Source organism: Rhea pennata, chromosome 12 (genome assembly GCF_028389875.1).
Source record: "Rhea pennata isolate bPtePen1 chromosome 12, bPtePen1.pri, whole genome shotgun sequence".
Taxonomy (NCBI): domain Eukaryota; kingdom Metazoa; phylum Chordata; class Aves; order Rheiformes; family Rheidae; genus Rhea; species Rhea pennata.
Genome location: NC_084674.1, coordinates 7,567,370 through 8,144,085, shown reverse-complemented (window position 1 = coordinate 8,144,085; position 576,716 = coordinate 7,567,370). Strand labels below are relative to the sequence as shown.

The following is a 576,716-nucleotide window of genomic DNA, read 5'->3' as shown; positions in this document are numbered from 1 at the left end:
TATTTTGTATCCAAGTATTTATTGAGATAAACTGCCTTAGCCTTTCCAGGAGACGGTCTTTCTTGGCAGGTGTAACAGGATGAGTTTCTCAAGATATCAAGAGCCATTACAGCTAATAAACTAGCTGCATTGTGACTTTTCCCCTCAGGATGAACTTTCAAATACTCTATATCTCATGTTGATTCAAATAGCAGCGTTTTAAACATATAGCATCTTTGCATGTGGTTTGACTCCAAGATCTGGTTTAAGCAAAGTGTGTAAGAACAAATTTAGTAAGGTTTGAAAGTGGGGCCAAGAAAGGACATTTCTCTTTTGACTTGCACTAAGTCAAAAACAGAAAGGTAGCCAGAGACATGAAACTAGAAACTTCACTGCTTTCTATAAATAAGAAGAAATGTAATGTTTAAAAAGGAGAATTGAGAAATATCATAGAAATAATTACTTTGCTTCAGTATTTGGTAGTTGATTTGATCTCGTGAGCCCAGCAGAAGTGCTAGCAGGGCAACTCAGAATGCACAGCATACAGCCATTTAACCCAAAACCATCTAATCAAGGGATGGGGGAAATCATTTGACTATTCTGTGTTTGCAGTCCCACAGCTGATACTATGAAATCTACTAGATTTTAATAGCATCCTCAGCTCTCGATTCATTAGAAGATGAAGAAATTCTGTTCTAGGTGCATGAGATGAACTGTGTTATCCTAAGGTATAGAGGAAAAGGGACTTGCTGGCTCTTCTGGCCATGCCTTGTAGTCTCATCTCCTTCCTGATCCTTCCAGTCTCTTTGCTGCTTTCTCCAGCTTTCTGTTGTTATTCCAGAGTTGAGAGCTCTTTGCATTTTTTTTCTTGCAGGCAGCACCAAACCAAATGAGACCCCAGTTACAAACTGAAAGCATTTCCAAAAAAAATAATCAGAATCAGAAAAACAAGCAGTCAGATTTTTTTGAAAGTATACAAATCTCTTCCACAGCAACCAAGAGAGGATTAGATTTTTCAGAAGAGATCAACACACATTTTAATGCATCCAAGTGTCTCCAAAAACCTGTGCCCCATTGCAAGCACTGAACACCTGGAACTGGCATGCTTGTTTTTGGCAGTCTGGTCTTAACAATAGCTTATGCTGTTGTGAATAATTCAGTGTTGGAAGTAAAATTCCTGTTTTATATGAACGCAGTGTTAATGGAGAATTACTGCCAGTTTGTTACAGATTTCAGCAGTGAAATTAAGTGGTTTTCTTGCCAAATTTGAGCCCAATGCGATTCCAAGTGAATGGGTTTTGAAGAGCTCCAGTTCTAACATAACACTGCAGCACACCTTGCAACCAGCTTTTACATGTTCAAGGTTACCCAGAACTACAAATTGTTGTTTTATCAGATGCAGCTGACTGAAAAATGAGAAAAAACCCACTCCCTCTGTCCTCCCACTCTAAAAGCATTTAAACTACAGCATTTCCGGGAACCTAGCTGGGTGGAGGAAATTGGCAGAGTAGACTGTACTGTATAAAAGATGGAAGGACAGATGTTCAGCTGATTGAACAGATACAATGGTGATGTGAGGATGACAGCTCTATTAGATTTCAAGAGGTGGTGCGTCACTTATGCAGTAGGCCACATCTTCAAAAAAAGCACTTTTTATGGAGTGAGACAAGAGAGATCCTGATAAAGTGACACAAGAATGCTAGCCAACCATAATCATGAATTTGATTAAAGATTTGCTGGAAATCACATTAAAAGGCAGCTCAGATCTACAGCTCTGTGGTGTTCCTACTTGGCAGAGCTGGCCATGCAGCAATAAGGCCTTTCTCCTTCCAGGTCGCTGATTCCTGGTGAATCATTTCACCTTGTATTTACATCCAGGTTGCTCTGAGAAAGGTTTGCTGCTCTTTTCAGATGCCCAGTATTGCTACACAATAGGCATTTCAGCAACATCCTTGTCTGTACCGGTAACGCCACAGCAGTACTGTATTGCTAGCAACAAAAACAGAGATGGTAATCCATACGACCCATGAGGCAGGAGCAGCCTCATCTCCAATGATGTCTGCTCCTCCCAGCTATTAGTTTTAGCTACCTCAGTCCTTACTGTTTGCACGTGACCTTTTGCCACTTCAGCTTGTATTTCCTTTTTAAATGGATTTTTCAGCTCTTCAATCCCAGGTGTTTCTTTCTTCAGCTGACACTCAGGCTGCACATCGTGCAACCTATCATGACTTGGCAAAGGTTTATTGGGTCACTGGATGAAGACCCTCAGATCCAGATTTTTGCTATTAAACTTGTCAGTCATACAAGTCCTTGGAGGCTGCAAAAGCATGAAGATTAAATCTATAGATTGAATTATCTTGCTTTTTCTCCTCCCTTAAGCGTGCATGTGGTCTCGTCATCTGGTTATTTTTATCATTGTTAGTGACAGTCCTCAAAAAATACTGGACAAAACCATTGAATTCCTTGCTCATGTTGTGAGTTAAATATCGAATATGACTTCCCCAAAGTATAACAACTTACTGCTTTGTACACTGCATTGTTATAGAGTGTTTATGTAGCATTTGTAATCAGTGCAGTTCAAAAATTAAAGTTAAAAGTTAACATCAAGTTAAACTGAAGTTTAAAGTTAAAAACTTTTTATTAAAAAATAAAAAGATTTTATTCCAGAACAAATAAAAAATAAATAAAGGAAGGTTGCTTATTTCATATTCCATTGATAAATTCAGATTCCTAAAAACTAGGCCAGTGACCCAGAGCACAGAAGGAGGATTTCAACAACTGAGGCTGCCCGAAAACATCTGCACCATGCCCAGAGGGGAGGGTAAAACTGATACAGGGACTCTGACCTGTAGATCAATCCTTAGCTTTGAGACACTCCGTGAGTAGGAGCCACAACATTTACAAGAGCCCCTAGAAATCCAGGGCAATGCACCTACCCTGGGCAGCTGTGGGAAAAAAAAAAAAAAAAAAATACTGTTCCTTTTAAGACAAAGTTCATTTCTACAGTGCAATGAGAACAAAAGCCCAGACCTATGATAGCTTTTGCTTCACTAGTTGTAAGCATTTTCCAGCAACCTCATTTTTGGTAAAATTAACATAGTAGAACTTTAAGATAGACCAGGGAATTCATACAATCCTTTCTCCTTGTGAAAGAGAGAAAGACAAAAAGAACCAGCCTCCTGCAAGAGCTGCACAGCACATTGCGCTGTGAGAATCTAGATGGTATGCTGAGGGTGACTACACAAAAATACGGACAGAATTTTAGCACCTCTGCTGTAGACATGTAGCATCTGAAAAGAAGGTAGACACTGGTGGTTTTTAAATGAGAAATAAAAAGCCGAGAGTTTCAGGTGTGATGAATAATTCAGCTGAAAAAAAAAGAAATTTTTTCTCATCTAAGATTTCTTGGATTGCTGCATCTTTACTTGACAACCTACTTCAAGATGGGCAATTTTATATAGCGTAGATAATTTGGACATTACCTGAGAAAAAGTTAGTGTGCCACAAGGATTGATTTCCTAAGAAAATCTAACAGCAAAGGATGGGATTTTGGAGAGAGAGGTCACAGGCAGTGGGTTAAGGACTACTGCCATCTTCCTGGATGGCCTGACTTCTGTTACAAGTCAAAGTATGCTCAAACTCTCTGGTTAAAAAAACAAGGTAATGGGAGACTTCACAACCCAGATTGACTGATACGAACACCCTACACATGAACATCAGGGGCCACGAAACATCTAGTTTAAAATTTAGCTAGTTCATCTTATGTTCAGTGACGGGCACTTTTGTCAGCCGCAACAATTACAATAAACACCTTATGTTGATAAATGACTGCATCAGATCAGGCCTGATGTCAAATGCAGTTCTGTCTCTAGATCTAAGCAATCAATCTGACATCTCACACCAGGACTAAATGTTCATGTGAACCTGAAGAGGAAATATTTGAAGGAGTTTGGTCCAACAAGCAAACCAAGCAGTTTCAAAGGCATTTGCTACGCAGCCTCATACCATAGAAACCAACTATCCCAACGCACAGCAGGCTTTGGGCTTGTCTCCACTCAGAGCATCCCCTGAACATAGATCTACCAGGGAGAGTTGTACATGTAGCTCCCCCTGATCCAGAGTGCACACTACCCTCTACTACCTTGTGGGCATGATCAGATCTTAACTTCTCCCACCCTTTCCAACATTGGTATTGGAAAACCCCAGCTTTCTGGTAGGTGATACAGACTTAAGTGTGCCCCATCTGTTTTGAAGAAATAACAACTTAATCCCACAGTAAAACCTGGTAAACATTAGACGTGCAGCTCTGCAGCCTGGTCACCCCAGGAACACTTTCCAGCCAAATGGAGAAGAGAGGAAGCTCTGTGAGTGATGTAATTCTTCAGCTGGGCTGGTTCACCTTCTGCAGCTGGCTAAAGCTACCTAACAGATCTACTGTTGAGAGCATGGAGCAAGCAGGCAGCTGGTTGAGGAGCCTCAGAGAAGTTCCTCACATGAAGCAAAATGAACGTGGCTCCATTTTTGAACCTCTATGATCAGAAATTTGCTTCTAAAGCTTAGGCCAGCACATGGTATTGTTGCTAATACAGCAATAAAGATTTCTGCATACCAACTGTGTTGCTAACCCATTTCTATTCTGTCTCCTGGCACATGTCCAACCCTCGCATTTATTTCTCTTTAAATTATAATTTTTATATAAGAGCTGTACAACTGTAAAGCTGTGTTTTCTTTGCATTTTTGCACATTGCCCCACTAGTGCTGGTATCCTAAAGAACCCAAGAGCTTAAGTACAGGAAATACTGCACAAAATGTCAAGGTCATTTTAGTAGTGAGTTCCTTTTCCAGGCAGGATTATAGGAGAAAGGTAGTCCCACAGGGAGAAGTGAACATATGTACAGAATAAATTCTTGATGCTTCATAGAAAAGCTTGGCCAGGATACAGTTATGGCTAATAGCCCAAAGTAAAGTTAGTGGGAAAAAATTTCTCATACACAAAATAAACACTCAGTTTAAAAGTTGAACTTAAAGCCTTCTCCTGGATAGACATCCAAACCATGTTAATTATTTCATGCACCAAGTAGCTAGATGAAGAACTAACAAAGTTAGGCTGAAAATACGAAAAAAAAAAAACCCTAAATAACTTCGTATTAAAATTATGTCATTCTAAAGATATCTCACTACTCTTACCTAGAGATACACACAGCATGATGAATCAGTCATGAGGCACTGAAAGGGATATACTCTCTGCATGACTACATACCCATGAAAGCCTTCACTAGCTTATGGTAAATGAGACTGGAGGAGTTTGCAGGGACATTTTTAGGTGATCATGGTTGTCCCTCCTCTCAAATAGCAAAATGATCATTGAGAAGAAGGCCTTGCTGTGCACACTGATAAAAATCATAGCAAAGCAAGAGAAACACACACACACAAAATTTCTTCTGACTTTTGAAGCCAGGCAGAAGAAGAGTTTGTGTTCCTCACAATATTGGATGTCAGCCCAGCCAGGGCACTTGACTCCCCTGGGAAGCACTGGAGTGTGAATGCCTCATTCTCTAGCTCCCATAAGGAGCAGTGGTATCATGTGGAATGAAAATGTTTAGGTTTTTAATAAAATGTTATTGTGCTCATAGGAAGTAGGAGCTCAGGCAAAGACAAAAGAATACGTTTCATTAAAGCAGCCCAATTTGCTCTTAAGGAAACTATTCAAATTAGGCTTTTCACCAACCACAATAGTACATCATTTCTGCCTGTATTCTACATGTAGCGTGACCCAGTCTCCACAAGGAAAACAAGTATCTTAAGTCTTCTCCTTATAAGAAATCTTTCCTGTGGCTTGGTACCTCAAGAAAACTTTCTGCAATACAAAAGAGAGGAAGAACAGTTATATCCATTCAGAGCAACTGAGATTTAGCCCTCGAATTTTCAGAAATCAAAAACATCCCCAGCAGATGCAATTTGGTCTTCCAGCAGAAATAAATACTAGACTTACTATAGGAATGTGTCCATAGGGACAACTTTTCTAGAAATACATTTCAATTAGAATTCATTTAGTAGTGCAACAGATGCTTTGCATTTGAGTCTGCTTGCTCTCAAAAAACGGAGACAACAGCCATAGTTTGCCATCACTTCCATTCTTATATCAATTTATAAATTGTTGAATGAAATTAAGAATAGACTTGATCTTTCGTTTAAGATTAACAAACCATTTGGAAGAGTTCAACCTGCCCTGACTTTATTTTGTTTTCATCACTAGGACACAGTCATTAACTACTGTTAAGGAATCACTGACTAGTTTTCTAGGGATCGTAACACAGCTATTAAAAGCCTTTTGAATCCAAACAGTAGTTATCTGACACCAATCTATCTTTTCAACTCTTGACAGGCACCACATAGGCAGACATCAAAAAGAGCCGCGTATTTGATGAAATTTTAACCAAATGATCTACCAGCAGCAGAGAGGTTACATACCTCCAATGTTTGCGTAGGCTTTACCTCAGGGGACACAAGCTGGAGGTGTCCCTGATGCACCACATGAGCTTAATGTTCAGCATCTTCAATCATCCCCTACATTATTTGAATCTTGAACAAATCTAAAGTCTTTTAAATGAACTTGTTATAATCTTGGGCAGTAAACAATGTAAGAGTTAATGTGCATATAGAAAACATATTTAAAACTCCCTTCCTATTTTCCTATTTCTTTAAAAGGGTCCAAATGAAAGTAGCACTATTCTCTGCTCTTTGAGTTATCTATCACAGGGAAATGTCTCTGAATGCCACCAGCTGCTTTATATCCTAATTAGGGGTTCGGTTTGTTATTGGTACTTGTAGAAAAATATATTTTACTGATAACTAAAGAGTAAATATTTATGCCTATTAGTTACAGCTAAAGAGAAATAGTTCAGAAATAGCTTTAATCAGTTGTTACTCCACCTGCTAGCAGTGTGATACTTAAAGTATTGTGAACGTTAAATAGAAGACCAGTGATGAGACCTGAGGAGTCTTCATACTTATTTTGTCCTCAAAGAGGAAAGGAGACTCTAGCTCAGATCTTACTGTGCTCTCTAATACTTTAAAGTCACAAGCATGTTGAAATGAAAATGCTGTCACTAAAAGCAGGATGACTGCTGTCTGTATTACCTTGTGTGTATTTATTCTACTCTGCAAATGTGTTTGCTTCAGCTGTGCTGCTCTATGAATATAATTTGATAGCAAATCTCTCCACTAGGAATTTCACACAAACAACATTTTAAGCAAATATCGCAGCATACAAGTGAGAGCCAATATTTACATTCACAAAATAGATACTTGAAAACCAAGTCCGGATGCCACAAACACTTACCCACAGTTAACTTTATGCACACTAGAGATTTGAGACCTCAGGACTGCTAAGGTGTGTAAATGAAGTGACTTACACGCCACCTTTTAGAAAATAGCATGAGTTTACCCTCATTTAGATTTGAGAAAAACACTCAGTTACACCTTTCATTTTAAACATGGATTTAAGTCTCAGTAAAATATGTTTAAACACTTAACTGCACAAGGGTGAAATCTGATTCAGGGACTCCATTAGACACAAAAAAGCTAACATGGAATCATTTGTGCAAAATCAAAAAGTTTCTTACAACTAAATAGTGATACATAAATTAATTACTGAGTAAAAGCGTGGCATGTTGATCTTACCCTATTTTTCATAAAAAAAAAAAAAAAAAAAAAGAGGTAAATCCAACTGAAATCCAGCGACTTACGCGGATTGGTCAAAGCACAAGTGAAAGCATGTATTTGGAAGATTTCTATAAATAAAGAGTGGGTGGGGAAATAGAAATCTTTAAGATAACTCTGAAGTTTTTCTATAGAGAAATTATATTTTTCCTCAGTAGATCTTTGCATACTGAGATCGTGCTTGTCCCAGAAACTTTAGTTTATCAAAAAGCAGAGCTGATGGGACATACAAAGACAGAAATAGAGAAAAATGAATGAGAATTAGCTGTATTTAAGAGAGATAACCTGTTGTTACCATTGTATGTTCCCCATCAACCACGATATAGTTCAGCTCCATGAGTCTACAAAACAAGATGATCTTGAAAGACAGCATGCCTTAGAGACAATTCTTGATCCAACATTCGCAGAACAAGGTTGCTACATACTGGTAAAACCTTATGACATAACTGCGCACATGTAATGCACATGTTTAAATGTCCTATGGATTAATGCTGTTTGAAAAGCAGTTTATACTCCTCAGCCATGCATCTAAAAAAAGCATAAAAACTTAATGCAAATATGAAATATTCTGTGTTGCAGACATTGCTAATATGAGGTATCAAGGGAAATTTGAAAATTCTCAGAAGTTTTCAGTATTCCTCAGTCCCCCAAAAGACACATGCCACCTTGAAAGCTGGAGGCTTTACCCCCAGCGCACACATACATGCAGAGACAGATTTCCCACTGATGCCAATGAAAATTGTATTTGGTTAAGGAACTGCAAAACAATGTAGAAAGTTGGTTTCAAGACTCCTATCCAGCAAAACCACCTTGCTAGCTGATTAACTTGCAACTGCTCCATGTATTTGAACCAGATATGAATGCTGCAAGTCTGATTAGGCCTGTTTAACACTTATTTGGCACAAAGAGCTGACTGAACATGAGTAGCTAATGAAAACAGGTGTGCTGCTGTAAACAGCTATAACCACAGGCCCATCCAATAGTCTGCCCTGAAAACAACAAATAAAAGATCTGCTTGGTAGCCTGATATCTTTTAGAATCGGACTAAATATTTTAGCTTGAAGGGTTACTTCGTCTCTGGGATCTTCCTTCTGTAAGGGTCTGATGGTGGCAGCAACCCCATCTGGGACGCTGCTGGGACTGGCATGAAAAGGCACCACTCTGTCACACCGTTATGGTAGCCACCAAAGCAGCTATTTAAGCTTGGACTGCTGGTGTATCCACACCGCATCAAGCAATTGCCAACTTCATTTTTAAATAAATGAAATGGGACAGAGACACTATCAAAGAGTTCCATGTCATTGCAGTTTGAAGGCATTTTCTGAACTGATCAATAAAGCACAGACAAATGGCAGAATAATATCTGATGGCTGTCTAAACAAGACATTTTTCTTATTTTCATCCGTGTGATATGTATACAAGCAACGATAAAGAAATTGTTTCCTTGCCGTCATTAAGTACTGAGTGACAGAGAATAATAGAATAAAATGGTTATTGTTGGCTGGGATTAAGATCAGATGGCTGCCTCAGAAGAATCCCCCCTAAGATGTGGCTGGACAAACACCAGGCACAAATACATGTAGAAATTCCACGAAGCACTTTATTAGCTGGGCCATTCACTGAATGGCAGCTGATAAGGTTTTCAATAACATGGACACTGCTAGTCATATAATGCTCTGTAATCTAAACATAATTAAAAGTGTTAACAATTTTGTAGCCTTTATCTGAACACATTTTTCCCACATGCTTTAGGTGACCAGGTCATAATCCAAAGACAAGCAGCTCTCTTGTTTTACACTATTAGTCTAGCGAATGGCAACTTTTTTCCTGTGCACAGAGGTCATTGTACCCCAGGCAACGTCTCTTGTCGGTATCTTCCACAGATCCAGGATGCACCAAAACAAACACAGATGGATTACATGTTGTCTGGTAGCTCAGCATTTCTCTTCCCTTTTCAGATGCCAAAAAAATAATTAAAGAGCATTTGTGTGCTAGCAGTGGTAATGCATTCATATAATCCAGCAATTATCTTGTCAGCTACCTTTATTAGATTCTCAGTAATTGTAAATTGCTTTAAAGTATGGGCTATGTGGCTCTCCGATGCTTACTACATCGGCTCCTGCAATTGCAGGTTCAGAGGTAAGTTTTAATAGTTAACAAATTTTGGTGAAGTTTAGGACTTTATTTATATAAATAAAGTTTGCTGTTTGTTCTTTTGAAAGTCGAGGGGTTAAGTCTTTCCTAGGAAGTTAAGTGTTCTTCTTTTTCTGCTTTGCTTTTGGTAGAGGAGCTCAGTTCCCTTCTAGACATGCACATAAATGAACTCATAAAGCAAAGGATGCTGAGGAACTCAAAATATCCCCTTTTAAGCATCAGTAGGTGCACCAGATTTTTTCAATGGATCTGAAAATCTGGCCCAAAGAACATCCCCACGAAGCACAGCAGCAGAAAAGGAGGTCTGGATGTCTGAGCATGTCCAGCTAAAAAGCAACAGAAGGCAGGGGTAGAAGACCTGTGTCATTGGCAATGAGGGGTGAAGGGGTTCCAAAGTTCAAATCCCCTCCAAGTGCAGTGCAAAATCTGGAAATGCACAGGAGTAAGAGTGAGACTTTGTAGAGAACATCATTAATCAGAACTGACCAGTGGGCCGTAGTGCTATTATGATTAACATCCCCCAAAATACCATTTTCTTTTAGTCCCATGAGTATGAAAAGCTACGAGCACAGTTTGCAAAGCACTGTTTCTCCCATTTTAGCTACATTTTAAAGGAAAGATTTATCTGTCTCCAGTTTCCAATACCTACTACACACTGAGATGGACTAAAACAGCAGCAAAGTCAAAATTATGCTGTCACGCTGAGAGGCGTACAGTACATACGAGCCATTAAAACCTACTTCAGTGCTACTTGGAGCACTGAGGGATACTTGGAAGATAATCACTAGCTCACTTCAATTTGCAAAAATTTCTCACAAGCCAGGATAACTGAAAGCACGATAAGAGTATCTGAATTGTTTGAACATTAAAATTCATTGTATGAAGTGCAACTAACCAATGCAGATGGTTTTGGGGGTGTATGTTTTCCCTATCCTTTTTGTAACATCTAGAAACATGCAAAGATTTTTTGCCATGTAGCTCTTTTATTAGAACTGCACATACTACCTTCCCCAGTGGAAAGATTTCTTCTCTGGAATACACGCAGCTGCATATGCTGGATGCAAGAGAAATACAGATGAAGTGAAGGGTGAGAAGAGATCCTAGGGACACTGTACACTGAGAAAGACAATTTCAAATATATTGGCAAATGCCTTTTCCATCATGAAATACGGAGCACAAATGTGGGCACATCATACTTGATTTCACAATCAGTCGCAATCACAGCACTCAATTTTCAAGGCCTCATTTCACAACACTGGCAAAGTAATACATAGCAGAGATTAACATCCTCCTCTCTTGACTCTGTCTCCACCAGCTCTTTGCCTGTGCAAAGCCACACGCACAAGGGCCACTTCAGAGTCAGGCCGAGACAGCTTTGCACTTGGAATAGCGTCCCCAAACATGGGATCTTGAGTATCCAGCAATCCCAGCTGCCTGAACAGGTGCTTGGATGTGTCACGTTTTGGTAATAGGTGACCAAGCAGGATGGGGCACACAGGCAATGTGCAGAAACTGAGGATAGTCAGGAAATAGAGAAAATGTTATATTATCCCTACTAAGTGTAAAATGGTTAGGGCAGCAGAAATCAGAACACAAAATACTGGTCATTGGTGTGATGGGAGCATAGAGTTGAAGGTCCCCAAGTTCGGGATATCCAGCTGACTACGGCCGTTTGAGGAACAGACTAGCTATGAGAGCAATGGGGCTGAATTTGATGCCAGATGTCACCAAAACTCAACTTGTGGATTTAGATATAGGCTCTTCTGCAAACATTACAGCCATCAGAGAAGTTTAAGACATGAAAACAACGGTAAAAGGCACTGAAAGTTACATAAACATACAGACATCATGTTTTTAAAGTTCAAAACTAAGCGAGGTTCAGAACGAAGTTAACAAGAGTTCATCACTTCAGAAGTGATGAAACAGCATTGTTTAAATATCTGATGGATATTTATGGAAATTTTGTAACAATACCACAGAGTTTCCCAATTTACAAATGATGTGATATCACATTTTTGAGATGGGCTAAATGATTATCTTTATATGAATTTTACTAGTGACTTCTATGGATTATCTGCATCTGGAAGATTTGAATGGAAAAATGACCTATCATCAAAACAGGCCAGAGGGTTTCCTTTTCTCTCCCCCCCTCTGCCCCGCCCCTCCCAAACTCCTCTTAAAATGATTCTTTCTTATGGTTTTCTCCACTGGGAATGAAAAACACGACTGCAGAGATAGTCTACTGTTTAGGATAATCGCTTGAAATTTAGAAGATCTTGCTGTGAATTCCTGCCCTATTCCAGAATAAGTGACCTTGAAGTGACTTGCAAGCGAATCACTGACATGCTCTGAAGCCTGGAGACTGCTTTTATAAATGACTGAAGAATCTAAATGATTAAGATTTTTCATTATCTAAAATTGCCTGCAGGTATCTGCTGTTTCTGGAGTTCTAGATGTTTTTGAAAAAGCATGCTTGAACAATGCCAAATTTAGGTATCTAAATACCTGAAAGCCCTAAGCACACAGAAGTTCTTGGATGCCTTGCCATCACAGCAGAATCTGAAGCCCTCAAAAAGGCATTTATCTGACATCTAAACAGTTGTTGCACTGGTTCCAGGGCCTGGATCGCGATATCCCCACTCCCAGGTGGGTGCCCTAGGCAATGTGCTACCAACACACTCTCTTGTGCCCTTCTTTTCACGACCCAGAAGCCTTAACAACAATCTGAATAACCTTAACTGAAGAAGTCTCTGCTGTGCCTACTTTAGGGCCAAAAAGCCAGCAAAGGGCACGTGAGCCTGCCTTAGGCAGGAGAGCGCTGCTCAGCAGGGACCAGAGTGAGGATCTCACCCATCCTGGAACTGGTTGCTTTACTGGGACCCTGGCTAAAGGCTGGCTTTTCCACTCTATTACACAGACATGCCGAATTCACAAAGAAATCTATCAATAGATTATTTTCTGTATAATATTTTGAGTAGCTGAAAATATAGGTAGCATTGTTCTTATACCATGTTAAGTGCTGCTAATCCCAAAGCCACTGCTTCCTCTGTTTGTAAGGGGAGGAAATATTGCTAGCAAGACTGTTCAGCTTTCCCTTAGCACTAAGCATCTGCGTAAGCAACGATCGCTCAGCACTGCGGTGACAACTCCCTTCTACGATACCGCAACAATCACAGTTGTATCACAGTTGATCTCATCTCTGCCAACTTGTACCCAGATTTTTAAGCTCAAACTTGAGTCATACCATGTATCATCCATAAAGCGTCATTAGTTATTACGTTTCTGTTAACACAATGTTTTAGCCATCGTGGTTTGGCTGTAGCCTAACATACCCCCCAGCACACACTGATGCCACTTACGTGAGCTAAACAAACCAGCTAAAATACCCTCCTCCAGGATAAAACATACACTACTTCTCCAGGATAAAACACATACTACTATCCTCTGTCCTACTGAGATAGGTCAGGTGGTAAGCCTTGTCTTAGTGATACCACTGCTTGGAAATGGGATTAAGAGGAAAGAAAATAGCAATTGCAGAGCCTCTGCTAGAGGTCAGCTCACACATGCTTCCCTGTACGTATCTGGCAGCCTCAGAGAGGCAAATACATAATCACAGCGGTATGCAATCTATATGGAAAGTTCAGAGCAGATAGAATTACACCACCAGGAAGCAAATATTCAGTGCTCATTTGCAAAAAGCCACATTAGGAGGGGACAGTAGTATGCCTCCCTGATGATTTATAAGCTACAATTGTAATTACCTTGTTGAAACAGCCCAGAGAATTATGACCCCTCACCAAATGTGCATAAGACACCCAGACATAATTTCTATCCTTTTCCTGGAAGAGAGGAAAACAAATGAAGAGGATTATTTCATTCTAGCAACAAAGATCTTGCAGAGAGGGAAAGTTATTCATATTAAGTTATTTCCAAGTGATGAAGTGGCTGTAGAGGTAACACCCCTGCCTTTGAACCCAAACAGAAAAACGCCCCTGGGATCCCATCCAGTAGATATAAAAAACTGCCTCAACGTCAAAGACACCTCAAGGTGGGCATGACTAGGAGCCCTTTGGCCAGGTAGCAGATGACTCTGAAGATCAACAGCTCTAACCTGGAGCAGCTGATTTGTTTAGGTTTGTGCATGAAGACCAGACAGAGAGCAGGCAGAAGCTGAAGAGGAGGAAGAAACAGAACCGGTCAAAACGCATTCAGGAAAGTTACAAAACAAAATGAGCCAGTGAAGTAAAGAAGGCGCAGAAGTAAAAGGCAGGATGAACTACACCAGTGCAAAACCTGAGCAGGGTAAGCAGAAATGACTGTACACCGTGGTCTTTGTGCAACAAAGTCCGCCTGAGGGAGAGGAGGAGACAGGAGCCAAGCCAAGTGCACCAGCTGGAGGCCAACCTGGCACCTCGTGGCTGTTGTGCTCCAGCAGCAAGAGATGGCTCTCCCTGGGACCAGCAACCTTCTTCACTGAGCAAGTTTACTCACTACTTTATCCGAGATACTCCAACGAAAAATGTTTTGTTGCCATAATCCACACACACACACACACACACAAAAAAAAAAATGATCAAAGAGCAACAGTATTCAAATCTGAAATTGTTGGACCCAACAGCTGAGAGCACATTGCAACATGCAATGTCCTCGTTGGCAACATGCATTTTCATCTTTTTTATTATTTTTGCCCACTTAAAAATTACAGCAAGGAAGGAGAACACACCTAATGTTTTTAAACAAACATTTACTACCACTGTTTCCCCGTATCCCTGCCTGACTTTGGCACTAACAGGCATTGTTTCCCCCAAGCCACACACGCTGTGTGTTCCAGGCTTTTAAGAGGAACTTTTTTTTGTGCAATGAAGCAAGCCAGGAGCTGGCACTTGTTGAACAAAGAGTGGAGAAAATAGAATAAATAAGAAGGATCAGCTACAAGTCATTTCACATCCTCATCCTGAGGGCTTACAATATTTCTGAACATTTAAAGTCAGACCCACCTTTATTAAATCAAGAAAAGAAAGGATATCTCCTCTGCCTGAGGGACCAGCTTCCCTTTTCTTCCATGTCACCAACCAGACCAACCATTTAACAGCCAAAATCTGATATCCTCTGACATATCATGAGAGCTGATTGCATCCATATGAACATCCTCAGAATTCATGGAGTGTCAGCGCAAGAAAAAGTGACTGGTACAGCAATCCCAGTGTAGAATCAGGGCCTAATGGAGAATTTGTACACCAAGTAGTACATGGTGAGAAATTCTTTCCAAGAGACAGAGATAAGAAGAAAGGGGACAATAACGAATGGATTTAACAAAGTATGAATAGGGAATCTGGTGGGCAAGAATTAGTTCTACTCTAAATATGACCCAAAGTAGCATCTGTTTCTCTGTTCTGCAAGTATTTTAAAGGCATCTAAGTGGAAAAAGAAAGCAAGAAAAAGTAAAAAAGACTAAAGAAATAGAAGAAATGTGCAATTGGTGGGAAAGATCTCACGCCTCTGCCAGGAAACAAATGTATTGTTAGCTCCTGACCCCCTGGTCTTCAGATAACACCAAGGCACAAACGGAGAGCATGACATACGTAGTGCAAAAAGCAGAGCTACTGTTCATGACAGATGGCGGGGATGGAGCGGCATGTTTCATGACCCATTACACACCAAATCCATAGCACACTGAACTCGGCTGCCTGGGTGCATTTTAAAAAAATTCCTTAAACAGACACTTGGGATTTTTACAGCACCAGAGAAGCGTGTAACTTTTGTCATCCAAAGGTTTGGCTCAGCACCATCTCTAGATTTAAAAAAAGATAGAACCAAAGTGCAGGGAACATCTTGAAAAGAAGACTGCTTTTCAGAGCACATTCAAAAGGAGGAAGAACCCCTCACAAATGCCAAAACGGGGCTCTCAGTCCTGAGCCCACATCAAAAGCCATAGTCAAATATTTCTGCCCAGAGCTTGTTCTTCCAAGCACAGAAGATTTTTCATGTTTTTCACAGCAGAAGTCACTCCGTCCCATCAGCACTGAGCTGCTCCAGCATAGTTATTTCTGGGAGCTAGTGGCAAAGCTGAGCTGATGCAGCCAGCAGAGGCTGCTTCTTTTGTGCAAGCACCGATGCGTGCATGGACTCTGCAAACTCACTTCGTTTGCTAGCCATGAGTCAGGAAAAAAAAAAAAAAAAAAAAATGGCCTCTCTTGGTTTTAATTAAAACGAAAGGTCAGGCAAAACCCAAGATGATGCCTAGAAAGGCTCAAAACAGCAAAGCTATTAATAAATGCAACTGAATTATTTAGTAGGTGTTTTCCCAAGGACCACACAATAAGTTTTGCTTTTTTTTTTTTTTTAAAAAAAAAAAAAAGAAAAAAATTTGCTTCACTTGTGTTATTAAGCCGATTCAGAACCACTGCCAGTGACTTCAGCTAACAAAGTGCTGGGACATACATTAGCAAAGTTCTTATTTATAGCTTGCCTAGAGTTGAGGTGCTTCCTACAGACACCATCACAGGTGTCCTGATGCCGGTTACAGACAGATTCATAGATGGTTGCTTGGGAGCACTCTCAAAGAAACTCAAACGCTGACGTCTTTCTGTGATGGTGCACTATAGGAGGGGAAAGGCAGACTCATCCTAGGCTCTGAGAGCCCGTGGAGGACACTTTTCTGGCCACTGACTATGCAAAGAGCCTTTCGTTAGCCATGCCATCTCTGGTCCTGGAAGGTTAGTCTTCGCTTATGTGATGCCAAAAGGTACTTTGTCTTTCCCTAACAGGAAAAAAAAAAAAAAAAATCATCATTTGAGGCAGGTATCTACTCTAGCTCTTAGGTCTTGCCTACCTTCCAGCCCATAGAAGCCTAGGGAACTAGCCTGAAGTTCAGTATAAGAGTTAATGGCCAGTTCTCTGCAGATACTTTTTCTTGCTTGCTCATGCGTGTGCTGGAGTCAAACTTTGGAAACCACTGCAATGCACTGTAAATATTACTCAGGGGTGCTATTGAATAAAGTCATATAAAACATATAGGGCTTACAGCTGGATTGCAGCTTGTTTCTCCTAACTCTTGCAAACCAGAAACAAACCCTCTGCACAATTTAGAAAGCAAGAAGATTGGAGATTTATACTGATACCCGGAGGCTTGTGGACATAGTTCAAGAACATGAAAAATTATGTGCAATATTCACATGGGGACATAAGGGACTCCAGTTTAACCACAAAAAATGTCTATGCAATTCCACAATTGCAATGTACACAGAGCGAGCAGGATGAAGGGGACCTTTTGGGGCAGGGAAATGAAAGAAGCCACCAAGACTGAGGGGAAGGGTGGGTGGGGATTGACTTGGGGAAGAATTTAAAATACAGCCGATGAGAGCGGAATCTTCAGCACTTTCCTTTGTTTGCTTATCCATCTTGCCTTTCCTCGGCTACACGGGGACACTCAGCAAAAGGAATCGGAGCTTGCAGTGGATCAGTTAACACTGCACTAACTTCTGTGCAGACACCTTTTTTTTTCCCAGAACTGAAGCAGGTTTACTTCAACTAGAGAGCAGTGCAGGCTAATATCCTTTTAAATTCATGCTTACCTTACCCTGGATTAAGTCGCCTGAATGCTCTCACACAGTGAAATCATTAGACCTCTGGACAGATCCACTGGATTTGTGGATCTTCACTATGACCATCACTTTCTCAGTGCTTTCTGGTACACCTGATGGAAGACTTCCTTCTAAATCCCCCATGCCTACTTCCAAGCAGAAAAGTCTCTCTCTCCCTGCCTGCATGCAGAAGGAGGTGGGCCATTTTATTCACCATTCTGTGCCTTGCTGGGAAGCCACAGAAACCCCCTGAACTCCCCCACCCCGCCCCAGTCACCGCTCACCAGGACTGCTTGTCTCATTCCCTGGGAACCACCGAAATAATAGAGCTCCAGGGCAACCTGCTGGGGCTGGGAGAGGGAAGGCAAAACAAGCTCAAAGCAAGAGTCCACAACCATGTTGCCTTTCAAGTCTAACTGCCAATGCGTGTCTCCATAAGCGTGTAGATGACTGAGTGGCCCATTTACTGGCACCGTTGAAGGAGGAGCTAGGAATATTGCTACATTTTAAGTGCTCCTGCCTTCGAAGACAAACATTAGCTGGTGACAATGCTCTGTATTTAAAAATACAGTGGATTAAAAAAAAAATCAATGTTACAAAAGACCTTTTGGAACTTTTTTCCTTCAAAATGGAAAAATATGTTTTTGATATAAAACCAGTTTCTCAAACCAAAATTTTTACCCTGGGCAGAACTAGTTCAAGCTCCTTCTGGCCACAAATTCACAGTGGGAGAGAGAAACTGTTGAGTGCAAAACTACAAGCAGTATTTAGTTGGGTCCTCTTTAGATAGCTAAGAAGTGAGTCATAGAGACAACACCACTAAGCTGGTCATTCATCAAAACCCATCTGGCCACAGACTCCGCAAGTCCTGTTATCTCCCTGCCAGACGCTACATTTCTCCATATCTGTCTGTCTTGCAGCCTGGTCTCCTCAGTGTCTCAGTCTTCTTTTTGCTCTTCTGTGGATTTCTTTCCTTCTTTCAAGCTTTTTCCACTTTATCTGCCAGGTAACAGGGAGAAGAGAATGCTGTAACAGCATGCCCATGGTTTTTTTTAAAATGAACTTACTGGCTCTTTGAAAAATGATTTTTCCGCAGCTATTTTCAGAAGGGTGAAGGAGGGAGAAATAATCTGCATAAAAGCATTGACCAGTTTTATTTTACTAGTGTACCTCACCTATAGAAAAAAAAGAGTTATCCAAGAGAGAAATAAGGCATCCTTTCCTCTAGTCTCTACTTTTCTGGAAGACACAGGGCAGAGTACAAATTTGGAAAAACCCACCCCCAAAATCACCTCAGTAAACAGATATTTGCCCTTGGATGAAAAACAAACAACCAAACAAAAAACACCCACCAGGTATATTAACCACATCACTTCGTGTGGTCAGTTAGATATTACAGCAATGAGGCAACTGCAATGTCACGCACAGAACAAACCAGGAAGGGAGGTTTCTCCTAATACAGACCTAAATTACACAAGGGACTCTAGACAGACAGTTCTCTGCACCACTGCAGGGCATCCCAGAGTTTGAAACTGCTGGTGACACATGGCCAAGCCATTATTTTCTTGCACAAAATCAGACATCCTGATTGCTCTTTGTTTCTTCATTTTCAGACTCGGGAATCAATTCTGCAATCGCTCCTTACATACTATAGCCCCAGAGTTGCTCTGTGCACAGATCAACGAGTCATGCATGAGTACCCAGCAGCTAAACACACACATTTTAGAAGTGCTCTACGACACACAACGTCTCGTTTTGCAGGATGCTCTGGGCAAGCACCAGACAATGCATTCACGTCTCTCACTTCTAGTGATTGCCACCAGAACAGTTTCCCAACAGCGCTTTTCCTAACTGCAGGGGATGCAAAACATCTTCTGAAACCTTTATACCAAGGTTTGTGTCTGGTTAGCTACTCTGGAGTGCATGAGCAACTGTAACGCAAATACACTATCTTCAACCAGGGAAAGTGGATATGGCTCCTGTGACCAACACTGTGCTTAAACCATCTTACACCCACTGAAGCTCTGATCCAACATATTTTCCGTTATGTTACGGCAGCTGATACAAGTTCCATTCCTGCTTATAGTGTCTGTGCATATCTGATTAATTCTTCTTTCTCACAGGAAGTCCAGCAGCCATGACTACCGTTTTATTAGGTAGAGTATATCCAGATGATTTCAATAAAGCACTCAAAAAAAAAAAAAAAAAAAAAAAAAAAGCACTCACTAGTTTCCTGGTATTACAATAAAAAACTACTTGGAAGGAATAATCTCAGATGATAAATCTGCAGCCATTCATCAACATTTGTATAGCTGATTAGAAACAGTGCGTTGTCCCAAGCATGTCCCCTCCAACTCCCCACTGAGAACGCTGTAACTCCCAGGAGTACAGATACCAAACATATCCCCACACACAGAGATTTTAGTATTGGTGATAAATTGGTAACATTTGACAGCTATTGTGCTAGATTTCCTGGCAGATTGCATATATCCTTACATACATATTTTTGTAATATCTGGCTCCCAATACACTGGTCTTTCTTCCACCATCTTGAATTTTCTATTTATCGAGTCTGGAGAAGTTAGAATGACTGAATGTCAGCATCAAAATCAGAGGTTAAAGTACATAGAGGACAACAGCTAGAGTATTATTGATGCACACCACAGAATCTGACTACTCCCATTATACATAACTTATTCTTGCACGGGGTGATGCTGATTTTTCTGTGTGCAGCATATTCACATCTCTTGCTTGCACTTGCATTTGAAATGAGTTTGTTTCAGCCAATCTTTTCTACTGCTGCTTTAGTGTTTATGGTAAGATTTTAAGTTTATAAGCTCAAGAATTGCCCCTAGAAGTGGCACAGAGGATGGGGCACTGCTACTAACGCCATAGGAGATGCTACTCCTCAAGCTGCTGGGGGGAGGGGGAAGGGAATGACCAATGTGGGGGCATAACACACGTTTTCATAGGAGCACCAAGCAAACACACGCAGTCATTCTGTGTGAATTCAGTGAGAACTCAGGAAAAAACAGTCTTTGCCATCCCATAAAGGCAGGGTTTTGTTTGTGTTTTATACTGAATACAGACACTCACTGTTTCTCTTATTTCTTCTGCAGCATTACCCCCAAAATCTCCATATATAGCTGCTTAGAGTCTTTGATCTGTTTACAGTGCAGCTACTGCTTTTGTATCACTGAACATTCAGCCAGCAGACCAAAACTACAAATACAACTGATGAGAATTTCTTGATTTAAAACTCATTTTAGTATGGAGGTTAAAACAGGAGGGTGCCAAGAGTACAAGGCCAGACTCTCTTCAGTGATGCCCAGCAACAGGGCAAGAGGAAATGGGCAAAAACTGAACCACAGGAAGTTCCACCTGAATATAAGGAAAAACTTCTTCACTGCGAGAGTGACGGAGCACTGGACCAGGTTGCCCAGAGAGGTTGTGGAGTCTCCTTCTTCGGAAATATTCAAAGCCCGCATGGATGCAACCCTGTCTAATATGCTCTAGGTGACTCTGCTGAGCGGGGAGGTTGGACTAGGTGATCTCCAGAGGTCCCTTCCAACCTCAACCACTCTGCGAAAATATGTGGGGTCAGAAGTCTGTGATTAAGTACAAATATCTTAAAAATTGTTGCAAAGGTTTATTTGTATGACAAGAGTAACCTCCTTGCTCAGATACTCCAAGAGCGCAAAGAAAAACAAACAAACAAACAAGAAAAACCAAACCAATGTGAAAGAGGAGTCTATCTATTTAACAAAACAAATACTAAATTCATTGGCAAACAATAGATGTGTCAGCCCTTTGGTTATCCAAAAACCTGTAACTCTTTGAAAAAAAAAAAATGCCTGGACACTGCATATAGGAGATTGCAATAATGCATCTCTGGGTGGGTGTCTGTGCGTTGACTGCCGGCCCCAAGTCTTACTTTAGCTTCAATAGTAGCAACTAAAATGAGAGTTTGAGGACAGCACCGGTTTTCTATCATATCTTAGGAAGCACTGCTTTAATTAAGAAATGAGTTAGATCATTGTGTTTTTGTAGGTTGCAGCTTTGGGCCATCCCTGTAGTATCAAATGCTTGTGGTCTACTCAACTTCCTGAAGTTTAGACACTTTTTGCCTAGTGCCTGCCACAAGATATGTCAACTACAACATCTGTACGGGTAACATCAAAGATTCACTTTAGTTTACATTCTGGCAAGATGAAGTAAGTTTATCAAAGACCCAAACAACTTGCATTTATTTCCTCCCACCTCTTATTTTTGCTCTTCAGAAGAAGATACGCCACTGATGGGTCTCAGCTCCATGCCAGATTAGCGTAACAAAACATTATCACTGACAACCATAGTTGTTGTATGTTCTTCTAATGGGAAGAAATAAAAGCACATGTTCAGGTATTGCTGGCCTTTCCCAGAGAGCAGCAAGAATGTTGTCTATTCAAACTCAGAAATGAAAACTAGCCTAGCAATAGCAGTTTTCCTATTTCTCCTTCCTCTTTCCTCACTACAGACAGCACAAGTTCACCAGGGGAAGACCAAGGCTGGTATTTACATAAAAGTCTGCATTAATGAACAGGAACCCCCCCCCCCCGCCACATCTACAGCGCAAGACAAATACTTGTTTTCAGTCATGATTTGTTTCCTCGAGGAAAAGCTGGCCCAGTAAGTAGGACACTAGTGTCAAATTTAAACTGCTGTATTCATTGCCTTGTCCTGCCCTTAGACATTTAAATATTTCGTTGACTCTGGATCCAGCTCCCCCTGCGTGCTTTGATGCCGTAACTGTTAGAACAAGGACGGTAGCATTCCCCTACCTTCTGCGTTAGGAGAATAACTACATTAAAGCCGTAAAGCACTCAAATAAGATGGCAACGGGAGACACGATTACACCAGCAAGCTCTATACGGCACAGTATCTGGCCTCTGTTCTTGGAAGGGCAACAGGAAGCTGCCCATTTTTAGCCCCCCCACTCACCTGCACTCTCCCCAAAGATATTAGCAATACAAGACTTTTGGGGATATCAGTTATCAGTAGAGAGATAGCTGAAAAATAAATAGAATTGAGGGCTGCAGGATGAGCAGTGTGAACCCTTCTGGGGGCAATTCACTGGTACATGCGTACTCCCAAATGCACCATTAACTTCTACGAGGCTGGATTAACCAAATTCTGCATTCTCCTTTCAACCATAGCCACATACATGTAACAAACACTGGTATCAAGTCAAGTTGTTCAAGAGCAACTTCTGGCTATTTTTGTCTTAATGGGTTGTGCTGTAAATAAGAATTGCAAGTACTCAGTTGCATACGGCCCATATCCATATGCACAAGGCACTTTTTTTTCCGTAATGAAACCATGTCACTAAAGCATCTCATTTTTCCTTTGAGATTTGCATCTTCCAAAGTAAATTGTGTACCTCTGCTTTATTCATATATGCGCACGTGCGTTTATTTCTGCGTCTTATTATAACCATAGTATCTCTGAAACTGCCATTTTGTTCCTTTCTTTTGAAACTTAGAGCACGAATAAGCCACTGATTCAACAGAGAATATTGACATTTTATTCTTACTGCCCTGGATATCTGCCCAAACAAAGAGCTGGTTAAAGACATAATACAAAGAGCCCTTTTGTGAGGGGCTAAGTTCACCTGGGAGAGGTATTAATGAAGTCCCACGGGGTGGGGACTCAAACTTCCCTGCTTTCAACTATAAAAGAAGCCAGGCTGAGAACACCAACGATTCTGCCTTCCTCACCCTTTTCTCTTTAAACTGCAAGAAGGCGTGCTAATGTAATTGAGATTTAAGGACCTTCCTGCCATTAGTCTATAGGGTCTGCAATGAAAGAAGCTAGATCTTCTGACAGCTCCCCCAGCTGCTAGATGGCAGATGAGAATCTAAAGCAAAGTTTAAGCAGGTCAGTGCAAGAGGACTGTTAACTCTGACAGGCAAACCTTTAAGGAAATCAATATCATAAGCAATTATTACGTGCAACAGCAATACAAGTGACTGAACTCAGAGTACACATGTTCTAGTCTGTTTTGAGCCATTGGATCAATTTGCTCATGTCTGCTGCAGCAGCGGGAGCAAAAGCGTTGCTTCACCAGGTGAGATTAGTGTCTGCTCTAGCCAAATACCTTCCACAGCATTGCTGTGTAAAAAAATGCAACTCTCCGAACAGATAGCTGCCTGCCAACAGTACCAGGAAACGCTTTTCCTCTGACCTCATGTTTGATAATTAGTTTATAGCCTGATGCTGGGCTACTCTAGTCTTTTTTCTTTGTTTTGATTCATTTTTAGCTTTTCTTTGCTTCCTACTAAGCTCTACCTTAACAGTTAAGTCAAGCATGTGCCACACTTCAAATTCATCACCTTTCCCATACATTAAAAATAAGACAATACTCGTTCTTCATTCGTGCAGTTTTGAGAGAGTTACGAAATGATGGATGTTTCTGTCCTTTTTAGCCCCGATTGCTGCGTGAACAAGGGGGAAACCTGCTGAAAGCCAGAAAACGTGCAAAAAGCAATAAAAGCTAACCTACTCCAAGAACCTCCATTTTACACGCCTCTAGGACAAGATGAAGGAGAACTTCTCAGCACATTCTTGTTCTCATTCCATTTCCATAGACTTTCTCAGAGGCCTTTTGTCAAAGGCAAGTCCCCTTTCCAAGGGCCTTTTGCGCTCTCCTTCCTTCCGCAGCGCAAGTCCCATTGCTTCTTTAGCAGGAGCATCAAAACTGCTCCCTGCAGGGCTTAAGCTCTGCAAAGCGCTTGAAGCAACCTGCGCAACGTGGGAGGATTCGGCTACTTTTGCAGCAGTTGTAGCTTCAACGAGAAGGGCATATTACCAGATGGTCTCATTGACTTTGAAGTCCACCTCTTCAAACCCCATAAACCTCCCTCTCTCTGATATACACTCACTTTTGGTGCAGAATACATCATTGCAGCTTGCTGGGGAGGGCCATTAAACACCCCTGGTTTGTGAATCACAGCTAGTACAGAAGTTTTATACATACATGCTCTGCAGAGCACAGGCTGCTGACACTACTGCACACCTCTCTCTTGCGCAGGCTAAGAGTCACAACTGCATGTTATTAAGAACACATATCTTGAACAAATAACTCAGAGCAAGGAACAATTAAGACAGGCTGCCAAAGCAGAAAGATTTATGGCATTCAGGAAACCACTATTTTACAGCAGACATTCTTCAGACTTGCGTTAAAAAATAAAGTAAAATGGTCTTGATGAGCCAATTTCCTTTTCCCCTTTCATACCTCCCCAATATGCGCACGCTGCCTAGGTTTTCTATTACTTTATTTCCAAGAAACTTAGAAATGCTGAGACCATACAGGGACTTGACATTGATGCACTGTCATTTCAAGTAATACTCATCACTCAAGGAAAATACTACAATAATAAGCCTGCAACGGGCTTTTAAGTGGGGTTTCATTGAACAAGCACTGTAAAGTCATTTAGACTGGACTCCGAAAATTTCATAGCTGGCAAAAAAGCTAGCTTTCTTTTTGTTTGTAGGACTAAATCAAAATGAACCTGGTTAGTGTTTTTAGATAAATTATACTGTCATTAAAAAAAAAGAAAAGTCTGTGTAGACATAATTGAAAGTTACTACTTTCTGAAACTTGATAGAGAATATAATGACTCCATTCTAGCTACACTAAACAGGCAACATGCTATGGTAAGTCAATATAACATTAAACAGCATATATTATACTGATTTTGTTATGGAAAATCTATAGCTAGAAAACAGAACCACAGTTTTTTAAGAAATACACTCAAAACTTCCTGCAAAGAGTCCTTAGAAAAACTGGATAGGGCATAACTTTCCTATTGCAGAAACATTTTAGGTTAAAATACAGACAAATCAATCAGTTACCTGGGAAATAGCTCTCATATGCAGATCTTCTGGCTTTGTGCAGGAAAGGGCATAGAGCAGTCCGGGTGCTGGGACTTTCTCCCGGGAACACAGGGCCACTCTTCCACTCCAGCCTTGCAAACCATAGCTCATCTCCTAACCAAAGAGCCTTCACAAGCATCGGCTAGTTTTCTCAATCTTTCTCTGAGAGGAAACAGCTGGACTTGTGCTAATCACAGGGTGTAGATACCCGTATCAACCTGAGCAGATCCCACCTGCTGCTTTTCCTGCCCCTATCAGAGCATGGCTGCTGAGGGGCTGCAGGTGGGCAGCCTTGCCCCCTGCCAGCTGCACCCACCCCAGCACCCTCTGCCTCAGCACACCTGCATACGCAGTCTAAAAAGACAGCACTTCTTTTGCATGAGCAGAAGCTGGTAGAGTCAAGTAAACTTACTGAGTCAGCCTAAAAAACATGTATTAAAAGGAAATCAGAGGTTCCTTAACATCCTAGACAAACTGAAGAAGTGAGTTAACTGCTGCAACCTGCCACCTGTTTTCCCCACCAATTTCAAAGGGCAGGCCAGAACAGAAATCAGGTGTCAATTTGGTTCAAAGTATCAAGTACAGTCTTTCATGTTAATTCTCTAGTGGTTCACCAAGAGGTCTCAATGCAAAAACTTGGGTGCAGACTGTGGTAATCTCATGGCTGTGACCTGGATACCCAAAGTGATGCCTGGCCCCTAAGCAACTGCTTCAGCCTGAGTATGTTTGGCAAAGCCCAAAAGCACAGCAGTAAACTCAAGCATGTATTGAAGTTGCTTTGGCTGAAATGCTTAAGTGAATCAGAGAACAATAATCACCTTACCTGTCACATAAAATGCTATTATTATAATTCTTACAAAACATATATACATACATATGTATATGTATATAAAACATAAATGCAACCCTTTCTCACAGGATTGGAGACATGTGAGTAAAAAGCTCTGTACATGTCAAATTTAATAGGCACCTTGCTCCCATTACGTAGTGGTATTTGTCCCATGACCACTTTATTAAAATTTCAGTGCATAAATGTGTTAAATGCACATTTAACAAATAATAACAGTATCAGCATGAACGTGGCTCTTTTGGATTTAACCTGAAGATTGGTGGTTGTTCTGCCAGCTTTTACTGAAAGATTTGATTTTATTAGGTCATATTTCAGACCTATCTTCCTGAAGAATGAAATAAATTCATCTCCTTGGTGATAGCAGGCATGATGGACATGGTGCACTCACCACCGTCTTGTAGACAGCTGTGAACATTTGCAGTGGTGCCAATTAACCTATGATAGCACTGATGAAGAGAAACAAAGAAGCCACCACAAAAAGCTCTATTGAATAACATAAAAAAATGAGTGATGCAGGTGTTCTGCGACTGTTTAATTTTTTCAACCTTGCCAGAAGGTGACAGTGGAGTCAACAGTGGTCAAAGTGTATCGTCGTCACTGCCTCCCTGCTGTCTCCCTTCAAATGGCAGTGCACAGCCTACACTGTGGGTTTCATATACAAACATAAAGCTGTGTGTATATACATGTTAGTTTATTCATGGTAGGACTGGGTGGATATTCATTTTTAAAACAGCTTTCAAAGCTCTGACTTAACTGGATTTTTTACAGGAAATTTTGTAGTATGAAAAATATATAATTGAAAATAATCATGCAGAAATGATAATATCCAATTAACAAAGTAGCAAAGCCCAAAATGGTGTGCTTAAATCTCACTGAATTAAATAGGATGTAAAAAGAGCACATGGTAGCTGTTTTGCTGAGTTGGGGCCTTGAAGTCTATTTTAGGTTAGTAAGTAGCTTCGTAAGCTTTCAGCCAAACAGAGCTTAGAATCTTTAATGACCAAACCGTGCTAACAGTAGCTACTAAATAATATTTTAATACCCTGATAATCCTTTTTTTTTTCAACAGGAAAATGAGGCATAAGTGCATAAGCCAAAAGTACACCTTAGGTCTGCATTTAATCTGCTTGTGTGCTTATGGTGATCACATGTGCAGTAGAGCAGCCTGCAGGTGTGAGTGCACTGTGAACCCACGCATCTGAAACTTGGCCACAGCTCTTTCCTCTTTAAATGACATTTCCTTTGGATCCTATTGAAGATGCCAGCTACCTATAGGGTCACTCCCTCTGGATCAGACATGTAAAAACACTTCCAGCATGTGCTGAGTTTTCCCCAAAGCTCTCCTGTTGTTGACTGCACTCTGAAGCCTCTCAGCTCAGGCAGCTCCTTTTCCTTCTTCCCAGCCCTGTACCTTCATGATTACCTCCTCCTTTCTCTCCCCAAGCTCTGTCTTTGATCCCTATCAGGCTCCTTGGCATCCGTAAGTTCTGTTTCATGCAGAGATGCTGCATTTGGGAGTCTCAGCAGGTCTGGTAGTTTCTCTGCTGAGGTTTGGCCAAATGCTTTTTTCCAGCTTTATGATCTCTAAGGTTTCTCTGAAGAAGCTATGAGTCAAAATATATCACCTCTTTGCCTGACCTCAGGGAAACCTCTGAACTCAGGACATCCAAAGATGACATCTACTCTCTTATTCAAATGGAGTTCAGGAGAAAAGTAAACTCTCTAGTGGGTTTGTATAGACTCTTTCAGATATGAAAAGTGGTTGAGTTGAGTTCTTTCTAAATCCTGGAATGGAAAAAAAATCCTATTTCCTTTCTGATCATACTCTTTCATTTTCAAGTATGCAGTTTTCCTGAACAATTAGTCATAGATTTAACTTTTCTCATCTGCAAATGAAGCCACAATCTATACCATGTTTTCATAGGTCTTTATCATGAAGATATCACTGTTTGGACCTGCTAATGTTTGAGACAGCTTTTTCCATCACACTTGGGAGGAAAAGCTTCAGAGAACAGGAAAACATGCAGTTCTACTGTGTTGCTCTGTTACTCTTACCGGTTAGAGGGCAGCTGCAGAACTTCCTATTTCTTCTTTCCAATTTGGAGGCAGCCTGAGTGTCCTCCCATCTCTCCTGAGATCTCTCTCCACTTATCTCCCAGTGCTGCTGGCTTTTAGGAGACATTTCTCTAGAGTTACAGCTGCTTGCCTCACCACGGTCTCCTGCAAGATGGAGCCCCGCTTTTCATAAACAATCCTATCTATAATTAGCAAAACTTTTTCTCTCCAGACTCACATTTTCAATCCTGCACTTTCCAGTGTATCCCTCCTCATTTTTTCTTCTTTGAAGCTAAAAATATCACTCTCCTCTTTGAGACTGATACACACATATGATGCCATGAGCAACAGTTCCAGAAATTGGGACTCCAGAAACGTGGTCCCTCTGACCACAGCAGCTTACTCACCTTGCCCTTATCTCTTGCTATAAGATAGGAAAGCCCAGTCTCTGTTGTCATCTTTACTTCCTTTTGCCCTATTAACAGTTCCAAACATGGATTTGGCTCTTACCACAAAGCATGCGTAAGCTTTTTATCTGCTGGTCCTGGAGTTCTGAATCCCTCCGGACTGGTGCTGTTTCCTTTCCGTCCTACCTTTTCCACTTTCCAGCCCTCCAGTTGCTGCTTTGTGTTTGGACAATTGCACTTTTCTCTTTAACATGGGACAGGGTGTCTGCTGCCACTGTCACCCATGAGCAGAGGACTCTAGGCTAACCCAGCCCTTCACAGAGGAGAATATTTACAGACCTGCTTCCACCACCGTTTAGCACACGACCCATGCCATCCACAGGCCGACTCCTGCCACCAGGGTCTCCCCATGACCTTCCCTGCAGGTCCATTGTTTCCCTAGGAGTTCATAAACACAAAACGAATGGCAACTTAGTCACACAAAGACTTCTGGAAAGTGGTGCTCCATGATGCAGCATGCAGAACAGCATGGATGGAACATCAGGACACTGACGATCTCCAGTTCCAATGGGCAATGTCAACAACTTTCTCTGAATTATTTCTCTCTCCCTTTCTTTTTTGATCTCTGCCATATTAATCCACACGTGTTTAAATGTGTTATTACTTACATCCTGGCCTCTGGAAAGATTTTCTTCCTAAAAGTGTTCAGTCTGCCAAAAATCCTCCCCAAATTTAAGTGTTGCTGCTTAAATGGTTTTGTTATTCCTCAAAGGCTACTTATGACAACATATACTCAAAGAAAATTATTGTCTACATTCAAAATTATTTTATAAAACCCTCAGTAAAACATCATTTGGATATTTTCACCAGAATAACTGTCTACAGAGAAAACACCCACCAGAAGAAGAGCAGTGGTTAGAGGCTGCCACATCAAGTGCCCTTTGTGCATTCTGACACTGTCAGGACAGATGTCCTGATGAAATAGATGTCAGATTGAAATAATACCCAAGTATTAGAAATGCTCAAAATAAAAGCTATGTTTGGATGAGAATTTTGCAAGTGCCTCTTCCAGCTTCCAGAGATGAATGAAACACTTGTAACTTTAGCTAAAGTATTTCTATTTGATCTCTTCAGCATACATCAGAAGTCCCATTGGATATGGGAATATCCAATATTGGAATATGGCTCCTGAGCTCAGTAAGCATGTCCCTAGGCCTGTGACCGCTATCTGTACAGAAAACCACTACAGCAGATGGGTAACTGGCTGCCAGCACTTACCAAATGGCTTGTGTGCTGCCACGTGTGTCCCACCAGGCTGTCTGAAGGATGCCTGCAGCCTGTAGACTGTCTTGTTAAAAGGTGAGGCTGCCTGAGAGGACCCTGTGCTATTAAAACACAATACTATATATACACACAAGTACATAGAAAAAAATACGCTGTTATTTTTGTACTCAGCCACATCCACACCTAACCATTATGTGCAATCACAACTCACTACTTACAATGGGGATAGACCAATGCTACGATTTTACTTTCTCAGACACTATCTAGTCTACTGATTGTAATACAGAAAACCAGAAGTTTTCCAGCCCTTTGTGTGTAATACAATCTTCAGAAAGCAAGGAAGAACTAAAAGTAAAATGCTCTGGAAGAGCAAGAAAAATCAAAGGCAAAATCGACTGCAAACTCTTTTGCAGCCATCAGTAACTGAATCAAACATTTAATTAGGAGATGTCTGAAATATCTTCAGATGATAAATACTCCTTACATATAGCAATGCTTCATACACCTACACTTGATACAAAATATGAAAGAGTTACAATATTTAGCAATATTCTTAAGACTGTAGAACACTTTTAGTCAGACATCTTCGGATATAATCAGAAACGAGTATATTAGGTGAGACTACACCAATAAGGATGGTAGAGAAGGTCAACTTGCTGTAAAGGACTAAGGCCTTTGTCATGCAAAATCCTGTGCTCTTTCCATTCCTACTGAAATCAGTGGCAAGTAGGGATGCTCAGGAAGTCATCCGGGCCTGGTCTTGCACACATACCGTGGGGATGCTGAGCATCACAACTTTCAAGGCAACATCTCCCAACTGCCAGTTCTTTTGGGGGGGACTGGAGAAGTGGCAGGTTTCACTTCCTCATTCCCCCGAGGTGCTTTCATCTCTGGTGTAACAGTAGCTAGTTAGAGACAAAAGCACACTTTTATTTTTAACGGTTGTACATGGCCAAGGATTTTTGATTTTGGAACTTGGTTCCCATTTTCCAGAAAGCCATATGTGTTTTTTTGCACTCTAAGCAGCCTTATTTAATATGGAAAGTAGAATATCTTTTAAAACAGAAACCAGCTGTGTAGTTTATGGGTATCATCATATGGCTCTGCTTTTTGTTTCTTTGCTTAACTGGAGTTTGGGGTTTCCAAGTTGCCAAGCTGCTAACACTAGTAAATGGAGTTTATTAGACACAGTGTTTGTTGAACAATAACATTTTATATAGTCTGTCACTGTCTAGTACCTTAGATGAGTTACACATTTCTGGTCTCTATTTTTGCCCTGATTGTTTTGGCACTTATGATCCCCTTTTCAGCTGTGAGCACCAAAGAACAAAATCAAAATCCTCATCTTGTGCTTGATTGCACCCAACACTGGCAGAATCGCTCTCAACAGGAGGTTCTCAACTGGAGCCTCCAGGGGTTAATCCCATGGGGACTTTTGGCTGAGCTTAGCCAGCATGAATGGACCAGACAGCAGATGAAGCACCTTCCCAGGAGACCTCCTCCAGGAGAGGGGCCCCTTCATCCAGCTGCAGTAGCTACTATGTCCACCAAAAGGCTGTCCCACTGCAGTGTCAGTGACTGGGGTGGCTGGGAAGAGTGGAAGATGTATGGACCCTCCTGCAATGATACAGTTCCCTTCCACAGGCTTTGCTCAGCCTGTCCCTGGAGCATCACCATTGTATAAGCAGGCAACACTAGCAGGCTGGGGCATCTCTGGAAAGTTGCTCACAGGGATGAGTGAGCATTTTGCTCATACGGGCATCAGGAGTATCGAAACCCAGCTGGATGGCCAGAGTGAGCTCTGCTCCCATGTGGCCCTTTAGTAATTAAACTGCACATGCAAAGTATGGGGATGAGCCTAAGCAATTGAAAAGTTAGAGGACAGATGAAGCAACTGTTACTCGTAACAGCATAATTTACTGTGTCCTCCTTGCGCTCTGCAAATACAGGGAGTCAACTTGGGTAGATACCTTCATCTTGTTATCTGTTACTCTTCTTCTAATCACAAAAGATTCTTGCACTGCCAACTTTAAACAGCAAGTTTGCTTTTAATAGCACGTTAACAGTAACTTCAAATGTCTTTAGTGCTCCCTTTCACCAGGCTTTCCCTAGGTAGCAGGGAAACTAAGCTTTTAAACAAACACTCTGAGGGCGCAAAGTATGGCCAACATGCAGAACAGGGGTTACACCGAGTTCCTTCCCAAATCAGGAATTATGTTTTCTCTGACCACTGCTAACTCAGCTCTGAAGGAAGTGATTTATCTTTATGGTTCATAAAAATACTTCTTGAGAAATTTCCCTCTTCCTGTCCCCCTTTGGAATAACCAGATTGCAGCATGTCTCAGATTTGAAAACAAATACAGAAAATAATATTCTTGGATTTTCCCTACTCATACATTCTACGATAGACAATGGCTTCACTCCCAGCTGTAAATTAGAGGAGTGCTATGCTAGCAATATACTTCACATACAGACGGAGAGCGATGCACAAATAATTCCAGCAAATGGGCTCAGCAGATATTTGTTTGCCAAGTGAAAGCTGTGGCTAGAAGATAATTTTCGTTCACAGCTTTAAGAGGCCCTTACCAATAGAAAGGGTTTTAGTGCTTCAATTTCTTTGAGTTATCTTTAAAAATGAGAAGATTACTTGCATCATGAGAAAGTTATGCATTTTACCCTCTATGCCCCAATAATGATGCATTACTCCCATGTGAGGAGCTGAGTCACACTGCGGAAGGCACGCTTATTCTAGATCTTCTTGCAGAAAGGTGGAGTGTGCCCGTGTTCTGTTGCCTTTTTATACAGCTATTTTATACTTGTTGCTAAAATAATTGCAGCACACAGGCACAGGATTCATGAACCAGGAATCCAAAGATAGGCGCTGTACAGATACAGAACAAAAGGCAGCGTCTGTCCCAAAGTTATGACTGTTAAAAAAAAATCAGAATTAAGGTCTGATCCCTCAAAAACTATATATGCCTAACATTAGATGTTGTGCATAGCCCAGTGAAGTCAATAAAGATAGTAACTGTGCAGAAATGGAACAGATGAATATACTTTTGCAAGTCTGAGGAATGAGGAAAAACAAATGTATTCCCCTAGGTTTTAGCAATCAGATAGCATATGTATTAATAATGTGCAATACCCAGCACGGTGCATGGAAGGCCATAAAAATGTGCACCACTGGAGATGGGTTCCTGTATACAAAATTCTCTTGCTCCCAGGGGTATATGCATTGATATCCACACACAAATCAACTGTAACAATAAGAATTTGTTTGGCACAAGCTTCCAGCAACTAATGGATAACACAGACCCAAACCGCCTCTCTCGCCTTTTGTTAGCTCTGGAATGCCGTTCCTCACTGGAGACGATCCACAGCAGAAACGTACCCTGGGGCTAAACTGGGAGGGTAGCTAGCGCTAACCCATCTTTGTCTATAGAAATCTTCCAGCCACATAAATGTGTTTTACAGATGTCCAGTGGTAATTTACTCAGCCCAGAAGAATACACTTAATAACATGGAGAGGGGCGCGGAGCTTAATGAGCAGCCAGTGAATTGCATGTCACCACCACCTGCAGCTAGAACAGACGCACCAGAGAGCGTTTTATGGCCAAAGGGCCTGATCCACTCTTTCTGGCACAAGGTGGTGCCAGCTCCACCTTTCCTGTGAAGTTAGGCATTCACCAGTTCAAAGGGGTCATCCTGCGTCCACCTTTCATCCTAGAGCATTGTCCAGAGCAGCTCCAAGCCTGCGTCACTGCCGCCTCCTGAATTCATGTTCCTTTTGGCCACCTCTTCAACAAGAAATAAGGTTGTAGTGGCTGGTGTCTGAGTCCTACTGCCATAGCGACAGCCCTTTACGTTCCACTTTTGGATCAAACAGAGCAAATGCCTGTGACTTGCATGCATCTAACCAAAGCATGTGGCAGAATTTTAAATATACGCATATACCAGGAATTAAAGAAACAGAAATATCTGCCCTGTGTGTGCATCTCACAGTTCAACTCTAGTTGACAGATGAGTTTGTGCCTTGCTCTTCCTCCAGCACAAGCATTTGTGTCTAGCCAGAATCTGGCACTCAGCTTGGAAATGGAAATTACTCATCCTTCCCTGAAAGTCAATTACTGCTGGTAAAATCCCAGATAAACTGGGAAAGGCCTGCCAAGAGTCCATGAACACATTCAAGGCCAAGTTTCTACAGGTGTCCACACCGTTACAGTCAATTCTGAGCTGCCACACAGCACAAAGAGTCTGGGAATATGTGCACCAGCTAGACAAAGTAAAGATGCAGTATTAAGGAAGCTATTAATTTCATGTCCATTTCCTTAAAACATGGAGTATAACTTGTGAAAACATCCTTGACATTGGTTGGAGCAAAAAGGGTATTTCAGATACAAGCCGAGAAGCTAGAAGAATGTTTTAACTTCCTTCCCCTGGCTTCTGAAGTGATTTACAACATCCTTCTAGTAAAGGATCCAGAATCACTTGGAGAGGAGAAAAAGACTTATTGGGAGATTAAAGAAATCACTGAGCTTGCCAAAGAGAGTTCAGCTCTCCATCCCTGCTGGAAGGATGACCAGACTTTGGGTTAGCAGGAGAGTCCGCACCAGTCTGTGCAAGATTTTATGACAACAACTGCAAACAGCAAAGAGGCACCACGTTCTGCTCAATAATGTAATCAGCTTAGGAAAAATACCCTTTGCTGGGTGAGCCAAAGTCCAGGGGCGTCTGCAGGAAGGAGATACTAATGAACAATAATATAGAGAGGAAAAAGGAACAGTTTAATAGGCCAAATTTGCTCTCCCAGGACATGCCCCTCCTCTCACCCAAGGAGAGGTCTGCCATTGTTTCCAATGGCAACTTTGGTCCAGGAGAGCGTGGCACGCCGATGATGGCTCCTAGGAAAGTTCCAACATTACAAGGCTTGTTTCCTCCGTCCATGCCTATTCAAAGCATAACTGAGCAAGGTTTTCCATAATTAACCTCTCTTACGTCATTCTCCCCCCTGAGGTATCATATTGTCTGCCCCTCACTGAAGAATACGGTCAAGATTATTAGCTGCTTTTTAGCCTGAAGATTTGGTTTTTTTTGTGCGTGTGTGTCCCAAGTCTAAGGCTCTGAATTTTCTTTTGTCTCACTATAAATCATTCCATTATCAACCCATGCAGCAATTAGATGGAAGATTGCCAGGGCCTGGGATTTTTCTTGGTGAATTGTATTTGCAATAATGCTTCCCGTTCTATTTTTCAAGGTAATCACATGAAATTTCATTTTAAACAATATGGTTTTTGATGTAGTGCATGTTTCTTCTTGATACAAAGGTAGCAGAAGTAATGCAACCATGGTGACTCGTGGTCTTTCACAACAGTGAGGCCTTCAGAATCAACTGATTTTCTTAAAAATCAACAGAATGAACAAAAACATATCAGGGATGTTTCTATTTATCTCTTTAGATATAGAACCTTGGAGGTCATGTTTAAGCCCAAGATGAACACAACCCTGGAGATTAAAGCTGTGTATAGAAGAAAAGCAGCAGAGATTTTTAGGCAAGCATAAACGTTTTAAGAATCTTGAAGTTACGGGCAGAACAGCAGTAAAGTGGCTGATAACACAGGAATCATTAGTTTATAATAGAATTTATTTGACTCTTATCTGAAAGGGTTCAGTGACAGCATATTTATAGCTATGTATTTCTGAAAATGCTGCAGGAGTTTCTCTAAGAAACTTATCCAAGGGTGAGTTTCCTCTCTGTAACTGTTATCAGGCTAATGTTTGTCTAATATGTTCTGTATGGTACAAGCATGAGGGACCTGGGTGAATAAGGATTTTAGAACAATCAGCGATAGCCTGTTCTGACATGTTGTTCATAATTAGCTATGAACCTTGGTACGGGGCAATGATTAGCAGAATTATGGAAAGCTTGAGAAGTCCATCAGGAAAGTCTATTGCCTAGCTTTCTGGGAGGAAACCATGAAAGCACCATTAAAATCTGAGAGACAATATTAGAATATTTGTTTGAGCATCTTTCATCGAAGTTGATGTTTATATTGCTGCTAAGCCTGTTGGAGTATTGTATTTAGAACAGGCTGGGAGTCTGCCAGGGAAAGAGCTACGCTGGAAAATGTCAGGTCATCACAAGTGAGGCTGTATCAGCGCTGATGAGACTTTAATCAGGAAAGGTTTCTCAGCTCCTGGCCAGTACAGAGAGCAGAGTAAGGGATTGCCTCCTTTCTGGGCAGATCATCAGGAACGTGGGAGAACCAAGTTCAAGAGCCTGAAGTGCCTGACTCAGAGTAAGCTGCACCTCCCAAATCCCACACAACTGGCCTCACCCTCAGGCTCTCCATTATTTTTGAATAGGTCTTTTTAATCTCGCTCTCCTTTTTTTTTTTTTTTTTTCCCTTCCCTTCCCTCCAGAGTTTTGGGAGGCACTGTGTTTGTGCTAGTGCAGAGCTGAAATCTAGAAATTGTTTATGCATAGAAAGCCTGTTTTTCTCCCAGCTTTTCACATAGTTTTTTTTCCCCCTTAAGCCTTTGATGCAACAAGAATTGGAGATTTCGGAGAGAAAGACTGCGAAGAACACCAGCACCAAATCCTCCTTTTCAGGAGTCATTTGAAGACTATCAATCAAAGCTACACTCTGACTTCTTAATACCCACCAAGTATCCCACACTCTGCATAATTAGATTAAAACACTGGAGCTATTGCAATACTGGTCACAGCATTATGGGTATCCACTATCTATTAGTGGATAACTAATCCACTAGATTATTTTGCCTCTAGTTTAGCATCTCTGGCGGTACGGCTCAAAACTACTCAAAAAAATGCTGCTTGTAGCCTTCAGCCCTCTCATTGGCAAGGGACTTGTCAGTCCTAGCTCTGTCAGTCCGCACATTTGTGGTCCTGACTTGGTACATTTTAAGTATCTAATAGCTTGGCGCACAGACCCAATGAGCCTCCTTCTGTATCTTGGCAACGGAGTCTATAAACATTTCAGACATACCTCTTTTCTTCTCCATGGAACAGGGCATGACCAGACGTTGCAGCCATACAAAGAAACAGGCGTGGGGGAGGCAGGAGAGGGCTTGTTGCACATAAACGAAGGAGAAAAAAAAAACACCTTAGTAATTCACTAAAAATTTATTTGGAAGGCTATGTTCAGATTCAGATGATTTCCCTTGGCAAAAGCTGGCACCAAACCCTGTCATTTCCCACCACTTGAGAGGATCGTGGAAGGATAAAGTGTAACTGAGAGGCAGAATCAGATTCTAGTAGCACTGCCACCTTTCAATCGATTTTTCCATTTGAAGCTCAATAATAAGATAACAGTGTTAGCAGGAAACATCTCCTTCCAGCTGCGATGTTTGCAGATACGTGATGTCTAGACCTGTAAAGACATCTCAGCATCTCAGGCTTGTGGATTTTCATGGGAGCTGAAGTGCTGCAGAGCCTTCATGGCTTTACCTAGGAATTAATAGCAAACCATAGTTGTTTTAGAAAGCTTGGCCCTAAGACAGAAAAAAAAATAGATGCACTTTGTTGACTGTTTTTCCCTCAGCAAAATGCTGTCAGCTGGATTCTGAGCTCTAGTCAAGTTTATCCATTTTCAGAGGCTGTTTCTGCTCAAGTCCTTGCCTACATTTATGCTTCATCGTCAAGTGAAGCTGCAGTGCTTGCAGACATAACTAATTTAGCTTTCCACTAGCTCCCTCTCACACTGAGGGTACTGACTCAGGATCAAAACAGGCACTAGCTGAGATAGACTAATCACTTGCTTGCCACCAAGTCTGGTGCTTCATGGCCATTAGGGCACTGCCTTAGGACCATATTTTGGCTCCATGACTCCGTGCTTCCTCAAGCTCTTTGGTCAACTCCTACCCACTGCTCCTTAGAGCCAAGATTTACTCTAATGCGGCTCTCATGGCTGGAGGGACAGCAGCCCCTGGAGAATACTGCATATGGTGTAGAGCCTCCTCCCACCCTCCTCACCTCAAGCCTGCTCCCAGTAAACCATCCCTTCCACTTCCACGTGGTGGGGAGGGACTCATGTGCTTTCTTCCACATTCTGCAAGGAATTATTAACTTATGCGGATGGGTGAAAAATAGACTCCATGGAGAGCAGAGCTGTCCTAATGTCTAACTAGAGCGCAGGCAGAGCACCCATGTGTACGGCTACATCCATCCATGGAGCGTTTCACAGCAAGGGTCAATCCAGGCATCTTGCGTTCGCTATGCTAATGTGGATGGACCTTGCTTTGCAGAGCTCATGTTACACAAAGGCACGAGAGCTCTCTCTGCAAATTTCACTGCTATAAACGCCTTGCAAGTCTTTTTCTTTTTCCCTCCCATGAAGCAAAGCTCTAACCACAAAAACTTCCTTGGTAACTCCCCATGTCCCTACACCAATCTTATCTCATTCCTGCTGGCATGGGGAAGGAATGAAAATGGGCGATGGTAAGATATCCTCGTGTTTTCTCCTTGTTGCTTTTGCTGACTCAGAAATTTGAGAAGAACAACAAGCAGCAGCAGATGGAGTAACCCAACCTTATCACGATGGAATCCAATTGTGGGGCTCGCATGGAGCAGGCGAAGCGTTTCCATAGCAGGCTGTCATGCTCACTGTTTATGCTGCATCACAGAAAACACAGCTGGAAAAACTGCAAACTTCTTAAGTTTGCTAGCTGTATAGAAAGTTGGTTATTCCACTCGAGAACATTATACAACAGTGGTGAAGTTTTATTTTTTTTCTAGAGGCTAAAGCAAAAAAAAGAGAGAGAGAGAGAATCTTTTTTTGTTGAGACTGCTGCAAAGGTTCAGACTTGTTTAAAAAAAAAAAAAAAAAAAAAAGGATTCCTGATGGCTGCCAACTTTAATTGCCAAAAATGTGCTTTCAGTTATTAAAGTCCTAATGAAGTAAGTAGGGGAAAGGACAGTTTCTTATTTCTTGCTCATGACAAAATAAAATAAAGTCAGAGAGAAAGAAAAGCAATAAACATAGACTAGCTGGAGCTGTGGGGTGCTGATAATGTAATGACCTATTGGTCAAAGCATTCAAGCCATCAGTACTGTAGTACCAGCCTTGTCATTATTTTTCCTGATGAAATAACTTCAGTTCTAATAGCAGTAGCAAGGTATTATCCTGTCTCCAGAGAGAGCACAGCACATACACAGACATTTTCCCTGGGCTGCTGAGTGCCTCCTGATGTGTTAGCAGAGACTGGGACACGAAGAGGGGAAACGCAATGAAAACACAGGTGAGGAACTGCCATATTTTCTCATTTCCTGGCCATAGCCTATTCCTAGCAGTTCCGATGAAATATGTTGCCTCTTCTCCTGTGCAACTCTAACGCAGCCACAACTGAAAGCAAAAGGCACTTGCACTAGACAATAAATACTAAATCTTTATATGGCCACTGAGTTCCCGTGGAGAAATAGGATGGAGCCTTCCCTTCAGCAGTTACAGTATTCCTGTAACAGTCTCAAAACTAGGGACAAGAAGTTTTGCTGAAGGTCTTGGTATGGAAGTTATGTAGCCCTGGTGCTGGTGCTAATTTTTAGAAGTCAGCAAGGATTTAGGGGTTTTGGAGGTGATGGGAGTGGAAGCTGCTCTGATTTAGACAAGTGGCACCAGAGGGCAGAAAGAAGCGGGGTTGCTTTGGCTTTTGTAAAAAGTCAAATTAGGTAGAAAATGTAGCAAGAAACACTGCATGCAAACTCCAACAGCATGGAGACTGCTCTGGCCTTGCTACCCCTTGGAGATGTCCACTTTGTGAATACCACTTTCTGCTTATGGGTAAATTTGACCCTCTGAAGTGGCCAAACCAGTGGGCCACAGGGGCCGCGTAAATGTGCCAGACTATGGGGACAAAGATGACCCTCACTGCAAACAGGCCCTGTTTCCACTCACATCAACGAGTTGGTACTTAGAATCATAGAATCAGTAAGGTTGGAAGGGACCTCTGGAGATCATCTAGTCCAACCTCCCTGCTCAAGCAGGGTCACCTAGAGCATGTTAGACAGGGTTGCATCCAGGCGGGCCTTGAATAGCTCCACAGAAGGAGACTCCACACCCTCTCTGGGCAACCTGGTCCAGGGCTCTGTCACTCTCACAGGGAAGAAATTCCCCCTCACACTCAGATGGAACTTCCTGTGCTTCAGTTTGTGCCCATTGCCTCTTGTTTTGTCACATGGGACAGCTGAAAAGATTTTGTCCCCATCCCCTTGACACCCTCCCTTCAGGTACTTGTACACATTGATCAGATCCCCCCTCAGTCTTCTCTTCCCCAGGCTGAAGAGGCCCAGCTTGAGCAGCTGTTCCTCATACGGCAGGTGCTCCAGCCCTCTGATCATCTTTGTAGCCCTACGCTGGACTCTGTCCAGTAGCTCCATGTCTCTCTTGTACTGGGGAGCCCAGAACTGGACACAGTCCTCGAGATGAGGCCTCCCCAGGGCTGAGCAGAGGGGCAGGATCACCTCCCTTGACCTGCTGGCAACACTCTTCCCAATGCACCCCAGGACACCATTGGCCTTCTTGGCCACAAGAGCACATTGCTGGCTCATGGTCAATTTGTCATCCACCAGCACTCCTCCTGGTGCTCTCCAGAAGGTCTCCAGATACTCTCCAGAAGGTCAGCCCCCAGCTTGTACTGGTAGGAGGAAGCAGTCTGTCCCCTCTTCTAGGTCATTGATGAAACAATTGAACAGGATGGGACCCAGTACTGAGCCCTGGGGGATGCCACTAGCCACAGGCCTCCAGCTGGACTCCACACCACTGATGACAACCCTCTGAGCTCTGCCTTTCAGCCAGTTCTCAATCCACCTCACTGTCTACATTGCCTAACCCTCCTGAGCTTGCCTAGGAGGATGTTCTGGGAGCCAGTGTCAAAAGCCTTGCTGAAGTCAAGGTACACAACATCCACAGCTCTCCCCTCATCTCCCCAGCCAGTCATTCCATCGTGGAAGGCTATATCAGATTGGTTAAGCAGCATTTCCCCTTGGTGAATCCATGCTGATTACTCCTGATCACCTTCTTTTCCTCCATATGCTTGGAGATGACATCCTTTCCAGGGACAGAGGTGAGGCTGACCTAAGGTGAGGCTTATAGTTACAGGAGTCCTCCTTCTTACAGGAGTCTTCTTTTTGAAGACTATAGTGACACTGGCTTTCTTCCAGTCCTCAGGCACCTCTCCAGTCCTTCATGACCTTCCAAAGATGATGGAGAATGGCCTGGCAACAACATCCGCTAGTACCCTCAGTACCCGTGGGTGCATTCTATCAGGGCCCATAGATTTGTGAATGTCAAGACTGCCCAGAAGATCGCTAATCCTATTCTCCACATACAAAGGAGAGTCTTCCTTTCTCCAGACTTTCTCCCTTGCCTCCAGGCACTGGGATTCATGAGGGCTGCCCTTAGCAGTGAAGACTGAAGCAAAGAAGGAAGGAAAACCCTCCAGAAAGACTGGCCCAGTAACAACCATTTCCACAAAAACCACCTAGGCATGTCCTTCCCTTATAGCTCATCCCACGCTAGCCTTAGGCTTAGAGTTTCCAGAGAAACAAACTGTAGACCTGTGCTGCACTGCCACTAGAAAGATGCATCAGAGGGAAGAAAACTCCTGCCAAAAACAGTGGTCCTGTGACATTCTTTTCCAGGCAAACACCAATGCATGTCCTTCCCTTAACTCACTGCTTAAATGCCTTATTACTTGGTCTGCATATGCATAGAGAGAGAAGGGTCAAGTTATACCCCCTCCAGCCTCTGCTGTCTAACCATCCACTTCTCAGCTTAGTCAGCTTTAACTTACTGTGTCCTGTAAACAGCAGCTTAATATTTTCTTTCAAGGCTATTCCTAGAATTAAGAATTGAAACTGGCCCAGACTATTTAAACATCTTTTTACAATTAGTGAAATAAATGCTTTTAAAAACAAAAATTTCCTAGGGTGCCTTCAGATTGAGTTACTTATTTATATTTTCATTTTGGCATTCTCGAGCATTTCTGGGAACGTGTGTGTGTTTGAGCTCACGTGTTGATCTTCTGTTGGGGACTCGTCCTCATAAAACAGGGCAGGGGGACTGTTTTGCCATATGTTTTTGTGAGAGGTGAGATGAAGAGTTGCTAACAGAGTGGATAGTCGCTAGAGTCTACACAGGGTCTAAGCCCAGCGGCACCCAGGGGCAGAGCAACGATGGGAGGAAATGAAGAACCCCACTGCAGGTCGTGCTGGAGGACCTGCTTCTTCCATAGGGGAAGGGGCAGAGGAAATGCTGACAAGAGAATAAGCAGCTAGATGTAAATTTATTCTGGAACCCTCTCAAGTCCTGTACTGTTTATAATTACCTATCATTTGCCTGAGTCAAACATTCACTCCTCTGAAAGACCCTAATCCATTACCTGCCATGTACTGCCCCTTTGCAATTTCCTCATCTGCACTGCAACGCTCCGCAAAGCTTTGATGTGCTGGGGAGGCTCTGAAATTTGGGATTAGCAAACATCCGCAGGCATGATGTAGGCTCTCCAGCGTGAGCACATGTTCCAGCATCTGAATCTAATAACAGCATGCCAAAATTTGCAAAAGGCAGCGAGGTGATTCCTCTCTCTTTAGGGTGGCAGTACCTGGGCCAAGACAGCTACCTGAAGCCAGGGCAGGCTGAAAACACACGAAGCATCAGCCACAGCTGTGCGCTAAAGGGTGCTAACACCTCCTTTCGTCCAAGCGGCTCCTTCCAAAGGGAATTTGCATGGTTAATATTGAATATGGTTCTAGGGAGGAAGACATTTGCCCTTGAGCAACAGTGCCCCAAAGAGGAATCATTCAGTGTGGGTGCGAGTGGTTTTTTTTAAACTCTGATCACATACCTTTCATGAAAAATCTGTACATAAAATTTCCATCAGAGTACCATTTCCACACCCCAGTCCAGCAGTGCTGCAATATGCTGTGCTTAAAAATTCAGCCTCTCCCCAACATGTGCTTACAGACCTGTCTGTTGATTCCTGGGTGTGCGTACTTCAATTACTGCAGAAACAGGGTCCTGTTTGCATGTACGTCTTGATTTAGCAAGGATCTCAAAGACAGGAAAAATAGCACACATTCTTTAACCAAAGTGTCTGGCATCCTTTGTGTTAACAGAAAATCCCGGAGATGCAGAGCACTAGTCGTAAAGGTGGATATTTCTTTTTGCATTGACAAACTGCCTTTGCTAGGCTCTGGGCTGATGTTAAATATACATTGTCTCATACCAGGGTAATGTCTGTTTATAAGGTTTAATGCATGGGGTGTAAGTAGCCCTCTAATTTGGGATAAACAGCTGCAAACAGGACACAAGAAAAATTTTTGTTTTGTTTTTGGCTAATTTGTATTTTCTGAAAACATGGGTTTTGTTCCTGTTGTTGCAGCTGTAAATTTCAAGGCAGCTGCAAGGTAAAAACTGAAATTGTACAAGCAATTAGTCCATGGTAATGTCTAATCACTGCTGGCATCTAAAAAAATATGAAACAGCGGGGATGTTTAACTTTGAAAACCAACTACTGCACAGATGCAGGAACTATGTTGAGGAAGTTTTCCTTGGCATATCACCGTGAATTGTAAAAATTGGCTCAAAACATGGCAACATAAAGGCCACAAAACTAGAAGAAAGCATTATGGTTCATCAGGTCAACATTTGAGTCCAAGTCTTGGGAAACCTAGGTGGCTGGGGTTCAGCTGAGCCGAGGAAGCGCCAGGTTTCCCAGTGGGAGGAAGGAGCCTTTTCTGGCTGCCCCTTCCCAAGTGGGTCCCGTGCACGGGAAGCTGGAACCAGCCTGGAGGGGAGACACAAGCAGCAGAAAGAGGTGCCGAGGTGCAGCAGGGTCCTGCCGCTGATGTGGATGATGGAGGTGCACAGGGGGTTAACGAACGTGCAGGAAAACAGCTTTATTTTAGCTTATTTGGCACTTTGATGGGTAATCTCCTATCTAGCAGGGGGCTTCATTGTAAGCTCGCCACATTAAAGACCTCTTCCTGATGCGTGGGGACACGACTATTGTTTTTCTACGTGAAATTACAACTGTGGTATGTTGCTGTCTCCAGAGATGTATCTCTTAAAGAGATGTGCTCCAAAGTTCAGACATACAGCAGCTGATTCAATATTTCTTAAAATCAGCTGTCAGTTTGGCTGCTGGAAAATTTTGGAAGAATTCAGGATTTCCTAATTGCACACCCAGAAAATGAGGCATTAGTATTCAGAGGGCACTTAACACAGAGACACATGCTCACAGAGGTAGGGTCCGTATAGCATGCACAAAGAACATATCTTCTACCATGGTGGGTAGCAGAAGAACTAGCTTTAAAAAAAGGAGGGAGAAATCTGCGAATCCTTTCTGTTTCCAATCCAGCCCAATGCCAGCACTGATCTGCGTCAGAGCACATCACCTCATATAGGATGCCAAATCCATTTTGCTTTTTTTTTCCCCTCTTCCTCTTCAAGAGTCTTTCCTGTATTGATTTAAATCAATGTAGACTAATGAAATCAGTGGGGCTATAACAACATGTGTCTGCACCAACTGCCAGCCCTAAGTTTTGAGATGAAGCAAGAAAACAAGAATGACACCAAAAATGCTAACTACAATTGCATTAGGAAATATAGGAGCCATTAAATACGCTCTGCAAATCTACCTGTTTACAGTTGATCCTTCACCACTATCAGTAGAAAGTCACAACAAAGCAAGGCAGGGGCAGGAGAATATAGGTACCCCATGGTCCAAAAGGATTTTACAGCAAAAGATCTGTGCTGAGAAGAGCTGGGGCACTGTAGGAAAAGCAATCTGTGTAGCTCACCAGATTTCACTTCCTCCTTCCTCCTCCTCCTCCTCTTGAGGGACCATGCTGGTGCCTGGGTGAATCCCCATCTGTAAGCTGGATCCTGAGTCCCCAAACAGTGCCTACAGAGAGAAAAGTACATAGGGCTCCAAGGAGCCTCCTCAATCAGCTAATAGCAGAGGCTGAAAAGAGGAGACATCAGCCCAAGCACCAACAGTCTTAAAGATTTTACTGTAGCCACCTTGTGCTCCTAGTGCCAGTGTCTCCCCACCCCCAGGATGGGTAAGCTGGATGTTATTCAAGCAGCAAGGTTCATTAAGCAGGTTTAGGCAGGTGAAACATTTCAGTAATTGGGCTCAGCTTAGATTGATATTTGTGGAGAATAATCTAGATGCAGCTGGTCTTCTCTAACAGTAGGAAAACAAACAACATGACATCTCAGTGTCAGTGCATCCTCTACAATCCCAAGGGGGAAGTGTCTCTAAATCTGCCTTTGGAGCCCTTGCAGCTTGGTCAAATACGAAATATTCACCAGGATCAAGGACTTGAGCCATCTCCTCTCCACCTCTGGTGAGCATGCTTAGCTAAGCATGCTCTTCCTCAAAGTCTTGAGGAGAGAAAGGTGGAATATTTGGTCTGCAAATCCAATGGCACATCCAAGGGCAGAAATAAAAAACACATTGACATATGTAAAATATTCCCAGGTGGGAACTCGCCTGGGGCTGCAGCATGAGCTTCTTTCAGAGCAAAAAGTAGTGAAGTGGGAATGGATAAGCCAAGAGGCTCAAGTTGCTATCACTATGGGGAAAATAAAAAGTGACTGGGTTGCCACGGGTTGTTTCCGCATAATCAGTATGGGTCATTTCTTGAGCTGATCGTGAAATTTAATTAAAACAATTCAAAACCTTTTTTCTTTGATTTTAGAGCTTTATTTTCTGCCTTTTTGGAGTTTTGGGATTTGTTTTTCCCTCCCTATTTTGGGGGAAATTATGTATTTCTATCCTTTTCTGTCAACAGTCATAATTTTTTGTGACTTAGTAAAGCTGAAAGTGGGCTTCAACCCATGCATTTTATGCCTTTATTAGCAAAATAAAACTGGAAAAGCATCTTGCAAGAAATTGTGTAAAGGGCTGCTGTGTATATAGTATTAACTTTCTTTAATCCACAGCTGGGTACATTTTCAAGGCAGAGTAAAGGAGGTGGAGACTTAAGTACTATTAACCTAATCCTCCAACATCACGTAAATCACAGAAGGAAAAGCCAGCTCCCACAAAACACCAAACTGAAAATGTACACAGGTAAATCTGATGGTTCTACAAATCTGATGGGATTTTGCTGAGCAAGCCAAAATATGCAGGTTCAAGGTTGGCTGAGCAGCCGTATTATGTTCTAGTCTAGCCCAACTGTCATATAGTTAATCTCCAGTAATTAAACTTCTAAACGAATCCATTTCACAAAAGCTACAGTGCGTAGAGTGAATCGGTGGGTAAATTTTCATAACCTCCTGTCCAACCCCAGATCTAGGTGGAGCTGCGTTTTGTGCAATGGCCTGTGGAGGAAATAGAGATGTAGCTGTCAAAATAAAGGCAAAACTAAAAGAAAAAAATACAAAGAACTCCCTTGGTTTAGGGTTTTCAAGTTCTTTCCTGTTACTAAGAAAAATATTTTCTAAGACACAGTGCGCATTGTTTAGCTGCAACCCCTGATTAAAATATGATTAGGAAACTGATTAGAAACTTCTGATTAGAAGTAAAAAATACCACTGAAAACATCTGTGCACAAAACAAGAATTCACCGCGTCAGGAGCACTCTGTCACCCAGATTGCTTGGTGCATTGGTTTTAGTGAAACAAAACGAATTTTAACACGGCCAGGTCAAACTTGGACATCTAGGGACGGCGGATGGATGTCACGCGCCTCCCGAATGGAGCCTGGAGCACAGGCTTGACACGATGCTATGGCAAAAAGGCTTCTGTGATCCCCAGACACTGCCTTTCCTGGGTGTGCAGCACGGGGAGGCCAGTGCTGCGACGCCGCTGGTAACTGCAGTTTAACTTCCGAGGGTGCAGAGGAGCAAGAGAGGCTTTGCTGTAAAGGAGGGCACAGTGACCTGAGGGCTAGGGAGACACTTGCTTGGCCACACTTACAGAGTTTGTTCTTTAAAAGATCAAGCCTGTTGGGCCTAAGAAACCTTGAGGAGAAAACACCAGGCGCTGAAAGGCTATTTAACCCGCGAGGGAAGGCAGAGCAAGAATGACTGGGCAGCGACTAAAGCCAGGCAAACTACGATGAAAAATAAGGCATCACATTCTCAGAGTGAGGAGGATTAACCTTTGAAACAAACCCTGTGAAGTGATGGATCATCCATCTCCTGGTATTTTTAAATCCAGACTGGATGCCTTCCTGCAAGGTGTGTACAAACCAAATACGGGTTATACAGGTTACTCGCTTCACACGAGGATGGATGGGTGAAGTTTAACAGCCTGAGATACCAGGGAGCTAGTACGGATGATCCAACTGCCCCCTCAGGTGTTAAACTCTCTGAGTGTGTGACTCAGTGAAACACAAACAACACAAACATCCTCAGGTCTCTGCACTGCTGCTGGTCGCAGCTCACTTTGAATCCTCCCTTGCACAACAAGCACCAAGTCCCTCCGAAATGCATGGCAGTACTGCAGGAGACACTGTTGTGCAGTGTGGAAACCCACCACCCCATCTGGATGTAAACGACTGGCTTCTGCACATGACAAAAACAGCTAAGGCAGCATATTGCTCATCCTGATGTGAGCCCACAGGTCCACACGTTACATGGCCACCATGCTCAGAAATCCATGGAGCAGAACAGGAGTCATTAATACTTTTAACAGGGAAAAGTTTATTCTCTACTCATGAGCCCATGCAGTGCATGCCCTGAACCCACCAGATACCTCTGCCCAGCTGATGCCGGGCTGGCACATCCCTATCAGACCCTATAGATGACCTTCCAGTGCACAGGCTCCCATCACCTCTTCCAAGTCACCCAGTCAACAAATATAGTGAGGTTAAAGCAAGTCCAGAGGTCTCAGCCCACTAATATCTGTTTCTACATTATGAAGGGATGAAGGGAGCCATAAGAAAATAATTATTAAGAAAAGAATTCATCCAAAACAAAGCCAGAAAGAACTTCCAGTAAATTCAAGCAAAACTTGAATTTCTGTAGGAGGACAATGAAAGAGGCTTGCAAATACTCTGTGCCATCCACCACACGTTTATAAAGGCCAGTCTGAGCATTCCCCAAAGGTCTGATCCACTTCAGGTGAGGCTGGCAGCGTGCCCAGAAAGTCAGAGCTCCAGACACAGCAGAAAGCATACTTTCATTGTGATGCAGAATTGCAAACTTGAAAATTCTCCCTCAGCCGCCCAGAAAAATCAGGTTCCTTTTCGTGTAGTAATCCAGCCAACACATGGCAAGCAAGGCCATATAGTCCTATTTCCCTTTACTTTTTCTCCTTAGTTTTTATCCGTCCCATGTGCTGTTTTCTTCCCATTTAGAAACATAGCTCTCATTTATCAGTATTTTCACATTTCACTTTTGGACACAGCTATCCATGCATTATCCACCCTTTTATCTTACTGTTTGAACTGTGTGCTGCAGCTCTGTTTCAGTTTTACCATTCATTCATCAGCATGAAGTTAAACAATTACTAAACAACTCGGGGAGCTGGCAAGCAGGGAGAAAACAAGATCCATTTCTGCCCAGAGGGAAGAAAGATTTTACACAATAGCACGGCCTTTGTTTTGCATCATTTGCATGGGTGATGCGATTGATGTGAAGGTTGTATCACATTATGTGCCAAACCACTTGAGCTCCTTTCAGATTGCAGTTCCCCTTGGGGTGTTTCCGCTTGATATATAAGAAGATAACCAGATCTGCTCCCTGTCCACCCTTAGCCTGGCCACTGCTTAGTCAGCTCCCCAGATCTTGGCACGCCGAAGCGAGAAAGCGGAGCTGCGCTCCCCCTGGTTATTACCATTTTATCAGTGATCATTCCTCCTCTTGCTGTGGAGCACATCACAGAACAACGAGCAAATTGCCTGTTTTCCTTTGGTGAGCAGAAAGCGATTAAATGACTGTAAAACACGGTGCCCTGTACGTGTCAACATGTTCTGCTTGCATCCACAGAACAGTAGTACTTTGCTTTGGCTTTTTGTTTACGTCCACAAAAGTGTTGATTGTCTCGCCGCAAGAAACAGACTTTGGGTGCATGACATGGATGCAATTCTGCTTCACATTGAGAGCTTCGAGACTCAGGGACCTGACCTGTGCCACTTATAATTATTTTACCTTTAGAATTAACTCAATTCATTGTAAGTCCCAGCACTAAGAGATACAGTGCAGATGACAATGACAGTGACTTTGCTTTGTAAACCTTGTCATTTTTTTTCCTGAAGTTTTATTTCACCTTGCAATTGTTATTTTGCATAGTGAGCTGTATTTCATGGTCTGACCTTCCAGTTTTATTTTGTGACGATAAAATGAAATATCTAACGAGTCTTTTTTTTTTTTTTTTTTTTTTTTTTTTGCAGGGCTTGATAGCTAATGGACAGACTATTGCTAAATACTTACAACTGAGCAGTTAAAAATTTGGGTTTCATTGTGGACTGAGTCATAACACTAGAAACAAAATATGAAAGAGGGCCAAGCTGCTAACACTGGCATGTCCAAGAAGTCTCAGCCGAGGAAACAGGATGTGCTACCTGGCCTGGGGACATCATCCAGACCTTGTGCTTCCAAGAAGATGTGAATGGGATCCATGGGGAGGAGCTTAGAATTTTGTTGATTTAACCCTCTCAAGCTGTTTAAAAAAATAACATTTCCTGTGCTTAAAACTTATCTCTGCTAAACCAGCATTCCTTGTTTTTCTGTCACATTTTTTTCTTATTGGGTTAATGAGCTGTCATAAAACAGCTGGAGGCATATTACTGCTCCAACATGAAGTTTTGGGTTTAAAGGGCTGGACTTTGAGGCCAGCTGCCCAGGAAAGGTGCCAGATACAGGATTTCACTTGGAAGCATTCGCAGGAGATCCAGAGCTGATCAATACACCATGCGGGACTGTGCCAAGTTTAAAAACAGCTGGAGATGGCCAGCAGATCAGATGAGATGCTGGTCACAGTGTATTGATATCAAACATGTTACGTACCCTAGGGCAACAAAATCTGTAAAGATTTTCTTCTGTTGCCCTGATTCTGGAAATGTAAGAGGTCAGCTGGAGAACACAAAGGAAAATGCCTTAAAATCTGAGGCCATCACTGTTGGGCTAAAGTAAAATCCTCCCTAAACAGCCTGCAAGCTCTGGGAAATCCATTATCTGTGCTCTATGTGCTGGGCTTATGAATGGTCAAAGTCAGAAGAGTCTTTTTCATTTTAAAAATACATTTGCAAAAGTACTCATCTAAATGCAAGGGACTAGGGTTCCTCTAAACGCCACAGACTTGAGTTCAAGTCCTTTCTCTTGCTGGAAGTGCTTAATTTGTATAAACAGTGAGGCTTTCATCGGATTAGAGAGCCTATCGGCATAATCTAGTAGTCAGGATGCTCAGACAGCACATGGAAAACCCAGTTCAGATCTCCAAACTAAGCAGAACGAGGCCTCCTGTATTTCAGAGAAGTACTGCAGCTCCTGCACACCTGTTCCTCCATCTCCCCTGCTGCCACTCATTCTGTCTTTCTGAGCAGAAAAATCCATCCTGAGGAATCTCTGTTCATAACAGTATTATTGAAAGTGGCACATTTCCATTAATCAATGTGGCGCAATGAAACTTTGCTGTCGTGGAACATTTCTGACCGGCTCTAATCGAAATCAACAGAAGGTAGATGGTGACTTAATCTCATTTCACGTGTAAGTTTGAGACATCTTTGACTTAGAGTATCTGCTAAAAGCGTATATGCAACATTTGTTAACAGTTAAGCAGTTTTGCATTTCTTATCGTAAAAGGCAACAGAATAGGCTTTTTTCTTTTCCCCCCATCCAATATCTTTCTATTGTTTGTTTTGATTTTAGAAAAGAAACATAATAGAGGAAAGTTCATCAAATGAAAAGCTTGCCAATGTTTTCTCATAGAAATATTTGCCACTGGAGGTCAACTCCACATTTCCAGCAGTAATTTAATAACCCAAATCTATCATATTGAAAATCCCTCTGGACTCTTAACAAACCAGAGAGATATTCATAGGTCATTTTTAAAACATCACTATACACTTTGAAGATAACTCCAGAATCCCCTCTGTGCTGTAGATCCTTGTTGGACAAATTGTCCCCAAATCTATTTATTTATGCTTTTGCAACACTATGAGAAGGCGTTGGTTTATCAACGTCTAGCTGTCACACAACTACTCTGAGGTTCAGCAGAACATAGGAACTCAGAAGAGAAAACAAGGAAGATATAAGGAAGCTATCTCGGAAAGATTTTTTACTCCTATTTAATATATATAAACAATTTAAGATCCATTGAAAAGCAAAATTGATACTAACAGTGATTTAATTCAGTCATACTGCTCAGTCTGCCTGAAACCAAGGTATGTGCATTTCTTGAATGTCTTTTGCATCTTTCAATATGCACACTTTTCCAGTAAATCTCCCCTTTTTTGAACAAAAAAAGGAGACTTCACTTTCTCAAAAATGAATGTATTTAAAATAAGACAAAAGCCTGTTCAATGCGATGCAAGCCTGATTTGTCAATCTGCAGATAATACTGGCAAAAAGGCAGAAACCGAGCAGCTAAGTGCATAAACAGTCCTCCCTGGAAATGGTCAAGACCAAGTGGGTTTGAGGCCAATCCATGCTCCACCTGCTCTTCCAGATGAATGGCTGATGCCAGAGCTGGGTAGCACTGCAATGCCTTCTGCTGCCACCACCACCACACGCATTGCTGCAGTGGGACATGGCCACAGGGCTCAGTGTTCAGGACTGCTTAACACCTGCATCTGCTTCAGCATCACCCAACCCACCTAACGTGGAGAATCGGAGGCTTTCAGGCCAAGCTGGAAACATTGTGTTTATGGAGCACCAAGCAGAAGAGTGCATGCTGTCAGTGGAGCAAATAAGTGCTTTCACAAGCCAAAGGTCCATTCTTCCTCCCAGGGACCTGCTACAAGCTGGAATACATGGAAATCTGCCCAGTGGACACATTTCTGTGAAATGGTAGAACCAAAAAATTCAAGCAAGCAGTTGAGTCATATCTTTTTAAGCAGGACTCGGGACTGGCTTTACTATGAGGCTTTTAGCAAACAGCACCTATGGCATGAGGACTCTTCTTTTGCTGCCGGGTGGGCAGGCTGTCCCAAGGTTTGCTCAGTAAAACCTCTGCCCCCATCCTTGGTTATGCAACGGAGGGATCGAAGCCGGACGCGGGCTGTCACTGAGTGACCTGGAAGGCATGTGAGTGAGGAAAACCCTGACCTAACCCGTTTTGTTATACAATCATACTATCTGGGCAGGACTTGGCTGCTGTCCAAAAAGGAGAGGAGCTGTTTTCATTCTCCCTCACATCTGCAACATGAGTAAGAGTCTCAGCTCATTTTCTTGTCTATTCCTAGGGCAACCCCCCCCCCCCCATATATATAACATTCATAGGTCAGAGGAGGCTAATATCTTTCTCTTGCCTTAGGAAACACACACTGTATTAAAGCTACTTGCATTGCTCCAGATATATCCAGCTCGTTTGGGACACGAGGGCTGCAGACTCTGGCTAGAATATCAGTAATAACCCAGGGAGTCTGGGAATTCTTCATCTACCTCCGGAAATCTGTCCTCCAGCCAGAGGAAAACTGCTACCTTCAGATACCCCCGACGGGCGCATGATGGTCGGTTCCTCCCACACGCGGGAGGCCGCGCGTACCGCATCGCATCTCTGCCGAAATCCAGACCGAGCTCTCTTCTCCGCTGAGGTTGCGTTTCTCAGCTGGATGAAGACCGAGCGAGTTGCTCTGAAGGAAGCAACAAAAGTGCTATTGTCCCTAGATAGTCTCTGGAAACGCGTGGGTGTTTCTGCATGCTTTGAGCGCCCAGCTCCGCAAAATACTTAGGCACATGTGTAACTAGCAATGACGTCCAATAAAATCATACGGAAACAGACACTACCAGTTCTCCAGTTCCAGCGGGATCCAAACCATTCTCCACAAAGTTTTAAGCAATATTTTTTGTTCAGGCAGCAGAATTGCTTCATTTTTGACAAATACCTCCCCCTATGTAGCAGCTGAATTAAGCTCGCCTTTTAAGTTTAGCAGCTCCTACCCTTCATATAAATACCAGTAATATAGGCTAAGTTATCTTGCACTGCTGAATATTACCCACTCATTAATGGGGGGGGGGGGGAAAGGAAAAGAAATACAGCTATAAAAATATTGTGGGAGTCTGAGCAAAAGCATCATTGATTATAGATACTTTCTCATGCCATAGCTATTTCACAGCAATTCCACTTTACATTTGTTGGCCAGCACAGCTTATTAAAAAATTAAACACCTAGATGACACACTATTAGATTAAAAAGCCTTGAATGTGAATAAATATTAGCTTTCCAATTCTTTAAGGAATTTAATAGTGGAAACTTCCACCTACTGTCCAGTTTACTGTATTCTAGAGAGAGCTGAAAAGCAGAGATGTCCATGAGATCATCTTCATAGTGCTTTTTCCAGTACAGAAGGAAACCTGAGCTATTGTGTTGCTGAGGAACTTGATCCCAGGACACAGCTCCAGAAGATCTGCAAAAAAACCCACCCTCTTCTCATCTCTGTGTAAAGTGGCTTTTTCTGAGCAGGATTCACACTTAATTACAACAGACACATCATTAAAACAGGCACTTCATTAAAATCCAAAACACATTTAAAACTGAGTGTGGGATAACTTACTAGAACTTAACAGAGAAGAAATCAATTATCATCTTATTAAAGAAATATTTTTACATCTAAGAGTATACAATATGTACTGCAGTGTAAACTGTACTCTGTGTTATATAAAGACACGGTGTTTCTCAGCATGTAAACCAGTCAAATGCAATAATGACTCACTGTTTCAGTTGCAAAGCTAGACACGTACGTTTTCTGAAGGTGCCAATAGGCAAGACCTCAACTAGCCTTGGCCGGTAGTTAGAAGGAAAATAAATAGACTTAAATCAGGCATCAGAATAAACAGGAAAGCTGAGCTATTGTTTTTTTGGAAGTGATCTGATACTTTTTTGGAGCCCTGGTATGCATTGAAATGAAAGGGCATGAAGAATAATGTTAATGGTTAATCCATAATGTGAAATCATCTGCTGTCTAAAAAGGTACTGGAAATCTTACTAAGTGTCAAACTGTACCTTTGCTCATATGCATTTTCCTCCTCCTATTTTTAAAGACAGAATATGTCAATAAAAATGACAGATTCAATCAGAAAAGTTTTAAAGTGAAACCACAAAAGATGCCCAATTTTGTGCTGACAGCCATCAAACATAGGAATTGTACAGAAGACGCTTATGTTCTGCATTAACCTGAACTTCATGTCAAGTGGCTTCCATGCAGATGAACAGGGATTAAGTCCACACAAAATCTGGAGGAACTCCTCAGGCAAGCTCATAATCACTATTCACAAAAAATATTGCATTAACTGAAACTTTCCCTGCTAAATTTTCATTTTCTGCATGTAGAGGATCATTCACATTATTTGGCTAGAACACTTAAATCATTTGGTTGCATCACATCTGATAAACATAATTCCTCCATAAAAGGAGGCATCACTAGAGAAACAATAAAATTAAAGCTGAGACCTGTGAAATTTAGGGCCAGTGCGAGGCAGATGGTGGGAAAAGGGCAGTGGGAAGAGGCTCATTCCCGTACAACAGCCCAGCCTTGTGCCAGATTAGTGACTGCATTACCATGGCCTGATGTAAACAGAAAAGATATTTCCTGTCTTGGATTACATGGCAGAGGATGGGGGATTTGACTTGTAAATGAGGGGAGGATAAAAGGGTAAAGCCCCTAAGTACACACAGCTATAAGCCCATGAGGAAAGTGTCCGAGCTAGAAATGCCTGTACAAACCTACGTTTCCAGTCTGTTGCTTTAAAAAGACCGAGACACTTACCCATTTGTCAGAAAATACACACCAGGGTTGCTGCACTTTAAAACAGAAGTATCTTGTCTTCCAAAACAGAAATATCTTGTCTTCTGAAACAGAAATAACCCACCTTCCAGCCCTTCTCAGGAATAAACATCTTGGGCCTCAGATGGCCTAGATGGGTGTTAGCTGGGGATGGATCTGCGCCCATCCACCAGCTGCAGTGGTTCACAGGGGATCTGCTCTGGGGAAACGCACCACGGGGACATGGCTGGTGATGGGGAAAATAAAAGCAAAATTAGAGAGTGGTGTGGGAAAAGGAACAGGCGGAGTTTGGCCCTGTTGGTGCCCTGCCTGGAGAGGTCAAAGGATGGCACGGCAGCAGGATCAAGTGCCTTGGGACCCAGTAGGGAGAGAGAAATTTTTAGGCCAGCACTGATGCACAAAAAGCTCATGTGAAACAGCAGGATGCTGAATTTTTTCCTCATTTCTTCTCAATTCAATGAACTGAACTACATTCCAGCCTTTCCCTGGCAGACTATGAGGCCAAGAGAGGTTTGCTTCAGAAGACTGAGGCTTATTTGTTAGCTCAATAATCTACTGTTCCCAGTAGAGACACCAGTGCAATCTGCAGGTTACTTGCGGAGCACCTTAATGTGCTTTGATGAGGGCCGTCATGAGCATGAGAACAACGTGCGCAGTACAAAACACCCCAGCAGAAGGTCCGTTGGACAACGTCTGATCTCTCAGCTCAGAGATGGGCTCCTAGAGAGTGGCAAGTGAGAAGAGGGTGATCAAGACCTTCCCAGCAGCATTTCCATATCACTCTGCCAAAGGACATAGGAGTGCAAGACAACCTGTTTAGACCTCAGCTGCATTAGGAAATTAAGGATCATCAGTGCAAACAGCACTGAAATTCACTGGTCTAAACTATTCGGTGAGGATCCTCATTACTGGGATCTCGTCTGAAGTCTGCTCTTTGCCTTCTGGCTGTCAGATTCCACTTAAAAACTGTATTTCATTCTCACTCTGTAGATGTAGCATCTGTCTTGCTTGTTATATTGAGGGGTGGGAAGGAGATGTGTAATTAAGTGCAAATAGGGTTCTCATGATGCAATACAGACCCATATAATACTTCCCAGGTGCCACTGTCTCAAACAACTTGGCAGGAGTTTCCTAGTTGCTAGGCTAGGGTTTAAGAATAGCAGTAAACTTGTGTGGTCCTGCAGAAGTGCTCTTTACGTGCAGTGCTCTAATACTGCATTTGGGAACAGCTGTGCAAGTCCACACTTACGGCTGGGTTGGTATTTTGAAGAGAAGTTTGTTTTGGTTTTTGTGTGTTTTTTTTTTTCTTCCTCCCCCTCTTCCCTGAAGAGGGCCTTAACTTTAAAACCAAATTCCCTAAGTTTATCACAGGGCGATAGTGCTGTCAAGCCACTGGAAGCGGCTGGTTTGCGTTGTGTTCAAGAAACACAGCATAGGACGCACACACACAAAAAAACCCTTAAGCAACTCATAGAGCAAGAAAAGTTTAGAAGAGTACAATAAATTGCATCAAAATGCAGGATGGCCGTTTAAAATGAACTGAGCAGTTTGCCAGTTGCAGCTGGATCAAGAGGACAGGGAATCAACTTTTGCTAATGCTGCAAGATAAAGCATGTTGCTCCTGAGCCTCCAAAGAGGCCAAGAATGGGCAACATTGCCATCTTCACCTCTTGCAGCCGTGACATTTCCTCTCTGCCATGACCGTATTGGGTTGTACGGGCTTTTTTTTTTTTTTCCCAGTAATTTCCCAGCTGAAAAATTTCAGCTGCTTATCACAATCTTTGCCTTTTGGCTGGGCTCCAAAGGCATTTTAGCTTTTGGCAAGGGAAATTGGGATAGGTGCTATTTTATTTATTTTTTAATAAATAAAAGTACAAGACTGTCATTCCCTTCCAAAACGATTGCTCGGCCCAGACTAAGTTCTTGATTCCACTGCTGCTGTCTTGGGCTTGGCAGCTGGCTTGATAAATTGATAACACGCTGCACAATCTGACAAGGAGCTTTATCAATCAAAACAAGCCGTGCTGTTCAGCTCAACAGGAAAACTCAGTCACTTTCCCCAGCATAATCAGTCTGCTCATAATGCTTTCAGCTGAAGATAACGTCGGACTAAAGATCTGGATCCACTCTCACTGCTCCAGGGCTATTTATAGCTTTGTACCTTAAGGGTTTACTAATTAGCAGCTTTCTTCCACACCCTTTGATATAATTAAAATAATCTCAGTGTAAGTTACTACTTTCTGATGATATCTGAGGGAGTGAACAGATGAAATAATTCACAATATCACAATTTGAGCAGTTCTCCAAGAGCAACGGTTGAAAAACTGGAATAATTTTACCCATGCAAACAAAGCTAAATCAGGCTTGCTTGTTCAGAATGGCTTGTGGCCTGTGGATGTGCAAGGAACATCTAGTCTCAGCTGGGTCTAGCATGGTGAGATAGCAGGTGGTTAGTATGGTCCTTTCAAACATCACCTTATGAGAAAATATTGCTTTCAATTTTTTTTTTCTTTTTAGTCTTGTTTAGCAAGTGGGGTCTTCTATAGCCCAAAAGCCCTTGGAATATTAGGGGCAAAGTACCTGAAAACAAGGACTTTGTGTGGACTCTAGGAAAGCTGCTGGGAGCTCAGTAGTTCTGCCTGGGACTATTGAGTGCTTCCCATACTTTGCAAAACCTCTGGTTCCCATTTATTCACAAATAAATGCTGGAATAAGTCCTTGGAAAGGTTAAAAAAAAAAAATCTAATAGTGCTGAAATCTCATCTCAGGTAGTTTCTAATAACCTTCACCCACAGAGTTATTTAAGCCATAATTGCTTGCACTTTTTCCATGTTGCTTGTTTTGTCACTCCACAGTGTGAGTTAAAGACCTATCACTAACTTAGCAACTGATTCTACAGAGTATAAAAATGGGAAAAGAGTTGACTACATGTTAAAAATCCACTTGAAACCAGACCAGTTCTGATGCATTCCAATAGCAGCTCTTATTCAAGAAACGAGCCCTTGTGGCAAAACATGCGGTTTCCAATAGCCACTTTGATATTTGCCATTAATTCCCTTCTCTCGGCCGCATGGTCTCTTAGCAACTTCCTGCCCTTTGCTCCTTTCTATTCTCGTTCCTGCGCGAACACTTCCTTTTGTTGCTGGTCCCTCGCTTTCCTTCAGGACTGCTTTAGAGAAAGCTAATAAAATCCTTGTGCAGATAGAAAGCACCAGATACAAATGGTTATGTGAGCATATTTATGTTTATAGCATGAAGCAAGAGAACAGGCTGTCCTGGGTTCTGGTTTCCAACTGCAGCATAAATCCATCAGTGAATGTTACAGTCCCAAAGCAGAAAACAGACATTCAAGAGCAGACACTACAGGACATCCCCCAGAGCCTCATCTCAGAGGGCTCCCTATCTCTTAGTCCTCCGGAAGCGTGAAAGGTGGATGCTTTCACCTCAAATTAAAAAGCTGTCATGTCATTTTGTAGAGGGATGGGGGGGACTGGTTGAGCACGTGATAAGCTGAGACTGCAAAAAAGGAAGTAGCAAGTTAATATCAGATAAGGGGAAACATGTAGTACCTGGCGATGTGCTGGAGGTCTTCCACTGCTGGGAAGCAACGTAAGAGTGGGGGTAGGGCCACATGCTGAGCCTTGCTGTCCCCAGTCAGCCACATGGCTAGCACAACCAGGAATCTGGCCTCAGGTCTCCCCTCCGTAAAGTGACCGTCAATTAACTAATATCCCTGCTTGGTCAGTCAGGGACAAAGATCTAATTAACTTATATAGAACAAGCCTTCCTTTGACAGGCTTAAGCACATTGCATTTACTGAGCTACTACTGCCCTGTCTCAGGATGATAGCAATTTCACTTTGGCAAATGCCACAGTCTCCTAAGGGAATATTGGCATAGGTCATAGGTGGCTTCTCAGGACATGTGAAAAACATGCTATTCTCCCCCCCTCCCTTTTATTTCAAAGATTTTGAATGCAGGGCCTTGCTAAGTACAAACCAGATGTTGAAATAAGATTGTTTAGGCTGATTCAGCAGTCTATCCGCGTTCTGGTGAAAAGGGATGATATTAGCATGTGCCAGAAAACTCGACTGAACTGGAGCTTTAGTGTGAGATGTTCACATCTTAATAAACTTTGAGATAAATGGCCTTTTTTTGGTCTTCCATATGGTTTTGCTTTTCATATAGTAAATGAATCATAACATAGGATGAAGGAGAGGAGCTGTCCGACTGCACTTACAGTGAGAGCGGAGAAGCTGGAAGTGGAGATGAAAGAAAAGCAAAACTTAGAGGGGAGATAGAGAATATGGACTGTGTCTGGAGAAGTCATTGCACTGATGGAGAGCAACAAGATGAAAGAGATGCAAGAAGCAACAAGCAGCACAGGAGGCTGAACAGAGCCTGACCAGCTATTTGGGCAAAAGGTGGATAGTCTGGGTGAAAAGCAACCATCTCCCTCAAATTTTTCATTTGCTTAACATGCATTTGCACAAGAACCCTCACCTTGAGGACCAAACTTCATTGGTCTGGAGTCTCCAAGGAATGGTGTGTGGGGAGCCTATCCATCAGCAGCGGCATCAGGAGGACGTTTGCTAGGAATGTCAATACAACTGTGATGTTGCTGATGCTTTTCGACAGAGGTGGAAGCAAAGCATGGCCATTCCCTGGCATTATGCTTACACTGCAAACACTGCACACACAAGTCAGGAGCCCCAAACAGTCTTTCACGCTAGCAACGTCTTACACTTTTTTAAAAACATATATTAACTGTCAAGGTTAAACAGATTTAAACATATAAAATATGTATATAAAGAAAAGCAAAGCAAATACACTCAATGAGAGGGCAGATGCATGCTTTAAAAAGTCTTCAGTTTTACAAACTAATTTAGCCCAGGTCTATTAAGAGCTTTTCCTGGTGAAAGAGTGAGAGTATTTTCTCTGCTATAATGATATCAGCCTGTATTCTAGGTTAATGGAGATGAATATCACTGCCAGATTTTGTTCTTTCCCTGCATGTAATCTAATACCAGATGGTTCTGTAGGGGGGGCTAAAGTCCCCCTGTGTATAACCTGTTTTTTTTTTTTTTAATCATTAGAACCTTAAAATAATTCAAGGAAGGCTTTACCAAAGTCTGATCATAAACCTCCTAATGAGGAACTGAAGTCACAAAGAAAATCCTTTTGTTAATTCCCATTTTGTGTTTTCACCCCTTTATGACAAATAAGCAAGAATTCACAGTAACAAAGATGCTGTTAAACAGTTTCAGTGGAAAAATACAAAAATTGAGCATTCTCGTTAACAGTTCAGGTTCACAGCAAGGTCTGCAGATGCTGTGACTGATCAAATATCTTCAGCTTCTACTACAGGGCCCAGTAATGTCACCATCCCTTGTGGCAAGGAGAATTCACTCTGTCAGTAAGTGACTGACTTATTCACAGTGCAACGTAACATCTAGTGTCTGAATAAATAAATAAAATACTAGCTCCTGTCAGAAAACTGGCTAAAACAGAACCTTCACAATGCAAAAATATAGAGATTTATATAAATACTATTTTTTCAATAAATAATTTAGCAACAAAATTCTCAGAGATGATTTTGCACTTATTTTTAAGCTAATGCTTGAGAAAAAAATAGTTACATGAGTATATAAAAACAGTAAACCAAGGTAGGTTTTAGATACTATTAATAGAATAAAATCTTGAAAGGAGATTCATAAATGTAATAAAAGCCATAGATATACGTATACCAAGGCCCTTCCTGAGGGGTCAGACACCCAAAGGCAGACAACACGGGATTTTAGATCTCTTATGCAACCACAGTGTTTTCGATCCCTTTTGATCCTGGCATTACAACACAGCTTTTGATTATAGGAGCCCTCTTTTTTCCTTAAGGATTTTCTGCCCCCTTCTTTGCTCAGAGCGGAGGGCACTTTTTAATGATTCTGCCTTTGGTTTTCTCCTCATTGCTTACTGCATGGCACCATGCCCTATTTGCTGCCTGTTACTTGAGCACAGAGGCCAAAATCATTAATAGCCCCATGGGTTTTCTGTACTTTTCATTAACAGGTCAGCCAAAAGCAATATAAATATTCCTGCAATTAAATCAATGTTGTGAGAGGAGGGGGACTGAGAAATGGTCAGATTAAAGTCAAATTTTACTAATTTGGGGGTGTCCAAACTGGCCAGAAAATTTGTTTTTCACTGTATGTGCAAAACCCAACTCCCATTAATTCCTTTTGCAACTGGGAGTACCCAGTGCCTCCAAAAATCAGCCCTTGGCAGGAAACATATAGTAAATAGGCTCCTTGAAAGAGCTTGGTTCAGGTAGCTGAGGAGATGAACAGAATCCAGGTCAGCAGGGCACCACACAGATTCATGAGACCATCCTGCTGTGCCCTGAAGTCCCAGCTCACCTCCCATCTTTTAGGGAGCAGGAGCTAACAAACAGCCTTCTCCTACAATTCTTTGTTGGAATGGAGCCTTCCAGGGTGGCAGGAGCCCTGCAGGAAGGGGAGAACATAGCCAAGCAAGCAAGCCCCACCACAACCTCAAGAAACAGCAGTGCCTGCTCACATCACCAAGGATCATACAATTATGCAGTACATAATTTCCTTAGACTAGAGACATCCCATCATACCTGGCATCACACCTGCCTGCAAAGTGATCTGCACAGAGATGCTGATGGTCTCCAAACAGATCACAGGGAGGCAGGGACACTCCAGCACTCAGAGGAGGACACTGAACCAGGAGTGCTGGGCTCCAGCCAGCACTGGAGAAGAACACATCCCAGTAGGCAACAAGCCAGTTTACTAGACTTGCGAGGACAAGCCTGCCCCCTATACCTCCAGTCCCCTACCCCACCTCAAAACCCTACCTTCACACCAAACCCAGCCCTTGCCTTTTGTTTTTCATCCTAATCCCACCCCCACCTGTTCCCACCTTGTTTCCATGAGGTTCAGGTCCACCTGTGCTGCTCCTCCTTTCCTCCCCATCTCTCCCACTTAGGCTCACACCACTTTTCCCCACAGGTTCCTTATCAGCCCTGTGAGGCAGCCCATTAGATCCAAAATCTGCCCTCCGACGTCCCAGCCCCAGCTCTGTGCTCCAGCCTCCGCCTTGGTTCCCCCCCTTCCCCACTGCCTGCTCCTCAGTCTGAATCACAAGCACCTTGTAGCCAGTCTAGCTCATCCAGAGCCATCACCCAGTCTGAAGGAGGTATCCGGGCACGTACAAATTTTAGTTTATATGGCTGAATCCTGACAGAGACTCAGGGCCAAAGCCCTTTCCCAAACAGAGAGACATCAGGACTGAGAAAGGAGCATGACCAAACTCCACAACAGATGCTGGTTTTGGCTCCCCATCACCATTGATATGTCATTTTTCTTCTTACCACCCTGACCACGTCCAAGGAGGAGCAGAGCAGGTTGCTCAGGAATAGCCCAAAAGAAGCAAAACCGAGTACCCAAAGAAACTCATGTGCAGAGCTTTCATCCTGCAACCACTGAAATGCTGCCCGGCGCATAGCGTTTTACAGCCACATGCAACTTATTTGTTATCCGAGGCCCAAAAAAAAAAACAAAAAGAGAGAGAGTTGATGGTTTCTGTCTGCTCCTCAGATGCCACATTAACAAAGAAACGGAGGAGTGATGCGGAAAGGGGCTGACGGAGCGGGGAGGACAAGGCGCTTTCCCCCGGGAAGGCCGGCCGCTGCCGGGGCGGGTCGGGGGCTCTGGCCCGGCGTCCTGGCCGCGGAGCTGCTCTTTCTCCGGGGACGAGGAATATTTCTGGCATGTTGGCCTGGCACCTTTCCTGCGCGGGGCAGCGGCAGGGACGGGCAGGCTCTCCTTCACGGCGCTTTCGAGACAAGGCGGTTTTACTAAAAAAGGGAACTCGGAGCATTGCTTGCAGAGGCTGCGCCGGGTAAAGCGGCACCGCAGGGAAGAGGAGGGAGCCGAGGGGAAACGCAAGCAGCGCGCGCAGCTCGGCGGTCGCCGCCGCGCAGTCCCGGGCACCGAGCCCCGGCGCGCAGCGGGGACGGGGGGAGCAAGGCGAGGCCGGTGCCGCCGCCCGGCTCCCCGTCCCCCTCTTCCCCTCTCCGGCTGCCCGCTAGCCGGGGACCCCCCGCCGCGCGGCACCGCCATCTCGCAAACAAAGTTCTCCCTTCGTGGAAAATATTAGCAAATTTTAACATTGCCCTTTAGAGTGATGCTTCCAACCCCATTTCCAGGCTGCTGTAAAACATACTTTCTTTTTCTCGTAGTCCTTCAGCACAACTTAACAATTTTTTTTTTTAACGTGTGGGTTTATTTTACGTCGCTGAGCGCTGGCAAAGACAGAGAGGCCTCAAATTACAGCAATCTGAATTCTAGAAATAACCAGCTACAAAGGTCTGTGATTAAATGTGGTGCGCGCGATAGCTGGAAAAACAAGTACGCCGTGTTCTTTAAAAGATCGTTTGGATAATAGTGACATAACCTGAGTACCCGGTTGTGGTCCAATTTAATCAGCAAATACGCCTCTGGAACAGAACCGTCTAACTTAGGAAAAGAAACAGAGGGAAAGTTACCACCAGTAGGAGAAATTAATGCATTCCATTTAGACAGAGATTAATTATTATGAACCAGGCCAAAAATACATTTGCCCCAAGTGGGAGTACACGCTCTTCTATTCATCAAGTTGCTTTCAAATAATTGTTAAACTTCTTAAGACAGAACAAAATCTTGCTCATTCAAAATAAACATTGTTAAAAGTTAAAAAACGAGGACTATCTTTTTCAATGTCTGCAGCATTTTGACCAAGAATAGTTGCTTGAGACCAGAAGAGACAGAATAGAATAAATGTGTATCTGACTCTGCTATTTTCAGTATAATTTTTCATAGTAGAGTTTTCCTGCCAATGTTGATCTTTCCATATCATTATTATTCTAAGTTCACTGAATTAAATTTAAATTTACATTTACTAGTAATTTTGTCCTGTAAAAGGCCTCAGCTGTAGTCCCAATGGCATCTTGAATGGTCATAAAACAGATTTAGAGGTCAAAAGTCAAAGTAGTTGCATATTTTGGGGAAAAAAATAAACTCAGTGGTTTCAGGAAGGGCATGACTAGCTGTCTTTGGAAAGGTCTCCCTTGGCACAGTGGTCCTCCTGTTAAAAATGCAGCAGAAGGAAGAGGATTTCTTTGTTTTGGTGGGACAAGCACTCACTGAGAGAGACCCATATATTAACAGCCGGCTGGCTTGCCTGCATCACTAGTCATTTACTCTCATTTTTCCATTTGTCTCTGCTTAGTCCTTGGTAGATGCATCCTGGCGGCAGCACTCTGGAAGAGCATTCCTTTGGGAAAAGGAATGTACAAGACCAAAACTGAGACAAAATACAATGCCTTTCTCACTTATAAGGAAAGAAAAGGATTCCAGAAAACAGAGGACAGTAGGAATCCGCTATGTTACCAACCAGTGAATATTTCCTTCTTATTAAATTCACGTCTACAGAAAATTTCTTCCTTGAAATGTTCGCAAACCATCCATATTCATGGCTCAATACTCCTGATGGAATAGGAGTGAGCAACTTCTTTCCACTTGCTTCACAGGGCTTGGGTGAGGTGCAAAGCAAGCAAAGAGCATCGCTGTATGTAATTAGCAGATCTCCAGACATTGTCCAGTTTGATTTCAGCTGCCTTAATCTGCTAGAGTAAGAGCTGGATTTCTAATTACAAAGTTTACAGCACCTTCATTTCTCCCCATTATTTAAGACTCTCACAATTTAAGGCATAGTATTCACTCTATCCAAGCAGTGCTTCCAATGATCGTTTTTCTATTACAAAATAATGTTCCACCAAAACATACTCTCTTTGACACCAGTAAATCAGTCCAACTCTTATAGTTAGGCCTGAGATTGAACTAGACCAGAATCCCCCTCCCCCCTTTTTTTAAAAAAAGAAAAAGCTTATAAAATTTGGTGACTTTTCAACAAAAAAAGAATTATATAAATATATTTTTTTAGAGGCACAGCTTAGCACTCTCTGTTCCTGGCAGGAGCTCAGAAATGTTCTGAGAAATGCATCTCTCATGGCATTTCTGACCCAAATGAAATCAAGAAATGTTGGATTTTTGTGAGATTTCCAATTTAAACAGGTAGAGATAAATCCAGATAAACGCCTGAGTCAGATTTCCAGCATATACAAGATTCACGTATAACTAGAAATGTCTGTCTGTATTTTTATGGCCCTATCCTTTCCTGGAGATATGTATACAGATACTTGATTAATGGGGGAGGGAATGAATGGGGGAAATAGATGTAGGAGAAAGGAGACTTCCTTATTAACCCTGACGCATGCTGGCTTCCCAAAGAAAAGATTATTTTAACTGGCCAGCTAATACCTCAGTATGGGTTAGAAATGACAAGGAAAGGTCCTGCAAAAGCCTAGGAATTCTGATGCTTTCCCCAGACAACAACAATAATAAAAAACATGATACTTGATCCTATCACTTAGATACTTAAAATATGTTGCTTCAAAGCAGCTCTTAAGTTCTCCTACCATATTCTCTATGCCAAAAAAAAGAAAAAGACACCATATTTATTCTCAAACAACTTTCTCAAGTCATACCACATTATATTTTATGACTTCAATATACCGTGTATTTCCTTTACTCCATTTCTTCATTACCAACTCAACATTAGCAAGTGTTGCTAAGTAACGTGCTACAAGGCCCTAAAATTTTGCTACGTGACCATGCTATAACTGTGCGTTAATACTTCAAAAAGGCAATAACTATCAGCAATATGCACCATATTACTTTTAGGGAAACCGTAGCATATTCCCCTTATATATATGCATATTTGTGTGTATATATATATATATATATATATATATACACATAGAGAGAGAGTGCATGAGTGTGCATGCTCTTGCCCACATGCACAGATGTACCTGACTGCAAAGGGAACGGCACATCTCAATAACAATATCAAGGTTTAATTTTCTGCCTAGTGTTTTCACTGCTTTTTTTGGTTGCAGGCCCTAGTATTTACATGTTTTATTATATTATTCAGGTTTCCCCTCTCTCAGAGAATGGACTGCTTTGCCATGCTCAATAATATAATGAAACATTAAATAAGTCTTTGCTAGTGCAACAACTGCATGTTAGTAAACTAATTTTTTATCTTACTCTCACTATGCACTCTGATTTCTTTAAATGTATCTTTGTAGCAAGGAAGCTACCCATAAATTAGTCACGATGATATTGCAGCTGAATTTAATTTTAAAGTCTCTCAACAAGTTGTTAAGGGTTTCTTGCCTAGGTCACTCCTGAGGAAATTTGAAAACTCTGGTATGATTTATGAATATTGCTATATTACTAGAGCATAAAGGGCTATGGGGAATACAAGCACATAAACCTCCGTTTAATTCAGTTCCAATAAAAATTTCATTCCTTATAGCAAAATAAACATTTAAATCAATGTTTAATGATTCTGTTGTTTTATTATGTAACTTATTATTTGCCTTGAAACATCCAAGCCAAGTAAAATCTGGCACTCTCCTCATTTCTGTTGAAACATAATTAGTTAGCAGTTAGACCTATTCTGCAGAGGTTGCTTCCTATAATGGCTTTTGTACTGCAGATTAAGAGAAGAAAGGCCCAGCAACAAAAGGCTTGGTGTCTCCTTTCCTCTCCACATACAAATACGTTAGTCCTATTTTTAGCCTATTTTTCAACGTAAATGTTTTTTGTTCAGAAATTTACTCAACAGTCTGAGGGTTAATTGGTTTCCTAAAATTATTATACCTTCAGTATTCAGATTCAGAGGTGCTCTTCCCTTGCGGCTTGTTGCCTGAGTCACGGGGCGCCTTTTTGGCTTTGAGCAGACGGACGTACAGCTTCTGCTGCTGTGACGTGGCGCCTACCTGTACGTTTGGGAAATAGCCCCTTCGGCGGTAATTCCCTCCAGCTAACGGAACAGCAGATGCCCCAAATTGAGGAGAAAGGGTTAACTTTTTGTTAGAAGGGTTAAAACTCTTGGCCATTTTAGCCGAGTTTAAAAAGATACTTAATGACATAGCATCTTCCAAAATAAATAGAAATCTCGGACTAGCTCATCACAACGCCAGACTCGCATCAATCGCCCGCTGAAAGCCCGGCTCTCCCTCAAGGCAACGCAGTCCGCGGGAGCCGCGCAGACGGGGACGTCTCGCAGGATTTGGCCATTGCTGACCGCGAGCACAGCGGCCTGCTGCCTTCCGCAGAACCATCAAAGCGTCTCCTGCACCACCGAATGAGCAACCCCCCAAGCTGCTACCCCGCTCCCGCGCCCTCCGGTAAAGGACGGCGTTACACCGCTGCTTTGACAGGAGCGTGGGTCAAGCCAAACGCCTTTGCAGGGGGATGGAGGGAGGCACTGCTCCAATAGCTCGGGATACACCCGGGGCCAGGAACAGGACGCGGGCACGGGGGCTGATCCTGCCCTTTGCGCTGCAGACCCAGCCGCACGTCGGGGTGGCTCACGCCCTTCGGCCGGAGCACGCGGGTGACGTGCAGGCGTTCGCCACGAGGCTGGCAGCACAAGGGAGGAGATTTAATTAATTCTTATTTCCTGCAAGTCAGAAGAAGAGGGAAAATGTCAGGTAGGTTGCTAATACTTACACAATGTCATTCATTAAAGAAAGAAGAAACTGAAAATGACTCAATTTCCAGAGTGAAAAAGAGATTTTTTCCGACAAGCCCTTCTACAAAATTTGACCAAGTTGCTTTTTAATACGCAAAAAAAATGGGGTGGGTAAATTTAAGGAAAAAAGAAACCATCTTTATAGCAGGAACATCCTCAGCTTAGCAAGGCCTCTAAACAGAAGACAGTATGGAGGTTATAACGCACGTAATGCTATAGTGTAAGAAAATACTTTTGAACAGACTGCGTTTTAATACATAAAGTCAAAGCTTTTGAAACTATTTTAAATGAGAGAGGCTTTATAAATATTTGTTTCAATACAATTAGCATGGGACCTTAGTGAGCCAGTGAGTGAAAAATAATAGTTTTCTATAAAGCTATTTTTCTATGCCCTGTGCTATTTTGGAAGTTAATTTAGATGAGGTCATGTCTTATACAACCACGCACTGGGACGTAAAACCTTCAACTCTTTGAGAAGACACTGCCACGCTAACTTGTGCGAAACACCCTTGTGAAAGATAAAGGTTTTCCCACGTCCAAGACTCGCCCAAAGAGGCTGCGTGGTGGGTTCGTTCAAATCTTTCAGCTGAGATTCAGGCCGTTTGAAGGAGCTACTGAACTGCTGGCAACGCGAGCGAACGCTGAACTAACGTGAACTTCACGCAGATTGCCGCGTTTGCCAGAATTGCCGGTCGGGGCGAGCTTGTAGTAACAGGCTGGTCGGGAAGCTGCCGGAGGCGGCTCTCTGGCAGGCTGCGAGCCGCAGCTGTAGCTGCCTTTCCGTGCTTCGCTCCGAAGTCATGACATGCGTGCAGCAGCTCAGCAATAAACTTTTCGGTCGGAGCCCAACCGGCCCCGAAGCAGCTGAAGATCGAGATAATCCCAAAGCGAAGCTGAAGCTCTAGCGAAACCGCGGGCAGCGAACGGGCAGAGTTTATCGAGGCCCAGACCGGGTCAATACTCATCTCGTGCACACTCAGGAGGGACTAAACGGGCCGCGTGCTCGTTTTAGGGCTAAGGCAGATCCCGACCTGCTGGGCTGCCTGTGGCCGAAGAGCGGGGTCTCCACGCACGAGCACCGCGGGACCCCCAGCCAGCGCTTCCCGCTACCTCCTCGGCTGCCAGCAGGTAACTCCTCAAACCCACCCCGGGAAAAAACAAAGCAAAAGCCAGACCAGACGAGCTGCCCCGGTTGCATAGCTGAGCCTAGTAAAGCACATTACCAGTCCTCACAACCTCAGCGAGACCCTAATATTTTGGGCTCACCTCGTTTTTCTGCTCTCCCAAGTAACGGAGCTGTCGTTGTGGCCTTAAGAAAGCTCTTCCCGGTTCACCGCCAGGGAGACTCACCTGGTATTTAGCCAAAACGTGGATAACAAATGGCTGATGAAGCAAATAAGGTGACCAGGCCAGAAAGGAAAAGATAAGAGGAAATATTTAAAAGGAGGAAAGGGACAAATGGGTCTTGAGAGAATAGGAGTTATGGAGAGTGCGCTGGATTTGTTTCTGGCACATTTTGCTCTGTTTCTGGTAACGCTGCACTGCATGAGTTCTAGAAACAGATAGATCAAACACATTTAAAAAAACACAGCAGTTGAGACACTGCAGCCAATGAAAAAATGGATCCAGGATGAGTGGGAGGGAAAAAAAAAATGTCTAACAGTTTTGACAGCCAAATAAGTTGTCTCTGTCCCAATACATAGGATTTGAGTCCTATTTACTTCTTTACGATTCTCTTCGTATTTCCTTATCTTCTTTGATGCAGAAACAAGAAGTGAAACGCAGCTACAGTGGTTTGGGGGCTGGTGGAGAGGAGCGTGGTACACAGCTTGAGGAACTACTGGAAACTCTGCAAGGAGCAGGAACTCAGCTAGAAGTGGAGGGAGAGGCTAATTACACCAGATCCTCATCGGCTATGCTGCACCGCGTCGTCTACAAACATCATCCAAACCCTTTGGGTCAAGATCTATGTTTCCTTTAAGGAGTCGAGCAGTGTTCAGTGCATTGCCAGAAAAAAACAAAAAAACAAAGCAAAACAAAAAAACCCAAGCTCCTGAAGACAAAGTCGCAAATGCACGGAGGGCACCAAGCCCCATGGCATGGCACAGGCACTGCTGCTAGGTGCTGCACGCTGCTGGCATGAAAGAATTATCAAAACCCCACCCTGTGTAAAATTTGCATTTGAATAATAATAATACAATAATGCTCATTTACAGCAGCAACATGAAACAGCTGTAGCTGCTTATGGGCAACACCTTCCTAGGAAGACTTTCCCCATCTGTGTTTTCTGTTACATCTCCTGAGCACATGCCATCAGTGTGCACATACCCAGTTACTGTGAAAATCAAAGCTGTACCTGTTACACAAATACTGAGAAATAACTCTCTAAATGAGCCATACAAGTACTCTCAAGTAAAATATGCAGCCATGCCAACTAGAAAATTACATTTGACCACCAACTTTCCATTTCTCTGTTCAGATTTTGTTCTCTCTTACGTTTAAAGACATTTTCATAAGCAAAATTCTTTCCTTTCTTTGGGAGGGCTGAATCAAGAGCCAATAAAATCGTGAAAGGCTTTCTATAAATTTAATTAGACTTTAAATTAAAAATAGAAGGTGTAGAAATATAAAGAAATTAAAGATAAAGGAGGTGGGAGAAGAAGGTGGAAATGTTTCACGAGCATTTACGAACCTCTAAGGTTTCATTTAGCCTTACATATAAAAGCCTAGGTCAAAGGTTTGAGTCAATTTTTATTCTGCTCCATCCCCATTTGCTCTGATCTCTTTTTTTCAGAGGAGGAATCTTAACAGATGCACTGTGAGAAGGTAAAAATGGGGCTGAAAAGCAGGACTCAAGAGTCCCCAAAAACAGAAAGACGAGGCAACCGCTCTGCGGTTTGTTTTCACGTCACAGTGCCTGCAATTCCCGTGGCTGGAGTAGCACGGCATTTATGATACTTTGCTGAAATTCAAGCAGGGGTCCATTTTACAATTAATATTGTTGCTCGGCATTTCCTGCGTGCATCAGCTCGGCTGCAACGAGCAGCAAAGCCGAGCTTCAGGACAGCGGCTTTCTCCCGAGACGGGCGCGTCAGGCGAAGTTACCATCACAAAACCGCTCCCGGGCACCTCAGGGCAGCGTTTGCTAGACCGCTGCAAAACGCCGAGTCTCCTGGACAGATGGGCCACTTGCGTCCCAAAGATCGCGGGGCTGCGCAAAACCCAAGTCCCTGCCGCTGCTTCGCGGGAACGGGAGCAGGGCGAGGCGGAGGAGAGCATTTGGTGTTTGAGGCAGAGATACAAACGAGCTAAGCCTGTACGGAGCGATAGCATCTTTGGTTTAATTTATTATTGTTGCTTTCTAATTTTCAGCTGGAAAATCAGGGCAGCTTACTGGCATGTCTTCTGGCTAGTACAAATTGGAAACAATTGCTGAGATTAATTTGATTATGTTAATCAACCGGACAATTTGGGGAAAAAGAGGTAGTTGGTACCTGGGGAGGAAAGAAGGATGTGAGCAGGCAGAACTGACAAGATCGTTAGCCCGTGGGGGACAAGACAGGAACAGGCAGCTCTCACCCATGACCCTGATGCCCCGCTTGGACACACGCGCTTCCTGCACGAGGCCGGCGCGCTGCTCGTGCTTGGGCCCAAACTCGCCCTTGCCCGCCTCCCCGCAGAGCGATGCTGGTCCCCACGAGGAGATGCCACCGGCGGCAGAGGCGGCCCCGCGCCGTGCCGGCTGCGTCTGCCCTCGAGGGCGTCGGGGCTGTGATCCGGCCGCGGAAGAGCGGAGACCAAAGTAGGTTTTGGAGCTAGCTCTTGGCAGCGGAGAGGGCTGCCACCGCCGTCGAGGAGGAGCAGAACCCAACCATGGGTTGCGCAGGGGGGTCAGGGGGCTGCGAATGAAATTGCATCCTAAAGCAGACTTTTCCAGCCCTCCTGCTTAGCCTTTTCTCGCTCTCTCTTTTTTTTTTTTTTTTTTTTTTCATTCTTGACAGGCAAACCTGGAGGATTTTTTTTGTTGATGTCACACTGGTCTGTGTTTACAACATTATTTGCTGTGGTTAAGAAACCATCTCAGGACGTAGCGGCTGCCTCCTGACATCTGTGGTGGAAACGACATTTAGGAAACTTTTTGAGCCATGGATGCTTGAAGATTATTATATTCAAATCACTTTCAAATGCAAAACAGTTTGCATCTCGAAAGAATCACAATGTAATACTGTTAATCCTTTATATTAATCATTTCCCTTTCTGATTTAAACTCAGGTACACTGTCAATTTTTATTATTACTTTTCATCAGTAGAAAGGACACTCCAGGTTTTTGGATGTCTGCAATCAGTGATGTCTGCACAGAACAACAGAAAAGATACATATCTTCTATATCAGGCCTTGGAAGAGCATAGGTCTCCTCTAGATAATTTTTTTTTTACTCCTAGACTATTATTTTTTAACTATCAATATTCTTTCATGTTCCGTCTTAAACAGATGGGACAGCCAGCCTTAAATACCTAACAACTTCTAGCCATTTGCAGTCTTGGCAGGGTTTATACCAGCCTGGCTGAAGCGCTACTCTGTGCAGAAGGACCAGATGCTGTTCACCACACACATGCAAGCAGTCCTATTGTAATCAATTAGTAAGATGAGATAACTTAAAAGAAAATATTTCCTTTGTCCCATACAAATAACATTTTCATTACTCATGTTCAAGTGGTTAACAGCAGAAAAGAACTTTTTTACTAAAATGTGTACGCTCTTAAAGCGAACGAGATCAAAACTGAAGCTGCTGGAAACTTTCTTGCTGCTAAGCAGAATAGTTGGGGCCAACTAGGGAACTATCTATGAGAAAATTAAAACCTCCCCTGAAGAGAACAGCATGTTATCACTACTGATTGAAGAAAAACAAAGACAATTTTACCCAAGATGTTGCATTTGTTCCCTGTTCATGCCTGGGAAGGTGTGTTTGCCTCAGAGTGAGCCTGTTGCAGCTGCCTTCTCCCATTGTGGTGTGCTGAACCCTGAGAAGTTTCTGTCTCTTGTGTCACCAGGATGCTCCTCATGCTCCTTCTCCTGCAAACAAACAGGACAGGTCTTAGCAAAATCTGAAAGATGAGTTTAAGCCCCATCTGCATGGACTGAATGAGGTCTTTCTTCTGTTAGGAAAATTCAGGAGAAGAGGTCTCAGGCCTCTGGGCGAAAATCAGAATTCCTGTGCATCCTATAGACATTTTGGGGATGCACTTGCAAGACCCTGTTATGTCCCCAGCACTCCTGAGCTTGCTTAGCTTTCAAAAAACATAAATGTTGTTACTGCTACCAATTCCATTTAGGTTCTGATCTGTGAAGCATTTTTTTTTCCTCTCCTTTCAACTATACAAACACCTACCTATGCGTGTATGTATGCATATGTGTATATATATATATGTATATGTGTATATATATAGGCAGCCTTCTTCAGAGGTTTGGAGAAATTACATGTGAGCGGCTGTTGATAAAGCTCAAACACTGTGTGCTGGTGCTGGAATTCAGAGGCAGCTTTCCGGGATTAGCTGTCCCCGGCTAACCTCAGCTGTTAGGAATTATTTTGGAGCTTGGTGTGGCAGGTGAGAGGGAGCTGCAAGGAAGAGAACAAAAGGGTTTCTCTTTTGCCCACCCTCTGCCTCCTCCCTTCTCTTCTTTTGACAGATGTGGTTTTAATTCAGAAATACAAATATCATCTCCAAAGTCACTTGGGGTGGGGAGAGGAGAAAGAGTAGGAAAAAAAATCACTTGGATTGTAATTTATCAAGCTTTTTTACTGTGATATCGAATGATGAAGCCTTAACCTCTAAGTAATGAGCCAGCGGGGCAGCTGGAAATGAGTTTGTGGAGAGGCTGGAGTGAGTCTGCAACCAGCTGACAACACAAAGTGGGCAAAGGACTTCCCAATTGTGCCAGACAGCCCTCAAGTTTTTGGGTTTGCTTCACAGCTAATGCTTTTCTGATGTAAATAATCCTGAGATCCCATGTAGACAGGAGTCTAAAGGGAATCGAGCTCCATTTAAATGCAGTTCTTGGAGAGCTTGCAGCAAGCCAAAGGGCATCACTGGGACTGTCAAATGGTGAAGAACCATTTTTTTTTCATGCTAACCCCTACTGTGCTTTTGGAAATCTTCAGGCAGGGAGCTATTTTGGTTTCCTCCAGGTATGACAGCTGCTGCCCAGGCTGCGTACGTGCTGCAGCTCCGGCGGCAGCAGTGATGGAGAAGGGCTACAAGCACAGCAGGTTGCTCCAAGTGCGTGCTGTACTTCTCTAATGTATGTGACACTGACAAAATACGCCTACTGGTTTTCTGCACAGCAGCCAGCCCCTGAGACATGTTGTTGGCACGTGGGTGAGGGGTGCCTTCCCCATGCATGCTCGCAGCTGGAGGCACAGTACAGCTCCGCGTGGTGGTGTGGCTGCTGGAAAAAAAACATTTTTCCGCATGAAGACGGCGGCTCGGGCACACAGGCAGGGCTGCTGAGTGCTTCTGCAGAACGGTAGCATCACTGTCATTTTCTCTGTCTGTATAATGTACATACATATGGCATTTAGGAGCAGCAGCGCTGGTGCTTCCAAGATGCAAAACAGGTCAATCAGTTCAAGCCCAGAGAACCAGCCTGCAGGCTGGATTTGCTCCTCGCCACCGTGAGAAGTTAAAGCCTTATTTTCAAGCACACGCACCAGAACGGGCGCATCACAGCCCAGCAGACAGCCCTACCCCTCTCCTTCGGGGTATGAAACCGCTATGCGCAATCTGAGGGCTGCGTGCGTGAATCTCAGCAGAGCGTGACCCCCTTCCCACACCATGGAAAGCCCCTTTCCAGAGGGGCAGGATGCAGGATTAATCCCTCTGAGATTTCCTGCTCTGACTCCTTCTCTCTGACACCCTATTCCAGCTTTCCCTCTCCTATCTAGGCTATTTAGTCTACAGCAGGGAAGACGGAGAGGAGACATGATAATGTTCTTAAATTACGTAAAAGGCTTCTGCGATGAGAAAGGCAGTAAATTGTTATATGCATCCACAGGGATAGCACAAAAAGTCATGGGCTTAAACACAGCAAGGGAGAGTTAAGTCAGGCACTAGGAAAACGTCCTTGCTGCAAGGATCATTAGGCACAAGAACGGATCACCTGGGAGGCGGCGGGGTCTCCATCACCAGCAGTTTTAAAGAAACGCGTTAGACAAACGTGTCAGGAACGGTTTGTGGCGGGGCAGGTGAGATGACCTCCTCCAGCCCCTTGCAGCCTTATTTTCTTTTATTCAGTGATCTCACCTACCTCACATCCCACCCTGCTTCCATGGTAATGAGCCAAAGTAAAGCAATTCAGGCGTCTGCAAGGAGGAAAGCGCTGGTCACGCACAGCGCTCGGTAGCAGGGCAGAGCGAGAGGCCGAGCCAGTACCCGCGGGAAGGGCTCGCTTCCCCGCTTGTCCCCGCTTAAGCGGTACTCTTCCCTATAGCACGGCAATCCTGCCACAGCAGCGAGCCGGGCTCGAAGGATTCCTGAAGCCGGATGATTTGATGGTCTCTATAGCCATCACACGGTGAGCACAACTGTTGTGATCTTTAGCTATTTACCTCTAAAAAAATTTTTTTTTTGTTTCTTCTTTATTATGTGATATGCAAAGAAATCAGCAAAAACAGGATCAACTTTGCAATCGATATTTCCTGGAGATAAGCATATAACCAAGCTCAAACCAAGCAGCAGCTAGTTCTTTCACCTGCTACAGGCAAGCATCCTCCCAAAGAGCTTGGATCATCTTTTCCTTACCCTATTTCTTCTTTTACTGCCTTCTTCTACTGCTCCCCTCCCAAATAAGAATTTTATGAGCTTGTGGCCTATTTTTCAGCTAACTCTTTCACCAGTTTCTTCCAGACATATTTTTGCCCTTTTGGACAAGCTTTAGCTATGTCAAAATCCTTCTAAAAATATCACCAGAGTTTTTGGGTTTAGCAAGTGACCTGCTCCCCAAAAGTTAGCTAATCTATTGATTTATTATTTTAATACTTAATTCACTACATTTTATGGCTATGTTTCAGTGGCCGTTTTGAGCCCTGAACAGATTTCATCAACCTATGCATTCCTGTTGCAGGGCCCAGGAATAACCCCAGGAAAGCAGTACATGCTGCAGTACCTCTTTCCGTCCCATTTTACCCTAATTAAAGTATTCAGACCACAGAGAGACTAGTAAGAAATTGCACTTCCATCCCACAGGAAGATTACTCTGCCTACTTCCAAACCATTTCACCCGCCCCTTAAATAGTCAACACAAGAAACTCAAGCATCCTCAGACCCCTGGGGCTGGGGAGGTCCTAAGGGACAATGGCTGATGCCCAGCAACACCTGCTGGGACTCCAAAGAGACCGTGAACCAGGGTCCTTCCCCAAAACATGGGATTGTCCCCATGAGCGATGTACTTGAGGGGAGTTATTGGCCCTGGTGCAGAGGAGACACCTGGGACCTTGGATGGTGTTTTCACTTGAGGACAGAGGTGCCAGGCCTTGCACAGCACTTGCAAGAAGCAGAATCCTTCGAGATGCTCTGCTTCAAAGTGCACTTACCACAAAATCATGCTGAAAATCGGACTGTTCACTTGTTTACATGAGGATATACTTAAGTGCTTTGCTGGATTGGGGCCTTATCCAGCTATGCTGCAGGCTCTTGGAGGTCACTAGGGATTGATTAACTTCTCTGGATGGCCTGGGGGCAGAAAGTCTAAGTGTGACAAAATGGGGATTTTAACTGAAGATAATTTTTCTCCCTGACATCTAGGGCAGAAGAGATGGTCAATAATATCAAAACTAGAAAAGTTTCCCCTTTCTAACCAGCAAGAAGGTGCAACTGAACCTTAACAGATGTAATTGATATCATTGCTGCTGATGAAGTTAGTAACCTTTAGCAAGGAGACACGGATCAATAGCTATTTGAGAAGACGCAGCTGCATATATCTAAATGGGCATGGACAAGGAAGTGAGGTGTAAAAGGTAATAGCAGAATATTTAAACCAGATGAAAGCTATAAGGTAGGTTAGTGACCTTGAAAGAACTAGATAAGTAAAAAAGTACAGAAGGGCAACAATGATTTATATACTTGCCTTACACAAATATTACAATGCTTATTGAAGAGTGTAGCAAATTACGAACAAAGTAGAGCTTTATTAGATTAATGAAAGGAGAATTTATCCAGGAAGGTTGACTTCTTTGGAAAGACTGTAAGAGAAATGAGCTTTAACTCTTTTGCTTCCAGGTTTGACCACTTTTTTCCACCATGGAAAATGCTCAGTATTTGCACATCTGTTTCTAGATCCCTTGTACATATGGACGTATGTAGAGCTCAACATGCCAAACTCTTACCGTGCTTCTTGTGGCGATGCCCAGAGTCCTTGGTCTTGGATCACACCATGCTAATGCCTGTAAGAAGACAACAAAAGATAACCACCTCCCATAAGTTTTAAATGTAGCAAGGCAAAGAAGAACCTAGCTGGAGAGGAAAGGGCCACAGCACAAAGTGATTCACCCACGGTCACACAGAAACACAGGCCTGGGTCCCTGAATCCCATTTCCCACTCCCATGCCAAATCTAGACAAAAATATACGTCACTTTTGTCTGCAGTAACAAAGCTCTTGAACTGGCTTTAAGGATTGTATTACTGAAAAGAAAGAAGACAAAGTTAACAGTTATTTAAACAGTTTTTAGTATGTCTAATTCTACTTACAAAATACAGAGAGGAGCAAATCAGCCATCATATTACTCACATAATTACATACGCAAATATATTTATAATCATACCAAGTCACTCTGAAAACCTCTCAGAAATAATAATACTGCCATCTGAAAAAGAGCTAACCTTTAAATTTTGGGGCACAGTTTGCACCAGGTAATCGGGACATGTTCAGCTGCATTACTGGTGCTCACCAGTCTGCTTATTGCTAAGGTCTATGATTGGTTTATGCTGCAGAAGGAATTACGAGAAATGTTCTCCTACTGCCTTAAGACTACATTTAGTAAAAGCAATGGCAAAATTCTTACTGCTATCATGAAGGTAAGGCCAGAGCAGCTGGCACCACGTGCCATGTTGCTCGTTATTCAGTACTCACCATGCATAGGTGACCCGAGAACCTGACCCAAAGCCCAGTGATCCCACTTTGGATTTCACTGCACTCTGGATCAAGCCTCAGGAGGCCAATTAGAATGAATGAGCTCAAACAGAACTGAATTATTGTGAGTATATTTCTGATCATTTTTTGTGTGCTCCTCTTTGCTTTCTGTAAGAGTCTTTGCCCAGGTGTAATGAAGCCAGAGGAAGTTTTAGCTAAGAGAAGGCTGCAGGTTAACATTCATACTCAAAGACCTGCTTACAGGGGAAAAATAGGATAGCTAAGAAAACAAAAAATTCAACAGAATTGCCACCCACAGAGAATAATTTTGCAAGTAAGGATAATGCTGAAACAGCTATTATAGAAACATGAATCTTCAGCTTCTTTACATTACCCTATTTTTCCTTCCTTGTAAAATTTGTTTAAAAAGTGGAATATGCTAATAATCTACTATAATTCATCTCCCCTGAAGTTTTGTGTACATCAAGAGCTTAATATGAGTAGAGAAACATGTTCTGTTTGAACACCATAATTCCTATGTAATTATTTTTAGTTACACTCTCTTTAATTCTCTGTGGGCTTCTAATGACTTTAAGAAAATTTATGGTCACACTGAATTACCTGCTGTAATTTCCCACAGGTGTTTACTTGAATCTAATTGGTGGCTACGCTTTTTTAAAATCATTTTTACAACCCTTCCAGCCCGTTTGTGTGACCTGGGCAATGAGTTCTCCCCCATGCCCTTCTGCCCCTGTGTTGTTCAGCTTCTCATCCTACACCAGCTCGAGGCTGTATTACCTAAAGACAGAAATATTTCAACTCTATCTTTCTGCTGAAAAAGCAAAGGATAAATACATATTTATTGGTCCACAACAGCCACAGTCTTCACTGAAAACTAGGTCCCACGATGCACTAACTATATGCATGTTTGAGAAGATAGTCCAACATTTTTAAGGGCTAGACAACTTGAATTAGCCTGGGAAAGGGAAAAGTTAGGATGGAGTCTGCCATTTTTTTGCTACTCTAAGCATGAGAAAAAGGGGGCAATTCTTTTCTTCCCACGCTCCCCACTATGCCTTTGCAAGAAATTGAGTCCCGAAGCTGCCCAGCTTGACCTCCAGGCAAACTAGAAGACCATCACACCTACAAAATCTTCCGCCTGCCCCATCTGCTCCTGCAGAAATGCTTTTGCTGAAGCCAGTGTGGTGAACAGCAAGTCAGAAGGGATTGATTTTGTGCACATCTGAACATCATTGCATTGAGGTGTGAGGGCTGGCAGAGCAACACCACCACCGGGGCTCAGGGCACTCCGGCTTTGCTATTAGCACCCTGGGCTGAAAGGGAAAAGCAATTTAACTTCTTTGTGCCTCGGTTTCTCTGTCTGCAACACAAATAATGATACTGACTTTTTTTGTGCAGTATTTCAAGGAGCCTATGTTTGTGTATGACAAGCTGGGATTTATTTTCCTAGACAATCTACATTTTCTGAAGATTAGAGAAAACTACTAAAAATAGGAAAAATCATAATTCCTTCAGGGAAATTTCTGTTCTTACACTCTTATATTTTTTTCAGGCAAGCCTCATCCAGAGCTATTCATTAGAAATTCAACAATTACATTTATATTCTGATTAAAAAAAAAACAAGAAAAAGAGAATTAAGTAGATAAAGGCCCTTTGACCTGATGATGCAAAAAAAAAAAAAAAAAAAAAAAATCTAGATGGTGAAATGGTAAACAGAGATAAACATGAAATTACAAAAACAATACTATATCAAAAATGTTGTGGTTTGAATTCATCAAAATGAAATAAAACAGTCGATACCACTTTAACACGGAGCGCCACAAATGTCGTTAAAGTAACACCTGCCTGTGAAATGCTCGATTTATCCAAAATTGTTTCCTACGGAAAATAGTCCCACAGAACTTTTTAACTACTTAATCAGGACAAAATTCAAAGAAGAAGATTCTCATTTCCTTTTCTAAATGAAAAATGTCCATTTCATGAGGGAAAGGTCAACTGCTAGGCAGAATACTGGAGCACTTTAAAGAACTTAAAATCTGCACCTGGACTTCCCAACATCCTAAATATTCCCCTCCCTCAGCTCTGCTGAGAATTACTATTTAAAACAATATCTTTTTTCCATAACTGGAGTTTATTCCTTGTCTCTCCATTACTGTGATGGCTGTATCTTTCTTAGAATTTACTCTTCCTGCGCAGTTGCTGGATTATATACAATAAATTGTTTAATATCATAATCCCAGCTAGACAGCTATAGAACTATTAAATAGCTACTGTGACACATGTCCAATAAATAGTCATCTAACCACATTATAAATAATCTTAGATTCAGTCTAATACATCTAGTATGCCTCTAGTACATCTGTTTAAATATTGACCAGAAAGGCTAACCATACTAAAAAGATTTGATTTTGGGAAAAGTTCCATGTGCAATACTTCATTCCACTTAGGAAAAACAAAGTTAAGAATACAGCATGGGAAAAGGGAGAGAGGTTCCTGCACAGACTGCAATTTACTCAGATGAGAAAAATGAAGTATGCAAAGGGGGATGCGGTTAACTAAATGACTATGGAAGTTGCACAATCTTTGAGTGCATTCAAATAGTAATGACTTGGTGTGTACTAACCAGCTCCTATTCCCAAAACCATTACCAGCAGCTGGAGCGACCTGCTCAGTAAGGCAGGCACACGGGCGCTTTTTTTCTGGATTGCAACCCTGCGTTGCAAAGCTCTCGGAAAACATCCCAAGCATTCGACTGACTCTCCAGTGTTCCTTGCTGATGCCCGCCACGTCAGCTTCTGATTTACCACCCTCAGAACAACAGCGAGCAAGAGCAGCTCAGCAGAAAGCCAGCTCGCCCGTCCCCGGCACGGAGGGGACGTCGTCCCCCCGCCTCCCCGGCTGCGCTCGGTTACCCCACGCAGCGCTCTGCCTCGACGAGCGTCGCTGGCACCCCGCAGCACAGTTTTGCCTGCGTTACTGTGTAGGAACTAGGTTGTTCATCTTTGCTTCTCCACGTAGAAATTCTGTGTTTCCACTGCGTAAATCCGCGCAGCTTGAAAAGACCCTCCCGGACACTGTTCACCCGCTGTCAGCTGCAGCGACAAGAGTTGCTGTCGTTCTGCGTTTATGCCAGTCTGTTTAGCTTAGCTTGTTTTAGTTTTAGCTTTGTATTGAAACTTTGAAAAAAGTATTCTGTTAAGAGGAGGCTTTTGATAACCCCATTGGTTCTCTATTTATATTCTTCTGGAGCCCTGGGATCAAGAGATAACAGTACTGATTTTCTGCTCTGGGTCAGACCACTCTCAGAGAGAAGACAAGTTATACAATAGCTCTGCTGTTACTGCAGGGAATGTCCATAAGCTTCTGCATAATCTAAGATCTGCCATAGGGTCAGGCTAAAGGATCATTTAAATCCCCATTCGGTTTCTAACTAGTCCATGATGTGCATTGGAAAAGACACTAACGGTTGCTAATAGGAACTGAAATTTTGGGAGAAGCACTATAGACCTGAAGCCAGCAATTCTCCAGGAGGTGTTACAGACCGTGATAGCAGGAGAGCAATGTGCCTACATTGGGCAAGCAACTTTCTTGTTTCTGTGGGAAAGCGCCACACAGTGAATCTGGAGTCTTCATCAGCTGTGTCGTTTCACAAGAGCTTCCCAAGGTCTGACACACTAGCGAGTGGAAAGGCCAAAGCTGTTGGCTCAGGTGAGCATCTGCTTCTCCTTCCTTCTTTCCATGATTGGCCTACCTTAGGCTGCTCCAGTGCTTGACCCATATACCCATCGATGAGGGACCGCAGTATTTGCTTGTGTTTGACAGTGTTTGCCTGCTCTGTGGATGCCTGCTCTTGGGAGGAACAGTCTTTCTTGGTCCTCCTCAGATTTTACACAGTGCCATCAAAATAAATCGTACCTCCTAAAGTTGCACATTTTTGGCATGGGGAGAAGCATAGCACATAGATGCCTGTCACGCACAGTTGTGTTTTCCGTCGTAGATCTAGCTCTTAATTTCGTACATATGTACTACACAGAGTGCAGGTAGGGTTTGTCCTGTCCTATTCATGCGGTGTCCCAAAGGGGAACAGCTCTCGACTGAGCATGGAAAGGGAGGGTCTGTTGGATTTTGAGTAGCAAAACACGTGAGGGCAGAAGATCTTTTTCAATTGATTCCTTTTCTTTAGTAATAATAATAATAATAAAAAAGTAGAACAAAGTCTCTTTACGTGTGAAGAAGAGATGCAGGGCAGCACAAGCCTCAACTAGCAGGTCAGAGTCTGCACATACGTAATTATAAGCCCATTCGACCCTAGCCTAAACATTCTAATCTTCGTCCCAAACCACACAAGTCTGCCTAAGAGACACAAAGCCACAACAGCCGTACAGTGACTTGCAGCCTCAAACTGCCCGTGTTGTTCTTTCACTTATCGGAGTTTATTTTTCGGACGTTTAGACTCCAGAGGCTGCCTGCTGCAGAGCAATAAAGCACTCTGGAGAATATGCTGATTTGTGGAAAATTGCTTCAAGAACAAGGGGAACCTTTTCAACGATTTTACTGTCTGTCTGTCTCTGCATGATATGCTGCAAAGGTTAATTTGTTTTGAAATTCTCATTTTAATTTGCGTTACTGATCAACGTAGCAATCATAAATGTTAATCTATTCTTCAGTGGCCTTAAAATCAGAGATTGAGACTGTTGCATTAAATAAAAATTCCATCCCTGGCTGTGATTTATTAAAGCTTGAGTAATACCAAGAACCTACTGAGTCAGAACACTGAATCAGGTATGCTTTCAAGGTATATTCTTAATCAATTCTAAAGCAAAGTGGACCAACTAGTATCATTTTAACTTGAATCATTTTTATTAATTGTGATTTAAATATAACCAAGATATCACCAGTTAAGTAAGGCCATTTGCATGTAAGTAAGGCATGGCACCTCCTAACAGATCTTCATGAGAAGGAATTATTCTCCAAAACTGACAACCAATAGAAATATTTAATTGCAAGTAAAAATAACTGAGATTTGAGAACACACTAAAGCTGTATCTAAGTCACTAAGTTGCTTACCATTTGAGTTCTCAACTGTTACATTTGATTTTGTGAGAAAGCAGGAGATGGCATTTTTAGTCATTTCATTAACTTACTAATGTGTTCTCTGTGTCATGCTGCTTCTGAAAAAAATACTCAGAAAAAACACATTCTTATTGTTTAAATATATTCTGTATCCAATGCAGTTCTACTAGAAAATATTATCAAAAGGGGCTCTGTGTTTAAAGGTAATTGATGTACCTAACAGTAGAAATATCAGCAGTTAACCAGCTGAAATTTTTTTCTTTGCTACCACGCTTGAGATTAGAGTTAGGAGATCTGAGACCCCCCCCACACACACCTTCTACCCATAAGATGGGAGAGGATAAACAAATTTTCTTGTTCCTTCAACTCCCAGTTGTTTCCCCAGCTTGGAATATTCTTGTCATTAACTGAAGTAAAACAGATAAAATTAAAAGAAGAAAATGTTCTTTTTGCACCTGCAAAAGTGGCTACGGCTGTCAAAAGCTAGTTTATTACTCAAGAAACTCTGATTCCAGGTGTCTAGCTAGTAAATTCTCCAGTTTAGTGATCAGACATTGTTCAGAATTTTGGCAGGAGATACTCTCAACTGTTATTTTTATGTAAGAGTATTAATGATAAAAGACAATTTTATTTCAGACATTTTTAATGAATTTAGGCCTTTAGATTAGCTGTAATCATTCAAGAATACATTCTTCAAGTTTAATTTTAAGAAAAAATATTAACTTTGACATTGAAAGGTGCAACAATGTATGTTTTTGAAAAGCACTTACTGGGTTCATCACTGAGGCCGAAAGGACAAGATCTTGAATGGATTAATCCACATCTGTTTTAGTGAGAAACCCAGCGGAAACATTACAGGTTCCAACTTAGATTTTTTTTTTGTCTAGAGGATTTTTTTCCCACCCTCAGCTGAGAATGGAGCCCATTCAGTTCTCAGGCACTTTGCTGGTAACTATCCTTCCATCGCAAGCTGAATTTTGAAGGAGACACTGTGCACAGGACACCCTCTTGACTTGCCCAATAGAAAGGAGAAGTGGAGAACTTTAGGTGTCTGCTGCATGATAGACTATGATTTGGGTCGGTTACATCAGATAGAGCTCTTTCCCTTGTGTCTGTGTGTTCCGACCTGCTGATGAACTCCCTTCCCAGCACATCGTCTTTCCCAGACAACCACGTGATAGAAAAGGCACAGCTCTAAAATCTAAGTTTCCTAAATTAATTCCAACATTTATTCCAAATAGAACTTAAACCTTTTCCTGATTAGCTAGCTAGGAATTAGTTAAGAAGAAACTACTTTGATTCTAGCAGGTAGTTTCATACTGGAACAACTTCTTTCAGCTGTTCCTTACCCTTGCTGGTAGCAGAGGGAATAGGTGATCAACATAGACTACACGGAAAGGCAAAACTACTCAAGGCTGCATGTGTTGGGCACATGTGCACACACACCTCCGCTCTACCTGGGGAACGTCATTATGAGATGTCAAAATGGGCTTTGGAGCCACAGGCTCATTATATCTGTGCTACTCACAACATCTGGCGCTAGGATGTCTTGTTCAACAGGCCAGAAACATGCAACGTGACAGAGGAGGAAGTCGGGCAAGGTAACTCGAGATTACGGTCTTCACTGAGGTTCACAACTAGAGGTCCTTCGTGTTTTAGTCAACCTCTGGAGCTTGTAGTGTGGCACTCATTTTCAAGCTGTTTCTTATTATAAGAGACGTTTGTTTTAACTTCTGTGTATAAGTGTTGAAAATGGCGTTGAAGAGGCCAGCTGGCACTTAGCTGGCAGTGCAAACAGGTATTAGTAATAAAATAAAATAAAATAAAATGAAATGTATGTTGGTCCTTACCTCCTGGAAAAGGATTAATTCCCCACTAGAACAAGAATTGAAATGATTTTTAACAAAGCTAGCTTTTAATGAGTTTTGAATTTGCAGCACAGGAACATGCAAAGCCAAGGGTGGGACTAGGGAGGTGCACCCCTGGGAGGCAACATTATTATTATTTCCATAAAGCACTGCAGTGGTACTTCCCAACCAGATCTTCTGCTTTTCACATAAAGACTTGATAAATAAAAAATCTTACAGAAGGTTAAAAACTTTTTGGAGAAACAAGATTTCTGCCTATTCCAACCTTCTGCACAGAAGCAGACATGAAGAGGGCTGCCAAAGGTATTAATTGAGGCGCTGTCACCACGCTGCAGCTAAGGACATTCACCCACAAGTTTCTCTTAGCAACACCTCCTCTGCTCATAAAAACAGCAGAGAGTTCAGTGTCCTGTAACACAACTTTCAGGCTACCTGGAAACAACAACTTACTAACTGGATGGAATAGATAGAAGTGATCAGTAAACATCTCTGCTCTGTATTTGGAAAGATGCTGGATAAGGGATTCATGAAAGAGTCATGAGAAACTTTAATTTTAGAGAGTACTTACAAGAGTTACCCCTTTTTAAGTCATCAAGTTTTCAAAACTTGCATAGAAGACTCAAAGGAATTCTGTAAAGGACAGTCTCAACACAGTGATATAATTTTTAGCATTTTGCAAAACATAGGAAATTCCAGCAATCTTTAAATCAAGTTTGAATATCATTCTGAAAGATATGCTTTAGCTAAATATAAACCGTTAAGTAAATGCATGGAAAACGTAATGCCATAGAAAAAATAAACAAGTGATATAGACCACATCAGACTAAACAAGCTAGCTGTTCCGTGCAGGCCTTACACTATCTTTTAAATCATTGGAAAATAACTACAAAGAAATTTTTTAAAAATAAAATGAAATAAATAGTTCTCTCTCCCTAGTATCCATATATCCTCTGCACTGAATCTTCTACGCATAGCAGCCTGCAGCCTATCATCATCTTGCTTTAATCTCCTCATGCTGGCAGTGAAAAAAATCAGCAAAAAAAGCCCTATCTGGTCACCGGGAAATTACCTCTCAGTATGAGGCTTCCTCACTTGTACAAAACTGGTGAAAGGAGCCTGCCCCTCCTAGACAGCACTCCGTGAGGAATGGCCAGCCAAACAGGGGTGCTTAAAGACCCACCATGCTCCTGTTACTCCTGGTAGTTACGGGATCCCTGATTCTGCAGGTGTTCGTGTGACACTGAGTACTGTACGTTGCATCCCACCCTGATCTGAAATTCAGGTCAGCTCTCCCGACAACTGCTTTAAGAAATCAGCCGGGCGGTGGTGCTAATCAAGATGCCTATGCTAGCTGGATACTTCACCTCCTGTGTGGGGAGGGAAAACGAAGAAAAGAAAAACTAGCTGACAGCAGGAAAATTGAGGCACTGTAACTCATACAGAACTGGCCCAGAAATAATCAGATTCCTAACTCCTTCCTTTGTTCCTGGACTGGTTCCCACTGCAGCCAGATAAACTCCTCCTCAGTACAATACGCAGCTTTGCATATTGAGGTAATGAAGTGATGGGTCACGTTGGTGCTATTGCATCCAGGATTTATGAGGAGACATCATCGCCTGAAATCATGGAATGGAGGGCCAGAGATGTTTGCTTGACTGTGCAAACAGCTTTGCAAGGCAGGTTTAAGTGAGTTGGATAAAATCAATCATTTGAACGTCTCTTCCAACTTTGAGGTTGATATTAAGGTGCTCTGAATGGTTGTAGCTCCACTGACCTCAGGGAGGTTACAGCTTACATCTGTAAAGGATCTAGCCAGTTAGGGATTAATACATGAACCAGGTATGTCTAATAGCAAAAGCAGGCACACCTCCTACAGGTAATTCATCATAGTTCCTCTTCCATAAGCGGGAAAAAGAAATGTTCGGGGCAGACTACAGTTCCCTTCCCTGTTGATCATCTCGTCTCTCTATTTGGCAGGTTATTAGCATTCTTCATTCAGCAACAGCTGTGCATAGTTCGTCAAACAGTCCAAGTTGTTTGTCAAAATTTTCCTAAGGCTTTTCATCTCCTTTTCCTGTGAGGTGCCCAAACTTAAAGTTATCTCCACTGGCTTTTGGAGCAGATTAATTCTGAGCACAACTTCAGAACTGGCAGGTAATCAGTTAGCTGGAGATTAAAATGCAGCATTTTTCCTTAACAAGGGTAACCAAAGACTGGGAAAGGTATTTCTGAATTAGCATGTTTTAATCCACGCAATATATTTCCTAGATGTACACACCTGTAACGCCAATTCACGGACATTTGTTTTATTGATCTGAAAAGCCAGTGGCGGACAAGGTGTGTCTTAGCTTGTCAAAGGCATAGCGAGCATATTGAATTGGGGCCTCAAGCTTTCGGGCCCCAAAGCACACTCCATCCCTGTGCCTCTGGATGATGAAAGGAAAAAAAAAAAACCTCCTAACATCACTACCACTTGTCCCCAGTCTGCTGGGGTGTCTCCCTGCATGGAGCTGGCACTGAGGAGGAACTGTGGACTAGCGAGAGTCAAGGCTGTGGTTGCAAGGGTGCTCTGCAGCATCAAAACCCTTCTGCTCACAGACAAAGCCCCCATGGGAGCAATATTCAGGAGGACATTAGTGACAAGAACGCAGGGTGACTGCCTGCCTCAGAGCTGTCCAAGCTTTTGAGTGCCTCGCTACCAACCTCCAGCTTGAAATAAGCTGGTCTGAAAAAACGACACTAGGACAGTTTTAAGCACCCACATCATAAAAGTGGTGAGAGCTGGATTTCAAATCCAAAAGCTTTATTAAAAATCTCATTATAGACAGCAAGAAGGCAGATGCTGGGTCTTTGACTCAGAACAGTCTAACCAATACACTTATGTGGGCCAACTGTAATAGTCCAAAACCAGCACCCCTCAGGTAACCAGTGGCAAAACACGGGAGAATGGGTTTTGGTGGCAGCTGCTCTGCTTAGACTACACCTTTTGCCACACTGTGAAAAGGCAAATGGACCACATCTGCAACATCCTGGAGCTCTGACCCAAAGCCAGATAACTGCTAATAGGAACCTTTCATAAAGGTAAACTCTGCAGAATTTTCCAGTGTGAATCTCTCTCAAATAAAAAATACATTATTCTTATTGGAGCTATCTCCTAGGAAACAATCTCTCCATCTCAGCATAAAGGAGTAGGATGTCATTAACAGGAATTCCTGTTAACCTCCACCCCTAAAATACTCATCCATGTCAGATAGAAGAAGAAAAGGCAGCATAGGACCTCAGCTCTGCTGAGGGTCAGTGGGAGCAGAGCCCTATTTTTGCCTCAAGAGTTCTCGTACCAAATTATGTCCAAGCTGTGTCACGTAACATCAGGCCAAGTAGATGCAGGGCTGGCTGAGTGAGGTCAGGGATTAATCTGGCACATCATGGCCCAAAAACCCCTGATGATTTATGGATGTGAAAACTTTCTTACCTTAATCAAAGCGATTATTCATGTGCACGAATTAGATGAGTAAGATCAGAAACTGTCTCTAACAAAGCAAAATAACATAAAGGCAGTTATTTATCATGACTACTGTGTTTTTCTGGGAGGAAAAAAAAAAAGGAAAGTTTGAATTATAACCATTTGATAGGTAACATTGCATAAGACAGGTTAATCCTTGTAATCTACTCGCACCTATCAGCAGAGGACTAAATCAAGTATGTTTTTATTCATATTGTATACCTATTAATACAATCCCTTGCAGTAGTTACTCAATATTTATACCGTGTGAATTACTGCATATTCCATTCTCTTGAAAACTAGGATAGCTGAAACAGTACAGCTTGCTTTATTTTTTTTTTTGACAGAGCTTTAATCTTTTGCTCATCATGGTTTTACCTGAACCCTTGTTTGAAAAAAACATGAGGTTTTTTACAAGATAAGGAGTTCCTAAATTAGATTTCTACAGTCATTGTACTTAGTCATGATGTAGCTTTCATTCCTTATTTATAAGTGTGTGAAGATTGTTTTTTTTCTTTTACTGCTTGTCACAAAGCTTGCAGCTATTGTGACTGAAAAATAATTCACCTGGCTTCTGAAGGAACATAGCTGCATGTTGAAGTCCGTGTCTAGAAAGACACCAAGCATTACCTACAATACAGGCTGCAGAATCAGTTGACATTTTGCATCACTCTAGTTATATCTTATCAAGACCTTAAAAACCAAAATTAGAAACAGGAGACAGCTTTTAATGCTGCTGTAGCATAATCCATGCTTCCCCAAACCAGCCTCCAAGGCAAGAAGGTGAAAAGCCCCATCAAGAAACAGCTCCATAAAAAAGAAAAATAAAGTATAAACACAAAAATAAAACCAGGTATCAACACATACCCAAAGGAACTATTAAGAGTAAAACGTTTGTCAGTATAGAATGCTCCATTGTACACATCTGGTGCTCTCAGCAATACAGAACATTTCTTTAATTGCTACACCTGAGACCAAGAGCAAGAAATAAATCTTGGGGCTGATCTCAATGTATTTTGAGGCAGAGACGACTAGCAGCACGAGGGTTTCATCATCAATAATCAAGTAGTTATACAGTACTGCATTAAGCAGGTATTTTCAGGATACAGCTATGCGTCTATAATTTGATGTCTTTTTTTTCAGTTCCTCCTGGTGCAGAACCTTCCACAGATAATCCTGATAAGCATCTCATTTGGTATATTTGATCAATACTTTTTACCTTATCTGTGATGTCAGTGCTGCAAGATCTAATGGAAAAAGGCAATGGACTAAAAGCCAGAGCAGATGGGCTGGTTCCAGGCTGTCGCCTCCTCTCACGGGACTGCTGCATGCCGCTGAACTTGTGTTCCTGTTTTATTTACTTAGACTGTAAGCACGGGCTACATGTTTAGACAGCACCTTGCATAACGGATCTTCGTTCTCTGCTGGGCCCTTAGAAGTGTGCTCTAAATTAGTGTCATCTATTCAAATTCATGACTTTCCAAACAACAACCAATAAAGTCAACGTGAATGTGATGTATTGAGAAAAATCAGGCACGAAGCAACATACCAGATAGCTGCCCTGAGGAGCATTTGGTATTTCCAAAGCAGAAGATGAGCTACTGATCCTCTTACTCAGCATTTCTGCTGCCTTCACACCACAGTGGGATGATAAGAGGTTCCCTTCTCATCCTTGTATGTGGTGCGAGTGCACACAAAAGATACTAAAATGTTCAAATCCCTGTTAGAAGTGATTATTTTGCTCTGATCCCAAGCTGAACATTCTGCAATGGATTTTAATCATTTCTTTCTGGGCAACACCAAGGTTTGCCTTTTTAATGCCAATTTGCTATAGCACGTCCTCTTGTGAGCAATGGCATGACATCTCCCATTGGCGGGTGTTATTATCATGACTACTTTGTTTTTCTGGGAGGAAAAAAAAAGAAAGTTTGAATTATAACCATTTGATAGGTAACATTGCATAAGACAGGTTAATCCTTGTAATCTATTATACTGTTATATTTTCCAGGCATATGCCATGCAGACCTGGCACTCCGTCTACCCACATTTTGTATTCCTGTCACTACCTAATTTAAGACAGACACTGCCTGAGTGAGAAAGACTGCCTTGGAATAGTCTCTCTTTTTCCAAACAGAAAACCTCATCATTGCTTTACAGCAGATTTAGGGCCTGGGAAAGATGTTAGGTTCCCAAGTATCATTCTTCAGGATGGCACTCATATGTGCTCAAAAGCTAAGCACAGTCTTAAAGCGTACCATAATTAAGCACACAATTAAGATATTTCCTTTAAAAAAGAAGTTGCTAGGTTTGAGTGAATCTAAGGCAGCTCAGCTAGTGTCTTTCCAACCAATTTAGCCCACTTTGACACAATTTACTAAAAAGAAAAAAATCCTTGAACTAAAAAGCAGACTGGACAAATTCATTATTTTCCTTTATGAAGGAAAATTTCCCAGGTGCAATGGTCCATTGCTCTGACTGATCACAGCTTAGCCAGAGCAGAGGACTGAGTGGAGTCTTCAGTCAAAGCCATTAGTCCTGCCTGCCATGATCAGATTGCAATTTTTGGCAAGGGCAGGCATCAGTTGCCTGATTTGATCTTCTGTGAAGCACAGGCAGAACAGGAGAGCAACAACAAGGTTCATTCACGAGGACCAGTCACTCATTTTATCTATATCTACTGCATATATATCCCTTTGGAGCACTGCTTTGTAGACCATACTGGGTTTGTATTGGCAAGGGCAAAAAAATGTTACTTTAACACGGTCAAATTAGGACCAACCCTGAGACTTGATGATCACTGCCTTCGGTGTTTACGGGAGCTGAATACATTTTGAATGTCTGATGGGATTTGCAAGGAACATAATGCTTTTTAACAAAGCTGGAATTTTACCCTGAAGAAAACATCAAAAATCTTAAAATGTGCTCATGTACTGATTCAAGAAAAAAAAAAAATACCAAAAGTGGGGGGGAGGAAGGGGAAGGTTGTGCCGTTCGAAAAATCTCTTCTTGTGTTAACAATTACTATAGACATTTAAATAAAATATTGAACAATTTAGCATACACATAGACTATACCATTAAAATAAAAATTAATAAGGAATGCTTGTACACTGATGCAACCAAAACAATATCAGAATGAAATCATTTAATGCCCCCCATCCCCATTTCTAAAACTTCTGAATTAATACGCTTCCAGGCTGTGTTTTTCTTTCTTTCTGATGAACGATTGCACTAACCAAAGCTTTGTGACTAGCTCAATGACACATTTCTTTCCTCTTTAGAAATACATTGAGTAGAATGAAGTTCAATTTTACTCTCCGAATACCTCTTCGTAATTATTATTATGTGACTTCTCTTTCCATAGAGTTATATTAAATAATTTATTTTATTTCCATTCAAAATAGTTTTCTGGAAGGTAAAAAGCCTTTTCATTTTCTTTTGGCCTTCCCCTCATTACTACTTCCCATCTAATGATACAATAGTAATTCCCCATTTGATGTTCCCCAGTTTCAGACTTATTTATTGTAACTGCTTAATTTCTTAAGAGAAAGGCAGTTACAAAAATATTTCAAGAGGCTTGTAAATAACAGACAAGAACCACAAGACCTCAGTTATTCTTAATATCTAAACTGTTTTGCTATGCTAGCTGAAACGCTGTGTTTATAAGTTTGCTGTGCAGATTCAGTGTCATCCATCACTCAGTAACTAGTATAAACCACGTAACGCATTCTAAACCCCCCAGGTATCATTCTGGTTACCGTTACTGCAGCACAGTTCACTGCAGCTTCTCTAGAAGGATGGAGTCATAAGGTGTTGAGTATAAAACACTCATTTTGATTCAACTCCCCTCCAGCTCTACTGTCCAGAAAATTGTTCTAGTTCTGCAAGGTTGCATGGTTTCTCAGTTTCCCTAGGGAATATGAACCAGAGTTCAGTCTTGCCTAAGTTTCATCCCCCCAGAAGTTTCTCGTAAGAGCTTTTGTTAATCTTTCTTACTTTGTTTTTTATTGTGCTCTTGAAAAATAGTTAAGGAAAAAATACTTACGCTGAAAGATGACCTTGCAATATTTTTCCCATGTTGCCACAAAGCTCTAAGAGTGCATATGGGCTAGCTAATAAATGCAGCTCCCAGCCCCATACTGCTAATGTGATTGATGTTACTAGTGGCAGAGCTTATGATAATAAGGATGTTAATGAGAAAAGCCAGGCTGGTTCATGTTTTGTAAGAAACGGAACGAAACCCAGCATTTGTCAACTGGGCAAAGATAAGCACTGGAAAGGAGAAAAAGGTTACACTCCAAAAAATGGTATTCAGAAAAGGAGAATGAAACTATGATAACTACACATATCAGTGAAAAGTATTGTACATTGGTCTTGTGTATTAATGCCTTGTTTAAATTTTTTAATATTAGTATTATTAGTTACTTCTTGAACAAAGACTAAGAATTTCTGCAAGTATCCTCACTTTTGTGAGGATATCTAAAGAACAGGATGAGAAGGTTGTGGGAGGAAAGATCAGGAGTCCAGAATGAGTTCTGCTGAGTTTGGATGGAGTCTGGTCTCTAGCTTGTTTATAAGCTAAAAAACATCAAAGGCACTTCAGATTTTAAAGGAATTAAATGCCAAAAAAGCACCAAGATTTTGGTCATGGAAGAGAGATAAGACATGGAATTTTTATTTTAAACCAGTCTATCTTTGTGTCTGCATGTGCAGAGTTTTGCTTTGCAAACAATAACCGCACAAAGACAAGGGAAAAGCCCAAAAGACCAGTCTCTCCACTTACGCATGCACTCAGCTTTTAAGGGTGATGTGAAGAAACGTGTACCTCTTCCATGAGAAGTTGCAGAACCCCACAGGAAATGTGGCTCTAGAATCACCATCCCTTTGCCTTCTCATTCCCTGCAGAAAGGAGGACAATAGGTGTGTTCTTTAATGGGACCCATGATTAAAATCCACCCTAGTACCACAAAGGCAGGTTTTCTTCTGATAAATGCAGCATTATGCATTTCTCTCTTTGATTAACACTAACCTTCATTAAACACTCAGCATTTCTCTTTGAAGTTCACTGAAACTAAAGCAGCACCTCTCAGAAACTAACCTGAAAGCAGAAGATGGTTGAACAGGATGAAACATATGGACTGATAGGAGCTAAAGTGAATTTGTACATCTGTATATAAGAGGAAAACAAAAGGGATTTGTAAACATGCAAAGTCCTTGAATAGTTCTTAGGAAGGATATGTACATGCATTCTGTTATTTCCTACTTGACCATTAATTACCATGTAGGTCTTGCAAAGGCAAACATGCCTACAGCATGTGACGTACAGCCATGCTAAAGATACCCAAGCTAGAAATGTGAAGAAGCTAGCAGGTCTGCACAGCATAATGCTGTGCCATTCACACCAACCAGTTCAGGTCTCAGAAACAGCTTCACCTTGCAGGAATGCTTTACCTAGGTACAGCACCTTAAACAAATCCACAGTGCCTAGCTAGGAGTTAGTTCAGATACCTTCACAAGGAGCAACACGGCACGAGATGGACTTGTAATAATGACTGAATACAAGAGTGCAAGCACAACACCTTTCTTCAAAATGCAGAAAAGAAACATTTTCTCTTGCATTAGGCCGCACCGACGTTTCCAGAGCTGACTTACAAGGCAGATATCTTTGAAGTCAGAATCATGCTCTCTGGGAGAGTCTATTCTGTGCTGATTCATAGTCTAGGAGCATCTCGAATCCTAGGGTTCATAAGAGGAGTAAGTCAATGGAGGAAGTACCACCAGTCCAGAGAGACTTTGATTTACATTTCTATCCTACTGCACATTTTGCATAAGAAATATCAGAATGCTTGGTACAAAATGCAGTGAGACTAGCTTACCACAGGTATCACTGTAGATGGCATCAGCAGAAGTCCAGACCAAAATAACAGCAATATTGCTGCTGGAGAGCCTCGTTACCACTAGGACTGCATGAGTAACAGTTACTAGATGCAAATGTGGACAAGACAGCCACAGCACAAAACCAGGACATGGATTTTCATTCATTAAGACATCTTCCATCATCTCCTTGGGAACGTGGCAAGTTCAGGCAAAATCAGACTGCCAGTTTCTAACATGCTGCCTAATATTTTTAATGAATCTCTTATTAATACAATTGGCATTAATGTCTTGCACTGAATGATGATATCAGAATGTGGCCTCCAAGCAAGCATCTCTGCAGCTGGTTTATCCTACCATAGCTTTCAGAACTCTCTAAAGAATGTGCAATTCCTGAGAAAAAGGAACAAAGCTCATAGTTTTTGCACTTAAAAATAAGTACTTAAATAAAAGGAAATGGTGCAGGTGGCTCACTTCCTGAGGGCCCACATGGCTCTAATTGCAGCATGAGGCTGGGCAGAGTGATTCAGCAGGCCGGTGTCCAGCTCTATTGTCCTCGTCCGGCCATGCGGGAAGGAGAACCATTTCCTAGCCGGCCCAGCACCCACAACCCCAGCACAGGACAACGCCTCTGGCACGAAGCAAGGCACCCAAAACACCAGCAGCACTGAAAAACGGGATTAAAGATTACAGCTCAGTGCAAAATAGGTTTTCCCCACCTTGCTCTCCCCTGCTGAGGTTTGACCATCTGCACACTACATAAGCGCAGCACTGGGCTACCATGTTAAGGAGACCCCAAATGCTTCCAAGAAAGTAAATGTAAACAGTTGCAACTCATGCATTCATATACATATGACACGACCCTTGTATCTCCTTCTTCCTTGGTTCCTCCTTCCTCAAAAGCGCAATTCTCAAACCTTAGACACAAATCACTTCCTATTCCTGCTACTGTATTTAAACTTGTGCTCATCTAGAGAACTACACTAGAGACAGTTTTTGTGAAAGTCTCTTGGTAAAATACAAGCTGAGGAGGCCTAATTTACAAGCAAGTCCCTCCCCCTGATGTAAAAGGCACCTTACAGCCTCCTGCATGTCTTTAAAAGAGCCTTTCCCTTCCATCAGTCTTGTTTTCTGCAGCAGTGGCTGATAAATCAAGCAGATAGGGGTTAGCTAGACTGAGCCTCTTTGCTGCCTGGTTTGTTTCTCTGCTTGATGCTGCAATGAAGCTACTGTCCCACTTCTGGCACCACAGCAGGAGGCCAAGGAACACTGTCTGCACTGCCATAAATCCAGCTTTTCCCAGCAAGATCAAGGAGGAGGAAAAGGGCTGTGGGAGGCCTTTGTGGAGGCAGAGGAAGCTGTAACAAACATGTGAAAATTAGCTGGATTTATGTTTGCATTTGATACGTCTACAGACATGGCACAGCCAGCCACGCACTCATTCAGCCCTGCCCTCCTTGGAGCCCACCAAATGTAGCTGAGAAGTCCCTTTTGTGTGTGTGCGCCATTCTGTCCGAGTTAAGCCGTCTCAGGGTACAAAACAGGGCTGCACAGCTTACTGCCTGGGCTGATTCACATCCAGGCAGAGATAAAGCAACGTTCGCACCTGTTCACGTGGACATATACACAGAGATTTTGCTGACCACATCAAAATAAAACTTCTCTGTAATGCATAGATTTGATGGAAAAAGGGGATGGTCAAAACATCGCTCCCCAGGCGCTGGTACAGCACGATAGGAACCATGGGGGCTCACCCTGCCGGTTGAGGATGTCACACATTTCATCCCAGTAGCTGGTCCAAATACAGGATGAGTCTTGCTCCCTCTCAACAGCATTGCTTCCTTAGCCTGTGGGGCAGAGGCTTATCCTTTCAACGCTGAGCACTGTGCAACGAAACACCGGGGAGAGCCTCACCTCGGCTGCATCGTTACTTGTGCTTCTGAGGGAATACATTAGCAGCAGTTTAACTCCTTTATTCCACTGCCAGAAAACACGCATAGTTTCAGAATTAATCTTTCACTAAAATAGCAACATCTTTCAAATTTGCTTGTAATCTGTGGCCAAGGATTCTGATTCCTTTCATCTTTGCTTCCTCACGTTCAGCTCTGGCTATGCCAATTTATGACACAAGCAGAACATGACTCCTTTCCGCTTCTTCTGGCTGAGGATTGAGCCTAGATTAATTTAAGTGACTACTTTAGATTTGGAGCTTATGAGCGAAAAGTGAGCATATGAAAATATGGAAATACGTTTTTTCTCATCACTATTTTTCGTATTATTTCCCAGGAAAATGTCTAAGCTGATGACAGCACAACCTACTTAGTTAACTATGGCCTGGCATTTACTGTTTTCTGTAAATCAAACAGGGAGGGAAAGGTTCAGACTTATTAAATAACCTTCAAAATTAAATGCATCACAGTGCGGCCATGTGTAAAAATAGACCCAAGCTTTCATCAGGTTTTCTCTTCCCTTTTGGAGGATTAATAAACTCTCATGCAAGAGCTATTGCCTTGTTACCACTAGTCTATCAGAAAAAAACAGGAGACTTCTGCAATCAGTATGAATCGGTGTGTGAGGAGGGAGCTTTTTAAACTGTGGATATTCACACTGCATTCAGGTAAAACATTTCCTTACCTGAGGATCACCTTCTGCACAACTACCCGAAAGGATAAGTAGTCAAATGAAGCCAAGGCCCATTTACTTCTCTTCATAGCTATCTGGAGAAGATTTTTGTTTGAAAACAGCCCTCCTTTCAGGAGTTGGCAACTTTGTTACTAATAGCTATTCCCTGACATTCTTTTAACTATTGCACAATTATTGCTCCAGCGGAGCGCGTCTTAACCGAGTGAGTAGAGCTGGTGGATTCAAGAGGGTGGACAGGGTAGCTCCAGGAGTAATGGTGTGGAGCAAGTCATCCGTTACCTACAAGAACTATCTAGGAATAATAAAGGCCAAACTCACAGAGCACGATGAAGTACGTTCTTCTGGGTCATTAAAGAAATATTCAGCTTGATGCAGCTGAGGTACAAAAGCGCTCTGTATCCTTCTTCTGCCAAGCATGGAAGAATGCCTTGCTTTAAATGATTTACAGAAACTCCTGTACACCAAAGACGTATCATTTACATGGAATTTAGGCAGCTCCATGCAGTCATTGCTTACAGAATTATAAAAAAAATAGTGGAGGAAAAAGTCTAAATGAAGATAGCTTATCACTAATCAAGGTTTATTTTACTTCTCCCAAAGGAAATCTATGGGCATTTGCTAAGAATCATTTTTATACAAATGGGACAAATATGAACAATGAAAAATACTCCTTCATTCTAATTTCATAGTTGTACCCAATTTTACATCTGGAAAAAATAAAATTGGTATAAAGCCACTTTTAATAAAATAAGACAAGATACAAGTGGCAAAAGGTGAAAAATTCAAACAAGCTATTTGTTCTCCTTTTGTTATCTGTCTCAAACTTCTGTCCCCAAAAGTCTCTAGTAATGGTATAAATCACATCTTTCTACAAATATTAGATGTCCAACAGAAGTTAACTAATCTTATACTGTACATCACCTAACAGCAGTTGTGCCCAAACATATTCAAAAACAATTCTGTTTCACATCATGAAGTCTCAACTTTTCGAAGATATTTATGATGTTAATTTGAGTTGTTCTGGCTAATTAGAGGATCTCCATCTCTATCATTATAAACAAATTACTTGTGCTAGGATTTGCTCAGGGGTACTAACGACATTATGTTCACAGCTATTTTAATAAAGGCCAGATTGTGTCTAGCTCTAATACTCCAGATCTTTAATGAATTTATCCAGCAATATCCATAGAAGATAATTAAGTCCCTTTATCCTCATTTGCTGTCAGTGTGGAGCTGAAACTCAGAGGCAGAGGGGTTTAGACTCCTGCAGAAGCATAACACCATGTTTATATGGACAATGGTCTGTTCCATGGCCAAGGCCACGCAATGGGGGTCACAACGGGACCAACCCAGGAGTCTCCCAGGCTTCCTCCTCTCTGCTGCTACGCTCCTTTTCCCAAAGCTACTGTGGGAGAAGAGGGACAAGTGCTCATCTTGGCAAGTTTTTCTCCCTTTTTGCCTCACAGGACAGCCCACTGCTCTGTCACCAGGTTTGCAAGATGCCTTGGCTGTCTAACTTTATCCTGGAGGAATGATAAGCACAAGCCCTAAAGCAGCTGTGCCTCCCATGTATGAGGGTGGCGAAAAACTGAAAGTAAAATTTTACTGGAGTTTTATCTGCAACAGAGGAAAGAAATCGCCTATGGGGAGTTGCTGTTTCAGAGCTATTTGATGAAATAATAAACAAAATACTCCACTGTTAATAACTTCTGTAGACCATCATGCTTTGCAGTGCAGAGGAGTAGACGCACTCCCTGCCCAGAAGAGACTTCCCACATAGCTTCAATCTGAAGAAACGCACATTCATTTATCAACGACAAGACGACAGAAGGCAATTCCTCAACCTTCATGCTTTCTCTCCAGCAGAAAGAGTCCCATCAGTGTTATAGGTGGATAAGGAGGAGATTCAAGCGGTTTTAAACACTCAAACTTTCTTTTGCAAATTAGAACTGCCCTGAACCAATATTGCAAAGGATAAAGGTCAAGGCTTTATTTATATAATACAAGGATGTAATGCAATAACCGGCTGTTTGAGACACGTAAGTAAAAGATCAGGGACAAAGCTAGAGACAGGATGTCAGCACTGCACAGGGAATTAGCCATGCAACTCCTTCCCATTAATTACAGATACGCACATCCGAATCACTATATATCATTATGAAAATGTACCGAGCGATAACTATGATTCATACTTTATCATTAACAATGCAGCAAAAGGTGAAAGACAACTGTGCTCTTCTGGCACAATTAGATAACTGTTTGTTCTTCCTATGTCCAATTTAAAATGTAATTGCAACCGTGGAACAACACGGTAGGAAAGTAATATTCTTAACATCCTAAAAGTGCCATTTTTTATAACGTTACAGTAAGAGAAGTAAGTATTCCCATACTGGTTGTTAGGCACCAACATAGTATTTATAGACAAAACCTTAACGTGAAGTAAAAATTGTTACACCTTGCAAAATGTCCCAAAACACAGGGTGTATCTTCATATCTGTCAGAGACAGCATAGGATTTATAAACTCAAAAAATCTTGGGAAGTTCAAATTCTAAATCCTAGTTTCGCGCAAAGTAGCTTACTTGCTTGACACGAGGCATATCCTGCAACTCTACTCTCACTAAAGCACATCTACAGCTTCTTGGAGCCCACCCAATCTATGTTCAGACCAAGGGCACATTGTTAATTAAGTACCAAACATTCTCCTTGCATTGTTATTGTCCACAAAATAAACACAATTTTACCAACAAAAATGCAGAGAATAAAAATATTTTACTTTCCCAATAATATTAGCATTGCATGTAAGGGACAAATTACCCCACATATCAGAACTAATTACACTCATATATTCTTGTGTAATTTGCATTGACATCAGTAGAGAACGGGCATGCATGAGAGACTAAACTTGGCCACTGAGAACCTGAGTGTCTAGAATCAGTAGGCTCTTCAGAAAGCAAGGTACTATTTCCAAGCTGGCATCTCTTGCAACAGGCTCCTTGTACTATGAGGTCTGTTCAATATTCGTTCTCACAGCACAGTGATAATTTGGGAGGAAACAAAAGTTAACCAAAACATGGAAAAGGAACAGACACCACACTTAAGAATATGTGCAATTAATTTCCTGCAAACATTTAATTGAAATCTCTCTGACAACATAGAAACATAAAGGGTTTGCTTGGGTCTGCTACAAACATTTGTTTCAATTTTTTTTTAGTGGAAGTATTTTAATTATATTCAAGGACTGGCTTTTGGGTTTGCATGAGACCACTACAAAAACAAAAGCCACCTTATAAGTATCTGAGACTATTTCTTTCGTTATGAGATTATTGGCATTTGGCTCTGTCTTCATAACTTCAACAAATGCAAAACTGGAGCGCTGATCAAGGGCTTTAAAATAACGGATAACTGCCAGAAAGCCTTCTGCAGATGTTTTCCAAACACTTTCTATGCCTCTTAGGATAGTACATGACTAATGAACAAGATCCATCAAAACTCTTCTGGTAACCAGGTGTAGCCTACTTTCCCAGGAGCAATGCCCCACGGGCAGTGAATGATGACTAATATTCTTTACCTCAAGTGAACTGTACCCCTTAGGATGGGAAGAAACAGAGCCAAGAATCTGCTCTTCAACTGAGCTGTTCTACAGATGAAATCACCAGTTATTGCTCTTGTTCACCTGAGGAGTCTTGAAGGAAGTTGTGCTTGGAACTAAAAACCCTTTGACTACTCCTGGTCATCAAAGGTCTCCAGAAAGACTCAGGTCCAATATGCGCTAGTTATAGGCTTTGCCCAAATGTCCATCCCTTCCACAGGGCTTCTCTGCTGAAAGCACTGCAATGCTTGTGGTCCCATTACTCTTGACCACAGTGAAGAAAACTGCACGTCATCAAGAATGTTTTCTTCCCTAAGCATGCACATTGTCCTTATGCCAAAAGGTCAGACAATATCCTTCTTAAGGAAGTCTTTCACTGATGTTTCTACAGCAAATTACTCAATATATATCTTCAGAAAATGAAGATATTTTATCTTCTATGCTTTATCAGTCATTGCTAAGTTGACAACACATCTCCAGATTACCTACTCAAAGTTTCCAGTCACTGCTACTATCTCAGTGGAATCGGATCAGTGCAACTCTGGGATGAAAAGGCCGTAAATTATTACACAGGAGATTATGAATGTAAGAACTGCAGAATGTCTGTGTTAAGAACAGTGATTTTTCAGCGTTACAATTAAGTTCCTCGGGGTGAGAATATGGCCAGCTTCCTGGGCTTTTGGTAGCTGAGGATGAAGAGCTGCCCTGAGTTTTGCAGTGCACTAGCCACTGCTCTAGAAAAGTGCCCCATAGTCTAGATCAATGTAACGGGCAAAATCTCTCCAATGGAAAAGGACACGATGTTCTCTACATTTGGTTCCTCTAAAAACAAAAAACCAAAGGGGTAAATCACTGGTTTCTGGCTGCAACCCTTTTGGTCAGTTTTGCCACCATTTGTTTAGAACACGTGCAATTGCTCTGATCATGTTTAGATAATCTCTAACAAGCTTGGTGATATTGCTACACACGCAAATGATCACTTATGGAAAACAAAGTATAATAGCTGGACTGGGGCTGCTGGACTCACCATGAGCTCATGTTTGAACAAAAAAGGGAGGTGAGAAGTGAATGAATGGAATAACATGACTTCAGAAAAGAGATTAAAAGTAAAAAGAAAAATTCTTTATCATTGTTCACCACAAAAATATTCGACCTTTTTGCATACGATAAAAATTTAAACTTAACATTGACAGAGAAAATTATTATTCCAGCTCTACAAAGAGAAACCAACTCCCAAAATATAGCTAAGAAGTCGGAAACCCCCAGTGACTTGGCATTCCCTAGCTCAATGCCTGTGCTGTGTATTTTGATGCTTTGGGAGCAGAACTTTGCCTGCACAATGGCAGGCACAAAGGGTCTTGTGTTTGCTTTGGGCCTCCAGCTGCTATTGTAATACACAATAACACAAATACTGCTCACATCCTTTCTGCAGCACACAGCAGATCTAGAAAATGAACTCCAACAATCTGGACCAAGGTCCAGTGTGTCCTAACCAACAAGTCATCTGCCCTTCTTGAAAAGCCTTTACAAAAGAAGAAGAAACAAAAGTAGAAGCAGAAGGCAATGACAGAAGGAAACGGGGGACAGGCAACTTCAGACAGATTTATCTCCATAGGAGCCTTCTGCTGCCCCAAGGACCAAACTGCTAGAAAAGAAGAAAGATCATAAACAAACCACCAACAGCACAAGCTTAAACTGAGCAAATAAACTAATTCCTGGAGAATATAGATGGTTGCAACTCTCTCTTCTTTCCTCCTCTCTTGCAGAGAGAGTAGGAGAGTAATGACACGAACATCTTGCTCAAGTGAACACATCATCTGAACTTTAATCACAATAAAGCAAAACCTCAATTAGATTTTTAGTCAATTACTCCAATGCGTGAAGTAATTCAAAAGAATAGCTTTTTGGAAGGAGAGAGCAAAACTACTACATTCTAAGACTGTGTGTTTTATTATCTCCTCCTTGTGAGCTGCTAACTAGTGAGTTCAAAGGTATTTAGAACAAGACCATTTTAAAAGGTGTCCATGCTATTAGATACTTCAGAAGAATATAGGAGACTGTTTGAAATATCAGTGCAACTATTTCTTGAGAAGCTGCTCCAAGCAGGCACACAATTTGCTCAGAAGCTACCAGAAAAGAGGAAAGCATTTCCACACTGACACACACGGCATATAGCCAGGTATCCCCAAGGCTGAAGTTGCTTCTTGCAACTTTTAATTGACATAGACATATGAATCAAAATTTCTCTTGCTAATGAGTTGTGTAATCACATCCTCCCTAAGTAACTATTTATGAATGAACAGTCTGCTCTCAAGAAGGGCAAAATTTAGTCCTTTTTGAAATCAACTGCATAAATCCTGCTGACTTTGAAGGGTCTCTAATTTCAGTGAGTGAAATTTAATCCCGCAGCACCAAAATTAGTGGCATAGATTCACTGCACGAAGGGAGAGAACACCATTTGGGTACTGCCATTCTCCATGGGATTGGTTAATCCTTCTAAAACTGGAGCTTTTTGCAGCTGAGGCAATTTACACATTTCTGGCTTCTGCTTCCTCCTGCCTGCTCCCAGCTCCTCTGGCAGCCTCCCAGTTGTGATTTTTGGTTAGAATTGTGCTCAATTCTAAATTCTGACCAAATTGGTCAGAATTGTGTTCTTCCTACCAGGGATGGGAGATCACCCCAGCTCTCCTCCACGCAATGTGATTTTACACCTCCCCCCTTTCTAACTGCACACCTTTGAGTCCCTCCTGGGGTCTTGTCTTTTCGTGTGTGTATCTGTCCCTCTGCTACTTCACCAGCCTTCAAGATTCTTGTCACTGGAATAAACCCCAGCAGTGCTATAGCATTTACAAGGCTTTTGTGCAGGTAGAGTATAAAGCAAAGGGGATTGATTCCCCGTGCTGTGTTTACATCAGAGATTACAAGTCTCGCCTAGTTCAGACATGTCCATGGATTGGATTCTATCCTTGGACAGCCCAACTGTACCCAACACTGTTCCTGTAAACTGAAAACTCGTATCAGGGCAGAGAAGCCCCTAAACGCCAGCAGGGCCATGTGAAGCCTTACCGGCGTTTTTCCTGCCTCAGACCTCCGCTTGGGAAGACTGCCTAGCACATACGCAGCCCGTGGTCCAGAGCGCAATGCAGAGCCTCCTGCCTCTTGGGCGCTAGGTGAAATGCAGCCATGTTAGCGGGACAGGGAGCAGCCACCATCGAGCAGCAGCTCTGGCAGCTTAATGAGGTGGCAGGCTTGTTCCCATTCCTCACAGACAGGTGCCTAACCTCGCACAAAACCGTCACCACAATTGGAACTAATTGGAGCCCTTTTCGCTAGGCTCAGCAGGGAAAGCAAGGAGTGAAAGGGCACAAATGAACGGCAGCCCGGGCCCGGATGCGGTCCCCTCCACGTCCGGGCTGGGACGTGCCGGTGGGAGGGTGCAGAGAAGTGCAGCACCGCTGCCCGCTCTGTGCTACCCATAAAGGCAGGACACAAGTTCCTCAGTAGCCAGTCAGCCGTAAGAGTTATTAAATTTTAAAATAAACTCAAAAAAGGTGCAGTTGACGTCTAGATTATAAAGAGGGCTGGGTTTTTTAGACAGCAACATTGCTGCTGTGTTGTTATAGACTCCCTTCCACCTTTCTTACTCCATTCCTCATCAGCTGCTGTGGCTCAGGTCTCATAATAGAAAGTCCCATGCTTGTCTTGGTCTCCTCACCACACACAGTGCAGGAATTTGGAGCAATGTTATTGTTTGGGGGCACTTCAGGACTCAATGTTCCGCTGAAGTGGTTTTTGTTTCTTTTTAAAAGCATTATTATTTAATGCTTTGATTAAAAATAATGGTAAAGTTTGAGAAGAGGCACTTGTGACACACTGGCCTGGCCTATTAAGTTCCCAGATGCTCCAAGAACAGAGCCCATGAAATGTAGGACACTTAATTGTATTTGTTGAGGATGTACAGAGGGGTTTTCACCTCTGGACAAATCCTTTGCTTTCTGACACAGCTGAGACTCTCTAGTACATCCTCTATTCCCAGACTGTGGCATGGCTAAAGTGCAATCCCCATTAACTCATGAAAACCACAAGTTTGGTTACTCTGAGTCAGTGCAGACACTAGACCTGCAATCCCAGGATGAGGATATGTGCATATTCCTGAGGCACTTCTTGGACACAGGTGAGTTGCAACTTCCCTCTGTGACCAAGGGAAGAGGGCACAGAAGCAAGCAAGGCTGATTGAGCCTGTGTGGGGACACCCAAAGCTTTTGGCCATGTCTGTGGTCTGCATAGAAATGGTGAAACGATAATTCCAGCTCTTTGCCCAGGCTCAAGTCATCCAAAAAGCTCCAAGATCGGTGTTTGCTTCAAGGACATACCATTTTTTTCCTACCACAAATGTCTAACACCACAATGGTAAACCAAAGATTGCACTTCCTTACCTTTCTATAACTGAAGATTAAGTAATCTGCTGATTATTCATGTGCAAAACATTATTGAACAGCCACTTTCTTAAACTGATATGCATTTCACCTGCTGAATATAATAGCCCTTCCCTTTGGGAAGGGTCTAACCTTATCAGCAAGATTTTAGCTCAGAAGTCATCAATATGAGGACAGGCTATAGCCACCCACATAGAGCTAACTGTGCTCCTTCAGCTAACTGCTACTATATCTGGGGCTTTGAGACATTTAAGTTACCTAGATCAATTTGCTCCCTGACCTGGATGTTTTGGGGCAAGAGCTCCTGTCCTGTGCTCCACTGCTTGCTGTGGCTCCCCAACACAAGCCATGGTGGAAAGCCATGTCAGCAAGAATATGAAGTGCTAGAAGTTTGTTACAGATAGCAACACAGAAAGAGGAGCATGCCCTTTAACACGAGCAGAGACCAAGAAGAGAGCACAGATTGTTCCCCTGCCCCAAGGTTATTTAAAGGACAGAGACAATTACCAAAGAGGAAATAGCATCTAAATTGACCTTTGGGAAAAATCATGGCAAGAAAATTTCTCTAATCACTAAATGAAGAGACAAAGCAACTACTTTACAGCATATGTACGGTCAAGACGAATGAACCCTGTAGCCAAAAGGACTAGCACTAAAAAGCAGAGGTTGCAGTCTGGAGAAAGGACACATGACACAGGAAGTGGAATGAACCCTTAAGGGTAGGGCTGGCTGACATGCAGCCCATGGGGAGTTGGGAGAAAAATTATCATTCCATTTAGGGGAAAGAAGAATAGATATTACAACATTCTTTACAGATGTGAATAATAAAAAACATTGAAATACTACTACAATTTTTCTAAAGTAGACAAAGGGTGAGATTCCCTGTCTAACATACTCTAGGCGACCCTGCTTGAGCAGGGAGGTTGGACTAGATGATCTCCAGAGGTCCCTTCCAACCTTACTGATTCTATGATTTCTTTGTTCCTAGAGCTGCCAGGTACTCAGCTTGCCTTCAGCTCCAATAACCCAACAGAGCCAGGTGTCCCCAGACCCATTCCTCAAGCAATCAGAGAGCACATCAGATGTGGCCAGAGCACTGGCTCCTCAGGAAGAAAACTGCAGAACTGGGTGTCCTCAGCCTGGGCAGCTGCTGGGACACATACATGCTAAACCTGCAGACACTGGACCGCTGGAGCCAGGAGTAGCCTGAGCCACAGGGTGGCTCTGAGCCAGCAGACCCGAGAAACCCAAACTCCCTGGGAGCCTGCCAAGCGGCTTGTCAGCAGCCCGGCAAAAGGCCAGTGCTGCAGCACAGTAGTAACTCTACACTTTGGTGTCAGCTAATCAGTCTTCTCCTGAAGATACTCCTTCCCATTCCTGCCACAAAGCTGCACACATGGCAGCCACAGTTTTATCTAGTCCCACACCTCATTTTCCATCACAGTTTGCAGCTGCGTACAGCAGATCCCACTCTGGATACAACCCCAGTCCAGCCACATACATGCTGTCAACGATGCGCGTAAGCTCCCCGACAGAGGAGAGGCTGATCGAATAGTCATACTTTGTCATACTCAATATGCTTGTTTTCCCCAGGATCTGGATTTAATGCAGATTGAAACAACTGTAGTTTATTCTTCCAGCATTACGTATTTTGTTTGTGATTGCTTTGCCTTCGTCCCCAGCAACATACACAATTTTATTAGGGATGGTTTATAATAGATAGCTTTCCAACTATTGTATGACCATTTACTGCCATAAGATATAGTTAAGCTCAGTGCTTGATGTTCAAACAACATCCTCAGGCAAAATGTTAAGGTAAAACTTAATTTTCTGGAAGCTTTTATAGGATCTATGATCCCAAGTGAGTCATTGGGTATGCTTTATTGATTTGTTTTGCCTGTACATGAACAAAGAGTTGGGGCTCTATCCTGCAACTTTAACTTCGGTACATACTGCACTGAAGAAAGGGGGACTTTTGCCCAGGTCAGAACCAGGTCTTTGGTCTTAAAGTCAACAACAACAAAAGCCTCAATAAGACCTTTACATGAAAGAATCATGTTTTAGCTATGCTAAAATCATACTTTGCATCTCCTCTCACAAGCCATGTGCACTTCCAGCCCCCTTTAAAGGTTCTGCTCCTACCTTGTTCCTGAAAACTCAAGAAAAAAAGAAAAAGGTGACAGCAGGAGAGCTTTGATTTTTTCATGAGGCACACTGCTTGTTTTCTGGCAAAATGAGTTTTTCCTTTCCAAAGAAAATCCCTCTTGCTCCAGATTTCAGGAACCTCCATTTCCCTCCTGCATGTCCATTTTAGCTGACCTCCACTCCATTGCCCAATGCTGTTCTCCACACCAGGAAACGTGCACAGAGTTCAGATTTTCCCCTATACATTTCTTTTTGGACCTGACACTGCTGCTGACCTCAGCTTAGCCTTTACTTTGATGTACTTTCATCCCCCTGCTTTCCCACTGGATCATGTTAACCCCCTCCTTTCCCCACTCCATCAGTTGGCTTCAAGGAGCAAGAGAAACTCACTGGAGCCTCCTCTTTTATCTTATTCACATCTCAAAAATCCTACTCATCTTTCACATAAAATGTGGCAAGAAACCACTTGCTCCCTGCAAACCCTTTTTGTCACATGTGAGATGCTACTCTGGTAGGGTCCCTTTGGCCTAAGTCTGGATGACTGATTTAAATCAGTCTTCTTGGTGCTGCAGCTCCAGCAGTTAAGATGTCCAGGTCTAAACAAGAAACAGCATCAGCACTGACAGAAGAGTTTGGCTCTCAGTTATAAAAGACTCCTGAAAGCTTTCCAGATCTATAAATACTCACATTATTCCCACAGAAGAGCAGACAGTGATTTGTATCCTAGCTTGCTCTGTTAGCACATTCCAGTTTTTCAGTGTTTCCCAGTTGAATAAATAGCATGATAAACAGAGGAAACCCCTGCGAGAGAAAATACATTTTAAGTAAATCGTAGTGATGTATAGTTTGTAAATATTTGCACTGGTATGGTGAAAATCTCTCTATTCATCATGTTAATGTATGCTGAATACAAAAATCACCATTGTCTCCATTGATGCTACTTTTTTTTTTTCTAATACACGAATAGAACTTGCAGTACAGGAAAAAAAAGACTTACATATGCTATATAGATGTGCATATATAAACATATACCTAAAAACCAAATATTTTAAATATAAAAATATTACTTTAATTACAATGGCAAAGTTTATTTTCCACAGTTCTATTCCAGAAAGCTAAAAATCTCACAAAATCAGATTCAAGTTGCTTGAGTGTCAAGAACTGAGAGAAGTCAAGGTTTGATAAATATTATAATCTCTTAACTCCACTAGTTAGAGCGCACCATAATGTTTAAAACAAAAATGCACAAGAATACTACTTGGCTCAAAAATTATATTGTAAGGACCAATTGTGAGAGCTTGGGAATAGCCTGGTTAATGCAGCAGGTGGAAAGACTCATACAGCTCTCCCCTGCCTTTTCTTAAGAGCTTTTCTTTATTGCTTACCAGATTACTTGCTGTTTTAAAGGATTATCATAGTCACAGATTCCAGCTTTGAGTTCTTCAGTTGCCACCTGGGAATACCGCAGCTGGGATTTGTTTCCAGAGAATGAGCACACTTCCACACGTGTGCATGCCTGTGTGTGCACACACTGCTTCGTAGCCCACGAACCTAGGGCCACAGCTCCAGGTAAGGGGCAGCTACAAGGGTAAGCCTGGTTTTAAGGAACCCAGGGGGAAGTCCCTCAACAGCTGTAGCTCCTACAGCAAACTAAAACACAGAATAAGCTCCACTTACTGCCCAGAAAGTTGATAAAGATCAACCTCCTCAGCAATTTACCTGCTGTTTTTCCATCTCCTGGAACAAACCTAAGGGTGAGAGAGTTCTGCACATTGGGACCAGCCTGACCAAGAGCTGCCAAGTAATTCACGCATGACTCTGGAGAAGTCATTTAATTCCTCTGTGCTACACTTACTGCATCTGTGCAAAGGCAATAACCTTTCCCTGCTCCCACCTTCTTGCCACCTTGGGTGTTTCAGGCATAAGCTCCTTAAGGCAAGCAGTACCTCATAGCTCACAAATGAACCACCTAACATGAACAGCTGCTTCCAACAGTTGCTCATTTTCAAGCTCCTGTCATCTTGCAGTTGAAGAACACCTGACATAATTCAAAACAATTTGAAAGAGCTGTCCAAGAACCAAAGCAGTCAGAAAGCGGCCCTGGGAAAAGCATGTGTGGCACATGCAGCACCCTGCTTTACAGCTCTCAGCGATTTGACTCCCTTTGAAAGCCACCCCCAACACTCATTCAGTTGTCTTACTGACAAACGACTAGATCAAATGAACCGTTGGGAATGATCTAATGTCATCTCACAGCAGTGCTTGTGAAAATCAAGGTGGCCAATGAAGACAACAAGGCTTCCCAGGAGTTCACCCAGCACTGCTCCTCGACTCGAAGGCCGGCAGAAGTGCCCGCACCAGGAGTGGCCCTCCCCCATGTGGGTATCTGCAAGGATTTTAGTAAGATGAATGCTTGCCATTATGGAGCCAGCTAACAGTCATAACTCATTTAGACTTGCCATTAAGCAGCCTGCAGGCAACCCTTGCCAGCATGGACCTGTAGCTGCTCCAGAGGTCTATTTTGCTTGGAGGGGGAGGGGGACAAGGTAGGGGAAGGAAATGCTGTCAGCACCTGTATCTTGACTTAGTGTACGCAAATATCTTCTTACACCCTCTCAGTCTGGCTTATTATTTTCATTGCATTGTATCTTAGCCAAGACCAATGCCTTGCTGTGCCAGACAGTGCAGAGAGATAAGGTGGCACTGTCCCAGACAGCTTGCTCTCTGAATACCCCCAACAGAAGCAACCACTTCCCTAACGTAATCTCAGGTGAGACTATTTGATAAAGTTGATTGAAGATTAAGTTATTTGCCCAAAGGGACCACAGAAAAACTGTTGTAATGGGCCACTCCGAGCACTTTCACCACAGCAAGGGGGAGATAGCTTTCAAGAACTACAAAATAACATGGCACAAAATGCTCACAGAAGAGAAAATAGCAACAAGGGCAAGAAGAACTTGGTCATGAAGGATGTTCTAGTAGAGGTGATTAATGATGTTGAAAGAAACCAACTGTTGTTTCAAATTTCTTTCCAATTAGCCAAAGTTACTCTCTCTTCTTTTGCTTTTTTTTTAAACCTGTGCTTGATTCAGAATCAAAGTTGGTGATTTGTATTATGACAGCAAAAAACAATGTGTACTGTATACATGTGGATTTAAAACATTGCCTTTGATGGCTCATTAGCTGCATGTGGCTACATGTATTGCTGTTTGACTTAGATGTATTGCCCAGAATTTAATTCCAGAACTATTTCAAAGGCATTAAATCGAATGTTTGCCCTTTTCACCATGGTATTTAAGTGGTACTTTGCATGCGAAGCTTAAAGAAAAAAACAGCAAAAATGCGGATGCTGTATTGTTGGAGCATGTACTGAACTGTTAAAATGTTAAACACTATTTTTTTTTTTTTTTTTAACAGATAGTGGTAAGCCAGTTGTTACTTTCAATTAAATTTCTCTGCCCTGTGGTGTGTGTGTGGAGGAAGGATAGGTTCTTTACTAACAAATAATTCTCAGAGAACTAGTGAACAATATCTCATTTGTTCAGCAAGGTTTAAAGATGAGAGCAGCTTTAGGCTATAAAAAAGGTGCTTGGTTTTGTGCTGACTCAGCAAAATACCCTAGGCAGAGATCCTCCTCCAGCAGAGAGCTCAAACCCCCAGGCTGAACCAGAGGCCACAAGACTCCCAGCTTTGCAGACTCAGGCCTCCTCCCTCATCCTCTCACCTTCATGCCAGCCTTCAGCAGCGTTTGTGTCACAAATGCACTGACATTTCAGCATTCAGATGGGAAATACTGGTGCAGCATTTTACAAAAAGGGAGCTACTTGCAACATTTTGCATGGTTACAATACAGCCCAAAGGCTGGAACTGTTGGCTTGTAGCTCTGCAAGAGCCTGTGAAGGACAGTGAGCGCTATGAGAATTTCTGTCCAGATTTAAAATTTAGTATCATTTGGGCAATGCATGCATTTCCATGCTGCAAAAGCCCTATCTTACTGCATCAAATGTGGGGCTTCTGAGTAGCCACTATCAAAAAACATGCAGCTTGTTCTGCACTAATGAGGCAGCCAAGGTGGACCATTCTCCACCACCCCCCCACCACTGTCAAAAGGTGGAGTTTATGCTTTATCAGCAATTTGTCTTTGAAACTTCCCCTCTTTCAGATTTGAGATAATCAATAGACTGAGTTTGAAAGAAAAGCAGGCAGACGAGAGCCCAGCAGTGCTGCTGTTGGTCCTTTCCTAGAACTTCGCTCAGAGACATCCCATCCACATTTGCATCTCTTCATCCCATTACCCCAACATGGGGCCTGAATGACCTCCTGTACTATTTCTCCCTCTCTAGAGCCCCAGTACTGTGCTTGGAGTGATATTGCCCCTTGATTTCCTACTAAGTTATCCAGGCAACATTATGGCTAGGTGGCATGCAGGGATTTCTATAATCACCATTTAAAAACATTACACCTTCAGGCCTCTTCAAGTCTACCTCTGCTGTGATGCCTCACTAAGAGAATTAATTCTGTTGGTTTTAATTGCATTTTTTTTTTCTAGACAAACATGGTCCTGGATGTTATTACAATACAAACAGTAAATAAAGCAATAATATCAGAGATACATGAAATAATAAAATCCCATCCCACAAAGAATTACTTTTAAAAGGCATTTTAATCCAAAGGGGGTAGGGGGGGGGGATCAAAAAAAATAAAAACCACTTTAACTCAGATTCACAGAAGTTACCTTATTTTCAGTTTGTTCACAAAACATTAACAAAGGTGCAAATTTCCTTCATTTGTCTGAAAATGCCCATGTGCACAGAGAGCCTTTTTGTTTCTGCCCTGCCTACAGAAAAGGAAGTGCAAAGGAGCAAATATATCTGAACACATGGGCTGCATCTGGCTTTGGCTCTCTGCTGTACTGAGCAGCGCAGGGAAGCACAGGAGGTCAGAAGAAAGGTTGCCCAGAGCGCTCTGTTCAAATTCTGGTGTATTAGGGTTATTGCATCACCTGTAACCACTGAAGAGGAATAGTCATCTCAGCTATTTAGGCCAGAACTTGATTTGGTTTTCTAGTTGAGATCTGAGTTAAGCATAATATATGCCCAACTTCTGATGTACCCCAAATGCCAAGGCAAAGATATTTCCTCCTTTCACCCAAACTGTGCAGTGTTTTAACTGGAACATGCAGGCAAAACCTGTAGTAATGGGCCTGCACAATTTTACCAAGATCTGATGTTTTTATGCACTCAAGTAAAGCAACAGCATCAAATAAGCAAAGTATAAAGTCCTGCTTTTACAGGATTTCATGGCATGTTGATGAACCAAGTTCTAGTGTTTGGGGCAAATGATTTATTGACATGGGGCTACCCAGAGGTTTAATTCGTCATACTTCTAATGCACTCACTTTGTTTCACCCTTAATTCTTAGGGGACAGCATGCTACACGTGACCAGCAATAAACGCAATGAAAGAGCCTCCCTTTGCCCAGCATCAATTGTACATCAATCACATTCCTTCTCCATTTATAAAATATTGGGTGTTGGAGTGTTTTAATCCAATGATCTACCAGCCACAGTCTCATTCGTCTTCTCAGATGGAGGTCTAATCCATTCACACCTTTGCTGTTAGAGTTTGCATTACCCTAGCACCTAGAAAACAGGTCCTGTCCTGTCCTTATGCTGGACACAGCTGGGAGCAAAGAAAGAGACACCAATTATCCTTGGAGTTACAGCAAGACCTCAAGTGTTTTGTTTTCACAGGAGAAAAAAAAGGACACTGCACAGTCTGGATCCTTTTAGGATCTGTGCAAATACTTGACTTCCATAAATTAAGTTCTGTTACAACAACATCTAGAAGGACAGTCAGTTTTGATATTTTCATGCTTCCTCCAGCTGACCCACTCCCAGACTTCATGGTAAATGGAGACACCAAGATGCAAAATCATAACACACCTTCTGCCTTAGAACATGTATAAAGCTTATGCCTACTCTCTCACAAATACTGGTCATCAGATGTGGGTGTTTTTCAAGAGTTAAAGTTCCCCCAAAATAAGGATTTTGCTTAAGGACACTACAGGATCACATCCTGAAGTAACCAGCCACAGATCTGGTTACTGCTCCCAAGAGGGTTGTTGCTGATTACGCAGAGCCTCCTGTCTCCCACTGCCGCTACTCTACATTTCATTTAAGGCATTGAAATACTGGAAATTCATAGGAAGCAACTGCAGGGAGAAATGACTGCCTTTTTTTTAAAAAAAAAAAAAAAGGCAAGGATATGCTAACAGTTAGAACAAGCTATCATATTACAAATATGCTCTTGCATGCAGTAATATGAACCATAAAAAAGATTAATTAGTGGTGCAAGCCTAAAATAGATTAAATACACTAAACTAGGCATCATTTCCTCTACAACCTGCTTGATTTTAATTCAACTTGCTCTACAAAACTGTTTTCCATTGAGTTTGCAATTTGTCCTTGTGTCCTTCTCCGATAGATACCTTCAAAGAACAGCCCAAGAAATGCTGTCTACACCAGCAAGATCTGGGACTTCTACAGCAATATTTATTTAAAGGGCAAGGAATAACTGCATAGTTACTGATTTCAAACTGGGCTTTCAAAACACACAGAGGGGATTAGTACTCAGCTCATCCTAATGTGTGAACTCACGTAGCTTCTTCAATTAACCTGCAGAAGCAATTTAATGATGCGTTCAATGAATCCCAGAAGTAAACGGTGGACACTTACAACACGCAAACAAGATTACAGCAACAGGACACGTGCAGACAGGCTCCAGTGACCAAACTCAAGGGAGAGCATCTATTAAGCCCCAAATCCTTTGCCTGCTTGCTTGCAATGACTATGATAATGTTACAGTAGCACCTCAGAGTCCCAGCTGAGATACGGACCCGACATGTTAAGTACCATGAAGACACAGAAGAAAAAACAGCTTGAGTGCCAAAGCATCTGTGCTTTAGAGAGACAAGGCAGATCAGAAGAATAAACCGTCCCCTTTTCAGATAGGTTGCTGACATCTGGGAGGTAAATGACCATATTTACTTTACGTTCAGCCTCAGGACAGGTCCAAGCAAGGCCCAAGATGAAAGAGGAAATCTGAATATGAGAGAGGAGCAAAATCTGTTCTCTGGAGCATGAGTCTGCAAATCCGTGGATGCACCACATCTCTCATGTGATGGGCATGACTACCTTAACTACCTTAATGCTGCTATTGCTTTGCATGCTTTCAGCGTGTACCAAGTACTTTGAAATGCCCTTAAACACGTGCCTTGTATGGAGGCCATCATATAGCTAAAGATACAAAGAAAATATTTCTACATTGTCCATTAGCATAGAGATATTTTTCTCTGCATTCATCCACACTTCATAGCCTAGGACTCTCCCCTACAGATTTGTGATAAATCTAGAAGCAGCCCCTCCTTACAGTTTGGTTTCCTTAATGCGAAATAGGGATACAAAAGTCCAAGAGTTCCAAATCCAGCTAGAACATTTTTCTTTAAAAAGTAGTAAAGTAATTTTAGGATATTTCCTTGGGGCAGTGGAAATATGAAATATAGCAGTGTCCAGTTTTAAAGTAGACTTTTTTTTACTGTGAGTAGTGACATACACCAGCCACTGTTATAGACTAGTAAAAGAGAAACTCAATTTTCTGTCACAACGAAGATGACCAATAAAATTTAAAATGGACAACACCCATACTATTCCATAAAAACAGAGTGGAAGCATAAAGCTCTCCTTAAAAGCATGCAGAATCTCACAGAGAATGTTCTATAGAGGATATAAATTATCTAGCTTTACTGTAGAAGGGATACACTGCATGGATTAGCTCTTCAATGTTGCTCAATGAGGACCAAATCAAGCAAAGTACAGACGTGAGGTAATTGGTAATTGGAGAAAGAGGATTAGAAAGTCAGATTCTTTCTTCCTTTAGGAAAAAGAATGCATAGAATTTACTATTTTGCAGGGTACACAGAAGGCAGAGAGGGTAATAGCCTGGGCAACCCAGGATTTCTGCTCCTGGTTTTCTATGTGTGGGGCTAATTTCCTATTACCTGCCTGGAAGTCTACATTGGAATATAAGCCCTATTTTTGGCTCACAGCAGGAGCTGCATTTACTCCAATGTAAATATTAGAGTAGTATGCGATGGTTATCTTGTAACCATTAGAAAAGAATTTAAAAAGTGCTTTTTGTTTTCCCCCAAAGGCCATTGCAATCATAATTAAAGAAACTAACTGAACTGAGACAAACAAAAATTGCTTCATATAGCAGAAGCAAGATCAGAATTTAGGGCAGTCCATTGGGGGCAGGTTTAGCTCAGAGTGGTGCTGCTAGTACCAAGGTCGTGGGTTCAGTCCCCGTATGGGGCTATGCTGAGATTTGGACTAGATGATCTCCAGAGGTCCCTTCCAACCTTACCATTCTCTGATTCTCATGCTCCTGCCAGTAGGTAATGCTGCAGGTCACCTCTGGAGGTAACACCCAAACCGAGAATATAGAACACATTTCATAGGAAGAGAGCAACACCTCAGCCTTTTTTAGCATCATTTTTTAAATCAGTTTTCCTGAAGGCTGAATACATTTGGCCCAGGTAGCCCTTTCCCTGTTTCACTGCTGAAATGATTGCAGCATTGCTGTCTGCACAGTCAGTAACGTACTCTATCTCAGATTGACTTTGACGCAATGCTTGTACTAGAGGAACAAAAAAGCTGAAAGGATGCTGATTCATTTCAAATGGCTAATGACAGGCTGGAGAATAATCTAATCTGAGAACATCCGAAATTCTTATCTTCTGTACATTACACAATCAAGGACCATAACTCCTTAATTCTACTCTTACTTACTCTTTTCCTTTAATGTTCCCTTTTCCTGTCAGGGAAGATAAAAACAAATCTGATTTCAGCATTTTATGCTGTTGAAATGCACATTCACTTATTTAACAGTCTAGGCACTGGATTTTCAAACAGATATGCCCATTATTGAATAAAACTAAAAAGTAATGATGGAAAAAAATAATCAAGAACATATGGAAGAACATAGCACTTGCATGAGAAATAAGTTTACAGGATGGAAGGTTTAATCAGAAAAGTAGAGCAGGACACAGCAAGCATATAGAGAAAATGCATGTCTCCATGCATGCATTTGGATACCAGCACCCAGGTCACTCAACCCAGTAGACTGATACAAAACAGTTTCATCCCAGGATACAGCAAGCGGTTGCAAGTAGCAGCAACCATTGATAAAAGATTTGATAAGGTAAAGATAAGGACCATCTTTTTGTTAAATATTTGTACATCATTAAGAGAAAAGGAACATAAATACCAGACAAAGTTTGCTGATCATTTGAAAACTGAAGATTAACCATTTGCTTTATCTGCAGCTGAGATACTGCGGCTGCTGTAGAGCACTGTAAAGAAAAGTCCTGCCAAGAATTAAAATGGCTGATAAATAGAATGAAAAAGAAAAATGCAAGTTTTGATGTAAAGTATTTGCAAGCAAAGCAAGAAAAGAGATGCAAAAATTCCAAGCTGGAAACACAGGCCCCCAAAAATCATCCTGAGAGGCTTTATTGGTTATAGCTCTCATGAAGTCCTTACAATTTTCCACTCTACATCTGAATGCAAATAGGTCCAGAGGGTGCGTTAACAAAGGACATCATACCAGTCCAAGCAATGCAGTCGCTTCGCACAGTGCAGATGATGTGTGCATGCCGTTCTGATTGCCTTCCTTAGGAAGGCCGTTATTGTATTAAAACAAGAATTCTCAGCATGGGCTTCGCAAGCCGGTGTCAAGGAGCTGTGTCTTTCCTTCTCTGCTAAGGACAAAGTACTCTTGGAAAAGCACAGCTGAAATGAGAGGAAGTTTCAATCAAAGCATGGGAAAGAAGAGCTTTGCTATGCAAGAGGCTGGGACTCACTGAATAGAGAAGGCAGAATAACTAAATGCTAAAAGAGCAAAAACAAGAGGATGAATTCAGCTTCTGCAGATGCTTTCTTTTACCAATGAGATAAGGCAAAATAACTGAGCTGTATTTCAACTTGTTTGGTTCCCAACCAAAGAACTATAAATCCAAAGCCCTGGCCAACATGAAGTTTGTGTTTCCTAGTTTATTGAGCCTCTCGCTTAAAAAACAGAGAGACAGACCAGGGCACTGAGGCAGAACTCCATAAGATAATGAATACAGAATTCAGCACAGAGCAAGCTGCCAAGTAAGGTTATCGCAACCAGCAGATAAAGATGATTTTAAAGACACATCTGGACACTGTTATGACAACAGCAGTTTGAAGCACATGGGATAAACTTTTAATGAAATATACTTTGTGGGACAAACTTGTTAGGCCTGGTCAGACAAGAAGAGACCATAATTCCTTATCTTTGCAAGCAATACATCACCAAAGCCAATCTCCCCGCCCCCCAAGCAAAGCCAAGCTAAAGAGGTGCTGGCAGAAGGAATCGGGCAGTGACTGCCTGCTGCTATTGAGATCAATCCCTTTACCATCAGAGAGCAAAATATTTTTTCCCTTTTAATACAGAGGTATTTATTCATCCCAAGGGGTCTATTTTCTTCAGAAAGGCATTAGCATCAACAAGCTGGCATGAAGGAGATAGAAAAACGGACACCTATATATTTTCATTCTGACACCAACCTACACCCCAAGGGAAGCAGATTCATTGGAAAAAGAGAATGAGAACTCATCAGGAAAGTAAAATGAAGAAAAACACTGAACAACAACACCTAACACCATGCAACAGCTCTTCCCAAAGCCAAGCAGACTCCAACTGCTCCAAAACATTTGATGTGGCAGCCAGGAGCAAAGCTATCCCCACAGAGCACTCAGGGAAATAAGAAAACATCTGGTTTTATCCAAATGCAGAAGAAGATGCTTCCTGAAGTCATGGCCATAACAGTGCGCATCATGACACACACAGAGGTTACTGGCCAGCTCTTCAGCTGCATTTTTTTTTTTTTGTCTGACTCAAGCAAAAACTGCACCTTCCACGGGCAAAAGCCCAGACAAACTACAGCTCAGAGCATGCAACTGTTGCGAGCCAGCTCTAAGTTGCACAGGCATCTGACGGCAGGGCTGAGTCCCCCAGTGCTCAGCACCTTTGGGGAGATTTCAAATGGTTGCATTCTTCCCTGGGGGTCTTGTACCATCATCCTGGGGTGCCTCTGCCAAATTTTGCAGAGAAAACCCAGCTTTCTTCCAGATGTTCCCGCAAACACTAAAAGCTTGCGCTTTGGGGCCTAGCAGGGACAGCCTCGAGTCTAACAGACAGCTTGAGCTTCCTACTGCACTTTTTTTTTTAATGAACACTTGGGAAATTACTGTTGTAGGCTGAATACCTTTATAAATCATGTATTACTATTTTTCACAGATAACTACTGTAAATCAAATGCTGTTTTAGAGGCAAAGAACAGACTGGCATTCCAAGCCACACAAAAAGCTCATAGATCCCAATATACCTATGAACATCAGAACAAAATTTACGTTCATCAGGAACATTTTTCACTTGGAGCAGTGAGAAATCCATACACCCTTTCCACAGACATCCTGGGGAACAGAACGTGTGATAGGATAGCAGCCAGCCTGTTCTTAGGGGGAAATACAGGGTATTTCTCATTAAAGTGACATTAGTGTAAATAAAGGAGACTACTGTATATCATTCCCCCCCCCCCCCCCGAGAGGCGGCTGCTTTAAGGCAAGGCTAAAGCATAGGGCTGCTCAGGCTCAGGATGAGAGTCAAGTCCTGAGAAGGGATCTGGAAAATGCCATCAGTGACAGCAGGGAGGAGTGAGGGGAGAGAGAAGCTGATTTTAAATCATCAGGATGGACTACATGCAGATGACAGCATGCCGTGGCAGAAGAAAGCAAGGGGCAGTAGTATTCAGTCATCATCATGCCTAAACACTCGATTACCTTTCAAATATCTGCCTCAGCTGAGTAGTTTAGCTCAAATTTTACCATCAGCTATGTAGATAAAAGCACAGAGTCAACATACAGGGCTCACAGAAACCAATTTACTGCAGATTTATCCCAGCACAGTGGTCCTTTCTATCCACACCAGGTCACCCTTCCCCTTCTACAGGGATGCTTTAACTGGAAGGTGACCTCAGCAGGCTCATCTGGACTTAGCTGGTCTTAGAACAACATTATCATATTAAAAATCACTAGAAGTTTATCCTTGTGCCTTTCAATAATCAATACAGAAGACACTTTAGGCCCTAACACTCCCCTTCCTAAGCCTGTTGAGCTGCATTTTTCCTGCACAACTGAAATCCTCCTTCCACACAGGAGCAGCAGAGAATGATCCCTCTCAGTTTCAGCCATTTAAATGCAAGGCATTTAGTGCCAAACGTCAGCCTAGGCTCCCATGCTAGTCAGGCAGTGCAGAGACAGAAATCCAACAGACATAGGTTATAGGAGATGACTCGTGTGTGGAAATACCTTTTTTGCCATTGCTTGCAGAAGAAGCTAAAAGCATAATGCATCACCAAGAGCCCAAAGAACAATTTTCACATCTTACATTTAGCGCATGCTTGGTTGCTTTGTTAATCTGAAACCCTAAGAACAAAAACGTAAGTCACTTCACCCACACAACCCTCCCAAAGGTCAAGTGACTCCAGTTTATTTCAAAAGAACAGTTTGTACAAATCTAATTACATAATTTAGAAGTTTTACAGCAAAGCCGTGAGTCATCTATATAACAAATTCAGGCTAGTGTTATCAAGAAAGTCACAAAAGTTTTTGATTAAGAACATAATCTCAAGGAATTAATTTATGGCTTGGCTCACAAATCAGACATTTTATGTGGACTTTCATAAAGGGACGAGTGGAATCAAACTGACCTCAAAATTTGAGACTTGCCATGTGCCTGTAAATCAATAATGAAAAAATGACACCAAGAGAATCGCTGAGAACAGGCATCCACAAAGCACTAGTGACAGAATAAAAACTATAATGCCAAGCAAAAGCACGGTATACAAGTGGCACGAAAGCAGTGCACACACAAAAAGCCTGCACAATCCTGATACTACATTTCAAGCTGAGACCGCTCCAAATACATCAAGAGATCTCCAGAGAACGATGCTTGTTTTAAAGCAAGATGTTCCTGTGTTCCAGTACTCCCTCTAATTACTCCATACGCAGGATTTTTCACTCCTTGGTGTTATTTCATTCACACACCAGTCTAGAAAATACAGAATTACTACAACAGCCTACACTGTGTCCACATAGCCATGAAGGTATCCTCTGGAGAAGAAAGTTCTGCTCAGTCCGGGTTTAGACCCCATCCAGGTTCAAAGCAGCAGCATTCCGGTGCATCAAGACATGCCCAGAAAGCTCTGCTCTAGGCAAGCAGTCAGGTTTTGCCTCCCTTCACAGCTCCATACTGCCTCAGCTACATTGCTTTTGGCATCTCACCTAGCAAAATTTTTCACTCCTTTATATTTACATTGTTATACTTCTGTCATTCCTCTAATATATCTTCTATGGTACCTACACAGCATTAGGTAGGAGTCATTACAATTAGCAGAGAAAAAAAATGATGTACGAGATAACAGACATAGAAAGCCTGGGTATGATCTCCTGTTTATTCATTTTCACAAGGAAATAACTATAAAAGAGTTAAAAAAATAAAATTGTAGTGAAACCACAGCAATATATTAAAAATTATATACTAATATAAAATACTAATACTAAAAATATATACTAATATATTTTTAAAAAATATATTAGTAAGTTTAGGTAACTCATTGCCATCAAGTATTTTTTTTTCTGGGGGGGGGGGGAGTTCCCCCCAATTTCAAAGCAATATCAAGCACAGATTGGTATTAACATATATCCAAATAACGTAAGATAAAGGGACGTAAGATAACATCTAACTGAAGCAGATTAGGAAAAACATTAAGCTTCCAATCAAACTCTCAGTCCTGCAGTTCTGCAATTCTCTTTAAAGCAGCTGACAACCCTCCCTACCAGCCCCAGGCTACAACCTGGTATGTATGTGGTATAAGCCACTCAGACCTGGTTCTTCCCCCTAGTATGACCATTTGTGGGACTGGGATGTCAGCAAGGCCCCTTTCCAAAAGCCCATCCCCAGGGCTGCACAGAGTACCCACAGCCTCCTCTGCAGGCCAGTGAGCCCCTCTGGGCACAACGTGATGCCCACACTGCTCTGCAGGGTGGGCTGGGACATAGTGCTATTCACAAGTCGATATTTTGTTGGTATTTCTGGTGACCTACAACTGTTTGTTCTCCTCATAGCCAAGAGTAAGAGTGTTTAAATCCAATTTTCACCTATTAGGATTCTCACAAGTGGGTTTGCAGCTAATACCTACTTACACTCAGGTGTTAGACTGTGGTCACATTGAAGTATCCCCAACCTGCTCTTGATCTGGTCATACTTCCATGACAAGACATAAGATTACTATGAGTTAAAAGAAAAATCTATCCCATCTTTTGAAAGGCACTAAGGATGGGCAGGCATTAAAAATATAACCTATGACAATTTCTAGCAGAAGTAGCTTAGATGTCTCACAAAGGTGGAAGCCATGCAGGTGACTGACAGCAAGTAAATCATTCTCAAACTTCTAAAAGCCTGCACTATTCTTCTTTTTCCCTTGTGTGTAGCTGCTAAAATTAGCTTCTACAGATCCTCAGCACTCACCCAAGTTGAGCCAAAACATCAGCATCCATGTTGGCTGCAGCACGACTGCTACCCTGAGCTCACCTCAGGATAGCAGGCTCATCCTGAGCCCTGTATTTGGCTTCAGCCTTTGAGATGGACAAGGGAGAATTTCATCTTAGAGGAGCAGGGACTCTCTTCAGTCTTGATAGCAGGTTACAGGGAAATAAGCCCATACTGTATGTCCCCCATCCATTTAGTGCGACGGCCCCCTTACTCTATCTCAGTTGTGACAACTTTTAGAGCTCCGTACTCTGAAACAGCTCTTAAATACGCTCTCTTGAGGTTTTTTCTTTTTTCAGACCAGTGAAAAAGGTCGGACATTCTCAGCTAATTTTCCTACCCTACCACAGTATTTCAACTGTATTTCAAGCTCTTAGTGTTTTTAGCACTAATAAAGCTATTCAGATGCCTTACTGTTCAATAGATAGAACAATTTTTCTGTCAACTTCAGTGGCATGCTTATTACTCTGCCTTCCAGGGATATCGCGTCATCCCTGGGGAACAGAGAACGAATTTAGGTACTTAATCCATACTTGCTGAATGAAGCATTGCAGATACTTTCCACAGTATGCTACTTGCTTAGAAATAGTTCCCTATTCCCTTCTTTTCCATTACTAAGATCCCATAGGCATACAGGGAGAGGTACAAAATCCAACAGGGTTAGAGTCCAAATAAAATGCAAGTCCCATTCCCAGCAGAGCTGGAACAAGAGGCAAGTGGAATCCCAGTCAGCAATTTCATATACAATAATAGGCATGAAATAACATAGCTTTGACTGATGAGACCTTGCTAAAAGGTCATATGACAAGAAAAAGCATATGAGATTCTGATCGCAGTAGACTAGATAGATTTGTTTCTGTGGGCTTTTTTGAAATGCAGTCATGTACAGAGCATATCAGCTTGGCTGAATTGTTGGAATGAGTATCCACAACCAAATGATTTTTTTATTTCAAAGCCATTTTGAAGCAAATATGGCAAAAAAATCACTTTTGAGTGAGAACCAGATGAATGAAACTGAATGCTTTTGATTAAAACTTTGGGTGCAATATTGCAACAGAATAAAAAAAAATGAAGTTCTTTTACTAACATCCCAATTCTGGAAATGAAAGGAGGGAAAGAAGTTAATTTTCAAAGAACAGCACAAATGATGACTGAAATCTCCCTTGCAAAGAGTCATAAAACTCCAATGAGCATTTGGCCACAGATGTCAGCCATGCTCATTTCTCTATTTGTCAAATATCGTCAGGATTTAACTGTGGTTCTCAAGTTTCTGCCAAGATTTATTCAAAACCTGAATCTCAGATGTAATGAAAGAAGGTTGAAAGAAGAGATCTGGCAAGGACCTTTCAGGTTTTATTCAAATTGTGCTTTAATTACAGAGGAAAGTGGACCTGGACATCTGTCAGCACTTTAATATAGTGTCCTCAAGTGTGACCATACTGTTTAACTCCTTCCAATCAAATGGAAATGTTTATTCTGAAGTACCACTCAAAAGGGCTAACAATTGCTTTTTTCTAGGCATTGATATCAAGGAACAGATTAATCAGAAAATTAAAATCTAATCTGAAACAACTCAAGATCAGTTCCCTCTTGAGATTTTGGCTCCTTCTAAAGGGAGCAAATCAGACTCTTTTGAAGAGCTTTTCAAGAGCTCTTCTCTCTTCCTGCTTGACTTTCTCCCTTCCATTCCTACAGACCTTTTCCTCAGGTTCTACTCTTTCGAAACTTACCACCCTTTTTAAGCACTATGAAACCACTGTCTTGGCTAATTCAGTAAAACATTTCTATTTATGCTAGACTCACTGCTTTAACTCTGCACATACTAAACTGCCTTGCACAAGACTGGCTCTGTTCAATTGCACAGAGAGGCCCAACAGAGCTTAGGGGGAAGACTTCCAGAGCCTTTGCTCTGTGAACACGTATGAAGGAATGGGAGAGGCAAGGAGAAAAAAATCTGTAGCTATCACCATTTCATAGAATCAGTAAGGTTGGAAGGGACCTCTGGAGATCATCTAGCGCAACCTCCCCACTCAGCAGTGTCACCTAGAGCATGTTAGACAGGGTTGCATCCAGGCGGGCCTTGAAGATCTCCAGAGAAGGAGATATTTCTTTTCTCATTGCTTCTCTGATACTTAAAGACAATGGTTAGTCACTTTAACCTGGAAAACAAGCAACTAAAATTAACTTTCATTATGTTCATTGCTCATAGATCCGGGGTGATCAGCAAAACTTTGTGCTAGATAATGTTTTGCATGACAGTGATGGCTTCTGGATCCAGCTCACCAGTTTCTGCATCTGGGGTTTTGACTCAGGCTTGAAAAGGTTCTCTAACAAATCTGATCTAGACTTCTCTCCCCCCCCCCCCCCAAATTATTTTTCTTCCTAAAGATACTTCCATACACCTTCACTGTTCACCCTCTTGAATGTCCACCTCCTCAACTCTCTCAGCACATGATGGGCACATCTTCAGTCCTACACGTCCTTCCCATCTCCCGTTGAGTTGCCTGGCTGTCCTACATCTGACAGCTGTGCCTTTGTTATTCATTATTTCATTTTTAATTGTTTCTTTGCTGTAAAATTAATGCCTTTTTCTCTTCCCTGATTCATTCCCCTCCCTCCTTAGGGACCTTATATCACAATCTTGATTTTTGTAGGCAAAAGAATTTGAAGGCAAATCCCCAGTGGAACTAATTTTCATTGCCCTTGGCACTTCTATAATTGATTGCAGCTTACTGCAATCCTTTAACAAAGGGGACTGAGAGCCCTTTTGTCAGTGGATGGGTTAGGAGATCTTCAGCTTTCCTGATTATAAACTCCGTTAGGAGAACCGTACAAGTGGGCAATGGAGTCTCTCCTGCTTATCTAGTAAAGCCCACGACATTCAAAGGGTTCTCTCATCCCCTTCAACACTATCCTGTCAATTTTGGATAAATCTGCACAAGGCTGAAGAGCATGCAGATAGTATTGAGCATCCCTGAGCCATCCAATCACACTCTGTGGCTGGAATAACTGCCATGATCCTCCAGGTGCAAAGACTGCAGGCTTTGCTGATGACTGTGGATGTAGAAGTAATAGCAACACCACATCACCCTTTCCTTGTGAAGGAGCTTAGCTCTGTGAAACACCTAGCAGTTACCCTGTTTTTCTGCTGCCACATATGAGCTGTGAAAATGGAAAACAGCAAGAGTGAGCCTGTTTTCACCACCTTGCAGACTCAAATGATGCTGTTTCCATGGTTATTTCTCACCATAGTTTCTGTATGAAGCTGTCTGTCACAAATGCCTCAAGAGAGGCAAGTCCAGCTGGTAATGTTCCCTCCAAATTTCAATTACCAAAAGCAGTTAAACAAAACCTCAACTGCTTTCCTTTGTAAAACAAAGTGTAATCAACATATTTGATTAGATCAAATTAGATTAGATACCATTCTAAAATGTTCAGCTCACTGTCCTTTAACCTGAAGAGCAAAGCTGGAGATGCATAATAGTCCACAACTAGCTTCATCAGGCTCTGAACTAAACCTTCAGACCCAAGGTAAATGGTTATGGTGATGCTCCTGACAATCAGGATCACTATTACATTATCATGCCTGTGCCAATTATCAGCTGCAATCCTGCAAAAATACAGCCACTCATAGAAGACAACTTTATTCAGCTGCTGCAGAAGTGGCCTGGTGACATTAGGTAAGTAGATTTCACCTGCATTCAATGGGGGAGCTGTGACTTCTCTGAGTGTTTCTGTTTAGGTAACTAATTTAGAAGTAATTAGGCCTAAACCAATCAGAAGTGCCCACTTCTTTCCATTGCTCCCTCCCTTTAGGCTCCTTGTGTCCCAGGACATGCACTGCTTTGAGGGTAGACAGGATTAATTTGCACATACTCACACACAATTTAGACTGAGAGGAACCCTCTGGAGCTGTCTGGTGAAACCTCCTGCTCAGAGCAGGGCTGACTTCAAAGTCAGTTCAGGTTGCTCAGCCTTGTCCAATGGGGTCTTAAATCTCTTTGAGAATAGAGATCCCACCATCTTTCTGGGCCTCTGTTGCAGCACTTGACCACTCTTAGAGGAAGGACTTTTTCTGTCTTGTAAATAACTGGAATATCCCTTTGCAGCAACCTGTTTCCATGGTCCTTGTCCTTTGTTGTGCACCCTGCAAGAAAAGTCTGCCTGTCTTCTGTACCACCACCTTTGCTGTACCAGAAGGCTTTGCTGCCTCTTTCCCAGGCTGAGCTGAGCAGACCCAGCTCTTTGCTCCATGCCCCACAGTCCTACTGCCTCCACTGGATTTACTCCAGCTGGCCAGTGCCTCTCTTGAACCAGGGAGCCCAGAACCAGATACAGTACAAAATGAGGCCTCACTGGTGTGATAGTTAATATCTAGTTACTGTAGTACTATATTATCTGGACAACGCCTAGATGTTCAAACCATCTCACCCTCTTTGTATTAATCATCTCTAAATTCACTTACTTGGAAGTCTTTGAAGGACAGAATGGAAAAATGTCTCAAGAAACGTACCTTTAAGCAAAATATATAAGATTGTATTTGTAGATAACCAAGTTAAATCTTGAAAAAATGACAGTGCTGGTTCTGTGTCCCTTGTCAGTCAGTAACTGCCCTGTCAAGTTTGCTCAGTTAATAAATAAAAAGACCCCCCCCCCCCAGCCAGCTGCCTGGCATTCAGCATTCAAGCAGGGCTGTTTCTGGTTGACTGCTGGTGATGAGGTTTTTTGCAGTCTGTCATCAGTAGATGGCACAAGGCAGCAACAGCCTGTTTCCTCTATCCTAAGCTCTAGACAACTGATGACACCACTCCAGCTAACACACCACACTGCCACTGCTTTGGGAAAGGGCAGGAGAGCCTGCCATCAGTGAAGTAGCCAGGGAGAATGCTTAAATAGGCGATTGCATCAAGTGAGTAAAAAGCTTCCAACTCTTATGCTGTTATTTCCAACCACAACTGTATTTTTGCAATGTGTTTCCCTTTAAGCAGATTGCATCTGTAGCCCAGTCAAGTTAGTGCTTTGCCAGAGTAATACAGACTGACCTTCAAGTGCCATTCTAGGAGACAAGAAAAATTGTATGATTGATGATGCTTCAATACAGCTTATTGTCTGAAGAGATATCTGGTGCACGTGTTTTAAATATACAATGTATAAGTAGTTGTACATGACACCTGTCTTTTGTGGAACCTTTGTTCCTTAATTAACTTTATGGACTATCACTACAAAAATCCTTACAACACTATTGTCAGGGACAAAAGTGACACTTAACAAAAGATGACTTAGCAGAAAAGTCAAATGACTTGTTCCAGGCAAAAAGAAAGCAAGTATCCAATCTAGGAGTAAAAGCCCCAAAGCTTCTGCCTTCTAATGGATGATATGCATCTGTATATGATTTACTGGGAAGAATCCATAAAATATAGAATATCATATATCATTTTATGATGCATTTTATAACAGATGTTTATTTCAGTCTATGGTAATTGCTTTTAGTTTCAAGGTATGAAGTCTGTAAGTGTATTACATAAAGTTTTTTTTAATCCAAAATGGAAAAAAATGATTTTCTACATGCCTTTTTCCAAGAAAAAATTGAGAGTTCTTAAGCACAGTACTATCTCCAGCCCAATATCCATTGCAGCCAAACATGCAAACTGACTTTGGCACTATATTGTGCTGCTCAGTACTTTGGTTTTGAAGTGCCAATATGTTGCACTTTTTTTTTTCCCAAGCAGTTCAAGAGATTAAGATCTCCATTAAAAGTAATCACAGGGAGCATTTTACACTGATTGATGATATAGCAAGATCATTTTTTGTTCTTCACTTATGTATCTGAAAATATATCTTGCATCATAAAACGCATTTGAATCACTACCTTACTGCACTCAAAATCACTGTCTTATCTGTACAAATCACTCAGAAAATATTAATGCATCTTCTGTAAGAGGAGAAAAACCTGACTCAGATGTTAGTTCAACTCTAAATAACTGGGGTAGCCAGAAGACTGGCAGTGCCAATGCTTTCCAGTGCTATTAATGCAGCCAATGGACTGCATATTTCTTAACTCTCATGGTACTTCAGCAACTTTCAACCTTATATTGATATTCCATTAGTAGAAGACAGTTATTTTGGTCAGCTGTGCTGCTTTGCAAATCTCAGTCCTGATATTGCAAACAAACAAGAAAATGCAGCCTTTGACTTAATGGCCTCCCTTGTGTGATTTTAATAACTTCTCGCAGTGGCATATATTCTGCAGTGAGCAGTGGCAAGCCTTGCTTTGCTAAAGCCTCCTGCAAATCCACACTCTTTGAAGTTATTACACACAGCAAAGCCAAAGCCTGATGTTAGCAACAGCCATAGATCTTTGCTGAAATCACTAAAGTTGAAGAGCAGCATAAAAAAAAGAATACAATTTGATTACAGATGCACACTTTTACTTTTTACATGAACAAGCCCTGCTTAAATTTAGATTAGTGCAACTCAGTGAGTGCAGTAGAGTTCTATGGTTCTATGGCACATGCACTGAGATTTATGCATAGTGATCTGTAATGTAACTGAACAGGCTTATTGCCGCAGAGGCACAAAATAACATACATAAGATCTACAGTAGGTTTAACATTATATCCTCGTTTGTTTTTTGAGCAGATGGAGATGTATTCCCTACAGAGTAATCCAATCCCACAGCTCTGCTTGCAACTTCCACACCCTGTGCACGGAATTATTAATAATGACCCTATCACTTCCTCAACTAGTGTAAAACATGCACATTGTCTACTACAGTTTTACTACAAAATTACCAGCATCATGTCTCCACCCAAAAGCCATTGCTAGAAGCTACAGAAAGTGTCGGCAGTACTCACAGGCCATGAAGTACCTCAGATTCATGGTTATTCTGTTGCTGCAGTGTCAGAGCTGTTGACTGCTATGCACCACTCTCTCCTGGGATGAATCTTGCCTAGAAAAGGCAAGTTCTTGTCACCAATCCTGTTAACTTTGTATCACTACTCTGAAAAACAGGTTCTCTGGCAGCAAACAATCCTTATCTGTATGCGCTGTTCAGGGTAAAGAGCCATTCCCTTCTTGCAACATAGCTGGATATCTGTCTAAAAGTGTAAACCAGCTTCAGGGACCCAGTAAGAGCTTGTAGGAGGACCCAGAGTCTCTCCAGTGCTTGCTAGAGTGACAGCAGATTTTCTCTTCCCCAGTGGCTGGCTGTTCTGCATCTACTTCTATTGCAAAACACTGCAAAGGAAAGAACCAAATCAGATCTCAGCTTCAGACCCCTCAGTGGGGTCAAGATGAATTCTGTAACTTATTTCAGATTTGAAACAGAAAAAGAACTCATTAATTCCTCAGTCTCAATGACAAAGAGGTTTGGTGGGGTTTAAGTTAAAAGTGTGAGGGTTTTTTTAGAAGGTAATGTTTAAAAAGATCAGAGCAAAGACATCAATACATTATAGTGTATAAACATTGAATTCTTTGATAGTTCCGTGTTAAGCACAGCCCTGGGCAGTCACACGAGTTGTGTTTACTGCATTAACATGGCACAAGTCCAAGTAGCCTTCAAGTTTCTTTGCAATTTGTCAACCCTAAGAAAGCATGGTCAGAAACTACGATAGAAGTTTCTCTTCCATTATTACCATAGCTCGTAGGGCTACATCTCCCCTGCTTCTCACACGGTGAGACCATTAGGAAATTTGATGCGTAAATCAGACAACTTCCAGACCTATCTTCTCAGGAGAACACAAAACAAACCCAGATCTGTACAAGTTTGGTAGTCCTAATTCCTCTGCTGAAATCAGCAGTAAAAATGCCAACTGCTGTCGCACCAGATCTTTGACACATGGTGATCCTCAGCCTCTCTGGGAAGATAATACCTTTTTTGCTTTGAGGAACCATTATTCTGTACCTTTAAGAGAAGCCCTTAATGCATCTAAAAATAGAAGTTAGGAAGAGAGAGAGGGAGAAGATGCATGGGGAAGTAGCAACAGATGGATGGTGCCAATTGCTTAGCCAGGGCCCTAGGACGAGGCCAAGGGGAGTACCGAACACACACACCGATCACTTCTGTCCCAACGTCCCCTCAGCAATTTCCCTCAACAGATAAAAGTTATAAGCAAATCAATAGCAGATAGAGTCACAGTTCTACTTTGCACAATGTTCCTCCTACTTCCAAGTAACCTTAGCCGATAGCATGACAAAAGAGGACATGACTCTGGAAAGAAACCCCTGAATCACCGGACCAGCTCCTTACATACATCTAACCTTTTCAGGTCTTTCCAGTCATTTTAATTATCTCCCTCGCTGGAAGTCTCAGGAGAGAAGGCATAAGCCAAAAGGGAGAGGAAGTGAACTGAGAGCAATTTTATTGCCAAGGCCACTTCCAAAAATTGCCCACAAAAACTAAAACAAGAAATAGTAACAAAACAGAATTTGGGGTCAATGTGTTCTTGTTGCAAGCAATCCAAGCCCTAGCTTGTCTCACAATGTTGCTTAGGTTACCAGATGTGACTGTAACCAGATGGAACCATGAACTAGACTCTGAAGTCATGATCATATCTCTTGGCGTTCTAGAGATATTAGGTGCAAACAAAGATGGGAAAATGGAAATTACAGCACCAAAATCCGCTCCCTAACCTGTTTGTTTTTCCATAAGCATGCTAAAACAGGCAAAATAAGGAGCTCGTTAAGAAAAATAATCTTTGTCTTTCTATGCTTAATGTAAAAATACAAAGAGTTTTTGTTGAAATGAGAGACAATGTCACTCCTAAACTTTTTTTGATTTAAATTATACCCACAAAAGCAGCATGACTGCTTAGTTCCAAGAACTACATTTCGGTCTAGAGATGTTTTCTTCATTGGACTAACACTTTCTTGCAACTTGTGAGGTAAATAAAGAATTACTGTGCTGTTAGAAAATACACTTAGAAAATCTTTCTCAGAAAGAACATCTCAGTACAATACAAGACCTGAAATGTCAGCCATTACAACAGTTAAGAAAATAACCCTTTGGCATCTGATCAGTAGAGTCCATAGCAGAAAAATGACAATGGGGAAAGCATTGTTAAATACTAAATATATAAATATATATATATATATATATATATATATATATATAAAATAAGGCAAGCAAAGCCCAGACCAGACCAACAGCCGCCCCCCCCCCCCCCCCGCCCTTGGATAGCTGAAGATATCAAGCTTCAAGGCAAAAGAGCAATCACTATAACTGGGAGTCAGGGTTGACAGCACTCCATTTTGCTCAGTCCTCAGCTCTTTCTCACTAAGATTACGCCTTGACAGAAGACAGTCATTTCTGGCATAAGCTATGAATGAACTTACTCATTATCAGCAATTTTACAACTTCCTGTGTTTGGGAACAAAGCGTCCTGAAAAAGAACTGCTGTGCTAGTTCTCTCTCCTCAAAACTGCCATATACACTTAGTCAGCAGAGCAAAAATAATGTCAGATGGTTTATTTAGGACAGAAACAATTCAGGTGGTGGTAACTGTAAGAATGGCAACAGCAGAGGGTAAATAACCCTCAGTCCAATCAAAGGGAGTGGGAACTCTGTTCTTACCAGTTGCACATGCTGTCAGCAAGGCCAGAAGGGCTGGATGCTAGTCCAGCATCACAGCAGCCTACCTCTGTAGGCTTAAACCCACAGAGGCAAGAAATAGAGGTAACGACCGATACCACACTGTTCCTAGCAGCCACTGTGTCGATAGGTGCACACCAGAATCTTAGTGGGATCTCAGACAGGTCTTGGGAACAGGCCACACAAGGGAAAAAGCACCAGAGGAGAGCAACACCTCTCAGTGGTCAAGCACATCTCTGGGGCATATCTCACCCCATGCTGCTCAAGTTTTACTGTAAGCAAGAAAATATATATATATATATATATATATATATATATATATATATGCGCGCAACTCAGTGATCTGTGAATATTCACACAGGAGAAGGCTATGGGAACAAAGCTGCAGCTCTACTGGAACTGCAGCAGAGTTCCCATCTGAGGCAGATATTTCATTTTTCTAAGTTAAGAGCCTGCCTAACCTACTTCTTAAAGCAGCTACAACTTTGTCTTGGTATACATCTCCTATAAAAATGTTTACAAAGGCACATGCTTTAAGCTGGAGTCAGTTTTAATCAAGGTGTAAAACTATAGTTTTTTTTTTTTTTTTTAAACAGTACTCACAATGGTTCAAGGCATAAGATGTAAGAGACTGCCCAGAGAGGCTGTGGAGTCTCCTTCTTCTGGAGAGATTCAAAACCTGCCCTGATTCAAAAAAATCAGATGTTCTAGGTGGCCCTGCTTGAGCAGGGGGGTTGGACTAGATCAACTCCAAAGGTCCCTTCCAACCTCAACCATTCTGTGATTCTGCTCATTCTAATATCAAGGAAAGCACAAACAGAAAGAGAGTTTTGCAAGACTGTCATGCTATAGGAGTACCCCATTTAAGTGCACTACCTATAGTGTAGGCCCATTGAGTAGGGAGCAACAGGTCTAAAAATACTCAAAGCTAATGAAATCCGAGCCCATCTTGCAGCTGAAGGAACTGGTAAACCAATGGCTGAAGTGTGATACTCAGCAGAACTGCAGTAAAGCAGGACCCAGAGGTTTTGGGCCCATTTGATGCTCTGCACATGAAGAAAACTGTCCTTTGCTCCATAACACTTTAATTGCAAGAAAATATTGATCTCTGAAAGAAGCAGAACAATCGTTTTTGTTTTAAGGAATTCTTTAAAAAATCTGAATTCTTTTTCTACATAAAAACCCTCTACTACTTTCAGTGATGGCATAGTACATATAGAAAACTTACAGAAGTTGGGCCCAGAAATGGAGGGAGGGAAATGGAAATCACATTTGCAGATCAGGGAGCAGATGCTTCTGGTATTGATTCTGCTCAGCCACCAAAGCACCTCAAGGAGGATTATGCAAGAAATACTCTCAGCTTAAAATATGTAAACTGATAAAACAGCCTTACTTTGATGTTTGCTCTGCAAGAAACATTTCAGCCAAATCAATAACACAGCATTGTTCCTTAACTGCAGTGGCACTGCAGCATCTGCAGAAGTATTCTCACATTTCTCCTGTAGTGTTATTCCAGAAGGTGCAAAGTTTGTGGTGCTTATGCTCTGGAGATGCAATCTATGAAGGTACGTTACTACAGCCACGCAGACTTTGTCATGGGAGAGATGATGTCGGATTTAGCCTTTCCTAATGAACAGCATGCAAGATTTATGTGCATATTGTATTTCTCCAGTAAGAATGCCTGACTTATTACAGAAACCATAGAGGATCCAGGGGGAAAAGTATTCAGGATATGACAATCACCTGTTGTAGATTAAATCAGGAAGGGAAGCAGAAGTTGAGCTTAATACATGGAAAGAGAGCCAGATTTAGTTTATAGTCCTTCTAGAGCATCTAAGACACAACCATTCATTTTAATCAGTCCTAGTTCATCACCAGTAGTTTCATAATGCCAAAGTTTTTACTTTTGGCAAAAGGAAACCGATAGGGAGCAGAGAGCTGTAGATGTGTATCAAAAAGGGAGGAGAGGTAAGCACAGGACATACTAAATTGCTCTGGGTTTTGAGCAAACCTAGTTCCTGTTGAAGTTCATCTCCCATTTGCCACTGCTTTTCTAATGCAAGTCCTTTTCTGTCCTGGGTACAGTACATCAGTAGTTACCCAGAGACAGAGCACACGAATCTTTATAGGTCTTATACATATTTTCCAATTGAAAACCTCTATGCATGCACATCATGAATAGTTTTATTTAGGTGTTAGAAAAAAAGGCATCTCAAAATGCATTTAGTGAGTTAGTAACTGGATGGTTTTTGTTATTATTTTAATTATTTTAAGGAATAAGACTGTATGGGAGCCAAGGTTACCATTAATCTGGAAATGTCCCCACAATTCATTTGGGATAGTGGTCAGATTCAGTCCTTCCTCCCTCTCTTCACTGCCCCATTTGTGGTAATTCAGCTAGAACTTTGAAATACTATCGTATTTTTCATAGCAAGGGCTTTTTTTTTTTTTTAAAAAAAAAGCCTTGAGTGATGCAAATATTTGGATGATGAAGAAAGCTTACAAAGAAAAGCTCAGATGTGCCAATTTCTCCGCTAAAATGCCTCAAAATTAAAGTTCAGCTTTTTTCCCCCCATTATAATAGTGCTTCAGAAAGCTCAACCGAGCAACACAATGCCACAGGAATGAGATGGAGAAAGAAGGGTCTACTGGAAAATTTCTTGCCTATATAATCTTTCTCTCACTGTCCTAGAGTTCCTTTGGAAAATCTCTTGCTCTTGGTAATAGCACCCTGGCTTCCTGCTACACTACCTTCTTCTGTAAACACCTTGCTTTCAGTTTTGATCCAATCTTCCACAGGGAAAGGGAAAGCATCACTTTTCATTTTCATTTTTTTTAATTTGATCATATTCTTCATTTTTTCCCACTCTTTTTTTCCCCCCTTTCTGCAACTTATTTTCCGGTTATTATTCTTTTTGTCTTCTCATTATTTGGTTTGTTTTCTCTTCATAGCTTTGATCTTTACATTTTCCAAGCCAACAATTATAACCTTAGCTTTCACCTACCAACCCGTCTACTGTTGATATGTACTTTAAGAACACATGGGCTCTCTTCTTTCTCTGTTGCTAGGAAAGAACTACTACGCAAAGTAAACAAATGAAATTAGCATTCAGTGTGACCTCCCTGATCCCATGAGTTTAGGATGGCATTTTACAGCCAGAGCAGTGCTTTCTCCCCTGTTCTTTCACTTCTTTGCCTTACATCTCTTTTGGCTCCAGCTTATGGGAATGAGTTACAGTGCAACGTAAACTGCCAAAACAAGAAGCTCAACCTAACAGCCCGACGCTGCTCAGTGAGTGCAGAGTCATGGGTTCTCAAAGAGATTTGCTAATTTTGATTACGCAGGAATAGGGCAAGTCAACTCGTATGACCTCAGCGAGCCCTCAAAAAGTACATGGTTGAATTGGAACAGGGTGGTTTAATCCTGAGGGATATTTTTCCCTCCTTCTCAGTGAAGCAATGGTCAGCTCCCTTGGGGCTGGATCCAACTCAAGTACTGCCAAGATGTTCATGGGAATTGCATCAATTGGGCTGGTATACAGCAGTTGTAACAGATGACAAAAATACTTGGGAAAAGACCGCAAATATCAATTCTGCATTGCCCTTTTGAGTTTAAATCACACAGTTGCTGCTTCATATTTTGTGTGTTTTTTTTCAGTGGCTTGTCAGTGTATTTGTTGCTGCTGTTAAATGATATTGCTTTGAAGGTCAGCTAGATATCTATTTCCTACTGTTACTCATATTTCAGTAGTGCCTCTCAGCTTCTGTTAAAGATAAAAGCCCCATTACCCTGACTGCTGTACCCAGAACTGCAAAAGCCTGTCCCAGCCACAAAGAGCTTGCAGTCTACGAAGAGGTAGTATGGGGAGCTCAAGGAAGTTATTTCCCATGCATGCATGATGCATCCTCCCTATTTTTGAGGCATTTCCTTCTCACAGAACCTGCCAGCTCCTCTTCTCCTCTAGGGATCAGCAGCAAGTAGCTGATCAATAGTTACAGGTAGCAACCGGTCACCATAGTGAACAGAGTCCTATATCAACTGTAGAAATTTCTTACAGTTCACTTTCTGCTTTCCATTGCAGTTCAGCTTTGAAACTCATTTAAGAGGAGAAAAAAGGGAATCCAAACTACCACCGCACACCCTCATATACCCTGTGAATACCCACACCAGCTCCTGAACAAGCAGCATCACAAGCGGCCATTCACAATGCAGCGTCTCCAAGGAAGTGGGTTCAGCATCACACTACTGTTACGCATAGAGATGTTAGTATTAAAAAATATGGCAAATCTGTACTCGACCATGCTTTAAAGACAAAATTGCTCCCCCTAGAGCTCTAACAAGATTATCATGCAATGTTTCTAGAATTCACAATTTAAAAGCAGCAGCCTTGCAAAAGAGGGAGTCAACACTTTTTGCAGTCCTCCCTCTTGGTGTGACAGATTGCCATGCAATTGGCACAGGCAGGATGAGTAAGTGGCATTTTGCCTCATACAACTGCCTCCTGGCATTTGCAGGAGCTTCCTTTAGTATTTGCAGCGACATAACAGTAGTAGAAGAGATACATTACCATTAGCTGAGGAAGTTCTGCAACCTGCTCCTATTTGGATTGGCACAGATCTTGAGCAGATTCTGGGAATCTGAAAGCCTGAGAGACTTTGCTTCTTACATAGTGCTGGCACAACTAATGCAGCCTTCCAAGTCTCACAACACTCCTTCCTTCCCACGTAATCTGTTTTCCCAAACATTTAGCCATCTCAGGACCCTACTTGGATCTCTGTGAATGTTTATCATGCTGCTATGTCACTGCTCCATGGTGCTGCCCAAGTGCTTGCCTAATGTCTGACTTCTGAGCAAGTGTGACTGTTTATAATAGCTTTAAATGATGCATATAGTGATGAAACGCACAGGAATCAGCACACTGTGTCCAAAACCTAACTAGTAAAAATAGCCCAGACTGCATCACTGAGTTCGTTCTGATCTAGAGAATTCATGTGCTGCCTCTAGTGCCACTAGTAAATAACTGAATGCTTAATATAATGTGTCAGAACAATTTAACATTTTAATCTACCCAGAGTTTTTTTACTTTTATTTTAACTATTGGCTGCCTTAGGCCAGACTCCCCATTATAACAATAGCTCTGTGCAGAAGCAAGGGTGAAAGTTAGAGGGGAAGAGAGGTGACTTCTGATCATCTTTCTGAGTTTGCATGTCTTGCTCGCACAACAGTTTGGAGATACATAATATGCTGATCTGGAACAGCATTGAAGCTACTTTTTCCTTTTATGTCTTGTAATAACCCCAAGAATCCCCAAAGAACCCCAATTAAGAACAACCCACCAGCTCTTCTTGCTTCTCTCATAAGGCCTTTTCCTATAGTCTGCCACACCTCCAGGAATTTCATATTTGAAAACAACCCTTCAAGCTCTGCAGCAAAACAGACAGTTTGTTTCTTTTAAAAATATTTAGTTTCACAGCTGTCATGAGGAATTGCCCGTCTTGAGGAACTAAGAACAAAAACCTCTTCTCCATGGATCTTCTCAGTTTGACAGTACTCACTGTAAATCTTGTCTCATCTTTCCTCTTATGCCAATGTTTGCTCCTAAAAAATTCTTTTTAAACATTCCTCTCCAAAAGGTCTCCCATCCTTCTGGGCCTCTACTCTTATCTCCTGGAGGGAGCTTGACTGCAATGCTTTGACGAACACCATGGTCTCTCACTATTTCTCTAGTTTTGAGATTGAACCAAGTTTGCCATCTAAAGCTGATGGGAATCCTGCCACAGACTACAGGATAATTCTATTGCTACTAGTCTCGAATTTGTGTCAATAGCTACATGACTGGGATCGGCCCAGAACATCCGTATCAAATTCAAGAACTATGTCAACTTAAAGTTATGTTATGGGTTATGTCTGTTCTCAGGCATCATCTAAACTCACTTACAGCTGACTAAGTAGAAACATCCCAGGAGAGGTTTCTGAAAGGCCAGTCATCATCTTATTGCATCTTATGTCATCTAAGAAACCCTAACCAGCTGATCAGCAGATTTTTTTTTAGTTTTATAAACTCCACCTGCATTTAAAGATTCCTATTTGCCATCTGTCTTCCCATTTGCACCTACCCAGAGAAAGACCAAAAGATCAGCCTGCAGTTGATTTCACACATGTAGTGCCAGGAAGTTCAGAGATGTAACTAATATTAGATGCCAGCCATTAGACGGTATCAAGATGCTGACCCTGTTTGGAATCTGAACTCTGGCACCTTCAAAACAGAAATCACATCCATTTCCTTCTTGTAAGACATCATTCACAACAACAGGCTGTAAAGTATCAAGTCAAAGGTACTTGGAGAATCTCAGCTGTCACCACAGGGACAGCAGAACTGCCGACAGAGCAAGCCTTGGAGGTCAGGTGAAGCTGAGGACAGGAGGGCTTTCACTGTAATATGGCAGTATCATCGTACTGTGAGAAAAGAGCAATAAACACACTCTTTCCTTCTTTTCAAGAAACACCATACCACATTTGTGCTGTATTTGTTTGTTTTTTCCAGACTATATGGAATTTCTTTATTTATGTCTTTTGGATGAATATGTTAGCAATAGGTACAATTCTAAGACTGAAGCCACATAAGTTCATTTCCAGATTTGTAGGAAACTAGCACAGATGTAGAAAGACCACATTTCATTATTTATGAAGTGCTCTCTTTCCATAAGGGGCGAAAATCTGGTGATCATCATAACTGTTCATTAAATCCAAAATACAGTTACAGGTGAACAACAATTAATCCAAAACAGCAAAGTTTTAAAAACCTAACACTTGTAGGGTCAGGCCTATATCCTTGCACAGTAATCCCAAACACAAAGTCACTAGGAGTGCTGGAAGACTCAAGAGATGTGGGATTACACTGTAAGAGTACGGCTAACAGCTCCTAGAGAGCTGCTGGAAATACACATTAACAATGTGCAGCATATTGGTGCAACAAACTATCACTATGCAAACGATGACAAATATTTTTCTTGCATCCCTCAAAGCAGCTTACACAACCAGCATAAAGCAGAATTATAACACCACCCTCTATGAACAGTAATAAAGCTTCAGGGATAAACAAACATTGATCTCAATAGTTTTACATGAAAAAAACACATTGGGACTGAGTTACAACACAAGTTCCCTGGACAACGGCTGCTTTGCTGGGTTCTGAGATGGCCAAGAGAAAGATGTGTGACTAGCTAATGGCAAACTCGCATTATGGGTTTCTTGTTTCCTGCCTATGGCAAACAACTTCCTTTTCCTCTGAAACCTCTAGCACAGTCTCCAGTATTGGTATCCCACATTCAAATGAAACTGGGCCACCAGGCTGATCTTGCAGAGCAGCTGCCATATCCTTATTATCTTAATTCTTTCCTAATTGAAAGTTTTCCTTCCCAACCACCCTCCTACAACCTTTAAATTTCCTCAGAGTGTGACTTTCTGACCCTTGGTTCCAGTCAGGACTGCTTTCAGTGCAGTTTAGCTCACCCATGAAAGATAGCCTTGAGAACAGGCTCCCTAGGACTATCAGAGTTGCTCTGTCAACGGTCAAAGCTACAAAAGATGCTTCCAAAGGGTCACCCTTCCTTCTGGCTCAACACCTTGACGAAGGCTAGATGCAGAACTCAGTGACAATCTGTAATTTTTAAGAACATACTTTAACTAAACTTAATTCCACACATCAAAGCAACACTAGGTAGTAGCATTAAAGATCATAAGGCATACTTTGCATCTCCAAGCAAGAGTGAGAGCACCCAATGACTCAGGTGGACCTGCTGTCAGAGTCCAGGACAGCATCTGGACCTCCTACTCCTTCTCCACACTTAAGCCTAATCCATAGAGGCTTTCTTACAGCTTTGCAACATGGAGACATTTTTGTGAGGCAGTATCTCTTGCATGCTACACATTCTATTTCTGAACTGAATAAGGAACAAGTGTGCAAATAAAATCCAGTTTCTGCTCCTCCACCCACCTCCTTGTGCAGGTACTGATGCAGGATGATCAAATTTACATGCCCTTCAGGAAGCCCCATCATCTTTGTTTTATCAAAGCGGCCATACAGCAGTGATGCACTTTCCTGCATCCTGGTAGGCAAAACGTTATGGTGCAGGGATGGGAGGGAAAAGAGACAGACTCAGAGAGGGTCGTTATTAGCAGAGCTGAACACTGCACACCTCTGGTTTTACTACTCGCATACAAGACTTCTGTCCCAGGTTTTGCTAATATTTGGGGGATTCTAATCCATCTTCACAAGAGAAAAGAAAAAACATCTTAGAGTTGTATCTCTCAGGGGAGAGAAGGAAGGTGCAGAAGTAGCATATCTTTTTGAGAGATGATGCAGCAACATACAACCTTTACTGCAAAACACATACTCAAGTCCAAGTCCTGATAGAACTCTATAGTTTGTCATTGTGCATGCAGATACAATGGCAAGAGCTCTGTTTACAGGCATTTTAATGATGCAAATATGCTGTTTTGCAGCCAGTTCTATCACTATAGCAATTAGATGGAGATTTTAGAAATGACCAGCTCCCATGAGAATTAATCTAGTAGTTACTTTGTGCCTGTGAAAAATCTCAAATCTCTCCTTAGTGTCTGCAAAGCACCATTCTGCACTAAATTCCTAAATAGGAGCAGTTACCCTTGTCTTGGCAGCAATACAGCTCTTACAGAAAGCGAGGGCTGCTTTGTCTCCTCACTCCAGCTTCCTCCCATGGAGCTATTCTTTAGTACTACAGTCCCTGTGCAATGCTTCCAGAACTTTTGCTGCTATAAAAATCTTACATGAAACCACCTGACTCTTATCTCCCTCTCCCTAAATCTAAAAAAATTACTTTATGATATCTGGGGCTTATAATAGATGGGATGTATGCCAGGGGGAACAATAGAAGGAAATGAAAGATGAAATTATTAGCCAGGAGTTAAACAGGAGATGAAATTATTCTGAAGTGCTTTGGATATGAGAAAGTCTTTATTTTTGGATAAAGCAGGAAGATTCTCAAGACTGATTCAGGGTGAGGAAAAAACCTTTATAGATAAAACGACAATTACTATCCTCCTCTAATCCTCACAGTTCCACCCCAAAACGTTTTAAGGATTATTTCTATTCTTGCCCTCACACTACACTGTTTCCCTCCCCCCCTCCCCCCCATTGCCTGTGATTCAGCAGGGTCTGCAATAAAATGCTAGTTAGTAGAAGGATAGGCAAAGCCCTACTTGGTAAAACAAGAAGACATCTGATTTTTGGAGCACAGCCCAACAGCAGCAGCCAGAAGTTTGCAGGTTTAATGCCACTCTGGGCTCCTCACAACTCAAGCTCATCCAGCCTCTTTACTGCACTCACCAGGGTAGAAAGCAGGGGCTATCCCACCAGTAGGCTTCTCTCACCACCCTGCTGAGAAGGCAATGCAAAGGGTGCCAAGCACATCCTTCCCTCCACCACAGGCAGGCTTCCTCAGAGGGAACGACACACTGACCTTCTTTTTCCTTCTCCTTTTTAAAAACTAGCTAGCAGACTGCAGAACACATGGGGACATTAGGCGCTCATAGGAAACTTCTGTGGCCCGTTTCTGTTGGCACCATGTGCGACTCGTGGCACTGAGAAAGAAATCAACTCAAGCAGCAACTTTTCTTCTGCTGTGGGGCCCAGTTCTGCATCACCCCCCGCCCCCCCCAAAATGCACATTTTCAGAACAAAATAAAACAGAAAACAGAAATCTGTCCTGTAAGATTGCATGTTTAGGAGGAAAGAAACCTACCCCAATAGATTTCCCAGGTGTTTAGTGTGAGCAACTACCCCAAAAGGTTTCACAGGTGCTTAGCGTCCACAACAGTTGTGTTTCAAAGGTGCATGAATCATGCTTATAGCCACAAAATGCTTTCTAGGGTACAGTAAGCCAATACGGCTCGATGAGGTTATCCCAACACGTCAATGGAAATGCCTGGGGTTGTCTTTCATCCTCAATTTTCACCTAGGATACTCATTTTTTTTTCACGTTTCCTTCTTCAGACTACAGCTCTACCAACACCCGTATCCTGAGCCCCAGAGGAGATGACACACCCCACGTCCTGTCCCTACACTTGTCACACAAGCTAAAGGAGAACATCTCCCACATCCTTTAAAAATAAAAAAGAAATATTCAAAAAGTCTGCCCCCCTGCATCATTCTGAGCACTGGGGAAGCTGCACTGAGACCTGAAAACACAGCTTTCCATACCAAAACACATGGAGCTTGTGCTCTGTTTAGCTGCCCCTTTGCATGAAAATTTCTGCTCTCATTTTCTGGAGATTTTACAAAAAAATAATAAAACTCTAAAAATGCTGTGAAGGGCAGCTTCTGCAGCACTTCGCTGTGGCCCACGGCATTTTTCCCTTTCAGATCTCAGCAGGCAGCAGCCACGTCCACCGCTACCCAGAGCTGCAAAAGTTTCAGCCTGCGGCTATCTCGCACTACAGCACTTGCCCTCGTGAGCATCCCATTCCAGACAAAACGAGAGCTCGGCAAGGAAAGAAACATGGGAGCAGGCAGATTTGGGCAAGTTGGACCCTCTTGAGTCAGGCTGAAGTTCATTTAAAAAAAAATAAAAAAAAGTCGCATAGGCTTAGGTGCAAAACTCCTATTTCTTTTAGTTGAAACTTCAGGTCAGGATAAAGTATTTCTGAATAACCTGCCAGATCAGCTGTTTTACTTCTTATGCCATTTTTCATACTGTTCTATTGATTTCATTTTTTTGTACACTGAATTTTTAAGGCTGCTTTTTCCTTTTTTTTCATTAATGATGTTACCTAAAGTTGAGCTATAGCACAAAATAGTTTCACTAAGGTTTCCCTAGAAAAAGTGGTGGTCAGGGTGACCTTCATTTGACACAGAAACTAACATTCATTTCCCTTACAACCTGCTATAAAAATAATAAAATATAGCCATTACTATTAATCTTCTCAGCATGATTGCTGAATGATGAAGGCTATTAAAGAAGCTGAGGTTATTGTTCTTTTGCTGAAAGGCAGAGTTCCAAGAAAACGTATATTACTCTCTGTTTGAAAATTAAAAATTATCCCAAATAGAAATTTTTATCCATGCTGAGAGACGGGAATTGAGGACAACAAGGCGTGCTCCGTTACAGGGTAGTAGGTTTATCGCCACCGCATAAAAGGTGACTCTGCCATGCTGAGACACTTAGCACCCGCCCTGCCCCTTCTATGAGCTTATGAATCATAATTACTTCTCAGTAACCACCTTATCATTCTTCTGGGGAGAAATGATATCGTCCTGGCAGCGTCTGCTTTATGTACCATGGGGATAGATCTATTAACTGCTCAGCGCCGGCATGTCTTCTGCTGGGTGCTGCTGGTAGCCCGCAGAACCACCAGGAACTGTTTCGCTCTCGGTGCCTCTGTAAAGCGACGCTCGGAGCCTGGTTCCTCTTCCCAGCCAGAGGATGGATCTGTTCTACAAAATTTCCCTGTAATACATCCTCCATGGGCTTTTGACCTAATGTCATGCAAATCTTTGCTCCCCTAGAGAAGAACTGGAGGAAAATAAGCTGAAAACTATTCCAAACAGAACGTTACGTGTAAAAACTGCATTAGATCAGTTTAAAAGAGAAGATTAAGCATGAATTTGAAGTAGAGCGTTATTTTAAATTAGGTAAATCTAACATCTCTGGTGCATATTTAATTTACTTGTTTTTACAGGCAGGTCTATATTCTTATCTTCTGAGCAGTACTCCTGGCTATATCACAGACACAACTTCAGCTCAAGCAGTGCTTGTGAAGAGTAAGTCCCAATTTATTAATGGTCAATAAGTACTGGGAAAAAATGGATAAAGACTCAAATACTGGGCCAATCTGCTTGAAAACATATATGGCGCTGAGCTAAGGCAGCTCCATGGAGGGAGAATGTCAGCTAAGATGGAGTAAAAGTATAGCCCAGCAATGTTTATTTTTGCGGGTTTTACATGTCCTTCATCTACTCAGTGAATTCCCAAATGGTGTCTGGTCTTCTCAGATTTCTTTCTGTTGTTCATGGCTCTTGCTGCATTTCTGCTGACATCAATCAGGCACAGCTCCATCGAGTGCCGTCACAAACTGGTGTGAGCATGATCCGGCATCCTTGCTTGCTGCATTTGGTACATGAAACCGTGTGGTACATGTGTCCTGAAATCTGATGCAGGAGCAGAAAGACTTAACCATATGCAATATCTATGCACAATAAAAAACTGAAAATCCATACCAGTCACATTTTCTCACATCAGCCTCAGCTACGTCCCAGATTTATAAGGCACTTTTAAATGATTTTGTTCAGAGGAATGCATCCTGGCTAACACTGGATTTGAATGCAGCATGCTGCTTTTGATTTAATCTTGATTAATTATTTTTGTCCAGCTATTCAAAGCCCACTCATCAGGGGCACTGATTTATGGTGAGGGCATGAAATAGCCAGATTCCATTAAGAAGATTTGCAGTTACAAGACTGAAGCATTATTTATTGGGGTTTCACTAGTAACTGGTAACTTTTCCCCCAGCACCTGCGAGTGGACAAGCAGATTCTATAACGCGTCTGCCTCAATGACTACTTCTTTTATTTACTTGCCTCTTCCCACCAGCCATGAGCATAAATCAATACTTACAGGGATCCAACGACGTACATTTAAGTAAGACCTAAACACTCTCTGTAGTAAATGGACGGGAGAGAGAGAGGTGTTTCCAGAAGGCAAATGAGCCCATCCAACACCTGAGTCTCTAGGCCAAACAGGCTCAGGGCTTACAGACTTCTAAATAAACCTGTAAAATGCCCAGACCAAGAAAAGGTGAGCATGGACTTCTGTATCTCACAACTCATCTGAAAGCTTTCCACATACACTCTTTGGAGCTTTTGCACCGGGTTTAACAAGGCTGCTCCCAAAGTTTCACAGCTGGTGTTCTTGCAGGGGTAAAAAAAAATATATTTAAATATATATATCTGACCAAATATTTTCTCTCCTCTTCCCCCATCAAACTGACACTAGTTTGCCCCGCTGTGAGGGGAGAGGCTGGGCCAACGCTAGTGCTCAGCCCTGCTCCGCTCAGCACTCACCAGCTCCTGACCTAGTCTCTTGGCCTTACTGCTTCGCTTCCATGATGTTACTAAACAACTGTAAGGAGTGTGTGTGCGAGCGAAACCCAGTGCTGGGCCCAATGGGAACTGGGCTCAGGCAAGTCCTGAGGTCAAGGAACCTTCCGAAACTCAAACAGTTTGAGAGAGCTCCAAACAGCCGCCATGCAGACTAGAATTAAATCTTCTGTGCTGTGATGCAACTCGTCACTGTTGGCCTGGAAGTTAGAGAAATTGTCCTTGGTTTATTGCCTCCATTGAAATGTGTAATTTATGATTCAGATAAGAAGTATTTAGATACTGAAATGAATTCATGGTCTAACATGGATAAACTTATTCAGGAAATGGTCCATTTGCGGTGTAAGGTTTTGGTGTCCAAACGCAGGTTGAGAAGCCGCTCGGCTTTTTCAGCAGCCCATTGCTTACCACAGCACAGCATTTGCCCCGTTCAAAGCTCTGGATGGGGTCATCTACCTACAACGCTTCTGTTGTCTCCCCAACACGAGCCTTTTGCATCTCATGAGTCAGCTCTGGTCAGTGAGAAATACTAGTTTTTCCTCCTCACCTTGCCCTGAGGTCCCATCATTTTTCACAGTCTAAACAGGACTGGCCTCTTTCAGTGTATACTTAGGAGACCAGTGAGTAACATGTAGGAAATGAAGGGAAGGGTGCTGGCAATTCTGTGGCATCTTTTGTAATAGATGGGGTCTTAGCCCCAGTGTCCTGGATAAACTCCAGTTCTGGTAATTGCATGCTGCATGGTTAAAATCCCCCTGCAGTTTCAAATGAATTCATTATTCTTCACTTCCTTTCCTAAACTGCTGTGCAGCTTTGCTTTGTGCTGCTGAAGAGTTGCTTTGTTTCACCTGAGGGATGATGGCATTTCATGGGTGTACAAAATGGGCCTGAGCGCCGGTCTGTACAAGCATCAGTGAAACACTTTGAGATTATTCATAATTAAGTATCCGCTCCCTGTAAATGAATGGATTTACAACTCTGAGAGAAGTAGTACACACACAAAGCATCACTTCTCTCTGGACTTGGAAGCTGGTAATATGAAACTTACATGGGCAGTAAAAGACAGAAGTTTCTAAAATTCCTCTTATTCAGCTGAGCATGCAACTTTTAAGTGACTGTCTCAGTCTTTATTTTCCCATATTGTTATTGATTAATTGCTCTGCTTCAATTTCCTTGTTCTGAGTGGAAACATTACAATCATAACTGCAATCTCTGGCTGGAATACAAACTGATTTTAAATCTTTAAATCGTGTCAGTGGGAGGAGGTGACGGGGGGTGGACGGAAAGCTTTTTATTTTATTATTAATTTTCATGTGTTCCAGGACTTACTAATTTCACCCAGATGTGGAGAAACCACAAGGTATTTCTGCTCCAGTCAAACCCAGGAGATGCCTCAGCATCATAAACTTGTTCTGGCATGGTCTTGTCCCAGCAGTTTGTCCCAGTAACAAACACAAGGATGTTCCACAAACATCAAAACATGCCAGTCCTTCTGGAACTGATCCAGTGACCTCCTTCAGCTCCAGCTGGTTGAGCTGTAACTTTGTTCCCTTTTAGGAGTTGGGCTCACGCTTATTGAAATTATTGATGTGACTTTGCAAGAACGTCCCAGACTTCTGAACTTCCTGGGAGGAAGAGGTGGTACCACCCAGCAAATCTGTGGCCCCCATAGGAGCTATGATTTCAAGGAGCTTTAGGAGAATAACTGATGCAGGGGAGAAAAGAGCCTGGACTCCCACCCTTGGGAAACAGACTATTTTAGCTAATACAGATCCCTTGAGCTGAAGGTCAGTGCTATGATGTAAGTAGAGGCCTCGTGCCCTTTTCTTCTTTGCGGGATAGGTCACAGTCTGCTCCTCAATGGCTCTGGCACTGTTTTGGTGAAGGCTAAGAATGAAAGCAACAGAAAAGATTATTAAAAAATATGTATGATGTGGCATCTTGGAAAAACGTTTGATCCGAACCAGAAAAATGCTGGCTTAGGAGCCACATGTGCATCTCATTTAGAAAAAAAAAATGTATACTGTTATAAAAGTAGCCACAATGAGGGTATTAGCTACAAATTAGGTATGTGTACTGCGGAAGAAGCACTGCGCTGTATTTAGGGCAGGGGGAATAGCATGTCCTATGAGGTGGATTGAATAAGATGCTGAAAGATCTGCGTGCTGGGCAGAGGTCAACTCAGGACCCAATCGAGCATCAAAGGTGTTTTATACATACGCAATATTCTATCCTCAAGCCACAGCATTTTAAGAACAGTTGTCTAGCAAATAAAATGTCAGAGAGTAAATAGCAAGCCTTTCCTTGCAGATTTTGAGCGCCAGGGAGCCCCAAAAGATTATTAAACCACAGTTCACAGTGTATTGAATCCCCAAGCCCCAAAATCCAGCTGTAGCAGAGCGACTTCTCTGCTGCCCTATCCACATCATTTGTCTGCAGGCCCTGCGGCAGCCAGGACTCTTCCAAAGATCCCTTCTCCCTCATACATCCATAACCCACGTTCCAGGATCAGTGCTTCTGGAAGAGAAAATAAGCAATGGTTTTCTTCCCACGTGCTCCTTTGCTGCTCCATCCGTGCTTGCTCCCCTTCCTTCTTCAGGCAGGAGGTGGTGATATTCCGTCCTTGACTTGAATAATAACAGTCTTTTAAAATGGCTATGAGAACTAGCTTGAGTGTGCTGAAAGACCTCTCCCTCAAACCAGATACCGGCTTTGTGTTGAGATGGGAAATTTTCACAAGCAGCACTTCAGGGATTTTGAAAGTTTTCCAATTTTCTTTTTAAACAAAACTGAAAAATGATTAGTGCATTTTTCCCCATATTGCTCCCTTCTCTCTTTGCTTTTTCAGTGAGAAAAGTTAAAAGGTTATATAAAAAAAAAAAGGAGAGCGAGAGAAAGAAAAAGAGAAAAAAAAGGGGGGGGGAAACAGGAAGTATAAATGAAAAGTTACTCTAAAGCAGATTATTTTGATAGGAAGCCCCAGCAGAACTTTGATATGGGAATGCCTTTCACCAGCAGGGTGGTGAGGAAAAGTCTGCGGAGGACGGATTGCCAGAATATTGCTTCCGTCTTCCCACTGAATTAATTCTGCTAGTTAGTTAGCTGTCACGCGAGCCGCGTTTGCGTAGCTGCCCGCTGCGCGCGTTGTACACACAAAGTCACTGCAGCTGCCCACCAAAAACCGGGGAGCAGCAGCTTCCCCTTTCGCGCCGTGATTTCGTCTGCAGGCGCAGCAGCCCCGCGAGCTTGCCCGCGAAACGCGTGTCCGTCTCCGTCAGCCGGATTGGCTCGCGGGGGACCGTGTCCAGGGGAAGTCTGGCCCGAGGAGGAGCCAGAGCCGGAGCAGAAGGCTGCGGGTGGCCCCACCAACGTGAGCTCAGAGCACCCTCTGCTGTAGCCGTCCCCGTGGCTGGGCCGGCCGCATCTGCGCTCGCCTCCTCCGGGACGTCGCCCTCCCGGCCCCAGACCCGCACGCTGCGGTAGAGAGGGCCCAGCACCTCGCCTGTGCTTGCTTTGGAGCACTTTTTTAAAAAGAAAACCATTTGTAGGCTTCAAAAGATGGACAGTTTACTACCTCTCTTGGGACTTTGCGTTTCATTTGCTTTTCTTGCTGGTTAATCTGGCAATTAGTGAAAATGTGTGCCTTATTTTAAACATATGTGGGTCTAGCTTTAACCACCAGCCATAGGTTCGTGCTATTCCTTTATCCACTGGATGGAACAGCACCTATAGAGCTGGTATTTATTCTGTGTGAAGATGTCTGTGCCGTACGTTCAAATCAGTGATGAAGTCCTTTTCTGATAACCTAAACAGATTGACCTCTGTAAGTCTCACACCATACAACACACTTTCCTGTTCTTGTATCATTATGATGGCTCTTCCGGCATCCTTTCCAGTTTTACAACATCCTTTCCAAGATGTGCAAAGCGCTATTCTAGTCTCGCGGACAACATGGTCGGTAGAGGTGAAACCACCCTCTGTTCTCCTGCGTCCCTGTTCTTCACGGAGGGACAGGTCAGGAATACTCCTAGTGCTTTGTTTCATTTGATTTCCTTTGAGAAGAGAAGACAATTTTCATTCAAACTTACGTTAAAAGACTTCAAGTATTGTTTTTTGAGATACGCATCCTGTATTCAGTTTCAGCGAAATAATAATCCTTAATCCAGTAAGTGAAATTGCTTTGAACCCAAATGAATTAACACGACCTTGTTAAGTAAGTATGTTTAAGAAGACACCTGGCATGCAATATCCCCCTTCATTTTGTTTAGAGAAAACCCTATCTAAGCATATGCTTCATGAAACAATGCAGTAGTATTTTGTACTACATGAGAAGCTTCTTGTGCCTTTAAGATTTTCCTGGGTGACAAGTGTGAATGCTTTCTCCTTAAATAAAGCAACTTGCTTTGCAGTCACAGCCACCGTCCACATGATGACATGAGGTCACCTTTGCCTTCAAAAGGTTCTTCAGGAATCCCCTTTCTCCTATCACCCGATTTCCTTGAAAAAAAATATGAAGATGTATCTACATTCAGAGACGTATTTACAACCACCACTCATTCCGTTTCAAACTGTTAGTTCCTCAACACCCCAGCCATAAAAAAAGCTATAAAAGAAGCTGCTTGTGACTCCTTGCAGCATCCCATGAGCACTCAGCACTACTTATTTATGACTGAGACCATGGAAGAGCAGAGAGAATTGCATTTATGCAGGTTTCTTTGAGCCATCCTCTCTCCATAAGAAGACAATATTAATTTATTGTGTAAATACAATTTAAGGTCATTCTTAAAAGCAGAGGCAATTACCCAGGAATGGAAGTACGAGCTCTTATAGCCATTGAACAGACAGAATGATGTGTTCTCAGAATCAGGTACAATCTATATTTTCATGCTCAAGTCAAGCCTGGAGATCTTGGCAAGTAGCATTTAAAAAGTAATTGAAATATCAATATATATATATCTTCGTATTATTGAAGAACTGTGCAGCCCAGGCAGGATGTTTCGTGGCAGCAGGGTGGAAAGGCAGTGCCCCAGACCGCCTGCTTGCTCTACCCCAAGGTGTCCAAATGTGGACAGTTGGGAGCACAGCCCAAACAGGATATTTTTTTTTGTCTACATAGGGAAATGTTTGGGTGTCTTTTGTTAAAGCTTGTGTACAAGCGGAATAAAGAACAAAGCTTTGACGAAAAACTTTTTATTTGTTGGAAGGCATCTTGTATTTGACTCACACTTACCCACTGCCCTGATACAAACAGCAAGTGCTGCAGAGCCTCCTACCTACTTTGATGATAAAGCTAGCTGTGCAAGTAGCTAAAAGAAGTTGCTAAAAGAAACCGCCAAACAACCCTGAAATTGTTTCTGTTGCTTCATGGAGTATTATGGCAGGCTTTGCCTCGCAGGGCGGACGAGGGGCGCAGTGCCCAACTCACACACTGTGGCCAGTCATCATCCTCAACCAAAGTGCATTAACAGACGCCCCTCACGTTGCTCCTGTGACCGTCAGAGGCATTACATGTGGGGACATCTGGATCCCCTTCTGGGATGGGTTCAGACACCAGGGCACCTTTGGAGGCACCTGCATTTCCATGACAGCCTGACCTGAGCGTCCACCAGTTCAGGAGACTGGGAGATGCTTGAAATCTCAGCTTGAGTCTTTTGGGCACCACTGCAGTACAAACATTACATGGTAGTAAATAAGCTGCATTTCAAAAGTGGGTACTCTTTTTTTTTTTTTTTTTTCTTTTTTTTTTTCAGGGAAAGACAAGATAAGATTGACCTATAAATATTAACATCAGTTATTCTTTTTATTCTCAAGAAATAGAATATTGTATGTACCAAGCAAGAATCTCATTAGACTCCACAGAAGCCAATTATATAATGCTCATCATCTTTCAACTTTCATAGGTTTTAATTGCTGTGGGGAAAAAAAAAACAGTTGTTGTTAAATAGCTATTTTTATATGATTCAGATATTGAGGTTGTTGCTGGGCACCAGTAAAATTCACAATGTGTTTGTGCCATTTGTCAAACTCATCTTCTTAGATTGCAGTCATGATCTTTGTGTACTGTCCAGTTAGCAAAACAGATGCAAATAAACTAAAATAGGTGTGCTAATACGCGTGCGCGCACACACACACACACATTTAGCATGGTATATATGTAGCTCACTAGTCCAGCCATTTCCTTCTCAGATAAACCAGCAGTTTAAAATCATGATTCTCCAAACTTAATTCCTTCAGGCCCTAGAAATTCAGGAGTTCATTTAAAGACCACAACATCTAAATAATAACTAAAACATTTTAAGGGCTGAAGAATTCAGCAAGGCCTTCTGAATTTTGGCCTTGCAGCTTTGCATTCTCAGGCTCCCCTCTGGAACTGCATGAGCTAAATATTTACTTCTTTCCCCTCCTTTCATGAAAGCAGAGAGCCACATGATAAACCACAGCTAAATAACCTTGAACCACCCCACAAATATTACAAGCAATAAACTTGTAATGTCCCAAATAAAGATGATAAGCTAGTGCCTGACGAGCAAGGAAGGGCCACTGTCAGCTTTCAGATAGGATGCACTACGATGGAGGTTATTCATCCAGCCTCTGCAAGATGCACGTTATTGAGAGGTCCTCAGAGAAGGGCCGAGGAGACCAGGCTGCTCGGAGCCTCCAATAGCCCTTGGGAATGACATGCAGCCGCACGGCATGAACACTGCTGATTCTCCACCCCCTTCAAACGCCACACAAGTCTCTCCTCAAAGGGCTGAAGAGAAGATGTCAAGTTCGCCAAAACAATCCCGTTATTTATGCAGTTTGACTTCTCTTTGGAGTATTAAACATAGCTAAGTATATCATCATTTTCAGGAGCAGCATTGCGCACAGATAGACATGACACATTTTTCTGTTGCTTTTCTGGTTTGCTCGTTTTTGTAAACTAGAAGTAATCATTCCAATAGCTGTGGGATAGAAATTAATTCTAGACAATGAGTGGTATGTTCTATGCAAAAAAACTATATCCACAGTTCACCTGGGAGACAGAAGCGAAGGAAGATTGTAGCCTGGGTTTGAATTCTGCTTCAAGGATCAGGGTGCCTTTGAAAATACTCTTCACACCATCATGAGAAAATATTCTCAAGGCAACCTAGCGAGGCACCATAGGAATTACATCTATGGAATGGACATCCAAAAAAAGTAGGAAAGAAGGAGGCAGAAAGGATCCAAAATAACCCAAAAGGCTTCACGCAGCTGAGAGTATTTGTCAGGTCCTTGAGGAAAAAATCACTGCTCTCAGTGTGCAAATTTCACCCTCTCTCTACTGCCCCCTCCCCCCCCCCCCCCCCCAAAAAAAGACATTCACCATCCTGGTGTATCAGCAAGGATAAACTGGTAAAGAGTGTGATGAATTACTGTAATTAAAGGAAGAAAAAGGCACGAAATTAGCAGTGAAAGAGCAGAACTGGAAGACAGTGCGTGGATGAGCTGATGAGCACAGCTCTGAGAGGGAGCTTCCCTGCTGGCACAGGATATATGGGCAATGAGACCATAGACAATTCTCAAACACTCTTTGGGTACTCTCCTCAGACCTGGAGTATTTGTCTGTCCAACAACATTCTCAATTCTGCTATTACAGCCTTTGTAGGACAGTAATTTCCTTTGCTTTTTCAAGTGTTGTGTGATGCTGCTTACCTGAAAAGTGCCTACAGCAAGTAGCATGGGTTGTCTCTGCATGACACTTTGCAAAGTGTGGTGGGATGCACTGGGACGCTGGTAGCTATCTACAAGCCAAAGGTTAATGTTCCTGTAACACTACCTGCACATGCTCGTTGCTAGGAGGCAAATGTCATATTAAGAAACATGAATGGAAGCCACAATTCCAGGTCCACTTTGGGGCTCATTGAAGTCTTTGTGTTGACTTTAAATGGGAGATGATCCATCCTTTGGCAAAGGTGGTGGAATTTTTTGAAGTAAAAAAGGAAAATGTACATCACCTGAATGGCTCCAAACAATAAGAGCAGATAACAACAGTCCATCAGAAAGGAAGGATGACAGGGGAAAATGCAAAGGCAACACCAAATAGTTTTACTGAACAAAATCCCATGAGATAAAGAATTGAAGTAGGAGCAGCTAATGGTCAAAATTGTATAAAATATGTATTATTCTTAGGCTTTTTCTCTGCAGATAAATTTGGCAGGACCACTGGGATTTTTCCACTTCTTACAGCATGTGGCTATTCTCATCTAACAAATTCCCTGTACATATAAAATGTATAAACCATGTAAAACCGTTAATGCCTTTCTGCTCTTTTGCTGTGGCACACTGCAGTGTTTGTAGATGTCGATCAAGGCTAGTGGAGGTTTGAAGTTTATTGGACAGTGCTGGAGGAGGCTTTCTGATGTGTGATGAGGTCTCATCTCAACCTCGGTCTGCGCCTCCTCTTCAGTGTGCATCCAAAACACCCAGGGGAGCCCAGAAACACTGTAACCAGGTTTTGTGGAAGCACAAACTAGGACAAAGGAACTTTTAAAGTGGAAAAAGAACTCAGACCTGGCTGAAACGCCCTCAGAAAACCCAATCCCTCCCTGCCTACTGTACCGTTGCAGGACAAGTCCTTTTGTTCAGCAACCTTAATGGCTTCCTAGGTTAACGAAGCCCCACACAAGGCTCTTTCTCTCCATCACAGCCTGGATTTGGCAGGTTTCCCCGCTCCTCACCAGTGGTCCCTCAACCCCTCTCATGCTGCGGGCTCCCTCTCTCACTGCACTTCGGAGCATTTCCCAGCACAGCGCCTCAACTGATACTGAGGCCCCGATCTCGCTGGAGGGTTCTCCCTTACCAAGAGTCAACATTTAGGGGACAGTAGTCAAACAAACCTCCTGGCTCCTGCTGGAAGATACTTGTAGATCAGTAACACAATGTATTCCAGGTCTCCTGCTGTCTCATATAACCTTACCCAGGTCTCAGGCAGTGCTGACCTACCAGTTGCAAACCATCTCCATTTTGATACCTCAATTTCTCTCTCCTAATTTTTTTTTCAGGCTTGTCTCTTATTGAATGCCTAGGGACAGGGACTATGGGAAACACACTCAGCACAATATGTAACACACCCAGCCTCCCCTCAACTTCAGGGCTCTGCGGGGTTTTACTAATCTTGATTTGCATCCTGACTTGTTTTTTATTACTTTATTTTCGTGAAGAAGAAGATACAGAGAAATAAAATCAGTCTGAACCAAGGCAAAGTTTTTTTTTTTGCTTTTGCTTTGGTATGAGCTTCTTGAGATAAAAACATATTGCAAAACAGTTCAGGAGTACTTTTACCATCTTCAGAAACTTGCTGGTGGGGTTTAGAAGTTCTTGTTTACTGCAAAGATACTCACATCCACTCTAGTCCTTTTGGGAGGAATAATTTGTTAAGGTTTTGGCTGTGCTCAATCACCAACAATGGAGCGCCTCTTTTTTGCTAGTGAAAAAAACCCTCAACCCCCAGAAAAAAGAGAGACAGAAAAGCTGATTGCTGTGATTCTCACCTCCAGTGACTCGAGTAGTGTCATGCATTATGTCCACCAGCTGAAGAGTGATCCTCCCATCTATGGAAACAATATGTTCTTCTCTTTTATATCCACACCTATAACTAATGGACGACAGAAGATATCAGTCCAGAAAGGCACAAAAATGCAATTCCTTCTTTCTCATAAAACATGGTAACTGATTTTAGCAGACAAAATCCACAGTTCCTTGCTCAGCACATTAAAATATTTACCCCAATAGGTAAATTATTAGAGTTCTGAAGCTTCAGAGTCCTAAAAAATTTAATCTCCATTTTACAAGTGGGGAACTGAACCACAAAACTCACTTGCTTGAAGCTGAGAGGACCTAAGCTTTGCAGTACAAACACATCTCATAGTTCACAGCTCTTCTCAAGTGTCTCATTTGCACTTTTTCATCAGCTAAAGTGAAGCTCACTCATACACCTATTACCTGGAATTTGTTCAAGTGTGGCAATGAGCATGGAAAGACTTTACCTTAATAAATCAATAAAGTGACCAAAAAATTTAAAGGAAGCTAATATAAATATTAACAGATTATTTTTAGTTCTATGGATGAAAAATGAAAGTTAATTATTAAGAATCTCAGTCCAAGAAATCTTACTATTGGGACATCCTGTAAGTGGTTCAGGTGAAGGAATGCGCTCAACAAACCTCTGTCCCTCCAAAGGTACTATCACATTATAAAGATCTGAAGTTCCACATAGGTGACAGAGAGGTTAAGAAAAATGCCTGTTTTTCCTCCAAGAGCTCCAAATCTCAAGCAAACGCTGTGGTCCACCAGACTCAACTGCTCTTAGCTTAAGAAAAATTATAAGTGGCAAAGCAGAGGCTCCTAAATAGGCGTTTAATTTAGATTGATTAAGATAGCTATTGCATGTCAATTTATTTAAATATAAATGGATTAGCTGGAACATGTTCCTTGAAGATTAACAGCTCCCGAATGCAATATAGATACATGGCTGATTATACAGTCAAGCAGCCATTATTAATATTTCTAATGATCAATTTGTATTCAAACAACAGAAAATCATCAACTTATTGAAGCTCCAGCAGTGGTGATAACTGGGAGACAAGAGGGTGCTCTGTGCAGAAAGCAATCAGTGGCCTGGCATGTGGCTGAAATAAGAGAGAGAGAAGCCGAGTTTCGAAAGGTCTACAACAAACTGAGAGCTGAGACTCCAATGGAGACTGGAGGAGTTGCTTTTATTTTTGATAGGCAAGACCAGGGGAAGGTTGGGTGAGAAGGTCACAGCAAACATACAGCATTTGGGACAAATGCGTGGGTGTATAAGGGTATATACTCTGAGTGCACTGGGGCATCATAACGTAAACCCAAAGTGATGGAGAGGCAGCAGGACAACAGTCACTGCGTACAGATGAGCCTTATACAATTGGAATTACTCAAATGCAGTGATTTCCATGGGAAAAAAGATCAGTTATATCTGCTCTACATGTCAGCTGAAGGAGCAGCAATAATTTAATATGCTGCATTTACAATCCTGTATGCTTGTAGCATCTCATTGCTGGGTCACTGCCAGAAGGAAAATAAACACGCTTTTCTGAAGAGACGGTGTCTTACAATAAATTCAAAAATAAATAGATTTATCAAGCAACAGCACACTTCAAGGCATGTGTTTCCCTGCAAAACAGAGGGATCTCTCCCAAAGATGTTTTGCCATGGCTGAAGAACGGCTGCTACAGTCACTGGAGCGCAGGATCCCGCAGTCTGATACCCACCTCGGGGACCTGGGCAGACTTGGACCGCAGGTGGCTGGGAAAGACCTAAGGAAAGGGGATGTCCCCTTCCCTTTTCTGCCCCTCCCAGGGACTTGGGGGTGGATCGGTCACACCAGGAACCTGGCCGAGGGGCTCCCTGCCCAGGAAGGGCCCTGGGACCAAGTTTTGGGCTGTCCCTCCCAATTACGGTGAACAATCTTGCTGAGGTTAAAAGATGGACTAATGGCTGCTTTCCCGGCTCTCCCTGATGTGATTAATCAGGTCTGAGCGTGCAGCCGGCCGCAGTGGCACCGCCAGCGTTTCCTTGCGCCTGCTGCTCCGGGAGGGCACGTGGTGGGGGTCAGAGCTCGGCAAGAAGTTCCCACTGGAATTTTTTTCCTGCCAATTTGATCATATTGACACATTTTGTGTGAACATGCAGGTTTTGACACACTGCTTTAGTCTGAGAGTGAGCAAATCGCTGTACTTCCATGTGGTTGAAACGTGTCCTCTTGGCTCTGGTTTGATTTTACATATTTATGTACAAATAGCAATTTCTGTAGTGGTTTTATATGCATAACAGTGACTTTTTATGCTTCATTTCTTTAATGTAGAATATTTTGACCAGATTCAGGACAAGACGAAAGTTTTGGCTCTCCAAACCCCTCTTGCTGCAGACGTTTTCTTCAGCTTACTGCACAAGCAGCAGTTTGTGATAGCACACACAGTACAGAATAAAAGCAAGGAAAGGCTTTTCTTCGGCTGGTAAATCTGTTTGTCTTCTTTACCTGCGAGGAGCATACTAAAAAAGAAACATTTTTCCCACATAGCTAACGGGGTTTATTACGGTTCTCTGCAAGCATCACTAGATTTGTGATCCAGTGATTTGTGAATCCCAACTGCTTTGCAATGAAAAGCTTTCCCTAAAAATTGCCAGCACTTTCGGTTTTATTCCAAATCAAGAACTGGCATTTCCCCAACTCCAATTAACAGTGGTTATTTTTCGCCATCTCCAGTAGCAAAAACACAACAATTGGCCCAGAAGCAGAGCAGACACAGCTTCTGCCATGACTTGCTGGGCAGTCACCATTCCCCACATCAGACACACACACACACAAAAAAATAGCCTTTATATATTTCTTTTTCCAGTACAAAACAAGTGTACTAAATCATCTGCTTATCACTCACCAGGCACTTGCAAATAAACCCAGCATTAGGTTTTGAGCTTGTCAGAAATTTTCCACCAGAAAACACTGATAAGATGCAATATGCTCTGTAAGAGCATATTGATTCTGTCTGACCTTTGGGTATAAGCCATGTCTGGGTTTTTACACATCCATATGCCCTTACTCCTGGCTTCGCTGCAGCCTGGCTCCCAACTGCAGCAGTGGCTGGCAGCTGGGAAGGGCTGGCAGCTCCCGGCATTCCCAGCGCTGGTGTCTCCTCCAGCCGTCTGGAGGAAAAAATAATAATGGACAAGGATGAGCCCAGCAACACCTCTGCAAGAAGGTTTCGGAAGCAGTGGAGGAGTGTGGGTTCGTTCTGAGCTGAGCCCCAGAGGGAGGGGGGTGATGCTCGTGGATCCACAGGAGCAAAAAAGTCTAGGAAGGACCTCAAAGGAGCATTTACGTAGTTTAGCACAACCTCGTGTCGACATCAGCCAAGCCGCAGTCAGCCCAGCTCTGCTTGCAGGAGCCGTGAAACATCTGCAGCGCTGCTCCCTCAGCTCTTCCGCCTTCTCGGCCTCCGAATGCTCCTGTCCAACGCGCGGGGCAGGAGATCACGTTTGTCTTTGCTTTGTTTTGCCAGGACAAGGGGGAAGGAAGCGACAGCCAGACCTGCAGTCTCTCCCTCCACCCTTTAATCTCCAGCCAATATAGACCGTGTCAAATAGCCACCCAAATCTAGATGGAAAAGAGCATTTTTTACGGCAATTGCTTGATGTTTCACTCATTCAGAAGCTCGGTCCCTGTAAAAAAAAAATATGCCTTCTATTCTGGGACACAGGCATATACTACGGCAGGGCCGGATGCTGCAATGACAACACAATGCTCAAACAAAGTGTATTTTAGTCCTTAAAATAATACACTCAGCGCTCAGAAAAAACTTCAAAGTGTCATGCCTGGTTAAAAAAATCTTCAGTGTTAACTTTTGGCCAGTATGTGTCTGATCTCTTGGCAGCCCAAGGAGGTGCAATCGCTGTTGTCACCCCCCTGTAAACGTCCCCTGCTTTGTTGTTTGCAATTGCAGACAAATGGGCTGGGCAAGCCGCACGGACCCCCCCCCCAGCTCTGCCTTTGTATAGTCTAGCACTGCATATGTTAGCAATGAACCTCCACAGCCCATTCTCAGCACATGAGCTCACTGAAGAAAATGAGTCTCCTTCCTTTTTTTTTTTTTTTTTTTTTTTTTTTTTTTTTTCATTTTTTTGGCAAAGCAGGAGGCAGTTCCTGCAGCTGTGCTGGAGCGCCAGCCACTGACTCGGGGTCCGATTTCCTGCTCAGGGACCTTCCGACAGAGACGGCTGGGCGGAGAGGGTCTCCAGAGCTGGCAGTGGAGACACTGTTATCTAGTATTAAAGCTGCAGTGATCCCCTCATTTACAAAAAGTCAAAACAAATAGCCAGAAGCGAAGCACTGCAGGGGATCAGCTCAAACTGAACGAGATGGCATGAGCAGCGCTGAACGTCTGGAGTGCATGATAGCTATCCTGAAAGCATTTCTCAGTGTGATTTGACATGCAAAGCTCAGAGGAGCTCAAAGTTCAAGAGGAGCGATTTGAAAGGAGATATATTGTGAATTGATAAGGTGTCAAATAGCTCTGACACTGTCTCCAGAAATAGCACACGGACTCATATTTATGCTCAGTCCCATTATGTCGCTGCAAAGCCCCAAGCCAGCTGCTTCCATGCATGAAAGTGCCCCTTTCACTGTGGCTGCGGGGCTCTGAGGAAGTCATGGGATGTCGCTTGTTCCACCACTCCCAGTGCCCGAGGCAGGGGCTTAGGTTAGCCCCAGTGAACACCAAAACCTCCGCATGGTCTTGCCCCTGCTTGTCCAAACTTTATGGCACCTCCACCTTGCAAAGCCAGGTTTTGCCTATATGAGAAATGGTGTGCTGATAGGGCTGTTTCTCTGAACAAACTAATCTTTTGCTGTCCATCCTACCACTTTATCAGCTATGCAGTTTATCTGCATCTGCAACTAGGGTTTATATTTGTATGTCAGCATGGGGTGATATTTTATGGATGTGGTGGTGGAATCACGAAGTGCCAACCCAAACCAGTTCTCGTTTCGGTGAATTTAAGTCAGCACATTAAAGAAAAAAAGAATCGGAAGATTTCTTTGCCATGTTTATTTAAGGAAAAGTAATTAACTTATGGTAGGACTGTGAATCTCAGATGAGGCAGCATCTCATTTAAATCATAGGCACAGCCTTCCTTACCCGTCAGGCTACCAGGTGGAGAGGTCGGATGCTGGCAGTCGCTGAGTACTGGCCTCCTGGCAGCAGGCACTGCAGGTCCTGGCAGGGGAAGGTAGGATGGGCTGTCACCCGGAGCCACACCAGGGCTCAATTTTCACTTTTCAGGCTCCTCTCAAGCAATGATTACAGATTCTGGCTATGACAGCAAAAAGTGGAAGCTGTGGCTTGGGTCTCATGATTGCATGGCCCAAAGCAGCTCAAATACCCACAGGAAAAATGCATGTTTTACAAAATCAGATATGCTCATATCTCGCGGTGTCGCTTGGCAGAGGGCAAGCAGTTAAAGACTGCTTTTGGAACAGCAGAGTGGTGGCCCATCAGCTGTCAGGATAGCCTTCTAGCATGCTCAAAATTTGCATTTATTCTTAAATATTTGTTTCCTTGCATCCCTGTGGTAAAAACTCCCCAAAAGGTTGCTCTGCATGGTAGCACCATGAGTACAGCACAGAGCTGTAGTTGGGGCAGGCACTGCAGCTTCCAGCCCGCGCCCCCTCCCCATCCTCACTCTGCTCAAGGTGCACACACACCCTCAGCTGCTTGGGCAGTGGTCAGACAGACGCTTTCTGCAGTTCAGCTGTGCTGTGAATTAATCAGCATTCCTAGATTTATCTGTAAGCAATCACAACCTTCCAGATTCAGAGAATAACCTGGGTTGGAAGGGATTGCTGGAGGTCTCTGATCCAACCCCCCTGGCTAACTTCATAGGTGGATCAGGTCATTCAGGCTCCCATGCTGAATACTGTAATATCTCCAAGATCCAATAGTCTCTCAGGGCCCCTGTTTCAGAGTTTGACCTTCATCATGAAGAAATTTTCCCATGTGTCTGCTGGGACTTTTCCTTGCTGCTACTTGTATCTGTGGTCTTTCTGGATCTGCTATAGCCCCTGCAGTATGTTCTGCTTTTGAAAGATGAAGAGGTCTATGGGGAGTTTTAAAAACAAATTTTTTAAAGGCAGAAGCATGGAATATTGGTAGAGGACTCCTAGGATTTCTTCTGAGATTGCCCTCTCTTGCTGTGTGAGGCAGAGCGACATCCCCCTCTGCAGCCAGCGCAGCGAGGGACAGCCACACACCACGCACAGCACACGTGTCAGAGCAGAGCAGCACTGGGGGCTGCTCATGGGATGACTTAGCATCTTCTAACTCCTTAACTGCTTCTGCTGGTTGACCACCTTGAGTCTTTGGTGACTGCCACTAGATAAGGAAAACTGAATGGGATTCCTCTCCCCACCATCCCACTCATTCCTGTTGTAAGCAGCCCCGAAATTCCCAGGACTGCTGTATCTGTGGCAAAGCAATGCAAGCATTCAGCTGGGGGTCCTTCCCTCTCAGCCTCTGCCTGATCCCCCTCCCCCTTTTTGGCATTACCCCTTTGGAAAATGTCCCTCAAAACTCCTAAGGAGAATGCAGCTCTGCTGTAACGTTTCAGAGCCATGCATGTGAAGTCTTCTCACCAGTTATAATGAAGGCCACCTGTCTCGGAAGGCATCTTCTACAGACAGGACTCCTGGAAGCAAGCTTAAATCTGCATAAGCTGCCTGTTTATTCAAGATACAAAGTTCCTAGAAATAGGCTAATTACTTTTCTTTAATTACATATTCTCTTATTAAATGCCAGTAATAAAAGAGAACGTCTGCCCTGGAGATAAGATTATGCTACATTCATAATTCGGCTTTTTGGGACGGCAGATAAACGTCTCAGCCATTTTAAAATATGAATTTGTCATTTATGAGCGCAATAAATAATGCAAACAGGATGTGTGGTTACACTGACATTATCACCTCCTCATTGCTTAAAGGCACCCAGGGCACAAATATGTGACACCATACCTCAGAGTCTGTGATAAGTTATTGCCCATCACAGTCCTATCTAACACAGGGGAATGGATGAGCATTTGATGGTTAGTGTTGCAGTCCTTTGCGGCTGCAATACAATTACTGCCATTATTGCTGAAGCAGCAAGGGATGCTGGAAAGCAAGGGAAAGTCTGCATCCTCCTGGGAGGTAATGCGTAAAGAAACCTTAACGAGTATGCCCCACAGGGGATTTCCTACCCTGCAAGTATTTAAACTGCTAATTAATTCTTATTAAAACAAGGTCTTTTGTGTACATCAAAAAAGTGGTGCCGGCAGCTTTGAGCCTGCAGTGGGCTCTCCCAGGACTTTGCACCAACTGGGTTTGGCTGAGACAGCGTAAGCACTGATGAGCCCTTCAGTGGCCTCCGTTTCGGGACTGGAGCACCGCGCTTATGTCCATGGCTTAAGTCCATTCCTGGGCATGATACAAAGACCAGAAAATCAGACAGCACGAAAGAAACCTGCCTCCAGGCATGAATAAATTATGTATGCCTTCGCTCAACCCTGACATCGCGCGCGCAGTATACACGGTTCTAAATTAACTACCACAGTTTCGCATACAACCATTGCTTTTAAAGTCACGCTTCCTGGCAAACAGGAAAGAAGTTAGAGATAACTCACACTCTCGGATAAATCACGACGAATCAGAGGCTGACAAAGAGCCTCGGAGGCCAGAGGGCTGCTGGTGAAACAGGACGGTGCGGTGAAAGCCATGGATGCCCCGCAGATTACGTGGTGCTTGTCTTGTGGAGCGATTCCTCTCCCCATCCCTCCTGTCCTTGGGAGGACGCTTTCAGCTCTGCCTCATTTCACACACTCGTGGCTGTTCTCGTGCATAGATTTAAAAAAGCCACAACAGCGCTAACGGTGCCCGGGCAGGAGCGAGAAGCTCGATGCACAGAGCACAGCCAGGTCGTTGCTGAAAGTCCCCGCAGGCTCCCCTGCGACTCGGGGCACGGACTGGAGCCCTGAAATGCCCCGTCCTGGGAAAGGGCAAGCTTTCCCCTGCCATTTCTCTAGCAGACTCATCTAAATGTTAGGCTAAATTAGCTGTTGTGTTCCCATGCTAATAGCACCCTTCTGCGCCTCAGTCCAACGTAATGCTGCCCTCTTGTGCTTCCTTACATGAGGGGCCTTGGCTGTTAGATGAGGGTTTTTTTTGGTCTTAACTGGAAGGAGAGGCACTCTACAAAACCAGCTTTCCCCAGTCACTTGGGAAGCGACGTCCATCGTATTTCGTATATGGATCATTTCCATTTCTCATCGTGCTTGTTCCATGGGAGGCCTGCACAACGCAGGCAACTGGTTCACTCAGGGTGGGGAAAATTAGAAAGATGGGCAGGAATAGTGGCATCAAAATTAAAAATACCAGAAGGAAAATAGTAATATAACCACGATTCAAGGTAGAGGAACAATGGAAAAGATAACAAATGGGAAACTGCACTATTAAGAAACACATCCTCGCACAGGCTGTGTTAAACCTTCTTAACGCACTGGTTAATGTGAATTAAGGTCAGAGATCAGTGTGTAATTAATGCCCTGTTAAAATTTAGTTCCTTTGGAGTCACATATCCCATGCAGAAAAAAATCGATCCATCATGATTGATGTTTTACCTAGAAATAATCACAGCCAGCACAGTAATCACGAGCAAAAGCATGTTAGAGGCTGGAGGTTTTTCCTCCATGCATTCGCCAATAAAATATGGGGAATAAAATATGTCCTTACAGTTTGCAAGAAACTTGCACCATCGTGCTCTGCACTGTAATCTCCCTTGTAATATTTTGTCTAGAAAGCAGCACTCTGCACTGTTACAACACCATCCAAATGGCTGCAGATATTATCTCTTTCTTCTGCAAAAGGAACATAGTGAAATGAAATCAGACCTGATCGATTTATCGCTACTGCCTTGGACAGCACTTACTACCTGAAAGAGATGAGGCATTTAAACAGTTACTTATAAAATTCTGTGCATGCAATGTAGCAACCAGTGCAGTAACCAACATTCAAGCAGAAATTCATTCGAAGGTTAGTGGAGGAAGAAAGAATGCTGCTCACCAAGGAGAAAAGAAAACTGATAATAGCACAAGGAAGAAGTGCCATTTCTGGTATATTACTGATTGTAACTCTCTTGGTTATTGCTGTTTAACAGATTACTTGGATAGAACATAGGAGACAGAAAAAAAAGATATATAGAAAATAAGTGCCGAGATAACTGACATGAACATCCAGCATCATTTCATAAATGATTTTTAGAACAGTCCATCCCCATCCGGCTGCACACTCAGGCATGATACCTCCATGTGTTTTAGTGCTGTGGCCTCTAATGCACTTAAGGATGTGCTTAACTGCTGGGCAGAGCAAAGTTCCACACGTGGACATGTTCAAAATTTCTTAAGTTGAATCCTTGGTCGCTGGGTCCTTTGTAGGAGCCTCCAGGGGACAAACATTCATTCAGGAAGGGAAAGCACTGTAAGAGCACTTCAATCAATGGCCTATGAAGTATGTAATCATTGAAGCTAGGAGCTTCCCCGGCTTGCACCGCCTGAAACAGGATCCGGCTCATTTGCTGTGGTACAAAGCTATGGGGAAATAAAACTCTAAAGTAGGTTCAAAATCCAGCTCTTCATACTCCTCCAGCTATGATAGCCACAGCTAACAGGAGATACCAGCATGGACAGCCTCCCTCGCAGATGAGGCAGGTCATTACCACTTGCTATTAGTCCCACTTCATGCCCAGGATTTTGCAGCTGGCTTGGAGGACAGCAGTCTTCCTTGGCATCGCCCAAATTAAATATTAAAAGTGTTTATGTTGGGGAGAGATGCGGCTGCAGATTTGGGAAGCTCTTCAGACATTATTAAAATGCACTAAGTGGTTTGCTGGCAATTATCTGGTATTGTCACTGACTCGGGTGGGATCGGGTATGTCAGAAATTCGTGCAATCATTTTTCTAAATAAAACCTAGATAAGAGAAGATGACACAAGTATTTTGACCAGGAAACTTGACATTTCAGTGTTGACATCTCCCACAAAGTATTCATAATAAAACTTACCAGGAAAGACAGACAAATTATGTTGTGAAGCTTTTACTGGGCAGAGTTTAAGGTGTCCTTGTGTGAACTGATTTATAACTTCTACATTCTTCTTTCTCCACCAGTCAGAAGCAGATATTCCTTCCAGAGTTACCAGTACTTTTATTATACCAGACAAATTGATTCTTCTGATAAACCAGTTAAAGCAAAATATAATATTGAATCCGAATACAGCAGAGAGTGACCTACCTGGCTGAGGTTTAGTCCCAATAAAGCTGATGACATATTGAGGGACTGTTGAAGCCCTGACTAATGTAATATTTTCTTTTCCAGTTGAAGGTATCTTGACATCACAGCCTGTATTGTGGGGGGTTGTGGATCCTCATTTGCTATAAAGGTTTATTCAGCAACAATGTCCTGGAATGCTTCCACTTACCTGCTGCTGTCTCCAGCTAGCAATAACTCTAAGAGCTGGTTTCAGATGCTGAACTTACTACCATAATAGAAGCATTCATCAGTTAGGGACTGGACTCTGCAATGTATTTTTCCTGAGGCTATACCTTAAGGCAATCTAGAAATGGAAGGCAATAAGGATACCTACTTATTAAGTAGGATTTTTTTTTTACTCAATGAAGTTAAAAAAAAAAACCAGCTATCCAACTTGCATTCCACTATCTACACCAAGTGCTCATATTTTTCACAAAGGCATATTAGATTGAGCCTAGAGTGGGGATGGGACTGTGATACACATGCGAGGAAGTCAGAAGAAACAGCAAGAACCATTATTGTTGGCCAAAATTAATTTAATCTGGAAATTAGAACTATGCTTATAATCATCATGGGCTGGACTAAATTTTAATTCAGCTTTGCAAGAGGTAGTTTTGATATGCAGATTAGTCCATTCTTAAAGGGATTTTATGATATGCTTCCTTAAGGCTATAGAAGACTGGATTTGCTGATCCTAGATGGTCCTTACTAGTGCAATGTTTTAAGTTTAAACACTGTTAAAGTTTCATGTTCAACTAATGGTGAAGAAACACCGATTAATCATCAATCCTTGCAAAGTTTCCTGCACAACTCTATTTTCCAAGGTCTCAGATCTTTCATCAGAACCAGACTGGTTTTGTGCACATAAGGCCATGAAAGTTTTCCTTGTTAAACTTCTTGTCAGGGTGCACAGGCATGGCAGAACGATGGCAGGAAATGCCCACGTGATCCTGAAACTTGCTGAGCCGCTGGGGAAGATCTGAGGATGACAGAGGCTTTGCTAGAGTGCAGCGGAAGCCGAGTTGTCCCTGCAGCACCTGAGAAGCACTGGTCGGTCTGTCACGGCACCGGGGTGGACTCCACCACGTCATTCTGGAGACAACAGCATCCAATAACCTGGTTTGATCCATATCTTTCCTTCAGTATTTAAAAAGAACAAAGACAAAGGCAGCAATACAATACGGCACAAAGGCCTTTTTAAACTGAGTCTTTCTTCTTAGAAGACAGAAAAAAGGTACAGAGAATGGAGGAAATTTCTTACAGTCTGACTTTGTCAAGCCTGGTGAGGAATAACTAGAAAAAGAGATCCATCCAAAAGCCTTGATGGCTAAGAGGAAAGATTTTCACACTTGCGAAATCCACTGTGGCTGCATTTGTGAGAATTTACAGTGTTACTATGCGACAACAGAAATAGCTATATGTTGGCAGACCTTTTTTTCTTTCTTTTTTTTTTTTTTTTTTGATGTGTTAAAGGGTCATTAATCATTTCCTAGTGTTCCGACAGTCAAGCGTACTTGATATCTTCATTTACTTGTAATGCTTATACCAGCTTCTCAGCTATCTTAATTTCCTGGGAAACAGCTGTTTTGCCTGTTAAGGAAAACAAAATAATAGTAAAAAAAAAAAAAAAAAAAAAAAAGGAGAGAGAGAGAAAGTGGAAATACAATAAAGACAAGCACAACAGCTTCAAGGTTCTAAGTAAATACAGACCTTCATTACATATGTGCAATCAATAAGGTCACTTGTGTAGTAAATCATAACAAAATATAGCTGACAATGTGTTATTTTTCTGCTGGAGAATATAATGTGAGCCTGAGCATGCTAATGACTTTTGGAAACGGGCAATGATAAAGATTGATTAATATCAGTTGACAGCCTGTTCCATAGCTCCAAAACAGGAATAGCAGTGATTGATTTGCCAAAATGTGGGGCACAGGCTTTAGATTATAGAAAGGCTCCTTCTGAGCTCAATCTAGTTTTAAAAGTATGATTTAAGGGCCAAATGTTTGACAGTAGTTAAATGCTTAAAGGAAAAGACAGAACTGTAGCAATATTTTCAAAAGGCACCTAATTCTAATATTTTTTTCAAGATTTAAGTACCTTTACAAATCTGAACTAGTAAAGATGACTATTGAGTCTAGGGGTAGAAAGCCTACATAAAAGGCAGAAACAAAAAAAAAGCAGTGAGGGGAAAAAAAAGCTAGTGCAGCTGTTTTCCAAAAATCAGAAATAGATGCCATCATCTTAGAGCAAAAGGGTTTCAATGATAAAAATCTTACTTAAATTCAACTGGCAAAGAGTCTCTCTCCATGAAGATGAGGAAGAAGGTGAACAACCACCCACCAGGATTGGCACTGGTATTGTCTGCCCTGCTGGAGCAGACAGACAGACTGGACACCCTTTCAGCTGCAGGGAGAGCCCCTAAACTCCCCCCTGCCCCAAGCTCAGTTTCCTCTTACACTAAAGAGCTTAGCTTTTTAGTAAACACAGCCACAGCCCAAGTGCCTTGAGCCTTGGAAAAGCCAGACCGATAAGCTAATATCTGTACTCGTGCTCCATGTATAATGATTTTGTCTAACACAGCACATATAAGAAGCAAGAGAGAAGATGAAGGATTTCATGACAGATGTCCAGCAAGGGCTAGTCATCATTAGGGATGTGATCATGTGCAAATAGCTGAGCTAGCTGACATGATGCTGACTGTTCTGCTTAGACCAGGCCAAATTGCATTCGGCACCATGGCAGCTAATTGCGATTAAACCCTGCTGCTAATCAAAACAGAGCCTGCAGAGCTATTTCACTCTGCCATTACCCCCCTCCGACAGCTGCAGCCACTGCCTTTGCAGTGTAACGCACCATCTCGGTTGTGTCTCGCAACGCGACAGACGGAAATCTGCACAGCGCAGACCTAATTAGGAAAAGAAGGCCCAAGATAAACAACAACAACAAAAAAGCAAGCATTTTCACAGAACACCGAATCTGTGAAAAAGTGGACAAGCATTTGACTAAAGGAGTTTGGGGGTTTCCTGGGTTTCGTTCCAAATGCATCTGTTAGATGCAAATGATGCCATGTTATTTTTCATAGCAAAGATCACAGAGAATCCAGCAGTCTCCAGAGGAACTGAGGACAAGATGGGAGCCTCCCCTTCCACTGCTCAAGCCTTTCAGATGGGGGAGGAAGGGGGGAATTTGGGTATTTATAACTCTTCTGAATGATTTGAATTTATCAGGATGCTTCCTAAAGGAAACGTAAGACCCTCCTCCTCTAAGGTCAGCTCATTTAAAAATCAGCTGTAGGTAAAATTTAAAAATCTGTAGATATTACAGCTGACAGCTCTTCCTTGATAAAGGAAAGTGTTTATGGTGTGCAAAGATAAGCTAACCTTTGAAGAGGGCCAGCCACTCTTCACTAGTGAAGTCTACATAGAAACCTCCATTCTGGGTGAGCTAGCCCTTAAATAGAGCTTGTTCACCATGCACTGCGGAATTCATATATGCCTATTCCTGGGGGTAGGTTACTGGTATAAAGGACCCCTGGGCTGCAGTAGGTGTGCAAAAAGTGAGGATTAGGGCAGACTGACAGCAGAAGCAATGCCACAGCATTTTTATGATATAGTTGTTACTCATTTCACCTTCCTTTGGTCATCTCAAAGTTAGGCCTAATTGACCTGTCAAGAGGCTCCTTCTCTCATCAGTGGATAAAGACAGGTGTCCTCAAAGGTACTTTGCTCCTTCTATACTAGATATCTCATCTGATTGTGCCAGAGGGGGCATCCTAAAAAGCACAGTTGTCCACGGCAGAAGGCAAGCATTCAGAGAGGGCACTCAGGGAGGTGGGCCTTTGCTCCTGAAGCTCACATTGTGACTTTCCTCAGCTCCAGTGCATGTACCTACAGGTGTATTTGCCATACAGAGCTTTCCCTTGTGCACAGCAGCAGTAGGTTCGGGTACTTCCCCACCTACATGGAAAAATATGTGATGATATTTGCTGTCTTTCTTGGCTCTTAACATCTTTCTACAGGACAGGAGACCTTGGTGATTGAACAGGCAGACTGATGGGTGGATACTGAAACAGAAACCACTGGCATTGCTCGTACTTCTGACCCAAGCAATTAGCTAAAATTCAGACCCTTATTTCATTTCATCGTGTTATTTCATTTAAAGAGAAATTGGTGGGTTAGGTAGCTCCACTGCAGTGATGACTGCGTAAAGTCTAACTTTCTTATAAAAGAAAACTAGAATCAAACCGCTAGAAATTATCCCTTACTCACAGCTCCAAAGCTTTTTGTAGGCTCCCTTTAACATTACACCCCAGGGGGGCACTGCACATTTCTGGGCTCAGTAGCTCTCTTTCTGTCTCTCTCTGGCAATGTGCACATACCTCACTTTATAAAAAAGCATCCGCTCAAGCTCTGGGCTTTCGAAATCCTGAGCAAGACCCATTCTGACTTTTTTTTGAGGGGCTGAGGCAGGTGGTCACTGTCTTTTACAGCAATCTTATGTGAAAGGTGGTAGTTAAACGCATCAGTCTTGGCAAGGTTCAGCTCAGATCACGATAACATCATATGGAGCATTCTTGAAAAAAAGAGCCCCAGCCATAAAAACATTTATTACTAGAACCATACTTTTCAGGACTTTGTGAGCCATCTCTCAAGTGAACATTCCCTTAGAAAACAATTTAATTGATTTTGTTTATGCTGGACGCTTTTTTTGTGGCTGCATTGTGGATGCTAATTGACAGGTCAATATCTGTACATGGAGTTTGGCGCAGTATATCTTAAAAGTTGGTAACTATGGGACAAAGTTAAATGATTATAGATGTCACTCTAACATTTAATACTAGAAACAATCACAAGAAGCTCTTAATATTTGAGTTCACACAGAAAAGCTACAGCACAGAGAGCACTTACACCCTGCTGCCATGAAGCTCTTCAAGGCTCAGTTTCCCTGCTCAGAAATGAAAAGATGGGAAAGGTCAGGGAGAACATAACTGAGTTGTTTTCCTAGACTAGCTTCCAGTTTAAACTCTTCAGAAGAAGAACTTTTGCTTTTATTCCCACTTCCCATTGGGAGGAATATTAGTATGTTTTTGCTGGAGGTGCTGACTGGATTACGTTTGTTTATCTAGTATCTAATGAAAGTCTACAAATAGACACCAACGAGGCTTTCTGAGGCCCAATCAAAAAGTTTGTGGGTTTCTGCAAAATGAACGTTTTTGTACAGTAGAAACCAGTTCTCAGATCTCAGATACGAGTTACACCAGGGTTTGCTTCCACACACAAAAGGGCATAAAGTTCCTGTTAAAGGAGTAGCAAGAACAATTATCTTTGGAGTTGGTGGGTAAACTGAGTTTGAAATAGCTCTGAACTATACGGAAACGAAGTTTTAGCACCTTATGTAGTTATAAGACATCAGTGAACTCAGATTCTGTTTTTCAAGAAACTAGCCAATAGCTGCGCTTTGACAACCACTGGTGATAGTATCACATATAAATGATCTTCAATAATTCCAAGATCAACCAATACAATCAAATTTTAGCTGTAGTGTAAAGTATACTGACTATGGTGTAATTCATGCTTTGCAAATGCTTATAGATATAATATAGTTCAGGGATAAAACATGCATATGCAAAAAAACCCCACCTTTTTTGAGATAGCAGATCTCTGATACTCATCTTGCATCCACTAATTTATATATAATTTGAATCTGACAACAAATTCATTGTCAGAATACTTTTCTGTTGTTACTAATAAAATGTGTTAAAGTTTTATCTTGTTGCTCCTGCCCAAGCACACATTTCCTGTAATAATTCTAACTAATTTTTCATGACAGGTTAGCAGGATGAAGCTGATTAAAGAACAAGTATTTGGGGAGAAGGAGGTCTAGCTTTACGTCTGTCTTCATCTATTAGTCAATAGGGGCTACTGTGGATTTCAACTATGGTGAATTGAGCTGCTCACCTGAAAAAAAAAATTGCACAGTATGTACTCATACTTCAGCGTCAAGTAACCTATAAGGAACGTGCTCAGATATTCTGTTAACCATGGTGTCGTTAGCAGCTTCATGGAGTAGAGGGCAGGTGTTTCTTTTCCCAAAACACTTACAGATTTCCTTTTTGCTCAGATGCTTGCCTTTTTAAGCAGTTCTTCACATAAATGACCATTACTGTTATCCCTGTGGCCCCACCAAGAAGCTCTTGAGGGCAAGCAGTTTACATATATACCTCTGAAAGATGGAGGAAGATCACACAGCCACTACACACGTAAGCAAAAACAGAAATCCCCCACAAAACCTTGGTTGTTTCGGGGATGAACAAAACTATTTGTTAATTTGCTCTGTGGTCAAGAAACTCAGGTTGCTTCTTAAAAGACGTATAAAGGGAACGTTACAAGCAACACGTGAAAACATGTAGGGCTGTAGCAAAAGTCAGTCTTGTTAGGTATCACCACCACAAGCAATATGGTTGGATGGAAGCAGCCATGGATTAACCACCTATCAAACTTTCAGTTCGGTGATGCATGTTAAATGACATGCACTAAGGTTTGCAAGGTATCTAAATTGTTTTTGTTGTAGGACTTTCAGAATGATTTCTCCAAGAAAGAGCTGGGCCCACTATGCCAGGAGGAAGCAGTGCTCCAGTGGAGGAAGATGTTATTCTGAGAAATGAGTAAATAAGACAGCTACTTTTTAAAAATAGACATGTTTCTGTAGAGCAGCTTGGCATGCAGGCTCACATATTTGTGTGTATAAATAGCCACTGCCTAGCTTGTTTCGGGCTCTGCCTCATATACATTTTTATGAAGTGGTTCTTAAGCTGGGAGAAGATGATGGCCGAGGAGAAAGGGATGGCATTTCCTGGGAACTGCTAGAAGCCCAACAGAGGATATGTCAGAAGAAAGTCCTTAAGATAGGGGAGGGAATCAGCATCATGCCAGGATCAGAAATCTCTGACCAAGAGGAGGAGGAAGGAAGGCATAGATGGGGCAGAGCACTGAACAACTTGGAGCTGCCAGAGAGAGACCATGGCTAGTGGGAAGTCCTCATTTCCCTCTGCCCCCCTCCCCCTTTTCTAGCACCCAGGACCCTGCAAGAGGTGGTTGTTCCTCTTGTTCTCCTCTCTTCTGCTGCATATACTCATTAGCTAGGGCCTCCACTTCTCCTTGCTGCCTCTTTGCTCTGTCCCCAGGGACTACCCCAGGATACTCAGGCTTCTCAGCAGCATCCCACCTAGGTGCATGCAATAGGCACGCACACAGTAAAAGCGCTAAAATCAGAGGGGAGGGGAGCTCAAAGTAAGGACTGTGAGACACACGTTAACACAGTGCCCAGGGCCTCCAAAACAGTGACTGCTGCAGTGAGTCACCCTACACCCGAAGACCAAAAAACCCTACTGGTTCTTAGGGTGCCAGAAAAACACTTTAAATGTGGGCCTGGGAATCCAAAAGCCTCAGAAAATACGTTAAAAAAAAAGTTCAAATTTTATCATCTCATGGATTCAAAGCTTTTCATGACTTTCTGAGATTGTGCTCATGATTTTTGCGAAGTAGGGCCAGCAAGCTAGAAGTTTATTTTCTCTCATTTCCTGGCTTCAGGGAAAGCTTAAAGAAACTCTGTGATGGCATTTCTATAACAGGGAACAATCCAGGGCTGGAGGGCTGGTCAGGCTAAGCCATCCCCATTCCCCTGCTATCTCCCACCTGGCTGAGTAATTATCCTGCATTCTCTTGTTCAGAGGATGACGTTATTCCTCGACTGGATAACAAGGTAAAATCAACTTTCCTCACAAATCCCATTATCTCCTCTGAGATCCTCTCAGAATGCAAATCAACAAGTTCAGCAGAGACAGCAACCTGCAGCCTCAATTCAAATTGCCTTGAGGCTGCAGAGTGAGACAATCTGGATTACCGAGAATTACCTGGGCAGAGCGGTGACTCTGCATCTCATGAGCTCTTGTTCCTCAGATCAAAGAGGTTTGATGGGCAGTTAATTAGAAGATAAACTAGCCAGCCAAAAAACAGCAGACTAACCTTTCAAGTATACAACTCAAGTTACAATTAAAGAATGACTGTAATTGTAAGACTTTCAGACTTTCCCACTCTGTCATTAAGGAATAAATTGACTGGTGAGAGCCATGGCCACTGCGCTTTTTAACGCTCTCTGTCATAATGGCAAGCTGGTTCAGGTGGTACCTGGACGCTGTCCGAGAGCTCACATGCAGTGAGCTCTAGTTCCCTCAAATCTAGGGTGATTCCTGGATGAAATCATAGCTGCTCTTATCTTGTTCCAGGAAGGCACTAGAGGAGCAACGGTTGGTCCCCAAAGCAGCCACCATCGTATTTACCATCAACATACTTCCTTGATGGGGCATTACTGTTCTCCCATGCCCTGAGGAAGAGCAGCCAAGGAGAAATATTCATTTAAAAGATGTCTGCATGAACACCAAGGTTACTGTTAAAAATGTGCTGTGAAACACGTTAAAAATGTGCTGTGAAACACGACAGAGAAGGTAACTTGAATATTAGCTGAGCTGGGTTTTCTTTTCCCAGCCCAGAGCTTTTGCTGTTCCCTCGCTGTGGGATATTGGCTTAGACAAGGTACTAGCAGTTCTTACCGTAAGGTAGCGAGGCCAGCTTGCGTGTCACCCGCATTACACAAACTGCTTGCTGACGTTCACTGGTTTATCTCATAGGAAAAACCCAGGGCCTTGTTCTGCCTAGTATCTCACAAATGACAGCAAACTCCTGTCTGTTAACACCCGGCAGAAACATGCTTTTCATAAACAGAGACACAAGTTGCCTAGGGAGAGGTAGCATCTTCTGGAAGAATAGCTGATAAAGCAAACTGACTCTCAGTTGCAGATGCCCCTGAGATCTGCTTCAGCAGTGAATGAGGTTTCTTATCCAAAACAGCACGTTTTCACAAGCATTTCTGACCAGTACGGAAGCCAAAGCCAGTTCACTGCCACCTCTCACATGTGCACAACTGGAGCCTCAGAGCCCAGGAAACCAAGGTACAAAACCCATAGGACATAGCACAGAGCTGGACACTGAGTCCAGTAGCACCCGAGCCAGACGCCGGCATCTCCATGCCCCCCAGTCTTTGTGCTGAGTCCTCCTTCCAGCATTTCACTGACCGTCTTGATGGCATTTTTCACATATTTGGTGCTTAGCTGTACTTTTCTCCAGAGCATCCTCTCACTACATCCCTGTGTATATTCACAGCCTGCTCTGAGGATGATTTACACCAAAACCTCAATGTTAATACCGTGAAGCCTTTTGCATGGAAAAGTCCAAAGCCATAAAACATTCACAACATAACAAAAATGGTTTCCTAAATCTCTGGCTGATTTCAAGATAGAGAAGAGGTTTGTTTGTTCTCCCCCCACCCCCGTGCCCTCTGGATTTGTTTTTTGGTCCTATGCTCTGGCTGAGTAGCTTTATTGTAATCTTGGAGGAATGAGTCATTATCTAGCCTTGATAAGAACTGTTGAACCACTCTCTAAGCATGTAAAATTGAAGTCCTTTTAGATACAGGAACTGCAACACTTTTTACATGTTTATTTCAGCAATGAAATGTTTTAAAAAACATTAAAAGAACTAAAGATGCTAAAATGTCTGGATGCTGACAAGCTCTTTGATAAGTTAATTTTACATTCAAACCCAATAAAGCATTGGTCAAAGTGCCACAGGGTTTGAATTTACCCCGGATAATTCCTTTGCCATAAGATATTTAAATTAAATCAGTTAAACTCCGACTGTGCTTAGTCATTGGGATGTTAGTATTAACACACTATGCTAATTGAAGCAGCAAATTTTGAATTTAACCCAACAAAAAATGTACTGGCTTAGCCATAACCAAAAAGCAATGCTTCACATTGAGAATTTCAGAGCTCGTTCTGAAAAATAATATTAGCTGATGACAAGAGGCTACAAATAAAAACAGCCCAAGAGGAAGATGGACCAGCAATTTAGGGGTAGGGGACAGAAAGAGGAACAGGCACAGGAGTATCCTACCGCTGCCAGAGCTCATGGCACCCCTAGCTGTCGTGGGGATATTCACAGCACAAGCCCCCTTTAAGGTGGGGTTTCCCTGCGCAAGTAACTACTGTAGACCCGAGCACACCAGGGCCATGACCATTATAAGCATCCTAGCACCAGCACACTCATTTATTTTTAACTTTTTGAGTAGGATGAAAGGTGATCAGATCCAGATACAAACCATGAGTTTTTAGTCCATTTAGAGCCTTCAAGCCCTGTGGCCTGCTGGTACTGCAGTCCTTAGCAGAGCTGCAAGTAATCAGTCACTCTGTGTGTTTACGCAAGTGGAGTGGATTGATTACTCACCACTAACACGATTGCCAACACTGCAAACATTTTTCAATGGACAATTCTCCAAAGAACCCAGGGTCTGAGGCTAAGAAGCACTCTGCCGATGGAAGGGTGTATAAACAGGGTAGCAATTTTTAGGTTGTTTAGATTAACATCATAACTGTGATGTTCAAGTGGTCTCTTGAAGCCCTCATTGCCTTTGCTTGGTGCAAGGCAGAGTCAAGGTTTCAGAGCTGACACGTCACACTGGCAGCGGAAAGGAAGAAATTGTCCCTTCTTTTCATACAACACTTTTAGGAGCATCTTGCCCACGTGTTTCAGAAGGAGGGAGAGAGTTTAAACCTTCACATCAAAAGCTATACTCAGGGAATTATTTATAGCGTAAATCTTGCTGGTCCTACAGAAATCCATGTTGCGCAGCATCTATTATCTCTTTCTATTATCTTCTTTGCATATAAAGCAATACATCTCTTTCATTAATTGCCCCTGTGGCATCTACTCTTATTTACAAATGAGGAGAGACAATTTCACCTCCGGGCCGTATGATGGTTGGTACGAGCTGACATCCTCCATGACTATTTCAAGCGTCAAACTGAATGATGCAGAAGGTTTGACTGCAACTCCAGCCCCAGTCGCAGATGCTTTCAGGCAGAGGTGAAGCCCAGAGGCTGGAACATGGTTATTGCTAATGTGGTAAATAGAATATTTGTTCCCCAGTTGCTGCCAGTATCTTTCAGGAAATGGAGATCAACACAGACATTGTCTTTCTCTAAAACACCAAATAATTAAAATAAAATAACTATTTTGTGCTATCTTGTGGTTTATGCTGTCTGTAATCTGAAACCCTGGTAAACAAGTAAAATAACCCAGAGTCTTTCTGGCAAATGGCACAGATAAGGCAGTCAAACTACTCCCAAGTGCCACGAGCTTTCTACAAGAGCCTTTTACAGAACACTATTAATTGAGGTTGTAGAGAGAAGTGTTGGCAGTTGCTGACTATCAGAAACTGCTACAGGCTTGGTTTATATGGGTTCTTCTGACACTTCAAGACCAATTCTAATTTTAAAATTACATCTCTATTTGTCTCTGATGTCCTTTTTAATACCTCACACAGCAAAAACAATACCACCACCAACAGCAGCGAGGTACCAAGCGAGGATGTTGACAAAACACACATAAACATGCCAAGTATAACTAAGAATATAAACTGTTGCTCCATCCTGATTGTTTAGTTGTCTACAACACAGAAGCTTTACTGAGGGTTTCCAAAAAGTATCCAAGGGGAAACTGCACAATTGCAATCTGACTGCATTTTCAGAGAACGATTCTAAAAATTCTGGATTCTGGATTCTAAAAATTCTGGACTAAAAACTAAGAACGATTCTGGATCCCTTTGGCCATGAAAGCCAAAGGGATCCAGAACTTAGGTGGTTCAACTCCCACCACCTCCACAAACTTCCTGCAAGAGCCCAAATTATCTAGCAGGAAGGAGGGAGATAGGTCCATTTTATTGCCATTTCCCTTTTCCCCTTTTTTGTTAAGAAGGAGGTTCTTTAAGCCACAACTGCCTCTTATTATAAACATGCATGATAACTAATTGTAGCCCTTTTATATTACAATGTTTGAAATTAGAAAGTAAGAATTTCTAGTACCTTCTAAGGGCAGCAGAAGGCAATGCATTAGGAAAGGTGATAGCAGGCTGTAAATGTAAGGACAAGCGCTCACACAAACCTCCAACTTTTCCCAAGCAGTTGGGCATAATTGTTTTTTTGTTTGTTTGTTTGTTTCTTTCTTTCTTTCTCTGTTTCCTTTTTTTTTCCTTCTAATTGACCTTTCTTCTTGCACCTAGGGAGAAATAACGCCAGGCACCAGTACAAGCTGGGGGCTGACCTGCTGGAAAGCAGCTCTGCAGAGAAGGACCTGGGAGTGCTGGTGGATGACAAGTTGACCATGAGCCAGCAATGTGCCCTTGTGGCCTAGAAGGCCAATGGTATCCCAGGCTGCATTGGGAAGGCTGTTGCCAGCAGGTCAAGGGAGGTGATCCTACCTCTCTACTCAGCCCTGGGAAGGCTTCATCTGGAGTACTGCGTCCAGTTCTGGGCTCCCCAGGACAAGAGAGATATGGAGCTACTGGAGAGAGTCCAGCGTAGGGCTACAAAGATAATCAGAGGGCTGGAGCACCTGCCCTATGAGGAACAGCTGCAAGAGCTGGGCCTCTTCAGCCTGGGGAGGAGAAGGCTGAGGGGGGATCTGATCAACATGTGTAAGTACCTAAAGGGAGGGTGTCAGGGGGATGGGGACAAACTCTTTTCAGTTGTCCCATGTGACAGGACAAGAGGCAATGGGCAGAAACTGAAGCACAGGAAGTTCCACCTGAACGTGAGGGGGAATTTCTTCCCTGTGGGAGTGACGGAGCACTGGGCCAGGTTGCCCAGAGAGGTTGTGGAGTCTCCTTCTCTGGAGCTATTCAACGCCCGCCTGGATGCAACCCTGTCTAACATGCTCTAAGTGACCCTGCTTGAGCAGGGAGGTTGGACTAGATGATCTCCAGAGGTCCCTTCCAACCTTACTCATTCTATGATTCTATGATTCTTGTTCTCTCTCTCTCCCAAAAAGTGGCCACTTGACTCCAAGTGGCATTTCAATCACAGAAGTAGGTCTCAAGCACAATACATTATTTTAAAAACCCACTAAGTCAGAGAATGCCATAAAACTTCAGACACAGCAGTTCTGACACTATTGAACAGGAAAACACAGTCCCTGCTACAGACAGACACACTGGCTGGGGGTTTCTCACTGAAAAATGCATAGAGAAGAAAAAAGGAAAGGGGTTTTCAAAGATTGAAAGAGTAAAACAGAAAATTCAGCAAGCTAAGAGTTCAGCTGAAATATATTTCCATTCCTTTAAAAAGGAAAACTTTTTCTTAAGCAACTGACACCCTCAGATCAGACTCTCATATTCCCACACAGTAACTCTACAGGTAGTGAAAACATGTGCATAGGTCACACGAAGGCATCACTATGTGAGCTTATTTACCACTTAGAAATACACTGACAGGGCAGCTCTCTTGCAGCTATTCCCTTTCGGACTATACAGCTGATTACTTCAGCATGAGCTGGAAAAGATTGCGGTTCACATCGAGGAGAAGGGTTTTTTCACTATCCTGGATATTCATGCAAATCTTTGCTTAATCACCTACTTGGCTGTTTAAGAGCAACGTTCTCAATAACTGTTTAATCAATTTCTTTTTAGCGAATACTTTAATTACGCATTGTTGCTCTAGGCCCCATCAACAATCAGCTGATCGGAGTTTTTTAAAAAAACAGGTGAAAGCGGGTGTAAGAGGAGCCTTGGCTATTTATGTGAGTTGAACAGCAGCTTGTTTCCCCAGCCCCTGGACTCTTGGCCACGGGAGGATTTTAGTGGGTGGCTCAGACGGTCAGGAGGTGTCTCAGCACCGAGCAGCCTTACATGCCGGTGAGAGGAGAAGTCAACCACCTCCAGCATGGGCAGCTTGCACAAGGCCGAGCCAGAAACGGATTCCTGCTGGACACACAGCTATAACAAAACTATCGTACTTGCCCAGAAAGCAGCTTGAACATCTTTTGTTTGGCAGAACAACCTTAATGAAACCCAGCTAAGCAGCCAAAGAAAGTCTTCTGCCCAATGCAGTTTCTCTGAGCCAGCAGCAACGCCTACAGATATTAGCAAATCCCACCACTCACCCTGATTCCTGCAGCCCAGAGCCACAGAGATGTGCCAGGCACATTTTCAAAGCCACATGAATCCAGGGCACCAAACCGAGTGTCCTCTGCAGGCCCAGCTTTCATCCTCGGGATCGACTCCAGTTTCATCTGAATTTCAGTGAAATGCTACCAATTTCAATGGAGAACAGCCTGATAAACGCCAACGTATACAAACGCAGAAGAAACTCTTCCCTGCAATCACCGAGGGCATCTGAAACCAAGAGGCATCTTGGCAGGATACGCAAATGGTCTGATTGTGTCCCTTTTCAAGCAAGAATACATATGTATAGCGCTGCGCTCGGCTCGGGCTGCATGGGAATCTGCTCACCCTGATGAGCAATCAGCCTGCTGCTGGAACAAACGCGTAATGACTGCTTTCAGCTGCTAATGCCACCGCTTCTTCGGGAACAATATAGAGGCCTGAACTGTGAATTCACATCTGGCCCCGTTGGAAATTAGCTGGGAATCGAAGGTGATGCGCAATTAGCCTTTGGAAGAATCCTCACTAATTCACAGTCATGGAAGAGGATGCGCGAGGCTACGGTGACGTTTCTGAGGGGCTGTAATCAGGCGCAGTTATTTTAGGGAAAGCCTACTTTCCCTAAGATGGTGGTCTTCTGTTTGACTTCAGGTCTCTGAAAGAATTCAGAAATAGCCATATGCCGATCGTACGCTGGTCTTCATTTACACAGCAAAACGTGATTTGGCTGCAGTTTCCCACTTCATGCACTCAGTTTCCATGAATGTTATGTAGATCAAGACTTCGTGTCTGTCTTTTGCCATTTTCATTGAAAACTGGCATTGAATTCAGATGCTTGTTTGATTCTTGAAATTTTACAATTTCTCTTAATTTTGCTAAACCCCACCAACCTGTTTAAAATTTAAAAAATTAATCAGAAATAATTATCCAACATTTGGTTTACTAGAATTTCTTTTTTAAAAAAAATAAAGAGCCCTTTAACTGTTAAAACCACCAATAAAATGAATTGTTTTTCACCCAATCTAACTACTCATCTTTTTCTGGGCAGGAAATAATTACAAATACCTGAGAGGATCAGCACAATCTTAGCTCCAGTCAAATCAGCACAGAAGTATGATACTTCCGTACTTTTCCACCAAGCAAATAAGTTAAGGTAGGGTAGGAATGAAAAGGCCTTAACTTCCTAGTATTATTGCCTATTCATAAATATAAGCTGCAAATCACTGTTCTCAGGTGGGAAAGCGAGGGGGCTCCAGGCCTCCTTGCCTTGCATCCATCACTCCTGCCTCGAGGTTGTGCTCAGTGTCACAACCTGGCTCCTAAAAACTGGTGTGAATTATCTCCCCGAGTCACCCAGGGCTTGCGATCCTTCGTGGCTGCTCCTCACTGTATTGCCAGATGGGCTGAAGGGGAAGGAATTGGGGGCAGAAACGAAAAAAAAAAAAATCCTCTCTTTCATATTTTAGTATTTTGAATCTGCTGACTCATTTTGCAGTTTTGCTTGCAGCAAACTCAAAATTAAGTTACTAGAGGATAATGACTATTAAATGATGGAGATTGCTTTATTTCTCTGAGCCTTAGCAACAGCGATTTCACTTGCCTGTTGCCATAACAACTACAGCATGCACATCAAGGTCACTAAGCCCACTTTGCTTCTTGCCTGTAGCTATGTCTCTGATGGCTTATATGCCTCATTTTTATTGTAGATTCATACAGAATGACTAGGAAGAAAAGGTACTTTTTCACCACATGAGTAAACAAGCACACGAAGATGAACATTTCTCAAGGTGTTGGGAAAATGACAAAAGCCAAGACCTTTATGGGAAACGTTCATTCCCTTTTTAATGGGAAAACATCTTTCGAGCAAAAAAAAAAAAAAAAAAAAAAAAAAAAAAAAAAGAAAGAAAAAAAGAAAAAAAGGCCAAAATACTCCATGTGCAAGGAATCAAATCGGCAGTCAGTTCTCCCCTATGAAGATGATTTCCTGAACAGATATGGTTAGGGCTGCGAGTTCCTTGATTTCCAAGAGAACCTCTCAGCTCACCCCGAGAGTTCAGTACTGGGGTGTCAAGGTCCCTGAAACACTGCCTCGGATACTAAGGAGGTCCAGTCTTAGAGTGCAAATAAGCATGTTTTCAATGGAAACAGCCCGCTTAGAGCTACTGTGGGGAACTGCAGCGTACAGCCGTTCACCATACCAGCCTGGAGAAAACTGGAAAAGGAAATCAGGAAAGGAGCCACTAAGGCAGCTGGCTGATGGACTACAAAGCCCCCGAGCAGTCAGGAAATCACTTGTAACATCATTTTCCTTAGATATTTCTTTCACAAATTTTAATGGATGCAATTTTTACTCCGGAATATTTACACCATACACCCATTATTTTCATTGTATAGAAGGGTTATAAAACATTTTTTTTTAAATACAAGTGAACTGCATCCATTTGTCTCATAAGTCAACTAGAGTCACTTCCAAAGGAAATTCTAAGCTCCTGTATTACTAGAGAATTTTTTCTGCCAGGTGGAAGGAGAGAAAATAATTATTCTCTCTGAACAATATAAATAACTTTGCCACCTCTTCTTATAGCTAGTTGATTACAGCAGCTAGCAAATGAAAAATTTTGCTGTTTAATCTGTCAGCTTTACACCAGAAACACCAGCAGAAAAGACAAAATGTCCAGAACCGCAACAGGATTTATGAGGCACTAAATACTTTTGTGAGTCAGGGCTGAAATGTAATTTTATATATACACATGTAGTAGTTTACTATAGGACAAGACAGACAGACACACACATAAATATATGTATATACACATATGTATGTATATAACTACAGCTGGACCAAAAATATCAAATTTCTATTTAGAAATAAAATGCTCCTGAGAAAATTTGAAAATATCACTAGTTCAGTTCACTCAGTATTCTTGAAAAAATTGATAGATAAAACAGTAGCATTTTTTTTATATATATAGGAAACGGAGGGAAAAGAAACACTGAAGTTCATACAAGATCACTGGGACAAGATGACAAACAGCACTGAGACCAAGGGATTTAACCAGCTTGTGTTGGGCAAGATGTGGCCCGTGAAGCTGCTATTAAGCTTGTGGTGTGTAATAGCTTTTGCCCAAAAAGCTGAGATACAACTCCGGGAAACAGTACATTCAATTGCTGTGGATTCTGTTGCTTTCTGCAGAGTATCTCCTGTTATTACTTTAACAACTGAAGAGGAAATCCTGTTAATCATAAGTTGTAAGGTTATATGCATTGACAGCTGTGATATCACAGCTGCTGATAGCTTTGCACGGGCATAATGAGATAGGAGATAACGCTCCTCGTGATTTTCAAAAAAGAATTAAATTGGTTGCCTAATTTTCCCCACCCCTCAGCCCCACTCTGAGAATATCAGACATCTTTCTTCTCCTACCTATTACAACAAATACATCACTCCTACAATCAGCCATCAACACACAATTAAGAACGTACAGGTGCAAGTAGCGATTACTATTGCTTAAGTTAGCAAAGGGTTAAATGCAAAGAGAATGAACTGAGCGAGAAGTCAGCCCTGAAAGAAAGTAAAACAAATAACTGAATTAAATCCTTCTCTACTGTGAACACTGATAGACTGATTTCTGCCATTGCAAAAACAATCTCGGCATTCAGATCAACACCAATAAACCGTTTTTTAGATGACTGTTTAAAGCGCACAGTTTACACGACAATGCAAGTGCTCGTATGGTTTTGAGACTCCTTTTGGAACAAACTTCCTAAAATGGAGAATATTAGGAAACTTCAGCAAACAAGTGTACCTCCATTACTGCACATAAAGGTAACAGGTCATCTTGTGCAAACCAGCCAAAGCCAGAGTATCTTAAACTCGTCACGATTTTAAATGCCAGCCAGAGATCTTGAATGTTCACGTCGCTTACTGCCTCTGACACATCTGGCTTGTTATCCCGCTTTCGGACACAAGCCAACAGAGCAATGCTGAATTACAGCCATCCAGAGGGTTTGCCTCCTTCTCCTTTTTATATTACGTATAGCATTTACACGATATATGCAGCAAGACAGAGAGGGCCACTATAGAAACAGAAGTGGTACCTCCTACTCCAGCGGCAGATAAGCTCAGCATCCTAGCAACAGAATGAGGCCACCTTGGAGACTTTTGGGCAAGTCAGGTTTGTTGCTTCAGGAACCCGGCACTCTGGTCTTGAAGAACAACTTTTAAATTTAGTGCAGAGGGCTAGCAGGGAAATCTTGTGCTCTTTTTAAACTAGCATTTTTTTTTACCTTCTGTTTAAGCAGAGCTTGTTGCGGCTGCTGAGAGCTACCAGGAATTTCAGGGCAATGCTTTACACTATCACCCAAGTAAAATGAGTGAGAATAAGTCCCCACTGTGCTGCACACATGGCAATCAGCATAGTGAAGTTACTTTGGTAGGGTCTCATGAGTCTAGGTAGCCCAGTACTGCCTACTGACAGTCTCTGCAGACGTGGAGTCTCTGGAGAGAAAAGGTTTCATTTTAATTAGTTGAGGTCCAACCTTGCAGAAGTTTCATGGCCCCGATTGTCTATAAAACTCCAAGATTAACAGCGAAATAAGAAGTGACTTGACCTGGAAAATGTTCCAACTCAGGCAAAAATTATCCTTTTTCCCCCTGTCATTTTTAGCAGATATAGTGAAGATAGGTATTATAGGTACAACTTTGTCCAGAAGCATTAGCTATTACTCACCTCATTATAATTAGTCATCTAAGATACCATTTTTCTAAAAACCTCAGATAGCTCCATTTGGCTATAATGCTAAAATCTTAAAGGAGGTCTTGGTGCAATAAAACAGGCTACAGTGTTTCAGAAAACCCAAGAAAAAAGGCATGGTGAACCAACAGAGAACAGCTAGCAGTTCAAATATAATGTAGGCTGCCTATCTCAGTTTTCCCTTCTGTAACTAGGGATAAAGGACACCAACCCCTTTTGCTAAGTGCTTCAAGATTTAGATAATTAAAGCCCAATACAGAGCATATTTTTTTCCACTCCTGACATGCTGCTTCAGACTTGTGTCTTCAAGAACAACTGAGTCATGGTAGAACTACCATGGGCTGAGCTGGCCCCTTACTTTCAGTCCTGCTTGTAGGAGGTTGCTTTATGAGTGATGGGCCAGGAAGTCCTTTGGGGCTGATGGTCTCCTCCCTCACACGGAGGCAGCCTGCAGTCACTCCTTTGTCAGAGAGCCACCTGGATCCAGACCTTCCACAAAACACTCTGCTCCTCCAAAAGAAAGTATCCAGTCTCAGAGTTATTAGATACTAAATGCCAAGATACTTCACTGCTGCACAGCTGCCAGTGATAAAAGCGCAAGATGTTATACCATAAGCTAAAGAAAAACAGCACTCTAGTCATGGAGTGGCAAGGTGGTTTGTATCACCTTTTTGGTGGGGGAGGGAAGAACTTATCACATGGAATTGGACAGCAAGTTATATACTCTACCAGCTAACACCCAGGCCTGTCCTACTGTGAGTGCTCCTGCTCCTATGCTACGAAGAGTTGGACCTTGATTTCCAGCTAAGGCTGAATTTCCCTTTGCAAATGTATTGAAGACGACCTGACTTACACTTGTTCCTGTGGGATCAGCCAGCTGCTGGCTAGCAGTCCACTTGATTGCTAGAAAGTGTCCCGACGGTTCGAAGTAGTTCCTTTGGTGAATGTTTCCCACATGTTAGATGAGCGCAAATGCTTACCTACCTCACAGCAATTCTTGAAGCAGATTCTAAGATTATTGTCTCCACCCTTGCAAATCAAGGTTTTGTGATTAATTGAAAGATAGAATGAGGCTCTGAGGAAAAAAAGAAATTAATCTTATCAATTATTTGAATAGAGTGGAACACAACAACATCAGCAGTTAATGAAGTAAATCTAAATTAAGCCACTGCCTGGCAAATCTTTTACAAAGGGGAAAACATCTGGTGTTCAACAGTTAGACCAATCAAGCCTCCAATTAATCCCTACAAAGTAGCATGCTTCCCAATTGTTATGTGTGGGACCATTTCTTCAATCCCGACCACTGGTATAGAAAATAGCTTGTTGAATGAGCCGCTGCAGAAATCTTCTTGTCATGAAGAACTCATTAGGTCGGCAATAAAGTGATTTATCAAAGACTTGGATTGCAGCCATCAGCTTCACTTGTACAACAGACTTAGTTGCAATGCTTCAAGCAAAGGCTTACAAATTACCATTATAATCTTATAAGTATGCCTCATCTACACCAGCCAGTTCCTGACCATTGAAGTGAAGACCGAGAAATACAATCCGTCTTGACCTCTATTACATGCTGTCAGCCATCCAGATGTGATGCAATGAGTAAAGCAGATATTAATATTTCTCAATGGTGATGAAAGAGAGTTTATATTCTGGAAGAGATGCTGGCAGCAATGTAAGATTGCCTTATGTAATCCTAACTTCTTCTGAGCCAGTCATTACAAGCGTCCTTTGCTTGATCACACTAGCCCTTTTGCAGGGTGCTCTGAGCACTTTGCAGCGGTGGACAGTCTATCAGCATGTATCAGTGATCAGCTCAGCCTTACACAGCAGCTGACCTGATACAATCCAGCATGTGTCTGATGGTATTTTTCAGGTTCCCTCAGGTTGAAACTACCTTTTCCGAGTCCATCAGAGCTGTATTTCTGCACTAGTCCTGTTCTCCCTGGGTATCTAAGCAAGGAGAGTGGAGAGAAAAAGGTGAGGAGAGGGAGGGGAGGATTTCACTGAGTAAGTGGGAAACCAGTTTCCACAGTGTGGAGCACAAGATCTAGTTCATCAGCTTTTTCAGTTCGTTGCGTGTACAACTCATTTTTCCTTGCAAAGCAGATTTAATTTTCTTAACAAAGCCACTTTTCAGGCAAAAAGAAAACCCATTGCTATGCACAGCTTAAGGAACAAGCCAGTCTTGCTCAAACACAGGGTGTACGTGTGGGCATGTATTTAATTTGCCATCTTCTGCTCCACTTCTGATCCTTTCCCACCATTAGCTGAGTCTTACTGTCTCTCCTCGCTCCCTTTTTCTCTTTTCCACCAGTTTTTCCTATTGGATATATATATATATATTTACCCTTCCACTAACATGCTCCTTTCCCTCAGGACATGAACTCAGTTACATCAGCATTGAACTTTCAAATATGTAATGTTCAAGTGGATTCAAAATTAGTTAAAACAAGCTCATCCATCAATAGCTTTTAATGTCAAGCGCTCTGAGGGCAGGGGTGGGGGTGTGGAGGAGGGCCGCAGTGCATATTCAGGGAACAATGAAAATATTGTCAAAGAGCAATTAAGTGTGCTCCCGTGACAGGCTGGCACTGCAGGGGTTTTTTTAAAAGTGAGAGAAGTCATACAACATCTACAGCTCACCCAGCATCAGCAACATTAAGTACCTTCTATATACAGCACACATTTCCTTGGCAATCAGTGAAGACCCAAACCCGCCTTGCCAACTGGTAATTGCATTTTTTAATATCATTAATCACCTTTTATGATGACTTTTTGATTTGCTGAGTCAAATGTCATATTCTCTATTGCTAGCCAGCCCTCTTTGTTGCTCTTTGAGCATTAATTAAGTGGACAAATAGAATTTGTTATCATTTATTTGAGCCACAAGGCATAAACATAAATATAGGAACTTTTTCTGATACTAGTCTAAAATGATTTGTGACTCTCCAAACATCCATAAGAAATATGATAAGAACACTATTTTTAAGAGTTCAATCAGAGTCAAAAACCCATTCTAGACAGAAGAACATGTACTCCTTCCATATTCATGACTATTAAAGTTATAGCCACGTGCATTGAATATAGCACTTTAATGTTCAATTCTGGATTCAGCTGCTGCAATCCTAGCTGGTAGAAAAGTCAGGGGCTGAATTCTAAGAGGTGATGAATTGAAAGAAAACAGCTGAAGAGGCTGCTTAGCAAACAACATGTATTTCGGCTAAGACCTGAGCACACTGGGTAAGATTTCCATAAGGTGAACTATATGACTTTAAGCCAGATGTAAAAATGGAAAGAGAAAACAACATAAAGAATTGAACATCTGAAGACTAATGAGTGAGCTAATGCTCCTTGCATAGCTGATGGGCTGAGTATGTTATTGATTGAGCAGAGCGAATTTTTGGACAATATGGAAAATCAAAGAAATGTCAGAGAGCTGGATAACTAGCATTGTTTTGCATCCTCTCCTTTCCAAATGAATAGAGTGAAACAGAGATTCAACAGTAGTGAAGCGTTAGTGCCTTCAGCACAGAGAAAAAAGCTTTTGTGTAAAGGTCTGTGGACAAAACACACTGAATGAAAGACTGCAAGCCAATTCCGGAGTGCAATGCCTATCTATGCCAGTACAGTCGCCCTCACTCCTGATTAGGCTAATGATGCCCCAGAGGAGAGAACAGCTGCAAATTGATTGCTCCTCACCATCATCTGGAGAGAGAAAGATAGTCATACATAGAGGGCAGGAATGTAGCAGCTGATCTTGCCCAATGAGCAATGCAAGGCAGATGAAGCAAAAGGCATTTTTCCACAGTGGTGGAAGAGGATACCAACCCCCAAGCCTGCTGGATCCATGGTTTGATCCTTTGTCAGCCCATGAGATATCAATAGATAGTTTGGCTACAACCAACACCCCCAAGTGCTCAAAGTGAAAGAAAAACTTACTAATGTCTTTCTAGGCTGAAAGCCAAGGAAATAATTTTGGCCTCACTTCACTGTGGTACAAGAGTTGCAAGATGCCAGAGAAGCCACACAAGTGTCTCTGGTGGAGCTAGGACTAGAAGTCGCAGCTCGTGAGTCTTGCTTCAATGGCACAAGCACAATTGTTCTCCTCTGCATCTGAGGCTCAGCCACGAGCATTCATCGACACACCGAAGCTGGGGACAGGCCATCTCATTTCATTTCTCCTTCCAATCTTCTCTCTAGCTCTTCTGCAAATACTGATTAAGTCTGTACTCTTCACATACAGTTGCTGTGTCCTTTCAACAGCTTGCTGCGGGAAGTTTCCAAATTGCTTTGTTAAACTATCTCCTATACATTTACCTACTAGAAACTTAATAAAGATATAAATTAAAAATACATTACCTTTATCTGCATTTATCTCATTACAGGAGCAGGCAAGTGCTGCAGAGGCAGTCGTATTTTCAGAGCGTGGCTACTTTAGATGAAAGTTACAGAGAGGCAAGTTTCCTGTCTGGAGAGATACAGAGAATCCTTTCAAGCTTTGGCCAGTTTGTGACAGGAGGCCAAATGAAGGTATGCCTAGGCTGAAGCCAGAATTTCCAGGTGACCTGGCTTTGTCTCCAGGAAGCTGGTCTTTCCCCTTATCACTGCTGCCTTTGTCACCTGTAGAAGATTACTGAATAGGTGTCCCATGTTTTTTGTCTCTCAGCCAAGATTCATCTTCTTCCAAGACAAGCAGACAACCAAATGAAATGAAAGGATATCTGCTGGTCTCACCTCTTCACAGAGCACTTGTCCACCTTCTCTCCCTTCTCCAAATGATAGAAGCAAAAGGCAGCTTCTATCCTGTAATTCAGATGAGAAATATACCCATACCGCACTTCTTATGTGAAGCTGATAGATCAGGTTGGGGATGGAAGAAGGAAATATAGGAGAGGCTGAGAAGAAGAGGTCAGATACTACGCTTCCATTAGCTAGGCAGACGAGTACAGTGGGAAAGCAGATAAGAACTATCCAGTCCGTTTCCCCCGTCTACAGTCGGATGTGAAACCTTTTAGGTCAAAAAATCAGTCCTAAACCTCTTTTTATATACATATTGCAAGCCAATGGTTTCCATACAACAGTGGAGTTTTCTAGGCACCAAGCTGCAGGGGAACAAGCCTGGAAGCTCTGGCTGTTGTGACTTACTGGGGCTTCCTGGTTCTCTTGTGGAGTTAGGGTACCATGTTCAAAGCCCCTGGTTCTTCTACTCTTCCTCCTAGGCCTTACTGAGGAACACAGGATCCTTTGAAGCACTCAGAGCAAAAAGACTTACTACTTGCTTGGACTTGCAGGCTCATTTTTGTTTCAGAAGTATCGAACCATTTGAATCATTTCTACTGAACATTGTGTCCTTCTTGCTCTTCCTACCCATGTAAAATTGGAATTTTACACTGCAAAATAGGGCAAAATATTTATTGCATGCTTTCCCGTGGAACAAGAGTCCCACTTGGATCACCTCTCCCATTAAAGGCCTCATCCAAAGGGGAGATATCCTTGAACATCCTGTCTTCCTTAATGAGTACAAAGCTTTCTCCCATCTGCTATCACAGCGTACACATGAGCCCAAGCCTTGTGTCAACATGTTCACAGCCTCCTTTTGCAATATGGAAATAACAGTGGTTGCTGCATACGAAGCTGAAATCAAATGAATAAATGAACGTCAACAGACTGCGGGTAGAAGCACAGAGGTTACATAACAGAGCGAATACAAGTGCACAGATGCAGAGACACCAAATTGGGTGCTGAGTGGATTGTCAAGGCTTGTTTCTAAGGGATGCACCTAGTCATTTGACAAGCACAGCTGTCAGCCAATGAATTATTCCCAGTGATTTTTTTTTTTTAATCCTCTTTCCATCCCATACCTGTGCAGGTCACTTGGAAGGGATATTTTATCTCTCGGTAAGTCTCGTGGAGAAATCTTACTGAACGGTTGCTTTTTCTTGCAGGAATGAAGTCTGGAGATACCCTACAAAATTGTTGCTACATCAGTGTCACTAATACTCTCCAAAAATGATTACCAGCTGCACATTTGGCATGAATGTCACACCAAGGGCATAACTACATGGATGAGCACCAACAAACATAAGCTCTTCTACCAAGGCTTTGACCCAGCCAGATGCAAAGTACTGCTGTTCTAGAAATAGATAGCCATGTTAGCAAAAAAAACCTATTTTTTTTCAAGAATCAAAGCCTAATTTTTGCCACTGTATGGCTTTCTGCATTCCACTCCTTGCTCCTACCTGTTTCTGATTCAGAAGTCTTTCTTGCCTGCAAGCCTTTCAGCATCCTTTTACCTTCTTCACTTACAGCAGAAGAAGAGATCTATACAATCCAATAGTTGCTTTAACAAACATGGCAACAGCTTCTTAAATAAACAGCACACTTGTGTGCTTCTTCTTTCCCTCAAACAGAAACGCTACTTCAGCTTCTTTATGCCTCCTCTCCTCCAAAACTGCAGCAGCAGCAAAGCAATCAACAGAAGAGTGAAGCAATATAACATACAGCAGACCTGTTTCTTTCTGAACAAACACACAAATAACCTCCAGTTTGAGAAGGAAGAATGCGCAAACACTTAGAAGCTAATTCCCAAACCAAGCAACACAAAGGCAGAGTTAAAAGGCTCGCAACACCTGAGCAAGCAAAACAGTCTTTTATCCCTCCCTAAAGCAAACACAAAGATGAATTGTATTCACTTTTCAGCCTGGCAAGCTAGCCATAATATATTGCCTGCCACGGTAAGGATGATTGTTCATGTGCTCTCCACCTTAGCCTGATACACACTTGGCAGATTCATAACTCTTCCAGACCCTCCAAGATAAACATGCAGCAGCTTGATAAAGAATTTCAATTAAAACACTCTGAGAAGCGTTGAACCCCCCAAACTGGCCCTCCATGCCTGATGCTCAAGTGGTTTAAACCCCAGGGAAAAAGCTTTGTAGGTCTGGTCCAAAACAGTCTGTGGTTCCTTGTGCTCTTGGCAGTTTCCTTCCCTCTATGAGGATGGGGAGGGGCACAGGTCCGTGTAAGCCATGACCACCTATATCATCCTCTGACACTCCCACCTGCAGGATGTGGGAGGTTTGCAGCTGAGGGATACCTTATATTGAGGGTTAGCTCTAGCCAGCAGCACATGCAATGGGGTGATCAAAGGTCTCACGGCACCCTGACCTGGCTGGCACTTTTAGCAGCCTATCTGTCTTCCTCCACACTAAGCCAGCAGCTCTGGAGCTACCACCCATTCCCTATGTCTGAAACCTATGCTCAGTAATCCACTGCAATGGCTAAACTGCTCCAAACAGCATGCATTGTGGGGACTCCCCTTCACTTGCAGAAGTCAAGCAGCAGACTAGAAAAGCCATCTCCTCCTCACTCCTAGGCTACAGGGTACGTGCTCAGTCAAGCAGCCCATCACCAGCAACTGCCACAATGGGAAAGGTGTCCTGCATGCACCCATACAAAGTAAATTGCAGATATCTTGTTTCTGAGACAGAAGCTAGTGCATGCAGGAGCAAGGGTCTACTCAAGACTGCCACTTCAACTGCTGCCAGATGCATTTGCCCTGATTTAAAAGGCAGGGGATGAGCAAATCTCCTGCAGCCTCTGTACTGACCGACGCGTCGGTCCTGAGCTGCTTGGTGTGGACGCACCAAACTCTGCCTCCTCGTCTTTTAGACAGCCTTCACTTGGCTTGTGACTGGAAAGTTTCTAGGAACTCAGCTCATGCCTGGCTGCTCTGCAGGACACTGTTTTGAAGAGCTGTGATGGTTTCCCCTCAGTCCCAGCTGTGAGTCAGTATCACCTTTGCCAGCCCCCTCAGCTTGCTCTGATTACCCAGCTTGTGGACTTGCTGTAGGGCTGTAGCTGGTGAAAAGTCTCCCAGCCATGTTGCCCACATGGTCTCTGCAGGATCAAACTCTCCAATGTATCAGAATCTCAGCAAGAGACTCCACCCAGCACAGCTAGACTGATCAGGTGCTCAGTGCCACAGAGCCCATTTCAACAACACACAGCACACATTGTGGATCGTTCAAGTGTCCCAAGTGAAAGATTTTGCCTTTCATAAAGGATAATAGCTTCTGCAGCCTGTGAAGCATGGCAGGTGTATTCCTGCATCCTTTGCACACCAGTATTGACTGATATACTGCCTCTATCTCACTGCTTGACTCGGCCAAAAGCTAGAGAGACGCCCAGATCGCTCTCATCTCACGTGTTTACTTCCTCCTCCTCCTCTCTCCATCCTCCTATTGTAAAGATATTATGTAAATTCACCATTTTGTCCTGAGTCATTCAAAACAAACTGGAGTCTTCACACTATTTAATCTTAGATCCCCAAGATCAGAGTTTAACACAAACACTGAGAAGAAAGAAATCCTCCAGATGGTGAATATAGCAACCACGTTTATGTGCTGCTTTTTCTACCTCACCAGTCTCCTAACCGACGCGCCTGCAGTGAGGCCGTGCGCATACTCCTCCCTCTGAAAGTAAAATCTCAATTTATTAGCCACCAGAGAAAGGACAAAGAAAAAAGGGAAATCAAAATAGTAAGGGAAAAAAAAAAAAAAAAAAAAAAAAAAAAAAAAAAAAAAAAAAAAAAAGAGCAGGTGCACTCTTACCAGCCTGGTATCCAGAGTCTTTATGCTTTCCAAGTTTTTCTTAAAATAAACACTAATTAAGGGGTGCTTTGGTTTGGGGAGTTTCTCAGAGGCACGCTGGGAGGTGGCCTCCTTCCCTATTGACTTCTGAATAAAAAAAAAAGAAATCTCTCACCTTGTCAATATTGACCCTGAGTTGTTAAAGGTCCATTCGTCAATGCTAATATATTACTGAAGTGTCAGTGTATTAGGATTTACATTTCTCTGTAAAGAAGAGTTCTTCAGAAATCCAAGGAGTTTTAGTTGTTAGTCTTTGGGCTATCCTTTAAACTCTATTGTAGTAGGAAAAAATGTAATTGGTGGACAGGAGCAATTCGCTGCACAACGCAGGTCACAACCCAGGGCAGCTTTCCATGCTGGGCTACCAGCTGAGAGACGGACCAGTGGATTGAACGGACCGGAGAGTGGTGTGATGAGAAACCAGGGAGCAATCAATAACATGTGGATGGCTCCCATCTAGCAGCCAGGTCAGGCCTGATCCCCCCTTCAGTGCCTCCCTGCTGGGGTCCTCCAGTCCCTGAGTCCCACTGGAACTGGGCTGCCCCCATTTGGTGGCAGCCACCGTGAGGCAGACTGTGATGCTGAACTGTGCTGCCCTCCCCCCCGCCCCCAACTATTGGAAGTGAGACCTCGATTAGGAATTGCAACCTCTATAGCATGAAATCTAATGGTATTACATCGGCACAGAGCAGCTGGCTTGGCCTTCGGTTCTCTGTGAGCAGTGTTCTGGCTCAGGATAGAAATGCCACTGAACTGTGGCAAGCATGAGCAAGGTCCTGTGTGCATTACTACCCAGGGAAGGATACCTGCTCCGTTTTTCATCAGTTAGGATGGACAGGTGTCTGACAACTATCGTCTCTATTTGTACAAGCAGATTTTAAATTTACCCAGTGCAAGTGTCCCTGCACACTCGTCCTGTCCTTCCCCACCCCCAGCATGTATCCTGCAGAAAGCCTTCGGCTGCACGAAAAGCTCTTTCTCCAAAGCCATGAACTCTGTTGCCATCCAGGACTCCTGTCTTTAGGATAAATATTGTTTACACAAAACAGTCCTTACTGGCAAAGCCTTCAAGATTGTGCTCCCGCTTGTTCTTGCAGTGTCCACAGGTGCCCAGCATGCGTTTTCTCCATCCCTCCCCCCTTATTACCCCACTGCCTGTGTAGAGTCATTCAGATTTACACCATAGTCTGCAAGAAGCTCTCTGCCTCCACCAGATATCTCATACCACCCCTGCAAATTGACAGCAGACAGAGCGCCCGCTCCAGGCAAATGTCACAGCCACAGCTTCCGCACGTGGCTGGTAGAGTCTGACCTAGTTTTAACCCTGCTAAATATTCAAAGAGAGAAAATGAGAGTTTGTAGGGAAAAGCAGCCCAGGGTTTTCTCCCATTTCCTTGGTGTTTCTTTGCTGCTTTAACATTCATACTACACTGAAACATTTCCACTGCCAGATCCTTTTGGAGAGTTACGAGATAGGAAAAACACCGTAAGGTTTGATGGAGTTTTTGTTTGTTTGTTTTGTGTGTGTACAAACTTAAAGGAACATGGAATTTTAGAAAGGTTAATATTTTAACAAAACAGAAGAAAATTCAAGTTGTTTTTTTTGTTTGTTTTTTTGCTATCTTTTGGGAGGAAAATCTCTCTCTAGCTGGTTGCTTTCCCATTCTGATTGGTTTTAGCAGTCTTTTTGTTCTTACCTTAGTCATGGAGAGCTAAATGCTATGCTGACTGTCATTCTGACAGGCCTTTTTTATTTTGTTTTTAAGAAAAAGGACATTTGCGCAATCAGCTTCATCTGTGTTTCTACATCTTCCTTTCCTTCAGCATTTCTGGTTCACTTCCACCAAAGAAAACACTCCAACTTCAGCTTTTCCTCCTATCTTTTTTTTTTTTTTTTTTTTTTAGACCATTTCTGTAGCACATAACTACTTCATTGCTATGGAAACATTATTTTATTTGAATCATCTGCATGGCTCTGTATACTTGGGCTTTGGCACCTTAATTTCAGTACAGAATTGTACTCTCCAACAGCAGGAAGTGCTTTATCAAGGGTACATGCTGCACAGCGTTCTGGTCTGCTTCATTCAGTGTTTGTTTTGTATCAACCAGGATATGGTGAATACTGGAGAGGTTAATCTGTCCTATGAGTCTGAGTACCCATCTGAGACCGAGCTATGAAATATGGCAGGACTGAGAATATTGCCCAGCATAGGAACCAGCAGAATTTGTGAAAAAATGAAATAGAAACCTACTAAATATTTGCTATGGGCCATCATGATAGAGGGGAGATGCTCCTCTCATCCAACACCTCCAGCTAGATAGCTATTCCCAGTGTAGATCAGATGTCCACATTGGAAAGCAAGATACAAATGCTCCTTTAGAGTGTTGCTGTGTCTTGCAGCTGAGCAAACGAAGAAACGTGGGAAAGACTCCATGAAGAGGAACTTCATGGGGAGGGAGAGGCAATAATGCAATGCAAAGAAAAAAACAGGTTTTGAATGCACTTGTGGTGCACAGAAGGTATTGCTGCTTGGTAGCACATACATAACAAGTCTCAGCCATGGAGATCCTTTTTGGAGTAGCTGACAAAAAGGAGCCAAGGACAGGAAAATGATGAAAACAACCAACAGACCGCAACTTGTGTGGTTTCAGGCATAGGCAGAGATGATGCTAGTTGTCACTACTCCTATGTACACTCCTGGCCTCATTTAGGAAGACTCTTAATTAGATGACTATGTCCCTCTGTCTACAACAGAGATCAGGCATGTGCTGTTGTACTCTCCTGACCAAGGTTTTTTTTCTGAATCTTAATCTCTGTGATTAGTTAACTAATTATTTGTAAAGCATTTTCATCTGGGCTCCAAGTGAGCAAACTAAATACAATTATTGTGGGCTTGGCAGCACTCCATGCAAACAAAAGTTGTTCTGTTTTTACATAAAATTGGAAAACCAGTTTTTACTAATAGCCTATTGTATGAAATCTGCTGGTACAGCCTTTCACTATTTTCCTCAGTTTTCCATTTTGCTACAAAATTGTTGATACAATGCTGTTGTGATAAATGAAGCCCCAAATCTCTCAACATCCTTAGTACAAGAGCTTGTAGGAACCAGAAACTGAGAAAGAATGATTACTATGGCTAAAGAATGATTATTATGGCTAAAGAATGATTACTATGGCTTGCAATAAAAGTTGGTAAAGACAAAGAGCATGCTGAAAATAAAGGAATCAACTATATGCAACTTTATCAGAAGAGATATAGTAAGACAATAATATAACTCATGAGGCATTAGAAGCTATAGGAGATTTCAAAGCGGGAATGAAAACCAGATAATAAAAAACAGGGAGAAAAAAGCGTATAAAAACATGTACCAAACCCAGAAACTCATTTTGGACAAAAGGGAAAATAAACATACATTCACTTTTTATGACCCTCACAAGAACAGTCTACTTGTATCTTTACTCAATACTTTGAACTGTACATTAGTTATGAAATTCACTTGACTTTTCTCTCCAAACAGCTATCATTATGATCATTTTTCACAATGAAACAGGGAGTAAAACAAATCTAAACCTGAAGTCAGTGTGTATCTATTTCTGGACTATTGAAGTAGAGTGCATCCTTTTTACAGAAGGATTTTGGAGGCAAAAAGCATGCAATTGCATAACTGTAACAGATCTCAGTAACGGGATAAATACTTTGGAAATGCCACAAAGCTATGTCAGAAGAAGGATCAATCTTTATTAAATTATAATTGGAATAAGGAGAGTCAACCTGGTGAATGAAATTATTAGTAAGCAGAAGGAGATTAACTTTTGCAATACAACAATAAAGCAATGCAACAGTAAAAGCAACGGTTGTAAATATTAATATTAGTCACACACAGAGATTAATCTCTATGATATGTAGAATTTCAAGGGAAGATATTTGAGTTGATACAACTTCATAGGGGATGGCAGGGTCTGCCTTTCAGCAAAAGGAAGCAGTCCTTCTTACTTGGAGGTCTTTGTGAAGGAAAATCCACCTGGCCTCCCACCCATTCTGGCTCTAGGGAGCCCTAGGTATGGCACGTGTACTTTGGGGATGTTATGCAGAACAGTGCGTCTACCAGTTATGACCATAAGCTGCTGGAGTAACGGCAGCGCAGGCACCTCTGAGCCCAGACCCTGCAGCCCTGGGGCAGCAGCTGGAACATGCCAGCTGATGGGACAATGAAGGTGCTCAGCAAATAAGGTTCTCTCACACAGGCTCATTCCTGGCTTTTGATGCAAGTGCTAGATACTAAGTCATGTACATATGTTGTCATGGCAAGCAGCATGGAACTGTTTAGAGCTTGCATATTTTTGCACTGTTAACTACGCAATAAAGCTGAAGACTTCCAGACCAAACTCTCCCAAAGGCATAAGGAACCTCAGTACTAGTGAACTTTCAATCCTCTTAACTGGCAGGAAAAGAAGAAACTGTCCACACCAATGTGTGCCACATAGGTTAGGTGGCTAGCTGCTAGATGCCAGTAGTTTCTTCTATTTAGAACCAAACCTTTTTCAAGGTAGCAGATCTTGTATACGTGATACTTTCCAAGGACCACTGAGGAACTGGTTTAGACAATTTTTTTGAGGTTTAAGGAAGATGTTTTTTCTGACATCCCCAGCATTTTGCCTAGAAATACCTGTCTCAACAAGCTATTCTTTTAAATAGAGAAGGGACTAGAGAAGGAAAACAGATGTCTGATGCATCCACAACGTAATCACTTCAGAAGGAAAATAAGAGAGCATGACAGGACATATGCCATATATTTTGTTATAGTCTTTTCTTTCTGCCACTGGGTAGAGCTATTAATATTATGCTAACAATGTGCACAGAGATCATCTTTAAACATGCTGTAAGCATTCAGTAAATCATTTGATAGAATAGTGAATTCAGTGTGCTATAACCAATGACTGTAAGACCAACCACACAAATCCTAAGATTTTCAACTTTTATGTCATATCTGGAAATATACAGGATGTAACATTTTGCTATACCTTCTGGGAGTGACTCTCAGCTTTATTGCGGTTTACAAGACATCTTCCCCTCAGATCTCTGCACCTTTGGCTTGGGACCTCAATTTCCACAGAGGCATAGGAAGAGGACACATTGATCATGTCTGGTGGCTCTGTTCTACAGCAGAAGAAATTGCCTAGTGTTCTTGGAAGTTAGCCCCATGTTACACAACTGCAGTTCAAAGGTAAGACAGACAAAGACTTTGCCAGCAGACTTGACACTTCAAAGCAATGGCAACAATTGTTGGATCAAATAGAGAGCAAAGAAGTTGCCTGTGGGTCTCCAAAGCAAACTTGAGTTTCAGAAGCAAAAACAGGATCCAGAAGAATCTCACTGAGAAACAATGAGCAAAATCTGCTCATTACTTTTGTCTGAACCCTCAAGCAGCTTTCCAAGTTGCTTCCACATCCAATCAATATTTTCTCTAGCACATATGGAATGATCCTCTGCCAACTTACTCCCCCAGACATTCCTATTTCTGATTATCCTGAAAAAGAGGCAAGATAGACAATTCAAAGAATCTCATTCATACTTAGAGGAATCACCAGGTTTGGAGGAACAGTTTTACCATCGCCTGACTCAACAAATTACTGCAGATAAGCTAGCCATAGCTGCATCCAGACACGGGCTCTTAGCTCACACCAAATGTGCCTTATGATCAGCCTTCAATGACAGACAGAAAATACAAAGACTGAAATTTCTGACAAGTGCAAAGCAAAGAGAAAGAAAATTTAGGACTAGTCATAGAGGATGGGGAGGCGAAGCCTCATCTGTGAAAGCCAGGGAAGCAAGGTGGCATTTCTATCCCATACAAGCCCAATTCCTTTGAGTAAGCACCAGCCAACAGAGCTACTGCAAGTCATATCAGCTTAGGAACAGACTCATTAACTTTGGCTCAGAAGCACTATGTCAGCCATTTAGACTTGCTTAAATATGACCAAAGAAAACATTCAGCTTCATTATTTCTCTGCAGACCATTTTCTTCTCTTCTCTCCCTCGTGCTGTAGAAGGCCTCTTCTAAAAAATTTTAAGAAACCATATGCTGCGAAATTAAAGCTAATGAGACTCCTTCAAGAGGTGAAACAGCTGCCATTTAGACTTCAACAACATCTTGAAGTTGAAGACAACTCTTTCAAACCAAGGACTTTCAATTCACATGCTGACAATGAAGATTTGCTGATGAGAACAGCCCTGCTTGCCTCCCCCGTGCCCTGCCCAGACAGTCTGCAAAATAGATGGTGGATGTACATCTCCTCTGCTTCAACAAGGGCTCATCATTTTAGCTCACTTTATCACTGAAATGGGTTTATACTGAGACATTTGACTTTGCTCTGAAGCGGAGGGATAAGTACCCGTATTACTTTCTGCTGACTTGCCAGAGCTCATTTGTTAGTGCCTCAAGGCCCAGCTATGCAAAGCTAGCAGGGTATTAAACGCTGCAGAAATAGGGGGGTAAAAATTGCCTGAGCCCGAACTCATGCATAAATCCCACCTAGATTTAAATGGCATTTATACCCTAATCAGTAGGATGCACACAGAGCCATAGCCACTGATGAGCAATTAATTAAGAATTCAGACACTATTCTACAGACAACTTCTTATATTTTGATATACTTTATTTTAGAAACAATCCTGCACTTTGTGCAATTCCATTTGGGAAGGAGCACATATGCTGTATCTCCCTCCCAGGCCCTGCAGTATCAAGAAACATAATGATTTTAAATATTTTAGAAAGTCCATGTCCACAGAAATACCTACATTTTAAAATTTTGATGGCCATTTTTTATTTATAGGAGCATTTTAAAGGTTAAATTTCACACTGAGCAACCTCTGTGTTAATTGTCAAGAGTTCATATGAGGATGTGGTTAGAGGATCTCTTCAGGGAATTTGAGAGAGAACAGAATGTCCCACAAATGTAGAGCCAAGTTTTTCTGACTGCATTGTACAGGTACAACGCTCTCTGGCTATGAGTTCATGGCACTAAAGGGAGTATGGAAAAGGAAAGATAACTGCCTTAAATTCTGAAATGCAATCTCTAATTCAAAGGAATATTTCAAGTATTTGCATGGCAGATTGTCACATCACACCCAATCTCAACCCACAAATTTCTGCACACATTGAATAGCAGCGCTCACAGCAGCACATATATTACACTTTTCTCTATCCGAAGACCTCACAATTTTGTATTTGCATGTCACTTTACAGCCTTTTCATTACATACTCAGGAAGTAATGCTGATGAATTAGTATTACACCCAATACAGAAACTGGCATAATCTTAGACTTATGCTATTTACAACAAATGCTAAGTAAACTGGGATACTTTTTCTTAGTTCCTACTCTTCTTTTTTAAAAATAAATCTTAAGAAAATACAATTCCAAAGGCCTAACAGGCACACATTTATAGATGGCAGCAGCAGGTCATAAATGACATCTTTTCCTGGTACTATTTATAGGAGCCAAATAAACTGAACATATTATGAGCCATTTATAACATTCTTCAGCAGAACAGTCAGCCAAGAGACAGAGCTGAAAGCCTGTTGTAACTAAAGGTATCAGAGTGAGGAGGAGAACAGGATCTATAATTACTACTCTGGTGATAAAATAAGCAAAGTACAACAGATGGATTTAACGCACGACCCGACCACTATTAAATACAACACTAGCTTGAATGCCTAGGAATGAATGTTCAAGAGGAGGGTGATTGAGTGAAAGTATAAAAAAAACCCAGCAAGTGTACCTCAGCTAACCTAGAAGTTACTTGTAACTGCAACAAAAAGATCAGAAATAACATAATTCACCAAGCTGCTGAACCTCTGCAGTCAACCACCTCAGAGATGAGGTACCAATCAACGTGTACACAAATGACAAGGCTGGGCATACTGATGGCACACGATCCTGACCAGGTAACACTACAAGTAAAGAGAGGTAAAGCTAAAAAAAAAAAAATAAAAAAATAAAAGAAAAGAAACAATTCCAATTTGCAGAGCTTTTTCACTTACCACTTCATAAACGTTTCAGTTCTTCATCAGAAATACACTCTAATCCTTCTTTTTGGCAGCTTCATAGTTGTGTAACATTGTCTAAAAGAAAAAAAAATATGAGCCAAATTGCAATCTGAAAAAGGGTTTCTCTTCGTTCTTTAGGAGTTTTGAAAAATGCAAGTATTTTATGGTCAGAAGTTCAGCTGGAATTACTTAAAGTCAATAAAGCTGTGCCCTGGAACAGGGTGCTGCAACACTCACAATGCAGAGTACAGGCTCCAGCCCTCAGTGCCTTTGGAAGCAGTAGAAAGGATGCCACCACTAACAAGGCATTATGAATAACTTTCGTTGAGAGTTTTCAGAGCAGTTTAAATTGTTTCTGTAGCACGTAATTTGATATTAACTATGCAGTGTCTTCTTTAGCTTGAGAATCACTAATCGGCTCTCTGAGATCATATAGACTATGTTATTCCATAAATATGGAGCGGACACAGCAGGACACACTATAATTTCACAGAAAAAAGACATTGAATGTCATGAAAGATTCAGACTTAAAATATCCAAATGCTTTCTCGTTGACCCAAACACACCCCTAGAGACTCAGTCTGCATCAGATGAATACCCAGGCAGATGCTCTGATTGAAAATACAAACCATTCACCAGCGACTCCGTCAAGATGCTTGGCCTCCCAATAGGCTAGCTGAAGTAACAGGAAAACACATGAATGGGGCCTGATAAATTACACAATATTTCAAAGTTATTTTAAACTATATTTAAAGTAAACAGTTTCACAATCTCTAACTTAGCAGTCTTTACACATTCCCAGAACTAAGGGATGCAAGACATATGGTCTCAGTGAAATATATATATATAGATCCTTATGTATATATAGGACACTAACCACCTTCAGACACTGAGAATGATAGAGTAGCTTCTATCTTGTCTTGATTTTACATGGCTGCATGTGATGATTTGTTATGAAGGACCAGTGAGTGATATAAAACCCAAACAAAACAACGGACCCCGCTTCATCTAAACCCTTAGCCCTCGATTATTCTGGGGAAGGAAACTGTATTTGAAAACTGGAAACATATCTTTTAAGCCTTATCAAGTGGTTAACATCTGTTTAACTTATGACCCTTGGAAATTGTAAGCTACAGTTTACTAATTTAGACAGGGATGAGTAAGTAACGTTAAGGTGTGGCTCCTCCTTTATCTTATCACTACACTCATATGTATGCTTTGTATGGAAAATTTTATTTGATAATAAAAATAGCATTCACAGACTTTCTCCTTCTTTGTTGCTACATCATATACATAGTGTCTGTTCCAAGGAAAGAAGCTCGTACTGGGTAAGTCCACATCTACTCATACTAGTGTTATGTATAAACCCAATAAGTCAAATAAAGCTATGAACAATGTAGTATTTATATATGCATAGTGTTTTATAAAAAAGATTGGCCCACATACTGCTTCTCATCAACACAGAAAAAAGCGTTATATCTATAGCACGTTGCAAGAAATGATGACTGGAGAACATAGACTGCATACAAGTGCTTAATAATACACAGCAGGCCCACCATGAAGAAAGAAATGATATTCAAACCAACAAAAGCTTTAGAATTACTTATATAGTCTCCCATTTTAAAACAGCTTTACATACCTGATTCAGTTTACATTAAAATATATTCCCCTGAATCAATTTGTTCCATTTTCAGAAATATAAACACTTATCACATTCATCACAGCTAAATTTTGTCATAAATCCTCTTTTATACAAGAAAAAGGCAACAGTTTTGTTTTGTTTTGTTTTTCCAAGAGGCTCTATTAATTACAATTTAAACTGTACACACAATGATCGGCCATCTTCTTTCTTGGTTTTGTTTTTACAGTACCATGGCAACAACAGTGATAGACTTGCAAATGCTTTCGTGTTCGTATGGAAAATGTGAAACAGTATACAAGTACACACCAATGCACTGTAAAAAGCAGCAGTTTACTTTAGTGGTCCAACAGTAATGGCAAACATTTTGGCTCAGCTAGGCAGTAATCCATTAAAATCTTATACCGATACTACAGCAGACTTGCCACACAACTTGCAAATTTAAAATACAACTTAGAAACTTGCAGGTTTTCCTTTCGCTGCTGTTCTGAGATTCAAATTTACAGCGTATAACCAGCACGGCTAGGCGTCTACAACCAGCTCGTCCCACTGATTGCCTCTTTTTGCCTGTTTTTTCTTTGATACCTTTTTTTTTTTTTTTTTAGCAAGTGCACTCCTTTTGCCTTGGGAAGGATGAACCAGCAAAATGAAACTTAAATACCGAGCGAGAAGAGCAGCAGGTTGGGGAATTTGGCAAACTAAGGACAGCCCGCGGCGGGGCGCGGGCCGAGCAGAGGGAACGCGCCCGCTCCGAGCGGGGAGGGCCCGTCTCGCCTCGCGGCACCATCGCTGGCCCGGGCGCAGCGGGGCCGCGGCGGCCACCAGTCCTTCCGCCGCCGCCGCCGCCGCGCGTCCTGTAGAGGGGACCGCAAAGTACGAACTGTTCACGGAACAAACGCGAAATCCCTTATCGCGAATCATCTTGTGCTGCGTGTGTGGTTTTTTTTTTAATTATTATTTATTATTATAAATATCCTTCATTGAAACAGTAGTCTCTTCAAACAGTTCTTGCAATTTTAGGAACGTTTGCTCTCTCGCTTTTTCAATCCCTTCAGCAGGAGCGCTCCATTCCCACCGAGACGAACGATTTTCTTCCTTTCCCGCCCCCCAACCCTTAAAAAAAAAAAAAAAATTCTACATACAGCGTAGCAGTGAGTCACTAGAGAACAGTCCGGATCAAATTATTCAAACTTGCTCATAAAATCCTTTACCTATTTTCTATTACTGGCTACCCCCTGTTTACTATATCAAGGAGGGTGTGTGTCGAGGGGAAGTAGCCCGATAAAGGAATTATTCTTAAGAAATCTACAAAGAATGTAGAAACAAAATTTCATAATCCTTGAGGACCAAACATTTGGCAAGTAATTAAAAAAAAAAAAAAAAAAAAAAGAATACACTGAAAAATACTTTCTTTAATATTATACATCAGGCACAACACTTTTGTTTTGTTTTCCTCCTCGACGTGCGGCTCCTCAGCCGCGTGACGGGTGCGGGATCAGCGGGGCGGGAGCCGGGCGGCGCGGGCGGACGCTCGCCCCGCCGCCGCGGCCGCCGGGCCCCTCAGATGCTGAGGTCGGTGCTGCACTCCTTGTGGGCCCGCCGGCGCGGCTCGGCCGCGGGCCGCTGGCCCGGCTGGTGCTCCCAGCCCCGCTCCTCCCGAGGGAGCCGCCTGTCGGGCGACCTCTCCCTCCGGCGGTCGGACGACTTGGCCCGGCGGTCGAGCGAGCCGTCCCCGCGCCGCTCCGGCGGCGACCGCCGCGGCTCCGGCAGCCTCTCCAGCGACCTCCTGCGCCTGGCGGGCGACGCGGCCCGCCGGCCGGCCGGCGAGCGCTCCCGCCGCCGCCGCTGCTCCGGGGACGGCTCCCTCCTCCGCTGCGGCCGCTCCCGCCGCTCCAGCGTGGTGTCGGCGCTCCTCGTCCCTTCCCTCCTCTTCTCGGGCGCGCGCCGCCTCGGCCCGCTGGCCGCCGCCGGGTCGGGGCGCCCGTCGCTCCGGCTGCCCGTCGCGCCGCCGGGCGTTTTGGAGGTCCCGTTCCAAGTGTGGTGCGCGCTGAGATGTCTGCTGGCCTCTCTGCTGCCTTTCGGGTCTCTAACGTAAGCCCGCCTGTCCCCGTGAGGTGATGGTTTGTGAAGGTCTGGTGGATAACTGGACTCCGATGATGGGTGCTGCCGCCGGCGGGACGGCGCCGGCCTCATTTCCGATAGGTTTTGTGAACCGGCGGCGGCACCGCCGCTCCCGTCGCCGCTGGGGTCTGCAAGGAAACAACAGCAGATCGTTGGGTGCCGGCGCCGGCCGCGCCGCCGCCTCGCGCTCCTCCGACTCCACCGGCGGCCTCACCCCCGGCAGCTCCGCTCCTCGGGGCCGGCGGGCGCCGCGGGGCCGCCGGAGCCGCGAGGCGCGTGGCCTGGCCTTTCCCGCCCTCGCCCCGGCCCCCCGCCGGTGGGAACAGAAATCGGGATTGCAGGTGGGGTCGCTAGAGTATTTTTTTTTTTTTTAATTATCATTTATCTTTTCATTTATTTATTTTATCGTTTCCAATAAAAAAGGGCCTTCAAGAAAAGATTTCTTTACCCCCTTCAAGTCTTTCAAAACGATTGCCTGCCGTATGCGGGAAACCTTGTTTTAAATAACCCCCAAAGCACAGGAAATATAATTAATTACTAAGCTTTGACCGTGTAAATAGCATTCAGAGGTGTGATAATTAGACTGTAATCACGTAATTTCTATTCTATTAAGACAGTGCCTGATCTCGCTTAATTCTACCGCATTATAAAAAAAACCCCTCAGATAGATTTTTTTTTTTTTTTTGGTTTTGCCACAATGATGCACAGATGATGACAGGAGTTATGATTTTGTTATATCAAAAGCAATGGAAATACACTGGAACATGTAGGATGGCTTTGATCAAAACCCAATTGCCAGTTCATCACTGCCAGCCGGTATTTCAGGTAAAACAGAGCTGAGCTACCTCTGTGAGATGAACCGCAAAGCAGAGAAAGTAAAAAAAAAACAAAAAACAAACAAACAAACAAAAAAAATCCCTGCACCCAGCCCTGCACCGTAGCTAAGCTACAATTACTCGCGTCATTTGTAGCGGATGTTTATGAACAATTCATTATAGACATTAAAGTAGTTGCACTGCCTGAATGGGAGATGCGTGGGTGCCTTTTTTCTTTTTTTTTCTTTCTTTTCTTTCTTTCTTTTTTTTTTAAGAGCAATTGGCAAATAAAAACAATTGTTGTTTTTTCCCCCCTCTAAAGCCTCCCCTGCAGGGCAGCTCTGCAGCTGCTCCCTCCATGCCCGGCCGTTCGCACCGAGACGCCCGCGTGGTGGTGGGCTGCCTGGACGCCTACGGCCAAAAAGCCAAAACCAGGCTTTTTCAGAGCCAGAATTTCTCCCTTCTCCTCCCCCAGGCCAAAGGCTCCGCATGCTCCCATCTCCTAACGCTGCTCCTGCCGGGCTGCGTTTTTCTCCCGGAGCTGCGGCGTGCCGGTGAGCGCCCGGGCTGTTATTTTTGCAAGTTCCCGGTGAAGCCCGCGTTGTGACTCCCGGGTGCTCGTTTTCACTCGATAGCCAGCGGCATGGAGGCCCGTGGCTCTAAGCGGGCAGCTTGTGGCAACCGGCTACCGTGCAAGGTAACAGCGAGGCTCACACATGGCTCGTGGCGTACTTACAATTCAAAGGAGGCAGGGTGCTCAGAATGAATTGCTGGACATATATAAAATATAGCAAAGCGAAAAGCAATGTGAGGGAATTAGGCCACAGCACAAAAACACCTAGTATTGATTTTAGCTACAAACCGTAGTTTGATTATGGCCCATAAGGTAGAAGCAAGACTCCCCGAGCTTGTCATTTCTCATACATGCAGCGATATTAGGAGGTATCATCGCTGAGGAAGGAAGAGCCCAGCACCAAGAAAAGTGAGAGAAAGAGAAAGAGAAAAGCAGAAAATTTAGATTTCCCTATAATAAAGGTGAAAGAAAGAAAAATCTTCATATTTTATCTTAGAATAAAGAAAGTTTATTTTTCCAGTCAGATTGTCTAGGCTTCACCCAAATATAAGGCTGCAAAGACAGCAGTTGTTATTATAGTGACATAACGAGACATCTAGGAGGTGATTCAATAACCCAGACAACGAGAGCACCCATTCTAAGAGACAGCTGGAACAGCGACACAGAATGTCATAGAAAAAACATTAACAATCAAACAACGACAAAAAATAAAGTCCACCAGAGACCACAACATTAAAAATAAGTACAAAACTCATTACAAAAATATACAGCCTCATAGAGAAGCACGTTCCAATCAAGTCAGAAAAATATTGGAACTTAACATTATTAGAGTAACCATTTGCGACTGCAGTGAACAGAACGGAGGAGAGGAAGTCCCAAATGTTACAAGGATATTCTTTACAGTAGTGCAGCCCCTGTATATTAAATCCTTGCTTGGAAAGCCAATGTTTAGTGATTTATCCTTAGCCAGAAGAAAGTTGGTGTTGGATTTTCATCCTCAGTGCAACAGACATATGCTTTGAGATGTGAAGCACTTAATTTACAGGATATTTATGAAGTCTAGCATATGATACAGTACTGTACATCCAAAGGAGTATAGGAAAAGACAAAAGTAGAAAGAACATTACATAAATTCAGTGCCATTAATGAACCTTCTGGTGTGCTATTTATATTACAGAAGTGTAAACCCACAGCTTCCCTTCCATATTATTAAATACTTCAATTGTTTGTTGGTTATACTCTGAATTTGTCATTTTAAGTTAAATAATGAGCAGAATGAGCAAAAACTCTTGATCATGGTACAGTAAACTAAAAGAAAATCTAGTTCATAAATTGTGCAGAATGGTGGTTTTGTTGCTTTGTTTTTAGAAAATGGAGTGAAAAACACACAACTACTGACACAGAAACAACCCAAATAAGAGGAGAAATGTATAAAGGACATCCCTTCAATAATCAGTTTCTATAGAAACCTCAAAGACCTTTGGTTGGGAGTAGCCCTCCATCGAGGGCACAATATTTGACAATTATCTCAAATAAATAAGACATAATTATAGTATTAAATAGAATGCTAAGTTAGGCCACCCAGCAATCCAACCTCTGCGGGAAGAAAAGGAATTCTAATGCAATTCTTAGTAAGAAACAAGGACTGAATGCTTCCCCCAAGACAGACACGAGAGCACCTTTTCATAACCTCCTCACCTTTTCGCACCTTGCAAATTAACAAGTTGAAACCAGCAGAGAGTTTAAGGGGGAAGAAAAGGGCTTGGGAGGCCAAATCAACATATTTTTGCAGTAAAGCTTTTTTTTTCTTAAATAACTTTATAAATATTTACATAAATATTAAGGGAAGGCAAATATCCCATAAGCCATCTTGGCATTCATGTCTATGGATACAGACAGGAACTAAGAGAAAAGCCTAACAAAAAAACTCACTGTTTAAAATAATAATTCAGGATCCCAGTTTTTGCATTGATTAGAAGTAGAGATCTATTTGAAACCACAATTCAGCCGCTGAGAAAGTTTGGCACAGTTCAATGACATTCCTTGTTTGGCTGGACAAGACATTAAGTTTTTGCTTTGTTTTCCTCTCTGATCACCAAAAATACTGCTAGGATGATCTTGCCTTACACTGTGCCCCAAGTCCATGGAAGCAAGCAAAGGATGAAATGTGTAGAAAATTCAGCACAAGCGAGGCAATTAATCATATGTTGCAAAGGTTGGTAAGACACTGGTGAGAAAGGAAAATAAAAAAGAATCCCCGCTCCAGATCTTGAGACAAATCATTCATGGAGTGATGCCAGGGAAGAAAGGAATGTTTTCATAGTTTGACCCACCATATTCTGGGACTGAGCCATCTCCACGTTTCAGAAACAGGCGGACCCTGCGGCCACCATTTTTAATCAGTTCTATGGCCCGAGCGTGCTTCATGTTCTTGGTAGTTTCCCCGTTGATCTCTAAGATTTCATCACCGATCTGTCAGTGTAAGGAAAGAGAAGAGGCTAAGATTAGAAACAAGGCTCAAAGAGGGCCACGAGCATTTTAGGCAGAGGAGAATGGCTGCAGCAATGGTGGAGGAAGAATATGCCCAAGGGGAGGCTACGTATGCCTGACTCCTCCTAGGGACACCTCCCGACCTGGCCTGCAGAGAGCAGGGCGCAGGCCCTGCAAGACATGAAGCAGACAGGGAATACCTTCAGGCATCAACATATTTCACTGTCACTCTGAAATCCCACCTTGCTTTACTGCATTGCCTAATGTTTCGTTTGAACTGGTGTTACCTTTATTCATTTTATTTTGAATCAGTAAACTGGTATGATTCAGTAAACTTGCTTTTCTAAATACAATCAGTTATCAGGATAGGAAAACAGGGCTTGAAAGAGCTGGTCAAAGCACTGGCTTCCATAAAAGCAGCCCTGATTTATTTCCATCAGCAAAATTTCTAGACCTGCAAATCTACCCTTGGCAAAAGAATCTTGAAAATGCCCTTCAGATGATATTTGGGGAGGAAAAGACATATGCTATAAAGTTATTATGCATCCCCTACTGGAGGAGCAAGGAGTACATAAAAGTCAGTTTTTGTAGGCATTTAATAATATCAGTCCTTGCTATAATGTTTATAATCATTCATTAATGCAAAATTCTGTGATAGACAAAGGTAACAGTTAATACTAATTAAAAACACTGTAATTTTGCAAACCATTGTTCAAAATAGATGAATGGTCCCTCACTACTCTTCTGTATCACTGCTGAAGAAATGCAGCCAGCAAAGATACCTCGAGTCTTTACCCACAGCTCCAGCTCCCCAGCTGGCAAACGCCATGGCTATAACATTCCCACTGCCACACCTGTCTTGGTTAGACATCAGCTTACATACTAGAATTTGGAAATCTGGGTCTAGAGCAAGGATGGGGTGAAGTCTTCCCACACAAACACATTTTAAAAGACCCTACAAAGTCTGACAGAAACTGCTGACAGAAGTAAATAGAAACTATTGTTCATTTCAGTTATCATTTAGTTTTCCTCTTAGTTGGCACAGCTTGCTGCAAAGTGTCTTTCTTTTTATTATTTTTTTTTTAAAAAAAAAAAAAGATCTGTTTTGTGCATACCCTCATCTTCCCACATCTCTCAGCGGGACCATCCTCAGCTAGCCGCAACACGTACAGATCCATATTATACTCCCGGCCACCTCGCAGGCTAAAGCCAAACCCTTTGGCTCCTCTTTCCAGCTCAACAGTATAAAAATCTTGGTCCTGCTGGAGGAAAGAAAACATATGTGCAGTTGAACAGAAAGTTAAATGCTGTTCTGTAGCTCATTTAGAAATTCACCTAATTTTTTTTTTTTTTTTTACTTTTAATTAAAAAAGAATAATCAGTTGAGTTGTCACACAAAGACTAGGATTCCCTGGTTCCTCAGACTCATCCTGTAATTTGCAGAGTGGGCGATGGGCTGCAAAGGATTGAGTGAATACGTCCCACAGATTTTTAGGCACCTCAGTCACAGAACTTAGCCTCTCCTGTGCCCAATGGAGAAAAAAAAAAGGTACTTCTGGAGGGTGGTCAGCTCATGCCAGGCTTCACTTAAATACTTAAGGGTAACCCAAATGAAGCTATATCATGGTGCTGGCTCCTCCTTTCAGTTACCACGCTATACATTACATTACAGGAAGCTCAGGGGCACAAACACTGTTTTGCTCTGCAGCACGAATGCTGTTAGCATGGAGATGTTTTGAAGATCCTAATGAAAAGAGGTTAGCTCTGCGCTGGCCAGTGGCAAGGAAAGCTAACAGTGAGATAATCTCTCTAATAAGATGCAGCCTGCAAAAGATGAAGCCCTCCAGTTACTGCCCCTTATTAAGTTTGGCTCTTTTTTGTCCTTTGAATTTCTCATTTGCACACTGCAGTACTTTCCGGAGAGGAGGCCCCTCAAAATATACACTTCAATAAACAAACATATAAATTATTACTGTCATAAAATCATTAGTGTCTGTTTTTTTTTTTTTTTTTTTTTTTTTTTAATCTTGATGAGACTGCATTTGAAACATTTGCCAGCTGAAACAACAGCAACACATATTAAGAAACTAATCAGCTAATCCCTCTTTCTCGACCGAGGAGGCTGATGGAGACCAGCCTCCCAGTAGGAATTTTCCTGGGAAACATTTGAACACAGCCCTTAAGCACACTAGAAGCAATAGTCTGTGGTAAACAAAGCAATTAGAAAGGTGCTCCTTACCTGTGCTGCTTGGGGCGGTTTGAAATCAAACTGAGATTCCTGCTTTGGTTTGGCGTTGTTCCTGCTGAAATGAATGAGAGAAAAAGACAGAAAGAGGGAGAAAGGAAAAATACAGCTCATGGGATGTGAAGACAACCAAAAAGTAACCAAAGGGAGAGCGTGTCAACACGCTCTCCTCAAGGAAAGTAATCTGACCTGGTCTCCTGTGGTATTTGCTGAGGAGTATGTGTAGTTGTAATCGTAGCAATTTTTTCTGCATTGGTCAATAAAGTAGCATTGGAGGATTCTGTAAAATAATTTTTTTTATTATGAGGGAAGATCATGTTTGTTCACTGAAAAAATACAAGTTTGCAAAAGCATTTTCCCTGGAAGTATCATTACAATTTTTTTTTTTTTTTAACTTGAGTGTGGCTTGTATTTCCTAATTCCAGCAATTAAAAGGATAAAGTCTAAGCTAGGTCATAGCAATTATGTACATACAACCTTATACCACCTTGGCTGCAGAGAAATACTGGCTTTCTGAGTTGCACATTGGAACTTATCATGATATACTCCTCATGGCCCAGCTTTTTCTAGTAACTGTCATCAGATATATGAACCTTATTTTCTTAGGACCATATATCTTATTTTCCACTTTGTGATCTTTTGTAAAAGAAAACCTTATAAACACCTCTAACCAGCTAGGAAACACTGTCACATAACTGCTACAGTTGCATCTTACACTCTCAAAAAAGACAGGGCTTTAGTGAAGGCACCATGTCTAGCTCCATCAACACTGTAAAAGTTAAGAAAAATGTGTGCACCAGAAGCAGTACTGCAGCTACTCATTGAAAATTTTGTAGACTAAAGAGTCACACTTATTACATTTTTACACAAATTATGTATTGTTTTTCCAGTAACCACGTTAATCAGCTTTCTCACTAATCTCAGGAAAAACTTGAGGCCACTAATTCAGAAAGAAACAAACAAACAAATAAAAAAAAAAAGCAAATTATTAGTAAATAATGGATTAGAGATGTCTCTTTGACCATTAGAGCCATCCAGAACAAAATCTGATTTGCTAGGGAAGGCTGAAGAATGTTTGTCTGTTGATTAACAGCATGAATTCCAATCATTTAAGTGTCCAAATATGGAAGGTTGAGTGGATTAATTTTATAGCAGCAATAGATATTCCATGGATTATATACTTATCAGTGCTTTCTCCATCAGAAACTACAATCTGCAGTAGGCTTGGGATGTGGCTTCTATTTAATGCCTCACTGAATGTGGCCAAAACCCAAACTTACTGAACTTTGTCTCTGAAATACAACTCACTTCTGCCTGAACACTCAAAGCTATCCACAGGGGTTTTCAATACGTCAATTAAGGACATGCCAATGCCAACAGACCAATTTGAACAATACCATTTTGGAGGGAAAGCTGGGAATGTACACATATTGAACTGAACATACTTTCTAGAAATGCATATTGTACCAAACTTGCTGAAATTAGTACCAGAGATTTTCAAATTTTGAATTTGAATGAGGAAGAATCTAGTACTCCTGTGTTGCTGCAGCAGTTCCTGGAAACACCATTTCTGTTGCACAGAAGTCTGCATTCAGAGGAAGAGTTAGTGGCATATGCTTAACCATTCAAAATGCTGAACGACTACATTTTTTTCCATATGGACAGTGATGGGAATTACTCAGGAAGCTACAATCAGTAGAAACATTCCATTTATTTAGCTCTGCATTCCTTGTTAAAGTCACCACAACGGTAGGTGCTCCTTGTGGAATAGTTACGCAAACAGGAGACCCCCACTTTGACCCTGTACCTATCCTATCTAGAAGAGGTCCACAGATTATAAATAATTACAAAATACTGTAATTCCACTGTGTTCCACTTCAAGAACAAAGGCTAAGTTGAATACATTACTCACCAATAATAAAATAAAAAATATAAAAATAAAATAACAGAAAACAGCAACAAAAACTGTGTGGAAACATCTGGTTCTCCAATATAAAATTGCAAGGTCTTCTACCCTGCCCTTCGCTTGCCTCATATGCTCCTGTCATCTGGTAATTCACTTTATCAACTATGGAGAAAGCTCTCACCATTAAGCAGAGCCCAGCTGTAATAAAAATTTGCAGAAATAGGAACCTCTTTTGCCTGAACCAATGAAAGTTGCTGGTCACAGGCTTATTTCATCCTGGTAACTTATTTCATGGGTTTATCTTATTTGGGAAGAAACCTTGACAAGGTGAAGGTTCTTCCTTTCTGTAGCCAGTACGTGTCAAGGGAAACTCAGAAAAAGGGAGAAAGAAGAATAAGAACCATTTAGACAGGTTCATCGACAGCACAGCTCCTTTGCCTGCAGTGTTGTACCCAAGTCAACATGCCCAAAACCGCAGCATATGGTGCCATAACATCTTCAGACCAGAGCTGGCTTGTGTCCAGCAGCTCAGAGAGCGAGAGAGGCTCCTAGGCCTGCCTGCACCTCTCGGAGCAGACACATACAAAAGGTGCCTTTTGAAAGACATGCTGCCTGCAGCTCGTCTGTGTGAGAAGGAGATACTCCTGTGTGTGGTTAAACCCTTGGATTTTAAGGCATAATTCTGTGTATTCTGTAAAGACACACTGAAGCTGGAATGTGTCTACAACATAAGAGAGACCCAAAATGTCATTAAGTGCGCTGTATTCATGCAGAACAAGAGCCTCTGAAATCCTCCACAAATATTTGGAGATGAGATGAAGATGGGCTTCAAAGAGAACACAACATTCCTAACCTTTAGTAGGTCACGCTAAGAATACCAAGTAGAGCAGCAATACATCTTTGGTACAGATGTATCTCGACAACACTGCTGTGTCTATCTTTAGCCCACCCTATCCCATGAGTCAGGAGTTCTGCATAATTTTTGCTAACATTTTATACATAGATTTAGGACACAAGCCAGCCACGATAAAGAACAGGAAGAGAATGTAAGTATAGGAAAATCCTCTCTCTAGGAGAATCACAGAGAATCACAGGTGGTTCTACCTCCTAAATATTTCATTTATTTATTGCCCTATTCTGTCCAAGAATACTTAAAGCCATCAGTTAAGTGCCTAATCTAAGCTTATCATTTTTAGGCTCTCTGTATCACTTCATCAGCTGGTAGCATGTTGAGCCAAGGTAATTTCATTACAAATACACCCCCCGCAGTGGCCTGTCAGAATAAGCTGGTGCAAGACTATTACCTAGCAAAAAGTTGGCATTTAACTTTAAAACTGTAAACTTTAAAACTCTGTAACTTTAGAAGTGATCAACAACACAAGCTTATTGTTAGTCTCAGAATGAGCCTTAGTTTCATCATTATTTGCTGTTTAGTTTCCAATATATTCTCAATATATTCTTTTTTTTCCTCTTCAGGTACTCTCTTAAGAGAGTAAAAAAAAAAAAAAAAAAAAGAGAGAGAGAGAATATTTAGACTATGTTTTCTACTTAAGTTTTTTAAGTAAACTTCTCATCAATGTATGGAGTGTCTGGTCTAATACAGTGTTTGGAAATTCAGTGCAGGTAATGTGGTGTAAAATCAGTAAAATCAGTAAATTAGCTTTGAATTTCAAGGGGACAGTAACTACAAAGACTCAAATTCACTAGGCGAATAGGGTTGACCCCTTAAATTACAACTTTCCACCTGTCTATCCCTTCCCTAGGAATGCCCAACATCAGTCACAACTATAGATATGTCTTCTACCCTAAGCAGTCTAACTGCTTAGGTATTTTGTACATATATTGGTATGAACAAGGCTCACTGAGCATTTGGGTCAGGTCGCTATGTCTCTCAAAACATTCTTAAGCGATTCAGAAATTATTTCTTTTGTATTTTTGCATTTATTCCTTTTTATTCAACGGTTCATCTTTCTCCATTTCGATCAGATTAAAAAAAAAAAAAAAAAAAGAAAAAGAAAAAAAAAGAAAGGCCAGCTCAGACATTAGCCTGATTTACAGCCATTTCATTATTCATAAATGCTCAATTTGATGGAAGCAGCATCAGATCAGGTACCATTTGACCCGGAAGCTGTCACACAGCAGGAAAATAAAACCCTCATGCAAAACAGATCATCGTAAACAGAAATAACTTATAATCGGATCATTTTAGCCTTGACCTATTTTTATCCTGTAACTAAACATAGCATATTCATGCTCCGTGGGGCAAACAATGGTTCAGATTACAGCAGTCACAGTAAGCAAGAGATTAGGGAACTACAGAGCATTTCTCATTGGAAATCGCATCGCATAATTTCTTCATTCTGCTTTAGAGACCTCATTCTTTGGGAATGTTAAGTGTAGTAACACTGGTTCATGTATGCAGAGTGACAGCAAAATGTTTTTTAATTCTGCTACAGATATATTTTTGTATGTTTATTCTCTGTTCCTGTTTTGCAACATAGCTAAGGATGAACTTCAGGGAACTGAGAGATAATGCAGATCCTTATTTTTATTACCCAATTCAATGATCTGAAACTAGCCTCAACTGTCAGCATGCTATTAGAGGTCTAGAGCATTTCTTCTGTCCAAAAAAAAGCAATCCTATCTGGGGTAACTCTTACAACTATCAGCTGCAAGTGAGTAAGCAGCTCTACAGTATTGCCATTGGAGAAAGTCATTTCAGAATATGCTGAGATCATTCCCAAAGCAACACAACCAGAATAAAAACAAATCTTCCTTTCCAGAAGCTTAAAACGTGGCAAGCCTTTCTGTGATCTCTTTTACTCTGTTGCCTGCTTGTGCATATAAAGCTTCAGTGATCCCATGTATTACTAAGTATGCAACAATTCCCAAATAATCTAATGCTGCACTGTTAATCTAAAAATCCAATCCAAAGGTACTGAGATACACCAATTTACGGAAGGTCATTTTACAAAGACACGTGCAGGAATACAGATAGATTTTTTTTTTAATAGTCAATCAGCATCCCCTATTTAAAAAGAGAATGCCCTACAGAAAACAAAAGAAAAAACACAACCATGGAAGATTCACAACCCCCTTCACTGCTAATTCCCTAAGTGGGGTGGGAATGGAGTCCTCCAAGACTACAGCTCCAACCGACGCAAAAAGCCCAGGAAGAAAGCAACAGGGCACTAAGGTAAGATAGCAGGGAACGTATACTTTACCGTCTCCTGGAATGATGCGCAGAGTAACGGTGTTTCCCGCCTCCTTAATTAGGTTGACGATGTCCGAATGCGATTTGTTGGTGATGGAACATCCATTCACGGCCAAGATCCGGTCGCCTACTTTCAGCTTGCCACAGCGGTCTGCGGGACTCCCTTCAATTATCCGACCTATTTTGTGAGGCATGGCCACACATGCATTTCCCGCTTTTGTATTGGTTTGGGGATTGTTTTTGTTTTGTTTTGTTTTTAATTGTTTACATACGTGGGAATATGGTGAAGGGGAAAAGGAGAAAAAGGGTTGAAAAGGGAAAGAGAAGGTTAAGGGTTAATTAATTAATGCATCAAGCAAAAGTTATTATAGGATAGCTTTGCTGCCAGTGTTCAAAACATTGGCAATCAACTATTCGAGTGCACAATACTTCTTTTACAAAAAAAAAGTATTTTGTTAATCCTTCAACCCGTCCCATACTCTTGATTTCGGTTAATAAACAGTGACATTTTTATAGCCTACAAGTGCACTCAGCAGCCCCATAATAACCCAAATCCTTAGTTCATTTTTGAACCAAAAAAAGGACTGCTGGTAGAAAACACAACCTTCCTCCTCCAAGACTGCATCAGTGTCAACATCTCTAGTCTTCCTCTAAGTCAACTGCTGTTTAAGCTTCTGCCAATGTTTTGTTCTTTCTCAATTTAGAAAGATACAATCGTTCTAGGCCTAGGAGGCAGCACGACTCCCTTTCTACCATGGAGATCCAATCTATTAGTGCTGCACAGGGAAGCAGTATGAAATTGTTTTTTTCCATTGGGAATAAAGGAACTGTCAGGTAAGGTACAGGACCACTAGAGATGGACCAAGACCGACAAAGTCAGCTGGCTTTGTGCAGTCCTCCACCTCGCAGCCGCGTTAACCTTTCTCCTTTTACGATCACAGATGGCAACGGGATGGGAGCAGGGAAGGAGCAAGGACCACTCGATTTAAATACCTCTGAAACTACAGGCAAAATGGTTGAGATGTCTCACAGACGCAGCAAGAGCACTTAAGGATGAATGGGTTTCAGAGACAAAACTCCCCCCCTGTCCCATGCAATTACTTGTCCGCAAAATCAGAGGGTCTTCAACAATATGCAGAACTGAGAGGCAGCATATACAGAACTGAAGTCCAGTAAATCCACTGGGTTTTCATAGGGCTTCCCTACACGGGCAAGGGGCTCTTAGAGCACGGCACATGATGAGAAACATGAGATTTGCAGAGTGGTCATTTCACACCTCACATCCAGAACATGTTCATCCTCAAGATGCACTTTCCAATTTGTGCCGTAATCTTTTATTTGCCTAGTAGTTTTAGAGATATATATTGCTGCATGCATAACAATACCAAAAAGACCAGAAAGAAGAAAAAGCAAAGAAAAGGAATACGAGGTGACAGAACAAAGTTGGAAAGACACAATGAAAACCAGCAGAAAGTGTTAATATTAATCACAGATGGTGGGGGATTTTTTTTTCTTTTACTCTAATGTTAGGAAGTTTCTCTTTCTGGTAATACAATAACCCATACAGTTCAGAGCTGTTTTGAGGGCATCGGAAACGAGTTTCTACTCTGTCCAATTTACTGGACACAGATGACTAGGTGACCCAAGTGGATTTTAGAAGCAGTCTGGCCCATCTCTAAATACTACCTATGAAGGAAAGAACTACAAAGCTGATAAAAAGCAAGCACCACAGAGCAGAGGGGATGCAACTCATGCAGAGATTCAGGAAAAAGTTGAATACATTTGAGAAAAATTAAAGGAAAAACAGTCACAGATCAATATATCTGAGGAAACGCTGCACAGATGGCTTCCAGTTAGCTAGTACCTTGGGCTAAAGCGAACACAACTCTTTACAACTTCATGTCAAAATGTCTTTGCAGACAACAGTTAAGAGCATGGTCCTCACACAGCAAAAGTTATTCACCCACACATTATCAAATGCTTTTAGAAAATGAAATCTCTCTCCAATTTAGACTAAGTTCAGTTTAATCAATATTGCAGAACGCTGTTGTGTGCTGGCACCAAAATACCTACTCTGGAAGAGTAGTTTCCAGGAATGAGGACAGTACAAGGTGGCCCAGCTGCAGAGAACTGACAGAGTTTGATGCACTGAATCTACACTAAATATTTCCACTCTTGAAATATCTACTGTTACAACTGTCCAGAACAGTGTTAGGAACGACTCATTTCACATAAACAACAAAGGAGCTGATGCTCCCTGTAGTTAGTGCTTTTACTAATGTAAGGGCACTAGCAATGGGTAATGGCAGGAAATTTTAGAGGAAGAAGTCTAGAACAAAGCGGGAAAGGCCATTTTTTGCCACATGCACACGCGTGCTCTGGAAACATGCAAGTTGTATGGGGAGAGTGCAATGAATTTTATCTGCAAAACACAACTCTGCTCTGAGAGGTACCGTGACGATGGCCAGGGCATTTGCTCTTTCTTTCTTCTCCCCCTCCACCCTTTCCACATGCCACAGACTGATAGGGAGGGGGCACTTTCTTTTTCCAGGTAAAAGCAGATGCTGGCCCTGGCCCTTTTGGAGGAGACAGGAAGGGAAGAAAACGGCAGCTGTAGCTGGTTTCCTCCCTGCAACGACAATTCTGCTCTAGTGCAGGCCATGCTGCTCACACTGGCAAAACCAGCTTATTTGCACTTTTTAATATATGACTCATTTGCTCTGTAGACAGAATTACACCACTTTTGCACTTGGAAATGGATGTCTGCCTAGCAGAAGGGGCTGTCTACAGCAAGCAGCTGTGACCGCTTTTGTTAAGGCAGGACACAAAGTGCGTTGTTGCATGAACTTCCTGCTTTTCCCTGCTCTGAAGAAGAGTGTTTGGGAAGGGGAGACACAAGGTAGTGAGGGTCAAAGAATGGACCTGCTGTTTTAAACAGTGTTCTCCACTGTATGTCTCATCAGCAAGCACTATTAATTAAAACTTTCCAGTTAGCAGCATGCTCGCTCCATAATGAGGATCAGGAGAATAACCTTGACTACCAGAGAGATGTTAATCAGTTTAAGCATTACTGTTTTAAATCAGCTGGCTCCATTCCAGGAGACATAATTCATTCCACTGACTCCCTTTCTGCACTAGCAAACGTACCATCTTTGGGGGAATCCCTTGCTGTTCTTCTGAGAGTAAAACCCCTGCAGGCATCCAGCTCGCCCAGGCGGCTGCAGGCCGTGCAGCGAGTTCAGGCAGCATCTGGAATTGCCGGTGGTGGCATTTTGCTCCTCAGGTTCAGGTTTCTCATTATGTTCTTCTTGACTTGGTGCTGAACAAAACCCAGGAGGCAAACACCTACCAAGGCTCAACCTCTGATTAAGCTATTAATTACAGAAATTAGGGCGTGCTCTTGAACTGTAATTAAACAGAGCCTCGCCTGCCTCCTCGCGCTGCTGTGCTCTATCCCGCATCTCCTTTGGGGCGCTCGGCCAAATCCCAAGACTTACCAAATGTCGTCCCTGCCTCCGGCCGGCTCACCGAAGACACGATGACGAAGCCGAAGCCTTCGTTTTCACCACGGCGGATCTCCACGTCGTAAGGCTGGACTACGGTGCTGACGACGCCGCTGCCGCCGCCGCCACCACTGCCGATGCCGCTGGTGCTGCCGCTGCCCGAGCTGACGGTGTTCAGGGAGTTCTGGCTGCCCTGCGGGGTCCGCTTCTCCTCCGTCAGCGAGGCCGGCTGGTTGCTGCTGTGATGCGAGGAGGCTGGAGACGGGACTTCATTCTCTGCCTTGGGAACTAGGGAAGGAAAAAACACGTGCCCTCTGAGCAGCCTGCAATATTTTGTGCTTGGAAAGCGCTGTATGCCAAGAAAAGAAATGATCACTGGCTTTAATCTATAAATCACGATCAGAACGAGAAAGGGCACTGTATCCTCTCAGACATCAGCACTGACAGCTCTGTTTGGTGATGCCACGGACCACACATGCTTGTCCCCTCTGGCACACGGAGCATACAACCAAAGCCGTTCACTGCTGCATCCATCGCAGCAATCCAGTTCAGACCAGTACAGTACTGCATGCCTGGATGCTCTGTGGCATTTTAAATCTCAATTACATTAGTTCATTGTGGCTCTTTTAAATATCACACTCCTGCTTTAGTTACAGATGTGCAACTGAGCGTATGTGCAGGCTGGCACAGTAATATCAATTACCCATCACTCAACACCTGTGTATTATTCAACTTAATGCTATCAGTTGGGTAGCACTGATTCCTTTGATTAACACGACCTACTCTGAAGAGTAATGATAACTACCCATATTATAGCATAGACATTGTCAACTAAGCTTTTCTGGACAAAAGAACCAGCAACTATCACCTGAACAGTCTAGCGCAGTTTGGAGGGAGCCTTTAAACATTATCACAACTGTTTAACAGCAACTGAGGTTGGACATGGTATTAGTATAAAATCTAATCACACAATAAAATCTACCACAAGGCTTAAAGAAATCAAAAAAATTGTCTAGTCTACACACTGCTCGAGTCAGGGCCAACTATACTTACTGTCAGTCCTGACAGATGTTTGTCTAATCTGCTGTTAAATATCTCCCCAGGCAATCTATTGGTTGTAATATCTAAGCTGAATCTTCCCTGCTGCAACATAAGGCTGTTATTTCTAGTTCTATCTAGCAGGCATATGGAGAACATATTATTCCCTTCCTCCCTGTGGCAGCCTCTTATAGTCTTGGGGAGTTTAACACCTCCTCCCCCTTCTCTACTTTAGGCTAAACAATCCCAATTTGCTCAATATTTCCTTGTAGACCATGTTTTCTAGAGCTCTCCTTATTCTCACTGGTCCTCTGGACTCCCTCCAGTTGGGCCCTCTCCAACTCAAACACGTCTTTCGTGAAGTGCTGGACCATATTGCAGCTAAGCCATCATCGCTGCTGGGAAATTAGGAGAGTTGCTCCCTGCCTGCAACCCAGCAGTGTTTTTCCCTACCAGAGGGAAGCTCAGGTAAAGCTTGTGATCCACAATAATCTCCTCTTCTTGTTACCCAGCCAGGTCCCCACAGTTCCTTCATGCAACTAAAAGCAGCATATTGCACTTGTCCCTATTGAATGTCTGCCTTCGCTAATCAGGCCATTTCTCCAATTTATCTGATGAACCAAGATCTTGAAGATCTTAAAAGCAACAAGAAAATCGGAGCCAAACACAAAATCGAAACCTGCAAACTCAAGGTTCAAAGGAACAGAATTTTAAAACGTTCTTGAAAAAGATTACCTGTCCGGACTTAAATACTCTGAATACATACTAAAATCAATATTCTACATATTAGGAATGCAAGAGTATAAACGTTCCCCTATATGAACCATAGGACAAGGAGTACCTATTAAGAAAAATAACCTTTTCCTACTGACATGTAGATGACAGGAGGAATAAGGGGCCAAAATTTAGGAAGAGGCTTGTCTACAAAGTTATGGTGCACTTTAAAAGCCTACAAATACAAAATGAGTAATTTATCCCAGGACAACCGTCCTTGTATGAAATGATTCCAAAATAGCTCAGGGTTTATACCAAGATCTTTGAATTTTAAGGGTCTATACCAAGATCTCATGCATCCAAATCTTTTTTATGATAATTTCCAGTCTAGAGGTTATAAAACCAGAAAGAAAATCCATGCACAAAAAAAAATCAGCTGCTCTTCCTTTCCTATCACACCCCACCTCTATAACTGCTCTCACATTGGCGGCTCTTTGACAGGAATAACAAAACCATCAGGATGCTCCTCTGATGCTCCTCTGCTATTACAGCAAAGACATAACCCAGCATTTAATCCCAACAGGAAGGAGGAAAGAAATAAGTGAACATTTGCTTTACATTCTGTGGAAGGAACCCAGCCCTGGAGCTATTTCAGAGGTACTGTTCTAGTCATAACTTCCACTGTAGGCCTCATTTTCAACATAAATATTACCTTGATGCTCTTTAAGCTTGAGGTACATTGCTGTCCATTTTTCTGTTGTTGTCTAAACTTGAATAACTATCTCACGTCCTTTCTTGTTGGACGAGAGGGTTAAACCGAGGTCCCAGGCTCAAGCTTCCTAAACTGACCGACAAGAAGCAGCATCTCAAAGCTACCTTCCAACACTGCACATAAGTCATGTGTCATTTAGAAAGCTCAAACTCATGTCCTCATTTGCGCTGCTATCAGGACATTTCTGTCTCACCAGTTGAGATAGCACCACCATGGAGTGGCACTTCTCTCTGCACCTTCACCCTTCTGCCAGCTTTTCTTGTCCATTTAGGCTGTTCACTCTTCTTTTGCAGTGTGTGCACACTGAGAAATCCATATAGTACAACAACACCCACACAGTCCCTGCACCACCAGAACCGGTGACACGCTTTCCTACAATTTGGTATCCTGTGGTTAGTTTACTTGAGTGGTGCACATTGTACGAACCCAAGTGAAGATTCTCTTGTGACTGGGACACTATTGAACACTCGTTGATGATCTCTCCCTTTTCCTGTGCCTCCCTTCCTGTGCACTCTTCAGCGTCTTTTCCCTCGCTCCAGTTTAAGGACGGCTATCAGGCAGTAGAGGTATTTTGGGAAGAAAATGCAAGACAAGGGCAAGCAGGCAAATACAAAGTCTGTTCTTGTACAGATCCAAAAGAAAATGACATGTCGCAATCAAACGGTTCCCCACTTTACCAGAAACATTCACAAAGACTGGAGAAGACAACTGAGATGATAAAAGAGAGTCTTGACTGAAAACAAAATATTTAAAACATATTTGGCCAAGAAGGAAAAAAGCTGAAAATTGCAAAAAGAGAAAGAATACACAATATGCCCTGAGTTTTACCAGTATTACAAGGAGGAGCTTTTGTGCTTTAAATCATTTACTGAACAGATGGGGACTGGCAAGAAAATCTATGCCCACCACGCGACACTGCAGCCTACCTGTGTAAACTACTTTGCGCCTTACGGTCAGATTGACATGACCTTGCTTGGCTGCCTGTTGCATGAGCTGGACGACAAGCTGGTGCGATTTTCCGACAACGGGTGTCCCGTCCACGCAGATGAGCTCATCGCCCGACCTCAGACGGCCATCCGCATCCGCAGCACCCAGCGGTACAATGTGACCGATGTAAATCTGTTGAATCAGCACAAACAGAAGAAAGGAAAAAAGGGAGAGAAAAAAAAATATATGTATATATTTAAATGGGAACATGCTCGACAGGCAGCTGGAAACAAGGGGGCTGATGTTTAGATCCAATTCAGTAGCGACCAGAAACTGCTAACAAATGTCTGCTGCTTAGTCAATGTGCTTCTCTGGAAGCAGTTCCACGTGCATATAGCCTGGGACACCACCCATATCACAAAAATTGTAATAAAAATACTGAAATACTGATATTTTGCTTCTTTAGGCAGTCACTCACTCGAATGACAGCCAGCCTTGTGAAACGTGTTGAACCAGACAGTGACCAGAAAGAGCAGGAGATGGTTAAAAGCACCGTGAGTGTTGTCAGGGCGGCTGAGATTGAGTTATCCTTTTAAGTGCCTCTAGGGTTTCCAAACTCAATACCATCTCCCCCTTTCCACCAAGTCAGCTTTGGTTTATCTTCAGGGAGTTTAGTGGAGTTATTCTGGCTTGAAAGGAATTCAAACCCTCTCTTCCCATAAATGAGCAAAAGCATTTTGGCAGGGAAATGTGTGGAAGTTTATGCTGCTATTATCTTGCTTTGACCTGCACAGCACGTAAAAGACTACGTGCTTTTAGCCTGACGCCTTTCATAGGCATTGGACTTCTGGTTAAGAAGTTAAGTGAATTCAAGGAAGGATATCAAACAACCCTCCCTCCTGCCCCTCAAACCACTCTGAAGTCCAACAGTGGAAACTAACTGCAAACATGACCAGGACATCCATGCCTGGAAAATTTCAGACCTGTATATGTTTTCATTTGGGCTATCACAAGAACAGGCAGTAACAAGTGATACCAAACCGCTTTCCAATAGGAGGCTTGTGTTCGTTCGTTTGTTTTGGAGGCATAGGGGAGAGGAGTTGCAGGGTGCAAATTCATAGTGCAACGATTATTTTAACGTAGATGCCACTGCACAGAATGGCACATCTGCACATGTTACTGCACTGATTCGGGAAGACGTCATGAGCTGAGACAAGCCCGCTTTCAGACGCACTCACAGGTTCTCCAGGCTCATTTCCACCAAGGATCCTAAATCCAAAACCGGTTTCCTTTCTCCATAGAAAGATATCCTGCTCTTGATAATCTGGAACTGAGGAGAAAGAAGGAAGATTACCATTTTTAATTGGAAAAGCAGAGCTTCATACCCAAATCAGCACTTCTGTGCTGATGGGGAACTTTGCATGAAAGCCACCCCACTTCAAGGCTGCTCAAAGCATGTTCTCATGCGTTCTGAGAAGAGGCTTGCTGCAGCCACCGCACGTTTGCACATCAAGAAAAATTTCTCATTTCCCTGGCTTTGCTCTGCGGACTGCGGAGCCGGGTGGTCTCTCTGCAACAGGGGTGCGAAGCCGGCAGCTCCCGAAGGGGGACTGGCACCTTCGCTGCTATGGACTGACCCTCCCTCTGGCACCACCTCTGCTGTCACCCTCTTGGCACTGCGCTGGGACGCCTTGCCTACGCCCGGCCGCAAAACTGAAGAAATCCACTGCAATCCACTTGTTCCTCCTGTGAAGGGTTTACTGCAAACAGTGGCGAGGCCTGACTGACTTGCAGAGGGATCCGCCACACAAATTTACTCTCCAGATAAGGAGATTTTGAACTTTTAGACATAATTAAAAACATTCATAGATTTAAGTAGCAAAAGGTTATTATTTAGATTACTACTAACAATTATCCGATGTTTGCTGCTTTCCACTAGGTGCCTAATTGTGCCTTCCCATTTGTTTCTTACTGTAATATCTCCATCAATACCAGCGTTGCTATCCAGGGCAAAAGCCTCTTCCAAATCATCAATAAATGAGTATGTACAACAGAGAATCACTCTGCCAGAAACAATACAGCTGCCTCCTCTTCCATGGGAGACAAAAGAGCCACTTGTTATGACTTCTACTATTTAATTAACTTTCATGAGCTTATTTTACTCCCTGTCTATTGACACTGCTTTAAATAACTGCAGGACAGATCCCCAGCTGGTGTAAATCAGGGTTCACTGAAAACAATGTGATTTTTTTTCCCTGATTTTCACTTGTTCAAGCATGGACTTCTTTGTAAAACCACTGAACAGATAAAAACAGCTGGAAACAAAAAAGATGACCTTACCTACCCATTAGTGTGGAACACCAGCAATATTTTTATAATGAATATTACATACAGTGAAGTACTAACCTTGAAGTGGAGTGGAACAAAAATGTTTTATATTAACCTATTCATGCTTGCTTTCATCCTTCTTTTAAAAATGCCAAATTAATTGCTAACATTAAATCATATCAGAAGACAACTTCAGGTTCATTTAATATTTATTAGTTAATAACTGCAACATCGACTAATTTTGTAATAATCTCCTCCCTAAATTTATAATTAATGAGAGAAGAAGTTATTGCTTTACAAGTCAGCTGCCTGTATCTTTAGTAAAGAAGCCAAACCGTATCTTCCAGAAATATAATTTAAATAAGTGCATACTCAGATACCGGATGCAACACTTCCAATCAAACACCAGCTAGTTTTCAATATCTATGAATGGATAAACTGTTGTGCAGATAAACTGGTTTTCTTCCATTGACATCAGCATCAGAGGGCTCCCCGATTGCTTTTTACGCTGCCAGTGCCTGTTGTGCAAAGGTTTGGGTCATTTAGTGCTTTTCAGCTTTAGAGTTCTGGCTCACTCTGATGCTCTCTCTTCAGTGACTCACCAAGAGGCTTAAAGTATAATACGAATTCAAGACTTGGGAAAACTCAAAATTAAAAGAACGGGTGAGTGCTAAGGCACAGATGTCTGGTTTGACATTTTCATTCAAACCAGTCATTAATTTAATAGATCATCTTCTTACATGACATCTTCCCGTTTTAATTGCTTGCAGTTATAAACTAAGCTAGAGATCTGTACACATTACCTTAACCAAACTGTAGGCTAATTTCCCTCCAAATACAATTACAGACTAATGAAGTGATAAACAGGCTGGAAGCCTGCACTGCTCATCAGGCAGTACGGGCTGGCTGATGGCAATTTGCCATAATAAGCACCTCCAGCACAATAACAGAATTTAGACAGTGAATCAATCGGTGTTTGACACTGCCTCCGGCAAGGGGGAGCACGAAGAGCAGATATGGTCGGAAGCATCTCTCCAGCATTTTGCAGGCTTTTTTGGCCAAGGCAGGCTCAAAGCAATTCAGAGCGCGTGCTGGATCTGTCAGAGGCAAAATGGCTTCGGCAGAGAGCTTCAGCATGGGCCCGTTTCCTCTGCATGGCTCAACATCTTCCCGTTTGTCAGCTCTCCAGCCTCACTGTACACTGCCTTATGTTCCTCATCCGGGGACCAACTAGCCGACTAATGGCCAGTGGAGATAATGGCAAGCTTAGGTGTAACTGGAATATTGAACCAAAGCAACAAAAAGACAGGTCTATCCCCAAAGAAGCAAGTTCATTCACGTAACGCTCCTTCTGCTGGAAGGATCGCAGGCAGGTGAAACACAGATACAACAAACATATAGACAGCACACACATACATGACATGAGTACAAACCAAACAAAACTCCTTTTACCGCTTTTTGCTCCTACTCAGCCATATGGTGATTCATTAGCACCATCCAGATTACTAACAAAACCTCAACTCATCTTAGGTTTTCTGCTATTCAACTGGACTTAAGAGGAGCCATTTTCCTTACTTAAGACAAATGGAAAATTTCACAGTGGTGCTGAAACTTTATGCTGAAAAACAATGAAAACTGGTTTCCAGGAGCCTTTTGTTACACCTTTGCCCCTTGATCTGACCTCAAGAATGTGTGACATTTTCTGAAAAAACGTTCACCAAGATGATTTTTTCCTAGGGGAAAAAAAAAAAAAAAGGTAAACCTTGCCAGTCTGCTCATCCTCTTTTGGAGCAGACCATTTGGGTAGTGTGGCAAAAGCGGTAAGAAGAGTTCTGCACGGGCTGCAAGGAGGAATGGACCCGGAGGTGAGTGACACGGGCGCACCGGCGAACAGATTCACAAATGAAGTAGGAACATGATCCCCTCCCACTGCCTACGACATCTGCTGCTTGCCAGCAGCGAGTGAAGCGAGACTTCGTGGCTAACCTTGGCGCGCGGCCCTGCCAGACTGCCCCGGAGATGAGGAGCCCCCCGCCACGCGGCAGCAATGACACCAGAACAAGACACCACAAGACACAGATACGTTCTCGGCACAGTCTTACATTCTCCAAAACTCGTAGAATTGATTTCTCTCTCTCTTTCACCCTTGCTCAGTCCAGCTGCAGGCGAAGGTGACATAGCTGCAATATTAATTTTACAGTTTTGCAAAGCTTAAGGTATCTTGCTTTCTTGTTAGTTTGTTAATTTAATTGTCATGGTATGTATCCTGTTAGGCTTGCATGCATACAATTGCAAAGGTTATAGCTGCTATGGGTTAGGACATACTAACTTCTACATCTACTTACACATTTGTATACATGTGAATTTATACATTTATGCGCATGCATGCAGGTATACGCGAACAACCCTTTTTGCTCCTTGAAGGAGGAATCTCTTTGAGAAAACCTTAAAAAAAGTTTTCTACAGAAGAATTTTTACCATCATAGCACAGTAAGTTTTGCAAATGGAAATCTTTTTCTCTAATGGTAAAAGAAACTCTACACCATAGTGATGAACAATGAAAAGAGTGCTTAATTAGAGGTCACTTTAATTAAACTTACTATAAAAACTTTAACCATCATCTTATCTGTTATATAAAATGTGTATTTTTCTCCCCAGTGTGGTATCAGTTTCAGCAAAAGATGGATACGAAAATAATCTGTAAAATGAGTTTGCTATAGTCACTAGCGCATTTGTGGCAGCAACATTTTCAGTGACTCATAGCTTGGCAAAATACAAAAGTCTTAAGGCTCAGATTCAGCAAAATATATAAGGACATGCTTGAAATTAAGAGTGAGTAGTCCCACTGAAGCCAGTAGAGAGTTTCACTGTCAAAAACTCCCATGCTTTAGCTGTAAATCTAATGAGAGTCCCTATTCCCAAGAGAGCCCCAGTTCCCAGATTATCCCACTGCAGAAATATCTTTTCCTTTTAACCTGTCCTCTAGTTGCATGAAAAATTTTTGAAATTGTGCAAATATTTTTAATTCTCTGTAATTGCTGGTGAGTGAATGCTAAACACTAGGTCAGCTTTGTTTGTATTATTTTAATTAGATCTGGGGAGAGAAAATCCTACAAAATAAATTATGTGCCTGAAAATAAAGTTCAAATATTAAAGATAACTTAGAATATTTTAAAAGCTTTAAAAATTATCTATAGTGTTCTGCTTTACTTTTAATTAAATACTTAAGCCCTTCAAAGGGATTCATTAACACATCTGCAATTCAGATTAATTCATTTTGTCACTGCTGTTTTGACAGATGGCCATATGTAGGATATGGTATTTTGCAAAGCAACCAGGCCACATGAGAAAAATTTGACAACAGATTGAGTTAATCTTTAAGGAAGTTTAATAATACATTGAAAAATAAAGAGCATATTATAAAAATATATTTTCAATAAAGCAGTACAAGATGTTGGAATTGTGGTTCTCTGGTAAACTATTCAATTACTGTCTCTTTCATTAGTGCTCTCCACACACGTAATTCCGGGATCTTGGAACCGGTCCATTTTTTAAACCTTCAAGGTTCGTCTTTCTCTCTGATTCATGCACACAACTCCCACTAGCAGTAATGAGTTACCCAAAAAGAGGAGCTCAGGCAGCTAAGACTTAGGACCAGCAAACAGTACATTTGTTATCACCACCAAATGATTCGTTTTCAGATTCACTCAAGGCAAAGCTGTCTATTCTTTAAAGTCTTAATCCACGCGACCCTGGGCCAGATTGCAGCAGAGCATTTCAGCTCAGCCTTAGCCTTAAAGCATCCTAGTCCCTTTGGGTTTACAGCTGGAAATTAAGCTTTGCTGGGCTGGAGCCAAAGCACTCAGTACCTTGCAGGCCTGATCTCCTCACCCTGCAGAGCTGCATGCGGGAACTTCAGCCTGTCTGTATCGAATAAAGTCGCAGTTCTCATCTGCTGCTACTCAACCACAGCCCAGACAGAAATTATGAAGCCTTTTCTTAGCTTTGCATTATTAATTCTAGCTTTATATATTTAAATACTATTTTCAGCAGGCAATGTCTGCTGCTCTCCTCCACAGAATCTACAGAATCTGAGTGCTTCGTTATTCTCAAATGCACTGGGTATATTAAAAAAAAAAAAAAAAGGTTTCACAAGACTATGGGCTATTTGGCAGTTCTGAATGAAATTCTGCTCTTCGAAAGGCTTCAATGAGGCAAATCACATACATCAAATATAGTCTTTGTTATTAAATAATGATTCATGTAAGAAAAAGAACATGCTTTACCAATTTTGAAAAATCAAAATATTGCCTGTGTGCTTTCCATGTGTGCATTATTACTATTAATGTTAAAAGGGTGGGATATACTGCTAGTCAAAAAGGCAACAGGTGGCTATTACAGAGTCAGTACTTCTTAGAATCATCCTAAAGAAAATGGTATTCATACATTGAATTAAATCTCTTTAAATTATTATTTTTAGATTTAAAAAATCTGGCTGGGCTGTGGCTAATGAATTCATCTTCTCGTGTCAACTGTACTTGAAAAACTGCATTATGTTCTCTTTATATTCAGTGATTTCAGAAACAGAACTAAATAAAACACTGAGAACAATCTCATAATCTAAAATTCCGTCTTCCTGAGCTTCATTTTATGCTTCAGCATAGAGGACTGTTTCTGTTTTTCAGTCTACTTGTGAGGGCCAGGGTTTGGAGTCCCCAGTAAGAACACTGTCTTATACCTTTCGGATTTATCAAAGCATAAGGCAAAGAATCAAGAGACAAAGTCCCAGACTGTGCAGCAGAGAGCAGCAGTCTGGAGCTTCTTGGCCAGTGAAGGCTTGCTAGGACCCACAAAAGCCCAGGCTAAAGGATGCATCACCCAGTTTCAGCATAGGCGCTACAGCATCCTCCTCCTCTGCACATCAGCTGTTCATTTAAGTTCTGCTGATGTTTTCATTACGGAGAGTGATCTAGCATCCAAGGCTATCCAAGGGTGCCAAAGAGAAAGACATGCTAGTCCCAAAGCCAAAGAGGTCCTCAAGCAAAGAACAAAACAACGATATCTTTGTATTGTGGCCAGCGAAAGGAGGGACCAGAGTTAGACCGGGCTGCAACTGGTAGAAAGCACAAAGCACAGCATACGCGGAGCAAACAGACAGCAAAACAGGAGTCCAAGGAAATGGTTTATCCCATTCCGCAGTCTGTGGTGCTTCCTAAGACCGGATCAAGGGCCACGCAGCTAGCGCTCAGGCATCACTGGGAAGCGAGTTTCAGAGATGATTCATGTTCATAACAGAGTAGCTACCAGCTGCCCACTTCTCTCCTTGCAGACCAAAGGTAGGGTAAGAAACACTGTAGCTCACCCCACACTCCCCAGGCAGAGGACACGCTGGGCTTCCGTTGTGAGCCACATCCTGTTCATCAGAGACCAGGGAGAGGGACAGCAGGCGAGGGCTTGGCAGGGGAAGGAGTGAGAACTAACCACTGACCTCTAAACAAAAGCATCAGCCGCACTTTGGGATCTGACTGCAACAGGATATACTGCACTTTCATCAGCCCTTTTCAGTTAGACTGTATCTTTCCTCTTTTTCTTCACTTCTCGTTAGGTTCAGGAAAGCTAAGTCAAGATAAAAGTGCAGGTTAGTCCCCAAGGGGCACATTTCATTTCAGCTTAGGATCTGAAATCCATGGGCTCTTGGACACTTGCATAACCAGTGCTTACAAGGAGACATGACCACATCATGCTTCTGTCAGTCTCCAAGAACCCTCTGTGTATGAAACCAAGAAGTCCAAGGAAACATTTTCCTGGGCAGAAAATGGCAGGAGGAGGAGGAAAACAGGCACTGATGTCCAAATGAGCATCTCGCAGAAGAGCCAGGAGATAAGGACTAAAGCAATAGAAGAGGATTGATTCCCACTACACAGAGATCCTGGGCCACAGCAAACAACAAACTGAAACAGGGAAGTTGAACGATCACAGTGCGGCAGCAGATGCTGTGGTCTAGCAAAAGGCCCAAGCAGCAATCTCGTGGCCCAGAGGACTGTGGCACTGGGAAACCAGCAGGCCAGGAGAGCACCAGAACGGACTCCGGAACTCACAGACAAGAATAAAATCTCTACGAGATACCTACAGGCACCGAGGAAAGAGAGATGATTTCCCACACCATTTTGGAGGTGGACCCAGAAGGGCAACAGCTTGAATGCGCACTTCAAGATTTCTCCCCCTCAGCCTCAGGTTTTTATCGGGAAAAACAGGCAGGAGTTAAAGCTGCTAAGCTAATACTAATGACTAATTAGTATGAGTTAAACAGTTAATTAGAAATTAGCTAAATAGCTGCAGGGGGTCAGAGACAATGACAGCACAGTGCCCGCAGGGACCCTGCTGCAAGGAGGCGAGCTGAACGGCTTCAGCTGCGCAAAGGTGATACCGTTGCCACGGGCTGGCCTTGATGTCAGCAGTCTGGGGCAGGTGAAGGAGCTCTGCAGGACTGAAAAGTCACCGGGCCTCAGCTCTCTGCCCCTTTCTCCTATTTCAACTAGATGCACGGGCAGCGAGGAAGCGCAGTCGCTGCACTTCTCCGTAGATCTGGCCCAAGAGCCTGCAAGGTCAGGAATACAGCTAATCCCTGAAAAGGGAAAGAAAGCAGCACAGAGAAGCAGAGACACCTACGAACTGCATTGCTGAGACATTCAATCCAAAGAGATGCATCTTCAGCCAAGAAAACTGTGACTCATGATTTAATTTTTCCAGGACATACGATTTAGAAGTGATTCATTTGATCAGGAAAAGTCAGTCCTACCATTTTTCATTCTGGGGTAATGTTCATTTTATACTGTTCCTATCAATTTTCTGTGAGCACAATGAATTCAAACTCCAGGTTACGCTCTTATGACGCGAAGACTTGCATGTTCCCTTTTCCATAATTAAGATAGCTATGGTTTCTGGACGTGAACCTAATACTCTTCAACTATTTTTATGGAGTTTTTACAGATTCTACCACCCTCAGCAGCATAATTAAAGCGAGCTTAGCGTGTTTATTCTGTTTGCAGAGAAGAAACTGAAGGCATATTCATAGTCTTGGAGCAGAGTCAAAGCCCTGCTGAACTATTAGCCAAATGTATAGATTAGTAATTACCATAAAAGCCATTTATAATTTGCTTTTGATTTCTTACGTTGTTAAAGTGGTTGACACTGGACAAAGTACAAGGGCTCAGTTGGATTTTTTCCTCCCAGGAGTAAGCCTGGAAAGCATATGATATGAATTTCAGCAAACTAAACACTTTCCCTCCTTACAGAAATTCCTGTACATATCAATCAAGGAGCCTTAAATTTGAAAAAAATAGTTAAGGGTCTGGACAACAAACCTAGAAAATCTCCTTCAGCCTAATTTAAAAATAAATAATAGGGAGAAAATGGACTTCTATTATTTATTTACATTATTTTATTGGGATTTTTTGCACTCGGCAAAAGTGCCCTTTATAGGAGACGATCTAAACTTACTCCTCATCAGAGACAAAACCGAACCGCTAGCAAATCACCATCGTCGACAGATACCAAATCAACAAGCTGACAAGCTTTATATTTTCAACACAAATTCAAAAGATTCAGTTCTTAGCAAAGAAAAATATACAGAGAGCAGCTGCCAGAACCGTAGCCTTAGCAACCACACCTGTTTTATACTCACGTCGGCTTTCATACATGCTCCTGGACTGGGCCCAGATTTTGAATGGATCTGGCTTTTTCTGCCCAGAATTGTCCGGCTGATCCGCGGCCGGCGCTTCAGGGGCGGCGTAGTCCGGCAGCACCTGCGCGCCGTGAACGGGGGAAGCAGTGTGCCCGCTGCGGTGGCTAGAGACGCTGTGCTGAGAACTGTTTTGGCTGTCTTTCCTTTCAAGTGGTTGCTGTAAGGAGGAAAGCAAGTGGAAAGAGGCAGAACAGACGGTTATTGGTCGCTGAGTGGGTGTTTTCCATCAATTTTGCTCCCGTCTTTGATCAGGGTTCCTGCGTGCACATAAGTAAATACATAAATCACAGTTTTGCTACCACCACTTAATGCAGTATACAGCTAAATTCCCCGATGACAGATTTTGATAGACAGATTGACAGAAAGAGATATGCAAAACAGAGTCATTTATCAAAAAAACCATGCAGCCCTCCATCTCGCACACAAATCTAAATCTCACAGGTTACTAGTTTCAGTGCACTTGGTTTTTTCCTGTATTAAGTCGGAAAAACTCAACAACCTTCTACTCAGGTAACATTCGGTTCTAACTTGAGCCAACTAGAATACGGAAAAGTTATCAAATTTCCCAGGAAAAGCTTGTATGTTGCCCCTCTGGAGCAGGTTCAGGCCCAGCCTTACTACGAAAGATCACTTCTCATCGGCAGCTCTCACAGCATCAAGGGTGGGTTGACACCAGAGTACCAATTTCATGTCTCTGTTTCTCAGAGCATCTGCCAAATTTCAGCAGGCCCTCACAAATGTGAAAACGTCTACTTGTGCAGTTCGATTTCCTTGTTTTAATTGAGTACATCAAAACAGGAAGAAATATGTCCACCTAAATTCAAGGCTTATTCAAAAGCTGTGTGTCAATAGCTCTGTCTGCTTAACATTTAGCTAAGCAGGGTACATAATTCTGAGCTCAAATTCACAACGGTGTGCTCAAATGAAGCACAAGTCGCCTTTGCATTGCCAGGATTTGTACTGCTGCATATGCAGCAAAATCTTCCCTCGAAAAGAATTCCACAAACAGTGCTGTTAATGCTTTTTTAAATGGTCTTTTGAGATGACTTTGGGTTGGCATCAAGGGTCAGTCCAGCCTCCCACATGCTCCAGCACAGGAAACTGGCATGTTCCTGGGGCTGCTACTATGCAGAGAACACCAGGGAAAATAGCACCCTGCATATGGTCTTTATAATGTCCACAATTTCCGAGCTAATAGAGTCACTTATCTAGAAACCTCAGACTAAAAATAGAGCCTCCAGCTGGCAGGAGGTGCCTGCTGACAGGGCAGTAGGAATCCCTGGCTTTGACGAACTTGTCCACCGAAGACCAAGCAGTGGTAGGGAGGAAAGCAAACAGAGAGCAGACAGGCATCGTGGTCTGAAGAGCACCCATGTCTGGGGACCCTCTCCCTCATGCTGAACAGCAAACCCCAGGTGGCCAACACTCAGTCACAGCGGCGCTGGACTTACGGAAGCGAAAGTCACCACCCAAAAGTGCCCCCTTGAGACTTTATAATAATCTTGTCTTTTTGTAAGTTACATATGTGTTTGGGTTTCCACAGAGGGGGGAAACTGCCCCAGCAGCCCAATGGCTTTGACACACCTGCCTTGTACTCAAGTTGACGAGCCACCACCAGCATTTTTTTTTAACGGTATCTCTATTGACTAGAATGTGAAATTATCTTTCTCCTTTAAAGCAATTTTGAACAAAGTATCCTTACTGTGATTACTCATCCACTGACTTTCAAATACAAATGTCTGAACCAATTTCAAACACTTTTAGCTTTTTAGGGGGTAGAAGAAGCTAGTTCACATGCAGCCCATCAGTTTTAAAATGAAGTAGTTTAAAAACATCTATTCTGTGGATAATCACTGCCTTGTAACTTTAAAAAAGAAACACAACGCAACTCTCAATCCAGCCATCTGGACGGTTTTGCTTGTTTGGTCAAACAACTAAAATAACTAAAAGCATCCTGCGAAACTTCGGGCCAATCTCACTTGAAATAGCTGATTTACAGAGCTCAGAGCATAGGGACTAAACTGGGAAGCTTTATTCAAGCCTTGGGGAAATGTTGGGAGCTACTTGAAAACTTTCTTATTATTAAAAAAAAAGTTTGAACTTTAAAAAGTGATCTCAGTTTGCGATATGGAAAGTCTAAATACTGTACAAACTGTAAGTTCCGTTTTGAGTGCAACTGCAAGTGTCAACCTGTCTCAAGCAAAACCCCCTCCTCTAATTTAAACTACAGTTGTAATTGCAAATACACAGAAATCTTGTAAGAAACAAGAGGAAACTTCTCCAAGTGCTTATTAATTTTTCAAATAACAACATCTTTAATAAGTCTGAACATCTTCGTTTGCAAGTGGAGGAGGAGAGCAGAGAAAGGGGAACACAACTATGGAAATCACAGATATATGTGATTAAATTAATTCAAGACAACCTTAATCAACTTTGATATCACCAGGATGGGCCAAAAATGTTAAGGGTCAAACATTTTTCTATGTGCCCATCAAGTGCCCACCAGCCATGGCAGGCACCCGGGTGGGGGTCTGTTCATGAAGATGCTCAGCTGGAGAAGTTGGTTAGTGCCCTGGGGCAAAAGCTGAGCTTTATCAGGTGAGCTGAGCTGGTGCCCTGCTCACGAAAGGACAGCTCTCCTCCACCTCCCACCTAGTTCCTCACTTTGTGGCCAACCCTCCCTGCTGGACCCAGATCTGACCGCCCTGGTGCAGTTCATGCATGGGCAGAAAGCAGCCCTGGTAACTCAGGGGAGCAAAGGGCTCTTCGGTGGTAAACCCTTTTCAGATTTCACCCTAAGATGCATTAGTTGGCCATGTTTTTCAGTGCAAAGTAAACTGGATCAGCTGCATCAGGTTGACATATGACAGGAATTATAAGATCAAAAGCATAGGGCACTAAACTACCCAAGCCAGCAAGTAAACCAAGCAGAAAAGTCTATGGTCTTCACCAGAGCTGTTTACTCTTTCTTGCCAGAAGGACAAAATCTTGACCAAGAGGAGCTACAAATCAAAACCATGAGGACTGCCTTGAGTCCATTCAGGAAGACTGCACACAGAAATGCAGGTGCTGGGAAATACACCTGGCTACTGTACTACACCCATGACAAGTATGTGGAAGGCTGGAGCTCCTCATGCCCTACCCAAGCCGCAGGCCTGAGATGGAGCTTAGGGATGTACGTGCTTTACCAGCTCCCCTACGCCCTTGCTGAAACTTCATAGTGCTCATCCTGCGCAACACAAGACAGGGAAAACATAGTGACAGGAAGAACGTCTTCCCTAGCTGCCCTTTCCCCATCAAGGGACGTTAACTGGCATGTCAGTGTGGCTGCTGCTTCTTTGTGCTGCTCTCGGGAGGTTGGGGCATCGCTGCAGAAGAGGGAGCAGAGGCATTCAGGGTTGCACACCCATCGGGACTTCTTCCAGGCTTCCAGGATTTCTTCCCCCCATTTGCAACCACTACACTTGCTGAAAGGCTGTATCTCCTCAAGCAAAGCGATGGAGAGGCTCACCCTGAGCACGCAACCATCCTGTGACCACAGGGAGGGACGGAAACGGCAAAGGCAATGGGAGGAGAGCTTGAAGCTCCCAAAGGAGGTAGGAGGAAAACAGACCCTAAAAACCTCTCGAAACAGCCTGAGGTTGGGAGATGCTAGATACCCGCATGTGACCAACCAGTTTGTCACTTGTGTCAAATGGAAGAGCAATTAAGTGTTACTTTGTGCAGTGATGATTGAAACAGCAGCGGCCAGTGACATGGCCCAGAGATGGCTGCAGGCAGGGAGGAGACACTAATCATTAGCAGCAGCTGGGTATGGCTATGTCAGGCCAGGGGAAGCCCTCAGCAGAAGAGGTGGTGGCAGCCGTGAGCATGGCTGGGGACAAGAACCAACACAAAAGTCTTTCAGAAGAGGTGTCTGCAGGCGCCCCAGCTGCAAGAGCAGAGAGTCACTGTGATTTGTTCCATGCTTCAAGGTGAGGGGAAAAAAGGGGGACTGCAAATGAACAGGGATGCCTCGTACAAGTACTCAAGCTGCAGAAGCAATTCCTCCTCCTGACGGAAACACGACATCAGCCAAGCCCCAAATACTGGCTACCAGCTTGCAGCACGTGGCAACAAGTCTCTTGTCAGGGACAGGCTGTACACAGGAATCTCTTTCTGGGCCACAGTTCAGCTGTGCTGACAATGTATTTATTTAGACCCAAAAGAAAAGTAAGCTTTTCAAAAGAGCTTAGCAGTTCCTCCTCCCTGCAATGAACCTGTCTTCAGATGATCTAGTTAATAGATTTTGTGCTCTAGAGCACTTTGGAGAACCTGGTCCTGGCGGTGATACAAAACAGAGCTGGAAATGAGAATCTTTGCCCCCTTGTGGAGTATTTCGATGCATGTAGAAAAAAAGAGAGAGAAAAAAGGTTTTTTTCGTCTATGTTGTATCAGGACAATTGCAGGGAAAATTGCTATATTACAAAATATGCATGCTGAAAATATATATATCTCCAAACTGCCAATGCCAAAATATTACCCATTTTCATTTAAAGCAGCAGCAATCAGAATCTGGAAATGAAAAAATCAATGCACGCAGCTGCTGCAAATCTGTCTGTTTTGTGGGGAGGAAAAGAAAGGATCTGGAAGTGTTCGCCCACTTCTACTGCTTACTTCAAAATCTGGCTCTGAAGATTCTTTTTTTCTAGTTTGACTTTTCTACCAAGGTTGAAAAACTCCCCCTAAAAACTGAGAAACACACCAAAATGCATCAAAAGGTATCAGTGTATCTGTGATAACACGTATGGGGTTGTGCACAGACAGAAAAACACCCAGGAAGACCAAGTTGAAGGCAGAAATTTCTTCCCATACTGAGCCACCAGCTTCAGCACCGACAAAATTAAACCTCTCAAAGGCCCTGAAACACCTTCTCCAAGATGTGCCGAACTGGAAAACAGAGGAGGATGAAGACCTGAGCTCGTGTTGCAGGGCTGCGCGTGTGCTGTTCCTTTAATGGTGGCTAATTTATGAACCAAGAAACGCTGGAAAGCATTCCCTGGGGAAACAGGCGGCGCATTCAACCCGTGCCAGGAAGCCGGCAGGTGCCCCCGCAGCACTGCCAGCGGACCGGCCCGCGGGAGCCCCGGTCCACCGGCGGTGCCGGGATGCACCGAACGGCCCCCGGCACTGGAGAACGTCCCCAGGGAACGCGGAGTGCAGCGAGGCGCCATCCCAGCTGGGCAACGGCTCAGCGGGACGAGCTCGGCTCTGCCGCCAGGACCGCGGCACGGGGAAACCTGCAGAGCCAAGAGGGCCCCGCTGCCCTCTGCGCCCGAGTCCACGGCTCATCCAGCCTCTACCACTGAGCCGCAAAAAGCCGGTGTGTTAACACCACCGCTGCTTTGTGCTGTTGAGTAACGCCTTGGATGCACGAGCATCTGCACAAACCCATCCTGCGCATCGCTGCTGCCCGGCGCTGCAGCAGGGCAAGGCGCTGCCGCCCATCGCCCTGCAGATGCCTAGGGACGGGGGCCGCGTCGCCGCGCAGCCCAGGGGACCAGGAGGCTCTGCTTTCTGCGAGTCCTGCGCTTTCGAGGCAACCACACTGCCTAGGGCCACAGCAAAAATTACCAAAGGGACCCGAGAGCGGGGAGAGGAGGGCAGGCAAGCAGGGCTGTACCGGGGCTGCTCTCACCAGCTCCTGCAAGCAAACACTAGGGAGAAACCTACCGTTGCAGGGCTACGCGCGTCTGCAAACGGCCTCTTTGCCCACCAAGGAGGGACGACGCCGACCCGCGTTTAGAGGTCGCTCAGGTTTTCATGGGGCCGCGCTACCCGGTGCCCAGCGTGCACAGGGCCGCTGCGACCCTTCCTCGGGCCGGGCAGGAGGAAAGCAGAAGCGCGCGAGGCTCGCGCACGTCTCGCGCTCGCGGTGCCGGAGCGGACCCTGCGGGCGCCCCCGCAAGGCAGCGCGCCCCGCGCTTCTGCCGCCCGCCGCTAACGCGGGCCGGCAGCGGCAGAGGCTGGGGCTCGCACGGCTTCGGTCAGCACTGCCGAACGCTTTTCGGAGGAGCAGGCGACTCGGCTGCGAAGCAGGAGCTCGGCTGCGCCCCGCCGCCGCTCCTGGCGCGGTCGGGGAAGTTTCGCGCTGCCTCCCGGCACGGCAAACACCTCACCGGCCCTGCTTCCCCGGGCAATCAGTCTGCCTTCCGCCTCCCTCCCGGCAGATCTCTGGAAACTTGCAAGCTCAAATTTTCATTTCCTTAAAAATAAAACATTTCTTTTCCGTTGCACATAAATAGCATGGTAATTTCTTCCCACGCTATCGTGCGCAGAGCTTTAATGATAATTCAGATGACAGCTCCCAAGCTATTAGCTCACATGTCATCCCAGTAACAGCAGTATGTAGCGATAAGATCAGAAGGGATAGGGAAATACTGATTTTTCCCCCCCCCTTTAATAAAGGATCTCACACCTGCAGCATAATTCGGCTCGGTAAGAAGCCACCGGCCGAGCGAGCGCCCGGGCAGCTAAGCATGCTGCCGGGAGGCTGCGAGCGTGCGCCGCTCGGGCTTTGTCCCCCTGCCGAAGGCACACGCTCCCGCGAATTCAGCCGGCGGTACCCGACAAAACTCGGGGAGTCAACGGAAAAGGCTGGTGTCTGCAAACACCCGGCAAGAAGGTGGAGTCTCCCATCTTTCCAAAGGGAAACAAAAGCTTGCTTTCTTTTTTTTCTTTTTTCTCTTTTCTTTTCTTTCCTTTTTTTTTTTTTCTTTTTTTTGGATTTTTAGGAGGGGGTTGTTGCTAAACGGCTCACCCGTCAGGGAAGTGGCTCTGTAAACCTCAGGTTTTCTTTGCAAACAGTCTCCCCTTTCCGCGCTGCATTCCCCTGCCAGCTCCGCACGCAGCGCAAGCCCCGTGCAAGGCGATCGCCGCTGCCGCACCAGCAAGGCAACTTAAAGCAATCAAACCCCATGAAAATAAATAAATAAATAAATAGATAAATAAAAGCCAAACTCACGCCCTCCTCCTCCAAACCGGACAGACAGACAGACAGAAATAGTAGTGGAAAAGTGCTTACCGACTTTGGGCTCTTCTTTGGGGCCGGCAGTCCTGCAAAACGGCAACAAGGGAAAAATAAACGTTAGCATCTAAACGTTACCTTCCCCTTAAAGAAAAAAAAAATCCCTAGGTGCATCATCCGAACGCAGCCATCTGCAGAGTTATGTCAGGTTTCGCTCTCGCGGCGGAGTTACCAGTCCGTTCATATCGAATCAAAGCCGAGAGCGAGGGAGCGCGACGGCAGCGGGGGAGCGGGAGAGGGGGGCGCGAGCCGTCCGCCGGGGAGGGAGGCAGGGAGGGAGGGAGGCTGCCGGCGCGGCCGCCCCGGCGCTGGGGCAGCCCGGCAGACGCTCGCCCGCGCTGCGGGGGGCTCAGCCGACGACGAAGGCAAGGATGTTTCCTTTTGACGCGATCGCCTTGTCCGTCTGCCCGGACCAATCAGAGCGGCGCTCGGGGAACAGGTTGATTTTTTTAAAAAGTATTTTGCAAGAAATGCCTTTTTTTAAAAAAAAAAAAACAAAGGGGGGGGCAGTTTTGTCCTGCTGCAGCTGGGAGGCTCTGGCTGGGCGAAGGAAAGCAAAAGCACGCAGAGGAGCAAGCCTGACCCCCTAAAAAACATGAACTACGCTAAGAAAACACGCCGTCCCCTCCTGCCCAGCCTAAGCGTCCATGAGATTACACGCCAGAGATTACAGCTGCTTGTCAGCATTTCAGGGAGCTGCGGCTTGAAAACAGAGCCCTGCCGCTGCCCTGGCCATCGGGGGGTGGGTCAGGGCCGGGGGAGTTTGGAAAAAAGGGGATTTTTTTATACCGGCTAAGGGCGACGCAAAGGAAGGAGCAACCGCGAGGGCGCAAAGGAGGTTTTCTCAAGGACAGTTGTGCATTCCGGAGCAGCCCCCCGCTTGCTGCGTGACGAGCGCGAGCCGCGGGAGAACTCCAGCGGGATTGCTGCCGACTGTGCCCGCGCGCACGGTGGAAATAGCCCCCCTCTGCCTCTGCGCCGGGAGAAGAGGGAAACCCCCACGTTTTGGGGGTTGCCTCCGAGAGGCATTCCAGAAAACCAACCTAAAACCCAAACGCAGATTACCCTACACATTAAGCGCTCAGTAATTCAGATGCTTGAAAATCTGCTTTCGTCTTTAGGATTTACGAGGCATTTATGCCGCATTACGTTTTCTACTTTACGCATTTTATTTATGCTAAAGACCATGCCCGCACCTCACTTTTACGCGGAGAACACAAGTGCTGCCGCTGAATTGCAAACCGGCCCTAGGAAGCCGCTCGTTTCAAGGTGATTCGGGAGCTGCTAGCTCTGAACGTGCAAGATCCACAATTAAAAATGATAAATAGCACCCAATATCCTGCCCGCTCAATGGACCCGGATGGAAACACGTGCTTTTAAATCAAATGCTTGCAGCTTTGGAGGAAGGCGGGCGCCCTGCACGTCGCCCTGGTGCATGCCCAGCCAGCGGCCGAGGCCGCTTCGGGCAGCGATCGATCCGGGGACGACGAAACACCAGAAGCGCCTGGACTCCCCGGCGCAGACTGCAGCTTCACGTCTGCCGACAGCCGCCGCGTTCGCCCAACGCACTTAGAGACTAAAGCGCTAATAACAGTCGCTGCAAGCCGCGTTTTTAGCGGGCACCGTTTATCACAAATGCAAACGCACAGATAGACGGTCTCGCTCTCTCCTTCCACACGCGTGCACACACGTGCTTACTCTCCCTTTCCAAGGGATGCTCTTTCCTATTAAATCAATAGGTAGAGCAGACATGCACGCATGCACGCACCCTTGCCAGGAAGCACAACGGGAGCCAGGAGAGGGTTTGCAGCAATCTAAATGTTTCCTATGAAAAAAAATAAAGCAGAGATGCAGCTGGGTTGTTGGTTCAGAGTGTACTGGAACTCAGTTTATGGCATTGCAATCATTAAATGCTAAAACGCATTAAGTATGATCTACCGAACAAACCTTTCCATCAATGTTTGTCATTAATTTCAGCTGTTCCATTCCAAAAGAGATGGAAAGCGGCTGAAAAATAATGGAAAAGACACACAAGGCCGCTGTTCGGCAGGTCCTTCACAGGCCGATGAATCTCACGGTGTCACTGCTCTGTGCCAGAGTTTGCTGCAGAACTAGCAGTAATTGACCTTTTTCTTTTCTTTTTTCTTTTTTTTTTTTTTTTTTTTTTTTTTTTTTTTTTAATCCACAATCAGTGACATGTTCACAAAAGTCGATAGTCTTTCATGGGACAAACTTACAGCCAGGGGAATAACCTACTAAAATGCAATAATGTCACAGTCCCCACAGTCCCAGTTTATATCTTCACCTTTCTCAATGTATTTCCTCTGTGATTTAATCCCTACAGACATCTTTGGGCAGCACTTAAAATGCATCTTCAAATTTCGGGGGGTTTTGCAGGTGCAAATTCCAACTTGCGGGAGGCGCAGCCAACACGACCAGACGGGGCCCTCGTCATTGCAGGGTTAGCAGAGTGTTTAAAAACAACCCCGCACATCTGCTAAACAATGTCAATATGACCCAAAACCCCTTGAATGGGCTCATTGTAGCTACTTACAAAATGTGTCTGGAATTTAATTAATTAGAAAACACAAATTACTCCCCTCTAAATAACAATGTAATAAAGCAAATGCTTAATGAAAAATACCAGTGATCAGTGAGCAATCCGCAAGCACACACACACACACACAAAAAGCGATTGTAATCAAACCAAATCCACAGACTCGTCAGAGGGGCAAGAAAGGCTTCATACAAGGTTAGTCAAAAATGACTCAGATGCAGGGATCTAAATTAAACTAATTATCACGGAGATTATTACATTTATCTTAACAAAAACCTCTCTCTTTTTTCCCCAGTGCTCCCTAAAGCTCTATGTACAGCTGGCTGCATCCATCTGCTCAACTATGTTTTCCAACATAGGAAGAAAAAAAAAAAACGCAAACCATTAAGCAGGTTTTGTACCATGACTTCAGTACTCTCGATGCCTTCACCCGTCAGGAGCAGTATTTCTATTGGGTGCCACTGCACTGTGTCATGAGCGATGCAGTCCATGAATTAAGGCCACAATCCAGTTCGTTTCTTATTACTCGGCATATTTTAGTTCTGCACTCTTCTGCAGTAAGCCTTCTGGTGTTAGCGAGCTGTAAGTACTCCAACGCTACCTGCGACAGGATCGTGGAAAGACGTGGGGGTAGAACAGGTGAACCACCCCAAGAGCTGTTCTTCTTAACATGTAGAGGTCCTGCATCTTAACAAGAACATTTTCCCAAATCTGCTGTCTTTTGCAACCAAAGTAATAAGGGAAGATTGCAACACTTGGCAAACGTGGACCTGGAGAAAGGTGACAGAAAGCCACACATGCTCCAAAATTACCTAGACGGACACCGGGCATATCAAGCCCTGCTCCATAGTGGCACGTTTTGCAGACAGGGGACCAAAACGATCAGAGGTTGGGTCTCAAGGAAGACTTCTCTCTCGTGTTGCAGGAGGAGTCCAGCCGCCCCATGTGAAAAGCTCACCTTGACTTGAAGGGCACAAATACTTCTGCCTCTACCCTCCCCTCCCCCCAAAAAAGGTGCATTTCAGTGGTATTTCAGCTGAAGATGGAATAATCTGGCCACAGAATAAAGGTGCCTGAAGGGTCAGTCAAGAACCTAGAAGTATCATCTTGTTTACTGCTTGCAATGTCTGTGGCTACTGCTCAACATTTTCCGTTTTGTCGGGTATCTTTGCACCTGAAGAGACAGAAGTACTGTCACTGGATCTTCACCTTTCACGACTGCCTCACATTTCCATTCAAGACATGTCAACTGCCCGTATCCAGCAGCAAAAAATCCATAGGTGAGCCTAGGTGAAAAGGCCACCCGTTGGGTTTAGCCATTACATGGTCTGCAGTGCAGAATGCACAATAGCTGGAAATTAGCAGGAGATTAATGAAAACACAAGAAACGAAAAATTGCAGGCTCTGTCAGAAAGTTAACATTTATAGAGAAAACGTTCCTGCATGGCAAAAGCAACAACAACAAACAAAAACAAACTCCACAGCTTTCTAAACAGTGCTGAATAAAAACCAAAGACAATCATCAATGAACACGGACACTTGGAAAGCGAGGGGTAAAGCACTGGAGTCCGGGGGTGCATAAGCGTTTACCTAGCATTGCACATTGATCACCCTTTTCTGTGTGCAAAATGAGGAACTCTAAATAATTAATGCTAATGGCCCTCAGCGCTGCCAGGGGCAGGGGAGGGGAGATGGATGGTGACAAAGTATTCTCCTTGATTCTGTATAATCCATTGCCAAAGAATTTTTAATAAAGGACAAACACTACTTTAAAAAAAAAAAAAAAAAAAAAAAAAAAAAAAAAAAAAAGCCAGATGATCTGTTCCAGACTGCAGAAAGAACAAGAAAACACAGCAGAATAATTGGCAGCAAGAGACGCGGATCTGCACACCGCCATAAGGAGCGCCATCAAGAAGACAACCCCTACGTTGCAACTGCCTAACTTTTCTGCTTGTCACTGCGATCTGCAAAACAACTGTGTTACCGCACTAGCATAAAAATAAGCTGTGCAATACAAGCTTTAAGCATAATAACGATAATGATCTAGACCAAAGGAATTCAGCCCTGCCATAGATCAAGTTTGGAATCTACCAAATTAAGTGAAAAATACCACATTTCTAAAACGCTAAAGCTTAGGAAGTGTTGTTTCCAAGAGACCATCTTGGCATCTTGGGCATTATTAACCTACTGGCCCTGGCAAAAAACATAACGAGGTGTAGTATATTATTGTCATTAACAAGAACTTCAGATTTAGTTGCTCTAAAGATGTTAAATCGTATTAACCTCAATTATTCACTCTTGGTCAAGATGATAAACAATTCCTTGTAATTTCCAGTATCTCAAATCAGAATTGATTTTAAAAGCAGTAAGGAAAACATAGGCTAATAAAAGGCTATTTAATTACTATAAAAATATAAATGTAACTATGAAGTAAGACACATACAGTAACGCCAAGACAATAAGATAATAAAGAGATTGAAAATTAGTGCTACCATTACCAATTTAGCCTATAGTTGAAAGCATGTCATCAGTTGTTAAATTTTATTTAGGAAGCTCATTAAATTAAGGGTTTTTTTCCTAAAGCTTACATGCTTAAATGAAGATTTCTGCTAATATTTTTTAAAAATGTTCAAATACATCGGATTTCCTAAACCTCATGAATTTGAGAAGGCGAGCACCATAATCAGACGGTAAATAAAGACCCGCAATGTCCTTAAAAAAATGTGTATTCATACATTAATAACCATATAACTGCAGATATGCATGAAGGAACCTACCCTTCCCCATAAGCCCTTCAAATGAGGGTTTGATTTCCAGCGCAGGGATGTCCAACGCCCAGCCTATACCTATGCAGTATCTCCCTTCATGAGCCTCCAGCCGCAGGATGAGGACCGACCCCAGGTTGCTCGGCCACCTGCAGCCTCCACCTTGGTCTCAGCCTCCATCACCACATTTGTCCCACGCACCAGTACTATGAACCCTTCAAGTCCCACCCCTGGTGTGTTGTTGGCTTTTCCAGCGCTGAAGGCATTGCTTGAATAGGGCCTCAAAGCTGCTACAGTTATAATTACTATTACCACCACTAAAAATGAGCTCTATCCAACCAGGGAAAGCTAACGTGGAAAACAAACAAAAAAGTCCCTACACAAAATGGAGAAAAAAGAAAAAAGAATTAAACTCAAAAAAGAAAAGCTTAGAAATATGTGGCTATATATTAAAAAGCATCATCTGTCTCAGAACAAAACCATCAACTAGTACACTACAAAACCATCTTGCTCCCTCAATTTGCCCACCTGCTATTGCTTTTAAGGACTCTCCAAACGTATTTAATTACAGCAATAAACTAAGACCTTTCTTGGATTTCCAATACTTCATTCATTCTGTTATGACTGGTTATTATCATGCCAAATCAGGGGAGCACCCACCGCACCCGGCCAAAACATGGCTGAGAAATACTTGCATAGTCAAAAGCACACGCACACCGAAACACCGCAGAGGCGGCGTGCAAGGGCGGGAGGAAAAAGTGGGTGGAAGAAAGCCCCCGCCGCGGCGCAGCTCCCAGCCTGCTCCGTTTCCCGCTGTGCAAAACCCAAGGACGAAGCGGGAGGCACAGCTCTAGCTAAATCTGCCTTATCCGATGCATAGTATTAGGTTCTGCTGTGCCACCTTGTGTTACATCACATCACATTTGATATAAAACAACACTGCGTGGGTTCGAGTCGTTCCACTTACACCACTTCAGCATTTAATACCGAAACCAAATCAAAACATTAAGGGGGGGGGGGAAAGAAAAGCAAAAAAGCTTTCAAAATCTCCAGCTAAGGAGAAAAAAGCCTTTAAGGAAGAATTTCAGCGCTTTCATCTTTCATTCGCCAAGGCATCTCCAGCTCTGTTCTCGGAGAAGAGCCTACTGCTTTCTGAAAGATAAGGTGATTCATGCAATAAAACAACCTGATGGGAAGATTTCTGACCATTTTTACTTTCAGCATTCAGTAACTGCTTTGGTTTTCTGACTGATTTTAAAGCAGATCCAAATTTCCTGCCACAGAGAGGCAGCCATGAGTTTAATGTTCACAAGATCGCTATTGGGTTTTGTGAACATGCAAGATGAGACGAAACAAATTACTTTGCTATTCCAAGTACATTAACTGTTCACCTCTTCAATGGATAAAGAGCAGGTTTCTTCCTGACCTTAAACCAAGCTCATGCAAAATCTCAAACCTTTAGGATACAATCTCTGCCCTTGAAATAATTGAAAAGCGCATAACAAAATGCCAAGTAATGAATCAGCAACTGCTTCATCCTGTTTTAACGTTCCCAGCAGCTCTGCAGCTCGGATGACACACATATCTGGGGGACACAAGCTACAGCACAGACAGGCCACGCTGCCAGAGAAATGCAGGGCAATCGGTGTAAAACTAACCCTGACCCCAAAGCAGATTTCACAGGCATCCCCTCGTTTGCTTACTCATTTCTGCCACAGAATCGGTGCAAATGAAGTAATGAAGGGAAAACACTTGTGCCGCCGGGGACTAACATATTAATATCGGCACGTCGCCGGCACCGCAGCAGCGAGAGCGGAAAACGCTGCAGGCAATTAAAATGTCGCCATGCTGGTGACGCCAAGTCTCTTTTATTATCAGGACTGTAATATTTTAAAGCTGTTGTTTTTGGAGGCAGGTGCTTGTATGAGAATCTGCTTTGTTTGAAGTTTCTTAGCCTCCGGGGTTGAGAAAAGGCGGTCGAATACTAATACTAGAGGCTTGAAATAAAAAGATGAAAAGAGCGCCGTAGGTAGTATTTTGGGATCTTAGGTTTTTCAAGCCAAGCTTTGCAATTTTGGGGACCTAACGAGGGGCCTCAATTTTAAGCGCTTGGGCTTCTCAGAGTTGTTACTGGAATTTGTTGGTTCGTATTTCACTGAGAAACGCCAGCACAACCTGGAGAAGCCAATTAAACGGTTCCTGCAAGTGCAGATTTTATGAGCATCAGTAACGCACATCAGTATTTAGGGGCTCAACGCGCTACCAAGGACTATCCTGTGTGGCTGCAGGCGTTCGTAGGCATGCAAAACCTTGCTGAAACCCTGCTGCCTCCTGGAGTTTAACAGAAGTCTCGACACAAACTTGAGCAGGACCAAAATTTCACCCTGCGTGGCTTTGGCGAGCACCGTTACCCCAGGCCTTGCAAATTTACATCCCCAGAAACAAACGGTTACTGTCACTACGCTTCACACCCATCAAGCACTTTGAAAGAGAAAACATTCTGTGCAATTTCCAAATATTGCAATATTTATAAGACGACCTGATTTTAAATGTTAAGTTTGGCTTATTTTTATCACAAAGGGAAAACAAGTTGCCATTAGCTCTCTTTACAAAACCTATTACCAGCAATCAGCATATTGTGCTGCATAACAATATGCAGCATTGCCCCAAAAAGACCTACCTAACACTCGCAAAATTAACTTGCACATTGGATAGAAATACATGCATATGAGCAATCCTAATAAGGGATATGAACTTCAAATGTTGTATTAAAAATATCAAAATGTGCAGCTTTTCCTTTATTTTTTTCTTTTTCTGACTTCGACTGATTTCTGTATCTGCTTCTTGATATAACAGTCCGCAATCAGAACAAGGCTGTAAGAGAATAGTAAATGTGACACCAAAACTTGCTTTAAAGTCTCATTAGCCTTTCAGCCTTCTTAGAAGGCAATTGCACTTGACAAAGAGAAAATAACAACAGAGAGAGACTCAGTGCTTTCGGAAAAAAGATGCAACCACTCTCAAATAAAGCTTCCTCAAGACCTGCTCCTTCCTTGCAAGTAATTCATGAAAACTAGGCAATTTGTGTTAAAACTGTATTAAATCTGATTTAGCATTTGGCTAGTCATGCAATTTACTTTTATTAGGGTTGTCTATTTGCAAAAAATGGAAAGACAACAGTATAAAATACTTTAACAACATTTCATTTTAATGCAATTTGTAGACCAGCTTAAAAACTTTACTAATCTGATTTCCTTCTTCCCAGGTAAATCTCTTTAAAGTAAACAGTAACAAAAATAAACAGTACAAAATTATTGAAGATAGATTTACAAATGCCAAATGAGTTTCCCAATTTAATCAGGAAATTTATAACACTGGAATTATACTGAATTTGAAAAAAAAATCTTGGCATTACAAATGAACATATGTTTCTTTAAACATACTATGATTCTGATAACTTTTTTCATCTAATTTACCAATTAATTAGGAGTACTCACAAGCTATCAAAGATAACACCCTCACGAGTTATTTCTGGATGGTATTACTCACATTACAGTATCAGAAATTATACAATGTACATCTCAAAATAACCCGTAACAAATGATAAATTACTGAAAGATTCAATAAGCAGGGTGATACCTGAGCAGAAGGTACTGGGAGGCTTTGGTAACTGGAGGTGGTTGACAGGAGGTAGGGAGGGAGAAGCAAGGGAAAAATGAAGTGATTTGAAATGGGGTTTTCCAAAAATGAGAGGCGAGTTGAACATACCGTATGGCAGAGAAGAACAAGATACGCCCCCGTTCCTGCCGCGGCAAGAAGCTGCCAGGATGTGGTGGTCTGGGGAGGGAAGTATAAAAGGCCAAGCAGACAGGAGGGAATCACCATTTTCAAGACGTGACCCACGGAAGACATGAATGAAAGAGGTCTTGAAGGGTACGAGAGCCACCTTTTGGTTGAGGACAAGCAGAAGATATAAACTTAAGAGAAAAATAGCCTGCATCAACCCTGCAGCTGCATCCAGCACGCGGTGGGAGCAGATGAGGTGGACCTACCTCGCAATGGGAGAGGGGCAGCGATGCCACCCGGGGCAGGCACACAGACGCAGCCAACGTTCGCCACGCCGGCTGTAGGCACCTCACCTCAGCCCCTGGCCCCAGGGACCCGCCACAGAGAGGGCCCTTTGGGAGACCACTGCCAGCCAGGCCATCGTCCTGCAAAACCATTGGTGCCAGCAGCTCCGAGCTAAGCCAGGACAGAGTCCCATGGCGGTGCCTGTGGATTCAAGCGCAGGACAAAGACCCCACTGTAACATCCTGCTCCCTCTGCGCTAAGAAGTGAAAGCGCTGTTGGAAACGGCGAACTTTTCTTCCTTTCCAGAAGCTTTGGCACAGGCAAACACACTCTGTGGCAACGGTCATACGACTCCTAAGTTGTGATTTTGTCCTAAATGCAGCTTGGACTCCCTCTTTCTCTAATTCAGCAGCTGCTGGGACAGTTTGAAATTTCCTGGCAGCTAGAGGCTGAAGCGGCATGACTTTCAGCTCGCTCTTCACTGCAAGCCTAAAGGGCAAACAGAAGTGAGCGGCTTGTTCAAAAAGAGTTCAAGTCTCCAATGAATAGCGGATTGCAGCTCTAATTACCATTGCTTTCCATCATTAGGGACAGCAACTGAGAAGGAGATCCAATTCTAACAATGTGAGATTCGGCATTGCTTTTTTGTTTGGCTCTAATGACTGATTTCCAGCACTTCTGGTACGGACAATAAGATAAAATGGCTCTGTTTCTATGGGCGAAAGATGTTTCAAGAAACATGTAGAAAGACAGTGTTATTGCTTGTAAAATTCAAGGCGATAGGCACTCATGGTGGCAGCAGAAAGGAAGGAGTACTGAGGAGATGTCCTCTGAAGCCAACAGCATTAACGGATCTCACTCAACCTGGATATTTTATGCTCGATGTCATTGCTTCCTTACATCTCAGCATTGTAGTTCGACACGCTAGATCTCAAAGAGCAATCTGATTTCCACCACGCTGTTTATAACAGGCAGGCAATTATCAGCAGTTATGATACACTGTTTGTAAAGTTTTCCCACTGTGTCTTAAGGATCTTTTAACTCTCGCTGCCCTGGCTGGGAGGGACCTTAAAGCTGCAGCCAGCAGCAAAGAAATGCTTCTTTGTGTTGCTATTTCAGTGCCTGAACAAAGGATAAATAGGGAGAAAAACGTCCTCCCATCTCAGGCTACAGAAAGACCCTTCAGGTGCAGAGCAGTTGGCTCCAGCAAGCATTCTCACCCCAAGATGAAGGAGTTAACACCTTCCTGTGTGGAGGTTAATTAGCCTTGAGCACTGATGGAACAGCAACAATAGTCCATCCATATAGTTAAGCTGACCTGATGGATTTATTGCTTTATAGCTTTGAAATTTTGTTCCATTGCTGCAAATTTCTCTTTAAGGTATATGTATTAAAAGGACCTTCTTAAGATCTTTGAGTCAAGGACCAAATGAACAGGACTATCAGTGTAGGTCTCCCCACAAACATCTTCAATTCAACTGAATCATGAAAAGGCATTTTTCTACTGATTTTGCTTTTAGCTGGAGGTAAGCCCACAGGTGCCCACTGATGGACATTTAGACAGGTATGCCAGAGGTTCCTCTGCCCACAAAAGACAATTGGTTTTGAAACTCCAGCATATGTATCATGCAAATCCAAAGAGACTGATTTTTCTTCTTCAGTTTAATGTGAATTTGCACTATGGAAGGCTATTATAATCTCCACTGATTTGCACATGGCGTGTGAATGAGTGATGTTTCATCTGCGTGCTTTTACTTTGATCTGGAGTGAAGTGGGAACACATCTTCAAGGGGATTACGTAGATCAGGCTCAAGGTCTATGCTATTTTTGGCTTTTCGGCCCATGCAGATGTGATTAGTTAGCACTAACTGTGAAAGCTTTGAAGGCAAACCCTCTCCATTCGAACATGTATGAAAACTACCCAGCTTAATTCTTGTAACCGAACACAAACCAGTCGTAATATTTTTGGATGACCATATAGTTGGCTGTACTGAAGACTGGGATAAAATTGAGGGGTGAGGGATGCGGAAAGCATCCTCCTTGAGCACTTTAATCGGAGGTAATTTGCAAAATACACCCATAAGACACACAAATATTTTCCCAGAGATAAGTGTTAGACCTTACTGACACAATAAAATGAAGCACGGTAGTTTTGCAGAATAACTCTCTCTGGAATTGCCCCCCTATCTGTCCCAGGATAGCCACACTCTGGAATAAAATTTACTTGGGGAAAAGGGAAAATACTCTGCCAACATGTTGCTTTGATTCTGAATAGAATCTGTGTAGCAGTAACTAAGAATTACTTATTGCAATCAATTACATTGCATAGACAAGACTTCAATGAAAAACAGCTTTTGAAAGGCTAACATTAGTACCATTTTTTTGAGAAAAGTGCTTTGATTACTTGGTAGGTTCAAAGCTAAAAAAGAATCTTTTCAGTTATGAATATACAAAATGAGGATGTACCTTCTCTTTTGGCCTTTTTAACAATGATTCTTCGAAATAAACTGAAATGCATAATATCAGGCAAAGATAAAACCGTATGCTTAATTCTACATTTTGTAACTAGCAGCACTGGTTTACGTTCAGGTGCCCGGCCCCCGAATGGACCTCCTGCGTTGTCAAGCCTCCCTTCTGTCGTTGCAAACTTGTCATATCCCCTTCAAAAATTTACTGAACTTCAGGCTCAAGCTTCCTTGAAGGCTCTAATGGGTTGGCACTTTCTTATTTCCAGCTTCAAATGATTCACGGTCAAACTACATCTGTTTGTTCTTAAGCCAAGATCTCTCTTTGGTTTAAGTATCTTCTCTGCCTCTAACCTGACACTTAGAGACAATAATTTTGCCCCCTCAGCCCCTTAAATTTCATTAAGCTAAAGGAGCTTTTTGGGTCTGCTCTCACGTGCAGCCGAATCAGCCCTGCAGCCCCTCCGCGTCCCGGCTCTGGCTGGGGTTCACCCTTCCTGAACCTCGCAAGCACTGAAGGCCAGATTGAGACACATCGCTTGTGAGTTTTATCTAGCGCTCTGTAGAGATGAAATAGAAAAATCATAGCACAGAAATATGAAGCCCTAAGGAGGGCAGGAGAAGGGCGAAAAGCAGAAGCATTTTGTTTGAAATAAAAAGTGAAAGCAGAACGCAGATAAGAGAAGGTTTTCTACAAGGTCTCTTGAAAGCAAAATCTCAAAGACCCACAATTGTCCCTCTCTCAGTTAATGTATTTATCTCCCCCTTGTGGAGTCCTGCAAATGATGTTCAGATGACCCATGAGTAGCAGAGCAGGTGCAGGCCTGCTTCACCCTTCCCGAAATCATCCTTCTGCTTCTCGCTCAAAAGCAACAGCAGGACCTACCAGCTCCCATCAGCCAGAGTTTCAGTTGAAGACATGCTAAATATTTTACAGGCTGCTGTCAGAGGCTGTGGGCTTTGCATTTTAACAATTAAAGCCAGTTGCTGGGAGTGTACCAGCAGCTTGGAGCAGGCAGAGTTTTTCCCATATATTACACATCTCTTTCTGATATTTTTCTGCCTGATTAGTAATCACTTCTGACAAATCCTTTGGATGGCTCTGAGCACCAGCCTTAGCGTTGGAGCGATGCTTCGTGCAAAGCCCAGCTGCATGCAAACGTCACGCTAAGGCACGGGTGCTGACAGGCTCGGAGAGCACTTTCTGTGCTGGACACCAGAGGGAGGAGGAGGAAAGGACAACTTGTGGGGAAGCTGAAGAAGTACTTTGAGAGCCCTGAAGGAGCTTATCAGACACCGGAACCAAATGCATTTTTGTAACTGGACTAAAAAGCAGCATGTTGTCTGAGGATGTTGCTTCAAATAACAGACCTGGCAGCGGTAACGCAAGGTGAAGTTATTGGAGACAGGACTCAAATGCTTCAGCTCTGAGCGCTGGGTGCATCTTAGCCAACTCCATCTCATGACCTGTAACAAACCCGCCTGCTCCCCAGGTTGGGGCTGCTAGTGCTGCCTGCGTCTGCTCGGCTTGTGTGCCCCAACTAACCGCCTTCCCAAGCAGCTCTCCCTCTCCTGAATGGGGAGAAAAATATGTTTCAATGATTGACTGAGGACCAAGGACCACCAAACTTTCAGCACCTTGTACCACGATGGCATTAAATTTGGAAGTGGAAGTACTCCATAACCAGACTGAAACACCAGGGCCCCAACAGAGGGAGGGGGTTCGAGGAGACTGAGCTGGGAAGGTGATAGCAAATGCTCAATATGGGTTCCGTATCTTGATGAAATGAAAGAAATGACATTCAGCAATTTTACCAGCGAACTATTTACTACCTTATTAAAACTATACTTTTATTTCCTCATCAAATCTTTTCATTATACCTTCAAGGCATAAGGAGGATTATTAAATGTCAGCCACAATTCAAATAATTAATGTATGGTGGTACCAGATACGTGTGCGCTCTCTGGGAGGATTAATAATAGCGGCTGTTTTTCTTCCAACCATATTTTCTCCAAAATACATACATTACTCATGAGAATACAATACATATTAATGGCTCTCTAGTATTGAAAGTCTTTAAGCAACTCATATTTAGGAAACCTGTATATAAAATTAGAGAACTTTTAATACATTCGGTTCTCTGCTTTTTAATTTACTATCAAAATATAAAAATACAATAAGCACTTGGAAAGAAAGGAGTATGCGAAAAGCACCACTTTCACCAGAACCGTTATTATTTTCAGACTCAATGTCCTCAGCTCCCTGGAAGAGCCTTTCAAAAATAAGACACCAGAGTTGCAAATTCTGAAAGCAGCTTGTCCCCTGTTAAAACTGGTGGGAGTTCGTTGCTAACTTGTTACAATCAGAAGAATTTGGAAAGGTTTCAGAAAAGCACTCTTACATGAAACACTCCTCCCAGTGCTGCCTAGGGGCTGGATCCAGCACCTCCTCCTCAGCTAAGCTAGCGCTGCAGAGCCGGCATGCGTGTACCCTGTGCACAGCAGCATGCGGGGCAGGGAGCGCGGCAGAGCCGGGACTTGGTGCCTCTTGGATCCGCCACGCCAAGGCCTTCCCCCTCTTTGCAGCCAGGCAGCAGTCTGCAATGGGAACAGTGATATGTGGGACCTGGCCACCTTATTCCTCTCACTTGGCACACCATAGCTGACGTGGACTTTCACAAGCTCCACAGCAGCTCTGTGTTTCTAATCTGCAGACTAAAGGTGTAGGTATAGTACCTCACCTGACCTCAAAATTACTCAGTGCATGGGCTAGCATTACTGCTGATGGCCTGATCCCACTAATGGGTTATCATCCCCATGCACAGCTGGGCTGGACAGGCACTGGCTACAAGGAAGTTTTTTGTACTTGCTGGAGTCTTCTTAGCAATGCAACCAAAAATGAGCTGAGCTCCCAATGGCTCAGCAGATAAACATGTCCAGAAGTATAACTTCAGTTGCCTACAGCTTGGAGAAGTTTAAATTCTCTCAGAATCACAGAATGGTTGAGGTTGGAAGTGATCTCTGGAGATCATCCAGTTCAACCTGCCTGCTCAAGCAGGGTCACCTAGAACATGTTGCCCAGTACCCTATCCAAATGGCTTTTGAACATCTCCATCCTTAGAGATGTTCCTTCTCTCCTTCTCCCTTGAAATGCAGCCAAGGTGTAACCCTTCCACAATGAAAAGTTAGTGGCTGTCTGATATTGGACATGACAAATCACAAAGCAGCATGTATTACCAACCTCTTTCATCTCACAAAATAGCTCAAGTTACGCCCATATCATATTTTAAAGAATTAAGCTTTACCAGCACATGGGATCAGGGCTTGTCACGTAAGTAAAGGTGTAAGCACACCACCCCTTTACCTACTGTCTGAGGTACAGTGTAGGCATGGGTGCATGGGAACTACATGCACATTCCCCCCAGCACTGCTTCAACAAGAAATCAATAAATAATTTTTACTGCATATCTGACATGAGAACTGTCAACATAAGGCGGTTTCTACACCTCAGGACATTAACCATTTCTAAACAGAAGTTCAGGAGAGCAGGTCTTTCGTGACACGTCTCTTTCAAGAAAAAATATTTTCAAGTAACTTTGAAAACCTACCTCCTCGCTGCACCAGCAATGTGACTTCGCTTCCTTTAGGACATTCAATCAGCATATCCACCACCTGGTTGTGAGTGAGGCTCTGCACATTCTTCTTGTTAACTTCGACTATAAGGTCGCCCTCCTTCAGGCCTCGGCACCGCGGGCTGTCTACGATTTGTTTCACTCTTTGGCCGCCCCCACCGGGACTGTCCGCTATAGTAAAGCCAAAGCCCATAGGCCCCTTTACTATATGCACAGTTATGAGTTCAGGCTGTGTTGCTATTGAAGATGCCAAAGAGACTGTATCGTTGGGGTAGCCGTGGGACCCATTGGAAGAGACTTCAGCCGGGCTGCTTGGCCTCGCTTCCTTCGTGCCATTTACCTTCCCCGTTTTACTACTGTGGCTCGCTGGAGAGTCGTAATTTTCCTGCCCGTTCACAATGATCGGCTCTTTATCCAAAATCGCCACGGACGTAACCAGGCTCGTGTTGGGATCGTCGGGATCAAAGGGCAGAGGGTAGCCTCGGCACAGTTCAAGGTCCACGCTAGCACCGATGGGAATGGACTGGAAGATTTTCACAACTTGAGCGTGGGTATGGCCCAGCACGCAGGTATTGTTCACGCTGACTATGACATCCCCTGCAGAAGACACAGGTAGGTATACCAAACCCATTTAGCCACACCACTTTTGTGCCTGAAGCTCCCTCAGGAGTCTGAGGGCTCGAGCCTGAGAGCTCTGATCCGCAGCATCCATGGGGCTACTCGGACGGGAGCGGCAACAAATACTTTTACGAGGAAAAAGAGCAGTCGTGCCTGGGCAAGCAAAAACTCTCTGTACTCAATGGATTCTCTGCATAATGCTTTCGCGTATGTAAATGTTTTTGACAGTGAAAATGTAATTTGGCTCCTGCAAAAAATTAATAAATTCAAATGACAATATATGGCCCATTTAACAGTTATTGCAAAGCCCAGCTCTCACTGTTATGCATGTGCTACACTGACATATGATTGAAACAAAACTGGGAGCACATGAGGGCTCTGACAGAAGGCTCTCAACTACCAACTGCTCATATATGGTGCTATATACCACATCTCAGACCTACTTTGGCTTGAAGTCTAGCTATTGATTAAGTGATGATTTGTTTTTAACACTGTGGCTACAAGAAAAGGATGTTTAAGGTTGTGATATCCCATGTATAATTTAGGATCTGCAGCCTCAGGCCATTCCTAACAGAAATTCACCGTGCTGGGCCTAATCTCAGCCAGAACAAACTGGCCCATTGCTTCCTTGCCACCTACCAGGCACCGTGCTTCTCAGTGCCTCCACACATGAAAATGCAAAATAGACTCCTCCTTGCCCATTCCCTAGGCAGCACTAGGATGAGAGAGTGCACAGTATGGCACTTTTGGTTTAAAGCAAACAGGTACCTGTTTCCATTTTGCCATCCAGCGCTGCAGGGCCATCAAGCACCAAACTTTTGATTTGGAGAAATTCATCCGGCTCATCCCCTCCGACGACGGTGAAGCCGAATCCCCTGCTGCTTTTCCTTAACTTGGTGTGGATGAACTTCCCTTTCAGCTCAGAAGGGTTTCGGGTAAAAAAGGGTTTTCCTGTTTAGGAAGTTTAGAAAAATCTATAAATAGGCAGGCAAGAACATCTGGTCTGTTTTTCTTCTTCCCTCTCCTATTCTAACAATTGCATGAGCAAATATAGCAGTGCTTTGGGACAGCATCCAATTTACTTGCATCTCATCCCACTTCACCCATTTTACTGGAACCAATCATGCAATAAAACGAGTGAGCAGAAGCCCTACTACTTGGCACTGTGGTTGCCCATGCCTAAGCCCTGAGTCTATGCAGAGGCAAATACGCAGCTGGAACTAGAATACATTGGCGCTGGCATAGCTAGCTTCAATATACTTCTTTTCATTTTGTCCTGAGATGCTTACATCCATCTGGGAAGAGGAAATACAGCAGGGTTAGCTGTTCACAAGAACACGGGACTTGGCTCTACCCGTCACGAGCAGATGCTGCGCTAAGGCAGCTCCCGTGGCTTTGCTGGGGCATTTCAGCCCTGCCGCGCAGGGTCTCTTCTGTCCCAGAACTGGCAATTCCTTGGGCAGAGAGCACTGAATTGCGCAGGCTGGGGAGGAAGAACAAATGCCTGTGATGGAAGGAGGTCACAGGGAGAACTTCTAGGAAAAGGAGCATTGTTACATTTTTAACTGCTTGACCTTCTCCCAGCTCATCATGCAAGAAAAAAAATCTGAGCGCTAGCAAGACACACTTTAATCCAGCTCTCCCCACCACCTTCGCTACCACCCTATGACCTCCTCTGAAGAAAAAGGGGGAGGATGGAAATGGTGTTCTTCAGACACCATTTGAAGTGCTGCCTATTTTCTCTCTGCTCCTTGCCTGCTGTGGATGAAACATTGCCGTTGTGAAGTACGAATCAAAGAGCACCCCAGGACCAGAGTGGCTGTGCTGGAGAGCTGTTAACAACGCTCTTGGGGAGCACAGAAGAGAGAACAACGTGCTCTCCAAACAAAAGCGAGTCCTTGCAAAGCACGTTGCTCTAAAAATTTGTTGTACTTCATGATGCCAACATCAAGCACCTTTGCACTTTTAATTGTTTTTGATGCTTAGAGAGGAAAAGGCTGTGTCACTAAGCCCTCTGGTGACAGCTCTAGGATGAGCAGGGCCTATTACAGCCAGCAGAGCTGGCATACGTTCAAAAACCTCAGCCGCACCACTGTGGGCCGCTGCTCAGAAAGCAAACCTTGAGGGAGAGCTCGGGGATTTGAAGCTCGTAAGCCTTCGAGTGGGAACGAGGGGGGAAAAAAGTGCGTTTGAAGATGATTCACAAGGGGGTAGTGCGAGGACTTGCAGCCTTCTGCCTTTGAAGGGGAGCACAGAAATATGGTAATCCCGCACACTGGGGGCAGACGCTCTGCTCAGAGCCCAAACTGCAAAAAGATCCCTGCTGGCTGAAGTGCAACACAATGTCTCAGGTAATGAGGATGGCTGAGAGGCAGCATACGTAACCTAGGGCTTGGTGCTGGGCTAATGTTTGGTTCAAAAGACAAGCAGAGCAAGCAAAGCTTGCTGGCATCTGCCTACGAACACAGCGTGAACATGCCCTGCGTAAGAGGGAAGGGTGGCACGTCAGTCTGCACAGAGGCTACACCCCACATCTAGCATTGGGGAGGAGGTCTCGTTTCAGGTGAGCGTATCTACAGAACACCCGCTGGCAGCGGGCGGCAGAGGCCCAGGAGAGGGTGCTTCGTTCCTGGCGCTCACATGGGTGGCAGGGATGGAAAGCCGCAGCCCAAGGGTGGCTGGAGATAGCAGGTGCTCAGGGTGAGCGAGAGAAGACAGGAGCAGCACAGTGAAAGGAGGAAAGAACAAAAAGTGAGAGGCAAGCCATTAATGAGTGCCAAAACACACCACGCAGAGCTGTGCTGAGGCAGGCTAACGCTTTCCAGTAACATTGCCCCAAAATTTCAATGAACAGCAGTGAGAAGTGAGCAGAGGGTGGGTATGGCTTCTAAGGTCATCCCCGGGGGGGCCGGCCCACCGCACTGCCATGCCCGGATGCCTGGGCAGCCCTCGCTCCGGTCTCAGCATAGCACACTGACGTGACACTCACGGGTTTCCCCCCAGAGAGGGCCAGCTGCTTTGGGGCACTCCCATACGATGCCTAACGCACCCCCTAACCAGGCCAGCGTACCCAGATCCCACGCTTTTCCTTGCTGCCAGACTGACTACTCTCATACGCTCTAACACCCCATGGGAAGACACCGGTGGCTTTGGATGCTGTCAAATTTGGCAGGCCTGCTTCAGAAGGGCTGAGCCACCCGCAGCAGAGCCCTCCCTGGTTCTCCACAGCAGAAAACACAGCCCAGGACTGCAGCACCCTTGTCAGGCTTGCCTTCGGAGACTACCTCCAAACTGCAGAACGCAGGAGCACCTCCCAGTTCCCGGGGCCAACCTGCCCCTACCCACTCCCATATCCATCAGGATGACACACGCTCCAGCCGGTTTTCTGCTCTTTTACCTTCCCCGGCCTTTGGCTTTCTGCAGGCCAGCGCAATGCCACAAACTTGCTACACAATTTACACACAGCTGAAGATGAAGCCCACTTATGAGCACTTACAGTAACAACCAGAGAGCACCTGTACTGACAAAAGGTACACGCGAAACACTCTGCCCTTTTTGGCTACCTGATCTGGCAAAGTTTCAGTTCATGCTGCAAATAAAAGAAAAAATCATGTCCTGTCTAGCTGGTTATTTAGGACACTCACTGACCTGGGAGCAGTTGGCCATACACATACCACTGACACCAAGCAGTAAGGCTGTAACTAGCCCAAAGCACTTGGGCACATGTTCAGTTCAAATTTCAAGTAGGTCCATAGTAAGACTGCAAGACATGAGCCCAAGTCTGTAGGTGTTTTTGAAAAAGCACTTGGCACTAGCCTCTATTACTGGTATCATTCCCTCCCTATGCAGGGCTTCCCAAAGGTGCTAGTGACTTACTGAGCTTCAACTCAGGAGCTCTTTCAGAAGCAATATGTGGCCAAAACACTTTTGCCTTTTTGCTTTCTGGAACTGCAGTCAAGGATTGAGCATGGAGGCCTGGTGCCTCTGTACAGCTCCCCAGACAGCAGAGGAGGGAATACCCTTTTCTGGCATTCCCCCAGCTTCTGACCCCTCTACATTAAAAGCATTTGTATTCCATTTTTCATGCAGACTCAAAGCACAAATACAAAAAGGGAAAATCACAGAATCACAAGCCAGACCCTTCCCTGGCAAAACTAGAAACAAGCTACTCAGGCAGTCACAAACACAAACAGAACACCTGAGCTCTCCAAAACTACAACTTTGCCAAATAGTGCCGATGATGTACACACATCACAGCTCCCAAACATACTGGCCAGCTGCCGGGGCTGTTAAAACTGCTTTAACTTGACAGTTTTCCTGCCCCCGCGTGCAGACATGGTGTGATATTGGTTTTGGCTCTCAAACTAAAATATGATCATGTTAATGTATGTTAGTGTTTTAATCATATTGCAGCATGATGAGGTTTTTGTTTGTTTGTTTGTTTGTTTTTGGAGGGTTTTTTTTGAAGGGAAGGTTAGCTTGTGTGAACAGAAAGCAATGCCTGCACTATATCTTAGTATAAAGATTCTCATTCTAAACTCGGTAGAGTGTAGCAGATGCAAAAGCCTAGTCCCTATGTGCCCCTACAGCTTTGTAGAAAAGAGATCTACATGCACCTACTTGCATTTGCATCCTCTAGCAGTTGTTGATGTGGAAATTCCTGTTTTCACCATGCCTTTTTAAAGGCCTGGAACCTTTCAAAGACCACGGAGAACTGCCACAATCCTTTTATCATGTGGGCAGTCCCATTTGCCCCTCACATCTGGTAGCAAGGAGCACTGCTCTCAAACCCTTGGGGTATTCCGCAGGCACGTGCTGTGGTCTGATGACCCTAGTGATGGAGATCCTGCCTTTGCTGGTGGTTGAACAAATTCTCAGGAAAAACCTTGCTTGTTGCAGTTTAACAACTAGTTTAACAAGGTTGTTACCTTGCACTGGTGCCTCCCGAACTGCCTCCTGGTTGTTTGAAACATGGTTTGGAGCAGCGGGTGTTGGGAGAGATGGACACTCCTCTGTCCATTCTAGAGAGGGCAAAGAGGGAAACGTTACTTGATTCGCAACCACACTACGAGCTCCTGCACATAAACACACTCAAGTGTGGGGTCAGAGGAGATACATGAAGCATGGCAAGAGGGGAAGCAGAGCCATGGAACGATGAATAACTTGAGATGTTCAAAAACAATTCAGTAGGACTTTCTAAGTCCGTGTCAACTGATTTGTCTGCTGTGGTTTTCTACCTTGCACTCAAACTTGGGACTTGAAATGATACGTGTCCAAGTGCTCTCAACATTTTGCATGAAATCTGCTCTCCACAGCCTGCATGGCATCATTCCCCTTGATTTTTAAGTAGTAGAGCTGACATTGCAGGAAATGGGACTGCAGGAGGAACATCGAGGCCTAAATTATCTTCCCCTTGGACCATAACAGTTGTTCAATTGAGTGGTGGGAAAGTTATTAAGGTATCAAAACAAACCAAAATGCTAGAAGTCCTTCACAGCAGTCAGGCTGCATAAAAAAAAAATAAAAGAAAAAAAATGATTCAAAATAATCAAATTGTGTTAGATGTTACAGCTCAACAACACCCAAAGGTCTTACATTAAAAACTCATGCATGTAGAGACGCTTCTTTAGTGTACATGTAAATGTTGACTGCTCGTCGTCTTCTTCTAGAGCTTGTTAGTCTCAATGCAGGCTAGAACAACAGTGGCTTGAGTAAACTTGGTGGAGCAGATTAAAAAGTGGGGTTTTATTATTTCTAGGAAGCCTAGAAACTTTCCAGAAATAACAGACATAAAGTATCTCCCTATTACAGGGCTGCAAGCTACCAAACTAAAGGGGTTATATGCATCAGATTTTCTCCTCTGCTGTATCTCCTGCAAAGAGTATATGTACATTTTCCTACACATGCCATTTTGCCCTCAAACACCAAGGACTACGAAAGGGAGGACGAACACTTCAGCACAGGGCTGCTGACTCAAGGGACTGCCCGTGCCCGCAGTGAAAACCTCAACCATCACGCCCGCCCGGGTGCCAACCTTCTGGTGGTTGTTGCTGTTGCTCAAGCTGTTTCTTCCTCTTTGCTTCAAGAACGGGGTTTTCATATTGTGTCTTTCGGTTGATGTGGCTGGGGAAGAAAAAGAGGAACGTATTATGAAATCCTTTAGGTGACAAGTAGGAATGACAGACACGGCTCAAAACTCCTCCGAAGAAAAAAGTAAAACAGCAAACAAACCCAACAGCAGTGTACGTGGAGCAATGCTCATCATTCGTGCCAAAAGGCATGTTTAGGAAAACAAGCGTATTGCAGTATTGATATGATGTCTTGAGCAGGAATGGCTAATTCCTTCAAATACATTAGTCTTCTAGCTGGGAAAAATGCAATTAACGCAGAAAAGGTGCTCTTGCGCCTGACTGCGTTTTAAGACAGGTCTATATCAAACCCTGTTTTAGTTAAACTCCCAAAGGTGCAGTCATTCCCTGGCTCACTGAAGTCAGAAAAAGAAACCAATAATTGGTAACATGGGTCAGTTATGTGATCAATGCGTGCTGCTAACAGTGTCTGAAAAACAGCTGCCTGAATGCAGGCTAGGACCTGAAAACCTGGGCTCTGGATGAGTCTAAACGTGCATATATATAAATACATATATACATACATACATATATATACACACATGTATTTATACACACATACAGAGAATTAGCCACCAGAAAATACTCCCAGTTGAAACCAGCATTTGGTGAAACTTCAGCTGTTCTTCTTGGAGGACTCTCAGGCTGCTTTTGACCCAAAACACAGTGTTTATCGTTAATCCTCATTACCAATTTCAGGAAAAGACTAGAACGCCCAAAACAAAACAAAACACCTCAACCCCAAGCATCGCAGATGAGCAGTGCACTCCGCAGAGGAATTTCATCATTTCACAAAACCGGGCGCCGCAGGCAGAGCTCGGGCGGACTCGCTGCGAACGAGCGCTACGGCCGAGATGACCGGCTCGTCAGGCGTTCGGTTCGACGGCAAAGGAGCAGGTAGCCCCGAGCAAATTACAGCAACCTGCCGCCAGGAACACCGCTACTGAATTGGCTTTACTCTCTTGTCCCATGTCTTTATCAATAAATACAAGTTTGCAAGTAATTATGATACAAGCATACTGGTGTTCTGTTCAGAATGTTTCTGCTAAAGATTGGCATTAACTCACTTGAAAAATACCTGATGCATCAAATAAGCGTCTAAAAACAAGTTCACGAGTTTTGCAAGAGATTTCCAATTTCAAGAGGTTTTCAGAAGGCTGAGAAAGATGATAATGGTTTCTAAAAGGTGATTTAATTTAAACTTTTGGACGTTACAGATGTTTCTCAATGAAAACCTTTAAGTGGAACAGAAACAGTGCTTGGGTTGGAAGGGACAGAAACAAATGCCTAAATTATAAACTTACTATCTGATAGATAGTAAGCATTTGATAGATAGTAAACACAACAAACTTAGGCCTCATTGCTGTTGCTTTTCTACTTAATTTCATCACTAAGGAGTGCCACAAAACTAATGGGCATGTATATATAAAGCAACATGAAAAATGCCGGAGAGACCTCTTGGTATGACATTTAATAGCCGAAAAATATTCTTGATGTCTTTGGTAAATACATGTCAAGCCTTAATTACACAGCTTGCTAACCTGTTTCCCTAGGCACAGATGGCAGGGTCAGAAACGAGCCAAAGCAGACAGAAACTGTACTCCGTGTCTACTCTGAGGGCTATCGTAAGCCATCCTACTAGACAGGAGTATACACATAATTAAAAATTCATTTTATGGGGTCAGCAATGAAACAAAACCCAGATCTCTGGTTTCCCAAGGGAGCGTTCTGTCATGTAGATAAAAAAGAAGCTGCTCCAATTCCAGAGAGAGTCGCATTAAACCCGTAATTCCGCACAGACCAACGCAACGCCATGCCAACGGCTCAGCGGCGGTTATTTGCTCAGGCAGACGTTTCTGTTCCTCCTTTTGAGCGTTCCTTTACTCCTCGCTGAATTGGTGGTCTGCTTTGCATGCTCACGTTTGGTTATACAGAGAGAATCAGGCTCAGTTAATCGCACGCTGGTTCGTACTGTCTGGTAAATGCATTTCACCTTAAGGAGAGCTCTGCTTTGGCAAAGGACAGGAGTCAGGATCACCCTCCGCCTTTCCAAATTAGAGTCTTTACTGAAAAAGCAGGTGTTCGTGGGGGAATTCAGGCCTCGGAGCAGCAAGGTGCTGGGGTTTTGCATACCCCGACCTCAGGATGGTCTTTTCCTCCCCGAGCTCTGCCCAATCCTGGGGTGCTCCTGCCTCCCCTGAGCTCACCCTGATCCTAGGTGCAAGGGCGGTGGGCTGAGATGCAGATCCCACAGGAGGGTGAAGAACGGCAGGGAACAGCTGCCCTTTCCCACAGCAACCCCTTGCCCGTGCAGGGGCCGGGGCTGCTGCTCCTCCTCCTCGGCATGACGTGTGACCAACACAGGTGTCCAGACCCCTGCAGGGGAAAAGCGCCTCTCTCTGGCCAACAGCCACACCAGAACCACAGAGCAGCACTTACTCTACATAGTAGACACCATATACGGGATCCTCAATTTTCTCCCAACCAGCAGGCAATTCTGGAAATAGAAAAAAAAATTACTGAAGCCTCCAGTGCAGACTTTTTTCCCCACTCTTGCTTAAGGCACAAAACTCATCAGCAGCTCAGACCTCTCTTCCAACACAATTTTCAGGATGCTCACAGCCTGCTTTATAGAGGATGGCATGGCACATCACCAACATCGTAAGCTGTCCCGCTAGTGCTGGGTTACCAAATCACTGGGAAGATGCCATAGCCCATCAATTTTAGATTTGCTTTTTATGCATTAAAGGAGAAAATAATCAAAAAAAAATTCCTGTCTGGGAGTGCCTCAAGTTCCTCCTAGCTCAACTGCCCTGGGCACAGAGGCTGGAGGCTGCAAGGCAGAGGACTTTAGTGCCAGCCTATGAAGATGGGTAGGGTTACAGCAAGCGGTTTTGGCAGACTAACAGATGGACCAATTCCATCTCCTGTCCCTGGGCTGGGCCAATTATGCTCAACACCGCTGTTAAAAGTATATTTTTCTACACCTTTCTTAGGGATTTACTTACTTAGCTTAGCCCTGATCCCAGTGTGAAAATGCACCTTAATAATTGGACAATGTGAATTTAATGTAAACAGCCCCCATATGGCAACCACCCTCCTGGGTGCTTCCACACACAGATGTATTTTGCTGCCTAACACTTAATCTAAAAACACATGTTTCCATAATCACACGTAACAGCAATTTCCTTTTTTAATTAGCATAATTAACAAAAAAAATGTTCTGAAGATAAAATTAACATTTGGAAACATATCCACTTTTGTTCCTGTTGATTTTCTAGACTGGAAGCACATAGCACTCTAACTATAATTAGCAAATGCAATAAAATCACTTCAGTTATTTTTCAGGTTATGAAAGTTGTATGTGTTACCTAAGGGGCCTGATCCTTGCCCCACTCATTTTTACACACCATGTTCCCATTAGCAGCAGGTACCGAAATAAATGATCCTACAAACCAAATGGGGTTTTTATGGAAATCCGTAAATCACCCCAAAAGAAGGCTCCACCACACCACGGACTGTGCAACTGCAGTCCCTGCCCCATGGACTCTACACATTTAATAAATAAATAATCAAGAAAAAGCCACTGTCTGATAAGACAAGTTCGCAGGATGTTTGCTCAAATATCCCCTGCAAAATAATTCCTCAAGTATTTCACTAAACTGACAAGACCAATAGTAAAACATCAGCGTTTATTTATAATGAAAATAAGTCTTTGCTTTTGATAAATGTCATTAATTGGTGAGTCTGTACAATCAACAGTGGCACATTAATTAGAATAAATGTAACTATCCAGTTCTGTATTTACAGTCTCTGGCTATGCTGCCATAAGGATAGAAATATTTCCAGATTGAAAATGAACAGAATCTATACAAACACACATGGACTAATTACTCAAAGTTTATGTTTGCGTTCAAAATTGGCTGAACATTAGATGAAATTCACTTCATGGTTTTTCCTCCACGTGTCCCTTATTTGACAAAATAAGGTAGGTTTTCCATTCTCATCATCATTTAATGCTTATCAGTTCTAATGTCTTTGGATTCCTTGAGACATAAGCAATTAAATGCAAGCCAGTGGTAACTTTGGGGCATGAAAATCCTTTGTAATTTTATCGACAGACCAATCTGAAATGAATTCTTTGAAAACTGATACTCCCGTATGCCGTGCAAGAACGAAGACTACATGTGAGCAGAAGTCAAAAAGCTACCGGCCAGTCTTGAAAGTCTTTTTGCAAAGTGAACCGTCTGATTTGCAAAGGACTCCCATATGGTAAAAACACCATGAGACTTATTTAAAGAGTTTCAGTGCAATTAAATTACGAGCTAGCAAGCATTCAGGAAAACCACAATTTGTGGCAGCCATTTTACTCCTAAATTGCACTATGGTGAAAGCTGAATGGTGAAAAGACCAAGCTGGGGGGCAAGGGGGGAAAAAGTGAAGGGTGGGAGAAACAATGCGCAAAATGCCTTAAAATGAGATTGTTTGGTCTATGAAGTGTTTTTGATTTTTAAAGCTCAAATGAGAACATTTTGCCTTCCTTCTCTTCATAATGATTTTTGGTATTGTTTTTTTTCTCTGAAGAATTTTCATGGAAGGTCAGAAAATGTCAGAAATGACCCCCAAAATAGTATTATGCCCAAAGTACTCCAGGCTACCAGGCAGGCTCGCATCTCCGCAGCTCTCCATTTAAGGATTTAAGGAACAATTAAGGACAATTCTGTGTTCTCAGAAGAAAAAAAAAAAAAAAAAAAAAAAAAATCACGCATACACAAAAAAACCTTCCTCCAAACTGCTGCTTTCATGCTTTCAACCAATTACTTGTTGATCACGTAGATGTGCTTTCAGACTCCTAAAAGCTTCTGAAATTCTCTAAAGCAAAAGTCAGTATTCTCCATAGCCATGCCGCACACCCTAGCACCTTAGCTGCTTTCAAATATTCATCTTCCTATTTTACTTTTCCTGTCAAACTGAAGATGACCTGGAGCATTAGACTGTACTATAAACGTGAGATTTCCAAAAACATTTTTGTGTCATTAGGAATCTGAGTGAGCCATACGGTTTATATTTTGGCATATCCATGAAGCACTGCGTAGACTCGGAATATTTGTCAGCAGGTAACTCCAATGGAAAAATACTCATTTTATACTTTTAAGGCTGGGCTAAATACATGAATTCCTGCTGAGATCCTCTTGTTTAGTATTCTACCCTACAGAAGGAATGGACGGACTCCTAAAAAAGAACTTCTCTAACCACCAGGGACTTTTGTCGTATCCTTGCATCACTAAAGAGAGGCTGTAGTTGACTTTATTGTATTCAGCTCTTACTGCTCCCCGCAAAGGTGAGTCCAGGAGGTTCTGCCCATGCTTGTGTCCAGTTCTACCCCCAAAGATTTTTTTTTTTTATACTTTCATACAATTTTATGCCAAAATAGAAGTATTATTAGAAATTAAACTACCTCTTTGGAAAAAAAGAACAAGTCATGCAAATATATCAAGTTTTAATTTCTCACACTTAAAAAACAAACGTTAGATAAACAAAGGAGCTAAATATCTGGCAACAACCAGTTTATGCTAATCATGAGTACAGTTAGTGAACAGGCCACATGTTTTCATGCCCCATCACTGACGTTACTGTAACCAACTGAATCATTTGAAAATGTGTCTTCACACTGCAGTATTAGCAGATCTCAACAACACATCTATGGGCTGTGACCTCAATAGTGCTTATCTGCGTTAAAACCAAGGGAACATCTCATGATGTCAGAGTAAAACACTTGTGAGTGAGTGCAGAACTGGTGTCAGCCTTATCAACTAATGAGTTTCCCTGTATCAATTTGTTCTGCCCTTCTTCTCTTGCACTGGATTCTGATATCAGACTGAAAAGAGGGAACATTTCTCTTTCATTATTGCTTCTAATTTTGCTTTTTACCCTTTCTCTTATTTCAAGTCACTCTTTATGAAGACCTCCACAAAAAATGCCTGCAGGTTATTGGTAGCTGTCCATCTACTCCTGATGCTAGCAGGTCTGCTGGTGACCATCTGTCTGGGCTGTGCATAATGCTGACTTGCAACTCAACCAACTGCACTCTTCCTCAAATGGTAATTTCTGTTAAATTCTTGCTCTAAAAGAAATTAGGCCTTCAATATTATTCCAACAATATTATCCAGAAGAGTAGTTCTTCGAGTACTGTTAAAAGTCCAGGCAATAACTGCTGGCTGCTGAGGACGTATCCATCACAGCAAAGTGGGAAGTAGAATACACTTGCAAGTCATTACAGAAACCAGAGGTTAATTCATTGGTAATACAATCTTCCAGTCTGCAGAAGTATAAACTGTAAATATAATTCTCTTTAAGCAATAATAGACCTGGTGGAAATAAAATCCTGTGCAACCTCTTACGCCTTTCAGCTTTCCAAGTGCACTAGAGCATAGCTGAACAAAAATAACATCTACCTCCATCATCAGTATAAACACTGAACAGGCGTTGCTGAGATTAGATATTAAGACAGCGTTCTTCACTAAAAGATGCAGCAAATAAAAGTGTACCACATCATTTCAAATCATCTGTTTACAAAACCATATACTGCTGTAAAAAGTTTCACTCTGAGCTCAGCAAAAACATTCTACATAATACTTAAACTTCCTAAATCTCACTTTGTTTCTCCGCCTAGGAAATGTCTTTGGTCTCAGTCCTGAAAAGGCACCATTAGGTACTTGATCTCAACTTTGTCATCAGTGGGCTTTTTTCTGGAGACAGCAATGCCAATGGAAAAGCCCTGGCTTTTGCAGGTTCCAGGAATAAGCAAATTTGAACAAACTTTGCAAGATTAAGGCCCTATTTTAATTCTCTTTCAAACTCTGAATTAGTAAGAAAAGCACTACAGATCTGTGGCTATGGAAAGACTAATGCTTCTTGGGCCAGGGAAGTCTTGCTACTAAATTAGGCCTTGTTAAAATAAAAAAACTTGAAAGATGCAAAATGACACAAAGGAGAAGATATGCAATTAAAGACTTAAAACAGTGCAGTTGAAATCAAACATCAAAACGAGAGATGGATGATTTACCTAGTTCACTGTCCAGTTCCTCCGTGTGTACCCCTTCTTCTCCAAGGGAAGAGCAGTAAATGAGACAGAAAAAAATTAAAAGAAAATTTCAGATACCAGCACCAAGCAAGAAATTCCCTACAGCAAATAGTAGAACCAGCACTAATTTTCTACAGATGTAGTCTAAGCTTTCAGTTTATCATATTTTAGTGACCAGAATATTGATGGAATATGATGTAGATTATGAAAGAACAAGTTCCTACATTCTTAAGATACCTGTATCAATTGACCACATTCGTGCAGTTTGTTATGGCAAAGTAGCACATTGTGGTGTTCCCAGTTTTTTAGGGACGTTTCTCTCTCAGATTAGTGTGGTCATACCTTAGCAATCCCTTCTGTAGGTAACATACCGATCAGAAGACCAGATCTGAGTACTAATAAAGAAAGCTGGGAGGAAAGCCTTGCATTTAAATAAGAACTAACATAGCAAGGTATTCAAGGTATCTAAATTTTTGTGCATAGAAGGTCAAGTTGACTTCAGTGCAACTGCTCAGGTGATTTAGACTAGACATGAAGTTAAGAGTCTTGTTTAACTGGAGCCCCAGGTCCTTGCTGAAGACCAGGTGCACTGGTGAGGAACAGAAAGGTTTGCACCAGATTCAGAGGGACGCCTGGGACAAGGATCACAGAAAAATTTTCAAAACGCATAAAGCCATCAATATTCACTGTCACTCCATTAATCACATATTCATAAGTTAACAGTGACACAGATGATTAAAGTATTGCTCAGCCTATAAATAATAATAATAATGCAGTCAGAAAATGAAAGATGATGACAAAATCAGAACGGAGATGGTAAAAACAATCTCGGACCTAATACAGTAAAGCGTAAGCCATATAAATGAATGATAGAAGCAAACAGAAGACGTAGCGCCACAGCGTTGCTTTTGAAAATTTGGACACCTAAAAACACTTCCATGACCTGTTTGTAATATATTCTGCCAGAACAGTAGTTTAGGAACATCAGAGCGAATTATGAACTGCAGTTTCCTTTGATAGCCTAAACAACTGGGAACTACGAACAACTTGCCTGGGACAAGCATGCTGACAAGGGAAGAACACGAAGCAACTGCACCCAAGCAAGTCTGAAAGAGTATCTCACATTTATAAAACCATGACCAGGACGGGATCGAGCCTGAAAACTCACGCACACAACGAAACAGAGGAGAGCAGTCCCATTGACTTCAGTGGAAGTATAACAGTGACCCTTGCCAAAAAACGTCCAACTTATATAATGCAGTAAAAATAACTTTCTCTTCTGTGTGCTAACGTTCTTTTCTGAAATATAATTATCCTTATGCGTAAAGCAACATCACAACAGTCGAGCAAAACCATACAGTGCACTGCTGTACCTATGAAAACACTGGTTTAACTACTGTTGAGAATATTCATTAATAAGCAGCTTAGTGAATGGAGTGAAGGGGTGTGTGGGAAGATGAAATTAGCTGAATGCAAAGACCTGATAAACAAAAATGCTGCTACTCCGTAAAATTACAAACTTAATCAAATATGAAAAATTACCCAGCTGTATGTTTACAATCCTAATTAAATAAATTATTCCAATATTTGTTTCATAATTGCTACGAGGACAAGAGGTTTGAAAGACTTTCCCTTCTGCGAGAAGCCTTAAAACCGCGGGGCTGAGCCACGCGCTGCTGCCTGGCGCGGACGCCGGGCGCTCAGCGCGGAGCAAGCCGCGCCGGCTCAGCAGCACGCGCCTCTCGGCCGCTTCGCCCGCGCTACGGGCACAGCCGGCGCCTTGCCAGCTGCCGAGGCTCAGACACAGGTTGAGCTCCGGGGCAAACGAGCCTCTGAAAGCTTACGCCGAGACTTACCAACCTCCTCTTTAAATTGCCAGCAAAGCTTAACTGCAAGGAGGAGGGTGTTCTGCCTGCGAACAGCATGATTTAACGTTGTAAGCCCTTGCAACTTTAAGACCTGTCTACCACGCTAACACTGTGCCAGCTAAAATTATGGGTTAAATACCACCATCTCATTTGGTCAACAGACCAAACTTTGCAAGCAGTTTTTCCAAAATGTTTAAGTTATCTTTATCACGAGTCCCCTTCTTCTTCCAGTGCCTCCTTAAGGATGCAGGGAGAGAACCTTCTTCATCAGTCATGCATTCGGCTGCTCTAAATTGGACAGTGGCTTGCATTTCCAGCATCTCAAGGAATACAAAATTACATCAGTGGAAATTATCAGGGGTTAAAAATCTGGAATTTCAAACTGAATTTGTCTTCGGCAATCTTAAGTGGACTGTCAGAATTTAACATTAAGGGTGAAGCAATTGAGCTATTTCTGCTCTCATAAGGAAATAACAACACAACTCTCTTGATTCTTATAAAACAGGCTGTCGAAGCGTAACACAACGGAGCACGGAGAGACTCGGTCGCTCTCCTCCTCCACCAGGATCCAAGCGGTGAGCACGCTGGAAAGCTGGATCTTGTTCACCATCAGCAACTATTTGAACAGCTTTGCAGAAACAGAGATGCTTCTTACTTCCAATACCTACGATTTTTATTACAAGAGCTGCAATCTTGATGGCAATCTTACATGCACAGACAGTGTTTTTAGCAATCATTACTATGCACTTACTCAAACCCTTTCACCTCTTCTTTAGCATTTCTGAACACAGGCTATGGAAAAGGGGAAGAGGGAAGGGAGAAAGCTATTTAGAAATGGACCAAACACCTTGTTATTTCATGATTTTCATTTTCTTACCATCATCTTCACATTCTTCTAGAGGCTTTTGCTGTTTGTTCAGGCACCGTGGATCTAGCCAAGATGTTGTTTTTGTATTATGGCTGGAAACCAAAAATGAAAATACGACCTTTGTTAATAAACTAGAGCTGAAGTATCAGTGACATAAGAGTATATATCCTCTTTACTATTCAACAGACCTGAAGGCATACTTTCGCTTCAGAAGAAATAGAATTACAATCTGATGTTTTGCAAGCTAGTCTACAAAATCACAAGAATCTTGGCCTTGAAAGAATAAAAGTGAAAAGTAAAAAAGGTAACACATAAGAATCAGCATTAGTGCCTAGGAGAGCGCATGTGAAAGCTGCAGTATCACAATATTTCCAAACTTCTGCCTGTGGTTTGCTTTTTAATTCCAGGAGCTATCTCATAAATCCTTTGTCTCCTAATGAAAAGACAGAAAAGTATTTTCCCTTCCTCCATAAAAGACACAGCAACCTTTCTCACTGCAAAAGACACTTCTGACGTTTGTTCAGATTTGACCCAAGTATTAGTCAAAAATCAAAATTTCCAAGGAAAATTTTCAATCGCACAAACAAAAATGCTCCATCAAAGCCTTTGATGGAAGCTGAACAACTTCGCTCTCAACTCTTCCTTTCGCCAAGTCCCCCGACAGTGTCACGATGCCAGTCCCAGGGGTGACGGCTGCACAATAAACAGGCTTTAAACAAATATTCAAGAAATTATTTCCTCTCAGCATTTGATTTGCATATGGAGAAAAGTGAGTAGTAAAACACCTCCTCTTCAACTTCATGGCATCTTAGACCGACCTGCAAAGATAACCCCCCTGCTCTCGATACCTCATGTTTCTAGCTTAGCCTTTAACATCGCTTAGCGGTTTTGAGTTCCAGTATCATGCAAGGCTACTTACCTCTCCTTCCAGGTCTCGGAGAGGTTTACAACCTTAAACTAAGCCTCAGCCTCGCGAAGCAGGAAAAGCTGCCTTGAGCACTACGATCCTCTAGGAACTAACTACTGACCAGCAGACTCTGATTTTACCGGAAAAACATACAGCTGCCCTGCTTTTGGAGTGCTTAAAAAAAACCTCCTTGTTTTACACATTCTGTTACCCAGCCCTCCCAAGGCCGGATGAACAAACTCGTTTAATTCTCCTGCATACTTCACAGCAATTAATCACCAACTAGAAAACTGAATGGCAGAAATTTAGCAAGTCAGGCAAATTAACAGCAATAAAGCAGAGGAGTTCTGCCAACTTATAAATAAGGAAGTCTGTAGTCTATTTGAGAAAAGTGTGGTGGGAGGAGAGCGAGGAAATATTTGCATATTTCGTGCAACTGTCTCTCTAACCGCAAGACTCAAAACAGTGAGGTTTGCTGAGGCATAGAAAGTTTAGCTAAATACCTTCCAAATGATGCACTCAGAGGGACAGGATGATGTCAGACCCGTAGCACGGACAGCGCTACATGCAGGATACTGAGAGGCTAGGACACTTTGGGTAACAGAAATCCCAGTGCACCACAGAAATACATCTCAAAAGCCAGACTGCTTTGGCTACAGTCCAGCAGGATTAGTTATCTGGTGCTCAGCTCTGGCCCACTGGACCTGCGCAAGCCCAGCGACTTGCTGAACCAAAGCACCAGAGGTGATGGTATAGACATCTTAGCCACCGTGGGTCCACACAGCTCATTAGCTTGCTCTCTTAATTTGATCAAAAGTCAAACTAAGTTGTTCCTAGGCTCAGGATGTCCCTAGAAATAACAGAATTGCATTTATTGTACGCTTCGCCTATGCTAACACACCCTTGCACAAAATCCCCTCCCTGTGCATACGTATCCTTGAAACGGTCAGTCTGCGCTGCAGGAAAGAAAGCAGTTGGTGTGCTACCACGCTTTCAGGTCAGCTCCCAAACTATGTTATGCAGGCTGCTTTTCCACCATATATATGATTTTCCTGCAAAAAGGTTGAACAAATTATTCAAGGCTCTCCAGTGCTGCACTGCTAAGAGACTGTACATGCATACAGAGCACAGCGGCCATGGGGTCTGATCTTAGTTTTGGGGAAAATCGATGGCAGCAGCAGCACCCCTTGCCGAAGCACCTGTTGAGAGGGATGGCGGGGGTCCACGCTGGGACATGGAAAGGAGCAACCAGCTGCCTGGGCAGCATCAACGCCCAACATCTGCCCTCATCCAGGGAGGAAAATGGCAAGCTGGATGGGGTATTACTCAGACCGTTTAATATACATCAAAGCCAGAAAGTACTCCAAAGAACGAGGCACCCTGAGGATGCAATGAGCACCAGAATATCATGTTCAGGGTAACAAACACATTTCAGTTGCATCTGAAATGCAGCAGATAGGAATTTGCACTGTGCCTTCCTGACTTTTATATAAGGGAGCTAGGTGAAGTCTTTCAGGTAACTGAGAGCACCCTGAAAAAATGACCTGTCTTACTGCAGCCCTTTCCTGGCCAGGAAAGAGCTGCTGCACGCGTTCCACCCTCCCAGCCTCTCAAATCTTTCATCACTCTTTTTTGATGCGTTCCCCTGCCACTACTGCCATGGAGAAACCTTTCCTTTTAGGACTTCTCGTTGGCCCCATCCAGAAGTTCCCCCTCTAGAGCATGGGTAGGGCTGTTCCTGCCATAATCCAGCATAACTCTCCTACATGCCAGGACAAGTGTTAACCCAGGAGGTTCCTCTGTACTAACTGATCTAGTCACTGGTTTTTAGTACACAAAGAGTCTCAGTTTCCAGGATTGCATTAGACAGACCATCAAAATTAAAATCGATTCTTCACCCCTTTGTCTACTAGTGCAGCTGAAGGCTTGAGTTTCAAATGCTATTTGAATTTTAATGAATAGCTAAACCATGCAAGAAGTCTCTCCAACTAACAGGTTTCATTATATAAGTTACTCCTATCTGAATAAATATAGATGAGTATAATTAGAGATTATTATTTATAACATGAAAAATCAATATCACCTTAAAGCTGCTGACAGCACACAACTATCAGACAAAGACTGCAGAGTGCCAGGTACTTCTCCTCTTCCAAACTTACTGTTCCTGCTTTGCACTGAGCAAATCACAGGAGCACAGTGACACATCTGGGCTGTTTACTCTGACGAGAGGAGAAGACGCAAAGCCAGTCCTCCGGCTCTGCTACCACCTGAACGCGACTGGAGGGATTCCTGCTCCACAACACACAGGGGCAGGCTCCAGGAATGAGCTCTCGCCCCTTGCAACGAGGAGCTTTCTTTCCACCCTTGAAAACAACTGGCCCATATTTTATAACTGTCTGTTGCTTTTGTAAAATGAGCAATTCCCCCCACCTTTGAACTCTGGAGTAACTTGGATGCTAATCCAATCAGGAAACGCAAAAACACTGCGTAAACAGTAAAAAACATAACCAACCATATACACATAACCATATACATAACCATAACCATATACACTAAATATTTAATACATACACACACAATGCATCCACAGAGGTTTACTTATGCCCAGAGAGAGGGAGATAAAGAAGAATTAGAACAACAAAAATGTGCTTTACTCTATAAAATAGACTTCTCCGTTCTCGGTGTAGGCCATCTCCCAGTTTTCCGGCAGAGGACCTAGGTTATCCTCAGCAGGAGGAGGTAGGTATTGAGGGAGGTTCTGAGATGGTTCCGTGGTGGGAACGTTGGTGTGGCTATCAATCACAGACAGCGGGGCTCTCTCTCGTGTGATATGCGTGTTATGCTCGTCTTGGTCACCAGACTCTGCTGTGGAATAAACAAACAAAAGTAAATTTGAAAATCACAGTATTTTTCTCCTCCCATTTGCTTCTCCAGGTTTTCCCTGGCAATTTTATTTTAAAAGGTTCTTGCTTTGTATTATGCAAGACACAGCAACAGATGAACAGAGGGCAGAGGCTCTGCAGAGTCTTTTTGCCAGCGCGGACGAGTTTGCTTTGCCCTCTCTGCCAGCCAGATCTTTGCCAGAGCAAACCAGGAACTGCGGTCAGCTACTGTTTACACTAATAGGCCCTGCTGAGCTACCAAAATCTTCCAAGCTGTCTGAGGCCAAGGCTCATTGATGTAGATGACTTCAATAGGCTTCTGAGCAGGCTTACAGGTCGCTCCTGCAGTGCCAATCGTGGGACAGGCGTTAGAAGGCTAAAATTTCCTGTTTGAAGAATGATCAAAAGGGGAGATCTTTACAAGTGCAGAAGGTAACCAGAAGCTGAAAGTCAACAAGCTAATGGTCTCATTCAGTGCAATGTTTTCTTGAATTAAAAATGCAAGTGAATGCCAGCACTGTACCATGCGTCCACATGTCGCTGCTCCCAATAGCCTACATTGTCCATCTATGGAGTTTCGTTCCACTGCTCGTGACAGTATCCTTCCACTCAGATTACTCAGGAGTATTTCACGATGTATCTGGCTCTACCCCATTTAAAGAAAGATGGTGCTTACATCCATGCAATTGAGCTGTAGCTACAAAACAATGCTGCCTATTCCCTCCATCCCTAATACCATTGGAAATGCCCCTCCAAAACTAACGTCTGTCCTCCAAAATCCTTTGCAAGGAAGTTTTGGCAGCAACTAACCAATTCTAACGTTGCTCCAGTGTCTAGTAAAGGGGTTTCCAAAGATAGAAGGAAACTGTAGTAGTCCTTCCAAATCATCTGAGATGACCTGCAAGTCACCAGACCACTAGTTTCCAATACAGCCACAGGCAATACAAATCAAGCAAGCAATGCTAAGGCCAGCGTCGTACTTTGCAACATCACTACGTCGAGACTGAAAGGGCTCACAGCAAAGACCTCAGCTCTGCTCTCCAGACTGGAGATGCCTCAGCTCCTCAGTTCAAAGCCCAGGGCCTTGTTTCAGAGGATCTGTTGGCAGCAGCTCCTGTGCCACTCCCACTCTGTGTGCTCCCTCTGTGAAAGGGTGCAAAAAAGACAAGATACTGATAATTATAAACTGGGGAGAGGAAAGAAAAAGATCTAGACTATACCAGTGCCCTCAACTGTCTGCTTTCTAGCCTTCCTGCTGTGCTGTATTTTTAGGTAGATGCTGACAAGCTAAAGAAGTTGGAGCGTGAATGAATCATCGCCAGCTTAAACCGTGAGTGTAAACATGCCAAACCCTGAAAAACACAAGTCACTGACAGGTCTTCTGCGGAAGCGAGAACATTTTTATATGGCTAGCACAGTTACACATGAAATAAGCGTAAGGAATCATTTTGGTATAAGAGAAATAACTCTCTTTTCTTGATTCTGTGCCCATTTAATGGAGGCAAGGGGCCAGGGTGTGATACTGTTATGATAAATTAACTGCATCTTCCAGTATTTCATCTTGTGAAGAAAAATGAGGATGACAAATGATGCTGCAATCAATTCAGGGGCACCATGCTGAATCACTTCAAGAGGAACACCTCTCATCAGAGGCAGGTAGAAAAGAGGTCAAACAGCATCTCAGAACAGCTTCCTGCCAAAAACAGATCTCGAGACTGGGGCTGAGGGAGTTGCCGTGCCATAGTACGTGAGAAACTATCCTCAGGCACAATGTTTTGTAAATGAGCTGAAAAGCGATTTTGGTTTGGAAAAATACAATGGGTAAAACCAAAGCAGAGTACAAACCTCAAAGTCACTACGTAGTTTGGTCCTGCAAGGGGGTCCGGTCTGGGAACCTACCAGGCCAAATACCAAATAGTCTGTGATCACAACTGGAACGGCTCTGAGTATAATGATGATGAATATGGCCAGGGGCACAAAGGCCTACCTCTCTGCCTAAATCCTTTTAAAGCTCTGTCTGGCGGTTAGAACCACGACTGTACTAGGAAGTAATTGCACGATAGCTGGTACAATTCATCTGAGGCTGAAACGGAAAATTATTATGGTAGTGGGAAGCAACCAGAAGATGAAGAGCCAACACTGCCTGAATTCCCATCTCCAGTCTTTCACCAACCTGCTATATTGGTACAAATCCCCAGGGACTAAGTGCCCACGATACTAGCACCCACAGCAACCAGCTGTGAAAGGCTTGAAGGTGCGATAGTGCTGCTTGCTAAGTACCTACCTCATATAGAGCTAGGAAGATGGATTCAGTGCTCAAAAACTGAGCTAAGTAAAGCTCTGTCAAAGCAGTAAGAAATTCTGGGTTGGCAGACAGAGAAGTGCTCCTGCTCCTTGGAGTTTCAGGTATCTCCTGCTGATTTTTATGGAAACTCAACAGATCTCTGAAATATGCTCAGAAACAAACTTCAAATCTGCCTGTGCACAACCCTTGACTTCAGACCGCAAAAGCTGCCAGTGACCTTAAAGCCAATGCATGAGTGGGAGTGAGATTTATGTTCAGGCAGAAGGATAGCATGGGAAGGAGCACAGGTCTTCAGCAAAACAGAGAGCTTGCATCCCACTTCAGCCCTCCTCCCCACAACAAGCTGCCTTCAGTTTGCCGGAAGGTACCTTGGAGAAAGAGGATGGAGTCGCTGGATGTGCTGGCTCTCTCTAGGCGTGAGGAAGGGGAAAGGATGGCAACATATTTTGTAAGGAGCAAAAAATCATTTCAAACGTTCGTGTGTCCTTTGACATCGTAAGTCTTTACGTGCTTCTTTTTGATAAAGACCTCTGCATTTGCCAGCAACCAAACGATTAACTCAGAGTACAAGGGGATGTAGAAGTGTTATCCATAATTTCTACCAGACATCATTCCACCATTCTGCACTTAAACTTCTGTCATTTGTCTCAATGGAGTAATTTAGATCTACATTAGAGAAACTGAAAGCAGAATTTGGCTGACTGTACAACAGACAATCTTTGAAAGAACATGAATGCACCCTTAATGACAAAAGTGCATACTACCAGAGAATATCTGTTAAAAAGTCTCAATTATTCTTCACAGTAAAGATGCCTACTCAGAAACCCAGCAGTTTCCAGTGCTAGAGGACTTCAAGATGTAATACTGTAAAGTGTTTCCCCCCCCTCCAAAAAAGAAAGAAACAAATTTCATTTGTACATATTCCTTCTCAAATTCTGCCCATCACTAACAACAGCTACCCAGAAGGGGAAAAAAAAAAAAAAAAAAAGAAAAAAGAAAGCAAGCAACTAATGCATTTGAGGCTTTTTTCAGATTTTTATCTTCCAGCCCAGTCTGGCATAGCCTTCTTAGAAGACACAACTGTTCATGTGATTGTCAATATCAGGACACCTGCCATCCAGGTGCTGTGGGTCTTTTTTTTTTTTTTTTTTTTTTCACAGAATTGAAACTTTTGAAGGAAATCTATTAAAGAAACAAAACAACCCCCCAAAAAACTGAATTCCAAAACCCTTCCCCACCACGCGGCCTGTCTTACAGGCTGCAGTAGTCTGGGTTTACCTGTGAAGCTACTGCTCATTTCAGGTACATCATCCTCTTCCTCATTCTCCGTGTGCACTATGCCAGCATTTTGCATATCATTGTAGGACTTGGTCCGCTTTGGAGTCGACTGCTTGGAGCCGGGCGGCAGGTTTTGCAGTGCATCGATGGAAGTCACTTTCCCACTGACGGGCTGGCTCGGAGGCTTGGGCGTTCCATAATAGTTACCTAGGCAATAAAAGCGCATTTGCATGTTCAAAAGCGAGCAGTTTCTAGCAGCAAAATTCCTATTTTATTTTCTTTCCAGTCCCATCAAAATCTCTGCCTCTCCCTACAAAGAAATAGATAAACTTACACATGCCCTTCCTGTTTTTTTTCAAGGCATATTTCATCTCGAGAGCGGGCACGGAAATGTGTCGTGCCTTTTAAGCTATTCTTGTTGAATCTAAAAGGAGAAGCAAGGGTTGCATTGTTTAGGTGCACTCAGCGTACAAGGGCTAAAACAAAAGGCAGCCGCGGTGAATAGCAAAACTTCATCTCGTTACATCTGAATTTCAATTAGTAGCCTTTTTTACGTGCATGCACCCACACAATGCTTTGGCAGATCTGGAGTGAGCCCTGCAGAAAATAAAAAATTCATGACTGCTATCACCCAGAGAAGTGATGAAAGCTCGATGGCCTGCTTTAATACACAGGTTCTTTGCGGGTGTTGCATTTAAAAAAACAAAAACTAGTCTCTCCCTGAAAGAAAACTTTGTCAAAGGAAAGAAAGGGAAAGCTACCACGTGGCACTTGCTTTCTTCAAAGAGGAAATTCAGCAGTTGGGGTCAGCTTGGGTAGAAGTGAACCACCAGCTCTTAAAGGAAAAGTCTGAGGGACAAAGACACACCTGCATTTACACCAACAAACAGCTCCTGCAGCTGTCACCAGAGGTTGCACATGCAGCAGCAAAAAGCTCTGGGGACTCTCTGCTGCTGTTCTATTGCCAGTGGAAGAAATGCAGAACAAGTGCAGGTCATTCAAGCCAGTGTATTGCAAGGGGGTATTTCAGGGTTTCCATTCCACTTCACAACACGTTAGCACTTGACTTGCATTGAAACTACAAATAGGAGCCGGAGGCCTCGGACTGGTTCCCCCATCAGGGCATTACAATGACATATGATATGCAAGAGTTTTACAAGAAAATTCACGTCTATTATAAAATCAACAATTATCCAGATGTTCCCTTTCAAGAGTTATCATATATTCTTGTTTGCCACCTTCAAACTCCAAAAATGGACTTTAATATTCTCCCTATACTCTCTGGGACACCGCAGTATAAAAGATTGATCTCAGTCTGCACCGCCTTTCCCTCCCGCATAACTGTGTACAAACATACGTGGGTATGCACACACAGAGCTTCAGCTCCAGTGCGAAACTCTTCTCTAAAATCCACACGTAAGAGTCGATTACATTCTTAGATCTATCTCCATAGGTTAAGAATAACATGAAAGCACGAGAGTTTCTCAGTGTTTTCAACATGTAATGACATCATATTTTTATTACCTGCAGATGTTGATACAGACTCAAGTTCAAAACAACATGCACTGATTTTAGTTCACAAAAACTGGCTGCATGTCAAACCCATTTCGCTGGCTGACGTGCCCTTCCTGCCAGGGCATCTGCATCCCTTACAGCTGTGATGCTGCAGGTGTTGCCAGTGCTGGGGCAAGGCTGCATGGAGCCACGCGTGCTCCAGCGCTTGCAGGTCTCAACCGCCAGCCCTGGGATGTCTCTGGACACACCAGGAACGAGGGAGATGGAAACCACCTTGGCTCCAGCTGGCACTGCGGGAAGGACAGTTTGGACACGCATTGCCATCTTACCCCTCACTGATGACTTCCAAGGAGAGAAAACACCTTTTTTCCCAGAGCTGGGCCTCGAGAAGCTGGAGGAGCTCCTCTCTGCAAGTTTTCACAGCCCGAGTACTAGGACAGCAACACGTGCAGGCTTGTCTTAACAAGGTGTGTTCGAGTCTGTACACAACGTCGGGGATTCAGCTCCATAAGAGCAGCGACACCCTGCAACGCTTTCATCTTCTGCTCATCATTTCAGAAACTTAAATGTACATTGATGCATAATTTATAGCAAGAAGGAAATTGCTTCTTCTGGAAAGAGCTTCTAATGGGGATGGAGGCTTCTAAAGCAGGTTGCAGTCTCTGCTAGAGAAATGATTCTTATGCTCTACATACTGCAAATGTATTTTGTATAAAATGAGGAGGAAATGGGAGAGAGCGCAAGGGCAAAAATACAAAGGTGGGGCATAAAAAACAATTTATCTCAATTTCATCCTATCTTCTTTTGCATTTCTCCAGAAGAATGCTACTACTTTGGGTTTTTTCCTTTTTTTGTTCCTTTTTAAAACATGTGTTTTATAAGGATGTTAATACTCAACGCACATATCTACGTCTTTGCGAGATACATGACTGCAGCTTTTTATCCATAGCTCTGAACACCAGTATTTTGTGTGAAATATATCTTAGGTATATTGTAAATGGCTAAGTTCAGAAGTCTGCAATGGATGCAACCCAGCGAGCAGAAGGGATGTAGGCATGTGGCCAGCGTGCTTTCCCCCCGCCCCCTCTCCTTAGATAAGGAGGGAGCACAGACATTACAACCCCTCCTCCAGGGTTTTCTCCTTAGGAAGAAAGCTATGATGATATCTTTGAGTTTGCTCTTTTTCAGTTCTTCTAGCATCAAGCAAGGCTGGATTCCCTCTCACAGTCCACGGATTAAAACTCAGAAAACCTTGCTCAGAACAAAATTGTTAAAAGGCCTCTCTAAAGCAAACACTCCAGCTCATGATGAAGAACTGTAAAAGCAAGCTCAACCCTGAACTTTCAAGCATCAATCTGTCAATATTTATGGAAAAAAAATCTATATAAATACGCTTTTACTGTGTTTCGTGAACAACTTGTAAGCCTAAAGAAGGGGCCAACTTCGTAGCCAGTGCGATTTGTACTGAATATCCAATCAGCTCTAATTATTAACAGCACATTACACGTCCATACACAACCATCTGTCATCGTGAAGGGTCCCAACGCATTTCACAAACTCATCGCAATTATGGCAGCGTGGCCCGGGGCGCTGAGCTCCCACCACTGCTCAGGTGAAGCTCTGCAAACCTGCCGGGGACAGTGCCCACCGTGTGAGAGCTGGAAAAGAGCAACTCGTCCCCCAGACGGAAGAAGTTATTTTGAGCCAGACTCAAAAAATCTCAAATTTTCTGTGAAAATCCCAAATCTGAATCATCTAACATGTCAGAAACTGTACGTTTTTCCGACTCCTGCAGAAACTGTTCCCAAACCTTATCCTCTTCTCATTCACATTTGGACACTACCTACAGTAATTTAATTAGTATCTAATATCGATGCATTTGCTCAACAGATGCACATACCATAACTAAATTCCTTGTCATCACCTTCCACTAACCCTCATTCTATCCGGTCCCTTGGTACTTAAATTTATTTAACCATGACTGAGTTTTGATGGGAGCTTGTGCAGCAAAGAGCGTGACTTGATCCATGCTCTGTAAAGCATCACTCAGGGGAGGGCATAAAAATACCAACAACAATGAAAAAAACCAGAACAGCTATTTGGAGCTGACTTCTTTTCACCTCCTTATCTGAAAGCACGGGGAGCTTACGCATTTTAGTATCGCGCACGGTAATTAGAATGCGGCAACAGCTAATCACACAAGAGTTCCCGTCCTCTTAGTGCTTCTTCCTCCGTCAAGCGGCGCGATAATCCATGAGCGCGATGTATGGCAGCTCCTGCCCTGTCCTGCAGCTCGTGAACTCAAACAAACATTTTATAAGCCCAGGAGCAATGAAAATAATCTGTCTTGCAATATTTCAAAGTAGCGACAAAATGTTCCCACCAAAAACAACGCTCCCCTGAAGGGCAGCAAGCTTCTCAGGCCCCCTCCTATTGCTTGTTTCTGGGACCAGGAATCTGATACTTAATTCACAAAAATATGCCAAGTAGCTGCTTCCTTAAAGTCTCATCTCGGCGGGAAGCAGAGCTGGGACTGGGAGTGCAGCTGTCTCACAAGAAAGTACTGAGCAAGAAGCTCCCAGTGCTTCTACGTCCACTGACTCCTGCTGGGAGGTGTAATACTGCAATCATTAAAAAAGCCCTCAAACCCCTCCGTGCGGCACGGAGGACCCTGCATCCATACAAAGTGTACCTGATCTTCGAGGCTCCAACGCTCTGCGTTCACAAGGCTCTCAGTATTCACTCATGCTTTACAACGGGTCTGCAATGTCCTGTGCTCATGCAAATGGGCATTCGGGCAAAGAGACTTGGAAATAAGCAGCAAAATTAAGCAAGGCCTCGACATGAAGGCTCCAAGTGTAATTAGTAATATAATTGGGTTTTCTTCCTGAGATGCAGCTCTTCTTCCCACACTCCACAAGAACCCAAACGTTTGGCCTTTAATTTCAGCAGCAGAGCCTCTGCCCACCTACAGCCAGCACGGGCGCTCGAGTCTGATTAGCAGCGGAGGAACCGATTCCCAGGAGCAGAGCGTCTGCTCCCGCGTGGCGTCCGTTCCCTTCCCAGATCCTAGTTTGCTCCAGATTTCCGCGTTCAGCTGACAGATCTGGCTGCTGTCTGCGGGATGCACCTAGCTGCAGCTGCACATTGATTAGCAATTGCCTGCAGGAAATTCAGAGTATCCAGGCAACCGGGAGGCGGCCGCGGCTACAGCAGCTGGATTGGGAAGCAAAACACAGGCAGCCAGGGAGAGCTCAGAGAGACGAACCTCTTGCCTATGCAAATCCAACCTGCTGCAAACAGCAGATCTTCTGTTAACTTTGTGGCAATTGAGAATGGGGTTAACTAAAAGATCAGTCAGGATTTTTTTTATTATTATTATTTGTTTAAGATTAGCCAGAATGTTGCAATATGCAAATTTCAATTTACATCTGAAATCTAACGTGCAAACACACCAGAATTAGTACCCTTATAGGCAACGGCAGCGTAGCACAAAAATCACCTGCAGATCAAGATCAGTCTGATTTATCCTGATTTCTCCTGTAGTGAGATATCAACAACTATTGCCACATGGCTTTTGTTAACACATGTGTCCAGCTAGGTGCAAACACGTTTAATGCATCAAAAAGTCTAGCAACTTTAAATGAAGTAAGGATACTTAAAATAGCATGTAAGAAGTAAGATCTTGGTGACATGAGAATGAGATGACTATGTAAGCTCAGAATGTTTCTTGAGCTCAGCTATAATATTAGAATATCTATTAAACATGAAAATGCATTAAAAACATAGGGAATGTGAATATACGTGTGTTTGTACATGGTATCTACAGAGAACGCAGAGAAAGTAGCTGGAACACACCACATTCAGCACAAAGCTACAGCAATCAAGAAAAACACACTTGCATCCCCGCTACGAGGCAATGTCCCGTTAACATCTTGCCCCTTGAAAGGCAGGCGCAGTCGTGGCCCAGCTCCCCGCATGTGCATGCTCTGCCGTCGGTGCTGCCACTGAGATTTGGCCCCCTACGCGAGCCAGAGGGGACATGTTGGCCCTGCGGAGCAGCTTCCCTGGCATCCCTGACCCTGGCACACAGGACCACGCTCACTTGCTCCTTTCCTGCTCCCTCACTGGCACCTGCCAAGTAGAAGAGTGGAGAACACGAGTGCTCTTAGACATCCCAACCTCTCCTTGCCATCCTTTGGTGTCAAGAGTCAGTGCTCTTCTGTGATGCTCTTAACATGTTCGCATCTCATATTCTGAAGAGTTTTAAGGGGAATTAATCAGGTGGAGTTGGATAGCATACAGCAGCCAATTGCAGCGTGGCTGCTGCAGAGATGATGTGGTTGACTAGCAGCTGCCAGGGGAAGTGTAGCTAATCCCAGAGTCTTCTGCACGTCTGGCACTGAGCAACAACGCCAAAGTGTGCCTGGCTGCTATCCATCAGCTGGTTACTGAGGGCATCCTCCATCAACCAGCATATCAGCCTGTGGTTACAGAATAAATAATAGCCTGAAATGACCTGAAGTCTAGCTTAAGAAATAACCAGCTGACTCGCAAGTTATGCTCCTTTTTGTCACACGTGTTTGGGAGCAACCTCTACCCCCAGTGTTCGTGTGTTTTAAGATAAATCAAGAAACCATGAAAAGCAAGACTGCCAATGAATAGTTGCAGACAGATTTCACATCAGAAAACTTCTTATTGAAAGCATGCACAAAGAAGCCAATCAGAAATTCAAAATAGGAGAAGTTTATAGGAAACTCAATGTCACTTGAAAAAGTTGTCAGATACTTGCATAGTTGCTTTTAAAGAAAAATAGTTACTCAGCTGCCATTCCTGTTCTTTGCAGAATGTTGTTACCAAAACGATATATGGACAATATAACAATGCTCGTGTTTAACACTGATAACTATGCACATACACAAAAATGTGTTTTCTTTCCTTCTTATCAGTAGCTAAAAAAGAACCAAAAACCGAAACATAACCCTCACAGGTAGAACGGGGTCTTTCCATAGGGCACAGATGTTAGTAAGTGGAGACTCGACATGATACATTGCAATGGCACTCAAGGAGTCATCATGATTTATTGAGTCAATCTGTAGCATGGAGACATTAATAAGCGGATCTTATCTTATTAAGCGGAACATGTTGTCCCACTGCCTGGGCACCCACAGCATCTGCCACTCCTGTTCTCCCAGTCTTCCTGTCTATGTTTTTGCCTGCCATGGACACAGCACTCATTTCAAGGTTGCACCAAGCTGGTGAGACCCACAGACTACAGAAACACCAGAAAAGCAGCAACAAAAAAAAAAGTTGCTAACAAAAGATGGGAGAGCAGGGCTAACACAGATAAACCCAAGTGGAACTAGCACATCAGATAAATTAGGCTAAAGACATCTTGATTTGAAGCATATTGCCAAATACACCTCTGTACTTCAGCTGAAATTCTAAACGCACTGTTAGGGTAATTTATTGTACTCATTAAATACCACAATCAGAGACTCTGTCTACAGTAGCCAATTTTATACGTTTTAAAAATGTTAGCAAGTCACCCCATTACATCTTAGTCATGAGACTAATGCAGATTACTTATTACTCCTCTTGGCAATCACATAACATTTGTCCTGAGAATGAAAGATGATGCCTTGACAATAATACTCTAAAACGTAATAACCCTTCACATGTTATAAAGTGCAGCACTTTTTCTCCGGAGGATCATTGAGTGCTGCGCAGGCAATCATTAACACAGCCTGGCCAGACCCCAGCGACACGGAGCCATCCCCATGCAAAATTCGGCCACTGCGCTCATCCCCCTGCGCGTTTCCGCGCGGTGCCCACCTTAACCGGGAACACGCAGCACAGCCGTCTGAAACACCGTCGCTTCCACACCCCCCCCCCCTCGTATTTGTAATAGAAGATAACTGCAGGCACAGGGTATCTGCTGAAATTTTAATGAAGAGAGAAGTAACAGTTGTTTTAATATTCTCCAGGCCAGGAACCCAAAGTATAAGGCAGTTACCTGATTTGCCCCAAGCCATTCAGCAAGCTGCGAAAGAAATGGGAATAAAATCTAGAAGTGGTGGCTCTGCTCAAAACAGCACTCCCCTGGGGTCCCTGCCAGAGCCCACAATTCAAATGCAAAAGTAATTGCTGAATAATTAGTAACCTACACAATTACTTTCATGCATCCATCAGTATTTTATGCCCTGAAGGATCAGTCAATAAATGCCTGCGATTATAATGATTATGCTTCCCTATCTACCAGAAGGCCCAAATAATGCTCGCTCTAAAAAGATTTTTCCTTCCTAATGAATATTGTCAACTGGAACGACTAACTAGTTTGAGCGTGTCACATCCAGCTTTACCAGCAGGCAGGTGATGCAAAAAGCACCAGTTCTGGAGCAACATCACAGTTGTAGGCAGGTCCTTCAGTGCTCAAGCATCAGCTCCTGGAATTGTGTGACCATATGAAAATTTAGCTCTCAATAGGGGAAAAAAGGGGGAAAGATCTAGCCTTTACCATTGAAAAGCAGCGTCTTAAAATAATAACAACAACAAAGTAACTTCAGCTTGCAGTTTCTCTTTGCAATTGCAGCACTTCCAAAACAGGTTTTTCTTTCAAAAGCTGATCTACTCTCCCACTACTTTGTGGTTCCAACTGTTCTCTGCTGTTTGTTCTTTATTCTTTCCAAATCAATTGTATCTATATCAGCAGCAAAGTTTTGAAGGCTCCTTATTTTCTAATCCCTTTCCCCTGAAGTTCTCAGTAAGTTTTATTAAAGAAATGCTCAGTATTGCATCTTTTCACACCAGGTTTTTCCCAATGCTAGTGCTAGCACCTGGGTGGCTTTATGCCTTCAAAAGGCAACCAAATAGCAGCTGCTAAAATCAGAACTTTATTGTGATTGTTTTGCTCAGAGTTTCTCACAAGCTGCTGAAACACAGTATAGAAACAGAGAGCAAACACCCACCTCCCCCAGTCACACGCAGACTTTCAGAAGTAAAGAGCCAGAAGGAATCCCAAGAAACCACCCCGAAGTCCAAACTACCACAACTTCCTTGAGCCACCTGAGCTCTTAGCTCCTGGCCACACAAAACTCTCCTTCCGCAGCTCGTAAAATCACAAATACTGGGAATACCGAGACCTTCTCAAGAGGTGCTTTTTCCCAGCAGGATCACTGTATCCAGACTGACCTCACTATCCAACCTCTTTCTTGGCCATAGTTGAAGCCGATTGTGTCCTTCCTCCTTCCTTTCCCCAGATATGAAATGTTTCTGCCTTTCTGTGGCCATCATGAGTCTGTAAGCTCTGGTCACCTCATCCAATTCCACAAAACCATGGGGTTAATGCGAGGTGGCAGAGGTTTCCCATTTAACATTACCACTCTCCATTTTACAGCATTCCCCTTCCTTCGTCTCTAAATTGCCTAATTACATTGCAACCGAAGGTAATCTCACCTTTGGAACTGTTTGACTCCCACTCAGTACAATAAGCAGCATTATTAATAATAGAAGCTAAGCATTAAAGCTATTATTTTATTGTTCTCCAGAGAGAAATAGTAGAATATTTCCCTTTTGCTGAGTTCCATACTCCCAGATTAGAATGAGGTATCACTGGCAGGGGCAGAAGTATAATCAGCTTCATCACGATAGTACATTAAAAAAATAACCAGCAAAATGTAGCTTAAAACAAACCAAAATTAAAGTCACCTCAGAATATACAGCTAGGCAGTAACAAAGACTTAGACATTAGAAGTCTAACTTTCTGGTCTCTGGTTTTTGGAAGATTTTTTTTCCCCAAAATTGCTGGTTATTGCAGCATTGAATTACACTACATTCCAAGATACAATCAAGATCAACATTGTCTTGATCAATACGCTGAAAAATAAGATTCTCCAAAGTAGCACAACAAAGTCATTAAAGAAATCTCAGAAGGCAGCAAAATCATTTCTTGAAGGTAAAAGTGAAAAATGAACATTATTTATTTCACATTACAATCAAAGAGTAATGTGTCTTGATGCATATGTGCACACATGCATCACTATTATTTTCTGTATTCTTATTGACTTTTCCTTCTGTAGAGCAGCTTTCCAGAACCACTGTGCCCCAACGTCACCAATGTCAATAAGGAAAATGGCTTCTCAGCACTTCTGAAAAATTAGTCCCTCAAAATTCAGACACTTCTATCACTCCCAGAAATGAAATGCCCATTAGACCCACGAGAAATCAACCTCATCTTCAGAAACTGAGAAGGGCAACCCAGGAAATCTGAACCGTTTAGCTGGCACTGCATATAACCACATAAGCAATGAAATGACCATGTTATAACTGCCCCAGATGAGCACAGCGCCTCCTGAAAGCGAATCCTCAGCGTGTCCCAGGAGCCGTCGGAGACGGCTACCCATTTTGCCATTGCAAGGGGGAAGGTCACGAGAACAAATAGGATCAGGGAGTAATGGCGAGAATAAATCAGCTGATTTAGTTTGAGCACCACAACAGAGAAAACTAATTTAATGTTATAATTAGAAACACGGAGAGGGAAAAGCTCATTTTGGAGAAGTGCTGCTGCTGGAATGGTAGCAATGGTGCTGATGGAGCTAATCAACTCAGAGGTGGAAGAGTGAAACCAAATTATACATTTAGCGTCTCCATGCAAACCCAGTTTGACATCACAATTGTCTGTAGTTGGGAATAAGCGCAAGGTTTAAAGGTGACCTCAGAAGGGAAGTTACAAGAAGTAGACAAAAAAAAAAAAAGTAAGAGTTTCAGGACTTCTTTTTATAGCCTAAAACCAAAACCACATCACAATCTTTTTTGTCCATACTTAATGATGACTTAATGATGACTTTTCAAAAACTATCAACTATTTGGGTGCAGTCTGGATTTTTTTAAAATATATTTCATGTTTCTTATGAAAGGCTGCAAGAATTAGGCTTTTTCAATTCCTCATAATTAAGACAAGATCCACGACACTTCTTGCAAATGGAAATATGATGTGCATGAACTGGACTGGAAGGACTTCCAAAATTGTAATATGATTCTTCTAACTGGCTTCTCAGAGAGATATATTTAAATGTTCTCAAGAAAGAAAAACATTCCAGAAGAAATTTTTAATTATAATGAGGTATAGACTGCAGGTTTAGTTACACAATGCATTTTCTTGGGAGGCAAAGCCACCTTTTCCTTGCTCTCCCCACAGTGATATTCCACTGCCCCCTAGTTGTATCAATGCTACTGTTTGCAAAGCTATGCTGTAAAAAAAAAGATCATTAAATGATCCAAGTTAGAAGTAATTATCCAAGGTGGGGGGGGAGCAAAGTCAGAAGCAGTGTGTCACGTAGCTGCATCATGAGACACAGTTGCATGATGAAGGATGAACACAGGGAAAATAAAGGGAAAAGAGAGACAGCAGGAGAAAGCAGTCCTTACCTTCATAAGTTCCTACTTCCAGAAGGGTCCCACTTCGCTCCAACTCCAGAAACTCCTGCACGGTCAGAAAGTTATAGTCCACACCAGGCACTTCTCCTTCTCTTGGAGGGCGAGTTGTGCCTGAAAGGAAAATCCAGCATCTTAATAAAGTTATTTTCTTATCAAGAGGTAGAAGGGACAATAAACCTAAAAAGATTATTCTAAAGATGTAATAGCATCTGTAAAACATAATTTGGTGAGTAACACAGAAAGCAATGTCAAAAGAGTGGGAGTTAGGAGGCCAACATAAAAAAAAAAAAAAAAAACACAACACATACATAGATCACAGTTTTAGCTGGCTTTATCTGTTGTTTCAGCCTACCACATTGTTTGGATATTCCCAAAAAGGCTCTCTTGCAAAGAGGTCTCTTGGATCGCATGCAGAAAGACAGCTGGAGGAATTCAGTGCCTGCCAGCAATTGCCTTCCCATCATTAGCACGGTCGCACTTCTATTTTAGTAAAATAGCACTATGTATTCTTAGATAAGACAATTTCTTTCTAGTTTCTATTATTTCTGTATCACTATCTCATCAACTGTTTTTTCACATCATAGACAAAGATCTTTCCTCCCTATTTTTTTCCCATTACCTAACCTGTATTTAACCTATTACTCCTCATCAGCATTAACAAGTACCACGAGACAGTTTTGATATACAACGTTACGCTGTTCACGTACATCCACTAAAGCCACAACCTACAAACTCTTCTCGTAGAAGTTCACCTATAAGTTTAATTCAGTTTAAGAAAAAGTCCTTCTTTCGCATCATAATTCAAACTGAACCTCTCTCTTCTGCTAATATTTGACAATTTAAATAGTGTCCATGGAGAACTGGGCTCTGGTCACTGCTACCCTGCCAGCTCTGAAACTCTTCTCCCTCCTGGCCAATTTATAGCCCTTTGGTGCACAGTGTAAGATGACTCGTTCCATGACTTTTTGCTGAGATGGCTTGGGCCACTGCATTTTAGGTCACTGAGCACAGCTTAATTGATTAGGATCAACTTCTGTTCAATAATCTTTATTTTCCATGACTTCAGAGGCTAGGAGATGGTTGAATTCTCTGCACCCAAGATTAAATATAGATGACAGACTTACAGGTAGTTCAGGAGACTGAACTTTAGAAGAAAGAGTAGCATCAGAGGGTTGGAGGAGTGCGAGTGCTGTGGCCACAACCTATCTGCCAGCTTTGGAATAACTTTAAAGATGTGGAGGCTATACCTAATATTTAATGAAGCATGGTTTTTCACTTCAGTGGGACTCTCAGGCCCCTAGGCAGTATCTCCTCAACACATACAATTTCTTAAACTCTCCATAAAAGGACTGAAGAAAGTATAAAGAAGTTGAGCTTCTGGAAACTAACTGAGAAGATTTCAGCTCTCAGAAGCTGTGAGGCATTAATTTACCATGCCTCCATCTGACAAATGTTTTTCTCAAGTACCAGGGAAGCGAAAAGTCTGCTTATGACCAGCTCACATGAGCGACTGCTCAAGAGGTCAGTCTCAAAAGTGAGACCCTTGTAATACCCTCACTAGATTTCCCCCATAGGCACCCACTTTCTCCAACATCCTCCGTGTCTTCTTCCAAAACAGGAATACTTTCTCTTTTATTATTAACGCTACAAACTCCTGTGCTTTTGCTCTCCATCTTTTTCTTGGATCTGTGCAAATGAGTGAAGGGAGGAGAAGCAGCAAAATGGAGATGGCAATAGATATCTATTAGCACAATTAGTCTTTGCTGTTTGAGAAGATTCACTTTTGCTTTCTTTGTATTCTTGGCTTCTTACAGTGAGAGTACAGCAACTTTCACTGGGTAGTTTGTAACAGAGGTCAGATACCTTTCACAGATCCAGACCAGAAAAATCCTGGGACTGCACTGTGTGCCCCTGGACCTGCATTTCCCTCTCAAGGAAGGCAGGGCCTGCTTGGCACACCAGGAGCACGCACGCACGCACCCAACAGCGTGACAAACACTCCCAGTCCACACTGCTGTGTGGGTTTGGGCTGCAACGACCATCATCGTGGCATCGGGGGGCTCTGCCACCCCTGTCAGCTTTCCCTAACCCCAGGGGAGGAAAGGAGGAAGAGGAATGACAAGCCCCTGCAACAAGTGTGCCCAAGGATGCGCTCCAGCCATCCCAAGCCTGCAGCACAGGAGAAGTGAGGATTAGAGTCTGTAGCGCTCCTCATCCAATGCACCTGCCAAACGTCACCCCGAGCCATTTGGCACGTGAGCCGAATCACAAAGACTGGGACATACTTCTTCTAATAACTGACAACACACGTGCCTGAGACACAAAGATTAGGGAACTTCAGGATTCATTTTACTTATCTTCTAAGGCTCTCTCCTTTTCTTTATCTGTATCTTCCCACAGAGAGTATTTATTAATCTTTTTTTTTTCCTTCTGAATTTTTATAGTGGTGAAACCACAGTCAGCGGTTTACTAGTGCTGGCTGCCTATTTGACATGACAATTATATCTCTGCCATAATTCCTCTGAGCCATTTTAATGGATCTATTTGTTTCATCTCAGTGTTCTTAATTTCCTGAATATGTTCAAGTCGAAAACTCGCAGATGTGCTTGCTATCAGCACGCTTGCCTGCAACGCACACTGAATACATTAGAAACGCCAAGCTGCGGCACAACGGAAAAACATTACATCACGGAGATAACATTTGTCACCTCACGTCGGTCTCCGGCAACGAACGGAGGAGAAATAAAAACAACGCTGGTTCGGATATCTTATCTGGGAGAAGGTGAAAAACCCAACAACTTTCCATGTTGTTGTCTAGAGCCAAGATTGCTTGCAGATGCTGAGGCTGTTATCCGGCCTCGCATCCGAGCGAGCGTTGCCGACCGCGTCTCGGAGAGGCAGGGGGAAGGGAGAAGCCGCCTCCGTTTTTCTTGCAGCAGAACGACAGGCTGCCGGCTGGACACACGCCTGGCAGATGGCATTTCAAAGAGTTTGCACGAACCATCTGGGATGTGTACAATGATTACAAACCACACTTACAACAAAGCCAGAAGGGCCATCTCGCCGGGGGGGCTGGGGGAGAGGGCGGCAGGAAAGAAAGGGCAAAAGAAAAGAAAAGCAAAGAGGCGCATAAGCAAACGCGGCTCCTTTTCTCAAGGACGGGATGCTAAAAATAAGCAGCATCCTCCAGCCCAAGCTCTTCCACAGCCTCAACCAACTGCCCAGCTACTGGGCAGCATGTGCACTCTGCCGGGCTGCACGCTACCGCTGGAGCGTTTTGCTGATAAACCTGGAAATGTAATTAAGTCTCCTGGCATTAATGTGATTTAATTACGTGTAACGCACAGCCTTTTCTCCCGCTCCCCACTTTAAAGTGCATTTCAGTATCCTTAGCCTGCAACGGCCTTCACTGAAGGAGAGGTCCACGGAGCTGGCTGTACACTTTATCAGAACTAATAGCAAATTATACCAGTGCTAATGGCAGAAATTAATTGAACACGATGAATTCTGTCGACAGCTCAAACAGTAGTTTTATATTCCATTAGAAAAGGGAAGCCAATTGTATTTGAATACGTTAACCTGCCTGCCATGTTTGCATAGAAATATTAAGTGGCATCAAATCTTATTGCCATTAGGTAGCAATTTAGCTAATTAATCTGAGCTATGTCCTACTGCGTGACTGGCTCAGAATTGCAAATCTACAACAAGAAGGAACAGGAGGAGAAACCGAGCGGTTACTGACCCCTTCTTCATGTGGTTGGCAAACTTCCCCTATATTTGGTCCAAGTGTCCTCCAATATATAAAACTAGTTAGAGAGATTAAATTCACACTGCAATTGCTCAAATCTCCTGCAGTCTAGGAGGTGTAGGGGGGAAAGCAAGCTACCCGTTAGCACATCAAGTTCTTGGTCCAAGGAGGTAAAGCTATGGAGAACGTGGGTGGCCGGATGCCGGATGAATCACCCTCCCTCCAGCCCAGGGGCCCAGCTCTCGCTTTGGCTTCCCACCCATGTTAGATGCATCCTGGTGGATTCAGGCACTACTGATGCTCTAGGCACGGAGAAGGGATCTCAGCATGGGCTGGAGAGCCCACCCGGGAAACAGCAGAGACACGGCAGTATCTACCCAAGCACAGCCCGCTGCTGTACTTAAGCTACCTAAACTAAAGCTTGTCATCTACACCTAGAACAGCTGGACTGTTGCTCAGACATACCAGTGCCTGTCAACTATTCCTCTGAATAATATAAGTGTCCATTTAAAAGAAAAATAACTACGGCTGTTTTGCTGCCTATCAACCATGCTGACAATTATCCAACGTGAGCTTCAATTATAGTATGGCCAGATTGTTAATACGTGTTTCAAGGGCTGTTTATCTCCTTATCAATCTACCAGGGCCTCATATTAAGCTGTTAATAACTACTGATGCCCTGCTGCTACATTAATCAGAATCTTGCTTATTGTAACCTAAGAATAAGACTTCAAAGGGGCCACAGTCACTTCAATTACTTTCTTGTTAAAAGAAAAAGCAGTTCTTGAGTAGTAATTCTTTCACCATGCACCTGAACAGCCTCTAGCAAGTCATTTAGGACTTGACTTCTTGAATGCACGACACCTCCAGCTCCGATTTGCAAAGCTATAATTTCTGCAAACTCCTTATGCAGTTCCACTGGCTGGCTACGATAATACGGTGAGCCACCAAAACGCAGCTAATCAAACTGCAAGTCATTTGCAGAAAACTGTTTCTCATCTCCACTGTCTGGCTTCTCCCAAAACAGCAGATAATTTGGGATTTTCACATGCAGTCTACCGTTACGGATGGTATAATGGTATTTTCTATGCACTTTTATCACCGGTAGTTACCACAGGTGAATGGAACTGTAGTAAATAAGGTTTTAATGAGAAATGCGCACGGATACTATTGATTCAAGATGCAAAGCCAAGGGCTGTTGCAGGGGGTCGAAAAGAGGCTGCTTGCAGGCTGCTTCAGGGAAGGATGCTGTCATTGCTTGAGTTCTTGAAGGCTGATTTTGTTCATTCAACAAAGAAAAAAAAAAGAAAAAACACCAAGGCACGAATGTATAAAAGCAAGCAGCCTCTCTTCCCTCTGCACAGTGTTTAGAGGTCACCCTCTTCCCTCTTGTCTCAGGATACTTTGGAAAGCCTACTCTCGCTCTCCAGCATCTGCCACCTACCATGCCAGATAACGAGAAGACAGGACAAACTGCAGATCTAGTGGCCCCTGGAGAAGGGAAAAGGCAGCGACAACCAGTTTGGTCTCCAGAAGGGGCAACCTGATTAGCAGCCAGGCTTAAGCCAGAACCTACCTGCAGCACAATATCAGAAAGAGCCTTAGTTACATCCACAAAAAACAAAGTGCAACCTATCTGCCAGAAAACATTGTCTTCTTGACGTCAGAAGTTATCCAAATTAAGGCTGCTAGTATTTTTTTCCAATAGCAGTGGAAGAAATTGCCTTTTGACACTGTTGTGCTATCCATTACATGACAGTCTTGTCCTCATTTAGCTATGGTGGGTGGAGGCTGCAACTCATAGGTGCAATTCCATGAAAATATGAACATTTCAGAGAGACCCGATCTGTTGCAAATCAAACATGCTCAAGTTATACATATTATTTTCCCCTGAAACTCCTAGCTCTGAAGACTCATTCTGAGATTTTAAACGTCATCCGTCCCCTCTCTAGCCTATGCCTCGATACCAACAAGCCGCAAGGACGCAGCAAGTACCGAAGCATCTCAGTGGCAGAGCAGACATTCAGTCTGAAGGCGAATGTGGCCTGTCGCCAGAAATTAATTCACAGCTCTGCTAATGTGCAAAAACAGGCTCTTCCTAGCAATACAGACAGCTGCAATACAAAAAAACAGTATTTCCATCACTGTGGTCATCAGGAACAACTGACTAAATCCAGAAAACCGCTGACCAAGACAAACCTATCCTTCCACAGATGCATTTTGGAGAGCAAGGCGTTAGGTGGCTGTGCCCTGGAACGATTTCCTTTATGTAAGGGCAGACGGGTTGGTGCAAAGCACTCGGTATCGGCTCTGTTTGGCTCCCTGCAGACTCCATGTCCTGGAGGGGACCCGAGCTGCATCTGTCATGGGAGCTTCAGAGATTCCCCACCACCAACTCCTCGTCGTGGGAAAAGCCACCGCCTCCTTCTGCCACACTGCATCCGCCTGCGTCGCTCCCGTCTCCTCTCTCGGGGAAGCGCCGCCTGCGCGGATCCTCCCTTGCAAAATGATTCAGCTGTGGCAGTGGCTCCGAGTTTCTACAACCCCAAGGCACCGAGCTATTTTTGTCCCTTTTAATCTATTTTGGGCATTCCCGTGGCCTTCGCTGCTGCCGAATAAGAAGGCTCGTGGTCTGTAACACATTTCTCCTCGCGATGATTGGAGGAGGTAGGAAGGGCAGTCATCTCTGCTGTAGAGCGCCGGGCACACGGATCAGCTGGGCACAGGCTTGCAAAGGAATTTGGGAGCCTAATTCCAGAGAAATCAATGGGATTTAGGAAACGCTGCAGTTCAGCACCAGGGGGTAATAGATTAAAAGAGACTAAAATAACTTGCAGCCTCAAGGGTCTGCAAGCTCATTTGTACGTAGGGAAACACCATGCCACGGCTACGTAAAGCCATGTGGACTGCAATATAGATTTAAAGAAATTGATAATTACCCAATGACTAGAAGAGAGCAAGGGTACCAAAACTACTACACTCCCCAAGGAAGTCACTTTAAGCCCCCGTTTAAGGATCTGTGCCAAATATTCCACCTACAGCAGGGCCTCCCTTGCCTGGCAACATACCACTAACTATATCCCTGCGGTGTGATTGCTCCTATGTGGTTACCCAGGATTTGTTTGCCTTTTCCTACAAACAGGAGAAGAATATGCTGGCCTAAGACAAAACATAAGCAATAAACCTTCTTGTGTTAGCAACAGTAAAAGCCAGCTTTCTGGATCCCTCTCTTTGAGCAATTCCTCTTACCTCACCAGACACCTGCAGCAAAATCCCTCTCATTTCCTACGAGATGGGGCACCCGTGAAGAAGATTAGACTTTGCGAACTAATGAGTTTGCTATTAATGTCATTCATGGAGTCCAACAGCATGACATCCACTAATTTAAACTGTGAACTACCAGTGAAAAGGAAAACTATATACCTACTTGGTGAGACGACCTTAGCCGTAACTATGCAGTTTTATTCCTGCTAATATATGGATTAGTGTAATAAAGTATAATTTGGTAAATCAATAAAGCCATAGTAATGAGATCGTACAGTAATGTTCTGCTTTTAAATATTGGCACAGAAATGAAGCAAAATTGCAATTTGTGGAAGTGTCTGTGTGACTTATGGGAAGTGAAATTAGCTGAAAGTGAATTAACAGGGTGATTATATCCTTGCATTTGTACTTCAGTTTCTCTCATGTATACATTTTTACAAGTTTAGATAACGCTGCAGCCATAACACATGGTTACTTCAAGAAGATTTTCTTTAGGTAAAAATTACTGCCGTTCTGCCTTTTAGTCAACACTTGGTCTTTGGGAAAGAAAAGAGGCCAAGACTGCAGCTGAGGCTGGGTGCACTGTAAACTCCTGCAAGAAGCATCACCACACCACAAAAAACACAATACAAAATGCATCAGGTAAGCCAGTTTTCTGTGAGTACTGAACATTTTCTGTAAGTGCCTGCTGTGGGAAACTGCCTGTTTCCTATAACAGTTCCACCATACACACTGACACAAATACTGGAAGGAAACACCTCTTCCTTCACCTTAAAACTTGAATAATAAAAATTACTCGTCTCCCCAAACAAGATATCGTATTATGCATCTTATTCCAGGACTTCAGATTTGTCCTATGAACAGATACTGTAATTAAACTCATACTAGATTATCTAGCACAGACCAGACACCTGCAATTTATCAATCCAGATTATTCAAGAACAATGTTAGCTTCTGATGCCTGCACACATACGGGCACATATATCCACAAAAGGTATATTTCGTACTTTAAAGCTATAGCAATAAATAAGAGATTGTTTGATGTCTAATAGCTCAGCTGCTTCAACAAAGATTACTTACCTTCTGCGCTGTTTGTCTTCGAAGGCTGTTTGTGCTGCCGAGATAAGTGCAACACAGCGTGGGTCAATCCCAGTTGGGTGTGATATAAAACTCTTTCTCTTGACTTTAATTGCCCTTCTAGTAGGCCTCTAATTTGCAGTTAAAAGTCTTAATAAAACAGCTCACCTAACAGCATGCACCTAAAACTCAATCAGTTCATTAGTTTAATCTCTGTAAAATTCCACCATAGAAAGAAGGTGTCTCATAAAACCCGCACATTTATCTCGGAGGCATTGCCTGCAGTCTGTTCCAGTGACCTCATCTGCTCTGAGCAGGAGAGAGAGACTGAAAGGTTTCTGGTGGCCTTTTTCTTTCTTCCCCCCCCCCTCCTGTTTTTTAAACAAAGCATTCCATCACACCTCCATGGGATCTCAGTATAGTTATTTGAAAGTCTACTGACTGAGCAACGTACACAAAAGATGCCTTCTCCACAGTACGCTTGGGCCGTGAAATGCTATAAATGTAACAGACTTCCAACAGGGAGAACCTCTGCACACTGTCAGAAAACCACCCATCTCCAGTGCCATTTCATTTTTTGGCAAGACAGAAGCCTACCCACTCACCAATCCCTGGTTCGATGGGTCACCTTCCCAGACAAACCCTCCTCGACTCATGCTTAGTAGTTTTTCGGATCCCTGTTCGACAATGACCAACAAATGGAAGAGTAGCGGACACAGCAAGAAGCATGAAGATTACAGAAACACGCACTAACGCTGCCATATGGACTCGCTCACCATGAAACTCAAGGAAAGGGCTAGAAGAGACAGCAAATCTACCCAGCAATACACCCGCTTAGGCAATATTCCCTACAGATCCCGTTCCTAAATTCTACCTGTTCTTAGCTGCTACCGATTTCTATTTCCTCCTCCATCCCGGTTGCTCTGCATGCACAGCATGCATTATTTCTTCCTGATTGCTAACACTTTAGCTGGTTGAAAATATTCTGTTTCGCTTTCTGTAATGTTGTGATTAAGTAACTGCTTAGGATGCTGAAAAAATGCCAAGCACTTGGGAGTTGATTGGTGTTTGAGTTTAGGATTCATCCCTATTGATAATTGGAAGCGTTAAAGTGTAAAAGAAAACAAATACATTATTTCTAATTCTTTTTTTTAACCTCACTGAAATAAAAACTAATAGAATCTATTATTATTTACAGTTCCCCTGCTTTAGATTCAACACCACCAGCTCTAACCCAGAGAAAACTTATTAATCTTTATAGTTTCGTAAGTGCAATAAAACACTAAAGCAAACCCAAGTTACATTTTCCTCACTTTTAATTAAAGCATTCTCTGATACAGGAAGCCTCCTGGCTAGCTGGCACATAATTCTGCACTTTTGCAGCCCAGAGCTAACTGTCACGCTATAACACATATCAGCTTCTCCAATTGTTTCAGTGTTTTTTCAGTTGTACACAAATAACAAAAGCCCTGACTCCCAATCTTGCAATCACATACGAATTGCACAGGATAAGCAGCCCTGGAGTGCTTTACGCTGCCTTTCTGCAGCCAAGCACCACCCCTGTAAAATACTCCTGAGCTTAAACTGGGGACACTGACATCGCTTTTGGATTAAATGGTCTTTGCTTCATTTCATCTGATTACTTCTAGTTATACCTTCTCTCTAGTTAAATGTCTCTTTGTAGGCATTTATAGCTTTGCCTTCACATAAAACAATCATTCCATCCCATTACATCCTTCAACATTTTATTATCCTCTTCCAAATTATTTTCTGCAAGTCCCTCAATTTTATGTGCAATTTTAAACTCATCTGCTGGTTTCCCAATGCCCTCTTAGTATTGAATGGCCAACAGAGAGCACGGGATGCCAGGCGGTGCTGCATCAAAGACAGCTCCAGCTTTCTTACAGGGAAAAATTACAGAGCATCTTAAGACCCCACAGCAGCTGGTTTGAATCCAACATAAACAAACAGTACACAAAAAAAATTATCACAGGGCAACAGTCTGGCAGCTCCAACAAAATGAGCTGTTGCTTGTCTCGCATCCAATTCCTGACAAGCAAAAAACCACCACCAGGTTTTAGCTCATACCTGTGGCAGCATCTCACAGAGGATAATGAAGTAATCCTCAAAACACAATTACTTTCTCGGCTTAGACATGGTTGGTGTAGGACATTGTGATTTGGGGTGCTGAGAAGACCGTTTGCCCAGAAATCTGCTTTCTCATGCAACAAAATCAGTGCATTCCTGGGAAAATGCATGACTGAAAGTGCAAAATCAGATACAGGCTTTAGAAAAATGCAAAGATGAGATGCTCTTAGAAGTACCTGTAAGTTATTGGATTTAGAGGAGAGGCAAGTGGTTATCAGTGAAATATAAAGCTTTTCTTCAGGACGGGGATGTCACATAGCAGATAAGACCTTATCAAAAAATAACATTTAAACCTCAACTTTGGCACTTATTTTCAAAGTGTGAAGCACTTCTTCGAGAGCTGGGTCTCACCCTTCAGATGCCTGGTGCAGGTGAACCACCTCTGGTCACACTTGCTACAGACCACCCAACTATTTTAAAGCCTAAAAACACCCCAGAAGCTTCAAACACCACTTTCCACAGTTCATGTTAGACATAAACTCAAGTTTTCCAAGAAAGTAGTCTTGCGGCCATAAACCTTTTGTGGATCAGAGACCTTTTGTGCGTCTCAGTTGAGGTCCCGGATTACGGGCATCTGTTGCTCTATGGGCAGACCCCTTCCAGATGCAGTCATGACTGTGGCCGGGCCAGTGGACCTGAGCCTGGTGCCACCACGCAGCACCTGCCCTTGCTGGCCTGGGGCTGTCAGACATCCTTGCAGGCCTATGTCGACACATCAGCAGTGGAGAGCAGCATGTTTTCTTCACATTTACTTTTCTGAAGGTGCTAACCATGGGCAGAGTAACACAGCAGACCAAAAGGGTAGTAATATCTTACCTGATTTCAAGTAAACTAAGCAGATGCTGTGAACCAGAGCCTTGATAACCAGACTGGCAGTTCATAAAAACTCATAAATCTGTTAGAGTTTAAATTCCAAGCACGATGACCCACAGACGGGTGCTTAGATGAAGTCAGCAATGAAACACAGCAATAAAGCTCAGCAACTCAAGAGCATGATTGGAGCTGTGTTATTTTGTGACAATGGAACAAATTTTTAAATAAGCGTTTCTCTTACCTCCAAGGAAATGTCGCATAAAAGCAAAAGAGAACCTAGAAGGGAAACCCTGCAAATCGTACAGCTACATGATGAGGGTGAGCAGAGCCCAACAAATGTGGCATGACTTAATCACAGTCATTTTAAAATAAAAACAACCTCCCCAGTCTTCTGATATCCATCACAAAATTGCAGCATGCCTTCAGTAGAGTGGGAAAACGAAATCACGTCCACTTTCCAGAGCAGTACTGAGACCCAGAGAGACCGAGTCCCAGGATCACGAGGAAGCCAAAGAGCAGAAGGTCACTTGTTTCCCCTAATTTACAGTCATTGGGCAAGGTTTTGGGGCTAACAGCATCATGTGCTTTGCTGTGAAAAAACGTGAAACTCTTCAGCGATGGACTCAGAGGGAGCTGCTGACTCGATATTTAGGCGTAGCGGCAAGAGCTGTTTATGTATACACACTGACAAGCAGCAGACGACATCCGGAGCAAAACACACAGGCGAAGTCCTCTCTCGAGGCAACGCAGAAGATCCAAAGCAGCTAAAGCACGTTCCCACAGTAGTCGCGCGGTAAAGTAAATGAGAGCTCTGTGCCACTACCATCCGTTACCCCATATATTTTTAGTAATTCTAAGATTAATAAGTGAAAAGAGCCAATGAAACAGTATTACAAAGAAACACGCACCCATTTGACATATGGCCACTCGCTCCTTTCGGGTCACTTCATACTTCAACAGAAAATTAAAGTATGAAACATTCACTACAGCATTTTTCTTAACACTATTGCCATTCATTTAAGTTATCCTTTATACTTTCTAGATGAATGAATCATATTAATTATTATTTTTCACTCTGTTAGGTCAAATTAGGCTGCTTCCAGAGGTGAAGGGGAAAAAGCAATTATTAATGCTTCCAAATAGCCACTTGGAGAAAAAAGAAAGGTGGGGGAAAACTTTGCTGAGAGTCATGGAACGGTACTTTGTCTATATTCCACCAATGGCATGTTTTCATCTTCTTGTTCTAGCTCTGTTTCAACAACAAGGATTTCATTTGGGATAGGTCAAGACTGTAAGTTAAGTATATTTGGAAATCACAGCTCCAAGATATACTTCAAAATACATAAGTCGCCATTGAAAGTCATGTTTCCTTGGAGCCGCCAGCTCCACAAGGTTGTAAGCGTGAGCTGCAGCTCAGAGATTCACCTCTCTTCTACCTTCATCAATTCTTCCCAGCCCTCCATTTGAATAACAATCATGTGGCCTCCGAGAGTTGACTGAAGTTGATTTCCTGGATCATTTTGCTCAATGGGAATCTCATTTATTATTTAAAATAACAGAAACTTGACCTTCCTTTGAGACTTTTACAGAAATTCAGACTGGATGTGAATCTGTCCAACCTGCATAATGCAAGTCAATTCCTCCCAGAGTAAAGCAGCAATTCAAAGCAAACCCGGCTGGCAGAACTGAACCTTTTGTGCATAATTAATGCAGCAATTGATCAACAAAAGCTTGGATTCAGAATTTTTCTGCAGGATAAATGCACAAGGATGAACTTGCCTACTTTTAAAGAGTCTAACTTTGAGACAGCTTTGTTGATTAACGAAAACCTCTTGCTACACCACAAACCTAAACAGACACCATGCACACCAGTGTCATTTGGCAGAAATGGTTCACAGTGAATGCTGCTAGTTGTGACTCTTGCTTCTCACATACCAAGATACAGTGTCCCTCAAGAACAAATAAGTGCCTTTCTGATCTATTCCCCACTCATTACATTTACGTAATTCCCACTAGCATCAATGGGAGTTACGCACCTGGCCAGGAGAAGACACCAATTAAAGCTCAAGTACTGAAAATATCTATAGACTCTTTAAGGTATTATTTCACGGCCTTTAACTTAAAATCCTCATCTATTTGGAGACCGTGAGTACAGAGTTACCACCGTACATGAATTTGCAGAGGAGAAGAATGAGTTAATTTGGACTAGTATAGATACGAAAGAGGTTGCAATGGTCATATCATCACTATAATTGGGTTTATGAAACAGCTCATTCTCAGTCATGCATTCTTGTCCCTTTTCCCAGACCTAACTGCAGTGTAAAGGAAGGTTAGTTAAGAAGTTTATTTTGTACAGACTATATTATAGACACAGCTCAATTGCTTCACGGACAGGCTGGTGGGGCATGTCTACTTTATGACGTTCTATTTTCCCATATGCTGTTCCCATACCAAGGACATCAGATCCCTTGGGTGATACCTAGATATCTAGGTAAAAAACAGATTTTCAGATGCTCCCCTCTATTATGGACACTTGTACGCAGATTTTTAAGGGAGTTCAGCATCCAAAAATGCATGCTTAGAGGAGGACTGGCTCTGCAGTAGCAAGTAGTTGTGGTATCTTCAACAGCCCTAATCCATCTACTTTGTTGATGCCCTCTAAAATTAGGCTGTCTGTGGGGCTAGGGGAGATCAGAAGTTACTGCAAGAGAAAACAGTGGCTGTTTTGAAGGTTGTCCCAGGACCATCCATAGCATCAGCAGCCCCAGCATCCAGCACAGCTCTCTAAAAAAGCTCGTTCCTTCCCTCCCTAAAGATCAAGCCAGACCTTCATAAAAAAAGATAGCCTTAAAAATAATTCTGTGACATTCAAGGCATGAGTTATTTTAGGGGTTATGCTCTTTTCTTTCTGCTTTTATTATTTTCAGAGTAACAGCTTCCCCAGTCTCTATCAACAAAAAATCATGTTGTGGAGCAAATGGATGGTAATGGGTGGTGCACCCAAGGCACGTACCACCAATGTTCCAGGTAAGCATCAGTTGAGAGTCCCTGCTGGCAACTACCTCTGAGTCCAGTAGTCAATCTCTTCGAAAGCACAAAGAGACAGAAAAGTGACCCTCCTTATCAGATCACTCAAGGGTGATACCTAGGCATACTCACTCTTGCCTTGAGGCATAGGGATGGACTAAATGATCTCTTTCAGGGTCTTCTCTGTAAGTCTGCAAATCACAGGAGCTGGCAACACTGTAATCACATAGGAGATGTTTCAGGAGGGCAGAGTTGTTCTAAATTATGTCAGAGTTACAGTGTGCTAGTAGAATAGGACTGTTTTCTTCTTTAATGCGTGGAAGCTGACTCATTCATCTCTTTAGAGCGTCTCTCTCTTAAAAGGAGTTTTAACAAAGGGCACATCTACACTGCAGTCACTCGAGGACAAAGCTCGGTAGCCAAGTATTTACAAATTTGTTAGCAGAAGTGCTGCAGCTTGCCAAGGGCAAGGAGACCATGCAGCTAGGTTATGAGCAACACAAGCACAAATCTAGCCAAGGATCTTTGCACACCTATAATCGCCACTCGACGGTGTAGAAAGACCTACACACTCGGCTCTCCATTCAGGTTTTCATACCAAGTCTCACTGTAGATTAAACGTTTAAATCTTTGGTGGGTTCCAAGTTTTCACATTAATAAGCACGATACTGCGTGCCTAGCCTGCCGTTACTCCCTGCTCTCTTCCCTTCCTGGCCTGCAAACGCCCCTTGCCCTCCTGGTCTGCATACACGTGGTCACCTCCCACATCAGGCTCATCTTCCCATCATCACTGCAGGCAACACAGCCTGGCAGCCCTCCGTAGATGCATTTGGATTTAAACAATACCAACTAATTTTAAATGATGTTCTATATAATCTTGGAAACAGCTGTGTATGACGATCGTTATCCGGAGAGATAAATGCTCATAACAGAAGACTGAAAGAGCACATTTGGAGAACGAGAGAGAGAAATGGATGAAATGAAATGCCTGTGCTCTTCAGCTCTGAGCTTTGTGCAGGGCTGTAGCTTTTTTCTGGCCTAGGGCATCAAGAGATTATACTGGAGGGACTTAAATTTTTTTCCACACAATTCAAGGAATCCCCTCCTCCTCTTCACATGCATCCTTCCCAAGAGCACAGGATCTAAGATTAGAAAAAAATCCAAACAGTCCTTAATTTACAATCTCCAGAAAGCAAGACGGCCAGGCTCCCCATCCTCCCCAACTCCCATCTTCGGTCAAAGAACCTGTTGGCTGAGTACCTCTCAGAGAGGAATGGGAATAACCAGAAGGAACTTTGTTCTTTTTTGTATCACTCCAATTATACCAGGTCTGTCCTATCATCATATATTATTGATATTTTTGGAACATGTTAGTTGTTAAACAAAATTAGACTTTCCCTTCCTCTGGTCCCTTCTCCAGCACTCAGGGCAATGGAGAACCTCAGTGAGTTCAGTCCTGGAGACCAAATTTGCATCTTGCTATAGGTATTTCTAATAGAAATGCACCCTCAGCCCACAGCTAACACATCTGTAAGAATGAGGCTATTTTATCTTTTGAACACATAATTTGGATCTCGGGATCACGTTCTAACCTTCTCATCAATAAGGAAGCAAGAACTGCAGGCGAGGACTCCCCTCCTCACGGGTTACAGAAGCATTGGACCAGCATAGTGCCAGCTTTACGTACTTCTTCTGCCAAGAACTAGTGGGTACAGTGCTGCCCCAAGGGACGCCACTTGCCTCCATCAAAGCTAATAGAGAACTAGATCTGCCAGCTGGACTGTCCTGACTTACCTGAATTAAGAAGCGTATCTACTTCAGACTTGCCAGGTCATCCAGACATCAAGATATTACTAGCAATTGACTACCATAAGGTTATTTTTCTCTCCTTAAAGGACCGGAAGGAAAGCTGACGTCTGCAAAGGAAAAGGGAAGCTGATGGCTACTCAGCCAAACCCATGCAGTAAAGTGAGCTACCTCCCTCTCAGAGAGCTACCTTGGTTCACATGCTAAGACTAAGCAGCAGAACATGCCATGTTCTGCAGGGGGATTAATATCTTGGTTAGGAGGGTACAGGAGAACGCCTGGGTTATGCATGTCACTGCTGGGAAAAGACAACCTTCGCTGGTCAGCAAGAGCTTCCTATGACAAGTTTATAGCTTATCTTGAATGCAGTCCCTCACCTGGAGCAGGCAGAAGCATGCAAACAAGTCCTGATTTTCTGAATGCTAAATTTGTGTTATACAAACAAAGGCTGTTTTACAGGGCTTACTTATTTCAACTACAGCCCAGGTTTAGAAGCAGAGAGAGCGAGTTTATCATGGGACAGCAGAGCACTAAAGACATGTCATCATTTTCCAGGCAGCAAGTTTTTCTGAAGCTCTCGCATTAACAGCCTCCTGCCCTTGCCTCCCTCCTCGTGCGTCTCCCAAAGGGAAGACAAACAGATAATCTTCAGTTACCTTGATAAACTTACAGACCCACACTGCTCTGCACATCTCGCCTCTGCAGCTCAGTGGAAACAAGCACGACAGAGCTGCGTGAGCTTAGCTGCCCATGAGCACACAAATAAGGAACGGTGGTGCAGAACAGGAATGCGTTACCCCTTCGAGGCTCTGTTGACACAAGAGCCTGGGCTTTGTTGTCACCTCTGGAGTTTACAGCAGTTTGCTATAATTAGAAGTGTGTCAAAACTCAGACAGAACATTGCAGCCATTGCTGGTCGCTTCACCGGCATTAATCTGATATCCAGCAGAGCATGGGGTAGAGCCTCTTAGCCTCCGAGTTCTTAAACAGGGACTAAGTCCCACCCTCTCCTCCTGCTTGAAAAAGACCATATTGAATGTTTTAAAGAACATCAGGCAGGTTTGTACTGCTAAAGCCCCAGGGATCTAGGTTAATGCCAGCCTCCCACCCTTAATTCATAGTGTTGCAAATGGGGCTGGGGGGGCGGGGGGTAACAGGAGGAAGAGGGCAGACCATGGGGCCAGAAAAATGGTTAAAAATACAAAATTAAAAGAAAAACAACTTTGAAAAGCTGACCTTTGCAGAACAGACTCATATGCCAAAATACCATTTTCTTAACTGATTAAATATATAAAAATATTTTTATACAACTGCATTATTAGATTGTTAAATACCTACTCAAATGTTTCCTGGAGTAGAATAGCTCTGCAGGAGTCATTCCTCACCCTCAGTAAATATTCAGAACATTTTGGCACACTTGCTGCATTTCAAAAACTGGAATCCACATATATTTTTTTCCTTTGTTGCACCAATCTGCAAATTCTTCTGAGTTTGTGCACTATCGACCTTCTCACAGCCCTTTTAGTCACTAATTTTAGATGCAGAAGACTTGTACAAAAAAGCAATCAGCATCAGTTAGTTACAAACTTCCTAAGTAGGAGAGAAACGTTCATGCTTTATACTCAGCATCTGCAGGCTGTTGCACTACACAGTCGAACAGCGAGCAAAGCTGAAGGTAAGCAATGCATTTACACAACTGAAGTCCCATAGAAGAGATTTTTCATTTTGAGTGCCTATAACCACTTAAAAATGAATTGCACACATTTTATCTGTCCCTATGGGGACAGAATATAATGCTAGAGTGAGAGTTTTTCTATCCTCAGTCCAGGACGCTGAACATACGGGGCTAAGAGAAATGCTGACTTTTTCAGCTATGGTGGAGCAACCTTTCTCCCATAGATATGTACAGTTGGAGATAATAAGCACTGCTGGTTCGGGAGGAACCTCTGCCTGGGCTGCAAAACGGAGGAGCACTGGATAACAGCAACAGTAGCAACAGTAGACCTAAAGAGCATAAACCAGAGTCGCAGAGGCGGTAAAGAAACACCAACAAAGTCCAATCACAAACCCTAGAGGTGCTCTCAGCCCTTCGGTTACGCCTCTGATCGCAAGAGGCCTAAAGGACTTGTCTCAAAGTTACCAGGAGGGGCCTGCAGCCCCCATGGCAGCAAAAAACGTGATTGCGTGCCCAGAAATGCTGCGTGCCCAGCTGGAGAGCGCGTGCGGGGGGCTGATTTTCCAGGGAACCACGCTCCTGCTCGACTACTTGATTTTTTAAGTACCTCAAATTCAGCACCAGAACGGAAGGCGCGCACAAACATACACGCACAAAGATCACAACATGCCCACAATGCTGCGTTAAAACTGTCTGAATAACCTGCAAAAAATGCCTTGAAATCTCTGACACGCTAAGGAAAAAGGCAGAATAAAACTGCTCTAACTAACAATTTTGCCTGAAGATGGGTTGGCCGCTTCCTTTCCTTCCTTCCTTCCTCTCCTTTTTGTTTTGCCTGTGGAAAGAAGTGGTAAACAAAAAAGACTTCTGTTGAAAACTGCTCATTAGGTTTGGTGTTTTTCCAGTATCCCTTCTCTGATTTATTAGAGATCATTTTTTAAAAAATATTTACATACTGAATTTCCCAGAAGTGATAATTTTCTCAAAAAAGTTTGTCTGACTAATACCAAAAAGTTCCAAACGTAACACACTGATTGGCTCTAATTACTATTAATAAGGGTATAATGAATGTTGATAAGATTAACCAACCATTCTGAAAATTCGTTACTATATTCGCTCTGCAGAATAAACTCCAAACTGACAGCAATGCCAGCAGGCTATTAATATTCCCAGATTAACGAAACGCAAGCAAGAAAGAGCGTGGAATTTGCAAAACAAAATACCTACGTAAATATTTAAAACAAAAAGATGTAAGCTAATATTTATACGGCACGCGGCACTACACAAACTGATACACGGACTTTGCAACATTTAGCCTGAAGCAACTGATGTAGTAAAAAGGCGTTTCCTTCCCGCTGCCTTTCCCGACGGAGCCTGTAATCCCGGCGGCTCCTGCTGCGTGGTGACCGTGCATCGTCTGCTGCGCTGCCAGACAGTTTGGCGAGGGAAAATTCATGCTCTCTGGTTGGTTGACACCATTGGGCAGCTCTGATAGGATATATTTCTTTTTGAAGTTAGTAGAATTAAAATAAATCTATACTGCTTGCCAATTTTCAGCTTACGTAATCAAAGTCAACGGTACATTCACAAGTTCTTCCCATCCCTGGAAGCTAATTGGATAGTAGGGGGAATAAAAAAAACCTCTCTCTTGTGGTACTGTCTTGATTTTCCTGCGAAAATAAAATGTTCTCAGTTTATAATGGCCTGGTAATGGAATAAACATTTAGCAATCTGCAAAGGAACCTCTTTAATCAGGTCTTCAAAACCTCTAGACACAGTCAAAGCAAGGAGAATAAAAAAAAGTAGAAATGTGCTTGAAATTCAGTGGAGACAAATCACGAAAACAAAGATATGCTGAAGAAAAGCAACAGGCATACTACGGGAAAGAAGGAGAGAGCGCGCATTCAGCAATTTAAGTTTACATATTTGGCACCTGCTCTCATCAGGTACTAAACAAAACAAAGTTACTGCAGCTACAGTTCTGCTCACTTAGGCAAAAGACCTACTATACAGAAATATCAGTTTTAAAACCTTCTGTCTGAAATCTCACACAGGTTACTTGGTTAAATAAAAGTCTGTTCTCCAGCTACACTGGGAGCTGCTGAAATCTCGGCATTTGCATGGCTTAAAATGGCTGCAGCAGTTCGAGGCTTCTCCGACTCACTGCACACAGTGCCACGGCAGAGGGGTCTCTCCCTTGCCTATGCACTACTTCAAGTTTAACAGAGCCAACGTAATTAGTCCCACGAGCACATCTCCAGTAACAGCTCCAGCTCCTACGACTCGTGAGCTGTATGCTCCGCAGTAATTATGCCACCAAGCTGTCAGAGCCTCCTTATCTGCATGCAAATTAGTTCATATGCTATATATCCGCTATAATGACAGCATTAAAACAAGAATTTTATAACGAAGCCATCCTCTTTATAGCAACAGAGCACAATTACTTTATTAACATATTGCATATCTATGCCTGTAACTGCTCCCAGTCAAAGAGCCGAGTTTTCCATTCCCCTTGGGCAGCAAGGTCGTCTTCACTTTGCTCCCCGTATCCTTCAACAAATGCAAGGAGCAGGAATGGGAATTTCTAAACTACCTCTGTACAGTACCACTCCTCCATCGCTGCTGGGGAAGTACTGCACCAAACGCCGCTAAGCACGGCTCGGTGAAGACACGTTCCCACAACGCTCCCCAGGTTAGGGACGGAACAGGAATAACCACATCAGCAGCTGCCTGCTCCCGGCCGGGGCATCGATCGCCGGCTCCCGCCGCCGAGGCCCCGCAGAGCCCGGGGAGGCAGGCCGGGGCCGCGGGAAGGCGTCGGAGCCGGCCGCGGCGCACATGGGAACAGCGAAACACTTCGAAGCAGCGGCAAAGCGCGGCGGCTTCCGGGTCAAAGCCCTGCTTCCAGTTCGGTTTGGGGGAGAATGATGCGATTCTCTACGTTTATTTATAGCAATTAACCTCAAAAAACGCAGTCAATACAGGACTTGGCTACTTTCCTTGAGGATGTTTTATGGGTTCTTCTTTTCATCACATTTTGAGCAGCTGCTTAGCTCTTCTACAGTTAGAAAAAAGAATTAAAAAAAAAATAAACAGAAAACAATGTGATTAGCCCTAAGCCTTCAATTAAACCTTTACATCTATTTCTCAAGGAAAGGCTTCATATTTAGATCTATTTTCAGCCTTCCAGCTTACATTACCAGAAGACACTGGTGGTTTGAGGGAGCTGCCTGGGGAGCCGACCCCCAGCCCTTCCGCAACGCAGTTCCCCGAAAATCAGGCAGCCGCCTACCCAGCATAATAACAAGAGGTGGCTTCCAATAGTGGAGAAATACCAACTCTAGGACTTTCAGTTCACTTAATCAACCTGATATAGGTTATTTTAAACTTTTGACCGGCTGGTCGCTTTTAGAAAGGCTGCTTGGGTATTACTTTCCAGTATTCACCACAAGTAGGAACAAGGGAAATAAAAAAAAAAATAATAATAAGCAAAAAACAAAAAACAAACAAAAAGCAACACACTTTTCTCCTTTTCATGTCATATTTCTCCTAGCACCAGAAAGGTGTGGATAGGTCTCAGTCAAAGTTTCCGTACCACTTTGTTCTTTGTGCAAATCATCTCTTTCATCAATTATCTTTAAGTCATTTATGAACATGAATGCTATTTCAAAGGCACTAGGAGATAGGTGAGAATTACCATGGACAGCACAACACTACACAAATAATAAACAAATCCAGATCTTCTCTTCAAACTATATTTACAGCTTCCAGTAAAGCTCTGACACCACAGTGCACAAACAACAAATAAAAGAGCAAGGAGAAGCTACAGAGCGTATTTCTTACTCCTCCACAAAAGCTTGCTTTATTTTTGTCAGCATAACCTGTAGTTTGCTCAGTTTCTGTGAGATCAAATATTTGATCAGTTTTTGAAAGGGACTGCATGATGTGTTCTTCTGTGAGAACAGGGTCACTGGATTAAGTGACCTTGGAGTTTATTCCAGCGCTTGGTTCCCATGAGAAAAGCGCTAAATTACCCTTTTCCTTTGGGAGAAGAGAACACAAGTAGAATATATTCCAGTCCTCCCGCAGCTACTAACACAATCCTCTACAGCCTTGGCATCACCTCATAAAGTATTGTAACACAGTGCTCAGTTACGTGCCTAAGCAAACAGTATTTTCAGAGCAGTCACCTGCTCAATGAGCAGCTCATTCCTACCTCTTGGAAACCTCCTCTCTGGCTGTTCTTCTGTTTACATCTCTGTTACTGCCATAATTACAGGTGAGCCCTATTGTCCCTTAATGTCCATAAAAGAACTTTCATTAGCTTTAGTAAGGCTTGGGTCAGGTCCTCGAGGTGGCATCCATCTCCCCTACCTTTCAAGGCAGACATCAGAGACATCTAAATCTGAGCTAGTGCTCCGGTCTCCCTTTGCTCTCAGAGCAGAATCCAGAGCATCGTCCATGGCCGACAGCCACCTTGCGATGAGGTGAGCTGCACGCCAGGAGCACCAGTTTCTCTTTGTTGGCTTTAAAGGGCATGTAGATCACCAGTTCAGAAGTAGACATCTACAATCAGGTGAGATGAGTCCTGCATCAGGACTGTTACCAACCTGGCTTCCCCAGTGGCACCAACTCTGACATCAATCGCTCCTCACTGCCTTTTAACATCGGAAACCCCTCCGTATTTTGCCTTCGGCCTCTCCCTGGAAGTGCCCATCTGTTCTTCTTGTCTTCTGTCTCATGTTCTTCTTCCATCTCTTCTCCCGTCTCTCTGCACATTCCTTCGATGCCACTTGCCAACGATTCCCTCATCAGTGCCAGGGGCATGCTAAATACTCATCCTGCCCCAGATGCTCCCCAGTCATCTTCATGATAGGCTGCAAGCCAGCTCTGTACCTAAGGCAGCAGCAGTGCTTTCTGCAGTCTCTTCTAATCTCAAGATTTCTGCCGTCAACTAGATGCTCGAATCCTTCGCCTCCCCTCCCACCTCTAGGCATGGCATTTGGCCATTTCTGGAAAAAACACAGAGCATGCAAACATGGATCCACCGCACTGTGTGGTCATAGCAGCAGATCCCACTGTGCTTCCAGTGAGTGCTATGCCTGCAGGACACCTCCAAGCTGTCACACGTGCATGACACAGCAGTTCTGACATGTCCTACGTCTGCTGCACTATCGTGGTGTAAAACCTGATGCAAGGACAACCTTGCCCTCTGCAAGGGATTGCTGGGAAGAGAGAAGAGCTGGGTACTGCACATGCATTACAGACGACACATCTGGCACAGAGAAACGAGCAGAAACCCCAACCCAAACCAACCAGCGTGCTCTTCTAAACTAGGAACTCACGGACAAATTCAGAAAGAGTCACAAGGAAAACATACCAGGAGGCCACTCAGCCAAAACAAAGCCTATCCATAAGGGATACGCACTAATCGTCCATTCCAGCTCACCTTCCAGACCTGTAAAAATCTGTCTCCAGCTTCTGGTTGTGGCTTGGCAGCTGAGTTACCATTATGTGCTTAGTATTTTTGCTGTAATATTAAAAAAGAAATTCTGCCATCAGCACAGCAATCTGTTGGAAAATGAAACACAGAGCAATCACCTGCAAGGTGTGCTATTTTAGATGGGACTGCTAATGTAGGTCAAGTTTTATTTCAAATATCCTAGCAATATAATTTGGAATGGAAGAGTTCTCCTGTGGGTTGCATCTATGTGTGTTAAGAAACCTCTTCTGAATTTTGATCCTATGCACCATTTTCTTTTAAAGTAAAATACATAAGCATATACAATTTCTTGTTCCCTGATTTCAGCAAGCAAAGTCTATGCTTGCAGCTCATACATTCTGACTGATATTCATGAAAATGTAAATTAGTTCTTCACATTCATAAACACACGCACACACACAAGTCAAATTTGATGGTGGAAAAAACCTAAAGCATTGGTTTTGGTTTAGGAATTGGTTCAGGATCATTTCTTGATCCTGTTACAATTTTGGCTGCCCAGTTGGTTGAGATAACTATTTTGCAGGTTCCTCGTACAAGCAAATCTTCCCAACGTCAGTTCTACCCTGGCAGCCAACCCTTGAAGAATTCAAGAGTTTTGCGTGTCACTTCAGCATTTTCTCTGCCTCACAGTAGCAGTATTGGCCCACGTGGAAAATGCTGGTAGCATAACTGTACTGAAGAAATACTGCACAATCAGCTTGAAATATTGAAATCCTAACATGACCTTGTTTTTAATATAGTAGAATACAGTCAGTGGGCACACAACCCATATTATAATTTAGGGTTTGGGCAGGGGATTGGTTTGTTTTTTATTGAGATTGCTATTACTCTTGAGTGAAGCTTCATCAGTGCAATATTTTAATTGCGTAAGTAAAATATATGGAAGCCAATCCCACTCTGGGAGTCCAACTGCTGCATTTCAGAAAGGGAAGATCTGACAAGGGTAAAGTAATATAGGCAGTTTACAGTCACTCCTCCTGCTCTTACCTAGAAATTAAACACTTTAGTACTCTGAAAGCAGCAACTTTTTCACCAAACGCCACCAGCATGATACTCAATCTAGACACCAACAACCTTGAAAATGTCCTTTGTAGAACAGAGCAGCTGTTTAGTTGATGAGCACCTTGTCCCAGTAGGGAAAGCTAGAGTCTTTCCCATTGTAAATGTTTCATTATTATGCTTTTCAAGCACTCTTGCTTTGCACCTAGCTTGCAAGAGAATACCACATAGAAATATTGCCACCTATATAACAGAAACTGTTAACCTGAAAAATTGCTCTGACTGTTCTGTCATTTTTTTAACTGCATTTAAATTCCAGTGAGCATTTACATTGCAATCAAACTTTGCTTACTTTCAAAAATTAAAGGAAACAACAAAACGCAAGCTTTTCTGAGATTCTGCATGGTCAGAAGCAGCTACTTTTGTTTAGTAACTTACCATACACCATGGCTGGAACCTGTTGTGCTAGAACTCACTACCCAGTCCTCCTTAAAGCATGGTGAGATAAATTAGAAAATCCGCTTTCACCTCACCTTTGCACTGGGCTAAATACATTTGCATGCTTACTTACTCTCACTCACCTGGCTGTTTCTTCCCTATCATCTTCTTGCCAAACAGTTTAAAGAGGTCTCCTGCCCCCCAGCAGAGAAAGAAAAAAGATTGCGGCCTTTTAGTCCTACACGCAGGGGAACTCGCCATCCTACGACCTTTACGCAGCGTCTCTGAAATCTTTGTTCCTGCAGTGCTCTCCCTGGTGTTCACAAATGTGTTTAGGAAAAGTAAAGTATGGTCAATCTCGAAACAGCAAAGCCAAAATGACTTAAAAAAATTAACTCGGGTCTCTGTTCTCCAAACTTTTTCAAAGATCATCAGCATGATACTCATTGCCTAGACATTAACAACCTTGAAAATGCCCTTTGTAGAGCAGAACAGCTGTTCAGTTGGTGGGCACCTTGCCTACCAGATCCCACATCTAGCCATCCCAAAAAGGTATCCTCGCTTTGCTTTCCTTTTGATCTTACCAGGGGAAGGAAAGTAGCTTGCATCTAATAACTCATCACAAAAAGCAATATGACTTTGAACATAAGTTCACACATGAATGAGGATTACCAGGTGGATCATATACAAACTTCGTTTGCAGTTCTGCTTCCAAATAAGGCCACATTAGGAATTGCATCACAGGCCAAATTTATATTCAGTTTTTGAAATGGTGCAAAGTCAGGCATAAGACGATGAATAGCCTGAAAAACATCTTTAGAAGTCTTCAAGGAGTTGGACTATTTCAGTAGAAATCTAAGAAGTAATAGTTTTGCTGTTGTTCATCACCTGGTGTAAAGTGATTAGTACAGCAGTTTACTACCCCAGTCACTCAGGAGAACTGTGTGTCAACTCTTCAGGCAGAGAAAAAAAACACCATATTGCTTTGCAATTAAAAACTACCTGGAAAAGTTTTTAGGGTGAAGAGTAGAGAGATTCCTAACCTCCCTTAAGCAGAAGAAATGAAAAAGCACTGCTACAGAACAAAATTTCTTTCTACTTTTTCTTCTGCTGCTTGTGAGATTGGAGACAGATGCACCCGACTTAGGACGAGTCCAGATAATGCTGAGGAAACCAAGCACTTGTGCTACAGAAACAAGACACCAAACTTATAAATATCACAACTTTCAAGTCTGGTAGCTTAGTCCTTTCTCAAGCTTAGAAGTTGATCTCTCCTAGGGCAGGTCAAAATCTCCCCGCTCCACTAATACACAGCTCATTTCTCCATATATTTAAGAAATTGTTTTAAACACCCATGATCTTCACATCTAAAAAAGCTGTGCAAAGTAAATCCACTCCATCTTGTCCTTAGCTCTAGGATACTGAATTTTATAATGGAGAGGAAGAAGAATTTCCCAGCTCTTTGAGTTATAATACTAAAAATAAGTATTTTTAAGGACAAGATTAATTTGTGGGTAGAGAACAAGAGAGAAGAGTTTGCTCTTGCCAAACACAGGGTTTTTGTTTTTTAAAGCAGAAGATGTCATAAGTTTAAAGTTTAAAGTTTGGCTGCTGTAGAGTTCACATACATACAATAAGTGTATCTCAGTTATCATCACATGCTTTCTTTGTAACACACACACACATATATTTTAGTCTACAAAAGGATATTTAACACAGAGAGGCTGCTTTTCCTCTGAAGCCTATGATTAATTTACATAACACATCTTTAAGCCCCCCCCCTTTTTTTTTTTAATCTGCAATGTGTTAATTCCTGTTAATAAAAAAAGAGATGCGTGAAGCACAGGTTTCAGCTCGGCACATGCCACAGTGCTCAGCCAGTCTCCCTCTGCCAAAAAAGTCCTGCAACAAAACCCCCAAAATACCTATTTAGGAGCAGTACAGCTGCTTCTTTCAAGTTTGGAGTGAGTGCAGAGATGACCTATTGGTCATGTGTAATTCACTCTTCATTTGCCCTGTAAAGATGAAGACCAGAAGGAAAATAAAGGGATTTTACAACATGAACAAAAACCCAAGAGCGCATGCTTAACACATCCCAGCAAACTCCTTCACAGCTGTGCCAGATGACCCTGCTAGGAAGCATCCATGGAAACCTTTGGAAGAGGCCAATTTACAGAGCCAGGCTTTGGAAGTAACCTCAAAGGATGTCCGAAGGTGCTCACTTCCCACCGCACCCAGCTGCTCTGGTCATTCAGTGACAGCCAGACACCTGGGCAGAAACCTTGGCACCTTGTCCAGGACTCTGACTCCATCCACATATGTTCCCTTCACAGGGCATTTTAAGACCAAAGGTTGAGCCAAGAACCTGGGGGGCACTTTTGATCACTCCCAGCATGGAAGGTCTGATGTGTCACTCCAGTTTTCTGCATTAGCAGGAAATATGACAGTGGAATTGCCCCTGCATCTTTATTATAACTGCAGATTATAACTGCTCATTATTCAAATGAGAGATTTTCCATTATATGTGGAGTGGGTTTTTTTCCATTTCTCTCCTCCTCCCGTTCTCCCTACTTAGGGCTTAAAAAGATCCCTCCCTGAGGCTTAAAAAGATCCCTTCTTAAGCAGTCTTGTATAGGACACAACTCTTTTTCTGAACTCAGTTATGTTTCATAACTCAACATATTGAAGCAGCTAAAAATCTGGAAAGATTTTAAAAGAAACTAGTGGTGCTTTTGACCAAGGCTATAACCTACATTCACTAGAAAATAATTTATGGACTACAAAAACTACTCTAGGCTCCATGTTTCTCAATTATTCCCAATACACACTCCTCACAGCAAGATTAATATAAAAACCAGGCAACATCAGAAAGCCATTAATTTTCACAATAAATCAGCCACTTCCCCTTCATTAGGCTTTGCACAGTTCATATTATTTCTTTTCTAGAGCAAATCATGACTAGTTACTGTCTGCCTTCAGAAACAAGGCTATCAGTAATACTTCCACAGGGATCATCTGAAATGGATTTCCAATAATGCACAGGTTAAAAGGTTCTTTTCCTCCCCTTTCCACATCAAGCATTTAAACTTTATGATCCCTGCGACACTATGAAAAGCATATGCACTTAATAATGAAACTTGTGAACAAACACATCTTAAAATATATAACTTCATGCTTAAATATAGATCAGCAGTGATTTCAAGCAGGGTCAATAAGGAGGAACAGGTTCTACTTATTGCTGTAGCAGTCGGCCTTAGTATGGAAACGATCGACAGCAGATCAAGGCTCTTATCCCGGCTGGGTTGCAGATAGCACTTCATCAGTGTACTTAGACACTTCACAAAAGCAGGGATGTATCATTATCCCTATTTTAGGGAAAAGGAAACGCTTCCGAGGTTACAAAAGAAGGTCAGGAACAGATCTACAACCATCACCTACATAACTTAATTCCTGCGCTATGCCCACTAAGACACACTCAGCAAGAGCTTCGCAAATTGAGTTTTTAATGTAGACATTTAACTCATTTCTCAACAAATCTGTGAGCGCTCATAGTATTTTGTCTTCTAAACCAGATCAAATTAGTCCAGCCTCTGCTGTGCCCCAGTACACAGCAATATGGGCCCTTCTCTCCATCGCTGGGAACACAGCACAGCAGCGTGACTTCTGCTTAGATGTTGCAGGAAATAAGGAGGGCACTGATGGAGCTCACTGAAATAGGTAGATCCAGAAAGACCTTCAAGTCCTGACGGTAAAATTTAGATAATGTCTAGTGAATCTCGAGGGGGGTATCACAGGAGACAAACTCTTGAGTTAATACACCCACACAAATTCAAATCTACCCTTCCCTTCGAGGATCGGCATAAAATAACACGATCCAGCAGTGCAGGTGATCCCATAGCAGAGTCTTCCCACCCTTCCCTGCAAAGAGGAGACGGTGCCCCAGCTAGCACGAAAACTTTCCTGTTCCTCCATGCATAAACGAAAACATGTCCAACGTCACATCACCCTCCATCACCTCAAGTGAGAATCAGAGCTTTGTTTTTAGCCAAGGCGGCTGCAGATGACCACCCCGCCCCCTCCCTCCATGGAAGGCGCCACTGAGGTGAGGGAATGCCTAGGAGCATCTCCAGTTAGAGAAGTCCACTTGAAATGATCTTCTAGTGATTGTTCTCTGTGGTTTCCATGGGCTACCAAAAGCTGCTTCTTCAGCTGGGCTTCATCTTGACAAAACAGGTTCAGCCCAGAGAGAAAAGCTTCAGAGTTTCACAGTCAACCTGCTGCCTAGCTTTCCCCTCTCTGCCTCAGTTCGCTGCCTTGGTCTGCACGGCAAAGACTAAAGAGTGCATTTTTACAGAGAGCTTGAACAGGCTACTTGATATATACCTCATTTTTCAGAACTGTCAAGCACCTTGGCTTCCGCTGGATGCAGATGCATCACTGCTGCTTGGCACCTCGCACATGGGACCCAGCACCAAGCAAGCACAGCCCTGAGCTGGGCAGCAGCAGGACGAACTGCGCCCAACTCGCAGCATGCTCTTGCGAGGTAGGTAAGAAACTGGAAGCCCACTTTACAGATGAGGCAATGAAGATGGATAGCCTCAGTGCCTTGCTAAAAGCAGCATCGCTCTGAAAATGCATTTGCAAAAGACTGTAGGCTAAGTATAGCTCAGGCACAGCCTGTATTTACAGCTCTCTACTTCACAGCTCAGGTGCTGAGGTTAGCCTCCAACTTAACTCAATTATCGCTTGGAGGAGCACCGTATTTCCTATGGCTTTTCTTCTAAAATGCACAAGCGAAAGCACAGAGTTGGAGAAAAAAGCTGAAAATCAATCACATTCGACATCTCTAGCCAGACTGACTTGCTGATTTCCGTTGTGACAACTTGGAAACAAAATAACTGCTTTCAGCACAAACTCTCGTCTTCCTGTGCAAAAACTCATGCTGACGCCTCTGCAGCACTCAAAGGAAACGCTCAAAACATTAGCATTTGGCAGGAATAATTTCGGAAATAATGGAAGTACTGTTTCCCACCTCCAGTCAAGAAAAGCGTATGGACCATGAGCACCTACACTGAAGAAGGTTGGGGCAACAACAACAGACCCATCACGTAAGCATTTCAAAGCATGCACGTGCCGCAGTGGGAAGCAGTGGGGAAACAGGACACTGTGGACTCCCTGGAGATTGGTTTCTCTTTCCATGGCTATTCTGACAAGCAAAGGGATTACAGAAAGGTGGTTAAACTGCCACACCCAAGTAGTAACTAAAGTTTACACCAGTTGCTGAGGCCAGAGAGGATCATCTCACAGATGTTTGCAACCACATAGCAAACAGCTCCACAGTTCTGAAAATGCTGCAGCAACCAAAAATGCATGGCAGGCAACCAAACACAATAAATGCTTCTTCTTTAGATAAAATTGTTTCTGACATATTCCACTTTGTTTGAGAGCTGCAATATTTTTTCCAAAGCAATATCCCCCTTTGTTGGCCAACTAGGAGACTGAAAGCCAACACCTCGTGTAATCAACTTGGGGTTTTCGGGTGGAGGAGGTGGAATAACCCCTGGCCAACATGCACAAGAAATTTCAAACTGGAAAACACATTTCTTGAAAAGAGCGGAAGGTCAGAACCTGTTTATAGTAGAAAATTGGTTTATAACCTTGATTACAAAGTTGCTATTAAGACTCTATAGTACCTTTTTTAAGTAACACATTACCAATTTATTAAAGGGCTTATCTGAGATGGCTAGAGATTATTGTTTAAGCTGCTATTTTAAATAGCAGCACAGATAATTCATTCCTATGCCAATACAGATATACATATGGTATGCTCATGTATACCTATTACAGTATATTTTTAAAAAGTGTTTTTGCATGCAGACAAAACAGCTTGTTTTTCACATTTGGACTATGAAACAGATAACTCATTTTCAGATCACAAACTCTTACTAGGGCACTATGTGGTACCTCTAAATAAATATAAATACTGTTTTGACACCTGGGTACCTTACATGGCAATAAACAAAGTAATTAATAAAGAGGCCGGAAGGCAGGGCTTCATGCTGCAGGAGATGTCAGACTGTCACCTATGTGAAAGGGTCGGGTGCCTTTAGGTAACAGCCTCATTAAAGCCTTTAGTCTGCCTAGAAATTTTCTCATTTGTTCAGGTTGGGAGATGTCACATTCCCCCCCCCCCCAAAGGCTTAACAAACAGAAGAGGAGCAGTGCCTCCTTGTCCAAGTTATTATTTTTAATAAGGAAAATAAACACTAATTAGAATACAAACCAACAGCAGTCCTGATGAAGCGGAAATGCTTCTCTCCCCCGTCAATCAAAAACTGAACCACAGAGACTAGATAACCACATAGTGGAAGGTCTCATTTAAACTAATTGATATAGGAGATAATTTTGACAGAAAGTGGTCAGTTTGAACTTTGGGCTCAGTAACGAACTCTCAAGTTCTCTTTAACAGAATGAACCACAATGGTGCTGCATGACTTCACTTAACTTCATTTTATAATTACAAGCCTTTTCTTCACTATTTTTCCCCCAGCTTACATATTGTTTTCTTTCCAAAGCAATGCCGGGGTAAGAAAAAATGATACCAGTTTTAATGAACTCATGCAAATACAAGCCTAGTGAAACGAAATCACAGACTCAAGCAGAACACTGCACTGAACGCATTTGTATGTTTTATGCAAAGTTCATCTAAATTTGAGTAATGGGACCTAATTTGGCAATCTGCACAATCAGTTTGCAAACTTCAACTGCTGAATTTTAAGTACGAGCCTGGAAGATTATTAACATTTGTATTTAGGATAGAGGCCCTGATCCAGCAGCACACTAAAATCTGCACAAGTGTTTTGAATGAGGTCTCACTGTACGCATGGCATCCAAGAGAGCATCAAGTGTACTAACTAGAGAAAAGTCTTTGATACATTCAAATTACACAATGAATTTTAAGTCTTTGAAGCTTAAGGCTGGACACCTTTCTCCATAAAGCCCTCTCTCCTTACTCCTCTTCCAAGCTTCCCTAGCTGGAAAATGTTCGACAGACCACAACCATTGCTCTACCGCTTTTCATCTCATCCCTTTCCATCTTCAAAGGTCCCTATTGCTGGTGTTTCCTTCCTCACATAGAAGCTAAATTTTTTCTTTTCTTCTCTGTAGGCACCCAGTCTTGGTTGAGCAGTGCAAGAACTGGATGTGCTCTCTACCTTACAGGAGCAGAGCAGGCGCACTTGGACTTATTCAAGGGCACTTCTCCACATGCTCCCCAGTGCATGCTGCGGCTGCAGTGGAAGGGTGTCTTGTATCATCTTCAACAAAAAATGTGATAGTTCTGGAACTCATAAAAAATACTCTCCCTCCAGATATCTTGAAATATTTTGTAAGAAAGAGAACAGCTTCCCATCCCACTCCTCATTAATTTTCCTTTTGAAAGCATCTCCTTAAAGAGAAGGCAGAGCACATTTTCAAGGTGAAAACTGCCAGTCTTAATTAGAATCAGAGACTGAATCCCTTTTAACGGGAAGCTTCACAGCAGCCCAGTGACTTACTCAAATAGAGGAAGGGAAGCAGCCGGTGCTGCCGTATCACAAACCGTATCCATACAACTAGAACACCACCAGAGTCTAAATATGGATATGTGTCGGTACCACAGTTTTAAATCATAAGCATAGCCAAGAGCTATTAAGGCAGAGCTGTGCTAGAGCACATGCAAGTTCAGTTTCTCTCCATGTGTCCTACGGAAATGTGTTAATTGCTCACAGCTCTAACAGATTTTTCAATACGTCTGCAAGACACAACAACACACACGCTAGCACTAGGGGGAAAGGGAAGATCAGATTCTTCTTCAGCAAACAATCTAAGAATATTTAGCACGTTTTGGATCACAACTTTATAGGCTACCCCATCTGGGGCCTTCCTTTCCTCCTGGCACTTCTTTCTCACTGGCTGCTACTCCGCTGGTATCCCAGGTACTCAGCCACCCCCAACATCGTGGGATGAGGCTTGCTTGCATATCAGCTGCCCTCCTCATGGTGATTTCTGCATGAAGGCCAGGCATAACTGTGCAATCATGAGAGCAAAGAGAGCAGGCAGTGAGCCAGCACCTTCCATCCTGACAAGTCCTGCCTTCTTCTGTATCTCTAACCAGCTCCTGGATCATGAATTGCTCTCGTGGTTGTTCTTACCCTTTATATTGCACCTTATAAATTGATCAATTCCCTACCAACAAGCCCCACAGGTTGTCGTGAACCAATATTTAACATCATTTACATTTAACTCATAGTATATGGCTTAATTTGAAAGTTTTCTATTTCGCATGGTCTGTTAACCCAATACTGCAAGTATTTTGGTAGACCTTTGTGGGGCTGATGGTATGCTAATGTATCCTAACCATTACTGTATTGGATAACTGCTTTTCACTTACTAGGTCCGTGTCATTTCAGTTATGCAGATTCTTAATATTTTCAATCGTCACAATCAGATCTCATATTTCTTTGGCCTAAAAGAATTACAACCTGAAGCAACACTACTTATGCAAGAGCTCAGAGGGACAGTTCCCCAAATCAGGACTGTATTGCAAGGAATTGCTGTTTTTCCTGGGACTTTCACAAGTAGCGAACTGCAGAAATCTGTTTTCTCTTCCATTCCTATCATGATATTTCTCTAGTCAAATCATCTCTAATTAATCTGGGAGCACTAAATTCATCCCTTTTACTTTGACAGGTAAAAATCTGGGAGCAAAATTTTAATCCCAGGCAAGCCTCCTCCTCCTCCTCCTCCCATCCCTTGGTAATTCTTAAAACAGTCTGACACACTTCAGGATGCCGCTCTTGAAGCAGCTTTATATTCAACTGCAATTTTTTTTCTGCCTTCTCATTAGACAGAAAAGGTAAACAGGAAAAAAAAAAACTACATTGAAAGAGCGATTCACAAATAACCAAAACCAGCAAATTCCAGGTGCAGACTGTACCCACCTTAAATATACCTGTAAGATGTTCTTAGAACAAAACTCTTTCCTTGGGGCACTATCATGCAGAGACAGACAACTTGAGACGGGAACTGGAATCCCTTGTACAGGAAAAAAGGATGGAGAACTAATGCATGCTGGTGAGTTATGTGGACTGTACATTTTTAGCTCTATTTCAAAGCTGGACTGTCTGGGGGTGCAGCTTTTCCTCTCCCCTCCAGTACCTCTGAAGCCCACTACCCAATTTTGATCAGAGGAGCCGGTGAGAGGCCTCAAACACACTCTGTCCCTAGATGTTTTATGAAAATTGCTGCCTGGTTGGTGGGAAGTGTCCAGCGGAGGAAGGTCCTGGGCCATGCTCAGCCTTCATTAGGCACCCTGAAAACCCTGCACAGTAGGATGCTCTTCTGTACCCATCAGCTAGCTACACTAAGGGTTTCCACTGGCAGTTGTGTCTTATTGAAACACCCAGGACTCTCAACCATGGGAGACAAATCCCTAGGAAATGAAGCTCCCGTAGCTGTGGCATTCATAGAACCACCTGGTTTTTGCTTGGATGGAGAAATGGGGAAGGAGAAGGGGACAAGCCAGGCAAGGTTTCCACATCCAGCTGTAAGCACACCCAGCAGCTTTCAGCAGACCTGTGTAGCTCTTTGTAGCACTGTGGAACAAACCACAGTGCGCTCGCAGGCCGTGCTGCTCTGATGAGGGGAAATTAGCAGCCTGCACTAGGCAGGCAAACGAGAAATTAACAGGCACCTGACAGCCCCAAAGCCAGCAGAGAAAGAGCATATCTTAAATAAATCTTTCCCCGTGACTACATCACAGTCGTCGTTCCTGCATCCCAACAACTCATTCGTCGTAGGCTGCCAACTTGCAGCAAAATAGCTGTGGTTATATTGAGGTGGTTTGACACGGAAGATGCCAACAGAGCTGAACTTCGGGATGCACTTTAGCCTGTTCTCCCACACGACTCACCCCAATAACAGCATCCACACTGCTGATACAGAGAAATGAGAAGAGCTGAAGGGCTGTAAGGAAAGTGGAATTGCTAAAACATCACTGTAAAACCACTGCGCAAGTCGTGGCACAAAGCAGTCACATCCAGGGAACTGAACTGCACCAGTTAGCCTGGGTCTAACTGAACGTATTCAGCATACGCTTGTGGCTCTCAAACTCCAAAGTTTATCACTAAACCTGATGCAAAACATGGAGAGACTTTTCCTTCCACCAAGGGCGCAGTCAGGTGTCTTTATTAATCACAACCAACAAACACTTCAATTCGGGGACCTTGGAGGGAGTGCGGAGCAGGGCTACGTGCCTTATCTCATGTGAGAAGATGACAACTCAGATCTGCAGTACCTGATTAATATTTTATGCTTGCGATCCACTGGGTGTGCAGCGTAATTTCGATGGCTGGGATTGCTCAACATCCTCTGCATCACCAATGCTATCTGTGACAGCTTCGTGCAACAACAAGAAAAGGCTTCCTTCCAGCAGGACAGCATCGGCTGACCTCTCGCATTGCTGCACATAATTCAAAGGGAGCAACCACTAAATGGGAACTGAAAGTGGGGGAAATGGCACCACAGATTTACATATAGATAGCATTTTAGGGAAGAACAATGCTGATTTCTTCTTGCCTTGCATTTATTTACCAAGCCAACCTATTACTGCGGTCAGAAAACAAGCACGGAGCAGGCCTTGCTGAATATATATCTGTGTCATCACCAACAGTTCACCGCACTAACATTAAAATGACATTAAAACCCAGTGTGATCAATGGAAAGAGAGAATAACGGCAAAACGCATAACCTTAAACACAATCCGCACAAGTAAGCTCCTTTGCAGGAGCCTCTGATCAAACTCTTCAGTGCAAAGAGGGCATTAACTTAAAATTTGACAGACACTGAGGCCGGAAGGCATGGTGGGGGCTGTCCCACCTGGATGGAGCAGCTAGGCCATTGCGGCATCCCAAAAGCAAGGGGATGCAGCGATGCCACAGCACGCTGCTTGCGGGGACTCCAACAGCAAAGACACTCCCATGAATCACCCAAAAGTTAAAGCATCTCAGAAAGCTTTCAGGTTTTCTTGCAATGTATGGATGGGGTGATATATATATATATATATATATATATATATATATATGTGTGTGTGTGTGTGTATATATATATATATAAATATATGTATTTTCCCCCCTCTCCACCTCTCTGAATGAGAGCTTTAATAGCTCCTCATTCAAAACCGCTCGCGCAGCAATACAAGGGACACTTGTCGTGCCCTCAGTGGCACAAAGGTATGTGCGAGTGAAAGACGGGGACACAGCCAGAACTCCAGGCTCTTTCTGCAGCTTAATGCTAATGAAAGGAAACCATTTTTTTGCACACAGTGAAAGGGAACAGATGGTGTCACAGTTATGCTGTGGAATTTAAGCAGAGTGACAACCTATACAGCAGATCATCAGCATGGGCAAAACTCCATTTAAGCAGTAACATGGTGGGGGGGATTTGTTTTTTTATTTACTTATTACTATTCAATATTTTGAAACACTTTTTTTTTTTTAACGTGGTACTGTGAAACCGAAGGAAATGGTAGGATAATTTTACCATGCTATACAAAACCTCAGAAGGCATATGAAGACCAACATTTCATATGCACTGTGAAGGGACATCTGAAAAACAGCACATCAAATTGTGAACTATGATCTTCACATCATGAATCTATCTAGACACCAGTTGGAGAGCAAACCAGTGAGGGCTTTAAAGGGACACTGTCAACTTGAAAAATCACTCTGCCTGAAATCTTGTCCCTACTCTAATTATGCCCGCAAGGCAGACCACAGGGGAAAAAAAAGAAATCTTCTTTTCATTTTTTATAATTTTACATTTTTATACTTTTGATTGACAGTATTCCACATACAGGTTGCTTCTTTGTTTCCTTTCTAGCCTCACTGCTCTCATCCATGACAAATGTGAAGGTAGAAAAGCGCATAAGAATTATAGCTGGAAATTTATCCAGAAATATGGAATTTTAAAGGGTTTTTTCTATCTCAGAGATTTGTTGTTGTTGTTACTTACTAAATTGTTAATTGTTTCTAACTCTACTGACAACCAAGCCAAATATGTGTTTTCCTGCACAGATCCTATAAGAGGTTTCTGAACCCCAACAAAGCAAACCCCTCTGGTGAGACAGTCCATTTGCAATTTTAACTTTGACAGTTTTTACTGTTCGAGTCCTTTAAATTTATCTTCTCTTAGCTTACTTGAACTGCCTGTATGAGTATTTTAAAGAGCAGACAACTGAAAGCAACAGATGATATGCTCATCTGCTCCATAATTCACACGAACAATAGCCAATCTCTGCTCAGCCCATATCCCACTGGGAAAGGGATTAGCCAGGCAGCAGCGTCCTGGGAGGACACCAAACCAGACCTCAGCTGCAGAGGGAGGAGGGGGGAAAGGTGCCTTTCTGGACCACCAAACCCCTTCAGCAAAGGCTCACCCCACTCTTCAAAAGTTGGGTCTCTGAGCCAGAAAATCTTTGCTGATGACAATCCCAATTTTACACAGGGAGAGAAGGTATCTATCCAAAGCTGCTCAAGCCATTTATTATGTTTTTTTTTTTCGGTGAGATGGAGAAAATCAGGTCTTAGATACATACACAAGCAGTCCTACGGGCATGCTGGCACCTGCAAGAAGCACGATGCAGCCTGCGTGGGACAACAGCGAGCAGCCTGTTGGATGCTGTGAAGCCCAGCTGATACACCCAGGCATGAGTTTGCTAGTACGGATAAGGGAGTAGAGATGCGGGGAAAGCAGAGCAACACAAGCGCCAAGTGCTGCATGGCGTTCACGGGCGAGTGTGCTCCGCGTACTGTGCACCCTTCAGCCGGCACGACAGCAAACTCTGGAATGAAGATCTAACATTACAGAGACCACCTGCTCTCCAGCGTAGCCAAGGACCAGCTTAAAATTCCCCAGTTCAGCCAGGACAAAGATTTATTTTTTATTTTTCAATGAATGAATATTTTCTCATTAAGATTAGTGGATGCCAGGGCTGGCTGAGACACAGAGCACGGACCATTAATCCCACAACGACAAAGTGCCAGTCCTTCCAGGAACGATTGCACAAAAATACGTTTGGCGTGGGAGCACTTTGCATGTGCAAAAGCGGCAAAATATTCACTGTGACTGAACGCTGCGCACAAGATGTAACCTGCCGCCTAGCAAGCCTCGCAGGGAGGGACAACACAACGTCTTCTAGCGCTTCCTTTCGGGAGGAGGGAAACGCTCAGGTTATGTTATGAGACATTAACAGGATGTTTCTCAAACATGCTGGGTAAAAATCACCGCCGTGCTGCAAAGCACCCGCTCGCTGGCTGCGGGAACTCAACAGCTCTTACGCAGCAAGCGCGAAGCAGAGCAGCAACCAGGGAAGCGAGTGGCAGGAAACAGGGTTAATCCCTGCAGGTAACGCACGTTCCGCTAAATCGTGCGGCATTTTCCAGTCTGCGGAGTCTCAATCCCGTCTAACTTCCGTCTCGCACCGCGAGCGGACACATCCAAGCCCCCTCTCCCCCCACCAAGGCCGGCAAGGCTGCTCGTGCAGGCAGCAGCCAGCTCAACTAAAAGCTGCTGGTAGGACCCCGGGAAGCTGTAGGGGGGTGGGTAAGCCACACAAAAGATCTCGGCACAAAAGGCCATCCTTTCCATCCTTTACTCCCCTGCGTCTTCTCCAGCTGAGCCACGGCTTTAGTCAAGTATATACGTACACATATACATATATATACACAGGCACACACAAACGTGGGAGCAGAGTAGCGAGCAGGAGGAATAACGTGGAACATCATCTCCTTTAATTCAAACAGCTAAATTTGGAGGGTGAGGGGACCCTTGGCTCTCATCTTCTCCCTGTTTCCTAATCAGTCCTTTAACCTGCTTCCCCCCGCGTGCACAAAAATCCATGCTGCACGCTACAGGGTTCCCCCCCCCCCCCCCCCCCACACACACAGACACTCTTCTTTTTTCCTAGGAAAAGATGCAAAGGGCCTAACACCGAAAGGACAGCGAACATCTTCGTGGTGCCAGCAAGACCCGCACGCCGTAATAACCGCACGGAAAACATGGCTGGCTGGTGCATCGACAGATGCAAATGAGAAATACCAGACTTAGCCTCATTTAGATCACGGCAAAATTAAACGAGGAGGCGGGGGGGGGGGGGGGGGGAAGGGGGAAATAATTGCGCCCGGGTAACATGGCTGCACGATTTCCCGAGCCTGGCGCCTACCAGCTTGAAGGGAGCGGGGGAAACCGCGCGTCCGCCCTCCCGGGAGCCGCCGGCAGCGCCCGGGCGACGCAGCCCGCCCGCGCCGGCCCCCAGCACGGGCTAAGGCGGTTTACCTGATCGAGGCAACTTCGCGGCAGCCCGAGGCAGCGACTCCAGGAGGAATGCAGGAAGAAAAGGAGGAAAGAAAGAAAGAAAAAAAAACACACACACACAAAAAAAACCCCGCACAATCTGCTCGGCTCCTCCTGGCAGTCCGCGCTCTCATCTACATGCATCTGAGCAAGCCCTCGCCGGCAGCTGCTTCTTTTATCAAGCCCACAGGCACGGCAAATTAGTCCGGTTAGACAGTTGGGTCAATGCGGGCTATTCACAGCGTGGCTGGCGCGGGAGCCCGGCTTCGCCTGGCGCCCCGGCCCCGGGCAGGCGCCCGCCCCCCCCCCCCCTCCCCCCGGGCCGCCCCCGCCTCCGCATCGCCCCCGGCGCGCCCGTACCCCACGATGCCGCCGGCGGCTCCGCCGAGCCGAAAAGGGCAAAGCCTAGAGAATGGGTTTCCTTTAAAGGAAAAATCCTTCCCCCACACCCCCGGAAAAAAAATAATAAAGAAAATAATAAAATAAAAGCAAATGCAACGCTTCGAAGACAGGCAATATCTTCCAAACTTTTAGCTCAAAAAATTAAGCGCCACGCTGAAATAAAGCATTGTTCGGATTTCTAATGAGCACAAAACACCGGACAGAGTCCGTGGAGGAAGCCTGATACAGCTCTGGAGGGAGATGCTCACCACAGCCAGTGTATTCGTGGGCTGCGCAAAGCTGTGGGTCTTCATTTTTGCTGTCTCCAAAATAAATAAAATAAAAAGGATGACTTTCTTCTTTCCCACTATGAACCAGCCCCAGTTATGCATATAGATAGAGCAACACACGCACAGGCAGAAGCAAAGCTCTGCTACTGAGGTGGCACACGGCACTCGCTGTCCATCCTCCTTGGGAGCAGAGAACAAGCCTGGTGGACACGGCACTCAAATACACTTATGAGCAAGAAGGATCCACAAGATCAATCATGAAGAATTAACATTTATAAAAGACTGGATTTTTCTGTCCTTGCACAACATGCAGAAGGACCAAGCCCTTCCCTCCCCCCTGCCCCACAAACCTGGACCTGTATCTGCAGGACTAACTGCAGTGTCTTTTTCCTTCCCTCATCAACACGGGAAGGCAAAAAAAGCGTATGAAGGAGGCTATAAATACACACACACACATATATATCTCTCCTATAAACACACTTCTGGTTATCTAAACCTGCGCTTCACCAAGAAGCAATTAATGGGAAGCATCCCCCAAACACTCTGGCAGAGGGCGGCCGGCTGCCTACTTTTGTGTTAGCATTTGCACTTAACTAGAAGTTAGTGTAAGCCATCTGCGCAGCCAAAAGGTAAACACTGATAAGGGATTTGATGCTTAAAAGAAAAGAAAAGAAAAGGAAAGGAAAGGAAAAGAAAGCAGGTTTATCTGGGAAGCAGGGAATAGGAACTTACAGCCTAGCTCCACCCGCTCTGTCAGACACAAAACACACAAACACAAAACTCTGTAAAAACCTTCTTCCCCTTCTAAAAAGGGAAATAAGCCCAGTGTTTTTATAGCTCTGAGAGAAAAGTTTAGAACTCACTCCCTAAATTCCTCAGACGCTTAAGAAAAGAGAGAAGAGAATGAAAGGCGGGGGGGTGGGGGGGAAAGGAATAATAGAGGAAAGGAGCAAACCTTGGGCTTCGTATGTCAGTCCCAGCTTCCTGGGGGTCCTGAAAAGATTCATAATCTTTTAAGGCTGGAGGTGGGTGATATAGGAAAGCAAATGAAGCTTTAACCAGGGCCACTACCTAAATGTGACCGCAGGCACTGAAAGGAACCGTCTCAACAGAGGTGACAGCAAAGCATTGAAAGCTCCTGGACGAGCTTATAAATTCATTTCGGACTTGGCAGAAGAAATGAAATACAAAAGCATGACCTGGGGCGGCACAGAGGCGGTAGGGCCTTCAGCGTTACCAAAAACCAAAGCTATTCCACTGCCTACCAACTGTTTCCAACCTCTGTGATAAACTATTACATTTACTTTGCTCCTATCTGAGCAGGGAGGGTCAGCACCACCCCTTCACTCACCTCAGAGCCCTCCGTCCTGCCGGAAGCACGGGGCAGGATTGAGACCATTTGGGATGGATCGCTGCCCGTCATCCCATGAGCCCCCAGGTATCCCATACCTCCACCAAATCTGCAGGAATTTAGCACCAAACCCGCTAAAATTCAAGCGGGAACAAAGGGGTCGAGTATGCGCCAACGCAAAGACACCCGCAGTGCAAGGCGAGTTGGCCAAAGGCCTGTTCTTCGAGCTTAATTAGAATTTAGTCTTGATAAAGGGCCAAACTGTTCTCACCTTTAGGTCAACAGCAGTTTGTCACTAACCTTGATGGCAGCAGGACATGGGGCATTAAGGAAAAAAATGGTCCCATTCATCACCCTGAATGGCTGAAAATGAGAGTCCATTCTTTACAGTCTCATTTTATTCTTAAAATACAGTTTAAAGCATTGCTATGATTAACTTCCTATTTCTTAAAAGCAACTTGAGGCAGGACAAAGTGATTTATAGGTCATTTTTCTCCCTGCATATTTGATCACTTGTTAAGGGGAGGCATGCTAGTTCTCCAAAAATCCCTGCTGAGCTTTCACCAGGGAGTATCCCAAGTCTTAATGCTCAGCACCTCCCAATACACTCTCTGGGATCAGCAATGGCTGGAGGGCTACCCTGGTACCCAGACAGCAGGGAGACCTGCCTCCATGTTCGCTGTCTCCTTCTGCCAAGACGCTAATGCTTACTCTTGGAGCTGGCAGTGAAGCAAAGGAACAAAGGGAGGAGGCAAAACATGAGCGCAACCTTAGAGCAGTCAGGAACCGTGAGTTCAGCAAAGAACAGCTGGAGCCCATGTCCCCAAGAGTCTGTGTGGCTGAAGTGGAGGGGGTGGAAATCTCATCCTCTGAGGCTGGCTAGCAGCACAAGTAGTTGGTTCCCAACTACTCTCAGATTCCAGTTTGGACACTTACTTGCTTCACTATCTTTATTTATCTCAAGGAGAACAGAAGAGGAAGGAGGAGGGTGAAAGCTTGATTGATGTAGGAGGGATGCACAACTCAAAAAAGAAAAGACGACCCAAGTTCATCACTTCACCTCTAAGCTATTCCTTTACGTCCGCATTCTTGCTACGAGTACGCACACGTATCCTTGGAGAGCAAGCCTTGCTTTCCTGAGGATACTCCATGAAGGTATGCGAACTAGGCACAGTTTGAAAAGCGATATGCACTGTGATCTGGAAACTAAGCAACTATGTGCATTGTTATGTAGTGCTTTGTTCTTCATATTCATTGATTTTAGAAACAGATCATTCAGCCTGCTCTATATAACCCAGGCCTAAAATTTCAATGAGTTCTCTGGTACTGAGCCCTGAAAGATGAGACTGCAAAACCACTACCAGCTTAAGATATATATATATATATATATGTATGTGTATATATATTTCCTTCTTGCTTTTGCATAAAATGGTTGAAAGTATATGTTCTAGTGATTTCTTGTGATTAGAAATATTTTTACTGAAAAAAAGAAGACTGAATATAGATGATGTCTGCTATTGACAATGTCTAATAAGACACATTTCCTTGGAGTTCCTGCACACTTGCATATTCCAATGTGACTTTTTTGTTTGTTCACAAAAGCAGAAGCATGAAAGTACTCAAAGCATTACAAAAATTAAAACATGCCATTTCTAAACTTCTTAATGGATTTACAAGGTAAAAAAACCACCCCCATTGCCTCAGGGTATCACAATTACATACATGCCGCTTGCTATCACAAAACAGCAGGAATGTAAACTTCCTGCTGAATAAAACTCTCTGTTAACAGAAATAGCGCTTGCTATACTGAACCAGAGAAGTGTCTTACCCAAGAGGGTCAACAGCTCGTATTTCAGGAGCATATAACCCACAAGCAAGTTATGAGATTCAGTACTTACCTATACCTGAAATCCCCTTCGTCACACTCACTGGACACATTGCACCCCGAAACAGAAGGGCAGCTCACCCTACCTGCACTCCCCACGCAGCAGGTGGGTTGAGCGCTAGCTGATGAAAGTGTAATCGTGATGCTAAAAGGACCCTTCTGAGCTATGTGGCAACGTTCATTGCCATACCCCAGGCCCGTTCCAACCATACAGCTGGAACACAGTCATGCTATGAAATCTGAGGGCGGCAGTGGCCTTGCTGTGAGGACAACTATGCTGACTTGTGCAAGGTCAAGGGCAGAAAGTCCACCTGATCCCACCAGCCCTCTGAGCTCAGGTGTCCGCTAGTGACCCACCAGCAAGCACCTGGGCTCCCCTCAGAGACAGCTGAGTCCTAAGCAGGGCAAAGTTGATTTTTGGACAGGAGAGGATGGAAATGTTGGAAGTGTGCAGGAGAAGGTAAGAGCAAAGGGGTGCTGGGCCAACGGACCCTTCTCCAGAGTCCTCGTGAGCCCAGGGGACTGATACAGATGCCTGTGCTAGGGTGTAGCTTTGGGCTTTCCTGCAGCTTATGCCATTTTCCTCAGATGGGAAATCTGTAACTGGTTTTACAGTCTGGCAGAAGGGAGGTGCGCACACACCATCCACGCTAAGGAGCTGGTGCCTGGCTGGCGCCAGCCCTGGGAGCCAAATAGCTTCACTGCGGCCATGATTCTGGTCCTTGCCACCTCTTCATTGCCTGATGAAAGGATTATTTTAAACCAAAACTAAGCGATGCAGACTCTAGGGGCAACCCCGCAAGACCAAACGATTTGGATGCAGTCTGGCATTTTTAGAAAGACATGAGCTGACAACCATAGCTGGAACCTAAAGCCTTCCCCACTCCTCCCTCATCTGCTGGCCTTCCTTAAAAGCAAACAAATAGAAAAATGAAATAAGCGTTTGAGAGGACTCGAGCCACAGTCAGAATTCATGTCATTAAACACCGAAAACTTTGCCCACGGATGCACAGGAAGGCAGGCTTCCTCCATTCTGCTTCTCCTGAAACAAGCTGTTAACTTGACCCAGTCTCAGACTTAAAACCTACAGAAATCAAAGCAGCCATTTGATGAAATGTATTGTATTTTCAGCTATTCCCTGTTAACGACGATGCAGTTGTGCTTTAAAACACGAGGCTTAACCTAAAGCTGTGCAGTTCAGATTACAGCCACAAGTCCAGCAGGACGAGCTGTCCGTTCAGACAAGCTCTAAAACCTCATTATCTTTAGATGGCATGATACATCTTGGTAGTGAAAGACACCTAGCAGGAAGCTACTTATCGGCACAGGGCCCAATCAATAACTGCAACAACAAAAATAGTATTAAAAAAACCCAGCGTGCGATGCTGGCCATCCAACTGCAGCATACTCCAACCTTTCAGACCTCTACGACTGCAAGTGATGGAGAGCACAGCTCAGGCTTGCCAGGTGGGAATCACATCCCTTTCCACAAATACAGTGGCCTCAGGAGCTGTGCCAACAAAAGCCAGGTGAGCCTCAGCAGCTGGGGAGAATGACCCGTTCCTGGGGGAGCAGCAGAGCCTCCACATCCCAGAGAGGAGACTTCACTCAGCACAGTGAATTAGGGAGCTGCTTGACTTTCCCTGCTCTCATTATTGGCCCCAGTCCCCAGGTTCTCATTCCCATCTCCTGCTCCCAGCTCATGAGGTCCACATGAAGGAACTGGTTCCTAATGCAGGTTTATGCACTGCCTTGGTACAATGCGACCAGACTTTTAACACACCATTGCCAAAAACTAAGCTTTATGAACCTGTAAAGTATTTACCAAACACCACATATTCCAAAACACATCTCAAATGTGCCAATGGCACCCTTCTCCTGTGCATCACAGGGCCTGCCTGAACCTGCGGGTGGATGGATCCTGGCAGACCTGCCAGCTTCGGCCAGCTAGCTCACTTCTCTTTGCAGCAGATTTGGATTGCCCAGGGTAATCTCGCCACCCAACCCAACCACCATACAGCGAAATTTAGCACACTTGCACTGCTCAAGGCATTCAAGCAGCTCCTGAGCCACTGGCTGACCACCTCTGCGCTACTGCAGACCGCCTGATAACACATCTGCAACAGCTTCTTGCAATCCCATCCTCAAGAAATATTCTATCATGGGAGATATTTTTATCAATTGAAGCACCGGAAAGAACAGGCTGAATGTTATAAACCATAGCTCTAATTTTTATTAGCTAAGAACATGCACTATGTACTCGTTCTTCCTCTTATTTTTTTCAGCCTAAAGGTAATTTTCCCAGTTACATTGCCAAACATTAAATAGCCCATTCTTTTTGTTTACTCTTTGGTGAAACTGCAAGTAATAGCAAACCCTTAAAGCGAGTATCGACTCCGTGGAATTCAATACGCTTTATAAGAGATCCAAGCAGCAGTATTCCTTTTTATTTAAAAAGATAAACATAAAGGGGCATAAAGGAAGGGAAGCTGCCTAAAATCGACCAGCCAAGCCAAGGCAGGGCAGAGATTTGAACCCACGGCTCCTGAACACCGGATCAATGCGCCGCCAGCTGCGACACTGCCTCTTTGCAGGGAAATCTCAGCCCACGCACTCCGGCCGGTCAAGTCCCAGAGCTGGGGGGAACGCACAAGCGCGACGTGGGCTGGGGGCACATACGTGTGAAATGCCGCTTGCAACGCAAGCTGCATCAGCCTCAACATCCCCTCTTCTGCCCAGAAACCTTCTGCTTGAACACAAATGCAGCTCCCCTTTGCTTTATAACACTACAATTAATTGAACAAACCTCTAGCTCCAGTCTGCTACAGGCCTGTCGTTAACTGTATGCAAAGATAGATTTGAACTGATTTTTAGTTTATTTAAAATTAGCCAGACAGCAGTATACTTTTCAAAAAAAAAAAAAAAAAAGGTACTTCCTATCATCCTATCATCAGTGCAACACCCGAGATGACCACCAGCACCAAGAACAACAAGAGAGAGGGCTGCTAGCACCTCCGGCCAGATTACAGCCCGCAACCAGCACCCCGAGAAACGCGGGACACGACGCAGTAGGCCATTTGGAAAGCCGAACACGTAACCAGTTGAAATGCAAAGTCTCAAGAGATGCAGAAGAGGACGGTTTCTGGCAAAGCCAGACTCTTCTCGCGGGCTCATTTTCAAAGCACGCTCCTGCTGTGCCGCCCAGGCCAGCCCGCTGCGCGTCGCAGTGGTGGAAGTGACCACAGAACAGCAAAAAGCCCGCGTTACTACTTCTTTCGGAGCACAACTACGGACCAGGTCCAACTTTTTGACAAAGTTAAACAAAAAACCAGAAGAACAAGCCCAATTCCTGCTCCTGTGCACCTATGGAGTGCCACGAGACTGTTGTCAGACTTACAAACAGCTGCACAGCGTTCACATTTAAAAATCAAAACTCTAATAAGCCTTGGTTAACAGTCAAGGTCTAGAAATGAACCCCGAGAAGCTCTCGCAATATTTTCAATCCAAATATCGTAGCCTTTACATGCCTGATAACTGGCGAGTAAAATGTGAAACAGCTAAGCCTGGCACCCGAAACTGAGAAAAAACGTCCCCCGGGGCACCTCGGGGTGCTGGCTCCCAGCTACTGTATGCGGCCCCTCGCTCCCAGAGGCTTTTCCGGCAGCCTCACACTTAGTTATCTGCGTCTTTTTGAATTACAGAGATGTGCGGGAAGATGTGTCGAGGACTTTTTAAAAAAGTCATCGTAGTTTGATCCTAATTAACAGGCTCAGCTGAAAGCAAAGTAAGCGTAGAGCTAATTTTCACAATATTTTTCCACCACCCATAGACAGAGTCTTTTTTCCTGGCACTGTTTAAAATTAATGAAGTAAATATGTTTGCATATTTATCTTTTCATTACATGGAAACAACAACAAGGAAAACAGATTGAACCGATAGCAGAATTCTTCCACTCCAAAGCAATCTGGCCACAGTTTTTGTTTCAGTTCGCACAACGAAACCCAAATCAAACAAGCGACGCGAGTTCACTGGCTGTGTAAGTAGTCAGTTTTATCCAGCAGAGCTGCTGCAAAATAGCCACTATTGGAACTGACCCCTTCGTTTTATTTTTAAGGACAGATACCAAAATGGTTTCCAAGAAGCACAATGTCCTTCTCGAAGCCTAACAAATAATTCATTTTCCTGCTGCTCTACACAAATAACAAGACTTATACAGCTAGTGAAATGGTACCATGTGGCTAAGGGAATGGAAAGGCAACACAAAGATGAAAGAGGACATACAGCAGCAGGTTCATTATGCCTCTTGAATTAATTCCCAAAGGGCTCTTTCCATTTTTGGAACGTGCAGACCAAAATCCAAGAACCAAAGCACCAGGGTCACTACGTTACACTGCAAACCACGGTCTGGCCAGGACCTCTCGTGCACCCGTAAAATACCTATTTCATTGCTGGCTAAACATCCTCTCTTCTGGGAGACGGGTAGAGAGCATCGCATCTGGCATTACATCTCCCCTTCTATCACGTAGCGCTTCTTGCTTTTACCTTAATCATCATGGGTACAAGGATTCTTTTTTGTTTGTTTGCTTGCTTTTTCTCCCTCCTAGGGTCACACAGGCTAAGCAAACATGATGGATTTTGCTCTACACAACGAGTCCTAGTTATGCCTTGATTATTGTATCGATCGCCAATACAAATGCTGAGTACCCATGATTGAAGCACTAATTAAAAGGCAAGTTGTACTCTGCAGATACTCCTCTACTATTATACAGCTAGATGCCTTGGACTAGGCTGTTCCCAACATGCATTACTCATGCACAGAACATGATGGAGACTTGGATTTCAGAGATTACAGGAGGAAAAAGAAAAGAAATAAAATTATTATTATTTCCTCTCCATCACGACACAACAGAGAATTAACTAGCATGCACAGAATTAGCTCTTGGGATATCTGGAAAAAAACAAAACAAAACAAAATCCTTCAACTATGATGAGGGCATTTGGTCTAGGAAGACTCTTGTTCCATCTTCAGGTGTGTGATGCTTAAGCAGAGATCTTATTTTTGTGAAACATCATCTGCCACACAGCTTTTATTACAGCTTTAGCACTTGGAGCTGAACCTACAAATACGCTGATTAAATTTTTCATCATTTCTGCTCAATTCGTTCTTCTGAAACTGCTTCATGCAGATGTCAGCAGCTGCACAACCATGCACAAAAGACCAAGAAAAAAAAAAAAACACGAGCTTCCATGCTTCATAGTCCATCAGTTAAGAAGAGAGTTTAAGAAATAAAGGTCATCAGAAGAAGTTTGTATTCAACAGAGACACTGAAAAGGTATGTTTCCAAAAACTCATTGGGTTCCCTAGGCACAGAATAAAATGTATCACTCTGCACATATGACCTAATTAAAGTATAAACCTTTCTCAATTCAATTTCTGTTGCCATTGTGTGTATTTATTTTTGGCTTTGTCTGTAGGTAGTTTTGTTTTCCCTTTCAGCGTATGAACGAGCAAGATCATTTAAGTGACGTCATGGTGACTGACATGGTAACTACAAAATCCTTTATTAATCTTTTGCCACAAAAGCCTTGGAAATAGCGTAATTGTTGTTTATGTGCATAAAAGGGTTTGCTCTTTGAACTTCACTAAGATGACACAGTCATTACTCTATGAAAGCGTGAACACTTATATTTTGCAACAATTGTCAAGCAAGTGAAAGCTTTATTCAATTTTCATACGCACGTGAAGACAAGATTTAGTGCTCTAGTGGAACAGACTGTGTCAGAAGGGTTTTAAATTGTAATGCTATCACTTTAACATCTTTAAGGCACTTTTTAGAAGATAAACTCATCTGTCTATAATGACTAAATGACATAGTAATGGAGAACAGCTAAAGATTTTCTTACAGTAATAAAAGGGAACACTTCAGCCAGAAAAAGTGAAGAACTGTGCACATCCTAGAAACACTCTCAAGAATCTTTCAAAATAATAGAAAAATAAATACATAGATATTTATATATATAAAACACACACACACACAGATTGAACCAGGACTGATATCGATCTACATTCTTGACACTGTGCATCACTTCACAGTGCTAATAAGATGAGAAAGATGAAAAGAAACCCTCAGGGTACCTTGACGCTGTAACACAATTCTGGGGATCGCCACTCAGCAGGTGCCGCTTCCAGGGCTGGTGAGAGCTGGCCCTAGGCTAGCGCTGCGCCAACTTCCAAAAATACTTAAATAATGTGGCACAAACTTCCATGCTAGATGGGCTAAACTAGCTCAGCTGAAAGCCCTCAGAAGACTAAAATAGGGGAAAAATACATTGTAATTGTACAGTAATCCTCTCTGAAGCATCCCTGGCTCTATACAACCCAGTCAGCTTACACATTTTATTCTCTCCTATGTAGGGGAAGTATTGAATAAAGTTGCTCCATTCTCTCACAAACATGAATGGCGTAATTCTAAACAGACGAGTTTGTGGGTGCAGAGCCACAGCGATCCGCCTGTTTCCCTGGCTGCTGAATTTGTTAAACTATTGTCATTAGAAAAATTGCTCATCATAGGCCTATGTGGTACAACAAACGCAGAATAAAATGTACTTCAAGGCATGATTTGCAAGTGAAAGCCCATCAAAAAGCAATGAATACACTCCAACAACGCCAAATGAAACAGCACAGCTCTGTCAGTCTGCACATGAACCAAATGTTTGTACTTGACATCTGGCAGTAGGTAAAAATGTGCTCAGTGAACTACAGCTCCCAAAGTACTTTGCAGACTATCCAGACCCACTAAGTTTGAAAGAAGCTACAGTTGGACCACAAAAACATAGAAGAAATAAAGAAAATGCTGTCTTATAGGTAAGACAGATTTAGCCATCCCAATAAACTCAATACTTAACTTTCTTAGTCCTTTAATTAGATTCTTTATCTGTTTGCATTATTCTATTCAAATTCATCATAACAACTGACCACTTGGTCAATATTTCCAAAAGCAGAGTTCCCTACTTTGCATGTGCACTGATGCCAAAAGACCTACTCCATTATAAATTAGCAGTTGCGATCATTTTTTTCCTCAACTGACCACTAGAACATAAATATGCCTACTGACCGATAACACACAACTGAATATCTACTAAAAGCTCAAAAGACATCATACAGACAGTAACGTACCCAAACCCGGATTGCTCTCTCTGACCTGGGATGCGGCCATGCTGTGGCCACAGCGCGGTCTTTCTGGCTTTTGCGTAAATCAGAAGAAATGGTCAATGCACAGCGCGTGACGCGGCCTCTTGGTGTCACTCACAGCAAGGGGTACTGCAGTCGTCCCTCCTGCTGTCACACTGCTATCCTTGTTTTTACATGTGTAGCCAGAAAGGATGCTGAAATACAAGTACTTTTCATTCCTGGCTCTGAGGTACTATCTTGGTCTAAGAGATAACTAATGGCTGTAGGTATGGGGGTTTTCTGAGGGTGAAAGAAAACAGCGTTGCCTTTGCTAAATTATTTTGAAATGATCTGATGTTATCAAACGTCATGCATACCCCAACACTTGTAGGTGGTCACACTTCACAAAACAAAGCCAATATATTGAAATAACGATGGGAATGGACTACAAGATGAATTCATGCTGGTAGGACACCTGATAAAAATCACCAAATACTGGGTTTTGGTGCTGGAACTCTACTGATGGAAGACTTTAAAGACAGGCACCATACTTCTCCCAGGATTCATCACAAATTGCAAAGTAGAATTTTCAGACCTTGCTGGTGCTGGCATCTCTGTTCACCGTAAAACTAATGGTAAAGCTCCCCTTCACATTGACTGGGGGAGAACGGGTCCAAGGAATAGAGCTGAAAATTACAACTCTTGGCTTAAACTTAGATAAGAAATGGATGCTCCTTACTAACTACTAAATGAACAGTCACTGCAAGGGCATAAATTGCAGTAAGTGCAGCTGCAATACATGAAGTTCTCAAATTTGACCACTCAGGAGGTCACAGACAGAAGGAAAGTGCCACTTCCACATTTTTTTTCAAGACATAGAAGGTCAAAACCCAACAGTTAAGATGCAGCGAAGATCACGGCTCCGTTTACGCCACACTTCTCTTGTGCTTGCATGCTCACCAGGTCTCATCGTGAGAAGACCTTGTTCCATGCAAATACAACCCATTATGTCAGCACAATTAAACTTAACGGTATCATAAAGTCAATAAGCATCTGGAACTATTGATACGGTTTCACTTTATGGACACTTTAGTGGGAGAATTGCACCTTCTTTTACATAATGACACAACTATTATGTATTTTTTTTTGGGGGGGGCGGAGTGCTTGGGGGCTTTCTTCCCCAGCTTTGGTTTAACAGCTTGTTCAAACACATTCAAGTTCAGTGGTACTGAATTCCTTCCAGATTTAATCTTGAAATATGGTGTATATATAAAGAAGCTTTCTCATCAGTTCAACAGCTTGTCTTATCCTGATGCATTGGAATAAAGAGACAGCTCACTTTGACCATATGTTTCAGTTGTGCCTCTCACTCCCCCGCTGTCTTTCCACATATACTATGACCGTGGACAACCTCTCTCTAAGTGGGCAAACAAATGGTTTAGCTCAGATCTGCACAGTGTTTGCTGACTTGTGTGGGCTCTAAGATCCAATTCAGCTTTAGCATTGCAGGCAAACATATTTCTGACAGATACCATGGTAATTAGAGCACGCTAGATTTTATTAGATTGATGACAGATTAAAGGCCAGAATTTCAATAAGCAGAAATCAGTGTTGATCCACTGAAATCTACGCTGATTCACGCCAGCTGCAAACGTGGCCCCAAGTCTTTCACACAGCTTCATGCCCTGTTATGTAACAGGATTTTTAAAATTAAATGTTTTCAAGCCTGCACGTGTGGTATGTAATCCAACTGCCCAGCACAGGACTCAATGATATTTATACATTGGTTTCCACTTCCAATCATCTACCCCTCCAAAAGGTTTGAATTCATGAAGGAGAGCATAACGGAATCTCTACTAGAGAGAGACCTTTTTGTCCTTAATATAGTAATTTGTTTGTCTTTTAGGACCTCTGTAGATGCCGACAGCTCTGGATTGTCTATTATTGATATTCATCTGAAGCTCTCCAATATGTATCTCCTTTAAGTCTTGTATCCAAACTACATGGACTGGAGTTTGAATTGGTGCTGATTTCTATTGAAAATCCCCAAACCTACAGACTGAAACCCAAGATCCTGCACCTATTTTTTATTAGCCCCTTTTCAGTAGGTAACGATCCTCACTCCTTCCACAGTGACAGCAAGATTCCCACTAATTCTGCAGCACAAAACAGACCCTGAACTGTCCCTATATGAGTAGGTGACCTCGATGTGCAGGGACGAGCACAGAAGAGGCTCATTGCATCAGCTGGGTCCATGCATGTCACTATAACCATGGATATCAGTAAATCCCATCAAGCACCTGACTGACCTCACATCAGGGGTGAGCTGCATTTGTTTTGATGGGGGAAAGAAAAGAGGATAAAAATCCATTAAGATGAACTAACCATAATGGGCAATTAAGAACATCCCATCTATTTGAAGTAGACCTTATATTGCAGAACATTTCAAGAGCTTTCTGATGTTTAGTCTATTTTTAAAGACATTCAGTTAGTCATAGATGAACCTCAAAACATCCAGCATTTCAAAGCAAATAAATACGCTTATCCAAGCCTGCGACTTGACATAAAAAAAGGCTACAATGATTTATGCCAGCTGAGGATGTTCAGCTAGGAGGCTAGCCTCTGTTGTGATTCACGAGGATTTTTTGCTCTTCTGATGCAAGTTTAGAACACTCCAAAACCAAGAAAATCTTTTCCTAAGAAGATACCATTGTTATAATCTAGTCTGATCTGTAAAAGAAGCCAAGAGTATTTCACTCAGTATTTGCTCCATCAAAGCTATAACTTCAGCTTTAACAACACATTATCTTTTAAGATGTTTAGATAATTTGGATGCCTCCAAGACTGGAAGAATCCACTTCATCCCTTGAAGAGTTTGTCAGGGTTTATTTTACATGTAGCAAAGCAACAAAATAAAGCGAAGACACTTAATCAGCTGAGGAGACAAAAAAGAGGAGGTTCCTTTTGTTCTTTTATAGGTAATGTTATGCCAATTCCTTATTTACAAGTAGTATTTTGAGGGCAGAATGCTGTCCAGAGGGTTGAGTGCAGTCAGCTGCCCAGATTACAGCAGCCCCAATAACTGCTTGTATAGATTAATCTTTGCCTCCGAATTAGTAACAGAACATACAAATTAAGCCCCAAACAGCAAACATTTTAATTTGGCAAAAAGTTTATAATGTGCTGATTATGCCAAGTGACTGATTAGCCCCCATCTCGGAGGAAGCTCATCCCCATCAACTCTGGAAATGCTTTGGCAGCAGGTGGTCTAGCCCAAGCTGCAGCAGTTGACAACCCCATGCCTGGTGAGATCTGGAGGGAGCAGCACCCTCCTCCTCCCTCCAAAAGCATCACCCACAGTCACCTGTAAGCACCCAAACCCTCAATCCTGAGTTCATCCAATGTCAAAGTCAATGGGAACAAGCTGGACACAAGTGACTTGTCTCTGCTGTACCCACAGAACACAACCAGTCTCCCTAAAACTCAAAAACCACTTCTCACAAGTGAATTAAGACAATTTATGGTCACAAGCTTTGTACCTGCTAGGCATGGTGGCTGCAATGGTAGCGTTTTCCCCTCAGCTCTCCACACAAAGCAGCTTGCGAGTACACTGAAAAATACCAAGCGCTAAAACGGCAGTTTTATTCATTCCAAAACAAGCTTCCACAAGCTCTCCATAGCTATTTTGTTTTCCAGAAGCAATATCTCTTGCTCAATAAAAGGCAGGTTTTGCATACCAAAAAGACACCTGTCTGCATTAAAAATTAACTACCTGTAAAATTACATTTTTTTTAAAATTAAGTATTTTTTTGGCAGAAGACAAGTTTCCCCCTTTGGCCACACTTCTAAAACTTGAAAACGTTTTAACTGATTGGGGTCACATTTAGTTGAGCATTTTCATCTGGGTTTATAAATAAAGAACACAAATTTCACGGGAAATTGTAAGCAGTTCCATAGCAAAATCATCATGAAAACTTTGGCAACCAGTAAGCCTATCAAGTAATTTTTTAAAATATTCTGTATTGTAAAAAGAACAGCTTTATGATCATTTAAATCATTATCATATGGGCTGACGGTATGAATACTAGCTGGGCTGTATACCCAGGGCATTAGTTTTTCCAGCTGGGTGATGGACAGAGCTGTTTGTTGTTTGACCTGGCCTCATCTGATACTACACAGAAAAAACAAATGGTGAGCATAAACACCTTGGCCCAATGTATATGAAAGCAGGCTTTTCCCCTGAAATAATTTGCTTTTATCAGTTTTGAAACCGAGGGAACTGACTTCCACAGCTTTTTCTTTTCACGGTTTGGACGATTCCACCACAGTGACGATACAAAGTGCTTATCCTCCTCGTTCTCCAAAAATCTGCACCAGGGTAAGCCTTAACTAGAAATTACAGCCTGAGCATTCATAGCACACCATGGTGCTTTGATCAAGAATTTAACCTTGCAATTTAGACGCTACTGATAAATAAATGACCGCCTTGCTAGTTTTCATTAATTTTTTCTAGATTTTCTGCAACCCAGTAGGGCTTGTCGAACTTCCCAGCCTTCTGGTAACAAAACTGTTGGGTAAAAGAGAAACTCTTCGTAAGCCTGAGTTTTTCCACCAGTTTTGCTCGTGTTTCTGGAGTACCAGCGCTCCCCTGCATTGCCCACCTTTCCTAGCCACTTACCTGCCCCAACCTCTCCAGCCACTAATAGGAACCTCTTTTCCATATAGATTCTTTTCTTGTAATTTAAATGAGGTCCAAAAGACCTGTTAATGCTATTCAGTGAATAGATACCAAGATGCAGACAAATCTAAGCTTTGCTGTGTCGTGAGAGTTGACGGTGAGACACGCCAGGTCTCCCGGAGCGGAGGAGCACCGCGGTCAGCAGGACGTCCCCTCCTGTCTAGACAGAGGTGACCTGCAGCCAAAAGCTCCCTCCAAAAGGTCCTCAGTTATCTTCCATCATCTTATGCACTCTTCTGCATGATATTTTGCCCAAGGACAAGACGTGTTATAGGAAATACCACACTTAGCAAATTATTTCTTTTGGTTCACAAATCCAATGCATTGATGTTACAAGGAAGACCCTGCATATTTCCACTGCTCTAACAGAAAACTCTTCAGCCCATGACTGACCAGTAGTTCATTATTCACATACTTTCCCCTGTTTTATTCCCACTCCCTAGTTCAGCAATTGACATGCTCAATAAGGCTGAGAGCACATAGGTAGACAAAAGTGATACACTTTTTTTTTGTATCTTCCTTTAACTTCAGCTTTACAGTCTCCACACAGTGAGGTATCATTTTTTTCTTTCTCTTTTTGCAAGTACACCATTAGACTATCTAATATGGTACGTTACTTAGGAAAGCTAATTTAAGTGATAATTAGCTAGTGATTCTATTGTAAAAATATAAAAAGCATATAGGCATGATTTAAATGTTAAGTCCCATTTTGGTATTAAATCACTCAGCTTCCACTTGACAATAGAATGCTCAGAGACACAAATTAGCCTTTATCTATAATTATATGCACGCATTTACCAAAAGATAAATATTTTGAAATATATTTTCTGGGAAAACAATCTTGAGATGAAACAATGAAGCATTCATATCATCCTCTGCCACGCTTAACATAGGTAAAAATGGTATTTTGAGGTATAGTTCCCATGCAAACTGCATGCAGCACAGCTGCTTCAGAATTTGCAGGCTGCTTTTCTTTGGCAAGCTCCTACTTCTTTCATCTCAGAAAAGAGACAAGGATTTGAACTTAATGGCCATGGAAATGAAGCAGCCAGACGCATAAATGCCACTAAGAACTTGACATTATGTTACCTAGACATCTCTATGTCCCAAAGATAGACAGTGGCCCTTGCAAGCATTTTTGGCTTTGCTTCATTTTATTTCCAACCAGCCCTTCTTTTGTTTGTTTGCTCTTTCTCTTACATACATCTCGTTGACTCAGAGAGCCTCAGCACAGGCCTGTTTTCAGTACAAAAATATATAACAGAGCTGCTCTTTTTAATTTTAGCTTTAACAATGAAAGTCAGATTTCCAAAGCCTCATCTACAGCATAATATTTTGCCAAGTGAATTTATTTTTTCCCTTCCTTCCACAGGCAGTGCCATAAAAGCTGCGCTTTAATAATTACATACTGCTTTTCATCCACAGATCCCCAAAAGCTTTAAAAAAGGAGCGTATCATTAGCCGCAGCTTACAATGGGAGAAAATAAGGCAGAGAAAAGATGAATCCTCACCATTATTTGCGTTTCAGGGGGTGTGAAGAACTCTAATGAGACCGGAAGCACGCAGTACCAGATCCTCTGCATAAAGCCGAGTAATGGAGTTTTTCACCCCAAAGACTATCCAATGCAAGGGTGCAGCTCCCCATCAGCACAAGCAAATCTCAGCAAACCTAAGCCCCGGGCATCCTCCTGCCTCCCCCAGCTGCTCACTCTTGTTCCCTTCCTCACAGCAGCCCTGCCCCTCCTGCAAAAAGAGCTGGGAAAAAGCAAGTAGCTATTGCTGCAGAGAAGCCCAGTATCACAGGTGTTTGCAGCGTGGCTCCAGCGCGTCCCGCCCCGGAGTTAGCAGGTTCTCCTGCGCCCTTTCCCATCACCTGGGGCGTTCAGTTGCCTTGCGAGGCATCACAGCCTGGCACCCTGGGAACTCCAAAAGTCCACTAGAGCACACCACAAGCTGGGACAAAACCTTCCTTAAGCGTAGTGCTTCCTTCCCTCTCCTCTTGACTCCCTCTATCTTTCCGAGGACGATAACAGATCAGCAATTAAAGCAGCCAAGCGCTGCCGGTGGAGCGGGTACCGTCTATCCATAAATTGCCACAGTCATTGTTACCATGGGTCAGCTGCAGCATGCTGGAAAAGTTACACTGATAAGTTTAATATCGGGTGGCATTTAAGCTGCTGACAGCCTATTAAGCCCGGTGTGCTGGGGATGCCAGTGCTTAATTACTGAGATGGTATCAGGCCTCACAGTCGGCGTCGCGTGGTACGTGTTGGTTCGCAAGCAGAGCGCAGCAAACCTTTTGTAACAAAACTTCAAGCCCACGAGAGGGTGAGTACAGGAGCTGTTTCAGTCCAGTGCTGCACTGAACCTAGGAGCCTGGGCAGCCCGTACAGTGCGTATCAAACAGCAGCAGGCCAGTTACATTTTGAAGTTTCCCAGGACATAATAAAATAGCTCTTCAGCACAGATAAAAACAACTCTCCATAATCAGGAATGAAACGTGGAAGGATATGCAAAAGACCAGTCAGTGCATCCAGCCGTAGCACCCTCTTATAGAGACATCTTGAGGAAATTTAGGACTGGTTATTTTCTTAATTTCCCCTTTTTAAGAAGAAAACTGCAGCATGCAGAGGAGAAGGTGGCACTAGGCCACTGGCAAAGCCAGGAAACACCTAGCACAGTGACAGCTAGCACATTTACCTGTGCTATCCACCAGCCCACGCTCAAGCACCAGCTCTAAGCCGTGGTCCAGACCACTTGCTCCCACCACATGCTGCCAATTCTCACTGCTGCAAGTCTCGATGCACAAAGACAGGATTTGGGAAACTTAACTGGTACAAATCACGCAAACTAGATTTGGCAGTTTCTGAATACCTGTTTCTTATTGCCTAGATGCATCAGAAAAAAAAATATATACAGTCCAATAGGGAAAAAGAATGAGTTGAGGGAGAAAATAATAGAAGGTTTTAATCCAATCATGTTTTCTACCTCAATAAAGAAAACAGATCACAGGTCCTCAGAGCACAGTAAAGATTTTCTGTAGAAGGAGGTTCAAGTACCATGGGGTGGTCAGCAACATAAAATAACTGGATTATAAAAATTAATAGTGTCATGGACTCATTTTGAATGTGTACTTGTAAAAAGTCTTTAAAATGAGGAACTCCAGAGAGAAAACATCAAAAAGTAATGTAATTAGATCAGAGGCCAGGAAAGATATCAAATGAGTTTAAGATTTCTCCCACTCCACCTAAGAATATCCCAGGACTACAGTCTCCAAGCCCAAGGCACAAGTGCAATTGTTTGCTCAGCTGGTGGGCACGTCCCCATTACTCCTTTCGCAGTGACAACACTGCAGACCTCAACTTAGCACCCGCAAAGGCAGCTGCCTACTGCTGTATGGTGAAAAAAATATTTATTTGGTTTTAAAACACTCCTTTCAAGTTACAGATAGATGACCAAGCAGGTTATAGACAGAGAACCAAAAGCAACTGGCCACATGACAGCACTAGAGTGCACCAGTGCTGAAGCAGAGAGTGTGAGCTTTTGAAAAGCAAAAATCTAAGATCATCAACTAATACTTTTCATTCTGCATTTGCTCAGGGCTAGGATCACATACACAGCTCGTTACAGCAGCTCAGCTGATGAGCAGAAGCTTGTTAAGTCATGCCAGCCCAATCAGCTCTGCTGCGCAAAGACATCCTTTTTTATGAGCCACAGCTAAGTTTTGGTAAACCCTTCCTGGACTGGAAGCGTTGTCGCTGAGAAGTCCGAAGAGCTAGCCTATTAAGCTCTATAAATACAGACAGAAATACAGTAAATTTGATAGACTGGTAAAAGGAGAAAAGGGATCAGAAAACAGTTACCATAAAACCTCATTATGAAAGCACCCATGAGAGCCATCAGTTTGCACTATTACTATATAAAGACTTCTTGTTATAACAGGGATATCTGAAATAGTGCTTAGTGCAGTGGGACATGCTTTAACTTCACAAAGCCTGTTACAACTGGCAACTATTTAATAGGGCTGCTAGAGGATCAGGTCAGCAGGTAATTCACCAGGAGTGAGCCACTTTTAAATATTTTACTGAAAGAACACACTGAGATAATAACATCTCATTTACCAGCTTGCCCTTCAAGATGATACAACCCTAGTATCTCCTCTATGGCAAAGCAAACCTTTTATTAGAGAAAGGTCCTTCAATTTAAAGATCTCCCCATGGTGACAGCATGCCATCTGCAGCTCGAGACACAAAGGGTTCTACATACAAAAGCAATATTTGGGCAGCATTAAAATCTCCCCTTGCTTGAAAATTAAAGCCTTGTGCATGTTCGATGCAAGCAGTGGCAATGCCTAAAAAAGCTTGTTTGACAAGTTCTGTTATAAGCTCCTGGTTTTAGTCACTCCCATTTTTAAAGTTTCCCAAACTTTAAATATGGTGGCTGAAACCTTCCATACTTGTTCGCGCTCTGCCTCTCCTTAACAGCTTGGTCTTTTTCTCTGTTTTGGGAGAAGATAGGAAGAGGAAGGAAGAAGGGAACAAAAACAGCCAGCCAATTTTCCTAATGTGAGCAAGGAAAAAAAAAAAAAAAAAAAAAAAAAAGACTAGTTTTTGCCCACATTGCAAAAGCCCATTCTATTTATCTGCTTGAAGATCATGAACACCTCAGTAATTACAGCAAAAGCACAAAAGATTAAGACATTTTTGGTATAGAGTAGTGCAAAAGTCAGGTATTCTGGCATCACTGTTTTGAGACAGCAGAAGAACAACTCTTGGAAGGAGGAGATCTGGGGAGCCCTGCAGTGGGACAGACCCCAGACTTGTTTTAGTTTATAAAACCCGTCTCCTAATTTAAGAGCACATACTCACTTAGTGTGCAGGAGATAAGAACAAATGTGACTGAGGGTTACCAGAAAGGGGAGGCAATCTCGTACAAGGGGAAAGCACTTACCTTCCACATGTCCATTTGACAAAGCTTGCCAAAATAACGGCAAATTATAACACAGCAAAAATTATGGCAGTCTCATTCCAAGACTGCCGAACCTTGGAACCTCAACTTCTCTTTAGGGACTAGTCTATTCAAACTCTGCCTAAGAGGTAGAGTCCCACCTAGGGAAACGTCTCATAGATGGTGCTCAAGAAGGAAATACAAGTCCACCATTATGCAGCTGAATTTTTCAAAAGACCTCTCTTGGTATAACAAGCTCCCTAATGAAGTTAATACTAAGTCTTCCATTTCATTTTATATACTTTGAAACTTTAAGTTAATCATGCTTGGCTTGTTAGCCTTTCCTAGGACTCCTGAATTCGACAATATACTTTTAATTGTGTCACGGTACATTATTTTGTGTAGGCTGGCAAAGCTCCATAGCAGAGTTTCTCCTTTGCCTCTTTTGCAGCAATTCTGTTTACCCTAAACGCTGAAGCAGAAACTAAGCAACATGGTGTACTGAACAGGCACTTCATCTGTGGAGAGAAAACGAGGTTGGATTTGCCATCTGATGAACTTGCTGATGCTGTAGCGTAATCAGTGCAGCCCAAAACCAGGCTGCACTGTCTTGGAGAAGCATAATGATGATGAATAGAGGTCACTAATATTTAGTCACTAAGACCTTTATAAAAGTCAGAATACTTAGACTGCTACGACCTGGAAAGGCCACTGAACTAATAAAACACTAGAATACATGAAATATGAGAGGAAAAACGGAAAAAAAAATGAAAAGAGTCCATCCAACCAAATGATGACTAAGTGGGCTGATATGATAAAGGGAAATAAATGCTCTGTGTTGTACCCTAATAACCCAAAGAAAACCTGAAACTTCAAAGTATTGAGCAAAGCAACACTCAACTTTCACGTCCCCTAAATCACATATGACTGAAGACAAGTTCTGCCTAATTGATAAGCAGTTGCTTAGCAGAGAACTAGCTCAAGTTACCCAAATTCCAGCCTCGCTGTGGCTTTCTAGAGCCCCTCCAGTTTCCCTGTGGCCTGGCACTGTGAGAATACTTTCTGGGGCTCTGATCTACTTCACAAAAACATCGTCTCATCAGCAGGTAATGCACGACATCCTTGCCGGCAGTCCCAGGAGGGAAAGGTAGGGTTTAATGAGCACATCATCTGAATCACTTCCTGATTGGGGCTCAAAATAAGTTTGCTTCATCTGCAGCAGAAAAAAGAAAATCTCAGGTTCTTTGCAGATTAAAGAATTCTCTTTGCACAGAAAAGCCAAGGGACAGCTTTAGCTCACGCAACTGAATGTGGTAAATCCTTGATTCCACCCATGAGTTTAGGATGACAGGTCATCACATGGTAAGTCATTGCCTTATCTTCACTAGGACACTAACGCTTGTTGACTATGCTCAAAACACACCTTTAAACAGCCACCACCACAGCACCGCATGAGCAGCTTGTGCTGCTATAGTCCACACAAGCTTTCCTAAAGAAAAGACCTCAGGTTCCTCAGACGTCCCACCTTTCCCAGTCCAGAGCATCTCTCCTTGCTTTCCGTCCCTAGCCGTTTCTCTGCCTTTATCAAGGGCTTGCACGCCGGTGCCAAAGCGTTAGAGCACCCTCAAAGAGCCGCCGCTCCGTTAACCGCCGCGCCGACAGAGAGTGCGTTTCCAGCACCGCCTCACGCACTGCCGTTATCCAGCTCGTTCGGATTAACGTGAAAGACGATCACGAGAACGTCCTCCACGCCAGCAATGAAAGTACCAAAGGCTCCTGGTAAAACTCACCTGCAGAGAGCGGGCAAACAGGGGAAGGGAGAGGAGGGATTTCATTTTTTTGCCAATATATGACTGCAGTAACTGCACTCTTTCAGAGCTTTTTTTTTTTTCCCCCTTGTGCCTGATTCTCATCTTATCTTTGAATGCATTAAAGGCAATCTTGTGAAAATGAAAAATTGAATGAAAAAATTTCCTGTCTACAACAGACCATGAGTTTTCTGAAGGAAATGGAAACGGCGGTAACGAGGCTGCTTCCAGATGGGACGTTACTTCTGTCCGAGCAGGGAAAAGAACAAGCCGTGTTTCAATATGGTAAGTGATATCCATGGCTATATTCCAATAGCTGGCAGGACCACATTGTCCATCTAGTGTTTTTTCACTTGTTTCAATACTGAAAATTTTCAGAAAGTATGCAACAAAGTTGTTCAGACACAGTGCACTTGGGGCTGACTTTACACATGATTTTGTTGGGAATTTTGTCTCTTGGAGGAGCTGGGTCAGCTATTTTTCTTCTTCGGTTTCATTTTCTTAATGAATCCTTTGGAAGACTATTTAAAAAGAAAAATACACCCAATCTCTTGCATGGAAAGATACGAGTGTTTGTGACTTCTTGCATCCACTAAATATTATGCAATTTTTATGGAAAGGTTGCGCTTAAGATACTGTGGACTCCCCAATTCATGATAACAGATCAGCAGTTTAATGTATGGGTGAGTATTACATAGACATGCTGCATGTATACCCCCCACCACCATGTCAGTAAAGGATATATTGCTATTAATGTGTTTTATGCAAGCGTGCAAATCTTTATACAAAGAGATGCAGTAACAATCCCTTTGGTGAAATCTGGGGGGGGGGTCTGGGGGGGGGATATCAGCACAAGGTTAAGCTGTCTCTCAAGTAGGAAGTTTGAGATGATACTGACTGACCCAAAGGATTTTTTTTTCCCCCCATCAGCAAGGGCCAGGTTTTGCCAAAGCCCATCTCCCACAACTAGACAGAGCTTTTCTAGAACTTCATTGTTCCGCCCTGCATTTCACTACACAAGGATAAACTAGGAAATTCCAATAACTACATTTTAGTTGGAACAACATCAATTACAGTAGTCAATACCAGCTTTAACTCTAATGAGAAGTTGCGAGAGAAATTTTGTCAAACGCATAGGAATTCTTAAACTTGCTTTCTTCTTTTTTTAATCTCAGATGAAGTGACATGAGGTATCGATACGTCCTGTACAAAATACCATTTCAATGCATGCACTTTTCTCCAGATTTATCTGCAGCGGAGAGCGCAAAAGGCACCCTCCAGCCCCTCCGAGCCAGGGCGTTCCTTCAGATAGAGCACAACTGCTCAAGGATATTTTTCCTACTTCTCCAGATTTTGCTTTCCAAAAAGAAGAAACAATTCATATGATTCTGGAGGAGAAAAAGCAGGAATAGGACATCTGATCTGCTATTTGCTAACGGTCGGCTGGAATGCTACTGTATATTATCAAGGGAAAAAAAAAAATCTTACTCATGTATGCAGAACAGCAACAGCAGCTCAGGATTAGCTGCAGACAGAAAGACCATACAGGATTAACACAGTGAACCAGTCATCATGCTTACCAGAATATTCAAGAGCAAAACATTCAGAGGATTTCACGACAGGATTTAGCAGAATTTCGCTGAAAATAGCGCCACGTTTTGAATAAGCTTTACTGAATACCAAAGCACTCGCTATTCCTCAACCAAAATGACTAACTGTGCGTGAATTTTGGAAGCATTTATGGCAAAACCACGTAAAGATTCAGTGCACTGGGAGGGATCGAAGGCTGTCAGAAAGGCATCTCTGCCCAAGCTTCAAAGTGCAGGCAAGAGCCTTACCTACGGCGTATGAAGTTTTAAATGACTGAAACGCAGGGTAAGTGTTATTACTGTCAGATGCCGAGCCAAGAGCCCAACACCATTTAATCAGCTTCCGCTGCTGAATTAATGGCTTTCGTTGCTGCTTTTTCCTCTCCGCACCATTCTGACTGCTATGACAGCCTGACTTGTGCTAGGGCTTCTCAACAGCGGCAAAAGGGATGCTCTAAGCTTCAAACTGCAGGGTGCATTACCTGCATCAGAAAAACGTATATTAATAAAAAAATAAAAGAGATTTCCCTGAAAAGGGCTTATTACTGTTATGATAAAACTGGCTCTGTGGCACTTCAGCAAAGCAGAGCTGCCCTGCCCCGGGAGCAGCTGCCTGGGCTTTCACACCAGCTCTGTAGCAGCTTTCCAGAAGAAAGCAAGGCACCTTCCCTGGCTCTATCTTCCCATCTGATGGGAGCTGGCAGGAGGCACCAATGAGTGGGAACAAGCTGGCAAGGGAGAAAATGCTCCCTGCTCTTCAGCCCCGCTGCGCGAATCCTTGCTCTCTTCAGAGCAAAGTTATTCCCAGATATAATTTCCTGGTAGAGGAGGAGACACATCAACAAGCAACAGGTTCACAACCTGGTCCTTCACTAAGCCGGATCCTCTAACAGCAGAGCTGCTAGCAGCGGACACTAGGCTCCCGGGACTGAGCTAGGCTTTGCATTTTGCCCATTTTTCCTTGTGCACTGCAGAGAAGAAAACCAGCAGAACTGACAACAGAAAGCTCAGGCTGCTGAACCCACTACTGCAATTTAAAAACGAGCCCCACACATTCATGCAACATGCATTAAAAGAAGTCTTATTAATCTTCTGAGCAAGCACAGCCTTACACTTGGATTCCTTTTGGCTGCTAATTACAGCTGCTACGCTTGTAAGTGATTCACCTTTGCATGCACACAGACTGATACCTAAGTAGCTCAGCATCAGCAGGATGGTAAATAGACAGCAACCGATAATACAGCTGCTGTTGGAGGACACCGATACCTGATCCCGGGTGCTCTATCTCGGCACAGGCGGCTGGAAAGCTCTCTGAGCAGTCCTGCAACTCCAAACAGTCACTCGCTCATACTTGGCTGCTCAGGAGCTGCCTTTAAATTAATCTATGGTCTCAGCCAAGCTTCAGATAGGTGCACGAGCTCGTGCACGTTACAGATTGTTGGTTATTTTCCTGAACTCTTGCTGGCAGTCTGCACGGACGTGAAGGCACACAAGGATTAAATCCTAGTTCACGGCCAACTTGTCTGTCCATCCACAGACAAGGGGCACAAGGAAAGGCAGCAGCAATATGTAAAGCTGCAGCCGCTGGCCAGGCTTTACCTGTCCTGTGGGCAAATGGAGCTGATCGCTCTTCATCGCTGCTAACGCGCTGATATAAAGAAATTACACAAGCCTTGCCTGAAAATTCCTCGGGAAGTCCTGGGAAGAAACAGAAATCCTTCCCAGTCTAGCCGTATGCACAAATCACCGGCTTAGTTAGCTCCAAAGGCAAACATGCCATTTCCACTGAGAGATGTAGAGTGCCATAATACGAATAAAGAACAAAGCCCCCTTTCATTCTGCTGACAAACACAGCACAGCATGTCACAAATCGCAGGGGCAGCGGACAACACAATGGTAGCAGCTAAATGGGTGTCTGTTAGTAAAAAAAATACATATAATAATGAGAAATTATGTGCACTCCTCCCCTTCCCAAAGCCTTCAGGAATTACACTGGCTAACATGGCTGTAAGTGTTCAGGGATGCAGTAGCACACAGAAAACTATCCTAAGGAGACGCATACCCAGCCAGTGCAACAGGATATGCACAAATACAAAACCAAATTTGGGGATTGGGGGCTTTCTTCTTCTTCTTTTTTTTTTTTTTTTTCTTTTTTTTTTCTTTTTTGGCATGCCTTTATTTCAATTTGCACAGCTTCTGCAACTCATTCACAATTAACGCATTTCTGAAGCAGCTTATAAAAAGCAAAAAGAAAGAAAGAAAAGGCAAAAGCCCCTTTTAACTCTCTCCCTGCCAGACCGCAGCAGCAGCTGAGCCACCTCCTCTGCCATCTCCCCAGCCCCTCGGACCCTCCGCGCCGGCGACCCGGCCTCCTCGCCAGGCATCCGCCCTCCCCAGTGCCGCCGCTGCCGCCGCCGCGGCTGTTTTCCAGGAGAAGGCGCCTCCGCCGCCTCGCTACGCCGTTAAGCCGCGTCCAGCCCCCCCCCCAACCCGGAGCGGCTCCGGCGGCGGGGCTCGACCCGCGGCGCCGGGAATGGGCTCGCTGCCACCGCCCCGCGCTGCGCTGCGCGGCGCCCGGGCGGCAGCACCCGCCGCCCCGCGGCCGCTGCAATGCGGAGGCGGCGGCGGCGGGCGCCGCGCTGCCTCCCGCCTCCCCGAAGCCCCGCTGCGCGGCCGGCAGCTGCTCGCGGCCCGCTGCGCGCCCCGCTGCGCGCCCCCCCCCGGGCGGCGAGCACCGCCGCTCTCCGTCCCTCGGCGCCTGGCGAAAAGAGAAGGCAACGGAACGGTCTCACTTGCCTGAGTCCTCCGCAACGCGAGCACAAATACAAGATTAATCCTTCCTTTGTGAGGTCTTGTCTCTAAGTCGCGGTATGTAATGATCCTCAGCACTGCAGCAGAGGGGAATAAAAAATGCAGGGATCATGAGCAGGGGGAGGACAGGGCTTACTTACATCAGGGCTTCTGCCACATGACAATAGCTTTGAGAGGGAAGAATAAGCTGGCAGCGGCAGCTGACAGTGCAAAAGGGAGAAGGCAGAAGGCTGCCTTTTATATTATTGGTGACATTTCTAACACATGACAACAATTTCCATCTGTATTTAAGCTGGGAGTGTGAGGAAAAGAGCATTACATCACGACTCCTCTATTCCTAGGGGCTGCGGAGTATGTAGGCCAGGGGGATTAAAAAGCACCTGTGTACGCTGGAAAGCCGAAATGCCAGCAGACAGATTTTCTCCCCCCCCCCCCCCCACCACCCTTTTTATTTCTCTATCGCCTTCCCCAAGCTGCAGTTTGAGAACATGCCCAGGGAAGTGCGAAATGGTATTGTCCTAGTTTGCAAGGCACAAGAAGGGGGGAAACTGTGTGAATATAAATTTTCCTCTTCTCTGCGTCTCTCCGTAGGAGATACGGCACTCATTTTTGCAAGTAATCAGACAAAACACTGAACATCTCTCTGTTGTCTGCTGCACTTATCCCAAGGGCTTTGAGTTTCTCATAACGTGCTGACTTTCATCCTCCTTTTAAATCTGCAGGGAATTTCAGTGACAGTATCAATACATTTTTTCCCCCTTTTCCTTTGCAGCCAACACGTCTGTATCTTTATAGACACAAACATCAAGAACAGGGGCCAAAGATTTAGAAAAAGCACTTGACTGCTTCAGAGCCAGCAGGTGTCCATCTTGGACTCTTTCCACTTTTCTCACCGGACAGGATTGCTTGGATACTCTATACCAAAATCTTGGGGGAGCCCCGGCTCACAGGCAATCCTCAAATCGAAATAACTCCCCCCAAACCTGGCCATGCTAGGCCTGCACCAGGGCCAGCCAGGAGTGCTGCCACCCCGGGGGCTTCCCGCAGCCACAACAGCAAGGACAACAGGGTTGCCCACTTTTTGCTGCACATCCAGCTCCAAGTCCAGTCTGCACCCAAGCAAGGCGCAAACCATCCGCTCCGACATCTAAACGTTTTAAACCACCTTGACTAAGAGCAGCCCTCATTTACAGAGCAACGTAAGGAGATGTCCCACCTCCACGTCCTGCTGCAAAAGTGACAGCACAAACACGGCGGAAATATCAGCTCCCCAAAAGCGCTTGGACTGGTTAGAGGCAAAACACCAAGCAGAGATAACAAGCCTTATATTAAGTTTAAAGGAGAAACGGTCACACATGAGGAGGAGAACAGCCGGATTATAAATACCTACAACAATCTCTTAATTTTACAAGAATAAACATTTCCATAAAAATACCATCTGGCCCAGTGTGCTGCCCTGGTATGTGTCTCTTGCTCAAAAAAAAAAAAAAAAAAATCTTTGCTCAGGATTCACCTTTCCTATCTTTCAACAACAGCCTCATCGAGTCTGAGGCTGGGTTTGGTTACACTTCTTACACACTCGCAGGCTCTGCGGGAAGTCCAAAGCTTTCGATAAAGATACGTGTAAAGTACTGGATACGGTAAATCAGAGGACTGCAAAATAGAAATAGATAACTCTAACTCACGGTCCCTCCTTTTCATGTCCTCAACATGAGAAATTCTGCGCAAGCCGCACTGAAACGCTCTCACCAGACGATACTTCAAGGAGCCAGCATCTAAGTGGGACATTCCAGATAAAAGCCTCTTTATTAAGAAAAGAAATGGAGCATTTTACTTTATATTTATTCAGAGATACAGCTCCCCAATCATTTATGAAAACTCATTCATAAGGTTCAGAAAGAGAGGAAAAAAGAAACAATTAACTGACTTATTTTTAATCTGAGGTTTAAGGGCTTTTCCACTCAAAAACAAAGTCCCCCCCCACACAGGAAATTCAACGCAAACCTCTGTTTCTGTATCATGAAAGCCCCTTCAAGCACCACAGTAATCAATTTTTCAGAGCTTGTGTGGTCTACAGCAAAAGCTACAGAAGGTAGTTAAGTTTATACAGCCTTCAGCATTTTGATGGCTTGCTTTTAAAATATACATTTAAATCTTACAATTTTTTTTAAGTTGGTTATGTCTTAAAAAAATGGTTGTTGCCAGTAACAACAACAACAGAAAAAGTAGAAACAGAAGAATAAAAGAAGTTTGACCTGTTTTTGAGCTGTTAACACAGGCTAAACTCAAGAGTAATTCAAACTTGCAACACAAAAACTGTAATAATTCCAATTACCACTCCCTTCCTCATATTATTCCTGGTCTTATTTTCGCATCAAATGCTTTGGCTTACATTCACAAATACAAAAATATTTAGTAAAAATGGCGCTCTAACGCCAAAAGCCCCCAAATAAGCATCTGTGCAGATTAACAGGAGTGGTAAAGAAAAACGCTTCATCAGGTGTTGGAGAATCCTCCTCCCTTCTCCACACAGAAAGCCCAAGGCAAGCCATAAATCCTCCCGGTACGGGGAGAGGGGTCTCTGCCCTTACGGTAACCCCAACTGCCCACCACGAAATGAGAGCATCTTGAGACACGGTTTTACAGCTGGGGTTTTGCTCGCGGGGCAGCCGAGGTGCGAGAGAGCACTCGCGGAGGTGGCGACAAACTTCTTCAGCAGACTTCTCGGGCTTTGGATCCGATTCCCTTACCACGTGGGAACGGCAAACGGGGAACAAACTGTGAATTCAAATAACTGTAAAGGCAGCAAGACGTGGAAATAAAACACAGATGGTGCACTTCAGATTAAGGGTCAGTGTTTTAACACCACTTTCCACTTTTGCGTTCTGCTAGGTGACACGTAACCACCACCTCCTCCTGCAGACAGCGCTCACTTGGGAGAACGCGGAGGTGAGCGATCTCTCCGGGTAAGCCTCCCTGCCGATCCGGAGGAGCTCAGGTTACTTCGGAAAGCTGCTGCTCACGCTTTTTGCTGCTGAAGGATTCCTATCAGGACAGAACTCCCCAAGCCTCCCCCAAAAAAGTTTCTTTTCCAGTTTTCTAAACCTCCAGGCCTACTGCTGAAGTTCCCCAGCCTGCTGCCGTGTTTGTGCCCAGGAGCCCTTCCACAGCCACCGCTTTGGTCTCTTCTTGGCCAAAGTATCCAACGTGGTTTTGGAGAGGCTGCTGCTACCATTGTCACCCTGCACCAACCTTTATAGCAATAAATGATCTCTGCAAGACCATATCGCGCTTGCCTTAACCCTGCATTTTTTATTTACGTACATATGTTTATAAATACATGATTTTTTAAAAAACAATTTTGTCCTAAATCCCAGAATTGGAATTCAGGACATTATTCTTTCTGTAAAGCGTTAACTGCAAGCCAAGGGTCTTCTAAGACAGAGTCTACTTGTAAGCACAAGTTCAAATAAAAAAAAAAAAAAAAGCCATAATTAGAGATTAGACGACAGAAGAACTATAAATCTATAGGAACTTGAAGCGCCAGTTAAAGAGGAGCTGCAGTGATTGTTGCCTTCCAAATACGCTGCAGGTTGTTAATCAGATCAGACTTAATGAGGGAGAAATCTAACAGTACTATAATATTAAATTCACCAATTTAATGGTATCATCAATGTCCTTTAACATGGGCAATTCACAAAACGTCTGTCAACGCAGTCCTCTGGTGTGGTTAGTTTCACACTACCATGTCTCACCAGCCCTTCTCTTCCAGAAGGCACCATTTTTTTTAAGAGAGAATTGCAATAGGTTACCAAGTGAGAATGCAAAATATCTATTTTTTTAGATTGTATCTATGAGCAGCATGGGCTTTTGACCATCCCTGAAAGACCCAAGTTGAGCGCCACCTCCCAGCCTTGCTGGGTTTTCTCCACTCCCTCGCCAGTCCTGCAATACGTGCCGCTTTCCTCAAGCACTTAGAGATCTGGAATTAGGAGTACCCAAAATAACCTCACTATTTAAGCCCATGTTCAGCTCTCATGCAGTAACAAAGCTACCCTCCAAAACCATCCTGGAAAACATGAAAGAAAATGGCAGGAAGGACTGGGAAACAAAAAAGGATAAATGAAAAGAACCAAAATAACCAGTCTCAAGTTTCTGATGACTAACGCAAGCTCTACAGACATACTCCAACGCTCCATTTATGGCCTATTCGTTTGGAGTTGCCCCTTCCCCCATCCCTCAGTTCAGATGTATGCAAGCTCAAATTCCCAGCACAACAAAAATTGCCTGCACGCTTTCAGCGCATGACTATTTCCCTTTAAGTAGCTTAAATTTGGTAGGAACATCCATATTGCAGCGGTAATATTAGAGTTGCCACGGTGGTCTGAGATATAAATGAAGTATTATCAGCTTGTCTAACAGGAGACATTGCCTCTCCCTACAGATCCCTTTCTACCAGCCAGACATAAACATTTGTTTACTGTTTTTTTTTCCTTCTGGCAAATGAGGTATTAAACATGCAGATTAAAGAAAAAGTGCAGGTAATGAATGATGAAGAAATATAATTCCACAGCAGGTGAAGCATGCGAGGACCTTTGATGTTTTTCTCCCTCTTCAGCTCCAGAAAGACCATTCAAGTAGGACTGCCAGACCAGTATCCAACTGATTACTCGGTGACACGTGTCTCATTTTGCAGATACATTATCCTTTCAAGGAACCATTTATTAAACATTTCCATTTAAATAATAATTTTCACAATCCTCAGTGAAACAGATGTATTCCCTCTTAAATCACTAATTAAGAGCAGCCTGGGACATTACAAAGCCCTTTAAAAGGAACTCAGGGAGCTGGTGTCCCCCTTAAACAAATCTATTCTGGCAATGACCCAAGAATCTTGGCTTCATAACTCAAAACTCTAATTATTCAAAAGAACATTATGAAAAAGGATACATCTAGACTGTTATTACTAATAGGAAAGATGTATTTCTCATTCAGTAGGGATAGAACAAGAAAATGTTTTTCTTTTTTTCCCTCACTTCTTAATCACTGGGTGGAGGGGAAATCAATGGAGATTAATTTAGGGTTATTCCTAGTAAAGGTACTAGGTATGGCTCTCCCCAGAGAAAAACAGCTAGTAGAATCAAGACAGTGTTGTAAATGATCACACAGCTAATCTCCTCTCTGCTGAAACAAAGAGAGAAGGGATTTAGAGGACAAATACAGCCTGCTTTATGTGAAGAAGCACGGTAACATTAAAAAAAGTAATAACAATTGTTCAGAGATGAGATATAGGAAGTCTGCAATCCCATCGAAACCGGGGGAGTTTGCACCTGCCGTTGCCCTGCCAGACTACAAGACTGCTCAGGCCGTGATACCGGAAGGCCAGGAATCCTGCAGGCATTGCCTCCTCCGCTGCATGCCACCTCTCCTGCCCGCATCACGCAGCACGGACCGCACAGGACCGGAGCCACAGCATGAAAATGGGGCTTTCTGGTATCCTCTTAGATACCAACACGTCATGCTACAAAAGCACAGGACTTTTGTAATAGTGAAAGTCACGCAAAGCAACACCTCCAAGCACAGCTGTACCTGTGCAGAGCGGTGCTGTAATTACAAAATACCGGATGTGCAACCCAAACATCACTGAGAGTGGAACAACAGGTTAAAGAATGGCTTTGTATTTAATTTTGATTCATTTTAGACCATTCCCTTTGCCTGGAACACTCTTTCCGTTGGCCTGTAGCATAATCAATGCACTGTAAATCTTGAAAAGATGAGTGGTAGCTGAAAAGAAATCAAACTGCCTGGCTGATGAAATGAAAAATTGGGGCACTTCAGCCACTATGAAAGGTATCATCAAGACATAACATGAAAAACGTGGCTCTAAGGGCACCCTCGGCCCCACACTCTTAACTGGATTCTCATGCCATGCCTCAGGGAGATACCGGGTTTTGCTTCTGTAGTTTAAATCGAGATGCTGAATGCATCTATGGCAGATCAGAGCCAGTTTGGAAGTGAATAATCTGGGCTAATTCACCCTCAGCCCTTCAACCTCCAAACAGCAGTACCTGCTCTAAGGTCTGTTTACTCCCTGCTTTCCAAGAGATTGGCAACCTCAGAAACCTTTAGATAAAAATCAAAGGAAAAAAAGTGTATATATATATATATATACACCCCTATATATACACACACACGCAGACATATATTTATCTATATCTGTATGTGTATATATATAGATATATATGCACAGACTGTGTTTGCACTACCTAAATACCCACTTGCAGCTGCTTTGCTGTAGTACAAAGCAACCGTAATGAAAAACAAAGTGAAGTACACCGGGGACTAACAAAGAAAACAAAGAAAACTAGCCATGTAATCTCTTCCCACACTTCTTACCCAAATCTGCCTTGGCAAGTGGCATGGGAGAGCCTCCGCGGCTGCGCTCTTCTGCTTTGTACTGCTCTCTGGTGCCTCGTGCAATTTCAACTAGGGGCACAGCGAAATACAAAAAAGCTATTCCTCACAAATGGGTAAGCAGATGGAGCAATATTTGCTATCGTAAGTGCTTTTATTTCCAAATCTAAAAAAATACCCAATAGTTCCACCAGCACAAAATGCGCTATTGATCTAAAAGGACAGACCAGATGGAAAAAAAGGTCTGAAGTCTCCTAGATCAAACAGAAATGACTGAGTGCAGAAAGGAACTAAACTACAGAAGTATTGGCCCTGTTGTTCCAAACAATGTGTTTTTCTCTCTCAAAAGTGAAAACACATCTGGTTCACTAATACGTGAAATAATTATATGCCTGAAAACTCCAGGGGACTCTGCTACAATCCTCCACTCCCTAGAACACAGGAACGGGAGACTTTTCTGAACACACTGCTTGTACTCAGCACAGAGACCCTGCTGAAAATATAGAGGAAAAAAAAATTGCCTGCGTTAGTTGGCATGGAAAACACATCTAATAATCTTCAGGGTCAGAGAAGTCACAAGAACATGTTCTTTGAGAAAATTGATCTTTACATACTGCTGGCACCTCTGTTGCACCTTATCACTAAGGGCACTCTTTAAAAAAATATATTAAAAACTTTTCCCTAACACAAATCATGTAAAACAATTCATTACTTCTCCTATGTTAAGAAAAAAGATCACCCCACTGTTCATCATCTTATCAGTGTGTGCCTTCAAATGAATTTTTCATGGACACTGCAACTTTTTCTCATTACAAAAGCAGAATTATGCTTCTTGGAAGAGAACTGCAACCAGAAGAACTTGGATAATAAATACGGCTGCAGTTCTAGAAAGCTTTTGAGAATTCAAAGAACATTTGTGTACATAAACTGATGATTTATTGCCAGTGAAGAAAAATAATGTGCACTGTCAGTGATTCTGTTTACCCTTAATAAAAATTAGTACCTAAAAATAACTTTGAAATTGTCTCACATATCCCCCTCAACATGTAAAACACACAAACTTGTAATATAAAGGTCTTTCAGTCCAAGAATTTTCCCCAACATATGGGCAGACTATTACACTTAATCTTCTGAAGATCTGCATCACATGTAAGAGAGCTTGCATGCCTTCCTACCAATTCATTTTTAAGGTCAGAAATACTCTCGGGGAAGCTAAAGGATTTTGCAAACTATCCTAGGGAACCACTGAGTCTGCAAGTTTGGCAACAGTTGGATAACACCCAGGCCCATCTAGTCTCCCTGGTCTGTGATTAGACACAGGTGACTGTGGTTAACTAGCAGCTCCTTCGACCACAGGAGCAGCTATCCTGAGGGAGGAGAACATGCCCAACTCGATCCACATGCCAGAGACCCCGAGCTGAGGACGAACGGGGAGAGCGCACACTTCCTCAGTGACGTTTATTTTTATGTCAGGAGATTCAATTATGCATGAAAACATTTCCTCCAGAGTTCAATGTGGTCTTCAGCATCCACTTAGGAAAGTCTCTCCCACACACACTGAATTTTCCCTGTTCAATATTATCGGCTTTATTTTGGAACGAGAGTTTGCACCAGCAAATTGCCTGGATGGAGAAACTCAATCTCCAATTTCCCTCTGCAACGCGAGGGCTCACACCAGCCAGGTGTCTAGGTGTCGCTGCCTTTTGCTAAGCCTCCTTATAGATCACTCGGCACTGACACTATTGATTTTTATCCATTCCTTCTCGTTTTGCGCCTTGCTGCCCTCTAAGACTAACGACGATGATCGGAGCTGGGGTTCTGTAATTGAAGGCGCAGGAAAAGATCAAACGCGGGGAAGGCGAGAGGACAGATGCCAAAAACGCAAGTGCTACCACTCTAACATTGAGCTCTCCAGCCAATTAATCCCAGGGCTTTTACTTGTCTGGAAAAAGTGATTCAGCTGTAGAATAATGACCTCTTGGGGTTTCACAAGCCCATTTGGGGAAGGAAAAAAAAAGAGCCTGGGATGACATCTAAGACTGAACTCTGGGCTGGCCCTTACGTTGTCCCCATTTAATCTGCAGTCAGAAGGGCCTTTCATTTTCCTGACTTTGCTTTTGAAGACGACAGGCAGGCAAAGGAAGAAATTATACAGTACTTAAATAAGACAAACACAGGATTTACACGGGATAGGGAGCTGACTACAGATGTGTTATTCCAGTCATGCCTGCCCCATGTTCATGGCTTTGGGGAGGAAAGGTGGAGAGGCCAGATGCCAGGCCCACCAGCAGAGCTGTCATGGTATGTCACCCGGGGCTCAAGCAAGTGGAGAGTCAAGTAAATGAGCTTGAGGGGCAGGGAGGGCAAGCCATGCTGCAGTAAGCTTTTAGGAAAATCTCATCATCTCTCTGATTCTTCTTGATACACTATGAAGAGAAAACTGCTGTCAGGTTGTTCAGAATAAGCAACTAGGACAAATAGCCAGTACTGCTGCTTTATTTTAAACAGATGTGCTCTACCATCATTTCAAAACGCGGGAGATAATCCCGCCGCCTGCTCAGCCTGCCGTGAACGGCGGTTTAGACGCACTGCTGTACCATAACATTAAAGTTGCTATCGCCCATCTTTCTCAATTAACACCATTTAACAGATATTCCAAGGTAAAGCTGCTTGGAAACACCTATTTAGAATGCAGTAGCACAGATGTAGTCCTGCGTGTCCTCCCAACTAATCGCAACGTCCGCCAAGTAAACCCTCACAGGCATACCAACCCTATTGGGGGGAGCACTACTTCCAGAAACACTCTCTGAAACCTAATGCCAAGATGTTGGCATGCTTATTCCACCCCACAGACTCTCAGCCACCCCTAAAATCAGCTGTAGTAAAAGTCATATCCACTTTTGTCAGGCCAGGTGAGCTCAGATGCACCACAGGGTGCCCCAGCATGTAGACACCCACAGTTAATAAATAAATCTGAACTTTCGCTCTTAGACCTTATTCCAGCTCAATTTTGCCAGCCTAAGTAAAATCCACACTAGAAATAAGCTGCAGGCAAAGTCCCCGCATCAGCCAAAGTACTCGTGGTACAGTTGTGTCTAATCAGTAGCCATGAAATTGTTGCCAATTTGCAGTCTACTCCAAGCTCAATGGAGCCATTAACCAGCCTACAAATGGAGCGTTATTTCTGGTGGTCTTCATCAGGCACATCAGAAAACAGGAAAAGTGTACTGCTTCAAAACAGAACGAGGCAAAAGGGATAGCTAGAGACTGGACCAACATCTCACTGATCTGGATGATTTATCTGAGGCTTTTTTCTCACTTTGACAGTGGATCCTACATGCTAGGAATGAGAAATTTATCTGAACGAGTAGGAAAAATAACGTTGCTTAAGTTTAAGGTGCTGAATTCTCTTAAGCAGAAGAAAAAAAATACATACACACGCACACATATACGCGTATATATGAAGTCAAAGGTGAAATACGAGCAGCAGGAAGAAACCAAAGGAAACAACAACTGCTTCAGCTGGAAAAAAAAACCCAGTTCAGCAGCTGAACCGCACTCTTTCAAAGGTTTGTGCATTGTAAATACATACCTTCAATAGTGTTTACTCTGTCCTTGCACATAAATAAGGTGTCCTGGGCCTCTCTTTCTTACACTGGCCAGGTCCTAAATTACAATGCTAAAGCTGTAAACTCCAGGGGAGAATGCTTTGGGTCTGTAAATAAACTTCGTGGGTTTGGTGTGATAGTAACAGCAGAGCACTCAAGATGGTATGACAACCAAATGGGGAGGCCACTAGGAAGCTTGTCACAGCTGTTGTTTACTACAGATTTTGCAGCAAATACCAGCTCAAGTGGGGAGAAGGGAGCTGAGAGTATGATGATTTGGAGGAAGCTTGATGGAGAGGGAGAAGAAAACGAGGAGCAGAGAGGGCTACCAAGGCTGACCAGTGCTGGTCCTGAAGCAGGGTCAGGGCTACGTGGTCCTTCCCATCTGAGCTCTGGAGGTGATACTTAGCTTTGCATCTACAGATTTCTCTAATACTTCAACTTGCAAGAGTAACAGTGCAATTCATCTGCTTCCCTTCCAGGAGCATTTGAGGGTCTCTTTTCTTTACAGAGAGCTCCCACATTTAGGGACGAGAAGCAAAGCCCTCTGCTCTCAGAAAAGTTTGTTGTTAACAGACTCTCCTGAAGTAAAAATCTAAGCAGCGTGTCATTGTCATCATATGAAACAACAGGACAAGTTGAACTCTCTACACCCTTCCCTCCCCACTGCTTGACCCGTATGTTCTGCAACAGCTACAGCCTCACCTTTGCTCAGTTCCCAGGCTGGCCAAGCACCCAACCTGCATGTGGCAGTGTGGGAAACAGAAGCCTTTCATGTTTTCTTACAACCTCTACTAAACTAGTTAGAGCTGAGCCACGTCAGATTATTACTAAAATTTTGGGGAAAAACTGGTTAGTATTGCCTTTCTCCATTTTGCATATACTAATTATCATTTCATTTGCCCTTACGTTAGTACAGCAAAAAGCAGCTGGCAGTCCAAGCATGCTCACTGCAAGTGACCTTGGGTTCTTGTTTGCCTTCACCACATAATCAGCAGGTAATTCCAGTTTCAAAATACAGGACTTCATAATCCATTAGCACTGGAGATTGGTCCAGTGCTCTGGATTTACCGGTCACATGTCCCAAAGAATAAAAATACAAGCGTGCAGCAAGATTAATCTCCAGACCCATAAACCATCCTGACCTACCATGTGTACAGTGACCTCTGGCAAATTCACACATGAATATTAGCATCATTCTCTAAAAACTATTGCTAATACCATGCCTATAGTACACAAAGAGAAAATTAAATATTACCTGCTTTACAAATCAGCAGCCATGGAGATGCACAATAACTAACTCTCCTTCTCATCTTTTTCTGTTTGTTTCATGAAGGCAACACGAGTACTGATGTCCTTATTAATACAAGGACAACACACCTCCCCCCTCCTATTTTCAAAAGGCAAGAATCATTTTCACTAGTCTTCATTTTAAATCAAAAGCCTTCACCGAGTCCCAGGAGTTCAGCTCACCATCGAGTTCAATAAATCATTGGAGAAAAGAATCACTGGAAAGCATTTCCAAATAAGTTCCAAATGTAACTTCGGTAACACACAAAATACTTCCACAGAGCTTATGCTCACTTGCTTTTGTTGCCATTACAGAAATTAGAATAAAACCCACGGGCAGGACATTAGCATTAACACATTGCATCTACCAAGCCTAACACCATGTTCATACTCCTAGACGCACTTTTTCCAGTTTGCCTTAAAACCTGCAGCCAGGCAACTTAGATGTCTGAAGACTAATCATATTTCAGGTTGACAAAATAGAAATGGAAATGTTCAGCAGAAAATAATAATCAATGTTTATTCTTTATGCCCTTGTACAGCATTTGAAAGGTACTTCAGTCCATGCTGTCCACTGATAAAGTGAGAATAAACTCAACAGTGATACACAGCATTTGTCATTTAAAGAATCATCATTTATCAGTGTGGCCACACAATTTTAACTGTGGTCCTACACAGTTCTCCCATATATAACACTTAGATGGAAAATGACTATTATTCTAGCTATCATTACATGGTTGTTGGCAAATGCTGATTTTAAGCAGCAGCATCGTTATTCAATATTTATATAACTGCAGCAACATAAACTCCTGATTCATGTAGAGATAGAAAACGTAAAATATTTTGCTGCTCATTCCAATACACTATGACTGAGAGATTTGCTAGTTCTTTTCCCAACCTGATTTGAAAAGCATAATGATATTGCCAGAACTCATTGAGGTCTAAAGAGAAAAAATAAAAATACATAAAATACATAGCCTCTCTTTTATATATAAAATATTATATATTGTACAAATGTATTGTATGAAATAGCCTCTCTTGGAAGGTGAAGAATGCAAAACAGAGGTGCAATGAAGAAGAATCATTCTCCACTCTCCACACATCTTCCTAAGGATCCAAGGACAGTCTGATTTTGGGTAAAGATTCAGAACTTCTGAAGAATACCACTTTCTAAACTTCTCAGTTTTCCTCCTGGTTGGTTTTGAGTGAAAAGGGGCACACCCTTCTGAAAAGCTTCACCAACTCTTGCTGCTTATCTCCTGCTTGCATCGAGAATGACCTTCCAAGAGCGGCAGGGTCCTGTTTCTATGGCATCCGAGCCGCAAAACGCTGCTCAGTTTCACAAATGAAATAAAGCAACAAAAATTAGGTTCCACTGATGAAATAAAAATAAAAGCAGACTCTTATTCAAAAGGTTTTAGGAAAAAAAAAAAAGTCATAACAATAGTAACTGAGAAAGTTCATAATGCAAGTGCTCAAAGTTGCTCTCCATCAAAACCAGCCGCGAGCTGCAAGCCACAGCTCCCTGGAGCAACACACACACTCCACCTCCAAAAATACATTATTCTGCTAGGGGAAAGCCACCCGGTAAGCTTTTTTTTGTTTGTTTGTTACTTACAAGGCACAGCATGGCGATAGAGGTTATCTCGAATAGTCTGCTGCAGGTCGTGATCCGGCGATCCCTTCTGAAACCGCTGGTTGAGATAGTGTCTCAGGTCTTTGTTCAGTCGGCTTCCTGCAAGGAGAACAGAGCCATTTATTTATTTCTAAGCACGCGCAATTACCATTTCCAATTCAGACAAACATTAGGTTTCCATTCAGAGCCCCCCCTAAATTATGGCATGCTGACTTTACGAGCGGAGGCTCATCTTCCTCTACAAATGGCTAATTACCAAAAATAACTCGCTGTAAACAAGAGGGCTCGCTCGTCTCATAACCCATCTTTCTTCCTGTGGTGTTAAGATCAGTATTCCCTTTTATCACTTATTTGCCTGAACAAACAGAGAAAGACAGATGATGTGAAAAAGAGAAAATACAATAAAGTCCTTTAAAAAAATAAAAAAAAAAAAAACAGACTAATTCTCCAATACTTAAATCTACTCATTTCTCCATTCACTTTTGACCACCTCCAGAAAGGTCTGAGAATGAAGGCAGATGAATGAAGAAAACAGATTTGGTTGTTAAAGAACATTGCTAGCTGCTGAAACACCACATCCTTTCTTGTGGCAGAATATGCAAATTGGAACTTGATGAAGTTTCTTCCCAGAAATAAAATATTTCAAAACCTGAAATAATGTTGCATTAATTTGACCGAAGAGCAAAAACAGCCCCATGGGGATATATAGAGAATGGGAGTAGAAATCCTTACATTCATAAAAAAACATATTAGGAAATAATGGAAAAGGTTCAGAGAAACACAACAAGGATGCTCAAAGCACGGAGCAGCTAGCACACACGGGATCAGAGAGTAAACACGGACTCTGCAGCCCCTGGGGGACATCAGTCCCCACCATCCCAGGAGAGCAGCTGGAGACAGACCACTCCTTGGCTCTTCCAGCACAAGAAGGAGGAGACATCAAAGTAAGTTAACAGGAGCTCTTTGGAGTTCAAAACTATCCCAAAGAAGAAGTTCTTCGCAAAAACTGCAGCAGATCTCCTTGCTAGAGAGCACCATAGACGCAAGAAGCTTCTGGAGGAACTTGAAGGGGACACTGGAAAAGTATTTGGGGGACAGACCTGCATGGGGTTTTTCTGTAGACAGCTTAAGAAATCCTTTGAGGTGAAAATGAATTACTTATAGCTGGGAGAAGAGCAGGGGAATATCAAATATCTTGCTCTGCACTTTTTCTTCCCCAGGTACCAGAAGGCTGGACCATATAGACCTTGCTCTGAACCTGCACAGCTGTTTCTATGTCCTTTTATTTGCATGATGATTTTTTAATTGTAAATATGTAATGCAGAGGCCGCCTCAATCCGTGTCGACAGCAAACCTAGCATCGCACTTGCAGATTCCCGGCTGGTGCCTCTGGGAACCTCTGCAAAACAAATCAAGAGTAATAACACTGCAATGGAGCGCAGTCGGACAGCGGGTCTGGGAGGCGGCAGCAGCAAACGAGAAAAATAGCGCAGACCACTGAATGCACGCAGGAAGGAACAGCCTGTACATCTACTGCAGCCCCACGACATTTCCACTGAAGTTCTGGTTTTTAGAATAGTCTGCTTTTTAAAACCAAATTCTAAAAATAAACAGATTATTTGTATCGACCACACAGTTCTCCAAACAGCATTTATTATTATTATTTTTAAATGAGATTACATTTAATATTGAGGGAAGGAAGCTTTATGCAGCAGGCCTAAGTAACTAAAAAAAATAAAATTTTTAAAGATTTTTTTTTAAGAATATGAATATGATTTTTCTGCAACATTCAAAAAATCAATACATACAGACTTTCTGGTATATATTTATTCACAGACTGACAAGAACTTTATATATACTGTAGACAAAGCTAAATTTGCAAATACTTAATTTTAAGGCAACTATCTCATTCAGAGCTGTGTTCAGCGCTGCTCCATTTGGGAGGCGTACTACTAATCAATACTCTGGGAGTCAAAAGAAGCCATAAAACATTGTTGAGTCTCCAATACTGAGCTCCTCATAAAGATATACCATCAGTCAAAAGGGAAAAATAGAAAGCATTTCACTACTGTTTTGTTTCTTACACCAAAGACCAAGATGCTGCTCATTAGGGAAATGGTGGAAACAACAAAACCAAAATGAAGGCAAATAAAATCATCTCATCATACTCTCCCTGAGTTAGGCCAGCAACGCCCCCATGCCAAGGAGGGACAGAGCATCACCTGGCCTCCTGTCTCCAGTTATTACACTGCTAAAAATTGCACGAGATGATGCAAGACAAGGTGGTCATTCATAGCAAAAAATTAAACATGACAGATTGCAAGAGCTTATTCCAGGGAAGAAATTAATGCACTGAACTACACATCTCTCATAACATCATAACTATGCGTCTTCCTCCTGAAAGAGGGTGAGATTCCTGATTCCGTGATTTTAGGTCACAACTTCTAGAGGCGAATAGGCTCTGCTGAGCTTGGGCCTGCTTGATGACAGAAAAATTGCAACTTACTGGCACTATCTGCTTTTAGCTTCCCTCTGTGCCCGCTGCGTAGACCGCCCAAGTCTATTACAGCCCCTGCTAGAAGGCTTGGGTGTTTGGTTTACGCAGTAAACCAAATTTCCCAGCTGAGTCGCTAACTCTGGCCAAGGTGGCAGTTGCAGAAGTAGGGGATACAGAAAAGCTTACACCTGCCTGCTCTCAGCAGTGTTCATTTCTACTGCATTTATTTCATCTGGAAAAAAAAACAGAACTTACAAAGCCACATTTTTGCTGCTAAATTCCTAATTAAAAAAAAAAAAAAAAAAAAAAGAAAAAAGAAAAATAAAAGGCTTCTTGCAGCCCTACCTTAGCAGACAGTTGCTTAGCCCACTGCTGGGAGCAAAAGCAAGCTCAGCCTGTACAGAGCACACGTTTGATACTGGGATTACTGAGCAGGCGTCAGTGCGAGCCATCACCAGGTCCTGCTTAAGGGCTGGTGCCCAGAAGCATCTGATTTTAAGCTGAAGTCCTCCCCTTGCAAAGTCTAATTCTATGCATAAGCTGTGCTGAAGCATACACCTGTCTTTGGTTTCCTTAGAGATGAGCTGTATTAACTAGAAGTATACAACACTTAAAAATACTCCTCTGAGTTCAAGGAGATGGGATCTTAAGCCTGCTATTTGGAGAACTTTTTTTTTATTATTATTATTTTGCTAAATGCCTGTAAAGGGATCCTATGGCGACAGCAGCTGAGGAGCGGAAGCCACAACCTGGAGCCAGGGTGCGTCCGAACCAGAGGCTACAGATCTTTGTAACTGGTGCTCAGCTCTTCTGCCTCCTGGCCAGGGCTTCTCGTGAACACTGTTTGACCATATAAAAATCACCTTGTTCTTTCTGTATACAAAATTGGCTGACATACCTAGTTTTAGAAACCTAGACATAGAAAAACGCAAAAAAAAAAAAAAAAAAAAAAACACCTCTCCTTACTAAACTCAACAAAATTCATATTTAGGATCTACTAAAATTATTTTTGTGCTGCTGCAATGCTTTCCTCCTTTTTTTCCCCCTGAATGAAACCAATACCTTTCTTTATCTCAAGATCCAGAGAACTAACTTTCCACTGCGTCTCTCCCCATCATACTACCCCAAGCCTGAGATGTTTCCACCTTGCTACATGAAACGATCTTCTCTACCTTTGAGCTCAACAAAGAAAGACTGCATGTATCTTCATGGTCATTTTTCTTATTAGGCTGCATATTAGACACTACGAACCGTCCTCCCAAACCATTACATTGTAATGGCAATATTTTAGCAGCAAAAACAAACCCCAAGGGGGAAACAAAACACTTCCTCGTGGAAGAAGTAGCATCAGCGACAGTGTTCTGCGAAACAATACACACTCCTTTTCAATTTTGGAGATATGTACGTAACGTCGTCACGATTAATAAAAAATATTGACATATCTCTCTTCCAAACCCTCACTCCTCTGTTGCCCATTTATCCTCCAGCAGTATGCTAATGTTAAAGTCACTAGAGAAACCACACTTTGAATTCTGCACTGAAACTTGACGTTTCAGCTTTCTGCCAGGGAAAACAAGTGAGCTATTTTTATGGCCTAGGAATATCCACCTCTCCCGAGCCTGCTATCACCAGGGAGCAGCAGCGCACATCAGGGGGCTGAAAGCTCCTTGTCACATTGACATATGGGCTTCCAATAAAGAAAGGAAATCGCATAAGTGACCAAGCAAAAGCTGAGTTTTTGGAAGCAAAAGCTGCACGTGAGCATCCCAGGGCTGACAGCACCTTCCTGCCAGCTGGTGGCTAGTCCATGCCAGAACCACGCAATGTGTGCATGCTGAAGGTATATATTCTGAACTCATGTTTTACGCATTTGGAAACTGAGATTCAACAGACATTTTTATAAGTTTACATGTTTATATTAATTACTGCTGCTGGTTTTATTCCATTTATTCTGTGAAATGGTCACAGGTAATCCTGAAACTCCGATAGAGTCTAGAGATGGCTTGTGCAAAGATGGGGCAGGGCCCGGGCACAGTGGTCTCTGACCTATAATACACTCCTAAAAGCAGGTACACATTAGCACATCTTAAAAAACTTCTTCAGGAAGATCACTAATCACCATATTTGCACTGGCACCTACATGGGGGGAGGAGCTTTTTCCACCCCGAGTGACAACAGAACCCCTCTTCTGATGGGGACCTCTTCGTAAAGGCACTCTTTAGCTGAAGGAGTCTCCGCAGCCAAAGACCACGGCAAATCAACCAGGCCACGAGGCAGCGCAAGGTTAAAGGCCTGCTAAAGCAATGAGTGCAATAGTCTCGTCGGGATTAAGACTCTTGCAGCCTGATGTTTGCATTGCAAGGGATTTTTTTTTTTCTTTTAAAGACACAAAGATTGCACGTTGGATTTGCGGGATAAACCTGATTATAGCTATCTTTCATCTGAAGATCTCCATCTGAAGATGTTGAACCAACTTTAGTAAGTTGCCCTGGTTGGCAGTTTGATTCCTGTGCTACAAAATGCAGATAAGGAAAAAAACCCTCGTTTAGAGACACTAGCAGCGAACCTGCAGCTCACATTTCCCAAAGCAGAAACTTGCCTTGCATCCTCCCTTGGCTCGCCTTACGGACAGGGAGCCTTCAGGCATGGCCCTCTCCCCATCCAAGGCTGCTACTCTAACCAGCAGCCAGGACTCAGCTCAAACTCATCTATAAATAGAGCCAGAACAGCTCCCCTTCAGTAAGAAGCGCATTAGCAGAGGTTGGTTTTAAAACCCGTCTCTCAAAAGACCCATCTAGGTTTCTTGAGAACCGTTAAAATATTAATAAAGCAACCAAAGACATTTTCGAGTTGGTTGTTAAATTCTCTCCAAAAACAAGGGGGGAAGACGGGGCTCCTGCGGAGCAGAAGGCACTTCTGGAAACATCTCTGTACAACGCAGCGTGACAGCAGCGCCAGGGCATCACCCCTGCGTTCAGCACAGCATCTTGCCAATCCTTCCAATGGGTTTTCCCCAAGTCCTAGGGTGATCTAGGCTCAAAGGTGGCCCCAATACTTGCACATTCATTTTCTGAATATCTGCAGAGATTTGTATTCTGTTTCTGGATCAGCTAATATAATAATTTTCACGTCAAGGCGCACTAGGCAGCAGCCCATCACAGGAGACGAATTGAAGGTTGAGTGGATTTTTATCATTTAGCAAAACCACGCGCTGGTAACCACATCAAATATTCCTAATCCCAGTAGCTGTTACACAAATGATATTTTGTGCTATATCATTTCATTCCGTCCCATGCTTGTCTTCCAGCTGCTGTCCAAAAGTGATTATAAATAATGGGGCTATAAAACCCATTCAATAATTAGAAGATTCATTGGCCATACGCCAGCAATGACAAAAGAGAGTGATTTATGTAAAACAAGTATGGCACATCTGCCAGATCACAGTTACATTAAACTATGACCTTAGAGCCACAGGAGTAACACTGCTCCAACAGCCATTTGTCTTGGGGGATGCAGGAGAGAAACACCAAATACATCATCATGTTTTCGTTTGTTTTCTTATTTTAAGTGTAAGAACTAATAAATAAATAAATCCAATACCTACCTTTGTTATTTCATGTCTCCCATGAGGTCAAAGACACAAGGATATATAGTAAGACACTGAATATTCATCACTGGCCAACAAAAGTTCAAATAAGATCACAGAGAAAAAATACTCTATTTAAAAGCCTTAAGTATTCATGCTGACTCTTAAATTCAATATAATCTAAGCATGTTCTATCTTCTAGTCACCCATGAAATGAAGGTACCTTGTAAACCCACAACATGTTGGTAAATTAATTGCTACTACATTTTCCTAACACAAAGAATCTTAAAAACCTTTTATGGCTCAGTGTGCTAAAAAAAAACGTTTAAACATTGCCACGGGAGTTCAGCTTAACAATTACCATGGCTCAGCAGATACTCGATTTGATTCCAGTTCTTTCTTTTTTCCTCCCTCATTAACAAGCAAGCGAATACGTTAATGAATCTTTCACTGTCAGGTACAAACGTGCCCTCCACAGACCTTCCGATGTTCCGCATAAACACTCCAATAGCCTCATTCACGATTGCAAGTGGTCACTTTTGCACCGATTTGGGTATTCTCCACTGACAAAGACCCCTGGGCTGAGAGTTCAGATGGGATCTTTACTGGAAATACCATGCACAGCCCCAACCTGCCCCCCACTTGCTGCCCTTCTGCTACAGCATTCTCCAGATAGATGAACTAGTAGGATCGCAGCCCGCACGTTGCCATTATTTTAACAAATACATACTACGACCAAAGCAAAACGACTGCCCATTCCTCACCTACCTTCCTGGAACGGGATATAAAATACTTTCCCATTTTTATGCCTGAACAACAAAGCCACATCCACTGCAAAATCCTTCCAGTGGAAGGAAATTATGATAAGCTGGAGGGTTGTACTATAAAGAATTGCATAAAGTTACAGGATGAACTACCTACACAGCAATAAAACTCAGCTTTGATGGAGCACGCTTAAGACTTCAGCGGCAGCCTGGCTGCTGAATCAGCAGAGATCACTTCAGCATGGCTAGTAATTCCTGTCTGGAGAATGAATAACACTTGTTACTTTATTACTAACAGAACTTCTTAAAATATTATTTTAGGTGTAAGTTGTGAAGCTGAAGGAGATGTATTCACTCCAGGCTTCCAGGCAGCACTCAGAACCAAAAACAGGCAAGAGCTTTCTTGGCACAGCACCTTTTGGTATCGCTCCCAATCCGTATGGGTGAATGAAGTGGTAATTCAGCATTTGCTGCTAAAGAAACGCACTTAACAGATCATAAATCCCTGGTGAAACTTTTCTGTGAGCACCTAACGTAATCTCCTGTATTCGCAGGGTGCTCCACCTTATTCTCTGCACATTAATATAACTCATAGTTCTAGCGTAAACTCAAATAATCTTTCGGCTGGGACAAGCCAAAAAATAATATAGCACTTGAGCTTAGAGGTTGAAAAGCAAAAATACTATCATTGTACATTGGTCTTGGAAATTGTGAGCACCTGGGACAAATACACTTCTGTTGCCTCTGACCGAATTCAACAGGTCAGCAATCCCAGCAGATGGGGCAGAAAGCCCAGCTCGCCTTCCCCAGGGGCCTTTCCAACTTTCTGCTGTCCTGGAGTTTCAGCCTTGCATTTCTGCAACCTCCTGGTTTCAGAGAGACCCTCGCTCACCCTCTGACCTGCTACAATGTAAAAAACAGCTCCCTTTTCCTGGTACTTCAACAGAAAGCTCGACTAAACCCAGAACTGCCACCCAAGAGCTTCTGCACGAAGGACAAGAGAAAATGCATCTTTATCTCTCAAGAAGGTACCTTGGAAGGTAACTGTTCTGATGCAGCTCGTAGTAGACTTCCATACAGAGACATCCTAGCTTGAATTAAAGGAGCAAGGAGAAATCTGAAGGTGTTTTCTGCCTCTCTTAAAACATTTTATGTCTTTTATGTCCACACAGAGTGTGTAACACTGCGATGTTGAATCAAGAATGACATTTCGGCCTTGAAAGCGGCAAGCAGACCTTCCCCAGGAAAGTACAGAAGGGCTGAAAAGCCAAGGGATGAGTGAGGTGGCACAGGTAAAGCAAAAAAAAAAAAAAAATACAGGTAGCTGAAGCATGCCACTCAAGCAACGTGAGTATGCAATGATGGAAGAGGGAAAGGACAGGTCAGCAATATTAATGATGGCTACCACAGGCATCTCCAGACACTTACCTGAGCTGGTCAGGCACAGAGCCTTCTAAACACGGCTTTACTGCATCCACAGGTGAGCTGACAAATGTAGAGCCAGCCCAGGTGCTTCTCCACTTGCAGCACAATTAATCATTAACATAACTAATTAAGAGCTGGAGGTTAAGCCTATTTCCTCACTGAAACTCTCCTCCTTCCCTCAAACTATTTTTGAGGAATAGCTGTGAGCTCCTTGCTCTTGGCTTGCCTTCTTGTTTCCCTTTCCTACTCAGAAGACCGTACATCAAACATGCAGAGAGGGAGGGAGACCAGGCCTTCAAAGGGTCTCAGCAGTCGACAGCAGAGAGCGAGGGGAGCCGAAGAGCGAGCGAGCGAGCTGCCGAGATCACAACTGCAGGATGTTTTCTTACTAAAATGAAAAATCTCTGGGATAAACCATGATACTGAATATTAGCCACGCATGCAATAAAACTAACACAGGAAAGCTGAGGGAGGAGGTAGAGGTGGAAAGAAGAACGAAGTAATGCAACATCCCCCAGACCTGTTTTCAATGAAATTTGGATTAGCATCATCCTAAATAGTTTAGACAGTTCTGTGGCCAGATCAGTGTTAGACTAGAGGCTTAAGTTAACTGGCGGACAATCAAGCTGCAACATTAATGACATCATGTTCATAAATGTTCCTGTCGGCAGCGACCTTACACAAAGTGCCCAGAGCCCTCCAAAACTTTACTGAAAGTCACTTCCAGTGAACTTTGAAAAGCAGAGTCATTCCTCCAAGGAATGCATTTCGTCTTACACACAAAGATGCTGCTGTGCCGGGGCTAGTTGTGCGGCATGCTCTAACAAGGAACCGCAAAGAGGAGTATGAAACAGTCACCAGCAGCAAGGCAGCAAGAATCATTGACGTTAAAAAAAAAAAAAGAAAGAAAGAAAAAGAAAAACCCCACCCTCCCACACATCTGAAGTGAGTGCAGAATGAAATCACTGTAACAGAGCAGCAGCACGGGATGTAGCCTCTTCCCATGCGTGGCAGAGCAGGATGCAGGCTGGACGGCTCGGGCGTCTTCGCTGGCAGTAAACGCAGACTGGGCTACACGAGCAGCCCTCGCTTCCAGGGATGCCCCATCAGGAAAGCACTGCCCATTCGGGAGCCACGAAGCAGCACTTGTCACAGGTACCCAACCTATAAAACTGCCTTGCGGCCTGAATAAGGGAGTGTTGTTTCCCTTTTTTTGCTCCAGTACAAAGCAGCCAGCAAGTCTGTCCTCCTCTGGGAAGCAGTTATCTAGGGAGGGCTTAGGGGAAGCAATGGATGCAGAGCAGAGGATGAAGAAGAAAATCTACAGCAACAAGCACAACAGGGAAGAAAAAAAAAAAAGAAAGAGATGAAAAGCTCTCATACTCTTTCAGTCAAAGGCAACGACCCGTTTCTGGAAATTAGATGCATATCTCTGCATGTCTCCTGAAAGAAGTTACCATATGTTCTAAAAGTAGGATATAATATTTGAGCTGTAAAAGCCAAATCAGCTTGAGAAACAGACGGCATTACAATGCTTAGCAGAACAAACCCCACATAACAATATGTCGACAAACTCATTTTCTAGAACAGCACTAGGAAAATATTTGCAAAATCTGCAAGACATTCCCTAAATACAGCATTTTATTCTTCCAAAGAAGTGGGAGGGGAAAGAAAAGGTGAAAGTACTTACGGATTTTCTGAGCAGCTATTCGTATTCTTTGTATTTTGCTTGCCCTTCCTTATAATTTAAGCATTGGTAGTGGGTTTTGGTGCCTTTTTTTTTTTTTTTTTTTTTTAAGCCTGACCTCAAACTCCTTCAGCAATCAAGTTAGTTTCCTTTCCATCCTTGCCTCTCCTTGACTGCTGGAGGGACAAACTCCCATTGCCCAGCCAGGTCACCTCTGAATACTAATCACAGCTTTATAGGCTTTCCCTCTGCCCTCCCTGGCTCCCAGGCATATGTCGATATTAACAGCCTGATTGCCAGAGGTACTGCACACACAAAATCCAATGCTAAGGGCTCGCGACGCGCAGTCCGTACGCACACGAGACGCGTGTATCGACAGAACGCTACAATTTTGACCCTGTTCCACTTTTTTTGGCAAGTTTCTCTTTCAGTTTGAAAATTTTGCCTTCTCAGAAGAAAACCACGTAAAAAAAAAATACGTAAAGAAAATCCTGTCTCAAAGTACCCTTTTCAAAGTACCCCGCAGATGGGCGGCCCATTCTCGGCGTGGCTGGATGACAGATGCTCAGACGCACCAAGGTCTCCGTGAAGGAAGAAAAATCTGCTGGTTTCTTTCCTCAATATCCCCTCTACCCAGAAGGCCACAGGCTAATCTTCCAACCTGCTCTTGAAGTTCCTCAGAATAAAGATCAGCCACAAAACAAAAGCAGAACCAAGACCTGCTGTAGTATCACAGCAGCGGCTTTAGGTTACTACATGCATTTTGGAGTGCACAACTGACTCTGACCTAAAGCAGAACTACTTTTTTCTTCTTTTTTTTCCCCTCCCCAAGTGCATGCTTTATGGCCATACAGAAGAGACACCAGACCACTAACATAGAGTATGTACATAAAAGCACCCAGACAACACACTTTGTGTTTTAACAAGTCAGGCTCTCAAAGCTGAAAATAATTACAAGCTAAATCTGTTAGTAGAAAAAAAAATAGACAGAAAAATGAGCATACCAGTTGGGAGCTGTTTAAGCACACTTCATAAGAGATGCAAAAAGCCACAAAAACGAAGCAAGAAGGTCACACTGGTTAGTAAACCAACATGGCTTAGGGTAGCAACTGCAGCTTTTTCTAATTTCATATGGTAGACAAATGGAAAACAAGATCTAAGAAAGTGGACAAACTAATCATTCTGACAGCAAATATTTTTGTTTTATTTTTAGTCTACCATTGGAACCATTTCCCGGTGGCCAGAGGATATTCTCCATCCCTGGAAAATGCTGCATCAAGATTGAATGTTTCTTCTGAAAAAAAGTTCCAGTTCAAAGAAGAATTGATTCAAAGTAGTTCTATAATGTCATGACCTATAAAGTAGAAATCTGATTTCAAAAGACAGTACTAAACAGGACAGGTGAAAGCCCTGAAAGAATGCGAGAGATCCAACAGCAACTTGAAAGCAAAATGATGCAATGTGTTAAATTTTCTCAATTGACTAAGAACCTGCACAAGTTCAGAAAACGTCACCAGGAGGAAAGCGTTAATGTGCCAACTCTGTGGTAAGAGAAGTTCAATGCATGGCATTGGGAGGCTCCCTTTGCTGGGGGAAACAAATTAAAATCTAAAATAAGATTTTAAAGCATTGACAGAATGAACGAGCTGGCTGGAGCAAGAAGGAACTACGGCAGGCCAGGTTGTTACAAGAGTTTTAATAAAGTACTACCATACTCCACTGGAAAAACTTAATTGTCAGGTAAACTTTAGTAAACAAGGGCAACATTGCTGTTAGCTATTCCACATACAATTATGTAAAATAAAAACGATCCAATTTTCAGGGCTCTCTTCCATCTAGAGCAGTCCTGCTCCTCTGGAGCTGCTGCCACGTTAAAGGCTGTTCAATAACAACAGTTAGAATAGTGAAACACTCGCACTCAAAAACAAAAACCAAATGAATCTGAACACCTGTGTTCTCCAAAATAAATGTAATATCTCATACAAAGCAAGTTTGGCAATAAAAAACAGCATATATGAAAAAAGCTTACTAGGCTCTGTAACAAATATTTTTTTTGTCTTGGTTGCAAAGTCTTGTTTTCTTAATGTGCTTAAAACTGCCTGTATCATGTTTCTGTCACCCTACATTTTCTCCCCAAGAAACAAATACGATATTACAGATGGTGAAAACCACATTTTCTCAAGCAGGAAATAAATGTTTATATGTGGCATATAGTAAAATATGTATTTCCAGAGACAACAGCTACAAGATTTGGATTTATTAGCACAAGGCAGGAGTTTTTAATGGAAAACACATTTTTAGGATAAGTATTTTAATTACAAAGAAATGGCATACAAATGGCTCTTTTAGATGTAAAGCAGAGCAGTTCTACAACGGAATCAAAAGGACATGGTCTTTTTTTTTTGTGAAAAATGGAATTCTGGAATAAAGCAGAGAACAGCCTGACTCAAGCACACAGCAGGTTAGAAGTTTTGCCTGGAATGCTTTTTGATCAGAAAATGGCATTTGTCAAAATGAAGACATTCTGCAGGAACATGGCAGAAATGGTAGAAATAAGGCACGGTTTGGACAGCACCTTTCCAGATTACATCTTAACCTGCCCAGCCACCCTAATCTTGGGTGGTGGGTTCATAAGGAAAGCTCTTCTGTTCACACGTCCCAAACCTCTTTCTCGGAGCCCCTAGAAAATTTGGAGAATCTGCATATTGCATTTTGACTTGAGGAACCACTTGCCTTATTTTTCTCATATCCCATTGCCTCACACTGCAGGAATATGCATTAGTACGCTCATCCAAAACACGTGGATCATTAAAGGCTACCAGTACTACAGGGGAAGCAAACAAGCAACCACATCCCAGCCAGAGATGCTTGTCAGCAGCCTCTCCATGGCACTCTTGAGTCTGAAGAAATAAAACTTCTTGAAAAGCAGAAAAAAGAGCCAACATGGGAGGAACGAGATGAGCATTCAGAGCAGAGGGCTCCTTTTCAATACTGGCAATAGATGAGGAAAAGCAGAAGATGGAGAGTGGGGGGACAACGGAGGGAGAAAGCACAGAATAAAAAGTTGACTGAAGTCCAAAGAAGGGTAATGTGAAACCACGATAATAGGGGAAAATGGGTAACGCTTTATACTTCTCTCTCTATCCCAGCATCTGGGCAAGGATCTGTTTATCTAAAGAGCTAGATATCAATACAGCCAACAGCAAGCTCTCACATGCAGAAGTAACAGAGGTTAAGGATATGTCCAGAATGAAGTTTTACAGACTCTGGTTTAGTTAAGGAGAAAACAGATGTTTTTAGCCTGCTTGGCTAGGCCCAAGTGAGCCTTTCCTTGTGTGACCTGGTCCTAGCCACCGGCATCTCCCACTAAAAACAATTAACTAAAAAAACACAAGAGCAGAAGGGGTCAAAAATAACAGTTCTCCAGAATTCAAAATGGAAAGAAACACTGGTTTCATTTCCATTTCATTACCGTTTGTGGCAGCAATCTTAGTGGCTTTCTAGCATATCCACAATGAATGGCTTTTGTGAAAGATTAAGCAGGGATGAAGTGTTTAATCGGGGTCTGCTGCTGGCTGCGGCTTCATGGGATTTTTTCCTGTTTTGCAGGATGCATGTACAGCAGACCATGTCCCTGTACCCGCTTCTGCATTTAAGCATCAGCTCTCCAGACTCGTGGTTCTAGCCAATTTGCATTTCTGCCAGCAAATCTGCATGCTCAAATAGCATCTTTATAGTCATTGCTGCAAAACTGCCAGACATCTGATTTCCTGATTCTTTTGAGAAGAGTTCTGATGACCCAGCTACAGATAAGATGCAATAGAAAGCAATAAAAATCAGTGTTAAGTGGCTAAATACTAATTCTTCCTCCTCAACTTTTTAAAATTATTATTATTTTTTGGAGCACTCTCCTTGTACTTTCTCAGTTGGTTTGCTAACAAGCATTTTTCTCCCCCACTTAATCAAATGCATTTGAAGTTCTTTCATACAGTGATTCTGAAATGGAAAGCTCTAATCAGCTTAGCCTCAAAATCATTTTATGCTGTTCTTTCTTTTAGAAGTGCACAGTTAAGGCTGTAAAGGTTCATGAAAAGTAAAGAAGGTTTTAGGCAACATAGGTATGCTGCAGCCCCTTGTACTCAACCTACAACTGGAGGACAAAAAGATTTTGGACCTATCACACGACACTAAATGACCAAGCAAGAGATGCACCGAAGCACAATATGGGTCTCAGAAATCTCCTAGGTGAATCTCCCCGGGGTTTACGAGATACCCTGGGACTCTGCAAAGCCCTACCTCTACTGATTAAGTCATTGGGAGTTGTTCTGCTGGCGTAAACACGCTTTGGAGCCAGGATCTCTTAGACTGGCAAGAAAGTGTCATATAAACACCATTTAAAAAAAAAAAAAAAAAAAAAAAAAAAAAAAAAAAAAAACACACAACAAAAACCTATTTATCAAAGGAACAGCCCAGACCACAGCCTAGTTCTTACTTGAGCAAAGTCCCACTTTCAGAGACTTAATCAGGGCAGATGAACAAAGGAGGAAACTCTGGAAGATTTTAGTGGGGGATAACATAGGGTTTGGGCATAAACCACACGAGGGATTTGGGAACCGCAGGTGAACAATCTGCGAAGGGAACCCGGACCCCAGCTCTACCCCGGCAGCAGCTCCGGTCACTGCTGTGCCAGCCGGGTGCCCTCTGCTACCCAGCCCTGCCAAGAGGTCCCCGCTGCCCAGAAACAAACCCCGCTTCCTGGTGGTTGAGGTAGGACATAAGGGTGGCCCAAACTTACCACCTTTTTTTGCACGCTTCTGTCTGGGGAGGTATAAAATTAGATGCCAAAATATTAATTCCTTGGTCTAACATTCTTTTTCTGCTGCTCTTCCCTCTGTATTTAAGCTACAGAGCCTGGTCGCGTTGGGACCGGCGCTCCCCTGGCGCCTCCTTCCCACGCGTGCCCAGATGCAGAGGTCTCCCTCAAACCAGGCGCACGCGGAGCACCTCTATAACCACCACGCAGGCGCCAGCCGGGCGCACGACTGGCAGATGCTTCTACATCTGTCAACTGATTCCTCCACGATTTGCAACCCCTTTCAAAGGGACTGGACTTCCTAGCAATCAACGAGCAAATAACAAAATAGCAAAATTGTTAGCAAATAAGCTGAGCTTCTTTTAAATTAATCAGTACTTTTTCATCCAAATAGTACCGATAATGAAAGAGACGATGACATTTTACATGACCTATAAAGAGTAGAGTTTCTATTTTGAGCTCTCCTTTGGTAAGGGTGCCAAGATGATTATATTTTGTTTACCGGACAGAATAATCTCGTATTTGTTAAGGCTTGAATGTAATTATACACAGCACAAAATTTTATCTTCTATTGTCTTAATTATCATCTGGAGGCTGAAACGGGAGACGACGCCGCAGAACAAAATGAATATTTATGCCTTCAATCTGCAATTTAAAGAGACAGGACTTTGAACCTTCTCTTGCTCGCATAATTAAAATGCTCCATCAAACTGGTGGCTTCTACCCCATTTAGAGGTTATTGTTTTCTTCCAGTAGCGTGAAGACAACAGACAGCAACCTTTTGTGGACTCCCTGCATTTCCAGAGTGCAAATACGCAGGCTTTTCCCCTAATACCCCTTTACAGCTAAAAAGTTTGCAAGCGGCTCCCGCTCAGAACGGCACGCAAGGCTACAGCGCTGCTGTTCAAGCTCTTTACAAGCCAGTGGGAGCCCGGCTCTTCCCTTATTCAACTCATCTGTATTCGAATAGCGAGCGAACTGCTGTCGGGAAGCAGAAGGTGCAAGTCCACAGGCGGAGGAGGCAAAAGAGGAGAGAGTCTCCTTTGGGCAACAGAGCACAGTGGCATTAATGGGCTTCCTGCCATCCTAGAGAGGTTGAAAGTGAGCTTGCTGCACTGATTTTTAATTAAAAGCAAAGTAATGCAAGGGCTGACCAGTTCGGTTATTATTTCAAAAATATCAAAGGGGTTTGAAAACGCCAGCGCTTACAGATGCTGCTGCGCATTTTTTTTCTTTTGCAGCTTCATCTTGCTGTATCAGTGCTGATCTTTCAGCATCTGACAAAGGAAAGAACTGAAAGCCTAATTCTTCCTTTTTTTAGGTTTTAAGGAGATAAACTGGGCTGGCTTTTGTCTGGGGGAGGGAGGGTGACTTCTCAGCTGAAGAGAGGGTAAGAAATTTTAAATAATTAACAAAACAGGCAAAAACCAAATCGCTCACAAAGAGGTATTAGTTAATACAAGGTTGGTTTCTAATTTTTAACTGATAGGACAGCCTATTCTGACAGGAAACTTGCCTTTAGGGGACAGAAATTTAAGTTGTCTGATAACAAAGAGTTTGCATATTCTCTCAAGACAATTTTTTAAAATGTTTTCAATGCGAAAAGAGAGACAGTTGCTTTAAGCCGTAAGTGCCCCTATAGCATGCTGCAGCCACGCAGAGTATGATGCACGTGTTTCAGTTTGCCTCGACTCTCCCGGGCTCTGCAGGTAATTGCAAAGACCGTGACAACATGATCTAAAAGATCCTTTTCCCTTCGCTCCGTTTTAGGTTTGACTATTTTAGACGCACACAGACCTGGCTTTAAACAACTGCATGGCAGGTTTTCTTTTCTCTCTCTCTCTCTCTCTCTCTCTTTTTTTTAACTACTATGCAAAATCATAAAGAGAAACACATAATTCTGCTTTAGCAGCTCCAACTTCAATCAAGGGCATTAACTTTATGCCCACCTAAGCAGCGTTCAAGACACTAACATATTAAAACAATTATCATCAAGGTGTATCTGTTGCAAGCCTAAATGCACTGAAGGACAAGTCTTTTGACAGCAAGTCTTTGGACAACACTACAGAGACGTAGTTCTGCAAGTATAACGGGCCAGGAGGGGTCATTTCCCAAAAGTTAGCACGTCCTGGAGAGCCATGGGGCCGCAACCTGATCTGACTGACCGCCCTCCAAAATATTCACCATGTAGAATTACAGAGATTACTAAAGCAAGAAGTGGGTTTTAAAGGTATTAAGTGTCTAAGAAAACACCCTAAAAACCACAGGAAAGCATGAATTAGGTGCTAATAATCCCAGAACCAGCCATTGCCTTTCTGCCCTCAGCTGGGGGCTCCCCTGGGAAACACCCCACTCTCCTTCTACCCATCTCACACAAACACTAGAACTCCAGAAACGTAAATATTTTGTGCTCTTTGGATGACGTTGCATCCAAAGGATATTCATATCTAAAGCACTGGTAAATAATCATCAATACTTGTATCTGTGTGATGTCACTTTTTATAATCAAAGAATAACACCACCCCAAAACATCCATCTAACAGAAGAAAAAAAGGAACCAAGCTGACAACCAAGCAAAATCAAATTCAGAATTCAGCTAAGCTGACTGAGCAAAACATATCTGATAAATGATCAAATCACACTGTGTAGCAGATTAGTGTCTACTAAACAGAAGGACTAAAGAACTCAAACACTCCAGTATGATAGCTATAAGTCAGCGTTTACTGAAATAAGCCATTTACGCAAAATATTCACAGCTATGACAATTCATTCACATTAAGTGAAAATGCAATAGAAAATAGTTAAAACACAAACACATCAGTGACTTATTGACACAGGGTCAAAATGAGAAGGGGAGAACCAAGCTCAGGACACGACGGCTACTGTTACTGCAATGTTCTTACAAACCCACTTCTCTCTACATTGTTATTTTCTGAAAAGACAGATCAGAAGAATTTATCAACATGAAGAGAAATGAATCAAGAGTTACTGGGGGGAAAAAAAGTGCATGAAACATGTATCCTATAATTTGAATCAAGATTTCCTGCCAGAGAATGCCTTTATCTCCGTGGGCAGAGTAGCAAAATGATTTTGCAGAAGAATTTAATTGAGAAATACGACATACAAAGGGCTGTTTATATATATACCTCAGTGAATGACAGAGCAGAAACCAGTCCTCCAGACAAAAGGAGTATTAGAAATCAAATGATGTCACCAAGTATCATTGCTTATCTATGAACTATCATGTTAAAAAATGTTTCTAAGGAAAGTCACATTTACTTCCCCCCCAAAAAAGTTACTTTGAAATAACTGTAGTTAGGACACATTTAACATAAATGTATCAGTGCCAAAGCAAAAGGAAATACTTGTATTTAATTTTAAAAATCACTGATCTGCTTAAGACACTGGTATTTCGACCACCAAGTTTAATTTTGAAAGGATTTGAGCAGCTTTAGTGTCCAGCAGCCATGAATAATTCTGTTCTTGAACACTTACAGAGGCGCATGAAGCTGAGCACCAATTGCAACATGCAGAGTTCAAGCCATTGCTCTCACTAGCTCTGTTACACATGCAAATTAATGCAAGATAAACAGTCCACCTCTTCATCCACTTTGGATCCACATTCTCCATTTTATCTTACTTTTTATTTATTTGTTTTGAAACTGAAGATTGCAGGCGGCAAGTCTTTCAGGACCTTCAAATGCATTCTTTTCTTATATATTTAATTTTCCTCAACATTTCAGCTTCCAAGAGCAGCATAGCAAATTCTTATCATCTCCTTATGAACAGAAGACAGATGGATAAAGTCCTCCCTCAAACCCAACAGCACACAAGCAATTAAGTCTTTGTACACTTACGCAGCCTTTAGACAACCTGTTTCCCTAAGAATTCACCTTTTGTCTCAGCCTGATTGCTCTAAGAAAAAGCTATTTAATACTACAAGCAGCAGAGCTCATAGAGCAGGAGGAAATTATGAGTACAGAGACAAGGTGTTTCTCTCTGCTTAGATAAAGAACCTACCTGGGAACATTAAATGCACATACACACACATGCAAACACATGCAAAAATTAATTCTCTTATTTAGGATCATGTTTTGTTTCTGATATTGAAGAACATGAAATGGCAAAACATTAGCAGTGACAAATAGTTTGTGAAAATGAACTCCCTGCCATCCCTTCAGCTCCCCACTAAATGCCTTTCTGAACATCACGTGCCCCGAATATGAAAATCGCACCCAAAGCCTTCCTCTCCCACATACTGCACTCAAGCAAAGTGGCAGGTTTGGTGGAATTAAGCAAATTCTCAATTCCACAAGGGATTCTCAAATGTCACAGGAAACATTTTTGCACTTATGCTTCAAATATGGTATGTGTCACAGTGTTGTGGGGGAACTGGAAAAGAGAAAAGACAAAAACAGCATGGCTTGTCATCACTTCTGTAATTCCATTGAGAAAATATTTCAGAAAAACAAGACTGAACAGCCAGGATTTCAGAAGGAAAAGGCTTTCTTCACTTAATAGGTAAGCTTCAGACAGAGCAGAGTAACCGAAATAAACTGTTCCATTGCAGGTGAGCACCAGGCCCAGCAGTCCGGTTGCTTTGCTGCATGGAGCTTAGGACAACCACTAAGAGGAGTAAATGTCAAGAGCTGCTGTTATCATCATATGCAAAGTGCAGACCAAAATTGTTTCCCATCAGCTCTTCTATGAATCAAGCATGATTCTAGAGCTACAGCCATCATGCTAGAGTAGCACTATTAAAATTAAAGGGAATTCAACATAAAACAATATGAGAAAATAATGAAGAAAAAAATATATTGTAGCAATACAAACTAGCAAGACCATACACATGGGCTGAGGCACAAAAGGAGAATGTGCTCCAGGCTTACAGCTGGAGAACAACGTTAAAACGCCTGGAAAAAAAACATTGTCCTCTTCAATGCAACTTATCCAAGAACTCAGAATAAAGTTTTTCTTCTGTGTTTTTTTTTTTTTTTTTAAAGCCACTAACAGAAAGGATGTAGAAAATTACTAATACCGTTTTGAAACTATTTCTTCACACTGTAGGATTCAAATCATATCCATTAACTTGTTGACAAATAAACACCACTATGCTAAGCTCATATTGTTTTTTAAACATACAGGGTAGCTATAAAGCTGTTACACACAACACAATGCATCCTTAAAACTAACCAGGGAAGTACTCATCACCTTTACATATTAAAACTTTAGTTCAGAATGACATATCTAGTGCAGGCAGACAGAAGAGAAGGAGAAAACAGCCCACGCGAGGCAACACGGTCGTCTAACCGCAAGTGCTCTGCCCACTCTCGGCTTTGGAAGACAAGTTTCTAAGACCAGCACAGCCAGCAACAGTTGCACGGGACATGGATCAATCCTATATTTTGTGAACACATTTATCTACTTAAATCCCATCCTCTTGCTGTGGTTTTATCACACAGCAGTATAACGATTCATTACGTTATAAATTATTTCAAGCCCCCAGAGCAGGACCATGCATTGAAATGCATGGGCCAACCATGAAAATCTCAAAATCTATCAACAAATGAAGCTCATTTGGAATAAACTGAATACAAAGGGCAGCTATGAAGCCACACAGCATAGAACAGCAGGGAATTGGTGGCATGGCATGAACTTGAAAGCGACTGTCAATTTAGCACTTCTCATGATTGAAAGCCCTACAAACCAAGGGGTCTTGGGACCAAACACAGCTGCCAGCTTGGGATGGGAACCCAAGAGGACCACATTGTTTTCATGTTCAATACACAGCAAAAGGGGAAAATGCTCAGAGGCACAGGCACACTACGTCTGGCAAGGGAACGGAACGAGTTAACGTGTGGATTATGTCCTCCCTGTTTCGCAAAACCCACATTTCACCTGCCTAGATAGCGAACAAAACAAGTCTGTATCGAAACCAAAAATCAGAAACTCTGCCTTACAAAATGGAACACACCAATATGCTCCCAAAACACGTAACAGAAGTGCCCCTTCCCTGCCTCTGCTACAACGGGGAGGGAATCACTCTCCATCCAGCTCTACAACTGAGCAGGAAGATGATGCCATCAGGGAAGTGTTGCCAGAGACGCTCATCACTGCCAGAAGGGCAGTACTTCTGCCCACATATCCTTCCTACCGCGCATGCATTCAAGTCCTGCGAGGCTGAGCTGCTTGCACTGGTCACTCAAAACCCTACTACAGTGTCAGGAAGTTGTATGTAGTATATTGACACTGCTGCAGTGATCAGAGCGTTAACCTAAGTGATTGAGTAACCTTCCACTATCTTAAGCCAGCAGAAATGCACGGCATCATTAAAGCAAAACCATCAGTCCCCTTTTCTTCTAGGGCAAAATTGGCTGCTTCTCAAAACAACAACATGCCAAGACAGATCCAAACTCTCTGAAGATGTCAATTTATAGCCTATAGGTTTGGACCTTTTTTAAAAAAACTTGTAGCAGCTTTCAATAAAACTTGCACTGCTTTTTTTCTGTGATGCAAACTGTCAACTTCTGGACTGCAAACATTCAGTTTCCCACATTTCAGTTGCCTTACTGCAGGCAAGGGGCTTTGTCGTGTTGAAGCATGGCCGGGTGCACTTTCGTTGTCATTTTAATTCACCACCAGCTACAAAAGAACTACTGCTTTTCTGAAACAAACTGTCAAAAATACTCTGTAGTTTCTGGGAAAGCAGGTGAAGGTTAGATTATTACATTTTTGCTGCAATGTCATCCATTTACACCAGCAGAAGTACCAAGCAGTTGAATTCAAGCTGCCAGTACACATGCATCAATACACTATTATATATTCTTTTCATCCCACTTCTAAGTGTATTTGATTTCTTTGCTAGCTTCTTGATGACACTTTTTCATTTGAGTCATTATCTAAAAATCTCTTATATTTTCTTTAATACAGGTAACTTATCATAAAGTGTTTACACTGGTAAATACTGCTAAAGCCACTTGCAACAGGGAACACAAATGCGCTGATCTCCAAATTCTACCACCTAAATAGCAGCTTTCTGAGCTGCAGATTGGATGAAGGAAGGATGCCCAGGAGCCCAGAGGTACTCCTGGTCAGCCAGACAAGCTCACTCTTCCCCTTCCCTAGTGAAGTTTTTACCCTAAACAAGTAAAGAGATTTTCAGTCTGCATTTAATAAGCAGCATGTGTCTGCTCTAAAAACAGCCCTGCTTTGACTTGCACTATCCAAGGCTGCTTCCCAGCCCTTACGTCCTCAACAAGAAGGAGGAGATCCACCTTTCTGAAACCTGGAGAAAGGCAAAAGAAATCAAGTTAGTGGGAAACCAAGACTGGAGTCTCATCGAAGTCATCAGGCTGACTATGCTATGAATCATTTTCTCTTAGCAAAACCAGATGGTGAAGCTATGGGACATGATGCTTTTTGATACTTGCCAGTTAACTGTCAATTCAAAGTCTGGAAAACCCTGTCTAGAATCACTCACAATTATTACTTGATGCATTTTGAAAATAACTAATATTCTCTGTTTTGGAGAAGCCCAGGACTGAAAGAGCAGAGTTGTCATCTGTGAGAACTGAGATAAATTAATGTGGCTCTGCCAGAAAGCCCAGAATAGGACCTTGCATTACATATCGCTTCAGAAAGTCTTAATAGCTTCTTACTCTCCAAAAGCCTGTATCTCAGCCCAAATTCCACATGCACAATCGTTCATCCTACATAACAAGATGATTGCTGCATCACTGACAAATGCAGAATTTAAAAAATTCAGGCTTTAGTTATGAAATACGCTAAGCAAGAATCAAAAACCAATTAAATCCAAGTAACACTAGAGAACTGATTTATTTTGCATTCATGAAACATACTTAAGTCATTTACATAGCAAGTGCAGACATCTCTGGCAACTGTGCTAAAAACCTTGCCTTAAAAATCTCCAGATCTGCCTTGGTCTCCTACTCAGATGTTCTCATGTGAGAAGAATCTAGACTGGAATTTAAGCATGGGTACAGCAGAAACACCAAGGTATGTGAAGGACAAAGGGGAAGGAAAAAAAAAATCAGACCTGGCACAACATCAGTAGTTTAAATGATAAAGAACATTTTTATTCTGAAGTGATCTATGGGTAATAGCTTTTTACTAAATAAACTCAAGGCTTATAGGAATATTTCTATAGGACTTTGTCAATATGATGTTTTCTTGCTTTTATGATGAGGAACCAGAGCTTAATAGTAGAGGATACTTGCATCCAATCTTGTTGCTGGTAGATTTTAAAGTTACTAAAGGTTTAAAAAAAACACTAATATTCTTCAAAATGAGACATGAACGTTTTGTTTCAGCAAAATCAGCAGCGTTGCTCTGGGCCACCCTCTGTAGCAAAGCAACACCCTTTATGGCTTAGAAGTCTCAACAAATTCATTCAGCAGCTCTACTGGCACCTCTAGCTGAGCTCAAACTTCAAACTCGGCAGCACCTGGGAACACTCCTGGACCCAAGGACATGACTGTCTATACTATTAAGTTGCTAAAAGGGTCCTGGGCACAGCTGTGCCCAACTGTGCCAACTAGAATTTTCCCACACAGTCCTAGGCACAGTTTGAAAGCTGGCACCGTTTCTGGGCCTATGGGAATGCTTTGTAGGTTAAGAGGTTGTTGATGGTACGGATGTAGGTCATTCTGTACCAACTGGCCTCAGTGCCCAAAACATTCCCATACACAGCACAGAGGGTAACCTCTAATACGATATTCATTGCAAAGTAATCTTTTTCCCCCACAAAAGCTCTCAAGACACTTCACAGCACTGAAAACTAATAAGTATATTTAAATAAATTCTGAGCGTGCGCAATAACAGCCATTTCCAATATTTATCTCTTGTAGTGTCCTAGAAATTCAAGCTAAACAAATGCTTGCATCATTCAAAATGCTCTGATAAATAGCTGTTGAAAACTTCCAACGCTTCTGATACACAGAGCTTACAGAAGCAAAGGCATTTGTATTCTAAAGCTACATTTGTAAATTGTTCAAGCATCATACCATGACAACTATCTTATAGGATAAAGTAATCTTTAATAACAGGGAGAGTAAGTCCATATTCATGCTTCTTGCTTCTAACAAGCATCAAAGCTGAAAGTCCATGTGACTCAACGGCAGCTTCTCAGCACCAAATTTAGACCTCTAATGCGGCCAGCCCTCACATATGTGAGTAACTTTGCACAGACAAGTTGCCTCACATAGCTGCTCCCCATTCATTTTCTGTATCCTAATACCTCAGGATACTCATTATGGACATATCTTAATATATCTTATTAGCGTCAGGAGAAATTTCTACGCAGAAATCTACCCAGGAGCAATTTGCAGGATCACAGCATTTCTGGCCACACTAAACTGAGTCAAATTAGACCAGATGGGAAGCATTTCGAGGTGGAAGTCCCTGGGTGGACTGCACTACCCTGCACCGGTAACACAGGAATACCTCTGCACGGGCATTTTGACTGGTTCCTCTGTGAGCAGTACAAAGAGACAACACACATATGGACCAGCAAGCCCCATGCAAGGACTTTCATCAGGACGTCCCAGGGAACGTTCCACAGCAGGCAGAAGTCCCTACATCTGGCTTTGTAGATTGGCGAGCAGCCACAGAGGAGTGATGTGACTGGCACTAAACCAGGGGGTTGGCTTAACAGAACCTGAATCCAGAACAAGCGTCCCGTCCTTCTCTGCACCCTCCTCCAGCGGGAGGCATCATCTCCCCCAAACCTCAGCCCAAATACAACACAAGGCTCAACTCTGTTTGAAAGAGGAGCTAAATTTCCCCACAGCTAAATTTCAGAATCCACAAAACTAGGAAATTGCAGGGCTTTCAGGAGCATTGCTGCTCCTGGAGATCAGCAACATCTCCTTACAATAGAGGCAACTACAGGGAAGGGAAAGGGGGGGTGGGGAAATCAAATGGTTTTTTTGCAGCCTACCCATGAAAGGAATCGAACCGTAGCAACAAAGAGGAGAACTTATTACCATGGTTATTGCTGCTATTTCTAGACAATGTGAATGGGCTTTTTAGGCTTTCATAAGAGAATTTACAGACTCTGGGGCAAGCACACTGTTAGTAATTGCAGTTGCATTCTGCCACTTGAGTATTTTTGGCAATTGAACTGTCAGAAACCATTTGATAGAAAAATGTCTCCACATCATTAGTGCCAGCAAGGAGGATATTATGTGCCAAAGTATGAAGTGAAAAGTACTTCTACTTTTAACAAGTGAATCTTCTGCAGCTCATGAATCTCAAACTCTAACCCCCTTCCTTGGAAAGGCTCCTTGGTCCTTTGCAGGATTAAAGTCACGTGCTACTAGGTCCATCAAAGGGTTTTTTGGTTCTGCAAGGCAAAACATCAATATTTCTTATTCAAACTCAGTTGCTACTCACCCCCAAAAGTCTTCATGGTTTTCTGTAAAACACAGCCTTTCTCAGTAGGTCTATGCAGTCTCAATTCTCCTCATTTAGGTCTTCAACAAAACATTTTACTTTTCAGAACTGCTCCTCCCAATGAAGCCAACAGGAGCTGTAGGATGTTCAGCATGTTTGAAAAATCAGATTGCTAAAAGGCCTCTGGAAACACACTGGAAGATCCTGGCCTAGAAAACTGGAAACTAAATAGAATTATATCAGTTTAGTGCTCCTCCAGGATCCTTTTCCAGTTTTTATATTTCTCCTTTTTCTTATTATCCTTATTAAAATAAATTATTTATTATTTCTTTTCTAACTTAAAGCATGGTAATTCCAATCGTCTGAAGTTTCTTCAAGTTCAACATGTTCTTCAGCAGTTAGGCACCCAGCTCTTTTCAACTTGAAAGCTTTGTAAAATTACACTGGAGCCATGAGAACATTTTTCAAAATTTATGAATCAACAGATCTTCATTCTGAATAACTGGTTCTAATCATAATGAAACTGCCCATCTTCACTTTACATGCCATTTGTTCTGTCCTTTCATCTCAATCTTGCTTAATTTCTCATCTGCTGCATAGTTGCAGAATAACAACAATTTTCTTTTAACGTCTGTGCGTTCAGTAGTGAATTTGGGGAGCTGTAATCAACCAGAAACACATCCATCTCCATGTCTAGCCTTGTGAAGCTGCAGACACCAACAATAGGTGCGTGAATGTGATGCTCATACTACGTCCTGCTCATAGTATGTTTAATGAGAATTGTGCAAAGAAAAAACAGCAATCTTGCCTACTTAAAGTGCATATATTATTTAATCAATTCTATGTTAAATAAAGTACCATTATACGTTTGACTAGCACAGATAAAACAATTTTGCACCTGCACACCCTAGGAATTTACAAATGCAAGTGATACTAATGTAAAATAGAAAGACATGCAAGATTTATAGAAATTTTTCTCCAAGAAAGGAGATCTGGTCACTGGTAACTACACCTGCCACTGAAACGCACTCTAATTTCCTCTCGTATTCTGCTGACAGTGATTGAACACCGGATCTCTGGCAATAACTTTCTAAGCCAAGGTTGATTTAAGTACATTTCAAGCCAGGAAGGTTTTATACTGTCTTCATTGATCACTGAGGATAAAACACACCTCCTCCGAAGGAAAGAGGTTGTCCTGCTGCCAGTGGGATGAGCAGCTCTACTGCTTTGTTCTGGACAAGTGAGCCAGGACATCCAGATTCTGCAGCCAGTTCTGCCTCAAACTTCTCACACATCGTTAACTTCCTTCAGCTTTGAGCAAAATGGAGATACCACTCTTGCCTCCAAATTGTGCCTCTCTGGAGCTATGCCTGCTTGCGACAGGAGGGACCACAGTGCCCCCTCCACCCCCAAACCACCAGTGCCCTGATCTCACCTACACTCACTGCTTGGTAGCTGCCAAATCAGCATAAACCCAACCCCTACAGCTCTGAGTCTTGTATATTACTGCATGCCACGTCCACGCTAAGAAGGATAAAATAATGTGCATTTGCATCAGAGCTCTGCTTTACTATCTCCTCCAAAGACCAACAAAATAAAATAAAACAAATAAATCACAAAAAAATAAAAAGCCACCCTGCAAAGTCCAAAACAGGCAGTACAGTGATCTATTTGGCCTTCAAAGGGTATCCCTGCAATTCTTAAGAATTCATAGCTGCGCAGTTGGAGAGAAGAGTGGCACCTTGCTAACAGTTTGAAGCAGCCTGAGAAAGTTAAGGGAAAACAAATATACAAACAAGCTGCAAAGATGGTTAAACATTTATGGGTATATTCAAAAACACGTACCACAAAGCCATACACAGATACGATTAGTCTTGGGTTTCGGAGAAAAATAAAAGGACAAAATTAAAATGTATAGTGCTAACAGAAAACACTACTAAGATTATATTTTAAACTGCAGTGGATTGAATCAAAATACATAATTCATATTTTCCTTCTAATCCATTTCAAAGTGAAATATTAATCAACACAAATATTTCATTCCACCATTTGTTTGTTTCTCAAAAAAAAATAAATAAAAACACACTCTCTCTCTCTCTCTCTCTCTCTCCTTTATTGCTTTGCAGAAGTGTAGGGCTCGAAAGACTTCGCTTAGGTCTATCCTAAGCACCTTCAAAAACCAGATTCTGCATCATCATGAGTTTGGAGTTAGAATAGAAATGAATTTCTCTATAGAAGCAGGGTATTTTCTGCACAATCATTCACATTTCAGATCCTAGACTACAAGTTAAGATGCTGCACTGGAATTTTCAAACTCATAAGATTGTCTTTATTACAGAAATCTGATATTTCACTGACTTGAATTTGTTAACTCAAAGGTCAGTGCATGCAAGGTAGTTCAGGTCAAGTTCTAGGCTTCATCATCATCTTCCCTGCCCAAAGACTAATTCATCTGTAAACTACAAAATCCAGCAGCATCCCTAGGATTTTACCACTAGTTAGTTACCTTGGAAAATACACAGTGAAAGAGTGCTGGACACCCAGAAGGTAATGCATGGCTTAAAATCAGGATCATCATGCCTGTAGCTTTCTCTGAAATTCTCTGTATTAAAGACAAAAGTATACATGGCTCTTAACTGACAGTTTCTAAGCACTCCCAACTCTAAGATCTTTGTAGAAATTCTCTTTAAACTATCAAATGACAATTATGCCCCTTTAAAACCAACCCACTCTTTACTCTAACATCATCACAAGATGCATGGCAATTATCGAGTTACATTTCACATAGTCCTAAGAGAAGTAAAAACTGGCATTTAAGTTAGCTCTTCTTCAGCAATTTTATTACAGTTCTCCAGACTGATACACAGTCAAATACTCTTCTTTGTCAAAACAAGACACACTGTTTGCTGTTACCAGTCTCCGGAAAACGATGGGAGAGACAGAATTTCTACTGTTCTGCACTTACAGATCATACATATGGGCTACCACTGCGCAACCCTAGGCATGTTTGAAAGATAAACTGCAATTTTTAATTTACTGCCTCCAGGTTTTGGCTGAATACCCTCCTCAGACTCCAGAAACAAACGACTCTTTGTCTGGGAGCCGTGTGATCCATCGCAATGACTGCTCTGTTGGTATTTCGGCTATGCTAGCTTGTGCTTTGCTGAGTACATGGCTTTGAAGAAAAGACATCTGTAACTAAGGAGAAATAGCTGATTAAGTGCCCTCTCCCAAACTAGCATGCCATTATTTATCTTGATAAAATCCCTCTCAAAGGGCTGAGAAACATAGCAAGATGGGCTTCCAGCAAAAAACTTCAAGCTCTGCACCACGCTCACGCTATCACCTATTACTCTGTGGCCATCAAAAATGAAGTCCAAAGCCATCACAGGTGATCACTTTGGATCACAGCTGTGTTGTCCCATGATAACTAGGCAGGAGGAGAGGTTACAAATCACCCAAACTCAGTCAGTTTATTTACAGCCTAAACATGAATGTCAAAGCCCAGAGATCTCGTGAAGGCACATAGCTTACCTGAAAACAGCATTGTTGCATTGTGGCTCTGTTTTCTGGCCAGACGCGCTTACCTAGGCGACAAGAGGCTGCGACTAGAAGGGCTAGCTAACATTTCTGGCAGGACCAATGGGAGAAATGACTAACTACAGGCTATGGTATGAGAAATCACTGCCAAGTCCATGTCATGCAGGAGCATCACGCTGGGGCTTTACCCAGCCTTGGGATAAGACACAGTGAAGCATGGTCCACAGGCTCAGGCTTGCAACGCCTTGTTCCACTACCAAAAGTGTTATTAAAAACAGAAAATATCCTGCTTAAGCTACCTCTATGAGGGTACTCTGTTTACTTCTTACAAACCAACATGTCCAGCATAGCAAAAGAACATACGTGTCCCTTACTTAACGACATCCTCTTCTTCCTCCGAGTTATTTATCTTGTCAGACTTGAGGCCAATTACTAAAGAAATCTTTGACATGACAAATGTGCCATAGTTTGTCACTCTCTCAAGCACAGCTAAAAGAAAAACTCCAGCGTGAGGGCAGCACATTCAAGGAAAAAGAGCAGCCCCTGCTATCAGCTCTGGGCTGTCAAAAGTTGCACTCAAACAGCTTGCTTTGCAAAAATCAGGTTGCAGCAGCTGGTTCAAGACAGCTCACTGAAAGTATCTTGAGCTAATAACAGAAGTAATTCTTCTAATAGCTGCTGTGATAAACTGAATTGTATAACAAAATGCCCACTTTGGTGCCTATGAAACCAGTCAAGAGAACCACAGAGTCTCAGTACATGTAAGTACCTCAAGCATAAATTTGTGATGTTATGTCCCTAAGCCACAGAACAAGGTGCAAAAAGAGAACTGTAAAAAACATGCATTTTTTTCAGATACAGGCAACAATGCAAATGACACCAAAACCATGTACAAATTAAACAGACTGGCAAAATGGATAAAAATAATTCCCTTTTACAAGGGAAACATGGAGCTGCTGGAGAGAGTCCAGCGTAGGGCTACGAGGATGATCGGAGGGCTGGAGCACCTGCCCTATGAGGAACAGCTGCGAGAGCTGGGCCTCTTCAGCCTGGGGAAGACTGAGGGGGGATCTGATCAATGTGTACAAGTACCTGAAGGGAGGGTGTCAAGGGGACGGGGACAAACTCTTTTCATTTGTCCCATGTGACAGGACAAGAGGCAATGGGTGGAAACTGAAGCACAGGAAGTTCTGCCTGAACGTGAGGGGGAATTTCTTCCCTGTGAGAGTGACGGAGCACTGGACCAGGTTGCCCAGGGAGGTCGTGGAGTCTCCTTCTCTGGAGATATTCAAAGCCCGCCTGGATGCAACCCTGTCTACCATGCTCCAGGTGACCCTGCTGAGCAAGGAGGTTGGACTAGATGATCTCCAGAGGTCCCTTCCAACCTTACTGATTCTATGATTCTTTTCCTCTCATGTTACTGACTTAATTGCAGAAGAACAGCCTAAAGCTTCCCTACGATTACTGCAGCAAGATGCATTACACTGAAGTCAAATAAACATCATCACAAGAAAGGGGAACAAACAGAACCTAAGAAACCAAATTCCCCTCTTAAAGCCATCAGATAACAAGCGATGGTTTTATTTCCTTTGCATTCAACTTGTTAACAGGGCTCCTTTGCCATAGGCCTCATTCCTGAAAGAGAAACATCAGTTATCACAATCATGTCTCCAGGTAGAGTTTTTTTCCACAGGACTCAAAATCAGTACCTGTTCCCCTGCACGTCCAAGGCGGAGGACAACTCAGCCACTCAGTCACCTTTGGAGCAGGTGAACTGCAAGGAAAGCCTAGATGGCCAAGGATCCCCTGAAAGCTCATGTGGCCTCCACATACCACTCTACCACCCCACCTTCATTTCTTCCTCACCCTCTGCACAAAATTAAAAAGAGTTTTCCATTCTAGCCTTGCACATCTCCTAAACTGGTTACCCAAACCTACCGAAAACCCCTCTGGCTTTCTCCATACCTACCCTCACACCCAAAGACAGGCAGCCTGGCAAAAGTCTTACTTCAGTCAGGCCTCAGATGGTAGGTCCACAAGCTTACGTGGTTTTGCTCAGATTTTCCCAGGTATCCATTAAATCAAAACTCCACAAACAGGTTCCCACAGCTGAACAAGCCCCCACACATCAGCTGAGTTAAGCTCACCATCTACCTGCACCCTCTCGACATGCGGATAGCAGACGTTTTCCCCATTTAACTTTCCAATAAGCAGTGAAGTGGACTTGGAGGGGCCATACACCAAGCGCTTCAAACACGGACGGTCCCCCCAGTTTCATGGGGCATCAGACTGACCTGGCAGGGAAAGGCTCAGGTCTCATTTCCATCCCTCCTTGTAGCATAAAAACGTGGCATTAAACCAACAGTTTCAGTCCATATTATATATAATGCCATAGTAAAGAAGAAAACTAGCTCACTGTTAGTGAGCTCCTTGGCTATGCAGGATTTATACTTCCACTCAAAAACTTTTAGGCATCCATAAATCAAGAGAGGTTGGAAGAAAAAAAAAAAATCCCTGAATTAGACCAATCCTCTAGTGTTTGTTAATTTAACTTTCAATTCCTCAACCACCAGCCTAATTCAGGGACTGCCATCAAAAACACTATTTCATTTATCAGTGTCTTGCTTCAGATATTCTTAATGTACTTAACTTCAATCTCTCACACACAGTGTGTGGTTTGGATAAATCCTGTAATCTAATCAATCAGCTAATTCAGCTGCAAGGGGGGGGGGAAGGCAAACTAAAACTTTTCATAACACACTTCTCTCAAAAAATAAATCACTATCTAATGGATTGATAAATTCATGCACAAGTAAATTACCAGCAGATAATTAAGAATTAATAGACTTCTGTGATCAGTGGTTGCAATTCATAATGAACTGCCTGAGAGATTATGAAAGGCTTTTTTCTGAAAAATAAACTGAAATACAAATGCTTCTGCAGCACACCGTGTGAAAAACTAATAAAGAATATCAAAAATGAAATCACATTTACTCATTCTCTCCATGGCATGCAAAAATTTTATGCAAACTGTAACCCTATTTCTGTATTTATTTACACTGCAACATACCACCTTTTTGTCATTAGCATTAGCCAGGAGCAATGAATGAACCTCTAACACCAAAGAACAGCTTTAGCAATTTCTCATTACAAATGCGTTATCTCAAATTTCCAAAATGGGAGTTTGCACATGAGAAAAGCACAAGATTTGCCCAGAAGATGCAAAATCCTACTAGGTTTGAAGACAAAACATATCTAGTCTACAGGTGCAAAACTCAAGGGCTTTAAGCTGATCTGGGCAATGCAGCTGCCCAAAGCATCAGCTGAGCCTCCTTTACCCTCTCCAGCTCCCCACAGCCCTGACACCTTCCCTGGTACACCAGCCCCCAAAGAAGTGGCTGTGAAGCCATGGTGCAAAGCCAGCAGCAATAAACCAAAGAGATTCACTCCCAGTTAGACCAGGAACCCAAACCAGCTCCCTCTGCAGCCAAAAAGACTGGCAAAAAAGGACAGGACTACCCTTTCTGAAGCCAGCGTGGTCTTAAAACAGCTTAAATTGACAGCTAAACCACATTCAAGCAGAGCAGCACAGTCATGCTTTCTGGTGCCAACCCTCTCTAATATAGGACTGATCTAAAATCAGCTTTATGGAAGCTTTCAGACATTATAGTATATGTCTTTACAATATACAGCAATGCTTTCAAAAACAGGCTTATTCCTTTCTCCATAAAGCTGCAAATCAGGAAAAAAGTTAACTTGCACTTACAAAAGACAGAACACAGATTTTCTGCATTTTACCCTTCTCAGTCTTCATGCTTTTGACCTTTCAAGCCAAGATCAGGTAACGAGAAGAGAAGTTAAAAACATAAGCTTTAAGAAATGCGACTTTCTTTCCATTTTGATTTTACTGGCAGACCATCAATATTGGATGAACTCCCTTAGAAGTACAGTGCCCAGAGCCACTGAATACCAAATGCTACAGAAACTAGGCTTCAAAGAGAATATTCTGTCATGAGTCGAGTTTTAGCAAGGCCAGCTCCAGATCAGACTGCTGAGAGTCTTGCAAGAGTCTTGCCATGAAGCATGAGCAGTGCTGCTACTCCACAAGCCACAGGGCCAAGTATATAAGACCAATAAATGACAAAGGACACGGCAAAGACAACAGCAGTAATGGGCAGGGAAAAAACAGCCATCTGGTATTGCCATTTGAATTGGACATGCTTCACCCACAATTTGGTCATCTTCCTAGGAGCTGCTTGCTGGATAGCCCAGCAGCGTACTTTACAGAGGAAAAAATACATGTAATATTCACTTCAACTCTGTGTTGGTACCCATTGGACCATAAACTTGTAGAGGAGTAGATGACTACACACAGCACAGAAAAACAAAGCTGTCTCAATTCAGTAATAAAATCCAGAAGCAGAATTAGAAAGGCAATTCTTATCACAGGTCCACTACAAAACCTCCTACTCCACAAAAAAATTTGGAGAGAGAGCAGAAAATTTAAAAAAAAAATAATCTGCTCACTATGTAATCTGAGATTTCTGGTCTCTACCCCTGTAAAATAGGCTTATGTGTGCATCAATGCACTATTGCTCTGGTAAATCAGCCTTAAAGGAAACCGTTTCCAAACAAAGAGCAGCAGCTTTAAAGAGAAAACACACTTCCCAGCCTCACTAAGCACAAAGCACACTCAGTCCATCCGGACCCACGGAAATGTTAAAGATATTGAGGAAAAGACACGTACTTCCCCAGAGTCAAAGACCTTTCTGTTCACCTCCACATTTTTACCTGAAACAGATCACTTTGTCAACCTGTTTTAGAAATGGCTCACTATATCACCATTTAAACCACCGAGATTAAGATTTCCTCTGTCTCCATGACTTACCTCCAGGCCAGCGCACAGTTACATCACTGCAGCCCACCACAGCGACCGCCCAGAAAAGCAGACTGTCTAAACCTCGTAGCTCTGCCCTGGAAACTCTCTCATTTCTTCTAGAGCAAATGAAAATCCTGGTATCATTTTCTAAGAAACTTAGTTGGTCCAAACAGCTTCACTATTGTTCAGGTAAGCGTGCACCTTCCCTTCTTGCCTGGTAAGACGAAGCAATCAATCGTTCACCTCCTCCTTCCCATCCATCTCCCAGTACAACACAACCAAACTGTCAAAAGAGATTTACTGCTATAAAACTGTAAGACCAATTCTAATCAATGCTGACTATGGAAAGGTTAGAAATGCAATTCCATTTTTCCCTTTGCTTGCAGGGTGGTCCAGCAAACAGTGCCAAAGAGCGGGCCTCTGCTGGGCAGAGCTTCACTCCACACACTGCTCCAGCCAGCTGGGTAATCCCCAGTATATTACTTCATTTCCACATACTTCAGTATCCTCATCTACAGGAAAAGAGTTAATGATGCTCTCTGCTGTGTGCACAGAAATTACCAATTATTTATTGTGATTTTTCTCCTTTTCAGTTATTTCACTGGTGTTCAAGATGAATGAAATATAAAGCATGTAGAATGACTCCAAGCAATCCCTGTTCTTCCCCATTTCCCTCCACCCCTAAATAAAGGCAAACAAGGATTTTTTTTTCAAATAAAAACTTGTCAGACTTGCGCAAAAATGTAACCATCAACATACAAAAAGTGCCATTTTAGTTATGTTAGAAGCTTGCTTCAGTTGCTTCAGGTGACCCTACCACTATGCAACTAAATTGCCCAGAAGCCAGCTGTAAATACATTGCCTATTAGATAGCCTGCAGTGTCTCTACGTACATACTTTCAGCTCGGAACAGCACACTTTTCTTTAAAGGACCGCATAACATGCCATAAATATAAACTCTACTTTACCTAGCAACATATTTGAATATCTACCAGTATGTAAGCATACCCAAAGTATTCATCTGAAAAATTATCAACATCTTATTAATCAAAATAATAATGGAAGTTTCACGCACTGGCATACTAAGGACTTCCACAAAGCTCTCCTAAGAGCATTTTTCATTCCTATACCGTGCTATCCTTAAACACATAACCCACTGGGTGCATGCATGTCTTCGCTGGTGAGACAGGTCACAGACAGATCCCTTCCACAATAGTGCAAAGTGTGGGAAATTCAGGGAGGAAGCTACAATATTAATGAAAAGCATCCTTGGACCTTAAAAGAAACCTCTTGTGTGAATTTATACTCTGGAAATTCATAAAATTCATACAGATCAGCTGTATTTGCAAACCATGCCAGCCCATTCCCCATGAAATCACGGAGCAAGATAACCAGCGTGGATGAAACGGCCATGCTTCCCGAGCGCCTCGTAAGCTGTTTCTGTGAACCCGCTCCCCAAGCTAAAAGCCACCGTGCAGTTTTTCTGCCCACTGCACCCCTCACCGCTCATTTAATGTTTACTGTATCCTTAATTAAAAAGACATATAGGCCCTTCAAGTGCACTAAAACAAAGCAATTGTTTAGGAAAAAAAAAATCAATATAGACAAGGCTGTGGCTCCCTACAGAAAGCTTAATTGTTGACAGCAGATCTGCTGCAATACAGAGCGAGCATCAAGAGATCCCCAGTGCTTCAGCACAGCCCAGTCCAGAAGCTCCGGTGGTAACCGCACTGAGTTGCGCTGTTTCCAGTGGCCTTTGCTCCAGCTGTGTGAGCCTGCCCTTTGAAGATCCCAGAATGAAGCAGTTACAGAAATTTGATGGTCACTATCCAGTAATAAGGTACTGAAATATCACTGTAAGAAGCTGAAAACTTGGAGACTTGTGTTATGGACCTGGATGGCCAGAACCTCCAGCTGCAGATGGAGAGAGCAAGGAGAAGGTTAAGTGCCACACAGACGTCGCTTTGTTAGCTGACACTTCCCTGCCCCTTACTTAATGTGTGCTCCTCCAAAGAGTTCAATAGCACCTTCTTACTAGAAATCAAATTGTGGCTGCGTCAGTGCAAAAAGGAGCAGCTAATAAAGTCACTGCTATTCATGAGACAGATGGGGATGCGAGACCTGTTTTGATAGAAGCGCTAGATCGATCCCTTTGGCTCAATACTGTTTAAGCTTTCACCGCTAAGCGAGGAAGACTTTGGATGGGGTTTTTGATATCTGACCTCAAGGACAACATGTTGCTAAGTCTCAAAATTCAGTCCAAGAGTGTTCACTTCTACTTGCTTGATGTTTACTCTGGGAAAATTGCTCAATTTGCTTAATACGTGGACAATATCTCATCTTATGAGTAATGATATAAGACGAGCATCTTTTGATAGTCATCTGAAGTAGCTGGCCTGCGTGGAAGGTGCACTGTGATTCTGAGTGGGAATCACAGTGTGTTTCCTGGTGGGAGACATGCTCCTCAAAATCTCTCTCCATGAACTTGCAAATGGAGATTAACCATCATTACTACCATGAACACAGAATTGTTACAGTTCCCCCAACTAATTGAGACAGTAGGCTTTTGAATTTGCAAGACCAGCTGATAAATTTTTAAACAAACACGGTAGTCAGGGATGCTCCACTTCTTCTAGAGCCCTGGTCTTTACTTGGTAGCCAAAATAATTTGTATCTGCTTATGCATAAAAATGCATCTAAAGACCTGTAACATCAGAAAGTAGAACTCAAAACATACCTGTAAATAAGCTGGTTTACAATAAGAGAGATGTAACTTGCCACAGACAGGAAAAGAAATTGCTGATGGATGGAGTCACAAGACCCTGAATTTTGTCTAGCTACTCAAGTTGAAAGTAGTAACACTAGGAAACAACCAGAATAAACATATTCACCTATATATTGAAAAAACAAGCCTGATAAAGTTGCTATGCAAGGATAACACTGAATCTTAAATTCAGACACTTGGCACTGTTCCAAGAACTGAGAGAGACTTGGAGAAAAAACATTTAATTTGAACCCAAATACCTCCTCCTGGAATCAACAGTGATTCTAACTATATCTCTCTGGGTTATTACTTACACCGTATGCTACACACATACAAGTCTTTTCCCACATACTTTTTGTGCCCATCTTCAAACAGCTGGATGCTAATTAAGATTTTCTTTTTTAAAATGAATTTGAAAGGTTGGCAGGGATGTTGTCCTGATTTCATGTGCCTGCACTGGATGGAACTATTCATGTCTTGAAAAACAACTGGTTGGAAAGGAAATAAATGGTGTGTGCCGGAGTTGAACCGAATATGGCAGATACACCCTTTCAAGTACTACCTCCACTTAAGTACCATCCCAGCACTGAAGATGAATCTCTGGGCTTATGCACATACTCAAAAGCATAAAATATATGCATGGGGGCTGCATCATAATAGATATTCTGTCTCTACTGAACTATTTCAAATGACATAGCAAAATTAAGTTTCATTTCAACTCACTTGATCAAGTGGAAACAGCAATACTTTCAATGTTTGCAAAAGCCAACAGCAGAGCGCAAGCAAGATATCTCAGCATTTACCTTCCCTACATAAAAGAATTTTTAAAAACCGCAAACATAGGAAGCCTTTATATGAAATATCCAGAAATGTTTATTTCCTAAGACAATATAAAACTTGTTTCCAGCAACTGCTGACCCCACTAAGAAAGGCCTTCAAAGAATGCCAACAACTCAGACCATCCACTGAAAAACTGAAGAAAGCAAGTCACTGTTGCAGACATGCAGGATGAAATAAAGTGCCTTGCTAAGAATTATTTGCATAGGAAATGACAATGAGCTGGTGCATGCTCCATCCAGCTGCCAGCCCAACCAACGCAATGAGCATAAATTAATGCTCAAGGAGCGAAAGCACACTTGTACAGTGCCATATCCATACAATTCATGTTAGTATACAACACGAGTAATAGAAAAGTTTTAATTAAAATAAGGGAAGGTCTAGTAAAGGTTTTTCAAGCACAAGGAGCTCGTAGTGTTCCATGCCAAACTAAACTCCTGAGGTTCATCTATTTTTTCCCCCTTTTTCAGATTGACCTTCCTTTCACCTTGCCTTTAGGAGGCCCCACGTGGAAAGGCAATCCCTGCACTCCGCAGGCCGAGCCCCTCGCCGAGCTCGGAGGCGCTCGCTCCGGTACGGAGCATCAATTCTGCAGAGAGACCCCCACACCTGGCCTTGAAAGGGAAGCTGCTAAAGACCTTTCCAAAAACAACACGCTTGAAGACGTGTGCTTAACGTACGGATTAGAGGGAGCTGGTCTCTGCGGCCAGCTCCAGGGGAAAAGCAGAGCTCTGACTCTGCAGTTTAGAGCACGTTAATGTTGGAGGAAGGCTTGTGCTCGCACGCAGAGCCAGGACGCGCACACTGGCAGGGTCTGTGCTCTCGCACTTGTGGTTTGCAAGCTTGCGGTGACCGAAATCACCAGCTAGGACAGTACAAAGCCAGTCTTCAGTGCTGTCTCAAACCGCTGTTCTGGCAGCTTCGGGCTGATGCCCCAAAAGCAAAAATAAGACAAATACTTGGTAAATAAACACACAGTCAAAGCAGCAGCGTGCCGCCCCGGTGGAAAGTCCTTATTCAGGCTACAAGGGAGAAAATACTTGATCGACCAAGAGCTATTTGGAATTTCTTACAATTTTTAATCTGGTCAGCATACCAGGCAACCTGCTTTGATGTGCATTTCAGCTACATTTGCGCATGCTTTTATTGAGGGAAATTGAGTAGATTCAGTGTTGACATTTGGAGCTAGCAGCACAGATTTGCCCTTTTGAATTCTCTAAAAGTCACGGATAGGTCATTTTGGCTAAGTAGTCTGCGCCTCAAAGTTCTGCTCAAATTGCACCTGACTGAAAAGCGTTATATCCAAAACATGGAAGAATCTCAAAGTGACATTCAGAGATTTGAAACCGAGACTCTGAGAATTAGCTGAGCCAGCTAAATTGGCACTTCCTAAACTTCTGGACCTCATATTCCTATCATTTACAATTCCTCCCGAACCACCGATTTGAGTGGCACTACACCTAATTTACTCAAGTTTGAATGAAAGGAGAACCCAGAGCAGTTTTATAAGGTAATCTTAACTTGGCTTTCAAGTTTCTGCCATTCACTCCCGGAATACGGCACAGTCATTATCTTCCTCAAATCTTTCTGTTATAATCACTGCACTGACACAGTTCATAAAATAGCACTAACCACAAGTCAGGAAGACAGAAGACACTCCAAATGTGTCTGATTCATTTTGAATATGTGATTTCAGACTGCAGATGCAGGCTAGACCCAGGCAATTACAGAACTGATGTAAAACAAAAAAAAAAAAAAAAACAAAACAAAAAAAAAAAAACCCACATATATATATATACACACATATCTGAAACAGTTGGGATGGCAGAGAAGTTGCCTGTGAGTCGAGATAGTCACATCTCCACACCACCAGTTCAGGAACACCAGACAGAAGGCCACCATCTACTTCAAGTCCAGTCTCCTGAAATTGCAGGTAGCCACGAAATAAGGCATTTTGCCTACAAGAGCCCACAAAATACATCTTCTCTCCGCTGTTACTCACCACACTAAAACCTCTAACAAGTGTCATGCATTTAGCGGCACTGGGTGCTAGCCACAAGCTGTTAAATCGCCAGAGGAAGAACGAGGAAAGGTCAAAGGCAGTGTCAGGATCGCGGCTTTCTACGATTTTAGGGAAGTTGTGGTGGTTAAATAGTATTTATAGCACAAATTTGAAAGCTCCTAGAAAAAGCAGAACTCTCATCAGTTGCTATAAAAAAAAATGCACAAGGCAGTCTCAAATCAGGAAGAAAACGAAGAACTGAGACAAGTTTACCTTAAACCCTAAAATACTCAAGTTTACACTTAATTCATAGAAGATTCTGAAAAATGCATATTTTCTATTGCTAAAAGCATATTCCTTTTCATGCATTTTACTTACCAAGCACGACAGAAAAATTAAAGTTTGGTTTATTAACACTTCCTTTGCCCAGTGTGCGCATATTATGCAAAGCCCCTGTTTAGCTGCATGCAGCAAAACTTTACCTTCGAGTATCAGAGAGCTGCGTTCACACCAATTCCCACGGCATCTTTTGTTACACAAACATAGAACAAACAAGACAGGCCCCAAAACCATAATATAACATGAACTTTCAATTTCTAGTCCACAGTCTGGAAATCTGATCATAACCTGGATATCTGAGCTCTCTTTTTCTTCCTACCAAGTGCCTGAACTTGTTGGACTCTTTTGGAATTTTTAATTTTAAATTTTTATTGACTTAAGTGCTCCTTGCCAAGAATGAAAAAGAACACTGCTTTTTGAAGCTTAGCATTTAAGAACAGCACGCATTTCTGACAGGCTACAGTAAAACTGAAATCCTGATACCAGTCTTTAGCCTTCTGAGAAGCACAGACCTGTAGCAAATGATAAATGCTGCAAATCTGAAAGACCTGGTAGAACTGCCAACTTGACATTTTGAAGGCCAAGAAAATAAATATTAACTTGTGAAAACTCTAAGTGCACCGTAGTAACCTGAAAATAGGATCATAGCACCAATAAAACGGTGAGAATTATTTTGATCCATAAAAACATGTGAAACAACAGTTCTAAGAAAGCTGTATACAAGTTTCTAAGTGATGATCCCTTTAAAGTAGAAGTCAGTCATTTAAAATTAAGGCTCATACATAGCTCAGTAACTAGAGCATCAGGATTTTGATCCTGCAGGGACAACATTCGTGATGTTATAATTAAGTCCCCCTGCTAATCCTCAAGCCTCAGCCTAATTCATTTGGAGAAGGGTGACGTATTTCAACAAGGAAAGTCATACACCAGTTTAGATATGGGTAGGGTTACTTAGCTTTAATCTTTGCTGAAAGCAGGTTGCATTTTTGTTGAGCTACATTCAGTTATTTTGATAATTGAATGTTACCACATCCTGAGGAACACAGAAAATCAGGTTTTGCCAAATTAACAGTACTTTTTTTTTTCTCCTCATTGCTGGAAAGCAATTAAATTAGGAAACTGCTATTAACGATTTGGCAGCTACGATCCTTATCAGCTCTCCTTGGCTGAGACATATTTAGCAGCCCCCAAGCAGCTTGTAACAACCTGAACAAGTCCAGAAAACAACTTCTTCATGCGAGATAATTTTGTCAGAGTGAGAAGAAGGCTTCCTTCATGTGAAGCTGAAGAAACTTAACTGAACAGAGGAAGAATACCCTTAAATACTCTATCAAGCATAAAGGGGGACTATTTAACCCTCACTGGTGATTCTCTAGTATAAGGATCACCTGCTGAAGAACCATAGGCAGCAGCAGCCAAATAGCCCCCATTCAAAAGACACATGCGATTAATGTGGCACATCATCTTTCCTTAGAAAAGTATCCTCATCTGGAATGAGACAAAAAACACATCCAAGACAGAGCAACCACGAAGAGAAGAAGAGTCAGTCTCATTCATTATTTTTTTCCCCTCACCTCTTGATCAAACCACTGCTTACTGACATCGTAGCATACTCGCACAAACAGAACTATGCAAAGACTGATTTTCCTCATGTTGGACCCCGTAGAAACCCACGCTAAAAAAACGTAGAAACACTATCACATACAGCAAACAAGATTTGTCACCCATGCTGTCCTCCCGGTGAAGAGGCCGCTCTTTCTTTCCAACATAATAGCAACTCATTCTGCATATATCTAAGCCTCAAAACCAAGTGATCAGCATCAGACATGAAGTTTCAAAGCTACCTACCACAGAAGTGCTACAGAGGCTCAACTCCTCCCACTGCATCAACTGGAGGTCATGTATTGAGTATGATCTGCAGGAAACATCGCAAGCACATCACAGAGCTGTTGTGGAAAAGAGGGGTCTGCTGGTGGGCTTAACAGTATTATGGAAGAATAGCGACGGGTAGATGAGACCACCAGTAAAACTAGACCAAGTTGTGTGTAGAAAGTAGAAATTTGGATGCTGGTCAAGAAGAAGAGAAAGCCAGGAGGCAAGGGTGATGAGAAAATACTTTACGAGACAGAAAAGCTGGGAATACACAGAAGGACATCAGCAGTGATGAATGAGGGGAAGTAGTTTTACTAGAAAGGAAGCTTGGAGAAAGACAACCACACATGGCCCATACGCGCTCTCCCACAACAAGATGCCTTGGCATTTTCCTCTGCTCCTTGGGCATGCATTTGCATTTCAGACAAACAGCATCATTTTGAAGGTCCAGACAATGTTAATACTTTAGCTTTTGCCTCCTTTGCAAGAGCAGGCCCCATTCAATCTGACAAACCCTGCTCAAGGAAAGTAGGACAACTTGATCAAATTGAAGCTCTGAGGAAGAGCCAGGTCTGAGAGAGAAACAGGCACGCAGCACTCCTTGATCAGCGGCTTTATAGAGCTTTTCTCTACAAAATAGGCCTAGCTCAGTCTATGCTGATAAGCCATAGATTGTGTGCATTAAATTCCTCCACGTCTCATAGCAGTCACAAATGATTACGGTGCAAAGTCAACAGTATCGACAATTACTGCAGCACATGAATTTCGAGACCTCTGCTGTGCAATCTGGAGGTTACTGCTGCAGAGGAGGCACAGTGTGTGCAAAAGAGATTGAGTATGGTCTTAAGAAATCCAAATTTCAAGTCTTATAAAAGTATTTCTTTTACTGGAAATCAAAATTGATCTAGTGCAAATCTTGAATGAGTTCACACAAACCAGTGCTTCTCTGACCTGGCATTTAGATCTCCAATATTATTCAGATATATTGCCTTGAAGTACTGACAATAGAATCCAGTTTTAACATGTATTGATATTATTTTAAATCACAACTGTATCACTATAGTGTAAAAATCTTCTGAATACTCTAGCAGTGAGTCTAGCCCAGTTTATATAAATCTACAACAAATGTGTTTTTTTTTCTTCCTCCTAAATTCTCCAGGTTTATTGTTCTCTCTAAACCATTCCAGAAAAACAGCCTCATAGAAATCATGGATGCCTGAAAAGCAGCTTCGGTTTCTATTACTTTCTTATTTGCAGAACTTGCTGTTTGTGGTGACCACAGTGACTTCCATGGGTTACTCAACTTCTAGCTTAATACAATATCGCCCTCTTATTTCCCTTTCCCTCGCCACTTCTGCACAAGCATCAAAGCTGCAGTCATCACCATGGAAACTAGCTAGAGAATTAAAAAAAAAAAAAAAAAAAAAAAAATCAACACACTTAATCCAAAGCTAGTACACTGCCACCCACTGGGTACTTGTGTTAGAGAGCCTTGAAGTACAAAGCGACCCCGCTAAATGTGAGCAAATCAACTAATCGTTGCAGCAGCTTGCATTCAGGCTCAAATACACGTATTCTGGTACCAGTTATTCTCTCTTCTTTTGGCAGTATCTTCTATTAGCACCAAGGTCACACTGCTGAAATTCAAGGTTAATGCACCCAGATTCTCGTTGCTACCTCTACAACATAACAGACATCTCCTGCTTTCATTCAAGTTTAATAAGCAACATATTCATGCAGTACACAGCCTCTCAGGCTCTGCAAAGGCTTACTTATTCCCAGGGAGCAAACATGGGCATCTCGGGAAACGTGCCCATGCTGTAGTGGAGGGAGCTGGATGGTTGGTTTTTCCAGGGATCAGGCCAGGAGCTCGCAGCTTCTTGCTGTGAGGTACAAAACACCCCAGAAGACTGGGAATTTCAGAGCTTGCTGGTGCTGATCCGTAATGCTCAGTTATTGGCCAATAATAGCTAACACCAGATTCCACTTTAGAAAGATCTCCATGGTGATCTGAGCCTGCCGACATCAGCTCAGTTTTGGATGGACATAAGAATTAAAAAAAAAAAAAAAAAAATCTCAAAAGGGGAAAAAGTTTCATTGAAATTTGGATAAAGGGTGAAGAACTTGTATGCCTGCTGCAGTCTGCTTCAATCCTCCAGGCAGAAGCAAAATACTCTGAAAAAACTTCTTGATATAGTTTAAGTCAGGAATATTGAGAACAACTTTGACTTTACGGGCTGCTCTATCATTTGTTAACAAAAATAGAAGGAAGGGGGAAAATGACTCAAAAAAACGTGAAGAAGAAAGAAGATCACTAAATCCCCAAGCTCAGAAGAATCATGTTTAATTTTACAGTGGTTTAAGAGAGATTTTTTTCAGATGTACTGCAGTATTACATGCCAATTCTCTAGCAAAAATCCTCAAAGGAAAAAAAAAAAAAAAAAGAACAATAAAGGTACACAGACGTGATTGATTTGTTCTCTTCGCTGTATGTTCTAGCAACTTACAACTCATAACATACTTTTAATCAAGCAAAATGCTGAAATTTGCACAAACTGCACAAATTTGGCCTAACATTCTTCTATTTCATCTCATATTGGTGCAAAAGATTGGACATGTGTCCTGGGCAACTTTTTTCCTTCCTCTTTCCTTTCATGGGTTTTACAAATGCAACCTCACACCTACTTCGAACTGACTCTCAAGAACCAAATTAGATTTAGTATTTTCATCAGGCACAAGCCAAAAAAAAAAAAAAAATAAGTAGCAGGTAATTACACCAATGAAATATTTATGGAAACTGATTACAGTAAATTACTCATTTGTATCTCAGGATTTTTGTATTTTATATAATTATAATTAAGCAAAAAAAAAAAAACAAGCTTAGGAGTTATACAAAGTTACAGCTCACTCTTTTTACAGACCAAAACTAGGCAAGTTTTTGGCGCAGCCTTTTATTTGTTTCCTCCATCTCTTATTCCAAGACTAACCTTGGTGGGACACAGCATCTTCACTGCACCCTCGCACAGATTCTTAACAACAGAAGGGAAACAAAAAAGTTTTGCTCTCAACACCATCTGCTAAAATCAAGCAACGGCTCTGGCTGTACACGTGCACTGAAGAGCGAGAAACATAGCTGATGCTCCCCTATTGATTCCTCTAACGCCTGGCATCTGTCTTCTGACCATTTCTAACCATTAGGCAGTTCTCTAGATTTCTATGTTGTTGTGGACCTCTCCAAGAATATTGGAAAGCATATTGGCAGATATAAAATCACAGCCTGTGAGAGTGCCGCATGTGTCAGAAGGTAGGACTTCACAACGCAGTGATGCTTTTCTTTTTTTCTTTTCTTTTCTTCCCTTCTCTTCTGTAAAGGTGTCTGCAAAAACCAGTAAGAATTTGGTTTAGGTCCCTATCCAAGCTACATTTTTTTTTTTTTAATATAACAATGCTTTTATTCATAGATACTAAAATCAGAAAACAATCCCCATGTGGATCAGTGAATGGACTCAGATGGATCTATAAACGCAAAACACAGCGATGGGGGTAGAGTGGCCGCCCCGTTCTCGGCTGACCGCCGCGAGGGCCACGCGCTGGGCAGTGCCTCGGCCGTTCGCTGCAAAAGGAAGCAGCGGGGCCAGTCCCTGGAGCGGCTACGTGACAAATGCACGTTTGGGGGAGAGGAGACATCAACCAGCAGTGGGAGGGCTCTGAAAGGATCAGCCAGCCTCCTTGCTCGGGATCAGCAAAACAGAGGCTATGTGCTTTCTGTCACTTTGATTTAGAGGAAAGAAGTTGCTTTCTAAAGGTGCCTTAAGAGAAAACTTCAGACAGAAGGAAGACGATTAACATATTTGCCAGCTTTCCACTAAATAGCAGTTGCCAACAACAGCATTACAGATAGGCGCAAGAAATAAGAGGCACAGCAAGAGTCACAGGTAAACCCATGTACACTCCACAGGGAAAAAGATAGCAAACTTCAAGCCACAATATATTAAGCAGCTTATCTTAGCAACCAAGGCAGTATTTATTAGCTTAAAGATAAAAACAAGCCGCTCCTGGGGTTTAGAGCAGCCCCCCAAGCTCGGGGGGACAGGATCGGCCGTGGTGGCGTCCCAAGAACACCACGGACACCGCTCGCGTAGCCCAAAGCCAGAATTAGCTTCATGTACCCTTGCCGCACAGAAAAAACGTTTCTAATTCAAATCGCACCTAAAGCGATTTGCAAAACGAACCACACCAATACAGAAATCAAAGGGTCTGACGCCACTCGTGCGCCTCCCGTTTGACGGGAGGACGGACACGGGGACATGCATTAAACATGCAGCGATGCTTCTCCGGAGCATCTTAAATAGCACCTTAAATAGCACAGCCCTTAACTAACTAATGTGCAAACCTGTTGTGGAAGGGGAAAGTCATACAGCAGGGAAGGAAGGCGGTCAGACATCAGGGCATGATGTGGCCGGGATGGAGCAGCCAGGCGCCGGCGTGCGTGGGGCTTCGCTGCGTGCCCAAGGGGCGGGGAGAGAAGGTGACCCACGGGCTCGCCGCCCTCCCGGGTGGGCAGCAAAACTGAAAACGGCTTTAAATTAAAAAGCTCTGTTCTCACTGCAGCCTTGGCGAAAGATTAATCGATTAAAAGCCCAGCTCCTGCAAGCAGCAGTGCGCCCGCTAATCCGGGGCTTCCCTCGCGTGAAGATGGGAGGTTTTCGCTTTGCTTTGCCAAGTGCATTAAAAGGTAAGTGCTGGAAAACAGCTGGACCGCATCGCTCTAGCCAAAAGGTATCTAAAAAGTCAAGGTTCTCAAGGGCATGCTTTTTAAATTTATCCTTTGGGTAGTTTTTTGTTTCTTTCCCTAGGTCATGTTAGCTGCACCAGTCCCAACCCACGTGTAGGTCCCTGCATGTAACACGTTAAACGGTCAGATTTCCTTAGGAACCAGCCAAAAAATTCTGCGTTGCCTCAACAACGAGGTTTGAAGAACTATGGCTGGAGAAGACAACAGAGCCTAGGTGTCCTGTCACACGTAACGCAACGGCCAACAGAGCATGTTTCAGTGATCATCTCAGGAATAGAAGTATTCAACACGGCGTAAATGAGAAAGAAAGCACTACACTGTCTTATGATCAAATGTCACCAAGAGCAAAATAAATTATCTAATTCAGAAAAGGAAATACAAAAGAATGGGGACGAGAAGAAAAAAAAAAGAGTTACTTTGACAAAACAACATACTTCAATTTTTTTTTTTTTTTTTTTTTTTTTTTTTTTTTTTTTTTTACAGTTGAACTAGGCCTTGAAGTTCACAGCTTGACAGAGATGCCTTGCTCTGCCCGTACGCTTTGGGCCAGTCAGGTTTGGACTTTCAAGCAGTCGCTGCTTGCCCACATCCAGCAGCGGCTGCTCAGAGCGAAAGGGGCCGGTTCCCCCGCCGACACAGCGCTGCAGCAGACCTGCTCCAGCCCAAGCGCTCGCAGGTCAGAAGAGGCAAGGAGCATCCGCATGGCTTTGCGAAACGCTCCACTGTGGGGCCTGCTCAGGACCTCCCCGAAACCCGTGCTCCTGGCTGCTCCACCTGGCACCAGGTGGCTCCTCCTCCACTGCAGCCAGCAGCTCGGACAGGGAGCAGGATCAGCCCAGGCGCTCAGCATCTGAAGGGGAGCGAGAACCGGCGGGGAAGAGCCAAAAGGGAAAGCAGAAGGCGTGATGAAGAGGCATGAGGAAGGCACAGCGCCTGATCCGTCAGCGAGACGGTGGCAGGGTCTGAGGACCGGCTCAGCATGAGGGGCTGGGAGCAGCAGAGGAAGAAGGGAAGGATCTTGACACTGTAGGTAGTGGAGCACTTGGCATTAGCTGAGAAAGGCCACCTGGACAGACATTTATCTATCCACACTCTCAGGTGAAGATGAGGGACTTGCTAAATGGGGATTGCAGGGTGGGATGAAAAAGGGCACCCAGAGCACCTGTCCACAAAGAGGGAAAAAACATGCACACAAAGACAAAAAAACAAGAAGGCTTGAAGGAACTGGCAGTTCCTCGCTATCATTGACATTTACGCTGCATTTCCTCCAGCATTTATAAAACCCTGTTTCTCTAATTCATTCCAAGCCAGTCTCTAATGCTTTCACAATGTTTTCAGGGTGCACACACAGGCAGCCTGGGGAGCCGGAGCTGGACACCTCCTTGCTGAAAGGAAAACGTTTGAGGCACAGCTCAAAACTTGCAGGAGTCAAGAGAAGGATTTTGAGTCTGGCCTCTGAAAGAAAAAAAAGATGCCAGAAAAGTCAAATGAAATACCTAAACACAACTCCTCTGCTTAAACAGAAGATGCACATGCCCGAGTTTCCACTTGTTGGAGCAGGCTGTTTTAATTAATGGCAGGTGGCGGTTTACTCTTTTGGCAAGACAGCAGACATGAATCAAAGGTTTTAAGTTGTTAATTCACTGTTTGCCTTTCTTAGTAAAACGCACAACACTCCGCAAGCTGCTGTCTTGGACCTTGTCTGCACAAACACCACACGGGGGCTAAGCCGGTAGATAAGGGAAATGCTTAATCCCCGTTACTCAGCATCTAAGCAGAATATTGCCTCCAGCTTCAGGGCCCCAAAACAAGCAGGATGTTGATAAGCTTGAGCAGGTCCAGCAGAGGCCACCGATATGGTCAGGGGCTGGAGCATACAACCTGTGAGAGCAGCTGGATTAGTCTAACCCAGAAAGGAAAAAGGCTCAAGAGGATCCAACAGCAGCCAACCAGCATTTAAGAGGGGTTACAGAGAAGCTGGAGCCATGCCGTTAAGGTGCACAGCAGGAGAATGAGACACAGTGGTTATAAATTGAAACAGGGAGGACTGGATTGGATGCAAGGTAATAAGTTATCACTATGAGCATAACAACGATTGGACCAGGAGCCCAAAGAGGCTAAGGACTCTGTCCTCAGAGGTTTTCAAGGCCTGAATGGCCAAAGCCCCGAGCGACTTGGTCTGAATTCAGCGCTGACCCAGCTTTGAGCAGGAACCTGGACAACTTGACCTCCTGAGGCCCTTCCCAACCCGAGCGGTTCAATGGTATTAATCAAAAGCACAAGTATTTATATAGTGCATATGTTTATGAATGCAACATATTCCTAAAAAACTGAATTACAATGCTATGGCTAAAAAAGCCCCAACACAATGACCAAAACATATGGAAAGTTTAAAGGCACTGAGGAAAGCTGAATTGTACTTACTGCAATGAAATTTCATGATCTGTGCTTCATACTTAGAAGGGACAGACCCAAGCAAATGTTAATTCTCATGCAAAGTTCAACTCATAAGTTTAATATTTGTATTGCTTTAAGATTACATTATTTTCTTTGCCATTGCATTTTCATTAGTGTTTGTTTTCCCCCATTCAATACACAATACAAACTAAATACAAGGTACTGAAGTGGTCAGAACAGAGGGTTTAAGTGTTTTTTCTTTTTTCTTACTGATTATAGACTCCAAAGCCCAAGTCTCTTTTACAGAACAGGCAGGAATGGAACTCATGCAATCTACCAAGTTTGAAAGACTGCCAGCTTGTAACCAGCAGAGATTTTACTCAAGAGATTCACGAGTGCACAAAAGCGATAAATGGACAAAATCAGGTGTCTTGCCCACCTCAGATACTGTGACTTACTCTGCAGAAGAACATGAAGTGTTTCTAAGAAAAGAAACTTTTAAAAAAGAATAATCTAAAAAACAAATGAGATTACGTTATTGGCTACACAGTATCTTACATTTTTTAAAAAAAGGAGATTACAGACTGCACACTGGTCCTCCATTTGATTTAGATTTCTACTTCTGTCTGATTTAGGTTTTAACACTGCAAGAATAATCACTCTGCCTTTCACATTAATAAATTCTCCCCCCCCCCCCGCCAAAAGTAGATAGCCCATCGTTTAATTAAATTACAATTGAAACAGCATTGCAAGAATATAGGCCATTTAGTACCTGGGACACTAAGCATTCATTCTATTTCATAAGAAAAATAATTTATGTGAGTCATTAGCAACAACTGCAAGTCCTTACAGATTTAAATTATGTTTTGAAATGGAGGAATAAAGTTCCCAGTTAAATTCTTCAAGATGGAAAAATGAATGAATGATGTTAATATTCCATGGCGTCTATAAATTGATGCAGAAATGAACTTTTGTATTATATCTAAAGGCAGTGAGATGGACAGTGAAAGCAGAGCGACCTATTTCTGTCCTGCTTATTCGCTACACAGAAGACTGGGGTGTTTTTGGATGACTCTGGGGTTCAGATCAGTATCTAGTAAAATCCGTGACAGCCTTGGAGCCAGCTCCAAGAAGAGCAGAACAGGGTCCCAGCTTTTCAGAAGCACAGACCTTCCTCTTCTCTGCAAGAAAACCCCAGCTCTGCCCAGGACACTTTTCTCAGCCTGACTAAATGCAAGAACAATGCAAAATGTAAGGAACAGTAATACAGCATTTCAAGATTTGGCACCCTGTTGTTAATTATCATTGCCATCTTTGCAGTTCAGGCATATTAAAATTATGCGGGCACTTCTCTGCCTGGGGCAGCAGTTTGACAGGTACCGGTGAGGGGAATTTCTGCAGCACAGCAGCAGCTTTGTAAATCCACATAGCCCATCAACGGGGTACAAGAGCCAGTTTCCCAGGGAGATAACTCAGGGTTTAACCTCTGCAAGTACAAAATAACCTGTTCTCCCTTACCATACTAAGCAGACATCTCTGTTGGCCGACACTGTCATGCCAGGAGTCAAAAATGAAGATGCAGGAGACAACTTGCAAACGAGCCTCGCTGCCAAGTGCTTCCCAGCCTTATGTTCAGTTAAGAATGACTGAGACTCGTCCCTATCTTCCAAGCCATCCTCAGCGTGCCACAACCCCCCACCCCATGAAGGTCCATGGTTGTGGAGGAACAGAGCACAGCGACGTTTCACATTTGGGAGCTTTACTCGCGTCAAGCTGTAAGAGCTTCCCAGATGGGAAGCATCAAGAGCTGCTCTCCTCGCTACAGTGATTCCAGTTTCTCCAGGTACTTTCAGGGTTAAAATGGTGACCACCTTCACACAAGGCTTTTATTGTGGAAAAGTCAGGAACTGCAGCCACATTAGGGTTAATGACTAGAATTAGCTCCCTCGCACCTGCGTTTCACTACATCCATGGCAGCGGAGGACAGTAGCACTGACTTTACTAAGTAATGTTGGAGGGTTTCTTTGTTTGCTTTGCTTTCCTAAGGAAAAAAGAAATCCTTCTCATCTTACCAAAACAAACTACTCAGGAAGAAAAAATGTCTCCCCGTGTAGAAGTCTCCCGATATTAAAAAAAAAAAAAAAAAAGTAAATTTCTAGGCATTGTAATGGAGAAAAATCAGTTTTGGCCTCCTGGTAGCTACCTTCCTGCGAAGCTCTTATTTTTCATCAAGTATCTGTAAGAACCAGATCACGTTTCTAGCTTCCAGTTCCTCTCCCATGTAATGAGGAAGAATTGGGTATATTGCTTTCATTTAATTTACCCTAGAAATTCAGAGTTATTGATTGCAGTTAGTAGACTTCCTAGTCATGAGAGACTGGAAGCAACATTTACATCTTTTGCAATGCTTACCACAGACAAAAAAAGGTGTAAAACAAGGCTGAGGCAGAGGGAGAATATGACATTGGGGAGCCAAAATACTGTGCGGCAATACTAAAATACACAACATAGAACAGAACTCATACTAGTATTTGTGGCATGTATTTGAAGAAATAACTGTACAATTGACCATTTGAGAGAAGATCTGCAGTAGTCATGCAAAACTGGCATATAAAAGTCTCACTGACAAAAATGCAGCTTTTTAGGGAAGGATCCGAAACTACTCTTAAATTTACATAGTATTCAGTAAATAGTTTTGCAAAGGTAAGAAAAAAAAGTGCGGGACATGAGAAAGTGTTTTGTTTGGATGTTTAAAAGCAGTAATTTAATTCAGAAACCTGCTAAATATCAAGAAATATTAAAAAATAAATCAAATGATGCACAAAGGCAAAATGATTGTTTTTGATTTTCATTTTGCTGAGAGAACTTGGGTGGAGGGAAAGAGTCTGCAACTATTAGTGACCAGGAAATACTTTTCTTCTTTACTATTTTTCAGTTTAGCTACTGAACCAAAGGAATTTAATTATTAGCACAGCACTAACCTGACAGTATTTTTAGACAGTCATATTTCCAAGGGAAGAAACACGTAACCTGCTCAAGCCCATGCTCGGCGTCTCCCTTCGTGAGCTCTACCCGCGGCACACACTACACTGCTCTCCCTAAACTCTGCCTTACGCCACAGGATGCTGTCAAATGTTATAAAACAAGATTATTAGTTCTCACCCCTCCATGGCAAGTTCTATAGAAAAGAAATCTTCTGCAGCAACTTGAAGCTGTTAAGTTTCTTCCTCCTAGCCTCCAGGAATGGACAAATTCTGATAAATTTGAGGTCTAGAGTCATTTTGGCCTTGAGATGTTACTGTCAAGTAAATTCACCATTCAACCAGCTTTTTCAATGATATGTACGATGATGTACGAAAAAAATTGATAATTCAGTGTTACTCCAATCAAAACATGTGCAACTAGCTCCAAAAAAAAAAAAAAAAAATTGATTTACTCATTTTTTGATTCTATATTCTTAGGTCCAACTGCCTTATGATTTTTGAGTCCTCCATAGTTCAGAAACTGCTTTCTTTTACTGGAAATTCAGACCCTCGTATAGATACATAGCTTCAGGATCCAAGCCTTTGGATATGTATTTCAAATAGCAGCAACCAGGAGGAATCTGGGCTTGCTTCCAGTTCATAAAGGTCAGTTTAAAATTTAGAGGATTATTAAACTTTAAAGATAGATATTAGTTTCAGATTTTTAAGTCAAACCTTGGTAGTGTTTATCCTTGTTTTTCTATTTTTGAATACACATAGTACAAATATGACAGAAACCAATATTAATCGCACATGAAACATTGCCACTTGACAGTATACAGACAGCAATAACTGGCACCTTCACTATTTTTTATGGAAAGTTTTAAGAACATTTTCAAGTGTTACACAACTCTATGTACACAAAATGCTACAGAAGAAAAACCCATAGTTTATTCACTTCTTGCTTTCTGGTGTTATCTACCAGAACAGGAGCTTAACAAAAGGACAGAAACCACTACAAGTGCTTCTGGTTTTTGTTAGAAGTCATAAAAGACTACCTAGCACTGGTTTTTACAGTAAGTTTATAACCTAATGGTTGTTGGCACTAGAAGAATTGAAGACTTGTCCCAGCTTTTGCTTCTGTAACCTACAGACATCCCACCAGTGTTGGGCTAACAGGGAATCCAAACTCTCCCCTGCACAAGAAGGGCAATAAACATTCAGATGAATGAAACAAAAATATCATGTTGACCTGGCCCATGAGTGTTTATTTCATTACAGCACCCTATTCAGCCTACATCTCAGCTTTCTTCCTTATTTCACTATTAAATATCCCAGAGTAAACCTAGACTAATTAAAGGAGGAAACGTGGCTAATGCTACATGAGAGGCAACATCTTCTCCAATGGGCTGGAGACTCTTTAAAAAGGGCATCTTCCATTTAGCAATAGAGACACTGTCCTTTTGTGCAAGTCTACACAAGGATGGCACTTTACCATAGTAAGTAGGAAAGACTGATGTTTTTTATTTATTTACATATTTAATTCATTCAGATTTCTGCATTCCAAATCCGTAACTGATCGTGTACGAGGGCAAACAAGCATCCCAGCCCCTGGTCTTATCCACCTCTGGTTTACTTCACTCCTCTAAAAACTGTTTTTTCTATATATTTGCTTCCACAGACAAAGCCCAACAGCAACGCCTTCACAAAAAGGCTGTTCTTTTCTTGCATCTGCAGTGTGTTCACACTGGAAATTTCAAAGGTCAAGTACGGGAAAGGAAGCACAAAAACCACTTGTCCAGCAGCAACAGGACTTTGCCATGCATTCTGAGAAACGCCAGCACGACATACAGTCACAGCCCCCTCCACCAGGGCTTCTGGCCATTCAGGTACAGCAGGTCTCTAACAGCTTTTTGCCAGAAATTTTGCCAAATTAATTCTGACTCTCAGCTCCTTTGGAGCAGATGCCTGATGGCCTGCATGACTCATGAATCAGGCAGAGACGTATTTGCTGCCATCTCCCTTCTCAGCTCCGCTGTCTTTTCAACATTCTTCACCACATTAAGAAGGAATGAGATACCGTACTTACAATCAGAGCTCCTAATTTTGCAGGCTAGAATACTTTGCATGGTTTGGTAGCTTACAAATGAATGCACAGAGTCAGCATCTGTCAACTCCCTTAGGCAGCCTTGCTTAGCAGAACGCAATTTCTTACCTGAAAAACATAAATAAGCAACATACATTTACATTTTATTCTGCATAACTTAATATCCCTTTTAGAAGCTTAAATCGCACATAGAACCAGTTCCTCCTATTAAGCATGCAAAGACACTGCATCACTTGTTTAGGATGTTTTTTGAAATCAACAGTAGTTTCCAATTAAAAGAGTTCAGACGTAAATATTTATATCAAATAGAGAGACGTGATTAACATTCTTCAGAACGGCTACAAGCTTGCTGGAGTACAACGTTTTCCATAATTCCCCCTTGCTTACAGACCAACGCCGTTTGATCCCACCAGACACAAGGAGAAAGCAGGGTGGTGCAGGTAGCCCTTACTGGAGGGAGGGGACAGGTAGGATGCACCCGCATGAAAGGCTCAACCAGTACATGAAGTTCAGCCCAGGTCCAAATCACAGACCAGCACTCAGGGGAAATTTCAGATAGCATTTTAATTTTTCCACCTTGGGTCTGTTCCTCAGTGCCCTTGTCCTGAATAGGAAGCTCCGTCTCTAAGGCTCAGCTCAGGTAGGACACATTTTTGGTGCAAGTCTCAACTGTTATCTGAACAAACTTGTAAGCCTAGACTGATCCAAAACCCATAGGGTCCAGCAAGACCCCAAACAGTTGCTGTGAAGTCCCTCACTGAAGTCAGATAGATTTTTGTCCCTGGTGGACATTTTATAAGTTGAACCTTCTTAAAATAAATATAATCTATAACATTAAAAAAAGAAAGAATCAATAAAATACAAGACCCTTTCATTGACATCTTCAGGAAGCAACTAAGGCCAAGCTAAAGCATAAACGTCTGGGAAACTAAGATCAAAGAGTGGCCAACATGGTGTCTTTTCTCACTTAGGTCCACGAAACTACATCCTCCACTTTCTTTTCTCCCTCCTCAAAATACCTTATGCTACTGCCTATTAGAGACAACAGAAGAAACCTTCTGCCATCTAGGAGTTGGATTCAGGATGAGCAAAGCAAGAAATCCTCAAAAAACACATGATTTTCTAGCAGCTGCAAACAAACCATCTCAGCTCACAGAGTTCCTTGGGAAGCTCTACAGAGAGACCCCAACAATGCCACAGTGATGCCAAAAGCCAGGAGTTTTTCCATGCCCATGGCTAAATATCCTCCTCTTCCCAACGAGGCAGGCCACAACACGAAAAACACGTGCAAAGCTCTCCGTCTGCAGAAAGGACTTTTAACCCCGTCATCCTGCCTTAGCTAGATGCAGTTTCTTCTCTAGTAAGTTCTTAATTATCTTTTAATTATGCAAGTGTGCCATGGCCAGCTCTCTTCTCAGAAAGCCAGCCAAAGTCAAAAGAAACAGATATCCAACAGTCTAGCCAAAATATCTGCAGAGTGCTCATTTCTGCAATATTTATGCTCCTCTTTCTGTAAGGAAGCCATTCCATGGCACTTCCCCAACATCTTTAAATGTGAATTTCAGGAAGTAACTAAATCTACATTATCAAGTGGAGTATTTCAAAGGCAGCTTTCCCTGCTGTATTTAAGAGGAGACCCAGGCCAAGATATTTCAAGTGATTTTCAGACAAAGCTGCATTTGCATGGCTTGGCAAAGCTGCTCAAAGTTCAAGGCGCTTCCTTGACCATTCCTTAGGTCTGAGCTGATCCGCTCCGTTTTGCCCGCAGGTTTGCGGCATGAGACAACACCCAAAGCCCAACCAGCTACATCAGACTGACCCTGCCTGAAACCACGTCACACCTCAAGCGTGAAGCGGGCTCATAAAAAGACATTGCAAGAGTTTGCCAGTGGAGCAGATCGGGGCTGCAGCCAAGAGGCCCTGCACCCTGCCGGGCAGCGAGCGCAGCAGCAAGCGGAGGAGCAGGAAGGATGCTGCTCCCGGGCCGCGCTGCCAGCCTGGCTCTGCACCCCACTCCTCGCTGGGCAGCTTCTGGATGCAGAGTGCAAAGGCACCGCTGGCCCCCAGGGGAAGTGGCACAGCGCTAAAAGCAAAAAGGGAGACGAGTTGCCCCCCAAAGCCTGCACGCTGGCTCCTTGTTCCTGGGGACGTCATGCAGCCACCACCACCATGGAGACCGTCAGAGGCAGACCCAGCACTTTGCAGCGGATGAGAAGCACCACCAAGTCCATCCTGTATCCGGTGCATTTAGTGACAGAGCACACTGCTTGCGTGGCTCAGTTGGGGCTCAGGTGCTGGTTTCTATTAGAGATGTGTTATACAGGAGGACTCAGAAGTGACAGGTCTGAACTACAGTTGATGGCTCAGTGCAACATTTCATAGGAAGTAGTACAGTAAAAGCCTCACTGCAACTTTACAGGCGATTTCCAATGCTGAGTTAGGAAGTGTCCCAATCCCAGTTTTTGGGTGCCAGCATCACCTCTTGATCCCCTGTAGAGGGGATTTTGCCTCTCCCCTCTTTAACAGTGTGTCCACACCTCCCTGCAGAGCGGCTGCAACCCGCCGAGTCAACCTGCCTCAGATGTTTTTGCAGACGCCATGAGAGGCATTAGTACCGCACAACAGCTACGCATGGCTCTTTGCACACTGCCATTTCGATGTCACGGGATCTGTCACAGTCTGGGATTTTTATGCAGTGTGACATCCCCTTATTAAATGCATGCATTAAATGCTCTGAAGGCCTCTGCTGCCTGCAGCTGGGACAGCAGACTGATCATAGCCATCAAGGAAGCATCTAAAACATTTTCTGGAGAGAGCTACAAATAAACCTCATATTTTGCCATTGATATTTGCTGCTAATATTTTGCAAAAGTATTTTGGAGATGCTTTAAAGCATTGCAATTCCCCTTGAACAGGCAAGTGCAAAGACCTTCGTGGGGCTGGTCCCCAAGCAGATACTCGGTGCAGAGCCATCAGCAGGCCCTCAGCAACTCAGCCAAAAGGAAATAGGTCAGAAAAATCCCCAACTTTGCCACCAAGCAGCTGGGCTCTGCCTCTGCGCCCTCGTCCATCTGTCCCAGGGAGCTTTAGGCTGGGGCTCGGCACTCAGCGGCAGACGCTGATCCCACCCAAGGCACTTCTGCCACGTGCCAAAGGGATGACGAGGTTGACTCTGGCTGTTAGCTGGTGGCTCTTTCAAAAGGCTTCCCCGCTCCTGCACGTTTCAGGGTTCAGCAAAATAAGCACTTAGGCACCGAGCACACGCACCCTGGCCTTGACTGAACCGGAAAACAGGAATGGCCGAGCAACCAAAAGGGACGGCTCTGAGCATCGAGCTGGTCCTTCCCAGACACTTTTCATTTCTATGGTGAGTTAAGGTACGAGAAGATCCCAGTGATGAATGCACTGCTTATAATCAGAAACCCAGCAAGAAAAACAATGCTTTTAAAAGAAACTTGAAGTGATTCTGATATACACGTATGATTATGCACGGGGCCTTGGGGGAAAGAAACATCAGCAGCTGAAATGAGACAGAAAAGTAAAACAATTATGCTTGCTTGCATCGAGAGGTTTCTAAGAGCATCGCTGCCACAGGCCCCACACTGCAGCTACATTATTTTAAGCAGTTAGCTACACTGCTATGGCCACAGCCAAAAAAACATAAGTCTTTATGATTTTGTGCTATGCAAAGCACAAAGATTTTTTCTTTTTTTTTTGCATTATTCCGAAGCTTTTAAAGTCTGACATATTGTGCAACGGTCTGAAGGCTTGTTTAGAAATTCAGTGTTATTTTAGCAGCAATAGCTTTAACTAGCAGCTTTCCGAATACAGCTGCATGAGGAGGAAATTATTTTCTTAACATTCACTTCTTCCTAGGGCTTAAAAAAAATGTTGTTACCAAAAAAAAAAAAAAAAAAATTATGATGGCAAACCTACCTACAGACTAATACTCATCTAAATACTAAGCCTTAGCTAACAGGTGCCAAAATCTTAAGTCAGGGGTTTAGTGCATTGAGAGAAAATAAGGAAGTGCTAAAGACCCTCAGCAAAGGTTACCATCCTGCAGTTCAAATTAATATCCCAGCAGCAGTCTGGGGAGCAAGTATTTTCTCAGTTTGAGTAAATATTGATAGCAAGTGAGCTCAGCAAGCTGAATTTCCAGTGAAATCCAGAAGTGTTTGGCTTTCAAACATTCTAGTGTTGCTGAACACTGGGTGAAACCATGGTCATTACTTTTTTCCCCCCCACCGGGTTCCCAAGGGAGGAATCGCCAGCCCTGCACACAGCTGAGGAAGGGGCCAACGCACCAGGACCAACCCCAGCTGCACACAACAGGGAGAAAAATGCATCTGCAAACACTGCTCTCGAGCACCCACTAAGGTGCCGAGATGAACCAGATCCGGAGCAAAGATTCAGCTCTGTGCCGCTATGTTCAAGCTTGAGACAAAACACAGAGGAAGGTACTTCAGGAATTAATTTCCACCCAACTCACTGCAGACAAGGCTGGGCAGGCTCCCCAGTACTTCCATGCAGTTGCCAGCACAACAGTTTCACCACTGCAAGGGACCCCCAGTCCCGGCCTCGGTACTGCCAAAAGGGACCTCAGACAAGGGGCGTTAACCTGGAAAACCTGCAATAAATGCACCTGCTCCAGCTGGGGAAGGCAGCTACCTTGCCACGTACCTTTCTTGCGCAGGAGAGGAAGGAGATGGGAAAGTACACCATGCCAGACTGCCATGCACCTTTCTCCAGGGGAAAAAGTGCTAGATGAGCCCCAAATTTCTTATTTCTTCGAATAGGGAAGGTGGGGAGGAGGCAGGTCCCTCCTGCTGAAAGCACATTACGTGAAAGCAGTAGGAGATGGTGGCTCCCTTTTCTGCCCACAGGCTAACCTAACTTTTGACAGAGCTGTTTAGGAAAAAAGAAAAGGAAAAAAGAAAAAACAGCAGCAACCAACCACACAAGTATCAGAAATCACAGGCCTGAAGCGTCAGGCTGGCTCGGCTCCAGCATGGAGCTGCAGCTCCAGGACCTCCAGCTGCTGAATTCCCCAGCGGCCCCACTTGCAGCCATGAAATCCAGGGAGCGAGCAGAGAAACACCAAGCCGTTTCGGTAATAAAACTTTCAGTCACTTTGAACTGACTCAAATTTTCGCTGCTAAGTGTTTATCATCCTACCTCTTCCCCACCCCACCCTGTCCCTACAGCCCAATGTTATCAATAAATTACCTAAAATTCAGGATGGCACAACGAAATACAAACAAGCCAATGCCCACAGATCTACTGCTATGGAAATAAATTTTCCTCCAGTGCATAAAATTCAAAGAACGTGCTGTAAAGTGATCAAAAGCTTAGTACTGATGCCACTAAATCTGAGGGTTGCCATTCCGGGTGCCTATTAAGGGTTTATATTTCTGTTATAAATCATCATATTGCATCCTGCAGACAGTAATTTTACCACTAGGATCATATCCTTTAAACAGTTTTTATATGAAATTTTAAGGCTGAAGAACAGTAATGGTACTATTAAAGGCACCTACTTTTTGCTTCCTGAAAATAATAGCATACTACAGAGCCATGAAAAGAAAAAAATGATAGCAGTATTAACCTGCAATAATTACACTAATAAAGAGAAAATAGCACTGAAGAAATTATGGGGGGGAAGACAGTAAAATTTCTGTGTCTAGCTAAAGCACTAGCATAACCTTTCAGAGAATATATTTGCAAAGTACATAAAAAGTTCCAGTTATTTCAAAGGTTAGGATTATCATCTTCCCTTATTTAAATTGACACCAGTTATTACCATGCTTTCTTGGGTCCAGAGCCTGAAAAACCCCTATATGCAGCATAAATTGCAGATATAAAATTATAGCGTTATTTGTTATTGCACCATTACTGAGTGATATTTACTGAGTTTGGGCCAACTCCTTTTCCCCCCGGCGTACTATCCAGCCGAGGGCACAAGCACTGATTTTCCTGCTGCCCTAGGAGTAGTGCACAGACCCAAGGCTGAATAGAGAGGAAGACTGGCTAAGCCCTCCTCTTCTTCAATCCAAGGCAACATGGGTTTGGAAAGGGGACCCTAGGGGAGATCCCCCTGCTATACTGTCACATACGGTGCCCACGGAGCATCTCAAAAGGCAGGGATGTTTTTGCCCATATAACCATGGGTAACATGCCTTAAATTACGGCAACGCTATTTCTCCTAATCACTACATCTTTGCATATAAAGCCAGGAAAATATTTTTCACGCTGTCACAAATAACCCAAATTCTTGACAGCTGACAGTTGTAATCAACTATTCCATGCCAGTAACAGCACAATACAGTTTACGCAAAACATCCACCATTTGGGCGATTTGTTAACATTTCAAAATAGAGGAACAACAGTATGATATTTGTTTAGAAACAAGCAGCACAATGCTGCCTCTTATTTTATTAACTGTAAAACTATGCAGTGCTTGCATCTTCCCTTCAAACTAGCATCATCTTTATCACCAGCTGTCAGCAAAATGCAAAAAAATAAGATGGGCAACAGACAATTTCATGAGTGCAACCAAATTTAAATAGTTTACACTGTTGCCTTCAGCTCTACCACACATCATTATTCATCCTAGGAAGCATCAACAGATGCATTAGGAAAAGCAGTTCCCCAAGACATAGCCAAATGCATGACAGGCAACAAGGACAAGGTTGTCTGCAGTTGCTTTACTCAGCTTATATTAAAAACAAAAAAGCCCAAACGCACAAAAAAAACGTGAGCAGCACATAAAGAAGGGCTGCAGTAAGGACAGGGTACATCCTGAGGTACAAGGAAGGAGCCAGCCCTCATCTCAAACTTGATGTACCCCAAGAAAAGTAGTTTAGAGATGACAAAGCAGAGGAGCCCAAAAACCTTAGAGATTGACAAGCATTACCTGTTTCCTCTTATTCATATGGTGGAACACACTTCTCTTTAAACAGTCCACCCACTGAAAACATCAGAAAAATTAACCTTAAGAGGTTAATTAGAGGAATTAAATAGAGGAAAGCCTCAGATCCCCAGCTGCAAATCATCGCATCTCTTGGAAAACAGCTTCTCGCCTGACAGTCTGTATTGTCAGCAGCTATTTGTTGCCCAGCTTGATTGGCAGCATTTGAGAAAAGGGCCAAAACCAACAGGCAAACATATCCAGAGCTTCATCATAGCAGTGCAAAAGCTCACAAAAATCCACAGTAAAGACACTGGCTAAGGCAACTTTTGTGGCTCTGATGTCTGACACTTCTCCCACCTGACCACGAGGAGCACGATCATGGCTTATCACAAGGGATCATCTTGCCGAGACACTAATTTCTTGTGATTTGTCAAGCATTAGCTGAGGTCCCACCACGTTACGCATGGCAAATGCTCCTTTGACACAGGCAAAAAAAAAAAAAAAAAAAAAAAAAAAAAAAAAAAAGAGAGAGAGAGAGAAAGAAAGAAAGAAAGAAAGAAAGAAAAGAAAAACACTACTTGAAACAGGGCCCTTCTTGGCAGGTCTTTCTCCAGAGACTGAACTTACCCCAGGAACAGAGCTATGCTTTCTTCTAACTTTAATCATAATTAAACTGATTTTCAACTTCCTGCCATGAGTTGTATTTAGCTAAGCTGAAGCACTGCAGGCTTGGCAAAGTTATTCAACATCCCCAAATCCCAAAGGTATCGTGCAGCAATCTCTCCTAGAAAAGGTAGCTCCTCAGCAGCTGGCTGAGGAATAAATCAAATAACCAACCAAGACACTGGCAACAGCAGAATCTACAATTTCCTCTTACTTTTCTACTTACTTGGGAAATTTATGATCTTCCTTGCATTCAGAAGGGTCCACACAAAAACACCCATTGCCCTTCTCTCCTGGTGCAATGATTGGAAGAACCAGTCCCAAGGGTTCAGCCTTTCAGTGCCTGTACCTTCCCAGTTTTCCCAGGAGATTAGACTTCCAGCTGTAGCCCAAGTGTTACACCATGATGCCAGATTTTCAGTTCCAGTTACAGCAGACAAGATGGATACACCATACAAGACCAGATGGCCTGAAGAGAGGCTCTGCTGGGATACCACCACTCAAAGCCCAAAAGTCTGTTTTATTAATGGAAGAGAGAAGCACAGGCATCCAATCTCCAAACAGACCGTGGTGCAGTGAATCCCAGCTCGGTTACATTCACAGCGGCTTACAAAGAACAGCTCCCTCTTTGCATAGACATATGCAGACTTCTTTATAGTCCTATGAAAGCCTCCAGCTGTCCCTTTGCTAGAACTAATCTAACATCACATAAGAATTGGGTAGTTTGCTGCTCTTGCAGCTTCTTTAGTTTCTTTTTTCTTTTTTTTTTTTAATTCCTCTCCTCTTTGGGTTTGAAATTCAAAATAGCTGCTGAAGAATACTGAAGTCAAAACTCTTCATCCTCTCAGGAATGACCTCTATAACATGCGCTCATCCTCTGCTAACTAGCCTCACTCATAAGTCTCATTAGAGTGCTGAAGCACAGAAGGGCTGCACAAAAGACAAGTAGAAATGAGAAGAGTAGGTGAAAGAAAGCGGGAAGGTCCCACTGGGAAATCCCTGGGAAGGTACTGTCACTTAAAAGGTTTAAATATTAAAGTGTAGGGTAAAAACTCACCTTTTCATACACAATTTTATTATTTAATTTATTATTATAAATGCCACAAAGGCTTGAAACATTCCTGCTTATTTTGTTTATTCCTAGTAAACCAGTGGGAATACAGTTAACGAAGAGTCCATCAGCCCAATGGTAGCACCTACTCCAATAGCAAATGCAGTGGACTGCAACCACCTAGTGCATCTTTCCTCCTCCACATCTTCCTCCTCCAAAGTGACAAGCCACTTGTCCTAAAAGGAAGCCCCTTCAGGTGTCGGGCACGCAGCAGGTCTGACCCCAGAAGGCCATCCACTGTGATGCTTTCCTTCTTGTACAGAGCGTAAGAGCTTGCGGGCTCCCGTATCTGCGGCAGCATCCTTCTGCTAACTCAAAATTCATCTCACTGGACTGCTGAATTTTGACAGGCCGTTACTGTCAGGTCCCTGCTGCAACCATCACCGCAGCAAGGACAGACTCAATTACCCAATAACTTGCTGTCGCATGAAGCGGAGTCTCCTCCACATAAAGAGGAGCCTCTTAAAAAAACCAAAGCACTAACCTCAGTCCTGCCGCCCACACGCCAGCAGCCTGCGTGCTCTTATCAGGCAGCATCTTTCATGCTGTTTGGAGGCAAAACCACTGCAGCAGATCAGCCTGTGTCAAGTCCAAAGAGTGTCTGGAAAAAGTATTCACCCCAGGTGCTACCAGCAGTGAACCAGACAGATGGGGCGTTATCTTTCCCCTGTACAACACAGCGGGGGATGGCTCCCAGGACAGCAGGGAACCCGCCTCGCTTGGGGTTTGTCAGCAGTATCATTTGAAGTTAAATCATTTGAAGCATATTCACAGCCTTTCCTGATTTACAGCACAAAATGAAGCAAGAGACCCTCCTTTTTTTCTTTCTTTCTTTCTTTTTTTTTTTTTGGCAGGTGGGGGGAGAAAATTAGTTCCCACCATCGAGGCTTATTTTTGAGCTTGTCGCAGACAGAGGCTTGTGATTGCTGAGCCTCCTTGTAGCCAAAGGGGAGCAAATAAATGACAAAAATCATGGTGTCCTGCACCTTTGCTGCATCTCATTGCCATGAGTGATGTCTAAAGAAAGCATAACGCATCATATATTTTGTCATTTGTAAATTGTGGTACACAGTCACTTGAGCTTTCTCTCTCTCTAGGATCCTTAGAGCTTGCGACACATTCACCTTTTCTGATTCCTTCCGTACTCACTCACTCAGCTCAAGATTGATGTCTTGCAAGGCAAAACTGCATTCCCCTTCTTGCACGGGAACAGTCAAACTGCTGTAAGGTATAACTACCATTAATTCAGGTGGAGACTAAGACAGGCAACCTTCTGCTTTGCTCTTCACTCCTCCTCAAGCTGGTCATCTCACTGCTAGGAAGACTTTCTGGTGCCACAGTAGCCCATGGCTGGGATGAAAGTTAGGATGGCGGCACCTTCCGACACCTTCAGTAGGAACACAGCAATGGTAGCACTGCTGTGCTGCTTCTGCAGGAAAAAACAACTATATTGGTAAATAGCTGCCTTGGCAGCACTAGAAATGGTCCAGGAGCAGCACACACAACACAGCTGTATCAGCAAGGTGCTCCTTCTACGCACCTGGCTTTTGCATCACACTCTGGTGTTCCTGTAGCAGAGGATACAGATGTGCCTCCTGGTCTCCACTCAACAACCTTTCCCTACTCAGCAGGGCACTTCAATGGGTGTGTAACTTTACACCTGTGCTTAAACCCTGCTGATTTAGACTTAATCACATGCTTAAATGCCTTTCTCAGCTGGGAGAAGGGTAAATACACACATAGCTTGATGAACTGGCACCCAGGGCCCAAGGTCCAACAGGACCTATTTTGAGCTAATCTTCAGTCTCTCAATTATATAAGGAAATATGCCTTAGGGAAAGGTTTCTACCATTGAACCAGGACATCCCTTTCTTCAGTAGGTATCTGCCAACTTCCAGATGGATTCACAAATAGTTCTCCCTCATATCTTGCACTGTGATTGAATAGAAAATTGCTGAAAACTGGAAAAAAAACTATTCCACATGTCCCACGGGAGACAAGGGGAGACATGCATGGGACTGACTGTCCAGCTGCCTTTCCTATGCTGGGGAAGCCCTGTGCAATGCACTCATGGGCACCTGCAACATCAAGGTCTAGCTGGGCTTCAGCAATACCTCCAGGATAAAAGACCAGTTCCCCATCTCATCTGGTAGAGTATCCTCAACTCCACCAGACCACATTCTCCATTAAAATCAGGTACTCCCTTCTTTTCATTGCAAACCATTCAGTCAAAGCAAGGAATCTCAGAGTGAAAGCACAGAATAAGCTATTACAGATGAAATCAGATCACTGGGACCAGGCAAGGAAATCAAAATATTGTTTTGGTTTGTCATTGTATCCATGGGAGATCAAACTGAACAAAGATGAAAATATTCCCAATACCACATGACAGAAATATACATTGTGTTGCTCATATGATATTAATAAAAGTAATAAAGAACATAAAGCTGAGGAGTCTGTTCAATAGCTTTAAATGTAACTGAGATTACCCATTTTATTGGCAATCATCATCTTCACTTAGAACTAATAAATATACCACACCAGGAACTGCAAATAAAGCAGTGCCATACAACATAGATTCAACTTAAAAATAAAAAATTAGAAGTTTAAAAAAAGTCTAAAATGAAGCTATTAAAAATAAGCTAATAAATAAAGCCCCACATCTGTTCCCATTGTATTACTTTGCAAGAAGACTTAATTTTGTTGGCAGGGACAAGGGCTTTGGGCATGCATACCGATAAAATAATTAAGTCCAGGTTCACCCATCAAACCTAAACAGTGAAAGCCAGTGCCCCCTCAGTGGAACCACAGATTTAATAGAAACCATGTTTCTGTGTTGCCTACAGCCAGGAGCAGATGAAAGACACTTGTGCGATTAGTTAACAAGTGGTCATTTAATCTGCTCCAACAAACCCTCCTTTCCAATTGCAGAGTCTCCTGTTACCGCTGGCTGTTTGACTGCCTTGTTCGTACGCAGACTCGGCTCAGAAGGGATCATGCAACTCCGCATTCCTAGGACGAGGCCAGCTTAGTTTTTCATCCCTTTATTTTTGACCAACAGAACTAACACACACTGTACCGACTCAAAACAGTATTTTCTTCCATTCTGCAGGAATTTAGAGCTCAAGGAAGATCTTAAAATTACACTCTAGAAAAAAAAATATTGTGGATTGATGGCGTGGGTGAATCAGAGCGTGTGCCTGCCCTGCGCCAGAGCCAGGAATGGCTCCAGGATATGAATGCTGGAGAAAGTTATGGAAAAGTAGCGATTTATCACACACCCGCTGCTTGGAGCGACCTGCTCCATGCCCTTACTCTGCTGTAAATGCCAGACAGCTCATGCTTTTTCAAGAGCAAGAAGTTATTTCGACTTATCTCCCATTTCCCTGAAGCAAGGGCTTAAATGCAGGCCGCTGTCACAAGGCCACTTGCTCCGGTGTCTGCTCTACCCAGGGCAAAGGCAAGGTTGAGGGTGGCGCACTCGCTTCTCCCCTTTTCCAAAGGGACACGCTGCAGCACGCCCCGCTAGCGAGGATGCTCCCAAGAAATCATTTGCTCTCCCACAAAACCCATGGCCACACAAGATGACCACAGGGGTCACCAATTACAGATAAATCTCATTTTAAAGAGCCCCTGAGCCATGCTGGAGAAGCTGCCTTTGTTCCCCTCCCTTCTGGTCCACGCAAAGATAAACCCTGCCGAAGCAGCACGCTGTAGGATAAGCAATAGCCCAAGGTAGAAAGCTGCACAGGGAGAACATGCTGCTTCCATGTTCAGACCTCAGTTCAATAAAGCTGTTACCAACATGCTGAATTCAACCTATGTTTTGCCTGCACAGCCTTGATCTTAAACATGAGCTAAAGCTTATCCTCTTTCTCTCTCTTTCCAAGGGAGCATGGCACATAGCATGTAAGCACATGCTTAACACACACATAGGCTGAAGCACTCTCCTGAATCAGCTAAGAGGGGGAAAAATCTCATTGAGTTATACGCTACACAGTGTTTTCTTTAATGCTCATGACTGGAATTAACCCCGAGTTTACACCATAGTTCTTGGCTTGTAAAGCAACCTTCATGATTGCAGCCCTGTCAGAGGTCATACACTGTTTTAATCCTAACTTGAACCTCCAACCAGGTCTCACTCCTAGTCTTCCCTCTGTTCTTACCTTCTGAGAAGCCTTCACATTACAGCAATCTATAATCTTAACATATATCCTCTTAAAAGGGAATTTCTGGTTGTATTAAGTCTTGCAAGTACAAATCCTGAGATAAAGCAGGAAAAAAAAAATATATACCTCTTTCTCCTCCTCACACCCCTTTCCTTATCTAGTTATTTCATGAAAACCTACTGGAAGGCACCTTTAAGGCCAAGGATCACACACACAGTTATCTGGTTTCCAGCCATTAACTTTTTAAACGGATGGCTCTAAGCAGTGCAAATTTCTTAAATTCCACTCTAGTAGCAAGTTTAAAAGCCTCTCCCTCAACTGCTCAATTTATGCTCCAGCACACATTACTGCAGATACGACCTCCTCCATCATGAACCAGTGATGCTGCCGCTATTAATGCGGACAGCCTTGCTCTGCAGCGACATGCAAACAAATTGATTCAAATCATCATCTTGAACTGACATCAGAGGGTCCCAGTTAGCCTCTAGAAAGATTTGGAGGGAGAATTCTTAGCTAGCCTAGACTGAAATAATCAGCACTTCTCCTAACATTTGTGATTAAAGTTTGATAGCTCAACTGCCAATGGATTCAATGTTCCTACTGATAGGATCAGAATTATTAGGTGACTATCTTTTTTATTAGGTGAATATCTTCCCTGATCAGTCACTCAAGTTATGCACACTGGCCTTGGCCCCCATTCAGAGCAGAAGTATTTGAGAAGTTCAAACCTTATCCAGCATAGCTTTTAGGAACATGCTTGTACTGCACAGGTTGCTTATGTGTTTTGCTGAACAGAAGCTTTTAAGTACAAGAATTTCTTGATGTATCAGTAGTGTTTGCGTGTGTATGTACTGGGGGTTGTTTTTTCTTCCTCCTTTTGGGGAGATACTCCAACTCGCAAGTCAGTCACGCTGTTGTTCCTTTACCCCCAAAATCCCATTTGGTATTAATGGCTCTGGCCAAATAAGCGTTTTTGGGACCAAGCAGTAAGGACTTCTGAAGACACAACTTGTCCTGCATAACAAAAAAATCCCCAAGTTTCCTAAAAGCTGGGGTCCCAATCACTGTGGAACACCTCGGCTCAGAGGTTCGCAGATGGTGAGGTCTCATAGCCTCCAGCACGTAAGAATCACTTACTGCATGCTACTTTCTTTCCTTTTCAGTGTAAATTCATGCTGCTCTGCTGTCAAATTCAGTTCTCACCCCTACCTCTAGGTAAGTAAAAGCACATCAGCGGGACAGTCTTTGGGGCATTTACATTTAAGTGCAACCGGTTGTACAAAGTCAAGGAGATGGACTAATGACCACAGCTTCTAAACCTGCAGGCCTCAAATGCTTTGGGGTGTCCCACCATCACAAGGGGACTAAGTGGCAAATCTGCCAGCCAGAGCAAAATCATCACTGCAATGAGCCAAAGGACTAAATGGAACTTTTTAAAAAAATCTGAATAAACATAACAGACTTGCCTGCTGCAAAGGACTACAGAGACATCCACAACATCTTATAAAAGGCCTTTTAACAAATAAATTAATAAATAAGATCAGTGTGCAGAAGCTACAGCTCACCACCAGAGGGCACTTCATAAAAGCTGAAAACTCCTACTTTATAGCAAAGGCTACTCCAGGGAGGGAGGAAAGGGTTTGGGCATGAGGGAAGTAAGGGCTCAGGAAAGCACTGATCTACAGACACCTCCCCACACATACACGCACGAAAAGTGACATTTCCACACGTGCCTCAAGCTCGAGACGAGACAAACGCTCACACCACAGATCTATCATTTCTTTACCACTACCGTGTGGACATAGTTACCTCGCACATCTGCTGTCACCTAGAAGCACCAGCTGCAATTTTAAAATGCTCACAAAGTCAGCTGTGCATTTCTCTTCTTGGTGAGCATGTTACATGGTTAAACTGCACTCAAAAGTACCTGTAGTAAAGTATTCGAGGGAAAGAAAAAAAAAGTATAGACCTTTCCCTTAAACTCGAGACTACCCCAAGCTACTTGAGACTACCCTGCCTGCCTAAGCCTCGGCTGCACTGGCAAGGAGCAGTGTGCTGGATCCCTTCCTGCAGGGACAGGGCAAAACAGCATTTCTTTTCCAAATGCTGCAAGTTAAAGATGCATCTGCAGAAAGGGTATTATGTTGCATTAAGGCACTGTAAAAGCAGCTCATAGAGATTCACTCCTCTACTTTTGCTACAAGTCTCTTAAACACAGGAGATGGTCCATCACTTGCTTTAATAAATACTGGATTACAAGGCAGCCGCTGAGAGCTATAGGAATATATCTTTGCCTTTATTTACAATACTGTGTATCCCAAAAATAAGCATTAGCAATTCCACAAAACTTTATGAAAAGCATTACTAATAAAATGCATTCCTTTACAGCACAATATAAAATTACATGTTATTTTACAAGGCTGCTGGGGAATACATTAAGGATATCCTACCTAAAAAGAGAGAGTATGTTTTATTTCAATCATTTTAAAAGCACACATGAATCAAACACAGGTCTAGTTATTATCCTTTTTTGATTAGAGGGAAAATAGGAATATTTATCTCTGGCAAGCACGTTTGTTCAGAAAGAGAGAAGGCAATTCTGATTCCAACAGCTTACTCCTTATTCCGTGTCATCCTTTTCAGGGTTTTCCCACACCAATTTGTCTATTAATACACCATTTGAAAACATTTCCAAGGGAATTTGCACTCCCCAGTCGCTCTCAGATTCCTACGAGCCCGACATCAGAGCTGGGTACAATGAAACAGTTAGCAATGGCTCTTTTCTACTCCTCGCCACCACAAAGCCTGTTGATAACAAAAAACCCCACTGATAAGAAACTCCGCATGTCAGACATTCTTTATACCGAAATATCACTGTGTACAGCTCTAAGGAAACACCAGCCACTGCAATTCAACTCGTCAGGAAATCTGATGAATTCAGAGGGAATTTGGATCGGTCATTCAAACACACACCGGCAGAACCACCACCATAAGCCAAAATATGTAACAGTCCTATTAATGCTAAAATTATCTAGCAGCAAAAAGACATGAAAAAGCAATGTCTGGCTGGCAAAGATACAGGACTGATACTCAGCTGTGCTTTACGCTGAGCTTTACAGCACACCCAAAGGTGCTTGAAAAACTACCGCAAGGGAGCCCGGGCAGCTCAGCTGTGCTGGTCATCCCCATACCAACAGGTGCCTACGGAAAGCAATGCTTGCCAGTTAAGCGAGGCTCTTGAGGAGCTGGTGAACATCAAGACCAGTGGATCCTGTGCCACAAAAGGATCGATGAGTGTTCTGCTTAATTTTGTGGGCTCAGAAAGCAGCTGAGTGGGAGTATTAAATAACTGCCTTTCTTAAGGAGGAAAACACACCGATTTTTGCTTATTTTTTTTTCCTCCTTAATGATAGACAATTATTTAATGCTCCCACTCACACAGCTCATTTGCCACCTCCAGGAGAAGTAGCAGTAGTTTAAGCTACTACCTGTTCTGTGCCTCAAGAGCTCACCATGCCCCTCACCAGACAGCAGCAGCAGCATCTCCTGACCTGCTGCACCTCTTAGCTTGGCTCATTAGAAGGAAACTGGTGGTTCAAGCCAGGACCATCTACTGCAGACACAGCATGCCTCTGCCCCAGCTGCTCGAGGAACCTCTTGGGCAGACATACATCCACCAGGATGACCACAGCTCCATCTAACACAGACCACAAGCCCAAAATCCAGGTAACACTCACCCACAAATCCCAGTCTCCATTTACACAATCCAAACAGGTTTCCAACATTTGCAGGTGCACGTATAATGTAAAATTTTTTGCAGTCAACATAAGTTTGAAAAACTTCTCCAAATCTCCCAGCTACCTCTTTCTTCCCTTCCCCCTCAGATACTGGTGCTTTCCCTAATTGCTCACCAGTATTTCCCCTTTCCTTTCAGCTTGCAGACAGCTCAGTCTATCTCAGCATGTTATGTGGTCTACAGCCTTCAGCTCCACAGCAGACCTGGCAAAAGCCCTGCTTCACTGCACCCACAAAACCTAGAGCTTTCCAACCAGACTTGTTTCAGCCCTGGAACAGCAGTGTCCAATGTCAGGAAAATGCCTGTCAAGCGAGACAAGGAAGTTCAAGACCTCTCTGCTGGCTCTGGCTGACACATTTGTTACTGCTCACAGCAGGAGTCCAGCATATGGGTTTCCTTCTTCAGCTCCACTAGACTTCCATCAGGCCCATCAGATTAAGCAGAAATAAGTCATTTCCTTTGGTGGGCATCCTCTAAGCCAATTTTAGCTCACAGGCAGCATTTACATTGCCATGTGTGTTTTAGCTGTCCAAGGCAGGATTTACACCTACCCGTGCATCTGTAAAATGACCTTGAAGCCCAGCTAAGCGCCCTACATCGTTCAGCAACATCTTCCTATACTGATTTCAAGGTGTATTGTCCCCATTTAATTGCTTGTCCTTTCTTAAAAGGGATGCAAGTACCTCTTCGCAAACAATTGCTACATTTCTTTAATAATTAAAAAAGCCAGTATACTAAAACACATACATCAGAGCTATCACAATATCAAATAACTTCAGAAGACCCCAGGTACATGCAACAGGACCAGTCCTGCTAGCACTGAGCTTTGTGCACCAGCTGCTGACTGCTACCCCGCACAAGGCCTCCTCATATTGCCACTCATAGTCAGACAAGCTCAATGAAATTCATTCTGACAAGTGCTGCACAAGGTAGTAAATGTTTACAAGACATGATTCTATGTGAATGTTCTGTACCATCCTTTGGAATGAAAGATGATGGACGAATAAAGGTATTTAAAAAAAAACCTATCAAATAACAAAGCTCACATCCCTGTTTGCATGGTTCTTTGTTTGAACTGATGAGCTAATTGCTATTTTCTCAGTACACCAGGCACAGACTGGGAAGCAAACAGGCAACAGACATCCATAATGGTAAAAACAAACAAAAAAACACTTCATGTGAAATACTCAACAGAAAAATCACAACAGATTCAGCAAAAGACTGTCAGTCCCAGGAGTCATAGTGCTGCTGGCTCCAGAGGGAGCCACTGTCTTGCTTTTGCAGTGCCAGCAAGAGTCTGGCACACAGAAACCAGCAACAACTTAAGTACCAAAAAAGGCTTTCCAGTGGAAAACCAGTGAGGATACAAGAGGAGTTTCTTCTGTATTAAACATGGAATAGTGTAATGTCAGCTACTTTCCCAATGATAAATGGCAGCAATCACGTGTGTTGTACTATTGTGAGCAAAACAAAATAGCTCACATTATAGAGAACGCAAATAGTTAAGTGTTGCCAGGAGAGAGCGCGCGAGGGTACACGTGTGTGTAGTGAGAGTAAGAGAGCAGTTTACATTTAAAAACCACGTTAAGGATAAGAATTTGAAAGCAGCCTTACTAAAAGAGCCTACACAAGAACAAAACAAACACATACTGTAAAAAGAAAATTGAGAAGAAAAGCAGTCAGTTAGAAAGGGCTGTGAATAAAGATGTAAGAGCATCTTCTACTCCATTCTTTACAAATTCCTTTAACATTGTTGGTTTTGCTTAGTCAAACAACACAACAAGGTCTCCTTTAATAATTGTTTGAACTGTGCTGAATTTGGACCATGCTCAGCTGAACAGCTTCTGATCATGGGACAAGTAGGTGGATGATAAACAAGCAGATGGAGAGGGTCTGAGATGCAAGTCCATGCACTTATAGAGGGACCAAACATACAGCCAGGAGCAAAGAAGAACATTTATTATTTCCTCCTCATCATCTTCCAGAGGAGCCAAAGTCTACACAAGATACCTTCACTGCAGAGATGTGGGATCATTTCTTTCAGATATACTCAAAGCTATAAACCAGCTTGCTCAAGGAGCTACAAAGCTCCTCAAGTGAGTGCTACTGCCTGCACTAAACTCTATAGATGTTGCTCAGCTCTCAAGCACACTAAATTAAAGATAGCCAAACATATGTCCGAGAGTCACAGTAACAAGCTGGCCGCGTTACAGACGTACTTGGGCCACATACGTTCCCCCGAGCATCCCTAGATTCACTGCCCCCCTTCTTTGGGGAGGAGGAACAGCCCATCTCAAAGCCATATGAACACCAAACCAGAGCACAACATTTGCCTTGATTGCTTCTCACAAGTCAAAGTGCAGAACAGTGGGTGAGTTATGAGCAGGCATAGTCCAAATATATTTTCTCTTTTACAGTGGTCCAAGTACGACTGCCAGCTAAAACCCAAGTTTTGTGGTTTGCTGTCTGCATAGCAGCAGTCAGCCTTTGAGGGGAAACCAAATCCCAGAGATGCGCAAGAGCCTGGCTGGCAAACTCCCTGGCTTCCAGCAAAGCAAGGGAGGGTGTTTTGCAGATAATAAAGCACCGTGACGCAAGCAGAGAGACTGGTTTGTTTTTAGGGAGTGGAAGCATCTCACAAGCAGTCCTACTCTGCGACAGAGCAAGGCTGGTCCCCACACGGGGGACCCTGGGTTGTGTCCCGCAAGGGAAAGGTGTCCCTTGGCACCCAAGGGCAGGCTCAGGGCTGCTAGCTGCTCACCTGCTGGTAGCCATCCCGTCTCAAAGGGGACAGGAGCAGAAAGCACCCCAGAAGCCACGTCTCCTCTCGTCGCAGCCTTCCTCCACCCCTTCTGCAAGGGTGGAAGTGGGAGACCTCAGCCCCAAACAGTCTTTCACTCCATAACAGACCAACAGCTTTATTCTTCCTCATATCAAGACACTGTTGTGGTTTTCTCATTGGAAACCTGCTAATAGGTGTTACATCATAATAAGCATTTTGGGCAGAAATTCAAAAGAAAATTTATGTTTCCAGCTGAATGCATTTGCTATAATCAAATAGAATTAACATGCATACAATAATAAAAAACAGAACAAGGAAATGCAAGTGTATGTGTTTAAATGAAGAGTTGCCTTTACTCAAGCAAAGATAAAGATGGTAAAATATGTGAACACAAAGCTAATTATATATCCAAATCCTTTTGTATAAGCTGGATGGTCATTTGAAAGTAAAACTCTATGCATGGAAATGCCTGCTATGTCAAGATTATTGCCACAAGAAAGGCTGCTTACAAAGATAATTTTCCTTCATTAACGTACAAAATGTTTACATGAAAAAGTTCCAGACAGAAAGCAAGACTTTTTCCCTCTCTCAGCCACCAGCATGCAGTCAAATCAACCTTCCTTCAAAGACATGATATACTGAATTAAGGGAAAACTGAGTAGTCCACACAAAATAACAAAAAAAAAAAGGGTGGGGAGAAGGAGAAATGAAAAGCTTAGCTTGACATGTTAGTCTCTGTTGCTTTAGTTATTGTGTTTAATGTCAATTGGAAAGAAAAAGAAATAAAACACCACAACAAAGCTGTATCCTGGATGCAGTGTGCTCAGCAGGACTTCTGCCAAAAGCAGTGTTTTTATGAAAACAGCTTCTGATTAAGCTTTTCCCTTTCCCTCTGATAGTCCTGAGCATTTTTGTCTCTTGATTTAAAGCCAAATCAGCTCCCCTTTCCAAGCGTTAATGGTCTTGAAAGTCTTATGGCAGCAGTCTGCTCAGAGCTGTAACGCGTGAACTTAAACATACAACAAACGCCAGTATGTTATGCCAATGCTACATAAAAGAGGCAGATAGGAAGGTATTTCTTTGGCTGCTCAAAGTCCCAGACAGCACAAAGAACCACAGCCCAAGCAAGACTCTTGTCCTCTGATGACATCTGAGCAAAGGCTGCCCAAGATGCAATAAGCCCAAAAAGTCCTCCAAGGCCACAATCTCGTCTCAGATCTGCTACCGGCACTGCAAAGTGACAGGCTGCTGCAGGGAACGCATCTTCTACTTGAAATTCCTCATCCATAATCCGAGACAGAAACGCTGGCTACTGCTGAATGCTATTTTTGGTTGACTGACAGCCTTAGGCTAAAGGAAAGGATAAAACCTCTCTTTCGTACTATTTGATCCAGAACTTCTTGTAAACTACCCCATTACAGAAGCTGATGTCTGTCTGACCTGTAGCTCACGCCAGAGAATTACGTTCATCTGTGCCTCTGAAATCTGTGTGCATCTCAAAGGCACCAAGAATCACAGCAGTCCTGGGGATGAACTGCTTTAATGAAGAACAAGCCCAGTACCATCACGTTCCCCAAAGCGAAGGGGAAACCACTAGGCATAAAACAGAGGGTTCACATAAGCTGCACTGCTCTTAACCACATGCATCAAACTAGGACTGCGAGCTTCAGTGCTGGGGCTGATGCTGCACAGGCTCTCCCAGGTCCAGAGCAGATGCATCTTCCAGGCTCTGCATCCAAATCAGGTTTCTTTCCTCTGAGTACAAGAGTAGCACACAGGAGGCCACAGGACCACCACCTGCTCGCTGCATGCTTGGCGGACGACCTCGCTAAGGGAGAGCGCCAAGTTGTGACCCACTATCTGTAACTTGCCCTGATCTCTTGCCTTTTCCCTAGCTCCTATTACACTTTGAGGGAAAGAGCCCGGAATTTCCATAGTTGTACTTCTACCCTACTTCTCAGGGGAAAACAGCTGATGAAAGTGCTGATGGGGGTTTTACAAGCAAAGAAATGAGGTAGAGAGACCATATCTCCCTTGCTTGAGGTCAGGCTGCTCTGGACTGTCAGAGCCCAGACCTCTCCCTCCTCCCAGGGCCTGTTACCATCTACCTTTCCACCGGGCTGCACAGATTCATTAGCGCTGTAATGGCTTTTGTTATCTAGCTGTTTTTCTGTGGCACACAGGGCATAAACCAAGCCCAGAAAAGAAAACCAATTAGCGTAGACAACACTGCAATACAATTCGTAACGTTAACAGCCTCCAGGTTTTTAGGAGAGTGCTGAAAGTGATAAACACCAGTACAGTGAGAACTAACAAAACCCCTGAATACACTTACAGTAGGGAAACCCTATTGTTTTTAGGGATTTAGATTTGAAAGACTCAGAAAAGCTTTTTAATTACAATCATATATGTAAAAACAACTGCTACTTCCATATTGTGCTTGTTTAAGGCTTTATTGTTAGTTTACACAGAGGCATGAATCAAAAAAAATATGAAAGGTAATTTGCCTTAAACATTAAAATTGTTCTGCTAGTTTTGATAGAAGCTCATTCATAAACTGCACCAGAGTAGAGAACGTAGGATAAGAACGCTTTCCTCCTTGTCCTGCTACACCACAGAATTTGCAAAATGCAGATTACAGCACAGACTGCAGACAAATATTGCAACCATTTCCTGAAGTCTCTGATGCGAGCATTAGTACAGGGTACAAAAGCTCTGGCCGAACCTCAAAGCTCAGCCAGGCCCATTTAACTGCAGTGCAATTCTCACTCTGCCCCACCAGCTCAGCTTCCCAGGACTGCTTATGCCAGAATGCAGAGTAGTTCCTAGGAGGCTCCATGGGGCAAGTTGGGTTTTTTCTTGGGTACTTACTATATTTCGAATATGACTTGTTTGTAATGGTGAAGATTTCCTATGCATTTAAAGTAGAGCAAATAAGCTTAGGAGGCAGAGCCACTAACATTTCAGTACCTGATTTGCAGAGGATAAGAAAAATGACCCTACTGAGAACATTAGACAACTTCATAATAGCAAGTGAACTAACTCCCATGTTGGATGGTTTCACTACCATCCTCTTGCAGATTTCCCTCTAAAAAGGGCTGTAGATGTTAGTGCAACCTGGGAAAATCTTAGAATCCCAGCATCTTTCACATGCATGTATGCCTTCTTTCTCCTTTGCACAAAGATTCAGATGAACTCCAATAAAGCCACAGAAAATAAGGCCAAACATAACCCCCACAATTCATAAGCTATTTTGTCTTTGTACCATCATCAGCATAAATGGTGGCAGCAAGTATTGTCACCAGCAGCTCCCAGCTACGTACCACTCTGAAGCAAACACTGCCTTTGTAGCAGCTCACGCATAACAGCTTGGAAATCTAGTCCAAGGGAAAAGGGAGTCAGGAGAGCTAGGACAGGTCTGCAAGTCCACTGACAACGAACTGTGCAACTATGTGCATCTCACTCTCCATCACCATGTTTTTATCTTCCCTTACAATTCCCCCAAATCTTTTTTTACTTAAGATTGAGGTCTTCGTGAAAGAAGGTTCTCCTGTCCTGTGTTGTTATAGCTCCTCAGCCTCTCCCTGCTAAGAGTGCCCATAAAGAACATGGGAAACCGATTTAGACAGAGTTTAATGGCAGGCTGCTAAATATAGTTCACATTCTTCAATTGTCTTACGGCTTGAAATGGAAGCAGGCATCCAGCTTTTCAAGGCACTGAGCTTCCACTCAAGCATAAGAGATGGTTCTCTGTGCCTAGCAATGTAACCTGTCTGCCCTGAATTGATACAGGGTATAAGTATTATAAATGGGCATAAGCTAGGTACTACAGAACAGTTCTTTCTAATACTAGCAAGCACTTTATAAGAGTTAATATTAAAACAGAAGATTCTGCCAAATGTTGCATCGCTTTTCTTTGTACCAGTCAATAACAAAAAACTGTAAAGCTCAGACTATTTGAGGAGAACATGCTAAGAACGAACAGATGGATAGTCAAGCATTGGAATAGACAGACCTTTATGTTGTGCTCTTGCTTCTGGTTATATACATGTGAGAGATAAGCCTTTTTACACGGGCCCTCTCCTCCTGAGGCTGTTCTTGAAACAACAGTAGACAATGCCCAAGGACATCAAAAAGATCATTAAAGTCATCCTCATAACTAATCCTGGAAAATTCTTTTCTATATAGGAAAAATACCATTGCAATGTCATATTGAAGAACATCAGCATCTTTCAGAAAATTTTCATAATGTCCAGTGGTCGCACAAAAAGCTTGAAAGTCTTCTTTGAATATTCCTAAAACAGTAAAACAGCAGCCTTGGTGAGTTTAGTACCACACCAACCTGACTTGAGATGACAGCTTCTAACTGAAGCCATAATAGTAGTATGATGAAAAGGTGGTCCTGGAGTCTAAAAATCAGTAGCTTTTGATGCACACTTAGTGACAAGTACAGTTAGTAAAGTAACTTCAGTTTACTTTGTTTATAGCCTCAATAAAAAAAAAAAAAAAGCAGTACCACAGACATCTGAAAATGTGTATACAAAGAACTATATGCAAGTTGAATCTTTTCAAACAAATCCATTAACTCACTGAAAAAAACAGTAGTCTGACCTCTTAAAGATGCTTTCTTAAAATGAAAAACAAATTTACTTTCTCACAGCACATCAGATTTCAGGCTGCCGCACCACCTAACACGATTTCCTTTGTCACCTCTCTTGAGTTACTCTCAACTCTTTAATTGGCTCAACTAAATCATTCATTGTGGGAAGGCAGTTTTGTTTTGCAGTGAAAGTCTGGAGTAGCAGATGCTGATGGCACATAGTACCTTCCGACAGGGTAAAGGACTAGATGACATTCCAAGGACCCTACCAGCTCTGTAGTTTCTGCAAGGAGCCTTGAAGAGTTAAGGGGCACCTTGGAGTGTTTCAAATGAGAATAAAGTAGATCTGGGCAGCAAGTTAGCAGTGTGTTTGAGTATTTCCATTAAGTCTTTCCAATTGACACTACAAGTTTTCCCTTGACACTTGATGCAACTCTTGTACCATGCCAGACTGCCATTCCTAGCAGCTACAGAGGTCCAGTGCCAGGTGGAGCAGCTCTTCAGGAAGTAAGATTTGCTGCAGCTGCAGACAAAGGCAGCAGTGCTGCTGGCAAGCACAACAGGTATTTCTTTACTGCTATGACCATTGTATTTGATTACTGAAGATCCCAGAAAAGGCCATCACTGCAGACTGGCTGCAAAAAAGAAAAACAGCTCCTAAAGCTCCTTTTCAAAAGCGTTTACCTGCAGACAGCTGAAGAACATTCTCAGGTGGAAATTCAAGTTTGCATTTGCCTGCTTAGTCTACTTAAGAAACTCACACACACCCCACCAGTTCTAAGACTCAGACATACAAAATTGATGGCAATGACTGATCATAAAAATATAGATCCTGCCACTTCAAACAAAGAACAGGGGTTTGCATCTGCCAGAAGTCAACATGAAACACAAATAGTTGCCTTGACAGTTCTCCAGTGGCACATGTTCTTTGACCTGTATTATTGATACACAAGTCAAACACAAAAGGATTTAATATTAATTTCTGCCAACCTTCCCTAGCCATTACTTTTGTTTCAAACGTGTCTAAGAGGCAGCATCAGCAATCTCTGCAGCAGAAGTTGCTTGAATAAGATAAGTTGCTTATAAGATACATTTTTGCCTTATTAACCCAGGTTAAGCTGAATACCTTTGTTCATCAAATCTTTCCTAGCCTAAGCCTTCTAACTACACAATAGCATAATTACGGCTGCTAAGAAACCAATAGCTTACCTAGACCTTACTCTTTTCCAGCAAGAACATTTTTAGGGAATAAGATAAAGCTCTTCGTTATATTTGCTTTCTTGTTAAATAGTTGTTTAAACAGTTTCTGAATTTAGCATACATCATCTCCTGTGTAGACATACTTGTTAACTGTGTCCCTTTTTTCATTTCTTCGCACAGCTGATAGTCCAAAGATATGTAATACCAAATTTGTACTTCTCACATGCCATGCCCAAGAGACGCCTGAAAGCCAGATTTGGGTTTAACTGTTCATGCAACACGACAAACTCATTTCACATATAAATGCTTTTGATATCCTACATTTTTGAAGAATAAACACTACATAAAAGTAGCCACAAGCACCTACATTTTCTAACTCTGACCAATCTTTTACTTCTAAACTGCTTGCTCTCCTGCTGTGGTGGTATTGCGAGCACAGGGCTGTGCTTATGAATGACCTTGAGATGTCCCTGAGGCTGGTGGCACTCATCAGAAGCCAAAATGGACACTACAAGCCCAGCCTCCAAACACCTCCAGCTAGTCAGTATGTGAAGGGCAAACAGCAGTGCTGTGGGAAGATGACATGCCTTCTGCTCTCCTTAGGAAAGCCCTTCCCATGGAAGCCAATGAGAAAGGAGATAGGGAAGAACCAACCCTGCACCAAGAATTACCTACTTCCCTCTCCCCTTTATATGCCAAGGAGCAAAGGAGAAGCCCCAAGTTGAAGCCCACATAGGTCTGTTCTCACTGTTAAACAAACTGCCAGCCACGGTTTATCCCAGATGAGCTCCAGTTCGCTAAATATTTGTGCCAACATAGAGGCAGAACAAGGAAACCAGAAAATACTAGAGAACTCCTCATGCATGAACATGGAGTTATTAAATCTAACAATGAGATTGCCTTGAGCACAAGCATGAACAAAGTTAACAAGCTTATTTCATCCTCACCAAAAAAAATAAGGGGTCTTAATACTGTAAGTCATACCTTGTCCCTATGCTTTACGACCCATCTTGATGCCTAATGCAATTCCTTCCTCTGCAGCAGAGAAGCTTCTTCATTAATTACTATTCTTCTCTGATGATCAAATCAGACTCAAGGTTGCTAGGAATACCACTGACACCATGCAACAACCTTCTACCTCTGCCTTCCACCCTCCTGCAATCATGAATGACACCTCCTCACTTCTCACTGTCGCCGCTGTTGAACCTTCTTCAGGACTGACAGATGGGGACCTGACTCGCATTTCTACAGACAAAACTGAGATGAGATTTGGCTGAGCACTCTATAGCACGTGGAGGCAAGTCCTTTTATGTGACTGGAATGTGTTTTTGTCCCTCCTCTCCCAACATCTCCTCAAGGAAAACTAGAAAAATTTCATAAGGGAAACTGGGAGAGGTAGAGGGGGCAGGGAGGTAGGAGGAACTTGCCATGGACTACATCTTGCAGCATTTCAGATTGGATAGAGCTTTTGTTTTTATTCCTTTTGAATAAGCTCAATTTCCCCTTCTCTCATTTTTAAGTGCTCCTTTTATACCTGTCATTAAATTTCTCTTTGGACTACTTCTCAATTAATTTGCCTTCATTACTCCACTTAGGGAGCAAAGTGGACTAGAATCAAATTAAGGCAATTTTTCAGAATTAAAGTGTGCAAACACAACCGTTTAATGAGGTTTAAATAATTACCTAAAACCACACCTTTAGTTAATATAATTCAACTTTCCAGAGTATCCTTGTGTAGACATATTCCATATCATCACATATTTAAGAAAAACAGCATAAGGCAGAACAATACACTGAGAAGAAAAAATAAGGACAATTCTGGCTATGGATCTTCTCAGCAACAGGATGAGATCACCTGCTGCTCTGCTTGCAAGTGCCACGCTAACAGCCAAAGTATGAGGGAGGAGGGTTTGCATTTGTTCACATCATTCTCAACACTTATACAAGACAGCCAAGTAATTAAAACACTTGGGGAACAAGGATGGTCAAAAAAGCTTTCATGAGATGTTTTTTTTAAAAAAAACAAAATACTGTATTAATAAAAGCTGCTTAATTTCCACCAAATTTTCTTCCGTCATCATGGTTAAAGAGGCACCATGTGTCATGTGCAGGAATGAAAAATTACAGCAAACAAGCACACTGACAACCACCAAGACTGAGGCAAAAATGAATTAAATTGTACATGCGAGAGACCTGCTATGACCACTGGCATTTACACAGACTTCCAAAAGAAAGTGTCCAGGCGCCCCACGAGGCAGGGACGTCATGCACAACTGCTGCAGGGCACGTGCCACTGCACAGGTGCCCGTCAGCGTGGTCAGGAACCCGTCCGTCCCCCCGGGATGGGCAACAGTGCAACAACGCATAAAAGCAAATGTGTGCCTGAGCGTGAAATAAATCTACTCATGGTGCTGGAAATGGTGCAAACCTTAAACACATTGCCTTTGCATGAAGATTAGACACTGACAGCGAAATAAAATTCCAGTTTTCACAGAACGACTGTCAGATTAACTCAAAGACAATTTCAAATTAGGTGAATAAATCCTTGTCCAAACTTTCCTGCAAATATAATCTCTGGGTTTAGTGCAAGCATTCACATTTTCAGCTCAAAAGGGCAGAGCAGCGTTTTTCTTCTTGCTTTGCACACAACAAGCAGCTGAAACAAAAGGTTTACGATTGAACAACTTGAATCTGAAAAATCCTGAGAGCTATAACTTAACCTCGGGCGGGGGGGGAGAGAGACAGACAGACAGACTAGAGAGGGAAAATAAAATGGCATTCAAGGCAATACAAAAAAACACTTGCTCCTTCAGTAACTCCAGAGCACCTCTTGGTTTCGCAGATCCTGGTGGGAAAAGATTTTCAGTGAGCAAATGGCACTGAATGCCTCCTCTAATACAAAATGCAAAGGCACAGTCAACTTGCACTAATATATAGCAGAAGTTATATTGGGGAATCACAGGGAGTAGGTTAACTGCAAGACTCCAAATAAAAATAACACTTGCTATTAAGCAATTAAAAGTAGCCCTCACCAGTGTTCAGTCCTTTGCAATTTAGTCAAAACAAACATGTTTCCCTAAAAGAAAATCAAAATCTTGCAGCCTTCAACACAAGCTCATTACTCCCCCTGGGTTCACCTAAAACAAGCTCTTGCAGTGCATTTTGCTGCTCTGCACAGCTTACAGACTTGTGCCTTTACATTCATATGAAGCTCTTCCCCTTGTAATCACTACAATAAATAAAACCAAAATATTTTGCAATAATTTCCACCCATGTTCTCAATTACTTCGCAAATGTTCTTGAATTTAAAGTAGACACCTCTGGAATGCAGGGAAGGTTCAACCTTGCATCAGCACAGAGCTATGCATGTGCGGGCGCTCCAAATCATTGCTACCCAAGCACCTCCCAGGGAATGAACAGTCATTTTTATATATACAAGGAGAGTGAGGTGGAAAAGCATCGCTTCTCAATTCACAGGTGAGATTTACCCAGACTTTGTAAGAGGCAGCTGATGAGAGCTAGAAAGGGCACTGAGCTTCCCACGAAAGCCAGCGTTGACTCTTCACAGAAATCAGCCAAGACACTTTTCTTGAACTAAAAGAGCTTTACTGCACCCTCTCATCAAAACAGCCCTTGGTGACAACACTGCCAGGACCGCAAACATCCTTCCAGTGCCACGCTGAAAGCTTGCTGCAGTGGGACGTGCATAGCAGCAAACTGGAGCACTGCTGAATCCCACCATGCACCACAGACCCTGCAGTGAAGTCTCCTCCTCCACTGGGGACCCAGTGCCAGAGCAAAGAAGCACCCTCCAAGGCATACAAGCATTTTGGTGCAAAATGCAACATCCCAGGGAAAGCAGCCAGGCTTCCCTGCGCAGTTGGGTATTTTTTTTTTTTGTTGTTTTTTTTTTCCTTTGGACGGCCTTCTGCCAACACTAGCCCATGCCAGCTTGCAGCACTGCAGAGCCTGTCCGCTCAAGATGGAAAAGCACTCCCCGACAAACGGGGTTGGTTCAGCTGTGAAAGAAAGCAAAGCTCAGGGCACCCTTCCAGCCAGCGCCAGAGCCCTCTTCGCTCGACAAAAAGAGGAGCCTCCTGTAGAAGGGCAACAGAAGAGAGCTGCAGCATGCGATAGAAGTAGCACCTGTCCCAGCAAGGCTTGCCTCCTACGGAAGCAACAGTTGGCAAATTAAAGGGGAGAGGGAACAGAAATCAGTAAGAAATAAATAAAAAAAAAACAACCCAGTAACTTCTAGATGGTCTTAAGAAGGGGGTAGCTGCTGAGGGGAGCTGCTGAGCGAGCCTGCAGGAGCACCCCGCGGTGGCTTCGCCCCCGAGAGCCTCGTGAACAATGAGCCGCTTTTGTAGGGGATATTAAATCCCATACTCTGGGGATTAAGCCAGTCCTTATCTGTTAGGGATCAGGATGTGGCTAACAGTAGGGGATAGACAGATTATCTACATCTGCCGACAGGGGAGGATTTACACCTTCTAAAGCATCTGTGCTGGCTATTCTGGCATTGCCAGAATGAACCTTCAGGCTAAGCCAGCACACTCCTCTGAGCAGAGGGGGGAAATAAAGAAAAAGAAGAAAAAAAAAAAAAGCTTCCTACATCATGCACAAAGGTCTCCAAGCAGCAGTGTGGAAGACTTTTCTGAAGACTTATGTTCTTCCAAATTACTAAATGAAACATCAGTCGTGCTGGGCCTTGCAGAAGTTCCTTTTCTGACAGCAAGGACATGGGCCGGCCGTAGCCCATGCTCCAGCCTGGGAAACCCACGCGAAGGAACACTCAGCTGAACATCTGCTGTTTAGCATCACACAGAAGAGCCACACAGTGGCCAAAGAGCCCCTTAAAAACATCCCACATCTCCATGGGTTTATTCCGATGCAAAGTACAAGGTCATCGATAACAGAGAATCTGGGTCTTCAGTCAATCCATCCATTGCTATCAATATTGCTATTAGCTGCCCCTCCTCTTTGGGAAAGGGGCATAGTGTAGCCCTATCTGAGGCAGTCAAGTGTCCAAATGAGAGCGTGTGCTCCATATGACGTTACAGCAGTTGTACAATATATTTACAAACTCTTTAAATTAATCTACCCAGAGTTCTTTAGCTGTGTCCCTGTCAATTGGATGAATTATATTAATTTGTAGTTACTACAGTACCAAAAACAAACAGCATATTAAATCTCCAGAAAGCCATTTCAGAGCTTATCTCAACTGTCATAGAAATAAGTCAGCCCAAATATTCCCAAAAATTCATCTTCCAGAAAAGCTGATAATCACAGGCTCATAAAAAATAAATGTTCAACTGGAGTCAGCTTTGTAATATATTAATTAACGTAATTTTTGTCTGCAGTGACAACAGGCCATCTGCTACCTGGCATTGAGAGCGACTGAATTTCATGTCAGTTTAAGCTAATTCCTGCTGTGCGTGGCTGATCTTCATCTGAAAACTAAGCTTGAGTTTCATCTCTTTTTGGATGAGCACTTCCCAGCAGGCAGCAAGAAAACTTTTTGCCAGTGACCCAAACCTCCCAATTAGCTGTCTCAGCTTGCTGCAGCATGGTCCTCAGCAGCCAGGACAACCCAACGCTGCTGCATGATCTACGCCAGGATCCCGGCCCAAAGTCAGCCGTAACGCACGGATAGGAAAAAGCATCTAGTGAACCAGTCTGTAGTACATCCTCTGCAATAAATTGAGTGCAGGCTTCAACAGCAAAAGCTATTATGTGGATTATCAATAAAATTGGCTTAGCAGCAGAGGACCTAGGGCGAGACACCTTTAAAAACACAATTGTTTCTGACACAAGCTTGCTGAGTTATGTCCAGCTGGCAAGCTTGGACCTTTTTACTCTTATTTCAGAGCGAGCGCAACTGCCAGCACAAAGCCATCTCTGTTAGTCATGACCGTCTCTACCTTCAAGCCTCACAGTAAATACCAAAAAATGAAAAAATGAACAAGGATTTTCTACCAGTTATTCTTACTCACAGGCTTCCATAATTTAAAGCGATCATCTGTCCTACTCCCAAAACAGCATCTGAATCTACAAAGTCCTAGGGTAAAACAACCATCATTTTGACACAGGCAAAGTTTTAGCAAAAAATCACCCCCAGAGTAGGCAATAACCATTCTCAATGTAAACAAGAAGTAGCTTCACAACTGAGAAGCAGATTCATTTACTCTACTATTTATAGCTTAATTATGTAGATGAGTAAGCTATTTGCAGTAAAATCTTCCCCAGGAAGATGAAATTCTGTCCCCAGGTTTGAATCCAAGCTGAAAAATGACAAGCAGCATCCAACCCTGCAGGCCAAAATACTTCCCCTCAAATATCTGCATCCAGCTCTCCTAAAATATATTTAAAGGACTTGTGTTTAACCTGGGGCTTCTCTTCCACACTACCCTATTTAAGGGTGGGGCAAAACTGTACAGAAATTCAAGCATTTACAGAAGATGGATTTAATTACATTGCACCAAAACCCATTCTTGTGTTTTAAAGATCGCGCAATGTTGACTTTAAGAACTGCCATCCTGCAGCTTTGAGATCTTCTGGCCTCCCTTTACCTCAGCCCCTGCCCCATGATCCCGTCTGGTCCTCAAGTCATCGCGGTCCCTAAATTCTAGAGGGAGAAGCACGTGCTCCACCACATGAAAGACATGGGGCAAACCCACGGTTGTTCTGGAGAGTGCACGTAACCAGATCCAACAGCAAAACAGTCTCCAAGCTCTGATACCACATGTTTTGCAAACAAAAATCTTACAACTCTCATAAAGGTCATTTACCAGAAATTAATATTTGGAAATGGACTACTGGATACAGCAGATTAATACTGCCAACGATGGTATTTACTTTCATTAAAAGTAATATTTGCAATAACATGACATTATTTTATGCTACACACTACATGTTCAAGGAAACCTAAACTATTTAAATGTAAATGAGAACATTCATATTTGACACCAAGATTTTGCCATTCGTTATTTGCCAGATGTATTAAAGGATTTCTATTTACCAATTTTAGCACGCAGTGAACCGTGCGTGCTTTCTGTGAGGCATTCAAGCAGAATGCAAACCCTCTTCTAGCGCTCCCCTGACTTCCTAGACCCCCGTCCCACAGATTACATTAATCCTCTTGTTTGTTCTTTCTTTAATTAAATGATACGATCTTTCAGGCAGTCTGTGCACAGATAGCAGCAGATAAAGCCTTAAAGAACAGAGCATACTCACAGGAATAATCTTTATCATGTTAATTAGCCCCCAGAATAAAAACAAAACCAAACCCTGAACTATTATGGGAGAACCACACATAGAGAAATTGAGATTTGCGAATTCGCCTAAATACTCACAGGTTCTCTAAAGACGTGACACCAAGCTTGCCATGAAAAAACAAAGGCCACCAATTTTGTAGAATCACAGAATAATTTAGGCCAACTGGCCCCCACATCTCCAGGGCTGCTGAAAGAAGGTCCAGGCAGAGCAGGTCACACAAGACCAGGTCCACCTGGGTTTGGACAAGCTGAGGATGGAGATCCCACCCTGGGATCCTCTGGGCCCATTTGACCACCCTCACAGCAGCCTGGTATCTAACTAAATTTCCTGTGTTCCAGGTTCTGGAGGCATGGGAAATGACCTGAGAAAGTTGAAAATGTCTGCTTTGGAGGTGGTTTTTTTTTTTTTTTTTTTTTTTTTTTTTTTTTTTAATTGACACATTAAACAACTATCTGTTCAAACAGGCAGAAGCCTGTCTCTGGTGACAACAGAAGAGATGTGAAAATCTCTCGAGATCCCTTCCAAACATACAGCAAATGGTTTTGTTGTTGGCATTTAACACAGGGACCAGTTCCCTGTGTTAGGAAATTGGCACTAACCTAAAGGAGAGTAATTCATTTGAAATGAGGAGACTTCCTCTCCAGGAGGAAATCCAGACAAATAACCTGGAAAAGAGTTGCTAAGCATCTAAGATGATGCAAACAAGTTGAATAACTCTTTATTTTCTGTCCTTCAATAATGGGATTAATTACGCAAAAACCTTTGAATTGTTGTGGTGACCAGTTTCTAAACCACTACCTTTCAGTTGTTATTTCAAAGTGTTTTTTGATCTACCAAACAAGTCTGTCCTCTCCTGCCTCAACTAGTGATATTTTCAGAGAGAACAGTTTTGTCTTTTAAAAAAAATTACAGAAATTCTTCGAGTGCTGCCTCTCCAGCAATTAAAAAGTGACAGTCTGTCAGAGAACGGGAGGCTACATGCTATTTTTGTACGCTGCTAAATAGGTAACAGCAGGCCAGGAGAAATCAGAGCTGTGGTCTGCCGAGCACATATCCACAAGACACGCACGTGTGCAAGTGTGCCCCATGACTGCTGCCAGCACTCGCAGCAAAGCCTTGCAGGGCGTCACAGCAATCCTATCGGAGGAGGGAGGGCAGAAAAGGGAGAGGAAAACTAAGAAGTAAGAAAAACTTGTATGCTGGAAAGCTGTATTAATAGAAGAAGATGCAGAACATCCATAGAAAAGTTCCACACGCTCATTTTAACGCTGCTCTTGGTAAATGTAAGCTACACGGAGCTGGGCCAGGTTGGACTGCTTTGGGACACCCCGCCGTACCAACACAACCATGCTGGCATAGCAGCGTGAACACGCTTAGGCTGGGAATTCTTCACATGAAGGCTCTGAACCACCAAAGCAATGAGGTTTGGAGCATTCTGGAATAAAAGGAATATTATTTTATTGAGTTCTGTGACAGCATTACATACGACATTAGCCTAATTTGCAGGGATCTTAATTCATGAGTATAAGGTCTCTTCCAGATCCACGTCTTGCCCATGTTGAAGAGGAAGCTTTGGCATACCAGCTAATGAAACACCAACATGCTCCATCTTTATCCTTCACTAAGGGCAACAGCTCAGTAGCTCAAACAGGTGACATTTATTCTGCAGTCCAGCCATCCTTTAGTCAAATAAAGGATTTGAAAATATAATTTTGGCAATCAATAAGATATTCTGAATGTCTAATGCTCTGTATAAAAGAAACAGCAACAGCTTTCATGAAGGTATCCAGCACCGATGCTGCATTTACCCTTCTTCTCATTTCAAGGCACTACATGCTGTTCAGGCTGTTACAGATTTGAAGTCTAATCTTTTGGACAGAAGTCATCTTTTGGGTTACTGCATCCCACCCCCAGCTCCCTAGTCCTGGCACAAAGGGGCTCATAGCCCCTTATGGATTTACTCTCCTGGGCTGTCCCACGGCAGGCGCCCCCACCCCAGGCGCCGGCTCCCAGCTCGAGCCGCAGCAGGCCACCTTTGCTGCGCCGTCACCGTGCCGCGTGGCAAAGCACCTGCGAAACGAAGAGCCTCACGTTGGGTGATATTTCTGTCGACGACGCGCCTTTAAAGATTCAAAGTACACAAGTAAAAGCTTTTGTGGTCTGACAAATGGCCCATATGCTAGCAATTAAATTATATATGAGCAATATGGTTGATTGTCAGCTACTAGAACACGAATGCCATCTTTACGGCTTTGAGACGCTCGCTGCCGAGCTGCAGCTCCACATGCTCCCGCGGGCTCAGAACAGGTTGCTTGGGAGAAGGAGTCAGAGACAGGAGCGCACGGTCGGCACCGTCCCTCGCCCGCAAGGGACGAGCCACTCCGCACGGCGAGCGCCGTCGCCAGGCTTTCCCAGCCCGCACGCCTTCGCGCCCAGTGAGCCTCCGCATCCCCCGGGATGGGGTTTCACAGCCTGCCGGCCACGGCTCGCTCCTGCCTCTGGTCCAGCCGGCTCCGTGCAGGCAGTCTGGGCATGAGCCAAGTGCAAATCAAACCCCGTCGGAGCTGCTGCCTGCTGTAACCTCCCGCTTAGCGCGGCAGCGACGCGGGTACCGCGTCTGCCCGTCCGTGGGCACAGACTCCCAGGCACCGGCTCAGCCCGCGCTTTCATTTCCAGCACGGAGCATGCATCTGTTTTAACTTAAGTTTGCGTTTCACATTGTGGTTGACAAATCGTATGCGGCATAACAACTAAAAGCTTTTTACATTCTTTTCCTTCTTCCTTTTAGCACGTCCCATCCCTCTATGTCACAGGAAGAAAATTAAGGCAAGTTGCACACAGTCACAAGACGACTTCAGAGACACGGCCAGGAGTCTAACAGGCACAGGCACCCTTCTCGCCCAACGGCCTCAAGCCAGAAACACCACATACCACCAGAAAGCCTTCCCGCTACAAGTCAGCATTCAAAAGTCCCATGCACAAAAGTGAAGTCGTTTCCATTTCATTTCCTGAAGGCATGGGGAAGGAGGAAAAACAGAAAACCAAGGGAAGAAAAAAAAAAAAAAAAAAAAAAAAAAAAAACACACACCACACTCCCATATCTTTGAAGGAATTAAGTACTCATTTTAAATTTACGATTTGGCTTCATTTAAGTTTTGCAGAAAGGTCTGACTCTTGGTTCTGTTTTGCAGATAAGCCATTAGCAGCGATTACTTGGAAGGCCCAGTGAAACTAAAAAATGAGATGGCCCAACTCCTGGGTACAGAAGTAATTGCTTTTATGCTGGACTGCTTCACTTAGTTTCAGAGAAAGGTAGGCCCTGACAAGTTGTACTGCTTCCATGTTTCCAAAACTGTGATGTTTGTTCCATTTACGCCTCCTTTCTCCATCTATGCCTTTCCTCAAAGCTACTCTAAAAACTCATTTCACTGTCCTCCTTATCCCAAATAGTCTTAGTTATTGTTGCTGCTGTAAAGAAACTAGTCATACAGAAGCAAAACATGCAAAAACAGCCCTATAAATTGAATCCTCTCAACCCCATCATACCCTTTTTATTAAAAAGCTTCAACACTTCTCCAGTAGGGCTCAATGCACATTCAAGTTAATTACTCAATTCAAATCTAAGAGTTAATAGCTCCTCCTACTCTGAGCAAAGAGTAGACAATTCCAGCTGCAAACCAAAGACACTTTGCTATCTAGCATGCAAGCCAACAAGTCTGGCAAAAATTACGTTACTTTAAAGAACACAATCACTAAAAACCTCCTGGGGTAGTGAGGAGACAGAGCAATTAAAGACAGATCCAAAGGTTTACAAATGCACTTCAGAGTTCCTAGTGATTTGCAAAAGCTTTCTGATTAAACCTTTGTGGCTTTTTTCCCCTAGAAGTCACAGTAATTTGTCTCCTGAAAACACAGAACAATCCCAAAACAAATAAGAGTAGGGAGAGAAGCATGAAACTGCTGATGAATGTTGCTGGTAAAACTTCCACGCGAGCCTACTTTCTGCTTTCTTCAAATGGTCTTTACCACTCTGGGACCATTTGTTAGACAGCAGCCTCTGCCAAGCTGCAAGACGATATCCCTGACAGTAACACAACTCATTACCCACTGATTTATGAAACCAGAGCTCAGAGGGGCCCAGCACACGAGCTGAAAAAAAGCACCAGATCTATCCACAAAGGTGACATTTAATAGGTCTGTGCATTTTATAGCAGCCTTAAGCATGCTGCTCTAAGAGGGAGGGAAGATGTGCTGGGTCAAAAGGAAATTTCCCCCCTTCTGTCTCCCAGGCCACCTTACTGCAGCAGCACTTTCAAGGGAAATGTTTGGGCAGAGGGGTCCTGGGAGAGAGATGCTAACACATTTCAAAATCACCTTGTCGATAGGGCCAAAACACTTAGCTTTAAGCTGTGCAGATTTGCACTAGGAGAAATATTCAGGCCAGAAAAGGCTCCTTTTAAACTTTTTCTTCCTCTCAGCTCGCAGACCTGGCAAGCAACAGTTTGCTATTTGCAGCCAGAGCTATTCCTTGTGTTCACTCTCCTCGCTCTCAGGCGGAAACACTGAAGATGGAGCTGGGACGTGCAGGAGGCTAACAAGAAGCAGGGTTCAGGGAACAAGAAGCATCTCCCTACCCTTCTTTCTCCTGCTGCCTCCTTACCTCAGGGTCTGCCAAGGTCTCTTATCCTACTTGCCTTGTACAAGCATGGCATCTTCAGCAATTCCCATGGCAAGGCAGGGTAGCTTTTTGCCTGTAGGTATGGACTTCTTGCACCCTCACACAAACCATCTCATTGGGCTTCCACGAGGACTTTTCCAGCATTTAAGTGACTTGGCACAGATCAGACAACCAACCACACTAAACCACCCTTTAAAAGAAAACATCCATCTGTGTGTTCCTAGGTATTAGCTACCAATGGAAAGCACCTGTTTTATGTGAAATTGTATTCAGGAATCTAAACTGAACTGGAATCCATGAAAATTAGGAACCTGGAGGTGGTAGTGGGAAAAACAAAGCAAAATGGCAATTTTATGTTTTAAAAGAAGTGTGCCATCAATTAGGGAGAAAAAAAACCAAACAACTACACATTCCATTTTGTCCAAATGGTTGGAGGGAATGCCAGAAAATTTAACTTACATTCAGTATGTCATATACCAAATGTGCACAACTCTGCTTAAGGTCCTTCCTCCCTCACGTGCTCCAGCTGGTTAGGAACCTTCTACTGAAGAATTTAAAACAGCTATATCTTTAAACAGTTTGCCTTTGCTGGACTGAAAGGTATCAACAAAAACAAACCCATTACTTTTTTCTTACTGAATCAATAAGAAAAACGTAAAATATATCAAAACTCTATTTTAATACTATTTCAGATCACAGGATTAACATTTTTATTACAGAAAGGCTAAAAATCTGTAATGCGAGTATTATTACAACAGTGGCAATCACTAAATTCACACACACTAATTACAATGCTCAACTACAACACTTTGATTAGAAAGAAAAGTCAAATCCCAGTGAGCAGCAACAGGAAGGATTTACAGCTCACTAATACTCACACCACAAACAGCGCATTAAATCTCGGACAGATGTTTGCTACCCAAACAAAGAGCTCGGTGATGAGACCTCAGACTTTTCTACATCACGGTGCTGCACTGCTGCATTTTGCAGCATCAGTCAGGCAGCCAGGCATGTACACAGCCAACCACACACACACCCTTGTGAAAAAACCGTGAAAGCCTCAGCTTTCTTCTAATGAACACCACAGTAATCAATATTTGGTTCAAAGCATTACACTAAAAAAAAAAAAAAAAGAAAAAAAAAAAAAAAAAAGTGCTCTGGCTTTCAATCTATAGAAGTTAACTAACTTCTCTTTACACACAGTAAAGGATAACCAACCAAGAAGTTTCATGCAACATGTCTTACCACATACTGTCCAGGGACAAAAACTATTAAAATCCTAATATTTTGAATCTGATCCTTAACTACCTTCAATCTCAATATCTGAAGTGGGATGCAGGAAGAAAAGAGCATAGGGAAAATACGATACGTAGAGTGTCTACAATAGTTAGTGTTTGTAGTCAGTTTGTACAGTCACTACAGCAACAGCCTGGGCAGTATTAAAATTCTGCAGACTGCAAATCTACTTTAGTATTAAAATGCATTTGGTCTTTGCTTCAGGTACCCAATACCATGCTGCTTAGCATAACACAACACTTCAGAAAAGCTGACAGATATCCTTTTATTAAAATGAATTTAAAATATACTTAAGACAGCACAGCTGGTCACAGAAGAAAACCAGTGCTTTTCTTCATAAATCTGGACAGCTTCTGTGTAAGTGATATCAGTCATCACTTCCACCCCTTGAATTTAACTCAGATCTGTTGCACAGCAAACAAGAGGTGAACTAAGGAGCTACTCAGAAGTCAGTCCCACCATGCTAAGACCCTCTTGACATGAGCCCTTTATAGATCATCTGTTAACTTACTGCAGAAAACTCATTTTTTCAAGAGGTCCACCTCGGACAACTCTCTGCCTTTACCGCCTGCTAGGACAGGTTGATTTAAGTTGTTCTTCCTCTGACACCCATTGTGTCCCAGCTTGGCCACAAACCAACACAAACTACACCTAGTTAAATGAGAGTAAATGCAAAGGAAGTTATTCCAAAATGAGGCGTGATGAATACGAATGGCAAATGAAGCTGTCTTATTGCAAGTCACCATACTGACAAAACAGCCAGAAGCTACGAAAAAATATACTTTCTCCTCCTTAGATATCACCAATGGTTAGATCTTTTCATCCAAAAGGTTGAACTTCTGTGCAAAAATAAGGATGACTTGTCCAGAGACCAACTCCTGTCAAAAGTTTTAGGGAATGGGGCAGATAAGGCCCCCAACCCCTTCTGTCTCCATCACAGCTGGGATTTCAGAAGTGCGTGTCCAGTCAGACAAACGCTTCCTCCACCCAGCAAGGTCTGTGGCCCATGACTGACAGCAGAATACAGCAACGCAAGGCCAAACCAGCTGCATTTCTATTGCCAGAAAGGCTTCATCCATCCAAAGCTGCATCATCCTTTCAGTTATGCACTTAAAAGGCATCAATGCATACAACACTGCCACTTTAAAAACCTGACCTCTCATCACTGCTGAGAAATAAGTATGTCTCTGAATCATCTTTTTCTCCCTTCCTCAAGCTGACCACAAAAATCGTGAGCCAGCCCCTACATGAGAGAGTTCAAATTTATGACAGATAGTATCACGATTACCACTTTAGGTCCTATTATACAAAGGGCGCCTTCAGTGCACAAGAGTTGATGAACTGGGATGCATCATCTAATTTAAGATGAAATATGCTATCTGACATCACTTTTTTAATAGAAAAAAACACCAGATGCTCCCCTCCCTGCATGCCAGTTCTACAAGGTTGCTGCAGAGATGGATCAGTACAACACATCAGTCCAAGGTGGCCATCCCCTCTCCTTTACCCTGATGGTGTTTTACAGAAGAAAAATGAGGCAATGCTTTGCCTAATAAAGTACTCCTATGAGCTTCTGGAGCAGATTCAGAGTACACAAAGCCTTGTAGCAAGATCTTACAGAGAAATGTAGGGAAAAAAAAAAAAAAAAAAAAGGACCTGTGGCTCTCCGTTGGCTGAGCACAGTCACATTTCCAACGCGCTGCTGAAACTCCAGAGGCCAATGCTGAAGTCTGAATGCCAGGAATTACTGGATGGGATCCAAGGGCTTGGGTTACACAGGAGGGCACATTCGATGATCTAACAGTCCCTCTCACCCTAAAGTTGATAAAACCCCATTAACTAAGTAGGATTTTATAAACTAAACAAATATACATAGTGTGATAAAGAATCTTCTGAACTTTGACTTAAAAGTTCTTTCCTACAGGGAAATAGTAAAATAGTAAAATAAATTGGGAACAATCCATCTACATTACCCACACTGACCTGATGCACCAGGCATGAGTGCATTAGATTAGTAAATAGTGTGCTGCTGGGGTGCAAGAAATCTGGAAAACAGTAACTTGAAGAGACAGAATAAGGAAACAAAGCTTGCAATCAAAAAAAAAAAAAAAGAAATAAAAAATCATCCTAGGACTCCTTAAACATCTCACTGTAGGAGACGTGAAGCAAAGAGAGGGAAAAGAGCTGTTTCCCACACAGGGTGCAACTGTACCCCTGGCCACCTTTGCATTATGGTCTTAAGGTGAATCAGATTGAGTTTTGGAGAGCAGACAGTACAAAGTAATTGTGATTTCTAGCACCTACACAGGTATAAATCTTTTACTATCTGGTATTTACTTCTAGGCAGTGGCTACAGAGAAAGTATACTTACTATTTCACTAATGCTGAGATTACAAGTACAATAATCACTACATGGATTAGATCAAGAAAGATCAACTTGAAAAAAAATCATTCCTCTATCTTGTTCACCCAGTGATAGATGATGTTGTCAAACTGTCTGATTGGGGAAAGGTATGATGTTTCACTTTTGCAGCATAAGCCATTCATTAGCAAGGAAAAAAAAAAAAAGTCAACTTCTCTTCAGAAAGAGCTGCATTAAACCAATTTTAAATCCAACAGATTTGCAACTTCCTTTGACTTCTTAATCACCTTGTCTTTTAAGCAAATGCTCTTGGCTCTTCATTTCTCCTCTTTCCTGACATTCTGAAATCATAACTTTCTTTTTTTAAAACAAAGAGGACCATATTGGCAGTGATGAGACACTGATGTCCTGCAAAAAGGTTGGAGTTCCCCACCTTGTCGGTGCTCAGTAACAGCTTCACTCCAAAGATACTACATGTTCATTCACTTGCTGTTCACTGTGAAGACAGTGAGCTCCCATCTCCTAGGAGGGCATCCAGGCTTCTCATGACATAGTAGGTCTCTCCCATTTTCCATTTCTACAGTTTCCCATAGTTTCTCCCCATATAGCTTCTCAGTTCCACCTCCGATTAGTACAATTTAGGAGGCCACGTGCCAAATGTTTAACACACATAGTGCATGGTGTGTGACCTATAGCCACTCAAGTATGGGTGGGCTCCTCTGTCCCGCTGGATGCCTTCCAAAAGTGGAAAGAGGCAGAACAGGAATCGCCACCTTAAAGTTCAGGGCAGATAAATTCCAAGGGGGGGGAACGGGACACCTGCACAATAACAACAACAACACACAAACACAGATCCACATATCTTAAGTGTCACCTGTTTTCCTGTGCTGAGGGTTTCCTATAAATTGGACGCTTCCGCAGGACATCAGGGAACACCCAGGGTGCAGGAAACCCAGCGAGTCCAGCTAGCTGGACCCAGGCAGAAAGGTCTGTGAGGTGGGCCTTCACCCAGCTTGTCCCACAGCAGTGGTGTCACTGCATGGGGAGGCCAAACGACCAGTTTAAATAAAGATGCGTTGCTGAGGTCTGTGATTACATAACCACAATATCACAGGTTACATATTAAAATGGTTAGCTGAAACAGTTCTATCCCTTCTGTACCAAAAAAATTACAGACCAGTAAGTAGTCAAGCATTTGACAGGCAGGAACTCAGCCAATACTGAAATGAGCACAAGCCCTGAGAAAGAAAATCCCTAGATCATGTGGAATTTCAATTCTAACTTACCAAAATTTCCTGGGTCTTTTTCTCCACCTGCCCCATTAAAAGGTATTTCTTTGCCTGATGCTGCAGGTCTGAGCATGTCTCCCATGGACCTGCCAAACTTTTCCAAGCTGATGCCAAGCAGGAGGAAGCAGAGGGCAGCATGAAAGTAGCATTAATGAAAGATTCATTACAGCTCTTGTTCCTCTCCCATATAGAGGGTGAAAAACCTTTCTGGATCTCAACTAGCACTATTTCTGACATATCAACTTCACCCTTTACATACTATGGCAAAAAAAGCCAAAAGGGAAGGCCAATCCTTTCTCAGAGGCCCACAGACCCGCAGCCTAGAACTGAGGGATGGTCAGCTCTCACCTGATAACCCATGCACAAAAAAAAAAAAAAAAAAAAAAAAAAAAAAAAAAAAAAAAAAACACAAAGAAGCAATACACAGCCCATCTATCAAAGCCCAACTGCTTGAAGCAATCTGGGGATGAAGATAGTATTTTTGACAAAATCCACAACTGCAACTTTCATAACTATGCTGTCCTCTGCTGGAGAGCAAGAGGGTAATTTCAGAAGTCACATTCCCCCAGGTCCCAGAGGGCCCACTGCTCGCTTTTTATCTGTTTACTTAACTGCATCAGCTAAGACACCTGGCAAACAGCCGAGCCACCCGCTCGGCTCCCCAGCCCTCACTCCCGAGCACCTCAGCCGACGAGGATCTCTCCGCAGCCTGTGCCACCTTGCTCTGCATCATTTACAACCATTTTATAAAAATAACCGATCGTGCCACTTTTACAGCTTGTGCTGTTCATTCTTCATTAAGTATACCTCTCCTTGGAAAAAGCCATTTACTCTAGCTGGAACACCAGGCATTTATTACTGGCACAGACAGCAGCCCATAACATTGACAAATGTTATAATGATTGGTAAAACACTTATTGGTATAGCAAGCTTTGAGCTTCATTTCTAACATACTGACAGCGCTCTGTGATAAATATCACATTTATTTGCACTTGAGCAGTTATAAAGCACACAAGTGGCCTCTCCATATCCAGGTAGTAGCAGCTGCAGGTAAAGGACACCCCAAAAATCACACATCCCCTTCCCATCTCATATGCCTTTTGTCTACATCAAGCTTCAGAAGAGACTCTAGAAGTCCAAAGCATTGCTTTCCCATTTGCTATATACATCAAGCCCCAAGAGCATAGATCATTTGGATTTAAAGCAAGTCTCAACATTCTTTTCTATGAAAACATCGATTTAGCAAAGTCAGGGGTGCTCAGGGGAATGGGTTGCTTGCAAGAAGTTCTTTATTTTTAAGGACAGAATTTCTGATGGAAGGCAGGACAGAGATAGGCTTATGGTGCTCCTCTGCCAAACAAGCGGACAGGATTCAAATCTGTACAGGGCCTGGCTAAAATCAGAAACATTAAGTCTAGGTGCCCAGCTGTCCAGGTCAACATTCTCAACGAAGGGTCACCAGCAACTCTGTAATGAGCTGCTATCACTCCCTTTCCTCCCTTCATCATGACATTTTGTAAGGCTTGGCACAGCCCTGATGTGGAACAGGAACATCTCAGATGTCTGAAGCCTTCTGTAAATAAGGAGAATCATCTCTTATTTTACTGTTGCCTGTAATTTAACAACTACAGCAGGATATTAAAATAAACAATGCATGCTTTTGAGCTCATCAAGACCACAGTGCCTAGGAGCTTGGTTAGATACGCACTTCTCAGAAGCAAATGCACGATCCAGTAATTAGGTTCTCCCTGGCTAAGCATGGGAAGGGGAGGAGAGGCACTGCCACAGGATTTACTCACTGCAGCCCACTTGGCTACTCCTTCCAACAAGATAGGGAGTTACTACTCAGCACCCAAAGGACAAACCCACCTGGATCTACATTTTATGGATGCCCACGTAGCTGGCTACACAAAAGCCTTTTCAGACGAAGGTCCGCAACTGGGGAAACTAATAACTTGGCTGTACAGTTAAAGAGAAACAGATTTCCTCAGACAAAGCTGGCTCACAACTTGGAGCTATCTTTGACTGGGTAATTGATAACAGGTCCAGATTTCAACAGCAAGTAGCAAACAAATGACTCTTGTCATTTTTCCCACAACATTTTAATAACACAATAAATAACTTGAAAGTATTTTCTAGGATTTCTCAAGCTTCTTTCCGCTATCCAAGTGCTCACCCCAGGACATTAGTACACATACATATTTAAACATTTATGAATGTCTGCTTTCACGTTTACAGCTCGCTCCGACTGAACAGCAGCAATTTCGAGTTAGGGTAAGACCCAGCGGGAATTTGGTTACAGTCTTGGGTACTGCTGCCAAAGACGACCAAGTTACTGCCCACAGGTCACCCAAATAACTTCATGGGTGCATAGGCAAGGAGAAGGCACACAAACCCTTCTTCATGCTCTGCTTTTCCACAGGCTAGTCTCAGAGTTTGCAGGAGCAGAAAATAACAGTAGTAAGCAAGCAATAAAAAAAGCCAGAAAAAAGAAAAGTAGAGCTAAGTTTCCCTGAAAGCAGTGGATATTTGTTTTCTGACAGTTTAAATACTGTATTCTGCTTACTGACTGTCAGTAAATTTACAAATAGTTGGCAGCTTGGCTTATGACCAGCACCCAAAGGAATGTCAACTGTAGCAATTTTAACGGCCTGTTCCTATCAGCAACAGCAGCAACATTTAAAAAACTTCTCATTGCTAGCGAATTTATCTAAAAAGAATAAAACACCAGAAGAGATGTTAGTTTTACATTTTTCACCCTGCCGAGGCCTCGTATTAGATCATTATTCTTTCTGCACACGCCCAGCCGCTTCCAAATCTCCGCATCTTGCTTCATTCCAACTGCTGGGACTGCAAACTCCGTAATGAAAGTAGACATCCTTTGGCTTGTTAACAAAACAAAAACCCACCAACAATGAATAAAATAAAAACAGAAGACCTCACTCCCAAACAAAGACTTTATCCCATATCAATTGGTGATGAGTCAGCAACATCACTGCACTAGAGGCACAAAGAGCGGACATTCTTCTTAAAGCTTCCAAATTTCTTGATGCCTGAACAGAAAACAGACAGATAAAAGCTTTGAGAGAAACATGTATTTTGAACGCCTAAAGTGCCTGCAAAGCTCTGGACTCCTATTTCCCACCCTTGCATTGCAGAGCAGGTTTTCCAGCAGAAACAGCTACAGCTCTGATCCAAGAGATGGTGGCTTTGTCCTCCATGGTGGTCACTGTCCTCCTTGCTCCGTCCCTCACGGGGGACGCTCCTTGCGATTACGATCACAGGGATTAGCGTGAGCTCTCGTGGCCGTACTGAAACCTTTCCATTGCCTCCACTCCAGGGGATTTGCTGGCACCGTTCAAGTGCTTCTGTATTGGGGGGGGGGAGGGTGTTTCCAGCAGGGGTCACGCAGGTGAGATGGGAGATCAGGCTGCCTTCCTGGAAGAGATCCACACTGAAACTCTTCACCAATAACACTGATGAAGTGGGCAATTTTTAAACGACATTTCCATCCTGTCCAAGCGCTGTCTGTGATCCAACACCAACAAGCTCTTGCCAGCACTCGTTCTGCTCCAGGACATGACTAACCTATACCAGCAACAGCTCCAAACAAAAGTTTCACCTACACGAGGAGATGCTTCCTAACGCGATGACGTGCTTTACCTAGATGAAGCAGGACTCAGGGAATTATTTCCCTTACCACAGTTTCCTCCATCTCCTCCATCTGTTCACTATAAATGTCTAAAATTTAACCCTAAACACTGGACTAGACAGGCCAAGATATGAATTTCACTACAAAGAAATAAATCTACAGAAAGGTCCACAGCTAGGTAAACTAACTCTAATCAAGAGATTATACATAGTGAATTGAGTGTGGGAAATGCATCAGAAAGGAAATGGTATCAAAATAAATTCAGGATGCCAGTCTAGGAATGTGAACTGTTGCTTTCCACGCAATTATATACGAGACAAATCGTAGCTCTAGCTAAAAATGTAAACATCTTTATAAGCAACGGGGCAAGAAAAGCAGGGTATCCAAACTAAAAGGCTCTCACACCATTAAATGTGATCACTGAGCAACTATTAGCTAGTCTGAAAAGAAGATGAAAGGATAATGGGGGAGATATGGGGGTTGCAATTATAGTGAGAGTGAAGTAAGTGACATAGTCCACATTTATTTTTGTTTTTGTTAAACCTTCATAAATATTAATAGCCAGATTGTACTGAGAGCGCCAAAGTAGGGGGAAGAGGGAAGACAAGAAAAAAAATGAAGAGTCTGGCACTAGTCTTTGACTCCCAAGACAGTTTTTCCACATGTTGCAACAGGCAATGAAGGATTCATGGTTACCAGAACTCCAGACCATGGAAAGACACATCAGAGAATGCAAATCATGTAACAGGGTGGAAGATTTTTGCTAATGCCAATATGGGCCTTTTGGACAAGGCTAGGAAAGGGCAATGACATGCAGAGAATTTCACAGCAACAGCAATAACCAAATGAAAATTTGTTTCCCTCCCCCCCATAGGTCCAGGTTTTAAGGAGAATTAGATACATTGAGGACCCACTTTAAAACAAACAAACCCCACTCACCTGCTTAAATAAAAGGGGTTTTATATCTGTATGTACCTATAAGCAGCACACTTCAGGAGATGTAACATGAATGGAAGGCATAAGGAAGCTCTTTCAGAAATAAAGCTTCTGCTGAAGTAAATAAGACCATTGGAGTTTGTTGGAGCAAGGTCTGCAATAAGACTATGATGATGCTAATACCAGGCAGGCTATTGTATCCCAATTTCCTTCAGTAAATATCAAAGAATTCAGTTGCCATCATAATCATCATGCTGTAGCTGGGGCAGCTGAAGCACAGGAAAGTGAAATGACTCGCTTGGGTCATCCTGCCAGCTCCGGGTGAGGGTCCCTCTCCTGCTCCCTGCCGATTCAATCACATTTTCCCCAGCTTCCCCTCTGCAGCTGAAAGGTTCCAACCCATTTTATATAATTACTCCCCAGACTCAAATCTGCACAAACGCAAAGTCAAGAGTCCTTTGACTTCCATAGAAGCATGCAAGACTCCCTATTTATCTTACTGCATCAAACAAAATTGTGATTGCTTTTAAAAATGACCTCGATGTATTTATGAATTAGTAGAAAGCCATTGCATCCAAGATGAGATATGCAGGACAGGTACATGCTACAAAGCAGTATCAGGCACTTAGGCGCAGCAGAAAGCAGAGCATGAGTTGAGGCTACTCCTTTTAAATCTATCTACTGGGAACTCAGCGGCATATCTGGATATATACCAAGAGTCTTCCCAACGTCAAGAACATATCAGAAGTTCTTCAATAATGTGCTAACTGATATTATCCTAAATGTCCAGCACAGTAGGGTTCATATTTTAAAATATTTTAAGAGAATCTTCTCAGGGAGTGATATTATTTTGGGAAACAAACAAACAAAAAAATAGTTATTAAGCCAACTTCCCTGTTTTAAAACATTTGGTGAAGGACCCAGAAGAGCTCTTTCCAGGAGAGCTGCCTTAAGACAACGCTAGCGCACTGACACCTCGCAACACTAGTGTGCTGCCTGCCAGCACCTCTGTGATAGCTGGAGGGGGCTTGTCAGGGGTTCCCCTCCAGCCCAGCCATATATCACAGGACAACGATGGAGAGCTCCAGTCAAAGCTTATCATACTTGCTACAAGCTGGTTACTGCCTGGTGTCACCAAAAACTCTTGATCACACACACACAAAACATGGATACAATATATTATACTTTTCCTTTAAAATAGTAACAGAGAAGGCCATCAAATAAACCAAGGAGAATAGTGGTGTTATTTGTAACTCTTTTGGCATTTGCTGTTCTGAGTAGAACAGCAAATGACAAGCAAAGAACAGCAAGTGACAGCTATGAAAATAAAAAGTAATATTTGGATAAGTGAATGTATTCTAGATAAAATGCTGGGAAGACAGGAACTAAGGTTATATTGTCAGCGTAGCGCACACTCTGATTGCGTGCTGTCAGTGCAGGGCTCACAAGTTACATGCATCTTTTCTGTGGCAATATCAGCAAGATCACACAGTCATTCAATTATATTTCCCTGGAAAGGATATTGCTTTCCCACAAAAATCTGTTGCTTATCCAGGGCACAACAAGCAAACACAAGTAATTAAGATGTTTGCAGAAGTTGTCTAATACTTGGAGGAAAGAGTAAAATTGGATTTTTATCATTCCCATAATCTGAGCTCTGTTACAGATCTTTCATTAATGGCAAAGAAATGGGTTTTATTTGGAGGCCTCCATTCTTAAACGGAACATGTTAAAGCTTTAAACAGAAATAAAACGACCCGGTGATGTTATACCCTCATTGCAGGCTAGAGCGATGGTAACCAGGCAATGCAGCGGCCAACCTGCTCCTTGCCACCAGCAACCTGCCACCACCTCCAGTGCACGCACACGTGTCACTTCAGACGGCTGCAAGTGCAAATCTGGGGATTTCTTCTCCCTCCGCCACTCTCAGCATCCATCTCCTTCCTTAATGTCTGGTGCGCCTTAGAAGACCCAACCAGTATCTAGTTTTCCTGCTGGACTACAGATCATGCCAGCTGGAAAAGCTTTTTTTATTATTATTAGTCAGGTTAAAAGAGGGGAGGAAAAAAAGACAGATCCCAAGTGAAACACTCCAAAAAATAAACCTAGTTATTCTGTCACATTTGGCACTTACTATAATTCACAACAGCACATACGGTAATAAACACATTTACTCAAAAACCATCCAGAAATAGGCTTAAGTTCTGACTCAGAATTCAGAAGTCATTTGTGAGCAAAAGGACCAGACTTCAAATCCTATATATTGAGACCTTCAGGTTCCACCTAAAGTCATAATTTTAAAAGTAATCTCAAAAGTAAGGGAACTTGCTACCGTTTCAGCCAAGAAACAGAAGAGGAGTTTAACTGTTAAATAAATGATTCTTTGCAACAATTAGAAATGAAATTAAGTCTTTCTGGAATCCCACTGCAGCTCTGGCAACGTGTCCCGGGCTCTGCTGCCAGCAGAGCTGCAAACAGCAACCCAGATTTACCAGAATAAAACCCGATCAGATACTGAATTGGGAGTATACTCCCACTGAGATCTTTTTTCAAGTAGGAGACATCATATTAACATTACAGTCACATGCACTTTGCAGGCCTCAGCTTCGGCACAACTAATTCCATTTTCTTTAATGACTTTTTGCAGGGCTTTTTCTTGGAGCTGGAGTCGGTGGGAATAAAGAACAGCCTCCTTTCACGAGATCAGAGCCGTATTTGCACACTAACAGCTGAAGAAAACTGGACGCAGCAGCCTGCAGATGCCCGCGATATAACAAGAACAAATAAAAAGCTTAGAACACTGTAACCCTGCACCAGAAAAAGCATAAATCCTGCTGGAGCACTGGAGTCAGATGGCCTCCAAAGATCTCTCACAGGTCCCGAATTTCCTGGCAACAGACTGCAGGGCTGGCATTAACACAAAAATCTCCCTGCCAAACAAATCCTGAGGCAATAAACACCGAGAGCAAAGCAGAGACCTTCGATGCAGCCGGGTCTGAGCAGCGGCATGTGGCAGGTCGCACCCAGAGCTGCTCACAGATCCCGACCGAGCAACAGGGCCCAGGCAGCCTGTGCACTGCAGCGGGATCGAAAAAGGGGTGGGAAAAAAAAAAAAAAAGCAATAGGAATCCAATGACTGACAGAAGTGCAGCTAGAGACATATTTTCTTAAACGCTTTCATCAACATTAGGGTTGCCCGCACAGCATCCCTAAACTGAAGCAGGAATCGGGTCACAAGCATATAACACTCCCGATCGGTGCCCAATGATAAAATGCAAAGCGGATGCACTTTATAATCAAAATTGAATGGGAATTCAGACATTGCAGCTCATCAGGGCCTGAAAGTCTCTGAATTTTATTCCTCTTGAAGAAAGCTAGTAAGTACTTCCTTTTTTAAAAAAAAAAACACATTTGTCAAAAGTCTTTTAAAAAGTCTGTGGTGAGACATAACATTCTTAGAAACAAGATAAAAATAATTTATTAATATGTATTTTTTTCCTTTAGCAAAAAGGTGGAGGAATTTTTCTTGCTGTGAAATCTCTTGTGCTGGTGCATTCCAGTCTCCAGGACTACGATCTTCTGCTCCGTTCTCACCAGCTAAATCAAGTTGCATTTGGTACGTGGACACACACGGAGTCCCGCTCATTAAATCTCTCTGTTAACTCAAAAGGAGACACGGAGCCAGCAGGGCACTGCAGCCACTCAGAGAAGTTAAAGGCATTTCAGACATCCAGGTCTAATCCTCTATCAATATTCAGATCCAGAGATTCACATCCTCAAGGGATTCAGAGAGGATCTATTCTGGTCTCCTCATGCAACCCAGGCCACATTTAATCAATCAATTCTTCCTTAGCTTGTGCTTAAACTAGTGTGTTCTCCTACCCATCAATTCTCAATTTAAAGTCTTCAATGGCAGTGTGACACTTGATAAATTGCTTCAAGGGCTAATTACCCTCCCTGTAAAGGGAATGTATTCTGTTTCCTAACATCATTTAGTTTACTCAAAACTAAAACAGAACTTCAAATAAGAAAAAGCCTTTTTTAATCTTTTAGCAATTGAAGAATGGAATAAGAACAATCTCACTATTTTTTTTAATCCTTCAGCAAAAAGAACATAAAAGAAGGTACTAGCTTTAGAAAAGATGAGCAAGAAATATTGAAAAGAGACCTCGTGCAGGAACAAATAGCTATACAGCCCAAACCAGTTTTCCATATATTTATATATAAGGAAATCATAAATGCATGTGTGGGTTGTTTTTAGTATGGGGAAGGTTCTATTCAAAAGCTCATTCAGATAAGTGAAAGAGCTCTTCTTTACCAAGAGCTGCGCTGGACTGCCCAGGTCTATCTCACCCTTCTGAAGTGTACAGGTAAATTTTTACCAAGTTTAAGGTCTAATGATTCATATCAAACAAATCAGAACAAATTATGTTAAGCATTCAGCATGAAAAAAGATACAAAGTAGCTCAGGAAGCAAAGAGTTATAACTTTTCCTGCATGTCAAATATTTGAAGACATGAAGCAAGCCAAGCATGCATAAGCTTCTTCTGACACATAAGAAACACATCATACTTAACCTTGGCAAATAAAAATGATTGGGCCTGAGCCAACATTTTCAAGACTTTGAGGATCAAACTCTTTAGTGTAGTACCCAGATCATTTATCTTTAATAACGACAAAGGTTTTGTCATTATTTCAAACAATACCCTATTGTCTGCCCCTGAAAAATGCAACACCCCAAATTCCTGCTCCAGCCATCATTTCTGGTAGGGGATTACCTGAAGACCTCAGGTTCTCCAAGCAAACCAGCCAAGCCATCACAGCCAGACTCTGCAAATGAGCACAAAGACAAACCCATATGAGCTGATGGGCAGGATAGAAACAAATAAAGGAAGGAAGGTTAGGGAGAAGAATTAGTGTTTCAGCACTGATAAGCCTAAGCAGCAGCAGCTGAAGTTAAGAAAAGAATCCCCTTCCCTCCACTACCCCCTCATGTCTGCAGTCTCCCAACCAAACACTGAGCTGTTGTCAACATCTTTAGTTGCCCAAGAGCAGCTTTCAGGGCCAGCATGTCCCTCGCAGAGCCAGCTCCACCTGACTGTTTCTCATCCTCTGCCTTTCCTGCCAGCACCAAGCAGTTAATTATACAGTATCGAAGCAGGGAGAAGCATTTTAAGTAGTGGACAACCCCTTCTTAGGAGGACAGAAGATGAGGACTTGTTTTCTGAGGGGCAGTGGGGAGTAATTTATGCATAGCAGAAATCCTAACGGAGCAAAAGGCATTAAAGGTTGGAGGTGGCTCAGAGCTTCCCTGAAGTTTTACAGATGTGAGTATCCTGGTAGTTGTTAACATCCCCTCCGAGACAGGAGCTGGCATCTATGAAAACCTTTGTCTTCAAAGCATGGTATTATTTTTAAACCCTAACAAAGAATCCAGATATGTCAAATGCTCTCTCAACCTAGAATTCCTCTGATTATTGTCAAGGGAATTGCTTAATAGAAAGTCATTGCAGCTGTAAAATGCCAAGAGTGCAGTTAACACACCAGTACCAAGAACTGTGTAATTTAGCTGGTGAACACCTCTAAACTTCTGCCAAATTACTCATGGTGTGAACATTCAATAATTTGAAGCCATGCAGCAAACTTTTTTTGAAGTATTTTCTCTTGGTTTCTGAACCAATCAAAATAAAACATGAGACCAGCAACACTTGCTTGGTTTGGAGTTTGCCAGCAGCCAACCAATGCTTTGCTAATTCCATAAAAAGAGACCACTTTCCCAATCACTGTTAGTTTGCAGAGCTATAAAAAACCCATGAGTCCCTCCCTGGGCCTGGGTTGGCAGAGGACAACATCACTGGGAAGAGCTGAGCTTCCACAAGCCTTTTTCTTTTCTTTTTTTTTTTTTTTTTTTTTTTTTTGGGGGGGGGGGGGGAAGGAAGCACATGAGCATTCATTGAGAAGGTCAAGTCTCCTGATCACATATCCAGGGGTCCAGAGGAGGCCAGAAACCCGCAGCTTGCACCCATGCTTGCAGCTCGTTTGGGAATGAGCCTGCAGAAAGCACCTGGGGTAAGAGGTTAATGAAATACAAGCTGAGGAAGGGCATTTCACTATTCCATTAACTTGCTCACAAAGTACTAGAAACAATCACCAAAAAAAAAAAAAGAAAAAGAAAAAGAAAAGAAAAAGAAAAACAAGAAACTCCACCACGTTCTGGTGGTAGAACAGAAAAACAGTCTGATATTAGGAATCACTCGTACAACTGGCATGTTAAGGCAATAAGCTTAGGAAAATATGAACACAATGCAAGACTAAGAGCAAACAAAAAGTCCCACATAACTCACAGAAAAATACTCTACCAGAATTTTTTCAGGTGATTAGCACTTTGACAATCAGCAAAAAGAATAAATCCACATAAAATGCAAACATAGAAGAATTCTTTTCAAATACACAAACATAAAGACACCCCTCAGCTTTCATAATCCACATTCTCAGTTTCTAACAATGCAATCTGTTTACCCATTTCTCTATGGCATATGAAACTTAGCTTGGTATGAAAACAAATCATTGGAAGTCTTGGCAGATTAGTAGATGTCAGATCACATTAGACCTTCTCCTAGACTATGCAAGGACTGTACAAATTTATTACAGTCTAACAGATTCTTTGCTTTCTTGACATGAATAGGTCAGAACAGCCCAGAGACAAAAGGCAGTAAGATCAGTAGACTAAAAATGCACAATTTTAGAAGGCCTTTTATTGTTGGGCTTTGTTTTACAGTTAAGCTCACTCACAGAGAAATAGTTTTGGAGATGGATAATACCACAGGAGACAGCAAGGAGAAAGCAGCTTTATATTCTCAAGTCACTCTCCCTGGGAGACACCAGAGGCCTGACTGTAATCAGAGCCGGGCAGTACATGTCACAGGCTTGAAAAAACTCCACTGCACTCTGCATGCACAAACATACCAGGGAGGTTTCAGATTACTTGCAGAAACTCAGGAGATTACGAACATTACACAGCACGGACGCACCCGCAAGCTCGGCTGTCTGAAGATCCTACGCAGAGCACGTGAGGGCTCCGGGCTCTTGCGGCGTGCGCCTTACCCTGCCTAGCTCCAGCACCCTGAACGCAACCATCGCCCCAGTGACTTCTTTCCAGCTCCTTGGGACACACGGAGTTACACGAGTCACAAAAAGTACCCCAAACCAGACAGACATACAGGAAGCACTGGGGTGAGGTGACAGAGCAAGAATGGAAGGGAAAAAAAATCTGTTTTATAAAAGATATGCCTAGGATAAACCACCAAGAGAAGCCAACAGTTGCCCCGAACCATCTAAGGTCTCCTACCATCACCCAAGTGCAGAGAGCAGCTTGTGCCCTGCAGCAGTGAAGCACCGAGGTCCTTGGAGGTCCTTGTGGTGGAAACCACTGTCCCCTCCTTGGGTGCATGTTATTGTCACCCAGGGTCACCCCAGCCACAGCACTCAGGCAGCAAGAGGGAACAACAAAGAATAGCCAGAGTTTCCAGAATGGGACAACGCCTTGGAGAGTCAGCAGCGGTCTGGCAACATGGCTAAGACAAAAACATACTCCAACCCTCATCCCCTGCAGTCATGCCCCACCAGCAAGAGCGCCACAGGCACTGGCCAGCCACCCACCGCTCTCCCCCACATCCCATGCCGCAGCAGGTCAAGCATCTCAGGAAATGCCTGCAGCCTACAATTTGGAAGGGGTTCACTGCTCTCCTTTTGCTCACCTATTACACTCTCAGCCCCACCAGGCAGGCCCTCGCCGCTCCCACGGGGGATGCTGCCCAGGCACGCCAACCTCACAAGCAGTTTCTCTGTGGGTAACAGCACTTTCCTGCAGCTCCAGTCGGAGCTATAAATGCCTCCCTTCTCCTTCCCCAGCTGCACCAGGAAACACTGATGAGATGATTAGGAGATGGGGGAGGAACCCAGCATTTATCAGCAAAGCAGAGAGCAGGATCTAATCAACCACCGTCACCTGGACCCCCAAAGAGCTCCAGCACATGCAGGTGTAGGCAATAAGAGAGAACAAGTTGAGTCTGTGTTCATGAAGGTATTTAAACCTGACTTTATCGCCAAGAGCCACAGGTTTTCTCAGTTTTGTTATCCATACCCTGTGCTTGCAAATCAGCTGGTACTCACCCCTCCTCCCGAACCTAGCCACTAGCAGCAGGAGGGCTGGAACTCAGGAATTCCCCAAAGCTGCGCCCGAACCCATCATCTTTGCTCAGCCAGTCTGCACTGGCAGAGTCCTTCAAATGCAGACTTCCTCCGTTTACATCACATTGTATCAGAAGTTAATTACTTTAATTACATAAAGCCTTTTAAAAAACCACAGTACAATTAGTTCCAAAAAACACGGAAGTATGCACCAACTTGAATTCTCATTAAGAAGATACAATTATAAACAAGAATCTATTTATTTTCAACAGATACCAGAACACGTGCTGCTTATGCAAACAGTTGTTGAGTTCTCTAAGACAGGATCACCTTGTGCCTTTTATTTAAGGAACAATAGTGAAAGAGCACAGCACCATTATAATACATAAAGCAACTGTGCTCGGAGGCTTACTTTGCCTTTTTAAAGGAAAATCAGGAGCACAAGAATGTTTTATTGCTGTTCTTTCAAAATGCACCAGTGAACTGTATAATACCAAAAAAGCAAATTCTTGTAAGCAACTTCAATAGTGAAAGCAAGCAATATCTTAAGAAGTTAGACAAATTGATATCCTGTAAGATCAAGTTATTATTTTGGCTTTTTGGCATGGAGTTGAATAAACTACACTAGTTATTAACACTCAAATTGTTTAGGAAGCATCATGATCCTTAAGTAAAGATCACGGCATGGAAACACAACTGCAGCATGAATATTTATGATTTTGATGTAGCTGAGAACAGGCACAACTTCTTAGCCACATGGGGAGCCCACTCCGAGCCAGGGGCCCACAAAGAGCAGCAGCGGCCACCAGGGTGGGAAGCACCTCGAGGAAGCCCTCTCCCATCCACTTGCTCACGCCTCTTCCGTGCGCCTTACAGAGGATAACCCAGCTCCGGGAGCCCGGCCGACAGCTAAGCCCGTCACCGGACGGGGCACACAGGGGGCACTGAGCACGCTCTGCCCAGCCAGCCGGCCAAGTTTCGAGGGGAAAAAAAAAAAAGGTCTCCCTGAGAGCGGATTCGGTATGCCCCAGGACCACACTCTTCGGCCAGGATCTGTTTCAAAGCATCTGAACTCCAAAGGGGATGAAGAAGCTGGCAGACCACACGCAGCGATAGCTTGCTTTAACGACTGACGCTGCATGGACCTGTGGAAACAAAAGTCCTTTGGAGCAAAACACACAAGATCAGGGTGCTGCATCTTCAGCACTGCCTCAGTTTCCTATCTATAAACGCTTGGCTTATTCCCTCTTTCACCTGTAAAACACTTGGATAACATGCAGTTTTTTACAAGGCATTACAACACCTAAGACAACGGGGCCTTGACCTCTGTTCCAGCTGCTAAATGGTATCATGTTATATACATTACTGTAACCCAGAACTTGGGCAAACAAGGAACAGCGCCCAAGCAACTGTCAAAAAAGTCTCTTTCAGTATGCAAACAGCGATGGCAACATAATCAAAGCTGTTGGAGCTGAGACAGGAAATCTATAGATTGGGAGGAGGCAGCACGACGGAGACAGTGCATACTGCTTTTTTGCAGCTGGAAATGCATTTTTAGTTCAGGAATACCATTTCCACAAACTGAAGGTTGCCAGAAATCCTGCACCCAAAACTGATCCAATTCCCCTATAGCTTCTTTATGACTTCCACACTCCTGCACGGAAATCCGCTCCCCGGCTGGCCGTGGTCGGGCTGCCGCTTGCCCGGGCAGAGGGCTCGCGCCAGCCACTCAACAGCCACATCCCAGGGACACATCTAAGTCACAGGTGAAAAGTCATTAATCAGCCGACTTCTCATAATTGCTCTGTTTATGCGGGACACCGGTGCCAAGTTGGCCAGATAGTTAGGACCTGGCCCAAGGCTCCCGCGGGTGCCTCTGCAGCGCCTGGCAAGGTTTGCAGAAGGCCGGATCCGCTGGCTCAGGCCGTGCGGCACTTTTTTCAGGCAATAAAACAACCAAACAGCGGCACAGGCAAATAAAGTAAATTTCTGAAAGGCAGCTAACAGGATCAAAACAGCGGGTTCCCACCACGCTCCCTGCCTGCCCCGCCGGCGGGACCACACTGCTCCAGCGTGCTGTTTCAGGAGGTATTTTCCGCAGTGGATAAGAGGCTCCCGATAAGCTATCTCACTAATGCTATCAGAGGGAGCCCCACGCTGCACAGGCCTGTTTTCCTGACATTGCTGAATTAATATTCTAAGCTGGGAAAAAAAAAAAAAACATTTTGCAACTAATAAATCCAATGCAGCTGAGACACCGAATCTTCTCACTGGACGCAAATCAAGATCTGCACAGTTATCAGCCAGTATCTCTTCACAGTCAACACTTTGAACATGTTTGGATAAAAATTCTGCATAGAGGCCATGGGGAGCCTTTCTGCTGCCTTCGCTTCCCTCAAGACAGCAAGGGTCCTGCTTTGGGGTATGCCTCTTGCCAGGGCTGAGTTTTCAGACTACCAGGCTAAAAGAAAGATTAGAGCCAGACTGTCTTTACTCTGAGATCATCTCGTGATATGGTTGAGTCCCTTTCTTCACACAGCTTTTGCTTGAAATATCTTTTAAGCAGTCTTAGCCCAGAAGGATGCTCCAAGAGGACATCTGAAGGACATCAGACAGGCTGTTTGGGTTGCCAGAGAAAGAAGTCGAGGGAGCTTCAACCACGCAAAAGGTTCTGCTCTTCCAGTCCAGTAACTCTAAATATTCATACAAGTACGAGATATTCCAGTGGGGAAAGATGCATGGGACAGCGGAAGGGAGAACGTATGCAACAAACAACTTTGCAATCCACAAAAGCAGCTTTACAGTAGTATAATGATGCCTGCACGGGACTGGAAATAGGTTACACTTTGGCCTTTTTTTTTTTTAATATAGCTTTATTCTTTTGGCTAAAATCTTTAATCACGACTGAGGCCAGCAGTGTTTTCACTGTAAACCAGCCCTGCTCAGTCCCATGGTGCCTGCCCGTAACTCCACCCGCCATCTCCATTCCCCAAGCTTTTTGCCGAACGAAGGCACGCAGCCCCTCTCTGCATACCTTGATTTAAGGTTTTTACCTCAACAGCTCACCAAAGACCACAGCCCTCCGGTTTCCACAAAGAAACTGCTTGACATGCTCCAGGATTTTGCCTTTAAAAAGCCAATTGGTACAGCGAATAAAGTTTTATCAAGTGTGGCAGAAAATAAACTTCAAAATATAACCATATGCACTTGCGCTAGGAGCTTTTAAACAGCCATGCTGTTAAGCACGACAGACTGTTGCAACCTATCCAAGCCAAACACGCTCAGCTCTGAACAAATAGCAGAGCTAAACTTCTCCCTAACGAGTTCAGTGCTGCCAAGACTGATGATTTTCACACCTATCGGATGCCTTTCTAAAAAAACTCAGCTCCTGGAGTCATGCGATAAAGTGGAAATAGGCACTTTTATTAAGTAAAAGGCTTTAAGATCATCATTTTTACTCAGGGAATTAAAAAAAATGAAACTTCATAGTGGAAAACAGGAAGAAAAACCTAGAGCTAAAAAGCCCTTCAACATTTACCATTGCTTTATTTATTTATTTATTTTAATCAGCTAATTTTTTTTGAGCTCAACTCACAACTTACAGGAATAAGAGTGTCTAGTTTTTTTTCTCCCCAGAAATTTATGCAGTGAATAATTCTGAATAATGAATAAATTCAAGGAAATGATGAGCGCCATGCCATTACTTCAGAAATATGAAACATGGTGACATTCCCTGAATAAATTCCCAATTATTCCTTTAGTTTTTCCTGTCACCACAATGTTCTTCTTTAAGGGAAATAAAAAAGAAAAAAAGGGAAAAAAAACACTATCTGGAGAGCTGTCACAGATGTCACAGATGACAAGATCCGTGTTTCGTTTTAAGATCTCATCCCCCAAAACCCAACACTCCTATCTCCAGTGGGATTCCTGGCCCCAATTCCCACTGAGTGTGGCCACAGCACCTTGTGATTGCCAATCCTGACTCACCTCAGGAAATAAAACGTTGCTAATACTAATGCATATGAGGGGAAAAAAAAAGGAGGGGGATACAGGAGAAAATAGGACATATAGGAAAAAATATATGAGGACATGGAAAGGAGTATATACGCCATAAGCCTGGCCATGCAGGAGAACAGGAAGCCAGAGGTGCTGGCAGGAGGGAGTCAAATGAACCCAAACCCCAGGCCAGCTCCAACCTCCAGTTGCTACTGAGCTTCCATCAGTACAAGTTCTTTCAACTTAGACGGACCCATTCTGGCCGTCGTCGAAGCGATGTCGAGGCTGCAGCAGCGGGTGCAGCGGGAAGGTGTCGGCGAGCAGCTCCAGCAACAGCAGCCTGGCGGCTGCTGCCAGCTGCACCGCGCAAGGAGCCGCCGCTGCTTCGCGGGTGCTCCCGTGCCCCCAGCTGCTTCTCGAGCTGCCACGGGGCAGGGAGCCCAACCTTCCCAAAGCCGGCGCTGAGCCCACCACCCCTTTGACCTGCTCCACCTGGCATCTCACTGCCCGGGGGCGGCGAGGCTCTCCACCACCGCGCAGCAGCAGCGGGCAGGAGAGCACTGCAGCTCCTCCGTCATCTGCCGATCCACGTTTGAGCCGCCTCCGGTGCTGCCAGTCAATCTCCGAGAAGCGGTTTGGAAACCTCCTCTTCCTCCCCGCGCCAGGAGCGGCTGCGATGCCCTCAAGCCTCCACGGTACACAGCAAGGCCGGGTTCTTCCCGCAGCAGAAGGCAGCTCCTAGCACCGCGTGTCCTCACCTCACCTCCTCACCCTGGCTCATTAAGACGTTCCTCACCGCTACCTCCCCTGTGTCGTTAACCTCCGCGAGCACTAATGGGCTCTTTGCAAATCCGGCACACGTTCTGCAGAGCTCGGCAGGCATTAAACGCTCGTATTCTCATGCATATACAGAAAAGCAAATTTTATTCTAAATAGAAGTGGCAGCTTCTAATTTAAGAATACATAATTTGACTGCTAGGCACAATAAAAATTACCTATTTCTCATGTAGGCAAACAGTCTGCTACAATGCCAACTCAATGTGCAATTTCAAATAAAAGGCTACAGTCTTCTACTTTCCATGGACAGCACATGGTTTCTCTCTGTTGCTAACCCCTTCTGCTCAGACTCACTCCCCACGAGTTCAGTTGTATTTTTATGGATGAAATTCCACTCCCTCCACTCACACCAACCACCAGTCGCCAAGAGCAAGAACTGAATTAGATTTTTCATGCTGTCGGGCTGCTTGCAAGGGTAGCGGTGAGGGAGCAGCTGGAGAGGAAACCAGAATGGGAGCAGAACCCCAGACGATCCTAAAAACACATTGTGCTTCTCGTCTGTTCAGTTCATCTGCTTTTTCAGAAAGCTTACAATCTTCTTCCTGTGCGCATACAACATTTATACACGCACAGACACATGCATGCACACAGACGTGCCCCCCTGTAAAACACGTGTTTTACGTCCGACACGCTTGCACCACAGCGTGTCGCCGGGGCACTTTGGCCTTGCACCCGCACCAGCCAAGACCGCGCGGAGCTCCCTCCGCGTGCGCAAGCTGCTCGGACAACCGCGCACGCGACGTCTTTGCCATCGGCGGGTTGTAGATGGCAGCAGCAGGATGGGGACCTGCCGCAGCCCCTATTCGCCTCTTTCTTGCCGAAAGTCAGGAAATTCAAGCTTCTCCCTTTTCAGAACTGGACAAGCTCAGCTCAGCGATCGGCAGCCCCACCAGGCAGATTCAGGACACGATGCACGCGGCTTTATCCGCTTTATTTTTCTGCCTGCCGAACGCCGAGAACACGGTTTGCTGTTATGCATCGACCCGGGAGCCATAATCCCGCCCTCGGCAGCTGCCACATTTGCTGCGGCATTTGCAGCAGATGCTAAAGCCCCATAACTCTAGGTAAAACAATCGAGACTTCAGAAACCGGGGGCGGGGGGAGGCACAGCGGGGCATAACCAACACACCCAGCTGCAGCCTTCCCCGCTCGCGGGCTGAAACAACCAGGTGCTTGTGCACTGGCAACACGTGCAGGGACCAAGCGTGTCCCAGGATACGGCAGCTTAAAGAAACTTCAAGCATTACCTTAGTGGCACTAAAAAGCTGTCAGCTTCTTGAGAGTCAGGAGGCAGAGACTGAAATTCTGTGTTTAAAGCCTGATTAATATAAGTGACTTAAATTATACATTCCCGTTGCTGGAACTGACACCGTTTGGAATATGCCATCTATTACCCATTTTCTCTGACACTGATTACTAACCACTAAAACAGGAGCAGAGTTATTTTCTTACTGGCACTCACATACCAAACTAGGGATTTATAAACTGGAGTTAATTAAAAGGTTTTGCATTACAAATACAGTAGAAATTTATATTCAGCAGGCCATCTGAGAATGCTTAAAAGAGTCAAAATGGACAGTCTCCTACCTGAAAATCTGCCTGCTCTATTTCCAGGCTGCTAACTTAGGCACAACAAGCCTGGAGCCCTTTTATAGTGGATTCACAAACACTTGCTGAGCTGATGGGAGGCCTGAGCCAGACTGCAGACAATTCTCCTACATGGAGCCACATAAGCCAAAGCTCTGTGAAGCTGATGCTAAAAAAGCTGTGCATTTTTCCTCGATAAATACACAGAGCGACTTGCAAGACGTTACCCTTCAGATTTCCAGGACACAGAACCGTACTGTTTTCTTGACTAGAAATGCAGGTGTTTTACGGGGGGACAGTCATCTCCATTCGCAGCCGAGGGAAGGGAGATGTGAAAGATCACCCCAGGCCATGGACAGGGAGAGCCCCCTTCCCAGCCCACCCCAGAGCAGGCGCCTTGCAGAGCACTCACAACTCCTCCCTGAGGCCTCTTTGGTCTGAAGCTGGGATAAACCAGCAGCTCCTCGTAACTGTGGCAGAGCTGTGGCCTTGAGATTGGAGACATCCTCAAGTCTGAACATCAGTGCCCCAGACAGAAATTGCACTGGCAGTGTGAGCGGCTGGCACCGAGCTTTTTGGCTACACTCACTGAATCAAAACGAACCTTCTGATGCTGTTTACCCTTCTAAAATGGCTCAGGAGGAAGTTTTTCTCCTTAAATAACTCTACAGAATGAGGAGACTTCCTGGAAAAACTCATGGGGACTTTCCACCTGCACAGTGTGGAGAGCAAGCACTTACCTGACACTTCTCATCCGCAGAGCTCAAAGTGCTCTACAGAAGAAAGTCACTAATCCCTTTCCTCAGGCAGGGAAACTGAGGCCCCAGTCAGTCTCTCAGGTAAGTTGGCTGCAGGGCCTGGAAGACAGCCCTGGGGCAAGCTGGTCATGAGGGCCACCCATTGCACTGCGCTGCCAGCCACTGAGATCACGGTCCTTCTCTTAATCATTGCAGCATGCTGTTTGGCACAGACGCGCAGCATTTGAACGACTTCTGTTTGCCGTCATACCGAAACGCAGAGTGCCTGCAAGCTTCCTCGGCTTTAGCTGTCTCAAGAGATGAATGATACAGAAAGGCACTAACACTGGTTGCTTTAGAGATCTTGACACGCAAAGCTTTGATGCATTGCAAAACACTATCCTAGACCAAAAATAAATCCAGCAAGATACCGTGGAAGTGTTTCAACATCCAGGTTTAACTCTCCCTGCTATGGTTCCAGGCACCGCCTCCCCCAGCCATTTATTTCCAGTTAATTTAGCAGTGGGCAGCAATATCCAGATATTCTCAGTGGCTCCTTTCACTATTGGGCAACGTTAACAGTGTAGAGCTTCTCTGTAGCACCCATGTGGCATTCTCATCTCACGTGGGAGAGATCAGTTCAGTCATCTTTTTTTGGCCAAGACTGTGGATTTGGTAAGAAAGGGAGGAGGTGAGGACTAATCAGATAGTTGATGTCCTGGAGAATTAGTCCCCAGAACAAACTAAGTTCTAGTCCTTCTTTATATAGTACACTGCCACCAACAGATCTCAGTATCTGCCATTATGGCATCTTTAACCTCATCTTATGTTTAGGTAAATTGAGACGCGGCAATGGAAAAGGGATTTGCCCAAGCTACACCCAACACAGCCAGGAATGGAGTCGTACCCACTTGGACTTCAGATTTCTGCATTAGTCAGAAAGTACAATTAAGCAAGGTGCAAATATACAGCCTAAAAAGAGATCCAGCCACTCTTCCTAGCCTGGTACCAAACTGCACTGTGCCTTGGACAAGCCCAAGGCTGCTGGAAGCCACCCTGTACTGAAACAGTAGCATCACTCAAAAAGGCACCGTCACATCTGCACATGGACCCTGCAGGTTTGCTGAAGTCTCCTTCACCCTAGGTCGGATATGGCACCTCTTAAACCCCTCAGCACAACCCTGTCTCTAGGTGCCTTACCCCCGCTGACCCACCACAGCTCTAGTACTTTCAGATGGATAGCCCAAAGATATTCTAAGAGCAAAACCCCTCAAAATCCTGCCTCCATGATGATGCCTGACTCTCCACCTCTGGGACAAGCACACTTGAATGGATTAAGACCTGTCAGTATTTTTGTAGACAGCAGAATTGTGCACAGGTACTTCAGTAACTTAAAAAAAAAAGGAAAAAAAAGGAAAGAAAGAAAGAAAGAAGACCTTTTAAGGTGGTTGTTTTTCCCCCTACCCTGAAATTTGCAAGCCAGAAAATGCAATATTGATCTCACAGCTTGACAGAATTAAGGGAGAGACTAATTAAGAGGAGAAATCTCAGAGAAGGGAATCCCTGCGGAACCTTTTAATTCAAACAAAGACCCGTACAAAACGTCAGGAGGGAAAAATAAACCTGAGTCTGTATTTTCATTGTCAACTTGCTGCTCCCTGCCCTCTTGGGAGCTCAGAGCACCACAGACTCAGAAGGAGAGAAGAGGCTCGGAGGTGCTCAGACAGGAGTTGCGACTGCGAGCATAAGAAAGAGGGAGAGCAGAGGCTGCGCAAGCAGGAGCAAATATAAACAGTGACTCATGACACAAGAGCAAACAAACAGCGATCTAAGAGTTTTTCCAATTATAATTCAAACAAAAAATAAACAAAAGTGACAGCCCAGCACAACAAAAAGGGAGAATGACAGTGATGGGGACGGGTGCAGCGATTCCACCACATTCACATCTGTTGCTCTCTCAATATCCCGATGTGCAGCTCAAAAAGGATTCAAAGAGATGCAAGGAGAAAAGCATGGGACAGCAGAAATTCCTTGTGATCTACAGCTGCAGTTGAAGTTTTCATGACTGCACTGAGGGCAGAATTTATATTCCAAATCCATGCAACAGCCTGTAACATTGCTACTGGTTTTGACTCCTGTCCTGAGGAAGCAACTCTAGCAACAGAAATAAAAGTCCAACTTCATGGGTTAATGAATAAAATAAGCCTTGCCTTGTGAAGGGATGGCCAGAAGGTAACAGAGCAACAGAGCTGAGGAGACTAATAACTAGCAAGCTGCTAAGAGGGGATTAGAGGATGCAGAAAGAAGAGCAACACCATCCTGAACTCCTGGAAACTAAGCCCTTATCTTGAAACCCGCAAGGCCCATCTTAGGGCTCTCGGAGACCACAGCCTCAGACTCCTGCGCTCATGGACGAGGGGTAGTTACTGCCATGCCTCTCCGTGTCCACATACGATAAGAGCAGTGACAAAGAAATGCCTGAGTTCTACAGCTGTGCTGTCCAAGCGCCACATTTCTCCAGAGCTTCTCTTAAAAAATAAAAAAAAAATTAAAAAAATCCCACTCCTACCTCAAAGGATGCATCACCAACCAAAGTGAGCTGGTTTACCAGCAGGAAATGAGCACCTGACCTGCGCAGTGTGTGGTCCTTACCCGTGTCCAACTCTCTCAGACAGACGGAGAGGTGGAAAGTGTTTTCAGAGAAATGAAGCACCCAAACCCTGTGGAGGCAGGTTCAACACACACCATCCATGATGGAACCTCTCCTGAAAATCCTCTGGTGAAGTAGATTCACAATTTCTCCTGCTATTGCTTCATTACCCTCATAGTAAGAAACTCTTCTCCAATACTCATCTTGAATACTCTTTTCAGGCAAATAAAGGTATTTTTCCCCAGCAAGCACAGAAAGATAATCATTATCCTCTTTACGGAAATTTTTGGTGTGTCAGAAAACATATGGCCACACTAAGGCTTATTTTTATCTTATTTTTATCATGTGTTTCACCTCCAGACTTGCAAGCGTGAGTATTTCTGTCTTGACACACACTACCCCACACCAGCCACAGCACTTTGGCCAAGGCCTCCTCAGTGCAGTGGAAAGTAATTATCATGTCTTACACACAACACTTCCTAATGATGACTCAGAGAGAGATCTGAATTCTTTTTTTAAATCTCAGGACACTGTTGACTTGTTTTAGTTGGACATCTACAACAGCCCCCATAACCCATACCACTCTGCTGCTTGCTCCTCCTCTCACACTTGGCCATTCGACTCCTGCTCCCCACAGAGGCAGCACTGCACTCTTGGCTGCCCTGAATTTCATCATGTTGGTGCCAGACTATTTTTGTGGTTCATCGAGATGATTTGGAACATTTAACATTTTATTTTTGTGAGGACTGAAGCAAAAGAAGCATTGAGCACTTTTTTTGCAATCCCATCTCGGCATGATTGCTCTGTTCTTTTGTGGCCTTTCTCACACATTCCATATTTTTCTGCAAGAATTTTCCCCAATTTGGAAGTGTTCAAATAAATACTTCTTCCACTAGGGGGCACAAAGACAATTTATCCTAAATGAAAACTAATGTTAGAAGGACTAATGATGTAAAAATTAACATCTTACAAAAAGCAACTCAGAAACTCCAAAAAAATGAACACTTAATAAATTAAGATGTACTTCATACTTTGCAGGTCCTATGACACACTGAATATCCTAGCATGCAGAGGTTCAAAAAATCTAGAAATCCTAAAGTAGAGACAACAGTAATTCCACAAAATCTTCCATACAACTTCCATCCACATTATCCAGGGATTTCGATACTACCCACAACTTCTTATTGGGCACAAACTACAGTACCAACACAGCACTGGAGACGGAAAATCCATCTTAGAATTTTCTAGGCTGAACTTACCCAAATTCAGCTTCAAATCCCTTGGCTTTTTTTATGCTTTTGTTTCCTGGATCAAAAGAGGTTCTCTACTAGCAAAGGTCTTCTGTTTGCAGGTACTTCGACCACAATAAGTCACCGCTTGACCTGTCGTGGGTAAACTAAAAAAGATTTTGCTCTTTAAGGCACTTCTATACAAGGCAGCATTTCCAGCTTTAAAGCCTGTCTTGCAAACTTTTATTGTTTGTATCTATAACTGTGACACCTTAACCTGTTCCTCATCAAGGGACAGTGCTGCTTCAAAAGTGGCCAGTCGTGTCAACCATCCTGCTACACACACCTTCACAGCGGGCTGTTCTTAACTGATGGTAATAATTTCAGAGCACATGTATCTCCAGGACACCGTGGCCTTGAGGGTCCATCAGCCCTTTAGATACAAAAAATTTTCCTTAAACCTGCCCCACCAATTTCTGTAGCTTTGATAATCCATTCTTTTCGGGCCCAGTCCAAGGAGGCATCTGGTTGGTATTTCACATATTTGCATGCAACCACACACACACCAGCCTCCCCCCCCCCCCAAGAACTGCTGCGCTTTAAATGACACACCTTCACCCCAGACTCTGCTGTGAGGTTTGCTTTGTGCCCTACCACTGACTATGGATTTCCACTTACTGGAAGGTTTAGCTTGAGCAGAGGCAGCCCAGAGGCTTTTGCTAATGGAAGAAGAGAGACAATAGCAATATGCAGGTGCTTCCTCCCATTTAAAGTGTTTACTTGTGCAACTTAACACAGTGACGCTATTATGAATTAGATCTGCATGCTATTTTATAGAGTTCAAAAGGTAGCATGTAACAAAAGGAACCCCAAAATATTATTTATTAAATGAAATGCTGCAGATTAAGTATTTTTTTCTTTCCTTTTAAACTGTTTCCTTTGACAATGCCAAGTAAGAGGGTTTTTCCAATCATACAATAAAAGCAGTTTCAAATGGGAAATGATACATCGCCTAGTAAGACAAAAACCAAACAAAAACAAAGAATTTATCAGTGTATCTCCATTGCCTAAGTAGCAGGCTCCTTGTGGCACAGAAAGGACAACTCTATCAACTACCAGTAAAGGCTAAACTTGAGACTGCTGTATCTGCAAGAGCTCTGAGAAAATCAAGAAGATCAAGAGCAAAGGTACAGTTTAACTAAGCCACAACACAGATATAAAGAAAATGTCAGTCTAAAAGAGGAACAAAGGCCTATTTGTTTATGAGATAAAGCAAGCAATTCAGCTGTATTCCACAGCAAACCACTAGGCTTAATAAACCAGAAACAGGAGAAAAGGGGAAAAAAAAAAGAAAAAAGAAAAAAGAAACAAAAAAAGGAGCATCTGATTCCTATTTTGTTGTCCTAAGCATATGTTACATGAATCAAGATGTTTACTACAGATACCAGGATCTCAAATCTATGGTTGAACCTTGTATACATAGAGTATCAGATGTGCTGAATGTCCTACAGCTAGTGAAGACTCGAAAGACCTCCAGCACTTAAAAATCTTAGTAAAAATAATAATATCAAGCCACCTTTTCCTAGTATCCAAATAAGCACAGAAATTCTATTTTATAGGCACTGACTTATGAAAAAATCTCAGTATTTCTGCAGAACAACCTTTTAAATGTCCAAGAAATTTGAAATAAAACTTCTTCATAGTCAAGATCCTGCAACTTAAGAATACACCTCATCTTCAGATAAAGTACACCAAAAAGGCCAGACATGCTGAAAACCAGTAGCACACACAATCTCTTTCAACTTCTTCCTCTTTGTTAAGTTCAAAATAAATAGAAACAAGTTCTTTCATCCAACTATTGTATTCATCTGTCCTTTCTGTCCCTATACTTGCTGCTATTTTAGATTTGCTTCCATTGATTTTCTTCCTTGGTTGGAACACCCTGAATGGAATTGAGCTCCCTGCTCCCTGCTATCATTTTCTGAGAAATCCTGTTAGATGATTGCTTTGAAAGAATGTCAATTCCAAACTTCTTCCATTCTCCATCATCACTGAAACTAGAAATGGCAATTAAAATCCTTCTTTCCCTTGCTCTGTGACAAACATGTGCTAAAAATAAAGTGGCAAGTGCCACTTTCATTGATGCAAATGACAGAGTAATGCAATGATATAAAATCAGCAAGTTAATAATTCCAGTCATACAGCTCAACAATTTTCAAAAACAAAGTCCCTCCAAGAACTGCTGTATTTACCAGGTAAAATAGATGCATTTGCAAGGGAATATTATCCTCAATATGCAATCAGAGGTATTGGCAGTTTTCTTGATACTTCGTCCACATTAGTAGACTTGTCCTTGAAATAACATTTTAGGACATAGCCATGTGCCTAGAAAACAGCCCCAGCAACTTGTGAACTCAACTGTTAAGTAATAGTTTGGAGCAAATCTATTTTGTGTGTTCTGAAACAGTCTGTCAGCAGTCTCGCCCCCACCAGCCCTATGCTCAAACAGCACAAGCAAAAGGGAACGGGGTTCATAGCCTCTTAAGCCACTGTGTATGTTTTGCAAACAAATCTCTGGCAAGCAAAGGCTAAAGAAGCATCTTCTCCAAGTTGTCCATAAAAATGAAGACAACTTAACTGTGTGCACAGTGTTACCAGGTATGACCTCAAATCCAGGATAACTGCCGGGCAGTCTCTGCCCCAGAGTGCTCTGCATCACCACATGCAACTCATCCAGAGCTGCTCCACAATGCACCAGGAACAGCTAAACCAAAGGCACAAGGAGTTGTGTCCATGTGCAGGAGTTTCCTTCCAATCTCTTCTTTCTTGGTCACACTTTAAGACTCAGCCTCCGAAAGGAATAATAACGGGTGCTTCACGCCCACTCCCACCCTCTCTTTGGCAAGACAAGGCGGTGATCTGACCACGAATTCTTCATTTGGGATGGGGGTGAGTTTTCAGCCAGACCTTTTCTCTGACATGTCTGACCACACTTGTACCCGAGCTGATAGAGAGGGGCGAGCTGGACCATCGTTCCAGTGGCCATGCAGAAAGGGAGCATGGATCTTGCAAGATGACACACTGTGCCACGGCACTCCTGTATCCATTTTATTGCGGATTTTAGTCCTTCACAAGTAACCCAGGTTTTTTATTTTTATGGCTTTCATTCTACTCCTAGCTTTACAGCATGCAGTTCCTGAAGGGACGTAAGATGCCATCGCTTTAGGGAAGATCCGACAGAAAAACAATGTAACGCATTTACTGAAAAAGAGTATCACAAAGCAAATGAATGGAAGTAACTTCATTTACAGTGGTGGCTTATGGGTGCACAGAGACACTGAGATTTATTACATACTGCCTTGAGGAGGTGGGAGGACAGCAAGAGGAGAGAGGTATTTGCAGCCATAAAATGTCTTTACTCAAACTCCAAAACCCAAATGAGTCTTTATAAGATCCATTACTCCTGCTTGCTCTGAGGCTACGAGAAGCGGGGCTGTCAGGGACTAGCATTGCCCAAGCAATCACTGAGGCCCCCTCACATCCTCTAAAATACTGATGCAAGTCCAGGGCTGGTCCTGCCGGGAGTCAGTGGTGGGCTGCAGGAAAGCAAGCCTCTCTCCACGCAGGCTGCTGAGCATGGTGTTCCCATGTAAAAACCCTGCAGAGTTAAGTGAGGTGATGGGCTGGGGTAGGACAGATTGGCAAATAGACTAGGAGACGTTTCTCCAAAGCTCTTAATATGACATAGGAGGACAAGTCCTGCTGAAAAGTTATGAGCCATGTCTCCCTCACTCACATAAGTGTTGCAAAAATCCTGCCGAGCATGCCAAAAGCACAGCGTGGAGTGACTGCAAGCACAGCACATTCCTCTCTAGATAGCCACATGGGTTGCAGACACGGATGGAGGATTTGGGGAGGCACACGACGGTCCTGCTTCCCTCCCATCACACGACATCATGCAAGCCCTGCAGGAGGCCGTGGCCTGCAGGGACTAGTGCCGATTCCCAACTGGTGTCCCAAGCAGACCCGTTCCTCCTCTAAAGCCATGTCTCACCACGGAGACTCCTCAGCGGGACCCTCCAGCCTCTACAAGTAACAACTACATGAGGAAAAGGCGTCTGTGGGGAACACGTGTTTGTGCAAATAAAGAGAATTCAACCTTGCACAAGTGCAGCTTGAAAGACCTGAACTCTGCAAGGAGAAATGACCTAAAAGTTTGAAGCGAATACAACCAAGTTGGCAAGAATAACAAATCAAATACTATCATTGTGGCAAATGAGGCTTTCAAAAAGACCATCAGAAACATGATGTTCAAAGCTTAGTTGCGTTACATTTATGATTCCTACAAGCAGCATGCAACAAAACCTATCTACGTTTAATCGATTTCTGACAGCCTTATATAAACACTATAGGAATTCTGTCCTCAGTAATAGGTCTTGTTCTCACAGCTGCAGTAAATAAGTCAGTTACAACTCTATTACCTCTTTGTCTCCCATCTTGCAGTGTCAAGACATTGCTTTTATTTTATTTTTATTTATTTATTTATTTATGTTGGAGCTACCAGTATACCCACTTCCAGCTTCCACAAATATTTTAAACATAACCTTTAGCTAAAATGTAAGCAGAATGAAATACTTTATGTTCAAGAGCAGGAGTGGATAGGAAAAGGTATTTGCCACTGCTAACACCAACTCCCTTCCATCTGCAGTCTCTCTCCAGTGTCAGAGAGGGGAATTCCTGCAACGTTCTGGTAGCAAATCTCTTGACCCACAATTCTAGGAGAATTGGGCCTAAAAAGTCCAGGAGACAGTAGTTGCTACATTCTCATTGCCGAAAGCTGCAAGGATGCAGAAAGCTCCCTGGCCACGGATACATGAACTGATGTGCATGCTACCACTGGCCTTTGCATGTCTCTAGTGTCTGCCTGGCCAAATCTTGAGGGTGGTGCTGTGGTCCCAATTCATGCAGATGGAAGACAGGAGGGGACATGGAGCTCAAACCCAAGCAGGACACATGCTGTTGAACATCCATCTTTTGAAGGCTGAGACCTTCTAGGAGACAAATTACTCATCGCTAGGACAGCGCTTCAGCATCTCTTCTGCCCTCTGCCCAAAACACCTCACACAGCAGATCCAGTTATACCTTATATGTTGGCTCCCAAATTGTAGGGACATCTGACAGTGGCTGGGCACATCTCAGACTCTAGACTTGACATGAAACTGAAATTGGGTCCATGGGCATTCAGAGAATTAAAATAGAGGTATGTCCTGCCTACTCAGTTTTCTTGAAGGAATCAGCTTCATTTTGTCTATTAAGAAAGGCCACACTTCATCAGACCACATATCCACCTGCTCCAGAGTCCTGTCTCAAGGAATAGCCAGGAGCAGCTGCTTTGGGAGGAGCACTAGAAGAGGACGAGCATGTAGTGGTACTACGCCCAAACAGTATCCCAACTTGCAGGGATCCGTGGCTTGAGGACTACCTGCAGCAGAAGTTCCATCTTGGCATAGCCCTGGCTGGATTTCCCCCATTGCCCTCTCTCCTCACCTATCCCTCTGTTTCACCCAGGGAACACCAAATTCACCCCATACTGCTAGGATAAAGGACTAGGAAGTAGAGATGGGAGGGCAACGGAGGAGAAAAGACACCTGAGCTGACTTCAAAGGATTACATCCTTTGAATGCTGCACTCGTACATAATTGAAATGAGTATATGTTTGGACTACAAGAAGGTGGATTTTTTTTCCCCCCAGGTCTAGACCCCCTCACATGAGGTATTCTGTCATACGATAGCCTCGGGGGAGGTATGCAAAGTTGGAGAACATACTGAAAAGGAAAGTAAACTACTCCTGACAGCAAGTGGACTACAGCCCAGACTGCAGAGAGATTGACAATGGGAGGACTCAGAAAAAATAAGCCCAGCTTGACCGTGCATCAGGGAGAAGGCAAGAGGAGCACCTGCATGTATTTTATTTCATGCTAACCTCCATCTGACCAGTTATGCAAATAAATCTCGTCTACTTGTCCTAAGTACAATTTTAGGGACTGACAGAATGTTGAAGACTTCCCAATTTAGCCACAACTGTTGGTCACCATATTGCAATTGAACTTGTAGTTTTTCCAAAGATACAACGTTAAGCAGACAAAAACGGCACATGCAGCCTATTAGGAAAAAAAAGAAGAAGAAAAAAAAAAAAAGGAAAATCTTATCCAAAATAAAGTAATCCAAGTTTAAAAGAGAAAAAAAGGGATTTAATGTGTGATTGTGATTACCTGAATTCCTTACAGGTGGAGCAGTGGTAGCTGGTCCTCAGGAGACTGTATTGCAGGAAAGCAGAGAGGCATTGGAATGACATGTCACTACAACCCAAGTACTAACACCACAAGAACCACGTACACATGCACTGAGCAGAGCATGAGGGACGACAATAACCTTGCTGGTTAAGGAAAGCGCTGTGCACACACTGCAGGGATCTGTAAGCAAAACTCTTATAAAACTCATGTCTGAAAGAACGAACGAACGAACGAAGAGGTAGGTACAAAACCTGGAGCCCCCGCAGTCCAGGGTGATCTGGTGCATTTTTTTTTTCAAGCAGTGCACATGTACTGAAACACTGGCAGCTGCTCATATTACTGTATCATCACTTCTGTTCTCTTTAGAGCATAAGCTCTCCAGGGCAGGGCCTGCACCTTCATTAATGTGTTTACAACACGCTAGATTCTCCTAAAAACTCCCTCTACTGAGGCTTCAAAAGGTATTCAGAATCTGCTCTGAAGAAGATGGTGCACTTAAGCTTCTCCTTGCTTCCATCAGTGTAACTCAGGCATTGACTTAACCAGCAAATCTCGCAGTGTCAGGTCAGCTTAACCACATCAACATTAGGGTTTGCATCAAGCTCACATCATTTTCTAATTGATTTAATTAAACAGCTTTCTTTTAATATAGGCAGTGCTTCAGAATAAATGTATAAAGACTCTCCAGAGTAATAGAGTAATTGCAATGTAGGACTGTGCGAGGGCCACCAATTCAGCTGAGGGCAGGAGCAGAAGGAAGTCAAACCCCTGAATTTTTACATACTCGGTTCATACAACCAGGCTCTGTAGTTGCAAGCAGCAACAGCCTCCCGTCCACTACACCACCATGGCAGAACAACGTCCTGAACACCTGAGCAGCACAGCTCCTGCAGCCACATGGATGCTTCCCATGCTGAGTCAGAAGAAAACACAATGCCAGCCAAGTGAAAATAAGGAAAAGCTTTAAACTGCGTAGTGGTTTCCCTCCTTCGGGGCTCCCCCACCCATACAACCTCTCCTGAGATGGGCTTTCCATCAGGAAGGCTGGGCTCAGGCTTCCCGACCTCTGCAGCACGGTAAGCTGCCAGCCAGCAACGCAGGAGAGGACGTCACCGCTTCACTGCACTGATCCAAACAGACAGCGAGAGGCAGGGGGAAAAAAAAAAAGCCCACTAAAAATTCTTTTGACAGGGTGAAAAATGAAAGCAAAGTGAAACACAGCTCAATCTGTCAAAACAAAATCACAGCAAGCCCACTGAAAAGAAAAAACACAGCTCCAACTCACATCTTCTGGTAAGCAATAACTGGTGCGTTTGTTTTCTTGAAGATAAGCGGGTGGGTTAAGTTTGCCAGACAACACGTTGGGTAGATTTAAAAGGTAATTGCATCTAAGGAGCAAACTATCAAATTTTGCAGAGGCTGTAAATATGAACAGGGACATCAGGGACTTATTTCTACCTTGCAATTCAAAAAGTTTTCGAAAAAGTTTTTACAGTGCCAAAGCTGAGCCTATTAAGGGACTCCAAACTGTGCCAGACGAGTTTTGCCCTTTCCCTGAAAGATGAGGCTCTTAACAGCAAACGAAGCACAAATTGGCATGGCAAAGAATCCCATACAAGTCATTTTTGGTCAGGATGGTAAAGGTCAACCTAATATTCAGAGTACAGAAAACCCATTAACCTGGTAAAAGAGTCCTAACGATGTTACCCAGAGGGTATTTTGAATGGCGAGACAGCTTGTAATTAGCTTAGGTGGGCCAACCTAATTATGCATGGCCTGAGGAAGCATCTCCCAGTGCAAGAGGGGTACAAGACGTATTTATAGTTCTCTCCTGATAAGCTCATTATAAGCTTTCTGAGATGAACGACCATAGCATTTGACTGTTTTTGTGCAACCTGCAGATGCATGTAATAACAAGTGAGCCAGCCAGCAGAACAAGGCAGGGCCTGCATGTGGGTATAAGCAAAAACTCATGGGGAGGGCTACTGCTTCTCCGCAGAAGCTCACTGGAGAATATTCCTGGCATTTGTAGCATCGGAGATACCACCTCTCCCCACCTCTTTCCCAAGAAGGGTTATCTCAGATGGAAAAAAATGAGGTTTAACCCATGGTTACAATTCCTACTCTCTGGCTCAAAATCACGTTCAAGTGCCAGTTCATTATTTTTATTTATTAAAAAATAATCACATCATTACAGCCTGCCGGAGGAGGAAGGGAACTTGCACACAAATCACTTACGGAATATTTCAGATCACCTTTGTTAATTTTTACAAAATCTAATAAAAAAGAGGCCAAAAGTACCACGCAGCCAGAATTAGTGCCTTGCCATTGACCTTCAACCGTTTACATATCCATACATGATAAATCTGTCTTAACTCGCCCACGGATGAGACTTGGATATCCATCAGTACGGTTGTGAATTCCTACTACACCTCCATGGGCAGGCAGTAACATCCATGCCAGACAGGAAAAGATTTTGGGTTTGCCAGCGGATATCGGGACTGGCAAGCATCTAAACAGAAAGCTCTTCTGGGCCAAATAGAATAAATCCTAGCAGGAGGACTTTGCTGCTTTAACTTTGTCTCCACTTGGATTATTTCAGACATAATTTTGCCGCTACAGAACAGACTTAAAAGGGAATTTATAAATGGATTCCAATTGCCCATCATCTCCTCCGTTTTGGTATAAGAAAGAGCTGGTTGAAAGCGGAAAACTACTTGCAAAAATAGCATACTATTTGAATGGGCAACACCTGTCTGTTATTTCCTATTTTCCATTGGGGTCAGACAGAGTCTAGTGATTTCAGTATTTTTGGAAAGCTCCTAATTATAATGCTTTATTGCATTCATTTAAACATGCTCTGCCCAGTGTCCCAACACCTGCCCGATGGAGTCAGTGTTAAGTTAGTGTGATTTATCCACAAGTACTTATACGACAAGATTAGAGGACTTGCGGCCCTGAACAGAACAAATACACATGCTCTGATCTTTAAAGGCCTTTTCATTTTTAAACTAGCAAAGTCCTATTTACTGAGATTTGATAGAAATTGCTGCTAGTATCCAATATCTTCGTGTAGGCTCTACACCATCGGAGTAGACTCTATACTCTCAACCCACTCAGCTGTATCAGCCTCAGCTCCCTAGACACACGAGTCCTCTGGGCAAATCAGGCAGAACATCCTGGAACCGTGTTTAGTTTTGACCTGAGCTAAAAACAATGAAGTAGACACTTGCATTGACTCAGAGAAAAACCTCAGCCTGTCTCAGAGACAATCTCCTTACAAGGAGCCTATTGTGGTCCATCAGATGAGCTGGGGGTTGAGAACATTGCCCCTGCGAAGGGTTCAGCACACTGTTTTTCCACCCGATGCCTCTCAAGGGACTTCTTCTGAGCTACCAAATAATAAATAAAATCAAGAAACAACCAGCAAACACTACTGCAGCTCTAACACCATCTTATGCTCAGCCTGGAGAAGTTGAACAGTTGGAATCTCCAAAGAAACAACGGGGAATGAACTGCTTATCTGGAAACCCAGCCTCAAACCTTTTCACCCCTTAGTTTCTCTGAAGATAAGGTGGGAATCACACTAACTGCACAGAGCAGTTTCATATCATATTCCTGGAGTGGAAATCAATGGCTTCTAGATTCAAAGGCCAGTCCTAATTTTGAATCAGACCAGGTTCCACATGGCATTTTTTGATGCTGTTATTCATGGGTTTTATTTATTAAAATCACAGCATATTCTTCCACACAACATTAGTCCTGCAAAATACTGCCAAACAAATATGAAAGACAACAGGAAAAAAAAATCTGCTTGATAAATATACAGAAATCCCCTTATCCTTATCCCCTTATCCAGCATGACTGGAAAAAACATGCCTTCTACACGTAAAATCAGGGAACTGCCACCCAAACAGCTAAATGACATGACAAATTCTGTTTCCTTCCTTATCTAGGGCCAATAAAAGGCCAAATACTCTAGAAACTGATCACCTGCAATATCCAGCATCTGCAAGACCTTTAAGAAAGAGCATCTCATGTTCAATGATATTGAGCCTCCTGCCCCCAAAGTGCTTATGGAAACATATGCTTTTTAATTAAAAGAAAAATAAAACAAAATTAAAAAAAAACAAGGAAAAAACACAAAAAATCCTCCATATTTGGACTCCAACACATGGCAGTTGGAGAGTGAAGGGCTGCAGCCAGGTCTCGCTCTGCCCACCCAGCGCTTTACTGTCCTTTCTGGCACGTGGCATGGGACATTGCTTCTCCAGGAGAAACGCAGGCAAATCTGCATCTTGGTTCTCCCTAATGTGCGGGCAAAACAGCCAGGCTTCAAAAAAACTTCTGTTTATCTGCTGATCATCTTCTTCGTCCCAAAGGGAACAAGGGAAGCCACGAAGGAGGGTTTGTGCTGGCAAGAGCAACCTCAGTAGCAGCCCCCGAGATACCAGCAAGCAAATCGTGCCAAAGGCTCAACAGGAGGTTTAGGCTGCCCTAGCTAGGCAGCGGGGCTGAAGCTCGGGTATAACGTACATTACTGGAGGCTGAAAATGAATGATGTTAATTTTCGAGGCTGCGGCTATCAATCAAAGCGCTTGCGAACGGGCGCACATTGATGTGTATAGAACTGAAACAAGAAAAAGGGGATGGTAAGAAAGCAAAGGCAAGCTAGCAAGATAAAACCAATTCTGACTTCATGAAATTCTTGTCGCTCCTTTTATTTTGCTCCATTTATTGCTCCATTTATTAAACACTCCGGTCTGGGGGGTTGTTTTTCCTAGCTGTTAGGAAGGTGCTCTGAGAATCGCAGCATTTCTTCCCCCTCTAGGGAAAAAAAAAAAAAAAAAAAAAAAACAAAAAAAACCACTCAGATCTGCACTGCAAATTTCTTTTTTAAAGATTAATGATCCAAGGTCAACCTCTTGAAAGGAGATGGAGCGCTGAAATATTTTTCCAAGCCACTTTGCACTGAAGCAAAAATTTCATCTTGACTCAGGATACTTGTTTTTAAACTAGATAGGGTTTGGGGAGGTTTTTTTTTGTTTTTTTTTTTTTTTTCCCTTCCTTCCTCCTTTTAACAATATCAACCAGTTAGGACTTCTAGGCCTGATTAAATCAACACTCTCCAAGTCAATCCTGGTTACCATAAAAATAAATGACAAAGTCGAGCACTACAGAAAATGATGATCTCATGATGGACAGAAAAGGTGCATAAATACTGCCCTATGTGCCTTTTGGAAAAGAGCCACAGCCCACAGGGCCTGACAACGGTACACGGGAGCTGAACAAACCTACCGAAAGAGGCACGGGCTTGTGAGATCGCCAAAGCCCCTTCCAGGTCTGGCCCCCACTGGAGGTCCCTCCTCAGAGCTTGGCCCGAGCAGCCGTTTCTACAAGAGCTTCCTCATCCCATCCCAATGGGAAACCACCTCGGTTAGCTGAAACCGTCCAACACGCGGCCTGGGGACAGCCGGGCCTGCAGCGAGGGACACCTGCCCCTCCACGAGGCCTGCAGATGAGGGCAACCGCTCTTCTCTGAGCCTCCTGCATCCCCAAGGACACGTGTGAACGGTCACAGGCTCGGTATGAATGTCAACCCAGGTGACTTTGGAGGAGATTATGGGAAATCTCTATCAACCTGCTTTGAGATGAGAAAGGCAGGATCTAGCAAAAGGAAAAGGAGGAAGGCTAAGAAAAAAAAGGGAGGGGGGAAATAAAGCTTGTCCTACAACTGGCCCAAATTTTTACTGAATGAGGCAGAAAAAGCAACTGTTCCCAATTCAAACAAGCGGGACAGAACCAGACCCTAGACGCCAAACATTTTGGAAACAAACCCAGAAATCAATCTCAAATCTGGGGCTCGCATGTATTTGGCAGCAGAAACACCACCGAATAACTCCTCCAGAAACTGCTGATCCCTGCAGGCTCCGAGCACGTTTATCGAAACCTTTACACGCCGAGTTGCAAAGCAGAAGAGTAACCAAAGTGGGATGTTTGTCTTTAAAACCTCTTCCCAGGCTAAACCCCTCCATTGCAGCGCGGGATGAACATATACCGAGGTGTTTACTAGCCCCTCCAGCGAGGACTTTTTATAAAAACGGAAGAGTCGACACAAGCTGAACTGTGGCCTTGGGAATGACGAGTGCGACACCCCGCTCTTCCTGCCTCCAGGGGTGACCCATCTTTTTCACATGTCGTTTTAGCCTTGGACGCTGGTGTTAATTTGGAACTGATGACTCACGATTCCTGTTTTCCCGACCATTCAAACCAATATTGCAAGGAAACCTGCTGTGTTTTCCTCCCTACATAGCTTAGCTGCTGGGTAAGAACAGGAAAGGCAGGAAGAGGTAGAAAATTGAGAGAGAGAAAAAAAAAATCAGATAAACAGTCCTGCCAGCCTTTTTCTGAGTATTGCAAAACGCTGGTTTTGAAAGCCCACTTGGTGCAGGTTGTGGGGCCGGGAAGCCGAACGCTCATCCGAAACGTTAACGAAGCAGGACTGATCCGGGGCGAGCCGAGAACGGACAGAGATGGAGCCACGCTCGTGCCCGTATGCGGGACCCAGAGGCACATGTGCTCTGCAAGCCCCACCGCTACCCCTCGCGGTATATTTCTATTACGCTGTTTTACGTATAGCGGAAAAGGCCGCTGATGGCCGTGCTGGCGTTCCCCGGCCCATTTAAGTGATGGACGGCAGAGCAAAAAGCTCTCCCGAGCAAGCTTCGGGCTCCCGCGCCGGCCACCACGGCCCGTTCTCCGGCAGCGGCGCGGACCTGCTGCACGTATCAAACGGCTGCCGGCTCCCCGGGCTGCCGTTCCCCGGCTCGCGCGCTGTTTACGCACGGTTGCCAAGGCTGAAAGCTTTCTTTACATATCCTGCCTATCCAAACAGCTCTGGAGCAAGGGGTGGAAACCAGCCCAGCAGGTCATCCCGCAGGTATAACCTCAGCAAATTAACCTCGGGGGGGGGGGGATCTTTGCCATCCACCAAACAAACAAACAAGGGAACTCGGTGCAAAAAATTACCTGAAGAAAAGGTACCAGCAGCTCACGTATAAAACCGAGCGATGCACATGCCTGTGCTGTACAAGAGGAGGCACGTTAACACCCACGGCTCCTTCCAGGCCTCTCCCGTCAGCTGCTTTTCCTTTTCGAGCAGTGTCACCTTTTCTGAAGACATTGCGGAGTCCATAATAATTCCTACAAAAACTGACATTACTTCATTTCCTCTGGAAAACAACTGCTCTATCAGCCCCTCCTTCCCCATCTTGCTTGCTCTCGTGAGCGCCGCTCTCAGATCTCCAGGAAAGGGGTAAGGTCAGGAGCAAATGCCTGGATTTCTCCCAGATTAAGCAGCCTTTGGGGAATAATTCCAACAGAAAGCATTTACAATATTCTTGGTATTAAATACTTTTGGCAAAGATCAAATCTGTTAAAGTTTGCACTTTTGTTTTTCAAACCTCTGAAGTCATTTCTTTCCCAAGAGCTGTTTTCATAGACTGAACTTGTGGGAAAAGGAAGATTTCACTCACACACACACAAAAAAAGCCAACACAGCTAAATAGTAAACTGGGGCAATTGCTCAGATGCTAAAGCCTGATCAGTTGTTCTTCAGACAGGCTGAGTTGAGTACTACATTACAAAGGCAAATCCTTGTAGGCTTTGTCACCCTAACTTCCTCAGATTACTCCTGCTTCAGGCAAACCCTTATCTAAATACAAATAAGAAAACTAAACACACAATTGAGCAAACATCTTAAAACATTTTAAGAAAAAAAAAAGATAAAAAAAAAGACTACACTTTGGCTGGACAACAGTTTTATGAGGAGCAGCTGGTTAATCCTCAAGATTTCAAAACTATTTCATTAGGATTCCAAGAGCTCTCAGAAGAAGCTGACAAGAACCCATTAAATCACCTAGCATTTAGCAGTCTCATTTATTTCAATTTGCCCCCCTCTTCCTAAAACATTTCTTTTTGTTTTTATTTTCTCACTTTATTGATTTTGCAGACAATAAATTTCTATCACTGTCTTGGATGGGGGCACCTCATCTATTAAAATGGCATCAGTATCAGCTCTGCAGGTGAGGACTTCAGAGAGGAAACAACATTGCCTTTAGTTGTTTTTTTTTCTCTCTCTCTTTCTAGCTTCACATTTTCTTGCAAGGAAAAGGACATTGTGCTCTCAGATTGGAACTGATAAAAAAGTGCTATAGACTAAAGAAAGGGCTGAAGGCTGAATGAAACAGAAACTCCTAACTCCCACAGAAAAATACTTTTTCCTAGCACCAAGTCTGAACAAAACAGTAGCTGAGAAAGATACTGGATGAAGGGGAAGAATCACATTTTTTTGTGCTTTTTTTGTGTCAACTGGAATCCAACCCACTTTCATCCACCAAGTTTTTATAAACTAATGGGTTGAAAAACTCCAGGGAAAACTCAGTCAAAAAAGCATGTTTAAACCTCACAGCGTAGCCTGAAAATGCTTCCAAATGACCTGGAGCAAACTCCCAATCCAGGTACGGTATTATTTGCCTTGGGACCAGCGATCAAAGGATTTGCCCTGCACTATCACACATCCAACCGGTGTTACTAGCCAAGCACAAAAGCAGCAACTCCTATCAGTTAAGGCAAAAGGTTAAATATGAGCTTTCAGTGTGGCAAATGCCTTAATTGGGAGATTTTAAAGTGAAGTAAGAACCATCAGATCTTGGGTAACTGCTGAGAGGGAAAATCGAGAAAATCGTTACAGAGAGAATTCCAGGCAGCCAAGACATTAGGCTATCTAATACACTTTGGCTTAAATTAAAAAAATAAAATATTCCCACTGCTGTGATTTCATACAGAAGGCACAGCATTATAGTGACTCTGGGCCACATAAAACCCTTAAAGATATTTTAAACATTTTAAGATGATTATTCTTTAAACTGTTTAGCAGTTTCCTGTCCTTCAGCAACTGAAACCGAGACTCCTTCAGCACTGCAGAACTCCTGCTATCCCCACCTCCGTCTCGCTCTTCAGGGGGAAATCGCATGTCTGGGGCAAACGTCCAGAGGCAGGTCACAAATAACTGAATCCTGAGTCTTGGCACTTCAACAGCATCCAGGAAGGAGCCGCAAACAGCTCCAGCCAAGCTCTTTTTGTTTTTTTCTTTTTTTGTTTTGTTTTCCTTAATTTCAGTCGGTCTAACTCTGCATCTTCTTGTATGCTGCTTAATTACTGGTATCATCTCAGATCTTGTTGAGTTTGGGGCCTCAGTAATATCCTTCAAGAAGGGATTCTACAAATTAACATGGGAAAAACATTCCCCATTTCCTTTAGCAAGTAACATTCAGGCTGCATAGTTAAACTCCCAGAGGCCAGGAAATGAAAATATTAGATATTCTAATAACCTCACTAAAGAAATCATGCATATATTATATATACATTTTCCAATTTGATTTTTTCCCCGTTTAATCTTTTACCCTTAAAACAACTCCTGCTGAAGCTAAGGGTTAATATAAAAAAAGAGAAAGGAAGGATTTACTACAGAAATCCTATACAGGGGGCATAGTAGATGTAACCACAGGCTCAGAAACAACTGCTTGGCATTTTTCTGATTTTGCTGATTCTAACTAGACAAGCTTAATGCTGCAGTAATTGTACACATTACCTGGAATATATAACACAGTATATACACATAAAAAAATGAACTTTTGCAGAGGAAACTCCAAAAAAAATCAGAACTGACTGACATTTTGTTCAGTGTTGCCCCTAAAAAAAGGAAAAGCCACTCAACTGCAGCAAAACCTGATAAGCAAAATCAATTTCTGTGACAGAGCTTTCTTCCTGCAGGCCTTTTCACAGACTGAACTTGTGAATCCACACAATTAAGAGATTTTCAAGAGTATGAGGACTGCAAACCAACCAGGGCATCCACCCCAACACAAAAAATTCAATTTTGCCACCCAGAAATCTAGTAAGGTCTTTAGCTGAAGTTGCCAGATTGACAGGACCATAACTGCAACACAGCAATACTTAAAAATCAAAACAAAACAAAATTCTCATTTAAGACTTGTCACACAAAATGAAACATTCCCACCACCACGTTTTTCTTTTTAGTTCAAGGCAAGCTCTCCCAACACAAGCCAAAGACAGATGCAGTAAGACGGAGTTCGTCTGGCAGGAGCAGCCATTCAGTCCGAAGTTGTGATAGCCAACTCAAACATTTTAAACTCAGAATAAGATTGCACAAGCACGACGATGCAGATGCATGGACGGCATTAAATCAGACGCTGTTTGACAGCTTTACATGTATTTGTCCTTTTAATAGATGGGGACAGGATAAAGGTCAACAAGCTTGAAAAGGAGTCGAGGCATTTCTGGAGAAGACACCAGAGCAAGACCCCGGAGGTCTCCCTGGCACCCAAAGACGGACAGACGTCCACCGCGTCACCTTGCCATAGACACCTCACTCTCAAACTCTTTTGCATTAGTACTAGAAGAAATATGCACTATAATTTGCTGACATGCACGTCAGAGACTGTTCCCAGGGGCAATTCGGAGCAAAACCATGCTTTAGCAGAAGGCAGATCTGGTTTGATTCGTATCAGAGTTCTTGACTGGACCTTACATCCTCTTTAAAAGTGAGGTTTGGGGTTACTGGGATCCCCTGACACAAAAGCTGCTTGTATTTTACACTTACTCTGTAGTAAAATACACGGTCATTCTTGAGTTTCTGCCAGGCCATGGAAAGAGGGCATTTTGCTTGAAAGGAAAAGCTACCCCAAACATGTCACTAGGATTAAATCCTGTGTCCTTTAACAACAGAACTTTCCCTCAACCCATTCCTCGCGCTGAAACTTCAAGTGCAATGTGGGTTGAACAGACACCCCCGTCTCATTTTCTTGGAGAAAGAGGAATAAAACCTAAAAGGGCAGCAAACCATTTAAGGAAAAGCATGGACTTAAAATAAATGTATATATTAAAAAAAAAAAAAAAAAAAAAAAAAAAGAACAAACCATAGACTTTGACTGCAGCCAAAACAAAATATCTGACCCCAACCTTCAAAGACAAGGAAATTCAGAAATAACAGACTCTCATATTACTCATCCTTACTATCCTCAGTTGTTACAATTCATACAGGCCACCCAAAGTTAAGAGACTTCCAGAAACATGTTCAGCTCAAAGGGATATGTTAAAAACAAGCCCAAGGCAGGTTATGTGGTTGAAATGAAATGCATAGCATCCATCAAGAGTGTTGTATATGCCATTCCTGAATTGCAACAGTCACATTCGTCTGGTTATAATTTACAAATTAGCACAAGGTAAAATAAGAATTTCCTCACACCTTAAGCTGAAATACCAGATATTTTTCCCAGCGTTAACTTCCCCTCTCCCTTATCTTTCAACAGTTGATACATTCTTCACGATGGTAGCATACCTTTAGTAATTATTAAAGCTCATAGCTCTGCTTCCCTTCCCTTAGGTGGTAGCTTGATGTGCATTAAACCAAAATTGTCACCAAAAAAAAAAAGACCTAGTTTTTCTCTGACCTGTTCACATCACTGCAGCATGTCAGCACAAACGTTTGTGCAGCCACACAATGAACCAGATCAGGGTATGGAGCCAGCAGGTAAAATAACTCCACAAATGGGTTATTTTACACCAAATCAGCTCTCTGGCCAGTGTAGTAAATACTGATGCTGGGAGAGCACAAGGGACAACATGGGAAGACAGCAAGCAGATGAAGGCAAATACACAAAACCCTTCTTTCTCAAGTTTGACAGCAATTTTTCCAGTTAAAATAGTAGCATTTTAGACATATTTTGACAGGTGTGTTATCCCCTTTGTACAAAGAAGGCCAGCTAAGTCAGCTAAGATTTAATAAACTCATTGTCCGACCGTGATCGCCTCCCCAGGTCCTGGGGGTATGCCGTGCTCCTACGCTTTCCTGCAAACATCCCCTAAGGCAGCTTGGTTTATTGAAACTCAGAGTAAATCAGTGCAATCCCAGAACTCCAACGAAAACACAGATAGGTATTTACAGCAGTATCGTGGACAAAACCGTTCATGCAGCACCACTCAGATCAGGGCTAAGCAACGCAGGTCCTCGAGCGAGACAGCATCGGCACCGAGGCAGGGAGGTCCCCTGATGGACAGCAGCCCCAGAGCTGGGATGCAGACATCCCCCTCCCTCATACGTCACTATATCCCACACTTCAAGGAAAATTGCAGGCTCTGATTCAGCCAGTTCTCTGGCTCCTCTTTGCTGGCCAGATCAACACTTTAATGAGGTAATATGGGATGACTCAAGACCGGTATGGGAGCCCATTAATTACACCACTCATGTCTGTGTAGTCTTGCCTATACGGGCCTTTTCCAAGACTTCCCTCAGCTATGACTGTGCAAGAAAAACGTTAGCAGAGATGGAGCATGACGGTGCTTTCAAAGACACGATCTGGGAAGTGCAAAAACAAGCCAAGCCCTTTGGCTGAAGCCTTCCTTCATCTCAGCCCAGTTAAGGAACTCCATCTTCAGAGAGATATCCATGCCCAAATACACCCCTGCACTTGCTACAGTGCTGCTTTGGCTTAAACTGAGTGCAAAAGTAGACAAAAAAAGTCCAAGAGCAGCTTCCCACATAACTCTAGGATGTTATAAACCCCACATGCTTCCTGAGGACAGTAGGCATTGCAAACCTCACCTGGCCCTGTCCTGAGCCCCACAGACAAGTCTGACCCATTAATGAGGGAAACTGTGTCACCTGGGCCACCAGGACACCATCCCTTCTGCTTTAGGTGGCAAGGAGGGGACACCTGCAGCCATCACAGACCTCTGCCCTGTTGCACATGGGTCCAACATCCAAAAGATGAGTTTTCTCACACTTGCCTGTACCAGAACGGCCTACAGTGGTTTTGTTTTGGTTTTTATTTTTTTTTTTAATGGTCTTCATGCACTTTTTCCATCACACAAGGTCATCATTGATGTGAGTAGCAGTTTCTGATTTAAGCACTTTTACAGCTGCATTTGAGGTGGTTTCCGCACGTGGTTTAGGGAGTGCGCTAAGAGAGTTGCACGCAAATTCGCTGAGATAAGCGCTGCTGCCGCTTGCACTGATCTGTAGCAGAATGGCTGGGAACCAACATTTTCCCAAAAGGTGCTTCTGCCTCACCCTTTTTCTTAACACCGAGCGGTTTCCGTGGTGCAAAGGAAAATGAATTCTGGAAAGAACAACAGTTTTGAGCAGAGGCTCTGGGGAAAGCAGAAAATTTGGAAAACACCTGAGGAAATAAGCTTCTTCCCCCCCTACCGGATTGTTTATCTAAGAAACAAGCAGTATTATTTTCCTGTTTTATTTTCTCTTCTATCACGAGCTGGGGCACTATGCTAATCACTGGCTGCTCATCTGTCCCCGCATCAAGACGAATAACGCTCTGGAGAGTGGCGCCTGCTCGGACGTTCCTCCACATGAGTCTCCTCCCGGCTCTGGAGAGCCAGGGACACCACAAACAGCTACCGAATGGTGTCCCGGGATGCACGGGCCAGGAATTTGGAGATTTCCTGTGGAAACCTGAGGTCGAAACAACCAAAATTTCTAAGGTGCTGAAAATACCACTTGGTGATTTGATGCGCTTCACAAAACCAATTTAATGTCACAGGGAACCTCACATGGGTGAAGATACGCACAGCAGAAACACCTGCCATATTTGCTGGTTTGGGCCTTGGCTTGGGCCTGGTAGAGCTTTTTTTCCCCAAGTGAAGAAACTTTTTTGCTTTTTAGGCCAAAGACCACAACCTTCTCCAACTCCAGGAAAACAATATATATACATATATACGGTACCATGAGCTCGTATTTAGTAAACTGGCGCTTAATCCACCCCCACAATATATCAAAACTTTTCCATATCGTACAGGCCATTTATGTCCCATAGGTCAAGACCCTCACGTCCATGAGACACGAGGCCACCACTAACCTCCCAGCTGCCACCACTAACCTCCCGGCTATCGCAAGCAATTTCTCTGATAAGTGCTATTTAAACAGCGAAGCAACAACTTTAATGAAAACTGCCGGTCAATTAAATGTTACCCCGCAGCGTGGACTTCCCGGTGTCATCCAGCGCTCAGCCAGTGAAAATGCTTGTTTTAGTTAACTGTGGGTAGTAAATACTACGTCATGCCCTGGTTGGACAATTGACTAGTGTGTCCTTAGCAAGCACCAATTACAAAACTAATTAAAAAGTCCATGTCAGGTCACTCAGTCAGAAAACAATTATTTCACTTAGCAGTGTTAAACGAGAAGCAGCACCACATCTTCATCAATCTGCAAATTTCCACGGATAGTTTGAGGCTTGCCTGGCTACTTTACCGCTGGCAGGTACCCCAAACCAGTGAACGTACCTCTCGGAGGTGAGGTGGATGAATGTTACCTGGTAGGAGCCCAGTTAGGCGACAAGAAAAGCACAGTGGGTTAAGATGGATGGCAAAGAACAGACGCAGCCCTAGCGAACAAGCCCCTGTGGCAAGCTGCCCGATTCACTTAATCGAGCAAAAATTCAAATAGAAGTGAAACATAGGTTATTGTCCACTTCCCCCATCTTTTGAGAGAATTAAAGAGGACAATTTTATTAGTAAAAACAATACATACTCCATTAGCAAACATGAGGTACAGATTCCTCCAATCAATTCCTAGGAAGAAGGGAATCGACTCCTCTCCAGACAACACAAACCAGCTGAAGGGGAGTTTCATGGAAGGTTTTTTCCTATTCTCTCCATGAGTGAGCAGCAGAACTCATTTCTGTAGGAGCCAACAGCAGTCAAAAACCAAGCACAGCCCATGGAGAGCAGGAGTTTAGTCTGACAAGTATTAAGAGCAGATCTTTAAATCCTAAGAAAACCACTGTAGCCCTGGAACAGGTACCCAAAGATGCTGCCAGAGTTACCCAGATCTCGGGAAGGACAAGTTGCCTCAACCCTTGCCCTGAAATAGGATTGCATACGCTGATGGATACCTGCACGTTGCTTGCAACATTTTCGGACTGCCACACATCCGGAGCTCTGTTAGAGGACCATCCCAACATCAGCTATGTCCTTGGAGATAGCCTAAGTGACTACTGTCTTCTTAAGGAGTTTTGCTAAAGCTGCTACTAAAAACTTTGGTGAAGCGTCATTGATGTTATAGTATCATGACTTCAGAAAATCTGACTATATACATCTGCGGTAAAATTCCTATAAATTCCCTTAGAGTAAGGATCTTGCCCTTTTCTCTGATCACCCCGGAGTCTGGGACACCAGATTAACCTCAACTCAGCAAGCTGTTTGTATAAGGTTTCATTGGACTTGCATGCAAACCAGAAAAACTATCCTAGGAAGACTATAGTAATTTCAGTGGGTAAAACGACACATATCCCCCTTTCCACAAAGAGTAATTTGGCCTTCTCCTGACCAAAGCATGGTGCCATTTACAATTAGGTAATCTCTAGTCTTCCCCAGATTCACCAGGAATGCATTTCACAAGGCGTCCAACTTGCATTTGCTTACCTAGTTTTCCCCACATGACGGGTGTCCTCCTTGAGACAGCCCTGTAGACTACTTCATCTGCCTTTCCAACACAAAAGATGATACCTAGACTCTATAGAAGATACCACCTTCATCTTCCTTCTGCAGCTTGTAGGAAAAAAGCATTACAGCTTGACAACCACACACGCACTAGTTTTAGAGAGTACAAAGAGAAAACTGGATGAAAAAAAAGAAAAAAAGAGACACTCATCCCCTCATTTCCCCCTAAAACATCTGCAGTCCTGAGATATAGTTTATTGCATTCAGAGCACCCATGCACATTGAACCAACTTTTATTACTTTGGGGACCTACATCACAGTTACTTTCAGTTTGACAAAAACTTCCCCATACAGCACAAGAAAATTTGTTTGGCTCTCAAGGAACAGTATAGAGACTTCATATATAGATGCATACAAATATATAGAAAAAATAATACACACACACATATTTACATACGCTATATGCTGACATTTCCTTAGTAATGCAGAAACCCTGGCCCTGACGCTTCCCGAGGCTATGCAAAGTTATGAACACTGATACGTAAAGAATCTCACACCCACACACAAGCCACCCTTCTTATCATGCAAGTATCTTGCACTATTCCAAATCTCAGGAGTTTTCCATGTTAATTCTTGACCCTTTGCCAGACGACTTGACCTAGCTTTGATAGTCAGTGACACAGTCAAGTGGTCCAACCTCCCACTTCAAACAGCCCCCTTGGGGCTCGCTCCAGATCCCCTTGTTGATGTGCACATCAGGCCCTCTGTAAAGAGGAGTGATCCTTTTGCAGATGCAGTGGGGTCAGTTTGCATCTGTTCAAAGCACAGAAGGTTTAAATCTTCCTCTCCAAAGCCATAAAAATAAATACATGTTACACAAATCCTGCTATTTAAGAACCATGTAAGACAGCTGATTAGAACAACTTTGGTTGCTTTGCAATAGTTAACAGGTTGTCCTACGCCCCCCACCATTACCATGCACACTCGCACAATTATAGCAGTTAAAACAAATAAATCAGACTTGCCTCTCCAAGCCATAACAAAGCCCAGAAGTCTGCAGACTCCGAGCAGCATTAGAGGGAGCGTTATCATTTTTGCACAGTTGCAGGGAGCTCTATTTATATAAACACCCTCATTGTTTCTGCTGCAAGTGCATGTATTGGATTATCTCTGTTATCTCGCTCTCTGTCCTTGAGACGCAGCTCGCCTGCTTGTTCTGCTCCAGGCTCGGACACCGCTTTCCGACCCGAGGCGAGACTGGGTAAGGCTGAACTTCACCAGAGGCCCCTGCAACGAGCATTTCGCAGTCTCATCTGGTTTATTCTTGGTGCATGCTTTCAAATGCTGACACTGCGGGGAAAAGGTGGAAACCAAACCGACCCTCCTTTCACTGCGGCTGGACCGTGCTCCAGAAGGCGTACGCTCCACTTCATCCACACCAGCACCTAATGGGAGTCATAGAAAAGGGCTAGGAACAGAGCTGGAACAGCGGGTGGGATGGTATGCCATAACAGCACTTCTCAGAATAAACAAACAGGTATACTGGTAATTTTCAGCCAAACATTGCTTTTTGTTGTTGTTGTTAGTCCAAAACTTATTTCAGTCACCCTCTAGCAAATCATACTACATTGGAGCAAGAACCTAAAAAAGAAAGCTGTTCTCAAATAATTTGGGGTTGTACACTTCTCTGTACTCCCAACTTCGGAGCAGCTGGCAACTAGGAGCAGCAGAAGCAGATCAGTTTTCAAAATCTCACGCAAACGTGGCAGGCAGTTCCACAATTTCTAAAAATCTACAGTGCTATGCAGTTTTTAACTCATTTATTTATTTATTAAGAAGCTACTTTTGCTGTGTATTTTACATTTTGATATGGCTTTTACAGCCATAAATGGGAATGATATTTTCATTGTTCTTTTTTTATTAAGTTTTATATTTAAAGCTCTCTCACGTTTTTAATCAACTGTCTATATTAATTTCCTCTGTAATTTAGACTACGTTTATTTGTATCAGTTTCTCAGGCTATATTACCTCTTGCTGAATAAGGCTGAAACACATTCATTTCCTCATGATGGATTATTTTAATGAGATTCTACTTCCTTTGAAGTATATGTCATCTCTAGATGGTTTCCATCTCTTTTGGAGTTTCACCTTCTGCACTACTTTGCCAGAGCTCAGTGCTGTGTCCCTAAAACAGAGCCCTCTTCAACCAAACCCCAGCAAGAGCACACAGGAACACTTTAAGCATCCTCCTATCAACGAACATTCAGTTTTGCAAAACATACTGGTTTGTCTAGTTTCACTGCTGAATCTTTGGCTACAGTCTGAACTGGTTTAGATGGTTAATAAAACACTGTGGGCATACCACACAAACGAAATTATTTATGTCCATGTTGATGCCAAGACATTATTAATTTTCAGTAGTGCCTACTGCATGCTATGTGCTTTCCAACTCTCCGATGCCTAAAAAGGGGCCTTATATAAGGGCAGGTGGGGAACCTCATAAACAACCACAGTGTTGGTTGTCTCAGTGCTCAGCAGGCTGCGTCACAGAGGTGTGAAGGTGAGGTCTGGACCACTGCAAAGAGGAGGGACGTAGAAGGAGGATTAAACGGGATAGAGCCACACACAGCTTTAAAGGGGGTGACAGGATGCTTAGCCCTCGGTACGAGATGAGAAGCTGACAGGAGAATTCCAAGACAAGGGAGATGCCTGATCCTGGGGCTCCTGGAAGAGGACTCCAGCAGCGTCATCTTCAGTGGAAGCATGGAAGAAGATGCAGGAATGTCCGAGACTGATTCAGTATTTTATACAATGGATGTAAAAATCTGACATGCATTCAAGAACAGATTGGGCAAGCACTTGGAAGAAAGATCCATGTAGGATCACTGAGGAGACCAACCCACAGATTCAGGAAAATCTCTGAGCTGAGGAAAGTCAGAGGCTGGGCACACTCAAAAGTGAAACAGATGCAGCTGATCCTGCTTCTGCTTTTCCCTGTGTGTCCATTTACAGTGCCATAGTTGACCATGCCAGATGGTCTTGTGGTCTGAACCACTGTTACGGTTTTGCCTTACACATTTATTTAGTCCCAATTTCTGCTGTTTCATGATACAGAGTTTTCAAGCCAAATAGCTGCCAGACATAGTAACACCTCCACTGAGAGACTTCAAGAGGATTACTCATGAGGTGCTCAAAATTTCCTGAAAAAGATCAAGACACTTAATTCTAGCCCTTCTTTTGTTACTGATTTCCAATGACATTTGAAGCCATCTGGAAGGTGCATGCATCATGACTCTATCCTGAAAACTTTCCAGCAAAGATCTGATATTAGTAAGCACTTTACTACCAAGTCCAAGAGCTTGTTCATAAGCTTGCTCAGGGAAAAGAAAAAAAAAATCACCAAACCAAGGAACTGTCTTTTTGAGAAGAGACAGAAATAAAGTGAGGGCAAAGGGGAAGATCCTTGCACTATCTGACATTCTGTGGTCATGGTGTAACCAGTCAGACAATTCCCATGAAAAAAGTCTACAAAGAAATAGTGATTGGCTAATCCTACATTTAAAAATTTCCTAATGTATGGTTACTACATTTAGCCTAGAGAGTCCAGGAGCACAACCAAATCTGTAGGATTAAAACTGACTCTGGGAGCCCAGCTTGATATATCCTAAATCATCATCCACACAAAGGATAGCTATTCAAACACTTTTCTAAATCCTTTGTCTTTTCGTCAGACTAACAAGCAAAAAGATGAGATTCCCAAAATCTTCAACCATTTTTTTAAATTCCTAACTGTCTGCACTTCTGAAACTCTAAATCCACATTGCCTTTTGACCAGCCCGTCTGCAGGAAACACTACCACCCTTGGTTGAGAAGGAATACTTGTTAATACGAGGGCAGGGAAAGGATGGACTAAACAAATCTCAGGCCCTTCAGCTCAGAGGCAGAAGTAATTCCAGCTGACAAGCATTAATATGCTAAACTTCCATTTCAATTAGCCATCTCCTGTCTAACTAATTTTATCAAAACAGCCAAACCCTGCACCACCACTCTGCACATCTTGAAGAACTAGGGTGTAGTGCTGGGGTGCTGAAGGGTCAATGCAACAGAAATCTAAAAATGCTGCTTAACATTTCCCCATTTGCATCTCAGCTTCGTTTTTAGCAACATTCATTCTGTCATAATGAAAAGAAACTTTCCCATTAACCACAAGTAGACATATATTTACAGTTCAAAACCAGGAATCCCAGACATAAATCACTCCAGACCTGCAAGCCTAGTAAACGGACGAGTCATTCAATCTCAGCAACAAAAGGTTTGCATCAGATATCCAAAACTTTTGCCCATTAGATGTAGATTTGTGCTGAAATGCAAGACAGACTTCGCTCCTTCCCTCTTTCCTCCTTGTAGAAAGAAAAAAACTCTGAAAATTAAAGTCTGCTGTGTTATTCTGCAACATGGTATAAAACATAATAAACAGCCAAATTTCTCTTCCCCTTCCCCTCTTCATCAGGCTTTTTTTTAAAACGGTAATTCAGTTGCAATTCAGCCGACATCTCCAAAAGCTAAACAATTATGCCACAATAGGGGTATTTTGTTCAATAAAAAAAAAAATCATCTAATGAAAAACTATGTTGGTGGTTGAATCAGTTTCCTTTAGGAGGAGCTGGCTGTAATCTCAGTGGGACTTGAGGTTTCAGCTATTCATACTGCTCATAGCAGATTCTGTTTTTTCTCAAAGCAATGTAACCCAGCAACACAAGAAAAAGCTGTGATTAACTTCTTCTGAGATACAAGATGTCATAGCAATGCAAGTTGCCTGTTCGTTGAAGAGAATCATAAATCTCAATTGCTCTATCTTTATTACACAGCCATCTCACATCCCAGAAGGAGGCGACGGAAAAGCTGCAGGTCACTGAGATCCTCTTTTCCCCAAGAATAAGTTGACTGTGGACTTACAACTCCCAGACCTTCAGAACTTCAAGAATCACATCTTCAGGAGCCTAATCAACAGTTTCTGCTCCTTGCCAACCACAGGAGAGCTTTAAAATTAACAAGCATTAATTAGCTGACTTGACTTAATGGATAGCTATCAACTGTCTACCAACACAGAAAACCTTCCCTTTTATTTGTATGCCAGTGTCTGCATGGGGTAGGATGGAACTGGAAGGGAACATCTGCGCATCAAAATTTTCAATAAATTGCATTCTTCTAAAAATGATGCAAGAAGCCAGTGTCAATCCCAATAAACTTAAAAAAAATCTAAGAAAAATAATGTAAGGAAGAAGGATGACTTTATCCCCACCCTGCCGCTGCATCTCCAAAGTGAACTTGCTGAGGTGCAGTGGCACAGTGGAAAGAAAACCACTTTACCTTACAGTAATGCTCCTTCAGAGGAACAGCAAAACATGGTTCTCACTGGCACTCATGACTCGAAGCAACATTGCCAAATCCCTTATGAGGCTCCTCAGTGTTGCCCCGATCTCTTAGATGTAACAGTTCTACCATGTAGGCATCCGGCTCCATCATCCCAGATCTGGGGTAATTCCTACCAGACAGCTTCAGAGCACAGCTGGCCACCTCACAAAGACAGAGGTCTCGGGACCGACACTCAGTTCGCACTGCCTACCGTGTTACGCTCTTCAAAACACCTCAGGCTCCAGTTTTGCATGCGGTGACACTGCTGCCGTCTTACCCAAGCGCTGAGCAGCAGCCAGCACCTCCGGTTTGCAGAAGCTGCGCCGGTTTTAGAACTGTCTCATCCAAATGAAAATCGGCATTTCAGCTCCCCAATCAACACAAGATTTTTTTTTTTCCAAACAGCATGGAAGATGAGAATAAATGTGTCACAACTAAAGTAGCATTGCAGAAATATCACTGTCATCAAATTATATGACATCCATTATACCACTAAAATATATTGCACGCCTGCCGCCTCTGGGCATGTACGGTGGGTCTGGATTTCCAATCAGGAGTCGCAGCCGCGTGTGCACGTAACTCTTCAGATGTCCCCCTTGCCCGCGCCAAGCCATGCTGCCGCTGAGCCTGCCCATCCTGAAACGATGCCAGCTCAGCAGCAAAGAAGAAACCAAAATCAAAGCAGGCAGCTCAAGAGTCCAATGACATGCGGGAATTAGGCATCCTTATTCATCCACGCTATTCTGCTGGGGAAGTAATCCTTTAGGAGCCAGCTATCGGCTCTTAATGACTAGTTTTGTTCCTCACAGGCCCCACAATGAAACACGGGGTGGCTGAGGTTAAATCAAATTTAAGGGGATTATAATCATTATAAACTAATCATGGGAGAATAATATATTTTTAATTAGGAGCTGCTGTATGGTTAAAGCACTAGAATGTCCCAGCTGTTTGCTAGTAAATGCAACTACACAATTTAAGGGCAAAATACATAATTAGAGATGGAACATATATTAAGAAAAAAATTTTAATGCTTTTAAAAAAATACTACACACTGTAAAGCCTCATTACAGATCATTATTTTTGCTTTCAGCTCTGGGAAGATTTTTCTTTTTTTACTCACAAATTCTTGTATTAAATCTTACATTGAATAAAGGTTAAATACAGAAAAGGGAATCATTTAGAATACCTTGTACATATTGTTTCTTCAAATCACTTAATAGTTAACTGTAAATCCTCCAGCATTCAATATAAACATATAATGTTTGTCTACTCATTGTAAATCTAGGAAGGGATGTGTTTCTGCACAGCCTGAGGAGGTATTCACTGCATAAATAATAGAAACTACATAAAATTCGTCATTTGGATTTTCTTGCAGCAACACACTTTAATCCAAGATTCCCAAGTACAGAAAAAGATCATTGTGGTTTCTGTAACCACCCCTGTTCAGACTGTTGTATTTTTAAATTATTCTTCAGCTGCACTTCAGTTGAGAGCCTTTCAGCGCTATCAGAGAGACTCCAATAGCCACCAGTCCCCAGTGAACTTGTTTTGTTTAAAAATAAAGCAAAACCAACAGGCAGTTTATCTGAAGAAAGCTGGTTTTGTTGATGGGTGTTCCAGTACAAGGAGGCTGATCAAAGCCTGCAGATGCTTGCCAAAGTAGTTGCTCTCCAAGTACCCAAATTTGGCAGAAATCTACTAAAAAAAAAAACCCAAACAGCAAAGCAGTTGGTCTTGCCTTTGAACATGTTCTGCAAGTTTCCAGCATTAGATCAGCTTCCTTCTCTACAGTCCAACAGGACTGTGAAATTTGGTGTGATACAGGCGATACAGGCGAGTTGCAGGTGAGCCCAGCAGCATCCCTCATTCCCACTGTCTCCCACCTCCGTTAATCTCTCCCATCCACTAATAGCAACACTGAGGAGCACATGACGATCTGGAACCTCCTCCAGACCTTTCCCCTCTCACCTTTATTCTCCTTATCTAAAGTAAATTCAACCTGGCAGATCATGGACTCTGCCAGCTTCTTTCTCAGCTCACCCACGCGTGTAGCCCTTCCTCCAAACAGCCAAAGCTGCCGACCGGTGCTCACGGCAGCAACCAAATACTAACAGACCCGCTTCAGCCTGCGGCAGAAAAACACTGAAGCCGGTTTATCAAAGCTTGTCGGCAGGAGCTATTGCTTCCCAAGTCACCTGTGTGTACTGTACACTGGCCCAAACCTGAACTTCTCCAATTCACCTGGCAAGTCACGTTGGCTAAGTCAAAGCACAGTCTCTGGAATTATGCCCCACTCTGGATTCACTTATAAGTACTTACATAACTTTCATTAACATTTACCAAGAAGTACTTTAGCAGGCTATTGCTGAATATCACCACGTTTTTTGCCCCCGTGTCACCTCATTTATATCCTGATCACAGCTTCATGACCAGCTTTCATCATCTTATCTTTACCTTTCTCATGGTGGGCAAAGAGTCGCACTAGGAAAGGACTCAGTGATGCTTCTCAGTCTCTGCAGGCTATGAGTATTTTGTACCTGCTCTGACATGTCTCTTACTGGGGTACAGGTACAGATCTTACTACTACAGCAGACAAATGTCCTTAGAATCAGCTCTGGTGATGGAAGCTGTACAAGATACAAGTTACTCTCTACTCTTTCCACCCTAAAAAGAGACCATAGCCTCAGAGCAAGTCTGAAATATATTCAGAAGAGGAAGGGGCCTAAAAGAGAGCAATTACACCCAAAATATTAGCATCATAGCCACGGCACTTTAAAGTCACAAGGACAGATTCACCACAGAAGAAACCAACTCTGACAACAAGAGATGCATAAAGTAATCAGAGACTTCCACAGAGCTGTGACACTGAACAGTCCCCAGGCAGACAAATAATAGTCTAAATTAATTTCTTGTAGCACAGCATAGCTGCAGAATCCTAGAGGTTTTGACTTTGCTTTCCAGCATCTTTCTTTCAACTCTGCCCCATGCTGGGACTTTAATCTGCAGGGCTATAACAGTACTATCAGCAATGTTTGAGGCGAGACTAAAAATAAACACGAGACAAGAAAAATGCAAAGCCCCTCCTCCCTAGATCCAGAGGGAATTTCCCAAGTCAGTCAGACTGCTCTATTACTCCTTTGCTTGTTATTAAGTATGAATTTTCACAGCAGTGTGTGTGGTTTTCACTGAATTTGCCAAGTTAAAACCAGTAAGATTATAACACCATAACAAAACGAAGCATCATTAACGCTCTCTTCAGGGACTGATCCCTGCTGCCTCACTGCCTGCTCCATTTCCAGGCCAAATATGAGAGATCCAGGGTGAATGAGGTCTGCTGGGTCACAGGATGAAGGACAGTAGCTTGAAGAATCTGCAGCGAATCCAGCATCCGAGACATCTTATTGATCCATCAGATGTATTTACCGCTGGATAACGATGGTGTCACGCAATCTTCAGAAGAGCTGGGAGTCTCTTCAACAGAATGGTTCTCAACAGGATGGTGTGTCCCTCTCCGAAGGACCTCCTGAGCACTGAGAAGCATTTTGAGATGGACAGGTTGGTTCTCCTCCCCTCCTCCATCTTGCCCCGGCTCCAGGGCCTCACTCCTGGCAGGCTGGAGCACGCACAGGAGGACACAGCAGCCAAGCAGCAGCCACAACAACCAACCTCAGAGCTGTACAAGAAGCTGGCACAAAGATTTGTTTATGAAGAGCTAAAAATTAAATCTGCTTTTAAAATAGCGCAGACTCCAGTAACGGCTCGCGGGGTCATGTTCTTCTTCCATCTCTGCCCCCTGCCCCTGGGGACCTTCTCTTTTCCCAGAAGCTTTCCTAAAGTGGTTTGCAAACATGGCAGAAATTCTCTACGAGAGGCAGACAGAAAAATTAATTGAAGCACTGGAAGACCATGCTCAGGAATGGATATTGAGCACTTCATACAACAGTAGCTATTTTCCCCAAGAACTACATGGCAGCAAGGGCCATTCCTATTTGTAGTAACATGGTACATTAGATATATGGTATTTCATGAAAAGTTAAGGAGGTGACAGCAGTTTACTATATGCTCCCATATCCTTGTAAACACCTCTCCTTACTCACCTTCCCTACCTCTTGAGCACACGAGAGGAAAATACAAGATTTCAGCTTTGCCAGCCTCCAGCAAAACTACATGAGTTAAATACAGGAATACTCAACTTCCAAACCACAACGGCTGTAATAAGTGTGAGTTTTAATTGGCTGGCACAAAAGCTACACACTAAGAATCAAAAACTGGCAATGAAATCAGCTCTTCTGCACTACAGATGTCTAAACTTTTTGCCCTGGTATTTGGTTTGGTGCATCACAAAACTAATTTGATACTCATAAAGTGAATTACAGAAGCATCCAAGAAAAATAAAGTGTTAGCCCAGAGCTAGTTAACTGGCATACACTCTGACATTTTAAGTTTCTTTCCTTCTAGTTTAGTTGTACTAGATCCATCCCTGACTCTAGCCTAATGAACTTCTACCATGTAGTATGTAACATCCTGCATAATAAACCTGTAGATTTTAGGTATAATTTAAAATCTATCCTTTAAAGCTACCAGTTTCAAAAGGCATAATACGTGCTTAAAAATCTCATTACCTACAATTGGAAATGAGGTTCTTTTGGGGGGGGGGATCAGTCCCAAAGGATGGAAGTCACCTCTCTCAAGAAACTACTGCACATTTCGTTGTTTCATTCATTTCACATGTCATTCAGTTATTCACAGACGCATCCAACTTCTCCAGTATAGAGGTACAACGCACACAGCAAGTTCTGCGATGTTCTGCATCAAACTTCACCTCATTTGAGGAACAGTTAGATTAGTGAGGAACCAGACTTTGCAGCAAAGCCTGCCTTTCAACCAGTACAAAAAGCTTCGAGTCTCATAAAGCAGAGGTAGTAAACTTTAAAGCCACGGTATTTCATGGAGTTACCATGGGTGCACTGCTATTACTCGATAGAGTTAATGGAATTTTACACTTTATTTCCCTGCTCCACTTAAAACCATCTTGCTCCTGCATGAAGAAATACACACTGCAAAGAGTAAAAATCAATGTCAGAAAAAAGTCCCTCAAACCCTAAGGTAATGCGTGTACGCATATTTTAATTTTTAAAGCCAAGATGACCTAAATAGAAGTAGTACACACAAGAAAAACAAGACAATATCTTCACGGAATAAGATGATGAATTCCTGTTATCGGCCTTTTCCCGTAGTGAAATTTTGGAAGCTGCGCTTGGCCCTCCGGGACAGCTTCTGTCTTGGCCGTGGCAACGCACAGGCCAGAAATGTGCGTTATCATTAGGAGGAGCGAGATGAAGTGCAGAGCAGAACTCAGGCACCTCCATCAGCTCAGCTGGAGACTGCAGAAGCTTTGGATGTGCCGGCACAAATCTCACCGAACGCAGACTGGTGCAATACGCAGATTTACGCTTGCGTACATTTGTGAGAAACCAAGGCAGCGACTCAAACTGCTGCACAGGCTCCCTGCAATGGTGCTGATAAGCATTGATTTTTTTATTATTATTATTATTTTTAAGGTCAAAAGGAGGTTCTGGGGAAGAAAGGTCCTACGGGGCAGCCCAGACTGGGACCCGCGGGTTTAATGACAGCTCCCACCAGCCAGAGACCAGAGCCCAGCCATGGGAACGGGCCTGTTCCCACCTGGCTAAACATCTACCAAAACTATGTTTTTCCAGCATCCAGTTATTTATTATGGTAACACCTCAGGTCAGGTTGCAAACAGAAGTGAAGCTAATTTGAAAATGTGGTTTTCTGCTGCAGATGCAGAGTTTCTTTGAAAATACCATGGCCGAGACAGACCACGCGCCTGCCCCCTCAGGTACGCTTGAGGCCATTTCTCTGCACAGACAAACTGAGTCTGTTTTCTCTAAAAACTAAGTAGCCAAAAAAAAAAATGGTTAACATGTCAAAGGTTTCAGCAAGCAGAGCTTTCCCCAACTTCTTTGCCCCGTTACTACAAACGCTGCTGACTAGGTGCCTACGCCAGGGTGCTGGGCCTGCATTTTATAGGCATTTCTCCATTTTAGAGCATTCTCTTGACCTGAGATATTAAAACAAATGCGTTGGACTCAATCCCTTCCACACAAGTAACGAGGAATTTTATGAGCATACCTCAAGTGGAATATTAACTCCAGTGTTTTGCTGGGAAGAGACTATATTTTATCTGGAATGTAACTGGGGTGTAGAAAGAAAAAGGGCTGTCAGAGCAAATACAGCCTCGCTGTTAAAGAAGAAAAGTTAATCGTTAACTGCCGGCAGGGAAGCGCAGGAACCCAGAAGCACCCCGGTCCTGCTTGTTACAATCCCGGACATTGCACAAGCGGAGAAGGGACACAAATACCTTCCAGGAGGCAACGGGCTACAGCATGCAACCAGCTACACAGAGGAAGCTGGTTTTGCAATACGTATCTGTAGGGTATGTGGCGCGATTCGACTTCAGCAGCCAGGGACACAGCAGCCAGTAAGGCAGGCTTAATAGCCATTAAAAAATATATGTTTTATCCCTGAAATGAGGGAGCTTCACAGGATTCAGAAATGCCTCAGACTTTTCTACAGATAAAGTTTTCTGATTAAGCCTTTGGATATTCCAAAAAAAAAAAAAAAAAAAAAAGAGAGAGAGAGAGAGAGAAGGAAAAAAAAGGAGGGGGGGGGGACTCAAATACCATAAACAAGGTATATAAGATCTTCACATTTCTAGGCAAAACTGCCTTCCAGCTGTGAGAGATCAATCAGAAAGCTACTTTCCCAGGGTAGGTTATTCTCACCAGTGGGTGCCCGTTTCCAATGCTAGCTCAAAAAAATATATATATATCTAGAAGCTACAATGGGAAACTGAACTGAAAAAACTGCTCACCTCAGTCTAGCATGACACATTCTACACCAAAGAAAACAGTAATTTAATTTCCCAAACTACTCATGAAAAGAAAAACAAACCCAAACCCCAGAAAATTTGTCAATATTACTTTCTTTTCCTTAGCACTATTAAAAAAAAAAAAAAAAAAAAAAAAAGCACTGTAACAAAATGTTAAAAGGTAACAAAGGAATAGTTACAAAAAGAAAATCAAAATACCACATCAGACCAAACCTGCCAAAAAGGGATCACAGCAGATAAAAACAATATTACAAAAAAAAAAAAAAAAAAAAAAGTAAAAATAGAAGTGCCAGGATATGATATGCCTTCAAGTTATGGAAAAAGCATCTGGATTGTCCTCAGCTGCCCGGCTCAGCGATCGTCCCTCTTGACCTCTTGAGCAACCAAGTTTTCTCGGTGCAGCAATAGGGTAACGCCGGTTGTTTGAAGCTGCTGCCATTTGGGGCAAAGCAGCTGCCAGTCCGGAGGGGACAACTCGTGCCCTTGCGCTTGCAGACGCGGCCGCTGCCCGAAGGGCCCGACGGACGGGCAGCACCCGGGACTGCCCATCCGTCCGTCCATCTGTCCCTCCATCCATCCATCCCTCCATCCCTCCGGAGCTGAGACGCTACAGACCACCGCTGAGCAAGACCAAACCTCTTCTGCCCGTTAGCAGCACCAAAACTGAAACAGCAGCCACACGCCGCAACTCTGCAAATTAATACAGCGGAGAAAATCACTCCAGTTGAAAGGAAGAGCACTGCGAGCCTCATTTCAGTGTGTTACAGCCCAAGAAATACTATTTCCACCTTATTTCCAGAACCTGTCACTTACTTGGCCACACTAAGGGACCCAGTTTTTATCTTTTCAGCAGTTACAGCCAACTATAGTGTTTTGTATACGGTACCTGCCCAAATACATCGTTCTGGTAAAGCAGTAACTACACTGAAGTAACTGAAAACATTTAAGTAAAAAAGATCTTTTGTCATTTTCTGAGGTGTTAACACCACTCAATGCTTGAGCGCTTTAAAGGATATTATGACTACTTGGCTGTGGACACAGACTTTCCAGCTTAAATTATGGATTTCAGAGCAGTTTGAACATCGCTTCTGAGAAGCGAGGACTCTGGAATGCGCCTCCTCTCTTCCCCCATGGTCCCCCAGGTCTGAGCCACAGAGATATTTGACTTTTCATGTTTAAGCTACGGCACTGAAAGAAAATCCTCATCCAATAGGAAGTGGAGGAAAATGAACCCAAGCAGCTGCGTGTGAAAATTAGATGAGATCCAAATGCACCAAGCGCAAGCCTCAGGACACAGAAACAGTCAGGCAAGTGCACAAATGCCTTCCACGTGTTCTGGGTGGAAAGAAACTGCATTTTTTAAAAGACGAACATGGAAACTGCTTTAAGCAATTTGTCATTTTCAATAGAGGCTCTGCAGCAAACGAGAGATTTGGACAAGTTAAACAACTTCCTACCGGAGTGGCTGCGTGCAGTGTTTAAACTCCTTCTTTCAGCCTTCTCAGAAAAGGAATATTTATAATTTCACCATTCAGGAAGACTTTGAAATGTCACTGCAGTTTGATTTAACTAGTTAAGAGGAAATGCAGAGTTCAGAGATGGGGGAAACAACACAAATACCCTCCTGTATTTTTAACTTCATTTCAGGCAGAGAATTGGTGTGCATGGGAGCACCCCAATATTTCTCATTTACCTACAGAAATGGGGAGCTTTAGAAATATTTTCTCCAAATTTCACAACTTAAAGATCACCTGGACATACAAGACATGGATGTGCAGGGCTGTCTAAAAGAGAGCAGGGTCCGAGAGCCTCCTTGCTGCTAAACTGGAGCCAGGAGCAACGTTCCTCATTTTCATGGCGAAAAATCCCCCGAATGCAATCCCCAACAACACTCCTACATGCATAATAATATTAAGGTCTTTTCTACATTATGGGCTTTGAGGAAAATAATTAAATACATGATATTCCCTACTGCTTCAGCTATGAGCTCAACCAGCTATCAGCTCCCGGCAGTGCTGCCATCGAGCGCAGATACATTACGGGCCAGCCTTGGTAGAGCCCTTGCCAAAGCTGTGTTTTGCACACGTTGGGTGTGCAAAATCTTTCCAAAAGGAAGGTTTTGCACACCCAGGATCTCACAGAGGGGTGGACACTGTACAAAACAGCCCCTTTCCCATCTCTGGGAAGATCTAGACACCTGCAAGAAGGGACGCAGGGATGGAGAAGAGCCGCGAGTGCAGCGAAACCAGCTGCGCCACTACAGCCTGCTGCAGACAAATATCTGTCTACCTGCAGCCAACACTGGTGAACAGCAACACCATTTTTATTTAAAGCCTGCAAGATGGCTCAAAAGGTCCCTAACTCCTTCAAGCAAAGGAGTTAACCCTTCTGTGAGAAGGCTCTACAAAACCTGGAGGAGGGGAGCCTCTGCAGACAGCTGAAACACTGGTGTTTTTTCTGCCATTGGATTTTCGATTTTTTTTTTAATAAACTAATGAATTACTGTATGCATCATCTGAAAATGGCTCAAATCGCACAGCTGATGTAACCCTCCCTGTCAATTTAATTGCACAGTAGAAAAACATTTGCACTCCCATGCAGAGGCAAGATCCCATCACGGTAGCCACCACCGCAGAAGATGTTATAGCAAATGAGAGACGAATATGGAAAATAAACAGTTGACTACAACAAACTAGCTTAGGAGCCAAGGCAGTATAACTATTGTCCCAGCTGCACCGTGCCGCGTTTCTGGGCGCTACAGCTCCGAGCTCAGCCCTTCTTTGGGAGTTTTCGGATACTTCTCAGCGAACCTTCCAGGTAGGGACAATTCCCGCGGGTTCATGCAGCGCCTGGCACCAGGCTGCTCCGAACAGGCTGACTGTCAAAAATCACACTTTTTGGGGGTTATGGTCATATGGAAGGAGGGCACGGAAGTGTTTTCTAAAGGCTTTCCTGATGAGGTAACAGGCAGGTAAACTTTTTCCCAGCCGTATTTTCATTTTATTTATTTATTTATTTATTACTATTTCTTTGCAGGTTTTAGACAGCACTCCCACGGCAAAGCAGCTGCATTTTGCCACTTACTGTGAAATTTGCAGCAGTGGCTGGGCCAAAGCCTGAACTGCTGGAGTCACGGGAGTACGCGGGATGCTCGGTCTCCACTAAAAAGGAGCAGGAGGAAAAAAAAGAGAAGAGACAAGAAGAGCCTGCAACTCTTTGCTGGAGCAAAAATTGAAAATGTGAATCCTAAAAAGCAAAAATTAAACACATCAGTCACATCCGCTAGGAGCCTCACCCAAAAAGTCTAAATATTTTGATAGGTGACACAGGAAGTTTTTGTAATTCCTCCTCTCAGGCTGGGTGAGGGCTGCACGCGCACGTGAAACTATCTAACGTCCTTGCAGCTCCCCGAGAAGCCAAGGCCTGGCCCTGCGCGGCGCTGGCACCGCCAGCGCCCCGACTGCACTTTGCTCGGTTTTGTGCCTCTTGCACAAACCCAGAGGGCCCAGAGTCGGGGGTTAACAGCCTCCGTCCGGGCGCAGCCCCCCCCCCCCCGAACTTTCCACCGCATGAAGTTTTTGTGCGGACAACGATTAAGTTTGGGCAAAAAGACCTCTGCATGAAATCAGGTCTGCGACCGATGCTCTTAGCCTACCCATGTTTCTTCTGAAAAACAAGGCAATGTGGCTACGGTAAGCACGGAAACGCATTCTTCAGGTCAGACCTCCCTCTGAAAAACGTCTAATTAATAACAGCAGACAGGAGGTGACGAGGAGTGTATAATTCATACAGACTCTACAAAAGGTCTACAAACCGCCTTATTCTACTGCTGGGCAGGTTTAATACTTGCACGCAAAACAAATATACAAAGTTTGCCAGCGTAGGGAGAGAAGATAACTTGATTAAGAAAAAAGAAAGTCATTTTACTTCCCACGTCCTGCATACGTTTGTGGAGAAGCGGGAGAATTTCGCTCTTCCTCCTCCTGCAGCAACTTGCAGGACCATGATTTATTTCAGAAATAAATATCCGAACAGAAAACTCAACGGTAAACTGAATCCTAGCCCGTACACCAGTGCTTCGGCATTGAGGGTGCCCAGAACAAGACGTTTGCCTAGAGCACCGGGAAGGGAGGTTTGTAACTGGCCGGGAGCACGGCCTTGCTCCCACCTGGTCCTGCAGAAAGCCCTAAAGGGCTCTTCTGCTGCTCCTCAGCAGATCCTCTCCTAGTCTTCATCGCCCACTTACAGCCCGGCGATGGTCTCAGCATCAGTAATAAGAGCCAGCGGAGAACACAGGAATCTTCCCTGAACTCGATGATTTCGGCATCCTTCAGCTGTTCCCCACTGCCCAGGCCTCCCTCTCTTCCCTCCAGCCATCCTGCGCTTCCACCGGGGCTCCAGGGAATTTTTCTTCTCCAGTCACAAGCTCCGAGAGCATCCCTGTGTGTCCCAGCAGCTCGGATTGCTAATTCTACACGCACCTTTGGAAAAGGAAGAGGACAGACCTACTCCCTGCTGTTTTTAAGAGAAGCCCTTGGCCCAGCCGCTCTGAAGCCAGGTTGCTCGCCCGCCCGGTTGAGCTTGTTCAGAGATAATTTCCCCGTCTCTCATGCACACGCACATCCAAAATCAAGACATTACTTTGGACTAATACCCACAGAAGGCAGAATCTGCACTAGTGGAATAACAGAAGTTGAACATCAAGGTTTTTGGAAAGCTCACAGTATCTGCTCGGCTTTGTTTATGCTGAGGGAGTGGCTGGGTTTCAGGCAGCCTCTTTTTCAAAGGCTTTTTGTTAATAACTAAATGAAAAACCCAGAGTTGAGGTTTTCTTCTTAAAAAGAAAAAACAAAACCCAAAAAAACTGTGATTAAGGATATGGAGAAAGAAAAAGTCAGTCTCTTCCTAACCTAATTGCACCGAGGCACTAACTTTAGGATCCCCAAATTACAGATGTATAACCCAAGACAATGAGCGCTTTCGTCAAGAATTAGCAAACCACACAAAACCAAATCCTTACTCGAACGCCTGGCAATTTCAAGTGCATCTGTTCCACTTTGCAAGTAAAACCAAAGGATTTGGGGGGTGTTTTTTCTTCTATTATGAAGACAGGACACTCTGCACTATTTTCACACCATCTAATAAGCAATATTGCTTAGCCTAAGAGATGATACTCAATGGAATCCAACAGATTTTAAAGTCATTTTTCTTTTTAGTTATGATGCAAGCCCTCTCAAATATAAAAACAGGAGCTGTTTTCAGACTTGGCTTTTGACTGAAAACATTAAACATCAGGATCTGAAGAAAAATCTATTTTGCTTCCTCAAGGTCTACTAGGGGAAAAAAAAAAAAAAAAGTCAAGTATGTGTAGGTTCACAATAATATTACTAACACAAAACAGTTCAGCATAAATCACGGCAGAGGCCGAGCTGTGGACTAGCACAGAGAACGGTGCCGTCATTCCAGCCCGTAGCAGCAGAGGAGCTCTGGAAACCATTGCAAATGTCACGGCATGGAGATGGACGGTGTGGCTGACCTTTGGAAACCAGCGGGAGGATCTCAACAAAAATATCCTGGCTACCCTGAGCCATGCAGCTCCTACAGGACCAAGGAAGATTCTGGTCCACCTACTTAGTCTACAAGGAAACGGGGAAAGAGGGAAGGAAAAAAAAATGACAATAACATCAAAAAAAAAAAAAAAAAAAAACCCTCTCCAAATCTGGCAACCTAACAGCTCGATATAGAAAGCTGCCAAATAGGCGACCTTTTATAGCTCTCTATCAGATCGGTAGGAAACAAATCCTAGTTGATAGCCCAGGCTTGTTTCCCAATACCCGAAAACTGCAGAGAACCCCAAACTTCAAGCATCCAATGCTGTAAAGATTTAATGTACAGATCTGAAGAGACAGCAAAAGCCTGAAAAACGGAGGAGTTTGATATGGGTCTGTGACAACCCGTCCCTCGCTGGAGTGGCCAGATCAGCAACCAGGCACCAGGGGATGTTTCCATGCTCCAGCGGCCACGGAAACGGGCTGCATCCTCCAGCAGGAGTCTCGAGCCTCACCTGTGAAAACCGCAACAGCAGCCAAACTGTGCAAGACCGAAACATGTGAGAACAAACAAAATAGCAAGTGTCAAGAGAGGCAGAGAAAATGATGACAGTGGTGAAAATTATGTTTTTTCAGTAGACAGCTCGCACGTTCAGCAGCGCTGTCACTCAGTGCTGAAAAGCCGCTGTCTTCCTTGTCCTGCAACCAGCGCCTCTGGTGACAGCGTTACAGGAGCAGAGAAGATCTTGGTATATGGTAGGGGGGACAATCCATCCCTATGTCCTTGGTACAAAAAGGTCACATAACACTCTCTTTCTGGAAGGCTTAAAAATTTTCAGAGAGAGCTAGAGCAAAACTCTGTAGAAATATAGACCAAGACAATCCAGCATTTTGCTGCCCTCAAAGTTCACATGCTCAGCTAGAAGGAATCTGGATATACTAGAGGGGTCCAAGTACCAACTTTCTAAATATTGACTGATCACAGTAAGGATCCCTGCATTCAGCTAACTTTTCCCCTCAACTCTTAATATTGCTTCTATAAATTCCTAGCACTCACTCATACAGAACCAATATTCTGTTTTTGCATCAATAAATTCAAGTCACTTAGCTGTAGCCCACAAGGATTAAAAAAGTTGTATGCCTTGATTTTGAGTGTTCCAGGCAAAGCAAAAGTGTTTAAAAACCTTGGAAAGACTAAAGTAAGTGCCTGGACTAAAGTAAGGGAATAAATAACAGAAATTTGGCCTTTTTACTTACACCATCAATACAGGTCTCCAGGAATATATCTTTGCCTGCTGCTAATTCAGTGGGAAATGTTCCCGAGGCACTAGCATGTTCTCAGTCTCCAAGTTACCTTCAAACTGAACAATGCTGAATGCCAACAAGCAAGGGACATGTTGGCCCATGTGGCTGATCCTACGTGGCCACCACCTGCCTCCAACTAAGCGAGAGGATCTGTGCCCAGATCAGCAATTATACAGACTTGAGCTGTTTGCACCAGGCCTCTTGCAAGAGATGATGATCACAAAAAGATGCTACTCAAAAACTTTTTAAATGTACAATGTCTCATAAAAAACTCAGCATAGCTGCCCTTGGGGAGATGTTTCCCCTGTGTATGCATACAGTGTTGAAGCGGTAGAGGTATTCTTGGGCATCAGATAAAGAGATACAGAAATGGTCAAAAAAGACCCAAGAATGATGGCAACCTGCACCAGAGAAAGATGGGAACCCCAAATGTAGAAATGCAATGAGCTAGTGATGGTTTGGCTGTTAAATCTGCTAAAAGACATTCCTAAATGTCTAACAAGATACACGGAAGATCAATCTTAACGCTCATATGAGCAGCTCAATAATTCACTAATGCAGAAGTTGAAACAGCCTTAAAAAAATAAACCAAGAACAAGACAAAGGTGGTGTTAGCATCTTTTTTTTTTTTTTTTTTTTTTTTTTTTTTTTTTTGCAATAATCTTGAATGATTGCTCATAATAAGCCTATAACTGTGATTTAATTGTGCTGTGGTCTGACTAGCCTGGAGAGAGCCTGGAATCTCCTCACAATGGGTGCAAAGATTAACCTTATCGTGGGGAGCATAATCCACTTTCATCCCATTAAAAGAATCATATTAATTTCCAAATTTTTTTTTAAATGAAAGAAAAGTTGTGGCACTTGGGGTGCTAACTCATTGCTCTTTAGAGTCAGTAAAGGAACAGGTAAATATTTTGCCACAAGTAGGATCACCTTCTAAATCCTGACAAGTGCTACGCTGTAAGTTCAGGCAGAGTAAAGATAAGGTCCTTCAAACAGCAGCATTTCAATACACCCCCACACACATCCCATGACTCTCTAAAGCAGTATTGCATTTAATAAACAAGATTATCAATATGTGACAACATATTAGAAGTTATCTGGAAAAGAGAATCTGTCTTATTTTATGGTTGGGTAGTGACCAGCCCGGCATAATGCTCATCCCGGCTGGTCAATGTTGAAAACAGGCCTTAAAAATCTCAAATGCGTGAATGCCTCCAAACTTCCAGATGGCAAAATCTTTCATTCCGCTTGAGATCCACTTAGACAAAGTTTAAGAACAGCGGTCAAACAGAAGAACTACTTAGAGAATTCACTGTACAAGCAACCAGCATTTAGTTGCACAAAGAATAAAGGAAAGCACTTTTTGGAGGTCATGTGAGACACTATAGGAGTAAATTCCTAGGAACTGCAGGAGCTCTCTAAATGTCTTTGACCCTCCCTAGCCCAACGGAGGCAGCTGACTGCACATAAAAAACGAGTGCCAGCTCTGCTGCATCTCGCAGAGGTAGGAGGGCATCAGCCTTCGCTCACGGTCTCTTTAATGCCAGGCACTGGCGCAACCTGTTTCGCACAAGATACTCGGTGTTACCCATTAACAAAGCAACGCGCTGCTTCCCAGTGCCTGCAGAACTATTGATCGCATAAAAATTCACCAACACGTCAACTTGGAAAAAGAAGAAAAAAAAGAAAGAAAAAAAACAGAAGATGGCACTTCTCTCACAAACCCTCTTAGGGGGAAAAAAAAGGTCCAAATTCCAGCTCAGGTAAACTTCTTGAACGAAGCTGCTTTCATTCACATTAACAGATACAACTGATTCCAACATTTCATGGCAGGCTCGCAGAGCAAATGCCAGCATGACATTAAAGAGTTCAGTCACCGTACCCATATATTAGAATTCATCCTAGGGTCAAGTTAATGTTTGAAAAAAAACAAATACACCTGGTTGGAGATGGTAAACAGTGATTGTTTCTGCTTGGGATCACGCCTGCTCGTATTTGCCCTGCACACTGTTTAAAAAAAAAAAAAAAATCCTCTCTACTGTGGGATCATCCCAGGTCCAAAGTACTATGAACATACCTTCTGCATGAACTAATCCCCACAGTATCGAGGTGACTGATAACTTCAGGTTTGCGATTTGGGGAGATACTTTCTAGGGAAGCAAAGTGTTGAGCTGAGAACTGAAAAACAATTTAAAAGTAAGTGTATGAAAACACCAGCTTTGACAGTTCTCCTTACCGAACATCAGGCCTGGCATGATTTGGCATAGGTCATCTAATCAAAGACCAAAAAAAAAAAAAAAAAAAAAAAAAAAAAAAAAAAAACAACAGTAATCTTAAGATCTCTCTGCACTTGTGCATGTCGCAAGGAGGCAAAATATCTTCTTGCCTGCCTTAAACAAAACACGTTACCTGTCACTGGTACAGCCTTAATTCCTCCCTTGTGAAGGAGGGCACGATAAACTTTACTGGTGCCAGATTGCTGATCGGGGTGAGTAAGAAGAAACAGCACAGTTAATTTAAAATACCCTGTTCCTATTACCAATTTATCCAAAAAAGCAATTTTGAAAAACACAAACTAAACTCTAGGAAGCTACAACATTAACAACGCAGCCTAGAAATCATGTCAGGATGACGCAAGTTTTACACAAGATCTGCTACCATTGCTCCTACACGCCGGCGCGCCCGCTCGACGCTCTCCGACTAAGCACTAATACAACCACGTTTATTAACTCCACAGCAGTTAATGGCCAAACCCATCAGAATTTAGGCACAGATGTGAGTTGCAAGCACAGTCATAAAAGAACTACATTTTAACTAAAATAATGTTTTTTCATGTTTGACAGTTTGGAAAACTACTAAAATAAGTGGCAGTAGATTATTTTTCTCTCCCCCCGCCCAAATCAGTCACTTATAATGGTATATAATAGCAAAATGGGCACTTACTGGGAAAAGGAAAGTTTTGTTAAAAGTTCTTTAGTTTTTCTTACTCTTTCTCACAGGATAAAGGAAGGACCTAGAAATCCCCTATGAACAATATTAAATACTGTTATTCCAATTAAGCAAATTCCTGTAGGTTCCCCATTTTTGTACTATGTGAGAACCTATTCAAGCTTATGACTCACAAAAGCAAGAAAAAAAATATTGTATTTGGACCTGTCAGCCTATAAACCTTGGTTTAATGGTGAAGCATGTGCGCAGCTTATTCAACCTTTGTTTCACATCTTAGTGCCTTGTCTTCTACTACCTGCAAGGTCAGAACAGTTATTTTCTCTGTTCATGCCTGCAGATGACTGACTTATTTATAGTAAGTTTCCTGTTTTTCCAGCCTTGTAAATGTCATACATAGTAGACAAGCCTATAAAACTTATACATTTCCAGGCTAAAGATTTCCACAGCACTTCAGCACCAATTCATTAGGCACTAAGAACTGGGAGGAGGAAGAGAATCATACAGTTAAAATTGTGTTTACAATCCAATCTTCACACTCCCTTGCTGTCTGCTCTAGTGTCACACATCTCCTGTTGAATGACAGTTGCCATCCCTATAACGAGATTTTTAATCAACACAGAAGTAATGCATTTTAATTAAAACACTCTCCTTTCCCGCACATCCAATCCTGATCCACGAGGGAGTTCCCTGTTCTGTGCAGAACACCACACAGATGCCAGCCTATCATTAAGAGAGGCAAGAGGAACGGCTTTCTAAGCCACAAAAATATTTAGTGATTAAAAATTTAAAAAATCTATTCTATATTCCATTCTAATAAAGCATTAAAAAAAAAAAAAAAAAAAAAAAAGGAAAATATGATCTCATAGCTGCCAGGGGCTTGGTTCTCACTCTCTCACTCCTGGAGGAGGAAGGTCCAAGGTTCAAGTTCCTGCCCTGGCTCCAGGCAGAGCTTTGAACCTTTTTCTCCCAAGTCTCAGGTGAACCCAGCTACTGAGAGAGAGAGAGAGAAACAAAACAAAACAAAAAACAACAAAAAAAAAACCCAACTCTCTGACTCATTTTGACCAGACACTGCATCCTGCAGCCGAGACACATTCATCCTTAAATTCTGTCATTTCTGGTATATTCCCACAATGAGTTTCCATTCGGACTAAGCAATGTTTTCAACAAAAGAAAAGTTTGATCACAAATTGCTTGTCTCTTACCCATCTTCCTGCACCCACAATGCTGATGCCTTTGCAGCATCAGAAGCCACACACTAACACTTCTGCTAAAACAATCAGCATGTTAAAAACCTGCGCGATTTCCTCACACTTTTCTTTATTTTACTCTCTCCCTCCCCTCTTGGGCAATGAAAATTAGCAGACTCAGTTTCACTCCCTGGTTTCCAGTGAGGCAGAGAAAATGCAGCAGGGGAAAATAGGTATGTGCTTAAAGAAAATTGTTTTCATTGGCGTTCAACGCTGCTTGCTGGAATATTGTTAACACCAAAACCCTAAGCCAGTAGAAATAAGTTGATATCTAAGAATTGGGGCAACTGTGAGCTGCTAGCATCCCTGCAAGAAGAAAGTGGAGGGCAGAGCAGGGTTACGCAGCACAAGCACAGCCACAGCCGGCCGCTCTCTACCACGCAGAGCGGGACACACCATCGCCGTGATTTACTCCGATGGTGGGAGCTTGAACGACGGCCGTGAAACAAGTGCCTCCAGAACGGCTCGTAAATCAGGCTGGCGGACAAGGCTTCAGAGGACTGTCCTGCCAACCTGCGGTAAAAGCCAGGGCCAAGCGACAGAGATAAGGTCATTTCAGCTGCTGCATCTCCAGCAACCGGCCAGGTTGAGAACGCTGGAAACCATCATCCGCCACAGGAGATTCCCCCTACTTCGGGATGTGTACGTGTTCGGATAATAATAAACCTTTCCCTAAAGACTCTCCTGAAAGAACCTAAGAAAACTTCCCTTGCTTCCTGCAGCTACCCGTGACCCGGGGGTGTGCTGCTCCACCACCCGCACCTACAGGTGTTGCGGCACATTCCTGTTGATCCTGCCCAGCCAAATAACCTTAGCAGCTGTCGCAACACTAACAGTTTCCTGGCACTGAATTCAAGTCCTGCCCTGGAAACTACAAACCGATGAGCCAGGCCTGCTCCGCTAACCTGTTCCGCGGCTGCTGCCTGCACACAGGCATGAAGTGGGGGGTGTTTGGGGAGGAGGGGGGAGTTCTGCTTTTTGGGGAGCGGTCGCACACATCGTCTGCGGGGCCGAGAGCGCAGCCGCGTCCCCCCCGCGCAGGGGCGAGCCCACGCCGGCTCTCAGCGCCGCCGGGATAGGCGTCCCGCGGAGCCGCTCCGCCGTCCCCACGCAGGCGCCGCGCACCGGGCGCTGCCGCGGCCCGAGCCCAGCCGAGCGGTGCCGCGCGGGGCGCGCACCCGCTGCCGGCGGAGCAACGTCCCCCCCGCTCCGCCTTCCCGAGCGCGCCCCGAAACTCCGAAACTCCCACGGAGAAAGTCTCCTGCCACGGCTCGCCGCAGGCCGATTCGGCACGGTAACGTGTCTGTATGCGTATTTGCACGCCTATGCGTGTGTGCACACGCACGCCCTTGCACAGCAGCGCGGTGTGCGCGTGCCCCGCCGCCAGCAGCACCCGCGGGTGCTCCCCGCTCGGGGCCGCGCTGATGCTCGCCCCGCGTCTCCGCACCCAAAACTTCCCGGGCAAGAGCAAACTTGGCGGCGGCGGAGCGCGGGCCGTGCCGAGCCGTGCTATGCCGTGCCGTGCCGTGCCCCTGCCCCCCCCCCCCTCCCTTCCGGCTCCCCGCCGGCCCCCTCGCACCTTGTCTGACGGCTTTGACGGCGATGGGGTCCTTGCAGCTGCGGATCACTTCCAGCACGTCGTAGCGCGGCAGCCCGGAGACGCGGACCCCCTGCACCTCCAGCAGCAGCTCGCCCTCGCTCAGCGCCGCCTCGCCGCCCCCCGCCGCCACCGCGCCCGCGTAGGGGAACTCGCCGTGCTCCGCGCCGCCGAGCAGGGCGAAGCCCAGCTGCCCGCCGGGCCCGCGGCTCAGCGAGCACTGCCGCACCCGGCTGGCCCAGTGGTTCTTCTTCTGCGCCACCCGCGACATGCTGTGCGCGGCCCTCCGCCGGCCCCGGCGCGCGCTAAGCAGGTGCGCAGCGGGGCGCCGACCCGCCGGCGCACAGACGGCGCCGTGCCCCGCCGCCGCCTCAAGCCATCGCCGCCCGCGCCGCGCCGCGCCTGGCTCCGCTCTGCTCCGCTCCGGCCGCGGAGGCTCCGCGCCCGCGGAGGGCGCGCGCCCGCCTTCGCCTGCCCCCTAGTCTTCTTTTTTTTTTTTTTTTTTTCCTCTTCGTTAAAAAAAAAAAAAAAAAAAAAAAAAAACTAACTAAATCCGCCCCCCGCCAGATCCTCCTCCACCTCGCTTTTGTTTTGTTTGCGGTTGTTTCCCCTCCTTCCGCGCCCGCGCCTCCCGTGCGCGGGCGCTGCGCGGCGCCTTTAAGGCGATACAAAGACTCCGCTTGTTTTGTTACATTTCTCTCTACCCCGCTGCACCGCGCTCGGCGCCGCCGGCGCAGGCGCCCTCCGCACACTCCTCCCCGGCCCGCCCGCTCCCCGCCCCCGGCCCGGCCCGGCCCGGCTCGGCCCGGCCCGGCCCGCGCGGGAGCTGCCGGCGAGGGCCGCAGTTCAGGTTGTCTCTCGCTTCCCGGGTTTAAACGCCCTGCTTGCACTCGCAGCCAACTTTTTATTTTTTCCCCCTTCTCTCCCCTCCCTCCCCCCCAAAAAAAAGGAGCGGCGCCGAGCGTGCACCTTTGGGCCGATCTGGTTTTTGAAATTTCAGCAGGAATTACTCATTGCTGAGAACGGGCTCAGAAGCGAGCCCGCCTCCCCCGCCGCCCCCGACTTGGCGGAGCGTTCCTGGGAGCCCATTGAGAAGTTCAGCCTCTGTAATCTCCCGGAGCGGCTCATGTTTCGGGGAAAAGAAGAGTGGCGAGGGGGGAGGAGGGAGCTCCTTCCCTCTCCTGGGAGCATTTCCAGAGCTGGCCGAGTTGCAAACCTCGGAAAAATCACTGCTCACCTGCACTTGCTAAGGGTTTAAAGGATGGGACAAAATGAGGCAGGAGTCCCGAGAAAAGTCTTACACAAGTCTGTAATTAAAAGCAGCATCAAAGTGCTTGTGCAAGGCTGAATTAAAGCCAACATAGATCCTTAGCCCTCCACTTTCCAATTTCCAAGAGCATGAATTTTAATAATGCCCTTGTTCCCCCTGTATAATTATTTAGAACCTGGACAGACTGATACCAAGGTCCTTGTGGTGAGGAAGGACACGCATCAATTTATTTGCCCTTGGCCACAACTCTTCAAAGTTACCCAGAACTTTAATGACTGATGCAAAACTCAAACAGGAAAAAATATGTGTGCTTGCACCAGCTGTCTCTTCCAGGTCACGCTCCCTGCTTCCAAAACCTGAAAGCCAGGCCTCATTTTGAGCTGTCTTATGCATGACTGAACCCCTTCCAGCAAGAAACTCGGTTGTCAGATGTACGCGTGCCCTATTTTACTGCTGATCGGGACTGAGAAGTGACACAGGGAAACAAAAAGCCTCATCTTCAGTTCCTGCACCGCTGTAACACACACTCTGCTGGTACAGTCCAGCAGATCTTGCTGCTATCCGTGTTGCTATGTCATCTCACATCTTTCCAGCTATGCACATACCGAAATGATCTGTGATGTAGGAGCGCCAGCAGGCTTGGGGGAGCTAGCTTGTAATAGCTGGGGATGGAGCTCCTGGTATAGCTGATGCTGGCTGACTGCTTTGCCAACGAGCTGGACTTGTTTCACAGACAAGAAAGGGGTGACTGATACCTTCCTTGTCCTTAGATCTACCCTAGATAAAGTAAGGATGCCAGCCTTTTCATCAACCTGCTGTCCTCCCCATCACTCATTTCCTCCAGCCAAGACCAGTGTATGGCTATTTTTGTAAAATCTCCATCACCCTAGGGAGCACCACGTGGCAGCATGGCATGAACAGCAGGCTCTGGCCTGAATGGCATAGCCATCTTTAAACCGGAAAATGGGAACACTTTGTCCAATGTCATGCAGCACAATACCCGAACAGTTGGATATATCCCCGAGTCCCAGACCTCGAACACCTCTTTCCAGGTCCATATGGGATCTTCAGCCCGTCAGAAAGATGGGATAAGAGGTTCCTTCCAGAGGGGATTGCAGAGCCTGCCTTCCAGGCTGTCAAGGGCAAATGCAGAAATGGACTCAGGAAACTCAGCTTGCTGCATGTAGCTCTCCTTTCCTTCCAGCTTTCTAAAAGGTTTCTTTCCACTAGGAGTTTGGATGCTTACATTTCTTGCCCCACAAAGCTGTACTGATGCTCCGCGTTGGAGCTGCAGTCGCCCAGCATAGCTGCCCTACGTCCGCTTCTGCTCTCTCTGTAACCAGCTCCCCAGCTTGTTGCCTTTAGGATCATGACACGCTTCTTACGGTGCCTTGGCCGGCAAACGGTGGATCAGTGGTCAGGCTAAATGTCCCAAGGTGCAACTGCTCGGGAAGCCTGCTAGCCGCGAGCAGTGGCACCGTGGTTAAGGGGAAGGATTTCTATTTCATCTGTGTGCCAGCTGATGGAAGTCGTGTCACACATCTAAGAGCACAGCACGGGGAGGCTCTTGTTCGCAGCTGAGAACTGGGTGTGACGTATTTTCATCACTATCCTCTTGGGTGATGTGTTATGTGTCAGCCCTGCTAAGCCAAGATTCATCTGGGATCCATGTGAGCATCATATGAGTTGCGGCTGCCTTGAATAGATCTTACAGAACTACTCATGGAAAAAAATTTTGAAAAACACTCTATTTAGAAAAACGGTTTGCCAATAAGATTTATGATATGCTAGATTTCTGAGGGATGTTTTCCGGTTGCTTACAAATGCTACGGCACTGTAATGCAGCTGCGATCTGTTCTTGTCTTCAGCCTAATACTGTACTCTCATGTCCAGGCCACTGTGCTCCTAAAATTGATCTAACTGGTAATTAACAAAATTCACAAGCCTCAGGCAGAGCTTTCTCTTAATTTTAAGATTTTCCCTTCAGTTTTGCTCTGTTCACTCTATATTCAACTGACTTCCTCCCATTTTACCTGCTAGTTGCATCCAGTAAGGACCAGTTGGTCAAGCTATTAGGGAAGTCAGGATAGCCCTAGATCCTAGAAGCTGATATTGCTTGTAACAGCTCAAATATAACCAAGAAGATTTCTTGGTTGTCCTCGTTCTTGACTCTGCAATTGCCCAGAATATTATTGCTGCAACAAGATGATTTCAGGACATACCTGCTCAAACTGCTTCTATTAAAGGAAACCCTTGGTCAGCCATTAATACTGCTGAGCTGGTGACCTGCAGCACTGTTGGTTCTGCCCCAAAGAGTCCCTTACACCAGCCACTTAGATAATCAGGCCATTATGCTGCAGAAAACCTTTTACCCTACCTTTGCATTTCAGCTCTGCAGCGTGTCCTATCTCCCAGGGGACTGTAGTCCTGTCTTTGCAGGGGAACAGATTTAATGATCTAACAAGCCTTCTTCATTTCTAATTACTGCTATTCCAATAATAATTCCCTCCTTTTTGCAAGGGTCTCTAAGCACTTTACAAACATTAATTAACCAAGCTTCATAGCATACCTGGGGAACAGTTGAACGTTAACACAGGGCAGGGAGAACCTCGGACACTTCTCCTCTCTGAGGAGGGCTTCCTTCAGCCATCCTACCTCACCTGCACCTCCCGCAGGACCAGCTCAGAGGAGAGCATGCTATTCACCAGCTCACAGCCCACAATAGCTCCAGAAAAGCTCATTCATGCCAGCTCAGAGCTTTATACAGACCCCATTTCCCTGGCTCCTTCATTTACAGTGTTGCTGAAGTTTGGTGGCCCAGCTGTTGGTTGCCTCTAATCTGTTGGAGAGCAAGATGCTACTTTGTTCTTCCTTCAGAAAGTGCTTTGCATTCTTGGGGCCCCACTGTAAATATACAATAACTGGAGTGGTTCTTCCAGAGAGTATATTGACCTTCAGTCTTGGTCTCATAAGCTTGTCTCAAATTTCACAGTGTGCCTTGGATTTTAAAATGAGTCGAAACTTCCTCAAGAATCAAATCATTCTGTCTGATTTCATACCAAAACTTGAGAAAACCAATTTTGCTTGTTTAGAAATGAAAAGCCGTGTCTAGTCACCGATAATGTTGTGTATTTATCCATCAGAGAATTTAAAGAGAGACTAGAGTGACTAAGGCTACAAACTGTAAATGCAGATGATTTAATACAGTAAAATTAATTTTTTAATTTCCAGCTAAAATCCAAACACTCAGTGCTTTGAAATCATAGACCTTGAAGCTTTGAGAGCTTGATACTGGGGTAAAAATAGACTTTAAACAAGGTCCAACCATTCTCTCAGTGAGGTTTCCTGTTGACACACTCACACTACTAGTATCCATCAATACAAAAATCCTGTATTGCTTTATTTCTGAAATAGGAATCACTGTACAAAAAACTCTGACCGCACAGAAAATCTCCCTCTGATAAAAGATAGGTGAAATTACTATGAACAAAGTGGAAATCCTGGTAACGAGAGGGAATCTGACTGGCTCTGCTTTGGATCCATCTCCGAAAAACATTGTGACAGAAGATGACCCAACTCCTGCATCGGCAAAGCCCAGCTGTGTGTTGACCCCTGGTATCTGTAGGCAACCTCCTAAGCATCAAGACACGAGCGGTTATGATGAGAGCCAAAGACAAGCTGGCACGGACAGGTACTGCCCAAGGTCTTGCGCAGAGCTGGGCCAGCAAATGCCACCCTGAAATGCAGCCTCCTGCCCCTGAAGTGGCTACAGCGTTGTTCCATGGCTGGAGATGGACAGGGTAAATCTGTGACCATAGGATCCCCTGAAGAAAAAGGCAGCTCACCCCCTTGCTGGGCTCCACAGTGTCACCTTCCTCTACAATTCATTTCAATAATATCACACACAGTGGAATATAAAGCTGAAGATCAATCTCATAATCATATTAAGACACTCCAGGGTGTATTTTATAGGGCCATTAATACACTTCTTGGGTGGCTAAAGTCACCCACAGCATAAATGAATGGCTCCATAAACCATACTCCGTCATATCGTATGGCTTAAGTAACGCACAATAGGCAGGAGTATACTGGGGGTGTTTTTGAGTGTACTGGGTGGAAATACAAGGCCACGGAGTGAAGTAACCTGCCAACAGCGGGTATACCCTCCGAGGGACAAACATACATAAGCCTCGGGACGCCTTATAGATAACACAAAAGCAACAGTCATTTTAAAAAGCGATATTTAAGAAGTCTTAATTTAGGAATGCAGGTCTCATTAGCTTGCACGAGCAGTTGCGCTCCTAAGTCTGCTAGTTTCTTCCAGGCATATCTTCCCTTTAGAAACGTTTGCAGCTACAGGATGTGATTGCTGTGGGTGCGGCTTTTTGGCAAGAGCCGGAGTCAGTCTGTTCCCAGGATTTTAAAGCTGCCGAGGAAGTCCAGAGTGGAGGGGATAGGGCACAGCCTATTGGTTATACTGAGGATCGGATTTACTCAGCAAGGGAGGCTAAGCCTGCCACATACTTCAACTTTCTGAAAGAAACCTGAAGGAATCCCTCAACACAGTATCCATTTCTGGCAGTTTTTATGGGAGTGTGGGGCTGGTACACATAGGAGCATTTCCACCTAGTGTTTTCAAAATGGAAAGAAATCTTGGCTTTTCTACCCAGCAGTATGAGCTCCCTGCCCCATTCTCTGCATCGCCTCTCTGCTCAATCTATGTATCTTCAACCCACAAAACTCGCTCTTCATTCCCTCTTAAAATCCTGAAAACCCGTTACTGGGAGACGGCTGCTCCTAAATCAGGAAAAGCTTCTTTTATAAGTCTGCACGGTGCCGTAAAGAAGATTCAAAGCCTAAACCTTTCAAAGATCGCTCACGTTGAGTGAGTCGATAGTCCCTTGTGATGGATGTGGATTCAAGTCTGATGGCTTAAATGTAGAAAAGCCGGAAAGAAAAGCTCCCCAAAGCCCACCTCTCCCCACAGCACAGCATGGTTCAAACAGTTTGCATGGAGCTAAAGGTGTCAATCTCATGTTTTAATCTGAAAATAAAACTAGCCACAAAGGCTCTGCTTCCCAGAACCAACAAGCACGTGGGATTGAGTCAGGGTAGTATCTCGTCTACTAGCTCCGATATGCAGCTTTTTCTCGAGAGTGAAAAGTCGAAGCACAGAATATAATAGCAATACTATGTGCGGAATGAACAGCAGAATCCCTTTCCCTCCTCATATAAACTATGAGTGGAGGAAACATTTCTGTGATAGAAATTTTATTTCATCCTCAAGAAAAATTTGCCCAAATACCCTCGATATTATTAAAAGAGGGAAGGAAAAAAAAAGAAGTATCAGTAAAACAGAACGATGGGACTAGCCCAGGGATATGGAAAGGAGTTACTCCAGAGCGATGTCGATGCATCCTGCCTTCAGCTGAGATGAATAGCTGGGAGATCCCTCTCTAGGTCCTAATTATAATTCTGGCAAAAGCCACGACAGATGAGACAGCAATACACAGCATGGCCCTGATTCTGCAGCCATCTGTGGATTGGCTTTACTTTGCTCGTGAGAGTAATTTACAGGCATAAGACAACCCACATGTGGAAAGCTAAGCGCACATATACATGTTCTCAGAAACAGAACCAATTAACACACCACAAGATATCACCCAGCGATTTGGAAAACACACAAACACCGTCTTGCTGTTTGAGGCACTGAAACAGGAGAATTCGTTATGCTGCGTGATGCTACATCTGCACTGAACTATCCCCGACCAACCTACCACTTGCTGATCCTGCAGCAGTGTCTTTACGCTAAGGCAGCACCCGCTTCATGTACAAGCTGGCTCCAACAAAAGCAGCATCTTCGATGCAAGGTGCTACCCCTGCAGTACCATGGAAGAATATTATCCACATTGCTGTTTATATATAATAAAGGCCAGAAGCTTTAGCTGGGGTTAACAGCTCTCAGGGCTAACGTTGTCAAACATAAAGGGAGATGCTCTTTTTCGCCAAGCAGCTCCAGGGCCTGGGAGCAGGTCAATGGCAGAGTCGGGATTAGGATTCCTGACTCCCTGCCTAGCGTCCTAATATTAGTTCACATTGTCTCCCAGACTGTCTCGTAATTCTTCCACATGAACCACAAGCCCAAATTAGCATGTCTCGCTGCATAATCTGCCAGACTGCCCTGCGCTCTAAATTAGACAGGGCCTGTGCAGGCAGCATGGGAACGGCTCCGAGGCTCGCGTCTTTATTGCATGTGGGCTAAACCATTCCTACTGCATTGTTTACTCCATATTTTCCTAGTAGCATCATGGAAGTGTGATGGGCCAGATCTTGGCACTATCCGATAGGTGCTGGTTGGTGCTCCAGCTTCTGCTTTCTCTGCAGCATAGCAGAGACATGAAAGCAAAGTCAGCATGGGCTCTGCTGGAGCTGGCTTTGGGAAGAGACGTTAACATGCAGGCTCCAGCCAGGAGGTGTATGAGCAAACCAAGGAACGGGAGGCAGCACCAGGGCTTGTACGAGCGCCAGCCCATCCTCACGGCACGTGCGCTGGCCTCCTTGGGGTTGCATTTACAAGCTCCCTTTCTCATTTTATATTCAGCAAGGAAACGGGCTGCCAATGCGCTGATGAGCTTCTGTCAGCTGCATGGTCCCTTATCTCCTTGCACCCTCCAGCTGCCAGCTCAAGGCTGTCTGTTCCAGTCTATAAAATATACTGCACACAGCAAAATGTGGAATTGGTCTCATGGTGTCTCAAGCCAATGCCCACTGTGAGTTTCAGTCGTTTTTTTTGAGTCAGGCTTTTCCAGTTACCAGTGACCGATAAATCTCTGTTGCTCTCGTTAGCGCCTCACAGGGTAAACCCAGCCTCTTGCTCCCGCCTCTGTGGGTGAAACCTTAAACAAAAGCAGAAAGATATGGGGAAATTCTGACAAATCCAGTCTCGACTCACCGAGAGCTGTGGGTCATTCAATAAATAGTTGCCTCCCTTGGCAGATGGAAGGGGACTGGGGTGGCTGTGCATCTCCTTCCCCAGATAAGGAAGTGTGTGCTTGAAATGTGAGCTGAGCTAAACAACGTGGTAGGCAAAAAGGAAAGGGGAGGGTGTGGGAGATCCTGGAGGCCTCCAGAGCCATTGCTAGCTCTGCGGTTGCGCCGTTAGACTACAGGGCTGGTTTTATAATGTGCAGACTGGGTCTTGGACACCAGCAGCAGAGAGACGAGCAGCTCATCGAGTGTGCTCCCTTTCTGGCAGCAAGACCACAGTCAGTTGGCTGTGAGATCTGAATCATGGCTCTGGCAACCAGGCTCGAGGAGGAAGTAACTCCACCTTCCTGCTCTACTCAGAGGTCAAGGCGTTCACCATGCTATTCTGCCGACAGCAGCTTGCCAGACCTGCCACAGGTCCCCAGTGAGGACAAACAAGAACATCACTCCCATCATCCAGCAGGGACAACTCAACTCTCTGTCCTCAGCACATGGATGCTCAGCCCTTGGGGCATGAGGTCGTGGAGACTCTCTGCAATCCTCACAGAGGGGCCACCCAAGGCCACCAAACAACAGCCAATACAAGAAATCCATTCATATGGCACCATGATGGATGGAGATCATGAGTATATAGTGTATCTCATATGTGTATACACACACACACATACACACACGTGCGTATCTACATGAATAGCCACATCCCTCAGCACCATTTTGCTATTAGGCTCATTTCTTTGTTACTGCAGTAGAATCAAATCTTAACACGCTTGACCTCCATCCAATGAACCTTTAGCTGCAGATCTGGATCCATGGGTGAAAGAAAAGAGAAAAAAAACAACAAACAAGGAAGCAAAAAGAAAACCAAAAGCCCACGTTGTACAACGACATTCGCAGCAGAGGACCCAAACCAGAGAAAGCAGCCTGGTAGAGAATAACCTGCAATGAGTTACTTGTGCCTTCTCTTGTGGATTGCTGCTCCCTAAGTACTCTTTGGAGTCATAACATCTGAAGTAACAGTCTTTGCACTTGTAATACCTTAGCTGTAAAGCTGCTCTTGGCAAATGTTTTCCCTGGTTTCCTGTATGTGTCACTGGGCCCTACATAAACCCTATTGGCTAGAGATGAGAGATTTGGACGTTTGAAAACCCAAGTGACCTGGGGGTAAAAGAGACAGGAGACAAGAGAGCAAACTCTGCTCTGAAGCAGAAACTTGGTGACTAGCAAATGAAAGCTCCTGCTGCTTGCCGCAAATTAAAATGAACCCGGCTCAAGGATCTCGCTGGGGCATGAAGATCAGGTAGAGGAGAGGATGAGAAGTTCCAGATGGGTTGGAAGCACCACGTGCCAGTCGTGTTCACTCGCCACAGTACGATGGGGATTAGGCCAAAGGCACATTAGCAAAGTAGAAGGCTTGCTTTGGACCAAGTCCAATTTCAGCATGTCAATAATTTATAAAAGCACACTGCTCCCCAACCAAGCAAGTTTCAGTTCCTAGCTGATTCATCAGCTGCATTACAAGGAAATATGAATGTGAAAAAAAAAGGAGCCCTAGGGATTCCTGTAAGATTCTTCATTAAAATAAAATGCCCTGAGCCCAGTGATAGGATGGAAACTGCAAGTTAAGATTATGCCTTCCGGTCTGCAGGGACTCCTAATGGCTGTGGAAATTTTTAGTGGAGTTGCAAGAAGGAAAAGTGTGGTGGGTAAGAAGGCAGAGACTGGTGAGGGGAAGGATCTGGGTAGGAGCAGGAAGGGAAATAAAGCCTGGGGTTTTGATCTGGCCATTTTGTAGGGGCTGCGACTCTGTTGTCACTAAAAAGACAAAACATATTCCAATAAACCTCTTCTAAAAATGCAGTTGCTACAGTGTTGCTGATCCTCTTCCTGTGATCAACAGGATGGAGTTTATCGCTGTCCTTCCATCATCAGCAAGCATTTACAGGCGGGGCATTGGCTGGCGAAGGCTCGTAGACTTAGTAGTCCAAAGTGGCTGGCTTAAATATGAAAAAAAAAAAATCCAGTGAGAGCAGATATGGGAGAGGTTGCAGTAAGAAACCTAAAATATGTATTCAGAAGGCAGCCTGGAAATGAGAAGTTTGAAGAGCTAAGTACAGCTCCAAAGCTCCTGTGCACACTTCCTTGGGTTTGGATCAGATACATGTCTATCACAAAAAAGATGATAAAAGGATATATAAAAGGAAAAGTACCAATGCCACACGACTGCCCAATGCGAACTAATTTCTGAAAGGGCATGGCAAGCCAAAGATGAAATATTCATCTCTTCATCTGCCCTGACCTCTTCCAATTCATTATCCTAATGTTGGCTTCGGTACCACGTTCAGCTTTTGCCTGCATGCCAAGTCAGCAGAGACCGGACAGCATCTAGTGAGGTATAACTGCTTTTCCAAACAGATTTCGGCAGAGGATGTAAAGAAGGGAGCTAAAAGCTGGAAAAGCACTGCAACAGCATAGACTTTCTGCAAACGTCCCTATTGGACAAATCCAGATCTTGACCTCTCTCCCTATCGTGCAGAGCGGCCTCATCCCATGGAGTACAGATGTCCAGCCTATGCCTGGTGAGGACCTCATGATCCCCTGTGTTCTAGCTCCCAGGCTGTGCCCAATCTGGAGAGGTGCTCAGGCCCTTGCAGGATGAAACCCTGCCTGCCCCCTGGCCTGCCATGTGGCTGCTTTTGCCGCTGCGTTCTCTACAAAAGCAGCAATTCTATCCTCATTTTTATGAAAGAAACCCATTTCTGTTTTACTGTGCAGTGCAGACCTGATCTTCCATGCTCAAGTCCATGGGAATCCCGCCATGCATTCCCCGGCAGCCAACAATGGCAGTTGTAGCCTGTCTGTTGAAATTCCTTGTATTTTAAGTCTTCCTGGTTTTAATTGCTGCTCAGCACTGGCATTTCAAAAGGATGCTTCTCTGCTCCCTTTTCTTTTGTGTAGAGCCTGTTAGTATTTTTGCTCACTGCTCTCTCTTCCCTGGAGCCCTTGCTAATGAATGCAGCGTGCTGATGACCTCTCCATTAAAAATAGTTTAATATGAAATAGCTTAATATTTTTGAATAAATATGGGATGGTGCCATGATTGTGTGGGTATTTCATCTAGCCTGCAGCACAAAGTGCTCGAGCTGACAAAGGCAACCGTGGTTTTATTTGTCATTCTGTTGCTATTTTGTCACAGAAAGCAAGGAGAAGGGGCCAGGACCCTGCACAGCAATGTGCAGCAGCAGATGTGTTATTCCGAATGTATCACAAGGAGCTCCTCCTCATCCGAGTGGAGCAGATGGATGCAATAAAGGGAAAACTTTCTAGTTGTTGTTCAGTTTCTTGAAATCTACAGCGCTGCAGAACTATTATCTGAGCCACAGAATGACTCGAAATAAGGGGGAGGGGGAAATCTGTTATATGATTTTACACTGCATTCTGACAGACCTAACACAGCCTGACATGTAGCTTGTATAGTTTCTTCCTAATCTGGGAGCAAAATGTATCCTAAGCAATAATGTATCCTATTACAATATTGGGGGAAAAAAAAAAAAAAACTCACCAAATCAATAGTGACAAAGGAGAAGAGAAAGGGAAAGTATCTGAGTTCAGGTCACATTTTGCAACATATTAATTATATTTTCATTCTAGCAACTTTTGTTGTCCTAATTTCCCTTCTGGGTGCATCCAGAATCCCACTACGTGCACTCGTGTGGGTAAATCCCAATTCATTTGTCCCCACAACCAGCTTCTTGGGCAGTAAAAAGCTCCCAGCGAACGTGCCCGAACGGTACCTGAGCGTTGCCTTTCCACAGACAGCTTCGTGGTGGCACACGGCCGGTACCAATGCTCAACGTCTTCCATTCCCAGTCTACTATTTGACTGAGGCGTGGGGTGTGAACCGGGATTGCTGCCTGCAGCGCAGTTTACAGCAGCATGATCCCTCCCCGTGCACAAGGAGGAGCAGCGATAGCTGATACCAGCTGTTCCCCAAATGTTTCCAGCGACGAGCCCACTCCCAGGCTTAAAACCTGGCTTCTAGATCTGAGGAAGCCGCTGGCGGTCGCGAGCCTCGTCCCACGGGCGAGCGCCCGTCGGGCTCGTAGCGCCGCTGGGGAGCAGCGACACCCCGCTCCGGGGCTCTCCGCCTTCGAGCCCCTTTGCCCAGGCCGGCGCTCAGCCTGCCGCGCGGACGTAGCCTCGGGGTTTTTGCAAGCGCTGCGGCTCAGACAAGTGCCTTTCCTCCCTGCCTCCCCAAAAGCCGAGCAGCTGAAGGCACCAAGCCCAAGCCCGCTGAGCCTCTCTGCCGTCGAGCCTGGCGCGCGGGCGCAACGTTCAGCCCGCGCTCGCAGCGACCGTTTCCGTAGAACGGCGGCGATTAAGCAGCCGTACGCAAACAGGTCAGTAACGAAGGTCGCCGTTATTTTCAAGTGTCTTGGCTCTGAGACTAATGAGGAGGCAACCCGAGCCTCTGCACCGGGCTGCCCGACGCTGGAGGAGACGGTCCTTGCCCTGGACAGCTTCCGCCCCGCGCGCCGCTCTGCCTGTCCGGGGCTTCTGCTCGCAACCGCCGTGGGAATTGCTCCCGTGGGACAGACCGGGAGACGGCCCCTCGGAGGCACAAATAACCGCGGAGCTGCCGGCCCGCGCGCCGCCTGCCTTCTCCGGCTCGTCCCTCCTCTGCTCCCGAATGGCTAAGCAAATATTCCTGGGAGATCTGGCTCATTAACCACCTGAATAGGTATACACACACACTTCGTATATATATATATATATATATATATATATTTTATCAGAAGTGGTATGTTATTAGCCACTGAAGAAAAATTAGGGCATTGATTAAGGAAGGGGAAAAAAAGAAAAGAAAGCAATAAACCTTCTATAGCTTCTGAACAGCAGTTCACAAAATGTTAAATTTCCTGTTATTAACCCAGGAAATTTTAACATAAAAAGTGACTTCTGAGATGAAGCATAGGTTTTTCTGCTCATTAAATTGTCTCCCAAGAACAGTTGCATTGCTGCTAATTTTGCACCTTAAGGTCGTCACAGGTATGTAGCTAATTAACGCAGAGGCCTCTCTCGCCTGCTTTCCTACACGCCGCCGTCCATGACTAGCTTATTTCTTCGTAGTATGAAAAATAGGATATAACACTGAATTACACGATGCTTGTGTACATAATTCCCTGTGCAGGTGGCTGGGAGCGTGCCCTGTGGTCCCTACCACGCTGATTCTCATCAGGCACTGGCGATTTTTCCTCGTTATGGTTTTACTGTTCTCTCAGCCTTTTCCCACTTGTCTTCCCAGACTGCCCTGGCACAGCAACTTTTAACATGCAAACATTTTTGCAAGTACAATTTACGTATTTATTTATTTTTAATATATGCATTGCACAGCCAGTCCCCACTCTTCTGTACGTTACAGCCACGTACAAGTGCACAGTTCTGGGTGAGCAGGTAAGGAGGCACAACAGGAATTTGGCAGACTGGGCATTAAACCTTATCTCAACAATTTAATGTTCTGGGATGAGCACAAAAGCTGACCAAGTTCTTTCCTATATTCATCATCACCTTGAACGGAGGGAAGCGTTATCAGATATAGCCCTTGACAGATTTCAGAGGTATCTAGCTAGATGGTATTCCTACTCATAGGATGCAGATTTACCTCGAAGGGGAAGTCTCCACCACAATCAGCAAGAAAATTAAAGTTTATTATATTTGCAGATTTCTTCTAGTTGCAAAGGAACTAGATTTACCCTGAATCTGAACTCTTTTAAATCAGCTTTTCAGAAAGTGACAGAATTATTCTAATCCAGAACTGAAGTTGTGACTCTCCACCGTTAGTGCAATAACAAAGTACGTGGATTTGAGTGGGTTTTTTTTTTGTTTTTTTGTTTTTGTTTTTTGTTTTTTGGTTTGCAACTGAGGTATCTGAGCCCTGATTTTCTGGTAATCGTTAAACAACCAGTCCTTGTGAACAAAGGAGGAGGCAAGAAGTGATTTTTTCCACCTTTGTGGCTTTGCAGGTCTAAAAGGCTTCGCAGGGCCATCACAGCTCCTACCAAGGCCCATACACTCACTGGGGAATACTGTACTTTCCAGAAACCTCACTTGGGCCGCGAACTTATTCCATAAGAGACCAAAGTCTTGCTTGTATGAAGTCTCCTTCCTGCTCTTCATATTTTTCTTCCCTCTGCTGCTACTTCTTGCAGAGGGTCTCTCCTCTTCACTGCACACAGCTCCTGTGCCAGCAGAGAAGCTTCTGGGACCTTGTGCTTCCTTTATGTCCCTTATCCACAACCTGGCCAGCACACAGTGGCCAGCTTTAACTCCATTAAGTTTATAAAGCAATTAGAACTGGGTGAGCAATGCCAAAAATTCTCAGGGAAAGTCCTTGCAGCATTTTAAATAAATTCACTCCAGCTGGGTTCATGCTCCTAGTGCATTGGCTTGTCCTACACATGCCAGCACGAGAGTTCAGAGGCACAAATGGTTTTGGAAGGGGTGAATTTTAAAAGAGAATTAGAAGATATAGGCAAATTCTAAATTTTAGTAAGGGTCTATGCAACCAGGAAACTCTCACAGGCTATGTGAGTTAAATGTCTAATTAAATCAGCAAAAGCATAGGCCGCTGATCAGTGAAAACAAACTATGAATGAGCTATGGGTCAGGGATTATTGAGGAAAGCATTCATGGAACTGATTAATTAAAGGTAGCTGCAATCTGTCAACAAATAATTCAATCAAGTAATTAGAGCTGGGCAAGGAAATGTTTTTGCACTTAGAAGTTTCTAAAATATTCCTTTGTTCTAACTCAGGAGAAAAAGGAATACAAATTGAAAAGGCAAAGAAAAATTTGAATAAGGTCCTGCCTGGATCTGTTTAGTTTCAAATGTGTCATTTCCTTTTCTGGTCTTATTATAATTCTATGTTATAATTATTCCTTTGAATATGAAAATGATTCAAATTAGATATCTGGAAAGCAAATTAATTTTAAAAATTAAAAACATAAGTATTGATAATATCAAATTGTTTTTTTACTGAAACCTGTCTTTTCAACTAAAAATACATTTTTAATGAGCCAGCATTATATTGGGGAAAAAAAAGATCTTCCAGTTAGAAAACCTTAGTCATGTACATATCCATCACATATTATTGAGTTCTAAATGCAAGAGCCTTGGAGGATGTCAAGATTTCTTAGTCACCTTAAATGAGACACCTTGTCAAATGTCACTTTTTGATTATCTGGGTGCTGAAAGCAGAATCTGACAGACGGGTTGCAGTCCAGGTCTCCCATATCTTCTTGATCCATCTTATTCTCTTAATTATCTTAGTCATCTTAAATGAGAGATCAGTCAAGAAGCAATTTTAAATGGTTGCTTTTATATATAGGCATAAAGTAGGCATTGCTTAGGGATTATTAAAGTTTAAGATGATTTTGGCATGCAAAGGCAAGCAAATTGAGTTGGTTAAGTCTGATCATTTTGAAGGTTTCTCTACCATATCTGAATGATATTTAACCATATTCCATGGGAACTGCTTGATTTTGTTTGAGTCCAAAGAAATGAAAAGTTATAAATTTTATCTGAATGATGATGATGTGCAGTGGTTCAGTTCATAATGACAGGCTCTTAGAAGTAGCTATTTTAGGATCAGAATGTGAGACACCTTGTCAAATACCAGTTATTAGTTATCTGGGGGCTATGAGCAGAAAACGACCATAGGAAGCAGGACATGAGGGCTGCAGTCCAGGTCTCCCACATCTCCCCAGTCCATCACTTCTATTCTTTCGGAACAGATGTTATTTGCTTCTTGACTGTATATATGGTTGTCATATATTTCACCCTGACAGAAGTGGTTTCATAAAGGTGATTAGCAATTTTTGATTGCTTCTTTGATTAAAGAAAATGAAAAAAAAGCTTTAACCAACATCACCAAAGACTTAGAAAGACTCATACTTCATTCTAGATACTAAAATTAGCCTAACATAAAAGGTTGCTGGAGTAAAAATTACAGACTTTCAAGTAAATGACAATACCTTTTGCTCTTAAGAGGCCTTCTACTCCAAGATCTCAAATCAATTTAATTAGAAACTGTAAACTTAATTAAACCTCAGAACAACTCTGTCACTAAGACAAGTCTTTGATTATATAAGAAGTGTCTATCATGGGCCAGATTCAGTCCTGGCCAGGTTGGCAAAGGCATCAGAAATGCACGCAGAAGAGCTGAGAAGAGGCAGAAGCAGGAGCTCTCCTGAACTTTACAGACCATTACAGCATTTTGTATAGCATTTTGGAAAGCATTCCTAGGATGGAGAAGCTCAAAATCACACTTCCAACATCCTGTGCTGTGTCTGGGTGTCCCAGGTTGGTGGTGACAGGACGAGGTAGGACCTGGAATGTACCTGTGTCTAGAAAAGGAACAAGCAAAGCAAAGTGTCCTCAATCCCAAGGGCTTCTTCAGGATGGCACAAAGAGGACACTGGTCCCAGATTTGGTCTTAATCTACTGAGGAGGCATCTATCAAAACACATGATACAGCCATTTCTTCCCAGTGGCTCCAGGCAGAGAATACATGCTTTACAGAGCAGTATTTCACGTGCAGGCTGTACAGTCAGTCTCTAAGGTCTGGCCCCATCGGCCTGTGACAAGACACTCTTGGGCCACAGCGAGCAACTGGAGATGAGCACAGAACTGGGAGGTGAGCCATGATTCTCTGCTTAAGGGATAGGAACGATACAGCAGGATCAGCTCACTGCTTTAGGGATCCAAGCCCCTGCAATATGGAAGGCTCAACATCTGTTAAGCCTTGAATACAAAAAAAAAGACCTATCTTAGCAGAGGAAGTAACACTTCAGATAGCTCTGAAGAAGGAGCACATCTCAACAATTGGCAAAGTGTTGGAAAGGTGACTTTATTTCACTGGGCACAGGGACAAAGGACTGGCAATTTATTGACAGGGAGCTGTTTGAGTCCTGACTGGCAATAGAGAAGCTCACAGAAGCACCACCTGGCTTTCTGCAGCAATGAAACAAGGTCAAGGACTTAGCTCATCCCATCTGTGATATTTTTATGTTGTAATTTACATTACAGGAGGAACAAGAGGTCCTGTCAGAAATCAAGACCCCATCATACAAGAAAACAGAGGAGGAGAGTTAAAGTGTACTACAAAGCCCCTGCATAACTCCAGCTTCCTAAAGTCTTCTTCATGGAGGGCCATATAATAAGTCGGGCCTTCAGGGGAGGATGGAACTCAGAGCAGCAGTGGCATGAGCCTTGGCAGTGGCTCCATCTTTACATCTTCTGCAGCCCACATGTTAGAGAGTCCCTTCAGCAGCCACGTATTAAGACCTCACAGCTGAAGAACTGCCAGTGTGGATGGACAATGCCAGTCAAGGATGAGGGGAAAGAGATATGGCAAGAGACAACGGGTCCTGCCCAAAGGGATCTGCTGTGGCTCCATGCCCTGCTCTTTTTTACAGGAACCTGCTCCCTGTCCTCTAGACATCTTTATGCTCCACTGACAGTATCATAATGCCAGCCCTAAGCTTTTCAAATGCTATAAGCCTCCTCCTGTGAGAATTACACCCTCAGTGAAAAGACAACTCCTACTCCTAGTTATATCAATATAAGTCTTCAAAGGATGATTTCAGTTTTGTACGAGTACCTTTGACAGACAGAGGCCCTTTGGGTCCAGTCCGGCTGTGGCTCATGCACATGGATTTCAGTGGAGCTGCATTGGGAGCACAGATCTCCTGCCAGCCTTTGGTCTCCTAAAACCTCAGTAGGTTTGTGGAAGGTTAGCACTGAAGATGCAAACAGTGCAATGAGCAGCAGGATCAAGGAGCAACTCCCTGCAGCCTCCTTCCACTTGCTGATCTCAGGGTAGAGGGTGGGAAGAGGAAGAAGTGGAGTTAGGATCCCATTGAGAAAACTGAAGATTCAAGGGATGAATGTAGCATGTTTTCTGGTGAAACCTCAGCCCTCTTCTGTGCCATACTTTTGGGTGTCTGTCTCTTCTTCAGTGTTGCTGTCTGAGGGGTGACTGGAGACAGGGTGAGGCACTGCTGGCTAGTGAGGAAGAGTGTGGTGCTGTCCTTGACAGATATTGAGGAGCACAAGCCCAGCAGAGCAAAGCCCAGATCTATCAGCATTTCTGTTGGAAGTAGCACCTTCCATATGTGCTGCTTCATTGGTGGCTTCCTAGGATGCTGCGAATGGCTGGTTTATGCATCCTAGTCACTCTGACATGGATAATTGCAGATATATATGCATTGCTAATGAGATATTTGATGTAGTAGACTTACTAAAGCCAAACTTTCTCTGAAACAAAAGGGAATTTTGCCCGAGTAGCAGGAGTGTTCATTTGGCCCCAGAAACTCAGAATATTATTGATTGACAGTTTTAAAAAATAAAGAAAGGAAAAAAAGGAAGAAATCCTTAGGATTTAGTGTATAGTCATTAACAAGATATCCCACAGGTAGAACATGACTTATTGAAAACTGAAGAGAATGTCCTGTTTTTTCTAGAATGGAGTTTTTTGTTCTAGTCAGGGCATTTTATATGAAACAGATGCACGATCGATAAATCAGGCCGTCCTGTGGTAAGAACGGGCTGCATTTCCAGTATAAATTATTCTGCACTCTGTAGGTAAACGCCGTAGATGAAAAAATGTTGGGTTTTTTTTTTCTTTTAAAAAGTCATTGATTGTTATTTTTGGATAAATAAAGTCCTGGCCTGTAGGATGTAGCAGGGGAGAGAACAGTCAAGGCAAACCCCCCCCCTGCAGAAAGCACTTTTTGAGCAAGAACTTGATTAAAAGATGAGACAAAAGGAACACTTGAAACTTACAGTCAGCAGAAGTTCTGCTTTCTCAAGTTTCCCTTAGATTTTTTTTTCAAATAGATGCCCCCCAAAAAAGAAAGCACATTCAAATACTTCTTCAAGCTGATAGGAGCAGCAAAGCCTGCTCGCAAACCTTTTTTTGGCAACAACATTAATCAGTGCTCAGGCAGCCCCTAACGCTCTGCAAGACTTCGAGTGATGCTGCGAGGAGACACAGCGCAGAAAGCAGCAGGACTCAGCCGCCGCAGGAGGAATATTCTTTATTTGAGAACTGCTAGAATATGTATACAAAAAGCCCTATCGTGGGTGGCTTTTAGACAGAATTTAGAATGTAATTTGATATTGGAGTTTTTCAATAAAGCTAGAGAGGAATAATGTCGCGGGATAGGATTTCCTGGGGTTTGTTGCTTACGAAAGATGAGTATGTACAGAAAGTACAGAAGTTCACCAACAGCCGGTTCTGCACAGCTGTATTTTCACATGTAGCGTTGCTTTGCCTCTCTCTGCGCTGCGTTAAACGGCTTTCTGAAATGCTGTTTCATCGGGAATGTCAACTACCTAAGCTGAGGCTTAAGGAAAGGCTGTATTTTCCTGCATGAAGGCATCTGAACATGTAACCCTCTTCACTCCTGTTTCCCCTTCTCTTTTTTCTTTTAAGTTGCATAAGCTGCAGATGAAAAATGTATAAATAGTCACTCTATATATAGTCCAGGGATAAAACTGCAGTTCATTTATGACAGTTGACAAATCTAAAATGGGCAATGTAAGTGCATTACAAAATGATTAAACCTTAAGTTCTCTCCCCCTGGCTACCAGGCCACATTAACATTACATTACCACCGAATAATGTAATCCGCTGCAGTTTTTGTCCAATTCAAAAATACAGCCAAAATTGCCCTTTCCATTCTATTTACAGAACGTGTCTAAAGAGCCATCTTCCCTGTGGCAGACACAGCTTCCACTCGCTTGCATTCACTCTGTTTCCTTAAAATATGAATCCTATTGAGTCGACGTTGGTTTGAAGCATATTCTTGGGTTTTAGCCACAGAAATGGCATGCATGCCTATGCTTAGGCACCTCTTCATGGTATTTCAGAGGTATCATATCCCTGGAATTGGGACGGAACTCAGTACGGGTACATGTGAAAGATATAATGGATTCAGTCTGACCCAAACTTTAATTACATTTTTCATTATGACATTGACTTTTCTATGTCTAGATGTTTCAAGCTTAGAAAGAGTATTTCAGAGCATTACCTACGTGTTTGTTCAACATTCCCATTGCTTAGTCTCTAATGAGGGCAGCAGTCCTCTGTAGCCAGCCAGTCCCTGGCAGACTCAGGGGACTGAGATCAGGTGTCTCGAGCTGTTACCATGCTCAACCACCCACCCCATCCCCTGCAATGGCACCATCTGTGCAGAAAGGACACTCAGTCCTGCAGTTTTGATCTGGCATGTGCATGTGGGCTGAAATTTGCACCAGTCTGCTTCAGCAAAGTCCAAGTGGGGCTTCTCTGAGGCAACTCGGTGCTTCCCGGAGAACAACCAGAAAAGCTTCAGCATGCAGAACTCTTGGTGTTCTGAGTCACACCCAGAGAAAACCAAACCCCAAACGAGCATGTGTTTGCAGGGTGCCCCTGACTTCACTCTGCATCTGACACAAGGAGCACACTAGAGGTACTCTTCCTCTTAATTTACTTCAGAGTTTTCAGCAAAATGGGCGGGGGGGGGGGGGGGAAGGGAAGTCCAGCAGAATAACCTGAATAAGCGTAAACCCTGCCAGCTGTGTCCATCCTCAGTAACCACCCTGCTCTCCCATGAGTCTCTCAGAGGAGTCATGATGATGGGAAGACCTTTCTGATTTACCCTCACATGCACCAGCTTCTCCTGCCACACTGGAGACCAGTTTGGTCACTGTGGCTGGACTTCAAAGCTAACCACAGTGCAGCTGGCAAACACCTTTGAGGGCAATCATTCAGTGCATTAACATTTTTTATTGTTTGTTCCTTACCTGATTTTCATACCACTTGTTAGCCTTGACGCTGGTACATACCAGCACTACTAATGCTAAAGGACCAGCAGATATCTCCAGTGGGCCAGCACCTCTGTCCACCTCAGTCACCAGCCAAAGCTCAACCCACACCATGCTGCAGGTTAGGGAGGCGAGATAGCTGTGCTGCCTTCCCGATTTACCACCAAAATGCCATCCAAGGAAGAGCAAACCAGTGCTTGTAAAACAGATTGAGAACAGAGAAAGGCAGAATGCAGACTTGCAGCAACACTCGTGAGCAACTGCTTGGTCACCTTGCGGGTCAAATTCTGCTCTTTAGCACTGACATCACTTAATACACTATAGTCTCCTTTAACTCAAGGGAATAGTTAATAAAGCACAACAAAAGCCACATAATGAAAATGTAACCACTCTCACCTTTCTTCTTCCAGGATCCTCAAGGTCTACTTGATGTAACCAGAATCTGTCCAGAATTTATGTTTCACCCAGCACCACAGAGAGCGGACCTGGCCAGTAACTCCACAGAAAACCCCCCTAGAATAGCATGTACTCAAATCCCAAAGTTAACACTTATTTTTCCAGAAAACTTGAGGCTATGGCTGTAATAAGGGCAGGCTATTAGATTTTCTTTTTAAACAGGCTTAGCTCAGAAGGAAAAGAAACAGCATCATACTATTACAGATGGAGCCTATTTCCTCTAGGGAAAAAAAAAAAAAAAAAAAAAAAAAAGTCCTTTACTTTCCAAAAGTACTGTTCTGTCAATACTGCTCCTATTCACAAAGAGGAGCTGTCAGACAATTCAAGCTAGAATTGGCTTCATACTAAAATCTCAGTAGCAAGACTTGAATGAAACTGAGATAGAAGCACTTACAGTATTACACTTTTACCTGAAGTTTCCCAACTGCTGGTTTTATCTGCATGGCATCAATCTCTGCTCCTTCTGAGAGGCTTGATAGCTTTTCCTGCTGCAGCAGCATGCCTTAAAGCAAAGAGCAGATGAAGAACAGGGAGGTTTCCATGCACCATCCAAGAGAGATACATGAGGGGAATTTTCCTTCCATTCAGAGCTACCTGACTCTGTTGAGGGACTGAGGATTTTTTTATATTTTGGGCCTTAATTATAAAGCTCTATTGGAAACTGTGTTTGCGCTGCCTTTGGAAGGCGCTGTTAACAGCGAATGGCGTTCAGCTGGTGCTGTATCTTCCATCTCGTTCCAAATTGATGTCTCCTGTTTTGCCACTTGCTCCTTATGGCCATGGTATTGGTTCCTCAGGGTCTGCACCCATGGCACAGCGTTTGCCCATATAGCTACTGATCCCAATGTAATTCTGCCTGTGTGTTCAAGTCAGGACTGCAGTTTAACCCACCTCTACCATTGCTGTTCTCAGGCTTCTCCAAGACACTTCTCTTCCCTCTGTGGTTTTACAAACCTGTGTAGAGCTTGCACCATGGAACCCTCCACCCTAAACAGCCGTTACACGTGCTGGAAACCTCATCTTCTCCCAAGTCAGGCTTTATAGTACCTAACCCTACACCTGTAACTTTAATTTTTCCACTGCATTGCAAGTTTCAACATAAAAGTCAAAATACCAAAACATAAAACTGAAACATTACATACCAATGTTGCTCCTTGATGTCATTTCAATATTTGTAGCTCCCTAGCCACATTAGCTATACATACATACATCTATACATACATATATATATATATATGCACACGCAAACACATACATATATATATGTGTAACACCACCGGTCGGCCAGGCATGATTTTGTAAGTGTAGATCCATGATTCTCAGTGAGAGGCAGGGGGTGAACCTGCAGATGAGCAGCGCTCGAGGTCCCACTGCCATCAGCATCCCACAGCCCACCCCAGGGACACACATTTCTTTCAACTTCTGCTCTGTCTTGGACTCACAAAACTCAGTGCGTTGCATGTTCATACAGTTAATTAAGTTGTAATCCCCCTCCCCCAAATCCTCATTATCAGCCATTTTCAATAAGCAATTTGTTTGCTAGCAGCTCAGAGTGTTATTTCTATCATTGCTCACTGGCTTAGTTATCAAATATAAGCAACATCTTTAGGACTCAGAACTTCAGGACTTTCTCTAATCCTGGCCAGGCTATGTGTTGTGGGAATGCTCCACTTTGCATAAATTGGGGATGGGCTGTGAATGAGTTATCATATGCTGATGTTATTTCTTCTCGATGTGGTTTGAGGGTTTCTCGTTGCTGCTGTTCTGTACTTGCAAAGAGCAAGGTAGAAATAAAGCTTTTAAAGACAGAGGGAGTAGGATTTGATGGATCTGTTGAAATATTTCTCCCATCAATATCACATTTTTTGCCTCAAAGGTAGTCAACGTTGGGTTCATCAGATGCAGGTGAATTTCCCACAGGACCGTGGATGGTTGTGTAATATTGCGTGTGCAGGAAAGGGAAAAAAATTCCTCCAAGAACTGTGCCAATACTGGCTTATACCCAGAGCACAACATTGGATTACTCTGTATTTTGGTACTGGCTGCAATTGTAGACATCTGCAATGACACACCACCGGACTCCTGCTAACTGTGACTTTTAGAAAGGACTTAGAGTGAATCTACGAGGACAAAATAAGCAATGCTAGTTATATATCAGGTCTTCAATCCAGCTACAATAACTGACGTGAGAAAAACCTCCTTTAAATATCACTGGCTCACTAAAATGGGTCTAAAACAAAGCTCTGATTGGGGAAAGAAGGATGGACAGACTAATGCAGCCAGACTAGGTTCAGTAAATTGCTGCAGTGTTTGTGTTAATGCAATTTAATGTTGGCAGACATAAAAATTAGGTGCGTAGATGGGTGGGAAAGAGTGAAACAGCAAAATTCAGAGCATGTTTAAAGAAAAGAAGCTGTAGATATCCTCTCCTACCTGATGATAGCCAAGCTCTGGGCCAGCGGCAGACAGCAAAGACGGGAGGATTAAATTTAAGTGCGTGATAAACCTCAGGATAGCAGAGATCATTTACTTCACCATTGTCGGAAAGGAGATTAGAAGTGAGACAAATCTAAATCTTCCTTCACCTTCTCTCAAATAATAAAAAAGTCAGTTTGCTCAGTTTTTAGCAGTAACTGAGCTCTCCCTCTCTTCCATGTGCTGTGACTCTGCAAGAGCGCTCTTGAGGTGGGAACCCTTTATGGATTTGTCCCTCCCAGGCTGGCATCACTCCAAATTTCTTGGGGCAGCTCCATGATGCCCTGCGTGGGGTCTGTACCTTACTGCCAGGGAGCACGTCCCCCAGGAAGCAGAGGCGTCTGAGAGTATCTTCTGAGGCAGGAAGGACCTTTCACATTCAAGCCTGCCAAGTGATTTAATGCAGCAGTAATGTATTATTTGGGAAATTAATGCATTGCTATGTGTGCACAGCTAGGTGGTATCTTTATAGAGACTGCTTGCCTTTAATACGATAGCAATGTAAGTATAATCTGACATACAGCTGCAGAGAAGGTCTCTGAGCCAGCTCTGATGCTGGCAAAATAAAATAAAATAAAATTTAGCTTCAACACAGTAATGCCTGCATGGTGATTTCTATATCTGAGGTTGCTGGTGTATCCTCTGCCAATGTAGTATACAATGTTCTGAGAAATCACAGCTCGTCAGGGCTCTTTTTCAGCTTAAGGAGCCTGTCTGGTCTCCTGCTGCCTCTTATTATATTTGTATTGACTGCAGTAACACTACCTTGTGGGCAACTTTACTGCGACCGAACTTTAAGAGAGGTTCTCTGAAGATCAGAGGAACAACTGGTAATAGATACAACACTTGCTCCAGCCCAGACGGCCACGGAAACAGCGCTGTAAAGCTAATCGATGCGGTGGAAAGCAGGAACCTACCAACGGGAGCGCGGCACGGGCAGCGCAGCTTGGATTAAGGGCTCGCTTCCCCGCCGCCCGGCATCCAGGGAGTTAGCAGTGTTTTATACCGCGTTTGAACTTTGCACTCGCACAATTAACTCCGCAAAGGGCCCGGCGGGGAAGCAGCTATCCTCGTATCGGCAGAGGCTCTGGGCTTTCAGGCAGCTTCGCTCCCCGGCGAAGGCAGGCGCCCAGCAGCCCCAGCTACTCGGCTTGAGCTGATCGCAGCCGCCCACCAGGAGACCCCGGGGAGGAGCGCGGCCTCCTTCCCTCCCGGCGGCTGCCGGCACGGCCTCTCCTTCCCCGCGCAGCGATTCGGGGGCTGCGAAGAGGGGACGGAGGGGCGGAAACAGAGGGAGCAGGGCGAGAGCTGCCAAACCAGCGGAAGAACGTGGAAGCCTTGGAGATGGAGGGGTGGGAGTGGAAAGGCGACGAGAAGGAAACGTGGAAAGCGCCGCTCTGTGTAGCCGTTCCCGGTGGCCTGGTTAGCGGCGCAATGGTGGATGCGGCGTGCGCAGCCCCGAGCGCGCCTGCACCGGCGGGCAGGGCACAAGCCGCCTCTTTATCTTGGGAGCCGGGCGACTTAGTAAAATATATTACCTGTAGCAACGTGTCTTATCTATACAACTGCCTTTCTCGATGTATTCTGAATTGTTTAATGAAGTGCTGCTTAAATGTAGTGACGTCTTCCTGATGGGATGTACGGCGAAGGAGAGCACATGCACATTAAACATCTTATCTGCATTGGCAATTAATAACCTAGGAATTAAAGCAAAGTATGAAAGCACGGAGTTTTAGCTCAAACCATAGGATACGATCCTGTAGTGCCATTCCAATCAGGTTTCTACAGGGCTTCGCTGTAGTGAAACCCAGATGTCAGGGGAACTCCACCTATCTGCTAATTTTTTTTTTTTTTTTTTTTTTTTTTTCAGACTGTGGGGCTCTTGGTGGTTTTGAGTCCCTCAGCTGGTCTTGAAGTTCATACATTCATATGATTATATTGCTATAGATTTTTCTCTCAAGTTTGCAGTCCTGTTTTAAATTAGTCAAGACCCAATACGTTGAATTACAAATATGACTGTGAAGACTAGTCTGGACACTGCAAACATTTGTTCCGGGATCCTAACCTCAGCTGTTCATCTACAGTGCGACTCAAATCTTTACGGAGCATCTAAATTGAGTTCACTAATGCATGTAATGAATTTGACAGCCAATTAATGAGTTAAACCATTACCACCAATGCTTTTCCATAAAAAAATCCACTGCTTTAGGTGACAAGGGACAAAAGACTGCACATTCTCCAAAGAGTATGCAAGCTAGATAAAAAAAATCTATATCTAACTTGGTTGATTATGATAAGTCCACTCAGAGCAAAAAATCAGTAGAAAGCCTGAAATGGATTAGACTAACCAACATGCCAGCCCAGGCAATATAATAAAGTATTGAAAAAGCTGCTCTTTGAATTTGCAAAATTACTCTAGTGGATTCCCCTCATTGTAGCGAAAAAAAAGAGAGAGAGAGAGAGAGAGAAAGAAAGAAACTGAAAGTAATGTAGTTTCATCAGCTGCTATTTAAACATAGAGATCCTCTCTTGATAACCTAACCCTTGGTGCACTGCTCCTAGATGATTGTAGTGAGAAGGACTTGCAGTTTCTAGCAAAGTCAAACCTCTTCACTGCTCTTGAATACAATGATTAATTACTTTACAATAAAAAGTTCACAGTGTGCCTTGGCTAGGCAGAAATATTATTTGCATTTTTCCATGGAGAACTTTAAATTAAAATCATTAGCCACCTCACATAATTTAAGCCACAAAGAAACCAATGCGTGATTAGAAGTAGGTCACAGGAAAATGACTATAAAATTGAAATATAAATGAATGATTTCAGAAGACTATCTTTGTTTCACAATGGCTTGTGGTATGTATTATTTCATCCTCCCTAAAGTTTTAATAAAAGTATTATACTATCAACACTTAGTAAATATTAAAATAATAATATATGCCATATTTATTTTCCAGACATTACTAACCTGTTCTTATCTGCATGGAGCTTGATTCTCAAATTACACCAAGATTTTAGAGAGAAGAAAAATGGTTTCCTATTTCTATACCATTTGCAGAAGGAGCTGGGTTAGCATGAGTGTTTCATATCAGCTTGGGTCCTTCTCCTCATCCCAGGATCAGGAGAGAAAGTGAGTGGTTAGAGCACATTTCATTCCAGTTATTTTCTGCTTTGCAGGGCCTGGAAGGAGGTAGATTATAAATCAGAGAGATGTTAACTCTCTCACATGTAAGGAGAACCATGACGTGCTAAATCCTGCCCCATCCATGCCTTACCAGAAGCAGTGTAGGTTGCTCAGTGAGGGTAGCACGGTCCAGTTGGGGAGCCCTCACCTGCCCTGCCTGCGCAGGGTGATGCCCTGGGGACTCACCCCAGCTGCTCCCACCTTGGATATGTCTTGGAGATCACAACCTATCAGAAATTTTAGGTTGCACCTTACAGAGCCAGAAAGGTTGACTACCTGCTTGGGCCAAAAGCAAACAGCTGCGGGTGCAGATCTAGCGGAGGTCCATTCCCTCAGTCACAAAAGTGTGTGTTACAAAGTGAAAATGCCCCATCATTTTAGCAGAAGGATCTTGGGATAAAAACCTCAGGAGAGCGAAGCAAAGCTCTGTTCATACCAGCTAAAGACCATGTCCCCCAGCTTTCCTTTTCTTGTTTATCCTGGGTGGAATCGTTTATGTCTCGTTCCTGCTAGCAGATACAAATGGAGAGCTGCTGCTTGCTATAACTCAGTGTGGAGCACTGTGCTGGTCAGAAGAGGAGCTGAGCTAATGGAGAAGGGATTTTGGAAGAGATAAGCAGTAGGAAGTGAAAGGGTTTGTGACACTGTTGTTTATCAAGGCCCATCACCACAGACTTATGCACCAGTGATAACTGGCCAACTGAGGCATATCAGGGAGTTTCCTGATTTCACATTTGTGTCCTGTTATCATGAGGAAGCTTTTGGAGGGTAGAATTTAAAGGTAAGAGAAGAAACTATGAAGCCATTAGTCAATAGGAAAAGATTTTCTGTGTCGTGCTGAAGCTTGGCTAATGCAGACTCTGGGGTCAGCACCTTCCAGCTGAGCGAACACCACGCTGCTGTACACGCCTGGAATGGCAGTACAGCCGGTTTGGACCGAACCAACAACTGCAAATCCTAAGCACCTGGTATGCACTCCGGGATCTGTACCAGAAAGTCCTGCGTGCTCAACTGCTGCAGGAAGGTGTTATTACAATAATATGTTCTGTAATTCCCGAGAGGTCAAGAAAAGTATTCCATGTGATTTCTTTTTTAAGCTCCGTATTATTTCCACACCATTGCCTTAGACATTTGCAATGGAAATTGAAATGCATTTAGATTTAGTGTTTTAGTTTAAAATGGAGCTACGTGAAAGCAGTTTCTTTTTATGCAGTTGAACTGTGTTGTACATCTGCAGATTTGGCCTCTGCCTACCACCAAGCCTACATGGAAATGAGAACAGAGCCTGGTTTAGCTGCAAGTCCACAAGCAGCACATCGGGTGGTGGCAGACCAGTGAGCTCAGGCCAGGAACCAAGCTGGAGCCAGAAACTCAAACTGATCCAAAAATGGGAAGGCATGAAAAAGGCATTTTTGCCTGTGGGACAGTATAAAACCATGAGTACTTTATATCCCTTTCCAGCTGGAGGACAGCAAGCTCTCACTGTGATTAGCTTGTGGGACCAAGCTGCAGGCTCAAACACTAGAGGGCTGTGCATTAGTTATGAATTTGCACTCTGGTGATAGCTTTTGCGGTGGAAAGAGGAGAAGGGTCGGTGTACAGGATGGTTTGAGCCCTATCTCAAAGGCAAAACTATTCCTTCAGGGAATCCTAGAAGTATGGAGGTGTTTTTCTTCAGTATCACCCAGGTATTTAGTTCTGGGGAAAGCATTTACACACCACCAAAGGAAGAAACCACTGTTCCAGCTTGCAGGCAAACTAGTCAGCACAGCCTGCTCTTTAACTTTGCTAACTTCATCTTCTGTTCTGTACTTAATGCAGAACAGTTACATTTTTAAAAAAGATTTAAAAGAATACATGCGTGCATGTTTGACAATTGTAATGAAACAATAGTTTCATTAATGGAGAAGGAAAGCCAAGCACACTTGTAATTTCCTTTCCCATAATATGCCATAATTCAGCAATACCATCATGAGATAAGAATAATTTTCTTTTAATAGCTCTTTCTAAAACAGCAAATTTCTTTTCCAGTCATTACAGCTTCTGGCCTGTAATAAATGGCTGGAGACTGAGCTAGAATTTAAAGGAAACATCTTGGCATCACACAAATAAACAATGTACACCATGACCATTTCTTCAGCGGATTTAAAAAGACATTTCACATGCTGAGCCATGATGCTACTCATATACTACCTATTTAAAAGAAGACATTTAAAGACTTGGAAGCATTAGTGGACTCCAAGATTCATTAATTAGTGCACTCCAAGATTCATTAATTAATTTAGCTGATTTATGCTTTACACCAAGCATGGGAGCACACTGGGCTGAAGCAAATGATACTCATCAACAGTGATACCAAAAATACTTACTTGCAGGAGGTACAGGAATACATATGTGGCCAATAAGCTAAGAATTTACGGCTGTTAGGCCAGAAGGGTTAATTTGGGTGCCTGGTGTGATATCTGATGCATATCTTAATGTGAATTAATACTAGAAAAAGAGCAAAATTCCTTGCAAAGCCATTCCTACATTAAAATTCTGGGCCTCAGTGACAAATCGCTGTTGATGGTATGAACCAGCCGAAATATTTAGGGAGGCTCCAAGTCACAACTATTTGTTTCAAATACAGATCCTGGATGAGATGCAAGTTCTAACTAGCTGTAGTTGACCTTACGGCTTCTAATAGCAGCTTCTTCATTACCCATAACTATTGAGACCTCCTCCTACCCATCCCTCCCTATAACAAGGCATGCAAAGCAACAGCATGTGATGCCCCTTGACATCAAGAGGTATCCATGCATACTGAGAGCGACTGATAACCGTGGATGTCGTGCGCTCTCAGTACCTATGGAAACAATACTCTTCAAGGCCTGTTGGTATCAAAAATGCCCAGTGTCAATAGTCAAGTGTGCCTACCAAGAGCAATATTGGCCCCAGACCAAAAGATACACATGCCTGTCCAGAACAAGCGCTATCAGGGCCTGTTGATCTATCAATATCGAACCCTATTGATAGGTCTGGAATTCGACAGGCATCGATACCACGCAATACCGAGAGCCGTTGATGTCGATACCCTTCCATGCTTACCAAGGACAACATCGGCCACAGACCAAAAGTGATAGATGCCAGTTCAAGGATGAGATGTATCCATGGCTACCAGCAGGGATTGATACCAACAATTTCCCATAACTATCAAGACCTCTTCCTATCCGTCCCTCCCTAAAACGAGATTTGCAAAGCAACAGCATGCAATGCCCTGCAACATCAAGAGATATCCATGCATACCAAGAGGGATCGATAATCATTGATGTCGTGCCCTTCCATGCCTACCAAGAGCAACATTGGCCACAGAGAGGAAGAAAATTAAGAGTATGCAAAACTCACATGTGTGGGAAGGCCATGGATAAAAAAGTTAGTAAGTGAGGTTGGTGTACATTTTGGAAAGATTTAAGACTAAATTGTAACAGTGATGAGGTCTTCTCTTGAATGCTACAGAGCCATGAAATACTAGATATTGTTAGATAGCAAGTCTGAAATCCCAGTGCGTGCCCTAGCTCCTGTAGTGCCAACATCCCGATAAGTCTGACATTGGGAAAAGGAGTTGCAATCCACATCCAAGTGCCCCTCGCTATGGCTGCTGGTAACTCAACTTTGCCCATCACCGTCTGAAAAGTGACAGCAAGGTGTAAGCTAGAAATGTTAGAGGCAATCCTAAAGCCCCAAGAAGCTGAGAGAATTAATCTATCTCCCCCACATCCTGCAGCTTGTTTGTGCACACTGGAAAATACTCATTATTTGCAGCCAAAACACACCAATTAATTAAAAGAACGGAACCATATTACCTTTGATAGCCATGATAACCCCAAGATGCTTTTGGGTGTATATTTCATTGACCCAAGGGATTAAGGATTAATGGATTAATTTATTAATGAATCAATAAAACAAAACCATATGGTATTTTGGAATACAGAAGAATCTCTTAATTTAAATTAGGCTCATTCTTTTTCCTGGTGACCACAGGAAGAATATTTTAGAAGTGCAGAACATCTGTAGCGTCTGTTATCTCTAACAAGGATTGCGGTTATTCAGCAGTCCTACACACTAGAGTAAATCTTTCTTTCTTTCTCACTTTAATTGCTGTTTAGTTTCTGCATTATTGATGACCAATACAAAGTGTCCAAACATGCCTCCAGGAAAAATATTACCCTTACTTGAAGAACTTGGATGTTAGTGTTCATGGGAGCAATGATTTATGTCCTCCGAGTAATGGGCTAGATTAGCAGTTTTGGTGTCACAGCACTCAGCCTACCCATTCAGGAAAGTGTTTGTAACATCTAAAAGGTAACATTAGTTATTACCTTTGTTGAAATACACGTTTTTACGGCCCAACTTGAATTGACATCCTGGTCTAATAAAACTTTCTGATAATTAATAAGTAATTAACTGAATCTGCAGTTGTCAAAATTGATATAATATCAAGTTCTCTCTTGGTCTCTTAACCCTCCTGTTTGTCTAGCAGCTTTCTCCAGGCCTGGTGCACATTATGTCTCGTAGTGGCTCATGACAGAGCTTGACTTAAATCATCTGCCAGCTTTGCTAATATTAAACAACCATCCCCTCTTCCTCAAATAAGCACTTCAGGGATGGCCCTTTGAGCCTCATGCAGCTCCCTGGCCACGTCTCTGCTGCAAGCCGGAGGTCTGCACGTGTAGTCTGTTTGCTCCCAACACTTTACAAGATGTTTTAGCAGCCAGTTAAAAAATTCTGCTTGACCAGCATCCCATTCTCTCCCTTTCCCCGCAGAGGGTTTCATGCAGAGTGACCCTCTGCGGGTAAAGCCAGGGCCTGCCGCTTGCACCCTGACCCGCTGGGATGGGTCTCCTCCGGAACCGCGTCCTGTGGCTCCTGCTCCCGTATTTATGGCCTCCCTCAGCTCGGCTGCTGGAGGAGGCTGCTGCAGCCCTCCAAACCGGCATGCAGCAAATCTTTGCAGGGCATCTGCCACGAACGTAAGCAGGGCCATTATTTTTCAGGTCCCAATTTCTAGTGAAAACCTTCCTCTTCTAGTCAAGCCAATACAGTAAATAACTCTAAGTGCACTGGACTAAAGATCTGGTCTATTTTCTGGCTAAAACTCCAAATGCATCTTTAATTGAAATCAATAAGGGCACAGCTCACTAGGATCAGTGGCCAAAAGTTGGAAGAGGACATGTAGGCAGGCATTAAATAGTCATTGAGTTGTTTGCTAAAGATTTTAAAGTTTTTTTTTTTTAAAAAAACAACTTTCTCAAGGAGAACAAAGCCTCTGCAGAGGCAAGCTGCAAACGCCCCGTGGGCTCTGGCAAATATTTCTTGCGATATCTGAAGGATATCTAATAAAATGATTGAACTCTGAAACAATGCAAACAAACATCAGCCGCGAATTGATCAGAAACCCCTGCACATTCTCTGAGCTGTTGCTTGCGCAGACCTTCGTTTTAATGGCGAGAAGCAGAAACGCGGGTTATTAATTTGCCTCTGACAAAAAGCAGAACACAAGTTTTTAAAGATTGCTTGATTATGGGAAAAATAAATAGAGCAAAACACTTCCTAGATGAAAGATTTGCACTATTCCAGGCTCGCTAATTGGTTTGCATATCTAGAATACACTTTCATTTTCAGAGTGCTGTCGGATAGATATAATGGGGAGAAAACTTTGCACTCTTACTGGATTCGGAGAGTCCGTGTTTTTTACCCAAAGGTTCTCATCCAGCCGGTGGATTACTACTTCTAGTCCATTCATGCCAAGTGACCCTGCTTTCTAAAGATAAGCAAAGAGTAATGTGCACTGATACTTGCACACACATAGGCATAATGGAAAATAAAGTCTATTATTATAAAGTAATTCATTATGCACATCCTACCTCCCTGGAGGCTGATCACACATTACGGTGATACTCTGATATTTTATGCATAAGCAGTATTTTTCACATCTAAAGCAAGAGATACTCAATTTCTTTCTCACCCAGACAGCCCAGTGCCTGCAGCCTGTGTGTTCCCCATGATTTCCAGAGCAGAGCTGCATGGGATCCATCAGCCACGAGCCCCCTCTGTTTCACTGCTCCCCCGGGAAGCGAGGGGGCAGAGAGGATGCAGGTTTTTAGGAAGGGCTTTCGTGCGAGAAACTGTTGCTCAGCTCTTGGGCCTGAGGGAGAGAGAAGTGCATTACTTGCCACGCCACAGGAACGGAAAGCACGGAGTCAGGTCTGTCTAACGAGAAGAAAGACGCCACCCAATTTATTAACTTAGGCTTCTGGAAATTATTTTTGCTGACCACACTTGAAGACTAAATACAGGTGTTAAACTCAACCATTCCTACACTAAATTACATGCTTTTACTTACATAATCACTTTCTATTTAAGGTTTTCCCATATTGCCTGCTAGTGTGGTATCTAGGCAATAATTCCTATATTAGTAACCTGATACCTATTTTTACGATACTGCTAAAGTACTAAGTAATACTGCTTTAGTCTGCCCTAAAATCAATTCCTAATGTTACTGTAGGAGCAAATACACAACCTGATGTATTTTTCCCCCAAAGGTTAGTATCATGTGTTTTTGATTGAGCAAGAAAAAAAAATCCCATTCCTTGCAGGATGGATTTTCTTATGTCTCTTGTACTGGCATGGAGGAGGGGAAAACCCTTGGGGGACTAGTAACAGGACTGAGAACCAATGTTATCCTGTCAAACTCAGCCTAGAGGAGTCACTTCAGGAAGCTGCTCAAGAATTTGGTAAGACTTGGTATTTTCTGCCCACGCTCTGGTAGGCAAGGGCCCACGTTGCGGCTGACAGCACAGCCAGCGCCAGCGGAGAGGTCAAAATTGGAGGTGACAATGGATACCAAATCACCCGGAGGTGCAGTCTACCCCCGGTGACAACCAAAGCGTTCAGCTGAAGTTTTCCTTACTGCTTCCCCCCCTGCTTTGACAGAAGAGACATTTGCAGCCCGCCCGGAGGTCTGTATATCCAACAGGAAAGCTCTTCCAGCTTTGCAGTCAAAGTGCACTCAAGTCTGCCCAACATCCAGGAGATTTTACTGCGAACAAGCAATCAAATGTGCTGTCTCTGATGCTGCAACATGAATCAGCCAGTGCACCTTTTCAGTATGCTCTGAATTGCATGATCGAGTATAGGTCTTAATAGCTAAGTGATGATTCATTTATGATGGCACCAGGACAATCCAAGTGAGTTTTTACCATTATCTTAAATGTAATGCACTCCATCTATTACAATTTCAGCAAGATCTGAGCAAATTCAATAATCAGATCAGTATTCAGCACTCGTTACGTGCAGATCCGAAATGAAGTGCTACTAAAAGTTTAACGAGACCAGCCTTTTGCATTACTTTATAACGAGAAACACAAGGTTGCCTCAGTTCTGCGGGTTTTTTCTCTCCGCTAGATGTAAAGGGCTTTAGTTTTGGGTTATGGAGCACTGCATAATTCAGTGTGCTTTAACAGCTGCAAGAGGAGACGAAGAGATTTGGAGGGTCTCCGGTTGTGGCTGGCAAAGTTGCTCCTAGCAGCACACTGGGAGATGAGCTAGCCGTAACACCCTTCTTGCTTCCAGCTGCTCAGCCCCGTTAAAACAAAACTCAGATACATTAAGTGCATTCCTAATATTGCCTTTCTGTGTAAGCAAACGCAAGCAGGGAGAGAGGTTATGCGATCAGGAGCGGAGCAGGAGACAATCTTTTAGTGAAGATGTTGTCCATGATACGAAAAAAAAGTTAGGCAATGCTCGAGTTATACAAACATTCCTGAAATAACAGGAAAACTTTAGCAGATGTTTCCTCAGTCTCATTTTCCCTCCTTCTCCTCTTTTTGAGTGTGGCTTTTCAGATCGCCCCGCTTTCTAAAACTTCTTTTGTAAGAAGGGCCCATATTAAAATGTCGATTTCTATTTTTCCAAAAGAAAACTGTCAGAAATGAAACCCTAAATGCTCTTTTTATAGCAAGGCAAAGATCCTTCAGGCAGCCACTGGGAATCCCACCCAGATATTTCTGATTATCTGATCAGAAATATTAGATTTCTGATTAGATTTTTGTCAGAGGCATAGGAGTCAAATTCTCAGTTGCCCAAAGGTTTTCACCTAGATGAGAATCAGACTTGGAGGAGTTCTGAGGTATCAGATCATATTCACTGCCTGTGTTAGTTATTGGCAAGGCATCTGCAAATACCTTGGGGTTGGTGTTTTGATTAGAATTCAACCATGGCTTTATAAAACAGATAGAAATAATCTTGTTTTTGAGCCAAGAACTCAGCAGAGTTGAAGAAGGACCAGACATTCGTATGAACGACAGGAATAACTTCTCGTAATAGTTAATACAAAGGGAGTTTTGGAAGGGATTAAGATCTTTCGCTGTGCAGAGCAAGGCAATCCCTAACAATTCAGGATTAGGCCAAAGCCTTCCGTGGGCTCCTTATTCAGCATGTTCATATCCCAGTTCGCCCGAACAACCTCTAAGCTCTTGGCCGTGACCACTGAGGCAGATGAATTGTAGTCCAATTTCTACACTTTTATGGTAAGCAGGAAGTCAATAAGTGCTTCTCTTGATTGCCAAGGTGGCAGCAGTAGTTGAAAAACCCTTAATTAATTTTGGGTTCAGTTCAACATGTTCCTGAAAGGTAAACAAGGTCTTAAGAGGGTAAATGATTTATCTAAGGTCACTCATAGTGCCAGTCATAGGAACAAGATAAAACAGAGCAACTCAGACCACACCTCTGCTCCCACAGATAGAAAACTGCACTCCGTTCTCTTTTCATTCACCAACTCAAAAAAAAAAAAAAAAAAAAAAAAGAAAAAGAAAAGAAAATATAAACACAAATGCATCTAGGGCATCATCTCCTCCTGATTGATTCCAGCCCAATGTCACTTCAGATAGCTGCAGCATGAAATCCAGTTATTTTGTGTTAGTTGTGCTGCACTTGGGAAGTCAAATGCATCAATTTTTATTGTAGCAAACAGCTTAACTAAACTTACAAAATAAATACAGCGTTCTGCAGTTTTTTCTGTGCTAGAGCTTACCATTAATCTTTATTATTGTTATTAAGTGTTAGGAGGTGGGAACATTTTGATAAATAATAATGGAGAATACCTAATCAATGCATATTTAGAATCTGTATTTACAAAAGACAGCGACATGCATATACGACTTGTGGGCTCTGAAGCTGTTATGGCCAGATAGATTAATGTCAGTAATTCATCATGTGCTGTGGAGATTAGAGAGATGAGTAAGAATACTTTCCATGGCTTTCTGGCATGTAATCAGTAATGATGTGCCTGGTCCATGTCCCAAACTCTTTTTTCCTGCAGCTCACCCTCAGATTCACAGAGCAAACTTTAAAGATAATATAAGCCCCAAACTCTGCTTCCTGTTTAAGGTCGCCTACAGTAATTGCTTCACATGGAGTCAAAACAGGAATAAATTCTGCATTCTTTTGACTCACTCTCAAAAGAGATGAAGTCTGTGAAAGTTTCAGCTTCCTTTCCCTTTTGTCACTTGCAATTTGAAAAATGGGGGTTTATATTCATTTGGTTCAGATTACTGTTAGCAATGGCTCTGACCCAAAATCATTAAGCTAAACTTTCTTTGAAACGAAAGCACAGACAGTGCATAGGCAGGGTCCTGCTCAGGACTCAGAAGATCCCCACAGATTTATAGGTTTGGAAGCCAAAGGATAACATTATTATTGCTCAGTTGGAGCTCTCCCATAGCAAAGCCCTCTGAAATTTACCCAGCACTTCCCAGTTTGTGGATGATGCAGAGCCCATTTTAGAGAAATAAATCCAATCTAAATTCAGAGACAACAATAAGCACAGAATGTACCATATCCCCTCATAAACTGTTCCAGTGCTTAATTAACTGTTCATTTACTACATCCATTCAAAATGGTTCCAATGACTTCTTAACTTTGTAGTCAAAAAATTAGACCCTTATCTTAGGCTAAGCTTTGCTCAACAGTCTTGCTGTCCTTAAGATTTGGTTTCAGTCCCCAGCTTCACCACGGACTTCCTCTGTTACCCTGGGCAAATGATTCATTTCCTCCGTACCTCGATTCCCATCTCCCTCGGCAGCATATCCTTTGTCCATCTTGTCTCAATAGATTATGTCCCTTTTCCAGCCGGAGATTGTCCTGCAGATACACCGTGCTAGCATGCTAGCAATTTTCTTTCTGTGGTTTCTAGCCCCTACTGCAATACAAATATTTAATAATAATTAAAATGCTGGACTTGATGCTGAACTTAATCTCCTGAATAGGCTGGATCAAATCCACCCAGCTGTGAGATAATTCAAATCTGATCTGGTAGTCCAGACTCACCTCTTTATCTCCTACAAATAATAATATATCAATTACAACATATTTGCACTCAAAGTGCTTCTCCTTTCAGTTAACTAATCCAAGAGCCAGCCTTTGGAGGTTTATTAGACACCATCCGAAAGGGCTGATATGTGGCTGTGTGCCCTATTAGCTCTACAAAAATATACAGCAGCGCTTTCCCCAGCAGGCAACAGTCGGAGCACGAGTCATATGGGGACTTCAACTGCACAAGCCCGGCACTTCGAAATTTCCCTGCTGACCATGGGTTACACCATATTTACAGAACTGAGGTATGGGAAAGTAAATATTGTCTCTGCAGCCACTCAGCAACTTTTGCTTACATACTTACCAGGACCCAGGCGAGGGCTTGATCTGCCCTGTGTCTGCACATTGCAGCCAGGCTCTTCCACAGCTTAGGTTTCACAGCACGGCCAGGAAGTGCTTGTGGCCTGTGGCAAGAGATGGCACATAGGGTAGATGTTTTTCAGGACTTCCCAGATTAGATATTTGTTGCATGACTACCTGCATATATGGAGAATTTCCCTTTGATGCGTGGAGGTTTCTTAGAGTTCAGCACTCCTGTGACTCAGCTGCCGATGAGAAGCAAAACCCAGGAGCATGGGCTGCAGAGAGACTTCATCGTTCCTCAGTTCTGCATCCTCATGCACAACGCCAATACGCTGGCTGATGAGGACATTTCTTTTTTAGATTCTCTGCCTTTTCTGCTCAGCAGTGAGTTTTCTTTGGACACGTAGCACTATTTGAGGTACAAATAGGATGTTATTCCTTTTGCTCTCTATTTGAATTTGCAGTGTAGCCATTTGAAAAGCATTCTTATGGAAAGGCAGTGCAGCTGGGTCGGGCTAAGGGTGCATGCACACACATGCTCCATTAACCCAACCCTCCCCCCTACAGCTGCAGCATATGGTAGTCAAGCCATTTTCTACCCTTTTGGAAAGAGGTTAAATCCCTCTTTCCAAAGGGATTACTATCGCTATCCCTCCATAGGGGAGGGATAGCCAGGTCTGGCCAGCACAGGTCAGTGTAGCTGCATCATTTGTGCTTAGCCTCAAGCTGCAGTTGCAACTCCAAAGTGAGACCCCTGTGGTGTGAGGGGCAGAAGTCCCAGAGATTTCAATGGCCTCAGGATTTCTGCTTGTGACCCTGACCGTGCAGGCTGCAGCACTCCTCTCAATCATGCCTTGCAGTCATATGTAACCCAAGATCTTGGGTTACAAAGAAGCAATATTCTGTTTTAAAAGTCATGGGACTTTTGAATGATAAATGATTTATTTTCATTTTTATGCTCATGTAGAACCACATTTTTTGAACAGTGAAAGCTAAGATTTTTTTAAAAGGTAAATAGCCTATTCCAGCAGCCACAGCTTTAATTAAAATCCCAAATATCATGACATTAATGGCTAAATAGCTACTCTTGTGCTGCTGCTGCAAGATGTACAAGGTGGGACAGCAAGGTCAGGGACCTACATGCAGCAAATGAAGCTAATCAGTCACATGGGCTAATCCCAATGAGAGCTGAAACCTGTGTACTTGCATCACCATTTTTCTGTTAGGGAAAAGAAGCTCAGCCTGACTGCATCCGGCCTCAGTTCTTGCTGCTGCCTCTCTACAGACCCTGTGGCCACCTGAATGGTCCCCAGTGGACATGGATGTCCACCTGAAACAGGGTATAAAAAGTCAATGAAAGACTAAAGTGAGCTGCGGAAGATGAGGATGCAAACTCTTGGTGAGGTTTGGCTCACTTCTCACAATTAGTGAACTGGTTCACGTCTTCCTTTTTTGGGAATGGCATCTTCAAATGCACCTATCTGTCCTCACTGAAACAATGCTTCCAGCTCCCGCACTCTGCAGACCCCCAAGAAGTGGGTAAATGCACTCGTAATGCTGAATGCATCTCTCACTGAGAAACCCCACTGCCTGAAAGCAGTGATTCACAGTGAAGTAGGAGTCACTGTGCATTTTATCCTTTCTCGTACCAGTTAATGTGAAGCAGTTACACTGATAAATCTCAGTAAGAATCTCTTAGCCATGACATAAATCAGGGTAGCTTCACTGAATTGATGGAATTGCATGTGTTTAGATCAGCTGTGGAGCCAACTTTATATATTTTCTAAAGGAATAGGAAGACTCAGGACAGTGGAGCAAGATCTTAAATGACTGAACCAGAATCAAACCCCAAAATACTGGCAAGACAGAAAGAGCATGAACCAAAAGTGCAGTAGATTCTGATACTGTACCATACCTTTTGACAGGGACAAGTCATTTGCATTAATGTGTAATGTTACTCTAAGCTCAGTGATATCTATGGGAATTTTACCACAGGTTTCACCAGAGGCAACATTACATTTAATACCTGTGAGTCTCAGTAGACAATACCAAATCCAACTGAATCACACATGCAGGTGTGTGACAGTTGCAGACAATTTTCTTATGGGGTCTCTCCCCAGAAATATACAATTTACACACCTTGGTTATTTTTCATAGTTCATTACTCTAGGTAATTTATGGCATGTTTATTCTTCTACCGTACATCATTTAGTGATTTTCTGTAATAAAATTATTGCACTGACTAGTCTTGTTTTTTATTATGTTTGAGGTCACTTAAAAGGATAATTTCATCTACTGAACATTAAATCCTGCAATAATTCAGTATGTTCAAGCTATTTGAAAGCAGAACTCTCCTTCTCTTATGCAGTGTCATGAGGCTAGCAATCAGCATAACCATGGCCAGATATGGCACACAGATTTATACTAGCATGATTGCAAATACACTTTTATGGCCATCTATTAAATGATGAACATAGTTGAAGTACCTTGTATGCATCAGCTGAATGCTTGATATTTTGTTATTAAGAGATGTACGTGCTCGAGGCCATCACAGTCAGTGGAAAGATTCACATTTACTACCATGGGCTTTGGGATCAATGGACCAGACACTGGTCCAATCTCAGTGGAATTTTCTTCCTGACTTCTACAAGATCTAATGAAGCTTTTGAGCATTTTCTCAGCCAACCATTTGCACAGCCAATGAGTTGGGATCCCTTGAGATTCCCTGAATTTGACGAATTTGCCATTAAAATGCTCAAGGAAATGTAGCTGCAGAGCAATTCGTTAAGTAATAGCACTAAAATAGCTTTAATATTACACCATGTCCTAGAGCTTTAGCTCAGACCCCAAGGAATCCAGGTTTTTCCCACACTTATTAACAGCTTTGCCATTCAGGATGGCCAACAAGGAACAACAAGAGGTGCTGTGGTAGGGAAGTGATCTTGAAAGACTGGCACATCAATATTTTCTTCTACAGAAGCCACAAGCAAGTTCTTCCATCCCTGCCAAGTGATCAGAGCGTTAGTTGAAATTCTTGAATTATGCCATTATGAACCTTTAAAAAATGTTGATAACACTCCCCACCTTGGAGAGGACTTAGGAAAGAAGAGAAAGGAAAAAAAACTTCAATAATTGAATGATCTAAACTACCAGGAAAAGGGATATCCTAAACAAAACAGAGCAAAGACCAGAAATGCCTTCTACCAGAACTGCTGTTGAGTGAGGTCCCATCAGAGTGAGGCCATGAAAGAGATCACTGCGAGACATGCCACCTACCTCAGGCATTCGGTTTGTTCAGGAAAAAAAGAACAGGCAGTTGTATTACTATTGGCAAGGATTACCGGACTCTGCTAAAAATACTCACCATGCTACTTAGCTGACAGATTGGGGCATGGGGTTGATCGTCAGTGGATCTGAACATCGAAATGCCACCCAGAGAGCAAACAGCTGCTGTCACACCAAAAAGAGAGCTATGTGGGGAGGGCTGCCTGATCCTGAACAGCTAATGAGGTGCAGGAAAATATGAACTACTCAGCTGAAATATGCAGACTGCCAGATGGTATCTCTCTCCTTTCAAGACAAAATATAACTCGTAAAACTTGGCTACCAATCTATCGTCTTCAAGGGGTCTCTGCAAATGAGAACCTGCATTAATAGCCCTGCTTTGCACTGCCTTCCTACAGCCATTGCTCTTCAGGGGCTTTCTGAGATGCAAGACTCCTCCTTGGTCTTCAGCTCTCCCGTCTCCCCTGGACCTTTCCTGCATCATATCAGTGGCATACGGAAACACACATCAGAGGAACTAAGTGGTTCATTGCTACTGCTGCTGACTGAACCATTTTTGCTTTCCTGTGTAGTTGCACACTATCACCAATGAGGGGGGACTAGAAGCCACAACAACAACAAAAAGCCTCCCATCCCTGTACATTCCTGGTGCATTGCGTCATCAAGCCTCACTGGCAATGAAAATTTTGGTGGATGAGCTGTAGTGGTCCCACCTTCTGTCCATCTGGAGAAAAATTCCTCTTTAGCAAGCATTGCAAAGACAGATTACCTTGAGAGGACACACTAAGATCAGTGGGGCCATGGCCAGCCTGGAGGTGGATGGTGGGAGGGTGTACAGCATGCTGGCACGCAGCTGGGAAACAGAGAAGCCTTGAGCAGAAACTCCCTTTCCTTGACTGACAACTGTGCACATCCTAAATGAGAGCCAGTGAAAGATTTCTACCCACCTCTCTGTACTGTTTTTCCACTCTCATGGATTGAGAGGTAGCCAGGCTACCTTATTTTGGAGAGTTCAGCCACAGTTCAGAGAGGAGAAACAATAGCAAGTAGAAAGCTGGAACCTCTCTAGAGACATGAAGAAGATACTACATTGCATAGAAATGTGCTGGTTGCAAGGCTTGACATCTGGGA

At 43.2% G+C, this 576,716-nt stretch overlaps 1 protein-coding gene across 17 annotated transcripts; it reads right to left on the bottom strand.

Moving 5' to 3' along the window:
* Positions 1-200,831: 200,831 nt before the first annotated feature.
* Positions 200,832-534,716, bottom strand: MAGI1 (membrane associated guanylate kinase, WW and PDZ domain containing 1). Of its 17 annotated transcripts, none has more exons than XM_062585957.1 (25): positions 534,329-534,716; positions 367,884-368,000; positions 289,085-289,204; positions 278,144-278,350; positions 274,333-274,543; positions 270,781-270,863; positions 268,018-268,053; positions 263,391-263,448; positions 260,858-260,946; positions 259,752-259,844; positions 255,592-255,774; positions 254,182-254,802; positions 238,713-238,744; positions 231,590-231,806; positions 226,008-226,085; positions 222,816-222,907; positions 221,577-221,769; positions 218,121-218,414; positions 214,634-214,837; positions 209,693-209,783; positions 209,498-209,561; positions 208,374-208,520; positions 207,102-207,240; positions 205,057-205,145; positions 203,351-203,507 (listed from the first exon to the last, which is right to left on the bottom strand). In XM_062585957.1, the coding sequence occupies exons 1-25, from the start codon at positions 534,615-534,617 to the stop codon at positions 203,448-203,450; spliced, it is 3,807 nt and encodes a 1,268-aa protein (XP_062441941.1). In that variant the 5' UTR covers positions 534,618-534,716; the 3' UTR covers positions 203,351-203,447. The 17 variants fall into 17 exon arrangements, with proteins under 17 accessions (XP_062441926.1, XP_062441927.1, XP_062441928.1 ...); XM_062585958.1 differs by having other exon boundaries at positions 208,374-208,517; positions 209,498-209,558; XM_062585942.1 differs by lacking the exon at positions 205,057-205,145 and having other exon boundaries at positions 200,832-203,507.
* Positions 534,717-576,716: the final 42,000 nt, after the last annotated feature.

Excerpts from the sequence above, each read along its gene's own strand:
- MAGI1 (XM_062585942.1), bottom strand. The coding sequence starts at position 534,617 with ATGTCGCGGGTGGCGCAGAAGAAGAACCACTGGGCCAGCCGGGTGCGG. Across the intron at positions 289,205-367,883 it reads CTATCGCCATGCTGTGCCTT|GCACAACTCGCCCTCCAAGA; the intron begins GTAAGTAACAAA and ends TTTTCCTTTCAG. Across the intron at positions 274,544-278,143 it reads AATGAGCAGTAGCTTCACAG|CAGAGTCTGGTGACCAAGAC; the intron begins GTAAACCCAGAC and ends TTTATTCCACAG.